Raw genomic sequence first — 538773 nt, forward strand, 5'->3', positions numbered from 1 at the left:
CACAAAAACATTTGCTCAATTCCCCACACATCCTAAAGAAAGCCAGAAGACCTGTCTCTCAACATCAGTTATCCCTTTCTACCATGAAGTTTTAGCTGAATAGTGTACATGGTTGCATAAAGACAACAGTCCCTAGCCTCCCTTGTTATGAAGTAGGGCCACTTAACATTTCTGGGTTATGCCTCTAAAAAGAAACATGCAGGCACTTCTACACTTTCCCTGCTTCTGCTGTCTGGGATGAGAACAGAAGCATTCCTGGAACCCAGAAATGGAATCCAGGGGTTAGGATGATAGTCACCTACCAGCCCTGGCTCACCCATCTCTAGACTGTCCTGTGATACAGAAATAAACTCTATTTTATTTAAGCCACTGTACTTTGAGGTGTCTTAGAGACAGCAATTTACTGAGGTGAGAAAAAAAGAGCCTGTGAAAAATAAATCCATGGTTCAGTTTTAGACTTATTAAGCTCAAAATTCCTATGAAATATCAAAATGGCTATGTCAAATGAATAGTTAGATCCAGTGTCTGAAGCTCATAAGAGAGATCTATGTTAAAGACATAAATGCAAGAATTGCCAGCATGCAGATTTTAATCAACTTTATTGAGGTATAACTTACAATAAATTGCACCCACTTAATATGTTCAATTTCATGAGTTTTGACTGATGTATACACCTATGAAACCACCTTACAATAAAGATACAGAACACTTCCATAATCCTGAAGGGCTTTGTGGTGGTTGTTTTTTGTTTTTGTTTGTTTGTTTTTAATGCACTTCTTAGCAATCCATCCCTCCCTTTGTCCCCAGCCTCCGACAATGCTGATCAGCTTTTGCCACTATAGATTAGCTTACATATTCTAGAATTTAAATAAATGGAATCATATAGTATGTACATGCTCCTTTCTGTCAGCCTTCTTTCATTTAGCATAACGCATTTGAGGTTTATCCATGGTGTTGTATGCACCAATAGTTCATTCTTTTTATTGCCCAATAGTATTCCATTGTATACATAACACTACTTTGTTTATCCATTTACCTATGGATGGACTCTTGGGTTGTTTCCAGTTATGGCCTACTGTGAATGAAGCTGCTATGAACATTCATACAAGTCTTTGCGTGCACCTGTGTTTTCCATGTAGATGGATCTTAATCTTTAAAATTCAAAATTCCCAGGAATTTGAGAAAATAAGAGAGTGAAGGACCAAGCACTGAGATATTCTATTTAGAGTTTGGATAGAAGAGAAGTCTCCAAGGCAGACTTGGAAAGAAAGGCCAGAGAAGTAGAAGCAAACCAGTTAAGCATGATGTCTCTGAAGCCAAGAAAGAAAAGGATTTCAAATGTAGGACTTGACAGCTCTGACAATGCTGCTGTGAAGCAAGATAGGAGGTGAACTGAAGAGTGTCAATTATAGTTGATAATGTCCAAGTGATTGACAACCTTAGCAAGATGAATTTAGGTGAAGAAGTGGTGGTGAAAACCAAATTGGAGTTAGCCCAAAAGCAAATAAAAGGTGAGGAAGTGAAATAAATGTGTATACAAGAGTTCTTAGAAAATTGACTGTGAAAGAGGTGATTGAGGGGAAGGTAGAGTTAGGAAGAACTGTTTTAAATAAGAGATACAAAAGCATGTTGGAATGATGATGGGAAAAATTCAATTTGGGCACAGACACAGGGAAAGTGCCCTACATTAATCCAATACGGGCATTTTATTATAGAATGCATATGACAAGGGAACTGAGGGTATCTGCAAGAAAGATATTTAAATGAACATGAAATGTAAGTGAATTGGGAAGAAAATAAAGATAGGAGATGAAGAGGTTGATGGATGGATGCTCTTAATGAAGTACTGCTGTAGTGGAAGTGGGGAAGAATAGAAGTAGTAGCTGAATAATGGCAAGTTTGAGGAAGTGACTTCAGAGCAAGGCAGTCTCTGGCAATGACAATTCTAGAGTGTGACCATGGAAGTGAATGGCCAAGTCAAAGTGCAGGAAAAGTCATCATCACTGTGGAGGTCAGGCAACTAAGAGACAAGGTGCCTACTGTACAGGTTGTCCACATAGGCATTGAAGTTGCCAACGGCTAAGACAAGAGTGAGGCTAGAAAACAACACTGACAACAAGCATACTCATTTCTAGGAAAAGGTCAGACCCCCTGGTCAAGATGAACTCAACATGGGAAGGAAGCATTCTAGGGGATTGGAGTCCATAGCAAACAAATACAAGCTGTGGGGCCACTGCAGGAGGTTTTGGAGTCTGGCCTCAGATTCAAAAGTTGTGAACATCCATGGGGTGGGGGTGGAGGGATGGGGGCACATGTCTGGCTTTTGTGGGAGCTCTTAATTGGTTAAAAGCTATTTTGTGGCTTAATGAAAGAATTCTAGAGAAAAATTTGTTTCTGCTATTTCCAGCAGAAGTTGTTCATATAGTCAAAGTGCCAGTCCTATGAGATACGGCCACCATTATTTTATATTTATTACTGTACTTAATCTTCTAAGAAAACAGGATTAACTTTCAGATTAAACACCATGTAAATGTTGCACTGTACTTTAATTAAAATGAATAAGCTAATTAAACCAGAAAAAAAAGTTCAAATAAACCCATGAGAGTAAAGCACTAAAGCATATACCCTTTGTTAATGCTTTGTGATGTGAGTAAAGATTATAGCATATTAGAGATAAATATTAGTTGGCTTTTGTTATATTAAAGGTTCCTGGATCATATATCATACTATTAATGGCTAGCTTATATTAATTATGTCTGCAAACCAAAGCAATATTTGACAATTTATGATATATGGTGTATTATAACATGACTCAATTCTGAATAGGATTGTTAGTATGGATTTTAACTCTCATTTTGAATTTAGATTTCTGAAAGGTGGCAAATCTTTGTGTTTATTTAATGCCATTAGAAATAAGCCTTTAATAGAAAAAAGACTTTGTAAGAGTAAAAGCAGAGATGCATTCATTTCATCCCGCTTGTTACACTAAGATCCTAAGTGTATAAGGGTTCCTCTGGAGCTATTATACCAAGTGAGGGGAAGTGCCTGGCAGCTCTCAATGAGTTTCAGTCTACAACTCATTGCTACTGAAGTCAGGCCATGCTCTGCTGCGTAAATGTGCACTGTGGGCCTCTTTAACATGGAGATTATGGGTTCAATAGGCCATTGCTGCTCTTTTGGGCATAAACACATTCTTGGGGGATTTAAATATGTATACTATTGCCCAAGTCCAGTGTAATTTGGGGTATTGCTCTTATCTGTTATGTCATATATCTTTAGTAGGGACACTCTCAGTTTGCAAATGAGTAATTTCTCCATCAAACTGTGGATGTAACAGTCCACTGAGATGGTGTACTGTTCAAACCAATTTCCCAGTTTATCCTTCATGTTGATTGACACTTAGTATCCCCTCACTTAGCGTAGATTCTTGACAGTTCCTGTAACACAGCCCTTTTTATTTCAATTGACTCTAAGATAATGGGCAGATGGATGAATCACGGATGGATGGACAGATAGATGATAAATAAGTGATAGATAGATAGATAGATAGATAGATAGATAGATAGATAGATAGAGTTGGGGTGGAGGTGGAGGTGGGTACCAATCTCTGTCTGGTGGTCTCAGAGTCCTCTTCTCTATGTAGAACCATTCATTATTGAGAGAAAGCTGGCAAAGTGTCTTAAAGTGTCTTCCTCCAAAAAACCAACTATGTAAATTATGCAGAAGTCACACACCAGGAACTGGTAGGACATCTATCCAAATGCCTCCTAGTCACTTTCCAGTAGTCTCAGTAACACATAACCCACATCCTTACTATTGTCTGCCTTTATAACACCCACTCTTAAAACAGTTGTCCCAATAGTTTGTATGTGTAGTATTAGACTCAGCCAGTACATCACTCACAGTTGAAAACACTTTTTATCTATTTATCTAATAAACCACTGTGTGATTTCAAACTTACTGATGCATGGGACAGAAACATTTGTAAAAGTCCTCCACCACCTCCAACAATTTTGTGGAACTGCGGGGATGCCTCACCACCTGAATAACCCCTGCATCCTGCAAACTACAGAAAAATTTGGAGGCTTTCATTGACCACACCAAAAACAGAGCCGAGCTAAGTTTGTTTTTGTAGCTTTCAGATTTGACTACATATCATTTTTATTGTTAGCATTATCACCTTGCAGTTTTATAGCCTCTTTTTTCTGAGAAGTTGAAAGAATATACTTTTTCCCACTTCATGATCACTTTTCATTTTGCAGAAAATTGAAGAGAAATAGAAGATAAGAAGGGGAAAAAACTATGGTAAAACGCAAGACAAAAAATGAAAACAGAGAGGATGTAGTATTTGGAACAAATCCTTTCTACCAAGTATTAATGAATTCCCACACCATGAGAAATGTGCTTAAGCCCAATTCTAATATGTCTAATTTAGGTGCTAATAAATAATTATTTGCTTTAATATACTCCTTTCTTGCAAAAGTTTTATGTAGTAATAATAATAATAGTAATAAGTTGCTAACATGTACTGAATGCATACCGTGTGCTTGGCATTGCTGTTTCACATATATTAACTTATTCTTCACAACCACCCTATGAGGTAGATACTATTTTATTATCCCCATTTTATAGATGAGGAACTGAGACACTGATAAATGAAGTAATTTTCCTCTTGTCCCAAACCACTAGGAAACAGTAAATCTAAGATTCTTCCTTTCATCTTCATAATCCCTTCAGGTAGATAAGAGTATCCCCACCTTACAAGTGAGGCTCACTGAAGCCATGTGATTAGCCCAAGGCATCAAATAACAGCAGATCTAGTAAGAGAAGAAGGAGGATTGGGACTGGGTCTCTCCACACATCTGACGGGCTCTCTCCCAGAAAGTGGGGCCATGGCCATCCCTCATTCCATGAAGTATTCCTTCAGAGGAGTCTTAACTGAGTTCCTGGAAAACTCAGTCACGAACAGTGAAAAGAGATCTATTCTGAATAATTTTGGTCTGGAATACATTTCCAGTCACTTTGATCTGATAAATATCAGACAAGACTCAGAAATACTAATATACACTTATTAAGAATTCAATCAACTAAAAATCCCAACCTATAGAAAGTTTTGTTTACATACTATTGTTATAAAATCCAAATCACAAGGAAAGATGCTGATTAAAGAAACTTGTCTTCAAACCAACTTTTGTTCTTATATCTTCTTTAGTATGTCCTATGTTACTTTTGCCCTTGACCTTCACTTTTAGTTGTATTAAATGAAAAGCAGACTTGGAAGATTCTTCTAAATCAGTGATAACCAATATATAACCAGTGGCCACCACCCTCCTCTTGTGTCTGTGGCAGATATAAATTGCTCACAAGCTCTTTCCTTCTGATCCATAAGAATCTATCTCAGCACCATACTCCCAGCAGCCCTTACCAATCAAACAATTGGTAAGCATGTTAAAACCTACTTGTAACCTTTATTCTAGAGATGTTTAGTATCTGTCTCCTCTGTGTTCAAGTCAATATAGATGTCATTCAATGTTCTATACCTCCATTGTCTATCTCTACACTACTGTGCAATACAGACCCATTAGACACCATAAGATCCAAAAGGTCTTTTACATTTGTCTAAGTCTATTTGGGCTGCTATAACAAAACAGGCAATTTACAAATAATAGAAATGTATTTCTCACAGTTCTGGACATTGAGAAGTCCAAGATTGGGGGCCAGCAGGTTCAGTGTCTGGTAAGAGCTGCTCTCTGCTTCCAAAATGGTGCTTCCAAAATGGCTTCTGTTTCTTTGAGATGACTGAGGTGTTGAAAAGGATTACTAAGGAAAATCAGGGCACCAGTCCCCAGTGTGCAAGCCATGACAGAACCTCCCCATTGTCAACAGCTCTGCCAGTAGTAGAGGGCTAAACTTAGAGAGGACTGCAGGGACAATGGAACCACAGGGAAACTGATGAGACCTACTGAATGACTAATCTCATGCCTTCTGCCTGGACAGCCTGCTTTCCCCCAAGAAATCCATCTTCTTCTGAAAGCTCAGGCCAAGCTGGCATAGAAAAAGATCCTTTGAACCCCCAAAGCTCCATTGAGATATGAGAGCATGAATGAGTCATTTTATGAGTTTCAGGTACATTCTTGGTAAAAATAAAATACTATAAAATAAAAATGAAGGCGTACAGTCAGATAAGTTGGTCTCTTCCCACTTCTTATCATCTTAAATTGGTGACTCTAAAAATGATACCACACATGGCAAATGGAAGAGCAGGTAAAAGTTAAAAGATTTGCTTAGGGCCACAGAAAATCCCAGGACCAAATTTTGCAATGATTTTAGGCACTTTCTAGACACAGTCTTGAAAGTTTATAATAATTAGCTACTTGCTACTTATGAGATGCTCTTTTAAAAAAGAATTTTCTTGAGTGAAATTTATTCCTAGTTAGCTGTAGATTGCTTTAAAAAATGTACACTGAAATGCTATATTGTCCTAGAGGGTTTTTTTTATTTTATTTTTTACTGTGCTAATGGTTTTGTAGATAAGGTTAATGAGATAATCTTATATTTTAAGTCTACCCAGCATAAAGATTGTTTCCTTTTACTGTTCCAATTTAAAAACAATTAATGTTCTAATCTTCTTAGAAAGTAGCTCAAATTTGGAATGGTTTGAACTAATGCAGTTTTATCATAGTCAATAAAAGTGCTGGAATGCCACAATAATAAAATGTAAGCTAAGTAAAAGAAGAAAGTGCCAATAATTATTCAGAACCCTGTGGGGGGGTTGGGGGGGGTGGGTGTGTGTATATATGAGCAAGAGAGACAGTGACAGAGAAAGAAACAGAGAATGAGAATAAATATGTCAGGATTTCCATAGAGTAGCTTTGTAGTACACGAGACATTTACAAAATCCTTGCTGATTTACGAGTCAGCCATTTTGGCTTCTGCCAGAAATGTGCTCAACAGCTAGAATCTAGTCCTGTTGGATAACCTAGTATTAACACTCAGACTTCATTTGTTTCCATCATTGCTGGCTCCTTCCCAAGGAAGGAGATTATATATGTTTTAAGATGAAAAGAATGAATTCTAAGGAGTAAAAATCCTGCATTCACAGCACACAAAACTTTTCATAAACAACTTGTCATTCTGAAAGAGAAAAAAATACTTTTCTAATATTTTATTATGTAGAAGTATATTACAAGAGTTTAAAGAGAAGAAAGGAAAAGTTTGCTGAAATGACAAAATGAAATGAACATTTGCCAACATATATATGCAGTTGTTTTCTATTCAGCTATTTTGAAATAAAAGTCTAGAACACTCTACACAAAATGTTGATCCAACAATAAGTCACCATTAAATAATGATTCTCACACCTAATATTCTTATTGATGAACTTCAATATGCCTTGAAACTGAGAGTTTTGATCAGACCTGTGCTCCACTCCAGTGATCAACAAACTATGGCCCATGAGCCACATCCAGCATGCTGTTTTTGTAAATAAAGTCTTATTGGGACACAACCATACCCATTCAGTTATGTATTATCTGTGGTTGCTTTCATGATAATGGCAGAGCTGAGTAGTTGCGACATTGATAGTATGTCCCATGAAGTCAAAAAAATTCACTATGTTGACCTTCCAGAAAAAGTAGGCTGACCCCTTTTCTACACAACAAATATATTCAATGCTTCTTCCACCAATAACATTCAAGAAATAAATAAGCCAAATGTGTTTCGTTGTATCTGCTCTCCTCCTATGCACCTATTCATTCAACAAGCATTTATTAAGTGCCCACTATGAGCCATACACATGGTAGCCTTTTTATATGAGACCCCTAATGTCATAAACTAAAACTGAATGAGAGTTTTCTTAAGCACAATTTCTAAAAAAGAAATGCTCTAATTTCAAAGCGAATTTCTCAACGTTTTTTAGTCATAAATGTTTGCTTCCTGATTATCTCTTGTCTGAATTTAAGATTTGGAAATAAGCAAAGAGATGAAGATTGCATCTCTTTTCTAAGTTTAGCAGCACATGCCTCAGAGATGAGCCAGTGCTGTCCCACCAGCTAGGCCCTCCTTCACTTGGCCCTCTTCCACCCCAACCTGAGAAGCCCCTCACTGGGCACACAGTGAAAAATCCTACTCTAGCCCATTCCTTTATGTCTATGAATTAAATACTCCACAGAAAAATAGAGAGCTATCCTTATTTTTAAAGGTCTTTAGAAGGAGAAACCATACCTTTCCAAAGTAGGTGATTTTAGTGGCTACCAATATTTCCATTTTTTTTTTAAAAAAAAAACCCTCTCTCTTGTCTATTTACATTTAAACTCATTTACTTCTAGCTATCTTCTGAGAGTTGGGGAGTATCTTCTAGCATTCTCAGATCTGAGTAAAATATGCCTCTGTGGTTAACATATGTACAGGGGTCAAATCTTTTGGCTTCTTTGAGCAGCTTTATAGCTAATCCAAGAAATACCCCCATAATGGACAAAGATGAGACAGTCCATGTGTCACCCATATTTAAAGAGTCAAGTTGTTAATTAAAGAAGCAATAAGATAATTTATTATAATAAAATTAGATCTAGATACTATTCCTTCTGCTACAGTCACCAAAAGACTAAGCTGGGGCAAGACCTGGACTGAATATTAATGATTTTGAGTGAATGACCAGGGCTCCTTACAAACCACCAGAATCATGGAAATATTCTGAGTTTGATCTTAAGTTCATGGAAAGCAGAATATTCTAAAAGTAGCAGAATTCAACAAAGTGAGCCCAGGAGCAACGGAACTGGAACCTACCCAGTAGATACTGTTGGGCTCTAAAGAACGACACTGAGCCACTGGGCCTCCCAGCATGCTTTCTACTCCAAACGGCAAGCCCTTTTAAAGCAATGCTTCTCCTTCCATCCATTCATCCATCAACAATAAAACTGCTTTGACAGCATTGATTTAATACTTGGGAGAGTCCTGAATTTGATGAATGCATGACAGCTGCTTATTTTGGCCTCTTTTGCAAAGCTGTAGCTAGCATTGTTAGGAAAGCTCTAGATGGAAATTCTTTCTTCCCTTTGTTTCATTTATCAGGGCATATTCAGGGTAACTGCTACAAAGAGCAGAAAAGAAATGGCTCCTGGAGCTCTTCTGATGCAAAGGGTGGGTACACTGCTGGGAACAGGCATGCTGCTGAACTGGGTGCTTATAGACTCTTTGCAGACCTACGACATTGCGCGTTAGCACCAATGCCATTATCCACGGACAAAACCTCCCTGGTTCTCTTTGACTCCCTTCAAGTCATGACAGGTCTCCTGCCTTGTTTCTTCCATCTACCATGCCAACTATTCTGGAAAATACTCTCAGGCTTCAGGGAAGATTGTGAGGCTCTTCAAGATGTCAAAGTTCTCCCACCCATTCCTAATTGACTGTCCTTCCCAGCCTGCTCTTTCCTCTACCACTTGCTTGAAATTTCCTCCAATCACAAACACCCAGGGTCTAATTTTTCTTGTATTTCATTGCAGCAAGTCCAGCACTATCCTCTAGTGGCATTATGTCAGCCACTAAAAGTATTCTTTAGATTAAATGACAGGAAGTAAACACCCACACTGCAGAACATGCTCCACTCAAGATAGAGAGGTAAAGGGTTCATTGACAACTGTATTTACAGCATGGTGAACTAATGCCCCTTAGCTGAGAGTGTACAGTACTGTCATCCGCTAGCTTTCATTGGCTAAGAGCACACAATCATACCTGGAATAAGGAGAAAATGTACATTATGGTATACCATCATGGATTGTTATATATACATATTTATAAACTTATATTCATTGGACATTTTTATTCAGTTCCACAAATTTTAGGAAAAATTTCAGAAAGTCCTACAAATTTCAGAAACAAGTAGTATTATACCAAATCGAGGCTATGTGCTTTCTGGCAAATGCTTCAGATTTTTTAGACAGATTGTTAAACTCTTCAGCTTCATCTCATAAATCTTCATTCCAAACTCAAGGGAAGTTCCAGAGGTCAATTTTTGTGGTATCAAAGCTCTCATTCTGCCTGAGTTACTCAACTGGAAGCCTCTGGAAGCCAGCTCTCCACCACAGCTCTGGCTGACACCAGAGAGAAGTGGGCAGCACCATCTATGACTCACTAAGACAAGGTAAGATGAGGGCAGGGGATTGACTCGATGGAAAAAGATAGACCAGGAGAAGATAGCTGGGGGATGGTCCAGGGAAGGGTAGGGGCAGAGGTGTGCACTGGTTTGGCCCTCAGGATGACAATCCAATCAGACCAAGGGGAGAGCAATTCCAGAAGCAAAAGGAAGAGACTATTTTCAACGGAGAGGCAGAGTTAAAGGCAACCTAGACAATAATGTACTCTGGAGCCAGAACCAGATAGCAGGAAGGACAGATGGGCAGAAACAGGCAGCCACCTTCTCCCCAGAAAGTTATTTATAGCTGTAGCTGTAGGAGATGGCCACCAGATAGAAGCCGTGGCCTTGCATGAGGAACACAGTCAATGCCCGCACATGGCCAGGAAGTGAGGGAGCATAGGTATAAACACCACAAATTATCTTGCTGATTCTCTTCACTGGCCAGATGCAACAGAGGGGAGGGGAGGAGCTGAACTGATGCACTGTGCAAGACAGCCTCTCAGAACACAGAGCAGGGTGGGCAAGTGTGGACAGTGAATATGCAGGGGTGAACCAACAATCTCTAGCACAGCCGGGACCACGACCACTTGCAGACATTGGCACAGAAGTCATGCTTTGGATCACCACGTCTGAATTTGAGGCACTTAACTTGCTTCTAAGATGGGGAAGGGGGAGGAGTTTCTTAAATATATTCGTTTATATTCTTTGCTTTCAGTTTGGCCCAGGTACTGGGGCTCATCGGAACTCTCAGGCAGGAGTCGTCTCTGCATGTATGCAAATCTCAAAAGCACACCTCCTCTAATGCTTGCACTTGGTTCTCAGGGCACCTTTCCATAGATCAGGTCAGCATTTAATGCTTTGAGTGCCATTCAGAAACCTGAAGAAATTTACACAGCCCAGGGAGCCAGAACCAACACCTCCACTTGCAAGTATATTGGTCACATGAATTACAAAGAAGTTTTATTAAAAGAAAATTAACTACCATTAAAAGAAATTTCCGTTCAGAGTTTCAAGAAGCCCAGGGTAAGCTCTCTCACCCGGGTAGACCCCACTCCCAGCTGCTCTGGGGCAGGGCTGCTGACTCCACCAAGCGTCACTGGCTTGGACTGTGTTTCCACCTTGCTACTCTCTCCTCATCACTGCTGAACCTGCAAACAGCCACTGCTTGCTGTTTCCCTGGTCACTGAGCAGCTCCCTCCACTCCCAGCCCCTCATCCTTTCAAAGCTCCCTCAGATAGTAATGTTTGTTTGCTTGCTTGCTCCTTTAGCCTCTAGGCTGTGGCAGAAGGTCAAACCACAGTTAGGCATTGAAGCCATTGCTCCCCTAGCACAATCAGCAAAACCCCAGCATGAAGCCCAAGCATCTCAACTCTCTCCTGCCTAGAGGTAAATTCCTTCTCCACCAGGCACTCTCTGAAGATTGTAAGGAGGCTCTCTCTCTCTCTCTTGCTCTCTCTCTCTCTCTCACTCTCTCTCTGTTTTGTTATTTCATACCTGTTGCTAACCATCCATTTTAACCTTTCTCTTCACTGTTTTTACCCACTGGGATTCCTCAGCAAACACAAGTTTTATGGATGTTTTGCAAAGACAAGATGGTGTTGAGAGAATGAAAAGGTGATAGCAATCATGTATCTGCGTTTTTTGCCCACAGTTTATCGAGATGCTACACAGCTTGATAGGTTCTTAATTAGTCTGACCCAGAGAATCTGAGACCTTCTAAAAGCAGTTTCAGAAAGAGCAATACAAATCACCACCATTATAATAAAAGCCACTGTTTATTGAGACTAGGTCCTGTACCTATTTAAACTGTGTGCCTTACATATGTATCCTTTAATCCCCACAGCAGCCCAATGTGTTATATATTATTATCTTCATTTTAGGAATTAGCTTACAGAATTTAGGTAATATACCCAAGATTAACAAGTCATAAATTGCAAAAACAGGATTTGAATTCAGATCCTGGGCAGGCTAATCTTAGTGCCCACAATGCCTACTATCCCATTATAAGGAAAACACACGTCCACAGCCCCTGCTATAAGATGAGACTAAATCACTTGTTATGCAGAGGTACAGGAATATGTTCAATTAAAACAATAACAATGCCAAAGCGTGAAATTCATAGCACCATGAATATGAGAATAAAACATCTTAGTAAACAAGACATGTGGGGCTGAATTTTCACCTCATCACATCTGTGAATTCTTAGATGCATTTCTTAGACACATGATTTTTCTGGATTACTATTATATATAATTGACATACTTATTTACTTTTCTAGTACTTCTGGAATGATATAAAATACAGGACAATTACTCTTCCCGTAGCTCTATTAATACATTTGATTACTTTAAAAATCATTATTTCAGTGATTTATGTCTAAGTTTGTCAGACTCCTTTCCCTTAAGCACCACTTCCAATTTCTGATATTAAGCATGTCCAGCACAGCTTGGGCCAACTACATGGGCCCTTCCTGATGTTACAACACATCTTTCTAGCTTTCCTTACACCACATTGTGACATGTACTTGTAGGAGAAGAAGGATTTATTTCCGTACTCATCACTAGGCTCATAGCTGAGGCACCTATAGCACAAGACAGAATAACAAGAGAAAAACAACCAGATTTATTTAATAAGTTTTATGTGACATAGGAGCCTTCATAAGGAAATGAAGACCCAAAGAAACAGATAAACCTGGATGTTTTTATGCTTTGGTTTGAAGAAGAGTGGATGGTGGTAGAGAAGTATATGATTAGACAAAGGAGGTACGATCTAATGGTAATAAACTGGGGGGAACTTAGCAAGGCCTGCTTGTTCAGATTTTCCTCTGTGTCTTTGAGGATAAGGATGTTCCTTTCCTCTGGGTATAGGGAGGGTCCATCTAAAATGAGGCTTTATGAGCTGCTTCAAGGGAAAATGGCAAAGGGAAGGTGAGGTGCTTCTGCTGATTTCTTAAACACCAAGGTACCATATTTGGAGATAGCAGGATCTGGATTCCATCAACCAGCAAAGGCTTACTCTGAGGAGTCAACAAGAGCATCAGTATGGACCAGCAGTTCCCTCAGGAAGCCAGGCAATGGGCCAGCCTCCCTTCCCCAGGCCAAGATGGGCTGAGTCCAAAGCTTACAAACTAAGTGTCCATACAGGCAGAGCAGGTGACGTAACTGAGTGAGGTGGCGGGGTGTGAAGCAATCAGGAGAGCACGTGGAAACTGTAGTGTTCCTGCCTTCCACCCCCTATGCCACCTCTCTGCCTAAGCAGATTATTACCACGTGGGATGGTGGCCAGTGTTGCCAACTCCTCTGATTTTCCCACAGAACTCAGAAACCCAAATTTTTGTGTAAAGTCACTGAGTTTTTAAACATAATTGGACAATTTTAATGTGTTTTTAAATTATATGAGTTAAGTTACACATGCCCTTGACTATGGGCCTGCAGATAGGACCTATAGATGCCAGTTTGCAACTCCCACCTTCAGCCCTGAAGATGGCGGCAGCTGCTCCTTTCCTGTCACTCCATTGCTCCATTACATGGTGCTCTCTCTCAAGCCTCTGTCCCCTCCCCTTGGCTTTTCCTCTGCCTCTCTTCTGTTCTGACTCATGTCATCCTAATTCCTTCAGCCCGCACCCTCACTCCCTCCTCTAATGCTGTCCTCGTGTCAAATTTCCATTATAATGATGATATAAAAAGACCTGATCCCCAAATTAAACAAAGCAATTTATGAAAAATCAAAATGAGTAAAGCTTTCAAATCTTGCATGTAAAGGTACCTAGTAGACTCCTCTATCCCTATGGGCACTTTATAAGTATTAATATTTCAAATGCTCATGATTGAATTGAGTTTATTTTTTATTCCTGTTGGATGGCACCTCATACATATGCTGTCTGCTGTCTTTTCTCTTTAAGTTCTTGAAGTGAAGAGCCCTGTCAGCTCCACCTGTTCAACCACTGCACTTTCTTCATGCCCCCAGCTCCTCTCTGCAAATATAAAGCTGTTAACACCTCAGAAGTCTCTCTTCTGAGCTGGACCACAGTGGTGCCTGGGGCTTCCTTGGCCTCCTGGTGGTTCTGTCCCTTCAGCCCTGCTCTGACCAGGAGCTCTCCGTGAGAACGGTGCAGCTCTTTATGCAGCACCTCAGTAATGCAACTCTCCACCTGCACTAAGGCATGTGCAGCCCTCATTTTTTGGGTCTGTCACAATTTTTGGCCATTTCACAGGGCTAGGATGTCAAAAATAGGGCTAATCTTACAGCTACAGAGAGTAGGCAGTTGCCTATATAATGAGATGCACCCAAGTAATACAATAAAATAAAAACTTAAAACATCCCCACCTGTTCACTGTGACTGAAACCTCAGGTCAACCTCTTCATTCCACCACAGAGGTGCAGGAGTCTCTGTCCTGGGAAAAGCTTCCACACACTAAAGGCCATACCAAAGGGCAACTACTGATGTCAAGCATGTCCCTGAAAGCATGCTTGATTATGGAAGAAACAAAAGACATGGGGCCCCTGAAGCAGGTGTAAGGCCCCACAGAGGGGGTGAAGCAGGTGGTTATGCACTATTTTGCCTGGAGCTCAGCCAGTGTGTGTGCCCACCAAGGCAGGAGAGTAAGAATTTAGGGAAGTTAGTTCAAACACTGTGGAAGACAGTGTGGAAATTCCTCAAGGATCTAGAACAAGAAATACCATTTGACACAGCAATCCCATTACTGGGTATATACCCAAAGGAATATAAATCATTCTATTATAAAGATACATGCACACGTATGTTTACTGCAGCACTATTCACAATAGCAAAGACATGGAAACAACACAAATGCCCATCAGTGATAGATTGGATAAAGAAAATGTGGTGCATATACACCATGGAATACTATGCAGCCATAAAAAGGAATGAGATCATGTCCTTTGCAGGGACATGGATGAAGCTAGAAGCCATTATCCTCAGCAAACTAACACAGGAACAGAAAACCAAATACCACATGTTCCACTCATAAGTGGGAGTTGAACAGTGAGAACACATGGACACAGGGAGGGGAAACACACACACTGGAGCCTGTCGGGGGTGTGGGGAAAAGGGGAGGAAGAACATCAGGACAAATAGCTAATGCATGTGGGGCTTAAAACCTAGGTGATGGGTTGATAGGTGCAGCAAACCACCATGGCACACATATACCGATGTAACAAACCTGCACGTTCTGCACATGTATCCTGGAACTTAAAGTAAAATTAAAAAAAAAAAAAGAATTTAGGGAAGTATTTTAACCTTCCTCCAGTCATTAAGACAAGATCAAAACCCTAACCCACCTTCCCCAACCTCTCAGTATTCACCATATTTAAACAGGCAACTCTGGAGACAGATAAAATCTACTGGAGTCTCATGCTGATAATTCCTTAAGCTGAAGACTTGAAGGCAAGTCCTTTCTCATGGAGGAATTTCACTTTCCTGGTCCAACAGAGATACAGCCCAGAGGGCAAATGCCCCAGTTGGGCATAATTCTTTGGGTGAAATGTTTAAAAGAGTCCTGACAACATAGAGCAGCAATTTCCATGCAAATGTGTGCCTGTGGGGGCAAAATGCAATTGGCCCAACAATCTTGTACTGATGGTGCACCCCCTTCCCACTCCACTGGGGTGTGGAAACATGACTTGAAGAAATCTAACTATTTGTTCAGCTTTTCTCCCTCTGAGCATGCCAAACATAAATGACTTCTGTGTTTCAAAAGAGGTGCTTGCTCCACGCTGCTGCTCTGTGTCAAGGACTACGTGGAAATGAGAAGCTGTAGTCCCCTCCTTCCCAGTGAGGCTACGGGAACAAAGGCAGTGTTTTTTTGTTTTTGTTTTTGTTTTTTTTTTCAGAAAGAAAGAAAAATACGGCAGGACATTGATGTTTTTTGAAACAAAAAAGGCTGATTAACAATGTGGGATTTACAAAGAAAAATAATAGTAATAATCTACTGAAGTTGGTGAATTCCACATGATCACAGTGCTTCAACCGACCCACCCACCTCAACTCTGATGGCCGCCGGCCACCTGGGACAGTGGTGGACGTAGTAGTGGAAAGAGCTCAGGACCAGGAGATTGTTCTGGTCTCTGCCACTTAATTCATGAATTTAAGATGAATTAGGGCAAACTGAAATAAGCATGATGGGGTTGAACTAGCTCAGGGGTCTTCAAACAGGGGTACAGGTACACATGCCTTGAAGCATTAAGACTTTGCAAGTAGCACATGGGCAGAATCAATCGCCAAATCTTCCATTTCAGCAAATTTCTTTCCTGCAATTAATCTGCCTAAGATTGTGCCACAAATACTTTTTCCCCAATATTCCTTTTCCTTCTTCGCAAAAAAAAAAAAAAAAAATTAATATCCACCTCAGTCTTCAGCCACCACAGTCTGACTGAGGTACCATTTTCCTGGGGTGCAAAAACCTCCATGGCTCCCTCTGGAGGGAGAGTCCTCAAAGAAAAAAGCAAGGGGGCTTCAGAAGGAAATATGGATATTGAAGAGAGGCAAAAAAGTCATGACAACCCTCTGCACCAATATCCTTCCTTTCTTCTTCCTTCCCTGTCTCCCTCGTGCCCTTCTTTCATTTCTTAGAACTAGAATTCAGATGCGAGAAGGTTCCAAAAGGCCATGTTCTAATATCTTTATTTGAGTTTTAAAAATGTAATAAGATTTTTTCTGACAGAAAGTGAGTCCAAATTGGCAGAATGGCTTGACAATAAGGACTAGCTTTGCCAATTAATTTATATGATGCACACTCTCCTTGAATTTAATGAGCTAAAGCTGCAGCTCCAATGTTCAGATGAAAATATACTTTAATCATGGATATATCTAAAGGATACATCATCTAATGTACACTTTGCAACTATTTAAATTTATGATAAAAAATATTTAGATGTCAACTCGGAAAGACTCTTTCAAAATTATTTTATGGAATACATGAGAACAGTCTGAAGTCACAAGTCTAATTAATTCTTATCAAGTCAAACTGCCTGTAAAATTCCTGGGCCTCTTCTCTTTCTCCCTCTCTCTGCATCCAGCCCTATCCCCCACTCTCCTAATCTCCCAAACATCTCAACCACCTTACAGAGGAGGGGGCTACAACAAACAGGCTGAACATCTCAACTTATTCAGAAAAAAATAATAAACTGGTTTTGTTCCCATTTCCCTCAATGGATTAATTTAGTATTTCCTTCCCACAGGTAAGAAATAAATATGTTATTCAAGGTCAGACAGAGTAACAACCTATCTTCTTAACTTTCTGTTTGTAATGAATACCATTAATACAATTCTCTTTTTTGTCCATAATCACCACTTCTGGGCGTGAAAATCAGAAGAGAAAAGCACATAGGAATAGATATCAATATACAGATATCTCCCTTTCCATTTGCTTGAGTAATGGAAGGCCACAGTGGTAAATATTTCAATTTTTACCAGCAACCCTCAGAAAAGGAGACAAACTCCCCAGTGACTCTTGGTAGCTACACTACCCAGCTGGTTCTTGCTCTAGACATAAGTGTTTTAATTTTGTGCATGGCCCCCTTGGTAGTCAGGGGAATCCTATGGACCCCTTCTCAGAGTATGTAAAACAAATGAATAGCATTGCAAAAGGAGCTAATTATCTTGATATACTCCTATCAAAATATTTTCTAAAACATTCTGGTGCATAGTAATGCATGTGCTTTTTCAGTAACATTAAATAGCAAGTGTCAGTGGCAGGAGTAACAACTATCACAATTTTAAAGTAGTGATTGGTATAAATGATGTTTTGAAATATCTGCAACCATTATAATGTTATATGAACATATCTATAATTTGGTGACAAATTCACAAATATTGTTGATATTACTGGGGCTTGTTGCTTGTATACATCATAAAAAGCGATGTTAAATTTCAGTTGGAGTTCAGTGAAAATAAAGACAAGTTTTTTTCCCATCCAAGTTCATGGATACCCTGCTCAAGACAAATTGTGATGGAGGCAATATTTAAAAGGCCTGCTCCCCTTTCCCTTTGGCCCCTTTACTCTTCTGGCTGTCCCTTCCTTCCCAAGGTACCCACTCTGCAGTAGCTTCAGTTAGTGTTACCTATCGTGATGGCTCATGAGTAATAATCACTATTCCTTGACTGTCTACCATTTTGCATATATCATTTGTACACTTTACAACAACCCTCCAAAGCATTTTATGAATGGAGCAATTAAAGCTCAGAGAGGTTAAATAACTTGTTCAGGGCAACAAAGTCGAAGATTTGGGGGTTTAAACTCAGGTCTCTGTAGCTTAAAGCTTACTCCCATTTCCACTGCACTACACTGCCTCCTAGTATGAAGGAGTCTTGGAATTTTTTTGTTGTTGTTTTATTTGTTTGTTCGTTTGTTTTTGAGACAGTTTTGCTCTGTCACCCAGGCTGGAGTCCAGTAGCATGATCATGACTCACTGCAGCCTTGACCTCCTGGGCTCAAGCAATCCTCCCACCTCAGCCCTCCAAGTAGCTGGGACCACAGGCGTGTGCCACCACACCTGGCTACTTTTTTTGGAGAGATGGGGGTCTCACTGTGTTGCCCACGCTGGTCTCAAGCTCCTGGGCTCAAGTGATCCTCCCACCTGGGCCTCCCAAAATGCTGGAATTACAGGCACGAGCCACCTCATCTGGCAAAATCTTGGATTTTAGTAGAGAGTTTCTTAAAACCCAGTACTTCCCATAAATCAATTTCTAATGGAATTTCAGGCATCAGCAAAGGTAAAGCTACTTGGAGATGAGGAGTCCACCCTTCCATCTTTCTATACAAGTGACCATTCTTCTCACCCACCACCCCACTTCCGCAGAGAGGGAAGGAGCTGGGCCAAACCGCAGAAATGTACCCACCACCTTTGTGAGGTCTGCATGAGTTATAGGACATATGGACAAACAGAATCCTTTTATATTTTAGGTGGGGGGGAAAGGGAGACTGAGGAAGGACATTTATTGCCTGACTGCCATTCCAGGAAGGTTCTAGATGCATTCTTAAAATGTTTTAATTACTCCCAACACAGTAAAGAAACTATTATCCCTACTTTGCAGAGCAGGAACTGAATGCCAAAAAAAGATTAAAGAAAATGAAATGTAAAGAATCTCCCCAACCCTATAGCTTCACAATAGCTTTCTGTCGTTATAAGCAGATTTCACAAATCCTAGAAGGAAGCAAGCACTGGCTGAAGGAAGAAGAGTATCAAAAACACTCTTTCACAATCTAAGTTTGCAGACAACTTGAAAGCAATGTCCCTGCACTATTAATAGATTGTAACCTCCCCAAAGTAAGAGACCATGTCCCTGGCGTGTCTGTACTCCACAGAGGAGATTCACTGTGATTGTTTAGTTGAACTAAGGCAGCGCTGGCCCATGAACTTTCTATGTAACTCTTCAGAGCATCCCAGGCATTTCTTTGCCAGTAGAGGACACTCAAAGTTTCTAGCAAGTTGATTTCCAAAGTCATAAACTTTCTGGACAATGCTGTATTCATTAATCATTGAAATGGGATCCATCTTTATCTAATCCCTTTCTCCTCTCCTACCAAGTTTCTTGGCAGTTTAAACCAGATCTGGTAAGTACTGTACCCACCACAACCACTGGATTACATCCCCCATCTGGCTTTTTACTAAGATTTGTCATGGTCAAATATGTGGTATTCTATTGAGTGCATTAGAAAATTAAGATAAATGACAATAGATTTACTCTAACATCTTTTATACTACGAACATTATTTGTAAAATTCTGCACTAGTCTCTAGCTAAATTTTCTCCAGTCTTCCTTATCTAGTGTTAATTCTAAGAAACCATTTTTCAATAAATATTTATAAGCACCTACTACGAGATCTGTACTATTCTAAGTACAAGGAGTAGGGAAGAGGTTAATGCATTCATCTGATTACAATACAATGTGATAAGTGCTAAACAGCGGTATAAATGCAACTCAATGAATGAATGGAGAAGTTATACATTTACATAGTACTTCATATTTTTAAAATTGCTTTCATACAGTGTTTTCCTCAAGGCCACATCTCCTTCCCTATGTGGTAGGTAGGAAAGATATTATGACCAAACATTATCAAGGTTGCAAGATTTGCCCAAGTTCTGACAGTGTATCAGTAAGAGAACTAAAGGTAGAGTCCAAACCACGAAGATCTAGCCCAGTACTTGAGTCTCTACTTTCACTACTCATTCCTTTCCCGGGCAGACTACTTTCCCATATAGCCAATGTCATTCAATAAAACTGTACATTAAGATATTCTGAAATCTCACAATCCCACTTATGAAGGAAACCCTTGAAGTTCTACATCTCACTCCAAACTTCCACATGCAATTATTCCACCAGGCCAATGAGTGGGAATGGTCCATAAACTATGACTTCTATCCTCAGGGGTTCCACTTATCTATTGCTATGGAACAAATTATTCTAAAACCCAGTGGTTCAAAACCACCACCATTTTATTATGTCATATGATGTTGCCTGTCAGGAATTTGGACTAGGCTCAGCTGATGAGCCCACGTCATTCCACAAAATGTTAATGGTGATCACTGTGCTGTATGCAGATGGCCAATGGCCTCAATCACATGTCTGACACCTTGTAGGGAAGACAGATTGTTGTAAAGTTGGACTTAGCCAGAACTATCATCAGAGCATTTCTATGCAGCCCTTCTAGCATGGCAGCCTTAGGGTAGTCGAACTTCTTACCTGGAGTCTCAGGGCTGAAGAGTGATAAGGCAGAAGCTGCATGGTCTTGTGATCCAGCCTCAGTAACAGCCTCATGGCATCACTTCCATCACACTTTTTTGGGCAAAGCAGTCACAAGTCTGCCCAGATTTAAAAAGAGAAGACACAGAGCTCTATCTCTCCATGAGAAGAGTGTCAAAGAGTTCATAGCCATGTTATGTGTTTCTTATATTAATTTATAATTCCTCTTCTTGACCAACCGTGGCCAAGAGAGTTGCCTCTGTTCCAGTCCCAACCATTTCCTCTTCTTATGCCACCCAAGATTGCTAGCCCTCTTCTGCCTGTTCCGCACCTACTACATGTTCTTGTCTCCTGCAGTGTCATGCTGGATGTTCACATCCTATATCAGGACGTATATTACACAAGGTTCTCAGTCTTTGTCTATGGCTGCATGAGGTATACACTAAGGTATTGAGTCTTTATTAATTTTGTTTAAAGGTGCTATTGTTGTTTGTTTAGTGCCAAGAATGGCTGCTCTCTCCATTGGCATTGCTTTTGCACTGTTCAGTTCCTGAGGCATTCTGCAGCTTCCTTATATACATATCAGCTCTGCATGATCTTTGCCAACTTAAAATTGTGCTCTCAGAGTAGGGTCTTTACTTGTCCTAACAGAATTTTTTGCTCCCAACAGTACGCTTGGGACAAAACTGCAAAATAGATGAGAATACAAGCTCTGGAGTCAGAAAGATCTGGGTTTTTAATTACAGCTCCACCATTTACTGTGAGATCTTGTCCAAGCTACTTAATATCTCTAAACCTTAGTGTCCTCATCTGTAAAATAGAGACAAAGGTATACACTTCATGGAGTTGTCAAAAGGATAAAGAGCATTGCATAGATGAAGTCATTATCATATTGCCTGGTACTTGGTAACTATAGTAATAGTAGCACTACTGGTAGTATCGATGGTGATTAACAATATCTGACTGATAAAGGACTACAATGGTTTAAAGTACTGATAAAGATGCAAATGGACTTTTACACCTCCAATCTTCTCTCTATAGATACTTAAACTGAACTTAAGTAAAAATGTAGACATGCATACAAGTATACACATACCTGCGTGTGTCAAGTGTAAATATTTATATTTTATTTTATCTAATAAAATATTTTTATTTTATACAGATATGTCAAGTTAAAATATTCATATTTCCCCTTTTCACCAGGTATATTTTATTTATATTTCTTAAATGTCCATATAGGTGTTTTCTGTCAGTCATTCATACCAGCATTTCAAGTAATTTTTACTAAGAGAATTTACCTGTCTTAGAAAAACATTCAGATGCAGTTGTTAGGTTCAGCTGCTCCTAAAGAATACAGCATGATGAAAATGTCTCTAGAGCATCATAAAGAAACATTTCAATATTTAAGATGGCTGTCCTGGCTAACACGGTGAAACCCCGTCTCTACTAAAAATACAAAAAAATTAGCCAGGCGTGACGGCTGGCGCCTGTAGTCCCAGCTACTCGGGAGGCTGAGGCAGGAGAATGGCGTGAACCCGGGAGGCGGAGCTTGCAGGGAGGCGGAGCTTGCAGGGAGCCGAGATTGCGCCACTGCACTCCCGCCTGGGCCACAGAGCGAGACTTCGCCTCAAAAAAAAAAAAAAAAAAAGATGGCTGGATTGACTCCAAGGACTGAGAGACAGTCTGTCTATCACCAGCTCAGCTTCAGAAATACAGTTCTTGGCTCCAGTTTGCAGTTCAATGTATGTGATCAGTGCAAATACAAGGTGAATAAATCTTAAAGATACTGAACTAAGTTATTTCTCGACACAAGAACACAAGGGACAAGACATTCTTGATTAGTCGATGTCTGAGCTAGTATTTCATCTTGGACTAGCTGATGTGAAGGTTAATGTTATTGACTCCCTTTTTGAATCTTCTTTGGAGAAAAGCAATATTCCGCTTTGAATTGGTTATTATCGCAACACACTCCCCATATATAAGATCTGTCAATATTCCTTCATCTGGGAGATTCTTCAGGTCTAAGGTTTTACCGGTCATGACTTGAAGTAATCTACATCACAATTCACGTGCAATTCACTTCACTTACACAGTTCAACCTTTCTGAACAAGTGAGAATCTTCCCAACAGGGACTATATTTACCTGTCATACATCCACAGCTGTGCAGAGGAAATAGAGTGGAGAATAGAGTTCAGGGCATTTTAGAAGCTCGGAAAATTTGTTTCTCAAATAACCAGTGAAGGATTGGTGTAAACATCAAAAGTTCCTAGGTTTGATGCAAGTACAGTATGTCAATTCTCTAGGGCTGCTATAACAAAATACTTCAAGCTGGGTGGCTTAAACAGGAGATTATTGTCTCAGTTCTGGAGGCTACAAGTCCAAAGTCAAAGTGTTGGCAGAGTTGGTTCCTTCTAAGGATTATGAAGGAGAATTTATTCCATGCCTCTATCCTAGCTTCTGGTGGCTCCAGGCATTCCTCGGCTTGTGGCAGTACGATTCCAATCTCTGTCTCCATTTCCATATGGCTGTGCTTTCCGTGTGTGTTCACGCCATCTTCCTTCCATGCATGTCTGTCTCTGTGTCCAAAGTTCCTTTTTGTATAACCTTTATACAAGGTTACCAGTCCATTAGAGTAGGCCCATCCCAATGACCTCATTTTCACTGTTACCACTGTAAATATGCTATTTTCAAATTATTTAAGATCATGTTCTGAGATATGGGGCGGGCCAGGGCAGGGGGAGGGGGTAGGACTTCAGCATATCTTTTTGTTTGCATACTTACAGGATGCAAAACTCTTGAGCCAAACAGAGTAAGGAAATGACACAGTCACTTTCCAGCAATGTAGGCCCAGGAAAACTACCAAAGTAATACAAAAGATTCAATTCTATCCTGCAAAAATTATCTTTTCATTGTTTAATCTCCTTTTCTGAAAGCTACCATTAACATAATTTCAGTTTCAATCCTTGTGATTTAAACTTTTTTTTTCCCCTAACAGAAGAAGTAGTTTCTTCTGTTAGGTACAAGATTCCCCCAAGTTTTCTATGCCTTTTACTTCATTAGCAAGAGGGTTTGGTATAAATTGCAGCCAACTCCTCTGCATTTTATTTTGCAGAGAGAAATAGATGTACATGGTAATTATCATTGGGCGCGAGTTAGTTATAAATTGATGAAATGTCTTCCAGACATTAGAAAACTGACCTCATCATTCTCAGAAGAATGTTTTTCCTCTTTTCACCTCTGTCCTTCAGCTTCTTAGAGCCAACACCATCCAGGAAGGGTTTAAATAAGAACCTACAGTAGTTATGATGTTCCTAGGCCACAAATATTGCTTGTACCAAGGATTAGGCTCCTGGAAACAAACTTTCAGTTTCTGTCAGGTATCCTTCAAGAAAGAACACTGTGAATCTGGGACTACCTCCTTCCTTTACCAAAAGTTCATGTTTTAAGCCCTTGAACCTCCTAAAGGACTAGGCCACTACCATATTAGAAATGAGACACAAGAGACTAATTAATAGAAAACATATTTGAATCCAACTTTGGACTTAGTGAGATTTGGAGATTGTACTTCACAGCAGAAGCAATAATGTGAAAAGTAAAGCCAATGTAAGAAATGCTTAGGTTACCTTTGTAACTGCATCTTCCCCCAGATTGTGTGTGAGTTTTGCATATTCCAAAGTCAGAAGAAGAATAACGGCTCAAGAGACATATAAATACTAGAGGCTGGGCGCAGTGGCTCACACCTGTAATCCCAGCACTTTGGGAGGCCGAGGCGGGCGGATGACAAGGTCAGGAGATCGAGACCATCCTGGCTAACACGGTGAAACCCCGTCTCTACTAAAAGTACAAAAAAAAATAAAAATAGCTGGGTGTGGTGGTGCACGCTTGTAGTCCCAGCTACTCAGGAGGTTGAGGCAGAAGAATCGCTTGAACCTGGGAGGCAGAGGTTGCAGTGAGCCGAGATCGCGACTCTGTACTCCAACCTGGGCGACAGAGCGAGACTCCGTCTCAAAAAATATAAATAAATAAATAAATAAATAAATAAATAAATAAATAAATAAATAAATGCTAGAGAGAAACCCAGTCTCTAGAACTTACAAGTCAGAGTTACAGAATTATAACGAATTCTAACAAATTTGAAAATGAAATGCCAAAATCAAAGGACCACTTAGTGACATCTTATTTTTACCTGAATAATTGACATCACAGAAAATCAAGTTGTGGAAGGTACATCTGCAGTAACAACAGCCCCAGATTTATGTACAACACGTGGATTTCTAGATCTTTCTAAAGGTGCCAACATGTGCTAGATGAAAGAAAAAGAAGTATTAGAATCATCTTCCCTAAACATGACTGATAAATTCCAGAGAGAAAAGCCAGTTAGCTTAATGGTTGTTTGGCTGTTTCTGCTATAGAGTACTGGTTTTACATACTTTTATTTGAAGTGAAATTGTAGCTTTGCAATACATACATTTTGTGACATCTCATAACATTGATGTGTCATAACTAGAATAATTGTGTTGCACGATCTTAAAACTAAGACAGCCCTTAACAATTATCTATCTTTTTTTTTTTTTTTTTTTTTTTGAGATGGGGTTTCACTCTTGTTGCCAAGGCTGGAGTGCAATGGTGCAAGCTCAGCTCATTGCAACCTCCGCCTCCCAGGTTCAAACGATTCTCCTGCATCAGCCTCCCGATTTTCTCATCACTAGAAACTGCTCCTGGGATTACAAGCATGCACCACCACACCCAACTAATTTTGTATTTTTCGTAGAGATAGGGTTTCTCCATATTGATCAGGCTGGTCTTGAACTCCTGACCTCAGGTGATCCACCCGCCTTGGCCTCCCAAAGTGCTGGGATTACAGGAATGAGCCACCACGTCCAGCCTAACGATTACCTATCTTTTCAACGTGGCTTTTACGTACATGATTACTGTGTCTCACTTGAGCTTCCAATGACTCTGTAAGGGAGATAGAATGTTGTTCACTTGAAAACTACAGAGGTCCAGAGTGGATGTGGGACTTGCCCAAACTCACCCAGAGGACAGGGCCACACCTGGGCACTCCACACCCTTTCCATCCTCTTTTCATTTCTATTTCACATCCACCCCACTTCCAAACACTGTGCTCAAACACTTCAGCACCTGAATCACAGTTCCTCTCTCTCTCCTGTCTTTAACCATTACCCAAAATAACAGCAACATCCATCCACCTTGACCACAGAATCTGCCAGCAGCTCTTTCAACTCCGTTGCATGTTCGCCACAACTTTTATTTTCTCATCACTAGGAACTGCTCCCCTCTAAGATCTCTAGTCAGTCTCCCTTTCTGAAACAATCTCCTCACTTTCTTCTCCCACTCCCAATGTATCTGTTCAATCTGCCTTTTGCCACAGTCAGTAAAAAGAATACTGATAGAGAACCTAAGAAATAGATGGAAGACCAGCTAGACATGGACACAGGCAACACTGAGTTTTACCCCTCAGCCTAGCCCACCCCTCAACCACACGGTCTCTCCCCATATGCCAATCCATATCTGCTCAAAAGGCCTTAATTTTCTCCCCAGCAATGGATGGTCATTTCAGCATTACCCCCTGCAGCATCCTACAATCCCTCAATTCCTTAATCTTCCATCATTCCAATCCCTAAATCTGGATTATTTCATATTTCTCATTCTCTACTCCCAGATGACCTTGCTGCTAGATAAGATCATAAAACTATTATGACTAGGTCCACCACAAATTCAAATTGTCCAGCTTGGTCTAAAACTTTTAAATAACTGCAAGACCCAAAGAGAACCAAAGAATGGGTAGATGTTTTAAAGATGCAGATTTTGGTTTGAAATAAGATGGAAACATATAACCCCTTTAGCTAACAAGCAACCAAAAAATAATGAGCTCAGCATTACTGTTGGCATTTTTTTTTTTTTTTTTGACAGAATCTCACTCTGTCACCCAGGCTGGAGTGCAGTGGCGCAATCTTGGCTCACTGCAAGCTCTGCCTCCTGGGTTCATGCCATTCTCCTGCCTCAGCCTCCCGAGTAGCTGGGACTACAGGTGCCCAACACCACACCCAGCTAATTTTTTTGAATTTTTGGTAGAGAAGGGGTTTCACCGTGTTAGCCAGAATGGTCTCAATCTCCTGACCTCGTGATCCACCCACTTCGGCCTCCCAAAATGCTGGGATTACAGATGTGAGCCACCACGCCTGGCAGAGTCTTGTCCTTGTCACCCGGGCTGGAGTACAGTGGGGTGATCTTGGCTCACTGCAACCTCTGCCTCCCGGGTTCAAGTGATTCTCCTTCCTCAGCCTCTGAAGTAGCTGGGATTACAGGCGTGCACCACCAAGCCTGGCTAATTTTTGTATTTTTAGTAGAGACGGGGTTTCACCATGTTGGCCAGGCTGGTCTCATACTCCTGACCTCAGGTGAGCTGCCCGCCTCAGCCTCCCAAAATGCTGGGATTGCAGGCATGAGCCACCGCACCAGCCTGTCGACATTTAAGTGGAGTTTAGATCAGAGGTTCCCGGACATGACTGATTATAAGAAATACCTGCAGAGATTTTTTTTGTCTTTGAGACAGGGTCTCATTCTGTCATCTAGGCTGGAGTGCAATGGCATGATCATGGCTCACTGCAGCCTCAACCTCCCACACTCAGGTGATCCTCCTGCCTAAGCCTCCCTAGTAGCTAGGACCACAGGTGTGTGCCACCATGCCCAGCTAAGTTTTTTATTATTATTTGTAGAGATGGGGTCTCCCTGTATTGCCCAGGCTGGCCTCAAACTCCTGGCCTCAAGGCATTCTTCTGCCCCAGCCTCCCAAAGTGCCAGGATTACAGGTATGAGCCACTGCACTGGCTGAAATTTTTTTAAAATACAGAATCTCAGGTCCCACTTCAGACCTAATGAATAAAAACCTCTGGGAGGTGTTGATTTCTAAAGCTCCCTAGAAGTTTCTGATGCAGCCAACCCATAGAATGACATTAGGTTTCCACTGGGCTACACTACTGATTGTACCTTTTCCAGGACACAATGAAAGGGATTGCTTCACTGAGGGGAAATCCAGGTTGAATGGTCTGCCTTTACAGTTTATTCCACTCCTTACTTTCTCCTCTACTTGAACCTGAAGGCTGTCAATGTTGCCTACTGCTTACACTCTCTTTTTGTCCCACTGTGGCACTTACGGCTCAACAACCTGACGCTCCTAGGCAGCAGTCTAAGGTTCCTGCCAGAAAGTCTCGAAATGACCACAATGGATGTCCGTGTGAATCCAGCTCATTGCACCTCCACCGACATGAAGCTCACACCATCTCTTAGTTTTCCCACTAGCATGGATGGGATGCTCATTCTTCATGCTCCAATGCTGTCTTGCCTCATTTATAATGACTTTATGTTAGTCAAAATAAATGCTTTTTCACTTCTGCCCTTATAGCAAAAGTAAAAGCCAGATGAACATCGCATCTTTGCTGGACAATACTTCAATACATTTGTAGCTGCAGTTGGCCTCCGTGGACTCTATTGTAGAGCGCAGCTTATGTCACTGATTTTGAAACATCTTTATGGTCAGTGAAAAGATCAAGCATTACCTCCAGTGATGGTAAGAACCAAAGAGCCAGTTCCAGTAACATCCATGAGTATGACTCATACGTCTGATCAGTTGATTTATAGTAAATCTCCCCTGCATGTATCTTGATAAAAGCAGACCTTTCAGGTTTCCTTTTTTAACTTAATGTTCCCTACCAAGGCTTTCCTTTTCATACTTTTCAGTTGTCAAATTATACAAATTTATACTTTTGCTCATTTACTATGGATATGATTGACTACATAATTCTTTTAAAAAGTTACCTGCAAATAACACATGAAAAAAATAGGTCATACTCTAAACATTGTCTCTTCTTGTCTTTTTTCATTAAATTGCAGAAGATTTCATACAGGTCAGCATAGCTGGCACCTCCTTACTTTCATTTCTGTAACCATTTTCTTTATTATTGATAACAGTCGTGACAATAAAAATAGTAATAATGCCTGCCTGCCTGCCTCCCCAAGAGCATAAACGTCTGGGTCCCTAGTACAGGCAGGCACTGAAATAAACAACAAATGCTCTGTATCCTTTGTTTAACATCTTGAATGTCTTAACCAATTTGCATAGTTACTATGCATTTCTAACAATTCTCAGTTACTAAAGGCAAGATAGTGGTTAAAAAATTAAATTAAAGTTGCCTTCTCTCTTTTTTGTTCATTTCACAGAGCAGCCTCACATTTTCAGTCTTTCAAGTCTCACATACACATCACAAATCCACTGAAACTGGATAAACACTAGAGAAATACTCTTTTCAAGGAAAAATGAAGGTCAGAATTTGTGTAGCAGTTTTGCCTAACCGTAGAGGTACCTAGAGAAGATGGATTAGCTAAAAGTGAGCTATTTCTCTGAGGAAAACATGAGTTTCAGGCTCACAATCTGGACTGTTCTCACCCAGAATAATTCACCCTTCCCTTATTAAATAAGCCTTTTGGAAATGTTACTTCATCACTCGCTATCCAGTGAAATAGGCATTGACTGGCTGATTATTTCTAGCATCACACTTACCTGTCAAGAGGCAGCTACAAGATGAACAGGTCAGGAGGTATACATCAAGTTCTTCTGAAACATAGAAAAATTAAAATGATTAACAAAAGCCCCCATTTGGCCTACATTTTATTTTGTATTCCATTCCATTTACTAAACATTGATGGAACTCTTATTGCCCCAGACAAAGTTCCCTTGAAAGTTGAAGCTGAGGCAAGGCTTAAGTGCTAAACTTTATTGGGAGGTGTGATCCCAGGTCAGCGTGAGTGATGGGAAAGAGAACTGCCGCAGGTTAGCAAGGGAAGAACTACAAACTGTTGCAATGGCAAATCAGCCACTTCACAAACAGACATGCTCACTGGGATAGGCTGCACAGAAAGCTTTTCCATGGACTAGTCCATCGTGGGGTGGAAAAGAGAAAAAGAGATTATCTACCAACTCCCTCACATCTCCTGCATCCTGGGGCCTTACAAGTCAGTTGCCATCGCAGCCTTTGGAGTAGAAGAAGAGGACCAAAGCTCTAGGGAGACAGGCGAAGGCCAGAAAATTTCAAGTGGCACACAAGAGGCATCTGGTACACTTATCATGTGCAACAAATGTCTTCTATGCCATTTCCTAGTCTAATATGACTATCAAAATTAAAATTTACATACAATTAAATACATCCTACCTATATGTTCAAATCACAACTGTCTTAGTCCACTTTGCATTACTATGAAGAAGTTTATTTGGCTCATGGTTCTGCAGGCCATACAAAAAGAAACACACTAGCATCTGCTTCTGGTGAGGACCTCAGGATGCTTCCAATCATGGCAGAAGGGAGGGGAGCCAGTGTGTCACAGGGTGAGAAAGGGAGCAAGAGAGAGGGGTAGGAGGTGCAAGTCTCCTTTTAACAATCAGATCTCACATTAACTAATAGAATGAGAACTAAGTCGTTACAGTAAGGATAGCACCAAGTCCATCATGAGGGATCTGCCACTATTACCTAAACACCTCCAACCAGGGCCCACCTCCAACACTGGGGATCAAATTTCAACAAGAGGCTTGGAGGGCACAAATATCCAAACTATGTCAGCAACTAAGAAAATGCCTTCTGATCAATGATTTCTTTTGAAGACCTATGTAATAATATACGATTTTTTAAAAAATTATTTTCACCTATGAATCTCATTTATATTTCAATATTTCAAAACAACAAACAAATAAAGAAAAAAAACTTTTTTTTGATACAGGGTCTTGCTCCGTCACCCACGTTGCAATGCAGTGACATAAGCATAGCTCACTGCAGCCTCGAACACCTCAACTCAAGCCGTGCTCTTGTCTCTGCCTCCCAAGTAGTAGGACTACAGGCATGCATCACCATGCCCAGCTAGTTTTTGATTTTTATTTTAGAAGCAGGGTCTCGCTATGTTGCCCAGGCTGGTCTTGAACTCCTGGCCTCAAGCTATCCTCCCACCTCAGCCTCCCAAAGCACTGGGATTACAGTCATAAGCCACTGTGCCTGGCCAGAAAAAAAGCATTTGATCTCCTTCTGGAGAACTTTCACTGGTTAAAGCCCCTTGAGACTAGCATAATTAAATAAATATTATATCGGGGCTTATAAGGAAACACTGAGAAACCAAGTGAGCTCTCAAAGTGCCGCCTGTCAGAAAGGTGGTTAGGAAAGACTCCGACTTCCTCAACAGAGTCATGCAAGCAATATATTTGGTGTGACAGAAGAAGGAAGGAGAAATTTAGGAAGAATAAACTACTCCCTTCCATAGTATACAAATAAATTATTTGTATGAAAGTAATATGAGCAATGCTGCAACTATGGTTATAATACTTTAAGTCTGTCTTACAGAGAAATTTTTTAAAATTGTCTGCCTGAAATAGCTTTTTTATTATCCTACCAACTTTTCCACTGAATGATTTGTGCCAAAGTAACTCTGCATCTGATGCAATCTGAACCAGTATCATTGGGCATATCTTTGGACATATTTTTAATGTGATTAAGATACTTCAGCTCAGTCTAATAGCTTTCTTCGCCAAGGGTGTCTAAATGTTCTTAAGCTCGACAACTTTACTATTACCACTGCCATTTATTTGGATTGAGTTGGAAATTCATTTTGGCAACAATGTCTGATATTAGTCTGAGAGGCACAGAAGACAACTTAATTTTACTATGCACCAAGTCTTACTTGCCATGAATTCAAGGTGCTGACACTGTTGATCCTAAATTATTGGACTACTTTTATTTTCAATTTGTCCAAAATTACTGAAAGAACAAAAAGCAAAATCCTATTTCCCACATTTTGATTATTCTCTATCTACAAAGAGGATAAAAGATGCATTCAGGGTATCCAAAATAGTACTGGGGGACTTTATCTTGCTATAGGACTCGTCCACACAGAAGATGTTTTAGCCCCTAAACATCTGCCTAACAAAGTATCATAGACTGGGTGACTTAACAGAAATGTATGGTCTCACAGTTCTGGAGGCTGGAAGTCCAAAATCAAGGTGCCAGCAGGGTTGGTTCCTTCTGAGGGCTCTGAAGGATCTGCTCCAGGCCTCTCTTGGCTTGCAAATGATGGTCTTCACGTTCACCTGGCATTCTCCTTGTATGCATGTCTCCTTCTTTAAAGGACAACAGTAATACTGGATCAGAGCCCACCCTAATTATCTCATTTTAACATGATTATCTCTGTAAAGACTCTATCTCCAAATACAACCACATTCTAGGGTATTTTGGTTAGGACTTTAATAAAATACAAATTTGGGGTTGGGGGCAACTCAACCTATAATACTCTTGTATTTTGCTTAAAAGTCCTGCCATAGATGGGATCCTCTGGGTAATGGCAGAAGTTAAAATTCAAGCTCCAGGGTCAAATTGCCTGGGTTCAAGCTCCAGATCTGCCCTTTGCTGGCTATGAGACTGAAAAGACGTCACTTAACCTCCCTAAATTCTGTTGTTTCTTCATCTGTAAAATGGAAATGATAATAGATCCTACACCACAGGATTGCTGCAGGGATTAAATGATCAATCCATATAAAGTGCTTAGCCTAGTGTCTGGCACAAAGTAAGTGCTCCTGATATGTTAGTTATCATTAACATGAATTATTATTAACCTAAAATCATACATTTAAACTGAAAAGTAAAGCTCACTGATCCAGTCGTAGGAGAAGACACTTTCTATCTTTCCTCTCCAACCAACTTACAGCCCCCTCCACTTACGGCTGCATTTTAGATTAACAAGGACTCCCAAGACGAAGCGCTCAGGTTCGTTTTGTCCTATCAAGTCCTATCAAGGACTTGTTAGATTATAGAATTATAATGGCTGATTCCCATTTTACTCCACCCCTTAATGCCAACAGATTAAGAGGCAGAGCTGAGGTCAGTTTCTTTACTGACTAAATGTTCCTCTTTACATTGGGACCCTCTATCAGGGATGTCCAATGTTTTGGGTTCCCTGAGCCACATTGGAAGAAGCAGATTTGTCTTGGGCCACCTATAAAATATGCTAACACTAGCAATAGCTGATGAGCTTTTTAAAAAATTTATAATGCTTTAGGAAAGTTTATGAATTTGTGCTGGGCTGAATTCAAAGCTGTCCTGGGCTGCATGTGGCCCACGGACCACGGGTTGGACAAGCTTTCTCTATAATGAGGCATTCTGCATCATAGCTTCCCTCCCACAACATCCATTTTCCATATCTAAGCAAGTCAGCTCTATTCTGCATTTCCCGTTTTTAAGCAGTTCATATTTCTCTTTTATTCAGCGAAAATTAGATTACCAATTGTTTTTGGCTGTTGTTGCATTTTTTCCCAAACCTTCATTTACAAATTCATTAATATTCATGAAGGAGTTTATATATTAAATTTACATAAGTATGAGATAAGAGAGAACTCTCTGCTCCTAAGATTCTAGTCTTATGCTAGAAGACTCTGTGGCTTGCTATAACTATCTGTTTTTATTGTTTTGCTTTCATGTCTGGCTTATCTCCTACCTTCTTGTGGAGCCAGAAATAGAAATAACTGCTTAAGGTGATAGACACCCCAATTACCCTAATTTGATCATTACACATTGTGTGCTTGTGTCAAAAGATCACATGTTCCCCATAAATATATATGCCTATTATATATCCATAATAATAAAAAAATTATAAATAAAATAATTTTTTAAAAGAAAACTAAGCAAACTTTTCAAAAATAAAAAATAAAAAGACCCATGTGGTGGGATGGGACTCTGACCACACCAACAAGCCTCCTTCTCTGGTGCATCTCAGGAAAGGGTGAAATTAGTTCACATAAACACCACTCAGCCTGACCAGGTCAGAAGATGTGTTTCCTGAAAGTCTAAACCTTCATTAAAGTATCCAGGACTATATTATAACTTTCTTGGGCTCCTTCCTACACAAAAAAGTAAAGAAATAAAACTATGTTTTACAACTCATTGGTGTAAAGATGAATATATTAATGCTATATATCAAAACATTTTATTTGACCTAAAAGTTCATTTTTTTCTTCTGATTTTAAAAGAAATTAAAACAGGCTGTGTGCGGTGGCTCACGCCTGTAATCCCAGCACTTCGGAAGGTTGAGGTGGGCAGATCATTTAAGGTCAGCAGTTCGAGACCAGCCTGGCCAACATGGTGAAACCCTGTCTCTACTAAAAATACAAAAATTAGCCAGGTGTGGTGGTGTGCGCCTGTGCTGGGCACTTGTGGTCCCAGCTGCTTGGGAACCTGAGGCAGGAGAATCGCTTGAACCCCAGAGGTGGAGGCTGCAGTGAGCTGAGATCCCGCCACTGCACTCCAGCCCAAGTGACAGAGCGAGACTCCAGCTCAAAAATAAATAAATAAATAAATAATAAGAGAAATTAAAACAATTTCATAAGCCTCTAAAAGCATTGTAGGCCCAAGACGCTTTGTCTACTATGCCAATTAGATGTTAGCCCGCATCTAACTATATAGTATTTGATATACTATGTCAAATATATAGTATACTATATATATATGATATACTATACTATATACTATATAGTATTTGATATTAGGTCAAGTTGTCATAAACCCCAATCTAAGGTTCCTAGTTGCTAAATATGTTAACCAACTAATTATAAGGCATTAAAGATGCACTTGACTTTTGTAACCCTCTATTACTAACCACAACATACAAGGAAAAAGCTCTGCATTTCTGCATACAGTTAGAGCAAGGATTACATAACTCTTAGCACATATTCACACTTATCATATCAGTGTTTTAAAGCAGCCACTTTATTCTCTCTGAATCTCCTTTGTAGATATATAGATGTATAAAATAGCATTTGCTGCTTTTTAAAGTATGCCTTTCACAAATCAGTTACTGATAAAGGAAGAAAGAAAATTAACATTTGCTGAGAGCATGCTATATATCAGGCACTGTCTTGGGTGCCTCCACATGTATAGTCCAGGGAGATGAAGATTATTACCCTGTTTTTATATGTAAGGAAACTGATAATAAGTAACATGTTTAAGATAACAGAATTCAGTAATGGTAGAGCTAGAATTCAAAATCAAGTTATTTTGATTTCAAAGTCAATGCAGTTTCTACTACATCAACTAGATTAATTATATGGAATTATATATATATATAAGTGTTTTGGGGTAAAAAGATTTAGAATAACTTCATTTTAAAAGAGAAATTAACCAAAGGCCAAGCACAGTGTCTCACATCCGTAATCCCAGCACTTTGGGAGGCCAAGGTGGGAGGATTGCTTGAGCCTAGGAGTTCAAGACCAGCCTGGACAACATGATGAAACCCCCTGCAAAAAATACAGAAGTTAGCCAGGCATGATGATGCATGCCTGTAGTGCAGCTACTCAGAAACTGAGGCAGCAGGATCACTTGAGCCCAGGAGGTCAAGCCTGCAATGAGCCATAATCGCACCCCAGCACTCCAGTCTGGGTGACAGAGTGAGACCCTGTTTCAAAATAAATAAATAAATAAATAAACAAAATGTAACCATTTTCTTTCCTCCCCCCCCCCTTTTTTTTTTTTTTTTGAAACAGAGTCCTCACTCTGTCACCTAGGCTGCAGTGCAGTGATATAATCATAGCTCACCACAGCCTTGAACTCCTGGGCTTAAGCAATCCTCCCACCTCAGCTTCCCGAGTAGTTGGGACTACAGGTGAATACCACCAGGCCCAGCTGATTTTTTATTTTTATTTTTTTGTAGAGATGAGGTCTCACTATGTTGCCCAGGCTGGTCTAGAATTCCTGGCCTCAAGCCATCCTCCTGCCTCAGCCTCCCAAAGTACTGGGATTACAGGTATGAGCCACCATGCCTGGCCACCATTTTCAAATTAAGTCAGTTATCAGGCAAAATCATGTCATCTAACAGGATCACAATTTTTGAACCAGAAGGTGCATTAGAAGACATGCCTAGCTCAACTCCTTCATATTCTGGATGAAGAAATCCCAAAAGGACTTGTGACATTGCCAGGATCACATAGAGAGAAGTGTACCTACAATCATTGCTCTCACTAAACACAAAAAGCAAAGAATAAATTATCTATACATAGTAAAATTTAAAAAGAAGAGAGTTACATGAACAGAAAGTTATTCTGAACCATTTTTCATGGTTCACGCTGCTGCTAAATTGATCTTTTTTTAATCCATCAAATGAACTTTTCTTTCCATCATCATATGCCCCAAATGAAGACCAAGAAAGTCAATTTCATACAACGTTTTGAATTGGTGGAGGCAACTGTGGGCTTCAGTAATCAAGGCCAACTCTTGTAAGCTACAGAAACTCAGCTGGACTTTGAAAGATGGTAGCAGTTGAACTTACACAGCAGAGTGCTTTTAGATGATCAGAACAAAGCCATGGATGAAATTGGTATTTGCTCTGAGCTTTAAAAATCTAGAAAGCAGTTTCATAAACCCTTCCTCCATTATATCATACAAACCTGTAAATATTTTTTAAAAACAAATATATATGTGACTGTTTTTCAGCTAAAAATACTTGTAAAAGTGCAAACAATACAGAGGTATATAGAGTAGAAAGTAAAGGTTTTCCTTAACCTTCTTCATGAATTTCATATACTTTCAGGCGTTTTATAATGCATTTACACACACACACACACATACACACAGAGAGAGAGAGAGACAGTCCTGGCATATCAAGAAAAGAAAAGCTGGGGCAGGTGGGGTGTATCGGGGGAGATTGATTAGAAATAGACATGGCTGGCCAGGCGCAGTGGCTCAGGCCTGTAATCCCAGCACTTTGGGAGGCTGAGGTGGGTGGATCACCTGAGGTCAGGAGTTCAAGACCAGCCTGACCAACATGGAGAAACCCTGTCTCTACTAAAAATACAAAAATTATCCGGGCAAGGTGGCGCATGCCTGTAATCCCAGCTACTTGGGAGCCTGAGGCAGGAGAATCACTTGAACCTGGGAGGTGGAGGTTATAGTGAGCCGAGATCAGGCCATTGCACTCCAGGCTGGGCAACAAGATTGAAACTCTTGTCTCAAAAAAAAAAAAAAAAAGAAAAGAAAAAGAAATAGACGTGGCATCAACTAGAAGGAGAGTAACTTTGGGAAAATAACTGAGATGTTTAAGAATGAATTAAAATATTTTATTTTCTGTTAGGCAATGTAACCCATACATCAGCATTGGAGATGAAGCTGTATTATGTGTTTGATTTGGAACAGAAAATAAGGGAGGCAAGGTTGAAGATAACAGTGAAAGTCCTCTAGGTGGGTTCTAGGTGAGAGCAAAGCCATCCAAAGAGCCCAGTTACTTTGGGTAAAATCGATTCTAGAAATTGAAAGAAACAAGACTGTCAAGTACCTCAATCCCCAAGCTAAAGAATTTTGAAGTTTCTTTCCCTAGGCAATGAGAAGTCATTATGGGCTGTTGAGCAAGAAATGATACAACATAATTAATGTTTTAGGAAGATCATCTGGCAGCAATGGGCAGGAGATAAACTCTGAAGTAATAGAGGCCAATTAAGAGGTTACTGGATCCTTAAGGCATATATTCTCAAGGAAATCATCTTAAGGTGAAAGGTTTATATTCAAGTGTTTTTGCCACAGTGTTATAAAAGCAAAAAAAAGTTTTTAAAACATGCAAACTACCCAAATATCCAAAAACCGGAAGGTCATTAAGTAAATAATGGTATTTGAAGCCATTAAAAATAATGTTTTTGAAAAATATTTATTGACATGGAAAATGCTGGTAATGCAAAGTTTAGTGAAAACACTGACACAAAACTGAATATGAGTTTGACCCCAATTATATAGAGGATTTCCTAAGGACACTGTTGTGATTATCTTGCCTTAGGAAAAGACTATTAGTCATAATGAACATGTTTTAGTCTATAATGCTCTGCTTTGAGTAAACAAATTAGAGAAAACTTTCATGTATCAACATGACTTGGCTAAGGAACATTTTGACTTTTATTATTGGTGCAGGTTTATCTTCCTAAGCATAAGAAAGGAGATGAATTAATAATAATTGCACTCCACTTCTCTAAATAGGTTTTAGGATTAAAAAGCCTCAAGAAAATTAAGACCCACTTCGGATGTAATGACACTGAACCAGTCGGGGGCAAACGTCAGATCATAGACCCCCTACAATGCTGATGTTTAAAAACGAAACCAAAAATTACACATTCATTCCATTTGGAAAGAAAAAATATTAAAGTAGTAGCAGTGGTTATTCCTGGGAAATGACACTATGGATGATTGTTTCATTGTTACATTAATAAGTTTACATCATTTTGATAATTAGGGAACTGTTTGGTTAATTGGGTTCATTTGTTTGTTTAATAAAGGAGCAAGTGATTAAGACTGTGACATGCAAAAGCAGAGAAACAAGAAAAGAAAAGAAAGGATACAGCAGTGCCTTCTGATTCAGGATATAAAGATGATAAAACATAGTTTACAGTGTACATGGACTTCATAGACTTTTCTAGTAAGGCAGAATATACACCTTAAAGAAACCTAAGTATTAGGTAACTTTCTTGGACTTTCCCAAAGAAAGTTTACTTTATGGTAGTGGTCCCCAGTCTTTTTGGCATCACAGACTGGTTTCGTGGAAGACAATTTTTCCACAGACCGGGCTGGGATATGGTTTGGGGTTGATTTAAGCACATCACAATTATTATGCACTTTATTTCTATTATTATTACATTGTAATATATAATGAAATAATTATACAACTCACCATAATGTGAAATCAGTGGGAGCCCTGAGCTTATTTTCCTGCAACTAGATGGTGAGAGACAGTGACAGATCATCAGGCATTAGATTCTCATAAGGAGCGCACAACCTATTGTGTGCAGGTCACAATAGGATTTGCGCTCCTGTCAGAATCTAGTGATGCCACTGATCTGACAGGAGGCAGAGCTCAGGCCACAGTGCAAGCGATGTGAAGTGGCTGTAAATACAGATGAAGCTTTGCTTGCTCACCTGCTGCTCACCTCCTCCTGTGTGGCTTGGTTCCTAACAGGCCAGGGACCAGTATCAGTCCATAGCCAGGGTGTTAGGGACCCCTGCTTTATGGGATAAAGTAAAAAAGTGAAAAAAGTGCAGTACATTCTCTCTACCAAAGCTTCCCAAAAAACATCTAAGATGGCTTTCAATTGACACTATTAGTATGGTAGTACAATAGAGGAGCATTTCAAGATGTCTTTTTTATTTTTATTTTTATTTTTTGAGACGGGGTCTTGCTCTGTCTCCCAGGCTGGAGTGCAGTGGCAGGATCTCGGCTCACTGCAAGCTCCGCCTCCCGGGTTCACGCCATTCTCCCGCCTCAGCCTCCGGAGTAGCTGAGACTACAGGCGGCCACCACCACACCCAGCTAATTTTGTTTTTGTATTTTTAGTAGAGACGGGGTTTAACTGTGTTAGCCAGGATGGTCTCAATCTCCTAACCTCATGATTTGCCCACCTCGGCCTCCCAAAGTGCTGGGATTACAGGCATGAGTCGCAGCGCCCGGCGTTTTTTTTTTTTTTTTTCTAAATCTCACTCTGTTGCCCAGGCTGGTGTGCAGTGGTGCAATCACAGCTCACTACAGCCTCGACCTCCCAGGTTCAAGAGATCCTCCCACCTCAGCCTCCCAAGTAGCTGGCACTACAGGCAGGCACCACCATGCCTGGCTAATTTTTTAATTTTTGTAGAGATAGGATCTCACTATGTTGTCCAGGCTGGCCTCCAACTCCTGGGCTCAAGTGATCCTCTCACTTCCCAAAGTGCCAGGATTATAGACATGAGCCATCTTGCCTGACCCACAATTTTGATTACTAGTCCAAAACAAGCAAACACAAATAAAAAAGGAAAATTACACAGTATTACTGTGACGTTTTTGAAGGACACTGAGTGCAGATTCGTTCTTTTCTTACACAAGTTTTCAAATCATCATTCTATAGATCTTAGCACTGCAGCTACTTCATAAATGCTAACAGGACGATAAAATTACTTTAACAATATTTACTAAGTAAGATGGAGTCTCCTACACTATCAGTCTATTCTCCATTTTCAGTCAATATAGTCAACAGGTAAATTCCATTTTGTCATAAAATTTCTATTTCTATTATTTCCATCATTAAACCAAGTGGTAATGAAATGACAATTTATAGTCCCTGCTGTCACCAGGAATAATCTAATCCTTGCTGCCTACTGTCTTTGTGCAGAAATGACAGAGGCCTTCCTTCCAGCCCCAACTTCCCCCAGAATAAATGGACACTTAGGGATCACCCAGAGCTTGCTGTCAACTCTAACAAGAATTTCCCTGGATAATTATGTAAAGCTCAACAACAGTGTAGCAAATAAAATTAAATATAAATCAGATATATTTATACTTCCACTAATTAAAAGTAACAACTAAGAAAAGTTTATACCACAATCTATGGAGCATTGGTTTCTGTATTAGCAAAAGATGCATAATAAGAACATAACAAGAGACTAACAAATTTCACATTGTATGTTTGCTTCTTTCAGTTTGGGACATGTTGATGTATTTTAAAATTTCACACTAGAAGGAATAGTCCTCCTAATTTGTTTATGGACCTCTGCATCGCTAGCTGACCTGAAACTGGTAGATCAAACTTCCTGTGGCCCATTGACCTTAGAAAAAAATTATTTAGTAAATATTTATTAACCAACTACTCTCTCACATGCACTATTAAATAAACAAGTGCTGGAAATGATTTATATCACCAGTAGAAATTTAGAAACCACTAATTCGTTTTCTGACTCTTAGCCATTAGACATTCTTCCTCAAAGCCTTCTCTACTCAATGAGATGAAAAGTAGTAATATGTAAGTATTAAAAGTTATTAACATAATGCTTTTAATTTACTCATATTTCATGAATTCTATTTTCAAACACAAAACCTAAGAATATATATATATAACACTGCTAAACTTCAAAACAGTAATGTGCCAATTAATACATGTTCCAAAAGTTCTTTTAGTATACCAAATTCTAATACACCTGCATGTTCAGCAGCATGATGATATACACTGGGTGCTCTCTAGTTGTACCGAAAATCTTCTGGTACAAATATGGCTGTAAGCTGAGTTTCCCCAGTCCTCCCCAACCTGTGAATACAAATGGAATCACACTAATAATAAGAACCCAAATTCTATTGGCTCTTGTCGCCACCTAGCAGAACCTCAGCATCTTATAAAAGAATTTCTCAAGTGCTTCTGGAAGTTGAGGTGCTCTCTGAAGTCAGTTGCTCTCTAAAGTCAGGTGAATTCAGGTGTGCTCGTGAATACTCCCACTCTAGCAGGGCAACTCCTATGACTCTCTCCAGCATCCATGTCACCAGATACTACTATCCCATTACCCACATGCACTCTCTGCCAGGAGACACTGCTGGTCTTCTGCCACCAGAGGTGCTAAAGATGTGTAGTGGGATAGAGACATTGCCTGAGCTCTGCCTAATGTTGACTAACATGGACATGACAACCCACTCAAAGGTACCAAACTCATGATGTTTCTGTGACTTTGTTCTACAAAATTTTAGATTTTGTTTGTGGTTTAATTTTTACAGGCAACTTGCTCCTCACGGTAACCAGACCTCTATTACTGGTCAGTGGTTCCTGGCTCTTCCTCTCTTCAATATCTTTGGAGGCTCCTCAGTACCTTTCACAAATATGTTACTTTAGGTGCTGGCCCATGCATCTGTTAGATGTATGTACACATATTCAACGCATACTAGTTTCCTCTAGAGAAGGTCTTTTTAATCAAGATTTGGGGTTTACTATTTTGAGAGAGATAATTTTTTGATTACAGCAAGTCATTATATTTCTTCCCTAGTTATATAATTTTACCAAAATAATTTAAAGTATGAAATCCTACTCTCACATAGTGAATGAATACCTGAAACCAGGCAAACAGAAACACTTATATTTAATGGTGTCATAAGTGATTTGCAAAATATTTTAACTCATTGGTAACCCTTTGGGCTCTTACTCAAAAGGAAAGAAAAAGAAACTTAGAAATTAATAACATACACAAGAGTTCTGTTTCACCTGATAATTTTTACCTGGCTAAATGCAAGTACAAGAAGTAATTGATAGTGGGTCTCAGGCTGTTTTTCTCTGCTGAGCTCTTTATTTCTATACACTTATTCCCCAACACACACAGTGGTTTTCTAACTGGTTATCAATCTTAGCAATGGCAGGTAGCCTTTCCATTCTGCTATTGTTTGAATGTGTCCCCCAAAGTTCACGTGTTGGAAACTTAATCCCCAATGCAACAATGTTGGGAAGTGGGTCGCAATAAGAAGTGGTTTCAGTCATTATGAGGGCTCTGCCCTCATAAATGGATTAATGTGGTTATTCTGGCAGTCGGTTAGTTATTATGAGAGTGAATTGGATATAAAAGCAGTTTTTGCCCCCTCTTGCCCTCTAGAAATCTATTCCCCTTCCACCTTGCACCAGGGGATGACACAGCAAGAAGACCGTTGCAAGATGTCAGCTCCTCAACCTTGGACTTCCCAGCCTCCAGAACTGTAAGAAATAAATCTCTGTCCTTTATAAATTACTCAGGTATTTTGTTACAGCAGCATAAAATGGACTAAGATGCATACTACAGTTTAAGATCAAGAGTTCTGAAATGTGATACCAATCCTTGCTTTATCCCCTCACTTGTTTCAGCACTCCCTGATTCTGGTGAATACGTCTGGGCTGCTTGTTAGCAAGAAATCCTAATTCCATTGCAAAGCAGAATCTCCACTCCTTCCATTCTCAAAGTCTTGGTTCACGTTTTGAGAGGTGGCATAACACTGCAGTCGAGAGCATGCGCCATGGAAACAGATCGCCCAGGCTCCACTCCCGGCTTCCCCACTTATCAGTTGGGCGACCATGGGCAAGTTACTTAAACTCTCTAAACTCCAGTTTTCTCATTATTGGAAGGGGGGTGCTGATAATAATAGAAACTTCCTTAGGGTTGCTGTTAGGATTAAAAGAGTAATACCTGTAAAGAAATTAAAACTATTCTGCTGAGGATGTGAGGCAGCAAAGCAAGCAAGGTTTTTTAATAGTATACTAAATACCATTATCTTACCCTAAATTTAAAAGCACTCTCCGGATATGTGGTCAGTGGCTAAGAGACATTGAGCAAGTATCTCCCTAAACCTCTGTCTCTTTATCTATAAAATGGTACTAATTGAAATAAAAACATGTAATTTACTTGGCAATTACCTAACATGCAGTAAACATTAATATTAGCTCTTATGTCATCTGTAAAAATAATCTGTAATTATGTCTGCTTTACTGGGATATTGTAATAAGATAACATAGGTAAAGTACTAGCATAATGATTTAATATTTATTAACCAAAGGATTAATATATAGTTTTCTTTTTCTCCACACTTGCCTTTTTTTTCCTTTTGAGCCAGGGTCTCACTCTGTCACCCAGGCTACAATACAGTGGCATGATCACAACTCACTGAAACCTCAACCTCCCAGGCTCAAGCAATCCTCCCACCTCAGCCTCTCCAGTAGCTGGGACCACAGGCGTGTGCCTCCACACCTGGCTAATGTGTAAATTTTTTGTAGAGATGGGGTCTCCCTGTATTGTCCAGGCTGGTCTTAAACTCCTGGGCTCAAGTGATCCTCTTGCCTTGGCCTCCCAAAGTGCTGGGATTACAGGCATGAGCCACCATACCCAGCTTCCACACTTGCCTTTTAAAGACCATAGGATTACTGATCATTTTTTCCTGAATTGCTTTTACTTTTCCTTCCTTTGACAGCTATACCTGGAGGTTTGAGCAATGCAGAGAACCTATGATTACATAAACTCTGTCTATTATCAACACCCTCCACAAACCTACCATTCATAAGCAAGTCTTTATTGAATGTGAAGATTTATCAGGGTAATTCTAGTTCAAAAAAGGTAGTTGAGTTTCTGGGAATATAGCTGACCAAGTATTAGGACCAATCTTCCCAACTAATGACTAAAAATGCTGGATAAAATATAAAAACATCTTCAAGAAGGCATCCATATGAAAGCAAAAGAGAAAGCAGTACCTAAGAAAGCAACACTGAATCAGCTATATTCTCAGGGCATTTGCCGAACTCAGTGAACTTGAGCATAGAGTTTTATGCTCTGGAGACAGAAGACACAACTCAGGGACCACCCAAGTTGGAGTATCCTATATTAGAATCCTCATAAAACAGGGGCCCAAAGGCATACACTCAATGAAAGAGGGCACTAAAATAAACTATCCACTCTCACCCCTGCTGGAAATTGCATGGAAAACTAACAGTCTCAAAACTTGGCAGTGTGTACAGTGGGGGAAAATTATACCCTAAGAATTTGTAACCAAAAGCTGGCCCTCACACAAGTTTGCACAGAAATTCACACTTTTGAAGCAATCTAAAAGAAATTTTTCTAACATGAAGTCAATATTATGTAAAGGGGTCTTAAGCTAGTATATCCCAGGTACCTAACAAAAGCAGATCCTTGTAAGAAAAGGATTTTCCTACAAGGATTGTCCCCTTTCATTCCAGGACACAAAAAATCTTCATGGATAAAATTTCAAGGAAAACTAAACAACTCAAATGTCAAAATTAGTAACACACAGGAGTCAGTGTTATAAGTGAGAACCAGCAGGAAAAAAAAAAGATAGCAAAATAGGACCCAAAAAATGTTAGATACTTGAATTATCAGATACAGAGTACTAAAAAGTATGTTTAACATGTTTAATATCAGAAACTTTAAAAAGTAGCAATTGAAATTGAGCACTCAGTTGACAGATTTAACAACAGATAAAACATAGCATAATAGAGAGAATTAGTCACTAGAAGATAAAAAGAAATTATCAAGAATGAAGATCAAGGAGACAAAAGAACTTAAACATTGAAAGGAGTACAGATAAACTGAACTTTATCAAAATTTAAAAACACTTTTTTGTATCAAAGGACATTAGCAAGAAAGGGAACAAGCAACCTACAGAATGGGTAAAATATTTAGAAATCATAATTTGATAAAGGCCTAATATCCAGAATATACAAATAACTCCTACAATTCAACAGAAAAAAAAAAGACAAAAAAATTTAAAAACATGCAAATCAGGAGGCTGAGGCTACAGTGAGCCATGATGGTGCCACTGTCCTCCAGCCTGAGTGACAGAGTGTGAGCCCATCTCAGAAACACAAAAAGGGGGGATGGCGCAAAGGACTTGAATAGACATTTCTTCAAACATATACAAATGGCCAATAAACATATGAAAAATCACTAATTATATTTCCAACAACCAACAACATAAAAAATAAAATGACAATTTGAAAACAAAGTAAGCAGATGTGCAACATCATTAGTCATCAGGGAAATTCAATCAAAAGGACAGTGATATGCCACTTCACATCTACTAGAATGGCTACAGTTTTAAAAAAACTGAAAATAACAATGTTAACAAGATGTGGTGAAATTGGAACCCTCACACATTGCTGGTAGAAATGTAAAATGATGCAGCAGCTATAGAAATATTTGACAGAGGCTGGGCACAGTGGCTCACGCCTGTAATTCCAACACTTTAGGAGGCCAAGGCGGGCGAATCACCTCAGGTCGGGAGTTCAAGACCAGCCTGACCAACATGGAGAAACCCCGTCTCTATCAAAAATACAAAATTAGTCAGGCATGGTGGCGCATGCCTGTAATCCCAGCTGCTCCAGAGGCTGAGGCAGGAGAATGGCTTGAACCCAGGAGGCGGAGGTTGCTGTGAACCAAGATCACACCATTGCACTCCAGCCTGGGCAACAAGAGCAAAATTCCGTCTCAAAAAAAAAAAAAAATTGACAGAACATTTTTCCTCAAAAAGCTAAACATAGAATTATCATATGAACCAGCAATTCCACTCCTAGTTATATACAAAAGGGAACTGAAAGCAGGGACTGAAACACATATTTGTAGGGCAATGTTCACTGCAGCATTATTCATAATAGCCAAAAGTTGGAAATAACCCATATATATGTATATATATATATATATATATATATATATATATATATATATATATGGACAGAGAGAGAGACAATAATAAAAAGGAATGAATTTTTGATATATGCTACAACATGAATCTTAAAACCATTACACTAAGTAAAATAAGCCAAGCCCAAAAGGACAAATATTGCATGATTCCACTTACATGAAATATCTAAAATAGTTGAATTTATAGAGACAGAAAGTAAATTAGAGATTTCCAGGAGGTGGAAGGAGTGGGTAATGGGAAGTTATCGCATAATGGTTTCAGAGTTTTCATCTAAGAAAAATTTTGGAAATTGTGGTGATGGTTGTCCAACATTGTGACTGTAATTAATGCCACTGAATTGTACATCTAAAAATAGTTAAAATAAAAAATTGTGTGTTATATATACTTTAACATAATTTCTAAAAATTAACAATGTAATAGATCAAAAGCCATTAAATTGTACACTTTAAGTGAGTGAATTGTATGGTATGTGATTTATACATTAATAAATTTTTTAATGGAAAGAAAGCTTATATTCATTAAGGTAGTAAGCTAGATTGCAGAAACAGATAAACCCAAAACACAACATTAGTCAAACCAAAATAGAAGTTTATTATTACTCTGTCACATAACAGTCCAAGTTGAGCGTTTCTGGTCTGTGAGTACTTCTCTGCCTGCAGTGGTTCAGTGACTGCAGCTCCCTCCATCCACCTGAAGACTCTGCCATCCTCTGAGCCTGAGGCCTCCATATTGTCTGTATTCCGCTAACATTAGGGGAAAGAGCATAAAGGGGACACATTACTTCCTAAAAGCCTTGGCCTGAAAATGTTCATGCATATGGCCACACAAAGATGTAAGGAAGGCTGGAAAATGTAGGCTTTAAATGCACTTAAAAGATTATGATATTAGAGTAAGACAGGCTAACATATGCCAAACAGAGTTCCAAAACATAAGAAAGGAGTGAGAAGGAGGTGGCAGCAATAGTTGAGGAGATTATGACTAAGAACTTTCCACAACTGATGAGAAAAAATAACCCATAGATTCAAGATTTCTACAAATCCCAAACAGGAAAAATAAGAAGAAATTCACACCTAAGTACATCATAGTAAAATCACAGAACCTAAAGACAAAGATATACTAAAAGCAGCCGGAGAAAAAAAGATAGATTACATTAAAGACAGTGAGACTGACAAATGACTTCACCAATAACAATGTAATCAAGAATGGAGTAGAATAACATATGCTGAGAAAATAATTATTAACTTGATAATCTATATACAGTAAATTATACTTTTTAAGAGAACAAATTAAGAAGACATTTTTATGACAAATAAAAATGGAAAACATCTGCCATTAGCACACCCTCACTAAAGATGTTTGCAAAGGAATAAAGAGAAAAAAAAGCAGTAAATATTTAAAAAGTTAACTACATAAAACAAAATATTATGCGGGGTTAAAAAACACGATAGAATGAAAATACATAACAACAATAGCACACAAGGCATAATTGAATTTAAAGTGTTCTAAGTCTTATATTATTGGGGAGACCATAAAGCAACTAATGAATTAAGCATGCAAGCTAAAATTTTTTATACCACTGAAACACAGAAACAAAAGGTATAGCTTCCGAACTAGTAGAGAAAAAAAATAGAATATGAAAAAATATAATCAATTCAGAAAAGGACAAGGAAGAAGAAAATAGGTGGTATAGAAAATGTGGAAAAAATATAAAACATAGAAGGCAGTAAAAACAAATCTAAATATGTCTACAATTATAATAAATATAAATAGACTAACTGCTTCAGTTGAAAGACAAAGTCAAGCCATTTTTTTTTAAGTCTTGCTTTATTCTGTTTATAAGAGACAAGGGTAAAGCTTAAGAATACAGGAAGATTGAAGATATTAAAGTAAAAACGTAGAGAAGAATGTATGAAGCAAATACTAAACAAAAGAAACCTGCCAGTTCCAGTAGACAAATGTATTTATAGACAAATAAATATTATTGAACACAAAGACAACCATGACCTAATTATTAAAATTTTAATCATCTGGGAGATATTAATTACATATTCATATATGTAATTATTCCTAATTACAGCCCCAAAATATATAAAGTAAAATTGACAGAACCACATGGAGAAACTGACATATTAAGAGATTTCAACACACTTTCAGAAACTGACTACTGAAACAAGGCATAAATACTAGTAGTTTTATAGAAGATTCAAACAATACAATAAATAAATGTAAACTAATGGGTATATATGAAACTGTCCTCAATGACTCAACACTGCTTTTTTTTTCTTTTTTTCTTTTTTATTTATTTATTTTTTTTTTTTGGTAGAGTCTCACTCTGTCACCCAGGCTGGAGTGCAGTTGCATGGTTCAAGCGATTCTCCTGCCTCAGCCTGCCAAGTAGCTGCGATTACAAGCACTTGCCATCATGCCTGGCTATTTTTTTTTGTACTTTTGTAGAGATAGGGTTTCACCATGTTGGTCAAGGTGGTCTTGAACTCCAGACCTCAAGTGATCTGCCTGCCTCAGCCTCCCAAAGTGCTAGGATTACAGGCGTTAGCTACCACACCAGGCCTTCAATGACTCAAAATAAACATTTTTCCCAAGCATTCATGGAATATTTTAATCAAATGTTAAACTATAAAGCAGCTTCCAAAAATTAAAATATATATATAAATATATATCTATATGTTATAGCTTATAATATACATAAGATATATATTAATTATATAATAATTATATAAGATATATATCTTATAAGATATAATATATTATATATAAATATGTATATAGTATCACACACAGACTGGGTTTCTGAAAAGATAAATAGTATCATACAGATCAAGCTCTCTGACCACAATGGATTTGCAACCCAAAAAAATACATAATTAGAAAAATCCCTATATGTTTGGAAATTTTAAAATGTCCTTCTAAATTACTTAAGGATCAAAGAAGATATCATAATGAACATCAGGAAACATTCAGACCTGATAACAAATAAAATATTACTTATCAAAACTTACATTACAAGTGAAAGAAAGAAGCTAAAGGAAACTTAGAGGAAAATGTATAGCTTTAAATGTTCAAAGTATAAAAAAAGAAAATCTAATAAGTAATGAAAACTGTATACATCTTAAGAAGTTAGTATAGGAAGAGCAGAATAAACCCAAAGAAAAGAGAAGGAAGGAAATAATAGAAATAAAAATTAATGGATAGGAAATAAAATATTTAATAGTCAAAAGTTGGTTCTCTGAAAAAGCTAGTAAAATTTACAAACTTCTTATAATAAGAAACAAGAGAGATGACCCAAAAATTAAAATTAAAATAGTATGGTTATGAAATGATAATATTACATGAATGTATGACATTAAAAGGGGGCATAAATTCTAATGCTAGAGACATAAGATAATTAGGAGATGTATGAGCATTATTCCAATAAACTTGAAAATGTAGCTGAAATTATTCCTATAAAATAGAATTTATTTAAACTGACTCAAGAAGAAAGCAAAAACTGAATGGTCCTATAACTCCTAAAGAAATTTAGTCATTAGTTTAAAATCTTTCCCTAAACGAAGGATGAGGTCCAGGAAAGTTTATTGATAACAACCACTCAAGAAACAATTTCAATTTTACGCAAACTGTATCAGATTATGGCAAAAAAAAAAAAAAAGATACTACTCAACGCATTTTCTAAAGCTAGTATAACCTCGATACCAAAATTCAACACTGACATTCAAAAGGAGGAATTTGTAGACCAATCTTACTCATGAACATAAATGCAAAAATCCCAGATAAAACACTAACGAACTGAATCCCTCAAAGTATTAAAATTACACACAGACACACACACACACACACACACGCACTATGGCCAAATGGGTTTATTCGGAAATCAAAGTGAATTAAAGAAGAAAAAAAATATAACTGACTACATTAACTATTGAAAGAAAATCATATGACTATCTCAACAAATGCATAAAAAGCATTTGATAAAACTCCAACAATCCTTTATAGTAAAAATTTATAGTAAACTGTGAATTAAAGTGAACTTCCTTACTCTGATACTAGACATCTACCCAAAAATTTGCAGCAAACATCATATTCAATTTTGAAATTTTGAAAGCATTCCATTTAAATATCATAAGTAAGTTTCTGTACTATCTCTATCTACTTCGATGCAAGGTTATGCTGGATACTCAATACAGTACAAGAAAGCAAGGAAAAAAATAAAAGGTCTAAGGATTCAGAATGAAAGAACAAATCTGTCATTATTCAAAATTGATATGATTTTCCATAAAGATAAATTATTAAAATTAAAAGTTAAATAAATATGCTAAAATAAAATCATTATTCAAAATTGAGTGTATTTCTAGGCATCCATAATAAGCAGGAAAAATTTAAAAGACATTTATTATAGCATCAAAAATATGATGTGCTTAGGAATAAATCTACCAAAGATACACAAGACTTTAGGGAGAAAAGTACAAAACATTATTGAAAGATATTAAAGAAGACTTTAATTAATGAAGAGATATACAATGTAATAGGTATTTTTCAAGAAGGGACGGGAGCACAGAACCTTAGACCAATGGAGCAGCATAAAAAGTCCAGAAACAACCCCACACGTAATTGCCATTTAACATATGACAGAGGTGCTGTTGAAGGTCAGTTGGAAAAAAATGCATTAAAAAAATAGTGCTGGAACAATTTGTTTCAATATAAAAAAAATTAAATTGACTCCTACCTCATGCAAAAAACAAAAATCAGTTCCAGGTAAATTAAAGACCTAAATGTGAAAGGCAAGAATGTAAAACTTTTGGAAGACGATATAGTAGAACACCTTTATGATTTCAAACTAAGGTAGCTCTTAAACCAGACATAAAAGATTTGTTATAAAGGAAATTATTGACTACATTAAAATCAATGTCTTCTGTTTATCAAAAAGCATTATAAATGGTGAAGGGACAAGCTCAAACTGAGAGATGATTGCTACACACTAACAAAGTATTAAAATGCAAAAAATACTTTAAATGTTTTCAAATCAGTAGGAATGACAAACAACCAAGCAGAAAAATGAGGCATAAGTAGTCCATAAACACAAGAAAAGATGTTCAAACTCATGGCAAATCAGGGAAATTATAACCACAAAAGACCATTCAAAAATTGCCAGATGTAAGAAGTGTGATGAAATTAACTGTTTATGAGGTTGAGGAGCAATGAGAATGCTCATACCCTGCTAGTGAGAATGTAAATTTGTACAGCACTTTTGGAAAACAGCATGACATTACCGAGTAAAATTAAATGTGCGTATTCAGGTACCCTATGATTCAATATTCCCGCTCCTAAGTATATATCCTAGAGAAATCTTGTATATGTGTACCAGGAGACATGTAGAAGACAGTGTATAACAGTATTGTTTACAATGCAGAAAACTGGAAAAAACCTAAATGCATTCAACAGACTGGATCAATAAGTTGTGGTATATTTTCATAATAAAATACCATCGAGCAATAAAAATTAGTGAGCTACAGCTACAATCATCAGCATGGATGGATCTCAAAAATAAAATGTTAAATTAAAAGAAACAAGTCACAGAAGAATATGTGCAGTATGCTTTTATTTATGTCAAGTTCAGAAACAATCCAAACTAAACAATGCAATTTTTAGGGGCATAAATAGGTAGTAATGAGCATAAAGAAAAGTTAGGAAGGGATTAGCAAAGTTCAGAATCGTGGATACTTTCAGGGAAGGAGAGGGACACATTCGCTTCTGGAATATGGTACCTGTAATGTTTTATTTCTCAACCTGGATACTAGATCTAAAGTAATCCCTTTTCTTTTTCTTAAACTGAATGCATATATCTTTATACATTCTTCTGTATGCCTGCTATGTTTTATAGTAAAAAAAAAAAGTTGTATAACATTTGCCTATAAAATATGTTTTATAACATTTGTCTGAATTTTCCAGACAAAATTTTTTTCTGAATTACAAGAATAATTATTTCAGTTTCCTCTTCTGGGGCTTGAAAAAGAGAGTCACAGAACTTGGGGTGTTCCCTATTACAAAATTCAAATAAGTACTTGTATGCACAATCCTTGTTTATTTAGCAATAGGTTTTAATTAGGCAGTGTAGGTTCTCAGAGTCACTCAAAGTATACTCGAAAATTATATCATAGCCCTTTTATTCTTAATTGCATTCATGCTATCCAAGAAATAACACTGTAGAGCAGTGCTGTCCAATAGAAATATATCATAAGCCAGCTATGTAATTTATTCTTTCTAGTAGCCACATTTCAACATCTGATCAATATTTTTTCTAATTATTAATGAAATATTTTACATTCTTTTCCCTACTCAATTTTCAAAATTCAGTGTGTATTTTACACTTACAGCACATCTTGATCCGGACTAGCCACATTTCAAGTTCTCAACAGCCACATGAGGCTGGTGACTACCATACTGGACAGCACAGCCTTATAGTCTCCAGATAAATAATGATCCCCTTAGCTTCAACTTTAGAAGTTAGCAGGAGAGAACCACCCATCAAGCCTCGGGGCCTGTTAGGCCTCCAAACTACAAGAAAGATTTCTAATTTTAGCATGAAGTAGAGGTAGGTACCTTATTCACACAGAACAATAGAACTGGTCATTTTTATCACATCTTTTCTCTTTATATCCCTGAATTTCCTCTGAATTAGGCCTAACAGGAACTTCTTGTAAAAGGGAAATAATAATGCTTTGGAGTTCTTAAACCCATTTTCCTCAGGAATCTAAAAAATTTTAAGAATACTGGTTCATTAATCAACAGACTAACAACAGTCTAGACATACTCTGCCATTTAAATTTATGTATATTTAGAAAAATCAAGCCTTAGAAGAGAATGGCTAACATCCCATCTAGAAATAGAAACTGAACCAAGGTCTAAGATTCGGAGCCCCACGGCTCCCCTGAGCCGACGTCCTGAGCACACATATATGTTCCTTTGGGTTATTAGATTTTCTTTTGGTTCCAATCATTCACAGTTAATTCCTTATATTATTTCATATTTCACCTACTCTACTTCATTTTAATATTCTCCCACCCCTTAGTTGTCTGAAGGAACCAAATTTAATATGCTGAGTCTTGGCCTTAAATACTTAGTAATGTTTCCAAGAGGAAATATACAATTGCCAAAAGGTTTCGTTTCTTTATTTTTTAAAGACCAGTTATTAAAATTTCTGTAGAACGACTTTTGTAGCAATAAAAGCCAAATATTGACTAATTACCAGAGAACTAGAGAATGAGATCATCAATATTTATGGGATTTTTTCTTCTGATTCATTTTCAGTATTTTGCATAGGAAACCTGAGTTTTCTTAGTCAGTGTTGTTTAGTAAGTGTATTCATTTTCCAGTAGTAAGTACATAAAGGTGCCACTAATGAGAACCAAGCATTGACTTCCTGGGACTCATTTGAATGCTTATATACACACCATTTTTCCAACCTTTCCCTATTTTTTAAACTGTATTTTCTCCACAGCAGTACAGAGTATTATTTAACTAACCTCCAACACATTGGTTTTCTGGCTTTCAGATTTCATAACCAATAGAAAAATAAATATTTTAATTAAGGAACTGGCATAACATTGCCAATTTCTTATTTTGCCAATTACAGTTATAAAATAATAATTAAACTCTACAACTTATTTTATTACCATCATTTCCTTCAAGCAGTGGTTCTCAAACTAGCATGTGTCAGAATCACCTGGAGGGCTTGTTAAGGCACAGATGGCTGGAGCCCACCTGCAGAGCTTCTGATTCTGTGAGTCTCAGAGCCCAAGTATGTGCATTTCCAACAAGATCCCACGTGACGCTGCTGCCACTGCTCTTTGGAACCACACTTTGAAAACCACTGCATTAAAGAGAGGACATTTCAGGAGCAAAAAGGAAGACAAGAGGCAATCTCAGAATTAAAAAAATCAATTAAATTAAGTAAATTTAGCTTTATTTTTTCTACTTCTCCCAGGTCAGTTTCACAAACAGTAACAATGTCTCTGAAGTAACATTTAGAAACTTTCTGATAACTAGCCTTAGCCAGCCAGCCACATGTAGTTATTGAGCACTCCAAATATGACTAGTCCAAATGGAGATTTGCTCTAAGTGCAAAATACACACTAGATTTTAAAGATTTACTACAAAGGTCATGGTGGCTCAGGCCTATAATCCCAGCACTTCAGGAAGCTAAGGCAGGAGGATTGCTTGAGCCCAAGAGTTTGAGACCAGTCTGGGCAACACAGTGAGACCCCATCCCTACAAAAGATTCTGAAAATTAGCCATGCGCGGTGGAGTATGCCTGCAGTCCCAGCTACTGGGGAGGTCAAGGCGGGAGGATCATTTGAGCCCAGGGCATCAAAGGTGCAATGAGCTCGGATCACGCCACTGCACTCCAGCCTGAGCCACAGAGTGAGACCCTGTCTCAATCAGAAAAAAAAAAGACTCATTACCAAAAAAGAGAATATATTTCACTAATAATTTTTATACTGATTAGATGTGGAAATAACATTTTATGTATTCAGAGTTAAAGAAAAGATATTAGAAAAAAAAAATTTTTTTTGAGAAAAGGTCTCGTTCTGTTGCCCAGGCTGGAGTGCAGTGGTGCGATCTCGGCTCACTGCAACCTCCACACCCAGGGCTGAAGCCATCCTCCCATCTCAGCCTCCCAAGTAGCTGGGACCACAGGCGCATGCCACCAAGCTCAGCTAATTTTTTGTATTTTGGGTAGAGACAGGGTTTCACCATGTTGCCCAGGCTAGTCTGGAACTCCTGAGCTCTGGCAATCTGCCCACCTCAGCCTCCCAAAGTGCTGTAAAGGCGTGAGCCATGGCAGCCAACCTAGAAAACTGTTAACTGCTTTGGGAGGTCAAGGTGGGTGGATCACCTGAGGTCAGGAGTTCGAGACCAGCCTGACCAACATGGAGAAACCCCGTCTCTACTAAAAATACAAAAAATTAGCCAGGCGTGGTGGCGCATGCCTGTAATCCCAGCTACTCAGAGGCTGAGACAGGAGAATCGCTTGAACCCGGGAGGCGGAGGTTGCAGCGAGCCTAGAGTGCACCATTACACTCCAGCCCGGGCAACAAGAGTAAAACTCCGTCTCAAAAAAAAAAAAAAAAAAAAAAGGAAAAATAAAGAAAACTGTTAATTGCATATGTGGCTCTTATAATTCCATCAGGCAGCATTGCCCTAGAGCAATGGCTCTCAGTGTAGTCTCTAGACCAGCAGCATCAATATCACCTGGGAACATATGAGAAACACAAATCCCACCCCAAACCTATTGAATCAGAATCTCTATGGATAGGGATCAGCAGTCTACATTTTAACAAGCCCTTCAAGAGATTCTGATGCATGGTAAAGTATAAGAACCACTGGTAGAACAGTGCTTATCAAACTTTAATGTGCATACAAATCACCTGGGGATCTTTAAAAATTCAGATTCTAGTTCAGTAGGAAGTCAAGATTCTGCAGCTATAAGAAATGCCACATAATACTGGATACTGGTGGTTCTGATCATTCTTTGAGTGACAGGGACCTACTTGTAACATTTACTCCTTATTGAGCACTCTAACCAATATCCAAAACAAACAAATCAGCACACATCGCTAAACTCCAAAGGATTCCCACCTCAAGATTCCAGTTAGGCTGCTCTAAAGGAGAGGAATTGTGATTCACTGACAGAAGGAATTTTGTCAAGACTCTGAGAGATATAAATTCTTCCATTTAATTGTTTGCATTATCAGAAAACCTGCCATGCTCATCTAATAAGAAAGCGTGTGTTCGTATTCCTATTTTCTCCAGTAGGTTAATGGTGATTCAATATATTTAGAGCTGGAAGCTACTTCTACAAGGCTGAAACATTTGAATGAAAAATGGGCACTCTGGCTGCATCTCCCTTGGCAAAGTGATCCATTTAATCAGCACTGTTGTTTATATCTAGAGAGTGGGTTTTAATCTGAGTTACTATCTGCTGGCTTTAACTCAGAAAAGGTAAGTAGGATAAGAAAAGAAAAGAAAAGGAAACTCTTCTCTTGAGCTGAACTGAGTTCATTTTCTGTTTATCCATCATGACAAGAGCCATGTAACAAGAGACAGAGGCAGACTTTCTCAAATTCTGCTTGATTCCAAGGAAACTCCACCATACATCTGAGAAGCAGCTGCTCCCATATTTGAGAGTGGTGTTATTTTTTCTGCTTTCCCCCCATTCTCATTTTCCCATTATATTTTCTCCACAACGTCTATAGTAGACAAATATAGAAAAACAGACATTATTTACAAGCGTCTGGAGAAAAAAAAATTTATAATTCAACTGAAATGATAGAAAGTGACTAATAATTGTTTAGCTTTTATCATGTTTTTTATGTCATGTTTTTTAATAAACCAGAGGTGAAATCTAGGAAGTTAGGAAACATGTCTTCTATAAAACTTCTTTAAACTATAGAAAGCTTCATATTTTAAAACCAAAGTCCATCTCTTTTATTGTTTATTAACCACTTTATTGTTAAGTATAAGAAGAAAAAACACAAAATTAAATGGGTGAGTTGGGTTTTTAAGGCAAATGTGATTTATTACCCTTCTCTGTCAGTTTTGATAAAAAACCTATATGTGGTACATAATTCATGCTAGGTACAAGAATTTGCTATAAAATAAAGTTTTGGTCTATATACATATACATACTTTTTTTTCAACATTTATTCATTGAGTTAAAGGCAACAATTAAATTCTACTTATAAAATCCTTAGTCATGAGAAGTCAGTCCATTTTGTGCGTAGACCTTATGGCCATTTCAAGAGCCGTATAATGCCAGGCCAATAAAATTAAAAACTTGTTACTGAGATCTGTGAAGATTGCTCCTATGTTGCTATAAATATAAAACAATCATTTATTGTTTAGACACAGAAAGTGAAAATAAGTTCTATAAATCACTGGGTTAGCTACCATATGGTAAAAGCTTAAATTCAATATTCATTGTACTTGAAAACAGGCAATATGTGTCTTTTGCATGAGTTTAGATAGTGATGTGTGATCATAGTGGGGTAAGTGTTGCTGGCAATTGAATTTTCCAGGAAAGGGAAAATGCTTTGTGGGGTCAATTGAGGAATGTATAAGGTATCCTGAAGAGCCGGGACATTTAACAGGCCATCTCTTGGGGTAGGACACTCAGGGTTCCCCTGGTCACACAGATCACTGGAACAAATTGCTGTTACACAGACCTGGTGTTGAATCCCAGATAACCTTAGTTACGAGCATGTTGACTTTGAGCGAGTCACTTAACCTCTTGGTATTCCAATTTCCTCAATTCAAGTTGACCATGAGTGAATAGTCATGTTTTTCCCAGAAATCTCTAGATAAACCATTTTCTTCCTCAGACTCCAGAGCCCAGTGAATTTTAGATCCTTTTAAAACTTGGGAGGAAAACAGCTACTTTCTGTTGGTGTTGAATGTATTATAAATAATATGTGTAGAGTCCCTGGAACACAGTTAGTGCCCACTAACCGTGCTGCGCAAATGTTCAGGAAGACAGGAGGAAGGCAATCCAGGAGAACTGACAGAGTTCTCCTTGCTTCTCTTCCCACTCCGTCCTACGTAGTGACTCTGAGCCTTTGAACTCCGGCTGCTGAAAAATGGGAGAGATACTTATTTTCTTTGATTAAACCACTGAAGGTCTGTGTAATTTTTTGAATGCCATGGGATTTTCAATTCACTCAAAAACCAGTGCTTATGCTGCTATGTTTTCATTACACATTTTCCTTACCTTCCCCAAATCCTAGCTTTATCCACTCTTTCATTTATTTGTGTTTATTCACCAAATCTTTATTTAACACTACTGTGTTAGATTTTAATGCGAGAGGAATTTTTTACACCTGCATTTCTCTAACTTCCCATATCTGAGGAAGCACCTGAAACACAGAGCTCAAGACCAGCACCACTTAGCTAAAAGTTTTGTCAAAAGATGACATTGATGATAATTGTAAATGCACTGACTATAGGGTCCAAAAGATTCCATGTTGCATTCAGAGTAAAATGCAACATGGCTTTTTGTGTGGCTCCTGCTGACCTCTCTAGGAACACCTACCCCCACTCTGCACCAACTATTTTAGAGAGCTCAAGCATCTCTTCCTCCCAGAAACATTCCTAAAGTCCTAGCCTCCTCCCCATCTCCACTGTATCTATCACAAGGTACTCTAATTTTCTGCTGAACTGATCGCTGCTCCTAGAGGCCAGTGGTTCTCAAGCTTTATGGAGAATCAGATTTAGTGGGTCTGGGGTAAGGCAAGAGAATTTGCAATTCTAACAAGTTTCCAGGGATGCCAATGCTGCTGGATAGAGATCACACCTTAAGAATATCTGCTCTAACCTACCAGTTCTAACAGGAAAAAAATCCCAATTTACTTTATTTTGTATCCCTGATACCTAACACAGTATGGCATATGGTAGACAGTCAAACGACATTTGTTGAATAGAAATAATGTATGAACTAGTGAATCCCTTGTTAGTTATTTTGTGTTGAATGGAATGACAAATTGGTCTCCAAGTGTAAGAACCCAAGACACTCCTCCATCAGTATTAAGTTCCCTCTTATAATAAGTAGAGGGAAAGTGCTCCTCTCCTGGCCTCTGAGCTCCAGCATACTGTCTGGTGCTGCTGAAAGTACAACTTGAAAATGCAATTTATTTTAGACAGGTTCTCACTCTGTTGCCCAGCCTGCAATGCAGTGATGCAATCATAGCTCACTGCAGCCTCAAACTCCTGGACTCAAGCGATCTTCCTTCCTCAGCCACCCAAGCAGCTGGGACTACAGGCACATACCACTGCACCTGGCTACAACAATTTTTGCATTTTTTGTAGAGATGGGAGTCTGATCTAAATTTTATTTTTAATACATAAAATTATGAAAGGCGTGATTTGGCTGAAGACAAAAATGTAAACAAACCTTCTCTATGGTTAAATATTCCTTCTTTAATAGTATTCATATGCAAATAAGTAAAAGAAGACAAGTAAGATACTGGCATTAGAAATACGTCTTGAAGGCCACTAAGTTTATTTCAAAAAAAAGTATGAAGTGCTCTTTCCCAAGATCAATACCTTAAATCAAGTTGACCAAATTTATTTGATAATCTGGGAGTTTTGTTTAAAGTACAGATACGCAGGACCCTCCTGTGGAGAGTCTAAATTTCAACAGCATATAATGGGGCCCCCAGAAATCAGTCTTTTTTAACAAGTTTCAGGTGGGGCCCACATAGTGATTGCTTTAAGCTGCCCATCAATTAACTAACTAATTAACAGGCAGCTAGTACTGAGAACCACTGCAGGAACTCACGTAAAAATTTTCTCATGAAACTATTTTTGGCCTAATATTTTTCACCTGGAACAGGTTAGGTCATGGTGCAAAAAGCCAGGTTCTCAATCTGAAATGTTACTTTCTTGCCCTTTGGTTTCCTGGAGGGAATAAATGTGTAAGGCATTTCTACCACAGATCAAGTTTTGCGTCATGACACAATGGGGCATGAGCCACTCCAACAATAACAATAGAACCATTAGTCAAAAGACCTCAGGAAAAAGGGAAACCTGTCACAGGATGACGACAATTACCCAATTATTCTGAACATAAAAAGTAAACCTTTAATATTTGTCTTATGGCATCAGAACTATGGCATGATCTGGAGAAGTAATTAGCATATTGGAATTTTATGCTGGTACAATGTCAGGGTAAAATAAAGGTGGGCTCTGGAATGTACGGTGGGGAGGGTGGAACTAGAAATGGTCTTGCATTTGAGTACAAATATGGTGGTATCAACAATTAACTTTCCGCTAAAAAATAGTTTTCCTGTTTATACGTATGTACTGGTAGAAAAAAAATTGATGTTGTTAGATATTATGTTTGGAATAGGACTTCCTTTGAGATAAGGTTATTTAATATGATAATTTTAATTCAGAAAGTGAAATGTTCTATCTTTTTAAAAATCAGATTATCTTGAAATCATACGTGCTTTCCTACCTCACTTCACTCACTTGCCTTCACGTTAAATCTCAAGAATAAAATCCAAGCATTTCAGCAAATCACTCTACATTGACCTCTGCCCAAAGATCCAGAGGAGGCCAGTCAGGCTTCGAAAGGACTGAGGTACTTCGGTTCATTAAATTGTTTAATATGAGCACTAATTTTTACAATCGTGTAATAAAAGTAGGTGTTTTCCAAAATGAACCGTAGACAAAGAAAGAAAAGAATATACGCTTCTAGGACACACACCCATGGGGACTTTACAGCTAAGAAGTCGTTGTTTTGCTAAAAATTAGTGTTGCAAAGTGCCATTCATTGTTAGCATAGCACCAGCACATAGGAGTCACCAGATGAATGTTTGATGACATTAGTTTTCTTTTATAACTGCCCATGTCTTTCATTAAACAATGACCATCAAAGAAATTATTTCTTACAAAAGAACAATGTGAGGAATGAGAGGCTGCAAATGTACAAACTACAGTTCACTGCATTTTTAATAAGAATTTTGAGCACAATAAAGATTTTATATCCAAATATATTATGAAAAAATGGATGCTAATGCTATGTTAAAAGGTTACCACACTAGGTTTATTTGCCTCTTTCTTTTTTTCTCATATCCTAAGTCATAGGCTTTAAAACAAAATCAGGTCTGAGATTCATGTAATCGTCCCCATTTTAGTGTCTGTGCCATCTTTGGGCATCACTTGGTCCTGTCCACCAGTGATCATGAAGGGAGCCTGGTCTGCACTGGCTAGGAAGGGAGGCATTGCAGCAGGCTCTGCCTTGGTCCACGCTTCACTCCCACCCAATCCCCCACTGACTCAGCTCATCTTCAACATCTTGTGTGGAAGATAAAATCATTGTGATGTACAGAAAAATCTACACCAAAAACAGGAATAAGAACAACCTCCCTCTCTCCTATCACCTGAATTCACATGGCTACTTAAAGTTAGTAAATTCAATAAAATTAGAGTTTAGTTCCTCAGTTGCAGTAGCCACACTTCCAGTACTCCATAGCCGTCTGTGCCTAGTGGCTACCATATTCATTATTGCAGGGATAGGAAGGTCTGTTGGACAGCGCTAGTCTCCAGAGGGCCAGCTAAGGAGGGGAATAACGGTCCCCTAACCACTTGACATGTTAGCCAAGGAGGAGGAAAGAAAGAAACAGTGTAGTTCCCTTTTTGCCTCAGAAAACTGTTTTACTTCCACCAAAACTAGCCTGAGTGGATTCCATCCTTTCTCTTCCCCAAATCTTTCCTCCTTCCTGACCACAGTGGGGAAAGAAGTGGTAGTGTGTGAGAGATTTGAAAGCAATTTTAAAAAACCAAAACAATGCATATATCTTGTATTTCGAATGGGCCAGGCACATTGGCACAGTGGCTCATGCCTGTAATCCCAGCACTTTGGGAGGCCAAGGTGGGAGGATCACCTGAGGCCAAGAGTTCAAGACCAGCCTAAGCAAGATGGTGAGACCCTGTCTGTAAAAAAAAAAAAAAAAAAAAAAATTAATTAGCCAGGTGTGGTGGCACACACCTGTGGTCCCAGCTACTTGGGAGGCTGAGGCAGGAGGAACCCTTAAGCCCACAAGTTCTAGGCTGCAGTGAGCCGTGATTTTGCCACTGTGCTACAGCCTAGGCGAGAAAGACAGACCTCATCTCTTTTTTTTTTTTAAGTGATATGCCTGCATTTGCATTGCTGGCTCATGCTTGAAACCAGCTCACTGAGGTAACTTCTATATGGAAGTTGCTCCTGTAATCCCTAGGTGTTCCACATGGGCACATTGATTCAATTGAAGTTATTTTAGTAAGGCAATCATCATACTGATTGTTACTTGGAATTCATATTCATGCTGCTTTAAGTAATAGCCTTTAACTTAATTTCAAAGCTTTAAAATAATTGTTTTAATATTGATGAAGACTGGTCTTGCTACTAATCTTAAATAAAAATCTTATTGGCAACAATCCTACATATATTAGAATATAAAAAGAATAATAACCAATAGTAATGAAGTCATTTTTTTCTTCTTCATGTCTGAAGAGCACACCCTTCTATTTCCAACACACATGGGTGAAGCTGAAGAGACTGACTACGGTAGACATTAGTAACATTCCCCCATATTCAAGTGTTCTCCACTTCAGGACACACAAAGATTATAATTCCCCCATCCCCCTTATTTTATACATAGCTATGTAATTATTTCTGGCCAATGAAATGAGAAAAGGAAGTTAAATGCATTGTTTCCAGGCAAAGCAGTAATTCGCAGTTTGTGACTCCATTTTTCTCTTCCTCTCTTTGATGAGCTCTGAAGTACTGCAAGGGCAGGTCACTGTCTGAAGATGGTCAAACCTCCATCTCTCTAAAACATGATCTTCCTCTGCTGGCATAAGAAACTGTTAGTGTTACTTTGAGATATGAAACCAGATTTTTTCATGTGTCTGTCAGTTAAATACCATTATTTAATTCTTTTAGGGCTCTTTTTGAGAGTGAGTCTCCAATAAAACTCCATTAGGATGTGCTATGGTTGTTTTTTGTTTAAGGTGGAAACAGAGTTTTGCTATGTTGTCCAGGCTGATCTCAAACTCCTGGACTCAAGTGCTGAGCCTCCCATCTCAGCCTCTCAAAATGCTGAGCCTCCCATCCTAGCCTCCCAAAATGCTGAGATTACAGCATTTGTAATGCCACATTAAATCTTGTGCCATGGATTTAATCATACACAAACACATCAGGCTGAGCGTGATGGCTCATGCCTATAATCTCAGCACTTTGGAAGGCTGAGGCAGGCAGATTGCTTGAGCCCAGGAGTTTGAGACCAGCCTGGGCAACATGTTGAAACTCTGTCTCTACCAAAAATCACAAATTAGCTAGGCGTGGTGCGGCACCTGTAGCCCCAGCTCCTCAGGAGGCTGAGGTGGGAGGATCACCTGAGCCTGGGGAGGTCAAGGCTGCAATGAGCCAAGATCCCACCAACCTGGGCTGTGTGCCTGGAGCTGTCCTTTCAGTACCATCTGAAATGTCATCCGTGCCCAGACACCACTGCTGTATATTACGTGCGTGTAGGTGAGCTTCATGTGAACCTTCCCTGACACGTCTTCCCTCCTATGCTCATTGGAGTGGACCTCCATTGTGCATAACATGGTGCACTGTTAATTATTCATATTTAAGACAGAGAACTTCTGGGAGGGAGTCTTATATTACCCTTTTTCCTTCAATATGTAGCACTTTGTCCGAGAGAAGATAAGTACTAAATGTTTGCATGGAGAATGAATAAACAGATGTATTTACAAGTCTGCTCATACCTGGAATGATCTAGAGCCACAAAGAGCCAACTCCCTTTCTTTACAATTAACTTCATGTTATTGTTGCCATATTTTAACACTCCTAAGATGACTGCCAATTAGCATACTATATTATAAAGTAAGAGAATGGTGAGTCATTTGTTGAAAGCCTTTAAAGATCATTCACTAGCACGCAAGGCAAATGATATATGGATAAAAATAGCCAAAAAAGCACAGATTGGGATGATATACAATATAATTTTAGAAAAATGATTCCCAATTTTTTAGAAGTGTCATACTTCGTAATTGATTATTGGGTTTTATGACATTTCCTTATCCCAGCCTTAAAATGCTGTTGTTTTATATATTTACTTTCAAAAGGCCTAGGTAAGTGATCAGTTTACCCATATATTTCCTTCTATTTCTCCTTTTCAGTTTTGAAGACAGACAACAATTTTCCTCTATGTTACTTTCAACTGTTACGCTCCAACCACAGCAAGAGTAACTCTGAAAAGTTAATCCCTTGGTTCTCAACCTGGCTACATCTTAGAATCACTTGGGGAACTTTGCTAAAAACACAGATGCCTAGGCCTCACCCCCAAGAGATTGTGATTTAGCTGACCTGGGTATGATCCAGATTATTTTAAAAATCCTGCAGTCAGGATTGAAAGCTACTAGTTTAGTCAAATCATCAATTGGAAAGAACACTGGACTGGGAATAAAAGGGTCACTCATTCATTCAATACACATGCTTGTCAGCCTTCTCACCACCTACTGAATACTATACTAAGCCCTGGGATGCAAAGATAAATGAAGCACAGCCCTAGAGAGGTTCACCGTCTGACTAAATAGAAAAGTAAATTACTTAAGTGCTCTAATTAAAAGAAACAGGGGACTATGACAGACCAAAGGAGGAGGGGAATTACTTAATCCTGGCTGGGAGGGTTAGAAAATTCTTTCTGAAAGAACTACATTGTCCAGGATGTTGAACAAGATAGCATTTAACCTGGCAAGAAAAGGATAACAAAGACATCCAATAGAGAAGACAACATTCATGAAGTATAAACTTGTGATACCGTCAGGGAACTGAAAGCAGTTAATGTGTCTAGAGCTTGCCATTGGGTAAGTCAGGGAGGCAGCTGTGGAAGCGGAGGGGGAAAAGCAGGCAAGGGCCAGGTCATGACAATCCAAGGGGCCTCAGTTCTGACAACAAAGTCATCACAAGGTCAGAAGCCACCTGGCTATCTAGGAGATATACAGCGACATCTGAAATATATTGCCATTGAATTGCGATATACACCTTGCAATGAACTCCTGTTCCTGCCCAGCAACATGAAGGCATGGCCTACAGGGACAGGCCAAGGAGTGGCTTAGAGTGCTTTAGCTCCTCTGTAATACCTGTTTTTATTCCCCTCTTCCAGGGGCTATCTCGAATGAAAACAAAACCTTGTTGTTATACAGACACAGCTTCAATACAAGTCCTTGAACACCTCTTCCAACTGCAGATCCTCCCCTGAGCCCCATCCTGCCTTTGAAGTGGTATTACATTGTGGTTCAGCTCACAGTTTCTGGAATCAGACCATCTAGATCCAGATTCTGCCTCTATTACTTACCAGTATTATTTTCCTGAGCAAGATACTTAACTTATCTAGGCCTTAGTTTACGTACCTGTAAAATGGAATTATAAACAGTACCTCTTTCAGAGGCTGTCAGAATGCATTGAATGTACAGCACTAAGCACAGGGTCTGGCACAGAGGCAGCATTCCATCTGTATTCGATCTAAAGCTCCACTGCAATCAAGGTGGTCCTCACTCCAGCAGCTCCCATGTCACATGGACATGAGTGAGAAATGCCACAGCTTAGGCCCCACTTCCAGTCACCTAAACCAGAATCTGCTTTTTAACAGGATCCCCAGGTGATTCACATGCACATGAAAGTTTGAGAAACACCACCACAAAGTATTATCTAGCTGCAGCATTCTAATATTTTAAATCTCAAAAGCAGGGAATGATCCTGTTTACTCAAAGTAAGAGTGCTGAAGGCAATGGTTCTCAACCCTCACTGGGCATCAGAATCACATGGTGAACTTCTAAAGAAATCACATATGCCTGGGCCCAACTCCACCAACCCTATGTCACCTCCACCTCCCTAGAGATTCTGATTCTGTTGACCTAGGTGAGTGGCACCCAGGCATCTTTTTTTTTTTCTTTTTAACAGAGCTTCCCACATGATTCTAATGAGATTGAGACCCACTGGTTTAAAGAGAGCATTAAATTCTGACAAAGTCTACATGGCAACTGGGCTTATCAGGAAAGGAAGTTGAGTCGGTAAAAAGAAGCTAATCTGTGAGTTGAGGAAGCAGTTCCACTGAGACCTGCCTGGCATTTAAAACCTCCGCTGTTCTCCTCAGGCTGTAATGGCCTTACCTTCTCCATGTCTGTACCTGTGGTTTCTACTCCAGTCCTTCACTCCCCCTCTCCTTAAATCTTGATGAAGGCGCTTGACTCTAGCGTGGCACATTCACCTCCATTGCACCTCTGTCTGCTTCCTCCCCAGCAGCAGCCCTTTATGGTTCAGGTACTGTCTGGTGACTCAGTCCGTACTGCCCACTGCCCCACTGTGTGCTCACTCACATCCTATGTTTTTGACCCAGGGCTGGTCCTCGATCCTGGTCCTGAGGAGAACTAGAAGACACTTTATCAGGGCCATAATCCCAAGGAAGAAAGAATACAAACCTTCCCCAAAACACAGAAGGCTCAGCAGGCTAAGGAGAGATCGATCTGCCTTCTTGAAGACAAGAGAACCAGCTTCTCCAAGCTGCAGCTGCTGACGGTTATGCCCCAGTCCTCCCCCCTCCCAACTCCAACTAATTTTAGCAGCAAAATATCTAATAACACAGAAGAAAATTAAACAATTAAGTGTTGCAATTGTAATCTTTAATTTTGAACATTTCATAGCAAAATGCTCTGAGATTGACCCAAGGGTTAGAAAACACTGATTTCAAAACTTACTCTTATAAATTAAATCATTGGTTTAGTAGCACTAATTCTAAGTGCAATGGGAGGTCATTGAAGGGTTTGAGTAGAGTTCAAACGTAATCCAATTTGCATTTTTTAAAGACCCTTCTGGTTGCTGTGTGGCAAATAGAATGCAGGCGGCAAAAGTGAAAGCAGGCAGACCAGTCCGGAAGTGACTACGGGGATCCAGGAACAAGATGGTGGGAAGCTGGACTTGGGTGATGACAGCGAGGATCAACAAAGCCTGTGAGATTCAAGAGATGTTTTGAAGGTAGAATTAACAGGACTTGCTGATGGATTCAATAAGGTGGGAGGAAAAAAGAGGAACCAAGGATAACTCCTAGGATTCTGGCTTGAACCTCTGGAGAGAGCCACTTACCATAATGGGAAAGACTAGCAAAGACAAGGTCTTTGAACAGACCTGCTGAGGTGTTCTGGCAACCACCCAGCAATAAAGGGGAAGGGGCAAGTGGAACCACCAGGTAGAATGCCGGAGGAGCCAGGAGCCTGGCAGGAGCAGACAACCAGGTTTGCATTTAGCATTAAGAGGATCTAGCAGCCTGGACTGAAGCTTCAAACACCAGTGCATTTCCCCAGGTCCCAATCTTTCAGTAATGAGGATATTTATCAGCGAATAAAGAGACACTCAAACGCAGAAGGAAAAAAAAGACACAGATATAGCAATAGATGGAGCTTGGGCACAAGCAATGAAGCAAGGACTATGACCCTGGAACCTAGGCAGGGCAGAATGAGAGGTAGTAAACAGTCTCTTTTCTGGCAAGGCACAGTGGCTCATGCCTGTAATCCCCAACACTTATGGAGGCCAAAGCAGGAGGACTGCTTGAGCCCAGGAAGTCGAGGCTGCAGTGAGCCATGGCCACACCACTGCACTCCAGCCTTGGTGACAGAGAAAGACCCTGTCTCAAAAAACGAAAAATAAACAAACAAAAAAAGATCCTCTTTTCTGATATGTATTCCCAGAATCTAGCATAGTCCTTGCCCATGTTAGGTACTCAGATATTTGTTAAATGGCTTTATTTATTTAATGAATACTTACATAATTCTTACTGTGTACCCAAGCACCATTCTAAGTGCTTCAAAATATTAACTTGTTTAATCCTCACAACAACCCTATCAAGTAAAAACCATTGCTATCCCCATCTTTCAAAACCAATCAAAACTGAGGCGTGTCAGAAGAAGTAATTCGCCCAGGGTCACACAGTAAGTAATGGCAGAGCCAGGAGTAGTCTCCAGAGTTCACACTCTCAGCCACCACGCTACGCTCTGAGTGAATAAATGAAGTCAGAGGTACTTCCTTTACTGAGATAGAGATTTTTCCAAAGTTCTTACTTTCAAGCCGCTGTAAAATGCTAGTAAATTCAAAGTTGTTGCTGAGATCCAAGCCAAGTGAGTCTGAATCCACCCTTATATTCTGTGCAGCCACCACCAGTGACTTCTCATATGAGACGTGGATGCCTTAGGACATATAAAGGCAACTCTACGGTGCCCACTTCCTATCAGGATGACACACTCTTCTTTTTTTTCATGTCAGTACAAATAGTTGAGTTCATGGTGAATGATCATCTGTCCCTCCTACTCCTCTCCACCCTAAACATAGGTACTTCAATCAGTTTGATACATTAACTTAATTCGTCTGAATCCTTTTAAACCATGTTGTGTTATTTTCTTTATGGCTGTGTTAAATTTATGTAAATGGTATTATGCTAAATATATCAATCTTTCATACATTTTTCACTGAAAACTTTTTTTTTTTAATGGAGTCTCACTCTGTCACCCAGGCTGGAGTGCAGTGGTGAGACCTCGGCTCACTGCAACCTCCACCTCCCAGGTTCAAGCGATTCTCCTGCCTCAGCCTCCTGAGTAGCTGGGATTACAGGCGCACGCCACCACATGCGGCTGATTTTTGTATTTTTGGTAGAGACAAGGTTTCACCATGTTGGCCAAGCTGGTCTCAAACTCCTGACCTCAGGTGATCCACCCGCCTCGGCCTCCCAAAGTGCTGGGATTACAGGCGTGAGCCACCGCACCCAGCCCACTGAACACTATTTTTTTTTAAATCATAAGATGTTACTGTAAAGCTATATTGCTTCTAACTACTGCAAAACATGCATCCACTACATTTTACTCACCCATTTCTCTTGTGATGGACACGAGAATGCCTCAAATATCCTGCTACCACAAACAAGACTGTGATGAACTTTTTTGTGTGTATCCTCTACTGAACTTAAGGAAGAATATATCTAGAAGATATGCCTCGAAGAGGTCATAATGTATTTATGTAGTTTAAATACTGAAAGACTGTTTTCCTTAATAGGTGTACCAGTCTAGACACTCACCAACAGTGCATGGGGACTCCCATCACCCACAGGCTGCCAATACTTGCCTTTGTCCACCTTTTAATATTTGCTGATTGTCTTCATTAGTATAATGGTGAGTAAAAAAATAAAGTAGAAATTTTTTTGCCAATTGGATGAGTATGGAGTGGTAACTTGTTTAAATTTGCTGTTCTCTGATAACGGATAAATTTCAGCATCTGAAAATAACCTATTTCTATCTTTCGACCATTTCTCTGTTGAGTTTGTTATCTTTTTCTTCTTGATTTGCAGGCGGTCACTGTATATTATTTACATTAATTTGCTGCTGCTTTTAAACATTGCAAACATCTTTTCCCAGTCTATCATTTATCTGTTAAACTTCCTTATGAACTGTCTCCATTTTCCATGGCAAATCATGGGGACTTTTGGTAAAATGACATTCTTTTTTCCTTTAAAGTAGACTGGGGAAGTGTGAAGGCCTTCGGTTCTCATAATTGCAAAACCATCCCTTCACCAAACCGTGAGACATAATGACTAAGGAGAGAGCCCGAGAAATAAATTTGAAGTTCTAATTCCCACACCACTAAATTGGTGATTAAGGAATGTTTTTGGTGTATTCTATTAATAAGCTGAAGCCATTTTTTTTAACTTACGCCATTTTGTTCCACAAAGGATCTGAGGAAGCTTATAAGAAAAACAAGCAATAAAATTAAAAAATATAAATTTAAAAAATCAGGAACAAGGAAAACACAGCAGAATAGAAGGTCAAGACCAGTAGGAAACTAAGAATGCAGATATGTAGGCCACAGGGTCCTACGAAGTTATTAATGTCGAGCCAAAAATTTGGCTCTGAGCTTCTTGGCAACCAGAGGGAAAAGGGAAAAGGGAATACAATCAGGTACATTCAACGATATTCTCTTTGTTGATAAGAAAACACAAATTTCTCAGGGGAAGATAAGTTTTTCCTGGCCCTGAGTTCCAAGAGAATTCCTCAGGTGGGTTTCATGTCAGTGACTGTTTTCTCACTAACATCTCTAGGGCAAAAATGATGTTTCATGTTTCTTGTAACATCTCAGTGAAAGCTAATGGCCACCAAACTTTAATTGCTTAAAACACAGAAGGCAACCCAGTCTATTATCTGCCAGTTAAGTGTGAAACTGCGTCTCTACTAAAAACACCAAAAAAAAAAAAAAAAATTAGCCAGGCTTGGTGGCGGGTGCGTGTAATCCCAGCTACTCAGGAGGCTGAGGCAGGAGAATCGCTTGAACCTGGGAGGCAGAGGTTGAAGTGAGCCAAGATCGCACCACTGCATTCCAGCCTGGGTAACAGAGTGAAATTCCATTTCAAAAAAAAAAAAAGAAAAAGAAAAAGGAGAAAATGAAGAGGAGAGGAGAAGAAAAACAAGTCCATCCAAATATGCAATCTTTGAGAGTCCAATTTAGTGTAAGAATCAAACCAAAAATATCTGGTAAAAGTAATGACATATTATTTAAGATAACACTGGCTGCTGTAACCAAAAACTCTGAAACTCTCAGTGTCTCAACACAATAGAAGTTTATTTCTCACTCATGTAAAACCAAAACACCAACCTCCTTCCTTCTTGAGGTCCCTCCATATTTTACACACAAGAACAGAACATAGAGGACCATGTATGGGAGGTTTTTATAGGCCAGACCTGGAAGCAACAACACATCACTTCTGCCCACATTCCAGTGGCTAGAACTTGGTCAAATAAGTCCAGGCACAGTGGCTCAAGCCTGTAATCCTAGCCCTTTGGGAGGAGTTTGAGACCAGCCTGGCCAACATAGTGAAACCCTGTCTCTACTAAAAATACAAAAATTAGCCAGGCATGGTGGCACATGCTACGCGGGAGGCTAAGGCAGGAAAATCACTTGAACCCAGGAGGCAGAGGTTGTGGTGAGCCGAGATCGCACCACTGCACTCCAGCCTGGGCAACAGAGCGAGACTCTGTCTCAAAAGAAAAAAAGAACTTGGTCAAATGGCCAGTCCTAACTATGAGGGAGACTGGGGGTATAATCTAAAGGTATGTACCCGGGAAAAGGGGAAAACAGGTGAACATTTAATACCCAACCACAAATTATCAGTTGTGTCTTTCAAACATTTCTTTATAATTTCAATTTTCTAAACAAGAATCTAGCAAACTATGGCCTGCAGGCCAGATTTACCTTACCACCTGTTTTCATACAGCCCACAAAATAAGAAATGTTTTGGTATTTTTTAATAGTTAAAAAAATCAAAAGAAGAATAATGATTTGTGACACATATGAAATTCAAATTTCAGTCTCCATAAATAAAATGTTCTTGAAACACAGCCACATTCATTCATTTACATATTGTCTATGGCTGCTTTTTTACTAAACAACAGCAGAGTCAAATAGTTGCAACAGAGGCCATATGAATGGGAAAGCCAAAAGTATTTACTACCTGGCCCTTTGCAGAAAAGGTTTGCTCACCTCTGTTTTAAACTGATAAGAGTTTTTAAGAATCGAGCAACAGGTACTTCTAGGCAGTGACCTGAAACACAAATATGCCTGATTGGTACTTAAAGTATATTCATACGCATCAGTGATTAAACGAGCTGATACAAAATTGATATCTTTTGGGAACACTGAGGGGTCTGAACAAGCTTCTGGCCATTCCTCTATATGTAGAGTTAGATCAAGAAGAACTTGCAGGCAAAGCTAGAATTTTTCATAAGAAACATTTCTGGATCTATACCAGTTTAAAAACCCATGATTAATCAGTTAGTCATTTTTACATAAGCAAGTAAAGACACACTGTTTTCCAAATTTCTCAAATAAATAAGCATCTCTTCAATAGAACTGTTAGATACTATACTAGCATGACTTGTTTTTAATAAATAATGTATCACGCTGTTATAGAAAGAATATGATTTTCTGGGGACTGTAAATACTTTAATTCCAATGGTGAAAAGGTAAAGGATAAAGTTGCCTAAAAATCATAGTTCATGAAATCAAATTTCAAAGTTTATTTATAGATAGTTTCCTGATGATTATGTTAGCATAACTTTCTTGTTTCTTGATTACTTAAAAATCAGATCAAGAACAAAAGTAACTCCTTTTTATCAGAATGCCTATCAACCTCAAATACTGACTGATAGCATTCCTTTCTATTAAAGTTTCAAAAGATAAGTAGGTTCACAGGGAATATGTGCTGCTAGTACACACAGATGAACAGTTTTAGTATTTAAGAAGGAATAAAATGTACCAACATATCAAAATAAGCTTTAAAAAAAAATCTTGGCATTAATGTCAATAGGCACTCCCTGGGGAACTCCAGGGACATAAAGCATAAGCTTCAGGACAAAATTTTGCTTGTAGCCACTGTACCTGCAGTCATCCAGAACAAACAAAACCTTCAGCCCTGCAGAGCCAGGCTACCCGAGACCAGAATGCCCCAAATTTGGGAATGACCTCAAAATCACTGTTTCAGAGTTCAATATCAAGCTCCTTGTTTTATACAACATGCAACTGAGCACAGATTGAGTAAGGAACTTGCCCAGGCCACACAGCCAGCAGTCAGCAGCACTGGCATTAGGACTCCAGCCAGCCCCTTTCCCCATCTTCTGGGTTCTTCCTCTAGGGGTGTCCAATCTTTTGGCTTCCCTGGGCCACATTAGAAGAAGAAGAATTGTCTTGGGCCACACATAAAATACACTAATACTAACTATAGCTGATGAGCTAATATATATAATATAACATATATATATAACATATATATTATATATAATATATAATATATATTATATATTATATAATATATATTATATATATAAATTATATATAATATAACATATATATTTGCTCATCAGCTAATATATATGGCCTAGTCCCATAATGAAATACTATATAATATATATATTATATATATGTTATAATGTTTACACACTTGTGTTGGGTCGCATTCAAAGCCATCCTGGCTGCATGCAGCCCACGGGCCGTGGGTCGGATAACCTTTCAAGTCTACACCATAATTCATCCTCCTGCACGCTGGCTCTCTGGAGCCATCAGTTCATTGACTCAAGCAAGGTTAATGTATCCTCCTTCTAAGACAGATTAAATTCAAGTCCAAAACCACTTAATGCATGAACGTCATCCCAATGAGACCTATAAAGCAGAGTCCCTGTCAGCTTTGTAGGGCCCCAAACATCCCACAATGCCTTTTTGCCAGACCTGAATTGGCAAAACTCTTTGGCCAAAGGCTCAGATGTCTTTCACCCTTCTCTTCAGACTGCATTGGTAAACCACGCTTCTTTTCTTTCCTCCTTGCCTCCTACCTATTTCCTCTGTAGCATCTGCTTTGTAGATCATTCTTCTGTGGTGTGTGAGGACAAACGACACCAACAATCACACCACCACTCAATTGCTGAAGAGTGTAATTCCTGAACAACCAGATGCACCACTTTTACTTTAATACTTCGAATTACTATGTGGAAATCCAGGATGTGTTTGTAGATTTATTTCTACTAACACAACAATTTTTACAAGTAACTAAAACTATGATAAAATTTTATCAGTTTCTGGATTTCATTCCAAGATGCCAAGACATGGGCCACATCCTCCTTAGCAGATTGTCTGGAGGAAAACCCTCCCATCAACCAAACTTAATTAATATTATTTCATGTTACTTGATAGAATTAAATAGTAATCTCCAATTTTTCTTAGCTTTTGAATAGGACATCTGAATTAACAGCATTGATTTATTTAAAATAGAAATAATGATCTCTCTTTACTCTCTAGCTCCCAATCGCAAAATCCCACAATCTCCAATTAACAGTGATTTATTTTATACAAAAATAGTGGCAACGTTTTCTTTTCTCATCAATCCCCAAAATGTACAATGGTACTTTAGTGTTTCCTCTATGCCAAATCATAGATACCCAATCTATGGCCATACTGCCTGATCTCATCTAACCTCAGAAGCTAAGCAGGAAATGGTCCAGTAAATATTGGATGGGAGACCACCTGGAAATGCCATGTATAGGCTTTTAAAAAACAAAGCCGAGATACTCAAAGCTTCATCAAAATGGGTAAACACTGTGATAGTGGTTTTCAAAGTGCTTACCTAACTAGCTCCAAAACACAGAATTGTGGCAGTACAACCACAAAAGCAGGGGGAACAGAATGTAAAGCATTTGGATTTTAAAGTTTTAAAAGATTTCTAGATGTTTAGAGTGATTAGTTCTGTCCCACTTACAAAATGGAAACTGAGAAACAGAGTTAATCACAGAAACCAGTCTCCTTCCCAACCTATAGTTTTATGAAACTATACAAAGACACAGCTAGGTAGCAACTTCTTCCAGGAAACATGAACATTTAGAATCTCGTTTCTTCCATTATATGACTGAATCTAATAAAGAAGTACATTTTTCATGCCACAAAAGACCAAATGAGGCCAAACAAGTATTCTAGAATCAACTTGAGACAGAAAGTAATTCCATTATCATCAATCAGGGTAGCATGCCCTTATTTTATAATAATTTAAAAAATCTTAGTCCATCTCATACACTAAAGAAATTTATTCAAATAAGCTATATTTATTGTTTAATCTTGTGATGGAAGAAAAAGGGACTTTCACTTGCCTAAACTTGATTGTTTAAAAAAGGATATTTAAAACTTTTCCCTGCCAAATGTCCAAAGACTTGTAAACCAGGATATTCATTACAATGCTTTTTATAATTTATAATATATAAAGTAGATAATAACTTAAATACTCAATAAGGGGAGGAGCGATTAAGTAAATTATGGCATACTCCCATAATGAAATACTATATAATCATCAACATTGATTATTAGGGACAATTTATTGTCATGTAAAGATGTTTATATTAATGAGAAAAAGTAGTGATAGTATTTAGGATCACAGTTTGATAAAAATCTATAGTGAAAATTATATTTCACGTGCATAGGTATACATACAAAAGAAAGGTTGGAAGGACAGACATCAAAATAATAATGTTCATTTCCAGGTAGTAGAATTACTAGTAGAATTTTTTGTTTGTATTTTCCAATTGTTTTACATTAATATCTTTCATTTGCTAAAAAATAGTAATAAAGTATGTAGTGCATCTGAAAAATTTCATTCAAAATGATTAATATTAAAGAACTATTTCCAGCTGTGTGGCACATTAGCTTCTGTGGTATACTTCATACCTTGGTGATTTCAGGTAAGTGACAAATTGCTTTATATCCTTTCTGTACCTGGGTAAACTGAGGTACAAAGTAAAATCAGAGACAGAACTAAAAGCAAAACATGAAGGTTCAAGATTTCAGTTCCCATTACTAAAATTCATGTATTCATTTATTCAATAAATATTTATTATGCAGCTAAAATGTAAGAAACATAAGGATAAATCATGCATAGATCCTACTCTCAGAGACTGCAATTACTAAGATAATAAGGAATCTACCTAAATTTAAAAAGAGATAATGCTATAAGAGAGGTATGAGTGAAGGAGAGGTTTCTTTTTACTCATGGAGTTAGAGAAGTATTATTGAACAATAAAAAGAACACAGTTGTGATTCAATACTGAAAAGTTGAATTTGTATGGTTATATGATGTGCATTATCTTAGAAAAATGAACTCTATGTAGTACTGAGTGAAAAAGGTGAGTTGATGCAAAACAGTATGTATGTTTATTATACACATTTTACACACACACATCCACATACACCAACGTGCATGTGTAAACCAAACTGCTAACAATGCTAATCTCTAGTTAGGGGAATTACAGGTGGTTTTTATCATTTTGCTATCTATCATGTCCAATTTTATTACAATGAAGCTTAATGGTGTATTACAAATCAATAAAAGGGGAATACTTGTCCATGGTGACCAAATAAAGCTTGCATCATGCCATGATCAGTGCTGCACTATGCAGAAGCTAATGCTGACATGTGATAGACGATGACCAGGATGCATGACTTGCCCACTTCTTTTCTGATAGCCCCAGCTCTGATTTGTTTCCATTTGACAACACTGAATGAGTGGTACAAAATTATTGTCCCTAACTTTGTGTAATATTCAGAGAACTGAGTAGATGCCTAGAGATTCAAAAAAGGACCAAAATAACCAGAACTCTTGAGAGTGTACCTAATTACACAATCATTAATAATCAATATAGCTTCACAAAGAACTTGCCCTATGTAGACAATAGACAGTCATCCTCTTACATAGCAGAGTGGAAGGCCTGATGGATCACAGAAAATTAACTGATGAACCCTAAGCTGGACTTTAGGAAGGCTTTTGATTCTCTCCTACAAGGCATGCTAGGAAAATAGACCAGGAACAGACAATTGTTGATTCATTAACTATAGATTGACTTGGGAGTTCTAACTAAAGCATTCAAATTGAGGAGATGACAAATGGTGTTTTTGATATCAACCCGAATAACAGACAGAAGAGGCCAAAAAATGAAATGTAGAAGGTAAAATAACAATTTCAGATAAAATTGTACAAATAACAAGAAATAAAATGTAGATTAAACGTAGTATGGAAAAATGTGTTCAAAGTACACACCTGAATTACAGGAGCTAATTATAAATTGCATAGAAATATGACTATCAGTAGGCATTGCTGTAGCAGTTTAAAATACTGTTTTGACAATGAATACCGAATTAGGACTGACAGACAAATGCATGTTGTCTACACCCATGTTAGCACTTAACATGTTGTATTGCCATTACTTGTTGGCAAATCTTTCTCTCCCTCAAGGTTTTTGTTAAATCTTACTGTATTCCCAGCACCTAGCAGAGTCTGGCAGAGAGGGGATTTTTCAATACATCCTCAGGAATAAATGAGATCATCTCCCATCTTCCTCAGATACCTTAATAAAGCACTAAACTCCCCTCAGAGTGCTATATTTAAAGATGGATATGAATAATTTGCTGAGCATTCAGAGGAGAACTTAAAAAGGTGGGGAGTTGATAAATGAGAATTGGATTTTTCCGTTTATAGAAGAGAAAGCTGGGGGTAAATTAGTTACAATTTTCTTTTTGAAGAAATCTTACACAAAAGACATCTTTTTCTATTAAAAATGTCCAAAAGTGTCTGGGTTAGAAGCCCAGATTAGTGAAATGGACCATTAAATATTGTAATGGATAACAACAGAAAAAAAAAAACCTCAACTAAAATATATTTTACTAAATGCTTTCACAAAAGAGCTAGCTCCTGAGCTCCAATGAAGACTCACGTATGAGCCGCTGTGAATTAAGAAGATGGCCTTTCAACCAAGCCCCTTACGTAAGAGCCAAGACTCCACAATTTCATGATAAATGAGTAATCAGCCATCATCAGAGACTTTGCACAATTAAACTGACAATTCAAAACTCAATTTTATTTTCATGATATTTATGTTCAAGTTATCATAGAAGTCTGTATCAACAGAATATAAAATATACTATTGATGTATAGAAATTAGATTTCTGGAAAATCCCATACTTATTTCTTCACGTATATTTGCATAGATTTCTATTTTTTTATTAGCTGGTTATTTCTTGAGAGTGTTCTAAATAAAACCTGATATTAAATACAATATAATTATTTCAGTTCCAAAATACATCCAGTATACCCAGTAAATATGGTTTTAGTAAGAAATTGTGAGAAAAGAATCCCACTCTAATTGATTCTCACCTATGTATCAAGTATTATTTTGTTCTATTCTTCAATCATTATTTTTTCTTTTTTTTTTAGCTGGGCAGCTCCCTAAACCAGAATAGGTTCAGAGCAACTCCTGATCATCATTTTTTATTTGCAATACAAAAACTGTTATATATTATATTAATTATAATTTATAATTATAAATTATAATATAATATATTAACTGTTCTAATAACCCATTTGCCACTATAAATAGCCTTTGAGTTTTTCTTCCATTCCAAAAAGGAGTAAAAGGGTCCCCCAAACCAATTGATTTAACACCAAATTTAAATAAACCCAAAGACCCTCTCACTTTTCACATTGAGTAGAACAAGGTCAGACTGGGCATCTTCCAAATGTAAAGGCTTAATTGGACTAATTCTTTCATGATAATAATGTATATTTAAGATAGCCACTAAAAATTGTCAATGCTAATTTAGTAGATCAATTCCATTAAATGCTTTGAACTTTTCACCACTTGCTAATCTCATCTATTACAGCTGCTGTTTTTGTTGAAAATCTAAGCTATTACTTAATATCAAATTACAACATTTCTAGGCAGACCTAAAAAGTACTTTCTTATATGTGAAATATAACCTAAAAAGACTGTAAGTTGTGTAAATTGTAAGATTCTAGCCATAAAATTTCCTGCAGTCAAAATACAGAAAGATCTTATCAATCTATTGGCAATTGACATTATGGTAAGAAGCTTATGGGGTTTTTTTAACATCTTAGAAATAAATGTTTTATTGTATCTAAAATAAAGCTTTAACATTTGTGATTATTGATCGTAGACCCACCTTTATACACTAAATGGTTCAGACTGTAACATCAAACATAATGTAATTTAGGTAATACTTCAACTCACGTCAGTAGAAATGCCAAGGTTGTGCTCAACATTTAGGTGAACAATGTAAGGAATATGCTCATTAATGTAAAAAATAATATATTTATTATTTAGCTAATGAAGAATTTTGAGACCCCAAACCACTATCGAATATCCAGCATGCCTTATTTGTTTGGAACTAGACTTCTGAGGCTATTTTTATTCCCTGTGATTTACCACCAGTATCCTCTGGGTGATAGTTGAGGAAACAGATGCTGGGAATCTCTCTGCTCAGTTCCTGAGAGGAGAGTTCTGACTCACAGCCTTGCCAGCTCCCTGCTTTGTACTCACATAAGCAAAGGGTGGTGAAGTAAAACGTAAATGACTGCCTGATTTCCAGTCTCTCATTGCCAGTTTCCTCAAAGTTTCCACTTACGCATTTGCCTCCCTTACCAATTTCGTTTGAAGTTCCTTTTCCAAAATCCTGAACGGCATGTTCCCAGGATACATTTACTCTTTCAAAAAAATTCATTCAGTGGGGATTTTCCAAATGAAATTAAAAAAAAAAAAAAAGGAAGACTGGAGAGGGGGCATTCTTTTTTTCGGCTTTTTCATTTACTGTCAATTGATTGTATTGGTATCTGCAGAAGGAAGATGTAGATTTTTTTTAAAAAATTGTAAAATGTTCCTCTCTAAGCTCTAAGCACATTTTTCTTATGGAAAATCATAAACCTTCCTAAAAGTTTCCTGTATTCTGTTATTTATTGTGAAAGATTTAAACTAACATAGATATGCTTCCATTTGGAGATTATACTTAAATTGTTAGTTTAAAAAAATTAATCTTTATTAAATGTCCACAAGGTATAGAGCATTCTTCTTTCTTTGTGCGTCTAGGCTGACAAAAATACACAGGGGGAAGAAATCTATGAAGTTTAAATACCTTTTATAATGAATTTAAAACAGAAGCATACGCCACATTATAGACTGAGAATTCAATTTCACAAGGCAGCAGTTTCTGTTAAAACTATTATTTTAGGTCGGGCACGGTGTCACGCCCTGTAATCCCAGCACTTTGGGAGGTCAAGGCAGGCGGATCACGACATCAGGAGTTCGAGACCAGCCTGACCGTCATGGTGAAACCCATCTCTACTAAAAATACAAAAATTAGCCAGACGTGGTGGCACGCACCTGTAATCCCAGCTACTCAGGAGGCTGAGGCAGGAGAATCACTTGAACCTGGGAGGAGGAGATTGTGGTGAGCCAAGATCCTGCCACTGCACTCCAGTCTAGGTGACAGAGCAAGACTCTTTTTTTTTTAAAAAAAAAAAAAAAAAAAAAAAGCTATTATTTTACAGAGAAATTAAATTCACTGGCCAGAGTATGTTTTTACAAAGTTTTTCTTTAAAAACTTACCTTTACTTTATTGAAAACAATGGGACCTATGTGGATAATTTTCTTTTTTTTTTTTTTAGCTGGAGTTTCGCTCTTGTTGCCCAGGCTGGGAGTGCAATGGCGTGATCTCAGCTCACTGCAACCTCTGCTACTCAGACTCCCGAGTAGCTGTGATTACAGATATGCGCCACCACGCCCGGCTAATTTTGTATATTTAGTAGAGACAGGGTTTCTCCATATTGGTCAAGCTGGTCTCCAACTCCCGACCTCAGGTGATCCCCCGCCTCAGCCTCCCAAAGTTCTGGGATTGCAGGAGTGAGCCACCACGCCTGGCCAATAATTTTCTAAGTGTAATATTATGTGAGTAAATTAAATTTCCTTATCAAATGCCTCTGAACTACCTGAATGTTTGCTTATTAATCCCATAATTTAGTGTGGCTTAACAATAGCCTGGATAATTGATTTAGACTATTTTTATATTAGGAAAACTTAGCAATTGTTATTGCATTTCAGATAAAAAGAGTTTAGGTTGACAAGTTAAGTCTCACAGCATCACCGCAACACCTTCTGGAAGTATATCTATGTGAGACGGAACAAGTCAACCTACTACTAATTCAACAGAAATCTGTCCGGGAGAAGGGGAGTGAGGAAAGGTGTCGGTTTGTCAGCATGTAGAGCAAGCAGCCTACTAAAGACTAAATTATTGCTTTCCATCACAAAGACACTTACCCATCCTCAAGTTGACCACCATCTTGTTCTCTGTGAAAGATCTGGCTGGTAGATTGGGCCGCCTCACTAGCATCAAATAAATATTCCTTATCAGCCACAAAAGGAAAATATATTGAGCCAGATTAGTAACATTCTAATAGAAAATGTGGCATTTTGAATGAGGAAAACTACTTCAGTGAAAAAATTTGGTAAGATGCCCACAATGAGCAAAGAATCTTAAAATGCAAGAGATTCTCCAGTGGAAAATGGCCTAATCTTTATGAACTAACTGCTACACAAAAGGCAAAAAGTCAACACAAAAATTGACATTTAAAAAATCTATTCGCCAATAATATTTTGCAAAGATATTATACACAAACACACGCACACACACACACACACACACAGTAAAGGAAATATAAATGATGAATGATGCTGAACTACTTTTGTAGCTGTTTAACAGTTACAATCTTGGGGTCTATGTATGCACAAAAACACCAAGTAACCAAATGATTCAGTTAGACGTTAAGCAAAGAAAGTCAGTGAAACTTGCTGTATGATCTGAACAACTATTTGGGCACCCAGGCAAAGAGGTAAATTCACCACTTATACATAAATGAAAAAGACGGGGTCAGTAATATGCTTGTTGTGATGCAGATTAGGGAAGGGTAAAAAATGTCTTAAATGAACACTTCAATTCTGGTATATGATTACAAAACTAAAATCCCTGCAGTATACACAAAAACAATTGCCTAACTTCAAAGTCCCAGGAAGCACCCACAAGGATAAGACACACTCTGATTTTAATGTCTTCCTGATCCCCTCAAATGGCCCAATATGTATAATATTGAAAGTCAATTCTGTAGCTTCTCAAGGGTTAAATTCTTTGTTGCAAATAACTCTAAAAAAGTATCCCAGTAAGAATCAGGCTTAGACTAGTTCAGCAAGAGGAACCGTTCCATAATGAGGCTTGGCCTGGACCAGTCCCAGGAGAATTAATTTTGTGCCGTAGAACACCTAGATAAATTAGTTTTGCTTTAAATATCGAGTCCTAAAAGAGTTAAAAGAGGGAGAATATCAATCAATAATTTTTAGATTAACTACTTTGTATATGACAAAACAAAATTAACTTTGGCATTATAACCACTTTCTCTCGCATTTCTGATAAGCCCCAAGTTTAAAATAAGTAATTAGAGATTTAAAAACCAACCAAATATGTGCATTTGTTTCTTGTTACAAAATACTAATTCACTGCCTAGTTTGTAAAAAAAAAAAAAATTACTCATACATTTTGCAAAATTACAAATATTATTTTTATTAAAATAATCACACCTGAGAATTAAAAATTCAGAAAATATATAGACAAATTCCTGTAGGTTTTTTTTCATGGAATTGCTAAAGGAATTAAGCTTTAAAATTAAGTGAAAAATAATATTTCAGTTAACAACGTTAGGTTCTTGAAATTATATTTTCATTGATTAATTCCTTCCAATGTCTACCCATTACTTCTCTTTTATAAAATTAATTTCTATTGAAACATTTGTGCAGAATTAAAATCATGCCTACAAATGATAACAAATTTAACCTAAAACTCCCTTGTGTTTTAAAGGCTTTTTCTGGTTAAATGCCTACCAGAAAGGCAAATACAAAATTCATTTCCATAAGAGATGAAATCAGGCTTTTAACCTAGCCAATTGCCCATATAAACAATCTTCAATATTATTTGGTCATCATTTGGTAATTAAAATGGAAAATCACAACCATGCTGAATTTACTCCAGGTGCCAAAAAAGTTATTTAGCAGATAACTGGAGATAGAGAAAATGTCTCTTTAACAGATTCTTTTAAGAATACATCTTCAAGAAGCATCTGGTTTTCAGTCATAAAAACGAGAAGCAGTTGAACAGTGGCACCCAGAGGTGAAAAGTATATTACTTCTAGAGATTTATATTGTTAACTACAATCTGTTTTTTAGTCATCCTTTTTTTCACTTCCAGATTTGTTTCTAGTATCATACCAGAAATCATTTTTTCTTTGTTGCATATTGAAATACCATATTTTAATAAATAGAAATAAATGTTTCGTTTTAGAAAAAGTACTTTCTTTATTAAATTGCATGTCAATTTCCCTCCTTCAAAACAATAAACCAACTGAACACCAGGCAAAATACCTTCCATAGTTGAATATCATGTTCACTCATCTACTTCTAGCCTACCAAAATTATTAGCAAAGATATTTTTAAGAAATACCTCTGTGACTACTACACAATTTCCATATACTCCAAGCTACATTTGTGCTAAAGATGTTTTTGTTGGACCATCGCGTATCCCTGAAGAGATAAACCTGGGGAGATTTTAAGAATTCCACACTGAACCCCCTCCCATTATTATGATAGCAGAGGATGGAAATGGGAATAAGAATGCTGGACAAAAGAAAAGGGAATAAAAATACTTTTTTTTTTAAATTCCACAGGAAGTTTAAAAATAACAAAATCTATTTTGAACAAAATCTATTTTGACCAAAATCAAAACGCGCCTGCCGATTTTAATTAAAGCAACTCTATACCTTTGAACCAGCCAACAAGCAGCTGCGGTAAGCATTTGGCTGGCTCTGAGTTCCTAAGCTAAACTGCAGAAAAACGCCTCCTCCTGGATCTAATCACCTTCGGGCGCCTCAAATAAACCTTAGCGTATGGGGCCAGCACAGGTCAGTTTTTTAAGAGCCTCCGTAGAACAGGGTCTTATTTTTATTCCTGAGCTGAAATGCACTTAGCAGAGAAGGTTTGCCTAATCTATCACCGGTTTTCGTCTGTTACTGGGTTTCCATTACCTTTTGTCAGACGTTTTCTCCAAGATCCTCGCTGCTTTCTTTTTAATCACCTAAGAAGCAACATTGATGTGACAAGCTCCAGAAAAAGGCTCGTCCTTTCTTATCTGCATCTTCAGCCTAATGATGAGGAATGGGTTCCATAAACTTGAAAAAGGCAGGAAAATGCTGCCAAAGTCATTATCCACTACTTTAAATTGGAAAGAAAAAAGCTGTCCCTTTTTAGAAGAATGATAATAACGTATAAAATAATTGTACAAAGCCTACAGCGTTTCATATAAGAAATAAAGGAAATTGCCCAATGCAATTTAAAAGAAAAACAAAATACCTACATTTCCCGCTATCTGAAATCTACATCAGAATGTACCCTCGATTTTGCATATGAAGCAGAGTGCTCAATTGCCTGCCAGAAATGAGAGCGAATTATGCCTGCACTCAAGTTAATATTGAAACAATCTCCCTCTTTTTGATACCTTCCTCTCGTCCCTTTTTCCCCTTCCGTACATTGCAGTGTCATTGCCTAAATCAATCTTTGGGCATTAAGAGTAGCTTCTGGGGAGCTTCTCAGTCGCCAGCCTGCTACTTGTCGGGGGCATCGGCTATGAACTGCAGCTGGATGGATGCCTGTCTGCCTGCTCGTTTTTAAGTCTCACGAAGCAAAACCGCAGGCTTTCTCGTACTCAAAACCACACCATCATTGTCCATATTCGGGTATTTCATTACAGTAACAGTTTGAAGGACACCAGGCTTAGAGCCTTTTGGAGCAGACGGTAGGGAAGCTGCTCCACATGGATCATATTGATCTCTCCAACCACTCCTCGAACATCCACAGCTGTTCCAAGATTTGTGCCCAGCGGAGACGAGACGCGGCAGTAGACCTGGGCGCCACCTAGTGGATTCTATTGACCTGGGGGAGTCGTCAACGCGTGGTGAGGTATATAAGCTTCAGGGAACAATCCCTACAGCCAACCTAGAAAATACTAACTACAGTCGAAGCAACAGGGAAGGAGTCTTATCCTTAAAAAAAAAAAAAAAAAGTAACAAGAAGATGACAAAAGAAGCAAATGATTCAAATGACTGACAGGAATTTCAAGAGTGGTTTTTCAATATAAATTTCAAATCTCTGAAATGTCAAAGTGCTTTATTATTTATATCTTTATTAAGAAAAGGAAAATATAGAAAGTTTATTTTGCCAAAATATTACCACTTTTCTTTAATCTGCCAGATTGGTCACATTTTGCCTTAATAAGTTTATAATTCAGTAAGCCAATCCAAATGGAACTGAATTTTTATTTTTCCTACCATCTAATAAATATGAGTCTTAAGAAAAGCTGTTTATAAAATATTCCACCAATTATGTCTCCCTTCTTCACCCATTCCATTCACAGTTTCCATTCCTATTATCCCCCAAAAGAGGTCGTACTGATTTTTCCTTCTATTCTTTACATACACACATTTTCTGGAAGAAAGAACTTCTATTTTCTTCGTGGCAAAGTTGTGGCTATTACCTCGTTTGAGATCAAATTCAAAATACAATTCCTAGAAAGTTGTACCTTCAATTGATCCACATTCTGCAATCACTTCCTACTTTATGTTTTCAAATATATTTTATTTAACATTGCCACTTGATCATAATTTTCTAATTGTCTTACCTCCACAAATTGTACTTTTGTCTGATCCACAACCTCTGCCTCAGAAGAGGAGCCTATTAAATGTTGAATAAATAGCTATAACATAAGCAGATAACTATCTCTGACAAGATTTGTTAATAAATACTCTGGTTATTCTACCCTTTGGATGTGCTAAATATATCAACAACAACTAACATTTATTGAGGTTTTTTACTTGATGGTCACAATGGCCCTATTAAATAGATACTACTATTATCCTTATTTTATAATTGAGGAAAGCTACTTCTAGAAGGTTAAGAAATTCACCACATTGACATGGGCAGTAAGAAGTGGAATTGAAATTTGAACCTGGTCTTTCTGACTCCAGAGCCTATACCCTGAACTTCTATACTACACTGTGTCTATCTTATATGTTGTTATTAAAATATATGATACACTATGATCTTATTACTGGTTGTATTATATTTTGATGATTCACTTTATAAAAGTAAATATTTCTAGTTTTATCCCCTGCAAAATAAGTTATTTTAGATAGTTGCTAAAATTATTCAAGTTGTTAATATTTTTTACCATGTTTGGTCTTTAAAGAATGAACTTACTATAATCAAAAGATTTACACAAAGGAAGGAAAACAAATTACTTTACTGATCAAAGGACCGATGCAGGAAAATATGCAAGCTGACTGCATTTCGCTAAGATTGCAACAATGAAGTGGAAGAGCTAGGGGAAATGGGAGATCTGGTAATAACTGTTTCTTTGTTTTTTCAGTTCACCTGACCTATTTAAACATTTTAATTTAGAAATGCTCCTCAGACTTCTCAGGTTTGGTCTCATGAGTAAGCAAATCAGGAACCCACAGGAACCACCTGTCAGGTTTCATTTCAAGGGAATTGGAAAGGGATCCTGACCTCCTAAAATATTTAAAGATGTTTAAAATCACATTCTTAGACCTCCTTGAACAGAAAAATGAACTTTTAAAAAAAGAGACAACATCGGTCAGAACTGTTCAACACTAGAAATAACCCACAAGTCCCTAAAGAATAAAATAGCATGGCAAATAACATGGTAAATTCATGTAAGGAAATATTATTCAGCATTGAAAATGAATGCACTAATGCCACACTCAACATGGATGAATCGCAAAATACAATTTTGAGCAAAAGCAGCAAGACACAGAAGAATACAAATGATTCCACTTACATAAAGTGCCAAAACTGGTTCTGTATTTCACAATAAAAATGCAAAAAGAAGTACATCCAATGGTCATTTCAAAATGCATCCAGAAAAAAAACATAATAAGCTGTGCCCATCATTTATGTTTTGGTGAAAATAAGTCTATTAGCTCCATGATTGCAGTCTTGAGAGGGAAGGAGAGAAGAGCAAAGCAGGAAGACTGTAAATTCTAGAAGAGAGTAGTGGTGAGACTGTGAGCTCTGGAATCACACTGACCTGGATTTGAACTAGAGCCCTGCCATTTACTGACTGTGGATCTTGGGCTGGGGTATAAATCTCTCAAGCTCTTTGTTCCCCACCTAGAAAATAAAGATCACAGTGGGCCCAACATCACAGGGTCATTTTGAGGCTCACAGCATGCACTAGTTTTCACTAATTGTCCAATAAGTGTTTTTTTTCTTTCCCGAGATTGGAAGTAGAGGAGGAAATCAGCACAGGGAGTAGCAAAGTAAAACACTGGGCACTCACTGTGTTTCCTTCCCACTCACCCTTGGGTCACTCCTCCACCCCATGGGCTTCTCTGTGAACCACTAACACTTGCTTCTCTAGCAAGAGTCACCAGAGATCTTGTTATTCAACCCAACGAATATCTTTTCTCTACATCATTTGATACTATTTACTTTTTCTTCCTCCTTGAAACTTTTCTTCTTTTGTTTTCTTTGATAACCTGGGCTGTCCCCTTCTCTCTAAAACCCCCATCATTGCCCACTATCAGGCCCTTGTCACTTTCCTCCTGTCTGCAACAGCCTCCTAACTGGTTTTCTCCAGCATGGCCCCTTTCCAACCCTCTCTCCACACTGCAGCCAGTGCATTTGTCCTAACATGTGGATCTCACCATGCCTCTTCCCCACAGCCTTATAGCAACCTCTATCTTGTTCAGCCATGGAAGATCTCGTCTTTCTATCTGTCTGTCTTCGGGATCATCAATTACTGCACTAACCTACCCACTCTCATTTGGACCTTCTTGGCTTTCTACCACCTGTTTTCTCTACCTGGAATCTTGACCATATTACCTGCCTCACATAATGAACTTTAAAACTCAGGACAGGTCTCCCTCCCACCCACCATGCACCTCTTTCTACATTATATACCTTCCTTTGTAATCAGTACAATCTATGATCATTCTTGAACCTCTGCACTATTTACCCATGGATGGTCTACATACTCAAAAGACTGCCAACTCTGTAAAGGCAGGCACCTTTCCTACTGATCTTTCTATACCACCACCCAACAGAGTGGCCAACAAAAACCTAGTTATGTAGATTAATGAATCAAGCAAATAATCAATGCTTACTTCACAGTTTTACAGAACTATCATCGCATCTCCTCTGCTATAACTTCCTCATCTACTTCTACAGGAGAAAAGGGGTTATGTATCATATCCTTGTCTCTTAAACTCTGTCTTCTAACATTTATTGGTTATTTATTGCCATCATTATTATATTTTTCCACATCATATTTAACTAATCAAAAATTTTACAGGTATTTTAAACCTCTTGATCTTGTTCAATATGCTGTATGGGTAATTGGATAGCCATGAATCCAAATACTAACTTTACCACTGACTAACTCTGAGACCTTGAGTAAGTCACTCAACTCTGTTTCCGTTTTCCCACCTGTAAAATGAGGGTAAAAATTCCTAACCAACGGCTTTCTCGTGAAGTTAAATGAACTAAAATGAGGTTAATGTATATAAAGCATTTAGCACATTGCGTAGCACAAATAAGAATGCAGAAATAGTATCTACTAGTATTAATGCACAACTAATTTGTTGTTTTGCAGAGCATAATTTGTTAATCATTCATTATAGTGCTCTGTACTTTTCAAAACTAAGGGTCACCTTGGTTTTAAGAGTAAGGCCTCGGCCAGGCGCGGTGGCTCACGCCTGTAATCCCAGCACTTTGGGAGGCCGAGGCAGGTGGATCACCTGAGGTCAGGAGTTCGAGACCAGCCTGGCCAACATGGTGAAACCCCATCTCTACTAAAAACATAAAAAAATTAGCCGGGCATGGTAGTGAGCACCTGTAATCCCAGCTACTTGGGAAGCTGAGGCAGGAGAATTGCTTGGGCCCGGGAGATGGAGGTTGCAGTGAGCCAACATGGTCCCACTGCACTCCAGCCTGGGTGATGGAGTGAGAGTCCATCTCAAAAAAAAAAAAGAGTAAGGCCTCAATAACTATATTCAAGTATGTATTTTTTCCCGAAAGGAAAAACTTTAAAACATATGCTTTTATAAAACATATGCATATATATATATACATATGCTGCATAACTGCTTTGCTTATTTCATAAGTGAAAAATATTAAATTAAATGAAAATATAGATTCCCTCAGTAAATGATAGCATTTTCATCGTGCAATCTACATACTATTTTAAATGCATGTAAATCATATGTTATTCATTCATGAAACATGCTTCAAGTACATAACATAAAAAATTCAGTTAAAACTTTTCCTTTTCCTATTTTCTGTGCTTAATATCTCAATTTGAATCTTATTAAAGTTTAAATGGTGGTTTTGAAGAAGGCAATAAGAACAGAAAAATATTCAACCTGAGGAAGCTGACTGAAAGAAAGAACAGAAAAACAGAAATGAAGGAAACAGAATCAATTAAATAGAACTATATGAGGACATTCTTATGGCCATTGTAAATAAGAAGGCAAGATCTCTGGAAGATATATCTGACATTTAATATATATTATAGGTATAGTATATATTTGTATTTTTAAAAATCACCATATCCTTCACTAATCTAAAAGTGAGGGATCTGTTTGCTTTATCTACAAAACTTACTTTCCCCTTTCCCAATTGCCACTCCCCAGAAAAAAAACAACAAATGTGAGCTATTTTATTCAAAAAGGAGAATCTCATGACAATAGGATTATTATGACAAGCATTTTCCACACTTTATTCTTCATGCCCAGAATGACATTAGTAAGATAAGACATTTTAAAAGTCAATAGCACTTATTTTGAAGTTTAAACTATCATGTTAAAAAAAAAAAAAGTCATTTCCTTAAACAGGAAATGTATTAATAATGGCACAAAAGACAGTACAAGTCATTCTATAGAGTACAGTGTTTCCCTTCAAAAAGAAAATAATATCCTTATTCTCAAAGGGTAGTAATTCTTTAATGTAGTTGTTTTAAAAAAAATCCAGGAGGGGAAAATTTTAGCACCCTTCATCTCACATTCATATATATTTTGCTGAGTTCTGATCATTTGAAAAACTAATGTATTTCACTAAAGATTTAAGTGGAGACTATCTGAAACTTAAAATTGCATCAATATAATCTAGTTGTCACCAAATAAGTTTTATCTGCTTTCTACATATATTACTTATTTTTATACCAACATTTGCAAAACTATTTTTGCAACTGACCCAGTCTGTTAAGCATCATCGTACCCCAGAAAGCTTTGCAAAGAATGAATTATTGGGGCTGCTCTGTCTATGGGGTAGCCATTCTTTTATTCCTTTTCTTTCCTAATAAACTTGCTTTCACTTTAAAGATTAAAAAAGAGTGAATTATTAAAATAGTACATTTTTGCAGACTCCTAAAGTTTTTAAATTTACTTATGGAACAGAGATTTAAGATAAAAATATTTTTAGCATTGTTTAATTTGTATTTTATTTGCTATAACTTTAGATTAGATGGTATTGGGGGGAAAACTATCAAGCAATGTAATTATACATGGGTTCAAAGTCCTAAGAGGTTACCAACCCCTCAGTATATTTTATTTCCTATTAGCTAAAAACATAGAACTTTACATTTTGGTTCAATTCACTGCCTAACTCATTTCACCAACAGGTCTGATTTTCCCATCTCTTCTTTTTCTTTCATTTTTTTTTTTTTTCTTTTTTGAGACAGAGTCCTGCTCTGGTCACCCAGGCTGGAATGCAGTGGTGCAATCCAGGCTCACTGCAACCTCTCTGCCTCCCAGCCTCAAGTGATCCTCCCACGTCAGCCCCGCAAGTTGCTGGGACTAAAGGTGCACAGCACCACAACAAACTAATTTTTTTTTATTTTTATATTTTTTGTAGAGATGGGGTTTTGCCATGTTGCCCAGGTTGGTCTCAAATTCCTAGACTCAAGTGATCCACCCACCTCAGCCTCCCTAAGCACTGAGCCACCATGCCCATTCTTATCTCAATAAAATTTCCTCATTTGATTAGAAAGGAAAACTTTTGGCTGAGCACACTGGCTCACACCTATAATCCCAGCACTTTGGGAGGCCGAGGCGGGAGGATCACATGAGGTCAGGAGTTCAAGAACAGCCTGGCTAAGATGGCAAAACCCTGTCTCTACTAAAAATAAAAATACGGGCATGGTGGCGCATGCCTGTAATCCCAGCTACTTGGGAGGCTGAGGCAGAAGAGTCACTTGAACTTGGGAGGCAGAGGTTGCAGTGATCCAAGATCATGCCATTGCACTCCAGCCTAGGCAACAAGAGTGAGACTTCATCTCAAAAAATAAAATAAAATAGAAAGAAAGGAAAACTTTTGCCGGAGTTTAGCCTAATGACTGAAGTGTATCAATTTTAGGTACCTTTGTGTGATGAGCAGCTGCGAGGTCAATCAAAGGCATTGTCAAATCCATCCTGAAATATAATAAACTACTTCATAAAAATTTATAAAAATACATCAAAATTCATTAGCTAACAGATTTCCTAAAGCAAATAAAGGCTTGTATGGATGACTGCCTGTGTAGATTGATTCAATTCACTGAGTCATCAGCATGTTTATAAGTGAATGGTTACTTGAAGATGGATAAGCCAATGGAAGTCTCTTATTTTCTAGTTCAGGATATAAGGAGGACTCTGGAAACAAATCTTCTAAAATGGGACTCCCAAGTCTCTAAAATTGTTGCTTTGCTTTTGAATGATCATTCTCAGGATCCAGGATGTAGATTATTACTTTGAAGATAGCTTTTTACTAAAAACTAGTTTGAGGAATGATTTAGAAATGCTTTTCTTTTCTTTTTTTTTTTTTGAGACAGGGCCTTGCTCTTTCACCCAGGCTGGAGTGCAGCGGCACGATCACAGCTCGCTGAAACTTCCTAGACTCAAGTGATCTTTCCACCTCAGCCTGCCGAGTACCTGGGACCACAGGGACATGCCAGCAAACTCAGCTAATTTTTTAATTATTTGTAGAGATGGGGTCTTGCTATGTTACCCAGGCTGGTCTTGAACTCCTGGGCTCAAGTGATCTTCTCACCTTGGCCTCTCAAACTGCTGGGATTAGATTATAGGCGTGAGCCAGCTTTTTTGGTTGTTGTTGTTTGCTTGCTTGTTTGTGTTTGTTTCTAGAGATGGGGTCTCACTGTTGCCCAGGCTGGTCTCAAACTCCTGGACTCAATTCTGCCACAGCCTCCCAAAGCATTGGGACTACAGGCGTGAGCCACCTCACCCAGCCTAGAATTGTTTATTCTAAATATCTCCTTTTTAAAGCAAAGAAGATCAGTTTGGGTTTAGTAGCAGAAACAGTAAAAATGAAATTTTTACTTTCTCATAAAGCTGGAAGTTGCATAAATACATTAACATGAAAAGGCACATCTTTTTTATGTGCCTCTGAAATGTAATTTTAACCAAGAGCTGAGCAAAGGAAAACATGAAAACATCAAATCCACTTATCTAATAGGCTTGGATTCATTTGAGCTGGGGCAAAGGAGGAGGTGTTTAATCATTCTATTAACCTGATTTAGTAGAAGTGTCAAAATATGCCCAGAGTGGCCAGGCACCATGGCTCACACCTGTCATCCCAACACTTTGGGAGGCCGACGTGGGTGGATCACCCGAGGTCAGGAGTTCAAGACCAGCCTGGCCAAGATGGTGAAACCCCGTCTCTACGAAAAATACAAAAATTAGCCAGGCATGGTGGCAGGCACCTGTAATCCCAGCTACTCTGGAGGCTGAGCAGGAGAATCACTTGAACCGGGGAGGCAGAGGTTTCAGTGAGCCAAGATCGTGCCACTGCACTCCATCCTGGACAACAGAGCAAGACTCTGTCTCAAAAGAAAAAAAAAAATGCTCGGAGTGCTGAGTGGGTATAAGAATGACTCACCTGGCTGGGCGCAGTGGCTCACACCTGTAATCCCAGCACTTTGGGAGGCCAAGGAGGGTGGATCACAAGGTCAGGAGTTCGAGACCAGCCTGGCCAATATGGTGAAACCCTGTCTCTACTAAAAATACAAAAATTAGCCAGGTGTGGTGGTCGGTGCCTGTAGTCCCAGCTACTCAGGAGGCTGAGGCAGGAAAATCGCTTGAACCCGGGTGGCAGAGCTTGCAGTGAGCCGAGATCATGCCACTGCACTCCAGCCTGGGCGACAGAGCGAGATTCTGTCTCAAAAAAAAAAAAAGAATGACTCACCCTGCCACCATTTCTTGAGCTGTTTGGTGAGCAAAGGTGCCTACTGCTTTGTCTGGTATGATTTGAAGGGGATTTAAGGAATGCAGAAGTTCTTCATCCATTCAAAGACAAACAGAAGAAAAAAAAAAAATTCTGTCCCAAAATAGTTTCCTTACTAATGGTATGAAATTTCACCATTTATTAAAGTAAGTAAAAGAGCAAGACTAGGCCGAGCATGGTGGCTCATGCCTGTAATCCCAACACATTGGGAGGCCAGGGTGGGAGGATTGCTTGACTCCAGGAGTTAGAGACCAGACTGGGAAACATAGCAAGACCCCATCTCTACGAAAAATTTAAAAATTAGCCAGGCATGGTGGCATGTGCCTGTAGTCCCAGCTACTTGTGAAGCTGAGGCGGGAGGATAGCTTGAGCTTGGGAGGTTGAGGCTGCAATGAGCCATGATCATCACGCCATTGCATTCCAGCCTGGGCTACAGAGAGAGACCCTGCTTCAAAAAAAAAAAAAAAAAAAAAAAACAACAACAACAACGAAAAAGTCTATATATTCTAGGGGAACAGAGGACAAACTGGTAAAACTGTTTCACAGTTCTATCCCCAGCCTGGTACAAAGGCTGATAAATAAATACCTGTCAAATGAACACATTTCCATTTGTTGCTTTTCTCTGTCAAATCTCCTTCCAGCCCATAAATGCTATTCAAAGACATTACTGAAAAGCTAAGGGAAAACATCAGAGTAAAGTGCCCTTACTTTTTTGGAATAATGGAGATAAAGGCAAATTTCCAATTTGTAACAATATTTTGGCTGGCCTGGCTATAATCTAATAAATGAAAAGGAGAGAATAAGTGTTCTTTTCTAATACATGAATTTGGTTACTTAATAATGGAATACATTCTTTATCATCAAAATTTTGTGAGCCAAAATTCAGTGGCTGGTAGTGGGTCCTCGTTTTTATAAATTCCTATAAATCCTAATTCTAATCTTGTTTCATTGAACAATTGGGGTGGGAGAGCTGGGTTAACTGGAAAAAAAAAACCTAGCATGTAGACTTTCACTAGCTCTTCTGTATTTTCAGATTTTGTAGTAATCATATTTATTATTAGAATTGAACATTAATACGTTAGATAAGAACAAATGATTCTGCAGACCTAATGTTAATATTTATGAAAATTCTTACATGAATAAAGTTTCACTCCCCCATCCCAGGAGCCTGTGAGCCTGTGTTAATTTGCACAGTTTGTAACCTAAAGTCTGAATAAGGCATATTGGAATAAGTCAAATGGAGAGCTGTGTACTGTCTTATCATGCCAACTATTAGATTACCTTTTAAAAAGAGAAAAAATATATGGCAGGTTTCATTTCCACACTTCAAAGAAAAGGCAATAGTGTTATGTGAAATTCAGGAAGGAAAATTGTTTAGTTGCATCTTTGCTAACAATTTGGAAGTATCCATTGTATTACTTCTGTAATGTTATTGAGCTAGTTTTATTAAGGCAAATTTATAGCAATGTTAGAAATTAATACCACTCTTATTTCCTCCACTGCCTGACTTTATTGAATGCCATGGGGCATATTAATCAGTAAAGCCAAGTAGTGCATGAAATAAAATTATAAATTAACCTGTAACATGAATGTAAAAGGGGCTTAATAAAATAGAAATAAATAACACTTTAATGATAATCAACCTGCCCTGTCTGAGCCAAGCAAAAATTGTGATAATGCCAAACACAGAGTCTAAAGAGCCCTATATATTTATACGAAGTTAGATGGAAGCACACATTGACGTGGAAGTCGAAGATGGTAATTTTGGCTACATAAGCCAGAAATGGTGTGTTACTTGAAACATGGTACTATTAGTTCAACAGATAAACAAATGGACTACATTAGGTAACTGTTCTAAGTTCCCGCTTTTTGTCAAATGGTTTAGAAGGAACTGTCTTATTGGGTTTCCTCCCCACTCCAATGGTACTTTTTAAAGTATACTATATGGTTTTAAAATGTATTGATATAAACTATTTTCTTGAAACATTTTTAAAATATTATATTTTACTAAAATTATTTAAATCTCTTCTCTGTAATTAGGGCCCCCTTTTGCTTCATGTTACTGTCCCTTTTCTCTTTCTCTCTGGATCAAATAGAATACGGTATTAATATATCATATCTGCAAACTGTAAAACTTTTTAGAGAAAGACATTACTAAACAACACTCACACATAACTGGTTGACTCTCTATTTTTCTCCAAAAAGTGCTTTATGAGTGCATAATTGAATCAACTATGGTACCACAGTGTAAGACACCTACAAAAGGAAATTCAGTGCTAATTTAAAACAAGTAGCCATAGAATGATAATTTCTTTCTTTCTTTTTTTTTTTTTTTTTTTTTTTTTTTTTTTTGAGACAGAGTTTCACTCTTGTTGCCCAGGCTGGAGTGCAGTAGTGTGATCTCGGCCCACTGCAACCTCTGCCTCCCAAGTTCAGGCAATTCTCCTGCCTCAGCCTCCCGAATAGCTGGGATTCCAAGTGCCTGCCCCCACACCCAGCTAATTTTTTGCATTTTTGGTAGAGACAGGGTTTCACCATGTTGGCCAGGTTGGTCTTGATCTCCTGACCTTAGGTGATCCACCCACCTCAGCCTTCCAAAGTGCTAGGATTACAGGCATGAGCCACTGCGCCCGGCCTAATTTCAACTACTCATAGAAACACTGAAACAGACCTAAACTTTCCATCTTATCTCTAAATCTACATTTATATATGCCATCAAAGGGAGATCGTGGTGGGGGAGAGACTTATTATGTCTTTATTATGTTATTTTGAATAATAAGCATTTAGAATAAATTATGCTTCCCAAATGTAAGATGTTATTACCAATGTTCATGGAAAGAAAAGACCCATAAAGCTGGGTATTCTCCTGGATTTTAGCATTGACTATATTAGTCAAGGAAGGTGACATAAAAACATTTTATATCATATTCTAAAATTATGTGGAGAGTGACTTTTAAATTAGATCTTCTTTATTTTGCTTTCTAATGATGTTGCTAAATCAACTGAATTAAATCTTCAAGGACCCTGTACCCTGGCACCAAATCAATCTTCCTAGAATGTAATTCCTATTATATCTCCCTCTAAAACCCTCCCTGGCTCCCACTGCCTCTAGAATAAAGTCCTAACTGCTTAGCTGCACATCAGAACTTCACAGATAGCCCACTGCTCCTCTGTATATACCCAAGGTTCCTATATCTTAGTCTCACTAGGACCCCTTTCCAATACCACCCCTTTGCTTATGATCTTCTTTCTACCCAAAGTATCTTTCCCTCTCACAACTACACATCCCATCCACTACCATCCCCATAAAGTTCTTCTCAACCTTCAAGTCCTCTTCAAATGCTATTCCTCCCTAAGGTTTTCTGATCACCCCAAGATTGCATTTTTTAATTTCAAAATGGAAAGAACCGGAAATGTCGATCCACAGAATTGTTGATCCATCATAGAATTTTAAACCTTACACTATTTTGGCAAAAAAGAAAAAAAATTAATTATTCTCAATTTTTTTTTTTTTTTTTGAGATAGAGTCTCGCTCTGTCTGGCCCAGGCTGGAGTACAGTGGTGCAAATCTCAGCTCACTGAAGTTTCTGCCTCCCGGGTTCAAGTGATTCTCCTGTCTCAGCCTCCCAAGTAGCTGGAACTATAGGCGTCTGCCACCATGCCTGGCTAATTTTTGTATTTTTACAATGCAAAATATATAAAATGTATGCTCAGAGATGTTACTATGGTTTATTTAGGGAGCAAAATGTAATTGAGATTGTCTGAATTATTTTACGGTACTGAAAACCTACTGACCCAAGTACCTCATCAAGCATAAGAAAACAATATTAAACGCCACTGGGCTTCTGCGTTTTATTAGCTTTAAAATGGAAAACTAAGTCTGGCTCATATTAGAATACCCAGTGATTGCAGTAGAACCTCTCCTCACTATCACAATCTTTAAAACATATCAGATGGTACATTTTAACATCTCTTTACTTCAGAAAACAAAAAGCTGCCACTGGAAATGCCAGAAAACAGCTGCAGAGATTACACAGGGATTTTAGCTTATTTTATTTTTCGAGAAATAATGAAATGTGAAACAGGATTTCTCTCTAGTTCAAAAAACAGGGAAAAGAACTCTTACTGCCAAGTTCTTGTCTTCTCAATTATTGTTAGTGGTATCCTGATCATTTCATATAATTAAAGAATAAAAATTGACCCTCTGTGACTTAAAACTACAACAGTCTAGCACATGATGATTGCCCATGTTCTAAACATGTATGTTATACATGTACACAGATTGTAAATATCTATGTTATAAACGTAAAACAACGACTATAATAATTATTATTATAATAATCCAGCCAGAGAAACTGCAGACCATAAAACAGTATGGGCTCCCCCTGCTGTTTCTACTGCTAAACTTAACTAACATTTCCGGTTGCCAGGGCTTGGTGCCCTGATTTTAAGGCTGATTCATAAACAAAGGGTAAATAAAACAAAATTAAAATACCACTAGGTCAATAAATCAGCGGGTTGAGGGGAAGAGGAGAAATGGGAGTGCCAACGCATTTATTGTAACAAGGAAGCGTGAACATGAAGGTGAGTAGAGCTTGGAATTCCAAAAGCTAATGAGTTTCCAGGGAGCATGAAGGCTGTCCTGCCACTGCATTTAGATTAAGAAGTTTTCCAAGTCTGACTTGCTGTGAAACTTTTCCAAATCTAAAAATCATGTAATGCCCTTGGGCAAACTGGATATGGTGCTGCCATCTCCAATCTCTGCAAGTGCGACATGTAAACCGGCCCCAGCCCAACAGGGCACACTAAGGAGATTATTTTGGAGAAACCGTAATGACATTGAACAGGAGGCTAGCTTAACACCTTGCCCAAGTGAGATTCCCAAGCCTCCTCCATGATGGCTGCTTGGAGTTCTGTAGGCTAATGAGGGGAACCATCTGTAGTACTTTGCCAGCAGATGTGTCCCCCTCATACTGTGCCAATGTCTCCTGAGGAGAGGGTCTGTCGAGGGTTCCAGCATCGCTCTGTGAGGGAAGATTGTGCTATTTCACAAGCGTGTAATCTGGAGGCCAAAGAAATATTTAATTATTCGCATATACACATTTTAGTATGCCTTGTCTTTTCAAATGTGAATATCAGAATGAATGTGTGAGTTTCCTTATTTGTAAGTTTGTCTTTATGTTGTCACATTCAAGGACAGCCTATGATATCCTATGGTTATTTCTTTTGCAAAAATCCTATGGACTATTTCGAATGAAAGGAGGATTTGAATCAAATGAACTACTTATTTGCTGATATCACTATTTCAAAGTCATCAGAGCAATTGCTAAAGAGAAAAATTATAAATATGTTCAGGTATGTTTCCCTTCCTTCAAATGTGTTCATTGCCATATAGAGTTACTTTATAATTCTATAATATCAAAAAGTAATAAGAAATTAAATTCAAAAGATAAATCTTAAAATCTTAATGAGTAAATTTCAAATTAAGATGGAATGACATTTCAAAGCATTTACTTGGTAGCATATGGAAAATTATATAAGGATTATAGTAGGCATCAAAATATTTTAAGGCAACCATTAAACAGTTTTAAAGATAGACCTAATTACAAACTCAGCACTTAAAGTAGGTACTTACATACTACAAAGCTGTTTTAAAAGAGTATAAATTATTTTATTTTGCTGTAATTCTCAAAATTTTATGGCAATTCAACTCTAGCATTCACGTGTTTCAATTAATCCACTGTCATTGATAGAGCCTTACTAAAGTTAATTTGCTTTTTCTAAAACAAAAAAAAAACAGTAACAATACCCCTTTTCAGGTACTGATTTGAAACTCTTAATTGTATGAGCTCGGCTTCTATATCAAAAGACAGATAAAAGAGACATAGAGGAGACAAGGTCAAGTGAAGATTTTTAAGATTTTTAACCAGGGCCTTATTACATATGAAAAGTTATAACATGATTAAAAACAAGGGGGAAATGTCAACATTTTGACTTGGTTGATAACAAGGTTAGGTGAATTTCTTATATCAAATAGGTAGGCTTTAGCAAAAGTTTAAAATATGCTCAAAATAGTAGTCTATGTAAATCTCACACACCAACACCATGACCAGCTATTTTACTATCTAATGTCTCACATAAACAAGGTTTTAAATGTTATTTCTCCAACAGCATAGTAATATAAATTAGACTGAGGTAAGACTATGACAATTTCTTCCTTCCTGAAACCTCCTCTTAAATTAGATCTGCCTTCCAAAAATATTATTACAAGAGTCTTGGTTCAGATTATCCTTATTCTCTATAACTGACATAAATATAGATATATGAATGACATTTAAAAAGACAAGTTCTTCTTTATAACCTTCAGCTTGTTTTCATAATAAATTCCACAGGGAATATTAGTAATAATAATTGATTTTAGCAATAAGTAATAGAGTTATAAACAGCTCCAGCTATTTAGTGAAAGAAATGTCTCAGCTTCAGGTTTTATTTATTAGCATTTGAAGTCCCTCCATAACCCTAGTAATATCAGCTATGGCTTAATTAAATGAGAAAGATGGCCTGCCAAAGATTCTTTGTTCTTAAAATAAATACTGTATGTTTTCTGTTTTCCTGCAAATCATCACAGCCTATTTCTATTTGAGAATAGATAGGGCTCCAAACCTACATCTACTTCATACCTCCCAAATAAAGTCTCTTTTGCCTGGAAATTTTATATTTTTTTCATAGTGTACCATCTACAAATACCATCTTAAGAGGTTTCTCCTTTATTAACCATTTGAGAGTTATTCATCTCAGAGTCGTACCAGTGAGGAGGTAACAGAGCCTCTTCACAGTAGAAATATTTGCTACTTAAAAATGAACACAAATTTACACTTACAACATGTCCTCAGTGCTGTGTTTGTGATGAAGTTCCATAGTTATTACGTGTCCTAAGTATATGTTCAAGCATATCTACAAATGAAAAACAAAACGCTAAAAATTCACTGGCAAAAGATTGAGCTGCTCCATCAACATGGCAGGAATATTTCAAATAAATGATCTCTTCTCAAATCCTTTGGAGAAATGATTGCATTTGTCTGGCCTTTCCTCTCCCTGCCCCTGCCCACCGTTTTTCTCTACTTTCATCTATAATCTCGTCTGCTCCTCTCTGGCCACACTGCAATGATTCCCCCATTATGCTGATGGAAAAAAAAATGAGGAGGATGAGGGATAAGGGGAGGCGAGAAGACCGACGCCTTCCCAGATTTGAGAGCGACAGGGCGGCTCCCCTCTCCTACCACTAGCTGGCGCCAGAGCCCTAAAGATGCAGTGATATATTGCGTCATCTCTTACTAATTAACAAAGCTGTTTTCAAACTGATCGTAGTTATTCAAGGGAAATATGAAATAATTTTGACTATGAACATGTAGTAAAGCAGCAGCATCGAGGGTGACATCCCGATGAAAATAACTCCATTTTATGCCTTCAAGCTTTTGTCTTAAAAAAAAAAAAAAAGGCAGAAAAAAGAAAAAGAAATGCATCCTTAAATAATTCGTGGGTTTTTATTTTACCCAAATAATAAACCAAAGGGAAGTCTTTTTATCCTCTACAAACTATTCACTATATATATAAAACTGTAAAACTTTCCAGTTATATAATGCTCTGTTAACCTAAATAAAGTGCCTTTTTTATTATGCTTTTAGTCTAAGACAGAAATGCCCGACACATCAGGGTCACAGGGAAAGCTACTTTACTGCTTCAGCTCCTAATTCACTCACACACTCCTTCCTCCTAACTAGCTTCAGCTTTCTTCTTCCGACCACAGACTCTCCAAGATTTTGCTTTTCTCATCCTATCCTTCCCTCTTCTTGTACAAGCGAACACTGTCCTTCCAGACTCTTCCATGGCTGCAGAAGCTGTAGGGAGGAGCCCTCGGCCAGCCAAACAAAATGCACGTAATATTGCTCACTTTAGGAAAAGATGGCTCCTGGACAAACGAGCAAGAAACAGTGCGTTTGGTTTGACGACGTGAATTATCATTATGCAAGTAAGACAGAGTTTAGGTCTGGCTAGAATAAAATCTAAGGTGAAAAATTCAAGCACCGTATGTGCTGCCATAGAAAATGTTATTTTTCATTTGGGAAATTTTCCTACACATGTAGCACATTTTTATCATTAGAAAAATGAAAGACACTGATTATTTTTGCAAGAGAAAGTACATTCAAACTTCAGTGAAATACTATAATTTTTTTAAAGAAATACTTTATAGTTTGACTTGTGAATATATTAAATGGCTGGGAATACTCATTCAAATCACATGCCCTATTACCCACCCCATGCCCTCATTTCCTCTGGGAGCTGCAGAGGTCTGGCACTTGGAAAAAGAGGAAAAGAAGGAACGGGCTTCTCTGAGCCTTCTTCTGGCTTTCGTAGGCAGAAAAATATCAAGCTTTCTTTTCTTCATCCTTACCCTAATTCCTCAAAGAAAGAATGCTAAGCTTTATCTTGGGTGGACTTGCTTTACCCTACACTAAAAATAAGATTGAAACTTGTTTTCTCCCTCTATCAGCCAGATTTCTACATGTGGTTTGTCAAAGGCTGCTCCTGAACTGGTTTTCCCTCAGGATATCAGTGAATCATTACTCTTTAATCTCCAAATAAGATCCCAGAAATGAACAAGAGCAGAAAGTGATCTGGAATGCAAATCAATGTTTGTTTTGATGGCCTTTTGGTTTTCTAGTTGAAATCTCCCTTAGAAACTCTTTTATTATGGCACCTGGGTGACTTTGGTCTGGGAGAGAACATTCAGAAAGTGAAAATGAAGTTTGAGGAAGCGTCAAAAATGCTGCATAGCAAACGACGCAGAAGCTCAATGTGTCTGCAGTGTAAAGAAAGGTCAGGTTTAATCCTTTGTTATCAGTCGTAATTTTGCTGGTCCCTTTCAGGAGACATCATGACAGGGAAACTACATTAACCACAATTTGGTATGCCCTAATCTTCATGCTAACTACAGTTTTCTTTTGTTACTTACTGGCCTTGACCTTTAGATGGACGGCATCAGGTGCTACTGAAACCAGCAGATCTCTCTCTAATGCCTAGTGCAGGCCTGAGTCATATGCAGTTTAATTCATATTCCACTCAACATGCCCGTTTTATTTCCAGTGGAAATTGCTCATTTAATTGCACTGTAAGTTTTATGGGGTATGCCCCAGGCTGCGTTCTTTATGCTAGGCATTTCAGTATTTATGGGCATAGCTATACCCAAAACTTCAAACATAAAAGTAAAACCAGCAAAATATGCTCTCCTCCAGTTCCATAAATGCTTTTCACCAGTTTCATTATTTTTTCCAATGAGATTAAACGGGTGTGTTAAACCTGTAACATAGACTATTACTTGGTGTTTCCAGCGCTGCTTTTGTCCTTCATATTCAAATCCAATACAGCCCCTTTTTCCTGCTTCTGAATGAGACTGCAAAGAGCAAGTATGGTCCTTCTGTGTATGGTCTAGCGCTCCAGGAACAATAAAGACTTCCTCTGTTGGTAGCCTATAGAATTTTTATCTGTGAGAATAACCTGTAAAAGGTTTTGGTGTTTTTTGTTTTTTAATGAACTGTGCCTGCTTCTAGGTCACGCCTACACCCACCAAAACACTGGATTAAAGATCGAATGTGGCCGGGCGCAGTGGCTCATGCCTGTAATCCCAGCACTTTGGGAGGCACAGGCGGGCGGATCACGAGGTCAGGAGATCGAGACCATCCTGGCTAACACAGTGAAATCCCGTCTCTACTAAAAATACAAAAAAATTAGCCCGGCGTGGTGGCGGGCGCCTGTAGTCCCAGCTACTCCGGAGGCTGAGGCAGGAGAATGGCGTGAACTCGGGAGGCGGAGCTTGCAGTGAGCCGAGATGGCGTCACTGCACTCCAGCCTGGGCCACAGAGCGAGACTCCGTCTCAAAAAAAAAAAAAAAAAAAGATCGAATGTGTGTGTTGCAAAATAAATAAATATGTCAGCCTTGTACTGCAGATGGCTCCTGTGTTTTAGGGCAGGAGCAGACAGACATATGATTTTACCTGTAGCAGATCAGAAGGCATTCCCATACGACCCAAATGCAGAAAGGGCTCTACGATGTTTTACTAAACCTATGACTGTTTTTATCTGCTGTTATCCATCCCACTATATGAAATATACGAAAGCATGTTTCCAGGAAATTCCAGAGTTTTAGACAAACGCTTCTTGATAAAAGCCATTAACGGCTTTTTAGACAGTTTAAGTAGAATGGTACAAACAGAAGCCTCATCACAGGGGTTTCAGAAAAGGAAAACAATAAGACAATAGGTATAGAACGACTCATTTGTCTATACATTTCGAAAATGTCATAGGGTCAAGTGAAGATATTTGCCAAATTGAAGGAGGTAAGGACATATTTAGAGCCTCTGGGAAAGATGACAGATCTCAAGGACTAAGATTTGAATGCCGGAACAAAGCAGAATAGAAAAAGACTAGAGTTGTGTTTTCAAAAGAATAGGGAATATTTCATAGACTTAGAAGGAGCTAGAGGTGGTAGCCTGAACTTTAGGAGTAGGAATTCTTAGTGATTTGCCTCCAGTGTAGTAGATGTCAATGACTGAAGGATGACTGAGGATCTTAAGAAAGATGTGGCTTCTTCTTTCTCAGAAAAGCCACAGGGAGTGACCCCTGCAAATCCTTCAGAGTATAAGGTGTACACCCAGTGACAGCCTTCCTCACAGGACATAGTTATCACAGCATTGATGTGATCATTCCTATCTTAATTAGGATTCAGTGCAGATGCAATTGGCTGAAAACCCAAAATAACAGTGGCTTAGGTAAGATAGAAATTATAGTCATTATTGGGATTATCCACACATTCTGGTTCTCCTGCTTTTAGGGCAAATAGACTACTTGCCTACCTTTTTGAAGTTAGATATGGTATGTGACTTGCATTAGTCAGCAAAATGGCATGTGTTATTTTCAGCTCCAAGCCTTATCAGTATACAATTCACTACACTCCTTTTGTCTTTGTCAGCAATGGTGGAAGCATTGGTTGACATGGACACTGTCAGCCTGGCTTTCTGAGTACCCACAATGAGCAGAGTCCCCCTGCTGACCAGCAATGGACATGTGGTGTGATCAAGAATAAACTTGCGCTGGGCACGGTGGCTCATGCCTGTAATCCCAGCACTTTGGGAGTCCAAGGCAGGCGGATCACAAGGTCAGGAGTTCAAGACCGGCCTAACCAACATGATGAAACCCCATCTCTACTAAATATACAAAAATTAGCCAGGTGTGGTGGCGCGTGCCTGTAATCCCAGCTACTTAGGAGGCTGAGGCAGGAGAATCACTTGGGGGAGGTTGCAGTGAGCTGAGATCACACTACTGCACTCCAGCCTGGGCAGCAGAGTGAGACTCCATCTCAAAAAAAAAAAATAGAATAAACTTGTTTTGAGTCACGGGTTAAATTTCTTTCTCACACAAAAGTCTGAGTGGTGGGGCTAGGACTGATACAGTGATTCATGGTTTGAGGGACCCAAGGTCCTCTGTCTTGCTGTTCAGCTGTGCATGGCATGCTCATGCTTCATGGTTACAGCACTCAAGCTTTAAGCAGCAGGAAGCAGGAAGGCATGGAGAGGCAAAGGGTGTGCTGCCCATCAAGGAAGGCTCCCAGAAGCTCTCTTCCACTTGGAAACCTTTGGCCAGAACTTGGTCCCATGGCTGCACCTAGAGTTGCAAGCGAAAGGGAATCAACGAAGACTGGGTGAGGCCAGCCAAAAACTGTGGGTTATTTGACCACATAAAGGGACCCGGAGGACTGCATTCTGCCTTAACTCTCAAGAACTCCTTGTATAAATGTGGAGATGATAGGATTGCACTGTCCCTCCCCATTTTTCATAAAAATAAAGAAGTAGTGAGAATATTGATCAATGTGGATGATGAGAGATTGAGGCCACCCTAACTAATTTAGTTGTTGGAAGGGGGATTTTTTTCTTCCCCAACACCTCCGTTGGTAAGAGATTATAAGACAACCATCTTCATTATGACCTTCAACAAGATTTGAAATGGACTCTTTGTAGTCATTTCATGTACTTGCTCATCTGGCTACTTTTAAAGAAACAAATTCAAATTTCTATTATCTGCTATGATATATCATTAACAGCCCCCAAAATACAAGAATCAGAGATAATAGAACGGCTGACATAATCACATTTAAGTGATTTTGGCTGTACATTCATTGTTTCTTGCAAAGACCAGAGCTACAGAAAAATAGATCAATGTGATTAAGTCTAACATTGGGGAATTGTTTCTCCATTGTGTCTGAGCTGAGGCTGGCAGCAGGAATTAGTGCTGCTACCTTTAAAGGGTAGACCACGATTGATCTGGTTCCCAAGGCAGTCATTGAACAGACGTGGTGCAACTGGTCACAGCAGAGCTATATTACACGCAGGAAGTGCCCTACTGTTAAAAGAGTGTGCCCAGTTCAAAGAAAAGTGAAAAGCTTTTTGTTTGTTTTAGTTTCACATCTAAGTTCATTTTTGGTCACCATTCCTTAAATAGAATTTTTTTTCATCATCAAGCATGTGTCTTAAGCATTTTTGGTGAGCACTACACATAAACCAGGAAGGAAATAGAACCCGACACGCCAAGGACTTATGGCCCAAGATGTGGAGAGGAGAAAGGCTGACCGCTGAGTATATGGCAACTTTTGTACCAAAATTTACCATTAAAAATGCAAATCAAAAGAGAATCTGAGGCAGGCAGTGGCACAGTGGCACTGTGCTCTCCCTCTCTTTTCCTGGACCTCTGCAATACTTCTTTGCCTGCTTCCTCCCTTTATTTGTATAGTGGAAAATCTGTTGTCCATTTGCTGGAGTTCAAGCATGCCTGGGCATGTTTGTCAAACTGGCAGGGCAGGCCTTGCAGAGGCCTCGAGGGGCCCTTGACAATGGACTCAGACTGGGTGTGCTACTTAAACATATCCAGACAAGTCAGGCAAATGAGTAGGGAGTGGAGGAACAGGGTATGTGTGAGATGTGGAAAAGTGTCCCAACAAAAAAAAAAAACTCACTCTTGGGGAAGAGGGAGAACCTCAGCTGCATGACATGAGGACTGATTTATTTTCACCTTTCAAAATCATTCTTTTTTTTTTTTTTTCAGTCCTAGGAAATTGGGTCAGAATCTGCGTATCTAATGGGATCGTTACTGTTACACTTGTAAGATTTGGAATCCGTTCAAAAAACAAGCCAGAAACAAGCCTTTGTATACGTTAGGAAAAGATGCCCCGCATTAGAGCCCGGCCAAGGGAGAGATGGGGGCAGGTAACTGCAGTCCAAAACTGAGCAGCCACTCCTAGAAGCTCTGCTTGAAATTCATGCTGTTAAGACAAGCGACCAAAAGTATTTAACTCCTGCATTGACCTAGGCACCTCTCCTCCCAGCAGTTACCTGGGAAAGATACTCAGAATCAATGAGAAATGGGAAATCAAAGAACCTGCTATGGACTGAATTGTATCCCCTCCAAAATGCATATCTTGAAGGCCGAACCCCAGTGTGATGGTATTTGGAGAGATGACCTTTGGGAGGTATTAAATAAAATTTACATGAGGCCATTGGTTTGGACTTGTTGCCAGTAAACTGAGTTTTTTCCCCACTTTGTATTGATGGCAAAGGAAGAATGTCCAGTTGGAAAAGGCAATCAGGTTTTATTCACTGGCCAAGAAGGAAGAAGGGGAGGCTCTCGCTCTAAACGCCCCTTCTCCCTGAACAGTAGAAGTTATGGGTACTTTAGGGACTGGGTATAGGGAGGGAGAGGGATGTTAGCATGTGCAGGGTGGGACTCCAGACACACAGGCGTAATTCAAAAACATACATCTTCATACAATGCATGTACAGAAAATGGAAGAGATTTTTCTTTTAGGGGAGGGATTTTAGCATTATAATGATATGTTAATGATCTGAAGGCAACTAGGGATCACTGTTGCAGTTTGCGCTGGTTAGCAGGTCTTATCTCCTTCTGGTATCTTGCCAGGGGTCAAAAAGCTCTGGCGCCATTCTGGCCTGTCTGGTTTCTTTAAGCAGCTGTGCCTATAAATAAAGCAACTAAAGGAAAACATTTAAAAGAGGAACTTTCCCAGTTATTTCATCAGGGCTGCCCCAGTAACAGACAGCTTCTATGCTAGGCCCCAAAAGGCTAGACCAAAATGGAGTCACTCGTGCCACATAATCAAACTAAAACTTTAAGGAAGCAGGGAAAACCCCAAACAGAGTGTTATCCCGAAAACAGAAGGTTCACAGCTACCAATCAGAAAGGCCCCAGTCAACCTGAGCTGGCAAGAAAAGGAAGTTCCCTCTACTTTAACCCTTACAAGGAAAGGTAACCTGATGAAGTAACCTGATGTTAACCATTCCTCTTTCTTAAAAATTCTTGTTTGGCTGGGCGCAGCGACTGACGCCTGTAATCCCAGCACTTTGGGAGGCCAAGGTTGGAGGATCACTTGACCGCAGGAGTTCGAGACCAGCCTGAGCAACAGCACGAAACTCTGTCTTTATTATTTTTTGAAAAGTATATTTAAAATTTTTTTAAATCATTGTTTCCTTGTTCCCACCTTACAAAAATAAACTGCTCTGTCATGCCCAGCAGAGTGCCTTTTCTAAATTGTTAAATGAGAAGCTCTCTTATTTGTGAATTGCTAATAAAAGCCAATTTGATCTTCAAACTAAATGTGTAACTTTGTCTTTTGGCAGAGGTGATGAGGGTTTAGATGATGTCATGATAGTGGGGCCCTCATAATGGGATAAGTGCCCTTATGAGGGAACAGCAGAGAACTTGCTTCCTCCCCACCCGACCCCAGCCCCCATGTAAGGGTACAGGGAGAAGGTGGCTTTGCACTAGACAGGAAAAGAGCCCTCACCAGGGAAACAAATCAGCTGTCTCCTTGATGGCTTGGCTATCCCAGCCTCCAGAATTGTGAGAAACAAATTCCTATTGTCTAAGTCACCCAGCCTGTGGTATTTTGTTATGGCATCCCTAGCTGACTAAGCCAGAACCATACACCTAAAATCCCAATACAGAGATCTCTGGCTAATAGGCCAAAGTACACAATTTATACTCTAAATGGGTTCTCTCCCTCCCCTTAAGCGCAAGCCCGGTTTTGGCATCTTCCTACACCAGTTAGCCTCTTGGGATAAGAGAAGAAAGTAAAAAATAGCTATATTGTGACCTGAAATCTGACCTGGCAAAGCCTGATAAAGGAGCTGGGAAGGGTGGGGTGGTGACCTAAGGAAGAGTGATTTAATGATTAAATCACCAACACTTTATTATAACATAGTTGATGGTGAGTTCTCAAAATGCAATTTTAGGGAGCCACTACCACTACAGTAAGCAGGTGAAGAAAATATCAGAAAACCAAAAGTAATGTGGGATAAGTCAATACAGTATTCCAATACCAGAACCCAAAAGGAACAAAAATGTTAGCAAGAACTTAAATATTGACCTTGCTCTCTGGTCCATAAAATATAGAGGAGTAGCATTTTTTCTGGAACAAATCCATTTCTATAATTACTTAACTGACTAATCCAATAAGGCTAAATTTACTAAACTCCAAGTTTACAACCAAGAGTTTTTCTTTCTTCTGATGTATCTTAGAACATTTTAAAGTACTTTAAACTGTCATTTTATATAGTTATTAGAATGCTAGTGGTATGTAATGTAATAGTTTTAGTTTATGTAGTATATGTAATGCTATAGTTTTAATAAATAATAAAATTAATGCAGTCTCTTAAATAGTGATGTAAAATGATTCATTGTTCTTCAAATTATAATATTCACTATGTATGTTAACTTGGAAAAAAGGAAAATATCCAACTGGGAAATGGTTTTCAAACTTTTTTGTATTCATAAAACCTTTTTCAAAAACTATGCTTGGCTGGGTGTGGTGTCTCGTGTTTGTAATCCCAGCACTTTGGGAGGCCAAGAGGGTGGATCACTTGAGGTCAGGAGTACGAGACCAGCCTGGCCAACATGGTGAAACCCCATCTCTACCCAAAATACAAAAATTAGCCTGGCGTGGTGGCATATGCCTGTAATCCCAGATACTCAGGAGGCTGAGGCAGGAGAATCACTTGAACCAGGAGGCGGAGGTTGCAGTGAGCTGAGATTGCTCACTGAACTGCCACTGCACTCCAGCCTGGGCAACAGAGTGAGATTCCGTCTCAAAAAAAAAAAAAAAAAAAAAAAGCTATGCTTTACACAGACATTCCCTAGAAATACAAATAAAAGCAATAAAAGCAGATCTGGCAATAATTCCCTAGAAATAATAATCCCCTAGAAATACAAATAAAAGCATCAGTTTTGCTGGTAAATGTTTAACAAGGAGCTCTCTAAGAGAAATGGATTTGGAGGTTTGCTGCTTTCTATGGTGTAAACGCTCCCACCATGACCATTACACAGTGCAGAGTCAGGAAAGGAAGCATACATTCTAGTATTGTAAGCAGCACACCTCCACGCAGACCAGCACCCTCAGAACTCTTTCCCCCTGCTATCTTAATGCCCCAAGGGGCACAGTTTGAAAACTCATTGTAAGATAACTTTGTGCAGGGTATCTCTTTGATGGTTATCTCTAAAATTGATAAATTGCTGCTTATCGATAGTTGGAAATACTGTTTTCCTAGTCTTATGATTTTAATGAAGATCTTATAAAATACACAGTAGGAATTTAGTACACCAATAGAAGATTTTTCATGCTCACTTAAATAACCTTTTGACCTTCATGCCATGACATTCCCAATATATACTTTAGACATATTTTTTCCTCAAATTTAATGTTGTATGGAATGCTAAAAAGGGCACATAAACTAATTCTTAGAAATTTGCTTTTAAAATTATATAGGGGCACACAGACATCTTAGTCCCTACCCTCTTCCTCTGTCTCCTTTTCCTTCTTTTTCTCTCATATTTCTCCCTCCCTTTCCTTCACTGTCTCTCTCTGAAAGTTATAATAAATTTGGAGAAGTTCAGCCTTGTTGAATGAGGAAGCAGAGTGAGTTTCAAGCCTTTATCATTCCCAGCCTTAGAATTGAAAGATACGGGCCTTTTGACTTGGGGGAGTCTAGAGAGAAGGCCAGAAGCAAGTGACCCTCCTTCTACTGTTTGTGTCTGAGAAAGCCCAGGGAGTCGGAATGGTCTGCTATGGTCACATGACAGACAAATGCCCAGTCTGAGAATGCTGAGGAAAAGCATGACAGTCACATATGGGAATAATCCTCAAAAGGATAAAAGGAGGAACTGGTTAGGAAACCCAGTTTTTGCCACTTCTTGGCAATAGCTATGTTTTTTTCCCTCCTTTTACGTGTTTGCTCTCTTGTTAGCAAATAACCACTCTATTGGGGTTTTTTTTTCTTCTTTTCAGGACTCTCTGTAGCCAACTTCCTGGGTTTTGGGTTTTGTTTTTGTTTTTGTTTGTAATATTATAGATTAAGCTGTCAGGGAATTGGAAATAAACATTTCCTCACACATGCTATGAATCAACGGTGAAATACTTGCAGGTCAGATTGAGCTAACCAAGCTAACCAAAGGTGGGAAGCCCAAACTGCAGTTAAGAGCAGAGCCCTAGGCTGTCCTTCCTAGCCTGCAGCCCCAGGCTGCCCTCAGTTTACAGTTTGTTTGTTTGTTTGTTTGTTTGTTTTTGTGAAAGCAAGGAGCCAAATGATCTATTCTCATTCCAGACAATATTTAGATACCACACCCTGACCGGGCATGGTGGCTCGTGCCTGTAATCCCAGCACTTTGGGAGGCCGAAGGTGGGGGTGGATCACCTGAAGTTAGGAGTTCAAGACCAGCCTGGCCAACATGATGAAACCCCATCTCTACTAAAAATACAAAAATTAGCCAGATGTCATGGTGGGCGCCTATAATCCCAGCTACTCGGGAGGCTGAGGCAGGAGAATCGCTTGAACCCAGGAGGCGGAGGTTGTAGCGAGCCGAGATCACACCATTGCACTCCAGCCTAGGCAACAAGAGCAAAACTCTGTCTTAAAAAAAAACAATACCACACCCTGCCTTCACCAAGCAGGGACTTATCTGAGACTGTGCCCTCTGCCTGGGGGGCAGGTAGTGGCTCTAGGAAGAGAAAGCAGACAAGGGAGGAAGCGGAATGTGTCTTCTGAATCAGGCTGGGTATATTGAGGACTTGGGGAGAGGGGCTTCTAAAGGGCTAAAGACTTTCAACAGGAACCATAGGAGAGGTTCTAGAATGTGCTAATTTAGGAAAGGAGGGTTCCAACAAGGAGCAAGCATAGGAGAGGACAGAAAGCAATTCCAGTGACTAGAGCCCAAGATATGCCGGTGATGTGCCAGTCAGGTGGCTGGGGAAAGAGCAGTTCAATACTGGAAAGGAAATCTGGTGCACTAGAGCACTCAGGCAAAAGCCCACTTAACCAGGAACAAAAGAGCCAAAAGAGCCAATTCATCCTAAACCTGGGAATAGAAGAATGCTGCAATAACCAGCAGGGGAGACTAAGAGGACAGGCTGGAAGAGCTAACATTCACACCATGTGCCAGGTATGATTCTAAACACTTTCATGTGTTCGCTTGTTTAACCACCAGCAACAGCTCTGTGCCATGGAGGTTATTAGCATCCCCTTTTACAGAAGAAAAAACTGAGAAACCAAGCGTATACAGCTGGTAAGTAACATAGTCTGGGTGCAAAACCACGAAGCTCATGAGCTTAAGAAGCATCCTATCACATAACCCAAAGAAGCAGCATACAGACCAAAACTGGGAAGAACAAGTTAATGTTTTCTAGTGAGTAACATGAAATTGTATTCTTACAATTTACCTCATCCATCAGTATATTGTGCTCTGAGATTCTTTCATATATAGCAAAGGCATTTGTTCACACGACAGATTCTGAGCACAATGTACAACAACCAACACATACATTGATTTGGCAAATACTTACTGGTCACCTCCCTCTTCCAGGCCTTAGGCTAGATGATAGGAATTCCTGGAATTTACAGTTAAGTGCAAGAACTTCATGGTCACAAATTATTACTGGAGAACGCAAAATAAATAAAAACCCTCAAGTTTTAGCCAGGTGTGGTGGTGCACACCTGCAGTTCCAGCTACTTGGGAGACAGAGGCACAAGAATCGCTTGAACCCAGGAGGTGAAGGTTGCAATAAGCCAAGATTTCGCCACTGCACTGCAGCCTAGGTGGACAGAGTGAGACCCTGCCTCAAAACAAAACAAAACCTCAGGTTTAAAAAAAAATACATTGACTTTAATTTTAAACACTATCTATTACTGATTACTCATCATGTACCAAAAACTTCACATGTAATTGCAGTGTTGCTATAATAACCCTGCACCTATTTTAAGATGAAGAAAAGTAGGCACTGAAAAGTTAAAAAAAATTAGCTGTAGTCAGAGTAAATAAGTGGCAGAGATTTAAATCTAGATCCCTCTGATAGGAAAGTTCATGCTCCCTTGTGGCTCTACACTGAAATACAGAAATCCTGTAAAAAGAATGAAAGTCAGTGATAGTGAACTAAAGCTCCATGGACTTTCTAAAATTATAATCACAATTTTTCTTGTAGTTAGAATATGTGAATTTTTACAAAAAGTCCATATGTGTATTGGGCAGGGAGTGGATTTGGGAGCAGGGCCATGTTGGATCAAAGGCCTGCTAGTTCTGCAGTAGTCTTTATAGAAAATACGTGGCCCAATGCAGTGGCTCATGCCTGTAATCCCAGCACTTTGGGAAGCCAAGGCAAGTGGATCACGAGGTCAAGAGATCAAGACTATCCTGGCCAACATGGTGAAACCCCGTCTTTACTAAAAATACAAAAATTAGCTGAGCGTGGTGGCTCGAGCCTGTAGTCCCAGCTACTCGGGAGGCTGAGGCAGGAGAATCGCTTGAACCCGGGAGGCAGAGGTTGCAGTGAGCCGAAATAGCGCCACTGCACTCCAGCCTGGCGACAGAGACTCCGTCTTAAAAAAAAAAAATACATATATATATATTTAGTTTAATAATAAAAAAATATTTGGCCTACAAGCATTGGCTGAACTTTGGGGACGACATTCCCAGCGCTCTTCGAATCGCGAAGCAGCGCTGAAACAGCATCGAGGAAGGGCGCATCCACCAGGAGAGCGAGCTGCACTCCTACCTCTCGAGGCTCATCGCGGCAGAGCGTGAGAGGGAGCTCGAAGAGTGCCAACGGAACCATGAGGGTGATGAGGACGACAGCCAGGTCCGGGCCCAGCAGGCCTGCATTGAGGCCAAGCACGTGAGGGTGCACCCCGCCCACATGACAAATACATGGCGGACATGGATGAGCTCTTCTCTCAGGTGGACGAGAAGAGGAAGAAGTACGACATCCCCAAATACCTGTGCTGTAAGATCAGTTTTGAGCTGATGCGGGAGCTATGCATCACGCCCACTGGCATCTCCTATGACCGCAAGGACATCGAGGAGCACCTGCAGCGCGTGGATCATTTTGACCCCGTGACCTGGAGCCCCCTAACCCAGAAACAGTTCATCCCCAACCTGGCCATGAAGGAGGTCATTGACGCATTCATCTCTGAGAACGGCTGGGTAGAGGACTACTGAGGCACCCAGCCCTGTCGGGCGTCCTGGTCCAGGAGGGCCCTAGGCAGAAGCCCCCAGCCCCTGTACACAGTTTGTGTCCCTGGCCACCCCGCCCGCTTCCCCCCAAGTTCTGCTGTTGGGCTCAGGACTGTTCCCCTCTCTGCATAGCTCTTGCTGGGCCGTGATCCTCCCCGTCCCCCTTTCTGGGCTGGAAAAGCAGGTGAGGGTGGGCTGGGCTGGGGCCACTGCCACCACTGTCTAATAAAATCCGTGAGCATTCAAACATATATATAAATATATATATATAATATATATAAATATATAAAATATATATTATATATAAAAATATATATATTTATATATATAAAGGATATATATATTATATATATATAAAGGATATATATATTATATATATAAAGGATATATATTATATATATAAAGGATATATATTATATATATAAAGGATATATATATTATATATATAAAGGATATATATATTATATATATATAAAGGATATATATATTATATATATATAAAGGATATATATATTATATATATATAAAGGATATATATATTATATATATATAAAGGATATATATATTATATATATATAAAGGATATATATATTATATATATATAAAGGATATATATATTATATATATATAAAGGATATATATATTATATATATATAAAGGATATATATATTATATATATATAAAGGATATATATATTATATATATATAAAGGATATATATATTATATATATATAAAGGATATATATATTATATATATATAAAGGATATATATATTATATATATATAAAGGATATATATATTATATATATATAAAGGATATATATATTATATATATATAAAGGATATATATATTATATATATATAAAGGATATATATATTATATATATATAAAGGATATATATATTATATATATATAAAGGATATATATATTATATATATATAAAGGATATATATATTATATATATATAAAGGATATATATATATATATATATCCTTTAAATTGCTCCTTTTTTGAGGGTGTTTAAAGGTAAAGGCATTCTCAGGGAAGACTTAAGGTATGATGGAGACCTTTACCTAATTCCTCACCTAGTGTTGGGGGTGGGATGAAGTCCACTTAGTAAAGCCCTTAACTTTATTTGCATTTCTGTTAGAAAGCTCCCAGGTGGCAAACTGATCTCAATATTCTCTTCCCTTACAGGCTGGTGAAAAAGCCTGGGGCAGTTTGAGTCATGGATCTCCCATTTTGATTCCTGTTTTGGTGGAAATACAAAGTAACCTAAGGCAGGTAAAGGTAGCACTTTCTCCAGAACTATCCTCAAAATTGATGTTTTGTCTCATTACACACACACATACACACACACACACACACACAACCACGATCCAGTAGATATGTGTAAACATGACCCAAGAAGAATGAAAAGAATAATTACAGAACAATGTTAACTTTAAAAAATCACAAGATATATAAATTTAGAAAGGAGGCTTTATTTTTTGTAAAGAGTGACAGCCTGCAAAGTGGCCATCCTGCAGGCTGGGAAGCACAGCCTCCAGCAAAGACCAGAGACAAACATTCAGAAGGAGTGAGAGGTAAGACAGGAATTTAAGTTTATTGAGTTGGCCAAACACACATATTCAATCGGTTGTAGGATGAGCTATGAATATTCATGAAGATAGTCCTGATGCATGCCTACTGAACAAATATGCATGTTACAGATGACCCATGTTTACCTTGGGGTGGAGACTTAACATTTAAATGTATTACAATTAGGACCTATGTATCAAAAGGTCTTGTCAGGACATAAAGACACTCAAGTTGTGCAGCCTCTGTAAACTCACCCGAACCAGTCCTCGATTGGTAGCCTTCCTAACAAGAGAAATTTACTGAGACCAGGCACCTGTAATCCTTCCCAACACTTTGGGAGGCTGAGGCAGGAAAATTGCTTGAACCCAGGAGTTCACAACCAGCCTGGACAACACAGTGAGACTGCTACAAAAAATATAAAAGTTAGCCAGGCATGGTGGGGTGCATCTGTAGCCCCAGCTACTCAGGAAGCTGAAGTGGAAGGATTGATTGAGCCAGAGATGTCCAGAGTGCAGTGAGCCATGATCATGCCACTGCACTCCAGCCTGTGTGACAGAGCAAGACAGCAGAAGCTCTTTAGTTTAATTAGGTCCCATTTGTCAATTTTGGCTTTGGTTTCCATTGCTTTTGGTGTTTTAGACATGAAGTCCTTGCCCATGCCTATGTCCTGAATGGTAATACCTAGGTTTTCTTCTAGGGTTTTTATGGTTTTAGGTCTAACGTTTAAGTCTTTAATCCATCTTGAATTGATTTTTGTATAAGGTGTAAGGAAGGGATCCAGTTTCAGCTTTCTACATACGGCTAGCCAGTTTTCCCAGCACCATTTATTAAATAGGGAATACTTTCCCCATTGCTTGTTTGTCAAAACATTTTCAAATGATTATACATTGTTCTAAGGGTGAATGCAAAAACCTTGGGAAAATTTTCTTCTTTGAATAAAGTTCACTGTACTTATTCCCACTCTCCAGATACACTGTACCTGTGGCATTTCTCTGTGTACCAGTTTTATTACTGTTGTACTTAATATGTGAGAAATGATTTGTTGTCTAGGAGACACCAATAAAAGCAGAAGAACTTAAGGCATGTATATTTCGAAAGCGAAAAAAGTCAACAGGTTATATATATAGTGTCATAAATATTTATAACATTCATCAATTTCAAGGGCTTCTAGTTATTTGACTTATGCTGTTTGGTTAACGCCTACATTACTATAAATGATCTCAGGATCATGAAAGGCCTTTAAAAAGAGTGTTAGTATATTAATATGACCTGAGGCTTGAAAAAGCATTTCCATTTATGACTCAAAATAGAACATAAAAGAATGCTAAAACACCAATGCTATATTGTACAATTCGGGAGAATAAAGTCAGTGAGATCCTAAGTTCCACAAAGGCAGGGACCCAAATGTGTTTTACTCAATGTTGTATGTGTAGCACTTAGCACTACTGACTGACACAAGGTGAGTAATCGGTTAGTAAATGTTTAATTAGAATACATGGAAGGGGATATGTTATGGAAAATCAATGGGTGAGCATCTCACAAATTCTAGTATGAATCTCTTTTTACAGTTTTGGCCAAATTTATTACTCTTGCTGTAAATAAGGTCTTTGCATAGAAAATCAAATATTTTAAAATCATGATGATTATTAAGACTGTGTAGTCCTGTGTATATTGTCAGGACTCTTGGTTGCAAATGACAGAGACCCCACTCCGCTTATTTTAGGCAAATAAGGAAAATGTTTTTTGCTCACAAAACTAGATACATATAAAATTCCAGTTTCTGGCCATGTGCAGTGACTCAGGCCCATAATCCTAGCACTTTGGGAGGCTAAGGCGGGCAGATTGCTTGAGTCCAGGAGTTCAAGACTAGCCCGGGCAACATGGCGAAACCCCATCTCTACAAAAAATACAAAAATTAGCTAGGTGTGGTGGCACACACCTATAGTCCCAGCTACTCTGGAGGCTGAGGTGGGAAGATCACTTGAGCCGGGGAGGCAGAGATGGCAGCGAGCCCAGATTGCGCTACTGCACTCCAGCCTGGGTAATGGAGTGAGAACCTGTTTCAAAAAAATAATAATAAAATAAAATTCCAGTTTCCAAGCTGGCTTCAGCATAGCTCTTTCCAGATGCTCAAATGATGTCCTCAGGAATACTTTCTCTCTCTCTATCTCACTCACTCTCTCTCTCTAGCTTCCCTTCCCACATGCTTTCCTTACTAGCTTTATTCTCAGGCAGGTTTTCTGCGTATGATGGGAAATGTGGCCCCTGCAGTTCACAGAGCTCTTATAGGGTCCCTCTTTGAACATCTGTATCAGCTGCCGAAAACATGGTTGGCCCTGTCCATGGTCACAAGCTCATTCTTAGATCAATCTCTGTTTCCAAAAGAGTAGGGTACCATGACTGGCCAACCATAATCACTCAGAGCAAGGGAGAGACAGTTCTCAAAATATAGGCTATGGAACAAACAACTTACATATCTATGAAGCTGTGCAAAGGACTTAAAATATAACACTAAGTTGTTTTAAAGGATGGAGAATCATGTATTTGTTAGGATGATATTGTTATTGATTCATAGGTTAGCCAAGTTCAAAATTAAAGTCTTAACTTGTCAAAAGATATTATTCTACTTCCAAAATTATGTTTTGTAATAAATCTAATTTTCCTGAATTTAAATAAGGAAATCAGAAAATTTCCAAGTCAGAAAAGAGAAGAAATCGTCAATTGCTTGAAAATCAGATCTTTAGAGGCTGGGTGTGGTGGCTCACGCCTGTAATACCGGCACTTTGGGAGGCTGAGGCAGTCGGATCACAAGGTCAGGAGATCGAGACCATCCTGGCTAACACAGCGAAACCCCATCTCTACTAAAAAACACAAAAATTAGCCGGGTGTGGTGGCAGGCACCTGTAGTCCCAGCTACTTGGGAGGCTGAGGCAGGAGAATGGCGTGAACCCGGGAGTTGGAGCTTGCAGTGAGCTGAGATGACAACACTGCACTCCAGCCTGGATGACAAGCACAAGAGACTCTGTCTCAAAAAAAAAAAAGAAAAAAAGAAAATCAGATCTTTAGAAAGACAGATTAAAACCAGGAGAGTGTGAAGAGAAAAAAATTTAAGGGTAATCTATGCTAAAGATCTATGATTTTTATACAAGTTCTGCGCAAAGGTCAACAGCACAATTAGTTAAACAGATGATTTGTGAGCATTTCCAAAAAAATTTGATCATTCGCTCAGAATTATTATTGAGGCAAGAATTGCTGTGAAGTCTGATCCATATACCCACCTTGTTAACTCAGAGAAGGAACTCAATAAATACTTGTTTGATTGATCCATACCTTATAGTAGATCATGTACAAAATTGCTCTTTTATCCCACAGATCATTTACATTTCTCCTTTAAAAGTTTATCCTCAAACGTCCCAGTATCCTGGCTCACTAAAAAGAAAAAGTTAAGGCATCAAATAGAATAAAATGTAACTTGATTTGTTCTGTTTTGCTTCCTGATTATTTTATAATTAAATTTTATAGAAACTCAAAATGTCAGTGGAGTAATGCATATCTTACATTGGTATGTATTATTTATGCCAAAGCTAATGATTGTTTTAGGACCTGCCCTAGGTAAGATCCTAGGAACGCTTGTCTTTGGTACCCCCTTTTTTCCCTTTAGCACCCGTTTCCACCAGAGCTCCCTTTCCCCAAGCTTCTTCTTGATGTTCAGGAATTGCCCTACCCAGGTTTGTCATTCCAACTTTATCCCTGATACTGTCACCTAGAGGCTTCCACCCTCACCAAAACCATCTTGCATTCTGTTTCCTTAGGTGTAGGTGAGTTGAGGGTCTCTGCTTCTTTCTCCTAATTTCATTTCTTGCCTGTGCCCAACCTAACCCCCAGAGAAAAGTGTTGATGATTGGTCTAAGCCAGAGACATTGAATTAGGCCCAGTTTGCTGTCAAGCAGATTCACTGTGTGGTTAAAGATGATGCTCCTCTCTCTCTTTCCCATGACACTAGATCAATCAGGAGCCTAATTCAGGTTCCCAGGCATCTCTCTCTCATTATCTTCTTTCATGTGGCCAATCAGATAAGATCTCAAAGCCAGAATTGTCCACAACCTCAAAAGAATCTAAACTTCCTTAGCTTTAATTGGACCCTTAACCAGCGGTGTCAGGAGAAGGACCTAAGGCTAAACAACTGCCAAAGTGGGGAAAACAAAAGAACTATCTTTATTTTAGGAGTGACCTCTTTAGAGCAGCAGTAAAGTAACTTATGAAAAACCCAGTAAAGACTAAAAACAGCCAAATCAACCAGAAAAGTAAAATTTTCTATTTTACCTAGTAATAACAAAGCAAATATTCACAAAAATCTTTCTCTGTAAGGAAGGCAGAAAAGGTGCATGGTTAGTGCTGGCAATTTGTGCTGAGAATGGAGAGGAAGCCACCATACATATATAGATACATAAAAAAAATCTACTGAAATTCCTTCATTTAACCTGCAAGATGATGGACTAGTGAACTGAAGGGAAATAAGCAGAGATGGACATTCTGTTACTGGAAAAACTCCATGAAGGTACATGGGAGGGGTAGGGACAGCTCATCTCTGTCACATGGAGCTTAGCTGAGAAACACTATGTGCAAGAATATGCTGCTTTCATGGATATGTTATTATTTTGTAACAGCTGTGGAGATTTTTTGACAGATAAAGTAAATGGGATAAGGAAAAAACATGCAGAGTTTTAACTTGGACTTTGCCTGTGTTTAGCAGCTAGCATTGGTCAAATCACTCAATCCACAACAAGGACAGCAATTATGACTGAGTTGGGAGGAAATGATAATAACTGGTTGTAAAGTACCCTGTTGCCAGATACCAATGTGATCAAGATTTAGTAGTTTTAATTTTTGTTTTTGTGATTATATGTAAATGAAATGTTTCTTAATCTGAAAAAGTTAACAATGTTTCCTCAGCAACGTGATGTTAGCCAGGGGTCCCTGAGTCTTTCTGAGGCTGTCCATGGGAAGACTGCACACAAACCCATTTAAAGGAAGGACATCTTCTTATTCCTACATCCTCATCTGTTAATGGCGCCATTATCCACTCACTTGCAGAAACTTCAACTCTTACCTCTCTTTATGCAATCAGTGGTTGACTCCTGTAAACTCTTTCTCTGAAAGCTTCTGTTTCTTATTTTTCCCTACATCTAACGACTCTGCCCCCACCAGTCCTCCTGCCAAATCTATCCCTATCCCACTCCCCAACCCCAATAATGGGGCATGTATAGCCAAAATGAAATGATTAATGTATATTTATAAACTTCTTGATGAAAACAGATTTATTTATTTATTGTTTTTTTTTTTTTGAGACAGGGTCTCTCTCTCTTGTCCAGGTGGGAACGCAGTGGCATGATGTCAGCAAACTGTGGCCTTGACCTCCTGGACTCAAGTGATCCTCCCATCTCAGCCTGCGGAGTATCTGGGACTACAGGCACTTGCCACCATGTGGAGCTAATTTCTTGTATTTTTTGTAGAGATGGGGTATTGCCTTATTGCCCAGGATGGTCTTGAATTCCTGGACTCAAGCCATCTGCCTTCCTCAACTTCCCAAAGTACTAGGATTACAGTCATGTGCCACTGCACCCAGCCAAAACCAGAAACTTTAGACCTGATTTATCAGTTGTCATCTACAGAAACAATGTAGGAGCTATAAGAATTTTATATTATAAAAAATTCAAGTATGTACAAAAGAAAGAGACTAATGAACCTCTATTACCTATCACCTATATTCCTTCTCCTGTCCACTCCCTTCCCAGCTTTTTTTCTCGGAGTATACTGAGGCAAATTCTTCCATCCAGTACATACCTCATGTACTGACTTTTTGAAATTTTAGTTGCATTCAGGAAAAGAGAGGAGAAATTTGTAGCTGATAGTCTGGGAACACAATCTACCCCCTTAACAATAAGAGTTTTTCATGGAATCTTTAGGAATTTTTTTTAAGTGTTCTATTTTCCTTCCCTTCATAAATTGCTCTTTTAAGTTTCACAATTGTACTGAAATCAATGATTTAAATTCAAGTAAAACTTTTTTTTTTTTGAGACAGAGTCTTACTCTGTCGCCCAGGCTGGAGTGCAGTGGCGCCATCTCGGCTCACTGCAAGCTCCACCTCCCGGGTTCACGCCATTCTCCTGCCTCAGCCTCCTGAGTAGCTGAGACTACAGTCGCCCGCCATCACGCCCGGCCAATTTTTTGTGTTTTTAGTAGAGATGGAATTTCACCGTGTTAGCCAGGATGGTCTCGATCTCCTGACCTCATGATCCGCCTGCCTCAGGTTCCCAAAGCGCTGGGATTACAGGCATGAGTCACTGCACCTGGCCAAGTAAAGCTTTTTATGCTGAATTGGGAGTTCTCAAATAAGCTGTCCTCAAATAAAATTTAAAAAAAGTTTTTTGAGACGGGGTCTCGCTTTGTCATTCAGACTAGAGTGCAGTTAAACAATCTCGGCTCACTGCAGCCTCAACCTCCCTGCCTCAAGCATCCTGAGTGACTGGGACTACAAGCATGCAGGAACAAAACCAGCTAATTTTTGTATTTTTTGTGGAGACAGGGCTTCGCCATGTTGCCCAGGCTTGTCTCAAACTCCTAAACTCACGCATTCTGCCCACCTCGACCTCCCAAAGTGCTGGGATTACAGGTGTGAGCCATCATGCCCAGCCAAAATTAAATTCTCTAATTTTACTCCCAAACTGTATTAGTCTGTTTTCACCCTGCTAATAAGGACATACCCGAGATTGGGCAATTTACAAAAGAAAGAGGTTTAATGGACTTACAGTTCCACGTGGCTGGGGAGGCCTCACAATCATGACAAGAGGTGAAAGGCATGTCTCACATGGCAGCAGATAAGAGAGCTTGTGCAGGGAAGCTTCCCTTTTTAAAACCATCAGATCTCGTGAGACTTATTCACTATCATGAGAACAGCAGGGGAAAAACCTGCCCCCATGATTCAATTACCTCACACAGGGTCTCTCCCACAAGTGGGAATTCAAGATGAGATTTGGGTAGGGACACAGCCAAACCAAATCACAGACCAACAAAACTTCACAGATTATATACTGGAACATTGTTGCTGTTTTAAGAAAATGATCAGATTGTGGCTGGGAGCCGTGGCTCATGCCTGTAATCCCAGCACTTTGGGAAGCCTAGGCAGGCGGATCACCTGAGGTCAGGTGTTTGAAATCAGCCTGACCAACATGGTGAAACCTCATCTCTACTAAAAATACAAAAAATTAGCGGGGCCTGGTGGCATGTGCCTGTAATCTCAGCTACTTGGGAGGCTGAGGCAGGAGAATCACTTGAAACCAGGAGGCTGAGGTTGCAATGAGCACAATGAGATTGTGCCACGGCACTGCAGCCTGGGTGACAGAGTAAGACTCTGTCTGAAAAAAAAAAAAGAAAAGAAAGAAAGAAAAAGAAAGTGATCAGATTATGAATCTTCTTTATATCATATAGATTAACCTACGTTCTATAAATGAGATTTAGAGGATCTGCAGCCCTGTGGGATGCTGTTACGAACAATCCAGAAATAGTGAGTCCATCACAAGTACCATACACAATTTCATCTCCACATCTTCACTTGGACTTAAAACTCACCAGGAGCACCTTTCTGTTTCCCCTCTACCAATTCAGGTATTATTCATCCTTTAAAACTCCCTTTGAAAGTTTCATCTCCATCATGAAGTCTTCCTAGATACTTGAGACCTTCATTTATTTCCCCATTTCTCTGCAGCACAGCACTTTAATGTAAACCATGCAAGTCATTACTTATATGTGGTCTCCCTCTAATAACTATATTATGAGGACAGGGGACAGAGAAAATGTCATAACCGCTTTTAGTGTTTTCAAGGCTTTGCATATTGCTGCACCTATACTTGATTAATTTTGATATACGGGAGAGTCTTAGGAGTCAAAGGGAAAAGAAATGAAATTTATATCCAAGCACTATAGTGCCTCCAAAATAATATTGAAACAATTATTATTATACATGCCACTTGAAGATACTGATTTAAAAATAGGTCTTTATTAGTTATTCCTAAGGCTACTTGAGTTTGCACCTTACAGTCTCAGAATTTTATCTTTCTCAATTCATATAGTGAGCCTTTTTGCCCAGTTTACTAGAAAACAAATTCTGAGGGAGATTGGGTGCTACTGCTTTATTTGTTTAGGGGTAAGCCTGGGAATGTGAGAGTGAGAAAAAGGGAGATGTGGCAGGAAAGGATGGGAAGCAATGCATGGGTAGGCTACATGAAAAAAACTGTTAAGGAGAAGGCAGTCAGTCAACGAGGAGGAAGTGGGGTAATTGATCTGTCACACTCCCAGCATCTCCTATTTCTATAGGCCAAAGTTCATCCCAAGTGTGGTTAACACCCAGCTTTCTGCATTGCATCATCCGGATCCCTCAGCAGTCATTTGGGAAGCCAGATACCATGCTCTCTAGTGTGGTGTTTCATCCAAGTCTCAAGTGATGAAAGGAGCCAGAAACTCGAAATGCCTGACTGGCATGGCAGCAGCCAAGAAGGGCCAACATCCTGGATAAGCAACTGGTCAGCCCCTCACAGCAAAACCATGCAGGTCCCAAAGTGGTCAGATAGCTGAGCGCATGGCTGAGACAGCAGCTAGTCCTGTGAGGGCAGAGGGAATCTCAGGAAATGTAGACGATGTCTCTGATAAATATATGCCTGTCATAAAGTTTGGAGAACAGAAAGGCCATCTCTCATTTTCTCTGAGGAGAGTGCTTTCCTTGAATTCTCAAAAGCAGTGTGATACGTTAATTATAGTAATCAAATGGAACACCCCAACTTTCATTCTGTGTGCGTATAACAAGAATCTTTGCTCACTAAAATGGAATTAGATTATAGTATGTCTGAGATAGAGAGACATTCAGTCTGTCCATCTATATCATATAAGGGTAACAGTTGGAAATAGCTTTTCTAAATTCTATGTAAGACACGATATATAAATAACCTATGGTTTAAATAAAAATTTATTCTATGGCAATCATATAAATTTACCAGAAGATTCAAATATGCAGCTTCCACAAGGAAGTAGGCTAGTGGCAAATTGATCCTTACATGAACCCTAAAAAAGAACAACACATTTCAGTTTCTCTATGCAGTGACAACTTTCTATTCTAGGCCTAGCCCCTTGTGGGGTGGAGTAAGCCCGCTCCAGTTCCATCCAGGGAAACAGGTAATATTTACAGGACCTGGGGCATAAGTACAAAAGGAAGCCACTGCCTACAGGCTGGCTCCACCTTCTCTTTTGACCTCCTGCTCACCCACACACCAGAAGGGGCCTCTCAAATATTTGTGAGGACACTCCTGCACATCCATCTAAGGGGTGCGCACATAATGGGAGGGGTGCACCTTAGAGAGGACAGATATTGGGAAGGGATACTGAAGGTTCTGATGCATGTTCCACACTGGGCAAAGAATTCAGGAGTCCCAAAAAGCCACAACAATGTCTACAAGGGGATTATCCTAATAAAAATCACAGAATTGCATATCTTGCTGTAGGCAGTTGAGGGCAATGGACTGACTATACTCTGTTTAGGCCTAGAGGCCTTTCCATGAGTTTCTAGGGACATTGTCAGTATTGCTTGTTGTTTACTGATGACATACTGATGTTTGGAAGTGAGTGGCTGCATATATCTCTTATGAGAGACCAAAGGTTTTGTTTGTTGTAGAGCAATTTTTGTTATTCTATCAGGTAATCTTGCCAAGGAATTGATTATTGACATTCAATAGCTTATACTGCAGTGCTTATTTTGAGCAGAGAAAAGATAAAATCGAATGGTGTAAAGATGTTAGAAATTGGCCAAGCACTGTGACTCATGCCTATAATCCCAGCACTTTGGGAGGCTGAGGCTGGTAGATCATGAGGTCAGGAGTTCGAGACCAGCCTGGCCAAGATGGTGAAACCCTGTCACTAACAAAAATACAAAAATTAGCCAGGCGTGGTGGTGGGCGCCTGTGATCCCAGCTACTTGGGAGGCTGAGGCAGAGAACTGCTTGAACTTGGGAGGTGGAGGTGGCAGTGAGCCGAGATTGCACCACTGTACTCCAGCCTGGGTGACAGAGCAGGACTCTGTCTCAAAAAAAAAAAGATGTTACGAATTGTACAGTGAGAGATAACTAGGTAATCATTATGGCTTCACCTTAAATTGTGTATTGCAAGATACCTGCTTAGCTTTTCTTGTGGAGGGACAGGTAGGATCTGAGGATTTAGCCAATCTCCCAATCTAATTTCTGAGGAGAGCCCTTGGAAATAACGTAATGTATTCTTCTGACATCATGACATGATATCATATATTATTTTGATTACAACTGATGCTGTTTTGCTCTTCAATCTGATAGATTTATTGTATCTTGTGAGAAAGTAGCTAGTGGCTTATTTTATACTCCTTAACTCACACATCTAATTAGATGAACAAAACACAATTAACATCTAAATTTCACACCTTTTTTTTTTTTTTTTTTTGAGACGGAGTTTCACTCTTCTTGCCCAGGCTGGAGTGCAATGGTGTGATCTTGGCTCACCGCAACCTCTGCCTCCTGGGTTCACGTGATTTTCCTGCCTCAGCCTCCTGAGTAACTGGGATTATAGGCATGCGCCACCATGCCCGGCTAATTTTGTATTTTTAGTAGAGACGGGATTTCTCCCTGTTGGTCAGGCTGGTCTCGAACTCCTGACCTCAGGGGATCTGCCTGCCTCGGCCTCCCAAAGTGCTGGGATCACAGGCGTGAACCACCGTGCCCAGCCTATTTCACACCAATTTGGAAAGAAAAAAAATCTTTGCTGAAAGCCAGTTCTGAGTCTTTTTTTTTTTTGAGACGGAGTCTTGCTCTGACGCCCAGGCTGGAGTGCAGTGGCATGCTCTTGGCTCACTGCAAGCTCTGCCTCCCGGGTTCATGCCATTCTCCTGCCTCAGCCTCCCGAGTAGGTGGGACTACAGGCGCCCGCCACCATGCCCGGCTAATTTTTTGTATTTTTAGTGGAGGCAGGGTTTCACCGTGTTAGCCAGGATGGTCTCGATCTCCTGACCTCGTGATCCACCTGTCTCGGCCTCCCAAAGTGCTGGGATTACAGGTGTGAGCCACCGCACCCAGCCAATTTTTTTTTTTTTTTTTTGAGACATAGTCTTGCCCTGTTGCCCAGGCTGGAGTGCAGTGGCATGATCTCTGCTCACTGCAACCTCTGCTTCCTGGGTTCAAGTAATTCTCATGCCTCAGCCTCCGAGTAACTGGGATTACAGGCACTCACCACCACACCCAGCTAATTTTTTGTATTTTTAGTAGAGACAGGATTTCGCCATGTTGCCCAGGCTGGTCTCAAACTCCTGAGCTTAGGCAATCCACCCACCTCAGCCTCCCAAAGTGGTGTGATTACAGGCATGAGCCATGGCACCTGACTTTCAGTTCTGAGTCTTAAAAGAATTGTCCATTAATTGAAAGAACCAAACAGGAAAAGGGCACAATAATAAATCTATAAGACTTATTCAAGGTCACCAGAAGAGAAAGCAGCTCCTCTACAGGTGCCCAGCATTGCCATCTTAAGCAGTGGCAACTCCATTTGGAGAATTTTACTAAAAATTAAATAGAAAATAAAAGGAGGCCAGGTGTGGTGGCAGGCACCTATAGTCCCAGCTGAGGATGAGGTAGGAGGATCCCTGAGCCCAGGAGTTCAAGGCTGCAGTGAGCTATGATTACATCACTGTACTCCAGCCTGGGCAACATAGTAAGACCCCATCTCTCTATAAAAAAAGAAGAGAAAGAAGAAGACGGACAAGGCCAGAAGGGGAAGAGATTGGTCAACAAGTACAAAGCTTCAGTTAGATATGAGGAATAAGTTCTGGTATTCTATTGCATAGTAGGGAGACTAGCATTAACAATAATGTATGTTTGAGGATAGCTAGAAGACAGGTTTTTGAATGTTCTCATCACAAAAAAATGGTAAATGTTTAAGGTGAAAAATATCTTAAGTACCCTGATTTGATCATTATACAAGATATACATGGATCAAAACATCACATTGTACCTCATAAATATGAATAATTAATACGTATCAGTAATAAATAAATAAAAACACCACAGGTTAGTTGCTTACAGAGTGAGATGTTTATCTCCCACAATCTCTGTCTCTGGCCAGACCCAGCATTCTCTTCCAGTCTTTTATTAGCCATATGATCTTAGGCAAATTACTTCACTTCTCTTACCCAGAGTGTCCTGGTCTCTTAGTGGAGTTAATAAGCCTACCTGTGGTCTATAAAGTAAGTAATTGAAACAATGTATGTAAACACTTTTGGCAGCTAGTGGGCTCTTAATCTAATCTAAGTTTCCACACCACCTCTTACCTTCTTTTTTTTTTTTTGAGACAGAGTCTCGCTCTGTAGCCCAGGCTGGAGTGCAGTGGCATCATCTTGGCTCACTGCAAGCTCCGCTTCCCGGGTTCACGCCATTCTCCTGCCTCAGTCTCCCAAGTAGTTGGGACTACAGGTGCCTGCCACCACGCCTGGCCAATTTTTTTCTATTTTTTAGTAGAGACGGGGTTTCACCATGTTAGCCAGGATGGTCTCGATTTCCTGACCTCGTGATCCACCTGCCTCGACCTCCCAAAGTGCTGGGATTACAGGCGTGAGCCACCGCGCCCGGCCTAATTTTTGTATTTTCAGTAGAGACAGGGTTTCACCATGTTGGCCAGGCTAGTCTTGAACTCCTGACCTCGTGATCCACCTGCCTCGGCCTCCCAAAGTGCTGGGATTACTTTATTTATTTATTTATTTATTTATTTATTTTGAGACAGAGTTTCACTCTTGTCACCCAGTCTGGAGTGCAATGGCACGATCTTGGCTCACTGCAACCTCCGCCTCCCAGGTTCAAGCATTTCTCCTGTCTCAGCCTTCTGAGTAGCTGGAATTATAGGCGCCTGCCACCACGCCCAGCTAATTTTTTGTATTTTTAGTAGATTCGCGGTTTCGCCATGTTGGCCAGGCTGGTCTCAAACTCCTGACCTCAGGTGATCCACCTACCTCGGCCTCCCAAAGTGCTGGGATTACAGGCATGAGCCACTGTGCGCAGTCTCACTTCCTACCTTTTACATATAGATGAAAATGGGAAGACACACTGTTCCTACCTTGTTCATCTTTGTTGCTTAGAAATTCAAACTCACAGCACAGGAAATAGCACAGAATCTAATACTGAAATTGATAGAGAGCCAGGAATGGGAAGAAGGCTGTGCTGTTCTTACCTGAGAAATAGAAATAGGTTTTTAAAGGAATGAGAAGAAATTTTTTAAATTTTAGATATCTACTTTTATATATACTTTTAAAATCTTTTACTATTTAGGAATTTGGCTCTTTGAACAATTTTTAGAAACAATCTTTGCTCCACACATTAAGGGATACTTTAATGACACCTGGGACTTGGCTCACACTATCATGTAAAAAAATGTATTGGCTAGAATGTGATGTTCTTGGCAAGTAAAAGTAGCCTAGTTTCTGTCCTTTCCATCATTATGCTGTAAAGCTCCTTTCAGTTCTTAAAGGTGTGTCATCACTAAAACATAAACAAAACCAAAATGTTTGACAGAGAACTTTAGGCTTGAGGACTTCAGAACACCTATTCCTTATATCTGAGATGGTGCTTTGTTCATGAGAGCACTGTAAATATTTAATGAATATATTATAGATAATGTTCAAAATGTATCATAAAACTTAAGATCTTTCTATGAGATTTTCTGCAAGAGACTTTCTCTTGTAGAAAAACCTTAACATCAATGACATATTTAATGTCTATGTATATTTTATGCTCTACTAATTATCAATATAGGAGAATGACCTAGAACTTGGTTTTATTTCCTGCAATAAAAACATAAACATGGCCACTTTCTTATTTTATATCTGTGAATATTATGATTCGGTTAATGCAAGTTAAAACAAAAATCTATTCTGTAAAAATAGTCAAGAAATAATTATGGTATAAGTAAATAAGCCTTCATTGACAAAGATGAGGCCTCATTTGAGTTTCATTTTCTCCTCAGAGGTCAAAAGTAGTCATCCAGAAAGTGCTTCATATTCATCGTCCCAGATTCTTTTTATTCCTTTTTGCCACCTCCGTAGTTTATCAATAATTAGAAGAATAAAATAAAATATGGTATAAGTTAATGAGGGAGTTCTGGACTATGTAATTCCTAAGGTTTCCTCGAGGTCTAATATTTTAAATTCTATTATAATAAAATTTCATAAATAATACATAGAGAGGAGAAAAATATAATCACAGCAACAATGAACTAATTGAAACGCCTGAGGGGTAGAATCCTTTCTGGTAATCCAATCAGGCATGGAACTTCATTATTGTAAAGGGAATTATAGTAAATCAAAAGAACTGGAGATCCCTAGAGAATAAGCAATACAGTCAAGGTTACATGTCAATCTAGTACTAATTTGTTAAAATGATCACATATCAAGAGAGAAAAACCTTTAATAACTTTACTAGATATTAATTATCCCTTCTGTTAATGTGAATTGTTTGCTAAGTAGTATTTTTTAATTAGAAGCATAATGACAGTGAATTAAGAAACATAATGACAGAAAGTGGAGTCCAGCTCCATCTCCAGTGAGCTGTGTGGCCTTGCATCACTTACTTCCCTTGTCTGTTCTTCATTTATCTGTAAAATTATGGAATTGAACTAAATGAAGCTATAAAACCCCTATGAGCTTTAAAACACTCTCATCACCACTAATGAGGTTTTGATCCTTTTGAAAGTTCTAAATATTTTCAAAAGTTTTGGTTTATCAAATGCCTCTCTAGCAGATCTAGGACTATAATTAGAAATTCAATGCTTATATTTGATTAGTGAAAATGAAGAAAAAGATACACATAGAAACAGGCACATAGTATGAGAAAGTGATAGTCTATTTCTCAACTCCATCCACATTGCAATATTGCTCCGCCAAATTGTTTATTTTAAGCTCTTGCCAACTGAATATCACAAAATCCAGCCAACCTTCTAAGAGAAAATATCAGGGAGTGTAAAAATGTAATGATTGTTTTTTATCTTTCATTTCTTTGTTGTTGATGAACAAGATTGATCTTTAACATTTAACAGCCCTACAACCAAGGCTGACTGAATCAAAGATAGATACTTGAAGTAAAACGAAGTCCGTTACTGGCTTTCCCACATGAAATCATATTCTCTCCATCTTCCTCCACTCTCCCAGTCTCCTTCTCCCGCTGTCCCTCTTTCTCAAGATTTTAAACAGATACCTAAAGCCTGAAGGTAGTTATGCTAAAGGGTCACAAAGACTTGCAGTCTGTTTGCCATTTTAAAAACAGTGCCTCAATCTGCCAACTAAATGAAAGAAGAAAATGGAGTAAATGTGCTAAGACAAAGGAAAAGGAGACACCAGTTGGCCCCAGGAAGACAAAAAAAGGGAGAATACAGATTTCTTGGTCCCTGACAGCTTCAGTGTACAGGCTTATTTCTCATGAAGGCTGACAGTATTTGATTTTAATTACCAAAATTATTGTATATCCCCATCTCCTTTATTTGAACTAATGTGGGTAGATTTCTATTCCTTACTTACAAAAAGAGCTGAGGCTGGTCCGAAGGAAGTGAGTTACCTCAGTTGATGGGTCACAGTCAGTTACAGATCAACCTCCTTGTCCTACTCTTTCCCCTCATCTGACTATTGTATTTCACTAGTCTTAAAAAAAAAAAAAAAAAAAAAAAGAGCTGAGACTAAAATGGCTGGAAATATACTCCAAAGATTGCCTGTAGAGCTGCAATGATCTATGACAGCCAGCAAGTAGAAAGCAGCACTTGAAAAGACTTCATGGAAATGTCTAAGGTCTTGGTTTACAAGGCTTTATGTTGCTAGATTACTGGGAACAATGATATTAGTGCCTATCCTGGAATTAATCAACCTAAAACGCTTCATGAGAGGCAAATGGGAAACCCAGGGGCATTGGAGGCTCTGATTCAGTGCAGCAGTAGGCACCCACCTGCTGGAGGTGTGCTAACACACTCCATCAACTACACCATGTAACTCTTATTTTACCCTTCAGTAAATAGCAGTACTCATTGAAAGAAAGTCAGTTTTCTAAATTTTAGAAACTTAACTCAGATTAACTGATAATATGATATCTGTTATATGATACAGTCCTAATTTCAAGTTATACCATGGGGTCAGTTTGTTACTTATTAGCTCTAGATTAAGGAATGTGTAATTTCAAAACTGATAAATCAAAGTCATTTGTCAGCCAAAAGGAGAAAAAACTCAAAGTTTCCATTTGAGGCCAGCACAGTGGCTGACGCCTGTAATCCTAGCACTTTGGGAGGCCGAGGTGGGTAGATCACTTGAGGTCAGGTGTCCGAGACCAGCCTGGCCAATATGGTGAAATCCTGTCTCTACTAAAAATATAAAAATTAGTCAGGCATAGCGGCATGCACCTGTCGTCCCAGCTACTCAGGAGGCTGAGGCAGGAGAATTGCTTGAACCTGGGAGATGGAGGTTGCAGTGAGCCAAGATTGCGCCACTCCACTCCAGCCTGGGCAACAGAGTGAGACTCTGTCTCAAAAAAAATATAAAATATTATTTCAATTTGGAGGATCAAAATGTGTGATAACTCTCCCTCAGATACATGGAATCAAGTGTTTTGAATGTTCTGAACATGTGAGCACACTCTGAGAGACTCGATGCTAAATGATTTTTTATTAGGATGCTTGGGTCCCTGACTAGGTGTATTTGAACTTTCCTTCTCCTCTCCCCCCAACAAAAAACATTTTTATTGCTTTATTATTTAATAATAGTATTTTCAGCTTTTGCAATTGTCTCATACCTAATAACAGTTAATGCTTAAGACAAGTTCAAATTTAAAATAGTATGAATAGAGGAATAACATATTTCCAGAACTAAAATTGCTTTAAATCTAAATCAGTACACCTACTATGTACCCATATTTTTAAAAAATAAATAACTGCATATTAGAATATTTATAATGATTATTTTCACATGGTTCATATCTGATTTAAGGGACATTTCACCAAGAAATAATCTGCTGGAAAAAGTATAGTAGGAACACAGTTACAACATGTAGATAATTAAAATAATAAAAATTAATCCCAGCACTTTGAGAAGCCAAGGCAGGAGGATTGCCTGAGCTCAGGAGTTCGAGGCTAGCCAGGCCAACATGGTGAAACCCTGTCTTTACTGAAATACAAAAAATGCCGGGCACGGTGGCTCACACCTGTAATCCCAACACTTTAGGAGGCCGAGGTGGGCGGATCATGAGGGCAGGAATCTGAGACCAGTCTGGCCAACACAGTGAAACCCCATCTCTACTAAAAATACAAAAATTAGTCGGGTGTGGTGGTGTGCACCTATAATCCCAGCTACTCGAGAGGCTGAGGCAGGAGAATGGTGTGAACTTGGGAGGCAGAGCTTGCAGTGAGCTGAGATCATGCCATTGCACTCTAGCCCGGGAGAGAGTGTGAGACTCCGTCTCAAAAAAGAAAAAAAAAAAAGGAAAAAAAAAATTAGCCAGGTGTGGTGTTGGGTGCCTGTAGTTCCAGCTACTTGGGAGGTTGACACATGAGAATTGCTTGAACCAAGAGGCGGAGATTTCAGTGAGCTGAGATCATGCCACTGCACACTAGCCTGGGCCATAGAGTGAGACTCCATCTCAAAAAAAAAAAAAAAAAAATTGAAGAAATTTGGACTGAAAGAAATTACTCTGGCTTTACTTGTATACCCTATAATGTTTAAGATAATATATCTTTATATCTTTAAAAGACTATGATAGTATTGAACTGAACAAAATTCACAGCTGATATTATAAGCTTGAAGTAAACACACAACATATGCTAGTTAGTATGCTCTACAAATAAGCTACAGGATGTAAACAAGGCCAGAAATGTGTTATTGTAAATTCAGCATGGTTAATCCTACCAAATGAAGATTGTTTGCCTGTGTTTTTCAAAAAGGAAAACAAGCTGGGTGCGGTGGTTCATGCCTGTAATCCCAGCACTTTGGGAGGCTGGGGCAGGCAGATCACTTGAGGTCAGGAGTTCGAGACCAGGCTGGCCAACATGGTGAAACCCCATCTCTACTAAAAATACAAAAAAAGGCTGGGCACGGTGGCTTACGCCTGTAATCCCAGCACTTCAGGAGGCCGAGGCAGGCAGAACACCTGAGGTCAGGAGTTCGAGACCAGCCTGGCCAACATGGCAAAACCCCATCTCTATTAAAAATATAAAAATTAGCTGGGCATGGTGGCGTGTGCCTGTAATCCCAGCTACTCAGGAGGCTGAGACAGGAGAATCTCTTGAACCTAGGAGGCGGAGGTTGCAGTGAGCTGAGATTATGCCACTGCACTCCAGCCTGTGCAGCAGAGCAAGACTCCATCTCAAAAATAATAATAATATATCCGGGCGTGGTGGCAGGTGCCTGTAATCTCTGCTACTTGGGAGGCTGAGGCCAGAGAATCACTTGAACCTGGGAGGTGGAGGTTGCAGTGAGCTGAAATTGCACCATTGCACTCCAGCCTGGGCAACAGAGCGAGACTCCATCTCAAAAAAAAAAAAAACACAGTGATGACCTGCGGCATACAAAGACTGAGATCTCCAAGATGAACCGGAACATCAGCTGGCTCCAGGCTGAGATTGAGGGTCTCAAAGGCCAGAAGGCTTCCCTGGAGGCCGCCGTCGCAGATGCTGAGCAGCGTGGGGAGCTGGCCATTAAGGATGCCAACGCCAAGCTGTCCGAGCTGGAGGCCGCCCTGCAGCGGGCCAAGCAAGACATGGCATGGCAGTTGCATGAGTACCAGGAGCTGATGAACATCAAGCTGGCCCTGGACTTGGAGATCGCCACCTACAGGAAGCTGCTGGAGGGCAAGGACAGCCGGCTGGAGTCTGGGATGCAGAACATGAGTATCCATACGAAGACCACCAGCAGCTATGCAGGTGGTCTGAGCTCGGCCTATGGGGGCCTCACAAGCCCCAGCCTCAGCTACGGCCTGGGCTCCAGCTTTGGCTCTGGCGTGGGCTCCAGCTCCTTCAGCCACAGCAGCTCCACCAGGGCCGTGGTTGTGAAGAAGATAGAGACCCGCAATGGGAAGCTGGTGTCCGAGTCTTCTGACGTCCTGCGCAAGTGAACAGCTGCGGCAGCCCCTCCCAGCGTGCCCCTCCTGCGGCTGCCCCAGAGCCCGGGAGGGAGGCCACTGTGCAGGGGAGCACAGGGAACAGGAAACCCACCCGAGGCTCAGCCCTAACCCTCAGCCCACCGCGGAGGACCCCCTTTGCCCCATGCCTCCAGCTGCAAAACAATTCAATTGCTTTTTTTTTTTTTTTTTTTTGAGACGGAGTCTCGCTCTGTCGCCCATGCTGGAGTGCAGTGGCATGATCTCGGCTCACTGCAACCTCTGCCTCCTGGGTTCAAGTGATTCTTCTGCCTCAGCCTCCCAAGTAGCTGGGAGTACAGGCGCACGCCACCACGCCCAGCTAATTTTTGTATTTTTAGTAGAGATGGGGTTTCAACATATTGGCCAGGCTGGTCTTGAACTCCTGACCTCATGATTGGTCTGCCTCAGCCTCCCAAAATGCTGGGATTACAGGCGTGAGCCACCATGCCTGGCTTTTTTTTTTTTTTTTTTTTTTTTGTTTTTGTCCAAAATAAAACCTCAGCTAGCTCTGCCAAAAAATAAAAATAAAAAAAAAAATAAAAACTTATTAAAATTTTGTAAAAAAACAAAACAGAACCACTAGTTAGAAATCTGACATAAGAGAAACAACATATAGGACTACAGGGACAAAGTAGACAAGAATCCCAAATAGCTATTTTTTTATTTTTGGAAGATACAAATGAAAAATTTTCATTTGGTTTTACATTGTTTTTACAGTGCTTATGTATTTCTGGTCTTGACCACATCTTGTAGTCTTGTAGTATGAGGAAGATACTAGTATTATTATCTCTTTTCATACATAGTGACTAAGTTACTTGTCCCAAGTTTCAGAGGTATCAAGGAATAGTGCTGGAGTTCAAATCTGGCCAGTCTGGTTCCCAAATCCTTGCTGTAAACCACTATGTTATGTAGCCCCTGTGCCTATGTGGCATAAATTAAAGGCCAGAGCAAAGCAGAGTCCTTTCTAAAACGGAAGGCATCAGAGCTGCACATATTCCAGATTATACACCTCTACCTGCTGCTACTCACCAGAGCCACATTCTTCCCAAGGCAACAGGACCAGCTTGCGCATTAGAGTCTGGTTAAGGCCTTGCTCGACTCCCCTTATTCCTACCTCCTGTCTCTTCAGGCCACATGGACAGAGATGGCCATCAGTCTCCCTTCTCTTTAGGGACTCATTTTGTGAAGGAAAGCCATTTCCCACATAGTTTATGGCAAAGACAGGACAGGACTAGTCTTAGCCACAGTTATAGAAAAGAGAAAATGTCTTTGTTACTTTCTTAGCTAGCAAAACCCATTTCCCAGCCTCTTGATGTACTCAAAGCCTAACCTACTCTTTTTTTTCCTTTTTTTTTTTTTTTTGTGATAGAGTCTCACTCTGTTACCCAGGCTAGAGTGCAGTGGCACAATCTCGGCTCACTGCAGCCTCGGCCTCTCGGGTTCCAGCAATTCTCCTGCCTCAGCCTCCCGGGTAGCTGGGATTACAGGCGTGCACCATCACTCCTGGCTAATTTTTGTATTTTTAGTAGAGACAGGGTTTCACCATGTTGGCCAGGCTGGTCTCGAACTCCTGACCTCAAGTGATCCCCCCGCCTCGGCCTCCCAAAGTGCTAGGATTATAGGCGTGAGCCACTGCGCCCGGCCAACTTCAGTTATTTTAATTAATTCTGGAATATGGCAGAGAAACAAACTTTTACCTTGAGGCCACTATTATCCTGTAGTGTTTTTGTTACTTGCAGGCAAATTTAATGTGCCCAGCCAACTTCACTTATTTTAATGAATTCTGGAATATGGCAAAGAAACAAACTTGTACCTTGAGGCTACTATTATCCTGTAGTATTTTTGTTACTTGCAGGCAAATTTAACATGCCCAGCAGACTTCAGTTATTTTAATGAATTCTGGAATATGGCAAAGAAACAAACTCTTACCTTGAGGCTACTATTATCTGCAGTATTTTTGTTACTTGCAGGCATACTTAGCCTATTTGCCCTCTAGTGTGTGTGTGTGTGTGTGTGTGTGTGTGTGTGACAGGGTCTCACTTTGTCACCCAGGCTGGAGTGCGGTGGTGCCATAACGGCTTGCTGCAACCTTGATCCCTTGCTCAAGGGATCCTCCCACCTCAGCCTCCGGAGTAGCTGGAACTACAGGCGTGCACCACCACACCCAGCTAATTTTCGTATTTTTTGTAGAGATTGGATTTCATCATGTTGCCCAGGCTGGTCTCGAATTCCTGGGCTAAAGTGATCCTCCTGCCTCGGCCTCCCAAAGTGCTTAGATTCCAGGTATGAGCCACCGTGTCAGGCCTCTTTCTACCATTGATCAGCAAGACTTGTGGCTTTGCTAACATAAACAGAAGAATATCCTCTCAATAACACAAAACTTTGAGTTGGTCCCTTCTGATTCAGCAAGTGATATATTAAAGGGGGAAAAGGAATTTAGAAAAAAATCATATCTTAAGATAAAAACTCAGCTTGTGGCCAGGTGAGGTGGCTCATGCCTATAATTCCAGCACTTTGGGAGGCTGAGGAGGGAGGATCGCTTGAGCCCAGGAATCCAAGATCAGCCTGGGCAATATAGTGAGACCTCATCTCTGCAAATAATAATTTTAAAAAATTAGCTGAGTGTGGTGGTGCACATCTGTAGTCCCAGCTACTTAGGAGGCTGAGGTGGGAGAACAGCTTGACCCCAGGAGGTCAAGGCTACAGTGAGCTGTGATTGGGCATGCAGCCTGGGCGACATGGGCTGCAGCCTGGGTAACATGGTGAGACCTCAAAAAAAAAAAAAAAAAAAAAAGAAAAGAAAAAAAAGGAAAACTCAGCTTGCTTGCAAGGCTACTGACATGCATAATACTATTTTGTTTTCAGAAGCTGAATACCATGTAACATTTTCTTTTTGTATCCTTTCCATATCCCAGTTCTGCCAGCCTGATCAACATGTCTGCCAACTAGAGCAAAGATTGGGCTCTGAGAAAAGCAAAAAAGAAACTAACAAGAATGGTTTTCAAAACATTATGTTGTTACAATTACCTGAAGGAAGAGTTTCATTCCTTTGCATTCCTTAGGCCAACAGTCCCCAATCATTATGGTACCAGCGATGGGTTTCATAAAAGACAATCTTTCCATGGACTGGGACAGTGGGTGGGGGGATGGTTATCAGGACGATTCAAGCACACTACATTTATTGTGCACTTTATTTCTATTATTATATTGTAATATATAATGAAATAATTACATAAATCACCTTAATGTAGAATCAGTGGGAGCCCTGAGCTTGTTTTCCTACAACTAGATCGTCCCATATGGGGGTGATGGGAGACAGTGACAGATCATCAGGCATTAGATTCTCATAAGGAGCATGCAACCTAGGTCCCTTGCATGTGCAGTTCACAATAAGGTTCAGCCTCCTATGAGAATCTAATGCCACTGCTGCTGCTGCTGATCTGACAGGAGGCGGAGCTCCAGTGGTAATGCAAGCAACGGGGAGCAACTGTAAATATAGATGAAGCTCCACTCTCTCTCTCTGAAATAATAATTCAGTCAAATACAGATGAACCTCCTGCTGTGCAGTTTGGTTGCTAACATGCCATGGACCAATACTGGTTCATGGCCTAGGGGTTGGGGACCCTGCCTTAGGCCATTTCCCATCTACACAGCTGCCAAAGCTCATCTTTTTAAAACTGCTGACAAATTTGTAGAAACAGAAAGCAGAATAGAGGTTACTAGGGCTAAGAGAAAAAGAATGGAGAATTATTACTTAGTGGGTACAAAGTTTCTGTTTGCAGTGATGGAAAGGTTTTGGAAATAGAGAGTAGTGATAGTTAGACAATATTGTGACTACAATTAATGACAATTGTAATTCTAAAATACTTAAAATGGCACACTTAATATTATATATTTTTACCACAAAATAGATAAAAGCTAGAAAAAAAGCCTCTTAAAAGAATACAGGAAAAGATGCCTATCCCAAAACCTTTTAATCATCTCTGTCTATTCCTATACCGACTTCTTATTCTAATTTTTATGAAAGCTTTTGGAGGCTGCAGAACGTGTCTAATGTATGCTGTAATAGTAACCAGAATATTTGTTTGCTTAGCTGAATAATTACAAATAAAAGCACTTTACTTGGAGACCAGGGGCAGTGGTTCACTCCTGTAATCTCAGTACTTTGGGAGGCCAAGACAGAATGATCACTTGAGGCCAGGAGGTCGGGACCAGCCTGGCCAATATGGTGAAACCCAGTTCTCTACTAAAAATGCAAAAATTAGCTGGGTGTGGTGGTGGGCACCTGTAATCCCAGCTACCCGGGAGGCTGAGGCACGAGAAGCACTTGAACCTGGGAGGCAGAGTATGCAGTAAGCCAAGATTATCCTACTACACTGCAGCCTGGGTGACAGAGCGAGACTCCGTCTCAAAAAAATAAAAAATAGTCGGGCGCGGTGGCTCACACCTGTAATCCCAGCACTTTGGGAGGCTGAGGCAGGCGGATAACCTGAGGTCAGGAGTCTGAGACCATCCTGGCTAACATGGTGAAACCCCGTCTCTACTAAAAATACAAAAAATTAGCTGGGCGTGGTGACGGGCGCCTGTAATCCTGGCTACTCGGGAGGCTGAGGCAGGAGAATCACTTGAACCCAGGAGGCAGAGGTTGCAGTGAGCCGAGATGGCGCCACTGCACTCTAGCCTGGGAGACAAGAGCAAAACTCTGTCTCAAGTAAATAAATAATAAAAAATAAATAAAATAGCATTTTACTTGGTACATGTTTTTTTCCATTTTATGATGTGGGGGCAGAAGTAACTCTTTAGCAGCTCATACCCAGATTCCTTTTACACAGAGAGACTGTTTACTTGAACAGAGCTCTAAGGTAAACAAGAGTAACAAAAAGAATCTCAGCTAGGGAGGGATTCTGCTTACAATAATCCAGGGGAGGAGGAATACCTGAATCATACTTGAGCCTGGAAAATCTAGATCCTTGATTTTCAAATTATTTGTCATCTAAGATTGTGTATAACTTTGTATAAGACATAGGCTTAGCAGTGTCCCCTTCATATTTACTTATTAAAGAAAACCAAAACTTCCTTGATTACAAAAACTGAAGTATATATTTAAAAAGTTGTTAGTGGGAAGAAAAATGATGCCAAAGCCCAAGAAATTAATTAAGGCAATAGTACCAAGAGGACCAGATGAACCAGAAGAAAGGAAAATACAAAGAAATTAAAATCAGCAAATAAAGCAAACGTATTCTAAAATCTAAATGGGAATTTAAGTAAACAGAACAAAAAGGGGTTGAGAGGTTATTGAAAACACAGGCAACCTTAAACGTCTTGCATTCTTTAAGCCTTTACAGTGTTATTTTTTAATTATTATTATTATTATTATGAGATGGAGTCTTGCTGTGTCACTCAGGCTGGAGTGCAGTGGCACGATCTCGGCTCACTGTAACCTCCACCTCCCAGGTTCAAGCGATTCTCCTGCTTCAGCCTCCCAAGTAGCTGGGACTACAGGTGTGTGCCATAACACCCAGCTAATTTTTGTATTTTTAGTAAAGACAGGGTTTCACTATGTTGGCCAGGCTGGTCTCAAACTCCTGACCTCAAGTGATCCTCTTGCCTCGGCCTCCCAAAGTGCTGCGATTACAGGTATGAGCCACTGAGCCCAGCCCAGAGTGTTATTTAAATTTCGCACATTAAATATCTCTTGAGCATTACTATACTCACAGCAATATGAAAGCATTAGTCCTTGCTTCCACAAGAAAGGAGATTTCCTAACTGTCGCTCAGGTAATTTAATCTCTACATTCTACCTTGTTTACAGCCATATAGCTGTAAGATTGCAGCCTGGGCCAGAGATCTGTATAGCAGAATTGGAAGGAGCTATCATGGTGTGACTTGCTGAAAGAGTTTCTGTCCAAAATCAAATTCTTCCACTGACTTGCTTCACTGACTCTTATTCCCACCATTTGAAAATGTTTGCTTTGGGTTAAGGTATTATTGTCACAAGAAATTTTCTTAAGACATAGATCTCCCAGGGTGAGCTAAGATAACCCAAAGCTCTGGGATTCATTTGTTAATGTGAACTCAGCAGGACACGAACGAACAAGGCACAGGACAGCTAAGTTTCTGTGTGTGGAGGGTCCCGTGGATCTGTTTTCTTGCTCACATCTCAGTCAGAAGTCTCATGTCACTACATACTAACATATTTTCCTCATTTAATATCCGATATTGCTACTGATGAGTATTTCCCTTTAATGAATTACATTTGGGTTATAGTTATCTTCACCATTCCTACACAGATAAGCAGGCCTTAATTTACAAATGAGCCAAACATTCATACAGTAATTTTGGTCTCCCACTGCCAATTAATTACGGAAAACAATGGAGCTTTTTTGTAAATCTGGGGCTTAAATGTGAAGGAAGAAAAGACTCCCAGGTCGAGATGTGCCTACGATGGCTGACTCCAAGGACAATCTTGCTGGCAGTGATAGCCTACCTATTTAGAGGCCACTCTGTCCCTTTCCTCATCCCCAAATCTCTTCCAAATGTTGCCTAAATTCCACCATATAGTTTGTTTTGATTAATAAAATTCAAATGCACCTGACAGAGAATTCAAAAGGACATAGAGGCCAAATTTGGGGCAATTTAAATATCAAAAGGAATAATGACTGCAATTGATTATAAAACAGTGAATAAATAAAAACCCATGAATCTATAGTGATACTCAACGAGAGAGAGAGAAAAAAGATAATTTGCCACCTTTGAAGGTGACTGTTATACTAACTTCTTATTCTGAAAATTGGTAATTAAAGTACCTACCCTGTCTTTTAAGGAGGAATTGTAGTTCATTCCCAGTTGGTGAAGAGATGTTTTGTGTGTGTGTGTGTGTGTGTGTGTGTGTTTACAAATGCTAGCTAATAAATGTAGAAGAAATGATATAATTAGAAAAGTCATCATTCTGTCATCCCCAATGAAATAATAATTCAGTCAAGGGTGATCAAAAATGCTAACACATAATGGGAAAGGTTGTCTTGGGGTCCAATATTTGCATGGGACCAAAGTACCACCTCACAGATGACCTTCTCATTACAAAGGAGGGTTTTACCACTTTGATGAAATTTAACATCACAAATAGCGGGACAATCTGATATTGCGTGCCGCGTAATGTGACACAACAATCTAAAGTACACATCATCACCTCTGATATACTCTTGCTCAACCTGATTAATTTGAAGTTAATAAGAGTTTGGATTTAACCTTCCAATTTATAGGAAATGAAGGAGACAGAGAATCAAGTTAAATCGCACCTGCAGAAAACAATCAAATAAACCCAAAATGTAAAGCATCCTACAAATTCATTTGTCCTGATCTCTTCAAAAGGTCAATTTTATGGGGAAAAAAGTGGAGGTGTGACACCTTTCCTTACCCATTGTAAGGGTCATGGCCAACACTCTTATAACAGAAGACAAGTTAGTAAGAGAAAAGTGTAACTAATTAATTTAATCAAAGTTTTATGTGAAAGTCATTTGTAAAGCACCTACTAAAAAGATTTCAGCCTTTTCAGACTTCCAAATTGGGATTTGTCTGAAAGAGAACGTAAGTCCCTGTGAATGACTCCTTAATACTTTTTGTGTCAAATTACCTCCTCAGTCTCTAAATCATTCAACTGTGGTGGGTGGGTGGGTGGGTGTGTGTGTGTGTGTGTGTGTGTGTGTGTGTGTGTTGGGAGAAGGAAGTGATATATCTTGTCATCTTAACAAATACACTAATCAGGCCTAACCTCTTCTTTAGCTTCCTAGGAGGCATGTACAAATTCCCTGAGAGTTCTCACGCACTTACACCACCTCATACTTTTCCCAGGGAAAGTGGCCACTCGTAGGAGAACAATGGGTGCATTTCACAAAGTTTCTCAGGAAGTTCTATACCTCAGTGTGACAAAACCTTATGGAAACAAGAGGAGAGAGAAAACAAAAAAGGGAAGGATCCAGAAGGAAGCAGTGATGAACTAAAGGGAAAAACCAATGTCCTTAATAAAGACAAAAAAGGGCCCCTCTGCCTGGCTGCCCAGTCTGGAAAGTGAGGAGCGTCTCTGCCCAGCCGCCATCCCATCTAGGAAGTGAGGAGTGCCTCTTCCCGGCCGCCATCCCATCTAGGAAGTGAGGAACGTCTCTGCCCGGCCGCCCATCGTCTGAGATGTGGGGAGCACCTCTGCCCTGCCGCCCCGTCCGGGATGTGAGGAGCGTCTCTGCCCGGCCGCCCCGTCCGGGATGTGAGGAGCGTCTCTGCCCGGCCGCCCCGTCTGAGAAGTGAGGAGACCCTCTGCCTGGCAACCGCCCCGTCTGAGAAGTGAGCAGCCCCTCCGCCCGGCAGCTGCCCCGTCTGAGAAGTGAGGAGCCCCTCCGCCCAGCAGCCACCCCGTCTGGGAAGTGAGGAGCATCTCCGCCCGGCAGCCACCTCGTCCGGGAGGGAGGTGGGGGGGTCAGCCCCCCACCCGGCCAGCCACCCCGTCCGGGAGGGAGGTGGGGGGATCAGCCCCCCGCCCGGCCAGCCGCCCCGTCCAGGAGGTGAGGGGCGCCTCTGCCCGGCCACCCCTACTGGGAAGTGAGGAGCCCCTCTGCCCGGCCAGCCGCTCCATCCGGGAGGGAGGTGGGGGGGTCAGCCCCACGCCCGGCCAGCCGCCCCGTCCGGGAGGGAGGTGGGGGGGTCAGCCCCCCGCCCGGCCAGCCGCCCCATCCGGGAGGGAGGTGGGGGGGTCAGCCCCCCACCCGGCCAGCCGCCCCATCCGGGAGGGAGGTGGGGGGGTCAGCCCCCCGCCCGGCCAGCTGCCCCATCTGGGAGGGAGGTGGGGGGGTTAGCCCCCCGCCTGGCCAGCCGCCCCGTCCGGGAGGTGAGGGGCACCTCTGCCCGGCCGCCCCTACTGGGAAGTGAGGAGCCCCTCTGCCCGGCCAGCCGCCCCATCCGGGAGGGAGGTGGGGGGGTCAGCCCCCCGCCCGGCCAGCCGCCCCGTCCGGGAGGTGAGGGGCGCCTCTGCCCGGCCACCCCTACTAGGAAGTGAGGAGCCCCTCTGCCCGGCCAGCCGCCCCGTCCGGGAGGGAGGTGGGGGGTCAGCCCCCCGCCCAGCCAGCCGCCCCGTCTGGGTGGGAGGTGGGGGGGTCAGCCCTCCCGCCCAGCCAGCCGCCCTGTCCGGGAGCGAGGTGGGGGGGTCAGCCCCCCGCCCGACCACCCAACCCGTCCAGGAGGGAGGTGGGGGGGGGTCAGCCCCCCGCCCGGCCAGCCACCCCGTCTGGGAGGTGAGGGGCGCCTCTGCCCGGCCGCCCCTACTGGGAAGTGAGGAGCCCCTCTGCCCTGCCACCACCCCGTCTGGGAGGTGTACCCAACAGCTCATTGAGAACGGGCCATGAAGACAATGGCGGTTTTGTGGAATAGAAAGGGGAGAAAGGTGGGGAAAAGATTGGGAAATCGGATGGTTGCCGTGTCTGTGTAGAAAGAGGTAGACATGGGAGACTTCATTTTGTTCTGTACTAAGAAAAATTCTTCTGCCTTGGGATCCTGTTGATCTGTGACCTTACCCCCAACCCTGTGCTCTCTGAAACATGTGCTGTATCCACTCAGGGTTGAATGGATTAAGGGCGGTGCAAGATGTGCTTTGTTAACCAGATGCTTGAAGGCAGCATGCTCGTTAAGAGTCATCACCACTCCCTAATCTCAAGTACCCAGGGACACAAACACTGCGGAAGGCCGCAAGGTCCTCTGCCTAGGAAAACCAGAGAACTTTGTTCACTTGTTTATCTGCTGACCTTCCCTCCACTATTGTCCTGTGACCCTGCCAAATCCCCCTCTGCAAGAAACACCTAAGAATGATCAATAAAAAATAAAAAATAAAAAAAGGAAAAAATAAATAAATAAAGACAAAAAAGGAAAACATCAAAAAGAAGCAACAGGGCCAGGTGTGGTGGCTCACACCTGTAATCCCTGCACTTTGGCAGGCTGAGGCAGGTGGATCACCTGAGGTCAGGAGTTTTGAGACTAGCCTGGCCAACATGATGAAATCTTGTCTCTACTAAAAATACAAAAAATTAGCTGGGCATGGTGGCGTGTGCCTGTAATCCCAGCTACTCAGAAGGCTGAGGCAGGAGAATCACTTGAACCTGGGAGGCGGAGGTTGCAGTGAGCCGAGATCGCGCCACTGCAATCCAGCCTGGGCAACGAGAGCAAAACTCCAACTCAAAAAATAACAAATAAAAATATATAAAAATTAGCCAGGTGTGGTGGTACATGCCTGTAATCCCAGCTACTTGGGATGCCAAGGCAGAAGAATCGCTTGAATCCAGTAGGCAGAGGTTGCAGTGAGCCAAGATCGTGCCACTGCACTCCAGCGTGGGCAACAGAGCAAGACTCTGTCTCAAAAAAAAAAAAAAAAAAAAAAAAAAGGATGAACAGGCAGTAATGTTGATCCCTAGGTCAGGAAAGATTAACATTTAAGAATAGGGATATTAATTTGACAGTTAGATAATCATTTGTGACCTTGGAAAAACAATTTCAATAGCCTGTGGCAGAAACTAGGAACACTTAAGAAATGAGTGGCAGCCTGTGACAGAAACTAGATTAGGAACACTTTAGAAATAAGTGCTGACGAGAAAGTGGAAGTAAATACAAGATGGCAAGTGAATAAATTTCTGAAAAGAGACCAGGTACCTGCTCTAGACAGGGCACTATACTGGGCACTGTGCAGACTTCACGGGCCTTTGCAGTTGCACAGAGTCCAGCACTTATAAGGGTCCTGGCTTGGCTTAATACTTTGATGTCATGTCTTGAAATTCTTAATAATTTTTGAACACGGCACCCTGCATTTTCATTTTGCACAAGGCTCCACAAATTATGCAGTAGGTCTGTACTAGTTCATTCTCATGCTGCCATGAATACCCAAGACTGGCAATTTATAAAGAAAAAGGTTTAATTGGCTCACAGTTCCACATGGCAGGGGAGGCCTCAGGAAACTTACAATCATGGCAGAAGGCACCTCTTCATAGGGCGGAAGGAGAGAGAATGAGTGCAAGCAGGGGAAATACCAGATGCTTATAAAACCATCAGATCTCCCGAGACTCACTAATTATCATGAGAACAGCATGGGGGAAACCACCCCCATGATTCAATTACCTCAACCTGGTCCCATCCTTGACATGTGGGGATTACAGGGATTACAATTCAAGGTGAGATTTGGATGGAAACACAGAGCCAAACCATATCAAGGTCCAACAGGGCACTGAAGGGGACCCAAAATATGTCATCCATGATTCATATATCTAATGTTGAATATTCCATAAATAAGTGAATTGCCTACTACAGAGCCAATCACTGTAGTGGTCTCTGGAAACATAAGAAACATAGTGAACAACCCAAATGTATGATAGATTTTTAAAGAAAAGGTTGTTACCTTCAAGAATATTAAAATGTAAATACAGTGATTATATGACATTCTAATTCAGCACTTTACTTGCAGGGCCTATATAATTTTAGTCAATGTATTCAACTTCCCTACATCCCAGATTAGGGAGAATTTACCCTCCTAAGTTTATTAAGGGAATGAAATCAGGAACACAATGTACGTGGCCCATTACAAGGTATACAGTAGTATTCAATAATGTGAGTGACTATCATGAATTTCCAGCACCTAGCATTGCCTGGCACATAGTAAGAGTTTGGTAAATAACTTTGTTTGTTAAGCGGAAAAGAAAGGAAATTTCAAATCAATCTGGATAGTTAGACATACATTGGTAAAAATAAAACAAATATGTTTGTTTCATATATATAAGCATTGATTAGGCCAACAAGAAAATGTGAGAGGATATGTAATAAGTTGTTGATCATGGTCAAATCTATGTAATAGGATTTTGTGGGGGGGAAGATTTTTTGTGTGTGTTTTACTTTATAAACTCCTTATTTAAAAATCAAGATTTTAGAAAATAAAGCTTTGGTATATTCTGAATATAATGGCACATAACAAAGCTTATAGTTTATTACAATTCCTCCCTTTTAAGGGTTACCTTCTTCCCTCATGCCTGTAATCCCAGCACTTTGGGAGGCCGAGGCGGGTGGATCACAAGGTCAAGAGATGGAGACCATCCTGGCTGACGTGGTGAAACCCCGTCTCTACTAAAAATACAAAAAATTAGACAGGTGTGGTGGTGAGCGCCTGTAGTCCCAGCTACTTGAGAGGCTAAGGCAGGAGAATCACTTGAACCCGGGAGGCGGAGGTTGCAGTGAGCCGAGATTGCGCCACTGCACTCCAGCCTGGTGACAGAGCAAGACTCCGTCTCAAAAACAAACAAAATGAGTTACCTTCTTCCAGCCAGGCACAGTGGCTCACGCCTATAATCCCAGCACCTTGGGAGGCCAAGGCAGGCGGATCACTTAAGATCAGGAATTCCAGACTAACCCAGCCAACATGGTGAAACCCTGTCTCCACTAAAAATACAAAAATTAGCCAGGCGTGGTGGTGCACACCTGTAGTCCTTACTACTTCAGAGGCTAAGGCAGGAGAATAGCTTGAACTCAGGAGGCGGGGGTTGCAGTGAGCAGAGATCATGCCACTGCACTCCAGCCTGGGCGACACAGCGAGAGACTCTGTCTCAAAACAAAAACAAAAACAAAAACAAAATTAGCCGGGCATGGTAGCATGGGCCTGTAATCCCAGCTACTTGGGTGGCTGAGGCATGAGAATTGTTTGAACCCGGGAGTGGTAGGTTGCAGTGAGCCGAGATCATGCCACTGCACTCCAGCCCGGGTGACAGAGTGAGACTGTCTTAAGAAAAAAAAAAGTCTAGATCAGAAACTGCATAAAGCCACTTCAACCATAAAACCTAATATCAAAATGTATTCACAGGAACAAGTTCAAGTTGATCACTAAAAAACACGGAAAATTTTAATTTGAAAGTTTTATGCAAATTCAGTATTTAATATCATTCCTAATACTTTGTATTTTATCAAAATTAGATGCTTAAAAGAAAACATTACCACCACTTAGATGCCTCCAAATATCTTCTAGTTTACCCTACTATGCTGCACAAAAATGATTATTTTCTGTATGTCATGATATAAAGGAGAGGGCCTGATATAAAGTTTGTCTGCCACCCATCTCACCCTAGGACCCTCATTCCCTCCTCCCATCCCATACACTCCCTTTCTTATATCAAAGAGTCAGGGCTGCAAGTGCAGACCATAGCCAAGGTTCAAGTCTGTGCCCTACAGGGTCAAGGACTGGAAAAGTGGTTTTTGTACCTGAGACACAACTGGACCTTACGTTTATTTATTTATTTATTTTTTGAGATGGAGTCTCGCTCTGTCACCCAGGCTGGAGTGCAATGGCACGATCTCAGCTCACTGCAACCTCCGCTTCCCTGGTTCAAGCGATTCTCCAGCCTCAGCCTTCTGAGTAGCTGGGACTACAGGCACCCACCACCACACCCGACCAATTTTGTATTTTGAGTAGAGACAGGGTTTCACCATGTTGGCCAGGCTGCTCTCGAACTCTTAACCTCAGGTGATCCGCCCGCCTTAGCCTCCCAAAGTACTGGGATTACAGGCTTGAACCACTGCGCCCAGCCAGCAGCGTGATCTCGGCTCACTGCAAGCTCCGCCTCCCGGGTTCACACCATTCTCCTGCTTCAGCCTTCCCAGCAGCTGGGACTACAGGCGCCCGCCATCACGCCCGGCTAATTTTTTTTTTTTTTTTTTGGTATTCTTAGTAGAGACGGGGTTTCACCATGTAAGCCAGGATGGTCTCAATCTCCTGACCTCGTGATCCGCCCGCCTCGGCCTCCCAAAGTGTTGGGATTACAGGCGTGAGCCACCACGCCCGGCCTTTTTTTTTTTTTTTTTTTTTGAGGCGGAATCTCGCTCTGTCACCCAGACTGGAGTGCAGTGGGACAATTTCAGCTCACTGCAACCTCCGCCTCTTGAGTTCAAGTGATTCTCGTGCCACAGTCTCCCAAGCAGCTGGGATTACTGACGTGTGCCTCCATGCCCGGCTAATTTTTGTATTTTTTTTAAAAGTAGAGACAGGGTTTTACCGTGTTGGTCAAGCTGGTCTCAAACTCTCCACCTCAGGTGACCTGCCTACCTCGGCCTCCCAAAGGCCTGGGATTACAGGTGTAAGCCATGGCGCCCGGCCAGAGCTTATTCACACAAAAGCATAAAAAATAACTAATTTCTAAAAACAGCATACAGTCAGGATGAACAACAAATCTGGACCAATACAATAGGGAGGACAAAAAGATGTGAATAAATGGGCTGACATTTCATGTTCCTGGAGAGAACTTAGTATCCCATCCCACATTGTTTCGCGATTTAACATTAACATTTATACAAAAGTTATTAATTAGAACAAAAGTTATTGATTAGAATTAACTTATTAGAAAAACCTGGACAAACATACCCTAAAGTGCAGCCAGGTGATCACTCTTCTTGATCACCTATGTAATGTCTCATAGGGTACTCTGGTGTGAATAGCAATTTCCAAAGGTCTTTCACTTTGTATTTTTCTTTGTATCCAGAATCGATAAAGTTACCAGGACTATTTCACAGTAATTAGACTTACAAAATCTTAACACTAAATAGACGCTAAGACTATACATTCTTCCAATGTCTCAAGTCTATTGCTGGCCATCAGGAGCACCTGGATACGTAGAATATAAGAAAGTTTGCGAAAAAGGAATCAAAGCAACAGGAGGAGTCTGGTTTGAACGGTTATTTCAACCAAATTACATTAAGGACTGCTAACTGTTTTCTGCCCCACAAAAATACCCTTTGTAAATGTTTCCAAACGATAACACAGGTCCTCCTGGAGCAACGGCTAGATAAATTAACAAACTTTTAGACTTTACGCTCCCCTTTTCCAAACTCCAAGTCGACCACTCCCCATTTGTTAACAGAAACTTACTATAACTGATTAGATTTCTAACCTTTCCTAGGGAGAGCCAGTTCAATTCTAAAAGAGTTGGTCACATGGGTTGCTAAATTAAAATATAAAGCATTTCCTAACAGGGAAGGGAGGCTGGTCAATTGTGGTTATTTTTATCAGTAACTTTAAATATGGATCCATAGATTATCAATTTATGGCTGTCGTGGGTGTTAGAAGATGACCTAATCCCATCCCCATTTTCATTTAAAAAACTGAAACTAAAGCTCTGTAAAATCAAATGATTTAAAATCATCTGACTAGGCCGAGAAAGGATTAGCTCCCTAGAGCATTACGGTAACAATTATTCGCAAACAGGTAGCATTATCTGGCGACCCTGCTTTTCTGGAAATCTTGTCAATTATTCAGCTCCTTAAATTCCGTCAGCTACAACAGATGCATCAGCTCTTTCCACACTAACTTGAAAGAAGCACATTAGAAAATAGTCCTGACTTGTTTCTTGAGATCAGTAACTAATGAACTGACCTCCACCAGTCCTGCCTCAGGTCGTTAATGGTAAAAATTCTGTATGTCAGCCGCGTTTTGAGGCCTGTCCAAGGTGCTTGTGAGTCCCACATGTCGGAGTCGCAGGGCTTTTCAGTACATGCCCTCAGGTGGGCGGCGCAGTCACAGACACTGGTCCCCGGCATTTGGAAACAGGAAAGATGGTCCGAGGGGCCGAGGGGTTTTTCTTGCAACCTTTAAATTACAAGCAAGAAAAACGTGGGTTGTATTTCGGGCACAGGAATAGAATGAATTCTGAAATGGAGAACTAGAGGCCTGCGTGAGGAAGGAGGGACAAGCGCGAGAAGAAAGAGAAAGGCCTTTCTCTCTGGTGACGCGCGATCACAAGGCGTTCTCTCTACGTGGACGCTCACCATTGGCGGAGACCGCACTGACGTCCCGGAACTCGCCCTGACGCGAACGGCGGCAAAGGCGCTCTTCCCCTGAAAGCTGGCGAGGCGCGCGCGCTCCCGCGGCACGCCGCGCCTCCGCCCTCCGCCCGCCAACCCGCTGGTCCAGTCCCTCTTCGCGCCCGCTTGGCTCCGCCCCCTTCCCAACTCGCTCCTCCCCCAACAGACTGGCGGCGCGCGGAAAACGCGTCACGTGACGACTGGCCCCGCCTCTTCCTCTCGGTCCCATATTGAACTCGAGTTGGAAGAGGCGAGTCCGGTCTCAAAATGGAGGTAAAACCGCCGCCCGGTCGCCCCCAGCCCGACTCCGGCCGTCGCCGTCGCCGCCGGGGGGAGGAGGTATTAGGGGGAGAGCGGGGGGTTGGTGGGGAATGGCCGGCATGGGGGGCCTGGTTCGGTGGGAGCGGGGAGGCCGGGTGGACCGGGTCGGCCGTCCCGCGCTCTTGCGTTGAGACAGGCTGTGGGAGGGGGAGGGGAGCGAGAGTTGGAGACCTCCTTGGGGCCCCTCGCCCGCCTCGCCTTCACCTTCGGCTGCACAGGCGGCCCCTTGGAGGCGCGGCTTAGTCGGGGAGGCCTCGGGAGGGAAGCCGGCCTGCCGGCTGCGCGGCCTCCGAAGCGAGGCCGAGGGCGGCATGGCGGGCCCCGGAGGGAGCGGTTGGGAGGAGGTGGTGGGGGAGGGGAGGGGACGAGCAGGCACATCCGGGCGAGCGAGCAAGCGGGCGGCGGCCACATTGACATTGATCCGCCGCCGCGTTACGAAATGGCGCATTGGCCCGCAATGGCCGCCGCCTCGCTCTGCCGACGGGAAAGCGAGCCTGGGATTGGAGGGAAGAGGGCGGAGGCGGCCCGGCAGAAAAAGCCGCAAATGGCCTCGAAGCATGGGGAGGTAGTGCTTTCGCTGAAGTTCTGCCGACGCTTTTCTAGGCCTTTTACGGGTCCTCTCCGCGAGGAGAAGTCGATAATTGGCCTTTTCTTTTTTTCGCAGCATCCTGTTGGAAATACGAGATTGTTAAAAACTTTGCTGCTTTAAAATACTTCCTAATATATTTTTGCTAAAGTACTTACATTACACTTCTTAAACCGCCATGTGGGCGAAGGACTTAATTTTTGAGAATTTGAGTGTAGATGTGAAAAACAACCCAGCCAGCTCCTTCCCGGCTCCGGCCGCTGAGGAGGGTGGGTGGAGAAGAATTTGAGTATAGTATGTTAAGGAAGAATTTAAAAATGTTTTTTATCTTCATGTTTTCCCATTCTTTGAGTCGGCTCTGGTTGTAGTTTCCTGGAATTTTATTTAGAGGACTGCAACCAGAGTTGAAATTTTCACGTTTTTGCAGTACATTTAATGTGAATCCTAAATATTTTTGTCGATTTCGTTATTGTCAATCGAATACATTTATCCAAGACTTGAAAAGATGAGATTACATGAATTAATGCTTTAGGCTATGAACGTTTTTTTCTAGCATGTGACAATCTCTTCACGTTGAATGGTTTAACATCTCTATCTCTAGGAGACACAGGAAGACATTAGAATGTAAATGTTAGCCCCTTATTTAAGAACTTCGGGTGAAGGAAACAATGAATGCATGCATTAAATGACAGTTCATGCAATGTGTTAAAATGTCTTGACTAAAGTATAAAACAATTTCAAGACATCTTAATTCTTAAAAATCTCTATTTTTGTTTTGCTGTACTCCGTTATTATAGTCAGACAATACATACCATTCCTAATGTAAGTCCAACTGGACAGTTAGTTGTGACTCTTAAAATTGAGTTGTAAATTGCAGATTTTTGCAGCATATAACAAACATGGGTTATAGAAAGCTATTTGGTCGGCTTTTTTTTTTTTCCCTCAGTTTTTTTGGGAAATGCTGGTTTGGCTTAGAAATGCCTGTTTTAAATTAATTTGCTTGAAAGCAGTGAGTTTCTGTAAGTTTGACATTCAGAACTTTCAGATTGTTCTTCATCACAGTTTTGAGTTTAAATGCATGGGCCGGGCGCTGTGGCTCACGCCTGTAACCCTAGCACTTTGGGAGGCCGAGGCGGGCGGATCACGAGGTCAGGAGATCGAGACCATTCTGGCTAACACGGTGAAACCCCGTCTCTACTAAAAATACAAAAAGTTAGCTGGGCGCGGTGGCGGGCGCCTGTAGTCCCAGCTACTCGGGAGGCTGAGGCAGGAAAATGGCGTGAACCCGGGAGGCGGAGGTTGCAGTGAGCCGAGATCGCGCCACTGCACTCTAGCCTGGGCGACAGAGCGAGACTCCGTCTCAAAAACAAAACAAACAAAAAAATTAAATGCATGTTAGGTTGTAGACTGAGAAGAGTTGAAATGGGATAGATGCAACACTGCTTCTCCAACAGTTTAGTGCCTTAGAAAATGACTTATTAGCAACTTCTAAAGTAAAGGTTCTCAGACAGTTGTAGCTTTTAAAAAATGAAGCGATTTTTTGATTCTGGAATTGTCTTGGATTTCAATTTAGTTGAAGTGATGTTGGCATTTGAAAGGCTGGTTATAGGTTTCCTTGACATAAGTTAGCCCCTTTAACAGTTGAAGTCTTATTTCTGGTCAAAGTTTTTGTTGTTTTGTTTTTTTGAGACGGAGTTTCGCTCCTATCGCCCAGGCTGGAGTGTAATGACATGATCTTGGCTCACTGCAACCTCCGCCTCCTAGGTTTAAGCGATTTTCCTGTCTCAGCTTCTCGAGTAGCTGGGATTACAGATGCCCGCCACCACGCCCAGCTAATTTTTGTGTTTTTAGTAGAGATGGGGTTTCGCCGTGTTGGCCAGGCTGGTCTCGAACTCCTGACCTCAGGTGATCCATCTGCCTCGGCCTCCCAAAGTGTTGGGATTACAGGCATGAGACATGGCGCCGGTGTCTGGTCAAAGTTTTAACTGGACAAAGTGTTAACTGTCACAGGAATTTGATGTTGATTTTATTACTTAAAGTACATTAAAGGCTCTTCGTGCATCTTAATTCATCTACTGTAAGGTAACTTAAGAGTATTGGTTCTTTCTCTCAGGGCCATGATCCAAAGGAACCAGAGCAGTTGAGAAAACTGTTTATTGGTGGTCTGAGCTTTGAAACTACAGATGATAGTTTAAGAGAACATTTTGAGAAATGGGGCACACTCACAGATTGTGTGGTAAGTTACTAAGAGAACAGAAGGGTTCTAAGGGGTGTAGAGAACCGGTGGAGGTGTTTTCAACGTTATAAAACTTTTTATTTTGTAGGTAATGAGAGACCCCCAAACAAAACGTTCCAGGGGCTTTGGTTTTGTGACTTATTCTTGTGTTGAAGAGGTGGATGCAGCAATGTGTGCTCGACCACACAAGGTTGATGGGCGTGTAGTGGAACCAAAGAGAGCTGTTTCTAGAGAGGTATTTTAATAATACATTGTGTAATATGTGAAATTGTTGTGAAACTTTGTTTCTTGACTTAATATATTACTTTATTTGTAGGATTCTGTAAAGCCTGGTGCCCATCTAACAGTGAAGAAAATTTTTGTTGGTGGTATTAAAGAAGATACAGAAGAATATAATTTGAGAGACTACTTTGAAAAGTATGGCAAGATTGAAACCATAGAAGTTATGGAAGACAGGCAGAGTGGAAAAAAGAGAGGATTTGCTTTTGTAACTTTTGATGATCATGATACAGTTGATAAAATTGTTGGTAAGTAGCAATATATGGTAACTTGAATGAGAAAGTAGAAGTGGTTTTTCTGTTTTGAACTAAATTTGCTAAATTGTAATTTTCTGTTGCGTGTAATGGCATTTATAGTGTATAGTCAATTTTCATAGTGTCTGCCTGTGTAATCAGTATCCAGATCAAGAAATAAACATTAACATCTCAGAATGCTCCTTCATTACCAGAGTCACTACCTGATTATGTCTTAATGGGTTACATAATGACAGAGGGTATCTCATATATGTGCTTTTCCAAACATAAAATAACTTTCTGTTTTGTTTGATTAAAAAAAAATTTAGTTCAGAAATACCACACTATTAATGGGCATAATTGTGAAGTGAAAAAGGCCCTTTCTAAACAAGAGATGCAGTCTGCTGGATCACAGAGAGGTGAGTAGGACCATACACATGTATACAGTGGATATGAGTGGTGTTTGTAAGGTTCTTAAAAATCTCCCTTGCCTGTATTAAAGGTCGTGGAGGTGGATCTGGCAATTTTATGGGTCGCGGAGGGAACTTTGGAGGTGGTGGAGGTAATTTTGGCCGTGGTGGAAACTTTGGTGGAAGAGGTAGGCTGTTTATCTTCTAAGTACATGGATACCTGACATTTTGGTAAGTTGAATATATTATTTTAATTCATTTCTTGTTTTTCCTCAGGAGGCTATGGTGGTGGAGGTGGTGGCAGCAGAGGTAGTTATGGAGGAGGTGATGGTGGATATAATGGATTTGGAGGTGATGGTAGGTGGCTTATTTTCATTGATGTTTGATATTTTAACTTTCTTTACTTATTGAAAATTAAGTATTTATTACACTTTTCTAATTTTAGTTAAAACTTCGGTGGCTTAATGGTTAAGGTGTATTTCCAAACTGTACATGGAAGAACAGGAACCCTTTTTCCCCTGGAGAGACATTAGCTGCTCTTTTTCAGCAAGTAGTAGGGGTTGAGCTAGAATTGTTCCATTAAGTCTGAGACTATATTTTTCTTAGTGAAATTTTGTAAAATGAAAACTGATTTTCTTTTTTACTATCAGAAGATGGTTACACATTTACTTTCCATTCTTACTAGTGCAGATACTTGATACTCTATTATTATTAGGTATTACCAGGCTTCAGAGTGTTAAATCAATTCATTGGCTTATTTGCCAGTGGCTTAAATGTAATATAAAACCAGAGTTGAGTAATTCTAGCTATTCAGGAGGCTGAGGCAGAGGGGTTACTTGAGGTGAGGATTTTGAGACCAGTCTGAGCAACATAAGGAGACCGTATATCTAGAAAAATAAAATAGGGGAACATGGTGGCACATGCCCATAGTCTAGCTACTCAGGAGGCTGAGGTGGGAGAATGGCTTGAGCCCAGGAGTTCAAGGCTGCATTGCTGTGGTTGCACCACTGTACTTGAGCCCGGGCAACAGAGCAAGACCCAGTCTCTTACACACACACCAGAATTGAATAACGTGACTATACACTTAAGTTTTTGTGTGGTCTTGTTATTTGTTGTTTGTTGTTTTTTTAGGTGGCAACTATGGCGGTGGTCCTGGTTATAGTAGTAGAGGGGGCTATGGTGGTGGTGGACCAGGATATGGAAACCAAGGTGGTGGATATGGTGGAGGTGGAGGATATGATGGTTACAATGAAGGAGGAAATTTTGGCGGTGGTAAGCATTCACTTGTTTTATTTAAATGTTAAATATTCAGTGTTGCTAACAGTTCCCATGACACATATTTGAAAAGTGTTAAAAGTTAGCGTTTGATCAAATTTTATGTTCTATAAGAAAAATACTAAAATGGTAGGTAGTTCAAACCAAATTTTCTTGACTTTGCTGGTTATTTAGTAAAATGTACAAATGTACTCAGCTCCCTTTTTTCTTTTTTTTTTTTTTTTTGAGATGAAGTCTTGCTCTGTTGCCCAGGCTGGAGTGCAGTGGCATGATCTCAGCTCATTGCAATCTCCGCCTCCCGGGTTCATGCGATTCTCCTGCCTCAGCCTCCCTAGTAGCTGGGACTACAGGCGTATGCCAGCATGCCCGGTTAATTTTTTTGCATTTTTAGTAAAGATGGGGTTTCACCATGTTAGCCAGGATGGTCTCGATCTCCTGACCTTATGATCTGCCTGCTTCTGCCTCCCAAAATACTGGGATTACAGGCATGAGCCACTGCACTCAGCCAAATGTGCTGAATTTTTAGTTGAGTAGTAAAAAATGGACATTTACCAGTATTCAGTACATGTTTTACATGTAAAAGATTGGGAGTTTATTTATTGCCAAAATTTTACTTAACTCCTTGGTACTTTTAAACTGGAAAACCAGGAATAAATTGTTTGAATACTCCAGACGTGTTGAAGTGAGCAGGTTGCCATCTAGGGCCCAGGTTAACAAAGTACTTTGGGTCTTAATATGTCACAGGTAGTTGAAGCGTTTAAGCAAGCAAGTGTAGGTCATTAACCCAGAATACTGTTAAAAGCTTTCTTAGGAATGCACTGTTTTGTTGGACCTAATTAACATGTCAGTGACAGATAGTGAAGTTCTAACAAGTTAGAATGCCTTCTCATTGTTTTAAATGTTATACTGCTTCAGAATCATAGTGAATGGAACACTGGCAATTTTAATGGTGTTAATGGTAGAGAGAACATGTGCCTAGAGGATAGCATTTAATATAAACAAAATGTTGATGGTCTTTTAATATCCTGACATCAGTTACCCCAAGTGGTGCTACCACAGTGATGTGTATAAGCATGCTACCATAATTCTCAAAAGATAATAGTTACATACGTTAAAAGGGGAAAATGATGATTGTGTAGGTAAACCACACATAAAACCTTTCTGATTTCAGGTAACTATGGTGGTGGTGGGAACTATAATGATTTTGGAAATTATAGTGGACAACAGCAATCAAATTATGGACCCATGAAAGGGGGCAGTTTTGGTGGAAGAAGCTCGGGCAGTCCCTATGGTGGTAAGTATTTTCTTAAATCAATCCTTTAGAGCCTTTTTAATTTAAAAAATGTGTATATTTCTTTTAAAATACTATGTATATTTTCAGGTGGTTATGGATCTGGTGGTGGAAGTGGTGGATATGGTAGCAGAAGGTTCTAAAAACAGCAGAAAAGGGTAGGTATCTTTAAATTTTTATTATGATGATAAAAGAATATGTGGAACTGTTCACTGAGTGTAATAATTTTTTTATCCTGTATTATTCAACAGGCTACAGTTCTTAGCAGGAGAGAGAGCGAGGAGTTGTCAGGAAAGCTGCAGGTTACTTTGAGACAGTCGTCCCAAATGCATTAGAGGAACTGTAAAAATCTGCCACAGAAGGAACGATGATCCATAGTCAGAAAAGTTACTGCAGCTTAAACAGGAAACCCTTCTTGTTCAGGACTGTCATAGCCACAGTTTGCAAAAAGTGCAGCTATTGATTAATGCAATGTAGTGTCAATTAGATGTACATTCCTGAGGTCTTTATCTGTTGTAGCTTTGTCTTTTTCTTTTTCTTTTCATTACATCAGGTATATTGCCCTGTAAATTGTGGTAGTGGTACCAGGAATAAAAAATTAAGGAATTTTTAACTTTTCAATATTTGTGTAGTTCAGTTTTTCTACATTTTAGTACAGAAACTTTAACAAAATGCAGTTTCGAAGGTGTTTCCTTGTGAGTTAACAAGTAAAGAAGATCATTGTTAATTACTATTTTGTATGAATTTTGCTAAAGTTAACTGTAAAGAAACACCTGCTGACTTGCAGTTTAAGGGGAATCTATTCTCCCCATTTCCAAACCATGATATGAATGGGCGCTGACATGTGGAGAGAATAGATAATTTGTGTGTTTGCAATGTGTGTTTTAGATAAATAGGATTGGGTATTTAAATTAGCATTTGTGAATTTAATAGCATTAAGATTACCTTCAAATGAAAAAAATCTCAAAATTCCTATTTGGTTTTTGTGCATTTTCTTTTAAAATGTAATCATATGATTTTAGTGTGTTAGACTTGCTGAGTCCCAGCTGTGTTTAGAACATCTCTATTCTACATTTACCTTGGTCAAATTTGAACTGCTGCCATAGGTTTTGGGTGTAAAGAATGTTTACTGCCCTCCATTTAAATTCTGAAAAGGGATAGTGGATGTTTTCCCTCTCCTACGTTAGAAACCATTCTTAAAAACTTTTGAAAATATAGAACCATTAAGCCTGCTATATCTGAGCAAATTAGTGGGTACCTTTTTTTTCTTATTTAAAGCACAAGAGGCCCATAAATCTTGAGTTACTTTCCTTAAATTCTTTTTTTTGATACAAGTTTTCAGAGCAAGAGAATAAAAATCATGTGTTATTAAACCCCTAACTGGCTGGCATGCTTTCCTGTTCGTATTCTATACATTTTGCTGGATGAAACCAAGGATAGTTTAGGTATAATTGTCCAAAATAATCTAACTGCAGCAGAAATGTAGCACAGTTGCTTAGTACAGGCTTCTCACTTCCTACAGACCTGAATTCAAATTTGGATAGTCTGAGTTCTTAAATTCCCAAAGAACACACTGTTATTTCTTGTGTATATTTCAACATAAATCATGTTGTTACCAATTTGTTTGGAAGGCCCTGGTTGAGAAGAGTTTTAGTTAATAAGGTCATATATACATATATTAATATAAACCAATGTCTACTGTTTTGCTCCAGCTAGTGCTTACAATTTCATTCGAGCCCTGAGTATGTGCCCTGCTGTTACTCTCTTTGGTAGTTGAACGTTGAATTCAAGTCTTTTTGTTTTAAGAAGTACTAAGCAAACAAGCAATAAAAAGGGGAATGGGGCGTGCTAGTGTTTGAATATGCTCTCTTGTTGCTCTAATTCTGTGCCTCTGTGCATTAATATTTGGATGCATGCAATGCCAGCATGGAAATTGGTCTTCACACATACTGCAGTTTTCCAGAAACATTCACAAACCAATAAATGTAACAGACATTCCATTTGTTAATGGGCATATATGTGAAAAGCAGTGTAGAAAATAGGCTAATATTAGAAAATGGTTAAGTCCTTAATAACTTCAAGTGTGGTTATATAATGGACACTGTCAATGTTCATAACTTAAACCTGGGTACCTGGTCAAAATAATGCTTGGGAAACATTAAAATTGAGCTAAATTGTCTCAAGTTCTTTTATTCATATAAATAAAGTTTAAAGGAATGGGGGAGATTAACATTTCCTGTTTTATGTTTGTGAAATTGTTTGACACAACCTTGACAGTATCCTTTAATGGCATGAGGTTAATTGTACTGTTAACCAACTTTCTATGTTCTGGAACTAGTATTATAGTGAAAACATTTACAGTAAGTTGATGTTTACAACCTATAAGCAGGTGAAATCTGTGTATGTGACCTGTTTATAAGTTGTATTAGCTTAGCTCTTGTGAACAGTGTGGAAAAGTAAGCCATGAGGAGAGCGATTTAACCAGCTTTAAAGGACCTAAGATGTGCTTTTTAAGCACAGTGTGGATCACAGAAACTCACTAAGACAGGACTTCAGCAGCCTTTTGTGTTTGGACAAGTCAGCATAAATAAAGAATGACAAGGCAGCAGCAAGAGCTTCAACTACAGAGAAGTGAAGGCATAAGATACTATGATGATAGTGAGCAACTTTCCAAAAGCTAGTTAAATCTGCTTATTACAACTGAAATATCGAAGAAAGTCTAGCAGGAAGGAGCTCTTCGCCTTTTGGAACATCAATGAGAGATAGTTGCCACAGTCACTAGGTCTAGCATTTAGACCTGCAAGGAAGGGCAATAAGCATTAGGTAAGGCTTGAATTTGAATTTTTTCACTAATTAAAGAGTAATTTTTTGTAAAGCAAGGTAAGAGTAATCTTTTTGATTTGCAGGTTGAATGAGAACCCTACTTGCCTAAATGAGGAATGTCTTTCCTACCATCTAAAATACGAAGGTTTCTGGCTGGGTAAGGTTTGTAGTTGACAGTAAAACCTGATGACACCATTTGTTTCCCTGCAAGTCTACATTACATATTTCACAACTTTGTCCCTCTCTAGTAGGCACATTGGAAAAATTCTTCAACTGAAAACTACCTTGGTACCATGTCCTACACGTTTTAAACCTTAGTTTTAAAAATTCCCCTGCGAAATAGCCATAAGTATTCATATCAAGTCAGTTGTGACTCCTTGTGTATACAATTCATTTTTAGTGTCTTCAGGGTAAACTCAATTTTTGGTAAAAGAAAGTAGCTTCAGCTTTTGTGAAAACCGTTTTTGTGTGTAAGCATGACACACAACAGACTCAGTAAGCTGCCCATCCTCATACTAGGAAAACACCTTCAAAGGAGCATTAAAAGTTACCAGGGCCAGGCACAATGGCTCACGCCTGTAATCCCAGCACTTTGGGAGGCTGAGGCAGATGGATCCCAAGTCCAGGAGTTTGAGACGAGCCTGGGCAACATAGTGAGAGCCTGTCAACAAAAAATAGAAAAATTAGCTGGGCTTGGTGATACACATCTGTAGTCCCAGCTACTTGGGAGGCTGCCTTGATCTCAGGCAGTCGAGGCTGCAGTGAGCTGACTGCCCCACTGTATTCCAGCCTGGGTGACCCCATCTCAAAGAAGAAAAGTTACCAGATGTCATGGATAAAGGTTGGTCTTCAAGTGGCCTCATAAGTTGTCTTGCATTTAAATTCAGGGAATTCATTGGACCAATAGGTTACATTTTCGTTCCTTTTTTGTTTTGGTTCATCTGTTAAGCAGTAGGGTCCTAATTAGTGCTCCTTTGTAAAAACACATTTTCCCAAAGAACACTGAATTACCGTTCAAACTGGTTGTTGATGGGTAATAAGGGCTGTTTTTGCTGCCCCAAAAGGGCTTAACAATTTAGGCGGTTAGTTTACTTAAAAAAATCCTTTGGAGACAAATACTGAAAATGCAAACTAGTTTCTAAATTATCAATTCCCTACATGAAGAAGCAGTTTGCCAGAGTTTAGTCTCAGAAAATGACTGGTTGGCTCTATTTAAATCAGAACCCAATTTCTACGCGTGTTGAATAAGGTAACAGCCTTTGATGAATTTCCTTCACAACATGGTTTTAGTGAAGCAAACATTTTTATTTTTTAAGGGCATTGTTCTTTCTAGTTTCTTTTTATGAAATAAAATTATTTTATTTAAACAGTTCCATTGTCGTTTCTGAAAACTACAGTATTCTCAGAAGTTGTAGCAGCAGTAAAAAAAAAAAAGTTGTTATATAAGTGATTGGGGCAGATTAAACTGATTCTGTTAAACCAATTTGTAAGTTACTGCTTCTAATATTACACTTCTAAAAAGCTGAATTTATACTCATGTCCTAAAGGAGAATATGTGGTAATAAAGTATATTTGTTAAGTAACTAATTGAAATAGGCTTGGTTTTAAGAGTTCCAGTACATAATAGTCACAAATTAAAACCTGACAGTATCTTGGGAGTTCCAGTAATGTCACACAAATTAGTGAATAAGCATGCCAGTGTGCAAGGGTAATGTAAGGATTGTTAGCCTATCTAAATATTCGAAATTACTTTAAAACAAGTATGTTTTCTGATTTTTAAGAATTCAGAAGTGTTCTGTAATGGATTCAGATGTTTCATTTGTAGTATAATGAAATGTTTACAGAAAGATAACTTTTTCATTAAAATATTTTTAGAAATGTGTGTGTTGTTTTGTCACTTCACAATGTTCATGTGACTTAAACACTATAGGTGAATATTTTGACTTATTTTACCAGTAAGTAATAAAACAACAGGAAACTTGGAGTGAGCCTTTATCAGTTATTTTTAAAGATGTGGATTCTATTATATGGGAAACAAGCCATGGGAAATAGGCATGGAAGAAGAAAAAATTTTTAAAGTTATCAGCCCTTGTTGCCTAAAATAGATCTTGAAAGAATATATGAGATATTTGGGTGATACATGTGAGGAATCTATGAACCTTTGAGGGGGAAAAAAGGATAAACGAGTTAGTAAATAGAAACAAACTAGGAGAAAAAAGTTGCTAGGAGGGAGAGGGCATTACAGATGTTGGAATTACCTAGTTTCTTGATCTTGAAAGGCAGTGGAGTGGTTCAGTACTGTATGGTGAGAGTAAGTTGGGGAAAACCTTTCATGAAATTTAGTAGTCTTAAACTACACTGCCGTTTGACACAAAGGGAAAAGGGTAAGGATGATGTGGGTAATGATCATCCGTTTTGGATTCATTTGTGGGGGTAGGTCTTTTGATAATTTTTTTTTTTGAAATTATGTGTGTATTTGGATTTCTAGCCTTAATAGCTATTAAGCACATTTTCCCAATATAGTTTTTTCAAGTGAAATACTTCATAAGTTGAAGCCAGCTGAGGATTCTTCGCTAGCTGTTAGACTTAATGCATACTCATTTTGCTTGTATTCAAACACTGGTTTCATGTTCTGTGCAGTTAAGTAATCTTAAAGAATGGCGTGTCTAGGCTGGGTGCGGTGGCTCACACCTGTAATCCCAGCACTTTGGGAAGCCAAGGCGGGTGGATTACAAGGTCAGGAGATCGAGACCATCCTGGCTAACATGGTGAAACCCTGTCTCTACTGAAAGTACAAAAAATTAGCTGGGCGTGGTGGTGGGCACCTGTAGTCCCAGCTACTCAGGAGGCTGAGGCAGGAGAAGGACGTGAGCCCGGGAGGCAGAACTTGCAGTGAGCAGAGATGGTGTCATTGCACTCCAGTTTGGGTGACAGAGCGAGACTCCGTCTCAAAAAAAAAAAAAAAGGCATGTCTAATAATTTCAGTTTAATACTTAGGTCCTGGAATAATAAAGGACAGGTGTGGACTTCCAACAAAAGTATATTTACCCTTGTTTTCTTAGAATAAAAGGACATTCTTACATAAACTGCAAAATATTCAGAAAATGATGAAATTTGAGTCTGCATGTGCATGTCACAGACGTAAATGTAAGGACTGTTTTGCAAAAATTCGATTGTTAAATACATTGGGTTGATTTTAATTTTGAATTGAATATACTACAATGCCAAGGTTTAGGGGGATGTAAGGTGGTAACAGGTAAAATAAGCCATTTTAAGCTTAACACATTTTCAAAGACCCTAACACCAGGTAATGGTAAGGGTGCATTGAAGTGTGTACATTGTGCACAGTTCTGAAAGCTAGCTAGGAGATGGGAATTAACCCATACTGTTCAACTTCTATTGGTAAAGAAATAGTAACTGGGTGAAGGGTATACACAAGGATGTCGACAGCTTGAAAATGCCTTAAGATATATGAAATAGTTACATTCACTACATCCATATATATAGCCGCTAATTACTTAAAGCACTTGTCATCGTAGATTAAGGAATTGCGTAAAATGTTTAGCTGTATCTGTAGGCTCCAGGTAACTTAATTTTTTAATTGTATTACTATGATGTTCAGTAAATGCTGAGTGAACTTACATTCTTTAAAATACATCAAAAGAGGCTGGGCGCAGTGGCTCACACCTGTGATCCTAGCACTTTGGGAGGCCGAGGCGGGTGGATCACGAGGTCAGGAGCTCGAGACCATCCTGGCTAACCCGGTGAAACCGCGTCTCTACTAAAAATACAAAAATTAGCTGAGCGTGGTGGTGGGCACCTGTAGTCCCAGCTACTTGGGAGGCTGAGGCAGGAGAATGGCGTGAATCCAGGAGGTGGAGCTTGCAGTGAGCCAAGATCACACCACTGCACTCCAGCCTGGGCCACAGAGCAAGACTCCATCTCAAAAAACAAAAACAAAAATATATATGTATCAAAAGAATTCTGATGGTTTGTCTATTTGAAGTCAGTGGTCTTATTTCTCTCAATAGGTACTGAAAGAAAATTTGTAGGTTTTTGTTACTCTGATTCTTGTGTCAGATTTTATCAGTAAGAAATGTAAATACAGAATGTAAAAGCAGTTTTGTGAGCTTGGGCAGGTTACTTGGTTCCTTTTTAATCCCGTGCGCTCTGGCAGATTGGTATGCCAGCAGGCCCCTTAGAATGTTGATTTTTACATGGTGTGAGATACAAGTGAGATTACTCAAATGTTCCATGAAAATAATTACCAGAATAATAAGTTTATGACTTAATGTACTTGAAACACTAAATTAGGTCTAATGGTGGGTCTGATTTCTAACATTGAAGTTGTGATGTGTAACTGATAATGTGGTTTAAATTGTACTTTAAGACAAGTACAGTGAAATGCCAGTGGTTCATTGCCTGGAATATTGAAGGAAATGTTACGTGTTAGTAAAAATGAAGAAACTTTCTTCCCATCAAAATTGTCAGACCTAAAATCTATACAGGTTAAGAACTCCTGTTTTTAACCTGATTTCCTCCCCCCCACCTCCACACACGCGCACACACACTTTTTTTTGGTAAAATGGATTTATAATTCCCTCCCTTCAGTAAATCAGAAGGTTAAATTCAATAGCTTAAAGAACTTAGTACCTGTCTTATGGACCCTAAAGATAGCGTCTTGGTAATGCTGGATACTGTCTTACAAGGATATCCTGAAGCATACCTAAAATTTTAATGGGTGATAAAAGTTATGTCAATGTCTTAAGCGTTTCTCCCCCACCCCCCAACATAGGATTGAAGTTTTCTTTTGTTTTTTGTTTTTTTGAGACGGAGTCTCGCTCTGTCTCCCAGGCTGGAATGCAGTGGCGCGATCTCGGCTTACTGCAAGCTCCACCTCCCGGGTCCACGCCATTCTCCTGCCTCAGCTTTCCGAGTAGTTGGGACTACAGGCGCCTGCCACCACACCCGGCTAATTTTTTGTATTTTTAGTAGAGACAGGGTTTCACCGTGTTGAACAGGGTCTCGATCTCCTGACCTCGTAATCCGCCCGCCTCAGCCTCCCACCTGGGATTACAGGCGTGAGCCACCACACCCGGCCCTGAAGTTTTCTAGTCTTTAATTTTTTTCGAGTTCTCAAGTGTTAAAACAGCATCAACTGAAAACAAAGCGCCCTGGTAGCTATCTTTAAATGGGAATGAGAATTATCTTGTATATGTTCTGAGGCTTAGTCACAAATATTGATATGGCAAACATATTTGAGCAGTGCCCCCCTCAAAAACAGGGACTTGGGAAATCTTGGCAAGAAGATAGGTTTTTATACAAAGTTGTGCAATTACAGTTTGATAGTCAAATTTGAGGACAGTCAGGTATAAATCTCTCAATTCAAATGCACATCAAGAGAAATGAACACTTGGTTTTATTAGTTATGGCATAGTTGAGATTTGTTATTTGAAATTTGTAATTTCTCACAATTTTTTATTCTTCACTGTAATATTTTTAGGTACCATAAGTTTCTATGGCCAGTTCCCTTGTATGAATTGGTCAGAATACGTTGAAGTTTACTACCAAAGAATGTCTGTTTTTGTCTGCCCAGCAATGCTCTTCCCCCTTCAAATATCAGTCAATGTTAGGTGCTCCAGATAGCTGCTGCTGAGATTCTTGCCACCATCTCCGCACTCACAATTTGGTCTAAGAATAGACAGTTTGTTCAAGACCTGGGATTATGTTCTGAGTTTGGAAAAGTGATGTCTTCTCCCGAGATTCCCCATCACCACACCATCAGAGGAAGGAAGTTCCTTGATAGCACGTGAAAAATATTCAGGACCCCAAATCTTCACAATTGGCTTGGTGTGGTGGCTCCCGTGTAATCCTAGCACTTTGGGAGGCCAAGGCAGGCAGATCACTTGAGGTCAGGCGTTCCATACCACCCTGGTCAACATGGTGAAACCCTGTCTCCACTAAAAATGCAAAAAAAAAAAAAAAAAAATTTAACCAGGTGGGTGGCAGGTACTTGTAATCTCAGCTACTTGGGAGGCTGAGGCAGAAGAATCACTTGAACCTGGGAGGTGCGGGTTGCAGTAAGCCAAGATTGTGCCACTGCACTCCATCATGGGTGACAGAGTGGGACTCCATCTCAAGAAGAAGAAAAAATCTTCACATTTGAACCCTTAGATTCATTAGTCCTTGAAGTCATTTTCAATCCTGAACAGTGAAATTCTCTAGTAAGCTAATTTGACTGGATTCACTTGTAGCCAAAAAGCATAATACAAGACTAAAGGAAATTGACAAAACACCCATCATTTATGCAATGTTTACTATGAGCTAGGCGCAGTGCTTTTTGTGGGGTGACTCACGGAGTACCACTCTGCTTTATAGATGAGAAAATATGCTTAAGAGGAGGCAGGAGAATGGCGTGAACCCGGGAGGTGGAGCTTGCAGTGAGCCGAGATAGCGCCAATGCACTCCAGCCTGGGTGACAGAGCGAGACACTGTCTCAAAAAAAAAAAAAAAAAAAAAAGTGCTAAAGTGAGTCGCTAAACGTCATTCTAGGAATTAGCGGCAAGCCCATGCAGTGTTGGTAGGAGTCTTCATTGAATAGTTACACATGCAGTGCTTATTTTAAACATACTTAATGAATCTCCATTTTCTCACTTTAAAAAGGCAAAACAATATGAACAAGTGAAACCTGCTTAGGTGAAGAAATAATCGATAACTGAATGGCTCATTGGAAAGCATGCAGATTTTCAAAGGGTTTTGAGGGGACTTGTTTTTGTACACTCTAGTTAACGTCTAATAGATCTCTCGGTATGTCCAAAAAGTAACTGATTTTCCCACGTGGGTCTCCCTCTATCCAGTCTTCTCCATCCTCAGACAACTCAATTCTTAAAGATGTTAAACTTCTTGACTCACATCCATTCTACCAGAAAATCCTTTTAGTTCTCTGAGACATGGCAGAATCCAATGTCCCTGACTACCCCTCTTCTATCACTCTAGACCAAGCTGCCATCATAATGCATGAACCTCTCAATTGGTTTTCTACTCCCATCCTTACCCTCTATACTGTTCTCAACACACAAGCCAGAGGAAACGTTAAAAGTTGTAGCTTTGAGGCATTTTATAGAAAGTTGATACTCATACACATAAAAAGTAGTAGGAACCTAAAATTCATCATACATTGATTTCATTTTTGAGCTTGACCTAGTAAATCCTTAGCTTCATTGATTTGGGTTGCTATATAAGGAGATCCTTCTTTGGGCGATTTAAGATCATATTTGTTACTGAGCATCTCTTATTTTTCCTTTAATGGCAGTAAGGCTTACAGGTAGTATTGCTGCTTCCCATTTTGTCCTTTTGGGTTCAAGCCCACCTCTCTAATAGCCACCGCTGAAGGCAGATTTTGGTAGACTTTGAAAATCCTGTTTTACTTCAGGCTATATGTGCTTCCTGGCTTGCAAAACCTGCAGCAGAAATGGCCAGTCCAGCTGCTACCACTGTACTGACCGTGGCTGCAACTCAGCTTCTTTCACCTCCATCTGGATTGGTGCAGCCACCTGCCACTAACTACACTCCTTTACCAGAAAGCTAGGCAGCCACTGCCAGCAGTCACAAACCCCAGAGGGAACTTTAAAAAAACAGTTGAATGTTACTCCTGAACAGCACCATTAGCTCCCCACCTCACTTAGGTAGACTTACGAGGCTCTGTCATATTCCACCCCCATCCCTTTCTTCAGCCACATTGTCCTTGTTTTTTCTCAAATGTGGTTCAGCCTTTGGACCTGCTGTGTCTTGTCTGCAGTGTTCTTGGCTATGAGAACGGCTTCTCCCACACCTTCAAATGTTGCCACTTCAGTAAGGCTCTTCCCATTTACAGCCTTAAGTTGTGATGCTTTTTACTGGTTTTCCCCGTCCAATTCCTTCTAACAGTGGAGTATGCTTGTTACCTCCCCTTCGCTAGAATGCAAGTTCCAGGGCAGGCAGGGATATTGGTTTTGTCCTTTCTACTTCAAACTCTGCCTAGGGTATAGTGGGCGTATGTCTACTGATGGAAATAAATGAATCAGTGCTTTCATGTCAGTGTGTAACATTTTTTTGGGTTTAGATGTACCTGCTATTGAAGAGGCAAAGTATCCTCTTGATATACTTTATTTCTCTGTAACCCTGGTACTAGAAATGTAGTATAAAATTATTTTTATATTTTCAAATAAAACATTCTGAAAATGCAAAACATCTAAATTAAATGGATGATTACCTTATGGAAAATACTGTGTGAATAAACTCAAAGGAATCCCAAACAAATAATTTAACAGTCATAATAATCCTTTATTAGTACCAGCTCTTAAAATTTTTTTTTTGCCAGAGCTAAACAATTTAATATAAAAAATGCCATTTTTTGTCCATACAGTATTTATAAAAAAGTACATAGTGGTTAGTTTTGCAATAATTTCTTTTTAGCCAGATGTCATATCATCATATAAATCTATGAATATAACAAATGACATAAGAACAGTATAAATAAGTTTTTGTAGTATTTACACTTACACAGAAACTAGCCCAAATGGTGTGCTAAGAAATTGTTTACAGTTAAAGTGAAACTACTGATTCAACATACTGACACTCCAATGCTTTTTAAAGTTTCGTATTATTTTCTATACTAGTTTTGGCTATGATTTTGCATAGAATTACTTATAAAGTATGAGCATTTCACATCACAGTAGGAGCTTTTAGTATAATAGTACAAAAAAACTAGCTCAGAAAAGGTCAAATCCTCCTAAATCTAGTTTTTCTTAACATCTGGCTTCTTACTTTTGGGAACAAGGAAAACATTGCCATCTCTTGTTTGCTGCAGGGAGTATTCACTAGGAGAATAAGGTTTTCCATCTTCATCACGTAGCATGCTGAAAACTTCGAGATATAAGGTGCTGAGTTGTTTTTTCAGTAGGTGAAGGCTTTTGTCATTTTCTCCTTTTTCTTTGAGCAATTTTTCTTTTTCATCTTTCAAATGATCTAAATCTTGCTCTAGTTCTACTATATTTTCCAGTTTTCTTTTTCTGCAATTCTGAGCAGCCACTTTATTCTTACCCCTCCTACGTATATCCCGAATTAATGCAAGTTGAGCTTCATTGAACTGCTCTTTGGACATCATTTCGTTGAAGTCAACAACAGGGAGGTTAATGATTTTTTCTACAGGGAATGGGATATGGAGAGCTTTTGCCCTAAGTTCATCTCTTGTGAGATGAGCCTCCAAGCGGCTTGAATGTTTGTCTTTTGTGAATGGGGTTTTCCGATGACCAGGACTTACAGGCAATTCTTTCTCTGGTGTGTTCTCACATTGGGCATCATGCACATGAGTGCTCTGCCCCTGAGATGGTGACAAGGGTTGTAGCATATCCCCAGAAGAATGTACTGGTGTTTTAGGACCATTCTGTTTGACACTTCCAGGGGCACTATCTAGCTCTTCCACTTCAGAATCACTGAGGCCAAGTAGTGTGTCTCCATAGCTGGAAGATTCCACTGAGTGTTCTGGTGATGCCACACTGGGACTTGTGTTTAGTGAAATGCCGGAGTCAGAATCATTGAATTCTGCTGTGCTTTCAGGGTGGTTTTGGTTGAAAGCTTTGCAAAGTGATAGATCAGAAACATCAATGGGCCCATTTAGAAGTTCAGAGAGTGAATGGCTTAAAGTAGCAGGTGAGGGCATGCTGTTGCTGATACTGGGCTCAGCTATGAAAGCAGAATAAAATTCATCACCAAAATCTGTGTTGACTGTGGCATCTGAATTTAATGAGTTCACTGTCAACTGGTTGGGGTCTTCTGTGGAGAGGATGCTGCTGAAGGAATCCTCAAAAGCATTAAGAAAATGTGGACTACAGTTACCTACTTCTTTTTCCATTGAGGGTATAGATGAGTAAAAATGATAATTGTCAACTTCTGTCAGTTTGGCTTCTGGACTTGGAACCATGGTAGTCTCAACCAGCTTGTCATTTTCAATATTAAGACACTGCATGAGAAGGAAGTTTATACTATATAAATCAAAGTTAATCCATGATAATACGTGATAAATTTAGATAAACTCCCTACCCACATTATCTTCAGGCTTATCTCTATAATTTATTATCTATAATTCAGAGATAATTCTCATTTCCAATACGTATTTACGCCTAAGCGTTATGTATTATTTTCAGAGTTCCCAGATCAGACGTCAGGTTTATAACATTCTATCCTCAAGATGTCCAACCAATTTAACTAGCATGGGCAGTACTCATGACTAAGTTAATAGCACCCTCCAATCCTTCCTATAAATAGGTGGTATATAAATAATCAGAATGACTAAAGGCACTGAATATAAAAAAAAATCTCCAGTATTACATTCTATTTTAGTTACCTGTAACTCAGGAATGGATAATAGCTCCTCCCAAACTTGCTCAATGTCCTGTTGCATACCGTCTAAATCAACAGGGGCTACCTGAGCAACAGAAGTTTCAGGTGACTGAGCCTGATTAGTAGCAATGAAGACTGGGCTCTCGATGTGACCGGGAATATCAGGAACAAGTGACTGAAACGTAGCCGAAGAAACCTAAAATTGATAAGGCATTGATTTATGAGTCTTCCACCAACAGGGGATGAGTAAGCTCTAAGGCACCACCATAAAACAAAATGGAATCAGCTGCAGTTCTGTGTCTCTCTACTTACTAACCAGTCATGACCCCGTTTGTAAATAACGAAACAAATCTTTTTTTCCTGCCCCACTGACTCAAATTTATAATCTGCTGGTCTGTTTCAGCTTAAGCATTCGAAAGTAAACTTTAAAATGCGTAAGTACAATCTTTAGGATTTAGTTTATATAATATCTAGCACAGTGGTACTAGATAAAACAGATTTATTAAAATTGTTAACTGAACAAGTCTTTGTTTATTGCCCAGCTGGCTCTTTACTCACCAAACCTCTTAGATACTTGCAGCAAATGAGTTATTTGTTTCCATGGTTATGCTGTCCATGTTTCTGGCTATGCAATAGTCAATGGTTTTGGTTCTGTATTGTGTGAAGGGTTTTTTTTTTTTCTTAATTGTAAAGTTATTTATAGGCTAAGGTTTCCTTGACAAGAGTATTTCCTTGGTTAAAAAATTTCCTCCTAAAAATGTTTTTATTCTTTCAAATGGAGATTCATTGACGGGACTTACATAGAATCTGATTGTTATTTTATAGTTATGATGGAGTTTTGCTATTAACCAGGTTATTTTATACCTCACCTCATTGTCATCTACAAACGGGAATGTCTGCGCCAAAAGCTGCATGCAGTCATCAAAGTACAAAGCATCTGATTTGGGAATGTGGGCAACCTGATAAAAGAGAATGACACAAAGGAAAACAAAAATGGTTAAATATTCCATTGCCAAGCTAAATATTCAATAATCGATGTTCATAAAGTATTTATAATCAAGTTAAGTAAATATTTATCTTATTTCAGAGATCACTTTGATGCACAATTTGAACCAGACCACGTGGGTTCAAATCTTAGCTCCTCCAATTTTCTGAGTGATCTGGGCAAATTAACCTTTTTGAGCTTCAGTTGCTCATCGTAGATAAAACAGGGATAATGGTAACTAATTAGTATAGTTGTGTTAATTAAATCAGTCAGTATATGTTCTTAAAACAGTGCTTGCCACACACAGTAACGCCAGTAATCCCTGCTACTTGGTTCTCCTGCTACTACTTCTGTTGCTGCTACTTGATCCTTACAGGATGTTTCTATACTTTACAAAACTCTTTGGTGTAACTTAAGTCTTCCCAATCCTCACAATAACACTGTTAAGATCAATAGGTTGGGTACTGAACTCAGGTTGGGTACTGAACTCATCAGGAGGCTGAGGTTGGAAAGTAGATTTGACAAGGTTAAGTAAAAGAAAGGCAAAGCTGGAACTCAAATCCAGATATTTTAATTCCTTGCTCAGTGTTTCCTTAAACCTGCCATAACTTTCCCAAGAACTGAGTACTCTGTACCTCGGAGTAGTTGGCAGATCCACTGGTTTCTGACTGGATGTGCTGGGCTGGCTGAATTGGGAGAAATTCACCTGTCTCTTCATCTAGTTGTAACTGAGCGAAAAAGGCTTTCTCTTGCTCCTTTTGGAGTTGTTCTTGTCTTTCCTTTTCAAGTTTTTTCTGTTTTTCCAGCTCATACTCTTTCCGTCGCTGACTGAAGTCAAATACTTCTCGACTTACTCCAAGATCTATATCTTGCCTCCAAAGTATGTCAATCAAATCCATGTCCTATGTTTAAGACAAAAAAAGGAAGGAGAGAGCTCATGGTTTTTAAGATGGTTTTTAAATGACAGATACCACATAAATTAATTCGCATTATGCCACTGTTGATGGTGGGAAGTGGGGAGATTACAAATACAATCTAAATGAGAACACAGATCCAATGTTCTAGAAGAGCACAGTTAATTCCATTCAATGAATCTATTCATTAAAGACAACAAACAACCTACAAACACATAGCCATCCATTCTAATCACTTGGATCATTAATGATAGGGTGATGGTAGAGGTCACTAAAGGGCAAAGTCACAAATGGTTTGAATGAGAAGAAATCCCACCCTTGTTTAATGGAATATAGAAATTAGAGCAAGCACTCTAAGCCACTGGCTTATGAGAAGTGGGGTCTGGAAAACATTACTGAATACATGGAGTTTTCTTTAAACTTTGCTCAGCAAATATCCAGTTTATAGAGGGGTAACTCTCAAGTTAAAGTGTCAATCTAGCAGTTGTGAAATATCACCATTCTTTCCATCTTTCCTACACTAGATTGATTATCTTCTCCCCATCACTGCTTGCTACTCTTATCTCTGTGGCTCACCTATACGCCTGTAATCCCAGCAATTTGGGAGGCCAAGGTGGGTGGATCACCTGAGGTCTGGAGTTCGAGATCAGCCTGGCCAACATGGTGAAACCCCGTCTCTGCTAAAAATACAAAAATCAGCCGGGTGTGGTAGTACATGCCTGTAATCCCAGCTACTCAGGAGGTTGAGGCAGGAGAATCGGCTTGAACCTGGGAGGCAGAGGTTGCAGTCAGCTGAGATCGCACCACTGCACTCCAGCCTGGGCAACAGAGCAAGACTCCATCTCAAAAAATAAATAAATAAAAGCAGACAGGGACAGGTGCGGTGGCTCACGCCTACAAGCCCAGCACTTTGGGAGGCTGAGGCAGGTGGATTGCTTGAGCCCAGGAGTTCGCGACCAGCCTGGGCAACATGGAGAGACCCTGTTTCTACCAAAACAAAAACAAACAACAACAACAACAACAAACTGGTGTGGTGGCACACACCTGTGGTCCCAGCTACTCAGGAGGCTGAGGTAGGAGGATCACTTCAGTCCAAGAGGTCATGGCTGCAGTGAGCTATGATCGTGTCACTGCACTCCAGCCCGGGCAACAAAGTGAGACCCTGTCTCATAAATAAATAAATAAATAAATAAATAAATAAATAAATAAATAAATAAAACTATGGCTCCAGGGAAGGATTAAAGGTATTAAGTTTTAAGACATAGGAAGAATCTTACAAAGAAGGAATGGTTTTGAGGAGGAGAGGCTGAGCTTGGTGACTCACGCCTGTAATCCCAGGAGTTTGGGAGGCCAAGGCAGGAGGATTGCTGGAGCACAGGAGTTACTAGCCTGGGCACCATAGTGACACCTGTTTCTACCCAAAATCAAAACAAATTAGTTGCACGTGGTGATATGAGCCTGTAGTCCCAACTATTAGGGAGACTGAAGTGAGAGGATTGCTTGAGCCCAGGAAGTCAAGGCCATGGTGAGCTGTGATTGCACCACTGCACTCCAGCTTGGGTGACAAGACCCTGTTTCACACACACAAAAAGATACATGGGGAGAGAATTTATATGACTAGGCTAGGCATAGGAACCACATCCAGATTTTCCTAACCAAAAATGTGTCAATAGCAGTTTTTCTGATTTGTAATTTTAGTCTTTGGAAAAATCTAAATAGGTAGGAAATCTAAATCTGTTTCCATTCCACAAATCACCTATAGGGGAAATAATTAATTTGAGAATGGAAAAAAATCAAGATGGGGGAACGGGAGTTGGGACTTGAAGGCCAGTGGATACAGTGTAGACACGTCACACTTTGCATTTCAGTTCTGCTGACAGCTGGCAACGCCAGACTTAGAGTTCTATTACTTTCAGCTTCCCAAGGACACAAATAACATGGTGGTTGTTTCAGTGAGGAGTCAGGCTATTTTTATCCAACAGAGGAGGAGGCCACCCAGCCTGGAGGCAGCGCAGCTAGCTAGATGGCACAGGCCACCTGTGTCCATGATTGAAGGTTGGCATTGGAATCTTAAATGCTATGAAACCCTGCTCATGGGGCTCATTATTCTAGCCTTGAACAATATATATTGTAAAGCACACAAAGTAGGCATAGTTAAAAGTAGCACTTGTAGTTAGGTATACCTCACTAGGACATACCTAATTATCTTTAAGCCAGTATCTATTAAGGGCTTCCTATATGCTACGCACTGTTCTAAGTACTTTACATATAGAAACTATTCCTCAAAACAGCCTTATACAGAGAAAACATCCCTGTTATACAGTATAAGAATACTGAGGTTAAGAAAAAAGATACTACCAGAAAGTGGCTGAACAAAGACACATACCCAGGCAGCTTCAGTCGGGTTCATGCTTTATTAGCCATGAGCCTACACTATTATCAAATGGCATGGCATTTGCACATAACCTATGCATATCCCTTTATATACTTTAACTCATCCCTGGATTACTTACAATACCTAGTAAAGTGTAAATGCTGTGTAAATAGTTGTTATACTGTATTTTATGTGTGTATTATGTTATTTTTTCGGTTTTTTTCCCACTTTTTTCCTTTTGAAATTTTATTCTTTATTTACTCATTTTGAGATAGGGTCTCACTCTGTCACCCAGGCTGGAGTGTGGTGATGCAATCATGGCTCACTGCAGCCTTCACCTGGGCTCAAGTGATCCTCCCACCTCAGCCTCCCAAGTAGCCGGGACTACAGGCACATGCCACCATGCCCAGCTAATTACTTTTTGTAGAGATGGCGTCTTGCCATTTTGCCCAGGCTGGTCTTGAATTCCCGGGCTCCAGTGATTTTCCTGCCTCAGCTTCCCAAAGTGCTAGGATTACAGGCATGAACCACTCCACTGTGCTTGGCCATTTTCCAAATATTTTTGAACCAATCTGCCATTGGTTGCATCATGGAACCAGAGGCTACATGGGCCGACTGTATATACACTTGGCTTTGGAATCTTGGTAGTATGAAGCGGCCAGTCTGCAGGTCAGATTAAGTCTGCAGGTCACCTAGATCAGTTTCCTGGCCAAGAGCAACAAACTAGCAACCACAGAGCATTCTGTCGACTATACATGGCTATCTTCTCAGGGGGATTCCCACTAAAATAGGTATGAGAATAATTTCTATTTTAAAAATTGATTTGTTTCCATTTTGATGGACATGTTTACCCAAAGGTTATCATGGGAGATAGAAAATTCAAAGGTATAGAGAAACCTACTTTATTTATTTTTTTTGAGACGGAGTCTCGCTCTGTCACCCAGGCTGGAGTGCAGTGGCACAATCTCAGCTCACTGCAACTTCCGCCTCCAGGGTTCAAGCAGTTCTCTCACCTCAGCCTCCTGAATAGCTGGGATTACAGGTGCGTGCCACCATGCCCGGCTAATTTTTCTATTTTTAGTAGAGACAGGGTTTCGCCATGTTGGCCAGGCTGGTCTCGAACCCCTGACCTCAAGTGATCTGCCTGCCTCGGCCTCCCAAAGTGCTGGGATTACAGGTGTGAGCCACCACGCCCAGCTGAGAAACCTACTTTAAAATTCTGATTAGCTTGGGCCGCTTCTTCTCAGTAAATCTAGATATATAGCAGAGTATCCTGTCTAGACTTTCTGCAAACTGGAGCTATCTGCCCAAGCAAGGTATTAAGTGTTCAATATGTTCCCATCTTCTAGGTACTAGCACCAAAAATGATAGGAATGCATGATCCTGCAATCTTATTTGAACTCTGTAAAACAGGCAGTCCATGTTCCCACCCATCTCAAGAACTGATGTGCAAAGTGTGCAAAGCTCTTTGCAAAGTCAATCAAAGAAACTCAAATACTTGTCCCTGTACCTGGGAAAAAGTGCACTTTGACACATCCCTGCCTCACCCTAGACTTCCTGGGCCTGAGGTTTTTTCTTGTTAAGGAGATCCCAGGATAAAAATCAGTAAAAGGTTGTGACTTTTTCATGCAACTGAAGCAATTTAGGTTGCAAACATCTGCTCATAAATCTGACTTGCAAAGTATCCTTACAACCAACCCTCATGATCTGGAAGAAAATATTGAATGGAATTTATAATTGTCAGTGTCAATCATGCCAAGAATTGAAATAACTATTTAATTTCCTTTCCCCCCCTTTTCCTTCCCATCAGATGATAATATTTGAGGGGTTTGGATGGCTTTAGCTATACATTGTTAAATTATTCCATCCTACCCAAGCATACAGATGTTAGTGGATCAAATGAGGCATGTGAAAAGTATCTCTCTATAAATGTAAAATATGCAAATGTTTACATGTTGACAGTGATAGGCTCTACTACTTGCTGTATAAGCAAGACCAAAGTCCAGGCCAATGGATAATAATGAGGTTGTGGACCTAACTAGGGGGAGCCTAAAATAATGTTGGGACTACCTAGATGGTCAGAAAGAATGAGCCAATTAACTTCTAAAATCATGGACAGTTTCATTGCTTGGTTCTTCCTCAGGGCAGGTCTGAATTAGACTACTATTAACATGTTGTAATAAAAAAGGATTTTGATCTCAGAGATTCTGAATTATTTACAAATAATAAAGGAAATTAATAAGCAAATTAGAAGTTTTAGTGGATATTGCTGTTGATGGTGGTTTTGTTACTGTTGGTGGGGGTAATGGTGATGGCAGTGGGCACGCCCATATACATTTGCATACACTCTAACATAAATGTTTACAAACATACACACACACACATTCAATTGCCACTCAATTCCTGCTGTGAGTACCCTTCAATGGACAACTCCAAACCAATTCAATGTTTTTTATTTGAATTTCCCTTGACATGACCAGAAAAAGACATCTTTATGAATCCTTATCAACAAACAGGAAAAATAAGACATGAAGCATTATTTAGACTAGCTCTTGAGCATCCTGTTCACGTTACCTGAAACAATGCTGGACCCTGGGAGACTAAGCAGCTCCTGCGGCCCTAGCTTACTGTCTCCACCAAGAATGCCACCAAATGACATCTAATTGCTCTTCATTAGGCTGGGGGACATTCAGTGCAATCGTAATAGGACCAAAATAGGTTTCAAAGTGTTCTGAAAGATTTTCCTGTGTATTTTTAAGTTTATATTTATGTGGCCGGGCACGGTGGCTCACGCCTATAATCTTAGCACTTTGGGAGGCCGAGGCGGGCAGATCGCTTGCGCTCAGGAGTTCGAGACCAGCCTGGGCAACATGGTGAAACCCTGTCTCTACTAAAAATACAAAAATTAGCCGGGCGTGGTGGCATGTGCCTGTAGTCCCAGCTACTTGGGGGACCTAAGGTGGGAGGACTGCTTGAGCCCAGGAGGTCGAGGCTGCAGTGAGCCAAGATCGTGCCACTGCACTCCAGCCTGGGTAACAAAGTGAGACCTTGTCTCAAAAAAAAGTTTATGTAATGTTTTTTCTTGCTATGAGAGGTCTCAAAACAAAACAAAACAAAACTGCTTCATAAAAGATAAAAGCTAAATTTGAAGCAACTATTTTGGATTCCCAAAAACAGACATCTTGATCAAATTTAGAATGCAGCAACAATAGGTTTATTGTTATGGCCTTAATGTCATACTCTGTGCTACTCAGATTTTCACATCTGTTTCAGCAGGCAAAATCCTGCAGAGATTTGATACTGTACAAAACATTCAAAGCTTTATGTTTAAAAAAAAAAAAACAGCAGAAGTTAACTGAAGACTCACTGTTGGGGACCACAAGCTCACTACTGTATTTTGTGCTAAGCTAATATGCACCAACCATTTCCTGTAAGGAGCCGTGTGACTGGGCACATGATTTATTCCACAAATGACCCAGCTCTCTGCAAGGCTCACACATCATCTAAGAGGAAATAATCGTCTGGGTGGAGCCCATAACAAACAAGAACATGACACTGGACAGGAGGAAAGGGAAGTGCCTAAGGAAGAACTAAAACTGCTCTTCTGCACAGAAATCCAGGGCTTTGAGGAAGTGCAAGTCCCCCATGGAGGAAGGCCACAGTACAAAGTGTTAGATAAGTAGGGTTTGGGTAGAGAGAGGAAAGCAGGTAGATGGGTTGCACAGCACTCCACAGATACTTCCTTACAACGGGTGAGAAAGCTTCCCAAGGGCCATGCAAGCACTGGCCGGGAACCTTTGCATGGCATATGGAGCAAATGCCGTCTGCCACTTGGTGTCTGAATTTTTTTTGCTCTTGTCCTTTAGTGATTCCTGAGTGTGTTCCAAATTATGTTGCTAGCTTGGCTTAGACAAAAGAAGACAATTTGATAAGAAACACAAATGTTGGACAATTCATGTTAAATCACCATCTGGCCTAACAGAAATATTCATGTTTAAAAAATATATATCATCATTTGCCAACTGGGTAATCTGTTACACATTTTAGGGAAATCTGAAGTTGGACAATTAACTCATACCACTTTAAAACAAACATCTTTGTACCAGGATAAACAAAGAAGAAAGGACTTGAACACAGAATCCATATTAAATATGTCTTTTGCAAGTCAATTTTAGTGCCTTGAATAAACCAGCATCTATCATGCTTAGATGATCCAAAATATTGGAAAAGATAAACCAAAGATAATACAATCCCTGTCCTAAATTAAAGCTATTCAGTAAACTGAGACAAAGTATTTCAAATGAAAAGTAATCTTTTAGACACTCAAATGTCTAATTAAGGCTTGCACCTCCCATTCCCCCGAGTCTCCCTTCCCTCTCCTACCCTCTATCTCGCCCTGAGAATGACAGGAAGGTGGTGGGAGATTTCCTTCTAAAAATAAATTTCATCAATAAACTGTTAAAAAAAATTAATTATACACACTACTCTCAACAGAAAGCGAAACTGAGCCTTGCTCCAAAGAGAAAACTGATCCTTGATCTTTTTACTTTCATGTAGTATAAAGTTGGAATGTCTTAAGTTATTCCTTCTTAAAATCATGTATTTCCATTTTTAAAAAATCTTATTTTAATGTTATTCCCCTGAGATCCTTCCTTCATCCAAATCTTAGTTACCAGCATTCAGAGTCTAAGTTACACCTGATTATATTTTTCTTTCTTTCATTTCATTCTTCATATTATTCCCAGGTGATTATATTATTTACCTAAAAGCTAAATCTGGTTCAATGTTTTTTTCCATAGACACTGTCTAAGTATTTCTGAACAAAACCAGGTGGAACATGAATCATATCCTACCATCTGGATGAATATAAACCAAATTAAGAGCTATATGAGGCTGCAAAAACATTTGAGGGCATTCTTGAATTTTGAGGAAATGATAAAATAACAGCCAGGCACGGTGGCTCACACCTGTAATCCCAGCTCTTTGGGAGGCTGAGGTGGGAGAATCACTTGAGCCCAGGAGTTTGAGACCAGCCTGGGCAACACAGGCCTCAACTCTACAAAAAAATTTAAAAATTAGCCAGACATGGTGAGACACTGCTGTAGTCCCAGCTACTTGGGAAACTGATGTGGGAGGATCACTTGAGCCCAGGAGATGAAGGTTGCAGTGAGCCATGATCATGTACTGCCCTCCAGCCCTGTCTTAAAACAAAAGCAAAAACAAAACAAAAACAACAGAGATCTCCTTCATTTACAAATCTCTGCCTTGCAGTTGTAATCCTTATTAGATAAAGCAAAATGACACCACGCAGATGTGTTTTTAAAATACATCTTGCTGATGACTAATTACATTTCATAGATATGTATCTGCCTATTTACTTCTCTGGCTTCTCTCACACTGTATTACAAGAATATAGCAATACCAACTGTTTTCTCAGCAAGAATTCTAGGTCATTCTTTCTATTTCCCACATTCCAGTACTTTTGGTTTTATTAGACTGATTTGCTATCTTGATTGTGTTGTAAAGTAAGTGATTAAAATACAGAAACACAGAATACTGGAGACAAAAGGGGTCTTACAGCCTATCGAGGCCAAGTGTAAATGTTGCCAGGTTTATTTCTATGTAACTACAGTGCCTTAAAAAAAATAACTGGCCTAGCAACATGTTGTATACATCAGCAGAGACACTTAAGAGGTAGCAACAGTTACCACGAATCCAAGTTTTCCTTTCCCTTATCTTGAATAACTAGAGACTTTTAACAGCATAAAAAAGCCCAAATACACACAAAGACATATTATTCAACAAGTTAAAACCCTAGTTCACAAATTTACCATTCCCTGAGTTATAGAACCATTTTTCTGCCCTTTTATCTTTCCACTAGAAAGTGGTCCAGTTTCTTCAATCTGGTAGGTTACTATGTGCAGCCGTTTTCATGGGCTGCTTCCTGTTCCCAAACAAGTTCCTCAGTCATGACTCAGTCTAAGAAATATGATCCAGCCAATTTACTGGAACTCTCACCCATTATGCTTGTCTGTAAACTGCAGAGCATGATGCAAAGATAAAGCAAAACTGGAAAGTGAAGAAAGCAAGAATTTGGATTATTTTCTCAAGAGGCACATGCAGAGTTTGGTCAAAAAGATGTCAGAAAAAAAGTTAATTTCCAAAACAGCAGGTGATCCTACCTGCTACAAAAAGCACATGGTACTGAATTTTCCATGAGAGGTTTCACATCTGAGTCCCCAAGGAGGTTTTTTGTTTTTTTTTTTTTTGGTGGTTTGTGTTTGAGTAGGATACTGCTGCTAGGCTTCAAAGGACTTATGTAAGGGTTTCACTACTTTGCTGAGAGAATGGCTTGGTTTGACAAGCAAACATTAGGATAAATTTTTCTAATCTCTTCCCCATTTTTGAACAAGCCATGTATGTATTGAGTTCTAAATGCTGTCCTCCACAGAGAGGAACTTCTCACCTTTGGGATTAGGTCTTGTACTGCCCTTAGAATGATCCAACCCTCCCCACTCCTGACCCGACCCCTGCCATATTACCAACAGAACCTTCAGGAACATTGGATCCAACTCCCTAACCTACTTTACCAAACCTCCATAGAAATTAACTGGGCATGGACTGACCAGGTGGCTCAGATCTCCACCTTGAGGTCAAACAGCTTTGCTGTCCATGCTGGTGTACCCTCATCCTCCAAGGAAGTCCCCCATGAGGGTGGGCACACACAATCCAGCACATTCACACCGTAAGGCTTCTACAGATACTTCTGCCACTTCTAAACTCCCCAAGTGATCCTTTACCCTCTCTTTTGATCCTGGATTTGTAAAGATAAATGTAAAGATAAAGTTCAATCCTTGGGGTCCTTTTCAGATTTTTTTTTTTAAAGAGATTAAGAGTCTTGCTCTGTTGCCCAGGCTGGAGTGCAGTGGCACCTTCCTAGCTCACTGCAGCTTCTAATTCCCAGGCTTAAGTGATCCTCCCACCTTGGCCTCCCAAGTAGCATGCATCACCATGCCTGGTTAATTTTTATTTTTTGTAGAGATGGTTCTTGCTATGTTACTCATGCTGGTCTCAAATTCTTGGCCCCAACTGATCCTCCTGCCTTGGTCTCCCAAAGTGCTGAGATTACAGGCATGAACCACTGTGCCTGGTCAATTTTCAGATGTAACTACCTACAAATAGCTAAAAGTAATAATAAGTCAGTACAGTCAGTCATCCAGGCTTGGGGGCTAAGTAAGTACTAAATGCCATTTACTGCTGCTAGCCGGAGACCTTGTGTGCTGGTGGTATGAATTTTAGATACATTTTATTAACAATATTATTATATGTATAAAACACTTAGCTTTAAAAAAAAAAAAAGATCCTTGCTGGGTGCGGTGGCTCACGCCTGTAATCCCAGCACTTTGGGAGGCTGAGGTAGGTGGATCACAAGGTCAGGAGATTGAGACCATCCTGGCTAACACGGTGAAACCCCGTCTCTACTAAAAATACAAAAAAATTAGCCAGGTGTGGTGGCGGGTGCCTGTAGTCCCAGCTACTCGGGAGGCTGAGGCAGGAGAATCGCTTGAACCCGGGGAGGCAGAGGTTGCAGTGAGCCAAGATCACGCCATTGCACTCCAGCCTGGGTGACAAGAGCAAAACTCTGTCTCAAAAAAAAAAAAAAAGTTAAAACTTGTAGAATGGTGGTGGTTATAAAGGTAGTAGTCAAGATCAACAAGATTAGTGTAAATACCCTAAGTGGATCACTAATCCATCTACCCATCAAATACCACCCCTCAGATGCCAGGGATACAAAGATGAGTAAGAGACAGTCTCTGATCTGAGTTATGAGACAAAGTGATGAGAAGCAAGTAGAAGCCCAGGCAGCATGGAGGAGGTGCCACTACATCTGCACAGAAAGACCTCACAGAGGAGGTAACGACTGCCACAAAGTGTGTAACTGGCCCACTGTGTGAATATCCTTCCAGTAAACAAGGGTTAAATCTATTTTCCAAAGGCCCAGCCCAAGTGGGCATTTGAAAGCAAAGGAGGCTATGGAGATGGCAAGAACACAGAAGAAGTAAATAATCTCGGCTGGGTGCGGTGGCACACGCCTGTAATCCCAGCACTTTGGGAGGCAGAGGAGGGCGGATCACGAGGTCAGGAGATGGAGACCATCCTGGCTAACGGTGAAACCCCATCTCTACTAAAAACACAAAAAATTAGCCGGGCATGGTGGTGGGCGCCTGTGTCCCAGCTACTTGGGAGGCTGAGGCAGGAGAATGGTGTGAACCTGGGAGGTGGAGATTGCAGTAAGCCAAGATCGTGCCACTGCACTCCAGCCAGAGGGACAGAGTGAGACTCTGTCTCAAAAAAAAAAAAAAAAGTTAATACATCTCCACTCTCTTTATACATCCTTCGTCTACCTTCTTGGTGGTGGCAATGTTTTCCCTCATCTCCTCCCCAAGAGGCTCTGAGTCTTTAGCTCAAGGAAAATTCTCATACATAAAGAGACTTCTTCCTCGTATTTTGACTTTTCAGTTAGTATGACTCATCCATCTCAGCCAAGATGGGAATTACTGTTAATGCCACACTGTCACGGAACGCTACAACTGGAAGGGACCACAGGAATCACCCAGACAGCCCCTCTTGTTTTGCAAATAAGGGAACAGGTCTAAAGGGTGAGATCATTTGTGCAGGGTCAGAGGTCAAAGGATTATCAAACTACTAAGGGTCTACTTTTCCAATTTTACAACTCTTGCCAAGTTATTTGGCAGAGGGAAAAGATCTTTGCTTCACCTTAATTCTTTTTAAATTAGCATCTCTTGCTCTAGTCTGCTGGCCTCACAGGTACCTAACAGCTTCTATTACACCTGGTGTTTGCATACTTCATGGTTTACAGGAGTGTTCATGGGTGCTATCTCATTTCAGCCTCACTACAGTAGCATGAGGGAGGTGGGCCAGGTATTGTAGTCTTTTTTTTTTTTTTTTTTTGAGACAGTCTCACTCTGTTGCCTAGGCTGGAGTGCAGTGGCACAATCTCAGCTCACTGCAACCTCCACCTCCTGGGTTGAAGTGATTCTCCTGTCTCAGCCTCCCGAGTAGCTGGGATTACAGGCACCTGCCACCATGCCCAGCTAATTTTTGTATTTTTAGTAGGGATGGGGTTTTGCCATGTTGGCCAAGCTGGTCTCAAACTCCTGACCTCAGATGATCTGCCTGCCTCAGCCTCCCAAAGTGCTGGGATTACAGGCGTGAGCCACTGCGTCCGGCCTGTAATCTTTATTTCTAGATGAACATGTTGAGGCTTCGGGGATTAAGCAACCTGCCCCAAATCACATATTCACCAAGTAGCAGAGGCAGGACTCCAGTCCAGACCTTCTGACCTTGAGCCTGGGAAGCTTGTCCACTGCTCCTTGGTGTTCACACCACAACAGACACGTTCTGGAAACCACTTTAGCCCCGTGCCTTCTCCCAAGGCGGGAAACTAAGAGTTAAAGGTCTGCCCTCTGGACACTCAGACTTGCCTGCCCCATACGACTTAACAGGCAAATCAGGCCAACTTAACTTGCCTGAAGAGAGCTTAGCATTGAAATCAGGACAACTCGCTTGCATAGGGAGAGTTTTGCATTGAAATCAGTCTTCCCATAAAGCCAGTAATTACCCCATACTTTGTATGTCTTACAGGGTTTTCTTACTATGGTCTGACTAAACTCTTTTAGGGCATGAAAATGGCTTTTTAAAAATAGATACCAGGTGTACGTGGTATAAAATTTAAAAGTTGCAAAAGTAATTTCCCAGTTACCCTCCTCCAAGGCAATCACTAGTATCAGGTTTTTTTTTGTTTTCTTAGGAAGCCATTAAATACACACAATCGCATATAAGCATAGTATCCCACACTCATTTAATATATTTTGGAGATGGTTCTACATCAGGGCACAGAGTTGTAAGTTGTCCCTTTTTTTTTTTTTTCTCAGATAGGGTCTTGTTCTGTTGCCCAGGCTGGAGTGCAGTGGCAGAATCACAGCTCACTGCAGCCTCAACCTCCTGGGCTCAAGCAATCTTCCCACCTCAGCCTCCTGAATAGCTGAGATTACAGGCATGTGCCACTATGCCTGGCTAATATTTTACTTTTTTTTTTTTTTTTTTTTGTACAGACAGGGTCTCACTATGTTGCCCACGCTGGTCTCAAGCAATCCTCTGGCTTCAGCCTCCCAAAGTGCTGGGATTACAGGCGTGAGCCACTGCACCCAGACTTTGCCTCACTATTTTTAATGACTGGACATTATTTCATTACACAGATGTACTGAAACAGTATTACTTAATAACATAATTATTTAATCAGTCCCCCATCTGACTTTTGTTTCTTTTTGCCATTACAAATATTGCTATAATGAATATCCTTGTATATAAATCATTTCATAAATGTGTGAGGGTATCCGTAAGATAAATACTTAAAAGTGGAGTTGCTGGGTCAAAGAGTATATACTGCCAAATAGCCCTACATAGAGATTGTACCTTTTACACTCGCACCAGCAGTGTGAGCGTGCATTTCCCCATGCCTTTCCCAACTCTTGTGTCCTTCACACCTTGTATCATATTGGCACAGGGTACCCACTCAATAAATACACATTAACCGCTTATACAAGGCCTCCTACATTAATTCCAGGATCATTTCAAAATTGGGCCCTTCCCACTATCTCTTAACAATAAAATTGAGGCCAAAGAAAGGAATAAAGGCCGGGCGCCGTGGCTCAAGCCTGTAATCCCAGCACTTTGGGAGGCCGAGGCAGGTGGATCGTAAGGTCAGGAGTTCAAGACCAGCCTGGCCAACATGGTGAAACCCTGTCTCTACTGAAAATACAAAAAATTAGCCGGGCGTGGTAGCGGGAGCCTATAATCTCAGCTACTTCAGAGGCTAAGGCAAGAGAATTGCTTGAACCCAGGAGGCGGAGGTTGTGGTGACCCGAGATCGCTCCAAGCCGAGATCGTGCCATTGCACTCCAACCTGGGCAACAAGAGCGAAACTCTGCCCCACCCCGCAAAAAAAAAAAAAAAAAAAAAAAGAAAAAAGAAAAAGGAATAAACTTCCACTCCAGAAGTGTCAGCCAGCAAACAGCATTTCTTTAACCACTGGTGTGTGCCTAGCCATGCTCCAGCCAAGCTAATTTTCATTTGTGCCTTTGGAACTGGCAGCACATCTTGTAGGGGCAAGGAATGCAGAGGCTGGGGTACCCGCAGATAAGACCAAGGTTGGGCAAAGTCTCAGGAACACTCAAACGTGACAGGCAAAATCAGTAAGCTCAGCCTTTCTAATAGACAAGGCAGACTTGAAAAAGCAAGTCCAGCCAGGTTGACCCATCTACCGGCTCCTTAAAGACCAGGAAAAGGCTTTCTCTCTAAAGATGTATCACTCAGGAACAGGTGTTTACTGGCCACTAAACTACATTTAGAACAACCAACTGACTAAGGAGAGCTGACAGTGATCATGGAGACCGCAGTTCAAACCCCAGGTTTATAAATGAGGATCCTGAGGCCTGAGATGCTAAATGGGCAACTGGCCCCAGGTCTGACCTAACTGAGCAGAATCCAGGGGTGGGTGGTTGTCACCTGGTCAACCTAACACAAATTAGATTTCAAGCTAGACTTTCCTACTGCAATTTCTATCACTTAAAAATTCATTAAATATTAGGAATTACTTTGGAAACTGACCCTTAGAGAACTGTTGTGTGCTATTCAAGTCTGTAACCAAATTAATGGCCTATAAAATTCTGAGAAAATTGCCCAATGTCTGACCTGTACTCTGTTTCTTTCTTTTTCTTTCTTTCTTTCTTTTTTTTTTTTTTTGAGACAGAGTTTCACTCTTGTTGCCCAGACTGGAGTGCAATGGCGTGATCTCAGCTCACTGCAACCGCCGCCTCCTGGGTTCAAGCGATTCTCTTGCCTCAGCCTCCCAAGTAGCTTGGATTACAGGCATGCGCCACCATGCCCGGCCAATTTTGCATTTTTAGTAGAGACAGGGTTTCTCCATGTTGGTCAGGCTGGTCTCGATCTCCTCACCTTAGGTGATCCGCCTGCCTGGGCCTCCCAAAGTGCTGGCATTACAGGCATGAGCCACCGCCCCTGGCCTCTGTACTCTTTTTTTTATTTTTCAGAGGACTTTCCTTCTCCATCCGGCAAGCTCTGAATATTGTGTGGTTCTGTAAGACTGTGCCTTTGCTCAATACTATAGGAATAAGAGCCTCCCAGTTCTCAGCCCTTTCAGGCAGATCATCTCCCCTGCCCAGCCTCCAGCATTACATTATCAAGCACAAACCTGGCTCAAAATTAGCATGGGCCCTAAAAACTGCCAAAACAGGCATGATGGCTCACACCTGTTATCCCAGCACTTTGGGGGACCAAGGTAGGAGGATCACTTGAGCCCAGGAGTTTTGATATCAGCCTGGCCAACATGGAAGACGCAGTCTCTACAAAAGAGAAAAAAAAAAAATAGCCAGGCGTGGTGGCGCATACCTGTGGCCCCGGCTACTCAGAAGGTTGAGGCATGAGGATCCTGGAGCCCAGGAGGTTAAGGCTGCAGTGAACCATGTTTCTGCCACTATACTACAGCCTAGGCCACAGAGCAATACCCGGTCTCCATAAATAAATAAATAAATAAATAAATGAATAAATAAGGCATTTTCTTCACTCCGGATCTGGTAGAAGTTCTCTGCAACTCTGATGTCTGCTATGTTTCCAAGTAAAACCAGGATCCAAGGCAAAGGCTATAAAGCCACTGGGATCCAGTCCCCATCTGGGAGGAGGTCAGTCATTTTATAGTAGCCTCTGGCCTTGGTCTTATCACTTGCAAAAGGTTGGAGCCGGGTTAGGTGACCCCCAAGATCCTTTCCTCTAAATACCTCTGATTCTATGAAGTCCATAAGTCTGAAAATAATGATTTTTTTTAAATAGGCTACTTTCAGCTAAAGCAGCACTAACAGAAATATAATGCAATCCACATGGGTAATTTTAAATTTTTTAGTAGCCTAGCCTCACCAACAAAAAAATAAACAAGTGAATTTAATTTTAACAATATATTTATTTAAGCCAATATATCCAAAATTATTTTAACATGCAACCAAAATAAGAAAATTATTAACGAGGTGACAAAACATAATACACACTACAAGAAATCTTACCCAGCATGGTAACACGAAATGTAGTCTTGCCAACACTACAAGGTATATTTAACAGAAAAATATTTTATACTATTTCTGTTTTAAAATTTAAATCAAAATTTAACGAAATTAAAAATTCAGTTCCTTGGTTGCATGAGCCAAATTTCAAGCGTGAGGGACAGTGCAGCATAAACCTACAATGTGGTCCTCCACACTCCTTAGGGGTGACTTTGACGGAACCAAACTCTTCGGTTTTGCAAATTACCTCCTAAAGATACACTGAAATCAATGGGAAAATTCACCCTTCCAAAATACCTGAGACAGTATTTGTACTGTTAGCAATTATTTGTAAAAGCTACTCAATAACCTGAAAGAACTGGTGTGAGTCTGAATTACTAGGAAGGCTCATGATGGCTAAATGGATCATTTTGATGTTATTCAACAATGTTATGGTGCAGATGCTATTCAATTACCATGATTATTGCAAAGGTCATCTGAAGAATGGATAGAAGTGAGAGGCCTTAGGTGCTGGGAGGGTACTACCTGTTCCAACTAAGGATACAAATTAACCCGGAGTTCAGAAATTGTATTTCAACTGCTTTCACATGTATGAACCCACTAAATAATTATGTTGGGGGTAGTGTTTACCTGGTAAGCTTTCATATTAAGATCTGAGAATCAAAGATCTCAGTGTCAAGATTCTAAGCCCAGATAAAGACAAGTATGATATAGTCTAACTAGTAACATAATGGCCACCATTTATCTTGTACTTTCTATGTGCTCAACACTCTTCCAACCACTTGTCCCCATGACCTCCTTCATACGCACACCAATCCACCCAGGTGGGTAGTAGTATGATCATTACCATTTTGGAGTAAGGAAACAAAAACAGAGAGGTTAAGTACTTTTGCCTGAAGACATCGCCCCATCTGATAAATGGTGACAGTGAGATCCAACTCAGGTTTATCTTAAAGAACCAGAGTTCCTATCCACTCGAGGCTTCCTCAGGGAGGCTGCACAGTGCGATGTGCTTAGGAAGCCAGGGGGTGCCAGGTGGGGCCTCTGCTGCTACCTAGCTGTGTGGGTAACTGTGGCCTAGCCACCGAACCTCCCTGTGCTGTTCCTGCATTGGAAGGCCAAGATGATACCAGCCCTTACGGAAAAGTTTTCCATATGAAAAACAAAGGATGTAAATGCCCCTTAAAAATATCGGACAACCCAAGGATGTCCAAGGATGAGGTATTAGTACTATTAATAAATTCAGCTCCTGTTGCAAATGCCAAATGACCATGAGAAGCATCTACCTTTTAGGGTTCTGGGTCTAACCAGTAAATAAAAGAATAGAAGATGAGGCCATTACTTGTTTATGTATCAGCCGTGCATGGCAACAACAAAGGTAGTAAAAATGTAAAACGTTCGGCTGTCATCTCCCTCAAGGGTCTTAGATTTTCTTTCCCTTCACAGCTCTGGCCAAATTTAGTTAGGGGTAGTTATTACAAAAGAAGTGTCTTTAAGACTCTTTAAGCCTTTAAAGGGTTACGAGGATGGCAAAAGGACAAAGCCACCCAGGCCAGCTCAGTTCCTGTTTGGATTTAGCCTTCCACTGATGCATTCCCACTTTCTATAAACTCTCTCTGTCCCTAGACCTTGCCTATGGACACTGGGTTTCTAGGCCCAGAACCTCAGAGTAAGAAATGCTGCCACAAGGGAAGGGCTGAGTCTGGAAATGAATCCTATCAGATGGTTTAACAATCCTCATAAGTACAAGGAATCCAGGAGACAGGCTGGAGGGTCTTCCAGAGGAGCCGGGGCAACGTGTGGGGCCTCTGCCATTCTAGGGCACACACCAGGCCTTGCTATGGGGTTGGTTTTCTGTCTCAGAAGACCTCAGTCTCCACAACAACCAGGACCTCACACAAGGACAAGAAGACCAAGGAGAATGAGAGGTTTATAGCAAACAGCAAAAAAGGGCGTGAGTGTTTACACTAGAACTCGAGGGATTTTTGCCAGGCGTGGTGGCTCATGCCTGTAATCCCAGCACTTTGGGAGGCCGAGGCGGGCGGATCACGAGGTCAGGAGTTCGAGACCATCCTGGCTAACACGGTGAAACTCCGTCTCTACTAAAAATACAAAAAATTAGCCAGGCGTGGTGGCCCGTGCCTGTAGTCCCAGCTACTCAGGAGGCTGAAGCAGAAGAATGGCGTGAACCCGGGAGGCGGAGCTTGCAATGAGCCGAGATCACACCAGTCCAGCCTGGGTGACAGAGTGAGACTCTGTCTCAAAAAAAAAAAAAAAAAAAGGGATTTTTTTCAAGAAGAAATGGAATGATGAAAATGATCACAACCACCATTTGCTGAAGGTGTGCCATGTGCTATTTCCTGTGCCCAGTTCACTTAGTTAATTCTAGGAAGATGATGTCACAGTAACATCAATCTAAAGATGATGAAACGGAAACACACCCTATTGTAAAATCTAATGACATAACCTCTCTTTGCCTCAGTTCTTCACCTATAAAACAGGAAGAATACTCCTCACCTCACAGGGCGTAGTAAGGATTGCAAAGGGCAGAAGAGTTTGTCAGAGCACTTTGTACCGTGCCCAGTGTTGCAGAGGGTCCAACGGACTGCAGCTGTTGTTAACAGCATTGCTAGATGTCCACATTTGTCTGCTTGGGGCTCACAGGAAAAGCTCATAGGAGAGAAAAGAGAGGAAATTGTTTTTTCTTGTCTTGGGCAAATATTGCTAATCATTGTAATTGGAAGCAAGGATCAGACTGTTAGAATTTACTAAAAATAGTAAATCAATCTAAGAGAAGGGCAAAAAGAGAGAAACTCTCTCTGTGCCACCTTGAGGAAGAAAGGAATCTATTCTTTAAGCAAAATGGCAACTTCTGGCTAGTTTTTCCTCTCCTTTCATCAGTGACCACACTGGTGGATGAGTATCTGTTAAAGCACGGGAACAACGGAGCATGCAAGCTTGAGCACAATCCACTTCCCTCCTTAAAAACGGAGGCTCTAAAAAGTTATTTTTACGTGTCTAACAAGGATACAATTTAGAGTTACAATGACAGATCCTCAATCTGTGTGCTGATGTCAAACTAACTAAGCCGTCACAACAATGCTCAGACCTACACCTTGGCAGGAGCCCGCTCACCATCTCCCTGCCTCCAACCTGTCCATCTTCCAATTCACCTGCCACAGTAACTTCCTATCCACATCCAGTTTACCTGCCTTGCCCTTTCCAGAATCTTCTTCCATGGTTTCCAGATGCCCTGTACAAACTTGAAACAGTGCACATGAGCACTGAAGGCCCTCTATGGCAACCCCCAAGTTAACCTTGTCAGCCCCACTGGCCCAATATTCTGTCACAGTCCAGCTCATATCTGCACCATTGCTTGGGCTTCCAGGTGAAGCCTGAACCAAACAAAATCTACCTGCTTAAAAGAAAAGTCTAGTTAAAATGGCAGTTCCTCCAGGATATCCTCTCTGAGCACCCCAGTTAGAAGTCACATTTTCTCATCTGCACTGTCACAGCATTGTCATGTATCACAGACTAGTTTATATTAAATATCAAGCTCCTAGAGGGCAGTTAATGGACTCACCCTCGAACTGACTGAGCAACTATTACGTAAGCACCAGGCATGGCGCTAGACATCAGAATTACACAAAAGATTAAAATACAGTCTTTACTTAGAGGAACTCATATCCTAAGCAGAGGAGACACAGAGGAGCAATTTGAAAAACAAATGTCCCTCAAGGGGGATACGTGCTGCATTATCTTGGAAGATTAAAACAGCTTCATGCCCTGAAAGTTTCCTAGGGTGTGTAGATACCTAATAAATATTTGCGGAATGAGTAAGTGTATATTATTTAGACTCACAATTCAGTATTTTCATTGTCTACCTAAGATATATGGGGTTAGAGTTCAAATTAAGTAACAAAGATACCATGTTTTATATCATATATGTCCCAACTACTAGTCATAGAAAAATTATTTAACATCATTCCCATTAACAATACTTCTAAATTATTTCTTGGATATGCTACTGGAAATAAAGTACGATATCTTAAGAACTATTAACACTCACCCCTTCAAATAAACAATAAAATAGATTGTAAGAGAACAAATGTGATAATATCTTCAAATATCCTTTAAAGAATTTTGCAATGTGGACAATATAACAATCAATCAACTGCTGATTTAGTGAATTTTCTTAGCGGATTCTAGTTACTTCCCTCAGGCTGATGGTCAGAAAAAGGATGAGAAGTGGGCACACTTACTTTCCCCCCTTTACTCTCCTATCTCAGTATTCAGACTTCTTCAAAAAGTGCCCAGCAGAAAAGGTGGCTAAGCCCCAGAGAGATATGACATATATGATTTTAACTTCATCTCCTTGAAAATTAAAATAGTAACAATGTTTAGTTTATCCTTTTGTTACCAATTCCTTGCAGCTGTAGGTCTGAGAAATGGCCAACTTCAGCAGTAACAATTACCATATTAAATGTTGCTCTGCGTGAAGGGATCTGGACAAGTCACTCTACCTGCATAAATAAAATATACCCAGACTCTACCTTTGTGGCACTTTCATTATATTCCATGACCTCTGTCCCATCACCTGCTTCAGGTTAGGATAAAAGGTATAAACAAGCTGCCACCTGGGGAGATGGCAGGCTTCCCTACAAAAAACAAGAAAGTAATATTCTGCCATTTCCTAAGAACAAGCAGCAATGTCCTGGCTTCAATGGTCTCTAGAAGTCCATGCACCACCGTGCTTCCACTGGGGCGGCTGTATCACCCAGGAGCATTAGGAATTGTATGGAGGTGGGGTGGGGCACTTTATGCTTGTCACAACGATTCGTGGAACAGGACTCTGCTCCAAAGAGAAGTCCAGCCCATGCGTCAACAGCGCCCCCACTGGTCCACATGGAATGAACTCCTTAAGTAGCGGCACTGTCCTATCAATATTTATAAAGGAGTCCCTCATTCTTTAGCAGCTGACAGAATGTCTGTAGGTCATTAGACAATGAAAAAAGAAAGAAGAGAGGGAAGGGTAAAACAGCAGAGAACAGGGATTATGGACAGTCAAAATCCCAGTTCTGCTACCTGCAAGCAGTGTTGTCCTGGCCAAATGGCTTAACCTCTTTGAAAATATTCATTACTTTTCCCTTTTCTTCCCCATAATCTTGCCAGTTCTGTCTGTATTCAGATGTCTCCTAACTCCAAAGTCTGGTTCTTTTCACACCATAGGAAGTGAGCTGGTAACATGAATGAAGATGAAAGACTAATTGTTTCCTCAATCTCCATTATTGCACAATTTACAGCACAATTGTACTGTTATCAAGTGAACTTTGGAAACCTGTAGCACAGAGCAAGAGCCGCATACTCCCGGGGACCCAGACTTCCAAGAGTCCTGCAGAGGCAGAAGGGAGGGAGACAAATGAGTTTCTATCTAGGCGAGTCATGTCTACCCGCATCTCTCTGAGGAGGAAAGACTTCACAGGATCAACGAGAAGAGATACGAGCTTCCCCCAACTTTTCTTAAGATACATTCCCCCTCCTTCCTGATCGTCCCACCAAGGGTGGCCCCTGGATCACAGTTTGGAAGTCACTGCCCTAAGGATTTCACCAAACAGGCAGTGTGGTAAAGAAGTTTCTAACAGAGGGTGAAGTGCTGTCTCTGGAGGATAAGATACAACCTGCACCCACAGGATGATTCTCATTCTTGGTCCTGGTCTCTGCTTGGGAACCAGCAGGAGAACATGTGGGTTGGCGAGTGGGGGCACTGCAGCTGACACAAAGTAAACCAGCCCTGTTCCAGTCCACTAGGGTTGATTTTTCTTTTTTTCATTGAGACAGGATCTTACTCTGTTGCCTGGGCTGGAGTACAGTGGCATGATTACGGCTCACTGCACCTTCAAACTCCTGGGCTCAAGCCATTCTTCCACCTTAGCCTCCCAAATAGCTACAATTGCAGGTGTGCACCACCGGATCCGGCTAATTTTTTTAATTTTTTGAGGAGACAGCGTCTCAATATGTTGCCCAGGCTCATCTCAAACTCCTGGTCTCCAGTGATCCTCCCACCTTGACTTCCCAAAGTGTTGGGATTACTGGTGTGAGCCACCGCACCTGGCCTACGGTTGTTTTTTCTGTGTATATTTTAATTATGTCTCATTGAGAATCATCAAGAATAAAAATAACTTGAAAAATTGGCAAGTTTTCCTATTGCAAGTAAAAAACTCTCATTTTTTAAGGAAAATGAGAGTTTTTTACTTGCCAGAGGAAGTCACTACCAGGAATTTTAATGGTTAAAAAAATTATTTTCTTTTTGCGAAATATTCATGGTTCTTCAACACTCTCTAGACGCAACAGCAAGGCTCCCTGGCCCCAGTACTGCAAAACAAACCAAAAAAAAAAGTATAGGTCCTTAGTCAGCCCTCAAACACCTCAAGAAGAGGTATACAATTCCATCATGCATCATACCTCTGTGCCTGTTACCTTCACAAAAGGCAACAAAGAACTATAGTCATTCTTCCCTCTATTCTAGTCCCTTAGGCAGGGAATAGCTTGGGTTTCACATCCATGTGCAGTATTATAATTTTATGCGGAAGCAGAGCAGACAAGAGATTGTCAGGTCTGAAATAAAGCAAAATTCTATACGCCTTAACAGTGGGCCCCCTAAATACACAGTCAATATTGTCCTCATATTAAGGTCATTTCTTTCATACAGACATTGAAGGTACTAATCTACTCTGAATGTCAGCTACATTCTTGCAAAAAAAAAAAAAAAAAAAGGAAAGGACATTGAATGAGAAAATGCAAGAAGTGTATGTTGCATAGAGCCTAAATCTTAACTGAAGTCCTTCTGTTTTGAGGTACTTGAATCACATTATGTACATCATTCAATACGAAACTCCTAAGTAAAATAACAGGATACCATTTTCAAAATCTTAAAGCAACAAACTACTGATGACTAGAATTAGAAAAGCATGCTTCCAGAAAGGTGACTAAATACACCCCCCCACACAAAGGGGCAACGGTCAAAGACAAGACTGGAATTGGGCCTTGCGAGCTCTGCCTGGCAACCTTGGCTGTGGAGGCCACAGTGGACAGAGTTACCCACTCTCTTCTGGGCTTGTTCCCATCATCTGTGGGGTGGGTGTATAGGGCTGGGGCTAAGCCAGCTTCAGAAGCCCCCCAACCACCACACCATCAAGTCTCTCAAGTGGGACTGCTGTGCTGTGGCACGCACACCCACACACAAGTTGCCAACAGTTTGGAACTTAGCCCCAGTTTCCAAATATGTCAACCCAAAAGCCATTCAGGTAAATATAAGTGGGAGCCACTACAAAGTGGGACTTTATCAGGCAGATACAGAGAACCAAAAAATGAAGTTGCTGAAAACCACTGTAGAGATTTAAGTCTTTTGTTTTTAACGGAGGAAGATAATGAGGCCCAGGAACACAGCTTCCTAGAGTAAGACAGTGTTCCGTCCTGGCCTCCACGATGTTCAACACCTATCCCAAGCTTCTGAGCATTCTGTCCTCACTGGCTTCTCTCAGTGCTATTTCCAAATAATCTATATTGCAAGTTATCACAGGCCACATTCCTGAAAAAACACAGAGCAATCCTGCTGACCCACTTCAGGGAAGCCCTTTCATAACAAAGTTACCCAAATCTTCTGGAGGGGTTTAATGAGACCAGGTTATATATATTTAGTGAGTTTCAAACACTCGCCAGGCACTTTGAAACACAGTTCCTGAATGTAGGTGTTAACTGTAAGGCTGTGAAGGGCAGTGATCAAAGACAAAAGCACTTGCTTTCATGATTTAAATAAGACATCCTAACCAGATTTTCTAAATCACTATATACTTCAATGGATACCAAGCACTGAGGTGGGTCCCCTAGGGCAGGGGTCCTCACCTGCTGGCTGCGGAGGGGTCAGTGGCCCATTAGGAACCAGGCCGCACAGCAGGAGGTGAGCAGTAGGCGAGCATTCCCGCCTGAGCTCCACCTCCTGTCAGATTAGCAGCAGCATTAGTTTATCAGAGAAGCCGGAACCCTGTTGTAAACTGAGTATGCAAGGGATGTAGGTTGCCAGCTCCTTAGGACAATCTAATGCCTGATCATCTGAGGTGGAACAGTTTCATCCTGAAACCATCCTCTACCTCCTTCTATGGAAAAACTGTCTTCCACAAAACTAGTCCCTGGTGCTAAAAAGGTTGTGGACTGCTGCCCTAGGGCACTGGCTCTCAAACCTGACTGCTCGTTAGAATCCCCTCAGAACCTTTAAAAAATAGTGATGCCTGGGCCCCACCCCCAGAGATTTTGATTTCATGAGGGATATGGCCTGGGCATTAGTTTTTTAAATACTGATGGTGAGTCTAATATACAACAGTTTGAGAACCACTGCTGTAAGAAACAAACAGAAACATAAAAAGTGGAAACAACTCAAATGATCATCAACTGGATAAATAAAATGTGGTATAGCCATAAAATGGAATAGTATGCAGCCATAAAAAGGAATGACGCTATTGATATACGTTGCAACATTTTTAAACCTTGAAAACATATTGCTGTGAAAGAAGCCAGCAACAGAAGGATAAATACTGTATGATTCCATTTACATGCTATTCCATTTACATGTCCAGAATAGGCAAATCCATAGGTACAGAAAATAACTGAGTAGTTACCAGGGGCCAGGAGAGTTGAGGGGAAATGGGAAGTGACTGCTAATGGATATGGGGTTTCTTTTGAGGGTGTTGAAAATTGATTACAGTGATGGTTGCATAACTCTATGAATAAACTACTAAATTCATAGGGTTGCATAACCCTGAATTAGATTAAATGGGTAAATTGTAAGGTATGTAAATTGTATCTTACTTTAAAATACATATATATCTATAAATTCTATCTACTATAGAGGAAAAAAAACAGATACATAAGTAAGACAAGTATCAAGAGAGATTTAAAATGCCATTAGAGAGGATCACCTAAGTAATATAGAAGGTAAACACTATAAACGCAGAGGAGGCATCAAAGCCAAAGTGATCCATATTTTTCTTTTCTTACTCATTTTTCTTCTCTGACTTGAAAACGCAATAGAGTTCAGAGCTTGTCAGTGTACAGCTGATAATACAGGCCCTAAAGTCTCAGTTCTAACCTTATTTGGAATGGCTATTTAGCATTGTCTTAGAATTAAAAAAAAATATTCAGAATACAGGCTGTTGATGGACTGTAATGACTCTCAAGAGTCAATTATCAACAGAGCCTTTGAAAGATGGACTTGGAGGTCAGGCGCAGTGGCTCACGCCTATAATCCCAGCACTTTTGGAGACCAAGGTGGGCAGATCACCTGAGGTCGGGAGTTTCAGCCTGGCCAACATAGTGAAACTCCATCTCTACTAAAAATACAAAAATTAACCGGGCGTGGTGGCACACACTTGTAATCCCAGCTACTTGGGAGGCTGAGGCAGGAGAATCGCTTGAACTCGGGAGGTGGAGGGTGCAGTGAGCCCAGACTGTACCAATGCACTCCAGCCTGGGTGACCGAGTGAGACTCTGTCTCAAAAAAAAAAAAAGACGAACTTGGTGCTGTAAGTCCTACTTATGCCCTGGACTTGTCTTTACTAGTACCAGCAGTTTGGACCAAATAAACTTACATGCTCAAATACACAAAAAGGCTTTTAAATACCAGGATTTGCAACACACAGGTATTATAGTACATATGCCGTAAAAACGAATGATTAAACGTGCCTCCCCTACTCAAAGTTCTTAATATACTTAATAGTCATAGTTAAGAGTTATTTATTATGGCAGAAACTGACACACAGAAGGCTCAAACTTTAGGTAGCACAGGATTTTGTTTAACAGTCTTGTTTTCATGTCTAGGGTATAGTCTGGTATAAGAAATCCATCTAGGCCAGGCGTGGTGGCTTAAGCCTGTTATCCCAGCACTTTGGGAGGCTGAGGCAGGCGGATCATGAGGTCAGGAGATCGAGATCATCCTGGCTAACACAGTGAAACCCCATCTCTACTAAAAACACAAAAAATTAGCCAGGCGTGGTGGCGGGCGCCTGTAGTCCCAGCTACTCGGGAGGCTGGGGCAGGAGAATGGCGTGAACCCGGGAGGTGGAGCTTGCAGTGAGCAGAGATCATGCCACTGCACTCCAGCCTGGGCGACAGAGCAAGACTGCGTCTCAAAAAAAAAAAAAAAAAAAAAAAAAAAGCCATCTATATTTCTCCAACAGTTTCTGAATGTTAATATTTAATATTATACACTTGAACATATTTTTGCTTTCATTTACAGAAAACATACCATTAGCAATTGAATAAATCTTGGCCTATACCTTAAAGCCCTTTTAATAAATGTTTGTTGGCGCTTATTTAAAAGCAGGTAGCAGTGAAATTTCAATAGCTCCTAGAAATTAGATGATCAAAGAATAAACTCTATTCTCTATTTGTGGCAAACTTATAATGAATATACATTTCTACAGTCAGAGATGAAGACAAGCAGGTTAAAAATGACATCTAGTAAACTTGTCCTCCTCTACCCCGGTGTGCAACATATTTCAGTCAACTTTCAGAAAGTGGCTGGACCAAGCATTTAAATGCCCTGAGGTTGACCTGGACCAACTTTTAGGCAAATCATCCATCAGATCCTATAAGTCCTGCAGCACACTTAATTCAGACAAATAAGACAATAATTCCAAAAACAACTTAACAATAAGGACTAAGAAAGTGTTTAATTTTGAGATGTACTATTCTCAAAGACCCAAGTAAGCTTCAACTAGATAAGAGTTGAGCCCTTAAGTGCCAAAACATGAGATTAGGGTTGAATTTGCGCCATCAGCTTTCTGCTAGCTGTTTTCAACTCAAATTTTCCCCATTCTGCTCTCTTTCCTTCAACCTGGTTTAACCCTGTCTGTCACACTCTTCACCATATTCTTACTACCAAACTTATTTTTGAGCACTACTTCAAAACAAAAAGAGCCAATGGAACAGAAGAAATGTACCAAGTAGCAAGGCAAACAAAGGCAAAGACTCCAGTAGCTAAGATATTTAATTAAGAAAAAAGGCAAACAGTTTCTGAAAAATGTGAGGCAGAATCTTGGACACTGCCAAACATCAGAAATTTTTAAAACTATTATTATATTAAGAAACAGACTGGCACAGTGGCTCACACCTGTAATCCCAACACTTTGGGAGGCCGAGGCGGGTGGATCACCTGAGGTCAGGAGTTCCAGACCAGCCCAGCCTGGCCAACATGGTAAAACCCCATCTCTACTAAAAATACAAAAATTAGCCGGGCAGTGGGTGCCTATAATCCCAGCTACTCGGGAGGCTGAAGCAGGAGAATCACTTGAACCCAGGAAGTGGAGGTTGCAGTGAGCCAAAATCAGGCCACTGCATTCCAGCCTGGGCAACAGAACAAGACTCCATCTCAAAAAAAAAAACAAAAAACAAAAAACAGTCCTGCCTCTCTAAATTGAACCCACCGAGGCCTCTGTGTCTTCCTTAAAAGGATCACAGTGGGTAATTCCATTGATGGATTGTATTCACTCTCCCTGTATTTAACAAGGTCCACCTCCCCACATCACATACAGTGATTAAATGTCTTGCTAAATGGAAAAGCTGCAGACATTAATCTTTTATATTCCGGCCTCTCCTTCCCCCAGAATAGGCAAATCTCAACTTACCCACTTTTTAAAGTGTGAGCTTTTCTTCCTATTTAGAGTTTAAGGAGTTTTGGTACAGTCTGGAAGTGGTGATTAGAAGCCCCCAGGAGTCAAAGCTGTTTGAATGCTACCTTGGCCACTCAATAGTTTGGTCACCTTAGCAGGTCTTGGCCTTTCTCTATGCCTCTCACCTAACCTTTTCTAACCTAATGCCTGATCTAACTATTACCTGGTTTTCCCAACCTGGAAACCAGGGATAATAATATTTCCCGTGAGGTTACTGTAAAATTATGCATGTGAAGCAATTATGTCTGGCACCCAGGGACGTGCCCAGTAACTTATCTGTTATTATCTTAGTGCCAAAATTCTTCCTGCATACTGAAAAGTTAACCCAGGCTTGAGGACCAGTTAAGGAGGAAATATTGACACAAAACCCCCTTTAAATGTCTTCAGTCAGGACAGAGGAAATTCCCAGAAAAAAAAAATGTACTTGTTGCGTTCCTTTTTTTCATGCAGCTTTGTTGAACATGATTTATCCTCAATAAAAACAAATATTAAGAAAAATGATGCATTTGGCTTTCAACTCTTTCTGGTAATCCTAAAGACAGAGTCAGTTTCCCCCCCAACATTGCTTATAAGAACCCAGGGCAAGAAAGAAAGATTTCAAAATGGCCCAAGTTATTTTTAATGCGTAAAAGACTGATGTGAGTTATGCATTTATCCTCCTACATGCTGCTTCCACAACCTCTCAAGAGATTTTTCACATATCTAAAAAGTCAAGTTGTTCTTTGCTTAACATTCATTCAGGAGATGAGAGGCCTGTCCTATTTTTCTTTTGTTTGACTTAAAAATAATCTCATCGGTCTATTTCAATATCAACTTCATCCCTCATCTAGGAAAGTGCTTTATCTCTCCAAGACACCCTTGGAAAGAGTAATGGATGGTTCCTTCCACCTAATGGAGATACTGAATCTAAGGCTCTCCTTACTGCCCTGTTTATCAACATATCCTCTGCACAGAAGGTGAAAAACTGTATCCTACTACCACTTCACACCTGGAGAGTTTTTTTGACAAAAGGTCAAGAAAATGTTTGACTCTGTTCAAATCTTTATGGATGACAACAATCTAATATGAATCATAAACAAAATCAATTCTAAATTTTCTTGTTCTTTTTGTTTTCAAATATGCAAATCGATGTCTGATTACAAAGGTAGAAAAGCAGTTATTTTTATCAAACGTAATTGGAAAATACACACTTAATGCGGTACATATGTTTCACGCATTTTTGTATAAGGAATGTTATATTACACAGCAAAGAAAGAAAAATTCAAAAATAATAGAAGGCTGTAGACAATTCCGGAAATTAGAAAAACTAAAGTTCATTTTTATCATATATCCTTCAGTCAAACAAGCATTCCTATAGATAACTCTTGAACAGCAGCTATTAAATAAATCGGAAGGTACAATTTAATTCTTCACTAGTTGGAACCAGAAGAATACAATCCCAATGAAGATTGGGGAAAAGTTCAAGACAAACAACTTTAAAGGGGGAAAAAAAGCACAATTAATACATTGTCCATAACTTAAAACTTCACAGTAGATCTTTGGAATTAACCGAAAACTTTACATTTAACAGCATAAACGTATTTACTGTACATCAAGTACACATTTCCTTGAATTCCAATTTTTTTCCTAAAATTCATTTACAAAAGAAGTTAGAAATATAAATATCTACTTTTAAAGTTTCTACAAAGGATGAGCAGAAACTTCTTTTCACTTTTATAACAATTTACAGAAATTAGCAAGTATTTTGAAACGCAAGCGTTCCACTCTCTGCCCCTGCAGAAGAGGGGGAACATGTTAAGAAATTGAGGCAAATTCTCAACTGAAAAGGAAACACATATAAAGTACTCAGGGGAGAAATAATAGCTGAAAGCAAAAAATTACTAACAGACTAAAAGCAACAGAAATTCTAATCTACACTCGCAACTCTTACCCTTGACAGCACAGAAGAGAATATCCCGTCTTACACATTTTGGAATTGCAATTCTGAAACGCTAAATCCAAAGACAAAGCCGCTCTGGGGAAAATAGCAATTGCGCAACAGATCAACAGCTCCAACTTGTCCCTTGGCCCTGGCGCGGCGAGGTTTGCACGCTATAAAGCAGGAAAGGGCCAACCGAGGGCTGCTGTGACGGCCAACCGACCGCTGTCACGGAAGCCAAGGCCACGCGCGCGGTGAGCGCCACCAGGGGGCACCGCGTCCGAACTAGAAGCCCCGGGTGCCGCCGACTCTGGCCTCAGAGTCCAATGCCCTCGCCCGCACTTTCCCGCGGCGTTACGAGGGGCCAACTCCGGGTGCCCGGGCCCGAACCCCTCCCCGGCCGAAAAAGTGCGCGGGGCCCGGCTCAGCCGCCACACGTCGGGGCTTCTGAGCCCGCTGGGCACTTCAGGCGCTCCTCCCTCGTCGCGGGGCTGGGCTTTCAAGAGAGCTCAAGGCTGCCAGAGAGTGATCCGAGAGATGGATGACTTCGCAAAGCAGTGCCCACAGACGGCCCAGCGGGGTGAGCGCGCCGCAGCCCGCACTCAAGGAGGTCTTGGGGCGCGGCGAAGGGGCTCCGGGTCCCAGCCCGAAGGCGACCTCAGCTCCCCCGAGAGCGGCCCCGTGACTAGGCACATTTTTGCCGGCACCGAGGCGGGGGAGCCGCGCAGCCCCGGAAGGGCCGGGCCGCGCCGGCTCAGACGGCCAGCGTCCGCCCCCTCTTGCCCCGCCGCCCACCGGGCCGCTCAAACTTAGGGGCTCCGGAGTCCTAGCTCTGGGGCCCGGGGACGCGGCTGGATTCTCCCCCAAGGCCCACGCGCGCGGGCTCAGTCCCCAGACCTTCCCGCAACTTCCCACCCGTTCGCCCTCGCGCTCGTGGTCGGTCAGATCACCCGGCCGCGTCCCCGCTGCCCCTCCCCGCCGCCCCTCCCCGCCCTGCCCCGGCGCAAGCGCGGCGGCTCTAGCCAGCGCCGCGGTCCTGGCTCTGGCCAGACGTGGGGGAAGCCGGTTGCGGCTGTCCCTCCCGGGCCGCGGTTCCCTAGCTCCCCCGCCCCCGTCCCGGCACCACCGCAGGGCCCAGAGGGCCGAGGCAGCACCTGCTGGGACGGGAGTCCCGGCGGCGGCAGCTCCAAGTCCATCATGATGAGCTGTGGACCGTGTGTTGGGGCTCCCCGACGGCGGCCCTGTTCCGGCTGCCGAGGCGCGGCGCGGACAGGGCGGCTCTGGTGGCGGCGGCGGCGGTGGCGGCTGCGTCGGCGGCTCCTCCGGGCTCCCCGGCACTCGGTAATCGGCTACACGCCGGCGGGCCCCTGCCCCGCTCCGCCTCCCGCCCCACAAGGGCGGGGCAAGAGTCCGGGCCCTTCCTTCCCCCGCCGGCCGCGCGGGCTGAGCTTCCGAAAATCCCCCACCCGCGCCGGGGCTGACGCAAGAAGCTCGCGGTCCGGGGGCGGGAAGGGACTGCCAGCTGGGGTCCCAGCAGGCGGGGGACCTAGAGGAGGTCTCCGTTAGCGCCCCGGTGCCGGCGTTCAGTTTGCCCTCCCCCGCAAATAAGGGCAGCGCTCTCGCCCGCGAGATAAAGAGTTGTTTGCGAAGGTCGCTGGAGTTCGGACGCTTTGAAACAGTTTAAACAGTTGGAACAAACACACCCGGAGCCCCGGAAAGGCGTTGGTGTAGGAGCTGCGCCTCCCTGATTTGGAGTTGCAGAACCTTGCCCTGCTTTTATCTCACTTTACCGCCCGAGAATGGCGCCAGCCGGGGTGGGGGGGCTAAAGGTTTGGACCCGGACCGTGCCACTGCCAACTGCCCTCCCGCCCTTGCTCCCTTCCCGGGCTGGGGCCAGTGGGCCCTGCCCAGGGGAGATGTGGACAGCGCCGGCAGCTCGTGTTCGCAGTCACCCTGAACGCCCTCCTTTGAACTCGCACGTGTCTCCATTCTCCTAAGCTAAGGTCGTCAAAGGCAAACGGAGAAACCCCTTTAGGTCAGTATTGCCCACCCAGAGCTGGGAGAAAAACGGGAACCCCAAGAGAACCTCTTCCCACCAAAGCACAGCCACCACGCCACAGATGGCGCCCTTCAACAGTGTGTAATACCACAACATGCTGTAATCGTTTAATCTTTACAAATTTCTTTTTCACGTACTCACAAAATAGTACAAATTAAAAAAAGAAGTTACAAAAACGTTTGTATAGTATTGGCTCATTTTATAAAAACGTGCCTAGAAAAAAATTGAAGGTTACCAATATATTAAATGCTGTGGAATCAACGATTTTTATGTTTCTCCTTGTTACTTCCAAGAATGCTTTAAATCTGCAGTGCGTATGTTTTATGTCTTACATTAAAAACAATTATTTAAAAATTAATCATTGCCCAGAGAAGACTTCAAGTATTTGAAACCAGGAATATTGTGAACTCTTATAAGGGTTCAAAGAGGATAGATAAATGGTTTAGTTTTGTTTTTTTCTTCCTCTTCTGCATTTACAATCTTTGTAACTCTATACAAGACTGGTTTTCAGTTTCTAACTTCCTGGAATTATTCAAAACCAGGTGAAGTAGATAATACTGGCAGTGGTTTTGCTATTTCATTCAAAAACCACACACACACCCCTGACTATAGGGATCAACGCCCAAAAAGCTGCAGAGCTTACTTTCTCTAGGTTGCATAATTTGACACTCCCAGGATTTATGTGTAAATTTGTATATTCAGATATTCCTTGAGATAAGTGAAGCCTAAATTAACTACTTGTAATTGAAGCAAGCTTCTTTAACTCCTATTAATTCCTTTCAGCTGTTATGTGAAAACCCTGCAACATGATCTGCACAATGAAAACAAGTTAGGAGAAAACTGTTTGCAAAGGATCTCACATGAAAGATGCAGAGACATAATAATAAAATAACATTTCTGAGTCCAAGAAAAAGACAAGAGTAAATTGTTAACAATTCAAGTTACTTATTAAAATTACGACATCAGAGAAGGTAGACAATGAGCCTAGTAGGTAGGAGATACCAGAGTCATATGACATGGTTACTGCTCTAAAGGGGTTTATAAAGTATTTGGTATTTCCTTGTTAAGCCACAAAATTTCCATTGAGTTTAGACTGAATGAAATAACCTTCACTTTTCCAATGCTGCAATTTGCTGAGAGTATGTTATTTCAGGCATCTGCAGAGTACATATTTTCAAAGGGAGGGGAGCAATATGATAAGAGTTTGAACTTGTTTAAGAAAAACAAACACTAAGGAAAAGCTGTTTGGCATTTGGTTTAGCCAAATAAAGGGAACCCCATTCTCAAGACCACCCACGTCAAGGAGGTGCCCAGTCTTGGCAGACTCTGGAATGTGATTGTCTTCATATGAGAGCCTGAGCCCTTGCTTTGCCCTCCAAACCTGCCTATTGTGTTAGGAGGGCACAGATAATGCACGTTGAGAAGCTCTGGAGGAGCAAGAAAGAACAAGAAAGAGGAGGTGCTGGTTTTTCTCTCCTGTCTTGCTGCCGTGGGATCCTTTTTTGCTGCCAGGCTCTCCTCGCTACTATTTGGGAAAAATACCCTCCAATTGGTTTTATGTTCTATTGACTCTTGTACCTTTTCATTGATGCCTGAATTATCTGCTGTCTTTGGGAAGACAGCCTTCCCTACATGCTTGAGATGTGTCAATTGTGATACCTTGCTCCAGATTGCTCATAAAAAATAAGCATCATTGGCCAGGTGCTCTGGCTCACGCCTATAATCCCAGCACTTTGGGAGGCCGAGGCTGGCGGATCACGAGGTCAAGAGATCAAAACCATCCTGGCCAACGTGGTGAAACCCTGTCTCTACTAAAAAATACAAAAATTAGCTGGTTGTGGTGGCACGCGCCTGTAGTCCCAGCTACTCGGGGAGGCTGAGGCAGGAGAATTGCTTGAACCCAGGAGGCGGAGGTTGCAGTGAGCCGAGATCACGCCACTGCACTCCAGCCTGGCAACAGAGTGAGACTCTGTCCAAAAAAAAAAAAAAGTATCATCAAGTAAGTCTTCTGGGTATAAGAAGTCTGGATAATGGTGATGCATTGACCGCTTAGTTCCACCTTCTTTGTGCTCCAATCTGCCAAGTTGCAAGGCGTAAGAAAGTACTGATTGTTTCAAAATCCTCCATCACTTTGAGGCTTCTTCCTCTCTCTGTCACTTCCTCTCAATTGTTCTCCATGTTTGAGCCAGAAAATACTCATAATCTTTTAGAATTGTAGTTGAAATTCTACTTTGTTCAGTGTAAAGTATAGAAAGCTTCCAAAGATGGCACCCAGTAAACCACCCCTCCTGATATTGAGGCATTTGTCTAGTCCCCTCATATTGAAACAAGCATGGCTGGCCCTGCAACTTGCTTTAAGGTATGGAAAGAGGCCAGAAGTGACATTATGCCAGGTTTTAACCTAAGCTTGAAAAAACCCTGACAGCTTTTAATTTTATACTCTTGGAAGTCAACCATCATCCTAAGAGGTCTGACTACCTTGATGGAAAGAGAGGCCATGGGAAAAGTCATGGAAGATGAAACTCTAAATGGAGAGAGAGACTATGTGAACCAACACACAGACATGTGAATGAAGAAACCATCTTGGACCTTCGAGCCCACCTAGTCAAGCTCCCGAAGAACTCCAGCTCCAGCTGCTATATGACTGCAGTCACATACAATAGACTGTAAGCAAGACCGGCAGAAGACTCCCTGGCTAAGCTAAGTCAACACCAAGAACTGTGAGAAATTGTAATAAATCACTTTCAGCTGTTAAATTTGGGGGTGGTTTGTTTCATAGCAATTGATAACCAGAACAGCATACTGTATGTATGGTGACTATCAAAGGCAGGGTTTCCCCTGGCTGCTCTTTGTTTGTTAACCAACATTGGGAGCACAAACAGGGAGATGGTACTTGGTGATTTAATAAAACTCAGACTCTCAGAAGAAAATGACTTCCCTGGGAATGAGGAAGCTGTCTTTCCCATAACATATCTTTGTTGCTACATACAAAGTAAAAAAACCTCATCACACCATGCATCAGTTTCATTTTATTAGACGATGGAGAGATAGTCTCCTTATCAAAATACACTTCACGAACACAGACATTTTATCAATGAAGTAGATGGAGGGATAAATGCATACAGAGGTTCTGACCTTGATATGACCTCATTTGTGCCAGTTATGTAAGATACTTGCTGAATATCTGCTTAGGGAGTTTGAACTTGAGGAGCAACCTGCCCAGTGGATAAACTAAACTCCAGTATAGGCCAGGCCCGGTGGCTCACACCTATAATCCCAGGGAGGCCAAGGTGGGCGGATCACCTGAGGTCGGGAGTTTGAGATCAGCCTGACCAACGTGGAGAAACCCTGTCTCTACTAAAAATACAAAATTAGCTTGGCATGGTGGTGCATGCCTGTAATCCTAGCTACTCAGGAGGCTGAGGCAGGAGAATTGCTTGAATCCGGGAGGCTGAGGTTGCAGTGAGCTGAGATCGCGCCATTGTACTCCAGCCTGGGCAACAAGAGCGAAACTCCATCTCGAAAAATAAATAAATAAATAAATAAATAAAATAACAAACTCCAGTACAGCAGTGTTCAAAATATTTGGTGTATTAATTTCAAAACACACCCACATCCTTGGTTCCCTGGGGTGTACACCTCACTGTGCAAACTACTGGTACAATGAGCTGTACATCTCCAAAGCCAGTTTTAACTTGTGTAGTTTCCTGCTCGTAAGAGAAAAAGTATCCTGCAGCAACAGCAATGCAGTGAGTAAAGAGAAAAATGTTTAAAAGAGTCCTTTGAATTTTATGTGTTGATATCTATATAAATATATATGCACAGAAAAAAAAGACAGAATGCATATACTCCAAAATGTTAACCGTAATTATTTTGACTAGATGGAGACTGATGACTTTTTTTTCTCATTTTTCCATGTTTACATTGTTCTAAATAAATAAACATACTTTTTTTTTTTTTTTTTGAGACAGGGTCTTGCTCTGTTACCCAGGCTGGAATGCAGTGGTGCTATCATGGCTTATTGCAGCCTAGACCTCCTGGGATCAAGTAATCTTCCCACTTCAGCCTCCTGAGTAGCTGGGATGACAAGCATGCACCACCATGCCCTGCTAATTTTAAAATTTTTTGTAGAGGGGGTAGTCTCACTATGTTGCCCAGGCTGGTCTCAAACTCCTGGCCTCAAGCAGTCCTCCTGCCTCAGCCTCCCCAAGTGCTGGGATTACAGGCATGAGCCATTGTGACTGGCCAGCATACATTACTTTTATAAGAAGAAGAAAAAAGGTGGGAGTAGGGTGTGGGAGTAAGGAAAGAACGTTTGCTTTTCTCCCATGCCACTGGATCTGTTTTATTTTCAAATTGAATTATAACCACAAGCTTTGTAAATCTTTCCATTTTGTATTTATTTGAGTGGAGCCTGGAGAATTTTAGCACATCTTTAAGTGTAGTTGTTGTAAGGTTCTAAAGATCCTTTCTCTTCCAATTTACTGCTATATTTGCAACGTTTAACTCAGCAGAACAGGAGTTACCAAAGGCAACATTTTATGAATAGAGATTAAGAACTGCAGACTCTCAGTAATAGGCAAAGTAGCCCAAACATAACATCGCTTTGTGGGGAAAATAAAATACAGAAAAACATTATGCCTAGAGCTATGTCTTCAAGGCCAGTTCTCAAATATTAATAATGGGAGTAGAATATCAGATAATTTTCATTTCCATCTTTGTATTTTTCTGTATTATTCAAATCCTTACAGAAAGCATTTTTAGAATTAAGGGATAAAAACAAACTATTTCCACTTTGAACAAACAAAAAGCAGACTACAATGAATGGAAGAGCAGAGCATCCTCATAAACAGACCTTACAGATAATCTGTAACATTCTTGGAGGCTGGAAAATAAAAAAGGGAAATGAGATTTGCCAACATGATTGTCTCCTGACACTTTCTATTCCATGGACTCTCATTTTGCCCTTTGAGTAATATTAGAATTTAAAAAAAACCTTAGACGTCTTCTGGCCCGGAGATGGGAAGTAAATTTCACTTTGATTGCCAATTCTGATACATTGGTAGTGGCTGCCTACAGTGCTTTGCTGAAAAGTATTCAAAAACAGCTTCCCAATTTGGTAGAAAAAGTTCAATGATTGATTAACAATGTCTGCCATGGGCACAGAATTATGAGTGGTGGCACATATCAGGTATGTTTCTTCCTTGATATAGTCCAAATTCCTACTTTTACATTTGAGGAAACTGAAGAGTGAAGTGGTTACTAATGACCACAGAGGTAACTACTGGCAGAACCAGAAATAGAATAACATTTCCTGACTCATGGTATTATGTTCTTCGCATACAACAAATTGATTTGGAATTTTTTTTTTTTTGATACAGAGTCTCACTCTGTTGCACAGGCTGGAGTGCAGTGGCATGATCTCGGTTCACTGCAACCTCCACCTCCCAGGTTCAAGCGACACTCGTGCCTCAGCCCCCCAGTAGCTGGGATTACAGGCATGAACCACCATGCCAGTTAATTTTTGTATTTTTTAGTAGAGATGGGGTTTCACCATGTTGGCCAGGCTGGTCTCGAACTCCTGACCTCAGGTGATCCACCTGCCTCAGCCTCCCAAAGTGTTGGGATTACAGTCGTGAGCCATGGCGCCCGGCTGACTTGGACTTTTAAAGGCAAATCTAGTACTGGGCCAGACCTAAAGGATAAGGTGTAAATTTTATTGACATGTTAGCACATTATTTTTGGAGGGGATTAATAATCCAGTTTATTAATGATAATAATTATTGTACATATTTTATAAACACTCCCTACAAATCAGGGAGATGCAATTAGGCCCAATATTACAAAAATCAGAGGTGACAAAACAATTAAGTGACTGGCTCAAAGCTCAAGGAAATGATTATCTGACAATGGCCCAGGCTTCGTCTACGCTAGGTCAGGTCTCTGTAGAGTCTCTTGGCTTGTGCTGTATTTACTGAGAGTACTCACAGCAAAACTCCCTAAAGATTACATTTTTCCACATTCTGTTTAATTAATTCCCCAAGGACAAAATGATGAAGTATTTTTCACTAGAGAGAAAACTTGCAAACAAATAGGAGAACAGGATTTCTGCATTTAAGAACTTCAGTGTGAAGGGTAGGGAGAAAGTAAATGGGCTGTTTGCAACTTCAGCCTCTCTACCTACCAGCAGGTTTTTAATTTTTCTTATTTAATGAAAAGGTCTAAGAGCAAGAATCAAAATGTACTGAGAAGACTATAAGGTGTTAAAACCCTTTTGCTTCTTCCAATAAATTAAATTTCTCTAATTGTGTGATTCTAAAAAGCCTAACATGCAGGTAACTTTAATGTCAGTTTAGAGCTATCCCTCCTGTAAGATTCAGGTAACTTGTTCATCACATTTTCTTTCTCCTGATGAAAGATGGAATATTTCAGTCTTTGGAGTTCATAAACTTTCAAAAATTTGTAATGGTCAGTGTATGAATTCACTTGCCTTTTTCCCTGCTAACCGTTCTTGTATGCTTACTATGCATAATAACCCGAATTTTTAGATTCTTTATTTCTCTACAATATATTAGGGATATGGAAAGCAATAACAACACAACAAAAACAAGTATTTATTGAGTGCTAAATATGGCCCATGTACTTTATATGGGTTATATCATTTAATCCTCTCAGAAAATCCAAGACAGGTCCTTTACTGTCCCACTTTAGAAATGAGCAAACTGAGGCCTGGAGAGGCGAGATAATTTTATCTATGGTCAGGCAGTTAGTAAGTAGCTGAACAAATCACTGACTTTAAAGTTCTTAAGCATGAAGATATGCTGCCTCCCATGCATAGTTCAAAAAATCGTAAAGGTTCATTAGGGAATTTGGGTAGAAATGTTTTCTGAAATGTTTCACCAAAAACTATCCAAGCAATTTATGTTTCATTTAAAAAACAACAGTTGAATACTTAGTGAGAGAGTTTGAAGGAAGACTCAGTTGAGTTAAACATAGATTCTACTCTGAAGGTCCTTACAGTCCAGTAAAAAAACATCACACTTGCCCATAGCCAGGAAGTAGCTGATGATGCAAAAGAGGCAGGCAGTTAATGTAGCCAACCTGATAGCTGAGGTCAGGGATTTCTCTTTTCATTTTCTGCAAAATTCACATAATATTTTTAAAATAGCTTTAATGAGGTCTAATTGATATAAATTACATATATATAAAGTACACAATTTGATAAGTACACACACACAATTGTAGTTATAATTTGTATTTTCCTGATGACTAAAGATGTTGACTATCTTGTCATGGCACTGAGGTTTTAATACATAATGTAATACTTTCTACACATTGACTGAGAGGAAGGTATGTACCCCTAAAATATGCTTTATTGTTAGAAACTTTGCTGGTTACATAATCAAAGAGGAGTTATGGTGAAACAATATTATTAACTATGGATAAAATGACACCAAAATTCCAGAAAATATAAAATATGCAACTCAACACAAACTTGAGTTCTTACAAAAGGAAACTATAAAATACCAAGCTTTTACTTTCAACTGGTGCCTCAGAATTTCCTCTGCTACCACGCGCTGGTGGACCTACTCATGTTTTCTGAACTGCATTGAGATGCAACAACTATTACCTGTTTCTTTCTTTTTCTTGACTGTTCTCCCCTTAAATTCCTAGATGACACCATTAACAATTTAAATCAAATTGGTTAAAATATCTATTATCTATCCTAATAAGGTCACTGTAGTTTTTTATTTTTTATTTTTAAAAAAGCTCTAAACACTGAGTAAATAGATGTTTTGTGACAACACGGAGTCATAAACTAGAGGGAGATTTTTTGGACACTATGTATGGAGACATTTCTTGCTAAAGTTTGCCCAGTCTAGCCTCCTGGGAAAGTAAGTACTGTATTAGCAGGAAATACATCTTTTCAATTGTCCACTCTGGTTGGAAGATTAGATAATATGAACCCTTGATCTCCTTATAATCAATTCAATTTAATTTAAGAACACTGTTGTGTACTGTGTGAAGTGCCTCAGGTAAAACTTGAGTTTATTGAGCATTATGTACAAAGCTCTCCTTTCAAACACTTTATATGTGTCATTACTAATACTAGCAATAGCGATTTTATGGGTCATAAAGCCGAGTTCAATCTGATTCAGTAACTTGGCCAAGATTCCATGGAAGAGCTCATGTGAAATTCTAGATTTGGCTGTTTCAAAACCTTTGCTCTTTTCACTGGGCTAGGCCCCAAGACACCTCCCAATGCTTTGGGAATGATTAAACATTGTAGGGATCACGTTCTATATGATAGTACTTGCCATAGACCTCATTTAATTGTATGTCATTATTTGAAGGGTGAAGTATAATTTTATGCAACTGAGATATCATAAAGCTGTATAAACTGTGCCATAATTTTCATGTTGGAATTCAATTTAAGATTTCCATGTATTTGTTTTTTTCTTTCTTGATTAAATCAGGCTTACTAACCCTCTGCTCTTGATCCAAATCTGTAAATACATAAAACAGAAAGTATGAGGGCCCCCAGAAACCTCTCTCTGATTGCTAGTGGCTCATTGGAAGAATATCACTCTAAGATTTTGCAGTCTGATTCTGTGGTCCAAGGTCTTCAAAGCTGACAATCAGTACCAGATTCTATCAAATTATCATATTCAACTCAAATTATCTCTTTTACTACAGCTCACCTTCATAATTTCAAAAATGTGTACCCTGCTTTGAGCGAGCTATGCATTGATCATTCACTACGAGTGAATGCCTTGTTTTTCAGAAGGCTTATGTGGAAAGAGTGTGTTAGGAGGAGAGTCACACCAATGTGGCTAAAAGAAGAAAGATTAAGTATCTTTTAAAAACATAATAATATAATATAAAAATATTATGGTATCTTTAAAGATATAATAGATGATATGGATAGTCAAAAGATGTATAGCAAAGCAGTTCAAATGAACAAAGGATAAGGCTATAGGAAGGTTTGATGATAAAATATAAAGAAATACAATTGAAATAGCAGTAACTTCACTTATATGTTTATCATTTTAATGTACAATATTGTAATGACGGAAACCAACAGTTACCCAGTATCATTTCACAGTCTTATGAACCTCAGAAACACATTGTGTTTACTGTCATAGTATACTTTTCTCTAAGAAATTATCTGTGAAGCAGCTGAGGTTTTAACAAATGACAATCATGTAATTAATACAAATGACAATTTCTCTAGCCTACGTTTCTACAAATCCTGCTGTTTACTATTGTGTAGAGAATATAAGTGTGAGACAGGCACACCTGAGTTTAGATACTAGCTGTGAGAGCCTGAGAAAGTAATTCAGCATGACTAACAAAAGTTTCCTAGTCTGTAAAATGAGGGTTGTTGTGAGGCTAACTGGATTAATGTATTTAAAGTTATTCATGAAGATGAAGAGCAGTCGGATCCTCTGAAATAATCATCTGAAAACAAAAAATGACTGTGAACAACATTGATGGAAGAATAGACCACTGCCAACCCACAAATATAAAATATTTAGTTCTTTTTATAAATGCATGATACTTGACATAATGAAAAGTTATGGTCTGAACTTGAGAAACCTAGAGATTATTTGATATAAAAATAAAATAATTGGCTTAGACTTAAATTCAAGAGCCAGAGATGGTGCTATTCATCTTCTTATCTCCGTTACTTTTTACTTTACCTGCTATGTGGAGATACTCGGTAAATGTTCCTTAATTGAATGAACAATTGCATGACTAAACTTTCTAAGGTTTGTTCCAACATCAACAGACTGCTTTTATAAGATGACGGGAAAGAGTGTGTTGCATAAACACTGTTTTGTTGTGTTAGGGCACATGTATTAAAATATCAACTGCTGGTTTAGCAAGAGACCTTGGTATTTATGTTGAAATAGGAAGGCTGCATATTTCATTTTGTATATATTTTTGTTAATAAATATTTATAACATTCATATTCTACTCATCAAGGAATTTTCTGAGGCAAAGGAACAGGATTGCGAGGAGGTCTCAGTAATGTGAGGCTCGCTTTATTGCGCTAGTGAACTAGCAGGCTCCATCTAGAATATATTTTTAAAATTTTTAATAATAGCAGTGGAAAATAAAGAATAATTCTTTGTGTTCTTTGGGACTCTTTATGTTTGTAACTTAGGAGCCCTTACTGGCTGAATTCTGTGGTACTACTGCCAAGAATTTTGCAGACTGCACAAGCATTTTCTTTTACTGAAATGTTAATGTCTTAATTTAAAATCTACCATCATACTTAATTTAGTGGCGTTAATGGCCTCTACCGTTCACTTTTAAAATGCCACCTAATTCAGCATTATTTTCTAACTTCTTATTTTACATATAACTGAACTCCCGTAGGATTGGGTGAAGTCTCTTGAGAGCAGCTCACTGTGGGCTTGTGGCAAGAGATCAACATTTATCTCAGCTGCTTATATGTGGTCTAAGTGGATTTGGTAGTGCCAGAAAAATGTGACTGCCAGGACCCAGAAACTAATGATTTCCTTGCCTAACAAGTAATTTTTTTGAAGTCTCCTATCTGTTTCTCAATGACTAAATCCTGTAAGGTATATAACAGACTACTCATATTGGTTTTCTCTGAGTGGCAGGTTTAAGGGTAGAGGAACATGACTTCTTACCTTACATATTTCTGCATTGTTTGATTTTTTAATAAGCACTTTTTATGTATTTAATATTTAATCCTCATGATTTGAATATTTAAAAAATATAAAAAGTAAAAAGTTAATCTCCCCACTCTATCTTCCATTCACTAAATCTCCTCACTTTTTCCCGGAAACATATGTATAAGCAAATATATACTCTCTATATACAAATACTATTGTATTACATATACTATAATATATACTATCTATATATACTCATTTGTATATATAAGCAAATATATACTCTATATATCCTAAATACTATCATATTATATATACTATAATATATATTCTGTATAAATATACTCATGTGTATATATATATAAGCAAATATATACTCTATTTTTCTCATTTTTCACACAAAAGGTAGCAAACAGTGCATATGGTTCTCCATCTTGTGTCTTTCATTAAAAATGTCTTGGAGGTTTGTACTGTTTATCAATATACTATGTGGTACATCTTCACTCTCTATGTATTTCTTTCTTCCTTTTTTTTTTTTTTTTTTTTTTTTGAGACGGAGTCTCACTCTGTCGCCCCGGCTGGAGTGCAGTGGTGCGATCTCTGCTCACTGCAACCTCCGCCTCCTGGGTTCAAGCGATTCTCCTGCCTCGGCCTCCTGAGTAGCTGGGATTACCGTGACCACCACCACGCCCAGCTAATTTTTTGTACTTTTAGTAGAGACGGGATTTCATCATGTTGGCCAGGCTGGTCTCCATCTTCTGACCTCGTGATTCGCCCACCTCGGCCTCCCAAAGTGCTGGGATTACAGGTATGAGCCACCTCGCCCGGCCCCCTCTATGTGTTTCTTTCTAAAGCTGCATAATATTCAATTACATGGATGCAGCATGATTTATTTAACTAGTTTCATATTGATGAATACTGGATTGTTTCTAATCTTGCTATTACAAGTCATGCTGCAATAAGTTACCTTGACCTTGACCTGGGTCATTTTTTAATGAATTTTTTTTTTAATTTTTTTTTGGAGACACAGTTTCACTCTGTCATCCAGGCTGGAGTGCAGTGGTGCTTTCTCGACTCACCACAACCTCCACCTCCCGGGTCAAGCGATTCTCGTGCCTCAGCCGTCTGAGTAGCTGGGACTACAGGCATGTGACACCACGCCTGGCTAATTTTTGTATTATTAGTAGAAATGGGGTTTTCCCATGTTGGCCAGGCTGGTCCCAAACTCCTGATCTCAGGTCATCCGCCCGCATCGGCCTCCCAAAATGCTGGATTACAGGTGTGAGCCACCGTGCCTGACCATTTTTTAAATTATTTTTAAATTTTTATTTTAATTGACAAATGATAATTGTATATATTTATGGGGTACAATGTGATGTTATGAGATATATACATGCACACACGAGATGATTAAATAAATCTAACTATTAATAATAGGTCATTTTATGTGTTAAGTATATTCACAGGATAAAGTCATTGAAAAGTGCCTCTTGGGTCAAGGATAAGCACTTACAAGACTGACAGATCTTGCCAAATTACCTTTAATAGAGTCGTACCAATGTATAATACCGTAAGTTAGATTGTCAAAACTTTTAGATTTTTGAAAATTTGACAAACATATTCATATTACTGCCCATGTTTCTATTGGGTTGTTGATTTTTAAAATCTTATTTATTTCTAGTGGTGCTTTGTATATAAGGGATATTAGTACTTTGTGACATGAGTTGAAAATACTTTTCCCAGTTTGTCATTTGTCTTTTAACTTTGATATGGTGATTTTGTTTCTTTGCCACACAGACATTTTTTATTTTAACATAATTGAATTTATCATTTTTTTAATGGCTTATATATTTTAAGTCACATTTACAAGGACCTTCCAAGGTTATAAAGACATTTTCTCATAGTTTTCCTCTAGTAATTTTAATTTGGTTTTTCACATTTAAATATATGATGTGTTTGTAATTTTGTGTATAGTGTATAGATCCAGTTTTATTCCAGATGGCTACCTAGTTACAGCCTGCCTAGAACTAGGCTAACTTGTTACAACTAGTTCAATACCATATATTGAATAGTCAGTCTCTCTTTTCCCTAGTGATTTGCAATGTCACCTTTATTGTATACAAATTCCTGCGTGTATCTGGGTTTATATCAGAACATTTTCATCTGTTCTATTGATCTGTATGTCCATTTATGGATCAGTCTCACATTGTTTTAACTACTGAGGCTTTATAATGTGTTTTAATACTTGATAGGGCTAACCATTCCACATTCTCCCTCACACATATACATTTGAGAAATCTCTTGCCAAATTTGAAAGGGAAAAAAATGGTATTTTTTACTGGAATTGTGTTAAAATGTTAAATTAACTTAGGGAGATATGACATTTTAACAATTTTTATTTTTCCTACCCAGGTATGTCTTTCTATTTATTCAAAGCTTGTTTGGGTTCCTTGGTTTTATTTTAAAGTTCTCTGCATATAGGGCATACACATTTCTTGTTAAATTTGTTCCCAAGTATTTTATTTTTTCTATTGCTACTTTAAATAAGGTCCTTCATCCTTATATCCTCCAGTAGGTTATTATTTGCACATATAAGATTGATCGGTTTCTGTATATTAATTTTCCACCTTTATACTTTACTGAATTGTCTTATTGTTCATAATAATTTTTCAGTTGAGTCTCTTGGGTTTAAAATCAGAGTCACATCATCTACAAATAGTGAAAATATTTTTCTTACTTTCCTATTTTTATACTTGAAGTTTTATAACGCCAAGTCATGATTGCTAGTACCTTCAGTAAAATTTTACATAGTAATTATGATAGTGAGCACCCCGTCTATTCCTGACTTTATTGGGGCTACCTCTAGACTTTCCCCATCAAGCAGAATGCTGGCTAGATGTGTTGTATCATGTTAAAGAAGTATGCATCTGTTTCTATTTTATTGAGTGCTTTTTACCAAGTTGTTGAAATCATGAGCATTTTAATAAACACCAACAAGAATAAAGCTACTCTTCTGATCTTTCTGTCTTCCCACCATCTGATCTCTTATTGTTGTTTCCCACTGGCTGGCCCTAATCAGAATCCAGAAAGGAAGGGAGTCCATAAGGGGTCAGCTTCCCAGAGCATAGAGCAGGATAGAGAAGGGTAGAGAGTAGATCTGGAAGTATAGACAGGGTATAGCTGTCGGCTATATATAGAAGCCAGTAGCAGACAACTAAACAGCTCTGTCTTTATTAGTTGAAAACAAAACATTATGGGTGGCAAAAGCAATTTTCCTGAAGCTGGTAGCATTACCTTTGTTCATTGAAAAAAGTGAAAGAAAAGTGTGGGGTCTTAGTCTTAGGTATTTTATATTTATTTATTTATTTATTTATTTATTTATTTATTTATTTATTTATTTTTGAGACAGAGTCTCACTCTGTCGCCCAGGCTAGAGTACAGTGGTGCGATCTTGGCTCACTGCAACCTCTACCTCCCAGATTCAGTCAATTCTCATGCCTCAGCCTCCCAAGTAGCTAGGACTACAGATGAGCACCACCACGCCCGGCTACTTTTTTTATTTTTTGGTAGAGATAGTGTTTCACCATGTTGGCCAGGCTGGTCTCGAACTCCTGGCCTCGAGTGATTCTGCCCACCTCGGCCTCCCAAAGTGCTGGGATTACAGGCGTTAGCCACCGTGCACAGCCAGTGTTAGGTATTTATATATGGAAAGCTAGTTGTACTAACCTTTTCTAGATCAAATATATTGCATTTCCTGGTCTTAAACTCACATTCAGGATTGAGCTTTTTGAATGTAATTTCCCCTACATCTACTACCTTATTTTTAAAATCTTGCACTCCTTCCTTAGGCCTAAAAATAGTGTGCTAGTGTGGTGGATATTAGGTCAATTGTCAGCACCAGAACTAGACACTTTATGTTCTTGGAAGGATCTAGCAGAACACACCCACTTTACTGGCACCTTGGCCAGTCTCTGGGCATGTTCCATTCAGGCCTGCCTTGGATGCCCCCAGGCATCAGCAGGGCTGGCTTTGGGGGCAGCAGTTTCACCTGACTATATTGTGCGATGCCCTCCCTGAAGGGCTGGTTGCCTTCTGCCAGAATTTGGAAACTTCCGAACTCCACAGCAATCCTGCCCGTCTACTGCACAGGCTGCATATTTAGGAGGCATCACAGGTCACAGTTAGAACTGCCAGGTAAAATAGAGGACGCCCCGTTAAATTTGAATTTCAGATAAGAAATAATTTTGGGTATATGTATATCCCAAATGTTGCATGGAACATATTTATACCAAAAAATTATTTGTTGTTTATGTGAAATTCAAATCCAACTGGGCATCCTGTATTTTTCTTTGTTAAAAAGAGAGCTCATCACAGAGCTCTTCCCAGAATAATCCTCCACTATGCTTCCCGCCACTACCTGCCCTCCCAGCTCCACAGTTCCTTCATAAGAACTACATTTATTAAAGTGTAAAGATAGCCCCGGCAGGATATTAACTATAAAGGTCAAAGTTAAGATTCACTTGTGAGGGCTGCACCTCTAACTTTAACCCGCATCATCAGGGATTCATTTACCAGATCAGTAAACTTGTTATTTGGGCACTAAGGACATTTTAGTGATGGTTGAGAGCAAGGGTGGACCATGAAAAGTTTAGATTCTCGTAGATGTGTGTAGAGGTAGGGCTGGAAGTGGAGGTGGGTTTGGGGGTATGTTAAAGTAGTGCATGCAGGAAAGAGAATATTAAAGAGAACTTACATTGACAATTTTGCCTGGCTGGGATTCTTGTGTTATTCCTTCCTTGCCTCCTGATTTCCTTCCTTTTTTTTTTTGAGATGGAGTCTCTCACTGTGTCACCCAGGCTGGAGTGTGGTTGCATGATCTCAGCTCACTGCAACCTCCGACTCCCTGGTTCAAGCTATTCTCCTGCCTCAGCCTCCCGAGTAGCTGGGATTACAGGCATGCGCCACCACGCCCAGCTAATTTTTGTATTTTTAGTAGAGACAGGGTTTCACCATGTTGGCCAGGATGGTCTTGATCTCCTGACCTCGTGATCTGCCCGCCTCAGCCTCCCAAAGTGCTGGGATTACAGGCGTGAGCCACCATGCCCGGCATCCTTCCCTTCTTTAGTTTACACACATAGGCCCCAGGTACAGGGCATGAGCTAGAGCTGGATCCCAGCTGAATGCAAAGCAGAAGGTGCTATATTGGAAACAACTGCCAAGCAACCAAGGACTGGGGACAAAATAGCCTGGGAGGAGAAGTAAAACCAGGAAAAAGTTTAAAATTAGGTGCCTGACATTTAAGGGAAAAAGTCCAAAGTTAATCAAGGATGACCGCTTATTGCAAGATTCAAAACCTCTAAATGACAAAACTTCTAAAAAAGGAAATGATGATAGCACGGGGAACCCTGCTGATCCATCTCCCTGCCCAAATACTTCTCCATTCCCAACATCTGTGCAGCCATGTGCAGCAGAGACAAACAGCAGCAGCACTCCACCCCCAAGCTTTGAGAACCACAGAGCTGTGGCTGACACAGTGGTCCTATCTCTGTGAAGTACACAAACCATACCACAGCCTTATTTTCTGAGACCATCTCTATGTAACCAGCTTCCCTAAATGCTGTGGCCCAAGAGGCTAACACTTTGGTCAGTCATGGGGCAATATGGCTGCTCCCACATGGCATCCAAGTCCATGCTTAGAGACTGAAGGGGAGCCAGCCTTGGTAAACCAGGTTTGTGGTCATTTCCCCACCTGGCATTTTTGAGCTGTACCAAGCAGCCTAGGGGTTCTTACTGCAAGGGCACGCTCAAACCTGACTTGTCCAGACAAGCAGAAGAGTTTTGGGCTCCCAGTCGAGCACGGTGGTCAGTCTGTTCCAGTTTGTCTGGGACTTTCCAGGTTTGAACACTGAAAGTTCTACAGCCAGGAAATCTCTCAGTCCCAGGCAAACTGGGATGGTTGGTCACCCTGAAGTCAAGACACCTAGGCTTTGGCACCTAAACATCAGTTTCCTCATCTGTAAAATGCTGGGACTGGCCAGTACAGCTTCTAATGTTACTGCCACATCTAATAGTCCATGATTCACTCTCATGCTCCTGACCTTACCCATCTGCAGCCCAAGTCCCAAACAAACTTCACTTGATCCAAGATCGAGTTCATGTAACCTGATAAGCTAATCATTAGTGTGTTAACAGGAGAGGATTATAGGGTTCACAGTTGAATTTTAACAATGGCTCGGGTGGAAGGCATGTGGGTAGCTGAGTCGTTCTAATGGTGGGAAGTTCAGCTGGGGAGATGGAGGGTATGGCTCTGTGCCATCTGAGAGAAAGATATTTTTAGGCAGGCAGGTTTTGAGGCAGCCAGCCTGAGAGAGCTGGTTTGATGGGCTGCTTTTAGCTGCACAGCAGGAACAGGCCACAGGCAGGGCAGTCTTGTCTGACTTGAGCCAACTTTCACACTATGACCTGAATAAAATCAGCAGTTGAAGCCACAGACTGGAGAAGAAAGGATGTAGTCTACTGATAGCAATATATATGTATATAATGCATTTGCTTTGAGCCTGGGTCTGTCATCTATAATACAGATATGTAGCTATGATCCTGGGTAGTTGAGAGTTCAGACCCTGGGTTCACCACCTACCAACTCTGTGATATTGGGCAAGTTGTAGACTGCATAATATGCATTTGCTGATATTTAACCTTTTTGATCTACACAAACAGGAATTCCACGTGGTTCAGCCTAATAGCTTACTCTCCTTTTTCCTTGGTTTCCTCATGTGTGAAACGCAGATAGCAACCAAACTTTTCAGGACACTGTGAGGACTAAATGAGAGGGACACATAAGGTGGTCGGAACAGTCCTAGTCTCACAGTCCATGTCAGTGATGTCAGCCACCACCATCCTACTGGTGAAGAGGCAGGCATACAGGGCCATTAGACTCCATCAGCTGAACCTAGGGTATCCCAGACTCTCCCTGTCTTCCTGAGACATGGAACATGGATGAACCAAAGTGAATTGGTCACCTTAGCTGAACTGTAGAACTTCATTCTAATCCCAGGGTGAGGAAAGGGGAGTAGGTTCATACCACAGGTTTTTCAGGTCATTCCAAGACTGAATGTTTGTTTCTCCTCCCAATACAATGAGGTCCTAAGTATAAAAAAGAGCGTTTTATCATGAGGTTTTGCTCTAACACCATGGAGCCCTTTCTTTAGCCTTACATCTGTCTGTAGCGCCCACACATGGCCATCTTCTTCAACTTAACTATATACACACACATATGCATACACTGTGAAGCACATAAGGAACACATGAGACAGCCTCATCATTATCAGATTACAAAAAAGTTACACTGAATTTCTTCTCTCAATAATTAACAGGAAGCAATTCAAAAAGAGGAAACAAAACATATGCTGTGGCATTATCATTATAATTAAATCACATTTATTAACTGAAGCAAATTCACTTGAGCTTTTTATAGGATTCTAGGAAATAGATTCCTTACATATAATGAGGAGGTGCATCTTTAGGTCTTTTCGTATTTTTCTTCCCTGTAACAGTCCTATGTTTGGTCTTTTCTCGTCAGGTTCATTCCCTTGACACTAACAGAGAACACTGTAATTCTAAAGTAAAATGATAGCTGGGGAACCATGGATTCCAAGGCCAGCACCTCCCCATTGTGTGGATCCCACAGATATGATGTCAGAAATCTAAAAAGAAAGAAAAGAAAAAAACCTTGAACCTGGCTTGGTTTAAACTCTCTTTAAGCAGCCCTCTTTCACTCAAACGTGAGAAAGTTCAGCTTTCAACATGTATTAACAAAAGATGTTTACAACAGAATACCTGGTTGTGCCTAATAATGGCTTTGCTCTTTGAATTAATTTTTTCCTGGTGACAAAGGCTGAGCTTTTGAACTTCTGGGTAAGGCTAGGCTGGGCATTTTTGCTTGGCTTGGTTCTCTTAAATGGTTTGAAAAGGGTTGGTCTGGCACCTGGTATTTTGTGGCCAGTAATTACACTACAGTTGTTACTCTGCATTACCGAAACTTCATTTTTTGACCAAAAGCCAACTGTATTCTTTAAACAAACATCTTTTGAAAGCCGAATGTGCTTTGAAATGATTTTAAAATCCATTTAATGAATAGGATTACTATTGAATTTCACAAATACAAATCAGAATTTTTTTTGATGCTTCATATTTTTTTCCCCCTGCCCTCCCATCCCACCCTTGGTGATGGTTGTACCCATTTGAGCATTTCTGAGCACATGATAAGTCAGAATTTTTTAAAACGATGTTTTGCTTTAGCATGGTGTCTCTCTAGTACAAGCCATATGTGACCTTTCCACTTAAGCCATCTTAATGTTTCCTTTCCTTTCATCAGTGTGGATGTACAATGACATGCCCCTTCTATTTCCACCCCCAGGGAACAGATTTACTCTAGGGTGTGAGTTGATAACTGAGGCAGGGTGACTGATAAAGACTTAAATAGCCAGAGAAAGGAAAAATCTTTTCTACATCTGGAAGACTAGTAATCTACGGCCAGGCTTTCACAGCTGTGGGGCTTCTGAGCCCAGATCCTAATTCTTTTTTTTTTAATTGGATTAACTAGCTCATTATCACCCAATTCTTAACTGAAAGCTTGATCACCGAGACAGCAGGATCAAGCCATGGGGATTGAGGTGGGTGGGTTGGGATGGTACATTGAAAGACCAATCAGGCAGGAGAGGCCCTCACCTGCGAGTTCCCAAATATATTGTAAGAACTCCTATCAATGCTTTGTTCCCTCATTGTTAGTTTCAGAACAATGACACACAGATACTCACCTCACAAGGACCTGATAAAGTTAAATGTGATACACATGTAATCGAGAAATTTTTTTTTTCTTAGTATTCCCCTACCCCTTCCTCCCTGCCTCCGTGCGCTGGGCAGCAGGCCCTTGTCCTATTGCCTCAAGGTAGAGAAATAATGTGACAAGATAAACAGCAAAACAACAACACAACTTCTGTAAGTTGTGTTTTGTGTTATAAAAAAATCTCAGAGGACTAGAGAGGATTTGGAATAAAGCCAAAGTATTTGGAAGAAAATGGTTTGAGGACAGAGGAGCTTCCCTGGAAGACTAGAAACACATCCCTCCACTGGTGGGAAGAAGGATGGATGAAAAGTGACAGGGCAAAGGCCTGGGTAGGGTAGGTCCTTTCCTACTCCTCTACCTCTGTGTCTCAGGGAGGCAGCAAGTTGGGGAGAAGAATGACTGTATGTTATAAGCCTACAGAACTTCCCAGACCCTGGAGTGGCCCCAAAATAGCAGGGAGATGCTGGGCACAAATGGGCCATGTAAACAGGAAGGAGGCACAGGTGCATCAGTATCGGTAAAGGAAGGCCAGAAGGAACTGTGGACATCTGGGTTGGTGCCTCCTCAAACAGCTGACATGAGGAACAAATGGATTTCCCAATACCTTGGCCCAACCTAACCACCCTCCCCTCCACCAAACCTTCATCCCACCCCAAATGTAAACATATCTTTAAAGGTAGAGAAATACCAAAATGATGAAATTCATTGCTGACACCTTCCAACATATAAATTAGGTAGATTCATAAAAGAATAAAGATGTATTTCTTGCATACTTGAGTTTGTACACTGAGGGCTGGGCATCCAGTTTGAGCTTCTGGGGAAGACAATGTGGCACAGCAGAGAGATCACTAACCTCAGAGTGAAAGAAGCAAAGCTCTGTCACTTAGCAATGCAAACTAAAAATAAATCCCAAGGCCCCCACTGACTAAATGGACCCCCTTGTGGCCAAGAGGACCCCAGAAAAAAATTTAAAGACTTAGTTCCCAGCTATGATGGGAGGTCAGACATGCCTAATTATACTCCCCTTCTCTTTTATGGTTTAGACACAACAACTGAGCAGCATTAATGTTCCAATAGAGATCACATGACTCACAGAACAGATTCTTTGTGGCAATAAGATACCGAATTATAAACAGGACCTAAGGCCATGCCAGGTGAGGGGAAGTCATGTACTCCTACACCTAAGGAAGAAACTATGCTCTAACTGCCACAAGGATTTTCTTTTTCTCCAGCAGCTAAACAAGCACTGGCCTAAAGATAAGCAATATTTAAACAATTGCAAATCATCCTGCTCATAGACTCTGCCCAACTGAACCTCCGTTCCACCAGCCATAACTACAGCTTTCATTGGATGAGAGACTAATTTTAGTAACTTTTTCCTGATAAGACCACCAACCATGGACTGGTTCTGACTAGTTTACAGAGATTGTGTACTTGTGAGCTTTTGTGTCCTGAAATGACCTTTTGATGTGTAGGGCCTAACTGTAATACATTGAAATGTTAAGTCTCCATCCCAAAGTGAACATGGGTCATGTGTTACACGTATGTTTGTTCAATACGCATGTGTCAGGACCACCCTCATGAATATTCATAGCTCCTCCTGTAACCTGTTGAATATGTATATTTAGTCAACCTGTTCAGCATAAAGCTCCATCCCAACCCCTCTGCCTTCAAAATGCTTGTCTCTGGGCTTCTGCTGAAGGCTGAGCTTCCCAGCCTGTGAGATAGCCACCTTGAAGGCTATAACCCTTTATAAGAAATAAAGTCTCCCCTATCTTTGTCTAAATTTATAAATTGTGTTTTTAAGTTAACAGTACTATGTAACTTTGGACAAGCCATGTAACTGCTCTGGGCCTCAGGGTTTCCATCCATAAAGTGGGTGATAAAACTTCTGACCACTCCTAGTCCTGTTGTGAGGAATGGGATGCTGCATGTCGATGTCACAAAACACAGTAGGACTCAGCAAGGCAGTCTGCATAGTATCAAATGCTAAGTATGATCAGAATAAAAATATAGATAATAATTCCAACATGTAGAAACTTGTAGCAAAGACTGGCTAGATACTTGTCAATTTCATTTTCTTTTCCTGGCATACAAGAAGACCTTTCCCAGGCTTCCCTTGCAGTTAGGATGGGGCCATATGATTGGGTTCTGGCTAACGGGATTTGGCAGAGGTGACAGCAGTGCTTGCAGACCTACCACAGATCCTGCAGTATGGTCTTATACATACTCTCTTCTCCCTCTCTGGCAACTGTTGAGGCCAAATGCTGAAGATGATGGCATTTTAAGATGAAAGGAGCCTGAACCTCCAAGTCACCACTTAGAGATGTTGTGCCAAGGAGAGTCCCTGCACTGGCTTCTGATGCATAATATAAACTTCTATTTGAGGGTTTAATGCAGCCTATGTAGCCTATCCTAACACTGTGCTATAATAAGAAAAATAGAATATGTTATTATGACAGAATATATACATTCATGTATGTATCCATATAAATACATACGAGATGTCTTGAGGCATAAAGAAGTGGCTCAGTCAATACCTTTCCTTCCATATTATGAAGAATGTAAAAGTTCAATTTGTGCTGTTCTTGGGGAAAGATGTCACAGGCATAGATTGTGATGACATTCAAGTCTGTGTCTGGCTTGCTCAGTGGAAGCACAGTTACCTAGAAAGCTGGGGAAATCTTCCGCTTGGAGTTGACAGACACCCAGGCCCTCGGCTCTACTTCATCACAGCTGCTGAGGTTTTACTTTGCATGATCTGCTGCACCAGTTTCAGCTGGGAGACAGCCCTCTTCTCCCTTATGTTAAACTCTCCATGGACATTCAGTATTCTAACAGGAAGAACCCAGGAGATGCTCTTGGATCCAGGCAATAAGAGAAACCTGTTCTGTAGGGAACACATCTGTTAAAAAAATATCTCAAAGCAGTAGGTTTTGCATATTTGATTATTCCTATGTCTATTCCCTAAACAGTTCAAATATGCACACATTTTCTGCCTAATTTCTTCTAAAGCCATCAGAACAGTTGATGCCATTGACCGTACTCAGAGACTGAAACCTCAGTGCAGCCCTGGAGGCTGCCCAAGTGCAGATAGCAGGACAGTGGTGTTTTCCTCAAAAACTACACTCTCTTTGTCCAAGGCTGGCAAAACAGTCTAGTTATGTTTGAGCTCTTGGGCTTCAAATTACCTGTGCTGCATGCTTTGTCACCACCCCTCTCTGGATAAGGCTTTATTCTAATTCCTTTAAACCAGTAGGAAGGATCCCTAGGGAGGGTTGTGTACCTCATTCCTCAATTTAACAAAGACTACCCTCCTTTGGACCAGTGGCTGGCTGCAATCCATGGCAGAGAATCCTGCCCAGTGGGCTTGCAAACTCTGGCCATTGATTATACAGGGCAAATGAGGAGTCATGAATACAACGGGAGATCTGGACTGGTGAGGTGACTCACGCCTAGAATTCCAACACTTTGGCAGGCTGAGGTAGGAGGACTGCTTGAGCACAGGAGTTCTAGACCAGCCTGGGCAATACAGGGGGACCCTTCTATGTCCCAGGGAGGAGACTTGGAAATATTTGGCCACCAGCTTTAATGACCACTATACCTACTTTTCCTTTCCTGCCTCCATCTGTTTGTTTGTTTGTTTGTTTGTTTGTTTTGAAACAGAGTCTTGCTCGGTTGCCCAGGCTGGAGTGCAGTGGCATGATCTCGGCTCACTGAAACCTATGCCTCCCAGGTTCAAGTGATTCTTCTGCCTCAGCCTCCCCAGTAGCTGGGATTACAGGGGCACGCTACAATGCCCAGCTAATTTTTGTATTTTGGGAGAGACAAGTTTTCACCATGTTGGGTAGGCTGGTCTCAAACTCCTGACCTCAAGTGATCTGCCCACCTCAGCCTCCCAAAGTGCTGGGATTACAGGCATGAGCCACTGTGCCTGGCCTCCATCTGGGTTTATAGTCTCTTTCTGGTGACATTCAGCTCTAGCACCTGATCCTAGCACATTTATTGTCAATGGACTTTCATGCCAAGACTTTCACGCCAAGAACAGCATTGGTAGTAAGTTGGACACTGGACGCCAAAGACAGAATCAGCCTCTTCATCAGTGATATCCACTCATTTATTGATTAATTAACAGATTAATTTATTAGACAAATGCTGACTGAAACTCTGTTATACTGGAGATGTGCTATGCGATATGATACGACCTTCAGTACAAAATATATAAGCCCAGGAAGGAGTGAGCTGATAATATTAAGCTTTTACTATGCCATTTATAGATCTCATTTCCTCTATTAAATTATTCTCTAGGCAACTTGATATTTTCTCTCCTGCATCTTCTCAATACTCACTAAAGACTGAATTTATTGGCTTAAAGTAAGAAACATGAAGCTATCAAAACTAACGAGCTCACACCTGCTTAGCCAAGGAGCATTTTTCACCCATGCCTCTCGGTTTAGGTGCAGGGTTTGGGGAAGGGGAAAAGACTTAAAACTGGGAAGTTGTGATGTCCTCACATAGATGGCTAGTCCCTGCAGCTTGTCTTTATGCCGCAAGTGTGACATTAGCCATTCCCAATGAAAGTGGCTGCTTCAGAAGGTGCAGGTTGCAGTGGTCTCCATTTATGTGGGGAGCTTTACAAAACCCATGACCAGGCTACATCCAAACCAATTAAATCAGAATCCTGGGTTGGGGTGAGACTCAGGCATCGGTGTGTTTTAAATGTTTGGCAGGTGAAGCCATTAGCCTAGGACTATGGTTCTCAAACTTTAACATGTATCAGAATTACTTGAAGGGCTCATTAAAACACAGATGGGCCAGGCATGGTAGCTCACATTGGTAATCCCAGCACTTTGGGAGGCTGAGGCAGGAGGATTGCTTGAGGACGGGAGTTGGAGATCAGCCTGGGCAACATAGCAAGACCCTGTCTCTACAAAAAATAAAAAAAATCAGCCAAGTGTGGTGGCACATGCCTGTAGTCCCAACTACTTGGGAGGCCAGGGTGGTAGGATCTCTTGAGGCCAGGAGTTCAAGGCCCTCCTTCAAAAAACAAAACTGAAACCAAACATAAAACCACACGGATGGCTGGTCCCATCCCCAGAGTTTGTGATTCAGCAGGTCTGGAGTAGGGTCTGAGAATCTGCATTTCTAACAACTTCCTATCGGATAATGATGCTGCTGGCCTGGGCACCACATTTTGAGAAGCACTGGTCTAGGAGACCCTTGGCTACCTTAAAAACTGAATGGAGTGGGGATGGAACAGAGTAGGGGAGGCCTATTTCAGCCTTTGATTACCACTGGAGGATCTGTTTTGGTTGCACTCTTGGCTCAGATCTACTTGATAGTAATCTGCAAAATGTAGATATAATAAAACTACTTTATACATAGTTGTGAGGGTTAAGTGAAATGAGGCACGGAAGTGGCCACAATGTTAACCTGCAGGAGTCGTCGTCGTCGTACTTCAGGAACTCAGACTGAATCAGGTTTCCCTAGAAACCCAAAGTGAACGGGAACCTTTGAGGAGGGTCTGAAACCTCCATACCACCAATGAGTTTTTTCTTACTTCCTCTCTCCTCTCTCTCTCTCTCTTTTTTTTTTTTTTTTAAGACAGAGTCTCACTCTGTTACCCAGGCTGGAGTACAGTAGCACAATCTCGGCTCACTGAAACCTCCATCACCCAGGCTCAAGCGATTCTCCTGCCTCAGCCTCCTGAATAGCTGGGATTACAGGTGCACGCCAGCACACCCAGCTAATTTTTGTATTTTTAGTAGAGACGTGGTTTCACTATGTTGGCCAGGCTAGTCTCAAACTCCAGACCTCAAAGGATCCACCCACCTCAGCCTCCCAAAGTGCTGGGATTGCAGGCGTGAGCCACCGCACCTGGCTATTTTGCAATATTTTAAAAAATACATCTGTCAGTAGTGAGCCAGGTTAAAAAATAAAAAATACACAGTTTTGCAATGTTCCTTTCACTTCAGAATATATCTTGAGGATAGTTTCACATGAATGCATATAAATCTGCATTATTCTTTTTCTTTTCTTTCTTTCTTTCTTTTTTTTTTTTTTCAAGACAGCGTCTTGCTCTGTCACCCAGGCTGGAGTGCGGTGGCATGATCTCGGCTCACTACAACCTCCACCTCCCTGGTTCAAGCAATTCTCCTGCCTCAGCCTCCCAAGTAGCTGGTACTACAGGCACACACCACCATGCCTGGCTAATTTTTTGTATTTTTAGTAGAGACGGGGTTTCGCCATGTTGCCTAGGCTGGTCTCAAACTCCGACCTCAGATGATCCACCCGCCTCGGCCTCTCAAAGTGCTGGGATTACAGGTGTGAGCCACCGCGCCCAGCCTGCATTATTATTTTTCATGAGTCTGCATCACCCTGTTGCAACAATATAGCATAAACTATTTAACTAGTTTCCTATAGGTGGATGTTTACCTTTTTTTCTTTTGTCATTATAAGCAATTCAAACAGCAAGTCAAACAGATTTGTTACATAAATTCATTAAAGTGAAACTGTTGGATCACAGATTATGTCCAATTCTCATTTTGGCCCAAACTGCCAAACTCCCTGGAAATTTCCAAGAGGTAGTATTATATAATAGCAAGGGTTCTGCTGCCAGACTGCTGGGGTTTGGCTACTGGCTTAGCCACTTACTAGTTGTGTAACCTGGGGTAAATTACTCTAAAATGCTGTACCTCAGTTTCTTCATCCATAAAATGGGGGAGAATAGCAGCTGTTTCCTCACAGGGTTATTATGAGGTTTAAATGAGAGAATACATGTGAAACAGTATAACACCCGACACAAAGCAATTTCTGGGTAACTCTGACACAAAACAGAAAATCAAAAGTCAAAACAAGACAAGTAGAATCCCTAAGACAATGGGGAATGACCCAGATTGACCCATCTTGGTTTGGGTCCCTGCTTCCGTGTAACACTAATGGTTCCAAATGACTCCACACTGGGGCTATGCGTTTAGGCTGCACTGACGAGGCTTGCGTAGGTACAGGGCATGGTATGCCTAATGGTCTGGCCATTTCACTAGGGACAACATGGCTTCCCCGAGGGTCAGGCCCTTGTCTTTGCTTGCCTGGCATAATAGCTAATACAGAGTTAAGTGTGGGGTTTCAACACTAGAGCCTCCAAATGAGTGATGTGCCCAGAGTGAGATTTAATGCTGACAATGGGTATAGGAGGCTTACTTGCAGAAACCAATGCTGGAAGAATTGACTTGCCTAAGATCACACAAAAGGAAAAGATGGAGGTGGCATTAGTATAGAAGAAAGCATTCTCTTTCCATTGTACAACACTGTGTCCAGCTACCTCTCTGTAAGTGACTAAAGGAATGGAGTTGGCCATTTAAAGAAATGATGATAATGACAATGATGTTGACTATGACAACAGCTGCCTAACTAACGTCTATTGAACACAATGGGCCAGGCACTGTTAAGTGCCTAAGCATTTTATATGGATTATTTTACTTAATTCTCCTGACCATATGGTTGAATGTTTATTACTGGTAGTTACTGTTTGAGTGTCAGGTGCTCTTCTAAGCACTTTACACATTCCGACTCATTTCATTTTCACAACAATTCCATGAGGTAGGTACTAATATTACCTCTGTTTTAAATGAGCTGAGGGAAAGAGAGATTAGCTAACTTACAAAAATCTAGTGGGTAGAGGATTCGCACTTTTAATCCAGACATTCTGGCTATTCTTGTTCTTTTAGACTAAAGATGCAGGAGGTTGAATTAATAATACTCCTCAGTCTATAGGACCCTCTCTTCATCAGTCTCTTCGCGGCCTCTCTCTTGTTCTATTTATCCCTATCTATTGATTATCTATCTATCCATCTATCTATCTATCTATCTATCTATCTATCTATCTATCTATCTATCTACCTATGTACCTATCTATCCATCCATCCATTTTATGTTTCTCCTCTTATTCTCCTCCCCCTCCCCAGAAGTGACCATTCACCGTACTCAATTAAATGTGCATCTTTTTGTTTGCGTAAGTTGTACAACCTGTGTTGCCGCACTATGCAAGTCTTCTGTGGCTATAGCCTGCTCTAAAATGCTTGAACTATTCTACTACAAAAGTTAACTCATACGCTGCACACTGCTCTCTCTCTGGTGATGAGCATAAGCCAGTAAGTGAGTCTGAGAACATGGAGATCGTATAGTCTTGGTTCAATTTCCAACAAACAGATTTGAGTTAATATAGTTACAACAGATCTTGAAAGTTCAGCAAGATAAAAGGATAAGCTAGAGACCAATGCAAGTCCAAGGGTTGATTGGGGGTCTGGCTTCCCTAATCTTCATTAGCTCCCCTAATCCCAGATTGCCCTAAGTAATAACAAACCATGTAAACATGATGAGCTTGCCATAAAGCACAGCTTAAGACAAGTCCCCAAGCTTCTCACTTCCAACCAGATTAGCACCCCAAGCCTCTGGAGAGGACTGAATCCATCTACACTGGGACTTTAGTAAAGCATTTAACTCACATATCCAAGTAAAGTCCTGATGGTTAAAAAGTGGTGTTCTAGGCTGAGTGCAGTGGCTCATACCTATAATCCCAGCACTTTGGGAGGTCCAGGCTAGAGAATTGCTTGAGCCCAGGAGTTTGAGACCAGCCTGGAAAACCTAGTGAGACCCTATCTCCACACAAATCAAAAAAAATCTGGGCATAGTGCAGTGTGCCTGTAGTCCCAGCCAATCAGGAGACTGAGCCCAGGATGTTAGCACTACAGTGAGCTATGATCATGCCACTGCACTCTAGCCAGGACAACAAAGGGAGACCCTATCTCAAAACAAACAAACAAACAAAAAAAAGTTCTAAAACTGGAGGCACAATTAAATCTGCATGAACCAATATAGTTATCCTAAACTTGGATCAATTTGAGACCAAAGCCACCTCCACCATTCCTGAGTGTTGAGAATTCCACCCTGTACTCCCTGCCACTCTGACCAGCCCTTAGTCCCTCCTTCTCCCCCTACAACACTCAGCTCTTTTCCCTGCCATCAGGCCTGTTGCAGGCCGAATTTTGTGCCCTCGGTGAAATATGTTGAAGTCCTAGCCCTCAGTACCTCAGAATGTGAGCTTATTGGGGGAAATAGTGTCATTGTAGATGTAACTAATTAAGATGAGGTCGTACTAGAGAAGTAGAGTGGGCCCTTAATCCGACAAGACTAATGTCCACGTGAAGAGGGCCATGCGAAGATGCAGAAATATAGTGAGAACATCATGTGAAGATGGAGACAGAGATGTGAGTGATGCATCTACCAGACAAGGAATACCAGCAATTGCCAGCCACCATCAGAAGCTGGCAAAGAGGCATGAAACAGATTCTCGTTTGGAGACCTCAGAAAAAACCAATCCCGCCAATCCCTTAGTCTTGGACTTCTAGCTTCTAGAACTGTGAGAGTATACATTTCTGTTGTTTGAAGCTGCCTGGTGGTACATTTTTATGGCAGCCTAGGAAGGGCTGCAAAAGGCTGGACAGCCATTTCTGAGCCTGGGCTCCATGGGGAGATATTTAGCAAAGGCTTTGACCAGCATGCTGGTTTCATCATCCCTGGCCCATGAGCCAGTCTTGCCATTCCCAACTCTGAATAGGACACCATCTAATTTCCCTGCTCCTGGACCTAGGCTGTCAAGGTAATAGCAAAACTAGATGAATTGATTATGTTGCAAAGTCATTGTCTCCAATCATAACTTGCCCCTTTCTGAGCCTGAGCAATCTTTCATCACATTGAGTAAGTATCATAGAGATTCTCAACTAGTGGGGAGAGAAGGGCTCATGGTTTGAAATAAAAACTTTGCCTCATTGCTTTACTTCATTTAAAATTTATTTCGAATTTCTAAAAACATCAGAGGAGGATAGGTAATTTTTCTTTTTTGCAGAGTAGTGTAAAGGTGGATCCATATTCCCCTTTGCTTGAAATTAGCACAAATGTGCATAGGTGGTGGAGTTGTGGTACAAATGAATAAAGCAGCCTGCCTTTCTAACCACCACTATACAAGACACTCTTATGGTTTACTAGATTGGAAGCTCCTGAATGACAAAAACCCTTCTATGTTCCCTCTGTGCATCTTCCCAACTCCCTAATGCCATTCATCGCACTTTAAAGACATTCAGTAAAAAGAGGCACAGACGGCCAGGCGCGGTGGCTCACGTCTGTAATCCTAGCACTTTGGGAGGCCAAGGCGGGCGGATCATGAGGTCAGGAGATCGAGACTATCCTGGCTAACATGGTGAAACCCCGTCTCTACTAAAAATACAAAAAATTAGCCAGGCATGGTGGCGGGCACCTGCAGTCCCAGCTACTCGGGAAGCCGAGGCAGGAGAATGGCGTGAACCCAGGAGGCGGAGCTTGCAGTGAGCCGAGATCGCGCCACTTCACTCCAGCCTGGGCGATACAGCAAGACTCCGTCTCAAAAAAAAAAAAAAAAAAAAAAAAAAAGGCAGACTTGGGCAGAGTTTCCTATTCTCTCAGCAGTAGGTGGATAAATTAGTGAATTAGTGACTATTATACGGTGTTTGATGCAAATACTGCAGTTTAATTTCCTCACTGCTCCCTTTCCCCTCTTTTCCTCTTTTGTCCCTTTTTTGCCCTCATCTTGTAGAGAAGGAAGGGCACAGGGGCCTCTTTCTACACTAAGGAAATCTCAGAGGAGTTATCCCAGGTCCATAGAGACTTCCTGAGTAGCATTCAAGCTGCAGTTCTCTTCAGCTGGCAACTGTTCTACAGTTTGCAACCTCAGGTCATTCCAAAGAACGAACCTCTTGAAATAAACACAGAGGAATGGGGCCTTTTATTATCTCCAGATGGGATTATGCGGCCTTGGAAGCTGTTGAAATAATTCTTCTGTGCCTGAATCAAACTTTTGTTATCTTCCAAAAGGAAAGAAAGAGAGGAGTGGTAAATTGTGTTAACTGAAAGCCAACTCGGGTTAAATTCTGCTGATAGGTCCCCTTCCCCCACTAAAACCCAGGTTTTTAAATTTGCTTTTTATTTATTTTTGCATCCCTTTTTCCCTTTTACAATAAGATATTAAGCTGGGTTGGAATGCACACACATACACACAAACACAAAAGGACAAAATTGTAAAACTGTTGTTTTTGTGTTATCCAAGATTTAGATGTTGTTTTTTTAAAACGGGGATGAAATCTGAAAGTGGAAATACATGTTTTTTAGGGTATTACTAGAAAAGAAAGTATGATAAAGCGTGTCTGTAATACTTTTATTTTTACTCTGGTGGTAGTGGCGAGCTGAGAAGTTTCTACATACATGGAGTCCAATAAACATCTATTGAACAAACACCATAAATATGTACAATTTTGGGCTACATAATTTTAAAATTGATGGTGCCACCTATTGGTGATGATATAAAGTGTAAAATGATCACTTACATAGTAAGTTATTTCATGTTTTCCAATCATGTTACTTATTCCCACAGAGATTCTGTGAGGAGCTGGAAGGCAAGCTTGGTTCATGCAGACATGAGGCACTAATGTTTTCAACTGGGTTGCCCTCCACTGGATGCCTATTAAATGCTCAGCACTTTGGAGTATACCAGAGAAGTAAAGACATGGCCCCTGCCTTCAAGGAGCATTTTATCCAGTTGGTAAGAGACCTACCTACCAATATAACAAAATAATAAATAGCCTTGGGAGGATGAGGCTGGGAGGATCCATTGAGGCCAGGAGTTGAAGGCTGCAGTGCACTATGATCGCGCCCTATGCATAGACACTCCAACCTGGGCAACATAATAAGACCTTGTCTCTATAAAATAAAGAAATAAAACAAAATAATAAATAGCTTGATATTAAAATGTATAATGCTCCTTCTATATATATATGGCTATATTTTATATAGTATATGGTAATCATACTTTCTAAATCCTCAGCGCAGTGTCAGGACTCAGGACATGTTACTCCAAAGTATGGCACCTCACTTGGCTGAGTACTTTACTTATTTATTTACTTACTTATTTTTTTTTTTATTTATTGAGAGGGAATCTCACTCTGTCGCCCAGGCTGGAGTGCAATAGTGCGATCTCGGCTCACTGCAACCTCTGCCTCCTGAGTTCAAGCGATTCTCCTGCCTCAGCCTCCCAAGTAGCTGAGATTACAGGTACCCGCCTCCATGCCTGGCTAATTTTTATGTTTTAGTAGACAGGGTTTCACCATATTGGTCAGGCTGATTTCAAACTCCTGACCTCAAGTGATCTTCCCGCCTCAGCCTCTCAAAGTAGTGAGATTACAGGTGTGAGATACCATGATCGGCCCTTGGCTGAGTACTTTAAACTGAAGGACTCTGGAAGGACCGCGGAATAAAGTGTTCTCTGACCCTCTTCTGCTCTCCTGTCTCTTCTCTCTTTTTCTTCTCTAAAACAAGGATAGAAATCAGAATTTCTCTATGCCAAGACAGGTCCTAGAAACTAGGACCACTCTTCTGCAAAGCAAGCCATAAAACCTCTGGGTCATTCTTTCCCTTTTATCCTGGAGACTCTCATTCCAGAGGGGTCCTACCCATACTCAGGAGGAAGGAATGCTACATAAAGAGACCCAGAAGAACCTAAACAGAAAGGCAGGCCTTGCTGGGTTTCCTCCTCGGTCTATTACAGTAAGATCATACTCTCTTGTCCAGTCACATTTCTACATGGCTGTCCATTCTTCATCGAGCCTCAGCATAAAAACACAGTTTTCCTTGCATCTTTGGGTATTCATTTCTTTTTTGGGGGGAGGGGGGCTATTCATTTCTAAAGGCTCCCATTTCATGTAAAACTTTGGTTAAATAAATTTGTTATGCTTTTCTCTTGTTAATCTGTCTTTTGTTATAGGAGTGTCAACTGTAACGCTTATGATGGATGAAGAAAGGTACTACACTTTTCTGCTCCTATAGCAGGAAAAAGTCTGTTTTGCTCATGACTTACTCTAGGCCTAGTACACCACAGTTCCTGGCACTCAGTAGGCAATTGATAGAATAGTTGAATTAAGTTGGGTCTCACGGTTAGATATATGTGGCTTATAGAATATTTTATTTTATTTTATTTTATTTTATTTTATTTTATTTTATTTTATTTTATTTTATTTTTTGAGACAGAGTCTCATTCTGTCGCCCAGGCTGGAGTGCAGTGGCGCGATCTTGGCTCACTGCAATCTCTGCCTCCTGGGTTTGAGCGGTTCTCCTGCCTCAGCCTCCCTAGTAGCTGGGACTACAGGCGTGTGCCACCATGCCCAGCTAATTTTTTGTATTTTTAGCAGAGAGAGGGTTTCACCGTGTTAGCCAGGATGGTCTTGATCTCCTGACTTCGTGATCCACCTGACTCAGCCTCCCAAAGTGCTGGGATTACAGTCGTGAGCCACCACGCCCGGCTGCCAGAATATTTTAAATCAAGACTGGCAAAACAGATCAGAAAATATGTGTAAACACGGGAAGTAGGGCTAGAATTGGGTCCTAGAAAATTCCTCAAGGGATTTATAACCTAATACAGATGAAGCCATCAGTGCAGGGAGGTGTCTTGTAGCCTTAAATTTGGTTAGAACTTGAGATTTTTGTGGTTTGCTGTGCCAACCCACACTTTTTCCTTAGGCAAGTACTGGGTTTTTGCTCAAAGTCCAAAAGCAAAGGAAGAGAAAAAGGCAGATGGTGGGTAGTTGCAAAACTATAAACATGTTTTACTCCTGGAAATCTTACGGACAGGAGTAATTCTGGGAGTATGAAAGTAGCTTAGAAAGATTTTTGCTTCCTCTCACCCTCCAACCTAATTATGTGCTGCAAAGTATTTCTATAATACTTGGCAATATAAGGCTGGGCACAGTGCCTCACACTTGTAATCCCAGCACTTTGGAAGGCTAAGGCAGGTGGATCACTTGAGGTCAGGAGTTCGAGACCATGGCCAACATGGTGAAACCCCATCTCTACTAAAATACAAAAATTAGTCAGGCGTGGTGGTGCACACCTGTAGTCCCAGCTACTCAGGAGGCTGAGGCAGGAGAATCACTTGAAACCGGAGGCAAAGGTTACAGTGAGCTGAGATTGCGGCACTGCACTCCAGCCTGGGCGACAGAGCGAGACTCTGTCTCAAAAACAAAACAACAACAACAACCACCACAACAACAACTTGGCAATATGTATCAAGAGTCTTAAAAATGGTCATATCTTTTGATCCAATACTTTTCCTTCTAAGAAAATATGTTAAGGAAATAACCAGAAATGTGAACAGAGGATTTTTAGAACAAAGGGGAAAAAAACCTTTGTACCCAATATGAAAAGTTGTTTTCTAAAAATTTTACTTAAGTAATTTTGCTCTAGATATAAGACAATTCTTATGTAATATTTAAAAATATGGCACAAAACTGTGTATATATAGATTACTCCTGAATAGAAGGATTAAAGGTTGTTTTTATTTTACTCTATTGTAAGTAAAAATGTTAAAGCCTTTGAAATTTAGTGGGTATCCTAATTAGTGCATCCATTCATTTCTACTTTCATTGTCTTCGACTAGTCTTTGATTAGACTATTTATAACTCTGTAGAGAAAGAGGTGAAGATGTAGAAAACTGACATTAATGCAAATGTTTCCTGTTATAACTGGAAATGATCCCTGTTCATGTCAATGCAAATAAATTTTGTCTGGCAGGTAATATAGATCTCTGTAAATCAAATCCATTTGAACCAGCTATAACACCTTACTGGTTTCTCATCAAAATCTTTGATGTGCTCATTTTATATTTATATGATATTCATAATGTTTCCTTATTTTGAAAACTGTTTTTTAACACTATATAGTTTCTATTTTCTAGATTTCCTATCATAAGGATGTACAGGTAATTTAGTAAACTTTTTAAGGATAACATGCATGCAGAAAAGTAGGTAAGTTTACAGTTCAATGAATTTTCACAAAATCAACACCTGTGTAACCTATGTGAGTATGATCAAGGAAAAGAACAATATTACCACCCCAAAGTAGCTCTTGTGCCTTCCTCTTGGTCACTACTATCTCCACCATCCCAAGAGGTAAACACCATCCTGACTTCCAACATCACTGATTTATTTTGTCTGATTTTCAATTTTATATAAATGGAATCATATAATGTGTTCTCATTTGTGCCTGGCTTACTTTGCTCACCATTATGTTTGTGAGATTCATACATGTGATTGCACAAAGTTTTAGTTCCTTCATTCTCCTTGTTATGTAGTGTCCGTTATATGAATAGGTCACAGGTGATCCATTCGCCTCAGCCTCCTAAGGTACTAGGATTACAGGCGTGAACTACCATGCCTGGCCTGATTTTAATTTAAAAAAAATTTTTTTGAAGACTTGTTTTGTGGCCTAACATATGGTCTATCCTCAAGAATGATCCATGTGCTGAGGAGAAGAATGTGTATTCTATAGCTGTTGGACAAAATGTTCTGTAAATATCTATTAGGTCTATTTGGTCTATAGTGCAGATTAAGTTGGATGTTTGTTGATTTTCTGTCTGGATGATCTGTCCAATGCTGAAAGTGTGGTGTTGGAGTCCCCAGTTATTATTGTATTGGGGTCTATCTCTCTCCTGAGCTCTAATAACATTTGCTTTTTTTATCTGGGTACTCCAGTGTTGAGTGCATATATAATTGTTATACCCTCTTGCTGAGTTGACCTCTTTATCATTATATAATAATCTTGTCTCTTTTTATATTTTTCTCTTGAAATCTATTTTATCTGATAGAAATGTAGCAACTCCTACTCTTTTTTGGTTTTCATTTGTGTGGAATATCTTTTTCCATCCCTTTATTTTAGGCCTATGTGTGTATTTATAGGTGAAGAGTGTTTCTTGTAGGCAACAGATTGTTGGGTCTTGTTTTCTCTTTTTTTTTTTTTAAGTTTTTTTTCTTTATAGAGAGAGAGTCTTACTGTGTTGCCCAGGCTGGTCTCAAATTCCTGGGCTCAAGCGATCCTCCTTGATAACCCATTATTTAAAACTGATGACAACTTAACACTAATTGCAAAAACAAAGGAGAGAAAGTTAATAAAAACTCCACACCACATTGCCCCCACTTTTTAACATTTTATGGTTTCTATTTATGTCTTATTCTACTATCTATGTCTTGAAAAGTTGTAGTTACTATTTTTGATAGATTCACCTTTTAGAATTTCTGCTCAAGATATGAGTAGTTTACATAACACTATTATAGTGTCATGATATTCTGTGCTTGTCTGTGTAGTTAATATTACCAGTGAGTTTTATACCTTCAGATAATTTCTTTTTTTTGAGACGGAGTCTCACTCTGTTGCCTGGGCTGGAGGGCAGTGGCGCAATGTTGGCTCACTACAACCTCCGCCTCCCAGGTACAAGTGATTCTCCTGCCTCAGCCTCCCGAGTAGCTGGGATTATAGGCATGCACTGCCACGCCCGGCTAATTTTTTTTTTCTTTTTGTATTTTTAGTAGAGACAGGGTTTTGCCATGTTGGCCAGGCTGGTCTTGAACTTCTGACCTCAGGTCATCTGCCTGCCTCGGCCTCCCAAAGTGCTGGGATTACAGGCGTGAGCCACTGCACCCAGCCCCTTCAGATAATTTCTTATTGCTCCTTAACATCATTTTCTTTCAAAGTGAAGAACTCCCTTTAGCATTTCTCGTAGGAGAAGTCTGGTGTTGATGAAATCCCTCAACTTTTGTTTGGTTGGGAATCTTTATTTCTCCTTCATCTTTGAAGGATATTTTCCCTGGATATATTATTCTAGGATAAAAGTTTTTTTTTTTCTTCAGCACTTTAAATATGTCATGCCACTCTCGCCTGGCCTGTAAGCTTTCCACTGAGAAGTCTGCTGCCAGACATGTTTTTTATTTTTATTTTTGTAGAGACAGTGTCTCACTATATTGCCTAGGCTGGTCTTGAACTCCTGAACTCAAGCAATCCTTCTGCCTGGCCTTCCAAAATGCTGGGATTACAGGTGTGAGCCATGGTTCCCAGCCAGAGTTTAAAATTGGATATGACAGTTGGACTGGTGGGTTAGAATTCCAGTTTCTCCCCACTGAGGCCAGGGTCCATAATCTGAGCATATCTAGTTCATCTTCTCCAGATCAGTTTGGTGACTCCCTACTCAGTCTCCATCTCAGAAGTAGAGACAGAAGGAAGAATCTGAAAGCAGGAGGACCTGAAAATATGCTTTCAATACCTCTTTTACTATCAAATATCATAGAGTCTAAGGGACACATTAAAGGGCTATCATGAGTGATTAAAGACCAAAAAGAGTGGAAATGACTAGCAGGGTTTACACTTGATTTTCTGCAAGTGAGCAGTGATCCAACAAAGATGGTGAGGTAGGGTGGAGTGGGTGAGGGTGGTGCGGAGATTCAGTACAGGCCCAGCCCAGCAGGCTTAGTGGGGGTGAGGCATGGGAATAGTGGTGAAGATAGTATTGGAGTTACTGTGCACAATCCAAGCTGGAACAAAGCTTTAGTACACCTAAGAATTTGGGGTAAAATGGTGCAATGGACAGAATATCCTAGAGAAGTTGTGTTGAGTTTGGGGGTATAAGTGGGACATCAGGTAAGGAGGCTGCTGCAGTGGCTTAGCAGCCAGCCTGAGATCTTGGAGATAATGAACAAAGAGACCAAGTTGGCATGTCATCAGGGAGCTTGGTGGATCTGAGGAGAGAGATTTTCATCTCAAGAAGGATTTTCAGAATTTATATCTGGACTTGTGCTATTTGAGATCTCCTGAGTTTGGTTCAGCAGAGCTTTCTGTAAAGCATCCTTAGGAGCCCTGATGTCAGGTGACAGGGGAGGTGGCTGTGATCTTTGGATAGCCAGGCAGAGTGGAATTCCTGTGAGAACCCCTGACAAGTACTCTTCTAAGTCCTTTGCTTCAGTGCCCTGAGGAAGGATTAAAGCTGATCCATGCCAACTCTGTCAATGGGCTCACCCTGGCTTGTTGGCATATTGTTGTTGACAGCTTCCAGGTGTATGTTTTCTTAGAGATGGATTCCATGCAAGAAAAATGCTATTCTTGTTGCCTAGGCATTAGTTTAATAAGTAAACAAGTTACAAAATATTAAAGGAGAACATGAAGGTCTTTCCAGGCTTCCCACTGGGCTCCTCAGGAACTGCTTATCTACCACTTTTCACACTAAAAAAGACCCAACAACTGTACTATAGACAGGATGTATTTTATCCTTTTTATCTTAATAAATGTTTTAAAGGTTGTTCTTATCCATTAGGACCTCAGCACTGTATACCTATAGGGAGCCTCTCATTTAATTTGCAGAATAAACAACATCATTTCCATTTCAAATCTATAAAAATAAGAGTCCATGAGATTAAAGAAATTGTTCTGCATCACATAATAAGGTATTAAAAGTGGGTCCCTAGCCGGGCATGTTGGCAGGCACCTGTAATCCCAGCTACTCAGAAGGCTGAGGCAGGAGAATTGCTTGAACCCGGGAGGCGGAGGTTGCAGTGAGCTGAGATGGCGCCACTGCACTCCAGCCTGGATGACAGAGGAAACTCTGTCTCAAAACAAACAAACAAAAAAACCAACCAAACAAACAAAAACTGGGTCCCTAACTTGTAATTAAGTATCTATCCAAGTGTCTATCTTCCACAGAGAACACACAGTCTTGGAGTCTCACTTTCTACTGATCAGGACCATTAACCCCGCAGCCTGGTTAGGCTACCAGGTTGGGCAGATTTCTATAGGACCTGGTCCCCTAAAGAGTAAAAATCCCTCAACTGCTCCTTACTCCCTAACTTAAAAAGGATCCAAAGGATTTGGTTACCCCACAGGCCTGAGATAAAGGCTTGATTGTCTTTCCAGGATTTCAAACCTGTTCTTTGGGGATGGCCCAACCCCACTTGTTCAATTTTGCAGCCAGAAGCATGGATTCATCATCAGTATGTGAGTTCTTCATCTACACTATCTGAAGTTTCTCGGCTGACTTTTAATTTATATCATAAAATAGTAGTCTATTTAACATTTTTGCTACGAACAACATTTTTCTATGTATATTTCAAATTCTGAAGAAAAAGTCTTACTGATTAATATAAATTTGAGTTTCTTATAATTTCAGGAAGCACTTTACACAAGGAAAAAGAGAAAATCATTTGAGGGGCTAGTTATAAATACTATTTGACACAGATTGGGACTGAGTGGGTTTTCTAACTGGATGGATAGCAGGTGCAAAATTGTGATGCTATGATTTCTTATCACTGAAAAGTGCTCCACTTGTGGTAGAAGGAGGAAATGAGATGCCTATGAAAATAGAGTTGAGTCATGAAAAGAGAAGAGAGTCCCTGGATGCTCATCATCCAGGTGAAGGTGGAATAAGAGTTATAGCTATCATTTCAAAAAGTTTTTAAAAATACATAGTTTTCTGGCCCAGTGCAGTGGTTAACACCTGTAATCCCAACACTTTGGGAGGCCAAGGGGGGAGGATCACTTGAGGCCAGGAGTTCAAGACCAGCCTGGCAACATAGTGAGACCCTGTCTCTACAAAAATAAAAATAAAAAATTAGCCAGGCATGGTGGTGCATACCTGCAGTCCCAGCTACTCAGGAGGCTGAGGTAGGAAGATTGTTTGAGCCCAGGAGCTCCAGTCTGCAGTGAGCTGTGATCGCACCACTGCACTCTAGCCAGGCTAAGACCATGTCTCTAAATAAATAAATAGGTAGATAGATACAGATATAATGTTATTTTATTTTATTATTATTTTTTCCCTGGATGGTGTCTTGCTGTGTCGCACAGAGCTGGAGTGCAATGGCACCATCTCGGCTCACTACAACCTCAGCCTCCTGGGTTCAAGCAATTCTCCTGCCTCAGCCTCCTGAGTAGCTGGGATTACAGGCATGTGCCACCATGCCCGGCTAATTTTTGTATTTTTAGTAGAGACTGGGTTTCACTATGTTGGCCAGGCTGAGTCTCAAATTCCTGACCTCGTGATCTGCCTGCCTCAGCTTCCCAAAGTGCTGGGATTACAGGCATGAGCCACCGTGCCCAGCCTAGTTTTCTTACTACAAAAGGAATACTTATTATCCAAATTGAAAATAGAACTAAAGAGAGAGAGGAAGAATATTAAAAACACCTGAATTCCACCACTGATTACTAATTTCTGCACTGGCTTTCCATCTTATTGAGAGTTAACCACTAAATTAAGAGGGGAATGGGATTACCCCTGAAAATACCTTAAATCGTTAAGTTTGGAATAGCACCTTGGAGCATGTAGAAAACCCAACACATGTGCATGATATAAGCTTTGTTAGTTGAGCAACTAATGAAGTAGTTGTATTTATAAGCCATGCTATTTAAATGTATATAAACAAATAAAAATAAAAGGACCTGTTAACAATAGAATCACATTTAGCATGACAAGATACTCAACATATGAAGAGCACACAGGACCAGAAATAGATCAAATTCACATCAGCTCTTTCAGAGTTATTTTGGGTTAGGTCCAAGCTATTTGAAAAGATCAGATACTATTGCCTTGGGAGGCCAAGGTGGGAGGACTGCTTGAGACCAAGAGTTCGAGACCAGCCTGGGCAACATAGCAAGACCCCGTGTCTGTAAAAATAAAAACAAATTAGCCAGGTGTGGTGGCATGTGCCTGTAGTCCCACCTACTCAGGAGGCTGAGCAGGAAGGATGGCTTGAACCCAGGAATTTGAGGCTGCAGTGAGTTATGATCATGCCACGGCACTTCAGCCTGGGTGACAGAGAGAGATACTGTCTCTTAGAGAGAGAGAGAGAGAGAGAGAAAGAAGAAAGGTCAGGCAGAAATCACAACACCATTTAAAATGTTCTCTCTTGCACTTCCTTTCTTCCTCTTTCTCTCCCTTTTCTCTTTCCTTTATTCTTTCTCATTTGCCCTCCACCCTTCCCAAATTTAGGTGAAAGCTAGTTAAGCTAAATGCAAAATGCTGTGATGCTACTGTATTACCACTTTTAAATTTAGCCTTCAATAACTTTAAAAGTTACAAAAATACACAGTACTAATGAAAACATCAAATAGTACAGAAAGTATTTAAAAAAAAGTCAAAATCTCCTTTTCCCATTCTTTTGTCTTACTCCTCAGCATTCTTCCCATTTCTAGAGATGGAGGCAAGACCTAGAATTTGGATGGGGGGGTAAAGTCAGGGGGAATTTCTTTTCGTACTTTTATATGAACTGTGTTCTTTGTGACTGTATGTGTGTGTATTTTTATATCATGTTAGTGAGATTTAGAGAGCAAGGGGAAGTTAAATGCATGTAGTCAATCCACCACCTTGAACCAGAAACCCTTTAAGAGCTTTTAAAACCATATGCATATACTCACACATGTATTTATTTTACTGAAATGGAATCATCAAGTACATATTGGTTGGTCACCTGTGTTTGTCCTTAATATATTTTAGACACCTTACCACATTAATAAACATGTATCTATAACATTATTTTAAATATGAAAAATATAACATTATATGGATGTATTTAATTAAACTCGTATTGTTGGACACTTAGGTTGGTTTTCTATTTTTTTATGATAAACACAGTTTAGATGATCTGCCTAGTAGTTTAATCTTTGCAGACATGCTTAATAACTTCCTAAAGATAGAGTTATAAATTTGACATTGGTCAGCGAACAAAATGTGCATTTTTAAGGCTTTTGAATATACTGGACACTTCTGTTTCTTACATTTTAGCTGTGCAGTCTCAAATCTAACAATGAATGTAACTTCTTTTCTAAGGTGGAACGCTACTTCAGACTGCTTTCATGTCAAGATCTGCCTCATCTTCCAAAGTGGGAGTTCCCAGCATTAGGCTTGTGGGGGTGGAAGCTTAATCCGCCTCCTTCCAAAAACTGAAGTGAGTCACTACCAACCTTGTGTCTCCACCCTTTACTGGGTCCATACACAGCCCTGCCTTTTTTTAAGGAGGTGGAACCCAGCCTAAGGTCTCCATTAATGTGGAATTGAGAAAGGGCATCTGTTCTGGGTCATTCTGACTTCCAGACTAGAATTTATCTCAGCTCTTAAGACAGAGCTATCTTAAGATAAGTTCTTAAGAGCTAACTTAAGAAATCTTAAACAGTTTTACAAAAGTGGGTAAAATCTCTGCAAGTCTTTGAAGAATATTAGCAATGAAAATGGTTGTTATTTTTTCAAAAAATAATAACATGAACTTGGAATGGATAGTTATTTTGGCCAGAAGATTAACATGAATTCTCTGACACCTGGGCAGATTCCCCATCTGATCTGTGCTCCTTCCCATTTGAACACTGGATACCTTTGAGAAACCTTCTTGGAGCATGTAGAAAAGCCAGTACATGGGCATGGACATACACATACCCCACCCTTACATTCTTCTTTTAGTTTCTCTTGCTATTGCTACTATCATACCACCACCACTGAAATCTAGCAATGGTTTTAAAATGTGTAATGTGGTTGTTTTTGCTGGTGAGAGTACTTTCTAGGCTAAAAAGCAAAGGAAATATAAAGACAAAATTTCAACAACCTGCAGTGGTATATGCTGCTTTAGTTTATAAAGCAAGGCCGGGCACTGTGGCTCATGCCTGTAATCCCAGCACTTTGGGAAGCTGAGGTGGGTGGATCACTTGAGCTCAGGAGTTTGAGACCAGCACGGACAACATGGCAAAACCCTGTCTCTACAAAGAATACAAAAATTAGCCAGGTGTGGTGGTGCCAGCTGTTCGGGAGGCTGAGGTGAGAGTATTGCTTAAGCCCAGGAGGTCGAGGCTGCAGTGAACTGTGTTCACTGCAAAGCAAGACCCTGTCTCAAAAACAAGCAAACAAAATATTTATAAAGCACCTTCACATATCCTGCAGGTGCTGTGTCCAGGGAACTCATTCTACTAAAATTGCTCTTAGTCTAAAGGGGAAGCAATGAGATGAGCTGATTACTCTCTGGGGTTAGGGATTCTATGTTTCTTGTTATGAAGTCCTGATATTCTGCTATCAGAATGATGGACTGTTTGACTAGACCTACCTGACAGAGTAGAGGAAATAGTTCTGATTTTTCTCCTCTCTAGGAAGTGAGAATGACGTAGAACAGATATCCTTCTCCAGGGAAGAAGGAGACACTCATGGTCACAAAAATCTAGGACAAAATATTTCAGTAAAACTAGCACCACAGTAAATTTTCTTACATTCGGCCACTTAGGGATTAATTTTCAAAAGATTCCAGATAAGCAAGAGTAATTTGAACTTTGTAAAACATTGTTATAAACTCTTCAATGGTCCCCTCCAGAGAGCTCTGTCTGCCCTTGAGTAGCTAGAAGCACGGTTTTGCTCAAGTCAAGAGCTGGTATCAGGACAGAAACATCTACTGCCGTCTAGAAGAGTAAAAAGTAGAGAAAATACTAGAAGTTCACTGTAAAGTGGTCAAGTTTTTAATGATTAAGGTACCAATAAATATAAGGAATATAACATGGTTCTTAATTGAGGAATATGACCAGACTGGGTTTTAAATTGTTTTTTTAGGGACATGGACATAGATTCCTTTAAAAGCCTTATATTTAGTGGTTAGGTACCAGGTTCATCCCTAAAACCTACTAAAACTATATTGACTGTGAAATGGCACTTTCAATTTCCTTAAGATTCCATCCTCATCCTACTCCCAATGGAAGCCTTCAATTTATTAGATAATTGGAAAATTGAGACTTGAGGCCTACTGAACCATGGGGGAGTGAGGGGTGGGTGAATGTGGGCCCTTCTGGGTTTAGTAGCACTCAAATTAGCATAAGAATATGCTACTTCTGGGAGATGACCCAGAAAATATGGCCATCAAGAACAACAATATTCATATGTCTGAGTCCCAGGTATTAAATCTATGGGTTAGTGACTGAAGGACTTAGGTTTCTTTCTAATTTAGTTAAATTCCATTAGATAAAATTGATAACTTGGACAAAAAATTTATAAAGCACCTTCACATATCCTGCAGGTGCTGTGTCCAGGGAACTCATTCTACTAAAATTGCTCTTAGTCTAAAGGGGAAGCAATGAGATGAGCTGATTACTCTCTGGGGTTAGGGATTCTATGTTTCTTGTTATGAAGTCCTGATATCTTGCTTTTAAGATTTCGACGAAAGAGACTCTTGTGCTACTGTTGCTCCTTATCCCATTCTGTCATCAGAACTTGTGCTGGGCATATAGCCAGTCTCTAGAAATACTTGCTTCATGAATTGAATATGAAGATTAACTAAGATGACTGGCATGCCTTGGTGTAATGGGTCTTTGCAAAGATGAATTCTTCAAGGTGATGACAAGAGGTTTGTCTAAGATTTGAGAAGCACAGTGAGTGTGCCAATGGATTATTAATGAGCACTCACACTTTTAAGAGTAGAGAGTCAATCCACAGCAAAAACTTCAGCACTACTGAGATATAAGGGCTTCGGGCATATTACCTAACCTCAATGTCCTCATTTATAAAATGTAAATAATAATAGCAACACTGTCATATAGGGTTATTATGAGGATTAAATGAGACAATGCACATGGAGTAATTAGAAGAGTGCCTGGCAAGTAGGAATTAGGGGAATGACTATGCAGATGCATTTATGCAGATGAACATAACTCAGAAACAATAGGGTAACTCAGAAATAATAGAAGGTCCTAGACATAAAGGGGTCATGGGACCCCTACAATGTATATGAATCTTGGCTGAATCATTGTGAACTAGTTAAGGACCAGCTAAGGTACCTGCCCCATTCCAGAAGCCTTGGCACTGTGTAAGATCCTGCTACTATGTGGTATGAGTTGAAAATATATCGTAAAATGATTTTTACTAACAGCCCAGAGATATGTGGCCATGGAATAGGAATTGGGTTGAATAATAAAAAAGTCATATTTCACAACCCACTTCAGCTATTATTATTAGGGAACCAAATGATATATCCAAATATCAAAGGAGAGAGCGGGGATAAGGCACAAAAGGGTTGAGAAGAATCTTGCTCTAGATATATTTTACTGTTCCAGTAGCCATGCCATAATTTCTAGAGGAGCCTATGGGGAAAAATCTGATTCTGAGGAAGGTAGGGAACTCGCTTGAAACCTCTTTTGTATAACTTTTTTTTTTTTTTTTTTTGAGATGGAGTCTTGCTTTGTCACCCAGACTGGAGTGCAGTGGCGCGATCTCGGCTCACTGCAACCTCTACTTCCCAGGTTCAGCTTCCCGAGTAGCTGGGATCACAGGTGTTTGCCACCATGCCCAGCTAATTTTTTTTCTTTTTGTATTTTAGTAGAGATGGGGTTTCACCATGTTGGCCAGGCTGATCTCAAACTCCTAACCTCAGGTGATCTGCCCACCTCGGCCTCCCAAAGTGCTGGGATTACAGGCATGAGCCACTACATCCGGCCTTGTATAACATCTTATATAAGATTGAGAAAACATCAGTTGCTCCACATGAAAAAGACACAGGAAGTGGTTGTGCCTGCAAGTGAGGAGAGGTAGGGTTATGAGCTTGTTTAACCTCTTAGGAGAAACAACTTTTCCTCAAGCCTTTTAGAACAATGCCTTGTACTTGATCACATGATCTTAGACTATGTGGTAAAACTATATTTCTTTAAAAGAATTCTAATATTCACATTTTCCCACCAATTCTAACCCTGGTCTTCTTTTCATTTATTTGAAAGCAGATCTGGCCAGACGCGGTGGCTCACACCTGTAATCTCAGCACTTTGGGAGGCTAAGGCAAGTGGAGCACGAGGTCAGGAGATCGAGACCATCCTGGCCAACATGGTGAAACCCCATCTCTACTGAAAATACAAAAATTAGCCGGGCATGGTGGCTTGTGCCTGTAATCCCAGCTACTCGGGAGACTGAGGTGAGAGAATTGCTTGAACCCGGGAGGCAGAGGTTGCAGTGAGCCAAGATCCCACCACTGCACATCAGCCTAGGCGACAGAACCAGATTCTGTCTGAGAAAAAAAAAAAAAGAAAGAAAGAAAGCCAACCAATTCTTGCTGTAACTTCTGAAAAAGAACACAGTGCTGTGGCAGCAATAATGATGACATTCTTCCAAGAGGCAGGATAAGAAAGAGGCAAAACAGCTGCTGGAGGTGGATTTTTGGCATTAGGGAAGTGTGAAATGTGAAAAATCGCTATCACAGAAGATCAAAGGAGTTAAGAAAAACTCACAATTTAGAGCTACCTGTTTGTATTAGTCTGTTTTTATACCGCTATAAAGATACTACCTGAGACTGGGTAATTTATAAAGAAAAGAGATTTAATCGACTCACAGTTCCACATGTCTGGGGAGGCCTCAGGAAACTTACAATCATGGTGGAAGGTGAAGGGGAAGCAGGCACCTTCTTCACAAGGCAGCAGGAGGGAGGGAGAGAGAAGCAAAGTGGGAAGAGCTCCTTATAAAACCATCAGATCTATGAGAACTCACTCATTGTCATAAGAACAGCATGGGGGAACCTCCCCCATGATCCAATCACCTCCCACCAGGTCTGTCCCTCAACACCCGGGAATTACAATTCAAGATAAGAGGCCGGGCGCTCACCTGTAATCCTAGCACTTTGGGAGGCCGAGGCGGGCAGATGGCCTGAGCTCAGGAGTTTGAGATCAGCCTGGGCAACATGGTGAAACCCCGTCTCTACTAAAATACAAACAACAACAACAAAAATTAGTGGGCGTGGCAGCGTGTGCCTGTAGTCCCAGGTACTCAGAAGGCTGAGGCAGGAGAAATGCTTGAACCCTGGAAGCGGAGGTTGCAGTGAGCTGAGATCGTGCCACTGCACTCCAGCATGGCGACAGAGCGAGACTCCATCTCAAAAAAAAAAAACAAAAACAATTCAAGATGAAATTTGAGTGGTGACACAAAGCCTAACCATATCACTGTTTTACAGCGTAAACAGTCACCTAAGTTAACTGTGTTAGATATGGTTTCTTGCATACATTTTCACTACCTTCTCTATATACTCCATCTTTACTCTACAGAATTATAGAAACTGGAAGGCTCAAAACTATATTTCCCACTTTTCACCATCCATAAAAGTCAATACTAGATAAATTGTAAATCTAAGTGGGACATTAACAGTTTCACAAGAAAACAGAAGAATACTCACGATTTTGGAGTCCACAAAGATTTCTTAAACTGGAGACACACAAAATAAATAAGCCACAAAGGAAAACATCTGATAAACTAAACTAATTCAAAATTATGAATGTCTTCATCAAAATACACTATTAAAAGAGTGAATAAAATAAGCCACAGAGTGGGCTTGGCACGGTGGCTCACGCCTGTAATCCCAGCACTTTGGGAGGCCGAGGCAGGCAGATCACAAGGTCAGGAGATTGAGACCATCCTGGCTCACATGGTGAAACCCCGTCTCTACTAAAAATACAAAAAATTAGCTGGGCATGGTGGCGGGTACCTGTAGTCCCAGCTACTTGGGAGGCTGAGGCAGGAGAATGGTGTGAACCCGGGAGGAGGAGCTTGCAGTGAGCCCACATCACGCCACTGCACTCCAGCCTGGGTGACAGAGCAAGACTCCGTCTCAAAAAAAAAAAAAAAAACAAAAAGCCACATAGTGGCAAAAGATATTATCAATACATATACCCGACAAAGGACTCATATCCAGAATAAAGGACTACAAAAACAAGAAAAGGCAGACAAGCCAATAGAAAATCACACAAAATACATGAATAGGCATTTCACAGAAGAGGGTACCCAAATGGCCAATAAACAATTAAAAAGGTGTTTATTTGATATCAGAAAAATGAAAACAACAATGAGATTCAATACACTGCATTAGTCTTTGAAGAGAATGGCTAAAATTTAAAAGATGGAAAAGATCAAGTTTTGATGAAGACGTGAAAAACTGTTGGGCAGTACTACTCAAGCTGAACCCCATGCATCAGAGAAATTCCACTTTTGTATATCCAACTGAAATATGTGTGTGCGTGTGTGTGTGTTCACCAGTGTTCACAGTGGCACTAGTTGCAGTAATCTCACATTGGAAACAACCCAAATGTCCATCTTTGGTAGAATGTATAAATTGTGTTATATTCATACGATGGAATACTACACAGCAATGAAAATGAAGATACTATTACTACTCTCAACATGAATGAATCTCACAAATAGTTGAGTAGGAAAAGCCAGTAATAAAATAATACACACTTATCATTCCATTTTGTCTAATGTTTAAAAATAGGCCAAATTGGTCTAGGGTATTAGAAGCCAAGATTACAGTCAATTTGAGGGAGGATAATGCCTAGAAAAGATAATGAAGGGAGCTTCTGGTATGGTAGTAGTTTCTGCCTCCCAGTCTGGGTGCTAGCAATATGTAGGTGTGTTTACTTTATGAAAATTCATCAAGCTCTCTGATTGTAATTTGTGCCTTTTTCTGTCTGTATGCTATACTTCAATAAAGATGGATTTATACTGAGTTAGGAACAAAGCTCAATAACTATAATTCTAGGCTGAGGTGCTAATAGGATTTGTTAAACAATTTAAACTGTGCCAATTAGATATAATGATGCGAAATTAGAAAGGTAAAAGGAAGAGAGAGGCTATTTCCCCTGCCTATTAGTTTTCCTTCCTTCCTTCCTTCCTTCCTCCCTCTTCTTTCTCTTCTTTCTCCTTCCTTTTTTTCTCTTTCTCCTTCCTTCCTTTTCTTTCTCTTCTCCTTCCTTCCTTCCTCTTCTTTCCCTTCCTTCCTTTCTCTCTCTTTTTACCTTCCTCCTTCCCTCCCTCCTTCTCTCTCTATTTATTTATTTTTTGAGAAAGATTCTTGTTCTGTCCAGGCTGGAGTGCAGTGGCACAATCACAACTCACTGCAGCCTAGACCTCCTGGGCTCAAGGATCCTCCCACCTCAGTGTCCCAAATGTTTGGGACTTCAGGCATGCACCAACATGCCTGGCTGCCTATTAGTTTTCACTGGTAGTTGTTGATGTACGTGCAACATTAAATGTGGTTTTTAGTGACCAGACTTTATGTGCCTCTGCATTGCCACTAACTTCATCTGTGAGAAATGACTGTGATGTCAGCAGTGGACTCTATAGCTTCGTGACCTCTAGATTGTAGCTGTGTGGACTGAACTGCGAGCCCAACAGCATCCCTCTTAATGCTCCTACCATTAGAAGGGCTGGAAGAAGGCTTCTCCCTCAGCCTTCTTCCAGCTCTTCTAATGGTAAGAGCATATAATTTTTAAGCATATAATTCTTAGCATTCAGTACCTAGAGAAGTGTCTGCACTGAACCCCAACTGATATATCAGTTAATAACACAACTGATAGGTTATCTAGTAGGTTTATGGTTGGTTGTAAGAATCTTTGGGAAAGAAAATTACCATTGGCAATCCTACCACCTAGGATCGTCATTATCATGGGAAAGTTCTGCTTTAGAGGCAAGCTAAATCTATTTTGAGGTCCTGAAAAGGCATTTACTTCACAGGATATGCTGGTTTCTGCTGCCATTCAAAAATTATTCTTAAGGCATTCTTTGTTCTCTTTTCACTAGCTAAATAATGCCGTGCTTTTAACTTTTCTTTATGTGTTCAGCAGCTTTTCCCAGTTGTGGATATTTGAAAAAAGTATTCATATAAATACGCCTATTCTGGTAGGATTGGCTGTCCCTTTCTTTTGGTTATATTCCCAAGTTCATTCTTGCTTATCTAACCAAAGCCCTACATTGCTGACTCAAATTTAGTTTATGGTCCAAGCCCAGTATCATGTTACTATTAGCCAAGATTTCCCATGGGTTGAGGCAGACTTGTAGAAGATTGAAAAATAAAACTTATTGGCCTTAAGTAAGACTTTTTATCTGGCCTTCCAGTACAGAACATTCTCTAATATAGCAGCTTATAAACAATGAGAAACAGAAGCCTAAAAAAATTAGTTAATAGCCAAAGAGTGACTGAATCATGGAATTGTACAGTTAGAATGGACCTTAGAAGCAGTCTATATAAGCCAGGTATAGTGGCTCATGCCTGTAATCTCAGCACTTTGGGAGGCCAAGGCAGGAGGATCTCTTGAGCCCTGGAGTTTGAGACCAGCCTGGCCAAAATGGTGAGACCCCATCTCTACTAATTTTTTAAAAAAGTCTATATACACACCAGAACACAGAGCTCAGATATGTATGCAGGATTCCAGTCCGTGCTGAATACTCTTCCAGTATGAGTACTCTTCCTACTCCTCAAGGTGTGTGGCCCTCAAAGCAGCAGCATCAGCACTTACCTGGGAGCTTGTTAGAAAGCCAGAATCTCAGGCTCCAACACCCACTGAAGCAGAATTTGCATGATAACACCACCACCCCTTCTTGATTTGTATGCATGTTGAAATTTGTGGAGTTAGAGACAAAAGCACCACAGGTGCATGTCTTACTATTTAAAGTCTTGCCTAATTATATAACATAGAAACCTGATCCCTTCTGGACAAGGCCTGTATTATTACAGGTCCTGGTCTAATAGAGTATTTGAATAGCTGGGTTAAAGAAAAAGAAAACTCTCTTTAATAATCTTTGGAAAAAGAGGACATTTATTTGAGCTGTGCTAGTTTTTAATGTACCTATTCAGATTTTAATCCACTAGAAAAATTAATAGCCTATTTGGTAGTAGCATCTCCTGCAAAAATAAGTGCAATAAATTGAAAGTATTTAAATGGATATTTAAACTCTGCAGCCATCGGTGATTTAGTTTTCAATTACACACAGGTAATTACACTAGAATCCACCTCATTCACCCTGCCGTGAGAAAATGCTGGAGTGTTGTAATAAGCCAATGCTTTCAGGCAGTGACTGGTCTCCACTCCTTTTTGGCTGGGACCTGAATTCATTTGCTTTAAGCAGTTTAGGGTGTATGCTAGGAATATAAATTATAGAAACACCCTTTGTGACCCTTTTTACAAATGAAGTTGCATCACTATGAAGGGTGTATGTGAGGCTACAGGCCCAGCCTCTCAGATTGGGAATAGCTGACACTGCATGCAGATTTGGCCTGCTAGGTAAAGGCGGGACGGTGGTTTAGGACAGTGCCCCAGCTGGGGTCTTCCTAGACCAGTGGTTCTTAAAGTGTGCCTGCAGAGGAGGCTTCGGGGGTGCTGGTAATGTTCTGTTTCTTGATCTGGGTGCTGGTTACATGGGTGTGTTCAGTTTAGGAAAAGCCACTGAGCTGTTCACTTACAATAAATACACCTTTCTATATGTATATTTCAATAAAAAGTGAAAAGTGCAGAAGGTTAGAGTGCATTAGAGCAGATTTCTGTCCTCCTGTCAATCACAGGTAGGTGGTCTGTGTCTCCTACTTTGAGAAACACTGCTCAGAGCAATCTAAAAGGCTATGATCAGGGAAAATTGATGAACACACTTCATTAACCCAGCATGTTCATTGAGATGGACAGGTAAAACCAAACAAATAATGCCTAATGCAGGGTATACTTGTTCTAGGTGTTACATAAATACATTCTTCTGGTTTTCCTAACATCTTTGAGAGGACAATATTAACTACATTTACAGATGAGGCAAATGGCACACATAGAAGAGGCTGGGCTGAGAGTCCGTGACAGGTCTGTAGGACCAAAGTCTATTTTATTTTCACCAGCGCCACTACTGGGCAGCTTGAAGGAGCAAGTAAGTCACAAGGACAGACTGAGGGATTGAGAATGGACAGAGAAGAAACCTAGGCCTTTTTGCCAACATAGTAGATAGTCTTGAAGAAAAGACTGCAAATAGGCAACTCTGGTCTTTTCAGAATCTCTGGCAAGCAGATGGCAGTTTCTCAGAGGCAATACCCCATGGCCAAACCCATAAGACCACCAAGCATCTGCAGAGTCCTGAAATCCAAGTACAATCATGGGCAACACAACAACATTTCAGTTCAACTACGGACCTCTTACATGATGGTGGTTTTATGAGATTCGAATACTGTATTTTTACTGCACCTTTTCTATGTTAAGATATATTTAGATACACACATACTTACCATTGTATTACAATTACTTACAGTGTTCAGTACAGCAACATACTGTACAGGTTTGTAGCCTGGGAGCAATAGGCTATACCACATAGCCTAGGTGTGTAGTAGGCTATACCATCTAGGTTTGTGTAATCACACTCTATGATGGTTCTACAATGAAGAAATTACCTAATGACACATTTTTCAGAACAAATCCCTGTCATTAAGCAATGCATGACTGCATTCTGGACTATGACCCAAATATGACTGGACATCAGAATCACCTTGGGAAGGTTTCAAACATACAGATTTACAGGCTCCACACCAGAGATCTAAATTTAGTAGGTTTGGAATGAGGCCTGAAAAGTTCTTTACAAACCACCCCAGGTAATTCTGATGACAAGCTTGGCTTGGGAAACACTACCCCAGCCACACTGACTCCATGAAAGAGTCAGACCTGGATTGACCTTGGTAGTAGTTCATCACAAGCCAACTGCAGGGAAGCAAAGGGCCCGTTATAAGATGCCCTCAAACTGAATAAATGTAACCAGATGTCAAGACAAAAAACAAAGCAGAATAAAATAAAACTTGCTATCATAAGATGGAAACTTGTGACTAGTTTAGGCCTGCAAATAAAAGGCCTGCACTTGTGTCCCATGCATTATGTGTAACTTGTTTTCTTCCCTCCAGCCTGTTCACAAGGAAATCATGGCATCTAAAGTTTGTTTTACTAAAAAGCATTATAAAATAAATCATAAACAATATAGCACTTTGATATCTCAGATCTCAACATGAAATCCTTGGTCTAGGGTGTTTTTAGTTTAGAAGTTTGAGAATTTTGAAGACAGCAAAAATGGACTTTGCAAAATTTAAGGAGACAATATTGCAAAGATAACAAGATCCAAGGGCACTCGCTTCTTTCTCCCATCAACCTGAACTGGTTTATTCTAGATTTAAACTATGAACTTTAATAACCTAGACTTCAATTTGACCCTAGTGTTCAGTGGTGAAAGTACATAGGTGATTATGTACAGTCAATAACTACCCTATCTCATCTGTCAAGTAGAATAAATAGCTAAAACTGTTAAGTTGATAAAGCGTTTTTATTTTGGAGAGTTAATAACTTACTCTAAAGTAGATTTTAATTACTAGACCTTGCTAACAACTGACATATGAATTAATTACTTTAAATCACTATCAACTTCAATCTCCATACAAGTTTCAAGGAGAACTGCACAGCACTCAAACATAAAGGAAATATTAATGACATAAATGATGGAACACAATCAAGTCTATTATTCATTAGTATGAATGAAAACAAAATACAGTGAGCGATAAAGACAGACTAGAACTAATATCATTTGGGTTTACGAAAACCATCTCAAGCCCAAACATGTTCTTGTCCAAAGTCCTTGTCTCATTTCAGGAAACAACCCCATGCCTCACTTGTGAGATTAGAGTCCCATGTTTTCTTTCTTTCCACATGTGGAAGTGGGGTAAAGAGATGTTTTAGCCAAGAAATACATTCTAGACCCAAATACTAGAGATATGATCAATCTCCAGGAATTTTATAAAAAGGTAATGTTGTATTTCTGGATAAAAGGGAAAAAATGAGCAAAAAAAGGATACATTAGACCACATATCCAGAGATTAAGGAGACCCTCTGTGTATCCTCAGTTTCCCAGCTTATTTAGATTTGTGTTTCCCGTCTTGGTGAAATACCTTTGAAGGGAAAGCATGCTTTTATCTGCAAATAGAGTTTATTAACTAGCTCTGGGGGTATTAACTAGCTCTGGGGGAACAAACAATTTTGAAAGTAAATTCTATTTTGAACTTTTTGACTTGAATCATTGTAATCTGAGATGTGACCTATAACTTATCCTTTTAGAAAATAAATTATAGATATCACAGAAGAGGTATTTTAACAACTCATATACCTTCACATTTACAGTCAACTTATTTTTGACAAGGGCGCCAAGATAATCCAGTGAGGAAGAACTAGCCTTCTCAACAAGTGGTTCTGGATAATTGGATATCACATGCAAAAGAATGAAGTTGGATTTTTACCTCACACCCAATATAAAAAATTAACACAAAAAAGATCAAAGACCTAAATGTAAGCACTAAAATGATAAAAATCTAGAAAACATAGACATAACTCTTTGTGGCCTTGGATTGTGCAATGGTTTTTTGATATGAGATCAAATGCACAAGCAACAAAAGAAAACATACACACTTGACTTCATCAAAATGTAAAACTTCTATTTCTCAAAGGACACCAGCAAGAAACCTACAGAATGGGAGGAAATAGTTGCAAATCACCTATCTAATATGGGATGTGTGTCTAGAATAAATAAAAATTACTCTTAAAACTCAGTAATGAAAAGACAAATAGCCCAAATTAAAAATGGGCCAAGGACCTGAATAGACATCTATATAAAGAAGAGACAATAAGCACATGAAAAGATGCTCAAAATCATTAGCCTTCAAGAAGATTCAGATACAAATCACAGTGAGAAACTACTTCACACACACTAGGATGGCAAGAATCAAAAACACAGATAATAAATGTTGGTGAGGGTGTGGAAAAATTAGAAACTTCATACAATACTTTTGGGAATGTAAAATGGCACAGTCATTTTGGAAAGCAGTCTGGCAGTTTCTCAAAAGTCTAAGCATAAAGTTATCATATGATTCAGTAATTCCTTTCTTAGATATATAACCTAAGAGAAATGAAGACATACGTCCATGTAAAAACTTGCATATAAGTATTCATAGCAGCATTATTCATAATATCTAAAAAGTAGAAATGGCTCATATATCCATCAAGTGATGAATGGATAAATAAAATGTGTTATATTCATACAATGGAATATTATTCAGCAATAAAAATGAAATATTGAGAAGGATGCAACATGAATGAACCTTGAAAACATTATGCAAAGTGAAAGAAGACAGTTACAAAGGACATGATTCCATTGATATGTAATATCCAGTATAGGTAAACCTATAGAGATAGAAAATAGGTTAGTGGTTGCCTAGGGCTGAGGTGGAGGTGTTGAGGGAAAATTGGGAATGGCTGTTAATAGGTACAGTGTTTCTTCTGGGGGTGATTCAAATGTTCTAAAATTGAGTGTAGAGATGATTGCACACATTTTGTGGATACACTAAAAACTACAGAGTTTTACACTTTATTTTAGCTGAAAATTTTTTTTTGAGACAGTCTCACTCTGTCACCCAGGCTGGAGTGCAGTGGCACAATCTTGGCTCACTGCAACCTCTGCCTTCAAAACTCAAGCAATACTCCCACCTCAACCTCCCAAATAGCTGGGATTACAGGTGCATGCCACCACACCTGGCTAATTTTTGTATTTTTTGTAGAGATGGGGTTTTGCCATGTTGCCCAGTCTGGTCTTAAACTCCTGGGCTCAAGAGATTCACCCCACCTCAACCTCCCAAAGTGCTGGGATTACAGGTGTGAGCCACCACACCCAGCCGAATTTTATGCCTTAAATGAGTAAATTATATGATACATGGATTATATTTTAATACACTTCTTATTTTAAAAAAGTAGAAGAGACATTTACTACATCCACGTAGAAGCATTTAAGATCCAGCACATGATTCTCTCTGCTTTCTCTTTCTCTGCCAAGGAAATCATAGAAGAACATATTGATAAGATGTCAAAAAAATCAAAGCAGCTGAAATATGGAGCCAACACATGGAAGAAAACTGTCCGCAGATTCATCCATACCCATAGCTGACTTTGTGTAAAAGAGAAATAAAATTTTGTGTGTTTAAAAAACAAGAAACACCACATTTAAATGTTAGTGTTAAAAGAGAATTGAGATAGTTCATCTAGTCCAGAGTTTTTCAACCCCTTAGAATGACTGGCATTTTGAGTTAGATAATTCTCCGTTGTGGAGGGCTGTCCTAGGCATTGCAGGATGTTTAGCAGCATCCCTGTATCCCCAGTTGTGACAACCAAAAACGTCTCTGGACATTACTAAATGTGTACCACATGCCTGTTGAGAACCACTGATCTGGCTAACCTTTCCTAAAGAATGTTCCTTAGAACATCAGTTTTGCCCAATGCTGCAAAAGAAAAAGTTTCCACAGTTTAGTAAGTTTGGAAAACAGGAAATGAAATAAATTCTCCCTCTCCACACTCCTGCCCACATTCTATAAAAGGAGAAGCTCAGGAACAGAAAAGTGAGATGATTGCCTTGTGTCACTCAACCAACAACCTAATCAGAACTCTTGAGTTAGGAAATAGAGGCTTCTCAAGCCTAGATGAATGCTCTTTCCTGACTCTTTGGAAACTGAACCTCCCACCTCTCAAATTGATATCAACCAAATAAGGCTTCAAGATTTGTTGGCAGATTGTAAACTACTACTAGAAGGGTACTAGCATAGACTCTCCCAAGAGGTTATCCCCCATTTCGAGATTCAGATGTAGTAGAGGGCTTGCCAAGGTGCAAATGGATGACTGTGGGTCAAGGCGGATGATCTAACAGCTGCCTCCCCTTCCTTCACTGTGGTTTATGACCAAACATTTTCAGTGTCACCTGATTGAGATCTAGGCTGGGTGTAGCGGCTCACACCTATAATTCCAATACTTTGGGAGGCTGAGTTGGGAGGATCACTTGAGACCAGAAGTTCAAGACCAGCCTGGGCAACATAATGAGACCCACGTCTCCAAAAAAATTAAAAAAAAAAAAGAAAAAAAGATCTATTAATGAAGGTATGAAGATACAGTGCAGATCCGTGGGACAAGTCTCAAATCTAGCAGTGGTCAGACTGAATGTATCAGTAACCATCTGGAACTTTGGAACTTATGAAAAAGTGATAAATAACTGTAAAGATCTAAACGGATGTACTGAAGATATGTTTGATGTTTACTTAGTTGATGGGACTTATACTCAAGGGTCAGCTGCGTACCTTGAATGTCACAATAGAATAAAAACACTCACAGTTCTTTTAGAAAATTCAGCTTAAATATAAACATAATAAAACAGGAAAACTTACTCTCTAAAATGACATGAAGTGATATCAAAAATTGGGGAAAGGGTTTAGGCTACCAAAACTTTTTTAGAAATCCAAAGAGGATTGTTAACGGATTGTTGTTTTTTTACCATGTTGTAATACAATTTGGACCTATTATGTCAAACAGACTTAGAATAATACTTTTGAAGGGCTATTCTTTACAACAGGTAAATAGTACATTGTAGGAGCCAGGCCTCTCCCTAACATTTGTGGGGCCAAGGGCAAGAGTACAAACGGAGGCCCATATTCCATGTGTCTAATGATATAAAAGTTATAAGTTGGCTGGGCGTGGTGGCTCATGCCTTTAATCCTAGCACTTTGGGAGGCTGAGATGGGTGGATCACGAGGTCAGGAAATCGAGACCATCCTGACTAACATGGTGAAACCCCGTCTCTACTAAAAAATACAAAAAATTAGCCAGGCGTGGTAGCAGGCGCCTGTAGTCCCAGCTACTCGGGAGGCTGAGGCAGAAGAATGGCATGAACCCGGGAGGCGGAGCTTGCAGTGAGCCGAGATTGCGCCACTGAACTACAGCCTGGGCAACAGAGCGAGACTCCGTCTAAAAAAAAAAAAGAAAGAAAGAAAGTTGTAAGTCTAACTGTTAAATAAAATATGTTCCATTTTCCTACCTTGATAACTCTAACTTCCAAAAGACCTGAGGGTCAGGTTTGAATGTGCAATGCTTGGAATCCTTGGAGTTCTGCACCAGGACAAAGAGGCATGGAGAGAGCTGGACCCCAACCTGAAACGTTCCCCTCTCCTCCCATCCTTGACTCTGAATGAGAAGGCCCTCTCATGCATGCATGTAGATGCCCCAGTTCACACATCCATACCCTGTGCATGCCTCTGCAAATAGGCTATCCTTGGCTACCTCCCAGGCTGACCATACACACTAGTGGCATGGTTTGCCCTTGGGAGGATGGGTCTGCAAAAGAAGTCTAGGCAGGCCCTGGAAGTGGGCTTGGGGCATTTGAGCAAGGAATTCTGAGGTGGTCCAAGTTATCCAGAGTGTGGTCTAGAAGGGAGCAATGTGGTAATGTGGTTCTGAGTGGACAAATCCCCTAGGTGCCACAGTCTCCTCACCCTGTAGTAAGGGGTGCAGCCAGGGAGGGTAAAAGCACGGCCTTCTAAAAGCCTAAAGGCAGTACCAGCAAGAGCCGGTATGTGGAATGTGAGTATTAGCATAAGACATGGAATCCTGGCACACACCTCAGGCCTGCTTCAGCAAGAGGAAGGAGGCTGGATCAAACTTGTCCAGACAGGGAAGATGCATCATGCTCACTCACCCTGGAGGGGTCACAGAAGTTTATCAATTCCTGGCAAAACGGAACAGCCCAATCTGGGAGAGCCTGCCCAGATCTAAGTGCCAGTTTAGTTAATGATTTAAAGGGGCATTTACCTTTTTACCTTATGGAGAAAGTATCTGGAAGATTCTGGTGTTATTTTTATTGGGGCCACTGAACTTTCTGTTTGTGCTCCTCCTTATGAACCCTGCTCCCTCCTCCTCCACTGTTCTCACAGTGCCAAGGGCCCATCAGTCCTCGCTTGCTTGCCTTCCTCTCAGCCAGTTACCTCCATAAGGATTTCAGCAACAATCCTGATAGGTGCCCTCACGCACTTGATTCTTCATCCATTCATGTCTTCCAAATCTCCATCCCTCAATGAAGTCCACCATGTACTTTCTGTTTCTGCTCCCAAGCAAAAGATATTGCTGAAAATTAAATTAAAAATGTAAAAATCTGACCCAAGCCAATATCAGGTGACTGGTCCCAGCTGAGCCTTTACTACTCCCAGGTAATTCTCTGATTTTTCAAAATTTCCTTCCTTCCACAGTCCTCACTTTTCCTTTTCTAAATCCTTCCTGTTTCCTTCAAGCCCCAGTCCCACTGCATGCAACTTTCTCCTTTTGCTTAATAGAAGAAATCAAGATTCTCCAATGTGGGTATCCTCTCATTGCTTTTTCTCTACTGAGAAATACTTAAAGATGATATCTCTTTTTCTGCTTCATTTCAGAGAAGGAAGAGTAACTTCTCCTTTCCAAAATTTGTTTTCCTTTTGGGTCCGGCATCCTATGGACTCCTATTTCCTGTAAACATTGCACCAGGCATGGCCCCTGCTCTTTTATCCCCACCCTCCCCCCAATCTGTCAGCCCCATCCTGGCTCATTTCTATCCCTGTTGAGCCTAGATGCCATTGTCCATCACTTTGAACATTGTTTTCATAAAATCATCCATCATTTCGCCCCTTGATCCTTCTGCCCCATCGTCTCAGAAATCCCAAGTCTTGGATCAACCTACCACCCATTTTCTCAGCTCTTACCATTGGCACCCCAAGTTATTAAAGAAAATCACACAATTATTTCTCTTCTACCTGGGTTGCCAACCTGCCCCTTTACCCCCATCAACACACACATACCCAGACAAACACACGCACACCCCACCTGACTCTTTTGTCAGTAGAGTGGAAAGCAAATTAACAATTGTGGAGATCGTCTGACACTGAGAGGGACCCAGGCTCTACATTACACAATTTAAATACTAGTGCCCATACCAATTTTGGTCTCTAACCTGTTAGAGTCTCAGGTGATTATAATCCTTATACTGGTCTTTCTCCGCTTAATTCTCTTTTATACGTCCCTTGGTAATAACTCTAATCCTATGGAACTCTGAACCCCTACCCTTTTTACTCTTCTCTTCTTTTCTTTATTTCTCCTTTTGTATTCACCAAACCTTGACACATGCCCTATATTCCTCTTTCTCTTCTACTCCAATCCAATCAGTTCTCACATCCTATTGATCTTCCCTCCCAAACATCTCCTAAACCCACCCCCTCCTCTTCATTTTGTCATTTTCTTTTCCTTTTTTAAAAATTTCTATTTTGTAGAGACAGGGTCTCACTATGTTGCCCAAGCTGGTCTTGAACTCCTGGTTTCAAGCAATCCTCCCACCTGCGGCTCCAAAGTCCTGGGATTCAGGCCATTTTGTCATTTTCTTAACTCAGGCCTTCATCATCTCTGCCTGGCCTCATTAAATTGTCTATTAAATGGAACTCCCTGATACTAGCCTCACTTCTCTCCGATTCATCCTCCATAGTCCTCTCAGAGTGATACTGCCTAGAAAAGGGAAGTAGAGGCTGAGTTGGGGGTGAGAGAATGGGAGGAAGGGAGGGTCAAAAGAGAGGAAGACCCAATATCTGGAAACCAAAGAGGAACACTGAGGGGAGAATAGAAATGTCTCCATTTAAACCTTCTTTTATGTCTCCTCATAAAATTGTTGGTCAAATCCACATTACTCACCTCTACTCTGTGGAGTTTATTTGCTTTTGGGGAAACACAATAAAGTACTAAGTCCTGCTATAAGACAGGGCACATGAAGCCAGCACCTGGCTTGCACATTCAATTTATTCTTCATTCATTCATTCATTTATTATTTAACGATATTTATTGAGTACCTATCAGGTGTCAGATACATGCTAGTGCTGGAGAGTGAACACTGATCAAGACAGATATTCTTGTCTTAAAAGCATTAATAGTCAAGTGGGAAAACAAACAAAAAAGTTAGAATATGATAAGTGCTATGATATGAGAAGGTTATGGGTGTGCATAGCAGGGACAAATCAAAGTCAGAGGTAGGAGGGAGGTCAAGGAGGACTTAGGGAAGAGGTGGTGTTTAACTGGAGATCAGAGGAATGTGCAGGAATTAGCGAGGTGTAGGGAAAAGTTGAAGAGAATTTTCTAGGAATGTGAGACAATCCAAAGGCAACAGAGTACGGTGAACCCATGGAACTGACAGAAGAGAGGAAACTGTGGCAAATGAGGTGGGAAAGGTCATCTGTAAACAGATCTTAACTTGTAAATCAAGTTTACATGTTTAGACTTTATCCTAAAGGCAATGGGGAAGCTACAGATGGCTTTAAGCATCTGTAAGTGATGCTTACACAGTGAAAGACCTGTTCAGATTTGTGATTTAGAAAGAACACATGACAGGATAATATCTGAAGTATTAATGGAATGTATTCTCTCCACTCATTTCTCTACTTGGGCTCTGGGCTGCCCATCTGCTCCTTGCCTCCCACCAACATACACATACATAGACAAACATGCACACACCCCACCTCACTCTTTTGCCAGGAGAGTGGAAAGCAAATTAATGATTGTAGAGATTGCCTGCTACTGAGAGAAATCTAGACTCTACATTGCACAATTTAAATACAAAGGGCTCTGCACTTTAACTCAGAGATGAAACAATTAAAATGAAACCAACTCATACAAATGTGTAAATGTGAATTGGTTTTTCACCTCTATGCTGTGAGGGGAGAAGAAATGATCTGATCAGAAAGCAGATGTGCAGGGTAAGGAGGAATGTTCCTGGATTACTTCGTGGCATTATGGGGGACATGGCCCCTTTCTGAGATGAAGCTACATGGGACCTGCATGTGCACCCAGACAGCCCATCCCCACCCTTCAAAGCTAGCAGGATCTGGTACCTTAGACAGCACACTGGGGCCTGCCTGTGCTGAGAGAATAGGCAACAATGGCATTAGCGGCTCAGGCTAGCTTTAGAATGACCCCAGAAATGACTAGATGGACAGCTCCCCCAGCCCCACCCGCTACTCACACATGGACCTCCGTCTTCTTCCCCACTTCCCTTGGGAAGCCAGCCCCAGGAGCCCCAAGAGTAAGAGGCAAGAACAGGGGAAGGAAGGTTTGAAACTGAATTCTGAACTGAAGTATTTATGGAATCTCAGTTGACAAATCACTGAATTCATTTAAGATAATCTAGATGAAGTTGTCCACCAGGAGGAAGGCTGGAGGTTCAGATTCCAAAATCAAATTTACTCCAGGAAAAAACATTCCATGATTGCACACCTGAGGGTTTGTGGACTCTTGCATCTGTGAGACTCCTTGCTCATTACACTCACATGGCTACTGCATGGTGAATGGTTTGAGATGAAGATTGGAAACAGGGGTTTAGGTGAGACCTGATGAGAGTAGAGGGGAAAGAAGACAAGAAAAAAGGTAGGAGAGGTATTCAGGTGGCAGGATCAAGAGTTCTTGGTGATGCAATTGGACATGAGGTATGATGATGAGAGCAGTGAGGAATGATACACAAGTGACTAGCTGCAGCAATGAGTCCATGGCAGTGCTTGCTACCTCCAGGGGGAACTCAGGAGGAGATACACAGATTTGAAGAGAAAATGAGTTCAGTTTGAGTTTAAGATGCCTGTGGAACCTATAGGGTCTGAAGCTCAGGAGAAGGGTTGGAGATGGAGAGAGCTATCTGGGAGCAGGTAGATAGTGCCATAGATACTCAGGAAAGAGAAAGTATCAAAAAGGAGGATATGTTAAATGCTGCCATCAGGTCAAATAAGGAGAGAACTGAAAAGTGCCCCTTGAATTTAGCTACATGGAGATCATGGGTTATTTTGGAGAGAGGAATTTTGGAGAGTGAGTGGGAGGTGAGGAAGTTAAAACAGTGAGTGGACAACTTTTCCAAAAAGTTTAACTGGCAAGACAAGAGAGGATGGTAGATGGAAGAGGATGTGGCTTTTTTAGTCTGAGAAGGGAGGAGCCAGTGGAGAGGAAGGGATTGAATATGAAGGTAGGAGTATGAAAGAATAACTGAGAGAGTGAGGTCAATGAGAAGTCAGAGAGAGATGGGATCCAGAGCATCAGGCCAAGAGATTGGCCTTGGATGGAGGTAGGGGGAGTTTTTCTGTTATAATAAGAGGCAAGGTCAAAAAAATGTATAAAGATGCAAGTAAGTTTATAGGTTGTGGGTGGGTGTGGTGGCTCATGCCTGTAATGCCAGCACTTTGGGAGGCCAAGGCAGGTGGATTGCTTGAGCTCAGGAGTTTGAGACCAGCCTGGACAACATGGGAAACCCCATCTCTACAAAAAATTAGCCAGGTGTGGTGGCATGTGCCTGTAGTCCCAGCTACTCAGGAGGCTGAGGTGGGAGGATCACCTGAACCCAGGAGGTTGAGGCTGCAGTTAGCCATGATCATGCCACTGCACTCCAGCCTGGGCGACAGAGTGAGACCCTGTCTCAAAAAAAAAAAAAGTGTATAGGTTGTTATGGAAAACTGAGACTGCTCACATCTCATAACATCCACACCCACCCAACTCTGATATGTGGGGGGAAAAAAAATCACCAACTGAGAATGAGAAGGTAGAGAGGCCAACATAGGGAGGTGCAGGAAGAGGCAAATCCTTGAAATAGCCCCTCTGGAGGCTGAGAAAACAAGCAGACCGGGGAATAGAGTAGGACTGCAGGCAGCAGTGAGGTCTCACTTGAGGTTGCTGAGCATAAATTTAAGGTAGCCCCAATCTGTGTGACAGGGTGATTTTTTCCTACAGTGCCCAACAGCCTAGGTAAAGGAATGGCCAAGACAGACAGCTGGATTCAGGGTACACACTCTAAAATTTGTCAGGCAGATAAACCAGAAGAATAATGAAGTAATGGAGTTGAGAACACTGGTCAGAGGCCAATGTTATGAGTCATGGAGTCCTTCCTCAGTAGATAAGGAATAGGGGACAGCAAGCATATTATAGATAAAGAGAAAGGAGAAAGCAGAAAGACTGCAGATCTTAATAAGTCTGGAAGATAAACATGGTGAAAATAACCAAAGGAAAAGAACTGGAGGACTTAAAAGTCAAGGGTTCAGAGGTGCTGTGGTTTCTTGAAGACATGGCCTAGGGGTGGCCATGGGATTGAGTGATTGAAGCACAATGGAGAAGGTAATTGGAGATGGAATCAAGAAACTGAGAAGTCAGGTATGTTTCACAGAAATACCTAGATAGCTAAAGAGGGGGAGGGATAGCATTAGGAGAAATACCTAATGTAAATGACGAATTATTGGGTGCAGCACACCAACATGGCACATGTATACGTATGTAACAAACCTGCACGTTGTGCACATGCACCCTAGAACTTAAAGTATAATAATAAAAAATGGTCATTGAAGAGGCTGGGTGTATCAGGGAGTTTGCTGACGATGGAATGAGATTCCCAAGGTCATAGAGGAAAAGTTTCAGAGGAAAGGGAATGTAAGAGATATAAGAAAAAAAGTTTTTCGTAATCTCACATACTCAACCAATACAACACTTCCAGTCACCAAAATGTCTGGAGGTTTTCCTCTACCTACAACCAATTCTTCAGTGGACATAATTATCCTATAATTTAACACAATTTTCCTATAATCACTATCTACATGGAGATAGCATTAGATCCCACAGGCAGAAGGCTCAGTCTCCCAAGATTGCTTCCACTTCAGATGCCAATTCCAGGTAGTAGGTTGTTACCTATACTTCTGACGACTGGTCATAAATTGGGGGTTCCCATGAGGATTCCGCTCCTTGGGTTCAATTAGTTTGTTAGAGCAGCTCACAGAACTCAGGGAAACACTGCTTACATTACCCATTCATCACAAAGCATGTGATGTGGTTTGGATCTGTGTCCCCACCCAAATCTCGCATCGAATTGTAATCCTCAGCGTTGGAGGTGGGGCCTGGTGGGAGGTGATTGGATCATGGGGGTGGATTTCCTCCCTGGTGCTGCTCTTGTGACAGTGAGTGAGTGCTTTCAAGATCTGGTTGTTTAAAATGTGTGGCATCTCCCCACTCTCTCTCTTCCTTCTGCTCTGGCTATGTAAGATGTGTGTGTTTCTTCTTCTCCTTCCACCATAATTGTAAGTTTCCTGAGGCCACTTCAGAAGCAGAAGCTGCTGTGCTTTCTGAACAGCCTGCTGAACTGTGAGCTGATTAAACCTCTTTTCTTTATAAATTACCCAATCCTAGGTATTTATAGCAGCGAGAAGGGACTAATACAGGATGTTACAAAGGATATAGATGAATAGCCAGATGGAAGAGATGCACAGGGCGAGGGATGGGGGAAGAGGCATGAAACTTCCCTGCCCTTTATAGACATTCCACCCTCCAGGTACCTCTACATGTTCAGCAACCTGGAAGCTCTCAGAATTCTGTCCTTTGGGTTTTTATGGAGGCTTTATTAGGTAGGCATGATTAATTACATCATTGGCCATTGGTAATCAACTCATCTTTCAGCCCCTCTACCCTCTCTAGAAGTTGGAGGGTTAGGCTGAAAGTCCCAACCCTGTAATCATGCCTTCGTCTTTCTGGTGACCAGCACACCTCTTGAAGCTATCTAGGGCTCCCCAGCCACCAATGTCTTATTAGCATACCAAAGGCACTCTTATCACTCTGGAGAGTCCAAGGGTTTTAGGAGCTGTGTGCCAGGAACCAGGGGAAGAGACCAAATATATATTTCTTTTCCTTTTTTTTTTTTTTTTTTTTGAGTCGCTCTTTTACCCAGGCTGTAGTGCAGTGATGCAATCTCGGCTCACTGCCACCTCTGCCCCCTGGGTTCAAGTGATTCTCCTGCCTCAGCCTCCCAAGTAGCTGGGATTACAGGCTCCTGGCACCACGCCCAGCTAATTTTCGTATTTTTAGTAGAGACGGGGTTTTACCATCTTGGCCAGGCAGGTCTTGAACTCCTGACCTTGTGATCCACCTGCCTTGGCCTCCCAAAGTGCTAGAATTACATGCATGAGCCACTGCGCCTGGCCCAAAAATATATTTCTTGTCACAATATCACAGGGTGGAATGGGAAACTGAGTCTAGTATGAGGATGAGAGTTCATAAAAGGATAACTCATTGAAAGAACCTCCCTCTAGGACACACATTAAGGATACTGAGGGTCTGAGGGATGGTGGGTTTAGTGGGCTGCACAGATGCAGAATTAGTGGGAGTGGAAGAACATTTAGGCCTCTTAGCCTTCAGCTTTGTCCTGGGTGTGTCATACTTCCAAGGCTCCTGAGTCTCTGGAAGGAGTGAGCTGAGTATTGATTCCAGGGATAGGTTCAGAGCTGAGGGTTGCTGGTCTGCAGCACTGGACTGGTGTGGCCTTTGAGATGAATGCAGGCCTGTCCCAGCTCCTTCACTCCCTCATATGCCATACTATCTCAGTACCTCTCTGCATGTTCATTTTAGGGCTTGATTTTGTCTCTAAACTTAGAGCCCAGGAAAAAGTATTCAGTATCCTTAGAGCACTAGGAGTTGCCTTGGCAAAGACAGATAGCCTGACCCATTATAATATTAACTAATTTCAACCCACACTAATTATCAAAGGTACTCATTTAAGGAAAGATGTGTGTTTAGAGTAATCTTGTGGAAAGACTGCTTTCACTTAAAAAAAAAATGGGGCCAGGTGCAGTGAGTGGCTCATGCCTGTAATCCCAGCACTTTGGGAGGCTGAGGCAGGAAGATCACGAGGTCAGGAGTTCGAGACCAGCCTGACCAAAATGGTAAAACCCTGTCTCTACTAAAAATACAAAAATTAGCCGGGTGTGGTGGTGCATGCCTGTAATCCCAGCTACTCAGGAGGCTGAGGCAGGATAATTGCTTGAACCCAGGAGGTGGAGGTTGCAGTGAGCCAAGATCACTCCATTGCACTCCAGCCTGGGTGACAGAGTGAGATTCCATCTCAAAAAAGAAAAAACAAAAAGGATAGAGACAGAATTTAAAAGTTCTCTGACACAACAAAAATTGATTTTTTTTCTTAAATACAAAAGATTCACTTAGTTTTTTGTTTTGGCCTCAGGTTGGTTTATTTATGCACTATATTTGTTTTTATTCCCATGGTGATCTTTTCTTCTTTCTTTTTTTTTTTTTCTCCCCTGCAGTTCAGTGGTGCCTTCTTAGCTCACTGCAACCTCTGCCTCTGGGGTTCAAGTGATTCTTATGCCTCAGCCTCCCGAGTAGCGAGGATTACAGGAGCACACCACCACGTCTCACTAATGTTTTGTATTTTTAGTAGAGACTGGGTTTCACCATGTTGGCTAGGCTGGTCTTGAACTCCTCACCTCAAATGATCCGCCCGCCTCGGCCTTCCAAAGTGCTGGGATTAAAGGGGTGAGCCACCGCACCCGGCTGTGTGGTGATCTTTTGCTGTTGCTGTTTAAAAGACACAGGTCACCTTTTAGCTTCTGTCCAGTTCATTACACATGAACAATTTGGTTTTCTTTAGAACACTCTTGAGCCCTTGAAATGCCATACATTGTAGGGGCCAGTTTTCTTATGTTTTCCCTGTCAGCAGATTTTGTTAAAAACATCTTGCTGGTAGACCCTATTTTATTAATGATGAGATTCAATGAACCCCTGAAGGGTAAGGTTTTTTTTTTTAAAAAAATCTCTTTTGATGGGGTTTGATGTAAACCTCAAAGGTCTTCTCTCTATGTCTGTTCTATTCCTTTTCTCTTGCATTATTAATTCACCCATAAATTGCAAACTTCTAATGAAGTGTTACCTTCATGCTAACTTCCTAAGTTTCAGGGCAGCATCTGGTGACATAGGGATCATTTTACAGCAGTGTCACAGCATCAGTTGACAAGAGGGTCAGTAAATAGCATTGTTATGGATCTTAAATGAATCCAATACTTATAGCAAACCAGGTGACGTGGAGTTTGGCTGTATCAGATGTGCAGGGTAATGATGCAAATGACCATGCTTACACAACCCCTCTGCATGACTTAGGAACAATGCCTACATTATTTTTAAGATACAGAAAACACAAGTAACATGTAAGAGACGCTGTTAGAGTCAGTTCCCTTGATCACTAATATCGGTGTGTCGTCAGTCATTTTTTGTATTCCCATGTAACTGATTAAATCTATTTGGGAAAAAGTGTTGGCCATCGTATCTTAGATTCTGTTTCTTAAAAAAAAAAAAAAAAAAAAAAAAGGAAGAGTGAGTTGGGGGAGGGCTGTTGATGGCAGTTTGCTGCCGCTGAGTCTGGCCTGCTGTTTTTCTGGCATTTTTTCATCTGTGCTGCCATCTAGAGAGGAGAATTGGAAACATGCAAAAATAAAGTCCCAAGATGGAGTTCAGGGAAAGTGGATACTGTGTATTTATTTGTAGAAAACTGGAAGAAACATCATGAGATTTGGAACTATAAATTTATGTTTTTCTCTTCTCTCTCTCTGTCCCTCCAAGATCCAAAACAGGACTTGGATATCTGTTTCTCAGTTTTTATGAGGACATTCCAGGCATTGCTGGGAAGCCATTTCCTGGATTCGAACTGACTCCTTACATACCTAAAATTCAATTGTATAAACTTTCTGGGACCTCTAAATTGTCAGGAAGTGGTCTCACTTTTCTACAGTTGAAACATTGCTGGAAATGCTCACATTCCCTGTCCTGTAGGATTTGGAAATAAAATGGCAGCTTTTTGTGTGTGAATTAACAAGAGAAAGAAGTCCTTTCAACACAGTGGAGCAGTTTCCTGAAGTCTGTGCCTTCCACAGAATCTACCAGATCTGCAGGATGTTTATAGGTGAAACGTTGGTCCAATGAATTTGGGGATTGCAAGGTAAAACAATGTTAAGCAGTTTTTATAGGCTTTAATTTACCAGTGTCCACTGCCAGCTTGCAAGAGAGGAAAATGCTGGGCAAGCTTTCCCAAACTTGTTTGACCTTGAAACCCTGGGCTTTTCATAGACCTGGTGTTGTGTGGCGCTTACATTCGGAGCTATTACAACAGGGAAAGGACGTTAGCCTGCTGCATGCACACTACGCACAAACACCAGTCCTCCCTGACCCCATCCTATTCCTTCTCTCTGTGTCTCAATATTTTTGAAGTTTTGTTTTGGTTTAAGTAGAGACTGGGGAATTTAACTACTTTTTTTCTCTAGCAGGATTGTAACAGGAGTAGGATCTGTTTGATACTTGCTACTCCCAGGTAAAACAAAGTAAGTTTACCTACAACATATGCCAAATTTTCTCTCTCAGCTTACATGTCAAACAGCACATAGTAAGATAGTCTTTTTACTCAGCACACATTTAGTGTGCTCTAATTCTGTGTAAAGTACCACTGGGAGGGGAGAACAGACAGAAATAAAATATGATCCTTGACTTAGTCAAATCATTAAATAGATGGAGTGATAAGCTTATACACAGATTACTACAAGATCCCTTATACAGATAAATAATGGTCATACTAGATTTAGTCATCATAACTGAAATAATAGGGTTGAGTTTATGTGGAGCAAGGCCATGGAAACTATCCATGGAAAAAGAAACTAATAGCCTTACAGAAACTCTGTTATAGTGGCATCCATTGTTAGAGCATTTCACCTTATTTAAAAAAAAAAGAAAAAGTCAATGGCAAAGAATATCTGTCTGTATTAATTCTGGAAAGTGACATTCTTGATGAAACTAAGTGAACAATATTAATAATGCTTCTCTTTAGATAATTTTTCTGCATTTTAGGAGATGGACCATATAATTCATAGTTTTGACTCAAAAAGTAATGTCTCTATTTAGGTATTAATAAGGATATGATCCCTTACGAGGGATACATATTATTTCCACTTCATGAAAACAACAGGGGCTCAGAGAATTAGCTTGTTTAATAGCTTGTAAAGGGCAGGCTTGGAATTCAAATCCAGTTCTGTCTGGCCCCAAATTGTTATTTTTGTTTCCCTTTTTGTGGGGCAGAGTAATTTTAGAAAATGTTTGCGTACTCTCTGATTTCTATAGCCTAAAAATGTGATGCCAAAGAAAAATGAGGAAAACAGCTTTCCTGAGCTTTAGAGAATTACACATACACAAATAGGAGACTATAAGCTTTGTGAGAGCAGAAACCTCAAGGCCATATCTGTTCTCTTTGCCACACTAAGCCCAGAGCTTAGCACATACCTGGCATATAGATCCTCATTAAAGATTTGCTCAATGAGGCACATATGAATGATAGTGTTTGAGATTAGGTGGTAGGCACTCATGAAAACTTTCAATATCTTCTTGTATTTTTTGCAAGATAGTCCACAGTTTTGAATCTGCAAAGGAGAAATAAGATAAAGGTTAATGCAGGCCATTTGAAAGTATGCCTTACCTCCTCATGAAATGGTCTGAATCTGATCAAGGGCAATTTTCACATTTGTGATTGTACTTTCCAGTTAAAACTCAATAATTAATTAATCATATTGTGAGTCAATTTGTGGATGATTGAGAACCTTCCCCTGCATAGTTGTTTGGTCATTCCCCAACAAATTCATTCCCTGAAAATGGCTAAAAAAAATTAGGCTTGAAGTAAAACTAGATTTGAAGGCAACGACTAAGTCTTCTTTATATCTGTATTCCTAGAACACATTCCTAGTATATATTGTGGTTTATAATAAGAGCACAATATATTTTGTACTAGGAAGGAAGAAAAAAGAAAGGGTAGCAAAAAGGAAGAAAAATGAGAGTTAGGAATCTTGGATTTAAGCCTTGGGTTGACAATGTGAATTTGGGCCAGTCATTTCTTCATTTTGTTTCTCAGTTTCCCTTTTTGGAAGCCAGAGGAGTTGACCTAGTTGACCACTAACATACCTCCAGATTCTAATTGCCTGTGGAAGAGAGACTGGGGTCATTCTTGGTATAAACATGCCCATGCTTCCTTGTGTCCACTAGGGGGCACTGTAGTACTAGCGGAGTGGCCTCCATCTTCCAATTTATTCAATTCTGTTGACAGTATTTTTCCTGTTTTAGTCCCCTGGAAAACATTCTTTACCTTTAACTTTCAAACTCAAATTTATACTACAAAGTATGAGATTTAATTTGGTAAGGAAAGCTGGATAAACATAGGAAGAATGTAGTTCAATGATTTATATTGCTTAAAAGAGAAATTAGAATCACAGAGCTATTTGCATAGTTAGGTTATAACACGTTAAGATTTTCTGTGGTCCAAAAGGGGGGCTTTGAAACTCTTTTAAAGGAAAACAAAGTGGAAAAAATTGTAATTACCAGAATAACAAAAACATAAACTTAATAAGTATGTCAAATCTATGTGAAAACAACTATAAAATTGCCAAGGCTTAAACAGAGATATACCATGTTCTTGGATAAGAACACTCGGCATTTAAAAATTTTTAAATTATTCCCCAAATATATTCATAAATATAATACAATTCCAATGGAAATGCCAATGGAATTTTTTTTGAAACTTTACAAAAGAGTTCTGAAATTCCTTGAGAAAAGTTAAACTGAAAAGAGTCAAGAAAAAAAGACAACCATTTGAGAGGAAGGAGGATTTGAACTGCTAAATTTTTTAAAAAATATAAAACAGCTGAAATTAAAACAGTAGCATAATGACAGCAAAATAAACAAACAAACCAATAAAACAGCGAGTCCAGAAACAAACCCAAGTATGGTGTCCTGGATGTGTTTGTGTGTCTGGGGTTTGTGTGCTTTGGTATTTGGCATCTCAACCCTTTTCCTGTTATAGAAACTGAAAAAAGGCAGATCTTCCTCTTTTAGACAGCAAGGACATCAGCACATAACTGAAGTTTGTCCAGTGGGATTCCCACATTGAATCCAGAAGGAGTGATGCAAAGATGCAGAAACCATCAAGCTATCTACTGAGACAGTGATGATGTCAGTAATTCAGGAGAAGAGAATGTCTGGTGGTGGCACTGTCCTTAGTTTCTATTTAGGCTCTTCCTATAACAGTTCTTCACCAAGTTCTGGCAGCATTCTAATCAGACTATTCATTCAGTGGTCCTTGGCTGATTCATCTGCTGCCAGCCTCCTTTGGCTCCTGTCTGATTCCTGAGCCTGATTTTTAACTTTCCCAAAGAATTTTGTATATAGATACTGTTACTCTTTCAGTAAATTCCATTCTATTTAATCTACCTAGAATTGGTTACTAATGCTGGCAAATAGGAATTCTGACTTGTACAGAAACTGGTAATGGGGATTCGGTTACACACAACAGACTTTCAGGGAAATCAGGAGAATCTGGGTATGCAGACTCATTGTGTTTGAAGATAATAAAAACCAATTAATATTCAAAGATGAGACTCTGGAAACCCACAGCTTATAGTAGTAAAATAGCTAATGAAATTAATGCCTGTGAGCATTAGGATTGAGTTGGGTATTAAAGACAAGACCGTGGGGGACAGAATTGCTGTTGTCACAGAACAGTATGAAGGAAATGAGGAATTCAAGAGCTGGGTGCTAAGCCTAGCTGCTTCATTTGAAGACATTAACAAATGAAAATCTCTAAATTCTCATCTTAAAACATGAACTGAAACCCAAGCTGTGAATTTGTTAAAAGAAACTTTTATAGCCCTAGGATGGAGATAGCTATAAACCAATATTTGTTCTTGTTGATTGCTGATTTGCAAATCAGTCGAATTCACCTCCTTACCTGGGGTCTTAGAAGAGCATATGTTAAAGTGCTGATTCCGAAAGAGTAAGATCTTTAAAATTAAAATGCTATATAGGGGAGAATTTGAAGAACGCAGAGACTCCTTGCCCCCAAACTCTCAGCCTTCTTTGCAGCTGAAGCTTTTATTATAAAGCTATTTCTCCTTTGTTTGAAGAGGCTGAAACTCCCTAGTTTGAGGGAGTTACCTTATAGGAGGTTCTCTTATACCCTACTCTTACTCTGCACTATCTCCAGATCTGTAATTAGAGTCAAACTCATTGGGCGCGGTGGCTCACACCTGTAATCCCAGCACTTTGGGAGGCTGAGGTGGGCGGATCACCTGAGGTCAGGAGTTTGAGACCAGCCTGGCCAATATGGTGAAACCCTGTCTCTACTAAAAAATAACAAAAGATTAGCCAGGGATGATGGCAGGTGCCTGTAATCCCAGCTACTCGTGAGGCTGAGGCAAGGAGAATTGCTTGAACCCAGGAGGTGGAGGTTGTGGTGAGCCAAGATCACGCCACTGTACTCCAGCCTGGGTGACAGAGCAAGACTCCGTCCCCCGCCCCAACCCCCAAAAAAATTCTACTGTGCTTCAAGAGGCCAGTTTACAAAGTGAAGCTCAGTAAGATATATCTCAAGCACCAAAGAAATTGAAGAACTTTGCTAATTAATCTGTGGGATGTGAGTTAGAATAGATTTTAAGAATGTTGAATGAAGAAGAAGAGGACACGATTTGAGATTGGGTTGAATTTACTAATAGGGCTTACAAGAGATTCTGGATTATTCTAGTTTGAGAAGCTAGGAATAATTCTGTTTGCTCTGCTAAATGTTCATTGACATTTAGACTGAGGGGTGAGTCATACAAAATAAAGTTGAGATGCAAATCTCTTAGGTAAAATGTAAACGAACAAAATTTTAAATTTTAGGAGACAGGAATGCTGGATTAGATTTGTCATATCTGACCCAACCACCCACCTCAATTGTGTCTTCCAAAAAAGGGTCTAGCCAGTTGCAGTGGCTCACACCTGTCCCAGCTACTTGGGAGGCTGAGGTGGGAGGATCACTTCACCCAAGAGTTTGAGGCCAGCCTGGGCAACATATCGAGACCCTGTCTCTAATTAAAATAAAAATCATAAAAAGGTCCAGAAAACACTCTTTACAAAGGCCTTGAGAAACAAATCTATGAGGGAAGGGTCAGTATAAAAGTGATTTAGAGAATGTTTCATGTAGACCAGCGATGATGCTGAAAAAAGGCTACGGTTGAATTTGGCTTACTGAGTTTCAGAGGGATGGCAGGATCCCAGAGTGACATGGTCTAGGTAGCACATTTGCATGGGGCTAAGTTGAAAGTTAGTAGGTCAGTGTGAAAATTAGAATGCTCTGACTCATGGATTCTTGGGAGGTGACTAACTGATCATGGAGTCCCCAGGACTGAAATAAATAAGCAGTCACTAAGGTCCTACTTGATTTGTATAGCAAACAAACAAACAAACAAAACCTTCATGTCTAGAAAAGAGAGACAGTATCCAATTTCCAGATATGAATGCGTTCTCAGACACAGTTAAAGGAAATCTGAGTACCCTCGAGGAAGTGCCTACTTGAGTCTACCTCCTGGAATACAAAGGGACTTGTGGCCGTTTATTAGGACAGTTGTGAATGATGAAGCAGAGATAGTTCACTTTCATCTGGTACAGACAAGAATATAGCTTTACCTTCTTGCCACACGATTACATCACCTTTTGGACCCTGGGTCAAAATGAAGTCAGCAGAAAGCTTCTTATTTCCTCATTTCACATGATATCAGATTATTCATCCTGTACAAGTGGGGACAAAAGAGTAGAAAGCAATAAATACCTTGGATACCTTGAAAAAAATACATAAGCGCTCGAGTGGGAATTTTTCAAGGGTCCAGTGGTATACAGAACATGTTTGGCTATAATTCTAAAGTGAGAGATAAACTGTTGTACCTGAGCTCCTTACCAATATGAAGAGGTACTATTTTGGTGGACCTCTTTGGATATTAGAGGCTTGCTACTAGGTCCCAGTGGAACACCTAACCCTGAGACACCAAGTGACTTTGCGTCGTAATTGCCTATCAGGATCCAGATGTTAATTCAGGCTCATAACTCACCAGGCCTGGATAGTCCTGAGGATGAGTGAGTTTAGTGAGCACATTGCTTGTATTCTCCTGCGACTTACGTCTGTCACACTGCTGTCCCTCCCTAGCTTACGTGTGTCTCATGGGGTATTCACTATGTCCAATTGATTTGAGAGGAAAAAATTAAAATCCTGGTTTACAGATCCTTTTTTCTTGGCCTGAAGTGGGTTGCTTTAGCATTTACAGCTCACTCCAAGACCCAGAAAGACCAGGGGAAAGGACAATCCTTGACCGGGCATGGTGGTTCACGCCTGTAATCCCAGCACTTTGGGAGGCTAAGATGAGAGGACTGCTTGAGGCCAGGAGTTCGAGACCAGCCTGGTCAAAATAGCGAGACCCCATCTCAATTTATAAAAAAAAAAAAAGAAAAATAAAAAAAGGGGCAATCCTCAAAATGGGCAGAAACTGAAATAATATGTATCTCGTGGTTCAGTTTGCCTGGAATTAGCAGTGGCTAATAGTTTGGTAACTTGACCAGTGACTTGGAAGGGTTAAGATTGGTCACAAGGAAGTCTGAGTAAAAAGTACGTGAAAGGACCTCTAGAAATAGGCCAGAAGGTGTGAACATTATACCTGATATTATCATTGAAAAGGAAAGTAGATATGATCAAATTATCTAGTTATCATGTTTAAAATTTTAATTAGCTCTGGAACTTACACTGAAGATTAATATATACATCCAATAAACTTGATCCAGCAGTGGTTGAATCTGCCAGTGCATGTGTGTGTATGTGTGTATGTATGTGTGTGCATGAAAAATTCCACCTAAATCCTTCCTCACTCTCACTCTTCCCATATAAACCCTTACGTTCCCCAGAGTATGGTTTAAAAGCCACTGAACTAGTTCAATGTCATTTTAGAGAATAAGAAAATATCCAAAAAATTGACTTGATCTGTCTCAGGCCATATAGTGTCTACCAAAATAAAGGCTCAAATCCTCCTCTTAAACTGGCGCTCGCTCCAAAATAGCACGTGACTTCTGTAATTCAGAATAAATTCAATATAATGGCAACTCCACTCTTCCTTATTATCTAATCCATTACTCAACATGACAGAAAAGTATCACCATTTTCCATTCTTCAAAGCATGGAAAACTGAATGGCAGGATAGATGCTTGAATGAAAAAAGATTAAATATCAGAATGCGTATTTGTAATTTCCATCATATTACCTTTCTCCCTTAGACTTGGAGTGGCCTTCCATCTGTAAGTGGCCAATAGTGTAAAGGACATTGTATTCATTGTTAAATTAAGGGACAGGCAGCTTAAATCTTTCAAAGATGTCTCCAGTTGTGACTCATATCTGAGGTTGCACTATCTAATATAGTAGTCACTAGTCACATGTGGTGATCAAGTTGAAATCTGGCTAGTTTGAATTAGGATATGCTGTTAAGTCTTCAAAATCTGGTGTAAATTTACCAGATTTTGTATATATAGATATATATACACCAGATACATATCTATCTATCTATATATTTAGATATATAGAGAGAGATATAGATAGATATGTATCTGGTGTATATTTAGAAGACTTAGTATGAAAAGACAATGTAAAGTATTTAATTAGTAATATTCAATATTGATTACATGTTAAAGTAATCACATTAAACAATTTTGGTTAAAGAAAATACAGTATGAAAATTAATTTCATAAAGAAGCCAATCTGAGAAGGCTGTACATACTGTGTGATTCCACCCATATGAAATTCTGGAGAAGGCAAAACTCTGGAGACAGTAAAAAGATCAGTGGTTGCCTGGGGTTAGGGTGGAGGGAGGGATGAACAGGTGGAGCACAGAGGATTTTTAGGGCAGTAAAACTACTCTGTGTGATACTATAATGCTGGATATAGGTCACAAATTTCTCCAAACTCATAGAATGCACAACACCAAGAGTGAACCCTGAAGTAAACTACAGACTTTGAGTGTTCCAATGTAGGCTCATCAGTTATAAAACATGTACCACTCTGGTGGGAGATATTGATAATGGGGTAGGCTATGCACGTGTGGGGGCAAGGGGTATATGAGAAGTCTCTGTATGTTCCTCTTAATTTTGCTGTGAACCTAAAACTGCTCTAAAAATAAGTTTTTAAAAAAGCCTATTAAAAGGTACTTTACATGTTTTACTTTTAAAAAATATGGTTATTAGAAAATTTAAAATCACAAATGTGGCTTGCTTTATATTTTTATTGGTCAGTGCAAAAGAATGGAAACCAAACCAAGCAGAATTTGGCCAGTGTTTCCTGTAGCTCATTAGTGTTGTCAGAATTATAAAGATGTTAGGTACTCACACAAGTGTATGTGAACTACTAAGGTTTCAATTTTGGCAAAGTCACCATCTGCAAATCGGAATTTCACACTTTCCAAAAAATACTGGAATGATAGTGAGCTAGTCCTAGAGGATAAGGACTGTGTCTAGTTCCGTTTTTAACACAGAACAAGTTACATTGCTGGCATTTGATAATTTTGCTTTAGAAATCAGGTGGACAAGAGCTTTTAGTTCTTCAGGGAAAGTACAGGGAAAGTGGCCCTCTGATGAATTGCTTTGAACACAGAAATATTTACTTTGAAAATGTAAGCCTCCCATTACTTTATCATATCTATCCAATTTTATTTCACTATAAAATTTAACTCCTCTGCCCTTAATCATGAAAGTAGAGGAAGGCAGAGTAGACAATGAGTTAATGGTATTCTCTATATGTGATATACAGAATTTTAAGTTGGCTATCATTACATTTAATTCTATTCATTAAATCAAAGATTTCTCCCAGATCAGTACACACCAGCATGTGACAGAAATCACAGTTAATGCCTTCCTCATCAGAGACCAAGTAGGACTCCTAAGTTCCAGAACGTAATGATTACTTTGGCATCCTACATTATGCAGCAAATCCAATAAAGTACAAACAACCTGCCAAGATATAATGTGAGTGTTACAATGGGACATCATATGTTTTAGCTCCATACCTGCTAGAAGTATCATAAAAGTGAGTGGTGATACTCAGTAAGAATAGTGTCTTCTCAAATCCGTTCCTCCTCCTTTTCTTGTGTTGATGGCATCCCCATCTAGTCATAGTCCTTCTATATTTCCTCATTTTCATCCCCTGTGTCCAAGTGGTCATTCAATAGTACCAATTCTATCTTTCAAATGTCTCTTGAATCCTTCCATTTCCCGACAATTTTCGGTGTAACTTTCCTAGGTGATTCTCTCATCAACCCTGCCTTGGACACCTGGAATAACCTTTATGTAATTAGGTTTCCAGCACAAGCACCTATTAAGCTGTTTTCATTTTTCCCTCATTTTATTGAAGCTCCAAATTGCCACCAGAATTATTTACCTAAACATATCCTTCTCCTGCTTGAAAACTTGCCAAATGGATCCCCATTACCTGCAGGATAAAGTCTAAACTTCACATGACATTTAAGGCCCTATATATTGTAATCTCAGTTTACCTTTCCAAACTTATCTCCTGCCTCTCTTACCACACCCTAGACCCTGAACGTCCAAGTTTTTTTTTAAATTACATAATCAAAAAACCGTGAACATTCCAAATTTTTAAAAGTTGATAATAGTGAGGGAATTGAAAAGATTTGTATACAATAAAATGAACATGCCTCAAATATAAATCTGTTACTTGTGGAAAATTTATTCTATGCATTTCCTTTTGTCAATGAAGTGGGAATTCTTTTGACTTTCCACTTCTGCAAGTGATAGAAACCTAATTTGAATTTCTTTGGCAAAAATGAGAAATTATTGGCTTATGGGTTCCAAAAAAGGGTTAAAAAGCCAAACCAAGAGATAAGCAGAAGTATAGTTCTACCTCAGAAACCCCATTGCCATCAGAATTCCCTTTGACGACTGGCTTGGCCCGTCTCTGCATATCAGCTTCATCTGAGACAGAATCTGCCTGAAGCAGAAAACATGATTACCTACAGCTCTTTGGGTCAGTGTCCTTTAAGAACCATATGGCTGTCTCTCTTTCTTCATTCCAGTCTGAAAAATCCAGAGGAAGGCCTCTTATTGTACTGGCTTAGATCAGGTGTGCCTATCCCTGATTTATCAAGTGTGGCCAGGAAAGAAGGATCCCATAAACACAGAAAATTTCTGGCTGTAGCCATGTGGATGGTGGTGGGAGATAGGGATATTACTCCTTAGGAAAGAGTGCTGTTAGTGAAGGCAATAGCACAGATATCTGCCAGAGCAAGTAATTCTTAGGAATTTTAGTGGAATTAAATCAGAAGAGCTGAAAGTTATATAATTAATTATATTTAAATTATATATTTAATTATATTTAACTTCACTTATAATTACTAATTGATCCAGGTCTGCTAGCACTGTAGCTGGCGCCACCACAATAGATTTTTAGACTTGTTTAGCCTACAAGTTTGTACTCATAATTTACTTATTCTAATTTTTTGTTAGTTTTGTTTTAGGTATCTAATTATATTTGTTCTAAATGCTAATAATTTTGTTTCCTAATAGTCATAACTCATATTTCTATTTTGTTGTTTATTTTACTTGCCAGAACTTCCAGAATTATAGAAAATAATCATTTGTGTTATTGTAAAGTTTATATGTGTGTGTGTTTATGTATATAAAGACTAGTAGTGTAAGGAAGCAGGAAAAGGGTATCTCCATTAAGTGACTATTTACATTCCTATTGGAGCTAGAATGGAACTTAAAGATACCAGGGCTTGTAACAAGCCAGTATGCAGAGGATGGTATTCCCAGTTTTTGAAACAGGCCGGGTGTGGTGACTCACGCCTGTAATCCCAGCACTTTCGGGGGCCAAGGCAGTAAGATCGCTTGAGGCCAGGAGTTCAAGACCAGCCTGGGCAATAGGGTGAAACCCCATCTCTACAAAAAATTAGCAGGCGTGGTGGTGCATGCCTGTAGTCTCAGCTACTGGGAGGCTGAGGTGGAGCCCAGGAAGTTGAGGCTGCAGTGAACCGTGTTCACACTGCTGCACTCCAGCCTGGGTGACAGAGCAGAGACACCGTCACAAACAAAACAAAACAAAACAAAACATTGAAATAATGTTGGGTTGTTAAACAACATATAGGTTGGTGAACTACTGCTGCCCTGAGATATTACCTTTCCCACCCCTCATCTTTACGGTCCAATAACTAAAGGGTTAGATCATAGCAGGGGGCTGTCCATTCTGATTGGTTTTAACTAATTGTTTTAATATTTTGATTATCAGTGATATTAGAACACAGTAATTTGACTGTGTACCCCTAATGGAATATACTACCTTGGGATACAAAAGAAAAAAACTGCAAGAAAATCTTAAATTATCTTTAATGACCAAATTGTCAGAGAGAGAGAGAGAGAGAGAGAGAGATTACAAGCCGCCTCTAGCTCACTGAGCTCCAGTGGAAGGAGAAGGAGGTGAGAAAGATTTCTATACTATGGCCCACAAATCTATCAGTGGTAAAGCATTCAAGAAGTCACTGGATACAAAAGTCACCTGCAAGAGTTCACCCTCTACTGGAATGCTGAAGAAACTTCATCATGGAGGTACTGCTGCACTGGTACTGTGCTACTCTATAAAATTAAATATTATCAGAAGTCCATAAGCTTCTGATTTGCAAACTTCCCTTCCAGCACCTGGTGCAAGAAATTTCTCAGAACTTCAAAAACAGATCTGTGCTTCCAGAGCACAGCTATTGGTGCTTTGTGGAGGCAAGGGAGGCCTATTTGGCTGGCCTTTTTGAAGACAACAACCTATGTGTCCTCTATGCCAAATGTGTAACAATTATGGCAAAAGACATCCAGCTAGCACACCACATATGTGAAGAACATGCTTAAGAATTCACTGTGCTGGAAAACATTTCATTCTTCTCTCTCTCTCTTCTTCCTGACACTGGTAGTTATGAATGTTAGATTTTTTTTTCCCATGAGGTCAAATGGTACCTACATACAATGATTGCAAGTGGAAAAACAGAAGACAGAAATCAGGTATTGGCAATTTCTCCATATTCATTTGTGTATGAATTTTTAATATAAATGCAGGGACACAGATTTGATTATATGAATATCAAATTTTCACATGTATGATAAAAATATGCACAACTATTGTGTATCAATAACAAATTTTAAAAATGCAAGGACACAAAGCATTAATGCAAGTCAAAATGTTTCAGTGAACAAGTTTCAGCAGTTCAACTTTTTTTTTTTTTTTTTTGAGACGGAGTTTCTCATCACCCAGGCTGGAGTGCAATGGCGCGATCTCGGCTCACTGCAACTTCCACCTCTTGGGTTCAAGTGATTCTCCTGCCTCAGCCTCCCAAGTAGCTGGGATTACAGGCACCCGCCACCACGCCCGGCTAATTTTCATATTTTTTAGTAGAGACAGGGTTTCACCATGTTGGCCAGGCTGGTCACGAACTCCTGACCTCAGGCAATCTGCCTGCCTCAGCCTCCCAAAATGCTGGGATTACAGGCATGAGCCACCACACCTGGCCAGCAGTTCAACTTTATAACAATATAAATAAACCTGTTAAAATGTTCTGGACAATGCCAGCATTTGGACTTTTTAAAAACATGCAAATTTCTTATTGATGGCAACTAAATAATGTTGGTAGCATTTGATAATACAGTCGATTCTGTGCATTCACTGTCCTTTTCTGAGTTGTCCTACATGCAAGTACAGGTTTTTAATGTTGTCTGTCTTCTGTGCTATTCCAGTAAGTTTGCTATTAAAATATATTAAGCTATTTTTTTAAAAGGAGAAAATGAAAGAACACAAACATTGGATATTTTATGATATTAAGGAATTCTTGTTAATTTTTAAGGTATGTTAATAGTATTGGTATTATTATTACTTTTTCATGTCAGATGGGTAATGTGCTGACATCATAACAAGGTTCAACAGCGGCACATCTCACACATGCATGTGAACACCCAATCATCACCCTCATGAACTACAAAAGGATCAGGATTATGTTTTTAAAAGGTCTTTCCCTTTCATGATAAATACTAAAATATTTACAGATCAAATAAGATGGCTGGACTGCTTCACAAGAATCCATTGGGTGTTGAGGTAAAGAGAAAAGTGAATGGTTATAGATGAAATAAGAGTGGTTATGAAGTGACGATTTTTGTGGCTGTGGGATTGGTCACTGAATTAGTCTCTCTATTCTTTCCATTATAGGCCTGCTGTGGTGACTCATGCCTGTAATCTCAGCACTTTGGGAAACCGAAGTGGGCAGATGGCTTGAGCCCAGGAGTTCGAGACCAGCCTGGACAACACAGCAAAACTCGGTCACTACAAAAAATAGCCATGATCACACCACTGCACTCCAGCCTGAGTGACAGAGTGATATCATGTCTCAAAAAAAAAAATCCATTATAAAAAGTCAACAAAAAAGTTACATTTATTTACTATCACTCCTGCAGGTCACATAACTAAATTCCCTAACTTTATGATTGGAAAAATTTGAGTAAAGAATTCCCCCAGGACTCTTCACAAAAAAGCACTTTGGAAAGAAGCACTTGCTTTTTGGAAAAAAAGCAAGGACTTTGGAATCTCATTTACTATACCAGCTATGTGACCTGTGGCAAATTACTTAACTTCTTCAAATAACATTTGAGTTATCTGTATAATGAGGCTAATAGCATTTATCATGACGGGCTTTGTGAGAACTAAAGGAAATAGCACCTGTAAAGGGCCTAGCACAGTGAGCAGAGAGTAGATGCTCAGTAGGTGGCAACTGTCACTATTTTAAAGTGTCTAAGATCATACAGCTTGTAGTAGTACAGTCAGATTTAAAGCACAGGTTTCCTGATGCACAATTCTGCCATATTAGGTTATTTCTTTTGAGTAACAAGCTTTTAATAGGTACCAGCTGAACTGAAGAAAACAGAGAAACACCTGAATGGAAATTAATTAACAACTCATAAGATTTGTTTCCCTAGATATGATATGATATCATATCTTCAATAATGGCATCAATCTTGTTTCTCATTGACAGTCATGGCCTGACTGTATCCTTCCCATGACAACATTTGGTTCCATGAGGGCTGGTTTAAATAAAAGGAATTTGCTTTAGGAGGGTTTCTATTTTTAAATCTGTAACAAGAGACCCCATATGCAGCACAACTACCTATAGATGATAATCTGACTTGACCAAGGTCACCCTGCTAGATAGAGGCAGAAATGGGTTTAGAACCTATATTTCCAGGTCTGTATATTTGCTTTCAGTAAATATGCTATTTTTATTTATTTATTTTTGAGACAGGGTAGAGGGTAGAGTGCAGTTGCATGATCATAGCTCACTGCATTCTCAACCTCCTGGGCTCAAGCAATTCTCCTTGCCTCAGCCTCCTGAATAGCTAGGACTACAGGTATGGGCCACTGTGCCTGGCTAATTTTTAAATTTTTTTTTGTAGAGACATGGTCTCACTATATCGCCCAGGCTGGTACTGAACACTTGGCCTCAAGTAATCCTCCTGCACTGGCTTCCCAAAGTGCTGGGATTACAGCTGTGAACCACAGAGCCTGGGCTGAATATATTATTTTTAGATGTTTACATATTAGGAAAAATAATTTCCACTATAAAGCATACAATGTATGGTACTGTCTTTCTAAGAATCAACAATAAGGAATGTTCCATTTATCACTACACAGACTATTGCTTTTTCTTCTTTCTTTTTTTTTTTCTTCTGAGACGTCAGTTTCAGCAGATGCCCTTTGCCAGATGCTCCTGGCACTCTGAACTTCTTATCATCTGATTTGAGGAAGAGCTGCAGGGCTTTAAACAATGTATGTATTTATTGGCATTATTCTCTTTGTTCTCTACTTACACAAGGCTCCTCAGTACTTTCTTCTTTCTCAGTAATCTTGGAAACCTTTCATAGGAAGGGAAAAGAAAATAGGATGTCTTTATTCTCTGTACTTCTTGGTGGAAGTGAGGAAGAATATATGATGGAATTGATGAATGGAAACAATAAAACTAAAGGACTTTAGCCCAGTCACTCTGCTACTATACTAATGAAAAATTTAATTGTGTTTAATAAGCACCTAACATTGTGCTAGATGCTGAGAATACACAGGTGATTCAGACATTTTAACAGTTCAGTGTACCTGCCCTCAGACAGCACAGAGTTTAGTAGGTTGGGTAGATGGGTATCAAAACAACTATAATAAAAAGCTAGAAAATATAACTGTTAAACAGAGGTGAAAGTGAAATGCTTTAGCAAGAAGAGAGAAGTTCTGACAAGAACAGACAGACTTTCAGAGAGAAAGTGGAGTGTGGTTGGGGCCACGAGGGATCTTACTTTAGCAGACTGAGAATCAGAATTTAAGACTTGTTACTCCAAGACTGTTGGTGGTTACCGCATATGAAGGAAATTGGAAAGGACAGGGTGTATTCTGAGAACCCTGGTGTGGCTCCAACTGCCAGAGGCAATCCACTTGAGGGTTCTTTCTTGCCTTTACAAAACAAAATGTAAAAACACAGAGGATAAAAATAATCAAACCAAACCAAAGTTAAAAGAATAACAATACAATACGGGACAGGCCAGGTTCTTTCTGTTCCAGAACCCACGTGTCAAGGAAGAGGCCATATGTATCTCTACAACATGAATGTTGCTATCCATTCATCAAATATTTAATGAACCCCATTGTGTGCTGGGCATTGGGATAAATGCTGTGGACAAAGCAGTGAACCATAGCGTCTGAGTTCACAAAGTTTATATTCTGACTAGGGACACAGTGTTTAAACAGCAACTAATTACATAACTACAACTGTAATAGGCAGTGTAAAGAAGTGAAGATGCTAGGGGAACAGCTAACAGTCTGGAGTATTAGGAATTCTTCTTTGAAGAAGTCACATTTGAACTGAGTGCTAAAGGAAGAGTGAGGGCAGGAGCTGGAGTTAGGGGTTGAGGGCAGGGGAAGAGTGTTCAGGGTAGCACCACCAGTGTGGGTGGCCAATGAAGAGTGAGAAAGCTAAGCAGGTGGGTGAAAGCCTCTTTGTGCATGGCCTTGTAGGCCCCATTCATGATTTGGGTCATTACCCTCGCACACCAGGAAGCAACATAGTTTTGAAAGGTCAGTTTGAGTGCAAAATGGAGAAAGGATCAAAGAGAGAAAAGAATAGATGGCAAAGACCAGTCAGAAGGCTACTGGGACCTGCCTAGAATCCAGGCAAAGAAATGAGGGTGACTTGTATTAGGGTGGAGACACTGGGGATGGAGAGAGTAAGGAAGAAAGTTTGGGAGGAGGAGGGCAAGAGCTGAAGAGAAAGTCTGGCTTGACAGATCAGCTGGGTGGTGTGTGTGTGAGTGTGTGCGTGTGTGTGTGAGACAAGATCAGCTGGGATGGTGTGTTTGTGTGTTTACAAGATCAGCTGGGATGGAGTGTGTGAGTGCAAGTGTGTGAGACAAGATCAGTTGGGGTGGTGTGTGTGTGAGACAAGATCAGTTGAGGTGGTGGGTATGTGTGTTTGTGGGTATGTGTGTTTGTGGGTGTGTGTGTGACACAAGATCAGCTGGGGTGGTGTGTGTGTGTGAGAGAGAGAGACAAGATCAGTTGTGGTGGTTGTGTGTGTGTGTGTGTGTGTTAACATCAGCTGGGGTGATGTGTGTGTGTGAGAGAGAGACAAGGACAAGATCACCTGGGGTGGTTGTGTGTGTGTGTGTGAGTGAGACGAGATCAGCTGCAGTGGTGTGTGTGTGTGAGACAAGATCAGCTGGGGTGGTATGCATGTGTGTGTGTGTGTGTGTGTGTGTGTGTGTGAGAGAGAGAGAGAGAGAGAGAGACAAGACCAGCTGGGGTGGTGTGTGTGTATAACAAGATCAGTTGGGGTGGTGTATGTGTGTGTCTGTGTGACAAGATCAGCTGCGGTGATGTGTGTCTGTGTGTGTGACAAGATCAGCTGGTGTGGTGTGTGTGTGTGTGTGTGTGAGACAAGATCAACTGGGGTGGTGTGTGTGTGTTTGTGACAAGATCAGCTGGGGTGGTGTGTGTGTGAGACAAGATCAGCTGGGGTGGTGTGTGTGTGTGTGAGACAAGACCAGCTGGGGTGGTGTGTGTGTATAACAAGATCAGCTGGGGTTGTGTGTGTGTGTGTGTGACAAGATCAGCTGGTGTGGGGGGTGTGTGTGTGTGAGACAAGATCAACTGGGGTGGTGTGTGTGTGTGTGTGACAACATCAGCGGGGGTGGTGTGTGTGTGAGACAAGATCAGCTGGGGTGGTGTGTGTGTGTGACAAAATCAGCTGGGGTGGTGTGTGTGTGTGAGACAAGACCAGCTGGGGTGGTGTGTGTGTATAACAAGATCAGCTGGGGTTGTGTGTGTGTGTGACAAGATCAGCTGGTGTGGGGTGGGGTGTGTGTGTGAGACAAGATCAGCTGGGGTGGTGTGTGTGTGTGAGACAAGATCAGCTGGGGTGGTGTGTGTGTATAACAAGATCAGCTGGGGTTGTGTGTGTGTGTGTGTAACAAGATCAGCTGGTGTGGGGGGTGTGTGTGTGTGAGACAAGATCAGCTGGGGTGGTATGTGTGTATGTGTGAGACAAGATCAGCTGGGGTGGTGTGTGTGTGTGAGGCAAGATCAGCTGGGGTGGTGTGTGTGTGTGAGGCAAGATCAGCTGGGGTGGTGTGTTTGTATAACAAGATCAGCTGGGGTTGTGTGTGTGTGTGTGTGACAATATCAGCTGCGGTTGTGTGTGTGTGAGACAAGATCAGCTGAGGTGGTGTGTCTGTGTGTGTGTGAGAGAGAGAGAGAGACAAGATCAGCTGGAGTGGTTTGTGTGTGTGTGTGTGTGTGAGACAAGATCAGCTGTGGTGTGTGTGTGTGTGTGTGTGAGATAGAGACAGAGAGAAGATCAGCTGGGGTGGTGTGTATGACAAGATCAGCTGGGGTGGTGTGTGTGTGTGTTTGACAAGATCAGCTGGGGTGGTGTGTGTGTGTGTTTGACAAGATCAGCTGGGGTGGTGTGTGTGTGTGTTTGACAAGATCAGCTGGGGTGGTGTGTCTGTATAACAAGATCAGCTGGGGTTGTGTGTGTGTGTGTGTGTGTGACAAGATGAGCTGAGGTTGCGTGTGTGTGAGACAAGATCAGCTGGGGTGGTGTGTGTGTGTGAGAGAGAGACAGAGAGACAAGATCAGCTGGAGTGGTTTGTGTGTGTGTGTATGTGTGTGAGACAAGATCAGCTGTGGTGTGTGTGTGTGAGATAGAGAGAGAGAGACAAGATCAGCTGGAGTGGTTTGTGTATGTGTGTATGTGTGTGAGACAAGATCAGCTGTGGTGTGTGTGTGTGTGTGTGAGATAGAGAGAGAGAGACAAGATCAGCTGGGGTGGTGTGTATGACAAGATGAGCTGGGGTGGTGTGTGTGTGAGAGAGAGAGAGACAAGATGAGCTAGGGTGGTGTGTGTGTGAGAGAGAGACACACACAAGATGAGCTAGGGTGGTGTGTGTTTGACAAGATCAGCTGGGGTGGTGTGTGTGTGTGTTTGACAAGATCAGCTGGGGTGGTGTGTGTGTGTGTGACAAGGTCAGCTGGGGTGGTGTGTGTGTGACAAGATCAGCTGGGGTGGTGTGTGTGTGTGTGTGTGTGTGTGTGTGTGTGTGTGTGTGACAAGGTCAGCTGGGGTGGTGTGTGGGTGTGTGTGTCTGTTCCATAGCAGTGAGAGGAATCAGAGTATCTCTAAGCAGGGACCAGATTTTAGACTAACAAATCTGCACCACTTTTAGTTATATTCTCTTTTCCATTACACTAGAATCCCCACACTCTCGAACCAAGCCCAAAGTCAGACCAGAACGTCAAGAATCAGTCATCTTTTCTTAATCCCCATATACTGAAACTGTGCAAGATTTGGCTTGTGGGGTCACACCCTAAGCATTCCTCAATTCTTTCCCAGAACCTTGTGCAAAACTTTAAACAGAGGGAACAGACAAGGATACCAGGAAGACAAAAAAGAAAAGAGGAAACCTGTAATCAGCTAGAAAGAAAAGGATGATAAGTAAATATGGGTTAGCCATACTGAGTTAAAGAAATATATTGGCTTGCGCCTGTAATCCTAGAACTATGGGAGGTCGAGGTGGGCAGATCACCTAAGGTCAGGAGTTTGAGACCAGCCTGGCCAACATGGTGAAACCCTGTCTCTACTAAAAATACAAAAATTAGCTGTGCGTGGCTGCATGCACCTATAGTCCCATCTACTTGGGAGTCTGAGGCAGGAGAATTGCTTGAACCCAGGAGGCAGAGGTTGCAGTGAGCCGAGATTGCACCACTGCATGCCAGCCTGGGTAACATGACAGAACAAGACTCCATCTTAAACAAAGAAAGAAATATATTGGTACAAGTTCCCAGGCCTTCCTGTTTTGGGTGGAGATGAAATAAACCTTTAGAGAGAATCTTAGCTGCAACTATGTTTGAGGCCCTTATCTGCTAGAGGAACAACAACTTAGTAGTGCTAAGGCTTGGACATTGTAGTTACTTAGTAAATATTTGTTGAAGTGAAGCATAATAAAGGTTTTGAGGGTTATATACACTCAGTGAAAATTATTTAGAGTCCCCAACTTCTATCATTTCATTACAAAAAGGAGAAGGAAACAGGGAGCAGATAGGGTTTGGCTGCTGTTGTGGAAACAGGAACTTCATGTCATATGAAGTAAGCTCTGGGACAGGAATTTTAGTAATAACGGGTTGACGCTTGGCAAGTCTGCACCTTTGTTTTCTCACTTAAAGTGAGGAGACTGTATAAGATGGAGATTTTCTAAGTGCAAATTTTGGTCTAATATAGTATGGAAAGCAAGGTCCAAAAGCTTATACTGTATAGATTTGAGTGGGAAAAAAAGCAAGCAAGCCATTTACTGAAGGCAACAGGGAGCCTTCTCTGCTACATTTCAAAGAATCTTATTAAACTGAGACAGGATCCAAATGCGGATTCCTTTCTCTGGGCTCCCGACTAGGAATTGATTGCCACCACCTGTTTTTGTTCATACTATCATCTGTTATTGTCTAAAACAAATATTCTCCCTTCACTACAGTCCTCAGTTTCTCAACAACTTTCCTAACAATTCAGGAAACCAAGCACCCTTGCCAAGGACGTGGGTTCATGTAAATTTCTTCAACCACAGCCTCCTAGGATCCTTCCCCAGGGCAGCCAAGTCTCAGGCTTCTTTTCCAGACACCTCAGTTTTCTATAACAAGGGGAATTTTTTCTTTAACCATAGAAATAAATATACCTTTATAACTTAAATTTTTTTCCTATAGGTTACTGGGGTACAGGTGGTATTTGGTTACATGAGTAAGTTCTTTAGTGGTGATTTGCGAGATTTTGGTGCACCCATCACCTGAGCAGTATACGCTGCACCCTGTTTGTAGTCTTTTATCCCTTGCCCCCTCCCACCCTTCCCCCCAAGTCCCCTAAAGCCCATTGTATCATTCTTAAGCCTTTGCGTCCTCATAGCTTAGCTCCCACATATCAGTGAGAACACAGGATGTTTGGTTTTCCATTCCTGAGTTACTTCACTTAGAATAATAGTCTTCAGTCTCATCCAGGTCATTGCAAATGCCATTAATTCATTCCTTTTTATGGCTGAGAAGTATTCCATCATATATATTATATATATATATATACACACATACATACATACATATACATATACATATATATATATATATATATATATATATATATAAAACAGTTTCTTTCTTTTTTTTTTTTTGAGATGGAGTCTTGCTCTCGTCGCCCAGGCTGGAGTGCGGTGGTGCGATCTCAGCTTACTGCAAACTCCGCCTCCCGGGTTCAAGCGATTCTCCTGCCTCAGCCTCCTGAGTAGCTGTGATTACAAGCACCCGCCACCATGCCTGGCTAATTTTTGTACTTTTAGGGGAGACGGGGTTTTGCCATGTTGGCCAGGCTGGTCTCAAACTCCTGACCTCAGGTGATCCGCCCACTTCGGCCTCCCAAAGTGCTGGGATTACAGGCATAAACCAGTGTGCCCAGCCTATATCACAGTTTCTGTATGCACTCGTTGATTCATGGGCATTTGGGTTGGCTCCACGATTTTGCAACTGCAAATTTTGTTGCCATAAACATGCATGTCCATGTTCTTTTTCGAATAATGACTTGTTTTCCTCTGGGTAGATACCCAGTAGTGGGATTGCTGGATCAAATTTTAGCTCTACTTTTAGCTCTTTAAGGAATCTCCACACTGTTTTCCATATAGGATGTACTAGTTTACATTCCCACCAGCAGTGTAGAAGCGTTCCCTGATCACTGCATCCACACCAACATTTACTGTTTTTTGATTTTTTGATTATCACCATTCTTGTAAGGTGGTATTGCATTGTGGTTTTGATTTGCATTTCCCCGATCATTAGTGATGTTATTTTTCATATGTTTGTTCACCGTTTGTATATCTTCTTTTGAGAATTGTCTATTCACATCCTTAGCGCAATTTTTGATGGGATTGTTTGTTTTTCCTTACTGATTTGTTTGAGTTCATTGTAGATTCTAGATATTAGTCCTTTGTCAGATGTATACATTGTGAAGATTTTCTCCCACTCTGTGGGTTGTCTATTTACTCTGCTGACTGTTCCTTTTGCTGTGCAAAAGCTCTTTAGTTTAATTAAGTCCCAACTATTTATCTTTGATTTTATTGCATTTGCTTTTGGGTTCTTGGTCATGAAATCCTTGTCTAAGCCAATGTCTAGAGGGTTTTTCCAATGTTATCTTCTAGAATTTTTACAGTTACAGGTCCTGAAACTGTAAGGACCTAGATTTAAGTCCTTAATCCATCTTGAGTTGACTTTTGTATGAGGTGAGAGATGAGGTTCCACTTTTATTCTCCTACATGTGGCTCGCCAATTATCACAGCACCATTTGTTGAAAAGGGTGTCCTTTCCCCACTTTATGTTTTTGTTTGCTCTGTCAAAGATCAGTTGCCCGTAAGTATTTGAGTTTATTTCTGGGTTCTGTATTGTGTTCCATTGGTCTATGAAAAAAATGTTTTTCTGATATATTGTCTTACTCTGTCAGGCTGGAGTGCAGTGGTGCAATCTTGGCTCACTGCAGCCCTGACCTGTCAGGCGCAGGTGATCCTCCCACCTCAGCCTCCTGAGTAGCTGGGACCACAGGCATGTGCCATGAAGGCTGGCTAATTTTTTTTTTTTTTTTTTTGTAGAGACAGGGTTTCACCATGTTGCCCAGGCTGGTCTCAAACTGCTGTACTCAAGCGATCCATCCATCTCGGTCTCCCAAAGTGCTGGGATTACAGGTGTTAGCCACCATGTCCAGCCCATAACTTTTAATGATTCTATTGTCTCCACATAGCAATGAAGGTAGGTATGAGGAGGCTGGCCAGGGATCTTCTGCATATCTGCTCTTGCAAATGGTGGCCTCTGCAGCTAGTGGAGCTCACAGGATTTGGGCTAGGAGTAATAGTGAACCAAGGCCCTGGAAATCACAACCATTCCAAAAGGGGCATGGACAATGGTTGGACTCCCTTAGTGTTTCAAACGGGGCAGAAATTAAGGGTCAATGGTAACATCTCATCATAAACTTCTTTATTTGAAACACTGATGGGAAGCTTTCTCTCATCTTTTCTGCTTTTTCTTTCCTTTTCTTTCTTTTTTTTTTTTCTTAATAGAAACATATCAGAAAAGTCAGCAAGCATAATCCCAAGGAAGGATTTCTGACAAAGAGCCTTTAGATAAAAACATATTTATCAAAAAACAAATTTTTCAGTCAAGGGCCTTTAGACACTGTATCATTTTCTTTCCTTATAACAGATATTCAGACTACTTCTTGGAAGGGCCCCAAATGCCTTGGCTAAGAACAATGGACAAAAGTCGCAGTCTCCTAATTCCATTAGTCAGAAAACATTGTGGTTTCAGAAGATTTTGCTTATTGGGCATTTTGTAGCGGTATCCTGGACAGGGGTTGACATGGAAACCTGTGTTTCTCCAATAGGGTTTCCATGGCAATTCTATAGATTTTCTCATTTGTTAATAGCAATAGCCTTGGTCCTGATAACTAATATAATTATAATAGACCTGAGATTAAAAAGGTGAATCACTCTACTTGTATGGGGTTCCCTTGTCAGGGTCAGAATAGTATATTTGGCAACCAACCAGCCTCTGCACAGAATCATCTAGAACTGTGTTAACTAATATGATGTCCATTATCCACATATAGCTATTTAGATTTAAATTAATTAAAGCTAATAAAAATTAAAAATTCAGTTTCTGACTTTCAAGTGCCATTTTTCTAGTGCACATGGAGCTAGTGGTTACCCACTAGACAGCACAGTTATAGGACATTTCTATCATCATAGAAGTTCTGCTGGACAGCATTGATGTAGAAGAATCATTTATCTGTAAATGTATCAATTACTCATTCAATTAGTAATTCATTTAAATTGAGATACCTTCCTTAAATTTTTTCAGCCTCACTATAAACCAGAAACAAAGCAAGGCCGGACACGGTAATACCTGTAATCCCAGCACTTTGGGAGGCCAAGGCAGGCGGATCACTTGAGCTCAGGAGTTTGAGACCAGCCTGGGCAACATGGTGAAACACCATCACTACAAAAAATATAAAAATTAGCTGGGCATGGTGGCATATGTCTGTGGTCCTAACTACTCAGGCAGGATCGCTTGAGCTCAGGAGGCAGAGGTTGCAGAGAGCTGATAACAGGCCACTGTGCTCTGGGCTCCAGCCTGGGCATCAGTGCAAGACCCTGTCGAAGGAAAAAAAAGAAAAGAAAAGAAAAGAGAGAAGAGAAGGCAAACAATCCCAGCACCCAATCCTTAAAAGGATTCTTGGCTATTACATTTCATTCAGGGCTTGTAGTAACTGGGGGTAGTGTTTTTGTAACTTGTTAAAAACTATGTTCAAATGTAGCTCCAAGTAGAGGGAGGAAGAGGTCCTTATTAGTGGTGTTTGGGGAAAGGCCCATATTAAAGACATAATCCTCATTGTTCCAGAATTTGAAAATACTCTTGGACAAAGGCTCCCCATATCTCGTATGAATTTAGGGAACCTAAGAAAGTCCTCTGTCTTACTCCCTAAATACATCTTCTCCACCTACTCATCGTGAAACATAAAATTCTCACATATAAGCGGGAGCTAAGTAGTGTGTGTACACATGAACTTAGAGTGTGGAATAGACAATGGAGACTCAGAAGGGTGGGAGGGGAGGGGAAGAAGGATGAGAAATTACGTAATGGGTACATTGTAACATTATTCCAGTGAGGGTTCCACTAAAAGTCCAGACCTCACCAGGAGGTAGTGTATCCATGTTAGCAAAACTTCACTTGTACCCCTTAAATTTATACAAATAATTTAAAAATAATTATATATAAATGGAAAACAATTCCCTCAATAGGGAGAAAAAACTTTTATTAGAAAATTAGATATAAAACTGTAACATAAATATCCTTGGGAGAAACACTTAGATATTTAGAAACACTTATATATTTACTAAGCTGTAAATATCTACCACTTACCAATAGGTTTTCACAGACGGAAGAGAAAGTTCAAAGTTGCTGACTTTCTGGATTGAAATGGAACTGATTGGGGAGAGAAGGATCAGAAGGAGAAAGATTTGCAGTAAGGGTAGATTTTTACTGCCCAACTTTGCCAAAGCTTAGCCTTTGGTATTTAGGGACTATAAAGTGACAATTGGATGGACAGAACAACCATCTCTGGTTTCCATTTGCTTTGAAATTGGGGTCCCCCCAGACCCTGAACAAATTCACTAATTACTCTCCGCATGAGAATGATCAACACTGGTCTAGGCATTTGACTTTTGGTGACAATAAATTACAGAATTTCAGAGTCTGAGGAACTTTGGTAGCATTTTGTCCACTTCATTAGGCCAAGAATTTGAAAATTATCTTCTAAACTTCAGGGTCTATTTCAGGGATATCATAAAATTTTACCTAAATTTTCATTTCTAAATTGCAAAACCTGCTAGATTAGATTAGAAGCTTCCTGCCCATCATCCTTAGTCTCCAGCAAAGGGCAAAATACCTTATAATGTTTGTGCATCTGCTGAGCTGCAGTCTCCTATTTTAGAGATAAAGAAAATGAATCCTAGAAAAGGAAAATGTTTTTCCCAAGGTCATGGAGTGAAGTAACAGTAAGACAGTACTAGGACCAAGTCTTCTGTGTGTTCTTTCCACAGCACTGTGCTGATTTCTCACAACTGTTTTCTTTCTTCGAATACTTAGTTGTGGAGGCTGGTACAGCTTCCCACAGTTCAGTTGGGTGCAGTTATTGTTTCTGTCTGTTTTATTTTAGTGTTTTTAATTCATTTACTGTCTGGCAGTGCTGAAAGCATCAAATGGGAGTATTTTCTTGTCCTAGGCAAAGATAGTGTAGCATTAAAGAAAAATTACTAGGAAGAAATACGGCAAAATATTATCAGCATATCTCTTGGGTAGTAGAATTACAATATAAATTCAGATCATATATTTAAATAATTTTAAAAATAAATTTTTTTTAATTTTAATTTTAATTTTAAAATTTAAAAATTTTAAAAAATGGTTAATTTTACTAATAATTAATATAAATATTTTATTTTCTTTTTAATCGTTTTTGTATGCTCCATTTTTTTCTAAAATGATCATTAATTTTAAATATTTTATTAATATTTTTCTCATGAATTGCTTTATAATCAGAAAAGAACATTCTATGTAATATATGTATGATATAATATTACAATATATATATGATCTCCTTCTCCTATTTGTATTGTTTGAAAGGATCCTAACTTCATTTACATAGAGCGAAGCAGTGGGCTCCCATTAAAAAGGGTGAAGGACACTTTAATTATCTTACAGATATTTGGACAGTCAAGGAGGGCATTTATTTGTGCCACTCCTTTTCCCGTATTTTCAGCTGAAAGAGCAGACTATTGTCTGAAATGATTGCTGGCCTTGCAGCTGAAACCAGCTCAGTCCCCTTTTATTCTCAGGCTCTCTTGTCTTTTGGCTCCCTGAAAATGTGCAGCCTTTTTTCATTCTCGCCAACCTACTGATTTCCATACATATCATACACATATATATTTTTTTAAATTTTAATTAATTAATTAATTAGAGATAGGGTCTGGCTCTGTTGCCCAGGCTGGAGTGCAGTGGCACAATCTTGGCTCACTGCAAACTCTGCCTCCTGGGCTCAAGTCATCCTCCCATCTCAGCCTCCTGAGTAGCTGGCACTATAGGCGTGCACCACCATGCCTGGCTAATTTTTGTATTTTTTGTAGAGATGAGATTTTGTCATTTGCCCATGCTGGTCTCAAACTACACATATATCTTTTTTTTGGAAAAAATCCTTACTTATCCACGTAATGCAAGACAACAAAAAAGTATAAACTATTAATCGTAGGGGTAGATTTTGTATTTCACTTAGCAGGTAAAATGTTATTGAGTTAATTTCCTTAACATTGCACCTCACCCTTCTAAAACACATAAAAAGGAGTATAATCCTAGGCCTTTGTACACTAGAAATAAAAATAAATTAAAAATGATCCTCAGAAACTATTGATGTGTGTGTGTGTGTGTGTGTGTGTGTCAGAGAGATACAGAGAAAAGACAGGAATTGGCTTTACTCTTCTGTGGGTCAGCCTAGATATGTTTTGAGGTGTTTAAGGTGTTTTTCTGCATTCATTAAAAAAATTCTAATGAAATTCCATAAAATTTAAATTCTGTCTCTTTCAAAAGACAGAAAATATAGAAAATTTGAATCTCTCAATTATCATCTCATGTATTTATGTTTCTTTCCCCTTTCAGCTTCCTTCTCATTTTCTGAACCCCAACCACCCTCACCATACCAGTTCCCTGATGCTACTAATCAAAATAAAAAATCTGAAAACAGCATCTGTTTTGCTACTTTTCAGCTATGCCCAGATATTAACCATTAACCCATTTATGCTGGAGGTTGCAATTTTTTTTTGTGTGTGAAAAATCAGAACTTGGCGATGATCTTGAGCAGTAGGATATAAATAACTCCCACAAGCTTAGCATTCCAATAATGGAACACTAGGCATACATATTAAGAGTCTAAGAAGCTGTGCCAATTTGCTACTGAAATTTTTCTACTTAATAGTGTAGGTAATATATATTGTAAAAACATACACATTTTACCCAAGGGACTTAGTAAAATAAAGCTATTTCATTTGGGTTTAAAAAACATGCAGCCATACATATTTTCTGCCAAAGCTGTCTCTCATGCAAAACCTTGGCTCACCAAGCCAGATATGTCCTTCCTCGTTACTTTTTTTTTTTTTTTTCTGGCCATAAAAACTGCTTTCTTCAGTTTCTTATTCTCCGGGGCCATGTGTGAAGGTCAGAACCTATCCAATACATAATGGAATAGATTATCCAGTTCAGCTAATGATTTCAATGTTTTTTTTATGGAAAAATATCTTCTGGAACCCCATGTTAGTAACTCAAATAAAGGAGGTGTCAGGACAAAGGCAGCCAGTGAAGGAGGCCCTTCCTTTCTTGTTTTCCCTTTTTCTTGCTCCCCTTTGCCTCTTGCTCTCCATCTACAATTTTTTTTTTTTTTGAAACAGGGTCTCACTCTGTCACCCAGGCTGGAGTGCAGTGGCATGATCATGGCTCACTGAAGCTTTGATCTCTCAGGCTCAGGTGATCCTCCTACCTCAGCCTCCCAGGTAGCTAGGATCACAGGTGTGCCCCACCACACCTGGCTAATTTTATTTTTTGTACAGATGAGCTCTTACTATGTTGCTCAAGCTGCTCTTCAACTCCTCAGCTCAAGCAATCCACTTGCCTTGGCCTCCCAAAGTGCTGGGATTACAGGTGTAAGCCATTGCACCTAGCCTGAGTTCTTTTAGACAGTGTTGAAATTGTATCACTGTATCCTTATTTCATTATGATGAGTGGTATTGATAAATAAGGTCTAGGTTCACGTGTAGGTGCAAATGTAGATAAAGGATGTGGCACCTAACTATCAATTCTTTATACACTTAGCAGATGTGGTTGAGGTGCCTTTTGCCTGGTCTTACTTCCAGGGGTTAATTCCTAACGTATTCTTTGGTTGCCTTCTCATTGAATTTTAGCTGTAAGCCTAGGATTTAACTAGACACAAAGATACACAGGGTTTAGAATTTACTACAAAACAGTACGTGAATTTTATTTTACAAAACTGTTACTTTTGGGTTTCTTTACATCTAAAATAGATTTTGGGGCCCGGTGCTGTGGCTCACGTCTGTAATCCCAGCACTTTGGGAGGCTGAGGTGGGGAGTTGCTTGAGTACGGGAGTTCGAGATCAGCCTGGGTAACATAGTGAAACCTGTCTTTACAAAAAAATACAAAAATTAGCTGGGCATGATGGTGTGCACCTGTGGTCCCAGCTACTTGGGAGGCTGAGGTGGGAGAATTGCTTGATCCTGGGAGGTTGAGTCTGAAGTGAGCTGTGATTGCGCCACTACGCTCCATCCTGGGTGACAGAGCAAGACCCTGTCTCAAAGGAAAAAAAAAAGATTTTGAGGGCAAAGAGGGACATGCAAGATAATGTCTCTGGGAGTGGGAGAGCACTGTACAATAAAGTACATTGAAGGCAGCAGAAAGGTAAAAAAAAAAAAAAACAGTGAGAAGTTAGCATTCATTTCCCAGGGCCTTGCCCAGTCATCTTGACCTTGCCATTGAGCCCACAATACTTTTGCTATAATCTTCTGCAAGGCTGGATCCAGGCAAGCTTGTAAAAAGAAAAATAAAGTTAAACTTTTTTTTGCAATTCCTCCAAGTGGCCCCTCCCTTCCTTAATCTTAAATCCTTCATACGCTTCTTTTGCAATCTCCTAATCACTCCTAAGGGCTACCTACATCAGTAACCCTCTACCAACTCCATGCCCTAAAGCATCCCAGGCTTTTCTTCCTCTTCTATCTTGATTTCATTGCCAGAGAACTCTGCCCTGGTGCCTAGTGGTACCCTTGTATCTGTCCTTAGCTGTGATGAGATTGCGAGATAGCTTTATGATATCTTTACTCCCTCTGCATGCCAGCAACTTCGTGTGTGAAGCTTGAACTACTACCTGTAGGTGGTAACTTCCAAATCTAAACATTTCTATGTGTTACAACTGTAGGCATCTCAAAATCAATGTCTGAAAACTGAACTTATTGTATCCCCTGCAAACATGCTCTTCCTTTTCTGCTGTTAATTCATTTCTCAGTAGATCAGGCTTGAAAACTGCTCAAATTTTACACTAGTAAAAGTTTAAATGTCATCCATATCCTCAGATTTCTCTAATTTCCTATCAGAATGAATCCCTCTCCATCCACTGTACCCTGGCAGTACTTTGCTTATATCTATAGTAGAGCATCTGGGATCAATCATCTTGTATATATTGGTAGTCATTTCTAAGGATGTATATGCTTCTTTGCAAAACCCTGCAAGTCTCAATCTATCTTTTCCCAGCCTTCCTAACTAGATCCTGGCATAGCAGATGGGGGTGGCAGGGGCGGGGTGTCACAAACTATAGAAATTGAAGCCTCAACTGAAGTATGTGCTTCAATGTTGGCTAGGTTCTCAAGTATGTCTTTACTTAGCACACTCTCTCATTCTCCTCTGCAACTATTCCAATCGTGACTGTTCCATTCCTCAGACATCCTTCCCTTGCCACCTCCCTGCCTCACTCTCAGCAAATAGTCTTGCTTCCTCCTTCAATTACTTCAATCAGAAACATTGATAACACCAAGGAAGAGCTTCTTTCTAAGAAAGTACTCACTAGGCAAGAAATCTTTCTTTACCTGACTTGTACCTTGACTCCATTAGACCTACTGCTCTTTCTTCATCTGTAGAATTGGGATGATATTAGTGCCTACCCTAAAGTATTACTGTAAGGATTAAATGGGACAGCGTATGTGTTGAGTGGAATTCTGTGCACTAATTCAAGAGGAGGACTCCACTTCTTCCCATTGCACCTTGACACAGGAGTTACCAACGAAAACATAACATAACCCTTTACATAGTGAAGGGTTATGTTACATAGACAGTGAAGAGACAGTGCAAGATCAACTGCAACAGTGTGCCTCAGTCCCCCGTGGCTAGACCATCTCTTCCAGCAGAACAATGTGCCTATGTGCACTCCTTCCACCTATCACAGAGGCAGGACTCCTCCTTCTCCCGTGTGGAGTCTGAAATATTGAAAGCCTGGGATGCGTCTGAGGGCCACTGAGATACACACGTCAGCAGAGGCCAGGAATATTCATGGAGTCTGCAACAGGGAAAGATACTCCTACACAAGGTGATAAGCCCAGCACAGGCTGCGTAGGCTATTCATCTCTTGGTTAGGAAGTGTTCCAGGCTCAAGCCCATCCTTATGTGGCTGAACGGGGATCCAGAGACTGCACGAGACTGCCTTTCTCAACACTCTGCAAACCACTTAGCACAGTGCCTGGCATAGAGCAGGTCCTCATAAATATGAATTAATGATATTACTAATAACTTTCTCTCTCCTACCCTTTTTTCTTTGTTCCTGCCCAGTAGAAAAGGTCGCCCTCTTTCTGTCTGTGGCTAATTCCACCTCACTGTGATTTACCTCCCCTCCTCGCTGTCTTTTCATTTACTGAGTCTAATTAGGCACCCTTCCCTCAAATTCCTGTCTTAACCTTTCCTCTCTATTTGGCTCTTTCCCCTTAGAATACAACAAAGAGTTTCAAATCTCCTCATTGCCAAATAACCCTCCTTCAACACCGCATCTCTCTCTGTCCCTTCCCATGTTATTCCCATCCCTGCATAGCCACATTTCTCAGAAGGCCAGTCTATACCTATTACTCTCACTTCCTCGCAGCCTCAGTCCACTGCAAGCCCCCTCCCTCCCAATGTTGCCCTGATAACACTCCCACCAACGTCTCTAATAACCCCTTGATTGCTAAATCCAGTGGACATGCCAGTTTTTCATTTGGGGCTCTGATGTTTCTGGCCAAACCCTCCTTGAAATTCTCTCCTCTCCCTCTGATCCTGGTTTTCTGTTTTGTTTTGGATTTCTTTCTACATCCCTGGCCAGTTCATCTTAGCCTCCCTCATGGGCCACTCTTTTTCCATTCCACCCTTAAATGTTGATACTCTTCTCATCCTTGGCTGTGGCTGGCCCCTCTGTTCTTTTCCCTCAGTTCCTCAGTGACTTCACCCATCCAGAAGGTTTCAACTACTACTTTTCTCCTGATGGTTAGGAATTTTATATTTCATACCCTGGGTTTCCCACAGGTTTCTACTGCAGGACTCCTCTTAGGCATTAGCATGCTAATGGGCTTTGTGGCTCTTTGGGAGAGGGAGTGACAGTGATCAGAGTTTCTCACATTTATTTGACCATAAAACTTTTTTTTCCTTGGGGAATCTTACAGGACTAGCACTCTGGGAAACACACCTTGGACAATGATGTTCTAGTCCTATTTCCAGTCTGATTTCAAGTGTCTCCCCTGGGTGCCCTGAAGCATCCGTGCATACTTCTCTCTAGTCCTCACCATGATGTACATGTCTGATTCCCCCACAATATCCTTGAAGGCAGGACATACATCTTCGTATCTATTGCCTGGCACAGTGTCTTGCATACGGAGGTTGCCTGAAAAATGTCTGATGAGTGAATGGATAAAGGAATGAATGGTAACCTACCTTTTCCTGGCACAGATCAGAATATTCTACTACAGTTAAAGTAGTCCAAATTGGGTAGGACTTGAATCTGAGGATTGATGTTGAACACCTTGTGTTATAGTAACTGCAAAGAAATATGAGACAAACTCTTTTTCCTCAAGGCAGACAAAATGAACTTAAATGAAACTATCTGAGAACGTTTAAATGTTAAGCTGTATGGATATAATTGTAAATACTATGGGTACTCTTAGTTTGTAGAGGTCACTGAGATCTGTGGTAGTTAGATTGGCTAGAGAATATTATAAATGGTGCTTTAGTAAGGTTATTTTGACAGGAATGCATGCAAGAGTAATTCAAAATGGGGAGCCTAGAGAAGGCTAGATTGTCCAGGAGTGAGGAGATGTGATCTGGCATAGGCTATGGCTGTGGAATTAGTAAGGAAAAGGAGATTCTGCTTCTGGTAAAACTTGGTAATAGTTGGAATAGATGTGAAAGGATAGGAGACAAGTCAAGGAAGGCTTTCAGGTCTCTTTCTGAGAACTTCACTCTGTCTACAATGCTGTTGCGAATTCAAGCTAAATGTCAAAGACAAAGCTACTAATCTTCTCATCCCAACCATATACTTGCTTCTTCTACTTTACTATTTGTTTAATGTTTAATTATAATTTTGAATTCTTATTCTTTTATCCAGGGAATTAGCAAGCCCATAAACCTTGGTCACTCATTTCAATTACAGCTTCCGTGTATAGATACACTGAATTTATATGTGTAAATGTGAGTGTTTGTGTGTGTAATAAACTTCCTGGGTCTGTTAAAAAGGCTCAATTTTGTCCAATTGGCTGAATTTATTTTATGGCTAGTACAAGAAGTTTTTATTACATAGATTTAGCTTAGTATCATCTTCAAATATTATAAGAATGTGCTCCCATTACCTTCAGTTGGGACCTTAAAAAGAGGCAATGAATAACTTAAGCTTCAGACTGGACACAGTGGCTCATGCCTATAATCCCAGTGCTTTGGGAGGCCAAAGTGGGAGGACTGCTTGAGTCCAGGAGTTTGAGACCAGCCTGGGCAACACAGTAAGGCCCTGTTTCAATAAAAATAAAGGTAAAAAATTAGCCAGGCATGGTGGCACACACCTGTGGTCCTAGCTACTCAGGAGGCTGAAGTGGGAGGATCACTCGAGCACAGGAGTTCAAGGTTACAGTAAGCTATGATTGATTATCCCACTGCACTCCAGCCTGGGTGACAGAGCAAGACCACGTGTTTAAAAAAATATTTAACTTAAGCCTCAGGCTAATCACTCACTTTAGGTCACCATTCACAGAATGATTTATCAATGATCATTGTCCTTTGAGTGCTAGCCTTGGTGATTCATATCTTGAGCACTTGCTCTATAGGACCTTACCATTTAAGCTAATATATCCCAAAAGTATAGAAACAGGTACTGGGGAAAAATCATCCTGTGGGTGAACACAATGTATTATACAAGCTTATGCAGAATTTTTAGAGCCTTTAATAAGCTAACGGGCAATGTGACTTTTCAAGGGAGCAAGGTTAGAGTCGGAAGTGCTTCCCAAATTCATTTAACAGCAGAACCGTGGAAACATGCCCTGTCCCTAGAAGTGCAAGCATCCTACAGAAATTACAATGGAAAACCTCGATCTAGCTAAATTTCTAAAGTGGCAGATTCTTGTGATCCACATTCTTCTTTTCTCCCCAAGGGAAAAGTGCAGAAAGTTCAGCATATTCCACAGGTCTCCGGGAAATGCCCATTTGCTGTCTGAGGTTGGACCAACTTTCAATAGAGTACCAGAGCTAGATGTACAATTACCAAACAAGAGTCTTTAGTTCTAGGGTAGAATGAAGGAATACTGACTTGTAAAGAGTTCTTCCTACTATATTACACTTGGTTTCTTGTTGTGTGTGTGTGTGTGTGTGTGTGTGTAGTACTTTACAACTATTATCTTCAACTTTAAAAAAATTTTTAATATTTAATTTCCCATTTATCACTTTAGATACCCTTACACTTTAGCATAAGGCTAAAGCCAAAAGCTTTGCCTAAACCAATAAACAATTATTGTCATAGGCTGAGAAGAGGAACGTGAAATAGAGTGTAAAGATCGATTCGTTTTTCTTTAACCATGTTAAATACTTGCAATCATTTGAACTGTAGCTGAAGCAGACTTACCTGTTTTTCCTCCTTATGTGAGTAGCCTGTTATCATGTCATGAAATTAATTTCTTTGGTGTCATTTCTCTTGAAGAAGCCATTCTAATTGCTACCTGAGCCAGGAGTTGGTACTTTCTTAGAGGATTAAGAGTATATTATTTTGTTGATTTGTTTTAGTATTTTTATGTATATCAAAATCAAATTAAATTGGGGTTGTCCTTTCCATTCTTGCTAGCATCAGGCATTAGACTGTCTTTTTTGCTATTTGTAGGAAGTTGTGTTTATCTTCCAAGGTATAAAACAGAATGATGAATGGCATGTACTTAGGAATACTGATATTTTTATAGAACTCTTAACTTTGAACAGCACTTTTATGTGCAAGTTAAAGAAATGAGAAAGGTGAGAACAAAAGTTTTGCCTCTGGTTAAGTGGCACAAGCAGAACTACAATCTAGGTATTGTGACTCACAGCTTTGAGTTCTTTCTATAAGAGCAGGAGGTTTTTCTCCCTCTCTGGGACCGTGAGGTGTACACCATTAGGCCCTAATGCTAAATATATTGAGTAATTAAAAATACATAGCAGCCATTTCCATCCCTGACCCAATGTGTCTAGCTTTCTACTCTACCTCAGCAAGACCAACTGTTGTACCTAAATTATTTTATAAAATTCAGAGATAAAACCACCACCACCCAGAACCCATTAAAAAAGAAAAACAATAACTTTTACATGGTCAACTGTAATTATTTTTCCTTTCGTGTTTGGGAGTGTGTGTGAGATTTTCCTCTCTCCCCTTTAAGTGTGTATAATTGCAGAATGTTTTTTTGTTAACCTTCATATCCATTTTAGATTGCATCTCTTCTTTCTTTTTTGTTTTTCCTATTATACTTTAAGTTCTGCGATACATGTGCAGAACATGCAGGTTTGCTACATAGGTATACGGATGCCATAGTGGTTTGCTGCACCCATCAACCCATCATCTAGGTTTCAAGCCCCACATGCATTAGGTATTTGCCCTAATGCTCTCCCTCCTCTTTCCCCCATCCCCTGACAGGCCCTGGTGTGTGATGTTCCCTTCCCTGTGTCCATGTGTTCTCATTGTTCAACTCCTACTTATGAGTGAGAACATGCTGTGTTTGGTCTTCTGTTCCTGTGTTAGCTTGCCGAGAATGATGGTTTTCAGCTTCATCCATGTCCTTGCAAAGGACATGAACTCATTCTTTTTTCTGGCTGCATAGTATTCCATGGTGTGTATGTGTCACATTTTCTTTGTCCATTCTATCATTAATGGGCATTTGGTTTGGTTCCAAGTCTTCGCTATTGTACATAGTGCTGCAGTAAACATATGTGTACATGTGTCTTTATAGAGAATGACTTATAATCCTTTGGGTATATACCCAGTAACGGGATTGGTGGGTCAAATAGTATTTCTGGTTCCAGATCCTTGAGGAATCGCCACACTGTCTTCCACAATGGTTGAACTAACTTACACTCCCACCAACAGTGTAAAAGCATCCTATTTTTCCACATCCTTTCCAGCATCTGTTATTTCCTGACTTTTTTTTTTTTTTTTTTGAGACAGAGTCTCGCTCTGTCGCCCAGGCTGGAGTGCAGTGGCACAATCTCCGCTCACTGCAAACTCCAACTCCTGGGTTCACGCCATTCTCCTGCCTCAGCCTCCTGAGTAGCTGGGACTACAGGTGCCCGCCACCACGCCCAGCTAATTTTTTGTATTCATAGTAGAGACGGGTTTTCACTGTGTTAGCCAGGATGGTCTCCATCTCCTGACCTCGAGATCTGCCCACCTTGGTCTCCCAAAGTGCTGGGATTACAGGCGTGAGCCACCGCACCTGGCCTATTTCCTGACTTTTTAATGATTGCCATTCTAACTGGCGTGAGACAGTATCTCATTGTGGCTTTGATTTGCATTTTTCTAATGAACAGTGATGATGAGCTTTTTTTCATATGTTTGCTGGTGCATAAATGTCTTCTTTTGAGAAGTGTCTGTTCATATCCTTTGCCCATTTTTTGATGGGGTTGTTTTTTTCTTGTAAATTTATTTATGTTCTTTGTAGATGCTGGATATTAGCCCTTTGTCAGATGGATAGATTACAAAAATTTTCTCCCATTCTGTAGGTTGTCTGTTCACTCTGATGATAGTTTCTTTTGCTGTGCAGAAGCTCTTTAGGTTAATTAAATCCCATTTGTCAATTTTGGCTTTTGTTGCCATTGCTTTTGGTGTTTTAGACATGAAGTCTTTGCCCATGCCTATGTCCTAAATGGCATTGCCCAGGTTTTCTTCTAGGATTTTTATGGTCCTAGGTCTTGCATTTAAGTCTTTGATCCATCTTGAGTTGACTTTTGCATAAGGTGTAAGGAAGGGGTCCAGTTTCAGTTTTCTGCATATGGCTAGCCAGTTTTCCCAATACCATTTATTAAATAAGGAATTCTTTCCCCATTGCTTGTTTTTTGTCAGTTTTGTCGAAGATCAGATGGTTGTAGATGTGTGGTGTTATTTCTGAGGCCTCTGTTCTGTTCCATTGGTCTGTATATCTGTTTTAGTACCAGTACCATGCTGTTTTGGTTACTGTAGCCTTGTAGTATAGTTTGAAGTCAGGTAGCATGATACATCCAGCTTTGTTGTTTTTGCTTAGGATTGTCTTGGCTATACGGGTTCTTCTTGGGTTCCATATGAAATTTGAAGTAGTTTTTTCTAATTCTGTGAAGAAAGTCAATGGTAGCTTGATCAGAATAGCATTGAATCCATAAATTGCTTTGGGCAGTATGGGCATTATCACTGCCCATAGGAAGAATATTGATTCTTCCTATCCATGAGCATGGAATGTTTTTCCATTTGTTTGTGTCCTCTCTTATTTCCTTGAGCAGTGGTTTGTAGATCTCCTTGAAGACGTCCTTCACATCCCTTGTAAGTTGCATTCCTAGATACTGTAGCAATTGTGAATGGGAGTTCACTGATAATTTGGCTCTCTGTTTGTCTATTATTGATGTATAGGAATAATTGTGATTTTTGCAAAGTGATTTTGTATCCTGAGACTTTGTTGAAGTTGCTTATCAGCTTAAGGAGATTTTGGGCTGAGACGATGGGGTTTTCTAAGTATACAATCATGTTATCTGCAAACAGAGACAATTTGACTTCCTCTCTTCCTATCTGAATACTTTTATTTCTTTCTCTTGCCTGATTGCCTTGGCCAGAACTTCCAATACTATGTTGAATAGGAGTGGTGAGAGAGGGCATCTTTGTCTTGTGCTGGTTTTCAAAGAGAATGCTTCCAGCTTTTGCCCATTCAGTATGATATTGGCTGTGGGTTTGTCATAAATAGCTCTTAATATTTTGAGATATCTTCCATCAATACTTAGTTTATTGAGTGTTTTTAGCAGGAAGGGGTGTTGAATTTTATCAAAGGCCTTTTCTGCACCTATCGAGATTATCATGTTGTTTTTGTCATTGGTTCTGTTTATGTGATGGATTATGTTGGTTGATCTGCATATGTTGAACCAGCCTTGAATCCCAGGGATGAAGCCAACTTGATCATGGTGGATGAGCTTTCTGATGTGCTGCTGAATTCGGTTTGTTAGTATTTTATTGAGGATTTTAACATCAATGTTCATCAGGGATATTGGCCTGAAATTTTCTTTTTTTGTTGTGTCTCTGCCAGGTTGTGGTATCAGGATGATGCTTGCCTCATAAAATGAGTTAGGGAGGAGTCCCTCTTTTTCTATTGTTTGGAATAGTTTCAGAAGGAATGGTACCAGCTCCTCTTTGTACCTCTTGTAGAATTCAGCTGTGAATTCCTCTGATCCTGGGCTTTTCTTGGTTGGTAGGCTATTAATTACTGCCTCAATTTCAGAACTTGTTATTGGTCTATTCAGGGATTCAACCTCTTCCTGGTTTAGCCTTGGGAGGGTGTATGTCTCCAGGAGTTTATCCATTTCTTCTACCTTTTCTAGTTTACTTGTGTAGAGGTGTTTATCATATTCTCTGATGGTAGTTTGTATTTCTGTGAGATCAGTGGTAATATCCCCTTTATTATTTTTTACTGTGTCTATTTGATTCTTCTCTCTTTTCTTCTTTATTATTCTGGCAAGTGGTCTATTTATTTTGTTAATCTTTTCAAAAAACTAGCTCCTGGATTCACTGATTTTTTGAAGATTTTTTTTTGTGTCTCTATCTCCTTCAGTTCTGCTCTGATCTTAGTTATTTCTTGTTTTCTGCTAGCTTTTGAATTTGTTTGCTCTTGCTTCTGTAGTTCTTTTAATTGTGATATTAGGATATCAATTTTAGATTTTTCCCGCTTTCTCCTGTGGGCATTTAGTGCTATAAATTTCCCTCTACATGCTGCTTTAGCTGTGACCCAGAGATTCTGGTATGTTGTGTCTTTGTTCTCATTGGTTTCAAAGAACCTATTTATTTCTGCTTTAATTTCGTTATTTACCCAGTAGTCATTCAGGAGAAGGTTGTTCAGTTTCCATGTAGTTGTGTGGTTTTGAGTGAGTTTCTTAATCCTGAGTTCTAATTTGTTTGAACTGTGGTCTGAAAGACCGTTATGATTTCCATTCTTTTGCATTTGCTGAGGAGTGTTTTACTTCCAATCATGTGGTCAATTTTAGAATAAGTGCTATGTGGTGCTGAGAATAATGTATATTCTGTTGATTTGGGGTGAAGAGTACTGTAGATGTCTATTAGGTCCACTTGGTCCAGAGTTGAGTTCAAGTTCTGAATATCCTTGATAATTTTCTGTCTCATTGATCTAACATCGACAGTGGGTGTTAAAGTCCCTCACTATTATTGTGTGGGAGTCTAAGTCTCTTTGTAGGTCTCTAAGAACTTGTTTTATGAATCTGGGTGCTCCTGTATTGGGTGTAGATATATTTAAAACAGTTAGCTCTTCTTGTTGCATTGATCCCTTTACCATTATGTAATGCCCTTCTTTGTCTTTTTTGAACTTTGTTGGTTTAAAGTCTGTTTTACCAGAGACTAGGATTGTAACCCCTGATTTTTTTTACTTTCCATTTGTTTGGAAAATATTCCTCCATTCCTTTATTTTGAACCTATGTGTGTCTTTGCCATGAGATGGGTCTCCTGAATACAGCACACTGATGGGTCTTGACTCTTTATCCAATTTGCCAGTCTGTTTCTTCTAATTGGGACATTTAGCCCATTCACATTTAAGGTTAATACTGTTATGTGTGAATTTGATCAAGCCATCACGATGCTAGCTGGTTATTTTGGACATTAGTTGATGCGGTTTCTTCATAGTGTCATTGGTCTTTATAGTTTGGTATGTTTCTGCAGTGGCTGGTACTGGTTTTTCCTTTCCATATTTAGTGCTTCCTTCAGGAGCTCTTGTAAGGCAGGCCTGCTGGTGACAAAATCCCTCAGCATTTGCTTGTCTGTAAAGGATTTTATTTTTCCTTCTCTTATGAAGCTTAATTTGGTTGGATATGAAATTCTGGGTTGAAAATTCTTTTCTTTAAGAATGTTGAATATTGACCCCCACTCTCTTCTGGCTTGTAGGGTTTCTGCAGAGAGATCCACTGTTAGTCTGATTGCTTCCCTTTGTAGGTAACCTGACCTTTCTCCCTGGCTGCCCTTAACATTTTTTCCTTCATTTCAACCTTGGTGAATCTGATGATTATGTGTCTTGGGGCTGTTCTTGAGGAGCATCTTAGTAGTGCTCTCTGTAGTTCCTGAATTTGAATGTTGGCCTGTCTTGCTAGCTTGGGGAAGTTCTCTTGGATAATATCCTGAAGTGTGTTTTCCAACTTGGTTCCATTCTCTCCATCACTTTCAGGTATACCAATCAATCATAGGTTTGGTCTTTCCACATAGTTCCATATTTCTTGGAGGCTTTGTTCATTCCTTTTCATTCTTTTTTCTCTAATCTTGTCTTCATGCTTTATTTCATTAAGTTGATCTTCAGTCTCTGATATCCTATCTTCTGCTTGATTGATTCGGGTATTGATACCTGTGTATGCTTCACAAAGTTCTCATGCTGTGTTTTTCAGTTCCATCAGGTCATTTATGTTCTCTAAACTGGTTACTCTAGTTAGCAGTTCCTGTAACCTTTTATCAAGGTTCTTAGCTTGCTTGCATTGGGTTAGAACATGCTCCTTTAGCGTGGAGGAGTTTGTTATTATGCACCTTCTGAAGCCTACTTCTGTCAATTCATCAAACTCCTTCTCCATCCAGTTTTGTTCCCTTGCTGGCAAGGAGTTGTGATCCTTTGGAGGAGAAGAGGCATTCTGGTTTTTGGAATTTTCAGCATTTTTGTGCTGGTTTTTCCTCATCTTCATGGATTTATGTACCTTTGATCTTTGATGCTGATGACCTTTGGATGGGGTTTTTGTGTTGATGTCCTTTTTGTTGATGTTGATGTTACTGCTTTCTGTTTGTTAGTTTTCCTTCTAACAGTCAGGCCTATCTTCTGCAGGTCTGCTGGAGTTTGCTGGAGGTCCACTCCAGATCCTTTTTACCTGGGTATCACCAGCAGATGCTGCAGAACAGCTAAGATTGCTGCCTGCTCCTTCCTCTGGAAGCTTCGTCCCAGAGGGGCACCTGCCAGATGCTGGCCAGAGCTCTTCTGTATGAGGTGTCTGCCGTCCCCTGCTGGGAGGTGTCTCCTAGTCAGGAGGCACAGGGGTCAAGGACCTACTTGAGGAGGCAGTCTGTCCCTTAGCAGAGCTCAAGCACTGTGCTGGGAGATCCACTGCTCTCTTCAGAGCCAGCAGGCAGGAATGTTTAAGTCTGCTGAAGCTGCACCCACAGTCATCCCTTCTTCCCCCAGGTGCTCTGTCCCTGGGAGATGGGAGTTTTATCTACAAGCCCCTGACTGGGGCTGCTGCCTTTCTTTCAGAGATGCCCTGCCCAGAGAGGAGGGATCTAGAGAGACAGTCTGGCTACAGCAGCTACAGCGGTGGGTTCCGCCCAGTCTGAACTTCCTGGTGACGTTGTTTACACTTAGTTGGAAATGCAGAAATTACCTGCCTTCTGCATTGGTCTTGCTGGGAGCTGCAGACCAGAGCTGTTCCTATTCGGCCATCTTGTCAGGATCCTGCATGTCTTTTCTCATTTATGTTTCTCTCATCTTGCCTCTATACAATGAAGACCATCCTTCATGTTAGCCTGATTACCAAATTTTTTTGAAGATCTGTCTTATCTTTTCAAAGGCTCTTTGTACAGTTTTGTTGTTGTTGTTGTTTTTTCTTTTGAGACAGAGTCTTGCTCTGTTGCCCAGGCTGGAGTGCAGTGGTGCTATCTCTGCTCACTAGCAGGCTCTGCCTCCCAGGTTCAAGTGATTCTTTTGCCTCAGCCTCCCAAGTAGCTGGGATTACAGGTGCACATCATTATGCCTGGCTAATTTTTGTACTTTTAGTAGAGACAGGGTTTCACTATGTTGGCCATGCTGGACTCAAACTCCTGACCCCAAGTGATCCACATGCCTTAGCCTCCTAAAGTGCTGGGATTATAGGTGTGAGCCACCACACCCGGCCTCTTTGTACAGTTTTTAAAAACCATTTTGTTCTTGCAATGATTTTATTACCTGAACATTTGATGTCACAAGAACATCAAACTATTTTCTTGTGGACAGTCTGCTCCTGTCCTACTTTCATTAACACTCTAGAGCATTAGTTCTCAAACTTTAATGTTCATCAAAATCATCTGGAGGGTTTGTTCCAACACATATTGCTGGGCCCCATTCCCAGATTTCTGACTTAGTAGATGTGGGGAAGGGTCTGAGAATTTACATTTCTTACAAATTCCCAGCAATGCTGATGTTGCTGGTCTGGGGACTAGACTTTGAACCAATGCTCGTTAGGATTATCTGGACAACTTTTAAAACATACATATAGATGCTGTGAGCCTACCTCCCAGAGATTTGAATCAAATAGGTGTTAGGTGTGGCACTGCTCTTTAAAAATAATTCCCTAGTGATTCAAATAAACAACCAGGATTGGGAACCACTGACCTAGAGGTTGATGAAAATTAGATTTTAAAAAGCCAGCATGCCTGCCTCCCTACCTCTCGCAACGCTTTCCTTCCACGAACATTTGCTAAGTGTTAATAATGGTAAAGGTATCCTGCAGAGATTATGCACATAAGAGTTGCCTATGATACAGTTGTTGCCCTCTAGTAGTTACTATAGTATATGGTAGATATAGATGTATACATAAACATCTACAATATAAGAAAATATAAAATCCATACAGGCCATTTGGATTTGAATCAAACATGTGAACCAAACAAAGTATGACAGAAGAGTGCAGGGGTAGGGGGGATAACTTCTAGATAAACGAGGAGGCATTATGAATGGCGGTTGTCGGGGAGGTGTTTTCTACATAATAAAATGGTTGGCAAGAAACCCTTTTGTTAGGGGAATAGTGCATGAAAAATCTTGGAAGGTAATTTGGGGGCAAATTTTGAACAGCCTTATATGCCAGACGACAATAACGGTAGTATTGAATGTTTTCATCAGAGCTGTCAGCGTGGCAGGAATTTACAGGATGAAGTGGAAAGTGAAAAACAAATAGAAGCCTTGTCTAGGTATTAGAGACAGTGCCCTGATTATGGGGGGTAGTTTTCAAATTAGAGTTTTTTAATTAAAAAATACGAAAAAGAGTTTTACTTAGTTGATAACAGTTTTGAAGTAATAAGATGACAAAGTATTTGCAAATATTCATTTTAAATTTCTCTGTAAGTTATTGGGGGAGGCGTACCCTTAGGCAGAACTTGGATAGAAGAACACATGACTGATCCTGGATATAGGTTTGCTCTGTCTGACCTCTCATAACCCCCTTTTAGGTGCCTAGTGTTCTGATGGTATCTCCATTCTGCCCTATCAAAACTCGCTCTTAGGAAAGAATGTGACATCAATCATTTATTCTCTGGCCTAGAGTATTTGAGGTTTCTCTTACACGTTTGTATAAAACAAGATTTATTTCCTACTCTCCCATCACTGCCCCCTACCTCACACACACATACACAAATCATACAGAACAAACTTCTTTCTATGGTTAAGGCCAAGCCAGTCTGTGGGAGTTCCTCAAAAATAAATATATGAGAAAGGAATTAGACCTACTGCTATGATCAACAATGTCTTTCCCTGGGGGAAAAGTGTCTGCTAAAGTGAAACTAAAAAGAAGACCCACATAATTCACCAGGTAAATATAATAATTCAAAGTGTGAACCCGAGGGGCTCAATATCTTGATCCTAAACTATTTAATTCTCTGTTAAAGGATAACAAAGATTTTAATTTTTTGGGTGATGTTGTGTAGGGGCTTTATCCTAGAAAAGTACCAAAAAAAAAAAAACTTCTTTGAAGATATACCAATGAATTATCTTAACAAGAAAACACCTGACAACACTATAATTCCATATGTTCTGGTAACATCAAGAGAGAACTCAAAAAGGAATCTGCACCTCAGAATTGTAGGATATTGAGAGTACTATTGAGTTGGGAGGAGATAAAGATTGATAGTGACGACTATTAGACTCAGAATGAATGGTCATATGCATCAAACTTTTTCCATTAAAGAGAGTTAATTTATTATCTTACTGACTATAAAAATGAGTGATTATATTTCTCTTTTACCAATAAGTAAAATTATTAGAAAGATGATTTCTTTCACAACTGTTATGAAAGTGAAAAGATGTCACTTATCTTTTCCTTTCCCTTCTTCTACCTAAATAATAATCCTTTAGTTTGCACAGTTAACCATTTTTATGGCTACTTTTGAGTATGCTATTAATCTCTTTTTATTTAATGTGTTTTATTCATAATTGGAGACTCTCCATCAGTCATTCCCCTTCAAGAACAACTATAATGAGACATCACTGGACATGAAAATTACAGTAAGGTAACCCAGAAACAGCAGTTACTATTATTGTAACCTGAGGGAGAGCAACATCCAAGAAGTCTTACAAAAGGTTTGTGTCAAACAAACAATAAAAGCAATCTCCGAGGGACCAGATCCCTGATTGATGAAGTGCTTTGCCAATTTAGGCAGTAAGAAGCTGTTTAATTATACCAAAGCAGTATTGCAGACTACCTCAAGCTGTTCTCTATTTTTGATGAGATGATATCTACTTGCCAATAGAGTGCATGATTTACTATTATAATCTGATCAACATCATAGTTGAACAAATATGATTCTCCTGGTGGACTGAAATTTATCTACTACTTCAGTGGTTTACCCATATCAATTACAATGAAGTTATTGGATTGAGGTTGTGAGAAAAGTCACATTTTGTTCTGCACTGATGACCTGCATTCTGAAAGTATGGTAGGAAACCCAAAATATTTTCAAAACCATTTGTGCTAGAAATCACTACCTAAGTGTAGTTTTAGAGATGAATACAGAGAAAGAGATTGAAACATAACTTTTAATATATTCTGTATAAACTGAGGCCTAGGGATAGCTAGGGTCTTCAGTGTATAAAGTTTCTGTTTTTTCCCAAGGCCTCCAGTTGAGGGTATGGGAGATCATTTTCTTCTTGAGTTGAGATTTTAAGATTGCTGAAGGCAGAAACCATATGTTGTATTTCTTTTCTCTTCTACCACGATTCCTTGGTTGAGGTGGTCAAGGTTAAGAGTAAACAAGGCAGGCTAGAGTATTTGTGCCACGTCAGATTGAAGCCTACCAGGAGTGGGACTAGAAGCTAGGAGCTGAGCTTTGCACACATAACCCCATCTGGGAATGGTGGGGATAATACAAAATTTAGCAGCCCTTGCTATTGTTCTTCTCTACATCTACGAATACAGATAAACTCAGCAAGCCCCTTGCTTGATGGCAGTACTCCACCCTTACATTCAGATATTTATAGTATTAAAGCATTTTGAAAGTTTTACATAATTGGAAGTCATTGTTTAGCTCCCTATCTTTTGACTTTAGTAACAAAGCCATCTCAGATAGATTGGGGTCCAACTATAATTCTTTTAAAGACAATCCTTGCAAATCTATTTTCATATATCTTATCTCTAGTATTTAGAAGTTATTTCTTTTCTTTTATTCCACCTGTAGTAGCTAGTCTTCAAAAGGTCCCCAATGATTTCTGCCTCTTGAAATTCACATCCTTCTATTGTCCCCTCCCACAACCAAGGTTGATGTGTAATGACCAACAGGATAAGACAGAAATGATGGTATGTCACTTCTAAGACTAGATTCCAAATGACCAAAGCTTCTATTATGGACCCTCTCTCATTTGCTTGCTGTCTTAATTATCTTTTTTCTCTCACTTTTCTCTGTCTGATGGCTTACTCTGTGGGAAACCAGCTGCCATTTCATAAGGACACTCAAACAGCCTATGAAAGACCCTTGTGGTAAGTAACCGAGGCTGGTTAACAGCCTTGTGAGTGAACTTGGAAGTGGATTATCCAGCCCCAGTTAATCCTTGAGATAACTGTAGCCCTGGATAACAGCTTGATTGCAACTTTTTGAGAGACTGTGAGCCAGAACCACCCACCAAAGTTATTCCTGGGTTCTTCATTCTTAGAAATGATGTAAGATAATAAATATTTGTTGTTTTAAGCTGCTAAGTTTTGGGGTAATTTATTACCCAGCAATAGTTAACCAATATAACATAACTGCATTGAAATGTAACATACTGGCTTTATGGTTAGGTTGAAGAAATGACATCTCTTGCTCTTTTCTGCAGGTGGCCGTTAATTGCTCACCAGTGCTTTGTCAAAGTACTTTGCCACTTTGCTTTTTGCAAAACTACTGAACACAGTAATTGACCTGATTATATCTTGATTCTCTGAAAGAGTTCATTCAATTCATAGAGGATGAACACATTACTCTAAGATATCTATTTACTTACATTGGTTTACCATTGGCTTGTCCCTGCAATTATCAAAACTGCTAGGTGATTAAATAGTATAATGTGTTTTATAGCTGTTTTCCTCATCTCTCACTTTCACAAATGTGGGGTAGTATTAGTATCAGTGAATACTGGAGAAATCATGACATTAAAGTTACTGACTAGCTGAGGCCACTAGGATGACTGATCAATTTACATTTATGGAGTGGCATGGTTAGCATATTTGATATCTGAGTGATGGGACAGGTCATGCATGCTAAAATTTTTGCTCTTTCTTTATACTCTACTATCCTCTCTAAATTTTTTTTACAATATTCACTGATGGTTTTTGAAATAGTAATAAAAGGACAGGCTAAGTTAAAAAATTATTTTAATTTAATTTTTATTTTTGAGACAGGGTCTCGCTCTGTCACCCAGGCTGGAGTATAGTGGCACTATCTTGGCTCACTGCAACATCCACCTCCCAGGTTCAAACAATTCTCCTGCCTCAGCCTCCCAAGCAGCTGGGATTACAGGTGCATGCTACTGTGCCTGGCTAATTTTTCATAGTTTTAGTAGAGACAGGGTTTTACCATGTTGGCCAGGCTGCTCTCAAACTCCTGACCTCAAGTGATCTGCCTGCTTGGCCTCCCAAAGTGCTGAGATTACAGAGTGAGCCACCATACCCAGCCTAAGTTAAACATTTAAATACACTTTTACACTTTTTATTAGGGAAAACTTGAAAACACACCCAAGTAGAGCATACCCGAACCCTCATGTATCCATATCCCGGCTTTCACATGGCCATTCTTGTCTTGTTTATCCTCTAATCCACTTGCTGTGTTCCTTGCTAACTACCTGCATTGGATTATCTGGATGCAAATCCAAGACATCATCGTTTTCCATAAGACAAGGTAACTAATATTCTTAGTACAAAGCTGGGAAGCAGGAGCTCACCTGTTGTTCTCACTGATGGGTTCTAAGGAAAGTGTGAGTTCCCATAAATATGTTTGTATTTCAGGCACGTTACATGACTGATCATCAACCTATATTATTTCTTCCAAGGTAAAACTCAATTTTCACAGAGTTTTATGGTGATATTATAAATTCACATTCTGAATTTTGGGTTTGAAGGTAAATATGACTTTTTTTCCTGAAATTTTAAGATCCACCAGGGAGCTGGAACTTCCACAGATTGGTTTTAATAAACAAACTCCCTCAATGATGAGTGGTCTTTTGAAGAGCATGGTTAGAACTTGGGATTGTGCTTCCCATGACTACAAATGTACTTGTAGCTTAGGTGCAAAAGGGTAGGTCAGTGGGTAGCTAACTACTGAGGATTGATTTTCCTGATGCTGGTGTTTTATAAGTGTCACCCAGAACTGGCATATAAAGTGGCTCATTCACCCAAGTATCTTCCTTTCCTTTTTACAAAATCCTTGGCTGTTGTGAGGCCTACATCTCTTCATGATTATTATTGCATCTGGTGTCATGTTTTTCCAGCTGGTGTACTGCTTCCCTGTAGGCTTCTTGATGTTCACTCCTCCAGCAGCCTCCTGTCCCGTTGAGGGAGCTCATCCTATGACCCTGCTCTACACAGGCAACCTTTCTAACCTGAGCTGTGATTACATGGATAGGTTTAGAAGCTGTTTATGGATCATACATATGGCTCATCATAAAAAAAGAGTGTTAGGATTGATTCAAATTTCAGTTATGTGAATTTCGACTTTTCTTCTCCCCAAACATCACATACAAACAAAGCAGTATATTACTTTTGATCCAGTAGCTTTGGCTTTAAAAAAAAAAAAAAAGAAACGAAGGTGCTGATAGTCTGTGATACTTGAATGCCTTCAAAACAGAAATAAAAAATTAATATCTAACACTTTCAAACATATCATTATTTTGCATAAATACTTAAAACAAGCTGGATCAAGGACATATTTTGAGGACTATATGCAGAGGATCTGACAATGTCCTGAAAGAGTGTATTTTATAAAAAGAATCCCCTTTAGCAGAATTTGTTGGCCTCCTAGTGACCATCCTCATGTTCCTGCCTTGCAGTCTGGCTATGAGTGGTTCTATGCATGGCTCTATTTTGAGGTGTGTCCCCTGCTTTGGCTTCTCCTAGGAGGACCTTCTGGAATTAGCCTCAGCTGTCTTCCCATGACTTTGTCTCTTGGCTCATAGACTGACCCTCATTTTTCTCTTCTCATCTCTCTCTAGTCCTGCATCATACTGACCCAGGTTGAAAAAACAGGAAAAAAGATGAGCCTAAAAGAAAGGAAAAACAAGAAAGTGAGGATGTTAAAAAAATGAAAGAAATTAAGAGCGTGAAGAAGCTACCATATTTCTTTGCTTAAAAATCTAGTCATCAAATATATCAACATTAAAAAAATAGATTTCAAAAACAGATATTGCTTCTTTCAGTAGCAGATTTAGGGACGCAGTGGGAACACTGCATGGGTGATTAACAGGTCATTTTAAACATTTGATGCAAAGTAGCTTTCATGCTTTTTCAGGCTTCAGGATTATTATTGCTTGTGGTAGGAGGTGGTGCCACGGTTCAGTTAGACTAGAGAGAAAACTTATTTGACTGTGAAAAAATAAGGATGGGATGACCATTAGAGGTATGTGTACTCCTAATATACTCACAGTAGCTTTCTTACAGCTAAGCTAAGCAGCGGGGAGCAAAGTCAGCTTCCCCTTTCAGAAAAGAAAATAATGGGAAATGGTGACTAGAGAGAGAGCTAAGGGCCACTTGGGAGGATTAAGCAGGCAGGATACTCTTTCTGTAAATTCTCCTGAATAGAGAATAGGGAGTCCTAAGAGAGTCTATAGTCCTGAAATAGTCAAAGGCAGAATTAGTAAGAGATGATTATAAGCCTCTGAAGACCACTGACTTTTGCCACATCCTCAGACCCAGCTTTCTCTGGGGCTCTGGGGGAGTCTTAGCACATGCAGAGACTTGGTTCATCTCTTTGCCCCAGAAGAATACTTTCAGTCAATGGAAAAAAGCAATTCCTATCATATCTGAATTAAGATAGAAAAGACTTGCCTTTGAGAATATCACTTGCTTTTGGGTGCTTGGTAGTTATTGTCTACAAAGGATAAAGGTGGTCAGATGAAGAGAACTAAGAAACTTGGAGGTATGAAAAGGCCAGGTGCTAGGATTTATGAATAAACAATTTCCAAGCTATGCTCTCCATAGCATTAAAAAAATCATCTTGGGAACAACTTACCCAGAACATCTTTTAACTATTTACCACTGATCCAAATGCAATGATAAAAATAACTTTGTGACCCTAAAATGGAAGTGAATCAGATCTTACAAAGTAACTTAAATCATGCTATATCACAAAAGTCACACTAAATTCAGCTATCCCGTTTATAGGAATCATCATGTTTGTGTTCATATCTGGACTGGATTTGGAAATTTGATTTTGAAGTGTAGGAATGACTTTCAATATGTGATTGCTTATGACTTTCAAAATGTGATTATATGAAATTGAAATATACATATATTTTATACATATCAATATGTGAAATTATTCCTTAAATATTTTTTGCAACTTTGTTTTATTAATAGTGGCATTATATATTACTTCTGGCAATTGGTTGTCTAGAGCTTCCTCAGTGCATGTTTTAGCAGATGTTTTTAGAAATATTTCAGAGCTGCAGTTCTCAAGATGTCATCTGGAAACCCCTGTGGGTCCTTGAGACCCTTTCAGTGGGTCAGCAAGGTCAAAACTATTTTCATAATAAGACTAAAATGTTATTTGTCTTTTTCACTCCCATTCTCTCATGAGCGTAGAGTGGAGTTTTCCAGAGGTTACACAGCATGTGATATCTCAAAAGATGAAATTCAAAAGCAGATATGAGAACCCGGCTGTCTTCTACTAAGTCAGAAGCCAGGCATCAAAGATATTTCTGAAAATGTAAAGGAATATCATTCTTCTCATGTTTTTTTTTTTCTGGAAAATATGTTTTCTTTAAAAAAATAAAATATGTTATTATATGCATTGGCTTATCATTCTTTCTAAGTAAATTGATAAATCAAGACTTTAAATATTTTTCAATTTTAATTTCTAATATGTTATAGTTGGATAGATGTAAATATAAACAGAAGCTCTTTGTGGGGCATGGTGATCTCAATTTTTTTTTTTTTTTTTGCAACAGGGTCTTGCTCTGTTGCCCAGGCTGGAGTGCAGTGGTGTGATCATGGCTTACTGCAGCCTCGACCTCCTACCTCACTACCTCAGCCTCTCAAGTAGCTGGGACCATAGGCAGGCTCTACCAAGACTGGCTAATTTCTTAATTTTTTGTAGAGGTGCAGGTCTCCCTATGTTGCCCAGGCTGACCTCAAACTCCAAGGTTCAAGTGATCCTCCCACCTCAGCCTCCCAAAGTGTTGGGGTATAGGTGTGAGCCACCACACCTGGCTGGGTCTCAATTTTTAATATTATAAAGGGATCCTAGAGACTAAAAAGTTTAAGAATTGCTGCCTTAGAGGTGTTTTGTTGTTGTCATTGTTGTTTTGTTTTGTTTTTGAGACAAGGTCTCGCTCTGTCGCCCAGGCTGGAGTGCAGTGGTGTGATAACGGCTCATTGCAGCCTGAACCTCCCAGGACTAAGCAATCTTCCCGCTTCAAACCCCTGACCCACCCCTAGTAGCTGGGACTACAGGCATGTGCCATTATCCCTGGATAACTTTCTGTATTTTCTGTAGAGGTGTGGTTTCGTCATTTTGCTCAGGCTGGTCTTGAACTCCCTGGGCTTGAGCCATCGGAGCACCTCAGCCTCCCAAAGTGCTGGGATTACAGGTGTGAGCCACTGCACCCCGCCTGTTTGAGTATTGATATTGGTAAATATCAAATCTTGATTATATATATTCCAATAAAAATAATTATTTTAAAGTGATTTTTGACTTGGGTTTCCAAAATACTTGTGCATCTATCATTTTACAATAAATCTGAGATGTAGGCAAGTCAGAAATTATTCCTACTTAAAATATGAAAAAAATCAAGAAATCAAGAATTTTAGATTGCATACTAAGTTAGCAGAAGAGAAATTATACATAAGGTACTTTCAACTCTCTCCCAGTTATTTGGCTAATTTTAAAAGTCACTTTCCTTTTGCCCTGTATACTTCAGTGTAATTGTGACATCCAGGAGCACAGTGAATGGCATTGTGACACAACATGGAACTACCTGCAGCCACTTTCACATTAAACGTCTTCACCTCCTGAGCTAACTCACTTCCCTTTACTGCAACAGACAGCTAACCATAGTTCAATGCTTTCCTGTCATTCAAACACTGTAATCTTCTTTCTGTAGTTGTTTAGGTCTTCATCCTTTCTCAGTACAACTTTTTACAATGGCCAACAGGTTCTCGGGTATACCCAACAGGTTGACTTCCACTTGGGAGAAAATTCCAAAGTAGTGATCTCTTCAGGCTTGTCATGCTAATTCCCTGCTCAAGAGCTTCTAAAAGCTCCCACCAGCAAAAGTTTTTACTCTTTTGCTAAGTTTTCAATGCTCCCACGGTTGGTCTCACCTTACCCATTTAATTTTATTTCTCTTCCCTCTACCAATAATTAATTTTTTCCAGGAAGACTGTCTTCCTTATACTAGCTTCACTTCCCCTTCAATAATAGCACTTAGAATTTCTGTTTTTGCTCATTAATCCTTTAATGCTCCTGCGAACCAAGCCCAGGATCAAGACAACATATTTGGCCATGGTAGAGCCAATATTCAAACCTAGGTGTGTGTAGCACTGAAGCCACTGCTCTTAGCTATTATACCAACTGTATTAGTAATTCAATTACATTAAAATGGGCTAAATGACCTACGACTGTATGCTCAGATTGGTTAAAAGAAAACATCTAAATGCATTTACAAGAGACACATCTAAAATATATGGATACAAAAAGATGAAGAGTTATAGGATGGAATTATAAACACACTCACAAAGCTGGTGTAGTTAAACTCTAAAACAAAAACCATTATTAGAAACAAAGAGGGACACTTGATAATTATAAAAGGTTCAGTTTGCCAGAGAAATATAACAATTTTGATATATCTAATACATACCTTCAAAATAGAGAAAATAAAAATTAGCAGACCTACAAGGAAAAATGAATAAATCTATAACAGTGGAATATTTCAACATACTATCAATAACTAATAGAATAAGTAGATAAAATACCTATGATTTAAAAGATTTAAACAATACAATCAGCAAATTTGAACAGGCATTATATGGAACTCTATACTCCCAAACAAGAAAGAATACTTATTCTTTTTAAATACAAAAGTGAATTATTTATAAGTGAATAATAGTGAAAATACAGTTATTAAAACTTGAAGGAATAAAGTGAGTTGCTCAGAGAGAAATTTATACCCCATAGAGATATAGTCTCTAAAAAAAAAAAACTGCCAGAATGGTAGCACACACCTGTAATTCCAGCTACTCAGGAAGCTGAGGTGGGAAGATTGCCTGAACCCAGGAGTTCCAGGTTACAGTGACCTATGATCATGCGACTGCCCTCCGGCGACAGAGTGACCTTGTCTCAAAAAAAAAAAAAAAAAGTAAAGAAACAACAAACAAATATAAATAGAAAATCCGAATAGCATTATGTTATTTAATCTATGAATAAAAACCTTCCCATAAAGAAAACTCTAGGTTCAGATTGTTTCTTTGGTGAATTCTACCAGACATTTAAGGAAGAAATAATGATCAATCTTATACAAACTCTTCTTGACACTAGAAAACAAAGGAGTACTCATTAGCTTGTTTCATGAGGTCAGCAAAACCTGACATGAATATTACAGAAAGAAAAATTTCTTTTAAATTACTTTTAAATATAAATACAAAAATCCCTAAACAACATTTTAATATACTGTATTTAGTAATATATAAAAAGGCCAATATCTCATGACCAGGTTGGGTTTATGCCAGGATTACAAGGTTTCCTTAACAGTAGAAGGCCAATCCTTATAATTTACCTTACTAACAGAGTAAAAGAGAAAAATCATATGATTATCTCAACAGATATAGAAGCCACCCCTGCCACCAGCCCATGCTTTTTTTTTTTAAGACAGAGTCTTGCTCTGTCACCCAGTCTGGAGTGCAATAATAGCACAATCTTAGCTCACTGCAACCTCCACCTCCCGGGTTCAAGTGATTCTCCTGCCTCAGCCTCCTGAGTAGCTGGGATTATAGGTGTGTGCCACCAAGCCTGGCTAATTTTTGTATTTTTAGTAGAGATGGGGTTTCGCCATATTGGCAAGGCCGATCTTGAACTCCTGGCCTCAAGTTATCTGCCTGCCTCTGCCTCCCAAAGTGCTGGGATTACGAGTGTGAGCCACCATGCCCGGCAAGAAAAAACATTTGCTAAAATTCAATATCCATTCATGATAAAAACTGTTGGCAAACTATGATCAAAAGTGGAGTTCCTTAATCTGCTAAAAGGTTTATTAAAAAAGCAAAACATCAGAACCCTACTTCAAACAATGGCAAAATGTGGAGAGATTTCCCTTGGAAATCAGGAACATTATAAGGTTGCCATCATCTAAACTTCTATTCAACATTGTACTGGAGGTCCTAGCCAGCTGGGTAAGGCAAGAAAAAGCACAAGATATAACAATTGAAATGGAAGAAATCAACTGTCATTATTCACAAATGATATAATTCTATGTAAAAGATCTAGAAGAATATATAATAGTTAAGATAGTGTGATACTGATACAAAGTTGGTAGATAAACCAATGGAACAGAATAGAGAGCCCAGCAATAGATCAGTGCTTATATGGACACTCGATCTATGACAGAGGTGGCAATGTCAAACAAGATCTTTTCAACAAGTGGTGCTGAGACAACCCTCCATACCAATGTGGGGGGAAAAAAACTTGACCTCTACTCCATAAACACCAAAATCAATTCCAGGTGAACTATAGATATAAATATGAAAGGCAAATCGATATAGATATGAAAGTCAAAAAAGCCTTATAAAAATAAGGCTTCTAGAAGATAATACAGGAGAATTACCTTCACTACCTCAAAGCAGAAAAAGATATCTTAAACAGAACACAAAAAATGTCAAATAAAGGAAAAGGTTGGTAAATTTGGTCACAATGAAAGTTAGATCTATTGCTCTTCAAATATCACTATTAGGCAAATAAAAAGGCAAATCACATAATGAAATTAGAAATTTGCAATACATCTATCTGAAAAAGGCTCATCTCTGAAATATATAAATAATTCTTATAAATCAATAAGATGATGACAGGTAACCAACTGAAAGATGAATAAGAGACTTGAACAGGAGTTTCACAAATAACGACATCCAAATAGTCAACAAACACATAAAAAGGTGCTTGATCTCATTAGTAATCAGCGAACTGCAAATTAAAACCACAATAAGATAATAGTACACATCTACCAGAGTGACTGAAACTAACCAGATTGACAATAACACATATTAGAGCAATGGGAACTTTCATATACTGCTAGGGCAGCAAATTTTGTAAAATCCCTTTGGAAAATAGATTGGTGTTTCATTATCTATTACAGTTAAGCACAGTTAAACATATGTACACTTTCTGACCTAGGAATTCCACTCTTAGATGGATACTCAACAGAAATTCACATGCCTGTACACCTAGAGACATCTACAACAATGTGCATAGCAATGCCTATCCATAGTAGTATGAAACTGGAAACACTTCGAATGTCCATGTCCATTAATTGTCGAAAAGATAAACTCTGATATATGGATTTAATAGAATACTATACAGCAAATAAAATAAATGCACAACTACAACAATATTATTAAAACTCATAAAGATAATGTTGAATGAAAGAAACCAGACACAAAAGAACATATCATAATCTTCTATTTATATAAATGCAAAAAACAGGAGCAGGTAAAAGATACATGCTTAGTTGATAAAACCATAAAAAACAAACAAGGAAGTGCTTATCATACATCTAGGACAATGGCTACCTTTGGTGGCAGGGAAAGTGCATAAAGTGATTGGGAGAGAGCATAAGGGGGACTTCTGGATTCTGTAATGTTCTATTTCCTGACCTAGACGGTAGATTAAAGGTGCTTGATTTCTGATAATTTATGCTTTGGTTCACTTTTCTCTGTGTTATATTTCACAAAAAAGGGTATAAAAATCCAAGAATTCCTATATTTAGGGATCACTCAGAAGCTCTGAAGACAAGTAATGAAAATCAGAGCAATAAAGAAATTTGGTGCATGGTTCCAGGAGTTAATCTATCCTATTTAGACTTTTTTTTGTGCCTCAAGTTAGAAGATGCCATGAATGCAAATAAATCCACTCCATTGAAAATTACAGGTCATACATTCACTGCTTGTTTCTGTGCATGTGGTCTGTTCTCAATTAAGAGCCAAGTGTCCCAGGACTCAGAAAGGACAGGTTTGTTGAGATGGCCCACCTAAAAATGATATTCACTGAGGTTTTAATTTTTGTGGGAATCACAAGAATCTCGATGGACTTGGCTTCATATGAAATATCTGTTCCTCTGGTAGCATGAATTCAGGGTATCCTGCTTGGGTTCTACTTTTTGAATTCAGGGTATCCTGCTTGGGAGAGGTGGTAGGAAACTCTTCATCAAGGTCACCTTCATCCTTATTCCCACTAATAGTATTACATAATTTTTTTCCCACTTACGGACTGACTTCTAACTAGCCTGATTATACCATGTAAATTAGGTATTGGCTTAAACACTTTTGCATCTCATAGCACCTAGTAGTGAATTAGGTACATGATAGGCTTTCAACAAACGCTTTTACCGTCTATATGTTTTCATTATTGTACACATATTTAAAATATATATAATCAGTAGTTTTCCTACTGGTACATAATTTTGGTTTACATTAAGCTTTTCATCACCCAGAAGAAAGCTTTTTGTTACTCTGTTAATATCTGCAAAATTTATAAATTTTTGCCTTCTGAGAGTTGGCAAGAAGCATATCTATAACTTAATTTGGACAAGGAAGCAGTTAACTACATTTACATTTAAAGTATTTTAGTAGTGTCAGATTGAGCACTCCAGGGAGTCAGGCAAAAATTAACAGATCCTTCTGAGCTTGACTGGATAGTGCTCAAACAATCGCTTAAGATCTGGAGATCTAGCACAAAAATCAAGTCCTCCTCATTGTCTGCCTTTTCTCAGAACCATTAAATAGTTATTTCACATTAGTCAAACAACTCTTAGAATGTCTTAACTTTTTTACAGAGCCTGTGTTACAAAGGAGGTGGTGAATCAGAAAGGAGGTAACTGCATAGGCTTGGAAACCTTACGGAAACCCTTTTTCTTACCATTCCCAAGACTTACCTTTGACTTGCACATTACATAGAAATAAACTTATTTCTGATGGTTAGATCTGCAAGGTGGCTTGTAAAAGCCTATCTAATCCATAATGTACTGGAAATGGTATTATTTTGACCACACCTAATCATTTATAGCATTTTTTTTTCTGACAAAAATACATTTACAGCCCTAGGTCAGTATGCAAGGGACAAATACTTCTCGCATATTTTTCTTCTCCATACCCCAGTGTGGGTTATAACAGTAGTATGGGAAAAGTAAGGTTGATATCTCCAGGCACCAGTAACTTAAACTCTACAACTGTGCTATCAAATATAGTCACCATGATCCACATAAGGCCATTTAAGTTTAAATTAATTAATTAAAATTAAAAATTCAGTTTCTCAGTTATCCTAGCCACATTTCAAGTGCTCATAGTCACATATAACTAGCAGTGACAGTACAGATACAGAACATTCCCATCATCTTGGAAAGTGCTCTTCTATGAGGTAACTTTCTACATTAAATATTAACTAGGCATTTTCCCTTCCTTCCTTCCTTCCTTCTTTCTTTCCCTTTTCTTTTCTTTTCTTTTTTTTTGACAGGGTCTCACTCTGTTGCCCAGGATGGAGTGCAGTGGCACAGTCTCGGCTCACTGGAACCTCCATTAGCTAGGCATTTTCACATGGGGGAAAAGAGGAAAACAGTTCCTATGGGGACTGTGGCTCAGTGTCTCTCCCCAGATTCAAAGTGACGAGTCACTTATAAATTAAGTATAAGTCTCAGATTCTTACGTGGGATATGAACTCTGTCTTCATGGAGTTTATGGCCTACTGGGAGAAACAGACATGAGTAAATGAAAAGTTAATTAACATATAAAGGCAGCATATGATAAATGATAAGCAAGAGGATAAATTCTCAGGGAAAGAAGAGATTTAAGAGACACAGAGGATAATGTACTGTTGATGTACTTAATATAAAAAGCAAAAGAGGAAAAGGCTGAAAATAACCCTGAGGTTGATGGAACAGGATGACAGTGGCACCTTGGTGGACTATAGGGAAGCATAAAAGGGAGGGGAAAATGAGCTCAGTTTCTACCCCATTCAAGGAAGCACATGGAGAATCAAGGGATTACATTCTTGCAAAAACAAAAAACGACCTACTGTATCAAAGGCTACAGGACATCTCAGTTCAATAACTGATAGGTCTAGACAGCTGTTATATTTCCCTGCAACAACTTCATCGGTGACATCTGAGATTGGATTCTAAAGATACAGGAGGAAGTAAAACATGAGGAAATGGAGGTAATGCCTAGATGAACTGAGGGGATAGTATGCAGGAATAATTCTTGGCTCATTAATTATTGGATTGAGCCACCTCCATCTATCTGTTTTGGAGACTGCTTTATCAGGTCAGAGGAGATGAGTGTGGCTTTCTTCAGATTGTGCAAGACAAAAAGAACACCATTAGAATTATGTACATGACACTGGAAGGCAAAGTGGGTTTTAAAATTTTAAAATAAGAGACAATTCCTCTAATTGACAACAAAATCAAGTAAAGGAAAGGAAGCTAGGATTTTTCTTCTGTTATCAAACATGTAGGAGCATATAGCCACTTTTCTGGTCATCAGCTGAATACTGAAAATGTCAATCAGGTGCAACTTCTTTGTTGTGAGGGTAGGCAACAAAATATGCAAAAGCCAGAAACTAGTGGCTTGCAGGCTTTGATATTTAATTTTACAAGATCAACTAAAGATTCTCTTTTTTCAGTCATAAATACCTAGGAAAGTGCTATATGTGTTTCATGTTCTTGCACCTCATGAATGAGGTCGTGATAGCTGTGGTGGCAATCTCTGAAATTCTTCCCAGAACTCAATCTTTAAGAACCAGGAGTATAGTTTATAATTAAAGTGAAAATTTATTTTAGAAAGTTCAATTTTAGAATCTATAAAATAAAAAACAAAAACCCCAAGCCTATGTAAGTAATTTTAACATAAAATGTTAATGGCCCCAAACTCTAATGGTGGAATAAGGACAATAACATGAAGTATATGGTATTTGAGATAAAATATAGCTATTTAAGAAAAGCTTCTTACTCTCCTTGAGCCTTCATCTATAAAATAAGGATAATAAAACTTGTGTCATTGTGTTACTGCAAAGATTGATTAAATAGATATGTATAAGATGCCTAGGTTATGGCCATTTTTTATATTTAACAAATTCCTAATTCTTTCTTGTTTCTACAACTGTACTAAATTATTTTAATAGCTGCAAAAGTATTTTACCATATTGACTAACCATTTCTCTGTTGCTAGACATTTGGACTGTTTTCAGTGGTTTGGTATCTCTTCGTATATGAATTTCAGAGGACATTAGGACCTCCTGTAAAGGCCAGGTAATATATATTTTGGGGCTTGTGGGACCACATAAGGTCTCTGCTGCATATTCTTTTAAAAAAATTTCTTGTTTTCTTTTAACAACCCTTCTCAAATACAAAAAACATTAGCATGAGGGCTGTGTAAAAACAGGCCACAGACTAGAGCTGGCCCTCCAACAGCAATTTGCTTAGCCCTTAATTGAGAGTTTTTAACCAGTCTGGGCCTCTTTGGAAGTTCACTGTAAAGGCATAATCTCAATTTTAGAAGCTGGCAACATCCAAGAGAGCAATTGTTAGTCTCTAGTCCCATGGATGTGGTGTTCTTCAGATTCCTCTGCCAATATTTTTCTTGTTAGGAAAGCATGATGTGAAAGTGGTGACAGGATGGAGAATGACAATGGCCAGTGTATGTGAGTTTTTGTCTAAGCTAATTCTTACGCAAGACACCAGCTGAAAAACAGGTGAGGAGCACTTTTCACGTGCTATCTTCCAGAAATGAATTCAATCTGTAAATAACTGAGATGTCTTCACAGCTCTTGGGTAATTTTTGTCTGTAGCAATAAGAAACTTTATTAAAGTTAGGAAGGGGTTAGGATCCAATAATGAATGAAATGAGAACTTAAGTTGCAACTCAGTTTCTGTACTTACTTGTGATCTAGCATTAAACACAGTGCCAGGCACGAAATAGGTGGTGAGAAATAAGAAAATGATAGAGCTATTTGCTCTAATGGTTAGAGGCAATGATGGTCAGCTTTGAGTTACTTTGGTGACCCCGCAGGGAGGAAGAACACAGGTGGAACATTAGAATCTCTTTCAGGAAAAGGATGCCGCTGGATCCATCAGGTCCAGTAGCACTGCCCACTTCTGCTCCAAGGCATCTGCCCTCGAATGCCCCCAGGCCACACCCGAGGACACCACCCAGGGTTCTAGGACACCTCGAGGGCGGACGTGGTTTGGCTCTCGGTCCAGCTGGACCGGGCTGGGCCAGCCGGGAGTCAGCTTGAACTCACCTGCTTGGCAGGTGCGCGCTTCCCGAGGCGTGACAAGGGAGCGCCGGCGCGGTGGGTGGGGGGCAGAGAATGTGAAGCTCCAGACGCATGGCACCCGCCGCCAAGTCGCCGCGGTGGCTGCCGGGATGCGCCGCAGCGAATGGTCGCGCCGGGCGCCGCTCTGAGTGACCTTTCACCCGCGCCCAGCGGTTCCGGGCGGCAGCACAAGGCGGTAGCCATGGCGGAGGCGGCGGCTGCAGCGGGTGGGACTGGCTCGGGCGCGGGCGCGAGCTACGGGTCTGCAGCGGACCGGGACCGGGATCCGGACCTGGACCGCGCCGGGCGGAGGCTGCGGGTTCTCTCTGGCCATCTGCTGGGCCGGCCCCGGGAGGCTCTGAGTACCAATGAGTGCAAAGCGCGGAGAGCCGCGTCGGCGGCCACGGCGGCGCCCACGGCCACTCCCGCCGCGCAGGAGTCGGGCACCATCCCAAAGAAGCGGTGAGTAGCGGTATGTGGAAGGAGTTAGCGTCGAGGGACCAGGCCGGGCCTGTGCTGCAGGAGGGCACAGGCGAGGTGGGAAGGGAAGTGACACGGGTGGGCGGAAGGCATCCCGGTCCCTGAAAGTAGGGACCCACCTTTCTTTCGAGAGAGTGGACTAGACCCTGGATTCTGTCAGGAAGGGGGCGGGTTGGGATGGTGGATTTTGGTCACTATGTGAGGGTAACAGGCTTGAAGAACTCTCATTGGAGAAGGGTTTAAAGGATTCCTTTTTCCTGAGCTTTTAGTGCCAGGAATTCATTTTTTATCTTGAATTAATACTTTTGGTGCTGAGGTCTTGGAATGGGTAGCAGAGGTTCTATTTTTCTCCGAGGAGATATAAATTTGTACTAGATGATAGATCATAGGAATCTCTCTCATTCGCGAAAGCCTGCTGTGGGGGAAACTGGTGGTGCCCTGGAAAAAGGTGCTGACTGGTTTCTGTGGGGTAAGTTCCGCTTGCTTAGGAGCAAGATGTATTGACTTTGAGGGAGGAAACCGATGAATGGTAAGAAGCCATAAACTGCAAACACTAGCTAGTGGTTTAAGGTGTGGTGGTATAGCTACTGAGCTCTGTGTAACCAGAAGCTAAAAGACAAGAGTCTACCGATGAGGGATGTTTGTAAGAGATCTTGACTTTTCGATGTTTTTGGAGAAATCTTTTTTTTTTTTTTGTATTTTTTAGTAGAGACAGGGTTTCACCGTGTTAGCCAGGATGGTCTCGATCTCCTTAATCTCTGATGAAGGCTATTAGGAGAAGCTACTTTCTGACGTGTGGCTTTGTCACCGTGGATAAATGGATAAACCGAGAGTGAAAAAAATAAGTAGCTAATGTTTAAAGTGTACTTTTAAGTGTGCCAAAGTGTGCTAAATCCTTTATTTCTTCCCAAGCTATGAGGTATGTGCGGTTTTCTCCCGTTTTACAGATGAATAAATTAAGTCTGCTGGAGTCTTAGCAGATATGCTGTGTGACAGGTTAGAATTCGAAAACACATCAAATTGACTTCATGGCCAAGTTCCTAAGCTATACTTGCTTCTGATGAATTAATTCAACATACATGAGTCTTTACAAAATACACACTGTACCAGCAATACAGAAATTTTAAAATACGGTATTTACTCTTAAGGAAGGAATAGCTTAGTAGGTAAAATTATAATACAGCGTTATAAGAAACTTAACTGGGAACTATACCACCTGGTAATTTAACCCAGTTTTGGGTTTGTGTTTGTTAGTGCAAAGACGTTCCAAAGTAAAGATTGTCTGAGTAAATTTTGGATGTTTGCATTACTAATAGTTTGCCAAAGGGGGAAATTGTTCTTGGCATACAAACAGTATGTTCACAGGTAAAGAAGTGAGAGACAAGTTAGGGAACTGCTGAGACTTAAGTGTAGTAGGAGAGGGTGAGAATGACAGGGGACGAAGACTGGAGAGGTGAATCTTGTTTACAGGATTTTACGTGGGGCAATACATGATTAGATTTACCTTTGATAAAGGTCACACTGGGAGCAAATTGAAGACAGTTGAGCATTTTGGCAATATAATGGCTGGGAACATAGACCTGGATTTCAATTTCCACTACACCGTTACAGCTGTATGATCTTGGGCAAATCACTTAACCTCTGAGAGTTTCAGTCACCATCATTTGTAAAAACGGGAACAGTAATCCTGTTTTGCAGTGTTGCTGTGAGAATTGAAAAAAATAGAGTTAAATGATCAAGTGTTTAGTGCAATGCCTGTTACATAACCTTTCAAAGAATGGTAGCTGCAATTTTCACAGTGTCTAAAGGCAGAGAGACTAGGAGACTATTATCCCAGGGAGAAATGCTGGGATTCTGAACTAAGGCATATTATTGGAAGTAGGCAACTTAATTGAGAAAATGCTAGGAGGTAAATTTTCCATAACTTGGTTACTGAGTGGTGGGGAGGGGAGGAATAAAGGATTTCATCTCGTCTCCTGGCTTCAATTGAGGTTATATTATTAATAGCTGTCATTGGGTTTAAAATTTTCTAAATGTTTTCATGTACATTTATGTCTTCTCATTTGTATGCATATATGTGATTGTACATTTTATGCAGATTCACACTCTTAGAACCAAGTAAGGAGGGCAGGTTTTCCTTATGGTTAGATTTAATGGCTTGGTTTACAGCATTCAGAGAAAAAATAGTAATGTTTGTAAGGCACACCAAGATGATGGTTGAAGGTGACTGGTCAGGGATGCCCTGTGTGGCTGCTCCAAGGACTGAAGGCATCGATAGTTCAGGCACGACTGTAACCCATTTGTTGCATAGGTTACAGCTGGTGGGAAGCTCTGGTCTTTGGTTCAGGGTTAGATGACTAGTGGTAAAATCTAGTCCTGTACTGGTACTTTGAGATTTTTATCAAAATATGAGGGAACACAGAAACTTGTATTAGATGACACATCAAAAGCTTCCACAGAGGGTGATCTGCTTGATAGATATTCATGAGGAACCCAAGTCTCCCTTCTACTTCCTACTTAGCTGGGCCTGCAGTTGCCAGCTACAGAATCCAGCCTAAAGGGAAGATAAATGATAGAGGAAGAAGGAACCACAGTATATATCTAATAAGGTGTGAGTATGCCTATATGTCAATTATTTTGGAATAATTTTGTGATTTGTGTATTATTCCTTCCCTTTTGTTACTTTGGATGATGACATTGCTTGTAATTGTTTTATCACATGGTTGTTTTATCACATGGTTGGTTATATCACATGGCCTGGAGTAGTGACTTCTTGAAATGCCATATTTTCATTCCTGTTACAGAATAGTCATGCATATGTTTCAACATTTATAGAGTAGTTGCTTTATGAAGGTCCTGTCCTAGGCATTGGAGGTAAAGAGATGAATAAGTAGTCTTCAGCCTCAAAGAGTTCACAATCTAGGAAGTGAGAGAGACAGTGCAGTTTGATTAGAGCCACTGTAGATACAGGTACAAATGTAGCACAAAGGAAAGACTGACTTACTCTGTATGGGGGCGGGAGGGTGGGGGTGGTCAGAGGAAGCTTTCTGGAGAAGATTTTAAAATGTGGATGGTATTTTGAGAGTTTATATTCCAGGCAAAGGGAACAGCATATGGCAAAGCAAGGGGCCATGAAAGTGCATATCGTATTTACATAACTAGGTGATTTAGTATTGGTAGAGGTAAGAATAAAATGAAAGGAGGGCAGTGGCAGGTCATGGAGGTCTTTGGCTTGTGGGTTATCAGTCCATTCCTTCATGCATTCATTCATGCTTATAAAATATAGCAGTGAACAAAAACTCTGCCCTATGGAACTTATATTCTAGCTGGAGTGGAGACAGTGAACAAACAACTAATATAGTATGTCAGGTAGTGATAAATATAAAGAAAAATGAAGCAGCTGAAGGGGCTTGGTGATAGAGAACCCTTGAAGGAATTAAGCTGGGAAGAGACATGATCAGATTGGGTTTGGGTTTGAGAGAAGTCACTCCAGCTACAGTGTTAAGAATGGATTGGAGAACGGTAAGGATGGACGTAGATCAGTTAGAGGAGGCTGTTGTAACACAATAGGCGAGAAATAATGAAGAATTAAACTAAGATGATGGCAATGAGAATAGGGAGGAAATGATGTGTGTGAGAGTTTTAGAAGTTCATTAGGTGACACCATTAAAGTTTAATCACACTTTAAAACTATGTAACTAAATTAATGCCACAGGAGTTTGGAGACTGAATGACAATAGAAAAGGGATGACACAGTCCAGAGGAATGTGGACATTTCAGAGGGCTGACCAAACAAAACCTGCTGTTTACTTATCACATGGTCTCCTATGAAGTTGGCACCAATTCTTTTTCTTTTCTTTTCTTTTCTTTTTCTTTCTTTTTTTTTTTTTTTTGCTATGGAGTCTTGCTCTGTCTCCCAGGCTAGAGTGAAGTGGCGCGATCTCAGCTCACTGCAACTTCCTGCCTCCCGGGTTCAAGCGATTCTCCTGCCTCAGCCTCCCGAGTAGCTGGGATTACAGAGCCTGCCACTGTGCCCGGCTAAGTTTTGTATTTTTAGTAGAGATGGGGTTTCACCATCTTGGCCAGGCTGGTCTCGAACCCCTGACCTAGTGATCCACCCACCTCAGACTCTCAAAGTGCTAGGATTACAGGCATGAGCCACCACGTCTGGCCGGCTCCAATTACTTCTATCCCGGAACATATGTTCTCATTATTTGAAGTTGCTGAGCAGAGTATTGAAGTGACAGTTTACTCTTGGATCCTCCCTTTTTCCTTAAGTGCATGTTACCCATGTACAGTTTTTCTTTTGACTTTGCTTCTAAGTGCAATTTTAGATCCTTAAAAATCATAGTAAATGTCAATTACATATGTGACACTTTTACGTCTTGGTTTTGGATTTTTTTCAGTTTTTTTTTTTTTTTTAAGGCTCTAGTGATCTTACAAAAAAGAGAAGAGAAAATACCATGTTAACTTTCATTCTTCCACACTGCTAACCTCTTTCCCAGTTATAACTTTGGCTCCAACCTCATTGTAGTTTGCATTAGTCAGAACTGCTCAATGGCAGTTTTTACGGAGCTTATAAATGTTCAGGTCAAAAGAATGATTAAGAACGCCACTAATTGTTTAGTCTACTTGCTTATAATGTCACTTACAAATGCCATTTTAATAAAAAGCAGTATATTAAGGTCGGGCATGGTGACTCACACCCCATAATCCCAGCACTTTGGGAGGCTGAGGCAGGCAAATCACTTGAGCCCAGGAATTCAAGACCAGCCTGGGTAAGATGGTGAGACCCCATCTCTACAAAAATCCAAAAAAAATTAGCCTGGTGTGGTGGCACAGGCCTGTGGTTTCAGCTACTGGGGAGGCTGAGGCGGGAGGATTGCTTTGAGCCTGGGAGGCAGAGGTTGCAGTGAGCTGAGATTGCGTCATTGTACTCCAGGCTGGACGACAGGGTGAGACTGTGTCTCAAAAAACAAAACAAAACAAAAAAGTATTATTTAACATCTGCCGGAAGCTTTGGTAGATATTTTCCAGAAGGAATACAGCTGAGTTAACCTCTTGTAAATATTTCCCAAGAGGGTATCCTGAAGCCTGTAAGAGCTGATACAGAGCAAAGGTTCTTTGCACAAGTGACCTGGCTTAAAACTTACCATCGTTTGGCAAAATTCGAGCTTATTTTGGTAGTTATGTTGAATGAAATATTTACCCTATTTTGAGTTCCTAGCTAGGAATTCTAGTGATAGTAGTAATAGGAGTTTTAATTGACTAAGTCCTAATATGACAGGAACCATGCTAAAGCTTATGTACATTATGTCATTTAAATCTCACACAACAGCTCTGAAAAATGAGTGATACTATATGTACATTACAGTTGAGGAACTAGAGGCTTAGAGAAGTTAATTTATCTAAGGCCTTGCATTTATGAAATGAAAGAGATGGCATTTCAACTCTGTTCTTGCTCCAGAGTCCATATTCTTTCCTCTATGCTGGATTACCACATCTGATGTTCCCGGGGAGATATCTACTTACTATTCATCAAGTTGCTGTCTTTGTCATGCCAAGTTTCAAAGTTTTTGTGATTAAATAGATCATGATCAAATACTTTGTCATATAGTTAAGGCATTAGTTTATGTTGTACTTAATAAATTATAAAACATCATTCTGTCAAAATGAAATTCATAATAAGAAAATGTAATGGGTGGTTTAAAAAGGTAGACCAGCCAGTTTACTTTTGTGAGTGCATTTTGCCATTTGACTAGTGGAAGAAGACAGTGTTTGGAATGAAAGGGAATTAGGAAGAATGTGGAAGACCCAAGATCAGAGAAGAAAGGAGGAAAAGAGAATAGGTCATGGAGGGTTTACTGCCTAGTTGCAAACTGTCTTTGGACTGTGAATGAACAGGAAACTGAAGACTTAATCGCTGTGGTTATTTGTTAATATGCTTCTCTAGATTGCATTTTAAGATAGACCAGACCTTCTCTATATAGACTGTTTTATGTTGGGAAGTTACTATAGAGCCATCTACCCTTGTGGTCATTTAATAAAAATACCTGAGAATAAATTAAGTGATCTGTTTTTAGGCTGCAGAGAAATGGATTGCTGTTGTAGTCAGATGAGGTACTTTATGGAACACTTTAAAAGCAAGTGCTAAGCAAATATTACTCCGTTTGATTTTATTTCCTTATTTTTGAGAAGATAACTTCTGCTGTTATTCTGATTAGTATGTTAATTTCAACCCTAAACCAAATCAAGGGATCATGACTAGAGTCTACCGTTGTAGCATAAAGTATTAATAGCCCTCTGCCTATTAGTGTTCTCTTTATTTGTTGGGTCTTGGGGGTGATATTTTGTCATATCCTTGTCCCAACATCTGAGCTCAGAATCAACTGAGAGATAAGACACAGGATACAGACAGAGAGGTAAAAACGTTAGCTTTGTTACTGATAATGCTGGTTGGAGATCGTGGCTTAGATCTGTACTACCTAATATTTACCCTGAATTACACTCCATCACAGGCAGTGTACCACAGAAGGCCTCCTCTGCAGGTGTAGAGCCTAACACATGCTACCAAAACAGTAGAGAGAGAACTTACAGCATAATTAATTTTTGCAGAATGAACACATCTATTTTATCTGTATTTAGATTAAGAAACAGCATTACCAGTACTCTAGGAAGCCCTCTTTGTGCTCATCCCAGTGGCTCCTTCCACCAGTATAACCACTACCTTGACTTCTAACATATAGATTTGCCTGTTTGAACTTTATATAAATGGAATCATACAGTGTGTACTTTTTTGTGTTTGGCTTCTTTCCTTCAGAGTATTATGTTTGTGATATTCCTCCATGTTGCATCTAGTCACATTTTGTTTATCCTCATTGATGAATAGTATTCCATTGGGTAGATATATACCACAATTTATCCATTCTGTTATTGATGAACGTTTAGGTGGTGGTTACTTTTGGTCCGAATAATTACTTGTTTTAATATAAAGTGCATATCAAACTAGTGTTTTTATAGATATTACTGCATAGGAAGAGGTTAAAGTAATTAAAATAGTGTTTAAGAATTAATATATTTACTTTTCTTAAGTACACCAATTGTTTGAGGTAATAAACAGAATGCTCCCAGGTACTAAATCATTTTTATAAATAAATTAAATTGGATTTTTAAACAAAGTGACCTTGCAGTGTTCACATATTATTTATGAGCTTATAAGATTTCAGCTTAAAATCATAAGTCCAACTCTATTACTCAATTACACATTTTAAATTTGAGTTACAAGTCAGTCATTCTTAAAGACTACATTCTCTTAAGTTTTGTAAATATATAAAATATCAATTTTTTGTATAGTTTTCTTAAAAACATTAACATCTGTCTTTGGTTCTCTTAAGCATTTGTATATTTAATTCTGGATCTTTCAGTAGTTGAAATACGCTTGCTTACTCATTGAAAAAAACTGCTACTATTCCAGTAACTGCAGTTACTTTTGATGAGAGAGTTTTGCCTCCTGGGTGAGATTCGGAGGGGTAGATATCGTCTTGTCATTCACTAAGAAAACTGTTATATGATTGCATATAACATTTGTTCTTGCCAGCATGTTTGAAATTACTAATCAGAGATTTGGCCAGGATGCTGACCAGATTCTTGTTGTTGACCTCAGTGGGACTCTCCAAATTCTATTTATAGTTGCTGTGTCAGAGACCTCATCCTATAAGCAGGGGAATGCTCAGGTATCCCAGGACCTTAGAATCAAGTAATGTGAACTATTTAATTTGCTATAATCACAGAAGTTTGCATTTCCAACTCAGATTGATTACCTAGTTGGGTTTTACATTTTTTCTAAAGGTGCTTGAACTAACTGTATAGGAATCCAGCCTAAGGAATATTAAAATGACACCTACTTGAATTCTCTTATCACTTTAGTCACATATACTATGGAGTGGATATTTTGCTGTCAACTCAAATTTTGTAGGTCAACACTATCCAGTAGAGCTTTCTGTGATAGAAATATTCTGTAATCTGCGTTATCCAGTATCATAGCCACTATGGAGCTGACTTTTAAATTTTGTTTAATTTTAATTTAAATAGGCACATGTGGCTAGTGATATACCGTGCTGGCCAGTACAGGTGTAGGTGGAAACCTAACTCATTATCTTCTTTCTCATTCTCTAGAACTTATTTATCTGGGCTTTCTCATATCTCATAGTGTTAACACTAGTCCCACAGTCACATCCTTCAATCCCTACCTTGAACTTCTTTTCATTCTTTTAAGATCGAACTTTCTTTTGAATTTATTCAAATTAATAATTAATTCTGCAGTCACTCTGCTGCTCTCATACATGTTTGTGTCATCTGATCCTCACAACTGCCCATTTCACAGATTAGGAACTGAAATTCCTAGATACTTGCCAGAAAAATATATTAGTCAGTTTCTAGCTACTGAGTGGTAAAGCTTAAATTTGAATCTAGATTTTTTAATTTTAATTTTTTTTTTTTTTTTTGCGACAGAGTCTCACTCTGTTGCCCAGGCTGGTGTGCAGTGGCACGATCTCGGCTCACCGCAGCCTCCACCTCCCAAGTTCAAGTGATTCTCCTGCTTCAGCCTCTCATGTAGCTGGGATTACAGGTGCACAGCACCACGCCTGGCTAATTTTTGTATTTTTAGTAGAGATGGGGTTTCACCCTGTTGGACCATGCTAGTCTCGACCTCCTGACCTCAGGTGATCTGTCCGCCTTGGCTTCCCAAAGTGCTGGGATTACAGGTGTGAGCCACCGTGCCCGGCTGATTCCAGATTTTTAAAACATCTCAAGTCTAGAGCTTTTTCCTTGATATTATATTGATATCACCCAGCCCTGTTCATTTTTTCCTTCACAATCTTTCACATTCATTTTGTGCATTAAACAAGTATTTATTGGTTACTTATGTTCTAAGCACTTGGGCTATGTCAGTGAACAAAATGGAGAAAGATTTTTATTTTCTTGGAACTTACATTCCAATGGGTGAAATGGAAAATTAAACATAGTAAATAAGTAAATTATTAAGTATGTTAGAAGGTGATAAGTACTGTAGAAAAAAGAAAAAGTAGAGAGGGTAAGGAGGTAGGGTTCAAATTTTAAGAAGGATGTCAATGAAAACATGACATTTGAGCAGATATTTAAAGGAGATGAGTTTAGTCATATGGATATCCAGGCAAATGAGTGTTCTAGGCAGAGGAATAGTATGTGCAAATATCCTAAGAGGAAATGCACATGTGGCATATCAGGAAAGCCACAAGGAGACTGGTGTAGCTGGACTCAATTCATATCCCCTCACCTCTAACCGCTGTTTAAAATATATAGCTTTTAAACTTCAGCTTCTGATTTACCTAGCTCTTCTACTGTTCTAGGCAGGGTCTCTTATTCATGCCACGTTTTTCAGCTTTTACACCTTTTATTGTGCCATTGTCTGGAAGACCTTTGCTTGTTGATTGATCCCATGTTTCAGAGTCTCTTGTTTTGGGGATCTTTTCTTTTTACTTTTGAGAATTGGGGAAGCATTGACCTATCTCCTGTTACCTTTTCCCCACGATTTCTCAGGTTATGAAGAGTCACTTTAAAACATACGGTTAAGTGCTAAGTGTCATAGGATATAATATGTAGGTCTAGAGCCTTGAATTCATTTAAATCACCTAGGTACTCTTCAGCCACCTCACCCATTTGAAACTTCGTCTACCGGCTGGCCGCGGTGGCTCACGCCTGTAATCCCAGCACTTTGGGAGGCTGAGGCGGGTGGATTACCTGAGGTTAGGAGTTCAAGACCAGCCTGACTAACATGGTGAAACCCTGTATCTACTAAAAATACAAAAATTAGCCGGGCGTGGTGGTGCACGCCTGTAGTCCCAGCTACTCTGGAGGCTGAGGCAGGAGAGTCACTCGAACCTGGGAGGTGGAGGTTGCAGTGAGCCAAGATCATGCCACTGCACTCCAGCCTGGGTGACAGAGCAAGGTCTCAAAAAAGGAGAAAAAAGAAAAAAAGAAACTTCATCTACCCAGGTTTGCAATTATTTTGTGTCTTCCATGTGCTAAGCACTGGGGAGGATTATTGACACATGGTTTTTGCCTACTGGGACATGTAGGTCTACTAAGGAAGACTGATGTGTCTTCTATTACTGCAAGATGTAAGGTATAGGAAAGGAATGGTGACTACTACAACAATGGAAGGGCAATTTTATATCAAAGAAACCTAGTCTAGAAGGATTGGAAGAGTATTGTTCTATGTCAAGATGTTATGCAAAAATTCTTAAATCTGAGGGTGAAAATATTGATGAGAGAGAGCATTTGGATGAGAACAGAATCAGAAGAATTAGGGTAGGAAAATCTGGGCAATGTAATAAAGTTTATAAAACTGGTGTGGCAGTTTGCTCTAGTAATGATGATCTTTCAGCCATCTGGATAGTGTTTAGAAGTGTCATTCTGCTAGGAGCTGGATGTCTGGCAGTTACTTTACAATTATAAAGAAAAGGGAAAATAATTTTGGCATTCTGAAATGTTATGCATTTTGTTGCAGAAAAAAATAGAAAATAATAATCAAAATGAAGACTAACATTAAGAGATAACCGCTATAGCACATTGGCTTAGATCCTTTCAGACATAAGCATATGTGTGTAAGGTCACGCCATAATAATATCTTGAAATTGCCATTTTTCACTCACTGTCTTGTGTATACCTTTCCTTATCAAGAAATAATAATGTGTAAAATCATTTTCAGTGACTCAGGAAGTATCGTATTATATGTAGGTACCATTTATCTGATGAGGACGGTGTTATATTTGTTTCCAGTGTTTCCCTATTATAGAGAATGCTGTGGTAAGCTTTTTACAATTAAATCCTTAATAATTTCCTTAAGGCACATTTTTAAAAAAGGGCCTTAATGAGTCAAAGAGCATTGGAATACATCATTCGCTGATCTCATTGGGCGTGGACAGAAATAAGGAACGATTGCTTGTTTGGACTTAATTCTGACAAGTAATAAAAAATTGAAAATCATCGGAATCTTTGGAGAACGACTACATCATATTTGAGCAAGTTTGTATCTTCTAATTTAGGGAAGCAGCTTTCCAGAAATTTAGATAAAAGGAAATTAGATGTTCTAGCCTGAGTCTTTAAAGGGGAAACCAAAACATGACCACAGGGAGCCTAAGGAATAGTGCTTAACCCTGCCTGGGTCTATGGGGGTAATGAGAAGGAGGGAGAGCTAAGACGACTGGCCTAGATGTATCAATTTAAACCACTTATTGCTATCAGTAAATAATGTACATTCCGTGCTTATTCAGATGGCTCCTATTTACTGTTCAGGCAAATCTTGTTACATGGGGTGATGTAATTTAAGGATTATGGTGTCAGCAGTTTTCATTCCCTGCCGCCCCCCACCCCAACATTTTGCATGTATTTAAACATGTTGCAGAATTGAACTTCACAATACTCATTAGTGTACCATCCACCTAGATTCTACTGTTAACATGTTACTGTGCTTATCACATATCCATTAATCCATTCTTTTTTCCACCTAATATTAATCTATTTTGTTTTGATGCATTTTAAAGTAAATTGGTAGTTTCATTTTTGAAGTTAAATCTCCTTCAGAAAGGTTCTGCTTTTTTCTTTTATATCAGTTGGCTTTGATTTCCAGATAGTATTTGTTTTGCCTTCACAAATTATTTCTGGCTTTACAACTATTAGGCTACTATTCTAATTTTAATTTTATTTCCAAGTTCATACCTGCCATCTGCCATTATTTTCAGAAAGTACATTCTAGTTTGCCATGCCTGCACTCAGATTTTATACAATTGGTAACTTAAAAAAATTCTCATATTTTGGTATGTATACTAATGAGGGATATTTGTTATAAGTATTAATCTGAGCTAGGTTAAAGCAGAAAAGGGAAATTTATTCTAAGAGTACAGGGGTGCCGAAGAACCCAAGGGTAAGAATGGAGCTTGGCCTCAGGATGGAATTAGAGCCAAGAACCAGAAAGCCATCAGGTTTCTTACTAGTATCACTTCTTGCTACTATTTGCTGCAGGCTTCTCTAAGTGGATCAGCTTTTTCTGCTCTTCTGTCCAAATGGTAAAATATGGCTGCCCCACTCCTTCAGGAATTCAGCCAATAGCACAGAATAATTGAACCCCTTGTTTCCAGTCCTGGGTTACGTGTTTACATTGCTGCAATCAGTTATTGCCTGGAAGGAAGTGGTGGTAGTCATAGGACATAGGTAGCTGCTCAGGCAGCTAAATGAGCTGAACCAACTCTGGTTATCATGCATTTAAAGATGATACAACCAGATTATCTGCTCATTGTTTTTGATGATTCCTTCTCTATAATCCTGCTCCATGAATTATTCTATTGATTTTCCTTGAGTCATCAATCTTTTTCTCTTTGTTGATTTTTCCTGCTGCTTAAAAGCATGCTCAGATAACGTTTTGAAATTTTCCACACGTATCACTCTTTTGAAAAGGCCTTAACAGCCATGAATAACCTTATTATAAAACTTTTAGCCTCTTAACCAATTCTGGTACCTGGTAGATGTTCTTATCTCTTCTTAGCTTCCATGTTATTGCACTATCCTGTTTTGTTTTTTTTTTTTTCCCACCTTCCTGTCTTTCTGACCATGGTTTTGCTGACTTCCTTCTCTTCCTAAGCTTAAAAATCCCTAAGATTAATGTTTAGTCATTTCTTCTGCATTTTCTTCCTTAATCATTTCATCTACTTGAACTGTAATAGCTTTTACCACTGTTGGGGGAACTTTTAAGTTATTATCTCTAACTCTCAACTCTCATTTTTACATTTTTAATTATTGGGTATTTCTATCTGAGTATCTTGCTGGTTTCTCCAACTCAGCATTCATGTGTAAGGTCATTATTTTAGTCTCCAATCTCAGTCCTCCACTGTTTCTCTTCACTTCCGCCATTACTTAGACGCCCAAGTCCAACAACACCTGAGTCATGAGTTCTTGCTGAGCTCCATCCCCCATCCCTTATTTGGTTCATTGACAAATCAGATGGACTCCAAGTCAGATGGACTCTATTATCGACTCTCAAGACACTTTGCTTTTCTCTCATTGCCACCAGCCTAGATGAAATCTTAATTGTCTCACATCTAGCCTGGTCTCCCTTTCTTTTGTTTCCTGCCTTTAAATGATTCTTCATTCTATTACCAGACCAATCTTTGTTCAGAGAAAGTGTCAGTACTTGCTGCCTGCTTGTGCTGTGCTACATTCTAACATTGCAAAAATGATTGACAGTCAGTGGAGATATATAGATATATAAAAGATATGATGTAGCTGTAGTCATTGTATGCAGAAGAAAGAGCCATAAATTCTTGAAGAAGATAGGAAAAGGCTTTATAGAAGTGACTTTTAGACTGGTTGCCTCCAGGGAGAGAAGGGCATTTTAGACAGGGGATATATACAGGAAGACATAAGAGGGCATGGTGTGTATAAGGAATTGTCGTAACTTAATGTGTCTGGGAACAGCTGTTAAAGAAGGTGAAAATGTAGAGTGGTGCTGTGTTTAAGAATTGGGATTTCATCCACATTGGAGAATCAACAAAGTTTTAAAGTACACACTGCTAGATTTTGACTTTTGGTAGAAGCAATGAACATGGAAAATACTGTTTTGATTCTATTGTTCTCTATTGATTATTGAAGTAATAACACTCAATCCCTTATTTGGCATTCGAGGCTTTCAGCTGTTCTCTATGACTTCTTGAATTTGCTTTATGCTTCAGCCAATTTTATGCTGCTTATTAGATGGGAAAATCCTTGTGCTTTCTTCTCTGTTTGACTATTGAAATTTTACCATCTTCCAAAGAAGGGAAAGTTTAAATGCCTCCACAATGAAGGGTTCTTTCAGGTAGAGATGAACACCACTGAGCTCTTGTAATAATTTGTACTCCTTGTGTGGCCATCATTGAGTATACTGAAATCTTTGCTTCCTAGTTAGGAGTGTTGGAGCCAGACAGTCATGGTTTAAATCCTAGCTGTATCATGTACTGTTCCTGTGACTGGGGACAAGTTACTGAATCTTTCTGGACCAGTTTTTTCATGTTTTAAATAGGGGTAATGACACATGCATCACAGGATTAAAGTGAGAAGGAAATAAGGTAATAACTGTAAAGCCCTTAGCTTTATAGTGTTATGCAATACTGTCATTGTTGCAGTAAACTACATAGAAAGGAGTAATAAGAATAGAGTGCTAAAATAGTTTCTATATTAGACCATTTTTGCATTGCTATAAAGAAATACCTGAGACTGGATAATTTATAAAGAGGTTTAATTAATTCACGGTTCTGCAGGCTGTTCAGAAAACATAACTCTGGCATCAGCTTCTGGGAAGACCTCAGGAAGCTTACAATCATGGCAGAAGATGAAGTGGGAGCAGGCACTTCACATAGCAAAAGCGGGAGCAAGAGTTGAGGTTGGGTGTGGGAGGGGGAAGTGCCACACATTTCTAAATGACCAGATCTCATGAGAACTCACTGTTGTAAAGACAGCACCAAACCTTGAGGGATCTGCCCCCATGACCCAAACACTTCCCACCAGGCCCTACCTCCAGCCCCGGGGACTGCAATTTAACATGATATTTGGGCAGGGACAAATATTCAAACTATATTGGTTTCTGAAGATGGAAGCACAGCAAGAAGTAGGAGGTACTCAGTGGCAATAATGACATTTTAATAGAGAAAACAAATTTCCTTTTTTTTTTAAAAAAAAAAAAAAAAAAGAGGTGGGGTTTTGCTTTGTTACCCAGGTTGGAGTGTAGTGGTGTGATCATAGCTCACTGTAACCTTGAACTCCTGGGCTCAAGAACCATTGTCCTGAGTAGCTGGGACTATAGGTATGTGTCACCATGCCTGGTTATTAAAAAATGTGGAGCAGGGTCTTGAGGTGTTGCTCAGGCTGGTCTTGAACACCTGGCCTCAGGTGGTTCTCCCACCTCAGTCTCCTGAGTCGCTGGGATTATAGGCACAAGCCACTGTGCCTGGCGAGAAAACAAATTTCTAGTAAATGTCACCTTATGCATTAGGAAGGAAGGGAAGAACCCAAAAAGTGTAGAGCATCAGCAGTTTCTCGTACTGTGTTTTAGGCTGATTGTCAGTATCACACACATGATGTTTGGTCATTCTTGTGCTATTTTTGGTTTGAAACTCTTCTCCGTGACTCTTAGTAGTCATGGCTCACCATTGCTTGCTTCTATGTGTGATATGTGGCCTTGGTGGCCACACATTGGAATTTGAATAAATATATTCTTGTGCTAAAGGAAAGTTATTTGATAAATGATTGTTTTAATTTTTATACTTTTTAAGACTTTTATAAACATATATGAACTAGGCAAATTTCTATAGCGGATCAAACTTCCTAAAATTTGCATCGGAAAATATGATCTCTGTATAGCCCTCATTTCTCCTTCCAGATAGTCCTTTGTAAGATTTGGGTATAGATTTATGTCACCTCCTCTGTCATGTAATCATATTTCCATTTCCTGTTATCTCTGCCCCATGTCTCCCACATGGTGAGTGCTGCCACTTTGCCCTCTTGCTGCCCATAGTTTTCTTGTGGAATTCTACTCAGGGCCATCCTCTCCTATAGTGAAGTGAATTTAAAGTTTTTCCTTTCTGTTTCTCTCTCTCAATTCCAGTCTCCTGATTTTGGTAAGGTTTGGGTGAGAGCAACTTAATTGTAAACAATTTACGTTAAAGCTTTGTATTCCTTTGTGGCTATTCAACAGATGAGGCTTCTATTCTTAACTTTTTCTCATGTCTTAAGGTAATGCTTACCCACATGTGGTCTGTGGATGACCCTCATCAGAATTTTCTGAGGGTGCTAGAAATTGTAATCATGGGCTGGGTCTAGGGTGGCATCCAAGGACTCTGCTTTTAAAGTAAGTACCCAAGGTGATGTTTATACTCCCAGAAAGTTTGAGAACCTCTGTTGTTGTGATTGGGTCCTGCTTTTAATGCTTTCTTCTCTTCCCCCAAACTTTATGGGGTTCATTTTTTCCATGGGTTTGCCAGAAGCAAAGATAGCAATCCCAACTACCTGTCACTTAAAGTAGAAGGGGCTACTGCTGATTTTTTTTTTAATCATTATTTTAAGTAAAACAAACCAAAAAAAAACCCAACTACTGTTTTGTTTTGTTTTTTTTCTCACAGTTGCAAGATTTAAGAGTGAAAACAGAGCCCATACAATGGGAGGAGACCCAAAGGGGGTTGCCACTGCTGGCAAGAATGCTTGGGGTTTATATCCCAATCATTGTCCCTCCCCCTGTGCTCTCAGGTGATACATGATTTGACTATTTTCTTTTTACCTCCTGCTTTAGCCTAATTTGTATTTTAGTGAGCCCTCTTTACTATCTGATTGGTTGGGTGTGAGCTGAGTTACAAGCCCCGTGTTTAAAGGTGGGTGCGGTCACCTTCCCAGCTGGGTTTAGGAATTCTTAGTTGGCTTAGGAAATCCAGCTAGTCTTGTCTCTCAGTCTCGGCTCTCAACAGGAAAACTCAAGTGCTGTTGGGGAGGTTGGCCGACGACCGCTCTTAACTGCTTCCTGCTGAATTGGGGCATAGTAGGGGTCGTGCAGTTCAGATTTCCTCGGGAGGGGTGCCTTCGATCTCATCAACATTGGAGCATGGGCTAGTAGGCCGGTCTAGGGGTCCGCAGTAGATCTTAGTCATGGACTGCATCAGGGGCTCCATTTGAAGAACCATTTATAGTTTTACACCTTCGATTCTGGAAGAGACAAACTTAACAAGGGGGTTAAAGATACAGGGATTGAAACGTATGGCCTGCAGTGCAGGGGATTATTTCTTTGGCACACTTCACAGGCCCTGACTATCTGCTTGATAGTTTTTAAAAGGCCTGGTCCAGTAAATAATGATTTAGCCATCTGATGGGTGCTATCAATGCCTAAATGAAAGGTTTAGTGAAGGGTTTTAAGTAATTTCCATTGGTTAGCTGCAGGCAAAAGTATTTTTCCTTCTTCAGTGGCTAGCCATCCTGAGGGGAGGAAACTTGTCCTCATGAGGGTCCCCATTCTGTTTCTCCTGCCGAGTACTGCAGCTTGGTTTCCCGGAGGGGATTACCCTGTACTAGGGGTCCTTCTATAAGCATTTCTAATGGAGGGTCCTGCCTTGCGGCTCTTTTGGCTTCAATATCCGCTTGGCGGTTCACTTCTATTTCCCTTTCGTTTCTTTTCTGATGACCCTGGCAGCATAAGACTGCCACCTCTTTAGGTTTCTGTATTGCCAATAATAATCTCCTAAAGGCTTCCTGATGTTTGATAGGTGTTCCCTCGGAAGTTAGGAATTCCCTTTCTCTCCATATTGCTGCGTGGGCATGGAGGACTAGGTAAGCATACCTAGAGTCTGTGTATATATTTACCGTTTTTCCTTCTCCTAATTCTAGTGTATAATGGCCCCTCCTTTTGCTAGAATGTCTCTCCCTAACAAAGGAGTGGGGCTTTCAAGCATAATTAGAAAGGCATGTGAAAAGAGTAAAGTTTCCCAGTCACAACTTAGTGGCTGGGAGAAGTATTTAGTGACTGCCTGTCTTAGGACCCCTCAGATAATGACAGATCTGGAGGACAGTTGTCCGGGACAGGGAGAGTAAGACTGAGAAGGCCACACCAGTGTCCAGGAGACAGTTAACCTCCTGGCCCTCAATGGTCAAGCATACCCGGGGCTCTGTGAGGGTGACGGCATGGGCTGGCGCTTACCCCAGGCACCCTCAGTCCTGCTGCTGGATCATCTGGTTAGTGGCTTCTGACTCAGAGATCCTTCGTCCCCTGGGGCAGTGGGCCTTCCAGTGATTCCCTTGACATAAGGGGCATGGACGAGGGGGTAGCTTATTTCTATTCGGACAATCTTTTTTAAAATGTCCTTGTAGGCCGCACTGGAAGCAAGCCCTATTAGGCATTCAACTTGCCCAGCCTTTCCGTGTTCCAGAGCCTCAAAGTCCGCTTACCTGAGGGCCATGACTAAAGCGGTGACCTTTTTCTTAACTTGTTTGTCCCTTTCTGCCTGCTCTTCCTGATCTCTATTATAAAAAAACTGAGGTTGCCAAGTTCAGTAGGGTTTCTAAGTTTTGCTGCAGGCCTAAGGTGGACTTTTGAAGTTTTTTCTAATGTCTGCAACTGACTGAATAATAAACTTATCCTTTAAGATTAGTTGGCCTTCAATAGAGTCAGTTGACAGAGAGCTATGCTTCCTCAGTGCCTCCCTTAGTCTCTCCAGAAACGTGGTAGGATTTTCTTTCTTTCCCTGTGTTATAGTGGACATCACTGAATAATTTATAGGCTTCTTCCTAGTTTTCCTTAGTCCTTCTAGCACGCAAGTTAGTAAATGTCTGTGGCACCAATCTGCATGTTCTGATTCTGCATCCCAGTGAGGGTCTACACTGGGAACTGCCTGCTGGCCTGTGGGGAATTGTTCTTTCCTCTGTTGTCATCCTATCATTGACCTGACTGAGATACCAGAGATCACCAAACTCTCAGGTTGCAGTTATGGCAGCACTTTTCTCATTTGGGGTTAGTGTCTGATCTAGCAGTAACATTATATTTTTCCACGTCAGATCAAAGGATTGTCCTAACCCTTGTAAAACATCAATATAGCCATCAGGGTTATCTGATAATTTACCTAGGTCTATTTTAATTTGTCTCTCTCTCTCTGTCTTTCCTCTCCTTGACTTACTCAATTTGCTTTTATCCTGTTCTATTATGTTGTCGTAGACCCATAGTACTGGGTCATCATTTCTAAGGCCCTGGCCAAGGAGCCAAGGCTTGGAGATTGTATTGCAGAGGGGTAAGCTGGGTAGAAATTGGGGGAGGAGAGCATCTTACACAATGGGAGAGCAGTCCTCTTAGCCATTTACAAACTTGGGGCCCTGGCAAGTTGGTGGGGAACAGGTCCCACATAACTGTCGAGAGCTGTGTGGCTAAATTGGGAGGGACACGAGGGACAAGACTCCCTGGGTTGATAGCCTAGATGCCTAAGGACACAGCATAGAGCTTCATTAGATCCCTTTGGAGATACAACTTGCTCCAATACGTGGGAGAGGAAATGAAAGTCTGAACCATTAGTATCTAGGAGGCAGGGATCGGAGGAAGTAGATTCAGAGGTAAGGAGAATTTTGGGGCTACACTTTCAAGAAAGTCATGGTCAGGACCCAGGAGGTATGGGTCAGAAGGAAAGGTGGGGTGAACGCATGGGTGACTGTTGAGAAGAGACTTCTGGCTGTGCCATGATCTCAACCAGCTAACGCTGGGAGTTCGGGATGACAGCTTTCTACCTCTAGTTGGCCCTTGGCTTCCCAAGGAAAATTGAAAGCGGAAGCTGGTTCCAGGCAGATCAATGCTCCCAACCCAGAAGGTTTGGGGGTTGTGTTAGAAAGCCTTTTCCCAGATAGCCTCACATCTGAGTCTTAAGTCTGGCAGCCACACTAATCGTTTTTTTAACTGGCCGACAGGCACCCTGTATTTTCCTCTGATTCTAAGGAAGGATAGGATAGAATAGCAAGCGAAAGCGGTCCAATATTACTCACCGCTTTGGAGAGTCCCTTCGTGGTTGCCAAAATGTTACCAGGGTGTCCTTGCTCCTAGAGCTCCCAAGATGTTGGCAGGCCACTTCCAAGATGGCAGCAAGCCTTTTGTTCTCTGACCTAGGGTTCTTGGCCTCATGGATTCCAAGGAATGGAATCTTGGGCCATGTGGTGAGTGTTATAGCTCTATTAGAAGCCATGTGTCATGGAAGAGAACCGTGGAACCCAGCGACTAGTGTTCAGCTTGATTAGGATGAACCTGGGCACTTAACTGTGCAGGAACAATGGCAAGCCTTTAGCCCGATCGGGAGTGGCAATGGGTGCCTCGCTGGATCAGGAGCACAGTGGGCACCCTGCTGGATCTGGAGGGGTGGAAGTCAGCATCAGCGGCGGGTCTGCGATGGCGGCAAACAACAGTGGTGGATGGCAAGTGAAAGCACAGCTGGAGCCATAACAAACACAGACCAGAAGAGTATGCAGTTGCAAGATTTAATAGAGTGAAAACGGAGCTCCCATACAATGGGAGGGGACCCAAAGGGGGTTGCCCGACAATTACGGTTTACAACAAGAATACTGTGTACATCAAGCTGGTATGGATTTCAGTCTTGGTATTTTTAGGGTCCTGCCAAGGGTATTGTTGGTCTGTCCCCAAAGGACAGCTGGGGAAGGGAACTTAGGCTTGGTTTCAATGCTAAAATGGCATATAGATTTTTGGAGACATTTGTATTTTCTTTGTCTGTATTCAGTTTTGTAGTTTCTACAGAAATGCAAGGCTCTACCAGAAATGGCTTTGGTCACTTATGGGTTGGTCAGTATAATAAGCTTGTGATACAATTCCTTTTTTAATTACTAACAAGCATGGAGTGAGCAATGAAAGTGAATTGGCATTTTCCCAGTTGGTGGTAGAGACAGTCTGGGGTTGGTTGCCAAAATTGCCATATTGGGTAGATTACAAGTGGACAATGAAGGGAAAAATCATGAAATTTAAAGTACAGTCCAGGGAACACAAGAGTCCAAGTGAAGGATATATCCTTTTCTCTTTGTCCTTTGCTATGACAACCTCCTGATGCAGATTTGGATTGTTTTCCTCATTACGTAGACCAACACCTGAGGGTAAAGGGTAGGATGGTTGTTTCTTTCCAGGCTTTCAGAATGGCAGGTACCAAGCTTGTGTGAGTGGATATGTGGGTACACACCTGCCCTTACCACAAAATATTTGTAACATATACTACTAAATGTATGAATGACTAATAGTGTGTATTTCCATTTTCAAATGCGTCATGCAAACAGTAACAAGTTTCTAATTGGTATATTATGGTGTAGTGTGTGAGAGAAGTGTGGGAGTAAAGAATGGCACCCCAAGAACCTGAAGTGATTAGTGACTGTCCAGAGTATTCTGTCAATGTGTGGTAAAGCTGGCCTTGCCTTATTTGCCCTTCTTGCCCCCCGCCCCTTTCCTGTGCCTCTGTTTAGAATTTTTCCCCTTTATACCTGTATATTACTTTTTCTTTCACTCATTTATTCATGGTAAATGTAGTAGGAATTGGACCTTTGGGACGCAGTTTTTGAGCCTTGAATTCAAGTTTTAAAAGGTTTCTTTCTTTTCTTTTTTTTGAGACAGAACCTCACTCTGTCACCCAGGCTGGAGTGCAGTGGCAATCATGGCTCACTGCAACCTTGAACTCTTGAGCTCAAGGGAACCTTCTGCCTTGGCCTTGTAGTAGCTGGGATTACAGGCTTGCACCACCACACCTGGCTTTTATTTTATTTTATTTTATTTTATTTTATTTTATTTTATTTTATTTTATTTTATTTTTGAGAATTAGGGGTCCCGCTGTATTGCTCAGGCTTATTTTGAACTTTAAGGCTCAAGTTATCCTCCCACCTTGGCCTCCCAAAGTGGTGGGATTACAGGTCATTGTGCTTGGCCTTAAAAAGTTTTTTAGAGTGCTAGTTTCTTGTGGACTATAAAAAGTTGACTGTAGGTAGTTAAATGTATATTTGGTTTACCATATAGTTGAAGCTGTTTAATTCATAATGGAATGCTATCATTCAAAAAAATTTGTAGCTATTGCTAAGAAGCCCAATAGATTTTATAATAAACCATCATGAAAGTTCTGTGTATATATGGAAGAAAGAATTATTTTCTCAGAACAGAGAGAAACTGCACTGAGATTCAAAGGCTGAGCAGCATATTTGCCTCAGGTTCAGAGAGTTGTGGTAACATACATTTTTAATGTATGGTATTTGTGTGAGGCCTCTAATTTTCCTCCATCTCTGATTACTAATTTCATCTGCCTATCCCATGGGTGCCTATGAAGGTTCGTGTGTGTGTGTGTGTGTGTGTATAATGTATATAATATACATATATGATGAATGTATTATAAATAATATATCTGGATATATTATATATAATATTTTGTGTTTTGTGAAATATGCAGTGTTATTTAGTGTGTATATTTTTAGTTCCCTTAAATACTGTTTTACTATGGGTTTTATTGTTTCTCCTTTGTGTTTACCACTGTTTTAAACATTTCATCGTGTTTCTATATGCATATCTATTCAACTTACTGCTTTTGATTGCTGCATTAATATTTCATGGAATGCATTTTCCACATTACCTATCTGCTTCTCTAGTGATGCCTCCAGCTACTCTTACAAACAATGCTCCAGGGAATATATCAAATGTGTTCCCTTATGGAATTGTATATGAATTTCCTATGCAATATATACCCAGGAGTTGTATAGTTGGGTCATAGAATTGGCATTACCTATGAAAGCTTAGTACATGATTGCTCTGTGGAGTGTCTTACCAGTATGCATGTGGATTCATTTTCTTCATGTTCTTGTTAACAACTTTCTGTGTTCTCAAATCTCATATTTAAGCCACTTTGCATTATCACACTGCTAAGAATTATCACATTGATTAATAACTTATTATATCACAGGGTCACATTTTTATTCTGGCAACTAGAGCTGAAAAACTTACAATGGGGATATTGGGGGAAGATTGAAATTCTTGTTGAAGTTTAAAGTGTTGCATGATAATGTTCAAGAAGGCTCACTATCTAGAGGACACAGATTATACGTTGTTGACCCATCTAGAAACATGATCTTATCAGAGTCCTCAAGTTGATTACATTTAGATAGTCTGACTGCCCTCACCAGTTACCAAAGTTAATTAACAAGCCAATAAACTAATTCATGATGAAAGGTAAAACTATAGATCCTTTTGGCCATTTCAGTTGTCCTTTTTTTTTTCTCTCTAGGAAATCACAATATTATCAGATGAAGGTAGCTTTGTGAGTTTTATATCAGGGCAAGAGGAAATATTGATCTGAAGAGTGAAGCGTCTTTTATTAGAATTTTGATTATTGGAATTTTATCAGAAAATCTTTTTAAAAAAGTTATTAGATAGCTGAACTTTTACAGTTGTTAACCCAGAATGAAAGTAGCCAAAATCATTTTTTCCTTTTCCTTATTTTCTAGTGAAAAATATTATGACTATTATGATTAGAAATAGCAATGTAGAAACCATGCATATATATCAGGATGTTTGCAGTTTATTACTAGTAGAGGAATAGTAGTGTGACAACCAGTCTGTAAACAGAGACTTCAAAGTGAAAATTTCCCATTTTAAGAATAAAGAAACTCTTTATGGTTTTTATAATAGTAAGGCTAAATCTAAATATTTCACCTAAAGATTGTATAATAACAGCCCTGAAAAATGCAAAATACTGAATATGTACATCATGTACATATCATGGGAGAATACTGCCACCTTGTGCATATAGGATGCTATTTTATGCCTCCATTTTCTTTTGTTACACCAGCTAATACTTGCTTTTTCAGTTTGGTACTGTGGTTAGATGTGTAAATGTGTAAAACATTTATTTTTTTATGCAGTAAAATCTAGCCAACTATTCTTTCGGCAGGAGGAGGGGTTTATTTATTTATTTATTTATTTATTTTATTTTTGAGACGGAGTCTTGTTCTGTCACCCAGCCTGGAGTGCAGTGGTGTGATCTCGGCTCACTGCCACCTCCGCCTCCCAGGTTCAAGCGATTCTCCTGCCTCAGCCTCCTGAGCACCTGGGACTACAGGCATGCGCCACCACACCCAGCTAATTTTTTTTTTTTTTAATTTGTAGTAGAGATGGGGTTTCACTATATTAGCCAGGATGGTCTTGATCTCCTGACCGTGTGATCTGCCCACCTTGGCCTCCCAAAGTGCTAGGATTACAGGCGTGAGCCACTGTGCCTGGCCCGGTCTTGTTTTTTGAAAGATGTTAAATTTGGTATAGTTAGCTCTAAGAATTGGAATGTCTGAGAGATCATACTGGTTAATTGACCTCTGGGGTTAGTTGAGAATTGGATTCTTTTATTTGAATCTTATGGAAAGTTGATGATTCTTGAATCATTCTTCATTTTAGTGCTTGCAGTACTTTGGGGTTATTCTGAATGGCAGAATTCATTACACTATCGGAGGTATAGGGAATTTGGCTTCTGACACAAACATATCCCTTGATTTTTAAATGTTTTCCTTCAGCTGAAGTGCAGAAGAATTACTACAACACAGGGTGAGCATCCTTAATTTGAAAATCTAAAATCCACAATGTTCCAACATTGGAAACTTTTTGAACACTGTCATGAGATAGTGATTCCTTTGCTTCCTGATAGTTCAGTGTATACAAACTCTGTTTCATGCACAAAACCATTAAAAATATTGTATAAAATTACCTTCAGGCTATGTGATAAGATGTATATGAAACATAAATAAATTTTATGTTTAGACTTGGGTCCCATCCCCAAGAAATCTCATTGTGTATATGTAAATATTCCAGAATCTGAAAAATATCTGAAATCTGAAACAGTTCTGGTCCCAAGCATTTTGGATAAAGGATACTCAACCTATAATAACATGTAATAGTTTCTTGAAACACTATTGATGTAAATTAAAAAATGAGTTCTTTCAAATATTCTGGTTATCTGACAGCCTGACTTAGATGGGTTTCAGATATTATTGCCTCTCTGAAGAGGAAGAATTATGAGACTGGAAGTGAGCCTTTGGATACTCACAACTAACTTAGCTGCATGACCAGGGATGCTTCTCTGGGCAGTTTCTTTATCTGAAGAATGAGCAATTGAACTGGATGGGTTCTGAGGATCTTTTTAGTTTTCAAATTCTGTGACTATATAAAGTTTTACTCTAATTTTAAAATGTTATGCTGTAATACCGTTCAAAATACTTATTATACTCTTATGTATAGGAAGTTATTAAAAAATTTAATCATATAGTTATATTTAACTATCAGTATATACTAGTAATTTGGTGGGGATGGGGTTGGAATATGTGTACATAAAAGTTTAAAACTAGAAGCCTGGGAAATTTACCTGTTTTTTATTTAACACCTGGGGTACTTGAAGATATCAGAAGATTGGTTTGGGGGTAATCTAGATTTTAATTGTATATGATTTATGCATAATCCTGTTTTGGGTATAAATGCATTCCAAATGCCTACATTCAACTTCTGAGAAGACTCCAAAAGTTGATATAAATATGGTAAAGTCCATTTCATAAGCCCAATTTTATGACTGGGATGAAAAGAGAGAAAAAGGTACCTACAGTTGAAAATTTGGAAGTTCTTTAGAATATTACCCAACTTGAAAATTTAAGGCCAAAGACTCTTCAGGATGTAAATCCCTTCATTTTCTAGTGTATAACAGCAGATCTTTCCTGCTATCTTGATTCATTTCCTCATGAAGTGCTAAGAATGAACCCATGTGACCAAGTTTAGCTTTTTACTTTGGGGCCATCTGGGGATAATTTTTTAAATTCTAGGGATAATTTTAAGGAAAATGATTTTCGTTGTTAAGCTACATAAACATGCCAAATTCAACCTCTGTACTGAAATGATTTCCCTGTGCCTTGCCTTGAGATTTTTGCATTTATTTTGTGTAATACCAAATTATTATTTTGTAGAGAACAGAATTATAATAAATGTTGAAATTCACAAATAAAATGCAATCACATAAAATCTATGCACATTATAAGCCATTAAAGATGTTAATGTATTAAAATATACATTTATCCTTCTGATTATTGAAATATAAGAAAATACTAAGTAAATTATACTTCATAAAAGTGAAGATAATTTAATCATGAAGAAAAGTGAAGTGGAAAATATCCTAATCTGTTTTTAGAATGTGAAAATCTTATGGTTCAATCCCAAGTTTTGGCACCAAAAAAAAAAAAAGTAAAATCTTAAGAAAATGTGTGTGTCCCTGGTAACATTAGTCGTGATGTTTTTCCATAGAGATTTTTCCAAAAGCTCCGTTCCAAAATGTCTCTCTGCAATGAGGTAGGAATGTTATGGGATTAGAAAAAATATTTGGTGTTAGTTTATAACTAATCTACAAATCCAGTCTCTGGATTGATACTCTTCAGATATTTTGAAGTTTTTGTAGAGGGACTGTAGCTTTTATTAATAGCAAATCATAGTTGTAAACAGAGCATTCCTAGTTTCTTTGTCTTAATTTTATGTATAGATGGAGATTTCAGCTCATAATTAATTACCTGTATCTGGCTTAGTTGTATTATGTTCATGTTCATTTGTTTGAAAAGCCTTTGAACTAGAACAAAAATTATGATTGTAATAAAAAAACTTGCTTGTCAGTTGTTATTTTCTTCTTTCTTGAGAATTACAGAGAATAAGAAGAACACTTTCTAATGAGTGCATCTTTATTTTGAAATTTTAATGCAGCAAATAACTTTCAAGATAGAAAAGGGTTTTTGTTAAGTTATTTGCACCATAAACTGCATAGTTGAATTTGTAGTAAGAAGACTCACCACCAATTTATTTCAGTAGCCAAGATCAAACTAGGGTACTATGCCAAAACATGTAATAAAAAGTGATGCAATACTTCAGCATGATTGCTTTTTATGTTTTGTACAGGTCCAGACCTATCTATTCTTACATGATGTGCAAAATTGAATGATTCAACCATTGATTTTGATAAATAAGCATTTTTACAACTATGAAATATTGGTGTTTTGCAAATTAAAAATAGCATGTTATGAAATATTGGTATTTTGGAAATTAAAAATAGCATGTTATTTTGGAATATTGAAAGTGAGTATGGCCATTAACTGTTACAATATGTAGGTCAAGGTAGAGATTGGTAGCTATATGGAATTTGAAGAATTTAGAATATAAACCCAGCACTGAGATTTTTAATCTACTTTATTGTGTCTACTAGTAGTCAGTCTACTTGGTAAATTGGTCTTTTTTTAAAAATCGTAGCAGAAGGTTAATAATTATGATTTTTTTCTCATGTGTAAAACTTTGTTTCCTTAGTTTTAATTGCAAAACTTTTTAGGTCATTCTACAGTGTAAACCCAATAACATGTACAAAATTAGACATTTATATTTTAAGCATATCTTCTTCCTTTTTGCAACTTTTTATTTCTTTGAATGCATTAAATTTATTGGTTGTAGTCCTCTGTGAAGCAGGTGCTGCTCATCAGAGTGATTCTATATTCAGAAATATTAGTATATGGACATTTTAATGTGTGCTAAATTTATTTAACCTTATACAATATTTGTGGGCATAAGGTATTTTAGATGATTGTGAGTTAATAATCAATGATATACTGTACAGTTTTAAGATGTTTAGCATTGGTCTCACTTATATATTTTTTCTTCTCACTAGGCAAGAAGTTATGAAATGGAATGGATGGGGATATAATGATTCTAAATTCATCTTCAATAAGAAGGGCCAAATTGAATTGACTGGGAAAAGGTAACCCTGGTTTATTTCTTCTTTTGTTCCTCCTTTAATTCTTTCTTTCTATGAAAAATTTTAAACACACATGAAAATATAATGATTCCTCCTTGAGTTTAAACATTATCAACATTTTGCCATAACTGCTTTTTTTCTCCTGGTAATATTTCAAATTCTGATGTTGTCATGTCACCTCTAAATATATGTATTTGTGTGTGTGTATATATATATTATATGTCCTAAAAAATAAGGACCTAATATAACCAATTATATAATATTATATATCCAAAATAGCAAAAAATTTTTATCTAGTTATCCAGTTCATATTCACATTCTCCAGTTGTCTCACAAACATCTTTTATAGGTAGTTTATTTGTGTCAGGATCCAAATAATGTCTGTAAGCCACCCACCACCCAATTCCCATGCCATTCAGTTTTTTGAAAGTAGCTTCATATTTAAATCTGGTAATTTACAAGTAGAGTGGGTTATTATGAAAGGTGAATGAGTTTAGGTCTGTGTAAATATAAAGAGTATTTTAAAAAATTAGCTTGTGAGATAAATTAGGAAAGAAGTGATAGGGAAAGATCAGTCATTTTTGTGATAGCTTTTCTATGTCTTAAATGTGGTTATTTGTTGATAAGAATTACAAAGCATATTTGTTCAATCACACCTCAGTAAAACTGGAAAAATATTAAAAAGAATTCTAAAGGATATTTGTGTTATTCCTGTTCTAGATATGGTCAGAATTGTAAAATGAGTTCTTTGTTGGTTTTAAGCAATACTGCCTTTGCCAAAGCTCTGTTTTTGGTTTGTCTGTTGAATTTTGATACATTTGAAAGGGCAGTGAGTACAAATATGTAATACTTGAATGCTGGAACCAAAAATAAAAAGAAATTGAGACTAAGTAAAAAATTGGATCAGATATGAGTCTATTCCAGTATTGTACCCTGATTTAATATCTATTGGACATTACTATACTTAAGTTAATGTTTTTAAAACATGTGCTATATCAGTATATTAAAATGTCAGCAAAGTAAGTTTCATTCCTTTGGAGAAGTTATTTATTTCCTTTTCATTGCAATGTATTAATAATTTTTCTATTTTTCTGACATTAATATTTTGTACCTAAAATAAAACCTCAGGAATAGTAATTTGAAAGTAATTTTAATGAAGGTCTGAAGATGTACATTTGACTTTTTTTTTAATTAGGAAAATAAATATTATCTGTGTTCTCATTCCCATCCTTAAGTGTGACTGGGTAGCAAGCAATGGAGGCTTAGTTGAGAAATTGTGTAATTCAGGTAGAAGGGATTTCTGGTTAATATCAGATTTATCAGTGTTCTAAATGTGGAATCTTTTATGTTTTATTTAAATAGAATAATGTCTAATACAGTAGAAACATCGATGTAGAGATTGGCTTTTCAAAATCTTCTGAAGGAGTAAAAATTAATCTTCTGAACTTAGAAAACCAAATTTCTCTCTTCTCGGACACTGTCCTCATTTCTCCTTCTCTTTTTCTCTGTGTTTGGACCTTGAAGGTATACAGTATTTCTGTTTTATGGAACAGGGTAGATAGTCACTTGTATTTCAGCAAAGTCTTCTGTACAGTACTGTAGGCCATGTAATGGTTTATATGAGAAGGTGTGTATGTATGTGTGTGTGTGTGAAATGAATGACTAGTCATAAAACATCACAGGTAATTATACCTTAGTGGGTCCCATGGTTTCAGGATCTCGTTCTTATTTTGGGTGTTCTGGCACTTGATTTGTCAGTTTCCTGGATGAGATGAGGCTGTAGGGGTCTGACACACATGCAACACTTCTAAGAAACTGATTTAAAAAATTAGAACCTCAGTGTATTCATTTATGGTTAGATTATTCCTTTTTCAGGGTATGGAATACTTGTTAGTGCCCTTTCTGATGTTAGGGTATCTAGAGAACAACATTTGCAACTTAGATATTCTTTGGAGAGCATACATTCAGAACAAAGGAGATTTGATGGTCTTGATAGAGATTTTTATATAGGCTGTAATAGAACCAGAGAATTTATCTGTTGGTTTTAATGGGTTACTACCACTCCTACCAGAATGCATTCCTTGAAGGCCTCATTTCTTTGCATTGTTGACTCCTAAGTCAGAGTCCAGTGGGGGAGAGGGAGAATAAGGGTTCATCTGACTGGAAGAGCCTGCAAGGGAGACCAGGAAAGTGAATATCTGGCAAATTTGCATTAGTGGAGGGTAGCTTTTGCCTTCCTTCAAGACTTACACAAAGGATAATTCCCCAAACGTATAAATGGGATTTAGGTGCTCTGAGATTAAATATATACTAAACAAACAATAACTAAAATGAAATAACAAAACAAAATTCAATTCCCATTTTGGTGGGAAGCACCAGTACCTTGTCGCAGGATAATAAACTGGGTTGAATTGAATCATAACTTTCTCTATATCTAGTCTGTTTTCCTAAGAATAATTGGTGAATGAGTAGGTTTCTCTGATTTTTATCAGAAAACATTTACAAACACTCTTAAGATAATAATATCTACTATTTATTATCTACTGAGTTATCTTACAATAACCCTATCAGATGGATAGAGTTACCTTCTTAAAAATAATGAGGATGAGGAAAGTTAAGTAGCTTACCTGAAGTCACCTGCTCAGTGGTAAATTGGGATTAAAAACCAGGTGTTTTTTTAAACTTCATGCTTCTGCAGTTTCTATTATACTGTGCTTCTGAGTTACTTCTGCAGATAACTAAACTCATCCACTGTACTGATCTTGTTCTGTCTTCAAACCCTGGGAGCACTACACTCTGTATACCAGCACGGTAGAATTAGTCATATTATAAAAGGTTATCTTGTGTCAAAAATTCCTATTGTTACTGTGAAAGGCAAAGGGGAGAAGCATAAGAAGATTGTGATATTCCTGAAAGAGGAAATGGAATTCATGACTACAAAGGCTGAGTACAAGAAAACACTGTTTGGCTGAACAGTATTAATTCACTCTTATTTATTAATAATATTAGATGGTAAGGACAATTTTTGAAATTTTTTGTAGAGACTTTCTATTCTGGCAGTGAGGTAGACAGAAATAATTCAGGCCCCTCGCCTTCTATAACCATACAGAAAAGTTGGATAAAATATTAGAAGAAAGAAATATAACAGAGCTGGAAAGAAAGAAAGGGAAATCCCAGGTGCCAGAAACTAATGTGATTATCAGTGAAAATTGATGAGGTGTGGGGTTCTCCTATTTCTGATCCAAAGAACATTGAAAAGGTAGATTTTTATACGGAAATGTAGTTGATTGTCTATATTTTGCGGGAGGGCGACTTTGACATTTCAAACCCAGGCATTACATTGTAAGCAATTATTAGAAGCTATTATAGAATAACAGCTTTTCCCCTATGTTAGGAGAAGAGTCTGAAATTTTTTTTCTGAGCAGTCTATCTTCTGAACAGATTTATAATTTATCAGTTCATAAATCTCTAGATTTATCACTTACCACTCTTATTCCTTCTAAGTATGAGTGAATTTAGTCCTCCTGAGTTTAAGCAGCATAAGGCAATACTCTGGAGCCAATTCTAGAGATTTTTTTTTTTCCTTCAGCTTTTAAGTTCTGGGGTACATGTGCAGGATGTGCAGGTTTGTTACATAGCTAAACGTGTGACATGGTGGTTTGCTGCACAGATCAACCCATCCCCTTGGTTATTAAGCCCACTATCCATTAGCTGTTTTTCCTGATGCTCTCCCTCCTTCTACTGCTCCCCTTGATGGGCCCCAGTGTATGTTGTTCCCCTCCCTGTGTTCATGTGTTCTCATTGTTCAGCTCCCACTTATAAGTGAGAACATGCGGTGTTTGGTTTTCTGTTCCTGTGTTAGTTTGCTGAGGATAATGGCTTCCAGCTCTATCCATGTCCCTGCAAAGGACATGATTGTGTTCCTTTCTATGGCTGCATAGTATTCCATGGTGTATATGTACCATATATTCTTTATCCAGTCAATCACTGATGGACACTTGGGTTGATTCCATGTGTTTGCTATTGTGAATTGTGCTGCAATGAACATATGCATGCATATATCTTTATAATAGAATTATTATTTTTTTGCCCGTACAACTATTTAATGTCTGTATGCCTCTGAATAGTAATTAGGAGAAAACATATGGAAGTGAAAATTATTTCAAATTTTAAAATCTTGAAACAGAAAGCAATATTTATAATGTATCTATTCCTTTGTGTATTTACCCAGTAAGGGGATTGCTGGGTCAAATGGTATTTCTGCCTCTAGATCTTTGAGGAATCACCACACTGTCTTCCACAATGGTTGAACTAATTTACAGTCCACCAGTGTAAAAGCATTCCTTTATCTCTGCAACCTCGCCGGCATCTGTTGTTTCTGGACTTTTTAATAATCGCCATTCTGACGTGAGGTGGTATCTCATTGTGGTTTTGATGTGCGTTTCTCTAATGATGAGTGATGCTGAGCTTTCTTTCTTTTTTTTATTTTTTTATTTTATTTTATTTTTTTTTATTATACTTTAAGTTTTAGGGTACATGTGCACATTGTGCAGGTTAGTTACATATGTATACATGTGCCATGCCATGCTGGTGCGCTGCACCCACTAACTCGTCATCTAGCATTAGGTATATCTCCCAATGCTATCCCTCCCCCCTCCCCCCACCCCACCACAGTCCCCAGAGTGTGATATTCCCCTTCCTGTGTCCATGTGATCTCATTGTTCAATTCCCACCTATGAGTGAGAATATGCGGTGTTTGGTTTTTTGTTCTTGCGATAGTTTACTGAGAATGATGATTTCCAATTTCATCCATGTCCCTACAAAGGATATGAACTCATCATTTTTTATGGCTGCATAGTATTCCATGGTGTATATGTGCCACATTTTCTTAATCCAGTCTATCATTGTTGGACATTTGGGTTGGTTCCAAGTCTTTGCTATTGTGAATAATGCCACAATAAACATATGTGTGCATGTGTCTTTATAGCAGCATGATTTATAATCCTTTGGGTATATACCCAGTAATGGGATGGCTGGGTCCAGTGGTATTTCTAGTTCTAGATCCCTGAGGAATCACCACACTGACTTCCACAATGGTTGAACTAGTTTACAGTCCCACCAACAGTGTAAAAGTGTTCCTATTTCTCCACATCCTCTCCAGCACCTGTTGTTTCCTGACTTTTTAATGATTGCCATTCTAACTGGTGTGAGATGGTATCTCATAGTGGTTTTGATTTGCATTTCTCTGATGGCCAGTGATGATGAGCATTTTTTCATGTGTTTTTTGGCTGCATAAATGTCTTCTTTTGAGAAGTGTCTGTTCATATCCTTTGCCCACTTTTTGATGGGGTTGTTTGTTTTTTTCTTGTAAATTTGTTTGAGTTCATTGTAGATTCTGGATATTAGCCCTTTGTCAGATGAGTAGGTTGCAAAAATTTTCTCCCATTTTGTAGGTTGCCTGTTCACTCTGATGGCAGTTTCTTTTGCTGTGCAGAAGCTCTTTAGTTTAATTAGATCCCATTTGTCAATTTTGTCTTTTGTTGCCATTGCTTTTGGTGTTTTGGACATGAAGTCCTTGCCCATGCCTATGTCCTGAATGGTAATGCCTAGGTTTTCTTCTAGGGTTTTTATGGTTTTAGGTCTAACGTTTAAATCTTTAATCCATCTTGAATTGATTTTTGTATAAGGTGTAAGGAAGGGATCCAGTTTCAGCTTTCTACGTATGTCTAGCCAGTTTTCCCAGCACTGTTTATTAAATAGGGAATCCTTTCCCCATTGCTTGTTTTTCTCAGGTTTGTCAAAGATCAGATAGTTGTAGGTATGCGGCGTTATTTCTGAGGGCTCTGTTCTGTTCCATTGATCTATATCTCTGTTTTGGTACCAGTACCATGCTGTTTTGGTTACTGTAGCCTTGTAGTATAGTTTGAAGTCAGGTAGTGTGATGCCTCCAGCTTTGTTCTTTTGGCTTAGGATTGCCTTGGCGATGCGGGCTCTTTTTTGGTTCCATATGAACTTTAAAGTAGTTTTTTCCAATTCTGTGAAGAAAGTCATTGGTAGCTTGATGGGGATGGCATTGAATCTGTAAATTACCTTGGGCAGTATGGCCATTTTCACGATATTGATTCTTCCTACCCATGAGCATGGAATGTTCTTCCATTTGTTTGTATCCTCTTTTATTTCCTTGAGCAGTGGTTTGTAGTTCTCCTTGAAGAGGTCCTTCACATCCCTTGTAAGTTGGATTCCTAGGTATTTTATTCTCTTTGAAGCAATTGTGAATGGGAGTTCACTCATGATTTGGCTCTCTGTTAGTCTGTTGTTGGTGTATAAGAATGCTTGTGATTTTTGTACATTGATTTTGTATCCTGAGACTTTGCTGAAGTTGCTTATCAGCTTAAGGAGATTTTGGGCTGAGACAATGGGGTTTTCTAGATATACAATCATGTCATCTGCAAACAGGGACAATTTGACTTCCTCTTTTCCTAATTGAATACCCTTTATTTCCTTCTCCTGCCTAATTGCCCTGGCCAGAACTTCCAACATTATGTTGAATAGGAGTGGTGAGAGAGGGCATCCCTGTCTTGTGCCAGTTTTCAAAGGGAATGCTTCCAGTTTTTGCCCATTCAGTATGATATTGGCTGTGGGTTTGTCATAGATAGCTCTTATTATTTTGAAATACGTCCCATCGATACCTAATTTATTGAGAGTTTTTAGCATGAAGGGTTGTTGAATTTTGTCAAAGGCTTTTTCTGCATCTATTGAGATAATCATGTGGTTTTTGTCTTTGGCTCTGTTTATATGCTGGATTACATTTATTGATTTGCATATATTGAACCAGCCTTGCATCCCAGGGATGAAGCCCACTTGATCATGGTGGATAAGCTTTTTGATGTGCTGCTGGATTCGTTTTGCCAGTATTTTATTGAGGATTTTTGCATCAATGTTCATCAAGGATATTGGTCTAAAATTCTCTTTTTTGGTTGTGTCTCTGCCCGGCTTTGGTATCAGAATGATGCTGGCCTCATAAAATGAGTTAGGGAGGATTCCCTCTTTTTCTATTGATTGGAATAGTTTCAGAAGGAATGGTACCAGTTCCTCCTTGTACCTCTGGTAGAATTCAGCTGTGAATCCATCTGGTCCTGGACTCTTTTTGGTTGGTAAACTATTGATTATTGCCACAATTTCAGCTCCTGTTATTGGTCTGTTCAGAGATTCAACTTCTTCCTGGTTTAGTCTTGGGAGAGTGTATGTGTCGAGGAATTTATCCATTTCTTCTAGATTTTCTAGTTTATTTGTGTAGAGGTGTTTGTAGTATTCTCTGATGGTAGTTTGTATTTCTGTGGGATCGGTGGTGATATCCCCTTTATCATTTTTTATTGCGTCTATTTGATTCTTCTCTCTTTTTTTCTTTATTAGTCTTGCTAGCAGTCTATCAATTTTGTTGATCCTTTCAAAAAACCAGCTCCTGGATTCATTAATGTTTTGAAGGGTTTTTTGTGTCTCTATTTCCTTCAGTTCTGCTCTGATTTTAGTTATTTCTTGCCTTCTGCTAGCTTTTGAATGTGTTTTCTCTTGCTTTTCTAGTTCTTTTAATTGTGATGTTAGGGTATCAATTTTGGATCTTTCCTGCTTTCTCTTGTGGGCATTTAGTGCTATAAATTTCCCTCTACACACTGCTTTGAATGCGTCCCAGAGATTCTGGTATGTTGTGTCTTTGTTCTCATTGGTTTCAAAGAACATCTTTATTTCTGCCTTCATTTCGTTATGTACCCAGTAGTCATTCAGGAGCAGGTTGTTCAGTTTCCATATAGTTGAGCAGCTTTGAGTGAGATTCTTAATCCTGAGTTCTAGTTTGATTGCACTGTGGTCTGAGAGATAGTTTGTTATAATTTCTGTTCTTTTACATTTGCTGAGGAGAGCTTTACTTCCCAGTATGTGGTCAATTTTGGAATAGGTGTGGTGTGGTGCTGAAAAAAATGTATATTCTGTCGATTTGGGGTGGAGAGTTCTGTAGATGTCTATTAGGTCCGCTTGGTGCAGAGCTGAGTTCAATTCCTGGGTATCCTTGTTGACTTTCTGTCTCGTTGATCTGTCTAATGTTGACAGTGGGGTGTTAAAGTCTCCCATTGTTAATGTGTGGGAGTCTAAGTCTCTTTGTAGGTCACTCAGGACTTGCTTTATGAATCTGGGTGCTCCTGTATTGGGTGCATATATATTTAGGATAGTTAGCTCTTCTTGTTGAATTGATCCCTTTACCATTATGTAATGGCCTTCTTTGTCTCTTTTGATCTTTGTTGGTTTAAAGTCTGTTTTATCAGAGACTAGGATTGCAACCCCTGCCTTTTTTTGTTTTCCATTTGCTTGGTAGATCTTCCTCCATCCTTTTATTTTGAGCCTATGTGTGTCTCTGCACGTGAGATGGGTTTCCTGAATACAGCACACTGATGGGTCTTGACTCTTTATCCAATTTGCCAGTCTGTGTCTTTTAATTGGAGCATTTAGTCCATTTACATTTAAAGTTAATATTGTTATGTGTGAATTTGATCCTGTCATTATGATGTTAGCTGGTGATTTTGCTCGTTAGTTGATGCAATTTATTCCTAGTCTCGATGGTCTTTACATTTTGGCATGATTTTGCAGTGGCTGGTACCAGTTGTTCCTTTCCATGTTTAGCGCTTCCTTCAGGAGCTCTTTTAGGGCAGGCCTGGTGGTGACAAAATCTCTCAGCATTTGCTTGTGTGTAAAGTATTTTATTTCTCCTTCACTTATGAAGCTTAGTTTGGCTGGATATGAAATTCTGGGTTGAAAATTCTTTTCTTTAAGAATGTTGAATATTGGCCCCCACTCTCTTCTGGCTTGTAGGGTTTCTGCCGAGAGATCCGCTGTTAGTCTGATGGGCTTCCCTTTGAGGGTAACCCGACCTTTCTCTCTGGCTGCCCTTAACATTTTTTCCTTCATTTCAACTTTGGTGAATCTGACAATTATGTGTCTTGGAGTTGCTCTTCTCGAGGAGTATCTTTGTGGCGTTCTCTGTATTTCCTGAATCTGAACGTTGGCCTGCCTTGCTAGATTGGGGAAGTTCTCCTGGATAATATCCTGCAGAGTGTTTTCCAACTTGGTTCCATTCTCCCCATCACTTTCAGGTGCACCAATCAGACGTAGATTTGGTCTTTTCACATAGTCCCATATTTCTTGGAGGCTTTGCTCATTTCTTTTTATTCTTTTTTCTCTAAACTTCCCTTCTTGCTTCATTTCATTCATTTCATCTTCCATGGCTGATACCCTTTCTTCCAGTTGATCGCATCGGCTCCTGAGGCTTCTGCATTCTTCACGTAGTTCTCGAGCCTTGGTTTTCAGCTCCATCAGCTCCTTTAAGCACTTCTCCATATTGGTTATTCTAGTTATACATTCTTCTAAATTTTTTTCAAAGTTTTCAACTTCTTTGCCTTTGGTTTGAATGTCCTCCCGTAGCTCAGAGTAATTTGATCGTCTGAAGCCTTCTTCTGTCAGCTCGTCAAAGTCATTCTCCATCCAGCTTTGTTCCGTTGCTGGTGAGGAACTGCGTTCCTTTGGAGGAGGAGAGGTGCTCTGCGTTTTAGAGTTTCCAGTTTTTCTGTTCTGTTTTTTCCCCATCTTTGTGGTTTTATCTACTTTTGGTCTTTGATGATGGTGATGTACAGATGGGTTTTCGGTGTGGATGTCCTTTCTGTTTGTTAGTTTTCCTTCTAACAGACAGGACCCTGAGCTGCAGGTCTGTTGGAATACCCTGCTGTGTGAGGCATCAGTGTGCCCCTGCTGGGGGATGCCTCCCAGTTAGGCTGCTCGGGGGTCAGGGGTCAGGGACCCACTTGAGGAGGCAGTCTGCCGGTTCTCAGATCTCCAGCTGCGTGCTGGGAGAACCACTGCTCTCTTCAAAGCTGTCAGACAGGGACATTTAAGTCTGCAGAGGTTACTGCTGTCTTTTTGTTTGTCTGTGCCCTGCCCCCAGAGGTGGAGCCTACAGAGGCAGGCAGGCCTCCTTGAGCTGTGGTGGGCTCCACCCAGTTCGAGCTTCCCGGCTGCTTTGTTTACCTAAGCAAGCCTGGGCAATGGCGGGCGCCCCTCCCGCAGCCTCGCTGCCGCCTTGCAGTTTGATCTCAGACTGCTGTGCTAGCAATCAGCGAGATTCCGTGGGCATAGGACCCTCCGAGCCACGTGTGGGATATAATCTCGTGGTGCGCCGTTTTTTTAAGCCAGTCTGAAAAGCGCAATATTCGGTTGGGAGTGACCCGATTTTCCAGGTGCGTCTGTCACCCCTTTCTTTGACTCGGAAAGGGAACTCCCTGACCCCTTGCGCTTCCCAGGTGAGGCAATGCCTCGCCCTGCTTCGGCTCGCGCACGGTGCGCGCACCCACTGACCTGGGCCCACTCTGTGGCACTCCCTAGTGAGATGAACCCGGTACCTCAGATGGAAATGCAGCAATCACCCGTCTTCTGTGTCGCTCACGCTGGGAGCTGTAGACCGGAGCTGTTCCTATTCGGCCATCTTGGCTCCTCCCTCCGCTGAGCTTTTTTTCATGTTTGTTGGCTGCATGAATGTCTTCTTTTGAGAAGTGTCTGTTCATGTCCTTTGCCCACTTTTTAATGGGGTTGGTTTTTTCTTGTAAATTTGTTTAAGTTCCTTGTAGACTCTGGATATTAGACCTTTGTCAGATGCTCCAATTGCAAAAATTTTCTCCCATTCTGTAGTTTGTCTGTTCACTCTGATGATAGTTTCTTTTGCTGTACAGAAGCTCTTTAGTTTAATTAGATTTCATTTGTCAATTTTGGCTTTTGTTGCAATTGCTTTTGGCGTTTTTGGCGTGAAATCTTTGCCCATGCCTATGTTCTGAATGGTATTGCCTAGATTTTTTTCTGGGGTTTTTATAGTTTTGGGTTTTACATTTAAGTCTTTAATCCATCTTGAGTTAATTTTTGTGTAAGATGTAAGGAAAGGATATAGTTTCAATTTTCTGCATATGCCTACCCAGTTCTCCCAGCACCATTTATTAAATAGGGAATCCTGGCCGGGCGCAGTGGCTTACACCTGTAATCCCAGCACTTTGGGAGGCTGAGGCGGGTGGATCACCTGAGGTCAGGAGTTTGAGACCAGCCTGACCAACATGGAGAAACCCTGTCTCTACTAAAAATACAAAAATTAGCAGGGCATGGTGGCGCATGCCTATAATCCCAGCTACTTGGGAGGCTGAGGCAGGAGACTCGCTTGAACCCGGGAGGTGGAGGTTGCGGTGAGCCAAGATCACGCCATTGCACTCCAGCGTGGGCAACAAGAGTGAAACTCTGCCTAGAAAAAAAAAAAAAAAAAAAGGAAATCCTTTCCCCATTGCTTGTTTTTGTCAGGTTTGTTGAAGATCAGATGGTTGTAGGTGTGCAGTCTTATTTCTGGGATCTCTATTCTGTTCCATTGGTCTATGTGTCTGTTTTTGTGCCAGTACCATGATGTTTTGGTTACTGTCGGCTTGTAGTATAGTTGGAACTTGGGTAGTGTGATGCCTCCAGCTTTGTTCTTTTTGTGTAGGATTGTCTTGGCTATACAGGCTCTTTTTTGATTCCATATGAATTTTAAAATAGTTTTTTCTAGTTCTGTGAAGAATGTCAATGGTAGTTTAATGGGAATAGCATTGAATCTATAAATTACTTTGGGTAGTATGGCCATTTTCACAATATTGATTCTTCCTATCCATGAGCATAGAATGTTTTTCCATTTGTTTGTGTCTTCTCTGAGTTCCGTGAGCAGTGATTTGTAGTTGTCCTTGAAGAGGTCCTTCATTTCCCTTGTTAGATGTATTCATAGGTGTTTTATTCTCTTTGTAGCAATTGTGAATGGGAGTTCATTCATGATTTGGCTCTCTTCTTGCCAGTTGTTGGTGTATAGGAATACTAGTGATTTTTGCACATTGATTTTGTATCCTGAGACTTTGCTGAAGTTGCTTATCAGCTTCAGAAGCTTTTGGGCTGAGGTGATGGGGTTTTCTAGATACAGGATCATGTCATCTGCAAACAGAAACAGTTTGACTTCCTCTCTTCCTATTTGAATTTTCTTTATTTCTTTCTCTTGCCTGGTTGCCCTGGCCAGAACTTCCAATACTATGTTGAAAGTAGTGGTGAGAGAAAGTATCCTTGTCTTGTGCCAGTTTTCGAGGAGAATGCTTCCAGCTTTTGCTCATTCTGGTATAATATTGACTGTGAGTTTGTTATATATGGCTCTTATTATTTTGAAGTATGGTCCTTCAATCCTTACTTTATTGAATTTTTAACATGAAGAGATGCTGAATTTTATCTAAGGCCTTTTCTGTGTCCATTGAGATAATCATGTGGTTTTTGTCTTTAGTTCTGTTTATGTGATAAATTACATTTATTGATTTGCATATGTTGAACCAACCTTGATTGTGGTGGATAAGCTTTTTGATGTATTGCTGGGTACAGTTTGCCAGTATTTTATTTAGGATTTTTGCATTGATGTTCATCAGGGATATTGGCTTGAAGTTTTCTTTTTTTGTTGTTGTGTCTCTGCCAGGTTTTGGTATCAAAATGATGCTGATCTCATAAAAGGAGTTAGGTAGCAGTCCCTCCTTTTCAATTTAGTTTCAGTAGAAATGGTACCAGCTCTTCTTTGTACCTCTAGTAGAATTCAGCTGTAAATCTGTCTGGTCCTGGGCTCTTTTTGGTTGGCAGGCTATTACTGTCTCATTTTCAGAACTCATTACTGGTCTATTCAGGGATTCAGGTTCTTCCTGGTTCAATCTCGGGAGGGTGTATATGTCCAGGAACTTATCCACTTTTTTCTAGATTTTCTAGTTCATGTGCATAGAGGTGTTGATAGTATTCTTTGATGATTGTTTGTATTTCTGTATTGTCAGTGGTGGTATCCCCCTTATCATTTTTGATGGTGTCTGATTCTTCTCTCTCTTCTCCTTTATTAGTCTAGCTAGCAGTCTGCCTACTTATTTTTTCAAAAAACTAGCTCCTGGATTCATTGGCTTTTTGAAGGGTTTTTCACGTCTCTATCTTCTTCAGTTCTGCTCTGATCTTGGTTATTTCTTGTGTTCTGCTACCTTTGGAGTTTGTTCTTGGTTCTCTAGTTCTTTTAGTTGTCATGTCAGGTTGTTAATTTGAGATCTTTCTAGCTTTTTGATGTGGGCATTTTAGTGCTATAAATTTTTCTCTTAAGACTGCTTTAGCTGCACCCCAGAGATTCTGGTACTTTGTTTCTTTGTTCTCATTAGTTTCAAATAACTTCTTGATTTCTGCCTTAATTTCACCCAGGAGTCATTCAGGTTGTTCAGTTTCCATGTAGTTGTGTGGTTTTGGGTGATTTTTTTAGTCTTGATTCTAACTTGATTGTGTTGTGGTCTGAGAGACTGTTATGATTTCAGTAATTTTGCATTTGCTGGGGGGTGTTTTAATTCCGATTACGTGATCAATTTTAGAGTAAGTGTTGTGGCGATGAGAAAAATATATATTTTGTTGTTTTTGGGTGGAGGGTTCTGTAGATATCTGTCAAGTCTGCTTGATCCAAAGCTGAGTTCAGGTTTTGAATATCTTTTAATTTTCTGTCTCAGTGATCTGTCTAATATTGTCAGTGGGATGTTAAAGCCTCTCACTATTATTGTGTGTGAGTGTAAGTCTCTTTGTAGGTCTCTAATAACTTGCTTTATGGATCTGGGTGCTCCTCTATTGGGAACATATATATTTAGGATATTTAGCTCTTCTTGTTGAATTGAACCCTTTACCATTATGTAATGCTCTTCTTTGTCTTTTTTGGTCTTTGTTGGTTTAAAGTCTGTTTTTGTCAGAAACTAGGATTGCGACACCTGCTTTTTTCTGTTTTGCATTTGCTTGGTAAACTTTCCTCCATCCCTTTCTTTTGAGTCCATGTGTGTCTTTACATTTTACATGGGTCTCTTGACAGCATACTAATGGGTCTTGACTCTTCACCCACCTTGCAATTCTGTGTCTTTTAATTTGGGCATTTAGCCCATTTACATTTAAGGTTTTTATTATGTGTGAATTTGATCCTGTCATCATGATGCTAGCTGGTTATTTTGCATACTTGTTTATGTGGTTGCTTCATAGTGTCACTGGTCTGGGTACTTCAGTGTGTTTTTATAGTGGCTGGTAACCATTTTTCTTTTTCATATTTAGTGCTTTCTTCAGGAGCTCTTGCAAGGCAGGCCCGGTGGTGATGAATTCCCTCAGCATTTGCTTGTCTGGAAAGGATCTTCTTCTTCGCTTATGAAGCTTAGTTTGGCTGGATATGAAATTCTAGGTTGAAAATTCTTTTCTTTAAGAATGTTGAATATTGGCCCCCAATCTTTTCTGGCCTGTAGGGTTTTTGCTGAGAGGTCTGCTGTTAGTCTGATGGGTTTCCCATTGTAGGTGACCTGGCCTTTCTCTCCGGCTACCCATAACATTTTTTCTCTCTTTTCAACCTTTGAGAATCTGATGATTATGTGTCTTGGGGTTGATCTCATGGAGTATCTTACTGGGGTTCTCTGGACTTCCTGCATTTGAATGTTGGCCTGTCTTGCTAGGTTGGGGAAGTTCTCCTGGATTATATTCTGAAGTATGTTTTCCAACTTGGTTCCATTCTCTCCATCTCTTTCGGGTACCCCAATCAGTCATAGGTTCAGTCTTTTTTACATAGTCCCACATTTCTCAGAGGTTTTGTTCATTTCTTTTCATTCTTTTTTTCTCTATTCTTGTCTGCCTTGAAGACTATAGTCTTCAAGCTTTGAGATTCTTTCCTCCACTTGGTCTGTTCTGCTATTGATACTTGTGATTGCATTGTGAATTTGTTGTGTTGTGTTTTTCAGCTCCATCAGATTAGTTATGCTCCTCTCTAAACTGGCTCTTCTGGTTTTCAGCTCCTGTATTGTTTTATCATGATTCTTAGCTTTTTTGCATTGGGTTAGAGCATGTTCCTTTAGCTCAGCGAAGTTCGTTATTACCCACCATCTGAAGGCTACTTCTGTGATTTCAACCATCTCAGCCTTAGCCCAGTTCTCTGCGCTCGCTGGAGAGGTATTGTGGTCATTTGGAGGAGAAGAGGCACTCTGGCTTTTTGAGTTTTCAGTATTTTTGCATTGATTCTTTCTCATCTTTGTGGGATTTTCTAGCTTCAATTTTTTGAGGTTGCTGACCTTTGAGTGGGATTTTTGTGTGGTCTTTTTTTTTTGATGCTGTTGTTGTTGCTTTCTGTTTGTTTGTTTGTTTTTCTTTTAACAGGCCACTTTTTCGTAGGGCTGCTGTGGTTTGTTTGGGGATTGCTCGTGACCCTATTTGCCTCATTTTTCCCAGACCTGGAGGTATCACCAGTGGAGGCTGTGAAACAGCAAAGATGGCAGCCTGCTTTTTCCTCTGGGAGCTCCGTCCCAGGGTGGGTAGTGACCAGTTGCTGGCCTGGATGCTCCCATAGGGTGTCTGGAGACCCCTGTTGGGAGCTCTGACACAGTCAGGAGGAACAGGATGGCTGGGTTTTGGTGGAGCAGCTGTGCCATGTTGGGGATAACCCTTTCATGTCCAGACTGCCTGGACTCTTCAGAGCCAGCAGGCTGGAAAGGCTGAGTCAACTGAACTGCAGAGACGTTGGCTGTCTCTCCCTCAAGGGGCTCTGTCCCAGGGAGAGATCAGAGTTCTGTCTGTGTCACCCTGTCTGGAGTTGCTGAAATACCCACAGGGAGTCCCCACCCAATGAGGAGCAATGGATTGGGGTCCCACTTAAAAAAAGCAGTCTGGCCACAATCTGGCATAGCAGCTGTGTTGCATTGTGTGGGATTCCTTCTCATTCAGACCACCTGGACTGCCTGGAGTTGGCAGGCTAGAACAGCTGAGTCAACCTAACCACAGAAATGGTGGTTGCTCCTCCTTCAGGGAACTCATCCATCTCAGGCAGTCTCCAGATTGTTGCACTGGCTGGCTGGAATTCCAAGCCAGTGGGTCTTAACTTGTGAGGTACTGTGGAAGTGTGGCCTGCAGAACAATGTTGCTTGGATCCCTGGATTCAGTCCCCCTCCTAGGGGAGTGAGCAGATGGATCTTCCACCTTGCTGGGATTCCTAGGGTGGAGTCTGTAAAACTCCTGGGTTACTGTGTGAGCCTGAGTGACTGTTCTTTTGAGACTGCACAGCTCTGTGTATTGAACCCAAGGCCCTGGTGGTGTGGGGTCATGAGGGGATCTCCTGATCCACAGGTTACAAATATGGAGTGGGAGAAGTGTGGTTTCCCTGGTGGGGTTGCACAATCTCTCACTGCTTTGCTTGGCTGGGGGTGGGGGTTCTTTTGGCTCCATGCTTCTCCCAGTTGGATCATCACCCCACCCTGCTTTTCTTTGTTCTCCATGGGTCCAGCTGTCTGCCTAGTCAGTCCTGATGTGAGAACATGGATATTTTAGTTGAAGGTGCTGAATTCAGTTGCTATTTTCATTCTTCTCCATGACAGCTGTGGATCACAGCTGCTTCTAATCAGCCATCTCAGTCCCTATAGATTTCTATAAACTAAAATTTTTGAAAAATGTCATTATTTTTGACTTTATGGGTATTATACATTAGTTTGGTACTTAGAAATCACAAGTTAGTATATAAATGAAAAATTTGAGTTTGTTAGACTTTGTCTTTTTGATGGCATAATTTTTAATTGAAGCTTTATCTGATTATAAAAAGGCTGTTAAATTGCTTAGCCATTGTGGAACTCACCCTGAGGCTAGATGATTGTATATACTCATCGGGGGAACCCACCCCCAGTATTTCAACATAGGTTCTATTTTCCCTAAGTGTCGGCTGGTCTGAGAAATAAACAGAAAGAGTACAAAGAGAGGAATTTTACAGCTGGGCCACCGGGGGTGATACCACATTATCGGTAGGTCCATAATGCCCCCTGAGCTACAAAACCAGCAAGTTTTTATTAGGGATTTCAAAAGGGGAGGGGGTGTACAAACAGGGAGTAGGTCACAAAGATCACATGCTTCAAAGGGCAATAAAGATCACAAGGCAAAGGGCAAAGTAAAGATCACAAGGCAAAGGGCAAAATTAGAATGACTGATGAGGGTCTGTGTTCGGCTGTGCACGTATTGTCTTGATAAACATCTTAAACAACAGAAAACAGGGATCGAGAGCAGAGAACTGGTCTGACCTCAAATTTACCAGAGCGGGATCTTTTCCCCACCCTAATAAGCCTGAGAGTAATGCAGGAGAACAGGACGTAATTTCAGTCCTTATCTCAACCGCATGAGAGAGACACTCCCAGAGCAGCCGTTTATAGACGTCCCCCCAGGAATGCATTCCTTCCCCAGGATATTAATTATTAATATTCCTTGCTGGGAAAAGAATTCAGCGATATCTCTCCTACTTTCACGTCCGTTTATAGGCTCTCTGCAAGAAGAAAAATATGGCTCTATTCTGCCTGACCCCACAGGCAGTCAGACCTTTGGTTGTGTTCCCTTGTTCCTTAAAATCGCTGTTATTCTGTTCGTTTTCAAGGTGCACTGATTTCATATTGTTCAAACACACATGTTTTACAGTCAATTTGTACAATAGTGGTCCTGAGGTGACCTACATTCTCAGCTTTTGAAGATAACAGGATTAAGAGATTAAAGACAGGCATAAGAAATTATAAGAGTATTAATTTTGGGAACTGATAAATGACCATGAAATCTTCACGATTTGTGTTCCTCTGCCATGGCTCCAGCTGGTCCCTCTGTTCGGGGTCCCTGACTTCCCGCAACATATACTAATATTTTTGCTGCTTCTTATGTGCTGCCCCAGAGTGAGAGTCACTTTGCTTTTAGTCATTGTCAGTCCTGATGTGCACTTCCCTCTTGGATAATTTTTGTCCACAGAATTTTTTCTTTCCGTGTAGAATGATTTCATTGGCCTTGAAAACTTGTTCTGGTTCTGTAGCTTCTATAGTATAGTCTATTTCAGCCCTATGGGAAAGTGATAAATTGATCTCACCTTATATTTTACAACAAAAGCCATTTAATGTTCTCAAACTAATCTTCAGTCATGGAAAAGAAGAAGATCCATTCAGTAGTCACTGTGATTCAACAATTGGTATAAATGCTTAACTTTCCCTTTATCACATCTCTGGTTAAAGTTTCATGTTCTCTGCCCATGTGTTCATCTCACAAATTAAATGTTGCTGTAGCTTTGACTAAGCTAGGTTGCAAGTTTCTTAAGAACAGGAGTCATAATACCAATTCCATGTATTCTGCAATGCTAAGTACAGTCTTCTGAGTGTTAAATAAATATTGTGCATTCAGATATAGAGATATAAAGACTTTATTTTAGTGATAGAAGGTAGTTTTAAATTTTATACATGATAGTAACACTAACTCTATATCTGTAGTTTCAAGTATCTTGAAGGTGGTCACCTTTTTATTTTATGGGAATACCTGAGACTGGGTAATTAATAAAGAATAGAGGTTTATTTGACTCATGGTTCTGTAGGCTGTGCAAGAAACATGGCATCAGGGTCTGCTTCTGGTGAGGACCTCAAGCTGCTTCCAGTCCTGCAGAAGGGGAAGGGGAGCTGGTATGTGCTGAGATCACATGGTGAAACTGAAAGCAAGAGAGAGATGGTAGGGAGGTGCCAGGCTCTTTTTAAACAACCAGCTCTTGTGGGAACTAACAACTCACTCACACTTCTCTCCCTTCCCCCAGGGCATTAATCTATTCATAAAGATATACGTCCATGACCCAACCACCTCCCACTAGGGGATCAAATTTCAACATGAGGTCTGGAGGGTTTGGTGTCCAAACTACAGGACTCCTTTAAGAGAGTGAAAGGATAAATCACAGAGTAACAGAAAATGTCTAATATGTGTATCTTTCATTTTATAAATATATAAAGATTTCTTACATGTAATTGAGAAAACAATAACCCAGGAGGAAAATGAGCAAAAGACTTGAACTGGCTTTCAAAATGGAAGATATCCAAATGGACAGTAGTTATAGGAGTAGATGCTCAATTTCATAAGTACTCAGTAAAATTCAAATTAAAATTGTAATGAGATGCCAATGGAATGTCTCAGATTCAATTATAGAATTTCTATTGTGTTCTTTTTTATAGTTTTTTATTTCTCTGCTAAGACTTTTTTTCTAATATTCACCGGCAGTACATTTTCCATTTTGTCCATTGACGTAGCAACAATAGCTGCTTTAAAACCCTTGTGTGCTACTTCCAGTATCTTGGGTCATTTTGGGGTCAGTCATCATTAATTGTCCTTTTTCTTGAATATGAGTCATACTTTCCAGTTTGTTCTTGTCTAGTAATATTGGAGTGTGTTTTGGACATTGTACATGATATGATGTAGGAGCTGTGGATTCTGTTATATTCCTCTGAAGAGACCTTTAAAAGATTTTTTTTTAATCAAGCAATTAACTTGACTGATCTGAAACTCTAAATTCTGTCTCCCTGTGGTGAGCAGCTGAATTGCCTGTCCAGTTTGTTTTAAGCTTAACTGGGCTGCCTAGAAGATTCCAGTGTGTATTCTATACATGCTATTCAGAGTCAGCCAGACATTTGGAGAGAGCTGATAGATAGGTTCCTCTCTTACTTGCTTCTTTCTGTGATTTCTTGGTATGCTTTCCAGATGCAGTGTTCACCCCAAACACTGTGCTCTGGTTCTTTAAGCCAGGAATACTGTAAATTTTCAGCGTTTTTATTACATTTTGAGGCACCAGCTGGGGCCTGCCATAAGGCTAAAACTTATGGAAAAAACAAAACCAAACTGGAAACTTATGAACTTATGTAGTATTTTTTCCTTTTTTCAAGTGTAGCACACCCTTCTCCCCTATTTTTGACTGCTTTTGGTCTGTCTATACTGCCTTTAGATAGCTGGGTTTTGTTTGTTTTGTTTTTGTTCAGAGTTTATAGTTACATGTGAAAGTGTTGGTTTGATAGTAGCTGCTTGACCATCACTGGAAGCAGAATTTAAGCTTTAAATTTAAATGAAGATACTTTGCTCTAATATTTTTACTTTCTTTGTACCTTAGGTACCCTCTTAGTGGCATGGGTTTACCAACATTTAAAGAATGGATCCAAAATACCCTTGGAGTAAATGTGGAGCATAAAACTACCTCTAAAGTAAGCAAACAAAAATTATTACTAACTCATTTAACTGTGTTTTTAAAACCCAAATTAATTTGATTTATCTTTGTAATTCATTATATTGGATTTACTGCAACTGTCATGTTTTTTGTTATAAAGCCTATTAATTATATTGGCCTTGTTAGACTGTTAGCGGCAGTTATTCAGTGTCACAGATCTAGACCTTAGTCTCAGAATTTATCTGAGATTTATCTGGCAAACTTTTTATCCTCTCTGAGCCTTGGGTATTTTTAGAATTGGGAGTAATAACTATTTGTTCTGCCTATCACAGGGTAGTAGTGAAGTGCAGATTATTTACTTCCTTAAAGAGTGCTTTGTTACAGAAATATAAGTTGCTATGATGTTTAGATTATTTAATAGACTGACCATAATCTAGGATTAATAGAGAATAATTTAAAATAAAAATGTAAAATCACATTTAATATTAGGATATTTAGAATATTTGAAGAATTATAAAAAGTAAAAATTTGATTAAGATATGAGTGATTGAGGATTTTAGTTTGTTTGTGTAGTTTCACTTCTCTGAAAGTGGGATTAGGAAACTTTAAACTGTAGGTATATATATATATATATATATATATGAAACTAATGAAATATTTAGCATTTCTTTTTATTTTTGTTGTGTTTTTATTGTTGCATTTCTTTTTATTGTTTTTGATGTGTTTTTATTATTATTTTGCTGTAGCATAGTATTCTGTATGTCTCTCTAACTGGATATAAGTTCCATTAGTACAGGGCTATGTCTTATACAATATTCTCCACTGTATCCAACTTGTTATTAAGTGGTATAGGTACTTGGTGAGTACTTGTTGGGTTTATTTAAAAATCCACAGTTATTTTACTCTAGTTATTAAGTTAGGCTGAACAACTAATTCTACCCCTCCCAAGCCATCTTTTAACTTTTCCTAGACGTCTCTTATCTCTTAAATTCTCTCTCTCTTTTGATCTCTTGACTATTTGCAATTACTTGTTTTTGACATTGATACAATGCACATACTATAGTTAGAAATTTCACCAGTTTTTGAGCCCTTTTCAATTCTTAATGACTTAAAATATTAATATATTTTGTTGGAGTTCTTTTAGTATTTCCTTCTCCTATGGGATAAATTTCACAGGGTCAAAATTTTTTTTTCTGTTTAACTCACTGTTGTATCAAGACCTTGAAGAGTGGCTGGCTTATAGCAGCCACTCAGTAAGTATTTATTATGCAGTATCTTAATAAGAGATTAAGATAATATGCAAGTATCATATTTGTTCTTTGCATATTCTTATATACTTTCTTTTTTCCAAATACTGTGTGATAGCTTCCCTCAATCCCCCATAGCAGATTTTACTTGGCCAGCCATTTGTAGACTTCTTCCTATATTCTAGCCATGCTATTAGGTGCTTTTCACAAAAATTATCACATTTAACCTGCCTTCCTTATAGTAGCACTATGGTGATAATGTCATTTAACAGATGAAGAAGCCAAGGCTCACAAAAGTTGGGTGACATGCCTAATGTCTCATAGTTTTAACTTTGAAGTTGAAGATTAGATTTCAAGTTACCTGTTAGGTGAAATTGAATATCAAGTTTATAATTATGTTGTGAGTTTTAAAGCAGCTCTATAAAAATGGATTTATTACTTATTTTGAGGCTTTCTGTTGATCACTTTAAAATGGCAATTGAAGAATAAGAAATGCTGAATTTTTTTTTTTTTTTTTTTTGCGACAGAGTCTTGCTCTGTCGCCCAGAGCTCTGTCACTCTGGAGTGCCGTGGTACAATCTCGGCTCACTGCAAGCTCTGTCTCCCGGGTTCATGCCATTCTCCTGCCTCAGCCTCCCAAGTAGCTGGGACTACAGGCGCCTGCCACCACGCCCGGCTAATTTTTGTATTTTTAGTAGAGGCGAGGTTTCACCGTGTTAGCCAGGATGGTCTCAATCTCCTGACTTCGTGATCTGCCCTTCTTGGCCTCCGAAAGTGCTGGGATTACAGGCGTGAGCCACCGCACCCGGCCAGAAATGCTAAATTTTATCGACAGGTATAAGTGTAGATAGTGCAAAAGTCAAGTAGCTTTCTCCCAGTCTCCTTAATCTGAAATGGAAGATTTAATACTTTGCTATCTTCCCTGTTGATTACAATCTTTAGAAATTTGTAATTTGTTACTCTCATAAAGCTGATTTCTGTATATGTTGTGTTGTATTTTCCTATGCTTCAGCCTTACTTTGAATGTTTAAAAAAAAATCTACATTTTATAGTCATTCTCTCTAACTTAAGTACCCAAAATTCGTTGTCTAAAAATAAGTCAAAGAAATCAATTTTATTTTCTAGGCATCCTTAAATCCTAGTGATACACCTCCTTCTGTTGTAAATGAAGATTTTCTTCATGACCTTAAAGAAACTAATATTTCATATTCACAAGAGGCAGATGATCGAGTATTTAGAGCTCATGGTAAGTTACTTTATATTAACCCTATTTATTTTTAACAAAAAATTTCTATATTTTAAGCTGTTTTTGTGTTTTTCTTTTTTTAACCACAAAACAGGTCATTGTCTTCATGAGATATTTTTGCTCAGGGAAGGAATGTTTGAGCGAATTCCTGATATAGTTTTATGGCCAAGTAAGTTTTCCCCTCCTTGTATCATTAATTTAGTATTGCTAAATTTTAAGTAAATTTAACATTGGAAATACGTACTTTTTGGCATATGAGTTGTAAAATATATAAATTGCTGTATTTTTAAGAGAGTTTACATAACAGTCTTGAAGCTCTTTCTTGACTTGGTTGTTCTGAACTATTGGTTTTAACAATTCATTTTGTTGCTGATAATTAAATCATTTTAAATGTAAATAATCATATTTGAGATGTCAGTGGAAAAACATATTTTTGGATAATTTGGAAGCTTCATGAAATTAGTGTCAGTAATACATTCAGATATATAGAATTATTAATATAATTGAGTACTGCAAACTAATATTAGTAATAATTTGTTGATATCAGCTTGTGAGCTTTAAAAAGCCTGGTCAAACAAGTTTTATGTATTATGTTTATGCATGCTATGTTTAAAATGAATAATTAAATTTTGAGTAATTATTAGGATTTGGCTGGGACAGGGGATGGATGAGCTTTCTGTTGTAATTTTGCTCTTAGTGAGTAGTAGGTACTATATTTATAAATCTGAGGTTTTTACCCATCTCTTTTAGCAGGTAATTTAAAGCAAGACGGGTATATTGTTCCTTGCTGTCCATTACTGCATTTTTTAAAGAGTTCTATTGATCTTCTGATTCATTTTCTCTTCAGATCTTCCTTTTCAGAGTGTATATTTTATTTTTTAATAAATTGGCTCATTCACGGACTCTCAGTTCTTAAATGAGATCCTTCTACTTTGGAGGGACTGAGAGAAAAATTATACTTTAATGTGGGGGCAAGAGGCAGGTGAGATACACAGAAGGAAAATCCAAGAGCATATGTAGCAGAGATGAAGTTACTTTCCTGATACTTGTATATTAGTCTATGCATTTGGAATATTTATGAAATAAGTCTTTCATCTCTATTAGTTTAGTATAGAAATTTTAACTGTTCTTGAGGAAAAGATATTCTCCAATAGAAGAAATATTTTTGTTTTGCTTCCTTGCTTTTTAGTAGCTTTAGGTTACTTCTCTACCAAGATTTGGAGAAGGTTTATTCCATTTATTACTGGAAAACATGAAAGCAAAATTTATCAATTTTCACTTCCCACAAGAAACCGAATAGGCCATCCTTTGATGTGTCTTAATAAGAACTTTCAGGTGTACCTTCTAGGCATTTTCTTCATGTCTTTCAATATTAAAATACTTAGAGAGTTGGGCTTGGCAGTGTATGCCTGTAGTCCCCGTTACTCAGAATGATGACGCAGGAGGATTACTTGCCTGAAGTTCGAGTCTAGCCTGGACTAGTGAGTCCCTCATCTCTTAAAAAACAAAAACAAAAACAAAAACAGAATAATATAGTGGAAGTATATTTTGCTTTAAGAAATCCAAATATTCTCAAAAACCCAGATGTAGTAAACAATATTTCACAAAAGTTTCTTTGCTTTGTGAAATCCCTCCCATTTTATTGGTTCCCTTGCACCTTTGCTCTTCCACTTTTTTTCATCCCAGTTTCCAAATCAGTTCCTTCTCAGTGTATATCCAGGTTTTTGTGAAGCCATAAGGGTTTTCATGCCGCATGTTTCTTGCCCCTTAAGCCTCCCATACACCCTTGGGAGATTAATTCAATAATCCTTTTGCCAACTTCTTCCATACTTCAAGAATCTGTGTGAATGGTGTATTCCTGGCTGAATCAAGTTTATAATTTTATTCTGTTCAATATCCTAGTATAATGACTTCTTTGGAAATAGTTTCCCGACAAGTTATTAAGTCACTGAGGTCTTTATTTAATTTTAAATTGAATTTCCTACTGGCGATGAAGTCCAAGTTTTTCTTTGCAGGAGGCCTAGTTTTGAGACAATGAAGAAATTTGAGGCAATGTGGTATTCCATAGAGTGGATGTGGCTGTCTCATTCTTGCAAAACACACACACACACACACACACACACACACACACACACAACTGGAAATCTGTTGTAGTTGTCTTTAAGTCTGGCTTTGATCTGAATCGGAATTCTGTGTTGCTTAATAGGATGCTTAGGGCTTAAGAGTAAGGACAATTACTTCACTTATTAAATTTAGTATTTATGCATTATTTTCAGTGGCTTAAACACCAGAACTTTAGAACTGTGAAAATACAGGCTAGGTACTTGAGGATAAGCAGTGAATAAAACAAAAATCCGTGCTCTCAAGTGCCATACAATTTACTGAGGGGAAACAGATAATCCACAAGTAAATATGTAACATATTGGGTAGTGTTAAGTGCTGTAAAGAAAAGAAAAGCATGTAAGAGGGTAGTGCGAACAAGGATGTGTAGTGGAATGGGGGTGCAGTTTCAGATAACATGGTTAAGGAAGGCTTTTGATTAGGTGACATTCCTAGAAGATAATTTTGCCTTGTTGAAGATTTTTTAATAGACATCTTTGGGTGTTTTGTGAATTATTAATTAATGAGTATTCTATTTAGTAAATTTACCACAGATAGCAAGCTTTATAAGCTTAATCCAAAAGCTTGAAAATAGATATTTATTAAAAATCGGAATGAAACAAATGACATGTTTTCTTAGCTTTACACAAACCTTAGAAAAGATAATTGCAACTTTTATGGAACTATTTTTGCTTTCATAAATGGATATTCATTTGCTTTCCTCAGCATTCTTATTTCCTACTAAGTCCTTAGGCTCTTAGCAACTAATACTGGAGTTTTGCATAGTTTTCTTGCCTCAAGTCTCGCTCCTCCATGCCGTCTCTTATTATATCAGGAGATTGACTTTTCTAAAACAATCTCTTTGCCATCTTGTTCCCCTCCTTAAGAACCTCCACTAATGTCCTATTGCCAGTCAAGTTGAGTCTTAGCACCTCTTGCTTGGCATTTAAAATCTTCCAGTCAGGTTTTTGTTACTTATATAACTTTTACAAGCATAAAGAGAACCCTTTATTTCTGTACAAAGGAAAGGAATTATGTGCAGTGTATTTTGTGCAATATTGTAAACATTTGTTTAAACAATAAATCATCAATGGTGCTAAAATTAGTAGGTGAAAGTATGATGAGAATCATGATATTTTACATAGTCTAAGATATGTAAATACTGTGTCACTAGGTTTTCCCACTATAAGGATACTGTGTTTCTTGTTGAAATTAATAGGTATTTAAATAATAGGTATTTGAACAATTAATACCTATTAATTTTGACAAGAAACACAGTATCCTTATAGTGGGGAAACCTAGTAACACGGCCTAACCAAATGCTGTATTAATAAGTTAACATTACTGGAAATGAGACATGTTAATATCATGTGCCTCTAGATGTAATGCACTGACAAAGATGCAACATCACTTCTGTGGAATTACTCCCAAAATGTATAACCTGAACTTAATCATGAGGAAACATCTACAAACCCAAATTGAGGGGTATTCTATGAAATAACTGACCATTGTTCTTCAAAACTGTCATGGTCATAAAAGTTAAAGATACTAAGGAAATGCCTATTTTTAAAGAAGACACAAGGCAACTAAATGCAGGGTGTGATCCTGGAGTTGATTCTGGTCCAGAAAAGAGGACATTAGCAGGACAATTGGAAGTATTTGAATAAGGTCTATAGATTAGTTTATTGTATTGTATCAGTGTTGATTGCTTGGCTTTGATAATTGGACTGTAGCTACGTAAGATGTTAGTATTTGGGGATGTGAGATGAAGGAAAATTTTCATATGGCTATCTTTGTAACTTTTTTGTAAGTCAAATTATTTCAAAATGAAAAGTTAAAAAGGTGAAGCGTTTTAGTACTCAATTAACTCATTGTGTTAATGAGTGAATGAATGAAGGAAAAGTTTAGATAAAGAATTTCACAGGTTCTTATTTGCCAAGGTTATCAGATTTTATTTATGCCTCTGTAATTAATTTATTTTCCCTTTTTTCAACAGCATGCCATGATGATGTAGTTAAGATTGTGAATCTAGCTTGCAAATATAATCTTTGTATCATACCAATTGGTGGTAGGTATTGTGCCTTTTGAATTTTAATATGTAAATTTGTTCTATTTAAAATATTTGTATTTTAAATATTTGCATCACCCTACTGAAAACAAACATTATTGTAATTGTGATGTGGTTATTCTCAAAAATTGGTCAATGATGCTCATTTTTGTTCTAAGTAGGATTCCTTAAACTGTTTGAGACATGGTATACCTTAGTTCGTGGCTTTTTCCTCTATGGGCCCTAGTTGAAGCTGTAATTTAATGCCTGAATAACAAAATGTTTCTGCTTTAGTCATTACTTTTTAACCTGTATATTTATGGAGAGAATTTTCTTTTTCAAAAGCTAAATATAAATATGTCCTATATAAACCTTTGAGATTAGCATAGGAATGGTAATGAGACTCCCAACAATTCTAGAAGCTCCATATTTCCTCTTCAGCTGATGCTTTCTGTTGAATTTATGCAAAAAAGGCACTAAAATGCCATTTATTATGAAATATTTTTCTAATTCCAAATGACTGTGACAAGCAAATAGTGGTTACTGATCACAGGCATCAGGTTCTTAACCAACAGTTCATGAACTCACTTTGTAAAATTACGCTGAACCTTACAGATTAACACCCCCTGTACTTCTTGTGGAAGGTGACTTTCACATGTTTTCTTTCATGCAGAACTTATGGAAGTATCAGTCAAGAATTTATTCTATATATGGTGATTTAGATCTGGTTAAGAACAGAGAACATTGTATTGTTCTTTAATGGTATCAAGAAGGCATTTTTCCTTTGACAGTAAATGTTAACACAACAGTGTGTTTAAATACTTCTATGTATTATTCTATATTAAAATCACTTTTTCACCAAAGAACATATAAATTTGTTTTTAAATACCTCATAATCTAGACATTTTAAACTTGTTTCTATTCTAATTTATTAAAGCTTTTTTGTATAAGAATATAAGATTATTTTAAATGATAAATGAATCTCATAATTGTGGTAAAAAGGAAGTAATGATGTCTCTAGTTGTATAGGATGGGTCTTTTTTTCTTTTAAGCTACCTCTCCACGGTAATTATCTGCTTAGAACTTTTCTAATCATGTTTTTGGAGTTCCACAAATTGCTAGGGGCTTCACTTGAGTGTGGCATTTCCAGGGGATGGAACCATAGCCCATTGCTTTCAGTTCCGTAATATTGCTTCATTTTGGCACTCAGCATAAAATAAAGGTGAGTTTGCTTTTAGTGTGTTAGCATTTGCAAGTTGTATTTTGCAAAGTATTAATAGGTATCACTTTTCTAGTGGCCCTATCTGTATACTTGATATGAGGGATTTGCCCTAGAAATATAGCTAAAAACAGAATATTTAAACATAAAAGTTGTTGTTTCCTATTTTGGCAGGAGGAACAAGTGTTTCGTATGGCCTGATGTGTCCTGCAGATGAGACAAGAACAATTATTTCTTTGGACACTTCACAAATGGTATTTAATAATTTGAGATATATTTAAAACATTTTCTTTATTGGCTCCACCTTAATTGTCATTAAAAAAGAATCTAGCCACTGGGCGCTGTGGCTCACGCTTGTAATCCCAGCACTTGGGGAGGCTGAGGTGGGTGGATCACTTGAGGTCGGGAGTTCGAGACCAGCCAGGCCAACATAGCAAAACCTCATCTCTACTAAAAATACAAAAATTAACCGAGTGTGGTGGTTTGTGCCTGTAATCCCAGCTACTTGGGAGGCTGAGACCTGAGACTCGCTTGAACCCAGGAGGCGGAGGTTGCAGTGAGCCAAGATCACACCACTGCACTCCAGCCTGGGTGACAAACAAAACAAAACAAAAAGAATCTAATATCCATTTTGTTTTAAATGTATTTCATCATTACATTTTACCCTTGTATTCAGTTCTCCAAAAGGTAGGTTTACTTTTACCCTCCGGTATATATGTTGATGCTATTTTACCAAATTTGAATTTTTTTTTTCAAATACCTAAGTAGAGAGAATAGTTTACCCATTTTTTAGATGAAGTCGTTATTAACATTTTGTCATACTTTCTTTATCTTTCTTTTTTTTCTAGTAGTTTTAGAGCAAATTCTGATACAATGCTACTTTACATGTAAATATTTCTGTATAATCTCGTTTAAAAAGGACATTTTCTCACATAACTATTATTATCACTCCTGGCAAAATGAAAAGTAATTCTTTATGTTATTTAGTAGTTAGTCTACATTCAATTTTTGATAAAAAATGTCTGTTTTATAGTTCATTTGTTCAAATGGGGATCCAGACAAGGCTCACATTTGCTTTCCATTGTAGCTCTTAAGTCTCACTTTATGTAAAAGCCTCATCTTACTCCCTGTTTTTTTCTTTTGAATGTTATAGACTTTTGAAGAAACAAGGTTATTTGTAGTATAGAATGTCATATTTTGAATTTATCTATTGCTGCTTCTTGTCATTTAACTCTTTATCTAAGCCCTGTATGTCCACTAAATTAGTAGTTCCATATAAAGTCTAGTTAGATTCAGGCATTGCCTTTTTTTTGTTTTGTTTTTACAGCAAGAATCCCTCATAGATGGTAATGTGCTTTTAAAAAAATGTCACATAACATCAATAGAGGTGTGTAGTAGCTGATTGTCTCACTTTTAGTGATGCTAAAATTGATCAAGTTCAGATGGTGAACACTTTATTTTATTGTAAAGTTCCCCATTAACCTATCTCCTTATCCGAGATTTTAAGAAAAGGCAATTTATTTCCTCAGAAGATAGCTGAAGAATAGCCTGTTCTGGAATGTTATCATGGGTTTGGTAGTATATATGGGATGTAATAGGGTAGCCTATATGTTTTCTTTAGGTTTTTCTGTGAGTGCCTATGAAGTTTTTTCTGCTTCTTTTAATTTCCTTTTTCTACCAAAAGATATGTTTGAACTCTTGGTAGCTACAAGGTATATATTTAGAATGAGTATGTAATTGCCTCAAGGGCCAGTCTGTTGGGGGAGAAGATATATATATAAGGTACCATCAGATCAATAAATTCTTTGTCTTTTCACTCTGCAATTTAATAATACTGTCTTTTGTTTAGCTGCCAAAGGACCAAAAGCCTGATTATACCATAGTTGTATTGAAGTTACTGTTGTCAGCCAGGTGTGGTGGCTCACGCCTGTAATCCCAGCACTTTGGGAGGCTTTGGTGGGCAGATCATCTGAGGCCAGGAGTTCTAGACCAACCTGGCCAATGTGGTGAAACCCTGTCCCTACTAAAAATACAAAAATTAGCCAGGTGTGGTGGCGCGTGCCTGTAATCCCAGCTACTCAGGAGGCTGAGGCAGGAGAATTGCTTGAACCCAGGAGGCAGAGGTTGCAGTGAGCTAAGATCACACCACTGCACTCCAGCCTGGGTGACAGAGCAAGACTCTGTCTCAAAAAAAAAAAAAAAAAAAGAAAGAAAGAAATTACTATTGTCTTATAGTGAGATTATAGTTATGAGTTTTATGTAACATAAAACTAAAAGTGCATTCACATACATCATCTTATTTAATGTTTTTCACAACGCTGTGAATTAAGCAGTGCAGTTATTTGTATGTGTTCAGATTTGGAATGTAGGCAGCAACTGCTATTTTTGTATTGTCTGTTGTGCTCTTTCCTTTTTATTATTAAGTAGATTTATCTATATTAGTTATTGCTGTGAAATTGAGCATATGAAAGTAGAAAGAAAGCTTCCCTGGGATCCAGAAGAAGGTTCTATATGTTACCCAATTGCTCAGCCAGATAGAAAGGGGAAAGAAGTCTGCTCTTAATAGTAGAAAGTAATTCATGAAAATTCATATATGTATATAAAAGTTAGGTCAAATAAGAATGCCAAATAACATTTTTTATTGGCAGTCATACGTTTGGTAAGTTGAGCCAGATGAAATTTAGTTCCTTCTTTTGAGCCCGAGGCAGGGATTTGCTTTGTTTTGTACATGGGGTCTCTGGCCCTGTTTTGAATTAAAAATAAAGTAGGGATGCCATCTGCTATATTCAAATGTCTTTGCAGATTTTTTTTTCTAATCTTATGGTCATATTCTGATATTCTTAAATTAGATAGTGATTGCTATGTTAACACAGTGCAGATAGTATTTGCACAATGCCAGGACCTGTATATGCTGTTTTTTTACATGGAGTACCTCATTTAATTATTGTAGCCAACACTTTATGTATTATTACTATTTTACATTTTACAAATGAGGAAACAATAAGCTTAGACAGTTAAATAATTTGCCTAAGGTAAGAGAAGGAATTTAAATTAACCTCTGAATAAAGACAGAGTCTATGTTTTAAGCCAACCCCTGCATAATATGCTGCCTTTGTTACTATGTTGTCATGTTGTATAGTCTGGGATAAGTGGACTTGGTTTCCAGTGTGGGTGGTTGAGGGGAACCCTTCTTGCTTAATCACTGTCTTACCACTTGTTGCTTTGAATTAGGAAGTTATATTTCCTGAGAAAATATTAGTAGTTCCTGGAGATCAGATTTCTTTCTTCCTTTGCAACAGAATCGAATTCTCTGGGTTGATGAGAACAATTTGACAGCTCATGTAGAGGCTGGCATAACAGGACAAGAGTTGGAAAGACAGGTATGTTATTTATTTTTCTTATTTTTTTAAATTAACTTATATCAATTCTGATGTTATTTCTTTAATGAAAGTTTTCAAAACTGTATCCCCTCTATGAATGAAATACCTTTTATGATACATTCATTCACTCAAAGAATTTGTTTAGTTTCTATTATGGGTCAAGCATTGAGCTAGATTCTGAGGACATGATAGTGAATAAGGCATTGTCTCCTACCTTCAGGTAGCTTAGATTAGGACAGAAAGTTCGATAAATAATTAATTATTTGGAGTGAAAATTGCTATGTGGATGCTAAATGCAGGGTATTATGGATCATCAAATGGGGCTAGGTGGGAACGAGTTGGGCAAAGAAGGTATCACATAGGACCTGGCATTTTTTGTTGTTGTTGTTAGTACTGAGTCAGTGGCAAAGGACACAGCATTTAAAATGAGACTTTAGGATGAGTCTGAGTTAGCAAAACAGGAAAGAACAATCCAGAGGAAGGAGCATACATGCAGGGCTTCTCAGGGTGACTGTTGCTTTTTTTTTTTTTTTGAGACGGAGTCTCACTCTGTCGCCCAGGCTGCAGTGCAGTGACGTGATCTCGGTTCACTGCAAGCTCCGCCTCCTGGGTTCATGCCATTCTCCTGCCTCAGCCTCCCCAGTAGCTGGTACTACAGGCACCCACCACCGCGCCCGGCTAATTTTTTGTATTTTTAGTAGGACGGGGTTGCACCGTGGTCTCGGATCTCCTGACCTCGTGATCCGCCCGCCTCGGCCTCCTGAAGTTGGGATTACAGGCGTGAGCCACCACGCCTGGCCGACTGTTGCTTTTGAGGGTCTGCAGATAGCTGAATATGGCTGAAGGCTAGTGTGTGTATGGGAGAACATGTCTTCTTGGTATTTGTATATTGGGGGGGTGTGGGTACAGTAGTGGTAAAGGATCAAGCCAGGAAAACACGAAGAGTTCAGATCATAAAGGGCCTTATAAAGCCCCTTTTAGAAGTTTGAATTTTACTTTTTTACTGGTATTGTTCTGGCTGCTGTGTGGTGAAATGGGTGGTCTATGTAAGTGTGGACTAAGAGACTGCAACAATAATTTAGGCAAGAGCTGAGAGTGACATGAAGTAGTAGAAATGGAACAAAATGGAACAGTTTGAACATGGAATTCTAGGATCTTGGTGATATATTTCATCAGCTGGGTGAATATTGGTATTCATTGAACTTTTCAGTGCGCAATTTCATTGACAACTACTCATTTCATAAATTCATGAAATTCTTGGAGTTCTTATAGTACCTTTTTGGGATCCTAATGAATTTTTGGAAAACTTTAGGTTTCTTTCATAGATTCTAAGCAGGTAATAGTGAAAATAAATTGGTTCCTTCAACTTCCTCAAACATAATCAAGATAACGATAACTCAGCTTTTGTAAACAAAAATTAGAAACTCCAGTTTGTTAGTGATGTACTGACCATTTTGTTCAACTTGGGTTATAGAGACCCCTCTCCTCCAAACCTTTAATAGGAAGAGATGTGATGTGATTGTTATCTTATTTTGTTGTTGTTTTCTTTTCTTTCTTGAAAAGTTGATTGACATTGGTCTGCTCCTGACCATTTCTGGATGATAGGCTTTGAAAAAAAATTATTAAACTATTTAATTTTTATTTAATGCAGTAAGATGCAGATAACTGGAATAAAATTGAACTTATTTGTTGAGACAGTGTTAAAGATCCTCAATAAATTAAGGTTTTATATCAGATAAATAGATTTATCAATTATTATAGTTTATAATGAACTTTAGTGGGCAGAGTAATAGTATTTAATGAAAAAAACCTCTAAGAAGTCCTGTATCAGTATTCCATTATGCTTAAATGAGGCATTATCAGCACAGCACTTTTTTTTATAACAAAGAATGGCCTTTTATGTCACCAATTTTGTGTCTTTATTATAGCATTTGATGTAGTATTTTAACCTTTCCAAGTTTTCTTTTTTTTTTTAAAGGTTAGAATTAAAATTCAAGGAACATATTTCCTTGAAATTTAAATGACATTTTCCCAGACTAGGAACTTCTGATATTTTACCTACTAGTTCATTTCCCTAAATGCCAATATAGAACTTTCTTTTTTGCCTCCAGTAGGCTATAATGTAGTTCCTACAGCTATTTTGATCCCAGTAAAAGTTCTTCCTCATTAAACTTCTGTGTCCTTCAGATTCTACTTCAGTTGAGGTAACCAGTTTAAAACATCCTGCCTTTTCTTTCTGCAAGCTTAAAATGACACAAATACAGTAGTTGGGTAGCACAGATTTTAATCGCTTTAACTTGTAAATCACATTGATGTTAACATGATAAAATTTAATGGAAGCTGCTAACATGTCAATTATGGATTTGGAGAATTTTTCCTACGTTTATTAAATCTTTGGCTACTTTTATTGGTTAATAGTCTGAGGTTGTCTGACTCGAAGTTTTTTTTTCTGCTTAGGCACATCATCACTAATAACCTCACATTATCTTTCTTTGTTTCTAATAGCTCTCACTGCAAACCTCAAATATAGCTCCTAGCTGTGTGACCTTGGGCAAGTTACTCACCTTTAAGCCTCAGTTTCTTTACCTATAAAGTGGGTATCATAATTCCTACTTCGTGGGGTTTTTCGTCAAGATGAAATAAGTTAATTATGTGAACTACTTAGAACTTTGATTCATTCCACTAATTTTTATTGAGCACTATTTGCCTCATTCAGGCTAACAGACTTTAAATATTCTTTTTATGTGCTGTAGACTCCAAAATTTATATTATCATCCTAGACTTCTTTCCTGAACTGATATAGCCACTTGCCTAATTGATATCTCCACTTGCGTATTTACAGACATTTCAAACTCCGCATTTTAAAAACTGAATTTTTAGAGGAAAAATTTGCAATCTTGTCTCCAAAATGTGTCTGTTCTGTAGCCTTCTTCTTCTCTTCAGGAGATGGAAATTCAATTCCTTAGGCAGCTTGGGCCACAATCTTTGAAGTCATAGATTTTTGTTTTATATTGCTTTATAATAGCTTGAGATATAATTATGATCCAATATGTACAACTTAATGTGTACAATTTGATAAGTTTCGACATATGAATATAACCATGAAACCATCATCACAATCAAGATAATGAACATATCCACCAACCCCAAAAGTTTTCCTCTTTCTCCTTTATAATCCTTTCCCACTCCCACCCACAACCCTTAAGCAACCCCCCAGGAATCACTGACTTGCTTTCTGTCACGTAGATTTGCTTAAATTCCCTACAATTTTAATAAAGTGGAATCCTACAGTATGTATGGGAGGAGGGTCTGGCTTCTTTCACTAGGCATAATTATTTTGAAATTCAGCCATATTGTTGCATTTATCAGTAGTTCATTTCTTTTTGTTGCTCAGCAGTATTCCATTGTATAGATATGCCACTGTTTTGTTTATACATTCACCTGTTGATGAACACTTGGATTATTTCTAGTTTTGGGCTATTACAAACAAAGCTGCTAGGAACGTTCATGTGAAAGTTTTTATATAGACATATACGTTTGTTTCCTTTCGGTAAGTAACTGGAAATGGAATGAATAGATCAAAATGGTAGGTATATATTTACCTTTTTGAGAAACTATGAAGTTTTTTCCCAGACTGATTATATCATTTTATATTCCCACCAGCACTGTATAAGAGTTCCAGTTTCTCCATATCCTTGCCAATACTTTGTATTGTTAGTCTTTTTAATTTTAGTCTAAACTTTAGTAGGTACATAGTAGTATCTTATTGTAGGTTTGTTTTGTTTTGTTTTTTGAGACAGTGTCTCACGCTGCTGCCTGAGCTGGAGTGCAGTGGCACGATCATGGCTCACTGCAGCCTTGACCTCCCTGGGCTTAGGCAATCCTCCCACTTCAGCTTCCTGAGTAACTGAGACCACAGGCAAGTGCCACCATGCCTGGATAATCTTTATATTTTTTTGTAGAGATGGAATTTTTTGCCATGTTGCTCAGGCTGTTCCTGTACTCCTGGGCTCAAGTGTTCTGCCCACCTTGGCCTTCCAAAGTGTTGGGATTATAGGCTCGGGCCCCTGTGTCTGGCCTCATTGTAGTTTTAATTTATATTTCTCTAATGACTAGTGATGTTGAACATCTTTTCATGTGCTTATTTGCCATCCATATTCTTTATTGGTGAAGTTCTCCTTAAATTGTTTGCCCAATTTTTTTTTTTTTTTGAGATGGAGTGTCACTCTGTTGTCCAGGCTGGAGTGCAGTGGTGTGATCTCGGCTCACTGCAAGCTCCGCCTCCCGGGTTCATGCCATTCTCCTGCCTCAGCCTCCTGAGTAGCTGGGACTACAGGCCCCCGCCACCATGCCTGGCTAATTTTTTGTATTTTTAGTAGAGACGGGTTTTCACCACGTTAGCCAGGATGGTCTTGATCTCCTGACCTTGTGATCCATCCACCTTGGCCTCCCAAAGTGCTGGGATTACAGGTGTCAGCCACCACGCCCGGCCTATTTGCCCAATTTTAAGATTGGATTGTTTTCTTATTATTGAGTTTTGGAATTCTTTATTTATTCTGGGAATAAGTCTTTTTTCAGATATATGCTTTGCAAATATTTTCTTTCAGTCTGTGGTTTCTCTTTTCGTTTTCTTACAGTATCTTTTGAAGACCAGCTGTGTTTAATTTTTATGAAGCCCAGTGTATTAATTTGTCTTTCTATAATGCTTCTGCTGTTGTGTCATAATGCAAAGTTATAGAGATTTTCTCCCATTTGAGTTTTATAATTTTTAGTCTTAGATTTAGGTCTCTAATCAGTTTTGAAGATTTCTGAGTTATTATTTGTATATGGTATAAAATTGGATTGAAGTTAATGATTTTTGCACATGGATGTCCAATTGTTCAGCACCATTTATTGGAAAAGATTATCCTTTCTTCACTGAGTTGACTTTGCACCATCATTTAAAAAAATCTGTTGTCTATATATGTCTACTTCTAGTTCTGGACTCTATGTATGTCTCTCTCTGTGCTAATACTATACTGTTTGGATTACTATAGCTTTATCACAAGTCTTTTTCAAAGTTGTTTTGGCTATTCTAGGTTCTTTGTATTTCTATATGAACTTCATGTTCATATGGAAATGTCAGTTTCTGTTAAAAAAAGAAAAAGTCCCATTGGGATTTTGATTGGGATTGCGTTGACTCTATATATCAGTTTGAAGAGACTGACAGCTTAACAGTTTTGATTCTTCTGACCTGACCCATGAACATGGTATGTCTTTAGTTTTTTGTAGGTCTGTAATTTCTCTCAGCAGTGTCTTACGGTTTTCTATGTACATGTCTTTCATATATATATATACATATATGTATATATGTATATATGTATTTTAGAGACAAGATCTCATTCTGTTGCCCAGGCTGGAGTCTAGTGGCACCATCATAGCTCACTGTAACCTTAAACTCCTGGGCTTAAATGATCCTCCTGCTACAGCCTCCCCAGTAGCTAGGACTACAGGCATGTGCCACCATGCTTGGCTAATTTTTTAATTTTTCTGGAGACAGGGTCTTGCCATATTGCTGAGACTGGTCTCAAACTTCTCGCTTCAACCTACCATCCTGGCCTCCCAAAGTGTTGGGATTATCGGTATGAGCCACCATACCTGGCCTCGTATATTTTTAAAAACAGGATTTGTCCCTAAGTAGTACATATTTTTTGGTGCTGTTGTAAGTGGTATTTTAAAAAATTGTCAGTTTCTGGTTGTTCTTTAATAGTGTATAAAAATACAGTTTTTTATACTGATCTTATATCCTGCAACTTTACTAAATTCACTAAATTTTAACAAACTTTTTTTTTGTAGATCTCATTGGATTTTTTACATAGATGACTATGTTGTGTGTGAATAAAGACAGTTTTCTTTCTTTCTTTCCAATCTGTTTGCCTTTTTTTTCTTTTTCTCACCTGATTGTACTGGCCAGATAATGTTGAAAAGAAGCGAGACTTGTTTCTGATTTAGGAGAGATGTGTTCAGTCCTTTAACTATTAAGTATTTGTTAACTATAGGTGTTTTTTGTAGATGTCCTTTATCAAGTTGAAGAAGTCCCTTTCTTGTGTTAGTTTATAGAGTTTTAATTAGGAATGGATGTTGGATTTGTGAAAAAAATGTTATTTTGTGTCTTATAGTTGAGGTTAAGTTGAAGTAATTTATTTGAGTTCAGTCTTATTTTCTAAAGTAGAAAATCAGTGCTGATTTTTTCCCAATTATTGCTTTAGTGACATGCCACCAATTTTGATATGTTTATTTTCATTAATTTGAAAATATTTTCTACTTCTTTGATTTTTTTCTTTGATCCATGGTTTACTCACCATGTATATATGTTATTTAGTTCCCAATTATTTTGGGATTTTTCCAGATGTCTTTCTGTCATTGATTTCTATATTAATTTTGTTGTGTTCAGAAAACATACTTTATATGACTTGAATCCTTTCAAATTTATTACTACTTGTTTTATGGCCCACAGTACAGCCTATTTTTAAAATGTTCCATGTGCACTTGCAAAGAATGTGTTTTCCTGCTGCTGTTTGGTGAAGTAGTCTTTAAATGTCTGTTAGGTCAGATTGACTTATAATGTAATTCAGGTCTCTTATATTTTTTATTTTCTGTCTACTTGTTCTGTCAGTTATTGAAGGGGGGTATTAAAACCTCCAACAGTAATTGTAGATTTGTATATTTCTTCTGCAGTTCTATTTTTGCTTGGTGTATTTTAAAGCTCGGTTATTAGGAGGATAAATGTTCAGGATTGTTATGGCTTCTCGATTAACTGACCCTTTTGTCGTTATGAAATGACCTCCTTTATTTGTGATAACATGCTTTGCTCTGAAATCTGCTTTTTCTGATACTAAAATAGCTATTGGAGTTTTCTTAGCATGGTATATCTTTTTGCTTTTTCCACTATTTTACTCTTAATTAGTTTGTATCTTTATATTTAGAATGTTTTTCTTATAGGCGGCATATAATTGGTTCTTTTCTTTTTATCTAATTTGACAATCACTACCTTTTCATTGAGGTGAGATCATTTACCTTCAGTGTGATTTATTGTGGTTTAGTTTAAATCTTTCATCTTGCTATTCATTTTCTGTATTTCCCATCTGTTTTTGTTCTTCTTTCCCTCTTTTACTGCCTTTTTGGGATTTTTTTTTAAATGATATGCTTTATCTCTTTAGTTTCTTTAGTAGTTTTAAGTTTTTGTTTTGTTTTAGGATTTGAAGTATATATCTTTAACTTGTGTCAGCTACCTTTGAGTGATATTGTAATACTTTGCAGTATCATTTAAAAAATTTAAATAATATGAAAGCATCTTGTATATTTACCCATCTAGTTAACCTTTCCTATACCCTGAATTTTGTCTGATGTTATTTGCCTTCTGCTTGAAGGACTTCTTTTAACATGACTTTAGTGTGGGTCTGCTGTTGGCAAATTCTAATTTTGTCTGAAGAAGTCTTTATTTCACCTTAGTTTTTAAAAAAGATATTTGAAGTGAGTATATAATTGTAGATTGATATTCTTTCAGCAGTACAAAGATGTTGCTCCACTGTTACCTACTTTATTGCTTTTCATGAGAAATCTGATATTATCTTTGTCTTTGTTTCTGTGTATGTAATATGCTTTTTCCCCCTCTGGCTACTTTTTTTTTTTTTCTTTGAGACAGAGAGTTTCACTCTTGTTACCCAGGCTGGAGTGCAGTGGCCTGATATCTGCTCACCACAACCTTCGTCTCCTAGGTTCAAGCGATTCTCCTGCCTCAGCCTCCAGAGTAGCTGGGATTACAGGCATGCCCCACCACGCCCAGCTAATACTATATTTTTAGTAGAGATGGGGTTTTACCATGTTGGTCAGGCTGGTCTAAAACTCCTGACCTCTGATGTTCCACTGCCTCAGCCTCCCAAAATGCTGGGATTATAGGCATGAGCCACCACAGCCAGCCTAGGTTGCAGACTTTACGACACTTAACTTAAATACATCAGCACCATCTCCTAAAGACAGAAGAATAGTGTTCTTCTTTATAACTATAATACCATTATCATGTCTAAGAAAATCAGTAGTAATTTTTTTTTTTTTTTTTTGGAGACAGAGTCTTACTCTGTCGCTCAGCAGGCTGGAGTGCAGTGGTTCACCACAACCTCTGCCTCCCGGGTTCAAGTGATTCTCCTACCTCAGCGTCCCAAGTAGCTGGGATTACAAGCTTGAGCCACCATGCCCGGCTAATTTTGTATTTTTAGTAGAGACGGGGTTTCTCCATGTTGGTCAGGCTGGTCTCGAACTCCCGATCTCAGGTGATCCACCCACCTCGGCCTCCCAAAGTGCTGGGATTACAGGCGTGAGCCACTGCGCCCAGCCCCCTCTGGTTCCTTTTAGATTTTCTTGTTATCACTGGTTTGAACAATTTGATTGTCATGGACCTTGGTGTAGTTTTTCTCTGTGTTTCTTTTGTTGAGGATTCGTTAAGCTTTTTTGATTTGTGGCTTTATAGTTTTCATCAAATTTTGAAAAACTTTGTCCATTATTTCTTCAACTATCCAATAAACCCCCCTCCCCGCTGACCTTTAGGGACTCTATTTACTCACTTATTAGGCTCTTCGAAGTTCCACAGCTCACTGCTACTCTTCTCATTTTTTTCTTTTAGTTCCTGTTGCTATGTCTTGAAGTTCACTACTGTTTTATTTTGCTATGTCTTTTCTGCTCTTAATCCCATTAAATATATTTTTAAACTCAGACATTATATTTTTCATCTCCAGATGTTTAATTTGGGCCTTTTTATATCTTGCATGTCTCTACTTTTTGAACATATATAGAATACAGTTAAAATAACTGTTTTAGTGTTCTTGTCAGCTGTGTCTAACGTCTGTGTTAGTTCTGGATTGGTTTTGATTATTCACCCCCTAATGATTATGGGGTGTTTTCCCGCTTCTTTGTAGCTTGGTAATTTTTATTTTTATTTTATATATATTTTATTTTTATTTTTAATTTTATATTTTTAATTTTGAATGGTAATTTTTGATTAGATGGTAGCCATTGTGAATTTTGATGTTTTTCAATTCTACAAATATTCTTCAGCTTTTTTCCTGGGATGCACTTACGTGGAAACAGTTGATCCTCTAGTTCTTGCTTTTATGATCTTTTGCTTTTTTCAGTCTGAGACTAATTACTTTCCACTACTGTGATATGACATTGTTGGATATCCTACCTAATACTCTGTGAATTAATAGTTTTCTCAGTTGGACTAGTGGAAACAGGTACTGTTTCTGGCCCTCTGTGAGTGCTGGCACTATTCTCTAATCTACTGGTGTCCAGCCCTTTGAATGTGAGGACTTTTTTGGTGGCAGATATCATGAAAATTATGCATAGACCTTTTTTTTTTTTTTTTTAAGCTCATCAGCTGTTGTTAGTGTTAGTGTATTTTATGGGTGGCCCAAGACAATTCTTCTTCTTTCAGCGTGGCCCAGGGAAGCCAAAAGGCTGGACACCCGTGCTGTAATCCATCTGGAGTATTTCTTCCTCTGGTCTTTGGTATTTCACTCACTTGCATTTACTTTTCAGTACTCTGCTGAAGACCTGAGGGGTACACTCTGCAGATCTCCAGGCACCTCTCTTTGTACTGCTTTTTTCTGTACTTTTTCCTGTGAACTCTAAATGCCTTGATTGCCTTGACTGAGCTCTATGCTCAATCTCAACTCAGTGTTTGCCAAGTTGTGCCTGGATTCTGTTTCTGTGGAGCGCTAAACTAGGGTCAAGTCACAGTGCTCACCACCTGTGTTTACTTTCTCATAGGATCACCGTCCTTCCTGACTGCAAGTTCAGTGTTTGAAAACTTTTTTTTTCTTTTTTAAAATACAGGGATGGAGTCTCGCTATGTTGCCCAGGTTGGTCTTGAGCTCCTGGCATCAAGTGATCCTCCCGCCTCAGCCTCCTAAAGTGTTAGGATTACAGGCGTGAGCCACCATGCCTGGCCTGTTTCTTCTATTTTTCTGTGTTTTAGTCTTATTAGGTGGGAGGGTAAATCCTAGCTCCTTTAACTTCAGTTTGGGTACAGGGGGAAGTTCCTGCTCTGCTTTTTATTTTTTTCATCACACTTCTAATTATTCTATATAATTTAATTATGATTCTTAATTAATTTCAGTTTCCTTTACTATTTCTCCTGTTTTTTTTTAGCAGCATATACATTTTTCTCAATATTTCTCTATAATATAAGCACCATAATTTAGGGATTTTTTAAGCAATATATCTGAAGGTCAGTTTGTAGTCAGTAAATATTTGTTGTTTCAGTATTGAATTGGAACACAAGTGAGATAAAGCTTTTATTCCCATAGAGCTTCATGGCACATGGTAAATGGTTAATAAACACAGTTATTTTTATCTAGCGTCGTATGGGGCAGAGATGTTATTTTATTAAAAAAGAAATCTTGAGTCAGACATGGTGGCTTATGACTATAATACCAGCACTTTGGGAGGCCAAAGCAGGAGGAATGCTTGAGCCCAGGATTGGAGGCTGCAATGAGCCATGATTGTGCCATTATACTCCAGTTTGGGAGACAGAGTGAGACCCTTTCTCGGGGAACATGGTGGGTGAATATTTGATTAATTGTATGAGTAAATCTGTGGACCTTTCTTCAGCAAATTTTTCTTACCAGCTAATGGCATTAACAGAGACACAGGCCTTATAGGAGAAAGCGGCTAAATGTATATGATCTTAGATACCATTTGTTAAGCACTTACTATGCACCAGCAGTTGTTTCTCACTAAATTCGCATATTGTGGTATACTGCGGTATGCAAATTTTCTAACAACAGTAAATGACAAGTTTCAAACCCAGGGATTTTTGTTTGTTTTCTTAAACTTTTTGGCAAGAAAAACCCAGGTTTTCAACCATTACACTTTCTTCACTTATTTAGTAGGAAGTTAGTAAGATTTTAAATGAAGTAAATTTAAATTGGTGTGGTAGAGCTCATTCAGCGTGGGGAACATCTGGTTTTTTTGGTATCTTTATCTTTTGCTTTACACAATTCCTGGTATATAGTACCTGCTTGTAATTGGAGAAGATAATGAAGTAACCTACCAGACAAAAGAAACAAATTAATCGTATATATAATATTGGATATACTGATAGAAATAAAGTGTAACACCGCACTGTTAATACTAGACAGATCAACGAGACAGAAAATTAACAAGGATATTCAGGACTTGAACTCAGCTCTGGACCAAGCAGACCTAATAGACATCTACAGAAGTCTCCACCCCAAATCAACAGAATATGTATTCTTCTCAGCACCTCATCACACTTATTCTAAAATTGACCACGTAATTGGAAGTAAAACACTCCTCAGCAAATGCAAAAGAACAGAAATCATAACAAACAATTTCTCAGACCACAGTGCAATCAAATTAGAACTCAGGAATAAGAAACTCACTCAAAACCGCACAACTACTTGAAAACTGAACAATCTGCTCTTGAATGACTACTGGGTAGATAACGAAATGAAGGCAGAAATAAAGATGTTCTTTGAAACCAGTGAGAACGAAGACACAATGTACCAGAATCTCTGGGACACATTTAAAGCAGTGTGTAGAGGGAAATTTATAGCACTAAATGCCCACAAGAGAAAGCAGTGAGGATCTAAAATTGACACCCTAACATCAAAATTAAAAGAACTAGAGAAGCAACAGCAAATTCAAACACTAGCAGAAGACATGAAATAACTAAGATCAGAGCAGAACTGAAGGAGATAGAGACACAAGAAACCCTTCAAAAAATCAATGAATCCAGGAGCTGTTTTTTGAAAATATCAACAAAATAGACCGCTAGCCGACTAATAAAGAAGAAAAGAGAGAAGAATCAAATAGATGCAATAAAAAAAGATACAGGGGATATCACCACTGATCCCACAGAAATACAAACTACCATCAGAGAATACTATAAATGCCTCTACACAAATAAACTAGAAAATCTAGAAGAAATGGATAAATGCCTGGACACATACACCCTCCCAAGTCTAAGCCAGGAAGAAGTCAAATCCTTCAATAAACCAGTAAGAAGTCCTGAAATTGAGGCAGTAATTAATAGCCTACCAACCAAAAAAAGTACAGGGCTAGACGGATTCACAGCTGAATTCTACCAGAGATACAAAGAGGAGCTGGTGTACCATTCCTTCTGAAACTATTCCAAACAATAGAAAAAGAGGGACTCCTCCCTAACTCATTTTATGAGGCCAGCATCATCCTGATATCAAAAGCTGGCAGAGACACAACAAAAAAAGAAAATTTCAGGCTAATATCCCTGATGAACATTGATGCGAAAATCCTTAATAAAATACTGGCAAACCGAACGAATCCAGCAGCACATCAAAAAGCTTATCCACCACAAGCAAGTTGGCTTCATACCTGGGATGCAAGGCTGGTTCAACATACGCAAATAAATCAATGTAATCCATCACATAAACAGAACCAAGGACACAAACCACATGATAATCTCAATAGATGCAGAAAAGGCCTTCAATAAAATTCAACACCCCTTCATGATAAAAACTCTCAATAAACTAGGTATCGATGGAACGTATCTCAAAATATTAAGAGCTATTTATGACAAACCCACAGCCAATATCATACCGAATGGGCAAAAGCTGGAAGCATTCTCTTTGAAAACTGGCACAAGACAAGGATCTCCTCTCTCACCACTCCTATTCAACATGGTATTGGAAGTTCTGGCCAGGGCAATCAGGCAAGAGAAAGAAATAAAGGGTATTCAAATAGGAAGAGAGGAAGTCAAATTGTCTCTGTTTGCAGATGACATGATTGTATATTTAGAAAACCCCATCGTCTCAGCCCAAAATCTCCTTAAGCTGATAAGCAACTTCCACAAAGTCTCAGGATACAAAATCAATGTGCAAAAATCACAAGTATTCCTATACACCAATAACAGAGAGCCAAATCATGAGTGAACTCCTATTCCCAGTTGCTACTAAGAGAATAAAATACCTAGGAATCCAACTTACAAGGGATGTGAAGGACCTCTTCAAGGAGAACTACAAACTGCTGCTCAAGGAAATAAGAGAGAACACAAACAAATGGAAAAACATTCCATGCTCATGGATAGGAAGAATCAATACCATGAAAATGGCCATACTGCCCAAAGTAATTTGTAGATGAAATGCTATTCCCATCAAGCTACCACTTACTTTCTTCACAGAATTGGAAAAAACTACTTTAAACTTCATATGGAACAAAAAAAGAGCCCACGTAGCCAAGACAATCCTGGGCAAGAAGAACAAAGCTGGAGGCATCATGCTACCTGACTTCAAACTATACTACAAGGCCACAGTAACCAAAACAGCATGATACTGGTACCAAAACAGATATATAGGCCAATGGAAAAGAACGGAGGCCTCAGAAATAACACCACACATCTACAACCATCTAATCTTTCACAAACCTGATACAAGCCATGGGGGAAAGATTCCCTATTTAATCAATGATGTTGGGAAAACTGGCTAGCCATATGCAGAAAACTGTAACTGGACCCCTTCCTTACACCTTATGCAAAAGTCAACTCAAGATGGATCAAAGACTTAAATGCAAGACCTAGGACCATAAAAATCCTAGAAGAAAACCTGGGCAATGCCATTTAGGACATAGGCATGGGCAAAGACTTCATGTCTAAAACACCAAAAGCAATGGCAACAAAAGCCAAAATTGACAAATGGGATTTAATTAACCTAAAGAGCTTCTGCACAGCAAAAGAAACTATCATCAGAGTGAACAGACAACCTACAGAATGGGAGAAAATTTTTGTAATCTATCCATCTGACAAAGGGCTAATATCCAGAATCTACAAAGAACATAAATAAATTTACAAGAAAAAAACAACCCCATCAAAAAATGGGCAAAGGATATGAACAGACACTTCTCAAAAGAAGACATTTATGCAGCCAACAGACATGTGAAAAAATGCTCATCATCACTGGTCATTAGCGAAATGCAAATCAAAACCACAATGAGATACCATTTCACACCAGTTAGAATGGCAATCATTAAAAAATCAAGAAACAACATATGCTGGAGAGGTTGTGGAAAAATAGGAACGCTCTTATGCTGTTGGTGGGAGTGTAAATTAGTTCAACCATTGTGGAAGACAGTGTGGCAATTTCTCAAGGATCTAGAACTAGAAATACCATTTGACCCAGCAATCCCATTACTGGGTATATACCCAAAGGATTATAAATCAGCCTGAGATAAAGACACATGCACACATATGTTTAGTGCAGCACTATTCACAATAGCAAAGACTTGGAACCAACCCAAATGTCCAACAATGATAGACTGGATTAAGAAAATGTGGCACATATACACCATGGAATACTATGCAGCCATAAAAAAGGATGAGTTCATGTCCTTTGCAAGGACATGGATAAAGCTGGAAACCATCATTCTCAGCAAACTATCACAAGATCAGAAAACAAAACACCGCATGTTCTCACTCATAAGTGGGAGTTGAACAATGAGTACACATGGATACAGGGAGAGGAACATCACACACTGGGGCCTGGGGCGGGGTGGGAGGCTAGGGGAGGGATAACATTAGGAGAAATACCTCATGTAGATGATGGATTGATGGGTGCAGCAAACCGCCATGGCATGTGTATACCTATGTAACAAAACTGCACGTTCTGCACATGTACCCCAGAACTTAAAGTATAATGATAAAAAAAAAATGCAAGTAAGAGGTACCATTTGGGGAACCATCAGTTAAAACAAGTGATTTAACTGTTTCCCATCTGTGAAAATAGGAATAATAATAGTGTCAGCTTCATAGGGTTGTTGAGCAGATTAAATGAATTAACACACTTAAAAAAATAGTTAAAGTGTGTACTTAATGATTTGCTTCTGTATAATGTCGAAGTTTGTTTTGTCATGACAGTATGTGAAACCTCTCTTTTCAGTACCTGGTACATCTTAGGGCTCCATGAATGTCTTTTTTTCTTTTCCCAATTTCATAAAATTGAGTAAAAGCTTATGTTTTAAAAGAAAATTGAGTAACAGTAGTGTTTTAAGAGAAAATAATTCATAGTATTTTGTTTGGAGATGGAGTTAGGGAAGAAATATAATGTAACAGTCTGATAATCTTCATTTTAACCTCTTCAGCCATTTATTTAAGCTTCTTTTTAATAGATGGATATTAACCTCTTAAAACTAAATAATATATTGAATATTTAGTGGAGAAACTTTTATTATATAACAGTTGATGTCTTTTAAAATCTTGTTTTCCTAGCAGCAAAATTAGAATAGATAGAGAATTTGTATTGCTGATACGTAAAACCTAACAAATTATATTTAACCTAATAGGCTTTCATATTTTGGATTACAACTTTCACACCATACTTAAATACAAATATACAGACGTGGCTGACATATTCTACATAGCTGTGTGGCTTACTTGAAAAATAGAACAGTTGCTTAACTGGATGACTATCAAAATGGTCAACACAGATTGATGGGCTTGAGTGTAGCAGACAGCGGGTATGCAGATGGTGGTGTCTGTACCGTTTGAGAAGAGATGGCTGAGTCTTTAAAATGATTTCATTGGAATGGCTTTGGTGGTGTTGCAGTAAAGGGCATCTATTCAATCTCAGGTGCTGTGCAGATGGCAAAGCCAAGATAATATAGAAAAATGAGAAACAAGTGACTATTTAATGTACAGTAATGCATGATCTGCATCACAAATAAATGATGTTATTACATGCAGGAAACCTAGCCAGATGCCTGTACATTAAAACACATGACTCCTTGAGAGAATTAAGTACAGGCAATTTGCTCGGATTTTCTGCAGGCCTGCTGCATATTACATTAGGGTAGAGAGAACAGGAGATTAAGTACTTTATTTATTGAAAGTGTTTAGGTAAAGTTGGCTGTTATTTAAGCATAATCTGATCTCCGTAAATATTTAAATTATCTCTTTGTAGAAAAAAAAAGTGGGGAAGGACAGCTGGCCTTAAAACAAAAGGATGTAAGGAGTATGATTATCTGGTGAACCTGTGAAAAATAGAACTTCTTTTGGCCTACATTTTTTAATCTTGTAACATTTTCCACTAGGCAAAAGCTTAAAAAAATTTTTTAGGACTAGTGTGATAAAAGTATCTTTTTTTTTTTTGCTATGTAGGAATTAATAAATTCAAATATCAATGACATATGGAAATTTTAAAGTGGGAGGAGTTAATGTGTTGAGTGCTGTATGTAATGGGACCATTTTCACTGTAAAATGTTAAATTTTTGTTTTTCAGCTTAAAGAAAGTGGTTATTGTACAGGTCATGAACCAGATTCCCTGGAGTTCAGTACTGTAGGAGGATGGGTATCTACTCGGGCATCAGGCATGAAGAAGAATATCTATGGCAATATCGAGGACCTGGTAAATATTTTTCTAGTTATTATGTAATAATTGATTAGTATATAGATATTATTATAAAATGATTAGAAGCCTTTAAAAATTAAGAGTTGGGGCTGGGCGCGGTGGCCAACGCCTGTAATCCCAGCACTTTGGGAGGCCGAGGCAGGCGGATCATGAGGTCAGGAGATCGAGACCATCCTGGCTAACATGGTGAAATCCCGTCTCTACTAAAAATACAAAAAAAAATTAGTTGGGTTTGGTGGCGGGCTCCTGTAGTCCCAGCTACTCGGGAGGCTGAGGCAGGAGAATGGCATGAACCTGGGAGGCAGAGCTTGCAGTGAGCCGAAATTGTGCCACTGCACTCCAGCCTGGGCGACAGAGTGAGACTCTGTCTCAAAAAAAAAAAGAAAAAAGAAAAAGAGTTGGATGGTAGATTCCCCCCTCCCATAAATAAACTCCTTTTGACTATAATAACATTGGACATGTATAGTAGAAAGTTAATCAAAACACAACTGTGGTCATTATTTAAGGATGCCCCTTTTCAGGTGACTACATTTTAAGCTTTGTAGATGTTTCACAGTATCCAGCTCATAAAATACGGTCAGCTCTCTATATCCACTGGTTTCGTATCCACAAATTCAACCAAATGCAGCTCAAAAATATTTGGAAAAAAAAATAACAATACCACAAGGAAAATAATACAAAAAATATAATAGAACAACAATTTACATAGTATTTACATTGTATTATTCATAAATATTCTAAAATGATTTAAAGCATGTGAGAGGATGTGCATAGGTTTTATGTAAATACTGTGCTGTTTTATGTAAGGGACTTGAGTACTATGGATTTTGGTATCCTCGAAGGTCCTAGAACCAGTTCTATGGGGATACTGATGGATGTCTGTATACAAATATTATTTTACAAGCCTCGTGGAAATGAAGTCTTCAACTCTACCGTGATTTTAGTCCATTTACTTAGATGATTTCGTTTTTGCTACTCTGTTTCCTTAGGAGATTTTGCATTTTTCTGAAAATAATTTTTCCTGTATAGAATTAAATAGGCTGATTGAAATTGTTCTACCAAGTAGTGGTAAGACCTGTCATGTTTTATGTGCACACTGCTTTTTGTAGCTGATATGGTGCCACTTTGCTGGGAGTTAGTATAATAATAGTATATAACTCTGGGCACCCTAGTTAGGGATTAGGTATCATTTGTTGCTTTTTCAGTGATTAGTTGTGTGAATTTGTACAAATTGGTTTACATTTCTAAACTTCAGTTTCCTCTTCTGTAAAATAGAATAATGATATTTGCTGCATAGAATTATTGTGAGGAGTAAAGGACATAAAATGAAAACTCAAAATCTCTGGTGTGTAGTAGGTGCTTCATAAATGTTGTTTCCTTATCGTCAATATTTTCATAGTAGTTTAAAAGAACTTTAATTTGAGACTATTAAAGTGATGTTCCCAACATTATTCCTGGAGCTATTTAGCTTTGCTTTTGAAATCTAAAGTTTCCACATTTTCATCAATATCTTTGTTATTAGGAATATGAAATCTTTAATAAGATATATTGGTTCTTTATAGTTAACACTGAGGAATTAAAAACTTTTGTCTATATTGTGAATACTTTTTAAATATTTTCATTATCCTATTTATTTTTCTTTATTCAAGGCATTTAGAAAAGCACATTTTTCTTTTTGCAATTAAAATAATCTAAATTCAGTTTTGGGGAGAAAATTTGATCCTTTTGCTATTGGATTATTAAGGACTTTATCAGAGTTAAGCAAATATTTGGTAAACAGCTACATTTAGCACTGCAAAATCATGTAATTTATTTTGATCATTTTTTTGGAGATATTTAAGGGATACAAATTATAAGTGTACATCCTAGTGTAATTATTTGCATTAATAATTACTTAGCACATTTTACTTTATTTTATTTTATTTTATTTTGTTTGTTTTTGAGACAGAATTTCACTCTTGTTGCCCAGGCTGGAGTGCAGTGGCACAATCTCAGCTCACTGCAACCTCCGCCTCCCGGGTTCAAGCGATTCTCCTGCCTCAGCCTCCAGAGTAGCTCAGATTACAGGCATGCGCCACCATGCCCAGCTGATTTTGTATTTTTAGTAGAGATAGGGTTTCTCCATGTTGGCCAGGCTGGTCTTGAACTCCTGACCTGAGGTAATCCTCCTGCCTTGGCCTCCCAAAGTGCTGGAATTACAGGCATGAGCCACCATGCCCAGCCAGCACATTTTATTTTTAACTTAAATTTTAACTCTGCAATATATAGTATCCTCTGAAGCTGTCTTAATTTATATTGTTTGCTTTTATGACAATTTTTCTAAAGTTGATATTCTTTTAATACATGTGGCTACAATGGAACCCGTGAAAAAATTAAAGAACATGTTAATATATTTCTTAACATTAGTGCATATTTAATTAAAGCACAGTAACGATGCTCATAGCTTATTTAACTGTTTGAAAAAAGTTGAAGATAGTTGTTTAGTCCAAATTTTTTAAAAATTTAAAAGTTTTAACATCTGAAGAGTCAGAAGTCTGTGTACAATGGGATATACTTTTCATCTTAAATTCTGGTTCCCACTTGTTTTCAAGATCATTTTAAGGAATTCCAACTATAGTCCATCTCAAATACTTCTTAATTTAGTGAATGTCTCTTCACTAACGGATTTCCTGAGCATATCTGATTACACTTTCTTGTGCTAGTGTTACAGAGCTGAAGCTCATCGCTATTAGCGGTAATCCACTGCTTCTATGAAAGGAGCCTTGCTACATTCTTCAGTTATGAAGCACTGTTAGAAGGAAAAACATTGAACTCTGTAGTGACAAAACCAAACTAAAAATTCTGGATCTTCACAAAAGAAAGTAAAGTATGATGCAGTGAGCATTTCATTTTGAAGAATTTTCTGAAGAAAATGCTCCTTTTAAAATTATAATTGTGAATAGACAATTCAAGCAATTAGAAACTTATTTTTTATTTAAAAAATATTCATTACAGAAGTATAAAAAATGTATGCTATAGCTGGGCATGGTAGTTCACACCTGTAATCCCAGCACTTTGAGGACAAGGCTTGAGGCCAGGAGTTGGAGACCAGCCTGGGCAACAGAGCAAGACGTCATCACTACAAAAAATTAAAAAATTAGCTGAGCATGGTAGCACATACTTGTAGTTCTAGCTACTCAGGAGGCTGGAGTAGGATAATTGCTTGAGCCCAGGAGTTTGAAGTTGCAGTGAGCTATCATTCCACCACTGCGCTCCAGCCTGGGTGACAAAGCAAGACCCTATTTTTTTTTTGACACTATTTTTTTTTAAGTGTCCTGTGTATATTAAATACATATCATTTTGAACACTTTTAACATCTTCATATTCATCCTTCTGTCATGGGATTCTTGGGTTGTCACTTCTTTAGCCAGAAACCTCTGTCTGGCGGCACCTTTGCCCAAGTTTTGCTTGGGCCCACTGGGCTTGTTCAGCCCACTCGGCCTGGCAGGCTGTGCTTGGCTCACACTGCTGGTCTGGATCCCATGCTTGCCAACGGCGAGCCAGGCACAGAGCAGTGAGGGGTGTGTGAATGAGTGAGTGTGGAGTCTGGCCACAGCGCACAGTCAGGCACGCCAGCTGTGACAGGACGGGCAGCTCCAGGCATCAGCTCCCTACAAGGCTGCTGCTGGACCAGGCATACTGCAAGCAGCTTCCATTGGTGGCACCAGGGAATGTGGTGGTGCCTGGAAGCTTGGAGACGCCAGGGACTGCAGAACCCCAAAGAGTGAGCCATAGCCCTGGCTCAGGGAGCTCCTAGGTCTGGGCTCCTTGAAGGGCCACAGACAGCTCTTCTCTCCTTTTCTTTCCTCTCTTTCCCTCTCGTTGCCCTCCATGGGGCAAACAAGGGGCGTGTTTCAGCCCTGTTTGTGTTACAGCCCTTTCAGCTCTGCCATTTAGCGGGTCCTGAGTTTTTGTCCCACATCCAGGAAGAATGAGGTATGCGGACAAGTGGAGGGTGAGCAAGGTGAAGGAGTGCTTTATTGAGTGACAAAACAGCTCAGAGGAGACCCATATTGGGTAGCTCCTTTCCACAGGTAGGCCATCCTGATGAGCATCCAGCTCTCAGCAGAGAGCCCACAGTGGGTAGTTCCTCTCCACAGGCAGGGCATCCTGATGAGTGTTTAGCCCTCAGGAGAGAGGAGACACACAGTGGGTAGCTCCTCTCCATAAACAGGGCATCCTGATGAGTGTCAGCTCTCAGCAGAAAGGAGATCCACAGTGGGTAGCTCCTTTCTGCAGACAGGTCATCCTGGCATCTGCCTAATTCTGGCTGAGTCCTGGGTTTTTATGGGGTTCAGAGGGGAGGAAGTTTGTGCTGATTTGTCCATGGGTGGTTATGGGCAATCCTGGAAAAAGCATCATAAGTTCCCACTCCAGTCCGTGGAACTGGCAGCCCAGCCCCCAGGCGTCAGGCCCTCCCTGGCTTGAAGGTGGGGTTTCACCGGGGACCGCCCATTTCCGCCCAGGAGCCTGTCTGCCTCCTGCCACTGTTTATGGTGCCCAGATGCCCAGGCTGTTCATGCTAAGGGCCTCCTGCAGGCCAGTGCCAAGCTGCCCTCAGCCAGCACTTATCCTCCCTTCTGTGCTCATTGGTGCCCAAAGTCTGGAGGGGGCTGAGGCAGCAGGGTGCTGGCATGTCAGCACTGCCCTGAGCATGCGCACACCCGGCTGGGTTGCAGCAGCACGCAGGCTCGGCCTCAACTTTTCTCCAAGATTGGAGCAGGCACTGGAATGGGGAGAAGCCAGGCGGTGGAAGCAGACACTTCCCAGCCTGCAGGGGCCGGGGGCTTCCCAGGCCCCCAAGAGTGTAGAGATGCCTGGGTCTGCAGCCGCAGCTGGGTGGCTGCAGCTGTGTCCGGGAGGGTGGGATTCCTGCGTGCTTCTGGCCCCCAGAGCACAGGGATGCCTGGGTCCAGAGCCACAGCTGGGCTGCCGCAGCTGCACTCAGGAATGCGTGGCTTTTGCTCTGCCAACTAGGAAGGGGGTGGGGCTTCCACCTGTTTCCAGCTCCCGTTGGCTCCATGGAGTGCACAGCCCTGGTCATGCCACCCCCACTGCAGCCAATGTCTTTGCAGCAGCCACTCCAGATGGGCTGCTGGTGCCATCACTTCTAGAACTGTTTCTAGGCATGCAATAAGCACATGAATATATCTAGTTTTTAATATAAAAAAGAGGACCATATGTGTTTCATCTGTTCTTTAAATTATGTCATCAATATATTAACATGTAAATGAACAGGTTTGCACCATCGTTTTTAAAGAGTTACATAATTCTTTTATTGAGAATGCATGGTTTAACTCCCTCTTAATGAACATTTAAATTATTCTTGATTTCAAAATTACAGAAAATAAAGGAAAAATACTCTTTTTAAAATTTCTTTGGTATATACATCTTTAATCATTTTCTTTGGGTAAGCTCCTTTAGTTGATTTGTTGGATCAAGAAGTTTATACATTTTAGACTTTGGATCCTTACAGCCAAATTGCCCTATAAAAATTTTGTACCAATTGACATTCTCACTAACACCATGAGAATCTTTGTATTTTACTGGACGCTTTATTTATGTTTTTGTATTTTGTTAATTGCTAGTGAATGTAAACTTTTAAGGGGTCCTCATTGGCAATTTTTATTTTGTATTTTGTGTATTGCTTATTGATGTTCTCTGCTCATTTCCTTCAATAATAAATAGACTGTTGTTATTTATCGGTCCAAAATTCATTCTAAAAATATTTTGGATTTTTACCTAACCACTTCTGATTCAGATCTCAGGAACTATTTTTAGAGTGATCCTCCTTCTCCAGTATACTTACTTTCTCATTTGTATGATGAGTCACGCATCTCTTTCCTTCTCTTAAGTTCAGTCATTGTTTCTACTGCTTCATCCCAATTTGACCTGATCATAATTAATATTTAATTCTTTTCACTGTTTTCTACTAAGTGGGATTGAAGGTGGGGATAAAGGGAGAATAATTTTTTTCTTAGAATTCTAAGTGTCTAGAGCAGTGCCTGACATGAATAATATGCTTCATAAAGGTTATGATTATTGCTTAGTTTTTGAGTCCGTTAGTTCTGTGCCATATGGATAACCCTAAATTTGGTTTAAATAAATGTGTTATTCTGTTGTTCTTAAGATAATAAATAAACCACTTTAAATCAAGAGATGTACAATCTTAGAATGGTTTTTCCCTCTTTTAAGGTTATATACAAATTTAACTTTAGTCTAAAAATTACTAAAAGATACTAGAATTCTTAAAAGCATCACAATTTATTACTTAACCCAATACTTTAAAATTAGGTTTTACATAAATATATATAAATGTCTGTACATAGACACACATTCACTAACAGATGTCTAGAATTTACATCGTGTATTGTATTAAACAGGTGGTTCATATAAAAATGGTAACACCTAGAGGTATAATAGAAAAAAGCTGTCAAGGACCTCGTATGTCAACAGGCCCTGATATCCATCACTTCATCATGGGATCTGAAGGTAAATATAACTGTAAATTTATTAAGAAAAAATACAGGTTAGTCATGCAGTTTTGTGAAAATCTTTATATTGTGACATCAGATCTTTGAAAGACATGTTTTATATGTTTAAGGAATTTTTTAAATTTTTATTATTTTAAGACTATAAAGTTTTATTATGAGAACATCTGATTAAACTTCCTCTTACATTTTGCTTTTTTATGTTTCTAGAGACAGTTTGATCTTTTAATTTTTATTTTAGAATTTTTAATGAATTTCAGGAAAAGTGGTCATTAGGATTTAAAATGGTTTATTTTGACATTTTGTATTATAGTATTCTTAAATCTTGTCAGAATTATCGGAGGAAAGGATTGATAAAGCATTATCTTATTGTCTTGTCTTTCTATAATTATGTATTTTCTAAAATTAATTACTGTTAGAAGTGGAATTTAAACTTCTGGTTCACATATATTTTAAACTTTTGTTGGTCTTTTAATTTTTCACTACACAAATAGTATCATTTTCTTGGTTACTTAATGCTGGGTAGATTTGAATGTAGTTCATCTCGTCTAAAACATGTAAGTCCTGTGCAGATCTGGAAAGAAGTAACCTTAAAATAATTATTATGTGGGCATGGTGAATTGTATGGATAAAGTAAACATGGGCTTATTTTTCAATTTTTAGGATGGGAGAGGGACATTCCTTAAATTCAGAGAAATTAAAATAAGTGTTTCTAGATTAACAGAGGAGCTCATTATTCACTTCAGAAGGTGGTCCAAGCTGCAGAAGATATATTTTGGTAACATTTAGGTATATTCATGAATAAAAGAGCAGGTACAATAAACTAAGATGTTAGGCATAAATTCTATTCTTTTACAGTAACATCAAAGAGGGAAAGTATAATAAACTATGTTTCTTAGTGATGTGGTAGAGATCAGTTTTTTGGCTGATGACCAGTAGTATTGCTTAGATGTTTTTCATGGTAACCAATGACAGACCTTTGTCAAGATATCTCACCAGTTTACTCAGTTTATTCCTTTTCTGATCAGCATACTCTTCTATGAAAAAACAAAACTATATTTGTAATAAGAAAAATAATCTTAAATTCATTTAAAATAATATGGTTACTTAATATTATTCTGGGACTTCTTATACTAATGCATCATCTACAAATTAGAGGAATGTAACTTTTTGCCATCAGAAGTCAAGTTGAATAACGAAAATAGCTATTAAAACTTATAATTTTTCATGACATTATTGATATTTACATAATTGGAGTCAACTCTATAAATATAAATAATTTTTTTTCAAATAGCCACATTATACTTTTTTTTCTCCCATCAGTTAGCCTTTTAAAAATTCTAGTTGCTAGATATTATGCTGGGACATTTGAGACAGATAGTAACAGACAATTATACAACAGCGTGACAAATTACATGATCAAGTAAAATGCAGAAGAAATATAAACAAGATGAAGTTGATAGGTGCTTACAAAGGCTTCCCCAGGGAGGCCATACCTAAAATGGTCTTTGAGGTTGATAAGAAGAAAATAATTCCAGGTCAAGTTGAGGGAAGACAGAAGAGGGGAGTTGCCCTGCAGAATGACCATCATGTTGGTGGGCTTAGAAATGAGAAAGGGCCGGCCGGGCGCGGTGGCTCACGCCTGTAATCCCAGCACTTTGGGAGGCCGAGGTGGGCGGATCACGAGGTCAGGAGATCGAGACCACGGTGAAACCCCATCTCTACTAAAAATACAAAAAAATTAGCCGGGCGCAGTGGCGGGCGCCTGTAGTCCCAGCTACTCGGGAGGCTGAGGCAGGAGAATGGCGTGAACCCGGGAGGCGGAGCTTGCAGTGAGCCGAGATTGCACCACTGCACTCCAGCCTGGGCGACAGAGCGAGACTCCGTCTCAAAAAAAAAAAAAAATAAAGAAATGAGAAAGGGCCATGTCTGCCTCATTATGAGGCTGCTGGTTTTTCAGTATGACTGGAATGTAAGGTTTAATTGTGGAGTAGAACAGGCAGCAGGTCTAGGAGCAGAATGGTAAGGGCTACAGGGTAGTTCGAGAGATAATTTGGTCTTTTCATGCCTTTTAAAATGATTTGAACTTTTATCTAAAAGACTGGGCTACCTCCGTAGGTAGTCACTAACTGTATGAATTTAAGGAAGGGACAAAGTTATTATAGTAAAGTAAGCAAAGAACTATAAGAGATTGGGCTGGGCGTGGTGGCTCACACCTGTAATCCCAGCACTTTGCAAGGCTGAGGTGGGTGGATCACTTGAGGTCAGGCGTTCAAGACCAGCCTGACCAACATGTTGAAACCCCGTCTCTACTAAAAATACAAAAATTAGTCGGGTGTGGTGGTGCAATCCCAGCTACTTGGGAGGCTGAAGCACAAGAATCACTTGAACCCGGGAGGCAGAGATTACAGACTGCAGTGAGCCTAGATTATGCCACTACACTCCAGCCTGGGTGATGGAGTGAGACTTTGTCTCAAAAAAAAAAAAAAAAGAAAAAAAAAAGAAAGAAATATTTAAAATTTATGAGACTAAATTACCATAGTTAAATGAGATTTTATTACAGAGTACATGCAACATAGCATACTGATAAAAGAGCATGAACCATGAAGTCTTTATCAGATCTGGATTTCCATCCTGATTCTACTACTTATATTTCCATGACTTTGTATAAGTTAGATAATTTTCAGTGCCCGATGTCCTCAGCCATAAAATGGGAATAATAAAATTATTCATCTTCGTAAGTGTGTTATAAGGATTAAGTGAGATTATGCTGAACAATTTAGTGTAGTAAATACTGTTGTAGCTGCTTATTATTTTGATATCAGTGATCTTTACAATTTATGGTCCCTAATCCCCATTTCAGTTTGTGAATATAGAGTTATTTTAATATAGGCCAGGAGACAGCATGATTGAAATAGTAAATTTATATGAAATCATATTCTTACGTAAAATATATTTTATCTGCTACTTTAACCTACCTGTGTAATAACTTCCTGCCTTAAATGTGAATCATAAACTTTTCTTGAGCTTTAAAAAAATTTCTTTTACTTCAGTTAAATCATTTGATGACAACCTTGAAAGTATTACTATCCAAAAACCTATTTTCTCCATCCGACTAAGCTCTATACATGATTAACCATATTAAGTTTAATGTGTTTGTCTTGTTTTGTGTTATGAATTTTTCATAATGATTTTTTTCAACAAGTAGCTTTCTCCTATTTTAGATGCTATAACATGATCAGTATAATGAAAAATGTAATAAATATTCAAGCATTTGAAATGCTTTCCATTCTGTTTCTGTATATGGTATTTACTATATATGGATTTGCTCTTTTATTTGAAAAACAAAGTACATTTTTGTTTTTTAACCCATGACTCACCCTTCTTTTAGTCTTTGTCTACAATTAAAGAGATGGAATACTCAATGTCAGTTCTTTCGTAAAGTTTCACTAGTTACTCTTTGCTTAAATGAAGATCATCCTTTGGTAGTTTCCTCAGGAAAGGCACATTTACATATCCCCAGAGTTCTGGAATGTTCCAAAGTGGTTTTCTGTGGCTGTGATACTTGAAGGACAGCTTGAGTGAATATACCTTTTGGTCATTAATTTCTTTAAGTTTCTTTAAAATGCTATTTCCACTGTTACTTTGTTTTATATATTATTTTAAAGAAATATGATACCTGTTTAATTTTCTTAGTAGGCTAATTTTCTCTTTTTGCCTGGAGGCCTTGAGGATTTTTTTTCTTTATTGCTGAAGTCTAATACTTTTGCAACTTAGAGTTGATAGTCCTGGGTTATTTTGCTTCAGTACCCAGTGGACCCTTTCTATTTGTAGATTCAGGTCTCCTTTTATTTCTGTAAAGTTTTTTTTTTGGATAGTAGTGTTAAATATTAGGGTTTTTTTTTTTTCATTGTTTCAGTTTTCATCCTCAGGGACATTGATTATACATATGTTTGACTTTCTTTGCTAGTTTTCCATTTCAGTCACTTTTTCTCTGACCCTTTTTCTCTGACTTCTTAATTTTCATTCTCTTGATTATTTTTCTGGTTTTTTTTTCAATGCCCTGTATTAAGTTTTAATTTGAATCTATTTTGTATTCTCCTTTGGGTAGTTTATAACATAGCCTTTACTTTTTACGTGCCTTTTTTTGGTTCTGTTTCTTTCCTCAGGTTAGTCAGCTCTTGTTTCATTTCTTGTTGTTGGTTTTTGTTTGTTTGTTTGTATCTCTGATTCAAGGTATTTTTTCATATCCCTGTTGCTTGATTGATGATATTTAATTCATGTTGTGTTACAGCTTTCTTCAGGATCGTGGCTGGTTTTAGGGTGGAGACTTTTCACCAATAGTAATGTTTTTATTGGCGTTTTCTGACTTTTGTAGTTGTTTTGTTTACAGATCTGATATGCCTTTTTCTAGTCCTGTTTGTTACTTGGAAAGAGCTCCTACTTTGAGAGTGTTCTTTCCTGACATTTCTACCCTCTGCTATGCTATTTGTTTATAAATGGTGGTGTTTTTAGTGAAGGAAGAATTGGCATGTCTTGTTTCTCTTTCATTTCTATAGGGTCTTTAATTTCTCTTTATTAATTTATTCTTTCTCTTTACTGGCTTGTCTGCAAGGAGTCCATATACTTTTACGTGTGTACATGTGTACACATCTTGCTTCTCCAAGGCAGCCATTTCTGGTTCCTTCCATTTTCAAACTTCTTCCCATAGCCAGGGCTATGGACTACCAAGTCCTGTATAATATTTTGGCATTATAATTGCACTTTTGTTTTCTGGGAGTAATTTTGGCTGTACTTCCTCTAGTTCCTCTGTTACTCTCTACTTTTTGTGTGTAGTCTTTTAATAAGACTCCTTTTATTTACTTTTCATCCTTATAAGCTTATAGCAGCTGGAAGGCTATAGGAAATCTGTTGAAATTTTTTCTTTTTATCGCTACTTAGAGGTAATTTGAAAGTTGCAGTGTTTTTTGTTTCCTTGTATGCTGAAGATCTAGGTCCTGTGTGGCTTTGTTTTCCTTGTTGATTATATTTTGGGGAGTTGAAGAAAATAGAGGGAGAGAAAAGATTCATAATCAAATGCCTGCTGTTCTTAATCCTTAAGTCCTGAGAATATATTTTCAAATTATGAGAGTCACTTCAGGCAAATACTTGCATTTTATATCAAACAGCATTTGAAGCCTTCAGTTTTCTTTGAGAACAAACATATTTGAAAATTATAAAACATAAAATTCTTAAGTTTATGGACACTATTTTTTTTAAAGCAGAATGGAAAGTGAATGACATACAAGCCTCTCTGATGTCACATTGCCATGGAGTTATTTGGAAACAATTATACAAAGTGAATATAAAGTACCGGCATAACATACATATAATTAAGTAATAAATAATTTAAGTAGTTTTATATCACTCTATTGACATAATATTCCCAGAACAAAAGAATCAATAAATACATTAAAACTCTACATAAATGGGCCTTTTGATGCAGTGAATTTGGAATATCCATTTGTGATTAGCTGAGTTTGAACTTAAGTCAGAATGGAAGCTGCCCCTGTCAAACTGCATTTGGGACCTGGATGGATTTTTATCTTACACTGGGACCATGCAGAATTCCTGGCTGGCTTGTTGCACAGACTCACCTTGGTCATTTCATTAACCTTGCAGTAATGCAATGCCTCGTTTTATACTACTAATTTTTAAAAGTCTCATTTATAAATTTATGGTGAGTTTCACTACTTTAGATTGCCTGCAGTATATATATGAAGCAATATACAGAAATTTAAGTCATGATGCCTTCTTACTAGTACCTTAGAATTTTGATGTAGAATGAGAATTTTAAAGAAAGTTTGTTAATGTAACAGTATATACATTTAAGAATAAACTTTTTGAATAAGTAATAACTTGTACATTTATAAAATTTGGATATGTAGAAACATGGGAAATTCAAAAGTTACTCAAGAATGTTATAGGGAAAAATTTGCCTCCTATCCCTGTCTTACAGGCATCTTCCCTGTCCAAAGGCAACACTATTGCTACATATAACTGATGCAGGATTTTTGTTCCTTAGCTCAGCTAAAATCTTGTTGTATGACTAGGAAAAAATTAGCCATGCAGACATGTTGAAAGGTGAGGAGAACGGAAGTTATTAAAAGAAAGCTCTCAGCAAAAAAAGGGGTTCTGCCAACAGGCTCCCACCTCACAGATCGCATACCAGGCCACCACATGCACAAGCTGAAGAGCCCAGGCTTCTTCCCCCTGCACAAGACACACGTTCCTGGTGACTGTACCCCACTCTTCCAGTGCACAGGCGGGCCCCCAGTCTGCTGTGGGCATGCCCAGACAAGGCCTTGGTTAGGTTCCCTCATCTGCACAAAAGCATCTGATGTAAACACTTGTGGAGTGGGTTAGAGATTCTCTGGGACCCTCCCTTATCTGCCTCCTGTATCTACCATAACCATCTATGTATATATTTTTTAAAAAACAAATGGGAGTTTACTATTCTTTGCTCATCACATTTAGAGCCAGTTCATTCTTTCTGACAGCTGCATGATATTCCATTCATTGAATACACCCTGATGTATTTAACCAAACCCCTGTTGGTTGGCATTTAAGTGGTGTCCAATTTTGTCTTTGGCTTATATTTAGATTACAATACTGTGATTCAAATAAATATTCTCGAATGTCTTCATTTCTTAGAACTTAGGAAATATTTCACCAAAAGCTTAGAACTTGGAGTTTGGTTCTGAATAGAAATGTTGTCCTGGTTAAAGTCAGGGTTTATACTCACCTTCTTTAATGAATTTCAATCTTGTGAGTTTTGAGTTTGATCAAGTGGTTATTAAAGTTTTCCATAGTCTATGGACAGATAAGAGCAAATAGAAGAGATGATTCATGCCTTAGGAATTTCTGCCTGACAAATTTCCAATTTATTTGTAACAAGAACTAACTGTGAACATGAGATGTTAATTCCAAGATACCAGGAATTTCTAAAACTGTTGAAAAGAGTGGAAAGAATGACAGATAATCTTAGTGATATTGTCAGTATAGTGGAAGGAAATTAGCAAATTAAAGTGATACTACTTGTCTTGGTGAGAAAGAGTAGGTGTGGCAGATAATTCTGTGTTAGGGGGTAAGACAGCATAGTACTAATAGGTAACCTGTCAACCCTTTGCCTCTTCTGACAAAGTTTTGGAAATTCACCTCAAAAAGAAACTGTATCTTTTAGCTATCACCATTCCTCCCTCCAGCTCCCCAGCAATCCTGCCCCAAGCCCTAAGCAACTACTGATCTTCTTTTGATCTCTATAGATTTGCCTGTTCTGGAAATTACACAGAATTGGAATTATATAATATGTAATCTTATGACTGGCTTCTTTCACTTACCACATTTTAAAGATTCAACAGTTGTTGTATCAGTACCTCATTCCTTTTTTTATAACTGAATAATATTCCACCGCATGCATATTCTACATTTTGTTACTCCATTCATTACTGAGATTGTTTCCACATTTTGGCTGTTATGAATTGTGCTGCATTAAACATTTATGTACAAACTTTTGTGTGACATATTTTTATTTTTGGGGGGTTTATAGCCTAGGAGTGGAGTTGCTGGCCATATAAGTCATAACCCTATGTTTCACCATTTGAAGAATAGCCAGACTGTTTTCTAGCATGGCTGCACCATTTTACATTCCCACACGCAGTAAATGACGGTCCCATTTTCTCTAAGTTATGTAATTTATTGCTATACAGTTGTTCATAGTGTTCCTTTATAATCCTTTTTATTTTTGTAAGATTACTAGTAATATCCCCTATTTTATTTCCAGTTCTAGTGATTTGTGTCCTGTCTCTTTTTTTCTCGGTCACTTTAGCTAAAGATTTATTAATTTTATTGATCTTTTTGGAGAACTACCTTTTGGTTTCATTGATTATTTTTTATTGATTTTCTATCCTTGATCTCATCAATTTCACCTCTAATCTCTAATAATTCCTTCTGTCTGCTTGTATTAGATGTAGTTTGCTCTTCTTTTTCTAGTAGCTTAAGGTAGAAGGTTAGGCTATTTGAGATTTAAAAAAATATGTACAGATATTTACCATCACAATTTCTCTCTAGGTATTGCTTTACTTTATCTGATAAGTTTTGGTATATTGTGTCTTCCTTTCCATTCTTCGCAAACTGTTTTCCAATTTCCCTGTTGATTTCTTCTTTGACTCGATTATTTAGTAGTGTATTGTTTAATTTTCACATATTAGTTAGCTTTCCAATTTCTTTCTTATCAGTTTCTTATTTCATTCCATTGTGGCTTGAGAACATACTTTGTATTATTTCAGTCTTTGAAAATTTGTTCAAGTTTATTTTATGACCTCGCTAGCATGTAGTCTATCCTGGAGAATGTTCTGTGAGCACTTGAAATAAATGTACATTCTTCTGTTGTTGGGTGGAGTGTTCTATTCTGTTAGGTCTAATTGGTTTATAGTGTACAAGTCCTATTGCCTTCTTGGTCTTGTGCCTAGTTGTTGTGTCCGTTATAGAAAGTGAGGCATTGAAGTCTCCAACTGTTATTGTTGAATTATCTATTTCTCCCTTCATTTCTGTCAGTTTTTGCTTCATATATTTTTGTGCCTTGTTATTAGGTGCATTCTGTTTATATTTGTTGTTTTGTCTTCCTGATGGCTTATCATTATAAAATGTTCTTCTTTATAGCTAGTAATATTTTGTTTCAGTCTGTTTTGTATGATATTAGTATATAGTCACTCTAGCTTTCTTGTGTTTGCTGTTTGCATTATATATATTTTTTCTTTCGATCTAGTCGTATCTCTGAATTTAAAGTGTAGATTCTGTAGATAGCAAATAGTTGGATCTTTTTAAAAAAATGGTCTCATTATCTTTGTCTTTTCTTTTGGTTGTTTAGTCCATTCACATTTAATGTTATTATTGGTATGGTCAGATTTATGTCTGCCTTTTTCCCCCCCCCCTCTGTGGGTCTCATGTCTTTTTGTTTCTGTAGTTTGTGATTATTGCTTTCTTTTGCCTTAAGTGAGTATTTTCTAATGTCGCATTTTAATTGCCTTAGTGATTTTTTCCAGTATACTTTTTTGAGTTACCTCCTTAGTAACCTCTATAAATGTTACAAACCAACAATACATTGCTAACATTACCACTATATATAATTGGCTTTCAAAGAAGCTGAAAGAAGAAAGGAGAGCAAGTACAGGTTGAGCATCCAAACATGAAAATCCAAAATCCAAAATGCTCCAAAATTTGAGACTTCTTGATCACTGACTTGACACTCAAAGGAAATGCTCAGTGGAGCATTTTGGAGTTTGGATTTTTGGATTTGGGATGCTCAACTGGTAAGTATAATGCATATATTCCAAGATTTAAAAAATCCCAAATTGAAAACACATCTGGTCCTAAGCATTTCAGATAAGGGATATTCAACATTTCTAGACATAGAACTTTTTTTATATTACCCATTTTGTTTATCCTTTCTGCTTCTCTTCATTTGTTCCTGTGGGTTTACATTACCATCTGTAATCGTATCCTTAGCCCAATAGAGCTTTACTTTCACTCACTTCTTTTGTGCTAGTATTGGCACATATATCACATTTGTATATGTTATAGATCCAAAAATACATCATATATGTATTGTTTTATACCAATGCTTTTTAAATCAGATGTGAGAAGAAAGGAGAAGAAATATGCATTAATACTATCTTTTGTATTACATAAAATAGAAGAAGACTCAAAAGTGCTCTTTTTTGTATATATTAATTTGAATTACTGTTTGGGGTTACCTTTAGTATTTATTGTAAGCCTGGTTTTCCAGCAATGAAGTCCTCTCAGCTTTTATCTGGGAATGTCTTTATTTTGTTTTCATTTTTGAAAGATAACTGCTGGATGTAGGATTGCTGGTTGACACATTTTTCTCCCTTTCAGCATTTTGAATATATTATCTCACCACTGTCTGACTTTCATTGTTTCTGCTGATAAGTCAGCTGTTAACTTTATGAGTTTTCTCTTGTGATTGATGAGTCATTTTTCTCTTGCTGTTTTCAAGATTTTTCTCTTGCCTTTGAGTTTTAGCATTCCTACTACGATGTGTCTGTTTGTGGATATCTTTGTGTTGCTCCTATTTGAAATTTGTTGAGCTCCCTTGATGTATAGGTTATTGGTTTTTAATAAATTTAGGAAGTTTTCAGCCATTCTTTCTTTGAATAATTTTTTCTGCTCCTTTCTCTGTTTTTCTTCCAGTACTCCCATTACACGTAAATTGGTGTGCTTAATGGTTTCCTGCATTTCTCTGAGGCACCATCCATTGTTCTCTCTGTTCTTCATGTTGCATAATCTCTATACATCTATCTTCAAGTTTGATATTCATTCTTTTGCCAGAGACCATCTGTTGTTAAGCCCTTGTAGTGAATTGTTCATTTCAATTATTTTGCTTTTCAACTCCAGAATTTCTATTTGATTCTTCTTAATAGTTTATCTTCATTTATAATCTTTAATGATGTGACATTGTCATCAGAATAATCCAGAATAATCCAATCAAATTCAGACACTTTAGAAGGGATAGTTCTGGAGGTTAGTGTTTGGGATTTTTAGGGGGAGCGCAAGAGGGGTCCTCCCCATTGTCTCCCAGGCAAACTAGATGGCCTACATTTTAGGCTATATCTCTAGTGAATCTACCTGTGTCTTCCCAATTACCTTTTTACCACATCATTCACTGTTTTTGAGAATGTCCTTGGACTTGGACTTCACCATGCTCTGTTGCAAATAAAGTCATTTCCATTGGAAAGAGATTAGGAGCTATCGGTCTTATGGCCTGTTTCTCTCCCCAGAGAGAATCTCTGAACCATGGCTCAGGAGTTAGGGGTGGGGACAATGGCATGTTTCTATCTAAGTAACACCTCTGCTTTAGGAGCTGAATGCTGGGAGAAAGTGGGGAAGGAAATTAGGTTATCTAGGTTTGCTTCTCCTGGCAAGAAACCAGCCCTTTATGAGCCAGGACAAGGGGATTGAAACCCCAGTTTTAGTGTGCTACACTCAAGGTAGAGCTTTTGTCCCACAGTTGGGGCCCAAAGCTACAGGGGAGCACTACCTCCCAGCTGCACTCACCTGGAACTTAGCCTTGGGAAAAGGTAGCTGGGGTCAGGATATTATATGGAATAGGATCAAAATTTTTTCTGAAATTAAGAAAGTCTTTAGATATATATTCAAGAGAAAGGAAAACATGTGTCCAGATAAAAACTTGTACATGTATGTTAATTGCAGCATTATTAATAGTAGCCAAAAAGTAGAATCCCATATGTTCATCAACTGATTAGCAGATAAACAAAGTGAGTTATACTTTACAATGGAACAATATTTGGGAATTAAAAAGTAATGAAATATTAATACATGCTATAGCATGGATAAACCTTGAAAACATTTTGGTAAGTGAAATAAGCCAGTCACAAGGCCAGATATTATGAGATTCCTTTTACACGAAATGTCCAGAATAGGCAAGTCTGTATAGACAGAAAATAGATTTGTGGTTGACTATGGCTAGGGTGTGGGAGTGGAAATGGAGAGGGTTTGTTTAGTGGATATGGTTTCTTTTTTGGGATGATGAAAATGTTCTAAACTTAGATTGTAATGACAGTTGCACATGTCTGTGAATATAAAGCAAAACATTGTATTTTGGGGCCGGGTGCAGTGGCTCATGCCTATAATCCCAGCACTTTGGGAGGCCAAGGCGGGTAGATCACCTGAGGTCGGGAGTTCGAGACCAGCCTGACCAACATGGAGAAACCCCGTCTCTACTAAAAATACAAAATTAGCCAGGCATGGTGGCGCATGTCTGTAATCCAGCTACTCGGGAGACTGAGGCAGGAGAATTTACTTGAACCCAGGAGGCAGAGGTTGTGGTGAGCCGAGATCGTGTCATTGCACTCCAGCCTGGGCAACAAGAGCGAAACTCCATCTCAAAAATTTAAAAAAATACCATTTGACCCAGCCATCCCATTACTGGGTATATACCCAAAGGATTATAAATCGTGCTGCTATAAAGACACATGCACACGTATGTTTAGTGCAGCACTATTCACAATAGCAAAGACTTGGAACCAACCCAAATGTCCATCAATGATAGACTGGATTAAGAAAACGTGGCACATATACACCATGGAATACTATGCAGCCATAAAAAATGATGAGTTCATGTCCTTTGTAGGGACATGGATGAAGCTAGAAACCATCATTCTCAGCAAACTATCGCAAGGACAAAAAAGCCAAACACCACATGTTCTCACTCATAGGTGGGAGTTGAACAATGAGAACACTTGGACACAGGAAGGGGAGCATCATACACCGGGGCCTGTTGTGGTGGGGGGAAGTGGGGAGGGATAGCATTAGGAGATATACCTAATGTAAATGATGAGTTAATGGGTGCAGCACACCAACATGGCACATGTATACATATATAACAAACCTGCACGTTGTGCACATGTACCCTAGAACTTAAAGTATAATAAAAGTATATATATATAAATTAAAAAATTAATAAAAAATAAATTGTATTTTGCACTTTAAATGGGTGAATTTTGTAGTCTAAATTATGTCTCAGTAAAGATGCTAAAACAAAAGAGAACGTTTAGTCACTTTTGTTATCTTTTAAATTTTGTAAGACATATCTATTTTGTATTAAAATATTTATCAAGCCAAACTTGCAGAGCTTTTATGATCATACAAGTCATAGTTATTTTATAACGTCAGTAGGAAATCATGTGTATATGTGGTGAATATATTGTGATCTAATGTAATTTGCTTTTCATAGACTTGTCATAGTTTTTAATCCTGTGTTATATATTGACAAGTTGTTTTAATTGTATTGTAAACTTATTGGAAGCTTTGGTTTTTGTGAAACTTTTAAATTTCTTGTGTTATGAAGATCTGCAGTTTTAAGGATTTCTCCCCGTCTTTACTCTTTTTTAAAAATGATGCTCAGAAAATTTACTAATAAAGTTATTAATTTCTAATATTTGTACATCAGAAACCATTCATTTGAAAAGCTTGGCTTTGTGAATATAATAGTTTAACTTATTTTTTCCTCTCTAATTAGTCCCTCTTATAATAAAGAAAAGAGCATTTGTTTTTTTAATCTTTTTTTACTTTTTGTTTTGTTTTGTTTTTTCATTTTTTAATTTGTGTGTGTGTTTTTATTTTTTCTTTTTAAAGAGCATTTCTTTTATTGGTGGTCATCTTATGTTAGATATTTATAATGACTACTTTGTCTCCATCTGGTATTTTTTGTTTCTTAAAAGGGCATCTCAGTAATGCCTTTATCTTTTCTTTCTATTAATTCTTAGGAAAAAAAGCAAGATAATATTTCCTCAGATTTCTTCTATCATCTTAGATTCTCATTGTAGGTTAGGGTTTTTTTGCCCAATAAATTGTTTTTAAGACTAAAATTAAGCACAAATATCAAAATACACTTTTGTCTGAATACATATGAGACATAAGAACCCATTGTTTTTCAATTTTTTTATTTTAATAAGTTGTAATACTTTAAAAACCATTTAAAAGTAACCTTCTTGGAGAAAGTTTACTTTAAAATGTTGAAAAATATTTGTACATGACTAAGTAAAGTGTATTCCTAAAGCTTTTTTGAGAAATTGTAAAATTTGCTTAATTTTATAATTTTTTCTAGAATGACTTGAGTAGCCATTATTCCCCAGGTAGACTTGATAAATTTAAATGTGCATAATAAATTGAATTAATAGATTAAATAGATTTAAATATGATTTAGAAAATTGTCATGTGATGTACTGGATTATTCCCCCTTCTTTTTTTCAGGAACTCTTGGTGTAATAACAGAAGCTACAATAAAAATCAGACCAGTCCCTGAATACCAAAAGTATGGCTCAGTAGCTTTCCCTAATTTTGAACAAGGAGTAGCCTGTTTAAGAGAAATTGCAAAACAGGTAAAAGAAAAAATATATATATATACATATATATGTTTATGTATTTATATTTTTCAAATTCTACTACATAGTTGATTGTGATATGTTACAACTAATCTTCATTTTTAGTTGTATTATATTTGTGGTTTTTACCCAGTTCTATATGAAAAGGTAGTGTTGTACAGTCATCCTTTAAGTGCAGTTACTGTTTCTTTGAGTAAGTATATTGCTATCAAACCTATTTCTTGGTCTAGATGGCTATATGATTGTAAGCCAAGGTAAGATAGTACTTTGATTGGTAGCTTCAGATGACTTTGCCTTTTATTGACTGTTATGTGTCTTAAGTTATTTTTGGGTAAGATATTTTATGATTAATTGAAGTGATATTTAATTTAAATTGAGACATTTATTGAAATTAAAAGTAATGGCTAAATATCAAAGACCCCAAAATTTAAATATAGGTAATTCAACTTCATCAATTCATAGAATGTGCTGCTACTAGGCTATACTTTGTTTCATAATATTATCTAAGCTATAGCTGAAATTAAGGAATATAGTATGTGTAATAAGCTAAAAAGAATTATTTTCTCCCCTCCTTAAAAAATATATTATTAAGATTTTTTTTAAGACAAGATAATGCTAAGTAATTTTATCTATGTATTTAGTTCTGTCAGTATGGAAATTTCTACATCTCTCTCGGCATTTGGTTTATTGTTTAAACTACAACTGTCAATGAATAATTCTTAATTCAACTTTTCCCAGCAGGGAGGAAGTCAAGGGAATGTACTCTAGCCTCTCTTTTTTTTTCTTTCTTCAAACTCCTGAAATTTTAATACTTCTATTAGCTATACCCAAGTAGAATCTTGAGGACAAGGGAGTTTTTGATGTGACCCATATAGGTCAGCTTCCTGATATCCAGAGCAGTGTGGAGGAAGAATCTGTTGAGGCAAAGGAATCATATCGAGCAAGTAGTCTATGTTTATCTTGGAATTTGTAAGGTACAGAAATGTAAAATGATGAAGAGTCTCTCATTTTCCCATCATCTCAAGACAACCACTATTAATGCTTTAAAGAACTTTAAAATGAGAAAAAATATATACATTATTTACTCACATATATATATCATTCCCAGTGTTGTTTATTCCATACACTCATAAAGTTTTACTTTCTAAGACACTCATTCTGTCTGGCAGCTTCCCGCTTTCATGAAGTACAGCTATATGACCACCTAATTCACCAGCTGATGTGGTAATTTTTGTAATTTTCAAGTAGCTTCACTTGTCAGTTAGATTGCTGGACTTAGTATAGGTCCTTTGATCTTGATTGCTAGACTACTCCTGGGTAGGGAGAGGATTCAAAAGGAAGTAGGGTCCTGGAATAAGCGTTCTTGGACTTGTGGCAAGTTACTCTGGTAGTGGTAAGGCAGAAGTGATTAGTAACAGTTGAAATCCTTACATTAGAGGCCCTAATTCACTAGAACTTTGGGAATACGATATTATGGTTAGGGAGCTAGAGTATATAGTATTAACACCATGTTTGCTAAAATGATGAGGTGGCAATAATATTTAAAACATTAAAGGATTATTAAGTAGAGGAGGATTGGAGATAAGTTTTTGGAGTAAATAGTATTTGTTATACTAAAGTAACATCTGAGCACTGAGTGGTGACATTCCAGTGTGTTCTGGTACTTGTTTCTAAAATATTCCATCATTCAAAGGCAGAGGAAAGGAGTTTCAAGTTAAGATACCCCAGATATTAAGAAGTAAAAGAACTTGCAGAGCCTTATGGTTTTGCCTATGAATTAATACATAAAAGAACAGGAAGCTAGGGTGTTGTTTTTTTTTTTTTTAATGACCAGAAGTTCACTAATTGAAAAATAAAACAAAGATGTTTCCATATATATTTTCATTAATTTCAGACTGTTCTTAATGAGCAGCTTTTAAAATTTCAAGTGTTTTCATTTTATATTATGATTTATCCTTGTGTAATGATTTTGGATTACAGTCATTGGGTGAACATCCTAAGAATTTTTTAAAATGAATAAAAGGACAAGTTTTACTGATTTGTGTAAGGATGAAGGAAAATTCCATCCCCTGCTTGTCTTAAATAGTTTTATTTTCCCTCTGTCTTTGATGAGCTTCACTATTCCCCCACACAAAAAGTGTGTTTTTTTGTTTGTTTTTTTAAGATGGAATCCTACTCTGTCTCCCAGGCTGGAGTGCAATGGCGCGATCTCGATGCACTGCCACCTCTGACTCCCGGATTCAAGCAATTCTCTTGCCTCAGCCTCCCGAGTAGCTGGGATTATAGGCGACCACCACCATGCCCAGCAGATTTTTTTTGTATTTTTAGTAGAGATGGGATTTTGCCGTGTTGGCCAGGCTCGTCTCGAACTCCTGACCTCAGGTGATCTGCCCGCCCCGGCCTCCCAAATTGCTGAGATTACAGTCGTGAGCCACCATTCCCAGCCACAAAAAGTGTTATTAAAGAATTGTAGTTCATATCATTTCTTGTTCAAGTCTTGAATGACATAATTCTAATTCACCATTATTGCCTCTAATTTTATGAAAAAAGTATGAATGCCAAATTAGATTTTTCCTTTTTGAGACAGGGTCTCACTTTCTCATCCAGGCTGGAGTGCAGTGGCACGATCACAGCTCAACGCAGCCTCTCAATCTCCTGGATGCAGGTGATCCTACCACCTCAGCTTCCTGAATAGCTGGGACCATAGGCACACACCACTATACCTGGCTAATTTTTTTTTTAAACTTTTGTAGAGATGGGATCTCCCTGTGTTCCCCAGGCTGGTCTTGAACTCCTGGACTCAAGCGATCCTCCAGTTTAGGCCTCCCAAAGTGTAGAGATTGCTGGCGTGAGCCACCATGCCCGGCCCCAAATTAGATTTTTAAAAAAATTACAGAAGTTATAAAAGTAGTTTGGATTTGTATTTATTTTCAACAAAAGATCTCAGAGAGGTCGTGTTCAGTCTGTATTGACCAACTCTGCCCCTTCAATAATATCTCCCCTCTATAGAACACAGATTTAGTACACTCATAAAGCTTTTAATTAGATGTGTGCATATTTTATGTTTTCTTGATGCTCCATCTACTTTTCCACACTGCAAATACTTACATGTAAATCTATCTTAAATTTCATTAATAAGAAGTGATGTACAAATGTATCAAAATACTAAGTTTATAATTTCATTACGATGGAAATGTTGATTTCCAACATTTCCACCATAAATAGTTGGTATAATCTGATACAGTTTTTATTACAATTCAATATGCCACTGATAGAAAGTGACACAGAAGACCTACTTGTACTATTGAAAAGCAAGTATGGAATTTTCCTTCATCCTTGCAGAAATCAGTGAAACTTGTCCTTTTACTCATTTAAAAAAATTCTTAGGATGTTCACCCAATGACTATAATCTAAATTCACTACACAAAACTATAGTGAGCCAGGTGCGGTGGCTCATATCTGTAATCCCAGCACTTTAAGAAGCTGAGGCAGGCAGATCACTTGAGCCCAGGAGTTTGAGACCTGTCTGGGCAACATGGCGAAACCCTGTCTCTATAAAAAATACAAAAATTAGCTGGGTATGGAGGCATGTGCCTGTAGTCCTAGCTACTCTGGAGGCTGAGGTGAGAGGATCCATTGAGCCCAGGAGGTTGAGGCTGCTGTGAGTCATGATCATGCCACTGTACTTCAGCCTGGGCAACAGAGCAAGACCCTGTCTCAAAAAACAAACAAAAAAAACTGTATTAGCTATATATCTTGGAACAAAATAAAGACGATTGATAGACAGTGCTACCATGTGGTTAAAAAAGCAGGTCGTAAAGAAAGATCCTTTCTAGTCTATAGCTATGACAATTCGGTTCTATGTACTTAGTAATTGACAGTTTTTAGAAATATAAATATTATGGACTAGAAAGTTTGTCTTACTTGAAACTGATTTTAAAAGTCCAGATAGATAATATTCTATTCTTGATCATTACTCTTAATAATGGAGCAATTGCTAAGAGTAGTTACTGGGATTTGGACATCTAACAGTTTTGGAAGCCTACATATTTTACTTCTATTATAATGCACATGTAGAGAGGCATTAATGTTTATCTTACCTGGAAATGGATAAAAGGTTTTATAATGGTTTAGGGAAAGTTGTATATTAGTTTGTAGAACATACAAGTCTCATATGTCAAGAGTGGTACAGTATTTGCTGCCTTCCTTTGTAATAGTGTTTTCAGGCAGAAAAATTGAAAAAATCAGGTTTTGGCACTAGTCATTGTTCAATTTGGGATTTGGAATTTCAGTTGATAGCAGGGGAATTAAGATCCATTAAAGTAGATGGTACATGGCTTATGATTGTGCCAAATTCTTGATTGAATAATGAATTGGTTGCTTGCAATTCTTCACTGTCATTTTATAGCACTTCCATCTTTGCAATATTTTCAGATTCAAGTTGCTTTTGAAATGGGAAACTGTAATTTTGGATAAATATCTTTTGGGAAAGAACATACATGACTGTTCACAAATAGCAAAGTGGGCTATATGTATATTTTTATTACTATTCTTACTGAAGGAAATAAATTAAGCAACCTTATACTAGCAGCAGAAGGATTCTACTAAAGTCTCTCATCCGATCTTTGTCCATGTGAGGAAGTATCCTCTTTCAATACTTCACTGCCTTGTGAGAAGCTAGAAAGGAGGATTTAGTGGAAGATTAATGTGATTCTTTCTCATAAGTGGCAGTCCAGTATAATCTCCTACTTTATTCAGTAGATGGGTAAATGATTTTTAAGACTTTCTCAGAAAATACATTTCCTGCTGTAGCCTATGAAGAGGAGGAAAATAATGTTTTTTAATCAGCATATCAATGTTAGATATAACGTGTTATTATTCTCTGAAAGAGATAAATAAAATTGTTAGTTTGGAAATAACGATGTCTTTACAAGGTTAAAAGGAAAACCGAGTGTTAAAACAAGCTCAGAAGCAGTTTCTGAAGTTTGGGTTTTTTTGTTTGTTTTCAATAAAAACTTAGGAGTAGTGCCCTATGGTATTTTGAGAGGAGCATTTATTCCAACAAGAGGAAAAACTGTATTTGGTATTGATTAGTACTCATTCCTCTCAAAACTCTTCTCAGTAAAACCTAGTTTCTTTGAACTAGGTTTTTAGAATTATAGATGAAAATGCAGCTTTTCTTCCCACTACCTTTTGACAGAGGGTAATTTTTCCTTCCTTCTATCACTTTTATTTTAAACAATTTTAAACTGATAAAGGTTTGGGGTTTTTTGTTTGTTTGTTTTAGTGATTTTAGATTATAATTTGGGAAGACATAAATTTTACGAATTGTTCTGTTTTAAACTTAATTTATCTTGGAGGAGTTCAAATAAATTAGAAGGAGTCAGGTTTAGCACTTACCTTATAAAACACTTAAAACTTCTTTTTATTCAACAGTAATTCTTGGGAGTATTTATTACATAGAGAAACTGAAATTATTTTAAATCATTTTTTTTGTGTCATGCTTTTTTTTCTCTGAAGCAGAGAGAATAACCCTATTCAAGTGTTTGGTTAATTGGATCATTTACTGTTTGATCCAGCAAAATTAAGACAGTTATGAGACATGTTCTCTACCAGAAGCCACTAAGAACAAGTTATTATACCTTTACTAAACTGAAAAACTATAAAGTTATAATTAGGAGACTGGCATTATCTTTTGGTCTTTTCCTTAATATAAGTGGAGGGCAATATTCACTCCCTATTATGTATTATTTTGTTCTTTAAAACCAAGCAACAATTGACTTGTCAAAATAAAAAGTTCTTATTGTTTATCAACAGACTCCTAGCTGTAAGTCAGTATGTCATCTCTAAGATGACCAACCAGTAATAACTGTAGCCTTAAATAGTCTATCATTTCATCTGTGATACCAACTCTGACTTATTAGTTAGAAGAGGAATTTGTCTACATTTTAAGTTTTTATATCCAGAAATTCACATTTAACAGATTATCTTTTTTTACATAGCCTTTTTTGAACTTTTTTTTTTTTTTTTTGAGATGGATTCTTGCTCTGTCACCCAGGCTGGAGTGCAGTGGTGCCATCTCAGCTCACTGCAAGCTCCACCTCCCAGGTTCATGCCATTCTCCTGCCTCAGGCTCCTGAGTAGCTGGGACTACAGGCGCCCGCCACCATGCCCTGCTAATTTTGTTTTTGTATTTTTAGTAGAGACAGGGTTTCACCGTGTTAGCCAGGATTGTCTCGATTTCCTGACCTTGTGATCCACCTGCCTCGGCCTCCCAAAGTGCTGGGATTTGAACTTTTAAATTAATCAATTTTGTTGTGTGCCTTATTTGAGGTAGTGTGCTCTTAGCTTGATAACCAACATAATGCAATGGATAGTATGCAGTTATATGTGGTTCCTCACTTCTAGTGAGGATGTTGCATATTATGATAATTTTTTGTGCCCAAATTTTTGTATAGCACATGGAGTTTAGTATTGAAGCATTTGCTTCTGATACAACATGAGATTGATAGACTATTTCCAATGTAGTCTCTAGGCTCAAGAATTTGGGCTGTTCCAGAGTCTACATAGGATGTGGATTTACCCTTTGAGGAAACAAATGTTTTCAATCAAGTATAATTCATTCCTTAGCCATGGACCAGAGTTACATGGCTGCCATTCAATGCTTATAGTTTTATAGTTTATCCTTATGACATTATGTTAGCAGAAACCCCTCAGACATGTGAAATATATGTTAATGTTGAATTTATTTTGCTGGTAACTAGTCTTTTAAGAGGTGCCTTCTCAAATATGTCTCATCTGAATTGCAAGTTCTGATTTTTTCTGTGACAAGTAAGAGCTATGACTTAGTTTTAGAAAAACCAGTTTTGCAGAAATATTTTGATGTTTCTTTTTTTTTTTTTTTTGAAACGGAGTCTCACTCTATTGCCCAGGCTGGAGTGCAGTGGTGCGATCTCGGCTCACTGCAAGCTCCGCCTCCCGGGTTCATGCCATTCTTCTGCCTCAGCCTCCCCAGTAGCTGGGACTACAGGCGCCTGCCACCACACCAGACTAATTTTTTGTATTTTTAGTCGAGACAGGATTTCACTGTGTTAGCCAGGATGGTCTCGATCTCCTGACCTCGTGATCCGCCTGCCTCGGCCTCCCAAAGTGCTGGGATTACAGGCGTGAGCCACCGCGCCTGGCCGAAGAAATATTTTTAAATAAAATGATAGGATTGAGAAGTATGTTGCTTTTTAAGTTAGTGCAGAGAGTACTAAGTAAATAAGACTAATCAGAATAGTTTTTACTATTCAGATTATGCAATCAAGTAAATTCCTGGTAGTAGCATCCCTAAAGGGAAGAAATTGCCAGCAATTTGACTAAGTCAGTCTTGTATCCATGTTGTGAAGTCGTCGTGGTTATTTATTTCATTATTAAAGTACAAAAAGTATACTGATATTTCTGTATTAGTCCATATCAGGTTTCATATAGTTTCAGACTATTAAGTATAAAATATACTTTGGTACAAGTTCGATGATTTGAGAGATTCTAGTAAGGGTACATTTATCATAGCAGGAAAGAAATCAATTATTTCATTAGCTCAGTTTTAGTAAGCAATTTCTGTCTGAGTGTTCTTGAATTCCCTGAATTTATCATTAACCCATCATTAAAATTTGTAAAAATATTCCCTCTCAGGTTAGTTTTGATCACTTACCAGCAGGGGTCACTTTAACTCAAGGACCTTTTTCCCTCCTTTACAAAATCTGTGGAATACTCTCAGCCCTGAATTAGTAAATAACATGGGAGTGAATTTAGAGCTCAAATTCTCAGAACTTGTGCTGTCTCTAACTTTTAAAAGCAATCTTTTGTGGTTTTTTTAAACCTACCAAATTAGTTTTAAAGCAGTGGAAACATAACCTAATCTTAACTGTACGTATAGTAACTCAAATTGATGTTGTTTTTTAAGAATAGTAACATTATTTTGATCTCTTGATTATACAACCTTCCATTTAATTAACTGTAGTGGTAACTTTTAATTATTTTGAATTATAAGAAACGTTTTCAGCTTTGTATATTTAGAATGATGTGCAATGATTTACAAATATCAATTACCAGGAGATCATAAACCAACCTAGATGCTATTTTTGAGTGCTTTACTTATATAAGCATTTAGTTATGACAATAACTGAAAAACTCTACTGGCTTTTTAAAAATCTGGTACTATTGAAGTATGAGACTTTAAAACTGTTGGTTTGAATTAGATAATTTCAAAAAAGTCCATGTTAAAATAATTTAATATCTAAAATTAAAAAAATTCTTTAGCTTATTAGTTCTTTTTTGATAGTGTTTGTCTGTTACCATCTACTATGCCTCCTTGATACTAATAGGAATACTGGATAGCTAGCTTATGTGACTTGATTATCAAGTTAAAATCACATTCAATATAATTGAATATTAGTTGCTATATGATACAGCAGTTGCCCTGGAGCTTTCTTGCCTTTTTTCCAGCTTTTTAATTTGAAAATTTTAAGCATACAGAAAATTTGAAAGACTGGTACAGTGATCACCTGTCTATCCACTTCATATATTCAACAATCATTAAGTTTTTGCTCTGTTTAACATGTACGTGTATATGTTTTTTGGACCATTTGAAATTAAGTTGCAGACTTTTTTTTTTTTTTAAAGACAGAGTTTTGCTCTTGTTGCCCAGGCTGGAGTGCAGTGGTGCAATCTCAGCTCACTGCAACCTCCGCCTCCCAGGTTCAAGTGATTCTCCTGCCTCAGCCTCCCAAGTAGCTGGGATTACAGGCATGCACCACCACAGCTGGGTAATACTGTATTTTTAGTAGAGATGGGGTTTCACCATGTTGGTCAGGCTGGTCTCGAACTCCTGACCTCTGGTGATCCACTGCCTCAGCCTCCCAAAATGCTGAGATTATAGGTGTGAGCCGCCACACCCAGCCTAGGTTGCAGACTTTACAGCACTTAACCTAAATACATCAGCACCGTCTCCTAAAGACAGAGTAGTGTTCTTCTTTGTAACTACAATACCATTTTCATGTCTAAGAAAATCAGTAGTAATTTTTTTTTTTTTTTTGAGACAGAGTCTCGCTCTGTCGCCCAGCAGGCTGGAGTGCAGTGGTTCACTGCAACCTCTGCCTCCTGGGTTCAAGCAATTCCCCTGTCTCAGCCTCCTTAGTAGCTGGGACTACAGGTGTGTGCCACCATGTCTGACTAATTTCTTTTTTTTTTTTTTTTTTTGTATTTTTAGTAGAGATGGGGTTTCACCATGTTGGCCAGGCTGGTCTTGAACTCCTGACCTCGGGCAGTCTGCCTCCCTTGGCTTCCCAAAGTGCTGGGATTACAGGTGTGAGCCACTGCACCTGGCCAATCAACAGTAATTTGTTAATGCCATCTAATATTCATTATATAAGATTATTCCAGTTATCTCCAAGATATGTTTTATGAATAGTGTTTGCAAACCAAGATTTAATCAAGATCTGCATATTTTAGTTGTTTTAAAGATTAAATACCCATAGAAATTTACTATACTAAATGTAATATACTTTCCTTCCCCCCCCCCCTTTTTTTTGTTTTGTTTTGTTTTGTTTTGTTTTGTTTTGTTTTGTTTTTGAGACAAGGTCTTGCACTGTTGCCCAGGCTGGAGTGCAGTGGCACAATCTTCGCTCACTGCAAACTCTGCTTCCCAGGTTCAAGTGATTCTCATGCCTCAGCCTCCCACGTAGCTGGGATTATAGGTGTATAACACCACGCCCAGTTAATTTTTGTGTTTTTAGTAGAGACAAGCTTTTGCCATGTTGGTCAGGCTGGTCTTGAACTCCTGTCCTAAAGTGATTTGCCCACCTCTGCCTCACAAAGTGCTAGGATTGCAAGTGTGAGCCACTGCGCCCATCCCCTCCCATTTTGTGATATATGTGTACTTACGTGAATTGTTTTCATTAATAATACTTGCCATTGATAAAGGTGCGGTAGAATGTGGTTGATAGCAGGAGATGGAATTTACAAGTTGCTGGTAGGAACTTGAAATGTTTTTGTTATGAATGACAGAGTGGCTGTTACTGTCTCATATTTTACTTATGTGCTTAAGCTAGAATATATAAATATATATGTTATATGTATATTCTACTTATGAAGAAAAGAAATTTGGTCTAATCAGGCTTTGTATATTTTATTAGAAGTCAATGTGCCCACTTTATGAAAAACATTTCAGATTTGTAAATGTGAAGAAAACTGATTTTCCTTTAGTATTTTTGGAAACTGGTAACGTTTTTAGAAGTATCAACCCAACTACAAAGATACCCTTATGCCAATATTTGAAATTACTCAGGTAGTACATTTCTTTAACATTTTTAAACTATTATACATTTAATAAGACTACAAAATAGAAAATAACATAGTTTTAATGTAATTTTTGTTTGGAATATGACTTCAAAGCTGTGTGTGCATGTGTCTGTGTTTTAAGTGATTTTTGGAGGCTGTGTGGTTTGCCTGAAATAGTGCTCATCTAAAAGTCAGAATGTCTTCATCTTCTACCTTTACTATGGATAAAATACAGTATAGTTCATAAAATGGCATAATACTGATTTTAGTTTTAGAAACATCTTTGTTTTAAAATAATCCACTTTGGGGTCTGGTATTTCTTTTAGGATATTCTCATATGTCTTTGCCAGACATTAGGCAGCTTTTTCTGCTGATAAATTTAAAATCTGTTAACTTATGTTTGTATTTATTTATCTATATCTGTAGATTTCTTCTCTCCAAATATTTTATAGAAGTCATTGATATTTGTCTTCATAAAAATATATGAAAAGTTAACTTTTTTTCCTCTGTAAGTCCTTAGGAACTAAGCTCTTGATCTCTTAAATATAGAAAGATAATATTCATATTCTACCTGTCTAGCTTCTTACTGTATTAAATTTGTATCACTTTTTTTTTCTTTTTAAAACAGAGATGTGCTCCGGCATCTATTCGCCTCATGGACAACAAGCAGTTTCAGTTTGGTAAGTAAGGAGTGGTAATTTTAAAATGTCATTTAGCCACAGAAATTTATGAAACATCAGTAGGAAGAGTACGGAGTGCAGAGGTAGAAAGAACGTCAATCTTGCCTTTCAGGAAGATGTCAGTCTAATGAAGATAGACAATTACATAAATGAGCGAGGGCAGCAGTGTTGGAGGGCCTGTGAAAGAAGACTGCACTGGATACCATGGGCTGCAAATGAAGGAATTGATTCTTCTTGATTTTGCTTGAGGATAAAGAGTCAGAAAAGGCTTTTATAAGAGAGATGCTTGAGCTAAATCTTCAAAGGTGAATATAAGTTTGCCTAGATGTCTCTTCTTCTCAACCAGACTTCTTCACTTGGCAGCAAAAATGTGAAGGTGTGAAACTCAATGATGTGTGTTAGGGGACTTCAAATCGTTCTGTGTGGCTCAAATAGAGGGTGGAGTTAGAGTTGTTACATGAGATAAAGTTGGTTGGGTGGGCTAGGGCTTTTCAGGATAGATTTGGATTTTGTCTTGTCAGCAGTGGGATTTCTTTGAAGAATAAAATCAATCAACTTTACATCTTAGCTCATTCTGGCAGCATTGTGCAGGATAGATTAGAAGGGTACATGCATGGAGGAGAGACACTAGGAGATGAAACAGCTCAAGAAGCAAAGTTTGAGGGCTTTGAGCATGGCAGCAGCAATGGAGATAGAGAACGGATGATAGATTTTCAGAAAATCAGTTTGCTAACTGGATGTGGAAGGCTAAATAAAAGGAGGAGTTGAAGACAACACCTAGACTGATTTGATTGATTGGGTAGATTAAATAACATAGAAGAGTGGGTGGTGGTCTTGGGAAAAAGATATGATAATGGGTTGTAGTTACATTGTGAAATTTACTTTGGGATTTAAGTTTATAGAATTTAAATACCCTCAAAACAATTCCTAAAATCTTGGGAGTGATCGTTCAGTAATAAATACTAAAGGCAAAGATAGGCAGGCTTTTGTCATGTCTAAAAGTAAGCTGAGATTTTAATTTAGGGAAGCATGGTTATAGTTACATAGAAACTTAACTAAAGTCAGGTTCATAACATATCAAGAGTTTTAAAATTACATTCTTCTAAGTTAGTCATAATTGTTTATTTCTTTAAGTAAATTACTTTCAAAATACTATACTACTGACAAAAGTTTAAGATAAATATGTTCTATAAGTAATGAAATACTTAAATCAAGTGAAAAACCACTGGTGTGTTTTGGCCTGCATTTAAAGATCTAGGTCTTAAAGAGAGCCATGCATCTAATTAATAAGACTGTGTTATTCATTTATATGTTATTGTTGTTGTAAACAATGTTAGACCTAGGCATTTATAAAATTAGTTATGATTTGGCCACACTTATTTATATTGGAGTCCATAACAATTTAAAGTGAAGGTTTAAAGAAAGTCTTCCTGTCATCCCTCTTCCATGTTCTCATTACTATACCTGAAAACATACTTACTTGCTCCCCTCTAGCTTACTCCCATCTGTGGTATCATAGGTTCTACCTTCTCTAGTCTTCACTGTGTCTCCCCTCCCTCTGCCCTTTACTTAGCCACCAAAGTGATCCTTTTGAAATACAGATCTGATCATGCTTTTTGGCTGTCTATATAACCTTTTTTATTTCTCAGTTTTAATTGAAGTCTTTACATTAATATATCCTGCCATGGCTTCATGATCAAGCAAAAGAGGAAATAATGCTTAGCACAACAAAAGGTGCCCCAGACCCTGCACTAACCGTATGGCTGATTGGTCGGTGTTTATACCACATTGGTTGTTAACAAAGCACATGCCATATTATTGGTTGTTAATATTTTTAATATAATCTACTTCAGGTACAACTCTTAATACATTATATTGACATTATCTAATTTTAGTATATTGAAATGATATATATCATTGTGTATATTGAAATAATCCAAAGATGTCCTCTATAAACCAAAGTTTCTCAAATTTAGGGTATGTTTCTTAGTCATTTTTCTATCACCTGCACTTGTCACATAATAGGCATTTATATGTTGATTCAATTAATCATCAAACTGGCAAGGGGGTGAACAAATCCTAGATAGCATAGTGCTGATTACATTGTCAAAAGCACACTTTATAAAATTCTATTCATGACTGTTCGTCAGAGTGGTATCCCCACTTTACAAATGACTCAAAGACTCATTATTTTGACTACGGTCCACAAATCATATGTGGTAGAGCTGGGGATGAACCCAGATTTGTCTGACTACAAAGCCCAAGGGTTTTTGCACTGTCTGTAACCACTGCTTTAAAATATAGATAATTAATAAATCCTGTTAAATGACTTGATTAACATTGAAATGACAGAAAATTCACTGATCAAACTGTCCAGCTAGTAAATTTGGAAGTGAGTTTAATATTTTAAAAAACCACCATAGCACTTTGGGAGGCCAAGGCAGGCGGATCACCTGAAGTCAGGAGTTTGAGACTAGCCTGGCCAACATGGTGAAACCCTGTCTCTACTAAAAAAAAAAAAATATAAAAATTAGCTGGGCATGTTGGCGAGCACCTGTAGTCCCAGCTACTCGGGAGGCTGAGGCAGGAGAATTGCTTGAACCGGGGAGGCAGAGGTTGCTGTGAGCCGAGATCACACCACTACTCTCCAGCCTGGGCAACACAGTGAGACTCTGTCTCAAAAAAAAAAAACAACCCACAATAGCTAGAATATATTTAAAATGTAATTATATTGTTAGGCAACATATTTAAGAAAAAGTGAAAGATAATATTATCTAGTTGATACTAATACTTGACCCACCTAAAAGTCAGTATCACTTTTACAATAATTTATTCTTCAAAGCTATCATGTCACCTTAGTATCACAGATGTATGTGAGTAATTCTACTAGCATTAATGGAAATTGTGCATATAAATCTCGATGAGTTAAGGTGAACATTTACCCTTAATGATTATTTCATATCAGAGTAGTATCATATGGAGTCCGCATGCGTTGTATAAAGATAAATGAATCTTTTGTATAAAGGCTTTTGTATAAAGAATAGATAATTTCAACTTCTGCCAAGAACACAACATGCACATTCAATATATAAATGTTTATATATGTATTTCTAATTGTTGTTAATATAGGATGAGTTCCATTTGGGACCAGAAATGAATGTTTTGATGATATGTTATTTCTATCTTTATAGATATTAGAAATTGTCTCTTAAAGCGCTAGTTATACTAGGAAGCATCTCTGATAGTTTAAAATAAAAGAAAAAAATCCCCAAGCGTATCTCTTACTTGTGATCCAGGAGCTCAAAAAGATTGCTAGGTTGATCTCTATCTAACCTGCAGTTCAGTTTGTTTCTTTGTTGTTGTTTTTTAATGCCTCAGGTATAGCATAGATATCTAATTCTTAGCCTCTGGTTAAGACTTCTATTACTTGGTCTTTTATGTAACACAGTTTCCTATTATAATCAGCAAAAATGTAGTAAGTAGTATTACAGATTGAGATTCTTATAAAAAATGGATAGAAAAAAACTACCAGTGATAGTTTTAGAAACAGCTAGTTTGCTCTTTGCACCTATTTTAAAAGAAGGAAAGGAAGGGCCTACACTTTAAAAACAAACAAAATCCCCAAACCTTAAAGGCTTTTTTTAAAAAAGAAACTTTTTATTTGGAGATAATTTTGACTTACTTAAGACTGAAATTCTTTATAAAAATTTTGTATAAATAGTATGACACCTTTTTCTTAATTGGGCTGCTAACACTGAGGCCAGATGCATGACTCTTAAATGTAGCAATCATAGGAGTTGAGTCGTTACTACTTTCTGAAAAGTGAGAAAACAGTAAAAGGTTTTCACTCAATTAAGCCTAATCTGCAGGCAAAGATGTTAATTTAACAGACTTTGAGACTCCATTTATGTTATTTTGGCAATTTTAACTCTCCGGGTGTGATTAAGGAAGCAATTGCTAGTTTTATGCCAAGAATTCTGGATGAATTAACAATTAATTAAGAAACAACCTTAAACTTGGCATTAACTCCATATTTGGTTATAGTTCTGAATAGTTTCTATATAATTAAAAAAAAAAGTAAAACCAGCCGCCATGGGTGTTCTTAATGAAATAAAAATTAATGAAGTAATTTTATTATGTGTAAACCATACCGTTGAAAGAAAACCTAAACTATGTGTAGTATTAATTACATGTAGTAATTTGACTTAAAAAATTAAATTGATAATGGGTTTTGTAAATAAAAAGTTGTTTGTGACATTTGAAAGAAGATAAAAGTAGCAAATATTAATATAACTATATATCGTAATATAAATATTTATGTAAATAACACGGGAAGATTTTAAAAATTAAAGTTGTGAAAACTTTTACTTTCTTTTAGGATTCTAAGTTGGAGTAGCTTCTTGATCTTCTGAAAAACATAGAATAACCTATTAATATAAACTTTTTTCTCTTCTTAGGTCATGCTCTTAAACCTCAGGTTTCCTCTATTTTTACATCATTTTTGGATGGATTAAAAAAGTTTTATATTACAAAGGTAAGAATTTTTATAAAATGCTAAAATTTTAAATGCTTAAGATATCTGTTTTCTGCTTTCTTCCCACATGCACCTGTTATAAGGGTGTTTTTTCCGTGTTGCTATGTACATTTCAGAATTACAATTTTTCATGTTGGAATAAATATTAAGTAAATCAGGCAGTCAATTTCAGAAAATTTTAATTCTTTTCCAGTTTTGAAGCTTCTAAAAATAACACTGCATTTGAACAGTTTTGTTTTCATAACATTTTCTATAGTTTGAATTTTTTCCTTTATGGAAGGTATCCATAAAGTGAAATAAGAGTGTGGATTTTTTTTTAACCTTTGATTGTTGAATTTTTTTCCTAGAGTGTTAAGCCATCTTATAATACATGTGTGCCTTCTTTTCCTTGCATCCTTGTTATTCCATGTGGGATTCTTTTTGTTACATTTTTAATTTACCAGGGGGAAAACAGTACTTTCTTCTAGTTCATGTTTTTTGAAGCTCCAATGAGACTGAACGTTAACACTTTCTTTTATTTTCTAGATCTAATTTTTGTGTGAATTCGTTGGATATGGTTATTTTTGCCAGGTGGGGGGGGGGGGGGTGCAGCTTCATGTTTTTTTCTTGGTACTTTGATGTATCTTTTTTTGAGATTGGAATTATTAGATGTCCTTTGTCATAAATGTTGTAAGTAATTTTTTTTCCCAGTCAGGCATCTCCTTTTTTAATAGGGATTTTTCTTTTTTGGTGTAAAAGTTTCAAATTTTTATATCTTTTCCTGTGATTATTTAATATAGTCTAAGCTTAGAAAAGCCTTCCTTCCTCCAGAAATATGATCAGGGCCATTTTCTTCACTCTCTCTCTCTTATACTAAATGAGAATTAAAAAAAAAAAGTCTTTATTACTATTTGTATTTATTTCAATTTTATTATGTGAAAAAGATCTAAATTAGTCTTCACCTCCTGCTCCTCCAATTGTTAACCAGTTGTGGCAGCACCATTAATTAATCTGTGCTTCTCATACATTGATTTGCTATGCCTCATATCTTATACACTTATCTAAGAAATAGACTCCATTTTAGTGCATCTCAGTCTTTTTTAATGAGCTTTTTGTTCTCGAAAAATTAAATAGATTTCATTGTTGTAGGTCTATTTTTCCCTCTTGCTATTCAGAATTTTCCTTGTTATCACCATCACCTATTATTCTAGAAAAATTTTAGAAACTTTTCATCATTTTAGGAAGTTCATTGTGTTTTTTTATTAGAATTGGAATAAACTAGTACATTAATTTGGAGAAATATTGAGTGGTTTATAATACTTAGTTTATGCATTTGGGAGCATATGTCTTACTCATCTTTTTTTGGATGTGTTTTAGATATGTTTCCTAATATATTTCTTTTTAAGATTGTTAGATACTGTTTTAGTTTTATGCATAAGATCGCCTTTGAAAACTTTATTTAATAAGAAGTTATTGTTAGTATGTAGGGATGTTGTTGATTTTTGCTTCCCGCCCAATATATCCAGCTACTTTATTCTATCATTCTGCAGTTTTTTATTTGATTCTTTATCATAGTTATTATTTCAACAAGTTATTTGTTGTATTTACATAAGCAGTATGTTATTATGATTAACACTGTGGCATACTTTGAAATAAAGTGTTTTTTCTATGCTGAATAGCTTTGCTACATTGTAATGACCTAAATAGGTTTATTAAACATTCTTAGTGATTGACATGTAAAGTTCCAAAGCTCAATTTTTAAGAAATCAGTGTATTTGAGCCCAGATCAGAAGGAAAAGAGCAAAATGTATTTTGATTTATTGTTTTGTAGGATAAGACTTATCTGTAATAATAAATTTTTTTTTTTCTGTAGTTTAAAGGATTTGACCCAAATCAGCTAAGTGTAGCCACATTACTGTTTGAGGGGGATCGTGAGAAGGTTCTTCAACATGAAAAACAAGTGTATGATATTGCTGCAAAATTTGGGTATGGCTTCAAGTTCATAATGCCAAGAGAAAGAAAGTTAAAAGCTAAGATTCTAATATCACCAAGCAATTATTAAAGTACTAGGCATTAATGTCTCCAAACAGACTGCATGTCTCAAAGTAGTTATTAATTTCAGTTTAGTGTTAAATTTGTGGTAATTTATGATAGTAAATTTAAAATATTGTTTTGGTTTACATCCAAAATTTTTAGGAAGTTAGATTGATATGTTGCTCTTGTCTAATCATATATATATTATTATTAAACATTGTATTTTTCCTAGATTTTTACATTAATGTCAATTTCGTGATATTTGTTCTACTAGAGTAAAATAGAAAATTCATTGTCCTCTTACTCTGTGGTGATAATAGTGTATGTATAAAGCATGCTACTAGTGTGTTTTTAAAAGGAAATTGTGTTTAATCGAAGGTATTTGATAGATTATCTATACTCCACCCCCTGTCACTTACTGTTTTGTGCTGGTATAAAGAAACAGAAAACATTTCACATCTATAACCAACTGAATAATGGTAGGGTGGTTTCTGTCTGTCTTCTTGATGGATTATAAGACTGATTGATAAGAACTATAGTGAAAATGCCATTTATCAGGACTATGTTTTTTCCTTTCCTTTTAAAGTACATAAACTAACAGTTTCTAGACACTAATCTTTTCTTTTTTGATTTCAGGGATTAAAATATATCATATACATTATGCTTAATATGAGTTCTTTGTAAATATTTATTTTCATTTCTTTTTCTTTGTTTTTTAAGAAAACAAATGAACACTTAATTTGGACCCATGTGTTTTAGAATGCCCCACTTTTATGTATTTTTTTTCATATCTAATATTAGCCCTTTATTTCTAGGGTTGTCTGAATTTAGTGTTAACGTGCAGTATTCTTAAAAGGGAAAAGAGTCTAATCTTAGACTTAAATTTTAGTTTTCTTTTGCACTATTTTTAAGTATTGGAAATGTCTCACTTTTACCCTATTCTGAAATTGGCAAATGGAATTTTAATTTTTTCAGTAAAAGAGAAAGTTTATTCATCTTTCATCTTTTCTCGATAGCTGTTTTGGGAATTGCTGATATTTTAACTAAATCACTTAAAAATAATTGTGCTATAAAATCCATGTAATGACCAGATGGCTTGAATTTCAGGTCATCTCATTTTTGTTTGAATTTTTGAAATGTACATGTTTTCCTTCCCAGAAGGAATTTAGCCCTATGTATGTACCCGTTTTTTAGTTTCTAAGTTATAGGGAGTACGTATGTAATTTGATTTAAGGACTGTTTTCTTAAAACATATGATGTTAGTAAGACACAAGGAGATTTAAAACCTACTCTAGTCTTAAATATTAGAGACTGAAGCTTTAAAAAACTGTTCATTGTATATTTAAATATTTACTTGGATTTCATAATTTCTCAGAAGGGCTTGTAGGGAAACGGAAGGGTGCATTTTGCTTTATCATTTAAATAACTGTATATAGAGTTAAATTTCCTTAGTTTCACCTCAGTCGTCTTCCTGCTCACACACACCTCCACATCTGTACACACACCCACACACAGAGGAATTTCAGTTTTTAGGATCTATCTTTATAATTTCAATTAAGTATGGCTAGTAAGTCATTACTAGTTAGTAATGTGTCACATTTCCTGTTAGAATGGGGTAGGATGATGACATAATGCTTGTTTGTTGTGCCTCATAATTTTTATAGGGCATGACCTATCTTTTTCTTGTGCATCACTGTTGATGTCTAGTTCATTCTAGATACTTGATTTAATAATTGTTGAATGAATGAATGAAAGTGAATACTATATTTTCCTGATATCTTTTATTCTACTTTGTTTATGCCTAATTACTGTGCCACCTGTAAAACAGTGTATTTTCATCTTTAGGTATTTGTCAATACATTTTGTCAGGATTTTTTTGTTTGTTTGTTTTTGTTTTTGTTTTTGTTTTGAGACGGAGTCTTGCTCTGTCACCCAGGCTGGAGTGCAGTGGTGTGATCTCAGCTCACTGCAACCTCTCCCTACCAGGTTCAAGTGATTGTCCTGCCTCAGCCTCCTGAGTAACTGGGATTACAGGCTCATGCCACCACACCTGGCTAACTTTTGTATTTTTAGTAGAGATGGGGTTTCACCATGTTGGTCAGGCTGGTCTCAAACTCCTGACCTCGTGGTCCACCCGCCTCGGCCTCCCAAAGTGCTGAGATTACAGGCATTATTTTATCAGTTTTAATTTGAGCCACCAACTGACATGAATGTCAGTAATGCCAATTTTGTTTTCTTATATGTCACTATCCATTTACCAATTAAAACTATAAGTGAATCTTCTTTAAAATATGGCATCCGGCTGCCTTCAGATACTGACACTTAGGCCCAAGCACTATTGCTGTACTTCTAGCAGTTTTGCTTACTCAAACAAAACTTGTATCAAATTTGTCCATTAAAAATAGGTTATAGTAAATGAGATTCAATTTAAAGCAAGGGTAAAGAGTTAAAGATTGGCTCCGTTTGAGGTCTCATTTTTTTTTGCTGTTATTTGTTCCTTCTTAGTTATAATTAATTTCTTAATGTGCTTTCATTCTGGCTCCCTTTTATTAGATGTGGACATCTTCTATTTTAAACAACCCAGATTGTTATTTGGCAGATTACTTAGATTACTTAGAGCCATTTCGATTTTTTTTTTTTTTTTTTTTTTTTTTTTTTGAGACAGTGTCTTGCTCTGTCACTCAGGCTGGAGTGCAGTGACCTGATGATCATGGCTCACTGTAGCCTCAGCCTCCCTGGGCTCAAAGGATCCTTCCTCCTCAGCCGCTTGAGTAGCTGGGACTACAGGTGCACGTCACCATGCCTGGCTAATTTTTGTGTGTGTGTGTGTGTGTGTTTTGTAGAGATGGGGTTTTGCCATGTTGCCCAGGCTGGTCTCAGACTCCTGGTCTCAGACTCCTGGGCTCAAGCAGTCCTCCCACCTTGGCCTCCCAAAGTGCTGGGATTATAGGCATGAGCCACTGCACCTGGCCTATTTTAAGTTTTTAATACTTGGAAATATCTTCTTTTGGCTTTCTACCAGAAGTTCTAGTATCCCACCAGTTTTCTGTAGGCACTAATTTTTTGTTCTAATCACTGAAGATTCAAGGATATTTTACTTAGGTAAAATGCCACTCTTCTCACCCTCAATCCTCAATCATCTCTCCTGCATAACAAGACAAAGGAAAGCACCACCAAGTTTCTTTCTGCTACAGTTTTCATGTGCTAGTTTAGCTCATGTATTTTATTTTGAATTGGGGCATTATTCATCTATCCCTTTTTTTTTATTTGTTTATGAAACTCTCTACTGCCTTATTAGCTTTACATTGATTTTTATGAAGTACTCTCCCAACAATTTAGAGCATTTTTATGTGTTGTCTTAGCCATTTTTTCTCTTTGCTTGCCCTTCACTCACACCCCAACATAGTTCAATACCTTTGAACACATATGACCCAACAGAACATAGTAGCCACATAATGAATAATCATACTTTGATTGTTTATCCATGTTTGCTAGTAATGTATTTTAACTTCTCCAAGAGCAGAGCAGAATAAACATTACCTGTCAGCACTCATGACAGGTGTTTTGACATTTACCATAGAACTTAAGGTAATATGTTATCATTATTTTTAAAGCATGCTTAAGTTGTTTAATATAATTCAACATGAGAGTGATTAGGTTCACCAGATGGCCCTTTTATATAAAAAGATTGTCTCTCATTCCTCTTTTGTTAGTCTTTCCAGTCCTTCCTCATGAGACAGCTTTAAATTTGTTTAGAAACCTTGAATTGATGTTTGAAATTTGTGGGGACAGCAGGAAGTAGGGGATCGATGTTGCTACTTTAACATAAAGCAGTTTGAATCTACATGCAGTCATTTTGGAGTGATTACAAAAGTCACAATTTAGAAGCATTTGATTTTTAAGCCCTACTATTCTTTAATATATTGTATTTTAAGGTAATTCTGGCTAGAATATTGACAGTTCTGAAAGCTAAAAAGAGAAAAGTTTCAAAAAGTTCAGTCATAAGTCTATGATTTCCTTGTAAAGCCCAGACTGACTCTACTTCTTTGGGCTTATGAATTTAGAAAGGACATACAATTTCTTCCTGCTTTGAATTAGAAAATGCATGTTTCTCTGTGGTTTGTCTCCCTGGATCCTAATGTGAACAGATCTGTTTCCTCCCTGCTGCCAGATATTAGAAATATTAGAAGAGGGTCTAAAGAAAGATGACTTAGGACTGAAAAGTAGGACTTTTTGTCTCATCTCGACATAACAGAGGCAAGCCTATTAAATGTTTATACCTGTTACTTCTCATCAGATACATACTTGGCATTCTCTTTTCTCAAATATTCCCAACACAGGTGTCTTGCACCTTTTCCTACTCCTCACTCTCTTTTCCTTTCCTTCCACCACTAGGTTCAGGATGGATGAACTGTTTCTGTTTCCTAGACCTGTGGTGCTTTTTCTCTCTTGGACTCAGAGTCTGACTCTATTTTATATCTACTTGAGCTATGGGCTAAGCTGTTTTCCTTTAAGCACTTGCCACAGCAGTTTTCTGACTTGTTTTCCTTTTGTTTTGAAACTTTATTTGGCTTTCTACCTCCAACCTCACATCCTCACATTGTGTTTTATCTCTTCTTCTCACTTTCAGCTGCTTGACCAAAGTTTTATCTTCTTTGCTCATTAACATTCTAATACAAACAGTCCCCTTCATTTTTTTTATTATACCCCATTCTCAAGTAGTTCTAGACTAGAGCTGCTTATATCAAATCTTTGCCACTTCTTTTGGATAACACCATCTACCTATAGTGGCAAGTCAGGAAATTTTGATTTAGCCCATTTAGCTTGAAATTATCTTACAGTATTTGTACAGAACAAGAGTACATCTACATTGTAGTGTTTACTTACTACCAAATTCAACACAACTTCAGAAGAAGAAAATATTTAATTATAAGGTGTTAATTGAGGTGATAAGATAAACAATTTTTCCTTTAGTTGACTAAAGTTAAAATTTTAATTTCTGTATGATAATGGAAAAAGCATAATTAAAAACTATTTACTAAAGGTAGTGGAAAAACAATATTCATTCATTGTCTTTTAAAATAAGAATAACTTTTAGAAACAAGAGTATTTGGACTGAGTTATATATTTATATGGGATTAATTCTAACTAGATCATCAAATACAATTTCTATGGATGAAATTTTCCAATTGAAAGAGATAGTTTATATGTTCATAGTAGTAAGACCTTACCTGTGTTGGTCTTGTGTTTGTTTATACATTGCTTTATAAAATATTTCTATGTAAGTATGTTTTGTCTCTCATTTAAATCATAAATTTCATAAAATAAACACCACATCTAACATTCCAAATACTATGTACTCATCTTGTATTCTGGAAGCTTCTCAGTATTGGGGAGTTCCTAGTCAGTTGTCACATTTCTTCAAATATGAGTGAGACAATAATAACATATGAATATATGAGTAAGAATATGATGAGTAAAATAAGAATACTTGTGTGAAGATTATTTCAGCTTATTTGTTTCTCATAGTTAATTCTTTCTGTGCTTTTTTGAGAATATGGGTAGAAGTAGTTGAGTTTATGAGTCAATTTTATTTGGTGGATAAAGGTTTGAAATTAAGATGAAACAGAAATATTAAAAGTGTTTTCAGATTTTTGATATGCAGACTTTTTCTCTTGACAGCTTTTTGACACATTTATGATAAATGAGATTAAGATAAAAAATTTATTAACAGTTTGTTCTTTAATTACAGTGGGTTGGCAGCTGGAGAAGATAATGGACAGAGAGGTTATTTGCTGACCTATGTCATTGCATACATTCGAGTAAGTTATATCATATTTCCCTTGCCACTTAATTTATGTTGCAAACAATACTTTTTCTTACTTTAAGTGAATGCAATTGTCTTCCCTATTTTTTAAAATTTTAAGCTACTGTAATTTAGCATATCATTTTACATGAACCTTGTTTTAGCTACAAATCTTCAGAAGCCCATTTAAACCTTCTCCATATGCTCTTGAAGAAGTTAAAGATGATTTAATATGTCTTTCTGCTCTTTAAAAGAATGGAGCCTTTCTCTGTTTAAAAGTTGAGCATACCATTCATAACATTACTTGGTTAAAATCAAGCTGTTTTACTTAGCAACATTCTTCACTTAATAATCTGTTTTAATGATGTGTAAATCTTTAACTGTTGTAAAATTTTGATATTTAACTTGAAGTAGTTATTTGTTCACTGATGATGATTATAGAATTAAAGAAATAATTATGTGTATTGAACACTCAAATGTTTCTAATTCTAGATTTTCTACTTACAATATACTGAAATTTATTATCTCAAGTCTGTTGTATTTACTGATATGAAATTGTTCTTTTGAAATTTTATTTTTTCAATTTAGTTTTGTTTTTCTACTTTGTAACAAATTCAAATTTCTTAATTGCTTTCTGCTGTTGCTGGGGTTACTTTTTTTTATTTTTTATTTTTCCTGTTTACATAATTTGAATGATCTTACTCTAAAAGGTCATTTTTTCAGATATCCTATTGAGAATTTGGCTTCCACAAATACTCAGCTTTCTTGTTTTAATTATAAAAATTTTTGGAAATTTATACATAATTGATATACATATTTTCAGGGTACATATGATATTTTGATAGCTTCATATAATATGTAAAGATCAAATCAGGATTGGGATATCCATCACCTCCAAATACTAAATTTACTAATTTTTCTCTTGGAAATTTTGAACCTTATACACAACAATTGTTGTAAGCTTATGTACAACATGTTTTTCTCTAAAAAAGGCTGAATTAATATGTTCTCATTTTAGCAAAAATGTAATCCCAGCTAAAATCTAAATATTAAATTGCAGTGAATTTGAAGCATATAGTCCTCCTCTTTTGTCCCCTGCCCCCACAGTGATGATGATAAGTAAAAGTATATTTATTGCCTGTTCAGCATTTTAGAAATTTTGATTAAGAGATGTACTGATCATGAAAGGTAATAGATGATTGTAGATCTTGTAAATAATATCTACAATTATCAATTGTCAATATCATAGTTTCTTCCCATAGTAAGCATTTTGAATATACATAAAATGTTGTTTGTTAGGCATTTTCTCTGAGGATATTGGCCTTTTCCCCATAATACTGAATTCAGAATTCTAGAAAATGAAATATAACTGTAACAAGTACAGCATAGACACAATTTGGAGTATCTTTCTTAATTTTTAAGGTTCTAGTTAATGTTAAAACTGAGTCAAAAGCAAGTTAGGGATTCCGCCCCCCCTACCCCGGGATTACATGTTTTCTAAGTTTTACAATGGTTAATACCATTGTCTCTAAATATATTTTTACTGAATAAATGAGTGCATTAGAGAAAAACACATGCTTTAGATCAGATCAGTAATTTGGGGATTTTTTTGTTTTTTTTCCCAAACACAGGTGGGTTGAAATGACTCATTTTACTTGAGGTGAAAACTTAACATATGTTGAGTTTTCTGCCTTATAAAATTTTCTTTAAAATCTCTGAACTTCTGTGAAGCTTTCTTTCCAATTTTGATAACAAAAAAATTTTGCTCTGGGTAAAGAAATTAAGTATTATAAGTTACTTGTAATATGAGTATTATATCCTCTATACTGTAAAATATTTTCATAGTAGAAGTGCCTCCAGATGTTTGATCTATTCTGTCACTTCAGATAGATGCACTATATTACTATGTTTCCTAAATTTGTTTTTAAAGAAAAGTTGATTTTAAGAAAAAAAATCTCCTCATTCTAAACACCTTCCCCCCGCCCCTCACTTCTTGATCTTCCTCCTGCTCCTTTGATCTTGACTAATTTTCGATATTGGTTAATTTACTATTTATGCCACTAAAATTCTGTTCTGTCAGTATTCTCTACATGTACATAGACTGTTCCTGGATAGAAACTCCATTCACTAAAGAAATAAATTTGAGTTCTTGCCCTGAGTCAGGCATTCTGCCTGGTGCCAAGGATTCAGAGAATAAGACAGACAAGGTTCCTTTAGTTACGGAGGCTGCATCCCACTCCAGGGACAACTTTTCAGTGCTCTTATGAGGTGGATAGTAAAGAGTGGATGAAGTTAAATGAGAAACATGTGATACTAACAATGAATATGAAAGACTAACAGTGTTATTGATTCTTCTGCATCTGTTGTAGTTTCTTGATTTTTCTGTTTGTGTCTTAATAGGACTTGGCTTTGGAATACTATGTATTAGGAGAATCTTTTGAGACTTCTGCTCCTTGGGACAGGTAAAATATACTAAAGTGCTTGATATTATTCAAATATGCGATATGAATTGCTTGAAGTAATGTTTCTTTGTGTGTGAATATGTAAGTTTAAAACATTTTATGAAGAAACATTGAGACAAGGCAGCTACTTTATTTAAATTAATATATTCATCAGAATGCCGTATTTTCAAGTGTTTTATTGGGTGGAGGGAGTTGAAGAAAAGTTGTGATCCAAAGAACGAAGGTATTGTTGAAGTTTACATTTTGAAGAATGTTATTGAATGCTCAGTGTTACTATGTGGTTATACTGCGCTTTGACTTAAATTCTTAAGTGATTAATATTGCTTAAATGTTCTCTAAAAAGTCCTCCCAAAGTATAAAACCAGTTAACTGTCCTTTATAATATTATTTAGTTTTTGATATTTGTATGTGTAAAAATGGGAATTTAGGTGATTTATAAAGGAAATTTAGTTTAGGAAATTATGTACAATTTCTGTTTTTAAATTTAAGCAAAATGTTGATACTGGAGCATATTTTAGGAAATGGCCCAAATAAGATAGATGGAAATAGATTTTAGAAGGGTTTCTTTACTGTAAATACATACATACAGTATTGGTTAGTGACTTAATAAAAACTGGGAAATGTGAAATGGTTTATTAATACACCTGTGAGTTGTATTATAACTCATCCAGTAATAAAAAAATTCTCAAAGAGATTGTCTATACAATCCCTTATTCAAAATGCTCAGGACCAGAAGTGTTTGAGATTTTAGAATATTTGTATTATATATTTACCAGTTGAGCATCCCAAATCTGGAAATTTCACTGGAAATCACTGGAGCATTGCTTTTGATCATCATGTTGGTACTCAAAAACTCTCAGATTTGGGGGCATTTCACATTTTGGATTTTTGCAGGATATTCAACCTATATATTTTTATTTGTTTCTAGTATACTGATATTTTACTTTTCTTTATAAAATTTATAAAGTACTTTAAGTCTACAATGAAGTGTATAGGACGGAACAATTCCCTGTGAATCTACTTCTTAGATTGCATATCTTAATATTTTGGTTTCTTCCAATCTCTCTTTTTTCCCCCAGAAAACTTTTTACTTTTCTACATGCAGTCATCATCTACTGAGTTAGTACGCTGGTGTTCATATTCCATGCATTGTTAGCTAGTAACCCAGTTTATGTTATACTATCACTCTGTCATTCACAATTTTTTTTATTTTTTAAGTCAGATTTCTCAAGTTGAAATGTTATTCACAAATTTTGATGCTAAATTTTAACAAGGGGAATAAATCCTTTCAATAAAAAAATTATCAAGTCATCAGCCTTTGAGTAGTAGAAATAGTTTGGCAGTGGCTGGGTGCGGTGGCTCACGCCTATAATCCCAGGACTTTGGGAGGCCGAGACGGGCAGATCACGAGGTCAGGAGATCGAGACCATCCTGGCTAACACGGTGAAACCTCCTCTCTACTGAAAATACAAAAAATTAGCTGGGCCTGGTGGCGGGCGTCTGTAGTCCCAGCTACTCGGGATGCTGAGGCAGGAGAATGGTGTGAACCTGGGAGGCGGGGCTTGCAGTGAGCCGAGATCATGCCACTGCACTCCAGCCTGGGCGACGCAGCGAGACTCCATCTCAAAAAAAAAAAAAAGAAGCAGTTTGGCGGCTATTCATAGTGGTCTCAAAAACCTTTTTTTAAGTATGAAATTCGTTTTTATTTTTAACTAAAAATAAATGCTTAACATCTTTCCAAAATCAAAACTAAAGATGAATACTTAGAAAAAAAGGTGGAAACACATTTTTCCTTCCCTGGAGAAACCAGTAAGGCAGACGTTTTAACGGAGCTTGTTTTTTTCCACAGGACTAGTCTACGCAAACAGAATCTCTCTCCAGCCCTTTTTCTATGTCAGTTCTGTCTACCTGGCAGGAAAAACCAAAAGAAACCCCGAAACAACCCCTCCCCACAAATACAACACAAGACAAGGGACTTGAAAAGTTGGGGAAAACCTTTTAATGCGTCTAAGACCATTTTAGTGTTTAATTCCTCTCCTTGGGTATCTTAGCCAGTTTGGCCTGCTATACAGAGCACCTTAGACTGGGTAGCTTAAATGTTCTTAGACAAGAAACAATTATTTCTTATAGCTCTGGAGGCTTGGAGTCTGAGATCAGGATGTTAACATGGTTGGGGTTTTGGTGAAGGCCTTCTTCCTGGTTTTATAGATGGCCATCTTCTTAGTAATACCTTCACCTGGAGGAAAGCAGAGAGAGAGAGAAAGCAAGCCCTCTCATATCTTTTTATAAAGCACTAATCCCATTAATGCAGCTCCACCCACATGACCTAATGACCCAACTTCTAATACCATCTAACTGGGGCTTAGGATTTCAATATATGAATTTTGAGAGGGATGCAAACATTCAGTCCAAATCACCGGGACAGTGGATTAGTGCAGTGCTACCTCTTAAGAGTTAATGAATTTCCTTGTCATCAGTTAGTACTGATGATTGACTTCTTGTTTTTTTATTCTTCCAACTGTGGAAGCTAATAATGTGCAATTTTTTTTTGTTTCTTTTCATCTATTCTTTATATATACTTACATATTTATTTAATTGACACACTGATAATTTCTGTTTTATGCAGTTACACATTTGTTTTCCTTTAAAACAATTTCTTCAGCCAAAGTTTTAATAACTAATATTAATGGAAGGCAACTACATTTTTATGTAGAATTTACTTGTTGACAACCATTTAGCAATTTTCTTTTTCTTTCAAACCTTTAACTAGCTAGAGGACATGTTTGCAGTAGCCCATGGGATCACGGTCTTTAACTTTCACACATTATTAGATTATTGGCTTTTTCATATATAAGCCACTTAAGGGATTACCGGTCATACTAGTTTTTGTGTATTCCTAAGTGTCCCATCCTATTGTGTTCCATCCCATCCCTACCACAATGGCTGCACCTGTTAGGTTCTCAATGAATATTCTTCATAGATTCTTATGAATGAGCTTGGGAATAATTTGAGAGTACAGTCTATAAAAATAGATATTTTAAGGGTTGGAGATATACATTTTTTGTTGTTGTTGTTGTTGAGATGGGATCTCGCTCTGTCACCCAGGCCAGAGTGCAGTGACACTTATCACGGCTCACTGCAGCCTGGACTGCCTGGGCTCAAATGATTCTCCCATCTTGGCCTCCTAGGTTCCCAGGTGCACGTCACCATGCTTGGCTAATTTTTTTTGTTTGTAGAGATGAGGTCTCATTATGTTGCCCAGGCTGGTCTTGAACCCCTGGGCTCAAGCGATCCTCCTGCATTGGCCTTCCAAAGTGCTGAGATTACAGGCATGAGCCACTGTGCCTAGCCGATGTTACAGATTTTGGAGACACCAGCAAGTCTTCTGATTAAAACCAAGAAAGTGGATACAAACACTTATAGATAGTATGGAGTGAAGGAAAAAAAAGAAGGCCTAAGAAAGAGGTCCAGGGAACCTCAACATTTAAGGTTACAAACAAAACAAAAGGTGGCAAAGTGTATTGAATTATAATATCTAGAGGATGTAGAGGTAATCCAATGATGTAAAAAAAGCCCAGGGAAGTTTTTTTCAGGGAGGAAATGGTCAAGTGTTAAATTTGCTAATAAGTAAGAATTTGAAAGTATGCAGTTATGTTTCTGTCCTATAAAAGGATTGATCCAAGTGGACTGTGTTAGCCTTTTATCAAGTTCTGTGAGAGAATACTTTCAGAAACCTTTCCCTAAAAATCATTTACTGAAAGTGTCCCATTGTGGGTTGTAAGTGTTCAGTCTGGTCGTTTCTCCATCTCCTTTTCATTATTCAACTATCAGTGAGGGTTTAGATATAAGGAGCTCTTAATATTTTCCTGTTTACTATTGTATTTAAGATGATTGGATACATTTAAGTGCATTTAAACTGAAATGCAGTTCACACAGTGCCATAACTTGCAAAGGACTGTAACAGCAGATGATTGTATTCTTAGATTTTTTTTAGACTACTTAGCTGTAGAACTTAAATTTCATTTTCTAGAGTCAACATAAAGAACTTGTTCCAAAGAAAAGAACTTACTACTGTTATAAATTTGTAATATACATTAACTCTTATAAATGTTAAAGCTTAATAGATTTTATTTATATTTAAATATTTGTTTTATAAGGCATATATTCAAAATAAAGACATATTAAATATCAGTCGTCTAAATGTTTTATGAGTTTTTTTTAAACGTGCATCCTTGCCATGCATAAGTGATGCATAGGTAACCTTGATAAGTCATGTATAACTGCAACTCTCATAAATTAAAGAATTTAACTTAAGAACATTGTTTTATAAAATTAGATTTTATAAAACTTTCAGATACTGTATTCATAAAAATAAAAAATGTGACATGCTAATAAGACACTAAAGCCCTTTTTGTATTTATATTTTAATCATATACTGTTTGTTCTTATTGACAATATGGATAACTTTTATAAAGTATGATCTGTTTAAATGCTACTGTTTTTTATCAAATTGGTTCTCATACAGTCAAGTCTGCGTCTTGAGACTAGAGATAAGCCAACCTTTTGAGTTTTTCTGGTATCATTTCAAGTCTCATGATGCTAAACAAATCAAGGTTTAAAACACAGAATCGGTGTCATTATGTGGCCAGGATATTTATTGGGGAATAAAATGGGACTTTAATATCAAATAGTCCAGCATAACACATTAATACTTTACATCGTTTGTCTTCAGTAGATCTTTGTCAAACTGGATTTCAGCTTGCGAGTAAGCTATCGAACATTTGATATAACATCATGATTATAATTTCTTTTGAAAGACAGTGTCTTGCTCTGTTGCCCAGGCTGGAGTGCAGTAGTGCGATGTTGGCTCACTGCAACCTCAACCTTCCAGGCTCAAGCAGTCCTCCTGTCTCAGCCTCCCAAGTAGCTGGGACTACAGACATGCACCACCTTGCCCAACTAATTTTTTTGATTTTTAGTAGAGACAAGGTCTCACTATATTGCCCAGGCTAGTAACATCATGATTATTAATTGAATCATTATTATCATTATTATTATTTTATTTGAGACAGAGTCTTGTTCTGCTACCCAGGCTGGAGTGCAGTGGCACAACCATGGCTCACTGTAGTCCTGCCCTCCTGGGCTCCAGCGATTCTCCCACCTCAGCCTCCTGAGTAGCTGGGACTACAGGTGTGTGCCACCATGCCTGGATAATTTTTTAATATTTTGTAGAGATAGGGTCTCACTGTTGCCCAGGCTAGTCTCAAACTCCTGGGCTCAAGCAGTCCTCTGGCCTCGGCTTCCTGAAGTGCTGGGATAACAGGTGTGAGCCACTGCACCCAGCCTGAGTTATTTCTAAGTTAAGGAAAACTTCTTAGCCATGGGTAAAGATTGGTATTCATGTAACCTAGAATCGAATTTTCATTAACATCTTTATAGCTTTTTTAAAGCTCTTAAAATCTTATAATCAAATTGATTTTGAAATCAGGCTTTCCTAAGTGTGGGAAACCACATTCAGGAGACTTGAGTGTGTTCTTGTGACTTTCTGTTTTCCTTAAGTCAAAAAAAGAAAAAACTTTCTTCTTTTTGAAGTTAGGAATGGAGGGCTCAATTTGAGTGATCAGGGCTCTTTTCCATTCTTGAAAGGACAACTATGAAAGCTTTAGCTAAGAAAATGTCAGACTTGAATGATGCCAGATTAACCAACGTTTATTAGCACTTGTATAGTTCTCACTTGAAAACTTAATATTGTATTCATTTATCTTTTTTAGGGTGGTAGATCTCTGTAGAAATGTAAAAGAAAGAATAACAAGGGAATGCAAAGAGAAGGGTGTACAGTTTGCTCCTTTTTCTACATGCAGGTAAGTTTTAAAAATTGTTCTTATACTTCTTATTCTGAAAAAAATGTTTTTTTTAATCAATGGGGGAAATATAATTTTCCAGCTGAGAAAAAGCTTCAGTCTATTACATTTGGCCAGCTTTCCTAACCTTCACTTACCACCTTGTTAGGATTGTGCCACTGGAATTTTACAGTAGTCCTGAGCCTTTTAGGAGTAGGACACCCTTCTGTGAGTAAGCCTTCCCCGCCATCTGGGTGGCATGGCAGTGAAGAGCCAGGTGTCTGGACTCCTGGAAAAAGAAGAGGACTACTCTACTCACTGAAACTATAAATTATATAGTCAAGAAATTATAAATTATATACATACTCAACATGACTCTGAAGAGTGAAGGCAGTGTTTTGTTGTTTACTAGTAATTTAATCTCTTCAAGCTCTAATATTATCAGTAAAATAGTGGTAATGCCATTTCTTCATGGGACTGTTGTGAAAATGAAATGAGAAAGCATATGAAAAAACTGTTAGGTTCTGCTGTAGTATTGTTTTGACATAATTACATTAAGCTTGAGGTAGATAATCCATACTAGTATTAGTAAGGAAAATTTGCATATTTCCCTTTCCTTTCCAATGACAAGTCCTCATTAAGGCATTCAGTTGTTAAGCTTACTTGCTCCTTATAGCATGATAATTTGCATATATTTGTTTTCCAAGACTAGAAATATTTCTATATTCTTTAAACTGCTAATTGTATGTGTGTGTGTTTTTGTTTTTGTCTTTTTTCTATCTTTTCTATTGTCTTATCTTGTACTTTCCTAGTACTAGTGTTGTGTTTCTTAGTTTTCCTTATTGTTCCCATTGGGAAGAGATACCCTTTAGAATTTGCTAAATTGCACTTCTGCAAGGTAAGAAAGTAAAATTCTAACATGAGATCTGAGGAAAGCATCTTTCTTACACCTTAAATGTTCATTTCAATCAAAAGGATCTCCTTAAAGTAGTCGTTTCTGCTTCTTTGTGGGAGACACTGTCCGTGTTTAACAAGCCTTGCAGAAAGTACTAAGTCATCTGTATATTAACATGTTTTAAACAAGTACACTGACGATAGGATCAGAGATTATAAAAGCTGAAAAAGTAGATTTTAGAGATTATTTGCTGGGCATTCGAGATATCTGAAGGAAAGGCAAAGAGAGGTCTTGTTCTCTGTAGTAAAAAGCTTACAATGGGATTAAGCTAATGTTGACATAGTGGGTGTAAGAATGTCATGTTACTTTTAATTTATTTTAAATTTGGGGGTATCTTTAACAATGCACCTTTTATCTTAAAGTCCTTAAAATCTAAGACAAAAATTTTTGTGTTTATATTATCAACCCAAACTGATGCTTCATTTCTGTCTTGATAGCCCAGTCTTTTAGCAGACAGTCAGCTCTTTTTTATTGTAATCCTGAAAACAAATCAGACATAATAATCCAAAAGCTATTTGTTACCATTAGATTTTGAAACATTTTAGATAGTCAAATCTATTCTTGTGTAGTTGAGAAATTTTTATTCCTTTGTTTTTTTGAATGGTAACTTAACAGATTTTACCCTTCCCCCATCTTCCTTCTGCCCCCAAGTTCCTGTTCAACATCTCTTAAGAACCCCACCCCCGCTGTAACATGAAACTATCGTGATAAACCACTACCTATGGAAAATGATTAGGAAGTAAAATATTCTGCCTTAGGGCACATTCTGTAATTACACTTAAATCTAGGTTCTTCAGAATGTATTCATGAGGCCTAAGAATCTTCATTCTGTATTGTAGATAGGTAGAATTAGTATATTTAGACTGAATTGGCCATATGTCATTTTTATTAAATAGCAGTAGCTATGTTTTAAGAATGGTTTTCCTATAAAAGCTTATGTGTTCAGTTTCTGTGACCATCTTATAAAACCAGTTAGAATATGCAAAGCCTAGTTACTTGAGTGGCTTTGATAAATAAGACTTTTATGGTTCTTATGGCTCATACTTGATTAAACTAACATTTAATTAGAATTTGATTTCAGTTTAGTGTGGTTTGACCTGCTTAGTAGTGGCTAAGGAGATTATTCCATGTTGAATATGTGAGATGTATTTTTTAAACCAGTTTTTTATCAAGTGCTATGCTCACTACCTGGGTGATAGGATCCATACTCCAAACCTCAGCATCATGCAATATTCCCACTTAACAAACGTGCGCATAGACCCCCTATATCTAAAATCAAAGTTGAAATAACATTTTACAAAGCTGTTCCAAAGTTATTTAAAAATAATTATGGATCTATTTAAAATCAAGGATCCTAAGAAAAATAACTCAGGTGTAGGGTACATTTATTGAGTTCATTTATTTCATTTTTGTCCATTAAAATGTACTTTGTACATTGGAATAGAAATTCCAGTCCAAACTTTTCTGAAGAAGTTATATGGGAAGTAATTGCTAGTCATTGAGTCTAATACAAATAAAGTACTCCAAAAAGTAGAGAGCACAAAAAATTTTTTTTAATTAAAGAATAATGTAGTGACTTTGACAACCACGCTGTTACTTGTCCAGATGATTTTGAAAGAGGTTAGTGTTTAAGTGTCTTAAATGATAGAGTTGATCTATTGTAAAAGGTGTTAGATCTAAGTCACTTTCTGAAATGGACCCAAATTAAGGTATTCCATAAGGTGTTTTTCATTATTTGGACTTGTCTGAGATACTAATCAATCAGGCCCATCAAGCTTTGTTATAACTTCAGTAATCTGTTCATTTGCTGAAAACTGAACTGTGTAATACATAGATGCTGGATTTGTTGAAAGATGATAATGCTCTATTAATATTTAGTTACATCTATTTATGAATGTTAGTGATTCTCTTATGAGTGATATATATTTTACTAATTTCTGCAAGTTCGTTTCATTCATTTATCCTTCACACTTTATTTGAATTTGGTTATTCCTAATGATAGTGCCCTTGTAGTTAAAATGGTTCTCCGTTGTTTCTTAAACTTTGTATATCTGGTACTTAAAATGTAAATATTCAAGGGATCTTTTTTTTATGAGGATGAATTAACACTAGAAGAGAAACACAGCTGGCAAATTGACAGTAGCATTGTCAAACAGTTCATTTCTTCTGTTCTGAGGCACCTAACATTTGGCCTAAAAGGCGATTAAAATTGTAGATTAGATTCTATTTATATTGTGTAGTAAAAAGAGTATTTCCTCTGCATTTGCTCCTTCTGTTAAATTAAATTCTTTGTGGGAGCCTCTGTAAATTGCATATGGAGATTTGACTATGATTACCTTACCTCCCTTTTAAGTGCTTTCCTAATTGCATTTTGAAAGCTCAGATATATATTATATATATGATTTAATAATCTAACATTCTTGATATCTTTTGTATATACACATTCAACATGTATAAATATTGAGTCATAGTATTTTAAGGCTATGTCACTGCATTTGGTACAATCATCCTATTTGTTTTCCAAAGGCTTACTAATTATTAATGTAAACTTAGTGAAGATGCTATATTTCACTCAGTCTGATCATATTTGGTATTTGGGCATTTTTCCCATTTCTTAGTTTGTAATTCTCATATCTCATACTTATTTCTTTTAACTTCGAGGGAGTTTGGAAAACTTAACTGATCACCATGTTTCATCTGGTCTGTTTAGTGACTGACTTTAAGTGCAGTATACTTAGTTTTTTAAAAAAGAATCCCTCTTGATGGAGATGGGCCAATTGGAAAAACATTTACATTGCTTTTAAATTTCTAATTTTGGGGGAGGTGTAACTAGACTTAAAAAAAAATAGTATTGTACAAATAGTTCCTGTGTACCCTTTACTCATCTTCCTCAAGTGCTGAGGAATTATAGTATGTAATTATAGTATGATTATGTAGTATGATTATTATGAGACTATAGAATTATAGTCTCATGTAATTATAGTATGATTATCAAAACCAAAAAATTAGTGTTGTTTCAATATGATTACCTAACTCACAAACCTTTCTTTATCATTTGTCCTACTAATATCTTTATCTTTCATAACCTTCATACATTTGAAGAATACTGGCCAGTTATCTTGTAAAACATCTCTCAGTTTGAGTTTGTCTGATGTTTTCTTGTGATCAAATTCAAGTTACACATTTCAGCAAGATTACCTCAGAAGTGATAGTGAAGTGCTCTTCATGGTAGATCATCTCAGAAGAAGCATGATATTTATTAAGTCTCATTATTGGTGACATTAACTTAGACTACTTGGTTAGGGTGGTACCTGCCAGGTTTCTCCACTCTACAATTACTATTTTTCCCCATTGTATTTTAAAAAAATATCTTATGGCTGGGCACAGTGGCTCACGCCTGTAATATCAGCACTTTGGGAGGCTGAGGTGGGTGGATCACTTGAGGTCAGGAGTTCGAGACCAGCCTGGCCAACATGATGAAACCCCGTCTCTACTAAAAATACAAAAAAATTAGCCAGGTGTGGTGGCAGGCACCTGTAATCCCAGCAATTCGGGAGGCTGAGGTAGGACAATCGCTTGAACCCGGGAGATGGAGGTTGCAGTGAGCCAAGATAGTGCCACTACACTCCAGCCTGGGCAACAAGAGCGAAACTACATCTCAAAAAAAAAAAAGAAAAAGAAAAAAAAACCCAAAAACCTTATGGGGAGAAACTTTGAGACTATGCCAATATCCTGTTTCTTATATCATCTCCTAATCACATCAATATCCCACTGTTGATTCTTGATTACAACAGTTATAATTGTGATACTTGTAAATGGTGATTTTCTATTTTAATCATTCATTTTACATTTATCAATTGGAATTCACTGTAAAGAAGAGCTTTCCTCTCCTCTCTTTTTCTGCCCGCCCCCCACCCCTTGCCACTATCTATCTGTCTGTATATCAGTCTATCAGTAGGGACTCATAGACATTTTATTCTCTGGAATATAGCCATTATTGTCATTATTCACTTTGTTGCTCAGATTTTCCCAGTGTGGCTATTGGGAGTTTTTTTAAGTTGGCTTCTGTGTCCTTTTGATCTGGGAAAGTAGGTTTTTGAAGAGGAAGAAAATGGGTGCACATACTTAGGAAGAGTCAGTGATTGAGGCAAGGTGTGAAGATATGAGGCCTAGGGAGAAAGGTGAGAAGATATGAGGCCTAGGGAGAAAGAAAAGCAGGTCTGTGGGCCACAGAGAGTCTGTGTTCTGTAGAGTTGGTGTTGAGTGAAGGTATATCTCCTCAAGCTTTCACAGCAGTGATAGCCGTTGCTCCTTTGATATTGGTTTCTTCCTCAAGTTCTTTGGTTTTTCTTATTCCTGATGTCAGAATTGTAGTTATTTTCAGCTCATTTTTCCCTGCTTTTTTCCCTTAATCTTTTTGTCCATCTGGTTCCTCTACTCATGGATGTCTAGCTTTTTTTACTCTCCTTTGTTATCTCCTGGTTGATTTCTCCTATATCTTAGTAATATTGGCATTTGTTTTATCTAGAACAATATCTTATGTTTCTTTGTCAGTCTCCATTTAGGTATGCCTTTCCAGAACACTTTTCCCAATCTGACCTATCCCAATTTTCTTATTCTTTGTATAGACTGATTTTTAAGCTGCATAAGCTAATTGATGGTGTCTGTCTTTATGTTCTCTCAGCATTCTTCAATCTTGTTTGTCATTCTGTATCTTTAGACTATGTCATATTTTGGCTATATACAGCTTAGAAGAGTTTCTTCTAGTGCATTTAAATTATCTGTGTAGAAAAAAATATTATTGATATTTATTTTGTTGTCATTTATTTTTAAAGTTATAGCCAGAACTGAACAGTGTCTTTGTTTTGGTCTCAACTGCAGTGATTTGCTTTTTTTCTACCCAGAATCTTTAAGTCTGTTGAGCCAGGAGAATCCAAACAAATGATGAGTTCATAGTATTGTTGCCAGAATGTGACAGGAAAAGGGTCCCAGGATGATCCAGACCTCAAGAGAAGGTTCTTGGATCTCACACAAGAAAGAATTCAGGGCAAGTCCACAGTGCAAAGTGAAAGCAAGTTTATCAGCAAAGTAAAGGAATAAAAGAATGACTACTCCATAGACAGAGCTGCCCCAAGGGCTGCTGATTGCCCATTTTTATGATTGTTTCTTGATGATAAGCTAAACAAGGAGTGGATTATTCATGCCTCCCCTTTTTAGACCATAACTTCCTGATGTTGCCATGGCATTTGTAAACTGACATGGCACTGGTGGGAGTGTAGGTGTAGCAGTGAGGATGACCAGAGGTCACTCTCCTGGCCATCTTGGTTTTGGTGGGATTTAGCTGGCTTCGTTACTGCAATCTGTTTTATCAGCAAGGTCTTTATGACCTGTATCTTGTGCTGACTTCCTATCTCATCTTGTGACTTAGAATGGCTTAACCGTCTGGGAATGCAGCCCAGTAGGTAGGTTTCAGCCTCATTTTACCCAGCTCCTATTGAAGATGCAGTTGCTCTGATTCAGATGCCTGACAAGAGGACTTAATGTACTTTGAAGAGATTATAATTAGCCCATTCTCTATCAATATGGATTTTTTAAATAATGAAAATTGACTTTAGTCAGTGTTTGCATGTCCATATGTATTCTATGCATTTCATGTTCCTATCCTCAGCAGTGACGGAGCCAATGAAAGGAACTAGGTTTCTTGTTTTGAGTCTAATTTTGCCTTTTTCAAGGGGCAGATGTTTTGCATCCCATCTGTTTACTGTGGCAGTACAAAATGTAGTTTTCACTCGCACATATGGACCTCATTGTGTGGTCCTTTGGCAGGAAAACACGCTCTTGAAAAGTAATGGAGTTGTACTATTTGTAGTATGGAAGTGCCTCAAATTTTGTCTTATACAAGTCACATGAAGAACTTAATTGTGCATAAAATTTGTTAAATAGCAGAAAGAGAAAAAGTTAGTGTTACTTTTATTGTCAAGATATGTATGTTTTTAAGTAATTTTGTTAAATGTTATTTTGATTATGCAATTTAAAACAATGAATACTCATACTTACCTGACTATATATATATTGTTTTCACACATGCTGCTGATAGTTCTCATTACTTCTAGATAACAAAACAATAAAATCAGTGAAAATGGCATTTCACCATAAAATGCTGATACAATGTGTAAAAGTTTTTGGGTTATTTCCCAATAGAAGTTTTAGTAACATGGGACAGACATGAAAAAGATTGAATATGTACCTATAATATTGACTAATTTGGTACTTGAGTGAAGGTAAAATTCTTGTTTTGCACTGCATCCTCAGTTCACCTGTTTTGGCGGACAACTCTAAAGCAAGCCAATGTGTATTCCTTCCATGGAGTAGAGGCTGGGAAGAAACTGAGATTATATCTTAAACTAATCATTTGGGTCATCTTGCCTTTCAGTTTCTAGATGTTAAATCTGATTTCACTTAACTTAAAGCCCCTGTGGGGATTTTGTTTGTTTTTTAGGGTGACGCAGACTTACGATGCAGGTGCTTGTATCTACTTCTATTTTGCCTTTAACTACAGGGGAATTAGTGACCCACTGACCGTATTTGAACAAACTGAGGTAATTTTGCATACCTGCATATAGCTTTTACAGCTGTTGATTAATTTCAATAAATTTTACTGTCAATTTATGAATTTTAATTTGAGTCTCTTTAATCACACATGGTTTGCCTAGCTGTTAGCCCTTAGAAATGAAAAGCATATTTGTTTCCCTGGCTTATGTACTGAATTGTGAGTCTAAAATTAAGGTACTGTACACCTAGTCTGTGATTCTTCAGTTGTTACAGTACATAATAGCTGATTAAATTAAATAACAATTAGGAACTCATTAAATTAAATAACTATATAGGAATCTTAGATATCACTTTCACAGCCCACTCATTTCCACATGGTGGTTGCTGTTGAGGTCAGCAGCCCTAATGCCCTTGGTCTGTGTTGTTGTAATGTCATTCTAGATTTGTAATTTTTTTATATGCTATAGCTGTAAGTGGGTGCTTTGGGTTCATTAGCTAGCAGTTTCTATTACTTTCTTAAAGAGTGTCAAACTGTTTATTTTTATAAAGCTTTCTCTTGATAACCAATATTTCTCCTTATGAGTACGCCTAAACAGACTAGAGTGTGGAGGATCCTGTAGGAAGCTGAGGTTTCTTAAAAACTCAGGTGTTCTACTGTTTTAACTGCATTGCACACCTGCTAAAGCTAATTTCAGTAGCACACTTTTAGACCCAAACTATAGAAAGGGTTTGGTTGGCTTCCTCCTATGCCTCCTCTTTTTTTTTTTAAGCAGCTTTTTTGAAGTACAATTCAAGTACAGTAAGCTGTATATATTTAATGTGTACAGGTTTGACATATGTATACACCTGTGAAACCATCACCCCAGTCAGAATAATATTCATCATTCCCAAAAGTCTGAGTACTTTTTTGTCACTTTAGCCTTTCACTGCTTCAGTGTTGCCCTCTGGCTACCCAAATGTCCCTTCTGTACAGTACCACAGAGTGAAATTGTTCCTTCTTTCTCAGTCCAAACTGCTGGTCTCTAAGTGCTACTGATCTCAAGTAGCTATTGCTTTATTTAAAGTAATTTGTTAGAGGATATAAGTTCTTAGAGCAGGGGATGGCATATGTATGATTCATTCGGAAAACCCTAAGTAATGAGGGTTTTTTGGAGATGAAGTCTCACTCTGTTGCCCAGGCTGGAGTGCAGTGGCGTGATCTCGGCTCACTGCAACCTCTGCCTCCCGGGTTCAAGCGATTCTCCTGTCTCAGCCTCCTGAGTAGCTGGGATTACTTACAGGCATGCACCACCATGCCTGGCTAATTTTTTGTATTTTTAGTAGAGACAGGGTTTCACCAGTTGGCCAGGCTGGTCTCGAACTCCTGACCTCAAGTGATCCACCCACCTTGGCCTCCCAAAGTGCTGGGATTACAAGCGTGAGCTACCGCACACAGCCGAGGGTTCTTATAGATTACTTTGCAGTGGGATGTGGTCCGTCTGTCCCACCTGGGCCCTCTCCTACCCTGGCCTAACTCCTGATAGTTTATACATACACAACTGAGTAATTTTGAGAGGCCCAAGGTACTATAGATATTTTACCTCGTAGCCATTATATATTCACGAATCATTAGGAACTGAAGGCAATTCCAGTTTCTGTCATCCTTTTTTACAGTGCTCTTTAGTCATTCTATATTTTGTTACAAGTGTTTATCTTTTCTTACCTGTGTCCTCTATAAGGAGCTTGGTTAGGACCTTACTTATTAGGGTAAAACGAGGTTTTTCTTTTCACTCTTAGGTATCCTTAAGACTGACAAGTAATTTATCCCAAGTCATTGACCTAAGAAGTGTTCTCCATAAAGGCATTTATGGTTGATTTCTAATAGGTTTAATAAAGACTCTAATAGCTTTATAACTCTGATGCCCACTATATGATATTAGGCAAATAATTTAACCTATCTAAGCCTTATTTTATCTGTGAAATGGGAGTAATTGTAGTTATTTCATAAAGCTATACTGAAAATAAGATACTGCAGGCAAATTACTTGGAACTTTTCTGGTACACTTATAGGAAGCAGTCAGTAAATTTTAGTCACTTTGTTGGTATAATGAGAGATGTTCGTTACTAAGTAGAACCTGACTCTACATTTACAACTTTGCAGTTATTAATATTATTAACAATTTAGTGTGCTGAATGGTCATTTTGTCTTTTTTCCCTAGAATCTCAAAGTGATCTTTAGACATTGTGACTATTCACTAGAAAAAAACTTATGAAGCTAGGCTACTTATTTAATTGCTTTTTAAACACATTTGACCAAAAGAGAGGAAAGTTAGGCTTCTAGTTTATTATTTAACCCAGGAAACATGTGCCTTCTTTGGGAGTTGGGTCTTTTTCTTTCACTGCAAAATGAAATCTAACTAGCAACAATTTGTTGTGTTGTTTCCAAATATAGGCAGCTGCTAGAGAAGAAATCCTTGCTAATGGAGGGAGCCTGTCACATCACCATGGAGGTATTCTTTTTTGGGAGTAGAATTTCTACTATTCTTACTTTAAAAAATATTCAGTTCAGTAAAATGCTAGGGAGAGACATGGTATGAATAATATGAGAGTATTTGAGGTTTCTTTAAAGTTTCTATGTCTTTGAAATAGCTGTTACTGAGGTAGATAGTTAGGTTGTGGTAGTAGCCACTAGAAGCTTACTTTGACAAGCCTGCCTAGAAATGGAGCCCAGGCAACCTTCTGAGGTCTCAGGGACCTCATGTTATCAGAGAATAGCCCAGCTTGCCTGGGAGGTACTTGACCATTACAGCAAACGTTTTTAAAGGATGATGGGGAAGAAAACCTACATAAATGTTTTTCAGCCACTATCAGAATGTAGCTGGTCATCAGTTATATAATATATTGAAGGGCTGTTTGTTCTGTCCACTCAAAGCTCAGCAAGTTAATCAAGACAGGATATGAGAAAAATCTTTTTTCAAGGTTTTAATGCTGTTTTGTTATTACCTAGTGGTCATTTTGGTAAGTATCGAGTGTTGTCAGAATTTATCACATCACCAATAAAAATTATTACAATATGTCTATCTTTGTTACTAGCATGCTTATGAAAATAATGAGGCAACGCTTTAAAACTTAAACAATGGCCATTCTGTTATTAAAATGGCAATGTTTAAGGTTATCCACTTGTTCTGTAGAATAGAAATTTGTTCTTAATATATCCCTCAGTATAATTTGATGCCTAGGAAAATAGAAATGTGTAGATTTTTAAATAGTTTTTAGGAAGCACAATGACAATAACCACCTAATTTAAAAATTCAACTGCTCTGGACTCCTTATATCCTTTTTTTTCCTGTTCAATGTTCATTCATAGCACTTATTATTATCTAATATGCTGTATATTTGTACTTTTTAAAATTTTGTCTTCCTACTGAAAAGTGAGAATCCATGAGGACAGGAATTCTAGTTTTGTTTGTTGCTATATGGTAGCACCTAGAACAGTGCTTAGCCCCAGTCAGCCCTCCATACATTGATGCAGAATGAATGAAAGAATTCTGTTGGAAAAGGAGTGGACTATGGAAGGTGTGTGTCCATATCATATTCTTACAGCAAGGTCTGGAAAAGATTGCTAATGTTGATGAATAAAATAGCTCCCAACGTCATTGTGTCAATTTAATCTTTTGCTATACTTTTCTCTTAACCCCCACAAATGAATTCTTAACTTAGCCAATAGCATTGAAGATAATATGCTCCTCTCTCCTTTTTCTATTTATTATCCTTTCATTTGATGGTGGTTCTCATGAATGCTAGCATAACAAAAATGGAAAAGGGAGGGAAATGAATATTAGAAACCTCTCAAGTGGAATTAAAAGCTTCCGATTACTCTAAAAGTCCAAACCTAATTTTGGAAATTTGAATGAGGAGTTACTTAAAGATACTTAGATTTTAGCACCTTCCTTTAAAATTTTCAGAAAGCCATATACATTATTTTAAATATTTTTTATTCTGTTTCAAAATGACACTGTATTAATATTCAGGGAACTTTAGTATATATAAATATATCATGAATCATTCATTTGTTTTTTGTCTAAATTGATTACATGGGACAGAGGAAGCGAAATGATGTAGCCATAATTACTTGTTTGAAGAAAAATTAAAATTTTCCCACTGTAGCCAACAAATTTGCCCTTTGGTATGTGTCAGCAGCCAATAGTTTACTTCCTCTTTTAAAATCAAGAAATGTGGTTTCTGTGTTTATAATGGTAAATATGGGGGAGAAGTGATTCTGCAAGAGGGTGAGAGCAGCTGAATCATATCTATAACAAGGAAATAGAGGCTTAATTGTCTTTAGGTAATTGGTTATTAGATGAGCTGTTTCCTTAATTGTGGGATGATGTTCTCAGTTTATTCAATCTTTATACAGTGTCAGAAATTCTCTAGAAGTTGGAAATGACCAAATGACCGCATGCATTACAGAGGAAAACCAAATCAACAGTTTTTTCCTCGGCCAGTGACTCTGCTTCTTTAGGGTCTATGAGGAAATTCAAGTCCCTCTAATAGTGTCTATTTGTAAGATGCAGAAAGTGTAATATGGCAGAACTGCTGATTTTACTTATTCAGATGTACCCCAGACACTGAGAGCTTCTTGGTAGGCTCTAACAGAGTCTGTGTGAACATACTTGAAATAATATATTCATAAAGCTGTCATTACAGAAAAAAGGAAATATGCACAAATTTAAAATAATAGAATTAACCAACTCTAGTGCAAATCTGTTTGAAACCTGGATTTCATTTGTGAGAGCTATGGTAATAGTCCATTATAATAATCAATTCACAGAAATAAAAGTTAATTAACAAATAGTTAGAAAATGTTAATTTATAAGATCATGTTTATTCAATTCTTGATCACAAAGCAAATAATGTAAATGGCTTCTTGTCTTTTTTTTTTTTTTTGATACTGAGTCTCACTTTATCACCCAGGCTGGAGTGCAGCAGTGCGATCTCAGCTCACTGCAACCACTGCCTCCCAGGTTCAAGTGATTCTCATGCCTCAGCCTCCTGAGTAGCTGGGATTACAGGCATGCGCCACAGTGCATGGATAATTATTGTATTTTTAGTAGAGACGGGGTTTCACCATGTTGGCCAGGCTGGTCTCGAACTCCTGATCTCAGATGATCTGCCCACCTCAGCCTCCCAAAGTGCTTGTTATATTTTTTGATACAAAGTATGCTTAATACCTTTTAATGTTGTATAATCTGTTTTCCATATTATAAGTACTACTGGTCTACTAGGCAATATGGTTTCAAAGAATGGCAGTCCTTCCTGTGAAGGGCCTTATAGTCCAGTAGAATAAAATATTATACCATTTCAAAAGCTACTGACAAAAACTGATGGGATTATATTATTGCTACTTTAAGGTAAGAGTCTGCCCTTTTCTTTGAAGAGCATTCAAAAGATGCCTTTAATAAACATGTAAATGCTATAGATGCTGAAACAGTGAAGAGAAAGGGGATAGAATAAAGGAAAAGAATTAACATTTATAAAGCTGTAAATATTTGCCTAGGTGTTCTGCATACTTAACCTCTTTTAATTCTGCTTAATGCAGTGGAATAGATATTATTCCTGTCTTTCACATGAAGATGCTAAGGTTCTGAATATAAAGTAACTGGCCCAAAAATCAGTAATAATTGTTAGTGCCAGAATTTGAATTTGAACTCAGGTCTTCCTGCCTCAGTATCCTTGTCCTCTTAATTAAAAGCCTAAAATGTCTGGAATGAGTAAAATCTAAAAAGATTGAAAATGACAGGCTTTGAGAAGAGACATGTAATTAATTTTTTTTTAAATGTATATGGGCTGGGCATGGGGGCGCACACCTGTAATCCCAACACTTTGGGAGGCCTAGGCGGGTGGATTGCTTAAGCTCAGGAGTTCAAGACCAGTCTGGGCAACATGGCAAAACCCCATCTCTACAAAAAATACAAAACTTAGCTGGGCATGGTAGCATGTACCTGTAATCCCAGCTACTCAGGAGGCTGAGGTAGGAGGATTGCTTGACCCTGGGAGGTTGAGGTTGCAGTGAGCCGTGATCACATCATTGCACTCCAGCCTGGGTGACAGAGCAAGTCCCTGTCTCAATCAATCAATAAAAGGAAAATAAATATTATACATTACTATTTTTCTTTTAAAATATAAAATCTGTTTCTTTAGTGAATTAAAATTTTAATTTCCTCATCATAGATATTTTTATTGTTTTCTCAGTTCTTTCCCATAAGTCAATTTTACTTTCTGGTTGCTTTTATACTTCCTGATTGTAGGTTCCTAACATGTCAGCAGTATCAGGTAATAGAACAAATGGTGGTCATATCATGTTACATTAAAGCTATGTGTATAAGTTATGTGCATTTTTCAGGTTCTAGGTTTATAGGCCTTCTTTTATTGAAGACTCCCAATTTGGTGAAATAATTTATTTTTAGGAATTATTGGGTTGAAGCTGAATCTAGCAAGGTTTGATGGCATATTAATTTATTTAGAGGTTTTGCCTCATTTAAATAGAAATCTTTTATGTCTATCCTATTTCTTGTATTTTTATTTTCTATGTGGTCAAAATATGACTGCATGGAAACAGACTCTGAAATACCTGCTTTTCTCTAGTGCTTAGAAAAAGAAACTTGATAAGTCTGAATACAAAACATACTTTAGGTATGCTGATAAAATGAAGATGCTTTCCCTTTTCTGTTTTTTTTCTCTTCTAAATTGCTAAATATTGGAGTCTTCCAGGGCTCAGCCGTCAGACCTTCATTTCTCTATATTCACTCATTTATTTGATGATTATCTCAAGTTTCACAATTTAAAAGACCATCTGTATGCTAACTCCCAGATATCAAAAGATAACACCTCTATACCACTACCCTAGTTGCAATCACTGTTTTCTGCAGTAGCCTCCTAACTGGTCTTTCTTCCACTCTGCTACTGTATTCTCATTTCTCTTGCTGCTCGATTAATCTGTTAAAAAAAATCAATGGTTTCTTCTCACATTCAGAACAAAATGAAAACTCCTTATCATGACCTTCAAGGATACATTGTATATCACTCTCTCTGTCCTCAGCTTTGATTACTTTGTACCTCTAGCAGCATTGGCCTTCTTGCTATTCCTCAGACATACTAATCCCTTTTCCCATTCAAGGCCTTTGCTGTTTGTTCCCTCTTTTTATAATGTTCTTTCTTTTGTCCTCTCCTTCAGATATTTGCATGACTCACTTTCTACCATTGTTTAGGTCTCTAATAAAAATGTCACCTTCTTAGAGGGATCTTCCCTGTCCTCTTGTGTAGTTTCTGTAATCCCCATTTGAATTAAATTCATTGAGGTTAATGACTTTATCTTGTTTGTCACTGTATTTCTCACTCCCTAAACAGTGACTGGCTGCTCTACATAGTTCAACATCATAAATGCTCAATGAATATGTTAAATGAGTGGATAAGTGCATGCCCAAATAAATGCTCACAGAATTTGAACAGTTTTGCAAATTATCAAATAGCTCTGAATCTTGCATATTAATCCTTTTTTTTTTTTTTTTTTTTTTTTGAGATGGAGTTTCACTCTTGTTGCCCAGGCTGGAGTGCGATGGTGTGATCTCCACTCACTGCAACCTCTGCCTCTCGGGTTCAAGCTATTCTCCTGCCTCAGCCTCCCGAGTAGCTGGGATTACAGGCTCCCGCCACCACACCCAGCTAATTTTTTGTATTTTTAGTAGAGACGGGGTTTCACCATGTTGGCCAGGCTGGTCTTGAACTCCTGACCTCAGGTGATCCACCTGTCTCAGCCTCCCAAAGTGCTGGGATTACAGGCATGAGCCACCACGCCCGGCCACATATTATTCTTTTATATTAGAACAGCAGTAGTTGGCTGTGGTTCACACCTGCATTCCAAACACTTTGGGAGGCCCAGGTGGAAAGATTGCTTGAGCCCAGGAGTTTGAGACAGTCTGCGCAACATAGCAAGACTCCATCTCTACAAAAACTAAGAAAAAAAACTAGCTCACTGTGATGGCACATGCCTATAGTCCTAACTACTTGGGAAGCTGGGGCGGGAAGATGGCTTGAGCCCAGGAGGTTAAGGTTGCAGTGAGCTGGCATCGCACCACTGCACTCCAGCATGGGTGATAGAGAGTAAGATCCTGTCTCTTAAAAAAAAAAGAAAAGAAAAAAGGCAGTAGTCTCATAGTTAATTTAGCTTAACATTTGGTAACTAGGCCTAAATATTGAATAGAGGGTCATATTTAGTCATAGAAAGTCTCAGTTTATTCTCTAATATTTCTGGGAAAGTATATTAGCAGAGTGAGTTAGTTATTCATTGGAGAAATAGGGTAAAATAGTGTGCATTTTTCTGCAACTCCATACCACCAGCCATTTAGTGTTCTTCCATAAATGCGTTAAGTATGTAAGGTTTCATTCGAACTTTTTGTCTTAAAACCAGTATAAATTTGAGTGGCTGAACAACAGAGGGGAAATAATGTAGGTTATGGAATCAAATCTATATTGGATTCCTGGTTTTGCATTTAACTGTGTGACCTTAGGGAAATAATTTCTCTGACTTACACTTTCCTCACCTGCAAAATGGGAATAATGGTACCTGTCTCATATGTTTATTGCAACACTTAACGTGATAATCTATGTAAAACATCTAAATGCCTTACATTTAGTAAGTGCTTAAAAAACAATAGTTTTGTTTGTTTGTTTGTTTTTAATAATAGCAATAAACAGCACCAGGTGGCAATCTGTTTGGCACTCTTGCCTTAACCATTAAAGAAAGGATTACAGTGTATTTGAGAAAGATCCATACATTCAAGGGATATGATTCAACAATAGTTTTAACACTTCATTTATAAACTACAGTTGATCTCACCCTATAGGAAAGTTTCTTACAATCAGCATGAAAGAAAAATAAATTTCCTTCACAGTATTGGCTATGAAATTTGCTATCGAAGAATGTTATTTTCATAATAGCTTTTCTGTTTATAGGTAATCATATAATTTGTATATTTCAAATGCCTGCTGCTATTCAGTATAATTTCATAAAGCAGAAACCTTTTCAACATAAATTTTAAATAATGTTTTTAGTTACCTTGATAAACTTATTCAATGCTAGAGCTTTTGAGAGATCACTTATTTTTATGTATAGAAAAGATTTTTCTTGATTTGCACCCTGAACTTAAAACTCAAGTTGAACTCATAGTAGCATCTTTATTTACTGACCTTCAGGCAGTGTCATGACACTCTCAGTACCACTTTTGAGTTCCAGAGTAAAAGGTCCAGGGGTTGGGAGAATATTGATGCAATTTCTCTTAGAGGGTTTGGCCTGTAATTGTGATTAATAACAGTTGCTTTCACTATCTGGAAACAGACAGGCTGGTTTGTCTGCCTACAATCATGCTGTGACAAATGGAGCTATGTTAACTCTGGTTTTGTGTATCAGAGAAAACAGATGTAGTCTGGAACTGGAGGCTATAGGAAATATAAAGCCTACTTAACTTAATCTTCATAGTGCTTGTTTTTGTAACTGACGAGCTGGTCAGTTTCAATAGCAAAGTTTATGTCAGCCATGTATTTAATTTCAATTTATGAGTTAAGTTTTTAAGTTGTTCATTTGCTAAAATCATACCTAAGTCCTTTTTTTAAGTTGTTCATTTGCTAAAATCATACCTAAGTCCTTCTCAGGAAGTTAAAAACCTTGATTAAGTATAACCAGCCTTAGTTTAAATATTGATTTTTTTTACCTAACCAAAATTACTCCCTATTATAATTATAGGGCAGCTGCTGTTACCTTTTTTTGGTAGTCTTACCAGAATCTAATGGTATTAGAAACTTTAAAAGTAAAAGGAAACTACTCAAAGAAGCTGAGCAAAAAAATCAGGTTTAGGGCCATTTGTTAATTTGTAGTGTGAAACAAAAGGCATATAGATTGGAAAGGAGGAAGTATAACTATCCCTATTTGCAGGTGCCGTTATTGACTATATAGAAAATCCCAAAGAATATACAAAAACAGAGTCAGCAAGATTTCAGGATACAAGATCACACACAAAAATCAATTACATTTCTAAATACTAACAATTAAGCATATAGAAACCAAATCTAAAATATAATACCACTTGCAGTTGTTCCAAAGAAAATGAAATAGGCATAAATCTAGCAAAATATATACCGAATTTGTATTCTGAAAATTACAGAATCTTGATGAAAGAAATCAAAGAAGACCTAAATAAATGAAGAGACATACAGTATTCATGGTTTGGTAGAAAACTCAACATAGTAAAGCTGTCAGTTCTTTCCAAATTGATCTATCTGTTTAGTGCATTTTCTGCCAAAATTTCAGCAAGATGTTTAAATAGATATAGAAAATATTATTCTAAAATTTATATGGTAAGGAGAAGGAACTAGACAGCTAAAACAAATTTGAAAAAATGAATAAAGTAAAAGCAGTCAATCTACCTTATTTCAAGACTTACTATATAGTTACAGTAGTCATGACTGTGTGTTACTGGAGGAGGACACATAGATCAGTGGAACAGAATAGAGAACCCAGAAATAGAGCACACAAATATGCCAAGCTGAGTTTGATGAAAGTACAAAAGCAATCTAGCGGAGGAAGCATAGCTTTTTCAACAAATAGTACTGGGCGGGAGGGGAAAAGAACTCTGACCTAAATCTCATACCTATACAAAAATTTAACTCAAAATGAATAATGAACTTAAAAGTAAAACAAAACTATAAAACCTTTAGAAAAATGCAGAGAATATCTTCAGGATCTAGAGCCAGGCAAAGAATTCTTAGACCAGACACTAAAAGTACAATTTATAAAAAATTGATAAACTGGATTTTATCAAAATTAGAAACTTTTGCTCTATGAAGGACTCTGTTAGGATGAAAAGATAGGTTATAGAGTAGGAGAAAATATGTGCAAACCTTATATCCAAGAAAAGACATATCTGTTATATATAAATTTCATAGCTCATTAGTAAAAAGCAAATACTTTAATTAGAAAATAGGCAAGAGACATGAAGAAAAATTTCACTGAAGAAGATATACAGATGGCACATAATCACATGAAAAAATGTTCAACATTGTTAGCTATTAGGGAAATGAAAATTAAAGCCACAGGAGATATCACTACACACCTATCAGAATGGCTAAAATAAAAAAATAGTGACAATATCAAATTCTGCCAATGATGCAGAGAAACTGAATCACTCATACATTGCTTGAGGGAATGTAAAGTGGTACAGCCATTCTGGAAAACAGTTTGGCAGTTTCTTATAAAACTGAACATGTAATCACCACTCAACCCAGCAAATGCACATTTGAACATTTGTACCAGAGAAATGAAAACTTATGTTCACATAAAAACCTGTACATAAATATTCATAGCAGCTTTATTCATAATAGCATAATACACCCAAACTGGAAACAGCCCAGATGTCCTTCAGCTGGTGAATGGCTGCCTACACATACTGTGGTACATCCATACCATAGAATACTACTCAGCAATAAATAAAAACAATGAACTATCAATACATGCAACAACTTGGAATAACTCTCCAGGGAATTATGTTAAGTGAATAAAATCCATCCCAAAAGGTTACATACTGCCTGGTTCTATTTCTATACCATTTTTGAAATGACAAAATCTTAAGAGTAAAAAAAAGATTAGTGATTTCCAAAAGTTGAGGCTGGAGAGGGTGTGACTGTAAACAGCACAGGGATCCTTAGTATGTTAGAACTGTTCTTGACTATATCAATGTCAATGTCTTATTCCTTTGATAGCTACCAGATGACTTTAGCCTTTCCAACACTGAATCTTTATCAGATTACTATAAGATAGAAAATTTGTTTTGCCTTTTAATTTTTTCAGTTTCTTTGACTGGCCTTTTCTAACAAAACGTATATGTTGATTATAATATTTTTCCATTGAAGCAATGTTGTAGTTAGAGTGTAAGAACATACTGTGGAAACCAACTTAACCCACAATTTAACTGAACATTAAACTATTAATATTTCAGCTGTAGCATAGGTTAAACAGATTTGAGAGCTGACAGAAAAATCTGTAGCAAGAAGATACTGATCCCTGCTCCCCACCCCACCATCCCCCCACCCCTGTGTGACTACAGGGGCCAAGCCCAAGACAAAAGGGCCAGGGACAACATTGTGTTGGCTGTCTCTTACCACATGCTATACCTTTAGTAGCTTCTAGCCTCAGGTATATCACCAGGAGAGTGAGTATAGGTGGCTTGGATAATATCACTTAGCTTTGGATCTCTAAAGAGAACTTTTTCTCTTTGACAATTTTATGTCTATAACTTATAAATAATATGTCTGTTAATCTGAGAATGCCTGTATTACATTATTACATTGTTACAGAATACTTTTATAGTTAGTTTCATGTGATTAGCAAACAACCCTGGGAAGAGGTTGGTTGTCCCCTCTAACACTACTTTCTTACATAATCCAGCAGTAGTTTGGTCAGATTAAATTAAATCTTGAAATACAAAGTCGATGCTCAGATCACTCGTATAAGCAGCTAAGTCTAGGTTTTCTTCTTAAAATCTGACCTATAGAATAGTGCTAAAGAGATATCCAGGATACTCAAACTAGAACTTTCAAAATATAGTTGTTATAATGGTTAGATGCTTTTTGCTTTGGCTGAAGTCTACTTCTGAGCTTCACCTTCAATAATCTTCTAAATGTATGGCCCATTTCATAATTTGTTCTTTTTAATAAGTCTATAATCTTTTTGACTTATAATCAAATGTGTGATTCAAAAAATTAAAATTTAGCTAGAGACCTCTGTGACCAGCAGACGCTGGATTTATCCCTTTTAGATTAGGACTGTTTGGTAGTTTTCTGCTAAATCTTCAATCCATTAAGCCTCAAAGAGTAGTTCCAGATAATTTTTGGTGGCCAGATTGGCCTCCATGTCCACATTTTCCATGTACATCATTTTATCTCTTATACCTTGCATACATGTCTGTTCATTCATTTATGCTGTTGATCATACCACAACTTCTTTCTTGCATTCTTTCTTGAATCTCTTAGCATCCCGGGGAATAGTGAGCCTGTAATTTGAAAAACTGTACTTGAAAGTTTTCATATTCTCTGTTCCAAAAGTAAAGTTTTAAAAATGTACTATGTGTTGTGGAAGAATACACACAACTTGTTTGATCCAGTCTCTATATACATTATTAGAAATTAAATTGTAAAACAGTGAACTCCATTTTTAATTTAAGCACAGCCCCCCACCCCCCGCCCCATTAGTTTTCTTTCTTTTCTTTTCTTTTTTGTTTCTTTTTGTGTGTGTGTGTGAGCTATGGCGTCTCGCTCTGTCACCTGGGCTAGAATGCAGTGCCATGATCTTGACTCACTGCAGCCTCAAACTTCTGAGCTCAAGTTCTCCTCCCGCCCAATCTCCTGAGTAGCTGAGACTGCAGATGCGTGCCGCCACATCCAGCTTATTTTTTATTTTTTTATTTTTATTTTTTTAGAAATGGGGTCTCACTATGTTACCCAGGCTGGTCTTGAACTCCTGGGCTTAAATGATCTTCCCACCTCAGCCTCCCAAAATGTTGGGATTACAAGCATGAGTCACTGTGCCTGGCCTAGTTTTCTGTAGTATTCAGTATTTGGCCCATCTTTTTTATGTCTTATAAAATACATCTAAATACTTAAGTACTTAAGGAATCATATATTTAGAATAATAGAGAATTATGGAATGCAAGGTACTTATCTTGTTTTCAGAGATGGTGATCTTGGCTTTTTGTAGCTCTAGTGTTGACTCTCAGGCTAGATTTATACTTCTAGAACATCAGAAGTCAAAGGAATATGTTGGGTCAGTAGCTATGAATACCCCACATCAGATGATTCAGGTCTAAAAAAGAAGAATAGGCTTTATGTGGTATGTGTACACATGCCTTTCAGTAGATAACTATCACATACAAGGTAAATTGAAATAGTTTTAGGCCACCTGTTATTTGCTGTCTTCAGTCATTCATTTTCCCTTCCTTTAATATGGTGTGCTACATAAGGGACAGAGTATAATTTCTTCCCTTTCTGAAAATGAGCTTTACAGGTGTTTAATAAGGAACTGCTATATAGTTGTATACCCATGTGTGTTAACATGGGTACAGATCAGTATGGTCAGCTAATTTCTGAATGCCCAGCAGTACAACTAAGAATTGTACAAAGGGCATTATTAGTGGTGGTGTTTAGCTCTGGAATAAAAATCTTGTACTTTGAAGTGTGTTTCTTCTCCAAGATTAAGGCCTGTGGTGTTTGTTGTTTTATTGATCCATGTGGGGTAACTACATAAGGTTCTCCAGAATCTCAAGAAGACTCCAATAATTGTCTCGTTGTTAAGGCATATTGAACGTTTTTGTTTGAATGTGTTTTCTATCTGTATATGTATCCTGTGAAGTAGTTGACTTAAATTGTTAAACAAAGCCAAAGATTTCTAGTACCTTTAATTGCATAAATCAAGATTTCTGACCCCATTTCAAATTCTGTTATCAGTGGCAGAAGAAGTGCCAGACCTCTGCCACGAAGGGGTTAAATGCTTTTATCAAATGTGTTTATGAGGGGCCACAGCTTTGTTGGCCGTACTGCCCTTTTTTTTTTCTACTTTCTACTTCACTAATCAAATGTATATTAGATTGATTATTGTAAAAGTATAAACCATAGAAAATTTGACAAGATAGATGTGTAAATTATCCTTCTGACAGAAGTAATGATGCACTCCAAGCACCTTCTGTTTTCCAGCGCTTGGTGAGTGACTTCATTAAATATTCAATGGCTGTTGGGTGGCTTCTCAGACGATGGTTCAGTTCCTTGTGGAATTGCATTATTACTAGAGGTGTAAAACCAGGCAGACAAGCTAGCTGTTGGGCATCCTGCTGAGGTTCTAATGTGCTCCATCTTGTTGGAGCAGTTGTTTGCAGTCTTTTCAGGACAATTACATCCATAACCACAGGATACATTCAGTGAAACTGTATTACAGATAACAGTGGAGACTGGTATTCACTGCTCGTCACCCCTCTCTTCAGCTGCCTCAGTGTGGGCAGCTTATAATAGTATGGTAAAGCCCATTTTACCATTCACAGAGTAGTTGTTTAAAAAAAAAAAAAAATCCTGTGGATCAAATCTGGAAAAAAACTGATTTTTAACTTTTTTAAAAAGTGCTTAAAATCATAGAATATTAGAGTTGAAGAGACTTTATAAAGTCTAACCATTTGCAAGTGAAAAAACAGGCTGAATCATAGTCATGGGCAGTCCCTTAGGAGATAATAGAAGGTCCTGGTAGAATATCTTTTAGGTGGTAGAGATTGCAGGAATAGGGATTTATTTGCTCTTAGCTTCTGGTTTTAGAGCTATCTCAAACAAAATTTTTCATTTTGAATTTAAGGTTTTTTTTCTGCTGAACTTCATTTCCCCCCATCTTAATACCAGCAATACCTTTTTATTTCTGAAAGCCAAGCAGATAATTTGCTTTCTGAGATTATCACAGTATTTATTATTTTGATGACAATTTGATGGTTTCTTAGAGAACTGGACACAAAAGATGGTTTTAGTTGAGCTCGAAATGGTATTTAAGGTTTCCAAAAGGCAGATGCTATGATGTATCACTACAGCCTAATAAATGGGAATGCATTATAGAATGACAGGCTGAATACTTTAATGAAAGAAGGTTTCCCATTTCAGTTGGTCAATTAAATCACTGTTGATGACTTTGGATCATTAATGAACATTTGTGGAAAATGACCATTTGAATTCAATTAGTATGATAATAGGTTTTTTGGAGAAGTACAAGTACAAATAATCCTAACTGTAAATTAAAAGATTTATCCATTTTGCCACAGATAAGTTAGCGTATTGCTTGCTTTTTAATACCAGAGCAAATTGACATTTCAGAATTCTTTTACAGATTAAGTACATATTCTTTCTTACAAAAGTTCTACTTACAAAAGGTTATGTTTTTCATTGAGTACCTTTTGAAATATAATTTATGCTGCTAACCATTATGTTACTTCACTATTCTCAGAACAAATTAGCAAGACCTAGAAACAAAAAAAAGGGAACTTTGTACAGTATGTAAAAGCAAAAGATTAAGTTTACGATGGATTAGGTATTTGATTTATTTAATGCCTTAGGAAAAAAATTCTAAATCTGGAAAAACAGTAGGAAGAAAGTAACCATTATTTGGGAACATGCAAATTTATTTAAAAGTACTGTGAAAAGAAAATGTAAATAGAAGCTTAATAGCCAGATTTTTTTCTTGAGCCTATTAAAGTTTCAAATTTTCTTATTATTTTAAGCCTTTATGTTCATTAAAATATTTTAAGGATATATATCCTGTCATTTTTGCTGAATTTACCCAACAAATTCATCTCAATGTGATGTTTTTCTTTAGTTAACTTCATTTTCTCTAAAACTTGGGTGTGTTTTGGTAGTTAAGGCAGAGGTGGGTTCTTTTGAAATGCACGTTTTTCTCATTTTGTTATTTGTAAAATGGGCTATAATCTCTGTCCAAGCTTCCTTCAATCTCCATTTCATAGTTTACAGAGAAAGGAGACACTGTGGAGCACAGACTTCCCCTGGGAATACATTGGGCTTAATGAGCTTGATAGTCTGGTGGGCTCAATAAATCAAATAAAGCAAAACATTTCTCATTTTTGAATAAAAGCATTTATCACACAGTGTTTGTTCACTCATGGTCACAAGATTGATTGGTTCCCAGCATCATAGCATATATTGAAGCATTTTTGATTTTGTTTTTCCAGTGGGCAAGTTACGGAAGCAATGGCTAAAGGAAAGTATCTCTGATGTCGGCTTTGGGATGCTGAAGTCTGTCAAGGAATATGTGGACCCCAATAACATCTTTGGAAACAGAAACCTTTTATAAATCCATTAGTACCATTACAAAAAAATGTCAATTTTTTTTTTAAGTTTTCAACTGTGGTTATACTAGTAATCAAATATATCATGGACTATATTTTGGATACATTTGTTTTTTTGGTTTAAAATAAGTTTGTTTTCATTCTGTAGTTTGTTTTGTTTCTACATCTATGGATTGACAGATGGTATTCCTAAATCTCTCTCATTGTAGGTACATCATTTTACATTCAGCGGTTGTCATTTCAAATTTTAGTCAGGCAGCACAAAGCTGCCAGTTATTCCAGAGGAAGCTGCTGCCAGCTGTTTTGTATTGTTGCTTCCTCTTGGGGAACAAAGACAGATTTGGTATCATTGATTGCTCAGCTAGCCTCTTTTTAAAAGAACGTTTCTGGGAATCAGATGTCTAGGGAAGGATTCCACTGAGGAGTGATACACGTGTACATTGTTTAAGAGCATAGTCTAGTGTGAGTAGGCCATTAAGGGGAAGGATATTCATGAAAGAATTTAGGCAACCTGTTATTTAGAAAGCCTTCACGTCTGTAAGGTGCTTGGCCTACTTTTTTTTTTTTTTTTTTAAATTAGTATACATGCATAAAACCTTGTATCATCAATATACAAATTATTCTGTTAGGGGACATGTTTTTGTTCTCCATGTTTCTGTTTCTATTGTGGTATGAGTTGTATTTGTATCACGGAGATAACCTATTGTTATATTCTAATTCATTGATAATATGTTTTGTAAGAAAAGCTGACATCCCTCATTGCAAGTGAAGAACAGGTTTACCATGAAATGAACGCCTTTATTCAACTTAGAGTCCTAATGTTTCTGATTTCACATTCTTATTGCTGAAATGCAGAAGAAACAGCTACAGCAAGAGCAGAAGGAAAACTCTTAGACTTAATGTCTCCAATTGCAAGAATTGTTTCACTAAAGAAACAGTCATCATTCAACTACTGAATTTGAAAGCCTCAGCAGTTTCAATGACAAAAATCATTTTTGCTTTTTTAAAATTAATCCCAATGGCATGATAAATTTTCATATAAAAAGTAAAGTTTCAATTTAGTTTTTAATAATGGTTTAATGCCTTTTTTGAATAACTGGTTTAACCTAATTTTTTTTAAATGTAATGTAATAATGCATATACCATAATCAAAAGTTTGAAATATCCTGTTTCTTAAATAATGAGAACATTAATCACATTTAGCAAGCATTTGTACATTCAAACCTGGATATTAAAGTGAAATGATTACTTTGAATCACTGTCTGCCAAGGTTCATGTTTCACATTTTGAGATGGATTGTTTTCTTAATGCAATACCTAACTTTTGATAATTTTTTAAAACTAATATTTGATCAGATAATGTAAGTCAAAATGCAGACGATCCTTTAAAAGGATGCATTGTCTGTGTATGTAGCAACAGCTCCAAAGTATTTTTGGGCAGTTTGATACCTTTTATATCTGAAGTAGCCTTAACCAGAAAAATGGTAATTTAAAATTGACAAAATGATATTTTTAAGACTTCAAAATGATAAATAATTTTTAACTATTAAAATTGGCCTCAAACTAATAAATATGTAATTAAATTAGAATTAAATATCAGTTTAACAACAAAATGAAATATTTATTTTTTAGAAGCTGCCTCTCTTCATTGGTCATTTATTTTTAATTATAAAATTTCCAACAGATCTTTGCTTTAAGCCCTTGATATTTGACCTAGTTGGACACTTGATGAAGAAGTTGCCTCTAGAATTATAAAAATCTCAGCTTTATAAAATGCATCTGTTCACGAAGGTAATTTCTTTAATTGGTGATCAAAATATAAAATTAAAGAAGGTACTAATGTCTCACTGGAAGTATATATATATATATATATATGTATGCGTGTGTGTGTGTATATATATATATATGTATATGTTTCTGAGTAATTTTTAAAAAATAAAACAGGTTAATAAGAAGATCCATTCCTTTGCATGTGATTGTTATAACATTCTTTCCCAGGGAGTTCAATTTCAGCAACCTCAGAAATCCATACTTGATATTAGGAAACTGTAAATGTAACACCTGAAATTATTATGTTCACTATTCTACATGAACCTTATGGAAATTCATGATTTATGTCTTTGTTTTTCTTTTTCCAAGTATATGCAGGACTCCCCAACCTTGATTTTATAATGGTGACTGCATTTTGTAGGTGGAATCATTTCTACCGAAATCATTTTGAAACACAAGAACATTGATCAGTACTGTTTCACTCTGATTTAGTAAATCAGAAAGCCTCCCCCTACCCCCAGCCCCCACTTTCACACACCTACTTCTGGGAGGTGCCTCAGTATAGACTTGGTATCTGTGAAGGACTGAGTTCATGAATATGCACAGAAGCACTTAAACCATGCCTCTTATTTCTATAATACCTGAAAATGGCTTCATAAAAGTCAAGTCAGGAGAACACTGTTTACGTGACACTTCTTAACTCATTTTTAATGTTTATTTTTAATTTCAAAAACTTGTTGCCTATTTGGTTTTCAGTACTGCATAACACTGACTTTCTTAAATTAGTCATATTTGCAATAATTTACTTAAATTTGGTAATGTCACATTTGGGTTGGGGTTTCAGTGGGAATATTAACTTGCCACTAGTGAGAAATGGCATTGAATACTAAAGACTCAATATGAACAGGCTTTATAGACCCTTAGAGAAACTGTTGCCTTAATGTTTGGTGCAATTTCTAGTAGTGCATAAGTGAATTTAGTCTTATGATAAGTAACTTGAGCTGTTTTTAGCTTAGTAAGAATTGTGGAAACCACATGTTTATTGTGCCCATCATTTTACACAAAGAAAAGAGGATTATATTATTTCTTCTAAGGAAGTAGGAGTTTTCTTCCTAAAAGTGCTTACATATTGTAGTACTATTACTTAAAAGTTATTTATGAAGTTGGAAGCCTTCTAGTTTGCCTGTGTTGATGTATTTTGAAAACAAAATTGCAATAAAGGATGAGCTTCCATCGGTGTGTATGGTATACCAGATACAGATGGTTGCAAGGAAACCTTTTCCTCCACTAGAATAGTCTATTAGTAACTGCTAAGTCCTAGCTTGCATTTTTGAAAATGCCTTTCTGCATGTTAGCACCCAGACTTTCCTTTGTCATATTCCTTTATAGCTACAACTTAACTGTAGCTTATCAGAGAAGCTCTGTAGTCCTACACTGAAGTGTGTTCCCTTGGCTGTTCGTATGGGGCTGGGTTTGGTTGAACTTCTATTCTGTATATATGCTAGAACACAGTTACTACAGATTGATTCACAAACTGCATGTGCTGGTGCTTGAGGCAGCCAAAGTGGAATGCTGTGGAAAGCATATCTATATCTTAAAAAACACTCAGACAGGAGTTAAGGACAGCTTTAATAATTTTTTTGTTTACCACTTAATCTTTATCAACTTTGATTTTAGTTAGGGCTTAGCTCATGGTTGAAGAAAAGTGGAAAATAACAAGTGCCCATTTAGGTTTGAAGAATCCAGAATGTTTTACATTTGACTTTATGAGTTATAGAAGCTTGGCTTTGCTCTAGGCTTCATGTTCCCAAATGAGCCATATGTCAGTATATTCACTTAATTCTTACTAATTTCAGTTTCCTGTAAAGGAAACAACCTACATATTGATGCTTAAATCCAGAAAGTATAAAAGGTTTTCTTAAACTGTTAAAATATAGTGTCTGATATAAAAGGATGTAAGTTACTCAGCTTTCTGCTCCCTAAGCCAAACAGTGTTTGTCTTCAGTGTGAAATTTAACTGTAAAAACTACTTGTAATGTCAAGAGATTATAGATCATATTATTAATAAAATGGACCTGGGTCTAATTTTTTTTTCTTCAAAGGGAGTGTGAAGCTGTTTATTCTTCTATTTGCATATGAGTTTTTCTTTTAGTTTTAGTTTTTCATGTTCATATTTCCACTGATTTGAAAACACAAAATTTATTTTTATAATTTTGTTGCTTGTAGCATAATCAAGTGCAAAATCAAGTGCAACCTACTTGTGAATAAATCTCTTTGGATTTATAGCTGAGGATATTGTTAGCTAGGTTTTGTCAATCCCTAATCATTTTTTAAAATCAATGCTGTATTCCCAGGAGGCATTGAGACTCCTATGAACCTGAAGCACTCCCTTTTGAACCTTGGAAGATCCTCAAAGAGTGAGCACTCTTGTGCTCTTCTAATCATAATTAATTCCTTAACAAATCAGAGTAAGGACCACTGACATATAGAACACTCAAGCCAAAGAACCATCACAGAATTTAGTAACTTTAGTTCTGTGAACATGAAAAGATTTCTTTTTTGGTTTCCAAAGGAGATTATTTATTTTTCCACAAGGAAAAACATCTTGCAGAGACTCTGAATTCCAAATCTGAGTGAGAAAGAAAAGGAAAAAAATCTGTTTCATGGTGGATTTCTAAGCAACATATATACATGTTTTTAAGACAACCTTTTGTTGGCAGTGTTTTTCCTGAACACCACATGTACCCTAGGAAACATGTTTTTCCTTTAGTCTTGTTCACATATCAGAAAAGGACATGAAATGCTCATACTGGCATACAAGTTTCTATAAGTAGTTATTTTTTGAGCTACTTATACTATATCCCCAAAAGCTCACAGTGCCTTGTTGGGATTTTTTTTTTTCCATGAACTAGCCATTATTTTAAATGAGTGGGAGAGGATAAGTCTTTAGACAGAGGTCATTCAGCAGTTCAAGATTATTCCTCTTCAAGAACATGTCAGGAATTAAGCAGTTAAATGTGGAAACACTGGTAATTCTTTCCACAGTGTTGTTTTGGATAATCTGTTCTAGTATATTTAACTAATTGTATGGTGGACCTGTACTCTGATACACATCTAATCAGTCAATGGGATTTGTATGTGCTTTTTCTTCCTACATTTTCATTCCTACTGCCCCAACCTAGTAGCCCTAAGTTGTGGCTTGGTGGGTGTGACATTGAGCCTCAAGACACTCACTACATTCTTTCTGGATGTTTGCTCACAGGCTCCCTGAGGAGCAGAACCTGTGAGCTGGGGAGTGCGGGTGGTTTCTATTCCTAATATTGTGTGTCAGTCCTTTTTCGTGTGATGGTGCCTTCAGAATAACGAATATTTCTGTTCTGGACAATGATTAAATCTTATGAGAAATATATGTAGGTTATATTAATTCTTGTCCATTTTTGCTAAGCCTGTGAAATACTTTGGCTCTGATACAACTTGACTTGAATAATATCTTATCCTGAGTCTTCCTCCAAGGCAGTACATATTCCTGCCAGGACTGTAGTAATCCTTTGGGAACTACATGTGAGTAAGTACTTGTATGTAAGCCATTATACTGCTGTAATTAATGCATACAAACAATTCTTCTCTTTACATTTATAGTCTAAAAGGGGATATGCAGTGGGAAGGAAAATTCCTGAGAGATTCCAGCATAGCTTTGTCAATTCCGACTGAGCCATACTGTTTTCCACAAGGGCTCAACACATAGTCAGTATTCCGTGCTTTCAGTGTGTGTTCAGATTCTCCTCTTACTGGTTTTCTTAGACTGTATTGTTCTATAAGCAAATGCCCATGTGTGATTTTTAAGATGTGCTGGGGAAAAATAAATCAATACCACAACCACCCATTGTTATAGAAATTGTTGTTTATTTCATGTTGGTTCTATTTAACCTTTGTTGACAGCATGCTATACTCGGCCAAAACAAACAGGATACGCTTTGTGCCCATGAGTACCATCTCCGGTAGTGAAGGGCATGTGCAGATACTGATTACATCCCTGCCTGTGGCTCCCACACTGAAAGGAAGGTTGTAGCTGTCTGGGCTCTGAAATGACTGAAGGTCAGACCTGTTGAACTCTGTCTTACATGATACATTTCAGTAATCACTAGCCACACTAAGATTTTAGCTCTTGTATTATATAGTTAAGAAAAGCAATTTTCTACCTGGCTTATGTAAGTTCAGATTGAATTAACCCTAGAAATCATCCCATCTTATTTCTATTTCACCCATCTGAACATAATTGCTACCTAACATTCCCCAGGCTACAAGCAGATAACTAGTCTTCCTGAACATTTGCTGTGAACAAATACATATTCATTGCCTTTCCAGGAAGCCTTTTCCAACTTCTGTAATCTTCAAGTATTAGGAGGTTTTTAAATTATTATTAGACTGAAATCTGTGTTCCTCTTCTATCCATTATACAACTTCTGCCACCTTTAGTCATAAAGAATTGTCCAATTACTCTGTTGAAGGGCTGCTCTTCAGGTATTTAAAGTCAGGTCTCATGTTCCTCAACACCTTCTCCTATCAACCTTTGCTCCTGTCATTTCTAGACTTTCACCTTCCTAATCTTCCTCACATGTGCCCATTTTACATTTTTAAAGTGAGGTGTCTAGGCCTGAAAACAAATCTTCCAGAGTAGTACCAATGCTTCCTCTAGTGTAGTCACCAATAAAAAAGCATTTTTGGTGGGCATTGCTCTGTCAACTCATACTGACTATATGCCATTTACCAAAGATTGTCTTTTTCATGTGACATTTTGGCCGCATCTCCTTGGAGGCTAATTTTCTTAAAGCCCCATTACTTATATTTAGCTTTACTAAAATTTGTATCTTACTGGAGTTAGTTCCATATTTTCAAAATGTTAGGATCTAGATTCTTGCCCACAATATTTTCTGTGCCATCAAGCTTCAGGTCACCAGTAAAATTGAGACAAATACTGTATGGATTTTCATCCAAGTAATGACAGATAATTGGTACCTTACAAGGGCCTACCTGACCCATGATCCTGACATTTCATCCATGAAAGAACATTCAGGATTCAGACATCTACACTTTCACTTGACATACAATTGTCCAACTTATATTTTTACATTTTGGCCACAAATACGCTTTTTATTCAGTTAATCAGCATTTATGTCAGATAAACAAGTAATCATGTTTACTTAACATTTTCTGCTGCCACAGTGAAATCCTGATAAAGCTACTACTACAGTTTCCTTTGCTACCCTATAAGAAAAAGAAATGAAACTTTCCGGCCATCACATTTCCTTTTGCCTATGTTTGGGCTCAGGGGCGTGTCTCTCTTTTTGAAAGACTCGCATCCATTTTCTACTGCATTTTCTGATGTGGTCTGTTGATTGGGCCTGGTATTGCCTGATGGACAAGCTCTGAAATCCACCCTTGCATAGTTTTGCCATGTCCTTTGTACCTCATTGTGCTAACATTAGATAGATGAAGCTGCTCTTCTTTGAAAATGGCAGAATTTTACCACTGTAAAGTAACTTAGAAGATAGGATTCTAAATACAAGAAGCAGTGGATAAGGTTCTATTTTGGACATTTTGGGTGTGATTCATTTTTCTCTATGAACTACAAGTCACTTTCCCTATTCATTTCTTCTTTTATAAAGTGAAAAACTCTGAGGTCCCTTTCAACTCTGTCTCAGTGATTCTAATGAGTCTGTATTTTTTTGCTGAACACTACCCTAGAATTGAATATTATATAATTAATTTTTTAATTCATCCTTTTTTGCCAGACAAGAAGGTAGCATTGTTATCACAACAACCCTGTGAAGTAAGTGGTATCATCCCCTTTTTACTGGTGAAAAAAACTGAAGTTTGGTTAGGTTAAGAAGCACCCACCATTAGTAGCTGGGAAGTGGCATTGCAGGGCTGTGGAGCCAGGTGACTAACTCCAGTACCTGTGTGCTGGCTGCTTCACTGCTGTAGGCTACTTGTGCTGGATGACTATAATGTACCCAAAATGTATTTTTAAAGTAGATTATTAGTTGTTGTCCTCTACAGAAGGGCACAAGTGTTGGGGTGATCAGACCCAACACCAGGTCATCGGGGTGATGAAGTCCAGTAGAATCAAAGGAATGAGAAAAGACAGTTTGAGAGATAAAGTGGGTCTGGGGGCCAACGCGAGTATGGAGGCTGCAAAGGCCCTGAGCTCTGGAAGCCCAGACTGTTTATTGGTGATCAAACAAAGAAACAGGTGGTGAGAATGTGGGGTTGAAAGGGAGCGTTGCATTAAGCACATGATTTACAGCTGTGACGGTTTAGCATTTATATGGCCAATTCTAAGACACAATTGATCTAGGAGCCTGGGAGGGCTAGAAGCAAGGAGCCAGCAAGTCTAGACACATTCCAGAGGCCATGAGGGATTTTATGCCCTAAGCCCTGGATTCTGTCCAATCCGCGAGGGGTTTTATGCCCTGGGCTTAGATGATGGTGCGTCAGGGTAGTCTTCCACCCTTTACCACAGAATTCAGTGTTCCAAAGGCCACGAGGGTTTTTAGACCCTGGACCCCAGACATGTTCCAAGACTCTTTTTACATTATGTCAGAAATGCAAACCCTGCCTCAGCTTCTCCCAACACTCAGCTTTTCCCAACAACAAGTAAGAAGATGGAGTCTCTTTCTACTACAGAGTAGAAGCTGCTCTCTTTGTGACCACATGCCATAGAATGCCAGAAAGGTTTTTTCTCAGATATTGTCTTGCTGTGTAAATGTTTAAGCCACAGTATCCTGCACTGATTTTGTGGGTTTAATGTGAAACTCATAAAAGGAAATATCTGATGGAGTTATAAATTTGCATTTTTATAACTTTAATATAGTACTCTTTGAGCTGCACTTAAAAATATAAGACAATCTTTTTCTATAAGTTATATATCTTCCATTGGGAGACTGGAAATTGAAAGAACTGTTTGAGATTAAAGAAGTGTTTTATTATAACCTAGAGACAACAATCTAGGATCTTAGGAAGGTCACAATTCCTTAAAAGTACTAATTTAAGAATTCAGGTTGCTGCTGTAGGGTGTGAGCTACATTAGGGTACTCAAAAAGTATATATAACTAGAATGAAAGTATCAGTTTAGAATCTGATGGTTACAGTCATGGTGATTATGTAGTTGGACAACCAAAACCCAAGAGTTACTGGCTCATGACAAAATGTGGTTTGACTGAATACAAAGGGCATAGCCCAAAAACTGAAAACCCACATGTCACTTTAGTCCCAGAGGTAGGTCAACAAGGGATAAGAGGCATTTAGTGAATGGTGCAGAATGAGCTGCAAGTCACACTAATACCAGGAAACTACTCTGTGGCAGAGAACACTCTCAGAAACAACCTCTAGGTCTTTCCAGATCACCCAGAGTCATTAAGGAAAAGAAGAAAGGGAAACTGAAACATAAAAATTATATTTGAAAATCCTGATACTCACTTGTAAAGTCTTTCTTTAGTGACTTTTTAAAGTTAGGTTGTTTAGGTAGTCTCACTCTGCTTAACTGTAGTCAGACTTCCAACACTGCTAACCCTCCAGGACACCAGGGAGAAAATGAGCCCAGATGAGGATTATAGGGCAGAGGGGTCAGAAAGTTACTTCTAAAGCTTCCCCTCCAAGCCATTTACCCTTTCTAATTTCACATTTCCTAATAAGTATATTTATTTGGGCATCTATCCCATAGCCCTCTCTAAACAAATCATTCTGACCTTGGGCCAAACCTATCACTGTGATTCTGTATGGATTCCATCTGAGGTGCTCCTCTAAGCCTGTGAGGCCACACACCCCTCAGGTTAGGAGTGTCCCTCCTATGATTACAGCTATCCCATTGCCAGATGACCCACCTTCATCCCCACACAGTCATCCCAGTTCCCAATTGTCTGCTTCTCATGAATGGGTCAGAGTTAGCCACCACACCTGACCTTCACAGATGGTATTGGGGCAAACATCCATTCTGCAGCTGAGGCCACATTCAAAGGGGGACTGTTGTGAGGAATAAAAATCCTTTGACAGGCATGTCGTGCCACCCATCAAAGGAGTCTGTGCTTGCTGGTTCTGCACAGAGAGATCAAGTTCTTGTTCCTGAGAAAACAAATATAACTACTTGTGTATAAGCACACATTCCTATTTTGTGTGTGCCTGTGTGGAGACCAAGGGGTTGACTAAGATGAAATACTCAATATTTGATTCCTTTAAAATAGACTATGCAGGTATTATGAAGAAATCTTAAAATATTCCTTATATTATATTTCCATAAGGAACTTGTTGTCAAGAAAAGTGCTTTTAGTGCTTTATGTACTCTAGGAGCACAGAATAAAGCTTTCATTTGAGTTTTAGGTACAGAAGCTTTCACTCAAATGGCAAAATATGGGGTCATTGTGAAGTCATTTTCTTTTTAGAATCAAGAAGCAAAGCAGGGTACTTTGAATGTGAGTTTTAAAGATATATATCCTGAAAATAAGGACAACAAGTGCCAGGGGAGTTAGGAATGCCCTGTCTTCCCAGGCCTCAGCACCAGACTTCTTGACTCTGTGTGGTTCATAAGACTTTGTTGTTGCCAGCAGCAATCTGAATCTGGGTGGGTTCCTCTCTGAGAGCCAGGGTAAGGAAGGGGACAAATGGCATGGTTCACCTTTATTTCTTAGTGGTGTGAGCAGTCAGGATTTCCTTATACATTACTAAGCAGGAAATCCCAAATGCCCAGCAGCAAGGGGTTAAAAACCATTCTGAAAAGCTTTTTATGTTCTGAAAAGTTAAATTACACATACATGAAAACCACAAACACATAGCACCTGGGTAAATAAATTGTGGCCAAATAAAGACCAGGCTATTTGCAAAAGGGAATCTGGAAAACATTTGTTTTTGGGTGGTTAATTATGCTTTTTTTCCCCCCTAAAGAAAATAGTGTGGTTTAGAAGAAACAGGAAAAAAAAATAATTTTAATATGGCCATTGAAAACAAGATTTCAGTTCATTTACTTTCCAAATCTTAAGGGGCTACCAAGATTGACAGGGGCACAAAGCTACTGCAGCAACACTTTTAGTACAGAAGTTGTCAAACAAAGAACATTTCCCAGACATTGAATGTGCTATGGGATGCAGTGAAGAGGTCACTAAACATTGCTTGTCCTCCACATGTGAGACTAAAGCATCAGTGGTAAATGATAGCAGCTCAGATAATTAAGATTTAAAATGCCATAAATTCAAAACCATTGAACTTCACAATAAGCCAAATTTTGTGGTATAATACAATTTGAGCACTCAGGAGGTCATGCTACAGAGGAATTATGCTGAGCATGTTTCTTATCAGTACTTATGTGGCTAAGTGGTTCCTTTTCCTTGAAGGAAAAAATCATCTCATGGTAGAGGTTCCCTATCATTCAGAAGAAAGCTACTAGGTTGAGCTATGAGAAACTGCTAGTTTTGTACATCAAAAACTGTCAAAATCAACAACTGCATATGATTCAGTCTAATACACTTGATTTTTCTAAGCCAGGTCAAGTTAGGATTGACAGTTACTTTTTGTGGGAAGAGAGGAGTGAGGAGTGGGAAATCAAATAGTAAGGCTCTTGTAAGGTTCAGAAAATAAAATGCCTGATCAGAATGCATGTGGTTCCCAGTGGGAACTCCAAATAACTCTTGGGAGTTGCGGACATGAAATGAACATTACAACTTAGAACTGACCTTTTTGGTCAGACCTGGTGGCTGAGATTTTTCCTTATTCAAGAGGCTACAACATGGAAACACTGTACAGCCAGCATATCCTAAATTGCAAACACAAAGGTAGGAATTAAGAACTGAGAACTGGACCCAGTGATTTGCGCCAGTAGTCCCAGCTGCTTGGGAAGCTGAAGTGTGAGTATGCTTAAGCCTAGGAGCTGGATACTAGCCTGGGCAACAAACATAACAAAACCTGTGTCTCTTAAACAAACCCCTGAATTCTCAGGATAGCTCTGTTATTTCTCACAGACATAGATATTTAAAAAGTTATCATGGAAAATAGTAACAGTGTATCTTGTTCATATATTTAAATTATTAAAGGGAACAAAAGAAAACCAGGGAAATTTGTTCTTTGATAATCGTTCATTGTCTCTACATTATAGCACCGTAATTTTGTTAAGGCAACAAAATTTTTTACTGACTTTTGCACGTTAAAACCACTTATAACCTAAGGAATTTTGGTTAGGTAAAGAATTATATCCATATTAATAAACACTGCCAAAATATCCTAAAGTCTATATAAAAAGTATGCATTACAAATTAATGAGTGTAAATTGTGAGACTACTCTCACACAATCCCTGAAATGATTATTTAAAGACTACTCTTAACTATTACTGAGATAGTGCTTGGTCCCTGAATGATATAATCCTTGTGCAAAGACCCCTCAAGATACGTCAAAGCACAAAAGATAACAGAGGAAAGGAAACAAACGTATTACAACTTCTGATATAAACATTCCTCATAAGTTTGGAATTTTTCATAACTCCTGGGGTAAAAGTTCTTAGAATATGTCACTTTCTGGGAAATTTAACAGCAAAAGTTTTAGCTACTTTTTTTTTTTATAATGCATAAGTGTACAAAGTTCAACATGTAACAAATATAAAGATGCCAAAGGGTAAATAAAGCAATGCAAATTTACATAACAAAGCCATTTGATAAATGCCACTATCAGCTATTACTATACATTCCATCCTATAATCTCATAAATCAAAGCTTTTAACTGCCTAGACTCATATGTGACTGTATTCTTTCCAACATGCATTCTTTCTTCTTCCAGGGGTTGTTCAATAACAGCAGGTATGTTTCTGCCATGAAGTTCACAGTGTTCTAGAAACTGGACACATTCTTGAATAACACTATCATGAAGCATGATTGTGTGTTTTGACATGTTTTCTAACAAGGACAGGAAGCATCTTTTGGCATAATACCAGGTGTCTGTTCCCAGCTTTTTGTTGTAAGGTTCCAAGCTTTTGATAACTCGAGAAATACCAAAGTCATAATTTCCTTTGGCACAATAAAGAGTTCCTATCACCAAATTCACAATGCAGAGATGGTACATTTTCTTATCTGGGTCATCGTAAGAGAGCTGCTCTTCCTCCTTTTCAATCTTCCTCATCAACTCCTCTGCTTCTTCATTTTGACTTGTCATAATATAGGAAACACAGAGATTAGCCAGTACAATAGCACTGACATTCAGGATGTTATCATAATGCTTCTTGACTATGGGTTCATAGAAACCAATGGCTTCTTTGTATTTGTTTTCCTGCATGAACAGAACATGAGCCACATTCAACTTCCACACATCATGGTCGTTACAGAATTCCACAGATTTGCGGAAGATCTTTTCCACCATTGGATAATTTTCAAGATTCCAGTAGATTTTTGCCTGAGCCATCAACACAGGAATATATTTCTCCATGGTTTCATCATATTCATTCACTGCCTTTTTGATAGCTTCATCATCTCTATTGTGTCTTGCTTCCTGTACTTGTATGGTGAGTTTCCGGAGGACCTCAGTCAGCATCCCTGCTAGCCCATCAAGCTTAATGAAAGCCTCTTCAGGAGCTGTCTGGCAAGTGATCACAGCGTCCAAGAAGTCATAGAGATAGGGTGTGAGGAACTTATAAATCAAATGGGCATTTTCTGCCAGGACATCTGCTGCCAGGTCAAAATACTCATATTTACAGTAGAGCAGCAACAGGTTGCCAAAAGTCTCTGGAGGAAAGGGATTCTGTTGGAGCAAAAACTGTAGCTTTTCAAACCCTTCTGTAGGCCTGGCATCCATGTTCATTAGTGCCTGGTTGTGTAGGGTCACAGGGTCCAACTCTTCCTCTGCCCTGGGTGGCATGTCAGTGAGGGCTTCTTGAGCTGCCTCATAGTTTCTCAGTTGGTATTCTATAGCTGCCTTAAGGTTGAAGGCTTCCACCAGAGCAGTCTGATGGAGGACTAAGGTGTTGCCAACACTGCGAACATCAATGCCCTCAGTGGTCATGCCCACACCTAGCTCAGGGTGCTGGCGGATGCCACGCTCAATAATCTCAGCGATATGCTTCAGTGCTGAAGCATACTGTCGGCTGCTGTAATAGGCCAAAGCCAGGTTGTAGGAAAGGTCAGGCTGGTAGCCCGAGGCCTGCAGGGCGGCAAAAAACTTGGAGCATGCAGCTTCATACTGTCCCTCCTTGTAGAGCAAACAACCCAGGTTGATCTGGCCATCGGTCTCATTCTCGCCCCCACTTTCCTCTCCCCCTTCCCTACTCGGCAGCTGCTCTACCAGGCTCCTGGACCCTGGCAGATCGCCCTCGCTGTACTTGATAGCAGCTTGCAGGCGGAGGACCCGGCTGTGGTAGGCGGGGTTATCCAGGAGAAGGAAGGCGACCCGAGTGGCCTCCGGATAAAGGCAGGCCTTGTACAGGGCCTGGGCCTGGTACAGGCGGTACTGCTCCAGTTCCGGGTGCAGCTGGCCCAGCTGCTCATAGCACTCGGCCGCCAGCGCGAACTCCTGCAGGCGGTAGTAGCAGTAGCCTAGCAGCGACAGGCCGGCGCGGCTCCTAGGGCTCCGCTGCAGCTCTCGGCCCAGCAGCTGCACCGCCTCGGCGTAGCGTGCATTGCGGATGAGGCGGTACACGACCGCGGTGAACTCCCCGTCGGGGATCTGCGCGCCGCTCAGGCCAGCCATAACCACCACGGCTGTTATGCGTGCGGTTACTACGGCAACAGAGCAACCGGAAGCGGAAGACTGCCGGTTTCCTTGTCGCAAGAAATCTGTTAGGAATAAAAAGGGACCATTCTCGTCAGTCTCTCAATTTCAGCTTGATCTTCAAATACTCTGGACTGCGGAGTGGCGGCATTCAGGAGGGGAAAGACTACTCCTCCGGGCCGTTCAGAGCCTGAATCTACTCGTCCCGGCATGCACCGTTCCAGCGGTTCCGCGGCGCGGGTCGTAGCCGCGCTGCATGCTGGGAGACGTAGTCCCGGCTGTACCTACCGAACCGGCGGCCCGTGGGGATGCAGGGTAACTCTCCTTCCCTGCCTCCTAAAGATGAGGGGCGCTCACTGTGTCTGCTATGGCACCGTGGTCTCTGGCGCGGCGGAGGAAGGTTTCCGGCCCCATGTTCCTGGCGATTTTGAGCCTTGTACACGGTGTGGTCGATAATAATGCTGGCTTTTGGTTTAGTTTTAGTAAAAGAACCGGGATGGCAAAAGGCGAGTTATCTCTTGGAATTACCCTGGAATTAGAGCACGTTCTTTTTTGCACTACCCCGAGGGCACAGTTTGTAAGAACGGAATAGAGCGGCGAGCAGGAATCCTTAATTTGGTGGTTTCCAGAGGTTAATGAGGAAAAAGGACTGTGAATCTTGATTGGTACTGGTAGAGTTTCGGTTTTAGGTCCAAGTATCTCCCGCTCTTTTTTCCCGTAACAACAAATATTACTGAGTATATATTGGCGTTTACCCTTGGCCATCCCCATTGCGCTGGAGTTCCAACTTTCACTACTAGGTAGAAACGTTGGAGAAATGCATGACTTCAGTCTTTTCCAAGAGGGGAAAATCCAAGACATTAAAATGTGCTCCTTTCCCTATGCATTTTTACTTTTCTCTCTTAACTACTAAATTAGTCAGTCAGTGATGTGTGGGTGTGTGAGAGACAGACATGCTCACTTTGTACTTTTCAGCCTTCTAGGGATTTTGGATATTGAACTGATAAATATGGATTTTCTTCTGTTAAAATAAGAAAAGATTGCCTACACTTTAATTTTTTTTCCAGATTCTTAGTTTGAAGATTTCTATGCAGGTTTGCTAGACTGTACAAGATATCATTCTGGGTTTTCTTTCATTCTTTGTTGTATATTTGGAATAGATGCTGTAGATTCCATGTTATTATCCTGGGGCTATTTTTGTATAATTTTTTTTCAGTTTATTAGTGGCCATGATGGGGCTGTGAAAAACTAGGGGCTTAATTATTCCATAAAATTATATTTAATCACCAATTTAAAAAATACCCCTAGATAAACTGACCTGGAGACCATAGACTTTAAGGGAGAATAAATACAATTTTTCAATCAAGAATTAGGGACGTAGACAAGATAGCAAAATATGAATTTGTCTTATCCCAGTGAGGTACTTGTAAATAGTGTAGTTTTCAAGGTAACAGTAATAGTGTAATTCATTAACATCTATCATATGGTGGCCTGGGACAGAGCATTGTCTTTTGTAGTCTTCCATGATGTCCATTGGCCTCACTACCACCCATGATAAACAGTCCAAGTCAGAGCATGTCTTTGCTATATAATTAAATACTTCAATGCAGGTACCTTACTGCCTCTTCAACAGTATTGCTGTTCATAAATCTTTTCTACATATAAATTTTGGAGCCAACACCAACCATATTGCATCACATTCTATTAGACCACCTATATATATTATTTCTAATCATAATAACCACCCTGTATTCTGCATATTACTGATGAAGAACATGTGAATCAGAAAGATTAGGTAACTTGCCTGAGATGACACAGCTAGATAAGAAGCAGCTGAATCATGAAATTCCAAAGCTAAGTTCAGTAGGTAATAGTCACTGATGAATTAACTCTATCTATCATGTATGGGCCCAGTTATAGGGGAATATTAGTGTCTTGCTTTTTTTATATTGTTATTTTCCTGTTAAAGCAACCAGCCACCTTGGGTTGGCCAGTGGAAATTTGAACTTCTTGGCCTAAGTCGTAACTGTGAGCAAGTATTAGAAAGTGATTAGTTGGGAGTGGTCACCTGTTATACCTAAAAAGGAACTTCAGTAGGCATCTGAATGCTATACCATAAAGCAGCTGACTTCACGTACTCATGTATTCTTCTCTCTTGCTGAGAAGTTTTCCACAGTTCTGTACTTCTAGATGAGAACAGACAAGAAACCTCCTACTGCATCAATACCAAGAAAGGGACAAAGTGCACTCATTTTAGAGAGGTTGAGTGTAGCTCTGGACCATGCAAGAACACCAGGGAAAGCAGTTGAGGAAGGCTTCTGTAACCCTATTTCAAGGCTTCTTTCTACCCAATCTCAGCTACAGCCTTATCCAGTTTTCAACCCAGAAGTGTTTGTAGATTGAAAGATGCTGGCTAGTGCTGCTCAATATTCAAGGAGTAGGGGGTGTTCTGCTTACTGCCTGCCTGATTGACACTTGTCCCTTGGAAACAATATCCAAAAGGCTTAATATTTAAACATTCTGGCTCATGCCTGTAATCCCAGAGCTTTGGGAGGCCAAGGTGGAAGGATTGCTTGAGGCCAGGGGTTCAAGACCAGCCTGAGTAACATAGGAAGACCCCATCTCTACCGAAAAAAAAAAAAAGGCCAAGCGTGGTGGTACGTGCCTATAGTCCCTGCTACTCGGGGTGCTGAAGCAGGAGAATTGCTTGAGCCCAAAAGTTTGAGGTTGTGGTGAGCTGTGATCCTACCACTGCACTCCAGCCTGTATAACAGAATGAGACTCTGACTCTAAAAAAAATAAAATAAAATTCTTATATATTGAGCTGTTACCTTGGGTAATAATAAATTAAGGTAAGAAGACAGAACATGGAAATGAGAAATTGTCTTTCCTGTCTTTCAGCTTTATCTCTATTTTGCAGAGTTGTATTTGCATCATGAAAGAATTCACCTTCAAATGGCTTCTTGAAAATGTATGAAAAGGAAAAGGACTATTTTCTTCTCCAAATTTCTGGGATCCCTACAGGAATCAGTTGGGGTTCTCCTCTTTGTGTTGGTACCTGTGAGCGTGGCAGCTGGAGTGGGCAGGAGGGAGGCCATTCTGTGTCTCTTCCTCCTTATTTCACGTGATGCTGCTCCTTAGGCCTGGCTTGAAAAAAGCAGGACATTCGGCTTAGACAGATGGAGGGCAGGGTCATTTTCAAAATGAAATGAATGCACAGATCACACTGTGAAATTGGCATGACCATCACTGCTGCTGTGATAGACCGACCTTTATTTGGTCTCATATAGGCATATGGGGAGTAGATCAGCTTTTTGGGTGGTAGAGGAGGGAAAGGAGACCCTTTAATTAATGATAGAAACTCTGGAAAGCAATAAACAGGGTGGAATATCATAAAGTATCTTTTTTGTTTACAACAAAATCTTGAAAAGCTGGAACATATATCAAAAAGTAAGTCTATAATACCACTCCCAGCAGTAAGAAAGCATTTGGTGTTTACAATAAAATGATTTAGTGCCTTATCGAAGGGAATTTAGCTTTCAGGAAATGGTTTAGGACTCGCAGTGGATTTTGCTGAATAAGCAGAGGCATGTTCACCATGTGGAAGAATTCCATTTAGGCAAAATGTATAGGAGCAAAAAGCATGATGTTTGGTTCCTAACACTTTTGTGTTTCTGCCTGCCAAAATATGAGATGATCAAATTGCATGTATATTCTATTTGGCAGTCTCTTTTAAAACTACTTGGAAGTGATTGTTTAATGATAATAACTACTTCTTGTTGGTAAACATTGTTTATGAGTACTTCAGCCACAGCTGTGGTCAGACATCTTCCTTAATAAAGGAAGACTTTCTGCAAAACCACTTTCTACTTGTTATTTCTGTCTCCCATTCATTCCAGGGCATTTTCTTTAGGCTATCCAGTTATGGGATTAACTTTTTTCTCTGGTAGTTCCAGCTTTATTAATATTTTAAATAGTAATGTATTTTCTTCTTAAATATGCCTTGCTTTTGATCAAACAGTTTTTATTTCTGGGTTTATGGTATTGCTGTGGTTTGGATGTGGTTTGTTGCCACCAAATCTCACAATTTGATTACCAGCATGGTGGTGTTGGGAGATGTTTGGGTCATGGGGCTGGATCCCTCATGAATGGCTTGGTGCCGTTCCCATAGTAGTGAGAGTTATTGCTCTCATGAGACTGGACTAGTTCTCGTGGAAATGGATTAGTTCCCATAAGAGTGGGTTGTTATAAGGCAAGTTGCCCTTGGGTTTTGCCCCTTTGCACATGTCCACTTCCTCTTTGGCCTTCCACCATGTTATGATGCAGCACAAACAACCCCACCAGAAGCTGAGCAGATGCTGGCACCATGCTTCTTGTACTTCTCAGCCTGCAGAACAATCAACTAAATGAACCTCTTTTCTTTATAAATTACCCAGCCTTGGGTATTTATTCAATTGCAGTAACACAAAATGGACCAACACAGAAAATTGGTACCGAAGAGTGGGATTTGCTCTGTGGATACCTGAAAATGTGAAATCTGCTTTGGAATTGTGTAATGGGCAATGGTTGAAAGAATTTGGAGGAGGAGCAGGCTAGAAAGAGACTGTATTGCAGTGAACAGAGCATTAAGGGCAGTTCTGGTGAGGGCTTAGAAAAAGACAAAAAGATGAGGGAAAGTTTGGAACTTCTTTGAGATTGTTTAAGTAATGTGACCAAAATGCTGATAGAAATATGGATAGTAAAAGCTGTGCTGATGAGGTCTCAGATGGAAATGAAGAATACCTTATTGAAAATTGAAGTAAAGCCCATCCTTGTCACACAGTTGCAAAGAAATTGGCTGCAGTATGTCTACTCCCTAGGGATTTATGGAAGGTAGCACTTAAGAGTGATGAACTAGTGTATCTGGTGCAAGAAATTTCTAAGCAGCAAAGCACTCAAGAAGTGATGTGGTTACTTTTAATAGCTTATGCTCAGTTATGGCACCGCAAAGTAATAATCTAAATGCAAAATTTATAATTAAAAGGGAAGCAGAATGTAAACACTTGAAAAATGTGCAGCCCAACCATGTGAAATGAAAGAGTGTTTTCAGGAGAATAATTCAAGGGTACAGTCAAGAGACTACTTGCTAAAAAGATTAGTATGCATATAAGGGAGTCAAGTACTGTGCATCAGGATATTGGGAAAAAGGCCCAGAGGCCTAAGAGGGCAGAATGGTTTTGAGGGACAAGCCTGGGTGTTTTCTGTGAAATTGCTGCCCACGGCCACTTCATGCTGCTGCTCTTGCATCCTGGTGACTTAAGCAGCTCCAGGTGTTACTTGTGCTGCCACTCCAGAGATCCCAAGCTGTAAGCTTTGGCATCATCCACATCCAAATGGTGCTAATTTTGTAGGCATGCAGAATACAAGAATGGTGGAGGCATGGCAGCTCCCACCTAGATTTCAGAAGATGTATCAGAAAGCCTGGAGCCCGGGGAGACTTGTCAAAGGGGCAGAGCCACTGTAGAGAGCCTCTACTAAAGCAATGCTGAGCAGAAATGTATGACCAAAGCAGCCATAAAGAGTCCCTACCAGGGAAGTAGGAATCGAGGGAATAGGGCTACCTTTGGGACCCCAAGATTGTAGAGCCATTGACAATGTGCAATGTCTGCCTGGAAAAGCTATGGGCGTTTGACTTCAACTGTGAGAACAGCCATGTGTGCTACACCCAGTGAAGCAAGTGGGACAGGGCTGCCCAAGGCTCTGGGAACCCACCCCTCACATCAGTGTGCCCAGGAGATGGCACATGGTGTGAAAGATTATGCAGGAGCCTTAAGATTTAATGTCTGCCCTGCTGGGTTTCAGACTGGCATGGGGTCTGTCATTCCTTTCTTTTGGCCTATATCTCCCTTTTCAAGTGGGGATGTTTACCAAATGTCTGTCCCACCATTGCATCTTGAAAATAAATAACTTATTTTTAATTTTACAGGCTTACAGCTGGAAGGAACTTGCTATGAGTCTTAGATGAGACTTTGGACTTTTGTTGCTGGAGCAAGTTAAGACTTTTGGGACTACTGGAATGGAATGATTGTATTTTGTATATGAGAAGCACATGATTTTTTTGAGGCTAGAGGCAGAATGCTGTATTTGCATATGTTCATCCCCATCAAAACTCATGTTGAAATGTTATTTTCGGTGCCGCAATATAGGGAAATGGAGCCTAGGGGAGCTGTTTGGGTCAAGGGAATGGATCCATTATGAATGACTTGGTGCTGTTCTCGCAGTAGTGAGCTCTTGCTCTCATGAGACTGGATTATTCTCGTGGAAATGGATTAGTTCCCATGAGAGTGGGTTGTTATAAAGCAAGATGCTCTTGGGTTTTGCCCCTTTGCACATGTCTGCTTCCCCTTTGACCTTCTGCCATGTTATGATGCAGCACAAAAGCCCTCACCAGAAGCCAAGGTGATGCTGGCACCGTGCTTCTTGTACTTCCCAGCCTGCAGAACCATGAGCTAAATAAACCTTTCTTATAAATTATCCAGTCTGATATATTATGCTATAGCAACACAAAATGGACTAAGACGGGTGTTATTATCCAAATTAATTTATTAGGCAGAACACAATCACATGATTTATACAAAGGAATTAGCAGAGAAGACACAGTTTTCGGTACTACCATTGAAAAATTTGTTCCTCAGAGTTGGAGTGTGCTGTGGGATACACTAATGGGGATGTTATGCAGATTATTTTAGCATGTTTTACTGCTTTCACTTCTAAGAAGTAAGCGACATTGAAGTATCATGTCTTTCCTCCAGACTGGAACCTTTCATGGTCAGAGATATCCTGTTAATGCCTGTTTTTATTTCTGCAATAAAGCCATGCAAGTAATAAATTGGATGGGAAGGATCTTTGAGGCCAATGGTCAAAATATAAGATTTCCAAAAGAAAAATGTCATCAGCCTATAGGAACACATGTTCTGGCTTGCAAAGCCTTCAAACTATTTTTTCCATGGCATCAGACAACCTTTGATGGCCAGCCATCCAGTTGTCTGAAATGACACAAATTTTCATTTGACTGTTGCGTAAGATTTTATAGGCCTGGTCAGATTTATCTTTAAGTCCTGAGCGGTGGCAATATGCAAAATTGTCCTATTGCATTATGCTTTAAATTTTCTTGCTAAGATTAATGCAGTGTATACAATTAGCTTTCCTTAGACCACACCAGCCTTATGAATAAGAACTGGATGACAATTGCCATGGTATTTGAGCAGCAACCTAACTACTGCACTTGTTTTTTGAGGCTTTTTCTGTGGAGAGTTATGGAACACATTTCCTGGATGTGTTAGACCATTCTTGCTCTCATGGCTAAAGTGGGAGCAAGGGAGAGAGGGAAGAAATGCCACATGCTTTTAAACAACCAGATCTTGCAGGAACTCAGAGTGGGAACTCACTCATCACCAAGGGGATGGCACTAAGCCATTCATGAGAGATCCACCCCATGATCCAAACGCCTCTCACCAAGCTCACCTCCAACACTGGGGATTATATTTTCACATGAGATTTGGAGGGGACAAACATTCAAACCATATCACTGGGTCTGTGCTGGTGGACTAAGAGACCAACCTAGAAAACAAGCCTGGCCTTAAAGCCTCCTGCTGTCTTACTCCCCACATTCAAGTTCTAACAATTCTGCCTGTGAACTAACTGAACTCTGTATACGTCTCTCCAGTCTCTACCACCACTGCTCTGGTTTCTGCCACCACCATCTCTCTCTTGGATACGGCAGTAAGCCTCCTTGCAGAATAAATGGTTTCCCTTCATCTCTTCCAGGAATGCTTCCAAAGATTACGAGGTACTTTATCTCCCTTCTTTGTTCAGGATTTTACTTTGGGGACCTCATTAAGCCTTTAAATGCACTTTACCATTTCTCCCACGAAATCATGGGATCGTTGTACAAAATAGACCTCCCAGTGGTTTGTCTTTCTGTGCTAGTGTTTCTGTCTCAGGTGTGGAGTGCTGTTGCTCTCACCCCAGTGACTCTTGCAGCCTGAGTGTATAGGAATGTCTTAGGACTGAGACTTCAAATGATTTTGGAAGAAATGGTTTCTATAAATGGTATTAGAAGTTGAGGGTGATATAGAGAACTTAAATTGATTTAGTGACTTTCTTTTTTTTTTTTTTTTAGATGGAGTCTCACTGTATCGCCCAGGCTGGAGCATAGTGGTGCGATCTCAACTCACTGCAACCTCCACCTCCTGGGTTCAAGCAATTCTCATGCCTCAGCCTCCCTAGTAGCTGGGATTACAGGCATGCGCCACCACGCCTGACTAATTTTTGTATGTTTAGTAGAGATGGGGTTTCACCATATTGACCAAGTTGGTTTCAAACTCCTGACCTCAAGTGATCTGCCCGCCTTGGCCTCCCAGAATGCTGGGATTATAGATTTGAGCCACCATGCCCGGCTGTGACTTTCTTCTAGTGAAGAATTTAATAACGTTATTTTGCTTTATAAGCACATCAAGTACTTTTCTTACCTCTGGATCTCTATGCCATTGGAGGACTTTTTAGAGATGATGATACAGTTTGGCTGTGTCCCCACCCAAATCTCATCTCAAATTCTAACCCTGATAATCCCCACGTGTCATGGGAGGGACCTGGTGGGAGGTAATTGAATCATGGGGGCAATTTCCCCCATGCTGTTCTCAAGATAGTGAGTTCTCACTAGCTCTGATGGTTTTATAAGTGTCTGCATTTCCTCTGCTGCATTCATTCTCCCTCCTCTGCCCTGTGGAGAAGTGTCTTCCACCATACTTATAAGAATCCTGGGCTGGGTGCGGTGGCTCAAGCCTGTAATCCTAGCACTTTGGGAGGCCAAGGCGGGTGGATCACAAGGTCAGGAGTTCGAGACCATCCTGGCCAACATGGTGAAACCCCGTCTCTACTAAAAATACAAAAAAATTAGCCAGGCGTGGTGGCGGGCACCTGTAGTCCCAGCTACTCGGGAGGCTGAGGCAGGAGAATGGCATGATCCTGGGAGGTGGAGCTTGCAGTGAGCTGAGATGGCGCCGCTGCACTCCAGCCTGGGGGACAAAGCCAGACTCCGTCTCAAAAAAAAAAAAAAAAAAAAAAGAATCCTGAGGCCTCCCCAGCCATGCAGCGCTTTGAGTCAATTAAACCTCTTTCCTTTATAAATTACCCAGTCTCAGGTATTTCTTCATAGCAGCATGGGAACAAACTAATACAGTTTTGTCTTTCTCTGGCCTCAGCAAATGAAACCATGAAGACCTCTCATTCCATCTGTAAAGAACCTATAAAAACAAAAAAACAAAGAAATAAACAAAAAATTGATCAAGACATGAAAATGTCCTCAGGTAGCAGAGTGTGTTTCAAGATGCCATTTCAATATAAAATCATCTGAAGTGAGATCCCTGTTCTGCCATCAACAACAGTGTAGCCATGAAAAAGTTCTTAACCTCATTGAAACACAGTTTTCTTATTGGTAAAACAGGAACAAAAAACGTCTGTGTAAATTTATTACAAGAGTTCAAGATAGTACAAAGCGTCTGGCCTAGAGCAGATATGTAATACATTTGAACTATTAGTTTTACATAAATGGAGCTATTGTGGTTCCTTGGGATTCTTATTAGACTATTTTAGGCTTAAACGACTGTGGGCCAAAATTATTAAGTTAAACATCTGCCATCCAGGAGTAGATGTTCTCCTTCCACTTGATGTTACATTCCTAAGAATGTCTGATAAGACCGGGCACGGTGGCTCATGCCTGTAATCCCAGCACTTTGGGAGGCCGAGGCCGGCAGATCACGAGGTCAAGAGATCTAGACCATCTTGGCCAACCAACACGGTGAAACCCCGTCTCTACTAAAAATATAAAAATTAGCTGGGTGTAGTGGCACATGCCTGTAGTCCCAGCTACTCGGGAGGCTGAGGCAGGAGAATTGCTTGAACCCAGGAGGCAGAGGGTGCAGTGAGCCGAGATCGTGCCACTGCACTCCAGCCGGAGCGACAGAACAAGACTCCGTCTCAAAAAAAAAGAAAAAAAAAATGTCTGATAAACTCTAGAATGTGGAAGGGCAAATATCTGGCAGAAAGTAGTGTGTTTATTAAACCTGCTTCTCTCTAAGAAATCAAAGTTTCAAGTTAAATAGTTTATTTTGTTCATTAAACAAATTAGTAAGTAATTACTCCACTCAAGGCATCATGAAGGATCCAGAACTTTCAAGAAATTTACAGCCCAGAGGAGATACTACAGCTACATTAAAAAAAATCGTAATCCAGGCAATGTGGACAGTGCCTTAAAAGTGATACAACATGACACAGAGGTTCAGTGTTATAGTAAAAACGAACCCTGGTTTGGCTGGAGCAGCAGTTTGCAACCGTATCAGATACCTTGCCCCTCCTTTTAAAACAAATATTTTCTAAGGCCCTCTTTGCTATTTTGAAATGAAATTCACATGTAATATATAATATTTACACATATAATTTCTTCTTTTTCTTTTTTAAATCTCAGGTGCATAAACTGATTAATCATAATCTTTAGTCATTGACACACTTTCATTATTGATCCATGCATAGCTCTCTCCTAGTCTTCTCTTTGTTTAGTTTTAATAATGTAATAATCAGCAGTGAAGCCATCACCCAGCATAAAAGACAAGACCTTTACTATGACCTACATTTGACTCTGGAGATACCTCCCAAACCATCCTCGATCTCTTTTATCCTAGGTAACCATCACCCTAAATCTATTGTTTTCATTGTCTTGCTTCCCTTTTTATATCGTTTCATAGTATCTGTATGGATTTCTTGGACACATTTTTATTTTAGTTGTTTTAGCTTTATGAAAAGGGTTCACATGGCATATACCCTTTTAATGTTATTCATCCATATTATCGCATATGTCATTGTGGAGATTCACTGGTTTCAACAACCATATTACATACCATTGTGTGAATTTGGCATGGTTTACTTGCCCACTCTCCTGTTGATGGGCATTTTGATTGTTTCTGAGTTTTTGCTGTTTTGAAAAGTACAACTATGGGCATTTTTATATATGCCTCTTTGTGTACACATCCAAGAGTTTTTCTTATATATATACCCAGAAGTGGAATTGTGTCAGTAGACTATTTGAATGTTTAATGTTATCACATAAAGCCAAACTGTTTTCCACAATTGTTGCCCTAATTTACTTTCCCACTCACAGTGTATAAAATATTCTGTAAATATACATCCTCTTTAACACCTGCTATTGTCATAATTTTTGTTTATTGGCCATATAGACTCTCTTTTGTAAAGATCTTGTTGTCTTTTGCTCACTTTTCTGTTGGATTGTTAGTGCTTTTCTTATTGATTTGTAAGAGTTCTTTATACAGTCATTATACTAGTTCTTTATCAGTTATGTGAATTGCAAACATCTGGTTTGTAACTTTTCACTTATATTTAGGGTAAAGTAGTTAATTTTATTAATCTTTTATAGTAAATAATTTTTATGTATTGTTTTAAAAACCTTTTAATCTAAATTATATTTTTTTTATAGTTTTGTTTCTGCATTTCAATTTTTAACCCATCTGGACTTGAGTTTTCTATATGATATGAGGTTGAGATTCATTTTAATTTTTTTTCCAAATGACCTTTTTTTCCTCAGCTCCATTTATTGAACAGTCTTTTAGTCTACCTCAATTTAACATACCACCTCTGTCAAATACAAAGTTCCCTATAAGCATAGGTCTGTTTCTAGGCTCTCTCTTCTATTCCACTGATAAATTTTATCAAATTCTGGACCAATGCCACATTGTCTTAATCTCCATAGGCCCGTCATAAATCCTAATATCTGGTGGGGTGGATACTATCTCTGTACTTTCCTTTTTCAGAGGTAAATTGTTGTGCCAATTCTTGGTTCTTACTTTTCCTTACATGGCTAATTTTAAAAATCAACATAATGCCCCTACTATAATATGAATAATAAAAGGAAAATGATTTACAGTAAAATAGTATGTAGTTTAATGTATATAATGCTAGGTCATGACAGCAGCAGAAAAACATCTCCACAAATATTCAAAATGCCCCCTAAGAGTAGTGCAGCTCCCATTGAGAACTGTCAGCATAGAGAACCAAGGGACACTGCAGAGAAGATAGCATTATCACTTGAGCCTTAAAGGCTGGGTGGAATTTGTAGGAAGTTCATCCTGATGAAGTTGTAAAAAAAAAATTTTTTTTTTTTTTTGGTAGACAGAGTTTCACTCTTGTTGCCTAGCTTGGAGTGCAGTGGTGCGATCTCAGGTCACTGCAATCTCTGCCTCCTGGGTTCAAGTGATTCTCCTGCCTCTGCTGAGTAGCTGGGATTACAGGTGTCCACCACCACACTTGGCTAATTTTTTATATTTTTAGTAGAGGTGGGATTTCACCATGTTGGGCTGGCTGGTCTCGAACTCCTGACCTCAGGTGATCTGCCTGCCTTGGCCTCCCAAAGTGCTGAGATTACAGGCCTGAGCCACTGTGCCCATCCCTTTTTTTTAGGTTTTTGTTTGTGGGGAGCTGGTGCAGACCAAGGCGTGTTAATACCTATATCACAACCCCTTAGACTAGTGTAGTCCAACACACAGCTCACCCACCTGCTTTCTTTTGGGCAAATCATCTACAGACTAAATTAAGTTCTGAGAACATAAACCAATAAACCAAAGCTATAAATCCAGCTTTAATAAAAATGAAACAGGTTTTCTACATTCACTTTAAGCTGTAACTTTACTAAGTACCTTTACATTGTATTTTATTAAGCATGTTTGTAATAACTTTTTTTTTCAATTGACAAGTATTTCCTATTGTTTCATTTTGCCTCTGTGAACAGCTTAGATCTTTTAAAAAATAAAATTTGGACATTTTAAAAGCATGGTTGTGATTGCTTGAAAAAGCCAGCTAGTAGGAAAGTGGGGAAAGGGCCCCAACTTCATTATATGATGACTACGCTGGCCTAGTGGAGAATTTTATTCTTTCTTAGGTGGTAGTCCCCAGGCTGCCCTTCACTCTGTTGACTCCATGGGTAGGGGCTGGGAGGAAGGGAGCTATTCATTTGTCCATCTGGTAATCAGTTTCTCTATAAATCTAAATGTCTAACTACAATTCCCTTTAGATAGAATAGCAAGATAGAATAGCTACTTTTTTAGACAATCAGTAAGACAAGAGTGTTAGGACCTTCTTGAAGGTCTCAAAGCTATTTCTGATGTTGGAGGAGGATGTTCACATTACATGTTTCATAGTGTAAAAAACCACGTCACTCATGTAAGTTTGTAAAAGGCTTTGAGCCTGATTCTAATTACAGTACCTCTGAAAATTTGCAATATTATTTAAACCAGATATTTTCTGTACCCAAGTCATGCTCTCCTATGATATTTAAATTAAGATTTTTTATTGCTAACATATTCCAGCATTCCTCCACCATAGGGTTGCCAGAGTTTGCAAATAAAACTACAGGACATCAGTATAAGTAGAATATGTATATTTTGTATACTTATTTGTATACATCAGTATAAGTAGAATAAGTATATCAGTATATTAAAAAATCATTTGTTGTTTATCCGAAGTCCAAATTTAATTGGGCATGCTGGATTTTATCTGGAAACCCTACCCCACCCCAATATTTCATACTCAGATTTCTCACTTCTACTGAACTCTTGATTTCTCATGAATCTCACTTTTCATGGCATATCCCCTCTTTAGTCATTATAACTATACAAATATGAAAGTCACCCCTTTTCCTTACTTTCTCCCCAACACCATTGCCACCAGACGCTAAGTAGGAATAACACTAAGGAAGGGAGTGTATTTAAGCATAGTCACATTAAAGAACAGCCATAAAAACCCACATCTCTTATCCCAGTTACAATATGTAGCTACTTGTAAACAAAACTTCAGTATATTTAGGTGTCTATATATGTAACACATTTTGATGTATTAAACTAATTAATAATTATATGCATTGGTTAATAATGATCTTCATTACTTGTTTTGTTTTTGTTTTTTTTTTTGAGACGGAGTCTCGCCCTGTTGCCAGGCTGGAGTGCAGTGGCATGGTCTCAGCTCACTGCAACCTCTGAATCCCCGGTTCAAGCGATTCTCCTGCCTCAGCCTCCTGAGTAACTGGGATTACAGGCCTGCACCACCACACACAACTAATTTTTGTAGTTTTAGTAGAGACAGGGTTTCACCATGTTAGCCAGGATGGTCTTGATCTCCTGACCTCATGATCCACCCACCTTGGCCTCCCAAAGTAATGGAATTACAGGTGTGAGCCACCGCGCCCAGCCCATTACTTTTAAACCTATACCTTGGCATTTTCTTTAAATGGATTTGATGATTTTATTAAATATATTTAATTCAACTTCTTTTAATATAAGACTGGTATCCATGGCAGAATAAGCAACTTTATACTGAAAAGATTAGATATTTCTGTTCTTAGAAAGTCCATATGTCTTATCCTGCACTGGAAATTTCTCACTCACTTTCTCTTCTCCTTCTGTCGTAGACTGCCCCCTCTCTTGCTGGTCCATCTCTTCTCATCACCTCTTCTCATCTCTCCTAGTTTGTCTCCATCCCCGGGCCCCCTCTTCCTCCAGCACTGCTCTTAGAAACTCAAAAATTCTTCTCACTTTATAAACCTTCTTATCTCATCCAGCCCAGGCCCTAAGGATCATCTTTCTATAGCCAAAGTGGCTTATCAAAATGTTTTGGTAAACAAGACAAGTCTCCACCAGGTAAATTCTGCTACTAGCTCCTAAAACAATGTTTACCTCCCTGCTACTGTTACCAAAGGGGAGAGAAACATGGGGATCAAAAATGCCAGTTGAACCAGGAGGATGAAGAGTGGAGCGACCCTCCATGGTCCTTGAATTAATTTCAAGCCACTGTGGAAAGAGGGGTGAAGATCAGAAGCTGGTGGAACTGCTCAAGAGAAACTTCATTGGGCCTGGATGGAGATGCCTCAGTCAGGTAAACAGACAAGGGTCTGGGGGGAGGTGGGGGGGGCGGGCAGGAGGAGGCCTTTTCCCACCTTTCCTGACTTCCTTCTGGTAGCTGGAACAGGAGAGACCTGGTTGGCACTCAGAAACAGATACTGGCATTCTTTTATTTATTTATTTTTTTTTTGAGAGGGAGTTTTTCTTTTGTCACCCAGGTCGGAGTGCAATGGCACGATCTTGGCTCACTGCAACCTCCACCTCTCAGGTTCAAGTGATTCTCCTGCCTCAGCCGCCCAGGTAGCTGGGATTACAGGCGAGTGCCACCACACCTGGCTAATTTTTGTATTTTTAGTAGAGACGGAGTTTCATCATGTTGGTCAGGCTGGTGTCAAACTCCTGACCTCCAGTGATCCGCCTGCCTCAGCCTCCCAAAGTGCTGGGATTACAGGCGTGAGCCACCGCACCCGGCCTACTGGCATTCTTCTATCAGGCAATATCCTCTTCCAGATGAATTGTATGCAACTGGAAGAGGAACCACTACGGAAGAAGGAGGGGGGACTGCTGTTCACAGGCTAGTTTGTGGAACACTGTGAGGCTGCCTTTTGGGCCCCCCAGGAATAGCAAGGGGAGACTCTGACAAAAGAGTCAAAAGTGACAGAAGAGAGGTCAACAGAGAGCTCACACATAGTTATTTGGTCTATGGAGGAAACATTAATTAGCTAGACCTGGAAGGATTACTCAGTAGGCAGCCTCCTTTGAAGAAGTAGCAACTGCAATGTGAAGAGAAGTGCATCCATGTATGATTTTTTTTAGTATTGTTTTTACTAGCTAATGCAACGTAAAGACAGTGGCTTCCTGTCAAGGAAATGGTTGCAGTGTTTCTAGTAGATGACAGATTTCTCTCCTTTGGCTTTTAAAAGATAGTTTATGAATGTTGGTAGCTCTCAAATGAGAACACTTGAGAGACTATGAGGATCAGACTAAGCCATTGGGACAGTGGCCCGGAGCTGTGTCAGTTCATTCCACCCTCATGGAATCTAAGACTCCCACCTTTTTATTGCCCTCAGAGATAGGTCTTTAAAAACACACCCCCAAAAGAAGAAAAACAAGCAAGCGAACAAATTGAACCATCAACAGTACAGAAAAAGCAAAATGGAAACCAAGACCTGCATTCATTACAGCCCGTCGGGGTGACGCCAACCCTTTAGCTTAGAACCCACTGAGGTATGTGGAGGTAAAAGCTGCCAGCTCCTGGTGGCCACATGAGAAGCAAATCCATTTGGTGGGTGGAGATTTTTAAAGCTTGCCACATATGTTAGCTATTTTTATGGCAATTAAATTGTTGAGGGATCTGTGCAATAAAACCTTTCACAATAAACCATGTGGAAAATCATCTAATCCAACCCCTGGAGGTCAAAAGCCACAGCAACATGTTGCTTTATACTATGAAGAAGAATGAAGACTCTTTAGACAGCTTGCTTTTCCTCTTTTCTTTATAGACTGGTGCTCCAGATTTAGTGTGGAAGGTAAATTGTGTGAAATGGCAGCAGCAGGGCTGGGGGTGGGGGAACCTGTCTTGCCAATTTGAACCTAGGGAGTGCTCTGCCAGTGACTTCCAAAGCAGTGTCATTTCTGTGCTACCCTTTGCCACGTTGGAAAGTAGATACCCAAATTAAGGAATATAGGGAAGGGGAAGTGGAAGGAGAATAGTTACTTGATGCTTTTCGCCAGGACAGGGAAGTAAGGGACATCAGTCAAAACAGGATTTCACTGTGAAAGGGCATGGGGTCTGGGAGGTCTGAAAGAGATGTTATGATCCTATATATTGAGATATATGCATGGAACACGCAGCTTTCAGAACACTGGGGAACCCTTTCATTTTCTCCTGAGAAAATGCAATGGCCTAAATGAAAATAAATGCTTATAAGACTTCTAGAACACATTCTTACTAATTTTACTTTGAGGATTTAAGCATAAGTCATTTAGCTATATGAGAGTCTAGAAAGTCATTATAGTTTCAAGAAAGTCTCCAGGCCAAAAACATTTGAAGTTTCTCATTAACCTCTAAAAAATGACTAGTTCAAGTTGTTTACCTCTATTCGGAGTTCTTTCTGAAAACTTCTATCATTCAAATGTATTTATCTCCTAAATAGGCTTCTAATGAAGTCAGCATACTATTCAATGCTCTTTTCTCTTTCCTACCCAAATGTTTTAAAATTTGAGACTTAGGGCACATCTGAATAGCATGAGATGCATGGACAGAACTGTTTAAATAGAAAGAATAGGGCTGATATTAACAATCAGAATACCCTCAGATCTCAAACGTCTAAGAGACAGTGTCGCTCTCATTCTTACTCTGTGATAGTCTAAATTCTGCCTGAGGAGTGACACAGGTATTCATGCCATGCTCGGTGACCTCACCTGTGGACCCAGGCCAATTCTGGATGGATGAAGGTGTGTGGACAGTGTTTTGACTCCTCTTTCTAAAACATCTTTACAGTGCGGTTCATTCTATTGAAGGATGGTTTCTGATCAACAGAGCATGTACAGATAAAACAACTGAGCAAGAGATTGAAATTTCACTTCTTGGTTGTTGAGTGTGGTCCCAGGGACCTGAACTATTCCATTCCCAGAACAAACCTCCACTATCATGGTTATGGCGGCACTTTCAGCCCAGTCTGAATCTTAGAGAGCATCTGGCATAAACCTCATATTTCAAAGGTGACAGAACTGAAGCTCAGAGAGGCAGGGGTGACTTTGACATTCGACAAACTAGGGCGAGAACCAAGGTCATCTGATTCAAACCCCAGGTCTTTAAGTAAATAGTAAATAGTTGTGTTATTTGCTATTTATCTACTCTGGACTTGCGTCTTCTATAAAATGAGAGTATTGGGTGATTTAATATGGTTTTTCTCTTGGTCCTGACATTCCTCAGTTCTTTCCACTGTGCTGTATCTTTGATCTCATTCATTCATTCCATACTGAGGAGGGTTGCTTGGAAGCAGGTGCTCATCAGGGATCATATCTCTCAGTTTGCCCCCACTTCCCTCTCATCCCTTGCCTCTAGCTGGGGCCAGTTCTTAGAATGGGATGTGACTGGCACAGAAGCATGCCACTTCCAGGCAGATGCAATTAGGAAGTAGGTGTGTCATCTTCATTCTTTCTTTCCCATTCTCTAACTGGAACAGAAGGATTCCAAGACCCTAGAGGATGGTGGAGCCATAGAATGAAAGGAACCAGAGTCCCAAATCACTCCGTGGAAGACTGCCTGCCGAACAACTGCACTGGACTGTTATGTGCACCTGAAAATAACTTCTATGTCTTAATTTTTATTGTTGTTGTTAATTCTAATAACATTACCTTGACTAATTCAGTCAGGCAACAGGAACTTAAGTAAATGCTTACTATGTGCATGTCGTTATGCTGGGTAGTAGGCATCCATCAGCGAATAACACACCATTTCTGCCATTAAGAAGTTCAACCTGGTAACAGAAGACATACAGGTGTGCGGACAATTGCAATAGAGTATGGTAAGTACCATGGTAAATATGAGATGCTGTAAGAAAGAAACCATAGCCTTGGGTATTTCAGGGAAGACTCCCAGCAGAAGTTGTCTTTAAGTGAAGTACCAAACAATGGTGGGATGACTGAATGTTTATGTCCCCCACAAATTCATATGTTGAAGCCCAACCCCACAATGTGATGGTGTTTGGAGATGGGGCCCTTTGGAAAGTAATTAGGGTTAGATGAGGTCATGAGGAGGGTCCCTCATGATGGAATTAAGGCCCTTATAAGAAGAGGAAGATATTCTCTCTCTCTCTCCTCTCTCCTCTCTCTCTCTCTCTGCCATGTGAGGACCCAGCAAGAAGGTACTCACCTGCAAGCCAGGAAGAGAGCCCTCACCAAAACCTCACCATCCTGGCACTCTAACCTCAGATTTCCAGCCTCCAGCACTGTGAGAAATAAATTCTGTTGTTTAAGCCATGCAGTCTATGGTATTTTGTTATGACAGCCTGAGCTAAGACAGATGGATATTTCTTTCCAAAGAACCAACCTTTGCAAAGGCCCTGAAATAAGAGAGAACAACACTTATTTAAGGAGCTTGGTGGCTACAGATAAGGATGGAGAGGTAAACTGAGGTTGGATCTGAAGGGAGAGCCTCACTAAGGAATTGAATAAGGTTCCCAGGAAGACAGGCTTCTATCCTGCACCAGCCTTGCAGTGGCACCCGAGGATGATGGAATGTGCCTTGGGACCTGTGGGCATGGTTGAAAGGTTAGGCAGGCAGAGAGAAATAAGGCATTGACCTAGAAATGGTACTAGTGAGATCTGTAGCCTCTCTAATAAAGAAGAGATCTAAATGCTATCAGCTTGCAGATCAGGTGGATTTGACACAGCTTAGCAGTAAAGAGAAAAGATAAGCAACTCTGAAAAGTGTGGTTCACTTACCAATAACATTGTTAAGTAGGCATGCCTTCAACTCTCAAATTCATGGAAACAGAATACTGTGGCTCTTCAGGTTGGCAGTAAAAGCAAGTGCTTCAGGGCCACGGCAGGACTTTGAGTCTAACACTAATGAATTCCTCCTACAGAGAGAGAAGTCATTATTTGCATTGTGGTTTCTGACTTGGCAAATAACCAGAGGGATAAATTAGGAATCTCCCAACCTATTTCCCAATAAGCATCATTTGGTGGACTTTTTTATTGCCTTTATTCTAGGTTTTTCCTCACGCTCAAATCTTTACAAAAGAGGGAAGAAAAACAACAGAACCTCCCTTCTCCCAAACCTTGTCTAATCCTTTCATAATTCATGATCACAGAGCTGCTGTAAAAACCCAGCCTCAATGCTGTGCTTATTCCCTGTGTGCTTGGCCAAGCATGCAATTCCATTTGCCAGCACTCCAGTGAGCATGTGGTGATAAATAAAGCTGCCACCCTGCGCTTGCCCACCGTGTTTAAAACGACACATTGGACAAGTGGGTCTCTATTGCCTCCACTTTTTTCATAAAAGACTGAAAATGGTCTGCAAATGCAGTAAATCTTAATTTCTAATATAAACTCCAAATACAGAAAAAAAAATCATAGGCCAGTTTAGACCAAAGTGAATTTGATGACCAGATGGTGAGGTCTAGAATATTAAAGAGATAAGCAATCTGAAAACTCATCTGGTAGCCACCTCATGGATGGGGTTTCTCCTTTTCTCTCCTTGAAGGAAACTTGCCTTCTCACAGAGCAACTTTATGGGGAACTAAAAGCACAGATGCAGGCAGAGCCAAGTGAACATTTAAAAATGCTAAATTTTTAACTGCAAAACCCCAGAATTTAAAAATGCCCTTTTGTTATGATTGTTTATACTAATAATTCACTCTTACCACACAGTTATTACTCTGTGCAAGTCCATGCGGTGTTCTTTCATGCATTATCTCATTGAGCTTCTTGGAGCCTGTGAATTTTCTTTTCAGATCTCCCACTCAGAAATCAAGGGCCTTCTTTTTCTTTTACAACCATTAATAGGAGAGTTGAGATTGCATTACCCATTGAGTACTGAGGCATAGATGGGTGATCTCTAAGACGAATGAGTCAGCATTAAATCATCTTGTTGACATATAATAATAGACTCCTTTGCCTGGCAGCCAAAGACCTCCTCAGTGCTGTCCAAAACTACTTATGAATCTTACTTCTAGCCCCTCTGCTTCATCTACTCTGTGCTCCAACCTCATTACACTGTATTCTTTGTCCCCACCCTTTCCCACCTCTGTGCTTTTACTCTCTAGTTCAGTCAGTTGCCTCGATTGCCTTTCTTTTTTTTTCTTTTTCTTTTCTTTTTTTTTTTTTTTTTTTTGAGACAGAGTCTCACTCTGTTGCCCAGGCTGGAGTGCGGTGGTGCGACCTCGGCTCACTGCAACCTCCACCTCCCAGGTTCAAGCAATTCTCTTTCTCAGCCTCCTGAGTAGCTGGGACTACAGGCACATACCAACACGCCTGGCTAATTTTTGTATTTTTAGTAGAGATGGGGTTTCACCATATTGGTCAGGCTGGTCTTGAACTCCTGACCTCAGGTGATCCACCTGCCTCAGCCTCCCAAAGTGCTGGGATTACAGGCATGAGCCACTGCGCCCGGCCACCTTGATTGCCTTTCTCCCCAATCCTCATCTCACATTCTCGACCCAGCCTTCAATCCAGCTCAGATTTCATATATGCTGTGAAGCCTGCCTCAATTCTCCTTCCCCAACTGGAAGTCATCTTTCCTCTTCTGACCATTTGATGCTCTTTATTAAATTCAGAAAATCTGTCTTTGCAAGGATGTACACAGCAACATCGTTATAATAGCAAAAAGTAGGAAACAACATAAATGCCCATCAATGGGGTATCAGTTAAGTAAATTATTGTGCTCTGGTATACTGTGGAGAACAATTCAGCTATTAACCATGGCGATATATATCTATATGTTTACTGATTTGGAAAGATGACTACTACCGATTGATAAGTGCAAAAATAGGGATGATTCTATCTTTAAAAACAAAGGTAATTTAAATATCACCTTCTATATTCAGTGGCTGAAGTCTACCTCCCTCCTTTTTACTTGCCCAAGCTCTGACCCCAGAAGTGGCCTAATGTTTCTGAAAGTTCTCAAAGGGTGAGGAGGGAGGATCCCATATGCTCACAGCTGCAGTCCCTATTATGCATCTGTCCTTGAAGGTGCTCTAAGATGTTTCATTGCTTCATCTTCTAATAGAGCCCCTCATGGGAATGATGTTGATTCACCCCAAGCCATCAATCTGTGGGAAGGCGCTGCATTCCATTGAGTGCAGTACTCATCACGACTCCCCTTCCTCCTTTGTTCACCACGTGATGAGACACACGATAAACAGGATGTGATCCCTATCCTGAAAAGGCTCTTAGTCTCTTCAGGCTTCCATTCCCAGGGCCTGCTTGGATGTTCCTTTGTAGCTATAGGATCGTAGTACTTTCCCCTAGGGTAGGTACATGAACTGAGTTAGAAGATCTGGGTTCAAATCCCAGCTCTGTCACTTACTAGCTTACCATCCTAGGTAGGTCATTCTCTCTGAGACTCAGTTTCTTCATGTAAAATAGGAGTGGCAATGTTACCATTTAGCTTTCTGGTAAAGAATGAATGAGATGTGATTATCAAAGTTATTCATATATCATAAAAATCTCCCACAAAGGCTATTACTAAATACATGCCCAGTTGCACACCTCCTTCTCTAACCTATGCTATATGCCAATTTATACAACTTCTGGGAATTTTTAAACTCTAGTTTTTGTTTTAAAAAAAGGCCAGGATGGGAACAACACCTGCATGACCTCACTGATCTGACCTTCAACGGATCCTTCGAATGTGAAAGGCCTGATGTCAGCAGTGACCCTGACTCAGGATCACTGAGTCTCCCCACGTTAGCAGGATCTAGGGTGGCAGCACTTCAGTGGATCCAACTCTTGGTAGAAACTCACATCCCATTCTCAAGTTCTCATCCAGACCACAAGATGGGATCCAGAAAACCACTACCTCACGTGTCAAATAAATAGGGTCCCTTTGGTGAAATATAAAAAATGTACATTTCCACAAAACTGAGGATTTGAACAAGCAGCCCACACCCAGGAGTTTGAGGAACATTAAATAAATGCCCCCAATTTCTCTTGTTTTTTCACTGCTGAGCCTCTCTAGGAAGAATTATCTGTTCTGCACTGAAGGCCATGATCACTTTTGGGTGTGTGGATTGTTGTGTGTTTCCCCTGTTGAGTGATTTCTTTTGTGGGCCTCAGTTATAGTTACGAGGTGTTAACAGGCTCCTGGAAGAGCCATCACATCAAGTGGAAGGTGTTAGATTTTGATTCTGGCTGTGGTTCAGGTTTATTTAATTCCTGTCTCCTCCCCTCACCTCCCTACTCTCAACCTATTAAGATTTAAACCCTTTGGCCCATAACTCCTGGTTTATTATTTGTATCTGTTTGGGGGCTATATCCACTGTCATCCTTAATCTTTATAGCTTTGGAAATAGCTTTTTCTTCCATCATGAAGAGGTTGGGCCTTGATGGGAAAACCTACCGTATTCAAATACTTTGTACTCTTTTGATGCCCTTCTCCTGGGAGTCAACAAGAACTAACTAAGTCCTTACTGCTATGGCCCATGTAGTTGACTTACAAACAACACATATAGATTTGTCTTCTTACTTGCAGTTTTTATTTTAAACCCAACTTAGTTGGGTGCTGTGACTCATGCCTGTAATCTCAGCACTTTGGGAGACCAAGATAGGAGGATCACTTCAGCCCAGGAGCTCAAGACCAGCCTGGGCAACATGGAAAAACTCTGTCTCTACAAAAAATACAAAAATTATCTGGGTGTGGTGGTGTGCGCCTGTAGTCCCAGCTACTCAGGAGGCTGAGGAAGAGGATGGCTTGAGCCAAGGAGGTGGAGGCTGCAGTGAGGTGAGATCATGCCACTGCACTCCAGCCTGGGCTACAGAGTAAGACTTTGGCTCAAAAACAACTCTCTCTCTCTCTCTATATATATATATATGTAAAAGTAAAAATAAAATAAACCCAACTGTACCCCAATCCTTCTTCAGAAGCTCTCTCTGGGTCAGATGTGGGGTTTTCCTGCTGGTCATTTCTCATCTTGATAAACCCAGAACTCTCAGTGACTACTCTGTTGATGGACAGTCATTGTCTCTCATAATTTGTCTCTCTCTCTCTCAATCTTGATTTTAAAAAATACGTATTTATTGGAGAAAATTTGGAACATCAAGATGCACAAAACAAAACAAAGAATCACAGATGAGCTGTCTTCGTGAGACAATTGCTGTTAACAATTAGCATGTCTTTCTAATCTTTCATCTAAGATCAAATGGACTATTTAGCAGAATTGGGACCATCCATTTATGCACTTTTGGTAAGTTTCTTAAAAAAATATATCAGAGTCATGTTACTAGGCCTGGTTTAGCATTCTCACTTCACTGGGTGTAGTGGCTTGCATCTGTAATCCTAGCACTTTGGGAGGCTGAGGTGGGAGTATCATTTGAGCCCTAGAGTTTGAGACCAGCCTGAGCAATAGAGTGGGACCTCATGTCTACAAAAAATATTTAAAAATTAGTCAAGCATGGTGGTGTGTACCAGTGGCAGGATCGCTTGAGCCTGGGAGGCGGTAGTTGCAGTAAGCTGAGATCACAGCACTGTACACCAGCCTGGGTAACAGAGTGAGACCCTGTTTCAAAAATTGTTTTAAAAAACCATTCTCACTCTTCAACATCATTCCTCATGTTCATAGGACACTGAGAGTGCCTGTCTTCAACAGCTTCTCATGCACCAGTTCTCTGTGCTCACCTTGTCTGGTTCCAGGTTTCAAAGTGTTAGCACACTGGGGCTGGAGACAGGATCTTTGGAGTCATCCAGAAAGCCCCAAGTATGAAACTATTCCAGTTCTGAACATGGGTATGGACTTACAGGACGAACAATGTCAGCATAAAAATGTAAGATATTCTCATGTCAAAAAGAACCTAAGAAATCTGCTCAGGGCCCTAACTGAGTAACTTAATCATCAGATCTATTGATTTCTTTCTACAACTGCCCACAGATTAGAATGCCATTCTTTGTCATTTATTTAATTATTTATGTATTTATTCATTTATTTATGAAGTAGACTTTATTTTTCAGAGCAAAGTTTAGGTTTACAGCAAAGTTGAACGTAAAGTACAGAGTTCTCATATACTTCCTCCCCCACCATTAACATCTGGCACCCTAGTGATACATTTGTAACAGTCCTTACAGTCTCATGAACCAACAATGACACATCATTATCAATAAAAGCCCATAGTTTACATTAGAGTTGTGCTTTCTATGAGTTTTGATAAATACATAATGACATGTGCTATGGTTTGAGTGTGTTTGTCCCCTCCAAAAATTCAGGTGTTGGAAACTTAATCCCCAATGCAACAGTGTGGGGAGATGAGGCCTAATGGGAGGTGTTTAGGTCATGAGGCTCCACCTTCCTGAATGGATTCTCTTAGAAAATGGGCCTTTGGGAAGAATGATCTGTCTCCTGCTCTTCTGCCATATGAGGAAATAGCATTACTCACCTCTGGAAGATTCGGCAAGATGGTCCTAACCAGACACCTGATGTCAGCACCTTGGACTTCCCAGCTTCCAGAACTGTGGGAAATAAATTTCTGTTGTTTATAAATTACCCAGACTCAGATATTTTGTTGTAGCAGCACAAAATGAACTAAGACAACATGTATTCACCATCATAGTATTGTACAGAATAATTTTACTGCCCTAAAAATCCTCTATGCTTTGCTTATTCATTCGTCTCTCTCCCTAGACCCCTGAAAACCACTAATCTTTTTACTGCCTTCATGATTTCGCTCTATCCAAAATGTCATATCGTTGGAATTGTACAATATATAGCCTCTTTAGATTGGCTTCTTTCACTTAATAATACACATCTAAGGTTCCTCCATGTCTTTTCGTGGCTTGATAGCTCATTTTCTTAGCACTAAATAACATTCCGTTGTCTAGACATGACACAGTTTATCTGTTCACTTATTGAAAGTCATCTTGGTTGCTTCCAAGCACTTACCGAAGGTCATCTTGCTTGCTTCCAAGTTTTGGCAATTCTGAATAAAGCTGCTATAGACATCTACGAGCAGGTTTTTCTGTGGCATAAGTTTTCAACTTTTTTGGGTAAATACTAAAGAGCACTCTTGCTGGATCATATGGTAAGAGTATATTTAGTTTTGTAAGAAACCAACAAACCGATTTCCAAAGTTTCTATACCATTTTGCATTCCCATTGGTGATAAGTAAGAGTTCCTTTTGCTCCACATCCTTGCTAGTATTTGACATTGTCAGCATTTTTCATTTCAGCCATTCTAATAGGTGCGTAGTGGCAACCTTTTTAAAAAAAAAAAAAAAAGATAAAAAACCTTTTTTAGTTGGAATTGCCTGATAATGAGTATGTGAATATGAATCTAATATATTATCTACTCTCTGTTCTTAAGCAAAAATACACTAACTTCTGAGAGTCACACAGTTTGTCCCTTAGCCCCTCCGTTTTAGCACCATACTTGGCACCCTATAGGTGGTTAGCAAATATCTGCTGGTTGCATGGCTTCTAATGACCTAGCTGCCTCTGCTTTTGAGAACCATAAGGAATCCATTTAGAGAGTTTCAGACCAGCATTTAGGCATATGCATGCACATATACATGCATACGTGCGTGCGCACACACACACACACACACACACACGCACACACACACACACACACACACTCTTATGCTCTAGCTTGGGACTGTATTATTTAGACTCTTGAGCTCCAGACTCTGAGTACATCCAAATATTGGCCTTGAGGCCAGTAAGTGATAACAAATGAAGAAAGTTTTGTTGATGTTTTATTTTGGTCAATGATCAAGTCTAGTATTATATCTGGGTCTTAGACCATGAAAAAGTCACTCCTCCTATTGCTGCCCACATGAACAAATCTCACACACCTGCATCTAAGGATACACACATCTTGTCAGGATAGAAGAAAAGGCTGATGACAGCTGTGTTCACTGCCCTTCTCCTTCTTTTTTCCTTCCATCATGGTTCTTCTTAGGAGGGTTCATGAAGTAAGGAGACCTGGCATTTACTGAATCCTTTGGAGGTAAACCTACCATCCATTTTCCTGTTCCCACTGTACTCTGTACCTATTCTGCACTATGTACCTGGCAAAGGGTAGGTGGTAATGCATGTTTGTTGAATGACTAATGTACCTTTGGGCTGATGTAGAAGTCCAGAGTTTGCTAGTAAAGAACCACATAACATTCCTAGGTTCATAGTTTGGAGCCATTATTGTAGCTGCTTTGCAACTGCAGAAATCACTACAGGTTTTCCGTTATGAGCCCACAACCATAGTCAAATGTGGAGCTGATACTCCCCAACCCCCTACCTCCTGCTTATTGTCAAAAACACACCACACATTGTAGCAATCATATTGCCAAAGCTTTACGGCATCCATAAATTGAAAACTACTGCCTCTGAGAGTTATGGGCCTGTGTCAACACCAGATCACGTTGACTCTTCTGGAATGTGTTTGCGAATGTACTACACCAGCCTTGGAAGCTGTTGACATCAGAGGCTGTAAGTTAATTAGATGTGGCCCCAGAGCATTGTGGGTCTTGCCATCTAGGAGAAATTTTTTTTTCTTTAAATTCTTCTCTTTAATTCAGTCACAGGGCAGGAGCTGTCTTGGCTGCCTTATTTGGTGGGGAGTCTGAGTTGCTGGGCAAGTGATGATATCTGTGAACAACTTCTCTTTCTTCCCTTTTGGCAGATGGTAGTAGGAATGGCTGGGGACAGCAAGAAATGGTGGTGGCCATGAAGTCTGCTATGAAGGAGGGACTACTCACCACATGCATGTTTTGAGCAGGTTCTGTCCAACTATGCCAGTGCAACCCTCTGGGCAGGATGTTGCTGAGAACTATGCTGTGACTCCATTTTAGTGGCCATGCAAGCTGTGGGCTCCCTGGCCCTTGTACATGTAATGGAGTGCCTGAGATGACATCCTGGCTCTTTGGAGGTCATTTCTCTGCCTTATTTTTCCTCTCTGCTGTAACATCTTTGTCCTTCAGAAAGAAAATGAGAATCTCCCACTAGTTAGAATATGCCCCTGAGTATATACAGAGTTTCTATTATAAAGGAGCCAAGAAAGGAAGAGGATTCTGACTGGTTCTATCAGGCTTCAAGGAAAATGGCTGTCCTGTGAAATCTTCAAGACTTGGGTTCCTTCTCCCACTGCCATGCCCTGGTGCAGGGCATTACCCCAGCCTGACAGGTTGTCATGTGTGCTTCGGCTGACAGGAGTCAGACAGTAACAGAGAGAAGTGGACATCTAGGGCAGTGGGAAATGAAGCCAAGGAGGTCAGGGAGAACCCTGCAGAGCTGCTCGCTGCCAACCTCCTTCCCTGCCCTGTCATATTGATTCAGCTTCAGGTGCCAAGAACTGAGCAAGATGCAGAGGAGACAGAGAGTTTACATTTGAGTGGTGGGAAACACACACACACATACACACACACACACACATTTCCACACAAAACCACCTAACATGCATCCATGCAAGTGTGTGGAGGCTGAGTCAGTACCTCAAGAGTTCTGAGGAGGAAGGCAAGAAAGATCGCTGTGGGCTGAGGTTGGGATAAAAGTCTTCATAGACAGAGGCCTTGACTGAGATTCAGGAAAGTGTGGCTCAGGTGACATTCCAGGACAGGCAATAGTGGAAGCAAAGGCAATGAGATGGGAATGAGGAGCTGTGTTCCGATGAGGGAGAAGCTTGGGAAGATGGAGAAGGGGGGCAGGGCAGATAAGCTGCAGGATGGGTGTGAGGTCTTGGGGACAGGGAGTTCTGTCCATTGTATTTCCTCTTGTGAATACCTACAGCCTTGTTGCCAATTCACATTTTTTGACTATTGTTGAAAGGTAACTTAAGGTTAGAAACAGAAAGAGCTTAAATACCTTAGGCCATGTTCTTCAGATACGTGGAGGATTTGGGTGGGATTTTGGGTAAGGTGAGTAATCAGTAGGTAATATGTAGACTCATAGAAGAGAGAGGTGCTTTTAGGCAGGTGGCCTAATTAAGAAATAAATGTGGTAGTCCAAGCATGAGCTGCTTAAGGACTCAACTAAGTTAGAGAGAGCTCAGAGGGAGTGAGGGGTGGGGATCAACAAGAGTTGCAGTAAGGTTTTGAAGAATAGGCTCACACAAAATGAGTTGGAGAAATCTCAGGAGACCCTCTAACCAATCCTCAGTCCTATTTAAGGCAGTGGGGTGGCTGCAGCCATGGAGATTTTGCTGTCAATCTTTGGGGATACAGATGCTCCACTATTTCCAATGGGGTTACATCTCAATAAACCCATTGTGAGTTAAAAATATCATAACCTAAAAATGCATTTAATACACCTAACCAACTGAACATTGTAGCTTAGCCTCGCTTCTTTAAATGTGCCCAGAACACTTACGTTAGCCTACAGCTGGACAAAACTGGCAACATAGTTCACTGTAGAGTATCAGTTGTCTACCCTTATGATTGTGAGAGAGTATCATACCACTTTCCACTGACTTTGTATCATTTTTGTACCATTGTAAAGTTGAAAAATCCTAAGTCTAAACATCTTAAATCAGGGACTGTCTGTATTTCAACATTTTATTACTATTTCCAGATACATCCTAGAAAAATCCCTCTGCTTTAATTTAAGTTGCTTTGTGATTCATTCATTCATTCACTCACTCATTCATTCATTTATTCTTCAACAATTACCAAGCATATACTTTGTGCTTGGCCCTCTGCTACGCTCTGGGGATTCATTCATAAATCAGACCTCCTGCCTGCCCTCAGAGAGCTTACAATTCAGTAGACATCATATACATGTAAACATAGACATATGTGCAAGTAATAAAGGGTTGTGCATCTGCAAAAGGTACAGTGAGCACATAAAGGAAGATGTCAGCTCTGCACTGAGGTGTGGAGCTAGGAGCATCTTAATAGAGGAAGTGATCATTGGAGTTTGTGTTTTAAAGGATTCACCAAATGGACAAAATGGAGTCAGGGGGAGAATTTTCCAGCAAAGAGCAGAGTATCCAAAAGCCTTGAGGTGGAAATGACTGAGGTGGACTCCGAAATTGGATTCTAAATTCCCTATGGTGAGGCATGGTGGGCTGGGGATACTAGAAGTCAGCAGGTCACTATGACTATGGCTTGATTTACTGTATGTGTGATTGGAAATAATACATTTATATTAAAGCCCATAAGGCTATTATGAGGCAGGATACAAGAATATCAAAACTTATTTTAAAACAAAAGACTTCCCAGCACATTGGGAGGTTGAGGCAGGAGGATCACTTGAAGCCAGGAGTTTGAGATCAGCCTGGACAACATAGTGAGATGCTGTGCCTACAAAAAAAAAAAAAAAAAAATGCAGCTAGGCATGGTGGTGCGTGCCTGTAGTCACAGCTACCTGGGAGGCTGAGGTGGGAGATTCACCTGAGTCCACGAGTTCCAGGTTGCAGTGAGCCATGATTGCCCCACTGACTGCACTCCAGCCTGGGTAACAGAGCAAGACCCTATCTCTAAAAAAGTAAATATAGATAAGTAAATGTTTTAAAAGAATTCAAAGACATGTCAAGGTTTTCGCAGACTGTTTCAGGGTATGCCCTTGCCCTAGTCTGTTCAGGCTGGTATAAGAGATATCACAGACCAGGTGGCATAAAAAAAAATTAATTTTCTCACACTTCTGGGGGCAGAAGTCTCAAATGCAGGTCTGGCAGGGGCAGTTCTGGTGAGGGCTGTCTTCCTGCTTTGCAGATGGCAGCTTTCTTGCTGTGTCTTCACATGGTAGAAAGAGAAAGCGCTAGTGTCTTTTTCTCTTCTAAGGACACCGGCTCTATCGGACTAGGGCCTCCCTCTTACACCCTCACTTAACGTTTGTTACCTCCTAATAGGCCTTGTTTTCAAATGTAGTCACATGGGGGTTTAGGGCTTCAATATACAAAATTTAAGGGGGACAGGTTGGTTCCTAGCATGGAAACCAGGTAATGAAGATGATACTTCTTTTACCCACCTCTTCATTGCAAACAGTCAGCAGGCACTAATACGGCTTTCAAGAAACTCGATGTGAAAGTTATAAAGAAAGAAGAATATCACAAGAAGGCCAGATAAGTGAGCTGCAGACAAATCACAAGGACCCTGCATTTAGGCTAAGGCTGTCCCAAAGGCGGCAGGAAGCCCCTGAGAGGGAGAGTCTTGATTGATTTAGGTTTCTGGAAGATACTTCTGGCTGCAGTCGACAAGTATTTAAGGGAAAAGCCTGGAGGCAGAGAGACTGGTTAGGAGGCTCTGGCCCTGGGCAGGTGAAAAGTTGTGGCTTGACAGGTTATATATAAATGAAAGATGTTTGGGGGATAAAATTAAATAAATTGATGCCCCATTTGATTTGGGGGGAAGAGAGAAGGCAATGGAAACCTGTGGGTGACTCACAGGTTTTTGGCTTGGGTAAATGGTATTCCTCTGTTCTGGATTTCAGGGGAGCAGAAATCTGCTTCAGGACTCATCTCTTGAGATCTAACTTACTTACAAACAGTAATCAAGTCCCCTCCTGTTCTTGGTTTCCTGAGCTCTTCTGCCATTTTTCTCACATTAAAATCCAGTTGTTGGCAAGTTAGAGCAAACACAGGTGTGGAAAAAAAAGGGAGGCCAGGTGCAGTGCCTCATGCCTGTAATCCCAGCACTTTAGGAGGCCCAGGCAGGAGGATTGCTTGAACTCAGGAGTTCAAGACCAGCCTAGTCAACATGACAAAACCCTATCTCTACAAAAAGTACAGAAGTCCCAGCTACTCGTGAGGCTGAGGTGGGAGGATCACTGAGCTGGCTCCCTGATCGCTCAGTGATCACTGAGGTAGGAGGATCACAGGGAGGTCAAAGCTGCAGTGAGTCGTGATCACACCACTGCACTCCAGCCTGGGCGACAGAGTGAGACCCTGTACCAAAAAAAAAAAAAAAAAAAAAAAAAAGAGAGAAGAAAAGAAAAAAGAAAAAGGGCTTCTCTGGGTTGAAGGTGGTGGACACTTGCTGTTTTTGACCACCCAGTTGTTCTTCCACCCCGGTAGATCAAGCCCTTCACTGTGCTCTGTAAAGTCTTGGTGGACTGTCAATCAAATTAAGCCAATCTAATTGGCTTTACTGGGTCACTTGATCCCAAGATAGTCAAACAGATTCACCAGGAATTTTTTTTTTTTTTTTGAGATGGAGTCGCACTCTGTCACCCAGGCTGGAGTGCGGTGGTGCAATCTCGAATCACTGCAACCTCTGCCTCTGTTCAAGCGATTCTTGAAGGGTTCAAGTGATTCTCCTGCCTCAGCCTCCAGAGTAACTGGGATTACAGGTGCTGCCACCACACCCAGCTAATTTTTGTATTTTTGGTAGAGACAGGGTTTCACAGTGTTGGTCAGGCTGGTCTCAAGCTCCTGACCTCAGGTGATTCACCCGACGTGGCCTCCCAAAGTGCTGGGATTACAGGCATGAACCACCGGGCCCAGCTTTCACTAGGAATCTTGAACGGCTTGATATTGGACAGAAAATGTCCTGAAGGGGTAAACTGTACTGTATGCCCTGTTACCTTGATCCCAAGACCTTCCCTTCTTCCTGCCCTTTCTAAGACAAAGGGATTCAGCATTTCTTATGATGTTGTGAGCTGGCCTGTATCCTTTCAGTAAATTCTGTTTGTTTTTTTTTTTAATTTAACATATTTAGTTTCCATTATTTGTAACTAAGGAACCCTAGCTGATGTCCAGAGAGTGGCAAGAAAGGCCCAGTACCCCACAACTGTCTCTGTTGGGCCCTCCTTGGACTGCGGGTGGAGCCCAGAGTTCTGCTGCCTCATTATGGCCATCACATGCTCTGTGCAGTCCCTCTGCCCATCTGTGGCAGGGAGTCAGGTTTGTCCCCTTCATGTCGAAACCATCTTCCCATCTATCCCAGGCTCTGTTGACAACCCTATGGAAATTACTTCAGCTGTCTTGCCCAGCTGTCACACTGTATGGAGGAGGGAGTCACAAACGAGGGGATGGTGGAAGACTGTCCACAGGACTGTCCCCAGAGAGGGCATGGAAAGGACAGCAGAGGCTCTGGCTGCTAAAGAGAAAGTGAAAATGGAGAATCATAAAGGGAGGGAACGACAGATGGAGGTGGCCTCAGGTGAGCTCTGCCAATGCAACATTAGCTTTCCTTCCTTTTTTTTTTTTTTAAAGGTACTATTTCCAGGATCTGCTGCCAGTAGTTTCTGAAATGCCAGGTCTGAGTGCCGGGGTAAGCTGGAAAGCCAGCCAGCCAGGACTGCAAGTGCCAGAAGATTACAAACACAGCCACTCAGCGCAGCTTGCTGGATAGCCCCGTGCCTTCTCATTTCTGCCAAATGGATGTGGCCATCAAGGTAATCTTCTAGGCCTCTGGTCCAGGTGCAGGCCCAAAGAGGCAGACTCACCCTGGAACCCTGGAGCTGGCCTCTGGCAATGGTTTGGGGGCTTTAATGAATGGTCCTCCTTGTCACATTCAGGCAGGTCTGTATCCATCAGAAATTCAGCTCTCTCCATATCTCCTGCTGCCAGGAGTGATTGCAGAACATCTGTCAGTAGTTGGATCAGGACTCACTTCTGTCTCTATAATCCTTTGAGTTTTCTTTAAACAAAGAGGCTTACTACCTTCTTCCCCATCCTCCTTCCAAAAGTAAGCTGTCAAAGGGCATTAATACAGAGATGTTTGTGTTTTATGTTTCTAGAAAGAAATATCAAAGGCAACGATAATACTAGAAGAATTGCCCTGAGCAGGCACTCACTGTCTATCCCATATGCATAACAAATCTAAATATCAGGTAACTGATATTCGGTCTAAATATCAGGCCTTAGGTATAAATTTATTATTTATTGAGCACTTATGATGTTCCAGGCATTGTGCTAGGTGCTATCCAGGAAGGCTCTGAGGAACTTAGTTTCCTGTTTAATAGGAGACAATGACAGGGTCATAAATAACTGGAGTTCAAGGTCTAACATTCAGCTAAGGTTCAGCTCAGAGCACAGAAGTTGTGGTAGGAAAGGTCTGTTTTTAAATTACCCCTCCTCCAACTGCCATCAGGGAAATGTCTGGTCCACTCTTTGGTACTTATCACATATCTCCTTGGATGGTCAGCTCTCCTTGTAGGTGTGTGCATGTCTCTCCACTTATAGGGGAGGGCAGGGAGAGACTCACCTTTGACCTTGTATCTCAGAAGAAAGTGAGCGCTGATTGATGGACTGGTTGGCTCAGGAAAATTCAGGGATTTTCAGGGTTCACTTTAGGGCTCCTTATGAGTGGCAGTTCAGGAAGGAGACATTTACTCATCATTTTATACCCTTCTGTACTCTCTGAGATTTGTTCAATATCCTTAAATATTTAGTGCCTGGTGCCAATTGTCTCTGAGTGCAAAATTGGCCCTGGTTTGTACGATGACATTCAATGTAGCAATTTTTAATGGTGTTTTATGAAGAGCACTGAATTCTGGATCCTCTAGTAGAGGAACATGTTTGGCTGTGAGTGTATTAGCTGGATCAGGCAAGTTGGATGTGCTTCTGATAACTGAGAAAAACACAACAGGGACATAACAAGCACATAGTGTCAGTTTGGTTTTCCTTCTTAATGACAAGCAGCCTTTAAAAACTACATATTCTGAGGCCAGGCATGGTGGCTCACGCCTGCAATCCCACCGATTTGGGAGGTCTAGGCAGGCAGATCACTTGGGGCCAGGAGTTCGAGACCAGCCTGGCCAAAATGGCAAAACCCCAGTCTCTACTAAAAATACAAAAAATGAGCTGGGTATGGTGGCGCACCTGTAATCCCAGCTAGTTGGGAGGTTGAGGCATGAGAATTGCTTGAACCTGGGAGGCGGAGGTTGCAGTGAGCTGAGATGGTGCCATTGCACTCTAGCCTGGGTCACAGAGTGAGACTCTGTCTCTAAAATAAAAAAATAAAAATAAAAATAAACTATACATTCTGAACTACTATTAAGAACCTCCTTTCCTACTGGACAATCCCTGCCAGCCACCTTCCTGGCTGTACAGGTGTGGAGACCTGTCCCTTTCCACATTCCCTGTGCTATTCTTCTCCTGAAACAAAAAAGACCCCATGGGACAAGGAGGGATGTGCTAGCAATGAAGTTCCGTTAGCTCTGTTGAAAAGTTTCTATCAGACTTTATTGCCAAGGACCTTGGCCAAGAAGCTGATTGTTTTCAGAAGAGGTCTTAAACACTCAACCTTCCCATGGCCTTCATATCAGTGCCTTCCTTCCAAAAGCCTTTTCCCTTCTCCCCAAAGTGAAGACAAGTGCTGGAGTAGATGGAAGTTCAGCAACTTCAAGATAAATGCCAGATTACAAGGACATACTCACCTGCAGTTGCTATTGTCAGCCAGGCACTGGGGAAACAGGCCAAGCGGGCTCTGGAGCAGGCCCACTGGAATCCAGGCTGTACCAGTTACGGGGCCTTTGGCAACTTAGTTACTTAACATCTTTGAGTCTTACTTTCTTCATCGGTAAAATAGGAATTAAAATATCTGCTTTGCAAGATTGTAAAGATTTGAAGTAATAAATTAATCCATAGTGATATGATTAAACTTTCATTCATCCATCAAACATTACATGTTGACTATGTGTTAAGCAGTATGCTGGGTGCCAGAGATGTTTCAAATATTAATTCAACATGCCATTGCCCTGCAGGGATTCAAACCTAGAACAAGAGGTGAAAAATGTAACAAATACATTAAATCAGGTGATGAATGCAATAATAAAATATGTACCAAGTTTACTGGTCTTACAAAATAGGAGTGAAATTCAGAATTCAGGAATTACAATAACAAGTACTGTTTTGATAAGTATGATGATTTCTTCCCAAAGAATTGCTGATTATACTTAATTAGTTCATTTATTAAATAGCTCAGATGCCCCATATGGTTCAAAAAGTCAAGAGAGGGTCTCTATCTCTTTTTCCTCTTCCTACTGCCTCTGCTTGGTTGAAGGTGGCATCACCTGCAGGCTGGTGACCTGCAGCAGCCTCCTAGCTGAACTTTTTACCTCTAGATGTGCCCATCACCATCCATTTGTTTGCTAATTGTTGTTGATGTTAGTAATAGTTCCTCATACCTGTACAGTATTCCACTCATTTACACTCTTTCCTCAAAAGGCATCTAAACTGACCTTCACTACAACTAAATGAGATGTAGGAAGAACAGAGTGATTATCCTTATTTTTAAGGAAAGTGAGAGCCTTAGAAGCCAAATGACTTATCTGGGGCCAAACTGAAACTGAAGCTCATCCCTTCTGAGTCCAAGCCCAGTACTTTCCTTTCCATGTCTCTCAAGCAAAGGCACTGGACTCTTAAATAATATTATGGCTTCTTGTTTCTCAATGTAACTGACAAGTTTGCTCATTGTTAGAGCTCAGGAGAAGCATCTGTTTGACTAGAGATGTCTGGCATTCCCAGTCACTCTTGCCAAACCTGAGATTAATTAGGGAGTGCAACTAAAGTCCTCTCCTATTCCAGAGGCCTCTTGAGTCAAGCTCCTGTCATTGGCCTAGGGTCAGTTTTCACAGCCAGATGGAGGTTCTGGGTGAAACCCCTGGCAGACAGGGTTTTTTCCTTGCTCATGCTCCAAGGGGCACCCTCTGAGGGGCCAGGGCTGGGGTGTAGGAACAGAGTGTGCCAGGCACAGCTCTGGTTCAAGAGGGCTGCTGGGCAGTGTCCAGGCTTCTTGTTCTGGCGTTGCAATAATTGTCTTCTGAGCAGCACTTGATTCTGTTTCATTAATTTCACATATTCCCTTATATGTTCATTCATTCATTTATCCATTGATTCAACATACATGAAGCACTATTTAAGCACTAAGTATGCAAATCAGAAAAAAGACACAGTCCTGGCCTCTTCCTTCCATCTCTCTGAGGACTTGTACTGATTGCATCAGTCCTGTACCTGCTTCACTGACCCCACGCCACAAAGGAATGCCACAAGCTCACAGCCCTCCTGCCAACATGACCAAGTCTGGTACCATGTGACCTGCCTTTGCAGCCCAGGCTGATTGGACTGGGGCTGGGCACCTCACCCAGAATAGATATACAATTGGCTGACCCCTAATGTGGCCCTCTGGGAAAGTCTGAGCCACATCAATCGGATCCATGCTCCTGGAAATTTGAATTAGGAAATACAGAGTGATGGAGGCAGTGCAGAGGCACAAGCTGTAGGGCTGACTTGTCATTGAGTCCGGGCCATGGCTGGCTGAAACCACATGTAAGCTAAAGTGATGGAGAAGAAGAAACTGTGATTAAAGTTCAAGGGAGGCTTACACCTGTAATCCCAGCACTTTGGGAGGTCGAGGTGGGAGGACGACATATGACACAGTTTGGCTCAATCATAGGATCTCATATGCTTGGCTCTAAAAGGTGGGTGACTATCCACATGGGACTGAATGAAATCCTCTGTTTAAGTGGCAAATTGCCTCTTGTCCCTGACAAGACAATTCAGTGGCATGGACAGCCACTGAACTCAAGTGTGGCTCATCTACTTGTTTATCATTTGCGTGTTTGTTTTGACAGTGTGCTGGAACCCACTGCTTATGACCACAAACCCCTAAACCTTGCCATTTCCCTCCAGTTATGAAGCACATTCTATAGCCTTGTTGTCTGAACCCATGTACCTTGCAGAAAGTTCAAGACCAGCTGGGCAACAAAACAAGACCCTACTTCTACCAAAAAAAAAAAAAAAAAAAAAAAAAAAAAAGAAGTGCAAGGGATACAATGGTGAACAAATAAACAAAACTCCTCTCCACCTGGAGCAAAAATCTTGACACAGTGCTTGCATGAATACAAGGCCCTATGTAGTCTAGATCTTGCACACTCACCAGCTTCATGTTCCCAACAAGGGCTCTAGGCGTGTTGCAATTTGCAGCTCCAACACGCGATTTCTGAGACATGGTGGGATTCTTTCCATCATAGTATTTCTATGTGGAATGTGCTTTCTCCACCTCTTAATGCTTGCTCAACAGCAAGCTCAGCACAAACACCATCTTCGCCTGGAACTTTTTGCTTGACTGAGGCTCCATTTCCCCATCCCAGTGAAAGTGGGAAGCCCTTCTGTGTGTTTATATAGTGCCCTATATGTATGCCCTTACAACACTATCTTTTACATTTGTTCATTCATTCATTCACCTATTCAACAAACTTTTTTTTTTAAGCACCATCTCTGTTAGGTGCTACGGAATAAGACACAGCCCTTGGCCAAAGGTCTCCCCATCTTTTAGGGGAAAACGTATGGAACTGAGAAAATGTCAGTTTGAAAGGTGCTGAGATCTTTGTAATCGTTAGCTGCTCATTGGCCTTCCCATGAAACTGTGATTTTATTGCAGCCAAGGACCTTGTCTCCATCTCCTCAGTAAATAATTGTTGAATGAATAAATATGAGGAGACTCATCTAAGATTGAAGAGTTTTGCTGGAGAAATAGGGACTCTATTTTGTTTTTTTATTTTATTTATTTATTTTTTGAGACAGTCTCACTCTATCACCCAGGCTGGAGTGCAGTGATGCAATCTTGGCTCACTGAAACCTCCGCCGCCCAGGTTCAAGCAATTCTCCTGCTTCAGCCTCCCGAGTAGCTGGGATTACAGGCACCTGCCACCATGCCCGGCTAAATTTTGTATTTTTAGTAGACATGGGGTTTCACCATCTTAGCAAGGCTGGTCTTGAACTCCTGACCTCGTGATCCACCTGCCTTGGCCTCCCAAAGTGCTGGGATTACAGACGTGAGCCACCATGCTGGGCCATAGAGGACACTATTTGGAAGACACTTTTCAATTGGTTTCTCATCTTGGAAATTCACTTTCTTTCTCTGCAGCCATTCCAGTATCACTTTCCCAGGGAAGGGGAAGGGGAGGAAGGCAAGTGCTACGTAGAGAAGGAAGACATGACCTAGGCACAGTTCTGATTAAAGAGGAAGGGGAGGTAGGAAGCCTTTCTGGGCAGGAAGGAGAAAGAACGACAAAAAGTCAGACCTGAGTGTTCTTAACTCTTCTTTCACTTGGGGTTCAACCTGGAGAGTGCCATCAGGGGAAACACCCAGATAGACTTGGGGGAACATCTGAGAACATGGTTACTCCTTGCTTCTTCAGGGATAGCTGGAAAGACTGAATATCTCTTCGAAGACTCACGAGAGGCATAGGCCCACTTCCTCCCTGATGCTGGAAGATAGAAGTGGCTGAGGGCTGTCCGGATGGATGAGCTAAGCTAGCACTTCCCGGAGCCCTTGCTTTTCAAATGATAAATGGTCAGGGCCAAGATATCCAGTGGCTTCCAAGAAGAATGATGGACTACAAGGTACATGGGTTTGGACAACAAAGCTATAGAATGTGTTTCATAACTGGAGGGAAATGGCAAGGTTTAGGGGTTTGTGGTCATAAGCAGTGGGTTCCAGCACACTGTCAAACACACAAATGATAAATAAGTAGATCAGCCACACTTGAATTCAGTGGCTGTCCATGCCACTGAATTGTCTTGTCAGGGACAAGAGGCAATTTGCCACTTAAACAGATGATTCCATTCAGTCCCGGGTGGATCATCACCCACCTGTTAGAGCCAAGCATATGAGGTCCTATGATTGAGCCAAACTGTGTCGTATGTTCCCATCCCTGCAGCTAGTGGAATTGAACTCCTTTCAGAAGACAGGTGTGTTTGCAGTGGAGGGTACTGAGCAGATAAGTATTTTAAAAATAAAAATAATAGTGGATTCTGATGATTGTCCACTGCCTCAGGTTAGCTGACATAGCTGCATATCCGCCACTGACTGTCCCCTAGCCAGGAGGAGACACAGTCTCTCAGCCTTGGAGACAGTTTCACCTTGAAACCATTCTGCCAGTCAGATAATCTGGTTACTTCTTACACATACATTTCACTGAGCTACATCTTTGCTTAGGGCAGATTTACACCTCCTTCTCAAAACCGGTTACTTCCATAAAGGATCTGGGATACATGGAGGTGGAGTTAATACATTCAAAGGAATAGTCAGACATGGCAAGAAGGTGAGTTTCTAATAGAGATGTTTCCAATTAATCATCCTCACATTTCAGATGGGGATAGAGCAGAGAGCCACCTGCCAGCCCAGGCCTGCTTGCTTACACAGCTCCATTACAGCCTGTTGTGCAAGCAGCTGACCACCAGGACCCACCCCTTGCTAATGGGCATGCGGCTCAGAGTTAAGTGTTTCTGGGTGTGAGGGTCCAGAGGGTCATAATTGAGAACTGCTGTGCCCCTCAGCCACTTACTCAGGTTGCGTTCCAGGGATCAGTGGGTCTGTGTGGGAACCTGCAGTTGAGCCTACCAGGGTCTTACCAGAGCTCAAATTTGTGTCTAGGCAAAGCCAAAAGGTTTGTGGTCATAAGCAGTGTGTTCTTCCTTAGAGGGAGAGGCAAACAATTCAGAATGGCTCCTGGATAGACAACACTAAATACAATCTAGGCAGATGTGGAAACATCTGTCCGATCATGAGCCAGTTCTCCCTGTCTTCTGGTTGAGGGGCAGAGGCAGTGGTAGGTAGAGGAGATACTGGCTGCTCAGAGCTATTTGCTATCAAAGGGTCAAGCAAATGGGCAGAGACATTTCAGCCCTTTCAATGTGATCTTGAAAGGAGATTCCTGTGCTAGGTTACAGGCTGAGTATAAGTGAGGTCAATGGAAATTATGTAACCAAGAGGTTAGGGTCAAAGACATCCTGGCTCCCAAAGCTGCCTGCCCCTTGGCACTGGCCCTATTAGATCTGTGATGTTTCTTTCTCAGCTGCACTCTCCTTTCTGGTTCATACTGTATCCACCACCAAACTGCTGAGCTCCACCATGTGGCTCTAGATTGTTTTCTGTTATAGAGGGAATTATATTGATGAATTATGTTTGTCAAAGAAATGTCAAGCTTTCTCTCCCTGATAATGACAAATGTTTGTAACTTTTCTCATTCTGCCAGACTTTTCATTTTATATGTTTGCTTGATAATGGGACTCATGATAGATTGTATTATTATTCAAAATATTTGCTGTTCCTCCCTGGGAGAAAATTATACTTCCCCCACTGTCTTAGTCCATTTGTGCTGCTGTAACAGAATACCATAGACTGGGTAATTTATAAATGATGGAATTTGCTGTCCCTTCAGTCACCGCCCCCACCTTGGTCTGCGCCTCCCTTGGAGCTGCTGCCTTTGAAGTCGGTGGCCCAGCAGGGCTTCAGCCCTTTCTGTCACTGTGGCTCGCTTGAGTGGAGATCTGTGGCCCACCACATCTGCACCACTCCCAAATCTGGCCAGTAACTTCCAGCTGCAGCAGTGTGATCTCTCCAGATGACCAGGAGGGATGTGCCCAACTGGGATCTACCCTTCCCCTTCCCAGGCAGGGAGACCTGGCGTCTCCCACCACCAAATCCAGCTAAGCCATTGGGTTTTGGGGTAGGGAAGCCAAGGAATTACAAAAGCTGAGTGGTAAAGAGGGGCTGAAGGGGCTTCTGGTGAGGGTATCAGTGACTGGGGTGGGAGATTGTAGGGTCCAGCCCCACAGGATCGGTGGGTTTTTCTCCCTGAGTGTGGGGACGAGAGATTGTAGAAATAAAGACACAAGACAAAGAGATAAGAGAAAAGACAGCTGGGCCCAGGGGACAACTACCAACAAGACGTGGAGACTGATAGTGGCCCCGAATGCCTGGCTGAGCTGTTATTTATTGGATAGAAAGCAAAAGGGGGCAGGGTAAAGAGTGTGAGTCATCTCCAGTGATTGATAAGGTCACGTGAGTCACATGTCCACTGGACAGGGGGCCCTTCCGTTTGGCAGCCGAGGCAGAGAGAGAGAAAGAGGAGCCAGCTTACACCATTATTTCTGCATATCAGAGACTTTTAGTACTTTCACTAATTTTGCTACTGTTATCTAAAAGGCAGAGCCAGGTGTACAGGATGGAACATGAAAGCAGACTAGGAGCATGACCACTGAAGCACAGCATCACAGGGAGACGGTTAGGACTCCAGATAACAGGCCCTCCACAAGAGGTGAAGGAGTAGAGTCTTCTCTAAACTGCCCCTGGGAAAGGGAGACTCCCTTTCCCGGTCTGCTAAGTAGTGGGTGTTCTTCCTTGGCACTGACGCTACCGCTAGACCATGGTTCGCTTGGTAATGGGCATCTTCCCAGACACTGGCGTTACCGCTAGACCAAGGAGCCCTGTAGTGGCCCTGTCGAGGTGTGACAGAGGGCTCACACTCTTGTCTTCTGGTCACTTCTCACTGTGACCCTTCAGCTCCCTTCTCACTGTGCCCCTTCAGCTCCTATCTCTGTATGGCCTGGTTTTTCCTAGGTTATAATTGTAGAGCAAGGATTGTTATAATATTGGAATAAAGAGTAATTGCTACAAACTAGTGATTAATTATATTCATATATAATCATATCTATGATCTATATCTAGTATAACTATTCTTATTTTATATATTTTATTACACTGGAACAGCTCGTGCCCTCGGTCTCTTGCCTCGGCACCTGGGTGGCTTGCCGCCCACAGGAGATAGGTAGGAGACAGGCGGGGTAGAATTGGAAAGGGAGAACCAAGTTAACTGATGACCAACATAACATTATTACACCAATAAAAATATCTGTATTTCTATGCATAAAATAGTATTTATACCAAACATCAGACAACCAAAAACCAGCACTGCAATCACTAGATAGATCCCTCATGGTTATTATTCTTAAACGGTGTATGGAGTATTTCATACAGTGGAATAAACTCTCAAGACCTAACCCAGACATCATTCCTATTTTTCTCCCCTTTGTGTCCCCAAAGGTCCTGATCCCAACTCCAACCTGGAAGGAGGTAAGTTAATTGTGGGAAAGGGAGGGAGGGAGGCACAGAGGGGAGGGATTGCTGAAAATAAGACTCCAGAGGACCTAACCCAGAACGGAGGGTAGCCGAGCTGGCCATCTTAATGTGCAGGCTTCCCCAAGTGCTGTGTCTGGCAGCCCTCCA

The 538773-nt window shown here is 39.2% G+C and overlaps 7 protein-coding genes, 2 long non-coding RNA genes, 2 other non-coding genes and 1 pseudogene across 22 annotated transcripts; 4 read left to right on the forward strand and 8 right to left on the reverse strand.

Annotated features, from left to right (window-relative positions):
- Window positions 1-24967: 24967 nt before the first annotated feature.
- LOC129532119 (uncharacterized) lies at window positions 24968-32008 on the reverse strand. Its single transcript, XR_008677744.2, has 3 exons — window positions 31868-32008; window positions 29420-29473; window positions 24968-25141 (listed from the first exon to the last, which is right to left on the reverse strand). It is a non-coding gene; the product is annotated as an uncharacterized lncRNA (long non-coding RNA).
- A 78542-nt stretch (window positions 32009-110550) lies between these two features.
- On the forward strand, window positions 110551-112823 carry LOC101145155 (E3 ubiquitin-protein ligase CHIP). The gene is given in 3 exon segments (XM_055380213.2): window positions 110551-110772; window positions 112268-112495; window positions 112498-112823. Coding segments are annotated over 3 exon segments (774 nt in total). The 3' UTR covers window positions 112822-112823.
- Window positions 112824-133035: 20212 nt separating this feature from the next.
- LOC129532097 (keratin, type II cytoskeletal 8-like) lies at window positions 133036-133605 on the forward strand (the record flags this gene model as incomplete). The annotated part of the gene is made up of 1 exon (XM_055380214.1): window positions 133036-133605. A coding segment is annotated over one exon (570 nt), but the record flags the coding sequence as incomplete, so codon positions are not given.
- Window positions 133606-144558: 10953 nt separating this feature from the next.
- On the reverse strand, window positions 144559-150145 carry LOC129532120 (uncharacterized). Of its 2 annotated transcripts, none has more exons than XR_010129630.1 (2): window positions 150018-150145; window positions 144559-149277 (listed from the first exon to the last, which is right to left on the reverse strand). It is a non-coding gene; the product is annotated as an uncharacterized lncRNA (long non-coding RNA). The 2 variants fall into 2 exon arrangements; XR_008677745.2 differs by lacking the exon at window positions 150018-150145 and adding an exon at window positions 149457-149583.
- On the forward strand, window positions 149519-160930 carry HNRNPA3 (heterogeneous nuclear ribonucleoprotein A3). 8 transcript variants are annotated; one of them, XM_004032853.5, is made up of 11 exons: window positions 149519-149831; window positions 152513-152635; window positions 152724-152870; window positions 152952-153162; window positions 153477-153566; window positions 153650-153745; window positions 153834-153914; window positions 154689-154829; window positions 156004-156126; window positions 156214-156281; window positions 156375-158302. In XM_004032853.5, exons 1-10 carry the CDS (start codon window positions 149760-149762, stop codon window positions 156264-156266), a joined length of 1137 nt encoding a protein of 378 aa, XP_004032901.1. In that variant the 5' UTR covers window positions 149519-149759; the 3' UTR covers window positions 156267-156281; window positions 156375-158302. The 8 variants fall into 8 exon arrangements, with proteins under 8 accessions (XP_004032901.1, XP_018877555.1, XP_004032902.1 ...); XM_019022010.3 differs by lacking the exon at window positions 156375-158302 and adding an exon at window positions 159030-160930 and having other exon boundaries at window positions 149656-149765; XM_004032854.5 differs by having other exon boundaries at window positions 149656-149765.
- A 4588-nt stretch (window positions 160931-165518) lies between these two features.
- Window positions 165519-166685, reverse strand: LOC129532098 (mitochondrial import inner membrane translocase subunit TIM14-like; annotated as a pseudogene).
- Window positions 166686-167247: 562 nt separating this feature from the next.
- On the reverse strand, window positions 167248-202603 carry NFE2L2 (NFE2 like bZIP transcription factor 2). Of its 2 annotated transcripts, none has more exons than XM_031008690.3 (5): window positions 201549-202603; window positions 170947-171213; window positions 170196-170285; window positions 169331-169522; window positions 167248-168946 (listed from the first exon to the last, which is right to left on the reverse strand). In XM_031008690.3, exons 1-5 carry the CDS (start codon window positions 201591-201593, stop codon window positions 167723-167725), a joined length of 1818 nt encoding a protein of 605 aa, XP_030864550.2. In that variant the 5' UTR covers window positions 201594-202603; the 3' UTR covers window positions 167248-167722. The 2 variants fall into 2 exon arrangements, with proteins under 2 accessions (XP_030864550.2, XP_063551081.1); XM_063695011.1 differs by lacking the exon at window positions 201549-202603 and adding an exon at window positions 172270-172387.
- Window positions 202604-220504: 17901 nt separating this feature from the next.
- On the reverse strand, window positions 220505-329643 carry LOC115933760 (uncharacterized). 2 transcript variants are annotated; one of them, XR_010129631.1, is made up of 9 exons: window positions 329537-329643; window positions 322267-322375; window positions 275801-275902; window positions 271595-271731; window positions 260452-260590; window positions 248439-248534; window positions 248170-248241; window positions 224614-224837; window positions 220505-220805 (listed from the first exon to the last, which is right to left on the reverse strand). It is a non-coding gene; the product is annotated as an uncharacterized protein (transcript). The 2 variants fall into 2 exon arrangements; XR_010129632.1 differs by lacking the exons at window positions 220505-220805; window positions 224614-224837; window positions 248170-248241; window positions 248439-248534 and adding exons at window positions 254921-259438; window positions 321903-321934.
- LOC134756373 (putative uncharacterized protein FLJ44553) lies at window positions 222026-222753 on the reverse strand. Its single transcript, XM_063695018.1, has one exon. It carries the CDS (start codon window positions 222670-222672, stop codon window positions 222130-222132), a length of 543 nt encoding a protein of 180 aa, XP_063551088.1. The 5' UTR covers window positions 222673-222753; the 3' UTR covers window positions 222026-222129.
- LOC115933883 (small nucleolar RNA U13) lies at window positions 283076-283179 on the reverse strand. The gene has a single exon (XR_004069727.1). It is a non-coding gene; the product is annotated as a small nucleolar RNA U13 (small nucleolar RNA).
- On the forward strand, window positions 329629-487373 carry AGPS (alkylglycerone phosphate synthase). 2 transcript variants are annotated; one of them, XM_031008691.3, is made up of 20 exons: window positions 329629-330013; window positions 357313-357402; window positions 377429-377519; window positions 379855-379975; window positions 380070-380144; window positions 384072-384143; window positions 385516-385595; window positions 388641-388721; window positions 405026-405151; window positions 411577-411685; window positions 425518-425645; window positions 436600-436651; window positions 441109-441185; window positions 443038-443150; window positions 448951-449020; window positions 451405-451466; window positions 457238-457327; window positions 464761-464860; window positions 467245-467302; window positions 481607-487373. In XM_031008691.3, the coding sequence occupies exons 1-20, from the start codon at window positions 329676-329678 to the stop codon at window positions 481726-481728; spliced, it is 2055 nt and encodes a 684-aa protein (XP_030864551.1). In that variant the 5' UTR covers window positions 329629-329675; the 3' UTR covers window positions 481729-487373. The 2 variants fall into 2 exon arrangements, with proteins under 2 accessions (XP_030864551.1, XP_063551087.1); XM_063695017.1 differs by lacking the exon at window positions 329629-330013 and adding an exon at window positions 330070-330088 and having other exon boundaries at window positions 481607-482978.
- A 5068-nt stretch (window positions 487374-492441) lies between these two features.
- Window positions 492442-502734, reverse strand: IFT70B (intraflagellar transport 70B). Its single transcript, XM_031008421.3, has one exon. It carries the CDS (start codon window positions 496205-496207, stop codon window positions 494210-494212), a length of 1998 nt encoding a protein of 665 aa, XP_030864281.1. The 5' UTR covers window positions 496208-502734; the 3' UTR covers window positions 492442-494209.
- Between the last annotated feature and the right edge of the window lie 36039 nt (window positions 502735-538773).

Source organism: Gorilla gorilla, chromosome 11, assembly GCF_029281585.2.
Source record: "Gorilla gorilla gorilla isolate KB3781 chromosome 11, NHGRI_mGorGor1-v2.1_pri, whole genome shotgun sequence".
In the NCBI taxonomy this organism is placed as follows: domain Eukaryota; kingdom Metazoa; phylum Chordata; class Mammalia; order Primates; family Hominidae; genus Gorilla; species Gorilla gorilla.

Bases quoted from the DNA above. Each gene is read 5' to 3' on its own strand.
- HNRNPA3 (XM_004032853.5), top strand. From the start codon at position 149,760: ATGGAGGTAAAACCGCCGCCCGGTCGCCCCCAGCCCGACTCCGGCCGT. The intron at 152,636-152,723 runs GTAAGTTACTAA...TTTATTTTGTAG, and splicing joins GCACACTCACAGATTGTGTG to GTAATGAGAGACCCCCAAAC. The intron at 156,127-156,213 runs GTAAGTATTTTC...GTATATTTTCAG, and splicing joins CTCGGGCAGTCCCTATGGTG to GTGGTTATGGATCTGGTGGT.
- NFE2L2 (XM_031008690.3), bottom strand. From the start codon at position 201,593: ATGATGGACTTGGAGCTGCCGCCGCCGGGACTCCCGTCCCAGCAG. The intron at 171,214-201,548 runs GTGCTGCCTCGG...TCTTAAACATAG, and splicing joins CGGGACTCCCGTCCCAGCAG to GACATGGATTTGATTGACAT. The intron at 168,947-169,330 runs GTAACTAAAATA...CTTCTCATGCAG, and splicing joins TATCCATTCCTGAGTTACAG to TGTCTTAATATTGAAAATGA.
- LOC134756373 (XM_063695018.1), bottom strand. From the start codon at position 222,672: ATGTTGGAAGGTGTCAGCAATGAATTTCATCATTTTGGTATTTCTCTA.
- AGPS (XM_031008691.3), top strand. From the start codon at position 329,676: ATGGTCGCGCCGGGCGCCGCTCTGAGTGACCTTTCACCCGCGCCCAGC. The intron at 388,722-405,025 runs GTATGTTATTTA...TTTGTTTTTCAG, and splicing joins GACAAGAGTTGGAAAGACAG to CTTAAAGAAAGTGGTTATTG. The intron at 451,467-457,237 runs GTAAAATATACT...TATCTTTTTTAG, and splicing joins ACTTCTGCTCCTTGGGACAG to GGTGGTAGATCTCTGTAGAA.
- IFT70B (XM_031008421.3), bottom strand. From the start codon at position 496,207: ATGGCTGGCCTGAGCGGCGCGCAGATCCCCGACGGGGAGTTCACCGCG.